Source organism: Xiphophorus hellerii, chromosome 4, assembly GCF_003331165.1.
Source record: "Xiphophorus hellerii strain 12219 chromosome 4, Xiphophorus_hellerii-4.1, whole genome shotgun sequence".
Taxonomy (NCBI): Eukaryota; Metazoa; Chordata; class Actinopteri; order Cyprinodontiformes; family Poeciliidae; genus Xiphophorus; species Xiphophorus hellerii.
The window spans coordinates 21,070,629-21,647,344 of record NC_045675.1 but is presented as its reverse complement, the minus strand read 5'-3'; the positions used below and the strand labels follow the sequence as shown (position 1 = coordinate 21,647,344).

General features: G+C 37.8%; 27 protein-coding genes and 2 long non-coding RNA genes across 47 annotated transcripts; 14 read left to right on the top strand and 15 right to left on the bottom strand.

Moving 5' to 3' along the window:
- Positions 1 to 136,954: 136,954 nt before the first annotated feature.
- On the top strand, positions 136,955 to 157,645 carry nkpd1 (NTPase, KAP family P-loop domain containing 1). 5 transcript variants are annotated; one of them, XM_032560535.1, is made up of 10 exons: positions 136,955 to 137,087; positions 139,477 to 139,543; positions 141,759 to 141,875; positions 142,991 to 143,319; positions 143,790 to 145,238; positions 145,594 to 145,702; positions 150,179 to 150,245; positions 152,588 to 152,704; positions 153,903 to 154,003; positions 154,087 to 154,206. In XM_032560535.1, exons 2-7 carry the CDS (start codon positions 139,525 to 139,527, stop codon positions 150,196 to 150,198), a joined length of 2,043 nt encoding a protein of 680 aa, XP_032416426.1. In that variant the 5' UTR covers positions 136,955 to 137,087; positions 139,477 to 139,524; the 3' UTR covers positions 150,199 to 150,245; positions 152,588 to 152,704; positions 153,903 to 154,003; positions 154,087 to 154,206. The 5 variants fall into 5 exon arrangements, with proteins under 5 accessions (XP_032416426.1, XP_032416425.1, XP_032416423.1 ...); XM_032560534.1 differs by having other exon boundaries at positions 153,903 to 154,206; XM_032560532.1 differs by lacking the exons at positions 145,594 to 145,702; positions 150,179 to 150,245; positions 152,588 to 152,704; positions 153,903 to 154,003; positions 154,087 to 154,206 and adding exons at positions 155,548 to 156,161; positions 156,493 to 157,645 and having other exon boundaries at positions 143,790 to 144,624.
- Positions 146,775 to 148,382, bottom strand: LOC116718523 (uncharacterized). The gene is made up of 3 exons (XR_004338943.1): positions 147,620 to 148,382; positions 147,467 to 147,515; positions 146,775 to 147,312 (listed from the first exon to the last, which is right to left on the bottom strand). It is a non-coding gene; the product is annotated as an uncharacterized LOC116718523 (long non-coding RNA).
- On the bottom strand, positions 157,491 to 164,609 carry LOC116718522 (LIM and senescent cell antigen-like-containing domain protein 1). 2 transcript variants are annotated; one of them, XM_032560538.1, is made up of 10 exons: positions 164,405 to 164,602; positions 162,318 to 162,474; positions 162,125 to 162,191; positions 161,692 to 161,812; positions 161,358 to 161,507; positions 160,884 to 161,034; positions 159,789 to 159,881; positions 159,636 to 159,684; positions 159,412 to 159,487; positions 157,491 to 158,728 (listed from the first exon to the last, which is right to left on the bottom strand). In XM_032560538.1, exons 1-10 carry the CDS (start codon positions 164,431 to 164,433, stop codon positions 158,614 to 158,616), a joined length of 1,008 nt encoding a protein of 335 aa, XP_032416429.1. In that variant the 5' UTR covers positions 164,434 to 164,602; the 3' UTR covers positions 157,491 to 158,613. The 2 variants fall into 2 exon arrangements, with proteins under 2 accessions (XP_032416429.1, XP_032416428.1); XM_032560537.1 differs by lacking the exon at positions 157,491 to 158,728 and adding an exon at positions 158,735 to 159,196 and having other exon boundaries at positions 164,405 to 164,609.
- Positions 164,610 to 166,080: 1,471 nt separating this feature from the next.
- LOC116719178 (F-box/LRR-repeat protein 3-like) lies at positions 166,081 to 173,348 on the bottom strand. The gene is made up of 6 exons (XM_032561611.1): positions 173,043 to 173,348; positions 172,261 to 172,465; positions 171,280 to 171,444; positions 171,064 to 171,186; positions 169,244 to 169,415; positions 166,081 to 168,435 (listed from the first exon to the last, which is right to left on the bottom strand). The coding sequence occupies exons 2-6, from the start codon at positions 172,462 to 172,464 to the stop codon at positions 167,795 to 167,797; spliced, it is 1,305 nt and encodes a 434-aa protein (XP_032417502.1). The 5' UTR covers position 172,465; positions 173,043 to 173,348; the 3' UTR covers positions 166,081 to 167,794.
- Positions 173,349 to 174,601: 1,253 nt separating this feature from the next.
- Positions 174,602 to 188,028, bottom strand: tgfbrap1 (transforming growth factor, beta receptor associated protein 1). Of its 2 annotated transcripts, none has more exons than XM_032561608.1 (13): positions 187,813 to 188,028; positions 185,094 to 185,809; positions 184,566 to 184,760; positions 184,006 to 184,160; positions 182,670 to 182,752; positions 182,049 to 182,229; positions 181,802 to 181,962; positions 180,216 to 180,273; positions 179,977 to 180,120; positions 179,480 to 179,623; positions 179,052 to 179,211; positions 178,491 to 178,945; positions 174,602 to 177,487 (listed from the first exon to the last, which is right to left on the bottom strand). In XM_032561608.1, the coding sequence occupies exons 2-13, from the start codon at positions 185,788 to 185,790 to the stop codon at positions 177,299 to 177,301; spliced, it is 2,622 nt and encodes an 873-aa protein (XP_032417499.1). In that variant the 5' UTR covers positions 185,791 to 185,809; positions 187,813 to 188,028; the 3' UTR covers positions 174,602 to 177,298. The 2 variants fall into 2 exon arrangements, with proteins under 2 accessions (XP_032417499.1, XP_032417500.1); XM_032561609.1 differs by having other exon boundaries at positions 185,094 to 185,804.
- Positions 188,029 to 188,556: 528 nt separating this feature from the next.
- Positions 188,557 to 197,298, top strand: cul4a (cullin 4A). The gene is made up of 20 exons (XM_032561610.1): positions 188,557 to 189,175; positions 190,614 to 190,729; positions 190,921 to 191,024; positions 191,357 to 191,426; positions 191,517 to 191,590; positions 191,663 to 191,825; positions 191,909 to 191,998; positions 192,082 to 192,164; positions 192,903 to 192,970; positions 193,312 to 193,430; positions 193,524 to 193,716; positions 193,840 to 193,944; positions 194,080 to 194,190; positions 195,110 to 195,195; positions 195,278 to 195,385; positions 195,475 to 195,588; positions 195,671 to 195,776; positions 195,866 to 196,038; positions 196,200 to 196,352; positions 196,447 to 197,298. The coding sequence occupies exons 1-20, from the start codon at positions 189,046 to 189,048 to the stop codon at positions 196,540 to 196,542; spliced, it is 2,262 nt and encodes a 753-aa protein (XP_032417501.1). The 5' UTR covers positions 188,557 to 189,045; the 3' UTR covers positions 196,543 to 197,298.
- Positions 197,299 to 198,698: 1,400 nt separating this feature from the next.
- lamp1a (lysosomal associated membrane protein 1a) lies at positions 198,699 to 204,853 on the top strand. 2 transcript variants are annotated; one of them, XM_032560005.1, is made up of 9 exons: positions 198,699 to 199,126; positions 201,816 to 201,922; positions 202,031 to 202,253; positions 202,588 to 202,746; positions 202,837 to 203,033; positions 203,110 to 203,232; positions 203,310 to 203,376; positions 203,456 to 203,623; positions 203,712 to 204,853. In XM_032560005.1, the coding sequence occupies exons 1-9, from the start codon at positions 199,054 to 199,056 to the stop codon at positions 203,849 to 203,851; spliced, it is 1,257 nt and encodes a 418-aa protein (XP_032415896.1). In that variant the 5' UTR covers positions 198,699 to 199,053; the 3' UTR covers positions 203,852 to 204,853. The 2 variants fall into 2 exon arrangements, with proteins under 2 accessions (XP_032415896.1, XP_032415895.1); XM_032560004.1 differs by having other exon boundaries at positions 198,700 to 199,126; positions 202,031 to 202,250; positions 202,585 to 202,746.
- On the bottom strand, positions 204,794 to 213,881 carry grtp1a (growth hormone regulated TBC protein 1a). The gene is made up of 8 exons (XM_032560006.1): positions 213,265 to 213,881; positions 211,218 to 211,369; positions 210,965 to 211,123; positions 210,350 to 210,474; positions 207,336 to 207,432; positions 206,505 to 206,677; positions 205,643 to 205,828; positions 204,794 to 205,494 (listed from the first exon to the last, which is right to left on the bottom strand). The coding sequence occupies exons 1-8, from the start codon at positions 213,297 to 213,299 to the stop codon at positions 205,402 to 205,404; spliced, it is 1,020 nt and encodes a 339-aa protein (XP_032415897.1). The 5' UTR covers positions 213,300 to 213,881; the 3' UTR covers positions 204,794 to 205,401.
- Positions 213,882 to 214,158: 277 nt separating this feature from the next.
- adprhl1 (ADP-ribosylhydrolase like 1) lies at positions 214,159 to 224,692 on the bottom strand. 3 transcript variants are annotated; one of them, XM_032560000.1, is made up of 8 exons: positions 223,474 to 224,692; positions 222,162 to 222,326; positions 221,955 to 222,080; positions 220,520 to 220,660; positions 220,228 to 220,355; positions 220,002 to 220,137; positions 219,649 to 219,814; positions 214,159 to 217,561 (listed from the first exon to the last, which is right to left on the bottom strand). In XM_032560000.1, exons 1-8 carry the CDS (start codon positions 223,685 to 223,687, stop codon positions 215,596 to 215,598), a joined length of 3,042 nt encoding a protein of 1,013 aa, XP_032415891.1. In that variant the 5' UTR covers positions 223,688 to 224,692; the 3' UTR covers positions 214,159 to 215,595. The 3 variants fall into 3 exon arrangements, with proteins under 3 accessions (XP_032415891.1, XP_032415892.1, XP_032415893.1); XM_032560001.1 differs by having other exon boundaries at positions 220,002 to 220,134; positions 223,474 to 224,690; XM_032560002.1 differs by lacking the exon at positions 214,159 to 217,561 and having other exon boundaries at positions 219,394 to 219,814; positions 223,474 to 224,674.
- Positions 224,693 to 225,218: 526 nt separating this feature from the next.
- Positions 225,219 to 231,324, bottom strand: dcun1d2b (DCN1, defective in cullin neddylation 1, domain containing 2b). 2 transcript variants are annotated; one of them, XM_032560009.1, is made up of 7 exons: positions 231,218 to 231,324; positions 229,125 to 229,341; positions 228,863 to 229,031; positions 228,627 to 228,757; positions 228,456 to 228,538; positions 228,067 to 228,163; positions 225,219 to 227,205 (listed from the first exon to the last, which is right to left on the bottom strand). In XM_032560009.1, the coding sequence occupies exons 2-7, from the start codon at positions 229,177 to 229,179 to the stop codon at positions 227,126 to 227,128; spliced, it is 615 nt and encodes a 204-aa protein (XP_032415900.1). In that variant the 5' UTR covers positions 229,180 to 229,341; positions 231,218 to 231,324; the 3' UTR covers positions 225,219 to 227,125. The 2 variants fall into 2 exon arrangements, with proteins under 2 accessions (XP_032415900.1, XP_032415899.1); XM_032560008.1 differs by lacking the exon at positions 231,218 to 231,324 and adding an exon at positions 230,424 to 230,717.
- On the top strand, positions 231,316 to 240,812 carry tmco3 (transmembrane and coiled-coil domains 3). The gene is made up of 16 exons (XM_032560003.1): positions 231,316 to 231,514; positions 232,772 to 232,911; positions 233,024 to 233,062; positions 233,607 to 233,910; positions 234,757 to 234,924; positions 235,582 to 235,761; positions 235,859 to 236,059; positions 236,202 to 236,330; positions 236,419 to 236,511; positions 237,107 to 237,293; positions 237,672 to 237,789; positions 237,884 to 238,079; positions 238,163 to 238,313; positions 238,420 to 238,499; positions 238,580 to 238,729; positions 239,733 to 240,812. Exons 4-16 carry the CDS (start codon positions 233,653 to 233,655, stop codon positions 239,844 to 239,846), a joined length of 2,025 nt encoding a protein of 674 aa, XP_032415894.1. The 5' UTR covers positions 231,316 to 231,514; positions 232,772 to 232,911; positions 233,024 to 233,062; positions 233,607 to 233,652; the 3' UTR covers positions 239,847 to 240,812.
- Positions 240,813 to 242,287: 1,475 nt separating this feature from the next.
- Positions 242,288 to 248,252, top strand: grk1a (G protein-coupled receptor kinase 1 a). The gene is made up of 7 exons (XM_032559973.1): positions 242,288 to 243,253; positions 243,862 to 243,989; positions 244,110 to 244,267; positions 244,978 to 245,061; positions 245,816 to 245,940; positions 246,026 to 246,227; positions 247,090 to 248,252. Exons 1-7 carry the CDS (start codon positions 242,552 to 242,554, stop codon positions 247,380 to 247,382), a joined length of 1,692 nt encoding a protein of 563 aa, XP_032415864.1. The 5' UTR covers positions 242,288 to 242,551; the 3' UTR covers positions 247,383 to 248,252.
- Positions 248,253 to 249,195: 943 nt separating this feature from the next.
- tmem255b (transmembrane protein 255B) lies at positions 249,196 to 267,499 on the top strand. 2 transcript variants are annotated; one of them, XM_032561727.1, is made up of 9 exons: positions 249,196 to 249,447; positions 250,064 to 250,206; positions 250,305 to 250,367; positions 261,038 to 261,127; positions 261,954 to 262,034; positions 262,446 to 262,528; positions 263,377 to 263,536; positions 264,722 to 264,868; positions 265,109 to 267,499. In XM_032561727.1, exons 1-9 carry the CDS (start codon positions 249,384 to 249,386, stop codon positions 265,337 to 265,339), a joined length of 1,062 nt encoding a protein of 353 aa, XP_032417618.1. In that variant the 5' UTR covers positions 249,196 to 249,383; the 3' UTR covers positions 265,340 to 267,499. The 2 variants fall into 2 exon arrangements, with proteins under 2 accessions (XP_032417618.1, XP_032417617.1); XM_032561726.1 differs by having other exon boundaries at positions 262,443 to 262,528.
- Positions 267,345 to 280,218, bottom strand: gas6 (growth arrest-specific 6). The gene is made up of 15 exons (XM_032561725.1): positions 279,740 to 280,218; positions 279,367 to 279,527; positions 277,538 to 277,562; positions 277,377 to 277,439; positions 275,398 to 275,520; positions 274,446 to 274,565; positions 272,918 to 273,040; positions 271,904 to 272,025; positions 271,444 to 271,562; positions 270,799 to 270,988; positions 270,549 to 270,713; positions 270,285 to 270,453; positions 269,843 to 269,982; positions 269,563 to 269,764; positions 267,345 to 269,142 (listed from the first exon to the last, which is right to left on the bottom strand). Exons 1-15 carry the CDS (start codon positions 279,816 to 279,818, stop codon positions 268,991 to 268,993), a joined length of 1,953 nt encoding a protein of 650 aa, XP_032417616.1. The 5' UTR covers positions 279,819 to 280,218; the 3' UTR covers positions 267,345 to 268,990.
- A 1,808-nt stretch (positions 280,219 to 282,026) lies between these two features.
- Positions 282,027 to 290,947, bottom strand: pros1 (protein S). Of its 2 annotated transcripts, XM_032561723.1 has the most exons (14): positions 290,704 to 290,937; positions 290,022 to 290,179; positions 289,059 to 289,083; positions 288,888 to 288,971; positions 288,684 to 288,806; positions 288,413 to 288,538; positions 287,558 to 287,686; positions 287,087 to 287,327; positions 285,952 to 286,138; positions 285,614 to 285,778; positions 285,344 to 285,512; positions 284,619 to 284,755; positions 284,304 to 284,532; positions 282,027 to 282,811 (listed from the first exon to the last, which is right to left on the bottom strand). In XM_032561723.1, the coding sequence occupies exons 1-14, from the start codon at positions 290,780 to 290,782 to the stop codon at positions 282,633 to 282,635; spliced, it is 2,031 nt and encodes a 676-aa protein (XP_032417614.1). In that variant the 5' UTR covers positions 290,783 to 290,937; the 3' UTR covers positions 282,027 to 282,632. The 2 variants fall into 2 exon arrangements, with proteins under 2 accessions (XP_032417614.1, XP_032417615.1); XM_032561724.1 differs by lacking the exons at positions 282,027 to 282,811; positions 284,304 to 284,532 and having other exon boundaries at positions 284,677 to 284,755; positions 285,340 to 285,512; positions 290,704 to 290,947.
- Positions 290,948 to 292,259: 1,312 nt separating this feature from the next.
- On the bottom strand, positions 292,260 to 335,240 carry rasa3 (RAS p21 protein activator 3). The gene is made up of 24 exons (XM_032561722.1): positions 334,955 to 335,240; positions 323,149 to 323,266; positions 318,945 to 319,048; positions 316,666 to 316,760; positions 312,283 to 312,359; positions 307,180 to 307,260; positions 307,017 to 307,089; positions 305,673 to 305,746; positions 305,487 to 305,591; positions 304,336 to 304,492; positions 304,089 to 304,237; positions 303,651 to 303,765; positions 302,627 to 302,701; positions 302,417 to 302,540; positions 301,765 to 301,871; positions 301,480 to 301,557; positions 301,284 to 301,361; positions 300,767 to 300,840; positions 298,464 to 298,570; positions 297,843 to 297,925; positions 297,541 to 297,749; positions 297,345 to 297,448; positions 297,069 to 297,252; positions 292,260 to 295,608 (listed from the first exon to the last, which is right to left on the bottom strand). The coding sequence occupies exons 1-24, from the start codon at positions 335,007 to 335,009 to the stop codon at positions 295,533 to 295,535; spliced, it is 2,502 nt and encodes an 833-aa protein (XP_032417613.1). The 5' UTR covers positions 335,010 to 335,240; the 3' UTR covers positions 292,260 to 295,532.
- Positions 335,241 to 342,682: 7,442 nt separating this feature from the next.
- Positions 342,683 to 359,215, top strand: tpp2 (tripeptidyl peptidase 2). Of its 2 annotated transcripts, XM_032560491.1 has the most exons (29): positions 342,683 to 342,966; positions 344,462 to 344,590; positions 344,742 to 344,837; positions 345,115 to 345,219; positions 345,336 to 345,460; positions 345,563 to 345,726; positions 346,238 to 346,392; positions 346,711 to 346,787; positions 346,879 to 347,006; positions 347,085 to 347,333; positions 347,443 to 347,558; positions 347,651 to 347,822; positions 347,915 to 348,072; positions 348,154 to 348,230; positions 348,317 to 348,423; positions 349,535 to 349,689; positions 349,779 to 349,895; positions 349,984 to 350,084; positions 350,170 to 350,266; positions 350,345 to 350,482; positions 350,594 to 350,838; positions 351,031 to 351,109; positions 354,259 to 354,297; positions 354,652 to 354,803; positions 354,887 to 354,983; positions 355,073 to 355,203; positions 355,296 to 355,551; positions 356,389 to 356,508; positions 356,623 to 359,215. In XM_032560491.1, the coding sequence occupies exons 1-29, from the start codon at positions 342,802 to 342,804 to the stop codon at positions 356,710 to 356,712; spliced, it is 3,840 nt and encodes a 1,279-aa protein (XP_032416382.1). In that variant the 5' UTR covers positions 342,683 to 342,801; the 3' UTR covers positions 356,713 to 359,215. The 2 variants fall into 2 exon arrangements, with proteins under 2 accessions (XP_032416382.1, XP_032416383.1); XM_032560492.1 differs by lacking the exon at positions 354,259 to 354,297.
- On the bottom strand, positions 358,550 to 364,331 carry mettl21ca (methyltransferase 21C, AARS1 lysine a). Of its 2 annotated transcripts, none has more exons than XM_032560493.1 (8): positions 364,201 to 364,331; positions 363,936 to 364,037; positions 363,598 to 363,758; positions 363,006 to 363,123; positions 362,266 to 362,928; positions 361,461 to 361,609; positions 361,248 to 361,365; positions 358,550 to 360,461 (listed from the first exon to the last, which is right to left on the bottom strand). In XM_032560493.1, exons 2-8 carry the CDS (start codon positions 364,027 to 364,029, stop codon positions 360,019 to 360,021), a joined length of 1,746 nt encoding a protein of 581 aa, XP_032416384.1. In that variant the 5' UTR covers positions 364,030 to 364,037; positions 364,201 to 364,331; the 3' UTR covers positions 358,550 to 360,018. The 2 variants fall into 2 exon arrangements, with proteins under 2 accessions (XP_032416384.1, XP_032416386.1); XM_032560495.1 differs by having other exon boundaries at positions 363,936 to 363,998; positions 364,201 to 364,291.
- A 2,882-nt stretch (positions 364,332 to 367,213) lies between these two features.
- On the bottom strand, positions 367,214 to 370,177 carry mettl21e (methyltransferase like 21e). Its single transcript, XM_032559941.1, has 5 exons — positions 369,846 to 370,177; positions 368,877 to 369,046; positions 368,205 to 368,322; positions 368,011 to 368,108; positions 367,214 to 367,766 (listed from the first exon to the last, which is right to left on the bottom strand). Exons 1-5 carry the CDS (start codon positions 369,931 to 369,933, stop codon positions 367,443 to 367,445), a joined length of 798 nt encoding a protein of 265 aa, XP_032415832.1. The 5' UTR covers positions 369,934 to 370,177; the 3' UTR covers positions 367,214 to 367,442.
- A 331-nt stretch (positions 370,178 to 370,508) lies between these two features.
- On the bottom strand, positions 370,509 to 379,443 carry ercc5 (excision repair cross-complementation group 5). The gene is made up of 15 exons (XM_032560274.1): positions 379,232 to 379,443; positions 378,924 to 379,099; positions 378,723 to 378,838; positions 378,495 to 378,596; positions 377,919 to 377,973; positions 377,397 to 377,540; positions 377,108 to 377,318; positions 375,684 to 376,466; positions 375,334 to 375,611; positions 374,586 to 374,705; positions 373,137 to 373,350; positions 372,804 to 372,948; positions 372,509 to 372,709; positions 372,110 to 372,194; positions 370,509 to 371,207 (listed from the first exon to the last, which is right to left on the bottom strand). Exons 1-15 carry the CDS (start codon positions 379,317 to 379,319, stop codon positions 370,713 to 370,715), a joined length of 3,213 nt encoding a protein of 1,070 aa, XP_032416165.1. The 5' UTR covers positions 379,320 to 379,443; the 3' UTR covers positions 370,509 to 370,712.
- A 243-nt stretch (positions 379,444 to 379,686) lies between these two features.
- Positions 379,687 to 383,880, top strand: blzf1 (basic leucine zipper nuclear factor 1). 3 transcript variants are annotated; one of them, XM_032560279.1, is made up of 8 exons: positions 379,707 to 379,804; positions 379,943 to 379,997; positions 380,087 to 380,152; positions 380,782 to 381,236; positions 381,435 to 381,634; positions 381,821 to 381,949; positions 382,748 to 382,976; positions 383,092 to 383,880. In XM_032560279.1, exons 3-8 carry the CDS (start codon positions 380,128 to 380,130, stop codon positions 383,275 to 383,277), a joined length of 1,224 nt encoding a protein of 407 aa, XP_032416170.1. In that variant the 5' UTR covers positions 379,707 to 379,804; positions 379,943 to 379,997; positions 380,087 to 380,127; the 3' UTR covers positions 383,278 to 383,880. The 3 variants fall into 3 exon arrangements, with proteins under 3 accessions (XP_032416168.1, XP_032416170.1, XP_032416169.1); XM_032560278.1 differs by having other exon boundaries at positions 379,882 to 379,997; XM_032560277.1 differs by lacking the exon at positions 379,943 to 379,997 and having other exon boundaries at positions 379,687 to 379,804.
- On the bottom strand, positions 383,846 to 386,007 carry trmt10c (tRNA methyltransferase 10C, mitochondrial RNase P subunit). Its single transcript, XM_032560276.1, has one exon. The coding sequence runs from the start codon at positions 385,764 to 385,766 to the stop codon at positions 384,240 to 384,242; it is 1,527 nt and encodes a 508-aa protein (XP_032416167.1). The 5' UTR covers positions 385,767 to 386,007; the 3' UTR covers positions 383,846 to 384,239.
- Positions 386,008 to 386,219: 212 nt separating this feature from the next.
- On the top strand, positions 386,220 to 388,320 carry txnl4b (thioredoxin-like 4B). The gene is made up of 3 exons (XM_032560281.1): positions 386,220 to 386,415; positions 386,493 to 386,644; positions 387,776 to 388,320. Exons 1-3 carry the CDS (start codon positions 386,284 to 386,286, stop codon positions 387,939 to 387,941), a joined length of 450 nt encoding a protein of 149 aa, XP_032416172.1. The 5' UTR covers positions 386,220 to 386,283; the 3' UTR covers positions 387,942 to 388,320.
- Positions 388,321 to 388,946: 626 nt separating this feature from the next.
- mrpl16 (mitochondrial ribosomal protein L16) lies at positions 388,947 to 392,759 on the top strand. Its single transcript, XM_032560280.1, has 5 exons — positions 388,947 to 389,175; positions 389,462 to 389,533; positions 390,113 to 390,261; positions 390,474 to 390,767; positions 391,971 to 392,759. Exons 1-5 carry the CDS (start codon positions 389,106 to 389,108, stop codon positions 392,160 to 392,162), a joined length of 777 nt encoding a protein of 258 aa, XP_032416171.1. The 5' UTR covers positions 388,947 to 389,105; the 3' UTR covers positions 392,163 to 392,759.
- A 1,045-nt stretch (positions 392,760 to 393,804) lies between these two features.
- cenpq (centromere protein Q) lies at positions 393,805 to 398,124 on the top strand. The gene is made up of 8 exons (XM_032559805.1): positions 393,805 to 394,140; positions 394,229 to 394,289; positions 394,377 to 394,488; positions 395,234 to 395,302; positions 395,709 to 395,838; positions 396,770 to 396,889; positions 397,352 to 397,426; positions 397,664 to 398,124. The coding sequence occupies exons 1-8, from the start codon at positions 394,048 to 394,050 to the stop codon at positions 397,859 to 397,861; spliced, it is 858 nt and encodes a 285-aa protein (XP_032415696.1). The 5' UTR covers positions 393,805 to 394,047; the 3' UTR covers positions 397,862 to 398,124.
- Positions 398,125 to 402,181: 4,057 nt separating this feature from the next.
- On the bottom strand, positions 402,182 to 404,696 carry LOC116719179 (C5a anaphylatoxin chemotactic receptor 1). Of its 3 annotated transcripts, none has more exons than XM_032561614.1 (3): positions 404,578 to 404,696; positions 403,896 to 404,046; positions 402,182 to 403,615 (listed from the first exon to the last, which is right to left on the bottom strand). In XM_032561614.1, the coding sequence occupies exons 2-3, from the start codon at positions 403,998 to 404,000 to the stop codon at positions 402,680 to 402,682; spliced, it is 1,041 nt and encodes a 346-aa protein (XP_032417505.1). In that variant the 5' UTR covers positions 404,001 to 404,046; positions 404,578 to 404,696; the 3' UTR covers positions 402,182 to 402,679. The 3 variants fall into 3 exon arrangements, with proteins under 3 accessions (XP_032417505.1, XP_032417503.1, XP_032417504.1); XM_032561612.1 differs by having other exon boundaries at positions 403,896 to 404,016; positions 404,579 to 404,670; XM_032561613.1 differs by lacking the exon at positions 404,578 to 404,696 and adding an exon at positions 404,142 to 404,547.
- A 16,821-nt stretch (positions 404,697 to 421,517) lies between these two features.
- On the top strand, positions 421,518 to 431,172 carry LOC116718178 (ephrin-B2a-like). Its single transcript, XM_032559881.1, has 5 exons — positions 421,518 to 421,905; positions 422,492 to 422,775; positions 423,781 to 423,873; positions 428,282 to 428,374; positions 429,531 to 431,172. Exons 1-5 carry the CDS (start codon positions 421,799 to 421,801, stop codon positions 429,923 to 429,925), a joined length of 972 nt encoding a protein of 323 aa, XP_032415772.1. The 5' UTR covers positions 421,518 to 421,798; the 3' UTR covers positions 429,926 to 431,172.
- A 5,591-nt stretch (positions 431,173 to 436,763) lies between these two features.
- On the top strand, positions 436,764 to 439,415 carry LOC116718220 (uncharacterized). Its single transcript, XR_004338898.1, has 2 exons — positions 436,764 to 437,092; positions 438,349 to 439,415. It is a non-coding gene; the product is annotated as an uncharacterized LOC116718220 (long non-coding RNA).
- A 459-nt stretch (positions 439,416 to 439,874) lies between these two features.
- On the top strand, positions 439,875 to 565,700 carry gpc5a (glypican 5a). Its single transcript, XM_032561617.1, has 9 exons — positions 439,875 to 440,260; positions 443,814 to 443,975; positions 464,695 to 465,152; positions 465,246 to 465,479; positions 466,278 to 466,411; positions 466,529 to 466,654; positions 499,073 to 499,193; positions 521,455 to 521,608; positions 564,209 to 565,700. Exons 1-9 carry the CDS (start codon positions 440,116 to 440,118, stop codon positions 564,361 to 564,363), a joined length of 1,689 nt encoding a protein of 562 aa, XP_032417508.1. The 5' UTR covers positions 439,875 to 440,115; the 3' UTR covers positions 564,364 to 565,700.
- Positions 565,701 to 576,716: the final 11,016 nt, after the last annotated feature.

The following is a 576,716-nucleotide window of genomic DNA, read 5'->3' as shown; positions in this document are numbered from 1 at the left end:
CATGAGGTCACAAGTGCACAAGCTTCATCTTTATCTTTTAAAAAAATCCTGAATACTTTAGGAAAGCTTTAACAAAAAAATGCCTTTTTATTGAAGGAATTGTCAAAATGTGTTCTGCACGAGAGTAGAGCACTGGAGAAATCAAACACCATGGTTTCATTCTCTCAGTGCTTCCAGGCTTCTCCAGGTGAAAACTGGAAGTGCAGAGTTCATTCATAAGGTCATGCATGCACACGCTTCCTCTTTAATTTCACTCACTAAGATTTCCTGAATACTTTAAAAAAGCTTTAAAAAAGTGTTGTGGATTTGGATGCACATATAAGATAAGAGTTTAATAATATAGAATTAACAAAACAAGTGTATGAGGTTTCCCCTGTGTGTGTGTCTTCACCTAGAACATAGTCATTAAATAATAATCTTGTGTCTGACTTTGTTTAAATCAGATATGGGGAGCTTTTTTGTCCTTAGTGACATTTTGATCTCTGCTTTGTCATTAAGTGAGGGGATGTGATGAAATTTACATAGCCCTAATTCTTCAGCCTGCTGACAACATATTTTTCTTGTGACAGCCATCTTTAATATTTAGATGAGTACTTTCCAATGCCCTTCAACTGTGCCTGCAGTATTAATGTAGACTTAATGGGAGAGGTTCCATAAATGAGCCTCAAATGGAGCTAGACACTTTAATGCTTGCTAGAATGGCTGTTATTTCCACACTCAGCCATAATAGTCTTTATTGCATATTTAATAAAGTGTGGGTTTGTATTAATTGTTTAGCAGCCATGGACTTCATTAAGTGGTTGTGATGTCCTGGATGGGCTTTCCCAGTCCATATTGCCATCTCTTTATCCCTTCTCATTTTTCTCATTTTGCACTGCACTGATTAGCTTAATGCATGTTTATGGCTTCTGTTCATGCAGTCAGTGTGGGTGTATACCTTCGAATGTGAAGAATATTGCTACTCTTACAAGTTAATAACATTTTGCATTATCTAATGAAGTGTGATTATTTCTTTATGGTGTATTTACATTTTTTTTTACCGGCTACGATGCAAAAAGTTTTATGAATGTATTTGGGAGAACAATGATGTGTTTGGCCATTTATGGCTTGATACCTGCATAAAAATTTATCAAAATCTACATTTCCTAGTTTGAAGGTTGACAGAATAATTCTATCACTGGATTTTCAATTCATAGAAAAAAATAACAAAATTACAGTATCAGAGCTAGTGTTTTTTTTTTGTTTCTTTCTTTCTTTTTTAATAGGTAGCATAATTAGACTATGTACATTAAATTATGTCAACATTCATAAACCAGTGAGTCTCACATTCTACCAAAAATCTATTTAAAGGATGAATTATTTTTGATAAAGAAGCAAGGAGACTTCTTCAGAATTTTAGGATTGTGATTTCTTTAAAATAAAATTAATCCAGACTTAAATTAATAACGAACAAGAAAATAGGCATTGTCATTAAGAAGTAAATGTATTATTCATCACATTAAGATGTACAGTATTGATTAAGCCATGGAAACACACAAAAGATCATTTTTAATAATTACATGGAGATCCATCAAGGACTGGTAGGCTTTCATTTTTGGTACAAGGTTTACATTCTGAGGGTTTGTCTACAATGTATTACTTTCAAACCTGTGTTAGACAAAAAGTGTAAAGGACTAAATGAAATGTATATTATCTCAATATCACTCCACACATAAATATCGAGAAAAACTACCTAGATTGTCATAAGTGGACAATAACTTTTTAAATACCCTGTAAGCAGATTTTCCATGACTAATTTGTTTAGTGACACTTGTTTGATGTGCAAGAAAAGATTCATGAAGGAAGCAGGTGGAAAGACAATCAAGTGATTAAGAAACTAGATGTTAACTGCTATATTGACTAAACTGCAAATATTGGTCAGAAGCAACTTTTTCCACAGAATCATATAGTTTTTTTGTTTGTTTTTTAAAGGTTGGAAAGATTCCTCATTATCTGGGGTCTATGTTTTCTATAAACCTAAAACAGCGACATGTTAATACTTTTAATCTATGTGTTTACTTATGACAAATTACACGATTATTGCCACATTTCCCAATATTAATGCATATTGTCTTAATATTTTGCAGCATGCGCACACATCCAAAGTGTAAAAAAACAATTAAATCCTTATAGAAATCTTACACAAAATTTAAGAAAATTAACAACACAAAAACATTTTTCAGTACTGAATACGGCTGGTTAATTTGGTCGAGTTCTCACCTGATCAGGAAAGGCTTTTGGAATGATTATAGGGTATGGAACTCACTTGGTGCCAAACGTTTCAGGGAAGGAGACTTTATGAGGTCCTGATTAATGAGTATCAGAGCACTATGCCATGTTATTCAACCGGTGAACAAAATAAATTTTACAGATTGTAACTAATATATTTGAAGAATAGAGACCAAGAAGAATGCCAAAAATATTTTATTCCAACGTAATCCATAATAAGCGAGGCTGTCTTTACACAAATACGTCTTTGCAACCTTTCAACTGAATAAGACTTCTTCAAGGTTTGACACATTAGTGTGTATATGAATTTATTCCTATTCATAACTTACTTTATCGCTTCCTAAACATGCAAAATAGTGAAATAAGAAATATCACAGGAAGAACTCTGCAGCTCTGCTTTCAACTTTCATATAAGTTGGGGTACAGTAATAACGGTCTTGTACGCTTGCATTTCCAATAACTTAAAAAAGACAGAAAATAATTCAAGTTCCCATCTTCAAAGTTCTTTATGACTTCCTTTTATCTGCAGTTATTTCCAGAGAGACTGTGGAAAGAAAGCATGTGTCAACTCTAGTGATTTACACCAAACAAACATCCATTTTCTTTGTCAGAGATTAAATTGCATTGTTGTCTTTCCCACTTTATCCACTGAAATTGATTGAGGTAAAGATAAGCTGCACCGTCATAATCTAATATGACATAAGCTAAAAGCTGCTTAAGATTTCTGGTATTAGGAACACTAAAAGGGACATTTCATTGCATAGATTTTTTAAAAATATTTTACAATTTTTTAAGGTTTAAATACTTACCCTTATCCAAACATCAGTGAAACACTTTTATTCTGGAAAATCAACACAAAAACTCCTATTGCTTTAAAGTGTGTAAGAATCAGTTGATTACATGATAAGAAGAACTGGTCCTAAATGGTACCATTAGTGGACCTTAAAATGAAAAGACATTTTGCTTCCAGAGGTCATGCTGAAATGAGTGGAGGTGCCATAATTTTAGGACACATTAACAGTTGACTGAAAAGAGTTTTGAATCACAGCCCTTGCCTTTTGAACTCACTTCAAAGACATAAGAGTGCTTAGCACTGTGGTTTGACAGCTTTGCACTCATGAGGACAGCCTGATCTTTGTCCCTTTTCCCCATTTAATTCCCTGAATGGACTCAAGATAATTGGAGAGCATTATCGCGATGGTATGATGTATTAGAGCAATGCTGTTCTTAAGGACCCACCAAGCACAAGAAGAAATGTTGAAAAGATGTTTCAACAGCTGCAGTCATACAATTTAAATATAAATGACACCTCTTTCCATTTGTTATGCATGTTAGCCAATGTAAATTTAAAGCTGTTAATGTTATACATTTAACTGATGAACTTCACACTTGCTTGTACAGTGGAAGAAAGGATGTTGACCGAACTGAGCCCTACCAAATTATATAAAACCTGTGAAAGCAGTCTTTATACTAGAAAGTTGGTTTCACAAATGAACAAAGGGAAACGTTTAACGTTTTCTTCCCGTGGCCAGATTAAATTCTAAGCTGATAAACATTTGAGCTCCCACTCCTGTGATTCAGCACACAGTTCAATGTACTAAGTTTGATAAGTGAAGGACAAAACCTCTCTCATGCATTTTCATCAACAGTCCCTGCACAAGGCCCCATCACATATTTCAATACCTCAGAGAGCCCTTACACAACAGATAGGCAGGCGGTAGCTGTGATGTAGCTCCCACGACAGCCATTATCGGAAAGAGGTTGTGAGGACACTGTATTGAGAAGACAGTTAAAACTGTTTAATGAGAACTTGGATTCTTGTTTAGAAAATTTACGAGAAGGGATAAACTGTTTATCCGTCAATAGAAAAACCTTAGCAAAGACCAAATGGAACACCTAAATTTGGATTAAGGGTCAGATCTACCGCATGCTGTAGGTGTGTGACCGTTGGGTGCATCTATCCTGAGCATGTACAGCACAATGCTTTTGTTGGGGCTAATAGTTGTAAATATCCTCTTTCTCTTGTGTAAGTTCCGTGCAAACTCTCCTTAACACCGTCTATCTCAGAAACCTCCACCTGACACAATAAATAATGTGTCAAGAGCATGGCAGTATAAATCAAATATACAAATATGTCATACAGGCATCAGCAACCTGCCATCCATAAATGAAGTTGAGTGGACATAAGTTTGCATGAAGGTCAATGCAAGAGTTTGATGTCTGAAAATGCATGGTAAACAATTGCTTTCCTGGGTTTTTGTTTGTGCCCTTTTCACATAACAGCTCAATACAACAATAGCCTCTCTCAAAAAGATAAGGGTGTGGGAAAAAAAAACATGCATGACTAACCGCTGAGGAGCCTGCCAGCTGACCAAGTGAGAATGTGATGTGCATGGAGACTGAGACTGCACAGCAAACCCATTAGCAGGTCTTACAGCTTAACTGCAAACTACACTACTTCTTTTCCATTCTTATGGATCATTTACAGCTTCAAGAACATATGCATTGAGTAAGACACCACTATGTCTTTGTCTTTGTGGCAGGTTCACTGCAAAACTTGCATCTCAATGCTGCTGTATATCTGAATTTAATCTCAAAGCAGTAATAAGAGTAGTGGAGTTTATCACCCATCAGCCAGTATAATTTTTGGTTATCAAGGATGTCAAACACAGGCTGTTGAACCGACATTGCTACCTGTGGAGTTGAACAGATTTTTCGGGGGTCAAGTTCCCTTTGCTGCTTGGTTTTCAGCTTGATGTGTCAGGTGCTGCTTGGTCTCTCTCACCTGATGTAAGAAACTACTTTCATTTTTATCCACCAACAGTTTCACAATAAATTACTTGTTACTGTTACTGTTATGAGCTTTCTTTTATTCTGTGAATAAAAAAGATGCAACCGGTGACTGTTTCCAATGGAATCAAAAACAAATCAAGGAAAAGTTAAAAAAAAAAAAACTGTGCCAAAGTTGAATTTATTTCAAATATGAGAGAAAAAAAAACAAGAAAAAAACTCACAAACACATTACAACAGAAGAAGAATCAGTCAGCCTAATTAAAGAGATGAAAATTCATTAATTGTAGGTGTATTTTAACATTGAAGAGATAATAAAGATTGTTAATAAATCATTGTTAACAAACCTTTCACTTGGTAGTAGCAATGATAATTGCTGACTGACATGCAAAACAATTTTTGTAAGCTCAAGCTGAGCTTAAAAAAAAAGTTCAGTTCCTAACCATTTTGTGTTTGTTTGCTTAAGCCATCATTCAACATTCGAGTCCCTAAATTCAAGTGTTTTGTTTACATAGAACAGACAATTTAGCAAAGAATGATTTTTACAGGACATTGGATCTATACAGTCTGTCAGGAAAAAAGTATTATTTGCACTTTGTTGTTATGCGGCATCTCGGAAAATTGACAAACAACAATTGGACACACTTGAAATAGTATTTTTACCAAAGACAGTAAATAATACTGATATTACCAAAGATATATGAACTGAAAACTCAGTACAGTGAACAGACCAATCAGCTGAGGAACAGTGTGCCAGGTCCTCTGCCAGGTGTTTGCTGGGTTTCTTTTCTCCATCACTTAAAATGGTGACCTTCAGACACTGGGTATTTGCTTTATGTGTTTTGTTAAGTCTGACACTAGAAATGACTTTAAACTTTTGCATAGCACTGGGTCTGGGAAAGGTCATACAAGTGAGCATCCAAATTGGCCATTTCGCCCATTTAAATTACAGTTTAAAGCCTGAAAATGTGGTTTCTAGTTATATAGGAATTCTTCATTAGGGAGAAATACAATTGGAGAGCAATACCAGTGACAACTTTGCTGGATCCTCCTATTTGTCATGCAGATCACCCCGTGGGCAGAAGCAAAGTGGAGCTCTACTGTTCCAGTCCCTCATTAAATGGACATGTGAAGGGGATTTTACAGCATCAAATTGTTGACCCAACTGTTTGCATTTGCAAAGCTCATGCATTGATAACAGAGTAAATGATGGCTTTCTGTGCTGTGCAGAGCAACAGCACAGCAATCATACATTTACAAGTTTTGACTCCAGACACCTAAATAATGTTATTATGAAGGTAAAATCAAGTAATAGCAGTGGTAGTCCACATATTTATCACCCAAACCTCATAGTTACATCTAGTTTCAGCAGGCTGTCTGTGGGTGTGAAAGATCTGAAATCAAATTACATGATGAAGCAAGAACCCTTTCTGTGTGCTGGACACACATATTAGCAAAAGCACACAAACAAAAAGCATGTTACACTCTGCAGAGCAACACTGATGGAGAGTCTGCATGCCATCTGTCTTTTGCTTTCAGTCTGCTGAGCTCTGTCTTCTCTGCTGGTAGGATTTCACTTATTCTTAGTTGATTTGTAATTGGGCCTTTTATCTTTTAGATTACCCTGGCACAAAAACAAAAATATGTGTTGATGGAGTGCAAATGTATTCCTGTAATTATTCGACGAGTCCGTATCAAACCCATTTGGAAGCTTTCACCCCAACCATAATCTTCTGAATCATTCAAATCTGATTGCAGCATGACTTTGGTGACATCCATCTCATCGTTAATTTGGTTAAAAAAAAAAAAACTTTAACCAGATGTCAACTGAAATTGCACATACAAGTTTTAAAATCTGAATTTTTCAGTGAGCAAAGAGTTACATCATTAGCGCTGGAAGTTTGGTACTGTGGGGATAACCATACACCCACAGACTCATGATTTGCATTTGCTTTCCTGTGGCCTGCTGAATTTTTTCATGTTATTCCAATGTTTCCCCATTTTGCATGAGCAGCATCTTTGTGTCCTGCTGTGCAGACAACCGCACCTAACCAGTGTGTGGAGGTAAGACGATAAAAATAATTTGAACAGTGTTGACCACTGCTGGTGTGGAGAACAGAGAGACACAATAGACAGAATAGATATATTTACAAAATTTAGTCATTAGCCTGCATGTGTTAAGCAATATATTAATACACTTTTTTTTTTTTTCATTCCAAGACACAACTACTTATAAGAAAGCTTGTTAGCTGCACACAATGTAGAGCACATAAACCAAGCTGAAAACATATTGACAGATTTTCTTTCAATTCCAACTGTGTAAGAGAATAACATTTGAAATTCAAAATGTCAAGCTTTTCCTATTAAAACTCCACTTCTGTTGCATGAAATGATTGGTATTGACCATGACTGATACACATTGTTCAACTCACAAATGTAATTTTCAGTTTTTTCTTTAAAATTTGAACAAGAGATGTGACAACAATATTAATTCCTTTTTTTGTAATATGCTGTGATTATAGATTTACTCAATTTCTGGACTTGTTTGTGTACTTACAATGACCAGACTGTTTCCTTTGCTGAAGCTGGTAACATCTCATTTTACAGGAGGTATTAGGTTAAAGATCTGTCTTGAAGGATGATCAAGTCAGAGAGGTTGGATGTGTGTTAATTGTAGTTGCCACATCTGCGTAGCAGCCCATGAAAAGGTCAGCATGGAGCTAATGTTGTAGAGTGTAGCTAATTTACAGTACAACATTTTGTCTCATCAAGTGCAAATTGAAGACTGAAAGATGAAACATACAGTCTAACATTACTTTGTTACACTATATTATATATATATATATATATATATATATATATATATATATATATATATATATATATATATATATATATATATATGTTATAGCAATTTGCAGAGTAAATCAAATGGTTGTTAGTGAGGGAAATAACACCCAGTGAACATGAAGATGAAAACTGACAATATGTCTAACAGTCTTTAAAAGTGTTCTGTTCTTTATGTGTCCTCATTAAACAAGGCAAAAATGAAGAAAATATTTGACAAACACTGTCAGGTTGACTGAGATCATAAACAGAGACAAGGGAAAGAGTGGCTCAAAATGAACTAGTCTTTATCTCTTCACATTAAATGTAGTTAATGTGCCCTCTTTAGCAGTTGCTTCTACAAATCTTAAAATTAAAACTGCTTAGCGGGGTAAAGACTTTCCAGTTTGTATCAAGTGTACTATCAGTAAATTTTACACCATCACAACCTCTGTAAAAAAAAATAAAAAATTATACCCAGAATAAAAGTTCCGCTTTACATGTTTGTTCTGTCAGACTATATTGAAAAGCAGTCTGATGTTTCCCAGTTCACTCACAAACTTGGTTTAAGTCATAGTAAACTGTATCATCAATATTAATATGACATTCCGCTGGAAATGTTTTGGTTCGAGTGTTAACTTTGGGAAGATTTCAGATCTTCAGGCTTTCATGAGTTTGAAGAGTAAAACTCATTTGCTCCTGCACTGTTCCATTTTTAATGTCCATCTTGAGTATTAACCTACTTATCCATCTACACAAGGATATTTATTTACGGTGGGCTGAAAAGTAACGGCAAAGTTATCTTCAAAGCCGCTGTGCAAAGACGGAGCTCGCAATCAACCAAAAACGAGTAAGAGAAGAGAGTAAAGTTTATTTATAAAATGCTTTTCACAAACATAAAATTATAAAGCGCTGTACAATAAAATCAACCTTAAACTAAAGAGTAAAACGAGCATTAGAAACTCGATAAAACGAAAGCCTGGGAAAACAAGCAATTTCAGCTCCTACATGAAAACCTCCATAAAATCAGAAAAAATGAAGCTGCAGGGGAAAACTGTTCCACAGCTTTGGGGCCTCTGACTGAAAGGCCATGTCTCCTTTAGTTTTCACCCGCGTACATGGAACAACTAAGAGATTGTCGTTTGGGAACGAAGGCCAGGAGCAGCAGAGTATTTAGTTAAAAGCTGACAAAGATAATCAGCTGCCTAGCCATTTAAAGCTCAGTTCATCAGCACAAGAACTTTGAACTGGATCTAAAATCCACTGGGAGTCGGTCTAGTGAATATTGAACCACAGTGACATAACTGAATTTACTGGATTCGGTGAGAAGTCTGGCTGCTGCGTTCTGTATTAATTGTAGATGTGAAATTGAAGATTTGTCCAGGCAAGTAAAAAATGGTATAAACGCATAAATAATTTTCTCTCGGTCAGCTCTGGAGACCATATTTTTTATTTTAGAAATGTTTCTTAAACAAAACAAAATAACAGGAAATAGTGTGACTCAAAGCCTAATGATGAATCCAATGTGACGTTTGGATTTTAAAAGGGGAGTTTCTAGAAAGTATTTTTTTAACCCTCCCACAGTCTTAAGAGATGGGGTCATTTGACCCCAAAAGGTTTTATGAGGTTTTTGTTTGGTATTGTTTGGGGAACTGATGGTCTGAAGGGACAACCCCCCACCTTCCTGCTGTCCGACAGTGACATTTGCCGCACTCCTTCTGAGTGTCACGCTAAGACCACTGGAGGATTAAATCAAATTATGCCAAAAATACCCAAGCACCTCGTAATAACAGAAGAGGTTCTGTGACATTGTCTGTCTTTTTTACTCCAAAAACTTGAACTACTACTATCATTAACATTGAAGATAAAACAGTGTTTGGATTAATATTTAAGCATGAAACACCAGTTGGAGTTAGATATGAGGGCAAATCAAAGTGATTTGAATTTCAAGTTTGCGTTTTACTGTTCGCTGGGGGGAAACTGCAAAGACACAATGTGAGAACTTATGATTCATAATTGAAATGATTTGCTATATTTTCAGTTCCTCAGTGCCCTGTTGTACCTCAGACTTACAGGGAATATCAATTGAACTTAATAACATGCCCATATTTTAGTCGTTATCTATAGTTATTTCATTTCTCTGTGTTTGACAAGGTCCTGGAGATTGAGGTCATGTCAGGCAGCTCCAAGAGGTAACACCTGTCTCTCATCTAAATGTCTTCAGTCTGCCTGTGATACTAAATTCATTGTTCTTTACAGTGAAATAATAAAGGCTCCACAAATCCCCCTGCAGGTCCAGTGGAGACAACAAGAACATTCAATATGATTTAGTCTTTTTGAAGTGCACTCCGGTGTTCAGAACGTCTTTGTAAATGCGTGTGTTTGCGTGTGTGGGGGGGTGTGTGTGTGTGCAAGCGTTCTCGCCTTTGTAAAGAAGCAAAGGGTCAGGGTCACACTCCAAATCACTGAGAGCCCGCGGGGAACAAACCGAGCCTGTTAGAAATAGTGCAGAGACAAGCTTAACCTATTTTTAATAGTCCATTTCTCTCTATCATTCCCTTCCTACACCTGTCCTCTGTGATGAAAGGCTTCTGTTTTGAAGGTTAACATACTATCAATAAACTGACATTGAAAAGTTCACATTGGATTTTTAGACATGAGGCTACTGAAGAATTTAAATGAGGTAACATTTGAGAACAGAAAAATCTGTACTGAATAGATTTCATCAAGTCAAAATAAAATGAGCCTAAACCTAACAGGTGAGGCTGTTAATGTTTTATGGTGGGAAACAGTGGAATACTTTCCATTTACTTGCTCCTAAACAACAGTGCATTTGCAAAATTAACATGCAACAGAACTCACAGCTGCAAATTACGGTTGTTTCTTGATGCTGGAATAATAATTTTACACTACATTACGGCAGGTACTTACAATTCAGAGATGGCGGGTGCACACTTAACAACATCAATTAAGGCAATAGTTGTGGAGATGTCAGATACTCCACTGAAGCAAATCTTCAGCAGGCAGGGATGTGCCATGTGTTGTATTATGACACCAGCTGCAGCAGCACTCCCGATGGGAAATAGTTTTGATGTTTTTCCATAACTGCCACTCTTCCGCTTATCAGTGTTCCTCAAAAAATTATTTGACAGCTTAACATGTGGTGATGCACACCTCAAGTAAGGGACATTTTTTAAAAAGTTTAAGAAAAGCTGCCAAAGAGTTGCATATATATATATATATATATATATATATATATATATATATATATATATATACTTAAACATTTTCCCTTTTTTCCAGAACAATTTTGATGTAACGTATAAAGTGGGGGAAATCAATTGCCAATCACAAAAAGTTAGAGAAAGCCAAGAAAAACATTCATATTTAGAAAACAATCTCTGTGAAAATTTTATCATTTGGTTTATTCCAAGCTAATGGCACAAGAAGCATCTCATGATGGGTAAAAGCAAGGATCTTTTTGAAGAGCCTTTGCAACCTGCAAATTTCCAGATCGCCATTTTCTTCTGTGATCAAGTGGTGTCCTTTTCCGCTTTTAGTTGATTGAAAGCAGTGAAGTGGCTTCAATTTTAGTGTGAATTTTGCAACGTTATAGGAATATGTTTGCTTTGCAAAAATCGTGTGTTAAATACCTATCTTCTCCTTTGTATCCCCAGTATGATCATTAGTGTTTAATGAAGCTGCAAAACACTGACAATCAATATCAGCCAACCACTGTTTTTTAACAAATGCATGCGGTAGCATTCTGATTTGTAAATGGAAAACAATTCTTTTATCTGAAATCTAATTAGAAGTTAAAGACAACAGCATTTCCTAAGGAGGAAAGAATGCCTTTCGAATTTTTTTACATATGAGCGTTACCTGTATAGGACAGAAATTTTTCGTCGACTGTTGACTGTGAGGTCTGTCGTCTGTTTGTGACAGAGGCAGCATGTTAAGGAGGTGATAGAAGAAGGCAGACATGGAACGCGTGGAGTGTTAAGGGGCGTCATAATAAGTGAGAGGTGGAAGCGAGAAAAGTGTCAGAGGGTTGAGAGGACTGTGAATGGAAACACTGGCCCTGCTTGTCCTGTCATTTCAGCAGACTCTCTGAGCGCGGCGTCGCTCCGGAAGCCTCGGCTTCCTCTCGCCGCCTCTACAAGACATCCTCTCTGCGGCCTTCGCTGCTAACAGACGCCATCAGTCACACTGGCTCAAAAATCACTTGCTTCCAATCTCACCACTGCTGTGAAGGCAACTGCTCGAGCTTGTCTCGCAGATCTGCTCCTCCGTGTGCTCAGCAAGCAAAGACATATATTTACACATACACCCCTACACGCACACCCCCGCACGCAAAATTCTTTTTCCATGCTGCCAAAGCCAAAAAAGCACCAGTGAATTTGTCACTGTCCTGCTTTTTATATCCTACTCTCGATGTAGCTGGATGCTGGATGCACAGGGACAGAATCCAGCTCATGTCATTCATGTTTGCTGGGCTTATTGTCTTCATGTGAGCTTTATGGGCTCACCACACATCCTCAGGAAGGGAAACTTGTGTTATTTTTGGGATATATAATAAGAAAAAAATCTTCTTTCCTCACATGCAGAAAAGCAAGCAATGTTGTGTGAGTTTGATGGCAATTTCTGGATTAATGATAGTTGTCAGCTGCTTTTTTGCAGTTTAATTCTGCTAAATTTTCTCATTAATGGTTTTACTTTTGTGGTTACTTTACAGGGTAACTTGTAGGTCTTGACTTAGTAAAATATTTCAGCCACATTCCAATCCTGTAAAACCAAACTGTTGTTCCTGGGGCTTTCTTTAACAACCCCTACTGGCAAATGCTACGCTTTTTGACAGCTCAGTTCTTCAAGGTAAAATTTGCTGTGCCTGCTGGATAATAACTTCCAGGAAATGTTGATGTCAAAGTCTAGACATACTGACAAAGGTCAGTGTCTAAGGGTGTACACCACTCACAGACTGTAGTTTATATCAGTGAGGAAAGGCGGACACTTTTGAAGAAGGTCATAGACATAATACAGTTTAATTCAAGTGAGTTTTGGAAGAGGCAATTTATAACAAAAAGTAATCTACAGGCACGTCTTACAAGCATGAGACAAGAGATTGTGTTCATATAAAATTTATACAAATCATCTGAATCCAAATTTTCGCAAACCAATTATATTCCTAAAAAAATTAATTCAAATAGTCAGATTTAAAACCAGTCACATGTGGTATTTTCCATTTCAAGTCTGAGTGGACACCGGCCTCAAATGGCCCAGCGTGGCGAAAACAGGAATATTGTTCTGCTGTAACGACACAATACCTGTTAAGAGAAAGATAAAACAATTATACATATGTTCATTAATATCAAGAAAAAACAACTAAATTGTGAACAAAAACACTGTGAAAAACTTCAAGTTGTCAAATTTTATGGTGCCTATGAAAACTAATGGATTGTTTATGTCGACAATGTAATATTAAAATCTCACCATAGAGGAAATCACTAATCGGTTTATTTGTGTAGCACATTTCAGCAAGGAAGCAGTTCAAAGTGTTTCACATCATAAACACTTGAGGAGAAGCAACATAGAAAAGCAGGATTCGGCTTCTATGCACCACATTTCACCTGAAAGGTAAACTGCTTTATTAAGCTTCAATATTTAAATACTAACAATAAAAATGTCATGTTTTAGTCTGCTTGATTATTTTATAAATATCTATTCATTCTGGTAAGCACGGTGAGGCTTTTCTCTCTTCCTAAACTCTCTGTGAAACTCAAAGGAAGGGGTGATAAAGTTGAGTGTTTATTGGAAACTAAAGGCGGAAGCAAAAATGAGAAGTCATAAAAACAACATAATCAACAACTGAAAAACATTACATGTTGACAAGTGCCATTATCAAAATCATCAATACACGTCAAATGTACTGATCAATGTTCCGTTAATTATGGTTCAAATACCAACTCTGAGCAGGTGGTTTTTAGCCTTGATTTAAAGGAACTCAGTGTTTCAGCTGTCTTTCTAGAAGTTTGTTCCAGATTTCTGGTGCATAGAAGCTGAATGCTGCTTCTCCTTTAAGAGCTCCTGCACTCGGATAATGAGTTTTTCATGCAATATTTGCAAACCTGCTAATTGAAGAACACAGCATTTTGGTAATGTTAATATATGTGTGACCTTATGATAATAAAATCCTGAAAGGTTCTTCCTTCAAACTTATTTTTTTTAAAGTTTATTGATTTCCCCAGGCAATATCTGGTATGTTTTCTTAAACTGGGGTATATGTGCAGTTTCTTAGCCATAACTTCATTGAATGCACAGAGTGTGTACCTTTCTCATCCCCTCAGTGTAAGAGACAAACCAATAAAACTATAACACAGCTATAACACTCTCCAACTTATGTAAATTCCCTGCAAAGTATGCAGCCAAAAACAAAAATACCTGCAACAAAATCTAAATTGAATTTGCCGATGCTGTCTTTTTGTTTTGTCTCTCTGGAAGCAAGAAAAAAGGAGAGGAGACAGAGCTATGGTCAGGATTGCAATTTAATGTTTATTATTTAAGGAGTGCTATCACCCTGATTTGGACCTAAGATCACTTCAAAGTCAGAGAGGGTCTGCAGCGCTCAGATTTGAATAAATAAAGGCTGTCCTTCCAGAGCACTAAGCACATAGTAGAAAAGCTGCTATTACAAGTTTTTTTTTTGTTTGTTTGTTTCTTACTTGAAGTTGAGAGGGTTTGTGGTTGTTTTATTTGTGGCCATACTAAACCCTGAAATACCACTGTGACTGGATGGGTTATTTCCTCTATCTTTACAAACATTGCAAGTGTAAAATCTGCTACAGTTAAAGTGAATAGTAAATATGAGCTGTAGACAAATTTTAACTAACGAGGTTTTATTATAATGGTAAAAAGAATCAACCAATTTGGCAGAGACTTTCCCCAAAAACCACCATCAAAATGTTCTAGATGGATGGATAAAAGCATGACCTCCTTAACAGTGCCTGTTTCTGTGGTAGATTTGTTCCCTGATAATTTGTTTCTATTCTGGTTAAAGCCTCCTTTTACTATGGCAAGTAAAACTGCAGTGAAAATTATGAGCTGTAATAAATGATGGGAATTAACAGGCCTTTGTTTTCTTACTTTGCACCTATTTTCAAAACAGAAACTTTAAGCTTATAGAATCAAAAGGAATAGAACTTGTTTTAATGAAAGATTTACAAAGTCAATCAACTAGATGTTTAAAATTAGTGCACAAATGCAACATAATGAAGGGTTCTTACTAATTTCCATTTCAAAATTCCAAGTTGTTTTCACATATCGCAATTATCGAGTTTTCCAATAATTTGGGGGCATTTTATGATAATTCTTATTCTTATGTTTTTGCACAGAATTTTAAGTTTGTTACTGTGAAAACCAAATTATTTCATCTGCTTTCCATTGACAGAAATGCCAGCTGTGAAGCTCTGTGATCAAACGTGGCTTTTAGTTCTCACTCAGTTATTCACAAAACATACTGATTGACTAGGTGCAAACCAACAGGCTATGTCAATATTTTATATAAAATTCATCTGAACACCTATTTTCTTTTTTAGTTGTTTAATGTTTGAGCATTCTCAGCTATTTTTTAACAATAGAGAGGAGCATAAAAAGAATTTTTCTTTGTCTATATGTGGTTTTGTTTTTCCCCATACTGCTCCAGACCTGCAAAATGTCAAATGCAGTTCTATAGATTTAAATATTTTAAGACTGTGTAGGAGCCCTGAAATAGACTTAAGAAAACTAAATACATTATTTAAAAGTTTGGAATAAACAATCTCTGTTTGTTATATCTGAAAATAAAAATTGTGCTTAGTAAAGATCAAACTTTAAAGTTTTTTTTTTTTTGGACAGGAAGATGGTTTCAAGGAGAAAGCAAAGCTCAGATGAACAAAAACTTAAACTTTGTCATTGAAGTTGAATATTTTGATTCTCATGTGTATTCTATTCCAAGTGGACAAAAATAATGCAAAATTGTTCTGTGGAAAAAAAATTATGCTACCTTCATGTATGTGTGAGATGATTATATTACATTTTTTACGAGTAAACAGATCTTATCTGGGCCTCAACAAAAGCTAGTGTCTATCTGCTGTCAAAACATGCTGTGTTACCTGAACAGGTGTGCTACTGGACTGTGGGAGAGAAACCAGAGTACCTGGAAAGAGTCCATACATGCACAAGGAAAATGTCCAAGATTTTATCTCAGGATGTTCTTGCTGCAAGGCCACAGAACTAAAAACCAATGTGTTCATGATTCTTATTTTTTATATGCAAGTTTTGTTCCTCCTATACAAAGTGTGAAGAAATTAGATGTGGTGTTAAAGTTTTGCACAGTACTGAATATGTTTCTTTTAAAAGCACCTTCTGTTCACTGTATGTTGCTTAACTCTCCTACAACCCTACATTTACATAAAACTCAATTTAATGATTTTTCATTTTCTCTGCACTGCACCTCCATCCACCTTATTTAACATAAGCACATTTGTCACCTGCACATCTCAACACAGGCATTCTGCTCAAGAGAAGCCTCCTTAATGAACCTAAAAGAATAATTCAACCCTCCCCTCTATTACTAGGTCTGCTAATATTTTTTAAGCAGCTGAGAAGGTGTTGTTAACCTCTGATCTCAGGGCCAGACATGTGCTAGACAATTAGTATAATGAACTATCCAAGCAAGGTTCCACATTAATCAACACAGCATTGGTGTTGATTAAACTGACCTTAATTTGAAATTAAAAAATCGTAATTATTGAAAATGTTTTTGCTCAACAAACAAGTAAAACACTAAAAAGGGACCCGGACCTTCAATCCATGTAGTGACAAGATCAGTCTGTTAAATTGTGTGGAGCAATTTTGGAATAATTTGAAATAAATACAAAGTTTTCTCCTGAGGGATAGTTATAATCCCAAATTTCTCTGAAGCGGTTGGTCTGTTCCAGGATGACACCATCCACAAGGCACATGTGATAACGGCACGGTTTGATGAGCATGAAAATTATGTAAATCATATGATGTCTCTGCAGTCACCAGATCTCAACCCAGCTGGGAGATTTGTGACTGTTGGGTTAGAAAACACTTTTTACCAGAGGGGACTTCGACAATCAATGTTGGGGCACACTCCAACGCCTCTGGAGGCTCACTAAGAAACCGAGTGTTGATTTTGCCCATAATTTGTCACCAGTTTGTACTTAACAGCACATTTTCAATCCCTTAATCTATAGTTATTGTTAATAAATAAAACATGCTGAAGTTTGTATCAATAAAGCAATCCCTAAATGATTGGCTTTGGCTCCTAATGCTGTTTTATACCTTTCATTTTCCACTTGCTACTTCTGGTGTATGGACTGCAAATGATGTTTTTCACACATAATATCAATCTCAGAGCCTGCGGGGTATGAATATGGCTATAGAAGGCTTTATCACAACTTTGCCTGTTGAACTTATCTCTCCCTCTCTCCCTTTCTCCCTCTCAGCTGCTATTATTTATTCAGTTTGTTTGGCGGGACTCAGTAGCCGCTGCAGCCCCGGCCTGGCAGACCTATCGAACTGTGGCATAATAGATGTAATACATCAATGCGTTTGAGCTGAGAGCCTTTAATTAGGCCTTCCTTCTCGTTTCATCAATCCCCCCTTGCCCTCCCGGGATTTAGGGGAGGGGTGGGGGTAATACAGAGAGGCCTCCTGCACTGCATGTGAATCACTGAACCTCCACCTCCCCAGCCCATTCCTCCACCTCCTCAGTGGGCTCTTTGTCCCTGAAAAATTACCGTCCCCCAGCCAGCCGTCCTCCTCCACAGTCTGCCAACTGCCACTCATGTCTACAGGGTCATGCGGCACAAAATGGTAATCTTCACCAGAATGTCAATAATTAAAAACATGTCGCCCTTCAGGATTTAAAAAGAAGTTGCTTTCCTTGAGAAAAGCAGCAGGGATGTCCAATCATGCAATGAGCAGTTCTGAGAGTGAAGCCTAACTTCAGTCAATGCCTGCATACTTGCATGCGAGCGTTTGGGTGTGGGTGCGCAGCCACGACCTCGCTCCCCAGGTGATGTTGAAATGCGTCAAGTTAAATAAATGGCAAGCTGGGCCCAGTGCTGACCAGCGGCACAACTCCAAATGCAGACCAGTCTCCTGCTGATCAAACTTTCTTTGTAACCATTTCAGGCTGTTCACATTTTACAGGAATTGTAGAAAAATATCAAACATACAGCACAAGTTAAAAACCAACCAGAGCAGACGTCCAATCTGTGCAGCACTGGTACTCAGGGTAGTTGCTGATCAGAGTAAGTGTAAAGTGAGGGGGACAGCCATTCAGTTTTCATTGGTGTGTGCTACAGGACTGATTGAACACATTACAGATGATATTGATTGCTTTTGCACAACTAGTAGATTGAACATTTCTATGTGGCACCATATAATAAGAGAGATGGTGCTACAGATAACTTTCATATATTTAGCGTCAGCCTTTAATTTTAATGTCAGTGGAAACCATTATGTTTTACTATTCATTTAATGCTATTGTTTTCACACTTCGATTGCTACATAAGACAGACTGACAGATTTTATGAAAATGTCAAGAAACTCAGCTACATGAGTGTGGAAGTTCTCAGATCCCATGTAAATCTCACTTTACAACAGCTAGAGAATCGGTCTGACTATGACTCAAATAACAATGAGCCGATTTTTGCATTACATGTTAATGTGTGAAAGTTTGCATAATTATATGCCAGATTTTTACCTTCTGTGAAAATTTGAGGCAGTCAGGCAAACTTTTCAGTGGTCGATAAACTACAAAGGATCAAAACTCACCTAAATGCACTAAAATCTGACTCCACTCAGTGTTATTTACCGGTCATGTTAACAATACCATCCAGGATGGCTGGCAATATTATGCTTTGCACTGACCTTGATATCCCAGACGTATGGATAACTTCACAGAGCGATGTTCTTTAAAGTGGCTTTGGGCAAGGAGTTAATTAATTGTTTATTCATTCAAACCCATTCCTGTCTACTAATTTGTGGTGGTAAGAGCTGGTTGCCAGGAACCCTAGAGCGGTTAACACCTGCAATTGGACATGAATGGTGTGGTTCTGGGAGTCTTGGATACTGGACCCAATTCAGCAGACAGATCCAACACCGATCCTCTAGGACAGGGGTGTCAAACTCATTTTCATTTTGGACCATATCGAGATCACACATGTCCTCAAAGGGTTGATTGTGGCAGAATGTATTGATAAAAGTACAAATTAACAAACAGATAAAATATTTTAATATTTTCACACTGATGTAATTTGACAGCATACAGACAAAAATGGCTTTGATAAAAAATAAAATAAAATAAGCATTCAACTTTCATCTTGGAAGTTTTTTGGAGTCTAGAGGGCCTCATGAAAAGCTATGGTGGGACAGATTTGGCCCCCAGACCTTGAGTTTGGCACATGTGCTCTACAGAGTCTAATTTGGCTCCTAAGCCAGTCATCATGGACTAGAAGATCTGAGAACATGTTTCCTTGATTCTCTTCTTTATGTCTTCTAGCAGTGACAATGCATCCAGAGCACTGCATTACACATGAGTGTCATAAAGGTATTTAGACGTTTACAACAATCACTGTGAATTAATCTTTGGTAGAGAGAAATTGAGGAGAGAAAAGTGAAGGCGAGAAAACAGTTAAATATGGTGCAGACTTTGGTTTATCATTGATACTGCATCATGGGTCTTTGTTTATTTGAAAGGTCCCCATGTGTAGTTATGGCTCACCAGTGCAAGAATATATCACACTGGGTTTTTGAATGCTCACGATAAAGTCGATCTATGGTTAAAGTTTGATATGTAATTAAAGGTCTGAGGGCATCATGATGCAGTGTGGTTTCAATTCTCTAAATCACTATCTGTGTCAGTATTTGTCCCTGTCTCCAAAACAAGCGCATACAGCATGCATGCCTTGGAGTTGGCATGAGGGACTGCATATTTTCCCATCAAGTTTGTGTTTTATAGATCACAACCTTTGCACAGAATTAGACATAACCCCCCGCTTTGAGCGTACACAAGCATAATAAATGAGACCCCTGGTCAGGTTTGAAAAATCTGTCGAGGATTTAGCAAGCTGGAGCACTGCATGCATTGGAATTATCAATCACACAATTCTTATAAGGTTTTGCTTCAAAATCAGATTTGTTCTGGAGAGCACACCTCCCCTCTCAATGCCTCTTTGCCTATAGTTTTTCACTCAATGTTATTTTACACACTTGGGCTAAATTTCTGCCTCCAAAAGACTATAGTACGGTGTTCCAGCTAAACAAAGCATACTTATGGAAGTTTACAGTTCTCTTTCTGAATGGCTAATTCATTTTCATTTTCCAACTGTGTCACAGTATTAAGTGCCTCCATTTGACTTGAGTGCTGTAAATAAATTATGTGTTTTAGAATCTTACAAAACTGTGACATCTTCATTTGACCTTTCCCAAATCTTTCTACAATAATCTTGTTGAAAGTAAACTTGGAGAAAGTAATTATAAGAATATCTAAGAAAAAAATTATTCCCTCTGTCATTATTATGACATTTAGAAAATACAAATTAGTTTAATAATACAATTTTAATAGAAGTCTCATAGTAAGGATAAATTGCTATATGTTCCTATTTGTAAACAGTCTGTGTGAATACCTAATTTCAACAGTAAAATTAGAGCTAAAAACTAAATGTAACAGATTTTACTAAGCTATAATAAGATGATTTAGCTTTGTTTCTACTTGAAATCATAAAGTGTGGATAAGGGGTGATTTGCTAAAATGTCAGAATCACTAACTCTCTGTAGAGAAGTGGATGGAAAGTAATTGAACTGAGTTTTGGTACATTTGGTATGTTGGTTTTGGTGTCTTTTTAATTGTTGTTTTACATGTGGGCAGGTGAGTGGGAGGCTTGTGAATGCATGTACACTTGGGTGCACGAGTATTTGTTCGTGAATGCATTATACCTTGATGACATGTTGGTGTGTGGGCACATGTTTATGTGCTTTTCAGTTGTCATTGCAGATTTAGAGAAAGTAGTGATGTGATATGCGAAAGCCCCTTTTTTGTACTCGCACCACAAAATGAAATGTGCTCGGTGTCACACACAGTTTATGTCCCATGCCAAGAAGTGAATGCTCCAGTGACGGAATGAGATGAATACCATTTCACGGGTGACCTTGTAGAGAATTTTCAAAAGACGATAGCTTGGTATGACTTTAAAAGATGGTAAACATCTCTAACAGTATGCACAGTGCTTTACCACCCCGAGTTTTCTCCTATACCTTCAAAACAAGCAAAATTAATTTTAGAAGACTGAGAGCTCAAGTAAGCCTGGGGCAGAATTTGCAATGGGATAGAAAATGTATTACACACAAAACAGACTGGCATACTTATATTTCAAAGCCTTTCTTGGTGGGAAGTTTAATACCTGACACTGACATTCATGAGCCTGACTTGTAAATCAAATCATGTTTTTCAACAGTGTTTACCCTGCTCTGATTTAAATTGGTAACATATTTGTTTTTCAGGTGCTTTAATGTTGTAAATCAATGCCCAAAGATTTGGAAAGTATGTTTCACAAAGCAAGTTTATTTGTGTGAGATAAACATGTTTGGTATATGGTACATTTGAACTACAAAAGGTAGGAGGAAGAACAGAACCATCCATCCATTATCTTACACCCTTAGCTCTAGTGGGGTCACCAGGTGTGCTGGTGCCTATCTTCGGTCATTCGGGCAAGAGGTGGGCTCACCCAGGACAGGTCGTCAGTCCATCACAGGGCAACTCGAAGACAGATAAACAATCTTGCATGCACCTAAGGAGAATTTAGAGAGATCAATCAACCAGTCAGGTTTTAGGACTGTGGGAGGAAGCCGAAGAACCCGAAGAGAACCCACACATGCACAGGGATAACATGCAAACTGGTCTGGGATTCAAACCCAGGACCCTCTTGCTGCAAGGCAACAGTGCTACCAACTGCACCACCCGGATCAGAACCAAAAAGCTGATTTTTTGTCCCCTTGTGCTTAGTGAGGGGAAAAAAAATTAAAAATAAATAAAATTCTTAATGTTTCTGGGGATAAAGACTTTCTTAAGGAAGTATTATTGTTGCTATTTAAAAAAAATAGCATTCATAGAAATAATGAGAAAATCTGAACACAACATTGGTTTCAAGCAGCACTTTTTGTTCTGGAATTAATATAATACACACTCATGGAAGTAGCATTTTTTATCTATCAAATACATGTGAGGGAAGGCTGTGTTTCTAAATCTTCTGTATCCACCTAATTTCTCAGGGGTTGATGTAGGGTTGTTGATGGCAACTGCCTTTAAAACAATAGCAGCTCGTGGCTGGTTTTGTTATTTAATGGTATTTTGGAGATATATTTCTGAAGACACTGATTTTCAGGTTAACTAACTTTTTTGTGTGTGTCTGTTTCCATAGTTACATACCAACAGACAGATCCTAGGAACCTCTGCCATGATCGTGCATAATTTCTTGTACTGTTCACAGTTGCACCTACATATAATCAGATGAAGCCTAATTTGTGGCATCAGTAGTTGAGTCCATCTTAATTGAAATTGAATAATTTTTGTCTTAAGTGGATTGGGGTTGGCAGTGGTTTGGGTGGTTGAACAAATGGCCACGGCCCTGGAGGTTCCTGGTTTGAATCCTGCTCCTTCCTTGGGGAAGAGAATCTGGAGGTTTGCATCAGGAAAGGCATCTGACATAAATCATCTGCCAAGTCCATGTGTATGCAGGTGTGGAGTGGGCAAGCCTACTCTGCTGCGGCAACACTGGGTGTGAAATGCTGAAAGCACAACAGCTTGTGAGAGGATTATTTTATCTTGCTTACCAGCAGTCAAATGTTCAAGATGAATGAAAAAAACACATTTTAGGTGACCCCTGAAAAATCTGAAAATTGTCTGCTTTCATTTTGTCAATAAAAACCTCACAGTGGGAAATTATTACCCCACATTGTGCTGCTACAGTAGTGCACCAGACAAGAAGTGTCAGCTTTGAAAAAGGATCAGCCGTACTGCTGGTATTAAGTCAGATATTGTTTTAGCTTTAACGGGTGTTTTTGAAGTTATCATCAAAGCTTTTCTGCCTACAGCAGAAAATTCCTACTTAAAAAACAGTCAAATACATAACTAACATGTTTTCAGTGATTTAAAGAGATAAAAAATACCAGATCACTTGAGAATACTATTGTATTTTTACCTTCCTATTCTTGTTAACAGCAGAGTTGCAAAATTTCATTCTCTTTTCTAGTTACCTCTCAAAAAATAAAAATGTGTGAAGCAAATTAATAGATTCAGTAAACTTTTGTTTACTCAAGGAAAAAAATCAGTCTCCTGACCGGCCCTGTCTCCAGTCTCTGCTGTGCCCCCCCTACATAAAGTTCTACTAACAGAAACACAAAAATACCAAAACAAAATTCACCAGAAGGCATATTGACAATCTCCAAAACTGAGAAAAAACTAGAGATTTGTTGTCATACTATCTCTTTGATTGCTCAGGGATCTTAAGAAAACAAACCATTTTACCTAGTGTGGAAAATGGAAAGGGCTTAGCTTAATTTTGTAGCAAATCAGTTGGATGCATTGCACAATGTGGAGCACACAATATAGTCCTGGAGCAAAACCTATTGCATAGCTTGGAAAGTGCTGCAAAATATACATCTAAAATCTCTCAACCAAGTATTGTACTATCTATTAGTAACCATGATTTAACAAGATCATAAGGACAGATTTAAAATTTGCATTTGGGAGATGAAACCTTTCAGACTTGAAAGATTTCGTTTTCATGAGCCAGCTTGGATCGTTGGCTCATGAAGAGTTGACAAAACCATAGGCCGGAAATGCAGATTACATTGTGAAGTACAGAAATTGTTTGTTGGCAATGATTGTTCAAAGGATGCTGTCACAAATAACTAAATTAATGGTACCATCTGTTTTGTTCATTCCAAGTTTATCAGTTCAATTTAATAAAATATTGAACCTAATCAATATGCAAAGCAACTCTGAATTTGTTTTACATGTGGAATAAACTATTTAAGATTCAAACAAACTTTGTTTATTCTGTGTGTGTTCTATGAAATGTGTACCAACTAATTTCTCCAAGTATTTATTGAGTCCTGTGTTTTTGTCAAAAACAGATTTGTATTCTGTTCAAAGAGTTTCCCCACCTGTTCCAAAGTTTCAATTCAGAATTAGAGGCATACAGATTGGGTCAACCCAAGCATGCCAAATTATGTCATTGTGATTAAGTTAATTAGCTTTTTTCTTTTTTTTTTCAAAATGTCCACTTTATTGCAAGCATTAAAAAAAAATTAAGCCTGGGCCCAATTGCTTTTCTCTTGCAGAGCATGGCTGACAATCATCTTTTATTATCTTGTAAATAAATACCCCAAAAATGTTAATGAAATTTATATGCCAACAACAATAGCTATTATTGGAGCTATTATTACTAATCCAAAATGGCATTGAAAAATAAACAGTTTGAATTATGTTATCAACATTATATCACAGCTTCTGTAAAAAAAAAAAATCAGAATGGAATCAATCTATTCTGAAAAGCAGAATGGATTGATTGAGTTTCCAATAAACTAAGCAAATTAAAAACAGAATCCAAACAGGCATTACATTTTGTTAGAGCAGATTGTGCTTTTTATTTGCTTTGGGAATCCTGGATTATTGTGTTTATTATTAAATATTAAATAGGCTGAGAGGTCCTTGTTCTTGTCCCAAGTGGTCTGCTCTGCTGCTTTGCTGAAGTGAAAACAGACCATTTTAGATTTATTCATCACTTAAATGTCAATGAGTTCAGTTGTACTTTTTGTTGATGAATTCTGGTAAAGAAAAACAAAACCATGAACAACTAACACTAACTGAGGATGTGTTGCAACATCTGATTGCAAATATAATGCACCTAAAGACATCCTCATGTGTTCAAGAGGCATGCAAGTAATCTATGTCAATCTCATCACTTTCCAAGCTTTTTGACTGGGTTGTTAAGATCTCTTACTTGCTATTTGTTACTTCTTGGAAATTGAAGCTGCTGCATACTAAAGAGCGCTCCTTCATCAAAGTTCAGCAAGCAACATTTATAGAAGAGGAAACACTAACTAAAGAAACCTGGTAAAGAAGTGATAGCTGTAAACTAGATTAGTATATAAATATTATATATTCCACAGTTATTGTCTTTCCCTTGACCAAGGATGCAACATGTTTATTAACATGTCAGTCATCCCTTCTCAATTAATTTGCATAATTAGATTGAATTAAAATAAGGGCATAATGAAAATAACTATAATTTAAAATGCAAAGACCCTTCATCAGAGGCTGGGCAGGGGGCTGTTCCTCTTGGAATGCTGTCAGCAGTCCCTGTGAGCAGCTCTGTAACTTTCAAGAAGTGTTCAAAGGCATGGAACAAAACAATGAGCCTCATGTTAGTGTGACTTAGACACACTAACATGAGGAAATGTCACACAAGTGTGATGAAGAACTTGATTTGTGCCAAGCACACCAAGATAGTAAGATAGTAATTCCATATTGCCACTTTTCTCTAACACCTGAACATAAGTTTTCAGAGATAGGATTATTTGTGTCTGAGTTGCAGGCCATGGAGTGTGTGGCTGTTATCCTAAGTGCACATGGATCTACATATGACTCTAATAAAAGCTTTAGGAATGAATCTAAACTTACCAGACCACCTGATATGCAGCAGCAGACTGAAACAGTGAGTTTCACAGCAAATAATTAAAACCTTTAATGAATAGCTTGGAGCATGCAATCTCTTCCCTTCAGTCATTATTGCAGCATGATAGCAGGTGAGTAGCACCATATGGATAGGTTTGTTCTGATGATGAGCATGGTGCAGCTTGAATCAGACTGTAAGGATTCACTGATCCATCTGTTGGACCCAGAGGTGGGACCAAGTCATTGTTTTGCAAGTCTCCAGCAAGCCTCCAGTAAGTCTCCAGTAAGTCTCAAGTATGTCTTAAGTCCCAATTCAAGTCTCATGTCAAGACAGTTAAGTCAAGTTTGAAACTTGGAATTTCAGGCCCTGTTGAGCAATATTTTTAAACACTGCTGCAATTATATGTTAAATGTAAATAATAGATCATGTGTTTTTTTATTATTATTATTATTTTTTTTTTTTGTTAATCTGCGTATTTGATTGGTTGCGCTGCAGTTCACCCACACATAAGTACAGAGTGTGAAAATCAGTGAGACAGTCTGCATTTGTCATTTAACACTGTTATTTCCATCACTGGTTACTAGCTAAGTTTGTTGATTAAATAATGTCAGTACTCATATTTTATCTCATTACCATGAGATATAGAATATCTCATAGTAATGGTATATACATAGTATATCTCATCAATACGCCATGAGATATACCTATAATTTACAGACAGTTTGTACAATTCTGTGATAGTATATTGGCAATGTACTGTACTCTTGAAAATGTGAATATATTGAATACACAAAGTAATTTGTTTCACCTGGAAAGCGTGTTGTGATTGATCCTTCTGTGTTCTGGTAGCCTGATATGTTTGAGGTACTGTAGTGTGTAGTGAAGCATGTAATGTACAAAGTGGCAAAGAATAATAAAAGACATTAAGTAACTAAAAAGTGTACTTCATTAGCAATTAAAATAAACCAAAAGTTTAACTGGAGTTTAACTGTGATCACACTTCTAATATAGAAAATTTATAACGCTCATATATTTAGAAGGCATTCTAAATATATTTTAAATGTAATTCGATCACAAAAACAGTATACTTAAAATACCAATTAAGCATGTTTATCTTACATTAAAAGCCTTATATTTAAAGTGTACAAAGTGTACCTTTAGATGTTCCAAAAAACATGTGACAGTACACTTGGTACACTTCAACTTGTGCTTTTCTACAATTTAATTGCATTAAAAATACATTAAGCACAAAATTAGTTGTTCCAAAATAATAAACTTCAAGTTAAATAATCCGCCCTGCGACAGACTGGCGACCTGTCCAGGGTGACCCCGCCTCTCGCCTCTCGTTAGCTGGAGATATTCACCAGCACCTCCTGACCCCACTAGGGACAAGGGTATTCGGAAAATGGATGGATGGAAGTTAAATAATCCTCCTGATTATTAGTTTGGCTTCAAGTATTTTCAAGTATGCCAAAATGTTATATATTCAGTATATTTATTTTTCAGAAGGGTGATAATTTCTTGATCACCAAGAAGATGTCCTCATTTAGTAATTTTGATCTAAACTATTGGTTGTTTTAATAATTGCCTTAAGCAATTATTTATTGTTATTCATAGCCCAAATAGTCTCCTATTGTGGCAAAAAAAATATCCTACTGCTAAACCCAAATATCCTTTATGGATCTAGTATTAAGCACATGTCCAAATTTGAACTTAAGTATCTGAAAAGAAAAATATATATTAAATTTTAACTAATGCAACTTTTTTAAAATCCTGATCCTTCATTAGGCAGAATAAGGACTCCGAATGCATTTTAAAATTCACTCATTTAATACTCCTTTGCATTACACAATCAGGCTAAATCTGCAGTCAGTTGAGTTTAAAACATTGGCAGCAGCGATGGGAGCTGACAGCAGTGTAGCTTTTAGGTGAGAGGTGGATGCAGCCACACTGCAAAAGAATAAGCAGAGCAGACCTTAAGTACTGCTGTGATGAATACCTTTATAATTAACTCTGCCTTAATGACAAAGATGTTCTGTGTGTGTATGTGGGTCAAAAACTACATCACAAAATATATATCACAGTAAGTTATACTGATTCAACTAGCACATATACTTGGATGTATTTGTCACTCAGATTTTAGTACAAATGATGGACTTAAAATAATTTAAAATAATAATATATAATAATATAAAACATATAGGTAATGTATATTAATAACTGAGGAATAAAATATATCTTTTTATGTTTTTATCCACATTTGCTTTTAATTATATTGATCTACAACAAGCTTCAGCTACACTTTCTGGGGTAACCTCACAGGCAAAGAACATTTTACTGCATTCCTAGGGCATCTATTTCAGACATTCAGGGACTTCTATTTAAGTCTAAAAGACTTCCCTTCACATTGAAAAATTACACCTGAGGGCCATTTTGTGCATTGGAAAGTTATGCCAAGGACTCATGACCAAGTGTCTTTATGTGACAAGCCGGAAATGAGAATGTGCTGCTGCGCAATAGTGTCTATTGTCTCAGGTATAATTTGGTGTACATAACACCAAAAAACAGAAAAGACCCTCAGCAGGAGTGTCAACAATGTGACAGTTAAAACAGGAGGCAGTAAGCAATGAGAGACTAGAGAGCACAGAGTACAATGAGACCTTAATTTAGCAGAATCTTCCTTTCCTTTAACAGAACAAAGGTTAAATGACTCTTTCAGTGCCAAGAGGTCCATACATAGTCAGCCTGGGAACTGTGACCATATGGCAGTGATAGGTCATGCTAGACATAGGTCTGCACTTGAACAAGCCTGTGATAGCAGGGGAAATTAAAAACACACTGTCAAAATGCAAGAAACATTTGCCTGCTTTAATCCCAAGATGTGCCACCTTGTAGGTGTGCGTGTGCCTCTGTTTTAGTCATTGGCCCTCCTGATCTGGCAGAGTAGCTCAAAGGTAAATTAAGTGAAAAACACAGTCAGGTCTTGTGGGTGACAGATACAGGGCAGGATGGGGGCAATTTACCAGTATCATCCTTGGACATTAAAGGTTAGAGGGCAATAGAGACGGTGTCTGAGTTAAATGAAGCAATCATAAGATAAAACAGCGTGAGGGTGGACGGTTCATTAGAGAGCAGTTTGCAGCTCTTTTGGCTTTCTCTTGTAATAAACTAGCAAATGTTTTCTAAAAAAACATACAGATAGTTCATCATTTTTTATTGTACATATAACAATGTAACAAAAACATTTCCCCAACCAGACTATCATAAAGCATCTGATAGCCATTTAGCAGTAGCTGTCAGCCTTGAAAAAACACTTATATTGTGAGTGTCACTAGAATGGAAGAAACTGTCAAAGCCCCTTGGCAAAACAGTTTTGTGCATCAATTGGGACGAGGCCTTCAACACCCAAACATAAGCTTCACTTAGTTAGGCTAAAAACTTGTTTACACAAATATGACGGAAACATGAGAAGTGTCAACAAATTTTGCAAACTAGCTTCTGAGCCAGCAGGTGCTGTGATGTTTCTTTGTTAACAGTATATGGAAAAGCATTATTTTATCTTCACTTTGGGCCAATATGGCTGCGACGGTTTAAGCAACAGAGGTGGGAATTCTAAATTAAACTTAATTTTGTTTGATGAAGACATAATAATAATAATAATAATAATAATAATAATAATACATTTTTGAGTCACTATTGGCACTTATGTTGTGAAAGCTAGTCAATAGTGAGGTCTAAAATTAAAATTGATTGTATTGACAGCACTATTTTCTTCCTTCATTGTAAAACATGTGTTTTTACACCTTGTTTTTTAATTCAAGCATCAAAAACACAATAGAAATCATTTGATTTTTTTTTTTTTTTTAATCAAGCTTTTCTCATTTGTTCAGGCAAATGTGTTGTTGGTTACAGTTTGCATAATGATCAATTGCTTTCTTTAACCTCTGAGACTCATTCTGACAGCGTGGAAAATTACCTGCCATGTGACAGTAAATGAATATTTTCTGAAAGATAAAACACAAACATACCCTGGCAGGTTTAATCTGGCCGTCTCACTGGACAACCAAGCAGCTGCAGGGTGGTAATATTAGAGTGCGTTCCTTTTCATACAATAGGCCTTAAAGCGTCTGCCTTTTCTTGCTTGTCTAAAAGACAATTTAGAGACCTGACATCGAAACACAATAGATGTTTAATAAGACCGTACTTCCAATACTACATAATTGTGTGGGATGATGACAGCTTCTACAGAAGCAATAATGTTTCAGAGTGCCTTGCTGCCAGTGAAAAGTTAACAGTAACTCTGTATTGCAACTCATTCCTGAGTATAGTAAAACAAAAAAAAAGTTTTTCCAAGTCACAAGATTGCATACCTCAAACTCTGCCCTAATGTCACCTTTTGGGTAACTTTCCATGGAGTAGACCTACACCATAACAAAAGAATAAATCACCTACTATAAGCCTTTGAACAGTCTTGCATTCAGAATCTTGGAGTGATGATGCAGTCAAAACAGAGAAAACCACTACATCAAAAAATGGTGTTCTGGGTACGTCGCACCAAGAGAAGACCCAGATGAAGACACCCTGGAGAAATTATGTTTCGTGGCTGGTCTGGGAACGCCTTGGGATTTCCCAAATGACTGGAAAGAGGGAAGTGTGTTCTTCACTGCTTAGGATGCTGTCCCCTTGACCCGATCCTGAATAAGCGGAAGATAATGGGCGCATAGAATACTAAATTGAATATTTTGACACATTTTGATAAATATTTGAAATTCAAAAAGTTGAATTCATAACCTGCAGCAATTCTGTTACAGGCAGACTAGATCACATGCATTTGATGTGAAAATGTTAGTTTTCACATTAAATGATTTGAATCTGAATGAATGAATGAATGATTTGTTAACATTTCTGGAGAGCTGCACAAAAGCCAGACAAAAATTACAACAAAAAAAAAAAACTTATCCCAGACCAATAAAATCAAGAATTTTCCAATCTTTGTCCTGTTAAAAAAAGCATCTGAAGATTTGGTCCAGTACTGCAGCAGCTGTGAATGTCATTACTTGAATTTACTTTTCAATGCAGTTCTCTGGAGATCAAAAGTTAAGTATCTCATTATCTTAAGACAACATAGTTCATTTTGTTCAGATAAGAGGGTAATTATTTTTGTAATCAAAAGAAAACAAAAGCATTTCCTCTTCTGATTATCTGAGATCACGAGTACAATACATGCGGAGATGGCATCTTGACAATATCAGCAACTGATTAAAGATGAAAATGTCAGATGGCACACAGAGATGGCCTGATATCTTTAGCTGTTACATCTACCATCAGGCTTGATTTAGGTAGATGTGAACTGAAGCACAGAAGAATGAGATTTTTAACCTCACTTGGTGCCTTGACTATGCCTTCAGCTATTGCTCCTCCAGCTACGACAGGAACTGAGTTCTCAATAATTGTCCTGTGTTCTTGAGAAAATGGAAATCATTATTTTTAAGATAATGAGTCAACTATGTGATAAACAAAGTTTAACAAAAAAAAAAAACAAATATGTACCTGTGAGATGCAGACAGACAACTGATGGCCATTAGTCAATGCTCGAAAAAGTGTCCCGACTGCTCTGCCTAACATAAATGTGAATATTTGGAAGGATGGCAGACGTTAAACTCGATATTATACTGGAAGGAATGATGCATGTACATTCCCGTGAATAATTTGTTGAAAGTAGCACAGAGTATACCTAATTCTGAATCACCTCTGATGAGCATTGTAAACAGTGATGTGCTAGACCTCACCTTGTTCTATCAGACCAGACAGTAGTTTGTAAAAATACTTACTTCATACTGAGCTATCCTTACTTCCTGATGTAAGGCAGCAGAAAATATGCGATGGTTCATTACTGGTTCATTTTGAAGGTCAGCTAAATGTGATTGACTATTCACACATGTCTCTTTATTGTATAGGTCATTTATCCTCTTATAGGAGAGTGTGCTTAAATATATCAAAGGTTGATAGGTAATAGCAACGTAATGGGCACCTTGCTAAATTTGCTGACCCTCACTTCCCCCTTTCTTTTGTCCTCAATCTATTTTTTATTTATATGAATTTACAAAAAAACATAAGTGCCAATGTATTCAACATCTACCTGTAAATTTATTTTTATGTTGTTTACTCATTCAGGGTTTTGTCATTTTTTTCCTCTTAAGTGTGCCATAAACAAATGCCTTATGCTGACCTTTTTATCTAGGCCAGCAGTTTGAAAACAACTCCTGAAATTCAAAACACATCAGGGTATTGTCATTTCATAGTATTAAAAATAGCATACAAATAAGTAATAATGCTCAAATGATCTAATGAGGCCTGGATGGTGCACAGACCTTCAAATTTTGACCTTGCCACTTAAACGCTGCTGCTGAAATCAAGTCACCAGAGCAGGTGATATTTTTCCAATCTGTTACTGTCCACTTAGTCGACCTGAGTTATAGACCATTTCCAGTTGTTGGCTATCATGTCTGATATCCATTTAGTCTTTTGCTTCTGTAGCCAATCTACTGTAAGGTTTGTCGTGTTTTGCATTGTGAATATTGTGTTTTTTGGGGGGGGCTTTTTTTGCGTATTCAGCAGATCACCAACTTCCAAAATACTAAGACCAGCTCATCTATCACCAAGAAATATAAAATTTACTTAAATCAAAATTCCATTCCCGATGTTCACTTTGAAAATCAACAGATCTTCTTGAGAATGTCTAAATGCCAAAATGCATTGACCTGCAATGTGCCTGGCTGATTATGCATATTTATAAGCAGCTGAACAGGTTTATGTTATAATAGCTCTGTGTCAGTTTGGTGGTTTTGTTTTCAATGTTGTTCTGTTTGAAATTGCAGCTGCGTATCCTGCTGAGAATGAATGGATTGAACTCACTCTCAGTCATAGATCTGCATTGTACCATCCAAAGCTATGCTTATTTCACTTATTTACTCTAAAAATGCAGTCTTTGCTAGGTTTGATTCATAATCCCACGGTATCAGACATCTGTAGTTTGTGGAACTTAACACTATTCACTATCTCTATTGCAAGGCTACTAATGCTGCTCTCCAACTGTTAGCAACCATTTAAATATGGCTTCTGGTTTAGGATTACCTCCTTGAGATTATCAGTGTCTCCCATGTGGTCATAGTTTTAAAGTACTTCTGGGTGCCTTGGTCAGATGCTGTGCTTTTTGTTACTCTTCATGATCATCCTTAGCTGTTCGTCAGTGATTGTTTTTTAAGGGGGTTTAGTTTTGTTCTTTGACAAACCAAAAATCTGTATGACTGAATATTATTTTCACAGCAGAATAAAGTTGAAGTTACACATAGTAAGAATGCTTTATCTCCAGTGTCAAGAGTCCAACAAGAATTTATCAACAGAATTGCTAAATTATTCAGGTTGGAAAACCCCTGCTATTGTCTGTTTCAAACACTGAATTGTTGATCAATTTGTAGCTTCACATCTAAAGAAACTCATCAGCTTACAAAATATTTGATAAAAACCGAGCTTTTTCTCCACCTTTTGTTACATCTTGGAAAATACTAAAGCATAATTCTTAAGTGGCAGCTTGCAGGCTGTCTTAAAGGGAAAGTGAATAGCTTTTACCACTTTACAAGATGTTTGCATAACTATTACAAAGGCATTCTGCCCAAAACTCCATTAGCAGCATCTTCCCTGTGGAGAATGTCGTCAGCATGAAAAAATGGCTTCTAATTTGAAGATATACTGACATTTTCAAATTGCTGATTGCTGATTGCAGTCACACACAGAGATATTGTTTCATAATAAGACTTTCCTTTTATATGAAAGCTCTTTGGAATCTACATTTAAAAGGGATTTTGAGGGCTTCACAAAAAAAAAAAACCGTCCACACTGTTTTTAACAGGTTCTGTTGTGATTGTTAGATTGAACAGCCACAGTGGATATAAAAAGAATGAATGTGGAATTTATTTTCTTACGACCATATGTTTTACATAATAAAAATGTATTATAAGAGCTCAAAACAAGTTTATATTGTGTCAGATGTGACAAAGTGTTGGTTTTTATTAAACTATACATCCATAACCATCTATGTTAATGGATTGTGGCTCTTATGGGTGTGCAGCCATTAGTCTTTCATTTCAGTTGAGGTAGCATGTTAAAGAAATAACAATCAGTCCCTTAAACATTTTTAGTAAACTTGTAAACAAGGTAAAAATTATGCAAAAAAATTTGAGTCATAATATTACTTTATTTTGTATTGATACAAAAATATCCAGACAGTACTAATTAATAAACCTTTTTAGTGGGAAAAAATATTGTTGGTACTGGTATGTTGAATAGGCCCTATATTAGAAACATTTAAAAGAGATAGACAATTTTATGTTCTCAAAACTGAGATTTTTGTCATTCTTCTTATGTTAATGTTTTCTTGTAAAAGTCTTGACAGATTAGTCATGATCAAGTATAAGCAATTTTTTTTACCATCTGTTTTTAAACAGTCTACACTGCAGAGATACAAATCATACAAAATATTTGGCACTTTTTATGCATCCATCCATCCATTATCCAACATGCTTATCCTTGGTGGAGTCTCAAGCGGTGCTGGTGCTAACTTCCAGCAGTCACCTTGCGAGAGGCAGGGTACACCCTGGAAAAGTCTCCAGTCTATCACAGACACTTCATGCATTAAATTTTTTTTTTCCAAAATGATTTTTTTTTTTAAGTTTGCTCAGATTCAGCTTTTTGTTTTGCATCCACATGTCATTAACATGCAATTTCCTTTGGTGAAAATTAGAGCTCAAACATCTTGCAAATACAGTGTCTGTTTAATTCAGCCTCTCTGGGTGATGGCTTCTCCATCAATCCATTCAAGAAAAAAAAATTCATTTCCCACCTTCTGATGAATTATTGGCTATTAATTTCCATTTGAAAACTGCAGTCTAATTAACATGTTTGAAACTACATCAAAAGCAGTGATAACCACTGTTTTATTAATAGAACACGCTTTTCGCAGAGCCTGCACACAAAGCTGTGGCAAAGACGGATGTCTTGGCTTTAATTAACCAGAATTATTTACCGACTCGGGCTGGCTTATGGAAGCATCACTCATGTAATGGATATATTAGCAAAAGACTGAAGAGATTAGCTACTGTGGATTGTAGACAGTTCATTTTAGCAATGAGCAGGTATGCAGAATTCATATTTGCAAACAACATACAGAGTTGTGTGAGAATGTGTGATAATGAGGCACATGTCCAACTAGTAATTCTTACTAACAGGACATATGACAGAATCAAAATTCTTGTTGCGAGATTATATAACACTTTGCCAAGATAACTACAATTTGATATGCTATCAATGACTTTCTCACAGTATTCATAGAGTAACACTTGAGTACTAAGGGACAGGACTTTAAATTTCTTTACGAATAACCATCAGAATGCACCTCTGAGGTAACAGAGCTGTGAATGTGTTGGCAGGTATATATTAAATTAAACACTGCTCATTTAGACAGAAAAAAGACACGCATACACATATTTCCATTTTACATTCCCACAAATTTGTGAGACTGACAAGATCTAATCTAATGGTTTGCATCTAATACTGAACCCAAGCTAAAGGCCCCACCTTGTGATCACCCAAAAGCTTCTGTCACACTGTTTTCTATCCATAACTGCTGGCAAGTGGTATCATGACATAGAAGCATGTCTTCTGTTTTTGACTCACTCTCGTTCTAATTAATGCATGTATATTAAGATGAATAGTGTGGAATTCAATGTTTTGCTGCATTTGGATAGGCGCCTTGTTTTGCTGTGATGTCACTGTTTTAATGGCATTTTTTTAAGTGAAGCAATTGCGTTTCAAAGCTATTATTGTGCCCTCCAGCGGCCAATTAATTGTCAAACCTCAGTTTTACAGCAAAGCATAGTGTGAAATCAGGCAATGTTATTAATGTCACATTGTGGATGTTTGAGTCACTATTCTGTGATGGTAAATGGTAAATGGTAAATGGACTGAACTTATATAGCGCTTTCACAGTCATTTTGACCACTCAAAGCGCTTCACACTAGAGTCACATTCACCCAGTCGCACTCACAAACACACACACATTTATACACTGATACGCAGATTGGTAGGCAATTTGGGGTTAAGTGCCTTGCCCAGAGGAACATCGACATGTGGCAGGAGGAAGCTGGAATCGGACCTACAACCTTCCGATCGCAAGACGACAACTCTACCAAAGAGCCACAGTCGCCCTGTATGGTATGAGATTCTTTGTGTCAAATTTTGTTTTCATTTAACTTTCTTTACTTTATCTCTATTTATAGAGATGAATCTAATTCAGACATGGGGTCTCATTTTCAAGAGTGAACTGTTTTAAACTATACACAAGTTGACACTATAATTTTTTTGCATCGTGTCTTTTTATGTAAATTAAATTAAATTTGTTCTCTCTTTCAACAGCTTCTTTATGTACAATTGTCTATAACTCTACCTGCTAGAATTGATGGTAAATGTTGTACTAGTACTGATGTTCTAGTCCAGCTCAGTTCATCTTTTGGCATCAGATTGATGCAAGACGTCCAGAGAGTTAATACTGTGTCTCTATCCAGTGGTGAGTTGATCATGTCTAAAATTGCAGGCTATCCAATCCAGAATAACTGTGGTGAAGGCAAATCATATGAGAATGGGTACCAAAAAGACTTTTAGGAAGAAACAAACATTTGAAAATATTATTTGAGTGGGGCTGACTCTGTGGTGTATGAGGATGGTTATGACTACTTTTCTGCCAGTTATTATTAGAAACAGAAAAATCCTGCCTAACACTGTGTTAACAAGGTAAAGATACTGTTAAATAAATAGTTCAGGAAGCCATTTCTTATTAGACACAGCACCATCTGCCATGCTTTTAAAGAATGCTCTAATTTATATTAGCAAGATAATAAGACTGATGTTGGCTTGTACGAACAGTGATGAAAGACTTGGTTTACGGCTATCCAAACATGTAACAGAGTTTCAATAAAGTAGTAATTAGAAGTTAGATTTATTTTCATTCAGCACATTTGTTTTACGTAAAGTAAAAACAAGCAGTTGCACATTCAGAAATAAAACATAATTTTGGCTTCAATTTCTGGAGTGTAGCAAACCGATAAACAATGGCAGTGAGAAATGCATCCCCAACCGAGGAAGACCTGACTCGGTTAAAGTGATTCCACTTCCCCGACTTCGTCACTTGGAGAACGCACCTTTCTTGAAGCACAACGACAAAAATTTGCATGAAATCCAAGTGGGTGCAGGAGAGAATGAGATTTGTGACAGAGAGTGATAGAGTCGCAGAACTGCAGTGAGAAACTGGGAGAGAAGGCTCACTAAACCAATCTCTCGCTGCACCTCAGCAAGTCATTAAATATAAATTCTGGCTGTCATCCACGATGTATTCCCATTCATTGGAATTGTACATTAGTGTCTGATGAAGACGCACTGTTTTCACTGTCGCTACCTCATGAAACCTATCCGCCAATATGTCAGGAGGTAGAAAGAAAAACAAATATAGTGCGTCGTTGATTTGCTTTTATTTTTTGAACATCCTTGTTTCACCCTTTGTACCCTTCCTAGGTTTTTTCTCTGTTGCAAGGTTAACACTCCTGTCAGGTGAGAGGAGAAAGAAATACTGTATGAGCACTGAAGACTGTCAAGGGCACCTTTGGCAATGGATAAACAACCACATATTCAGGAAGATCACCCCTCAGGCTGGAAGTGATTCATAGACTCCACAGAACATGCAGGTCAACTAAAACTGAATTTCCTCTATTCGCTCAAATGGCTTCAGCTGTGGCACCTTGCTGCTTTCCAAGAGGCTGAAACCTTCTAATCCTAAATTAATTTGTGTTTCCAGACACATTTTTCCAAACATATGCCACAACTATATCTCTAAACTTTTTTTGAACACCTTTGCCTACAGACATAGTGCAGTTGTCATTTTCATGTCTGGTCCATCCAATAGGAGTAAAACATTCAGCATATTTTCCACCCTTCAGGTGGTTAAGTTAGATTATAACAAGTGAATGTTGCTATAAAGTACAGGCAGACAACAGACTTCAAAATCAAGTAAATTTTGTAAATATATTTATACACTGAAAATAAATGCATGAACCAAAGTCTGAAGGCTTTTAAATGCATTGATGTCTGACTGGATTGAAAAGCACAACATATTATATTCACACTTTTCAAGTAACAAGAACCAGTGTAAGAACAAGTTCATACAAACAACTTTCTTTTTACATCTTGTGAATAAATTGCATTATCATCTACGTAGCAGCAAATGAGATTTTGCAGACATGGTCACAGAAGTTGACACTTTTGGCAACCCTGGTAAAGATGTGTAGAAGCCTTAGGAAAAAAATAATTGTAAATAATTGTTTTCAACAAATTTATTGATGGCATACTGTGATGGACTTGCGACCTGTCCAGAATGAACCCCGCCTTTCAGCCTTTGACTGCTGGATGTAGGCACCAGCACCCCTTGTGACTCCACCAGGATGACTGTGTTGAATAATGGATATTGATGGCATAATTATTGGTATCACAAACAGTCCAATAAATTAGACCTTCATTTACTTATACTATACTTTTTTAAGTTGATCAAACTCTCTAGGAGCTTTCAATTAGTAATCCATGACTTTGTGCTTCACTTCAGTGTTCATATGATCTGATACATGGTCATATTTCTTTCAGTCACAAACAATTGCTCCTAATGTAGACCAGAAACAAACATCTTGGCTTAACTAAGTCCATAACTACCATTAGCGCCATGAAACATTCATCTGTTCATCTGAGGCCAGATTTTTTTATTTTCTGTCCCACTATCAGTAATGTAAATATGTAATGTTTGCTAAACTCTACTGGGACAGAAACAGGAACTATGTGCTTTGGTCAGATGAGATAGTAAATGGCCTGTTTTAACCACAATCCTTTCACCCTTAAAGCCCATTACACCCATTGTGTTGTTTTTCCGTTCTGGTTATCTTTAGCAGCTACAACAAGTACTGTCTGATTTATGGCAGCTCCTCTCTATAACAGCTTCCTTTTCTCTGTGTGCTTATGTTGCTCATACACTTAATGATCATTCTCAGGGGTCTTTCCTGCCACACAGTGGGGAACTATGAGTGTAGCACCAGAACCAAAGGAACATTGGGTGACTGATTGCTGTTAGTCAAATATATTGTGCTATGTTTAATGACGGGCATAAGATTTGATCCTGACTCCCAAGTAATAAACCTGAACTGGAGTGAACTTATATATGTTAGTTTGACTGGCTCCATTCATTGCTATGACAGGTCCCAATTAGCATTTTCAGGCTCTTACCCTCTGATACCATCTGACACACCTGAGAGTCAATCCTTCAGTAAATCCTTTCAGCCCACATGGAGGGGGTCCCGTTAGTCTTTCAGGTTCGGCCTGGGTGAGTCCTCATACCTAAGACTCAAACACCAGGCACTCGTCTGTGAACTTTCTCTCAGCTGTGGTTTTTCTTACTATGAACCAGTCTATCTAATAAGGGATGGCGTCACCATCTTAGAATCCTAGAATCACTACTATGCTATCAGTGTGAACACTATTCTACTAAAGATTTGCCTTGGAAGACCCAATCACAGACTGAGGCACTTGAAAATATGACACACGGGATAATATGGGTATTCAAAACCCTAGTTCACATTTTGGTTTCATTTCTGCAAACGCCCTAATGGGGAGATCATTGCCCCTGGAAGAAATGCTGAAGACATCCAAATATGCGTCTGTAACTTCCTCATTAATGACTGAGCTATCCCATCGCCATAGTCACCTTTCAGAGGACGCTCACATCAGACGCTATAGTTTTTGAAATTACTGAACTCAGTAGACAGTATTTTTGAGTAGAAGCACTGTCAATATGAATATGTTTGATCATTAAACAAAAATGTATGTAAAGGTTAATCCTGCATCTAAAAGTTAAGGATCTTTCACTAAAATCCTGACCAGAGCACCATTTTTATAAAGTTTGTTTTCACCTCTGTTTTTGTTTGTTTGTGTGAGCTACATTCATTATATTTTAACAAATAGTCAGTTTTCCTGGCTTCAGTAATGTAAGCCAGCAGGTATTTCTAAGTTTTAGAAGGTTGAATTTAACCTGTAGAAGGCCAGACTGAAAATATGTTGCGTCAGCTAACAACTGGGAAAATAACCCTCTGAAACGTTGCTATAAATTGGCTCCCTTTAGTATACCAAACCATGATGCAGTAACTACACTGATTGCCACTGACAAATTCACTTCTGTGTTACTTCTGTGCAACAGTGAACAATTAAGATGCATGTCACAATCCATTTCATTATGTGAATAATGGCTCATAAAAGTATGCAAGAACCACCTCCTCAGAGTCAACAGAGGCTCCTTCATATCTCCGTCTCTGTTCTTCTCACTGTTTCAGTGTCCTACATGAGTGTGACAGAAATGTAACAGAGACCTTGGGAGCAGTTGAATAGGGCTGTGCGAACATGTGTCAGTGGAATCTCTAATGGGAACACCAAGATCCTAATATGCAGTCCATCTGTAGCCTGCACAATGAAAAACAACTGCTCTTTGCGATATTGACTCCTCCCCGCTCCCCATTTTAATGATTATGCCTTTGTCCTTTGTGCTAGAAAGTCCTGTAGGAAGTGTTCCATTACTGTGTTATGGGTGTGGGGGTGGATGTGGGGGGATGGCTTCAGAGCGCAAGGCTAGCTCTGCTGTCACACTGACTCTTTATTATTCATTAGGACCTCTTTCTTCTCTCTGTGTTAAAGGACCTTGATGAGCTATGTTTATTCATACACTAACCTTTTTAAATATTTCTAAGAGCCCTCCAACAAAGACCTACCTGGCATACCTAATACCGAATCTTTGTTTCATTATTCAGTCCTTATGCTCACACCTCTCACTTAAGATGCCATCCATGAAATGTGCCTCCACGCTGCTTCTTTGTCTTTCAATTTTGTTATCTCCCTCTGCCTCTGACGTTCTCCCTTGCTTGCACTATCATTTCATTATTTAGACTTTCATGCCAGTGTTTTTTTAAATACATTGTTTTAGGTTTTTCTTCCTTTCCCCTTCCTGTCAGTCTGCCCTTTGTTTTTGGCTTTCTCTCATTCAGAAGTCCTTGCCCCAGCAGCACAATCCCTGAGGACCTCCCACTGATTAGTGCAGTCACTCCTCCACTTTCTACAGCAGGCTTACCTGCACACAAATGTACTTTTTTCAATTATTCATTACACCCAGATTATTGCCATACTTCTGTAAAAGAACAATGAGAAAGAGGGCATCTTTCTCATTGATACAGAACTTACAGCAGGTCTGCTAAACAGTGATTAATAAATTCAGGCCCGTAAGTGGATCTGTGTTTTATAGTGCAATCTATTATGAGTCAAAAAACTAACTGTAAGTATAACCTTCCTTGGTGTTTAACTAGATTAATTTTTTTTTTTAAAAGTTGGTATGTTTTGTCAAACCCTTCAAGTCTTTGTTGAGCTGAAACCAAAAATGGGTTTTGAAAAACATTCGGTATTTAGTGTCTTAATTAGGGAACCTGAGGAATTTCCAGTAAGGCTGAAAGCCTTTTTGTCAGGTTCTAAATTGTTAACACATAAAATCATGTTCCCGTCCAGCTCCATTTGTCTCCCATAAGGGGCTCAACAAACCGTACTCTGCTTCTCCATTACACCTACACTGCTTGAATAGATACAACAGTTAGCAAAAGCAGACATGTTCTTTTTTTTGGCTGTGCCCACATCTGCCAATACACCCGCTGTCCTTGATACTTGGCAGGACTTCATTTGCTTACAGTAAGAGTTGTAGCAATGCCAGTGGCACTGTTGGCACACAAGTGAGATATGACCTGTCTTTAAGCTCAGGTACTAATTCATGAATAGGAGTTTGTAAAATATTCTGTTCAATCCTCAAATTAAATTTTTTGTAAAAGAATTCAAAGTCTGTTTTTTTTTTTCCTAGTTACAACCATAAATGATAACAGATAGATTTTATGTGACGAACCAATAAAAAATAATTCCACAAGTGTATTGTTTTTCCTTTTAACAGCAAATCTGAAAAGTGTGGCCTGCATTTGTATTTAGTGTAACACTTGCAAATAGGTGCTGGATATGTAACCTAAACTACAAACAACATTCAAACAGATTGTGTATAGAAAAATGAGGAGAAAAGTAGGCAGAAAACATTTAGCTTTTCTAGCTTTGCATACGTTTTGCAGGAATATGCAAAACATATGTTGACAATCAGACAGGGCTAAATACTGAGAGGAGGATATACATAATTAATGACTAGGTAGGTGACTTATCACCCACAATGTGATTTATTAAACCTGAAGATTGCAGGTGCTGTTTTTGCATCTATATTTAGCATGTTTGAAAAGTAGGTGAAAACTGTCAAACAAAAATATCTGAGGTCACTGTAGCAAGCTGGAGATACAGACACAATTAAAGAGGCCACTGCATGTCAAATATTTGGGATATTTATAGAATATAAAATAAAAATAATGAAATATTGATTAAAAATATTGGCAGCAAAGCATCTTTTCTGCTCACACAATTTAGCACTTCTTATCTCTCTTCTTTTCTCTCCATCGCTCCATACGTACACAACTGAATTAACCACACAACCCCTTTCCTTGCCGTACTGCTATGTCTGATGTATATGACAGAAAGAGAAAAGATTGTTCCTACATAAGTTAACAATTATGTAAATGAAATACTCCCCAATATTTGGTATTCTCACAAAACTAATCTCATCTTACATTTTTCTCTTTGTTTAAATAAAATGCCCCTTCAAGCAAAGAAAAAAATCTCATCCTATATTAACTTCTCTGAATAATTACTTCCGCTGCAAAACTTTTTGATGTTACATCTCTATCTGCTTTTGCAAGTCCAGAGATTGAAAATTTTGTCTATTCGTCTTTGCCAATTAGCCACTATTGAATCTTACAACATGAAAATGGGTTGTAAACTGCATTTTTTTTAAGCCTCACCATAGATTTATATTTTTCTTTTTAGGTCTGAGTTTTTACAAGGCCATTCTAAAACATTATTATGCTTTGATCAAAGCCATTTCACTGCAGCTCCTTTTAGAGTTGCTGGCGTGCAAGACGGTGAACATCAACCCCACTCTCAATTCTTTTTCATCCTTAAAGATTTTCTTCCAGCTGTTCCCTGTATTAAGCCTCATCCATCTTCCCATCAACTCTCACCATCTTCCTTATCCCTGTGGGGAAAAAAAGTATGCCCACAGCGTAATGCAGGAACCAACATGTTTCACATTCTTCTTGCTACTTTTTCATAAAGGTCCAGTAAAAACAAATTCTCTCACCCGAGTGTTGGATCTCAGCAGCTCTCCCAGAATTGCCAAGTTTTTATTTACTGCTTCTCTGATTAATGAACTCACTCTGTATTTTTGGGTGGATTACCTTTTATGCTCTCTTTATGTTTCAAATCTTTGGATAATGTACAGCCCAACGAGAAGCTAACGTTAACTAATGGAAATACAACAAGAATGCCTTCTTTGGCAATTTTGGTAGTGTGTCCTGAAGCAAATTGTGCTTTTACGTAGCGTTCCTACACATTTTGCAGAGCAGCATGTGCAATTTGATTGGAAGATATAATCAGCCTACAGCAGATTCTTTGAACATGTAGAAATATTCCACCACATGAATGCTGCAGTCCTCACATGTCATGTAAAACTGGAATACAGAATACATCACAGCTACATCATCTTAAAATTAACATAATCAATCGAAATGTGATTGGAATGTCGCAGAAATTACAGAATAAAAACAGTTCGGATTACACCGTAATATGTATATAACTACTTGCCTTAAGATTTCAATGGTTGAAATTGAAAGTGAAACTTACAACTGATTTATTTAGTTTATTATTTGAAAGCTTGGGAGCGCTCATGGAGCACTGAAATGTAATTCCCATTTGGTCAGCTGATTCTTTACTATTAAAACATTAATGAAATGAAACAGGGACACCACAAATAAATAATCTGACTGTTAATTGCACAACTAACAGTCACTAACACTTTGAATCTCATCGCATTGATCTCAGTATGCATGGAGCTTTCACAACTGGGCACATAAAAAGCATTAGATATACTTTAAAGAGATTACAGGACTTGAACAAAATTTCTGTTTAAACCCAGCATCTGAGGCAAGTTAGGAAATAGTGTCATATGTATACAATTTGTGGCTGTAATGTGACAGAACATGAAAAGGTTCAAGATGAATAGGTTTGCAAAGCAATATATTTCATTTAAACAAATAAAGAATGTTGTACACCAATCTGAAATACAGATAAGTAAAAGGAAATAAAAGCACTTTCTTTTCCACTCTCTAAAATACCTATAGCACTGATTTCTTGAAAACCATCTTTGTCTTTTTTATAAATACCTTTATGTGCCTACTCCACTCTCAACCTATGTTTCATAAAATAAACTGATCAATGATCTCATTCAATGTGTCTGCATGAGAAAGGAAGGACTTCATGACAATAAAACAATGACGCAACATTAATCAGTCCTTATATCCTGTAGGTCATTCATGCTCGTGGCACTGTCAGTCTTTAAACAGATCTTCCTGTTTGTTTTTTTCCTCTCACTTTCATTCTTCCTTCAGATGAACTGTCACATTCCCTCCACTGAACATCAATTCACTTTCTGCAATCTGCCCCAAAGTTAGCGATGCCAAATCCATGACGGCCTCACTCAATCCACATTTTCCACCCAATGGAATTTGAGGACATATAAACCAAACCTTGCTTGGATATGCACATTCCCACTCTGACTCATCAATCAGGCCTCGTGGGAGCTGTCATGCTCCAGATTGGTTTTTAGCTTTCCAGTGAATTGATTGAGAAAAGGAGACTTAAAGTAATGTGTTTGCCAATAAGTTTCCACACCGACTCGATTTGAAATGGAACCAGTCGTCCTGTTTTCCCCTGCCTACCATTACTAAGGTTTTTTGATGCTATTTTGGAGCAATCCAGCCTTCACTTTTGGCCACACCAACTATCAAACTATGTTTAAGTACCTTTGGATATTACCTGCTGCCTGCCATGAAAAATTGGAATTTGTGTGAAGCAGGAGAGCGAGTGAATGTGAGACTAAGAAAGCGCTGCAATGGTGGAGAGAGCGAAAGCTTGGCACTGAGGAGAAGATATCTGAAAGTGAGAGAAGAGGGAGCTGAAATTCAAATGCAGCAATCTGACAGAATAATTTATTGAGTTTCGGCAGCTTGGTAAAGAGTTTCTTATAAATGGAGCAAGTCGCACTGAACTGCTATCAAAAAATGAGAAGAGGGTCATAGCAATTGAAAAGGAATATATGGAAAAAATATGAAATACAGTCTCAGTTTTTATGCATACAGGGTTTTAAATTGTGCCATTTCTTCAGCTTGTGTTTTAAATGAGAACTTTGAACAACAAACTTGTCTCTTAAAGTTTTTAAGTAATTTTGAAGCAGCAGTTTTACGACAATTTGCATATCAAATTTTGATAAAATGCCTCCGTTTACTACATTCATGCTACAGATGTTGGAGGAGTGGTTGAATTTACATATTAATGAGTTCCTCTCCCCCTATCCCTCTGACAGACTGTGTGAGTGTTGCTGTATGTTCATAAAGTGAATATTTAGGTCAATATATTTGGTACAAAACCTAGCCTGAAAAACATTAAGGAGAAAAGGCTCAAAAGACAGACTCAAAACATCTTGTTCTACAGACTGGCTTACTTCAAATGAAACTGTAAAGAAGGGTGTTACTAAAAACAGTCTTTTAGCATAAAGACGTCCAACCTAAATTTTCATCAAGTCTTTTAATCTGGGCCGTCTTTTATTCAGAATAACATATCTTCCTTCCAAATTTGACCTCAGTGTGTGACTGAAATTACAATATCATGTTTTTTTCTTTAAAAATACAAACAAAATATAAAAGCAGTGAAACATTTTTTTTCACATGCTTTTTTATGTTGTGTGTGAGAATTATAGGAACAACACACTGATTTGTTAACCTTGACACACTTCTCTGTAAATTATCCTGATTCCAAACGATTTATAGCAAAAGTAACGATCCCTCTTGGCTTTTAATTTAAACATATAAAGCAGAAATCAATTGGCAGACTCAGTAAGAAGCTGCCTGTGCTTTGTGAGGTTAATATTTAAATAGGCTTTTTCAATGTATTGAACAACATCCGATTTTTCTAAACGTGTTGTTTTGTGTTTTAAAAGTATGCCGGGGTGTGTGTGTGTGTGTTTGTTTTTTCTTTCTATAGTTTTGATCAAAAATAAAGCAAAATTTAAGATCTGATAGAGGTGACTTGCCTTTCGTGGTGCTGACGATGGCCCCTGGCATCATCTCATCTTTTCTCTGAATCAAACACACAGACAGTCGAAAATGCACTTACATAAAAATAAAAATATAACTTCATAAAGCAGTTGTCTACAAAGTTATATTTTGATTTATTGTGTCTTATATTTTGAGCGGTTATGTCTGACTTCTGTTACATGATAATCAATATTTCCATGAGTGATGTATAAATTTATATTAAACAATGTCACAATAAAGTAGCCTGATCTGGGAATGATATTATGTTACCTACCTGACAAAATATGTATCATGATGATTAAGAAAAATGTGCTCTGGCATGACAGGATGCAGCGTCACAGAAAATGATGCAGTAGGTACGCCAGGCCAAACAGCAGCGCTGTAACATTACCGGAGAACAACACAAGAAACACAGAATGACGCCATATTTGCTATTTGTGAGTGAGGCACATACTGGACAGAGATGGGGCTTTGACGTCATGACATACAAACATGGAAATGGATTCTGAAATGTATCCACCCTACAACCAAAAATGATCATTTCTGATCTCCCAAGACTCCGAATGTGTGTGGATACACAGCCTAAATGACAAAAAGCTTTTCAGGATACACTGAAAATTGTCTCCATGTGAATGGGGTCTAAGGTTTTAAGGCCACAAAATCTTTCAGATCTGCCCACATTTTTTTTTTATTTTTTTTTTGGAATGGAAAGAAGGGCTTTTTCATTGCCACTTCAGAACATAGATTTTTTGTTTTATCTTTAAGTCTCTTTGTGACTAAATCGACTGCATGCTATGCGTCATTGTCCTTTATAAAGATGACTAAGGCCATTAAAAAAAAAAAGAATTCTGACATTTTTCTCAGAAATCTAACTTTTAATCTCAGAAGATTAAAGTCAGACCTAAACTACAAAGAACATGATTGTGTCACCAAATGAGTAGAATAGCAAGTACAGCATAGTTTTATTTAATTCAAAAGAAGATACCTTTTGGGAGATGTCTATTATTAAAAGAGATTCCTATTTTCTTCCTTGCAGAGTTTAAGGAAGGAATCATAAATCTTCAACTTTTGAAGTTTCAATCAAAAAAATTAATCAAGCCACTAGATGTCCTGGCTTTTTTTATATTTGCTGTTGGCATTTTGAAGCTCAAAGTAATTGACATGGATCAGTTTTATGCTCTTGAGAAGCAATCTAGAGAAAGGCCTGGAAGAACACTGAATCCTTTTATTATGTCTCTATTGCAGGAACATGACATTTTGAGCCTGGTTTCAGCTCAGACATTCTTTGATTTAGCAATCCATGAATCCTACTCTGCAGCAGCAAGATTAGAGCAGAATGTCATGTGCTGCTCAGTTTTTATGTGAATGCCAAATATTAAAATATCTACAACAGGGTTCATCTTTAAGGGATTGCTTGACTGATCTCTTTTACTTGTTGTCCTCCGAGATTCTGCAGTTGAAATGGGTTCACAAAAAACTGTAGCATTGTTAAGATGCTTTACAAACTTATAAAATCAAAAGACAATTATCAGAAGATCTTAAAGTAATTACTCTAATTAAAAATAGTTTAAAAACAGTTTAGTTTTACACATCATCCAGCTTATGCACGGTGCCAGTATATAAGCAAAATAATCGATACAATGGACCTCCTTCAACCCAATAAAAATGCATAAACTGCTGAAAGGTTAATTAAATGGATTTTACACAAGCAACCTGAAACCTTGATGTGGGTGACGTTAAGGTTATATGAAGGCAAATAAAACAATGATTTGCAAAGTGATTGCTTTCTATGAAAACATGTTTGATGGCCAAAGCATGGAGACAGGCTTCTGATTGTTTATTGATCATGAATTAGTATCCCATGTGGAAAAGATCAGCTCAAGGTTGTAAAGGTCAACCAACCACCCTGAGAAAATCTGCGTTCAATGCCTTACAGTCTGGTTTTGAAGGAGGCAGGCTGTGTTCAAAGTCACTTGCTGTTTAAACTGATGGTTTGAAACTTTTCCACCAAAAGCAACCTAATCCATAAAATAAATAAGACATCTCATTGCATATAAACAGACCTGTGGAAGAACACCGAATATGTCCCTTGTCACTTCATCTCCAGTGCTGTATAGTCCGACGTTATGGGACAGGCATCCCCATAGAGTTGTCATGGACAAATGACACCACCCCCGTATCCAAAAAGGAACATCAGCACTTAAAAAAAACCTATACTCAACTGTCCTTATCACATTTTACATAGATTGTAGAGGCAGTAAAGAAGACATGCCCTGCATCATCTCAGTTTAATATGTTAGCTTAGCTGTCTCTGCCTTAAAGCTCCCTATAGAGATCAGTAAAGAAAGATGAGAGACTTATCAGCACTTCACTCCTGCCTAAAGAGGATCTGTATAAAGAACATTTACCATGGAGACAAAAGTGGATTGAAGGGCTTGTTAGAACTGAAAACTAAAAACCCCTAAAGGAAAAAAAAGTTTCAATGCCTCTTTGGATACAACTCTTCATAAACCCTGAAAACTTTGATCCTTTTCAGATTTATTTTACTCCAGCACATTAAGAGCTTGTATTTTAACAAGTCTTTTTTTTATTTGATGTACTTTCTGTTTGTTTTCTACGACAAGATTAAAATCATAAGTGTGGAAGAAAAGGCAAGTAAACTTTTTAAAATTATTTTTAAATACACTCATTTAATGTGAACCTTCCACGTGTAAAATTCTGTGTCTTGTAAATAACATGTAAATAAGTGAAGATTTTATGCGCTAAAAAGAAATTCATATTACCTGTGAGGTTATTGAAGTAATGACATTTTTTCAAAAGGTACAAAAATTAAGCAAACCTTCAAGAAGAAGAACAAACTGAAGTCTGTAAAAATGTATTTTTAGCAAATCATCACTGTTTATTATGTACTGCACCTTTTGAGTTATTCACAAAAAGTGTCAGTACTTAATTAAGGCTACATGCTGTTTATAATTGCAAATGAGCCTTACAGGCTTGCTTGTGTTAATTTCTTTACCCTTCCATGAAACTCATCCATTCAGTTATGAAACTTTAAATGAGCAAAGAATGTGATCACATTATTGAAACTCGTTCATTTTGTTACATTTTTCTGAACTGAGATGTGCCTCAGTTCACTTATATATATATATATACATCCATTTTTCCAGTATCTTACATATTTATACGTAGTGGGATTGCTAGGGGAACTGGTGCCTATCTCCAGCAATCAACGGGCAACAGCGGGGTACGACCTGGACAGATCGTCAGTCCATCGCAGGGCTATGTAAAACAGGAATTTAAAAAACAAAGGTGTCCAATGAAAATTAAATAAGAAAAGGAAACAAACAGGTGAAAAAAACAGTTTCTGAAACTTAACAGGAGACCCGGATGTTTAAGTAACCTGCCTTTATTACATGGAGCTAAAGGCAGTGCAGGTGATCTAAAGTTTAAATTATTCTTTGTTGAACAGGTAAGAATAGATATTTGGGTTTTATAAAACATGATCATTACATTTTTGTGCAAAATTATTCTTATATAATGATAATTTACTCTGGGTCTCTCCTGTCTATTTTGAGCTCCTTTGTTTTAGGGAGTCTTGTCATATTGAATCCAATGCTTCTGGGTGTTCTCTCAATTCAATGTTTACACTCACACATGAAAATGGCTGCAAACAGAGGCTCAACTATTGCTCTTTGAAAATAAGAAAACGTCCTGCACAACCAACAAGAATGCATACTTTGTTTAAAATCCAGCTATCCACCTGTTATGTTGCTTAATGTTGTTTTTTTTGTTTGTTTTTTCACACTTCTACAAGGATGGAGGTTGCTGTAGTTTATTCCAAAAACTAACTGCATGTAATTATTACCTTTAGCATAAAAAGATACACAATTAATTGATCCTACTGTGAGTCCCACACGAAGAGTTTAGATGTCTGCTATTTTGAAGTTATTATGGGTGTTTGAGTGTTTTTCATCCAGGGAAATACAGTTAAAAAGGACCCAAATCCATCAACACCTCATGCTGGCAAACATGAAAAGTGAAACGAAGCTGAAGGATTAAGAGGTTTGAGAATAATTAGCCACATCAGCATTCTACTTTTGTTTATTTGTATCTCGTGTGCATTACAGCTACATCGCTCAGTTATACGTTACGTTCACACCCCTCTCTTCGATGGCGCCACATGGCCACCAGAGGAGGTGTAAGTTGACAAATGAGGGAGAAAGACACAGCGTGAGGTCATGGTGAGGTAGCGAGCTACCTCTCGCTGGGTAAATAAATAAGCCATGGTGCTGTCAGCAGTGCCGAATATTCATCACAGTAATAGCCACCTTGGGGTTGGTTAAATGTTCCAAGGAAACATCAAGGTCAGTTGGTGTGCCCTAATAACATAATAAACTTCAAAACATGCCTGATTTGTGTCTCTGTGTGCTGAAAACTACTTGAAGAAAAGGATCCTTAGAGAGCAGAAAAGTTGGGGAAAAATTAGATCATTTCAATAATTAATATATTTTTTCTCCACTGCTTATCCTTGAACCTTTGGTAAGACTCTTTAAAAAAAATGCAGCTCCATGGAAAGTTTAAATATAAACACGCAAGCAAGGTTTCACAAAAAACTATTGATCCTGCTATGAGATAGCTTCACAGCTTTCTAACTGAGATGATCACAAAAAGACTCCCTTAGGACAATCTGACAAAATCTGCTGACAAAATGTCATGTACCAGATACTTTTAATGCCTCTATTGCAGCTTTCACTCAAAGCTTTGAAGAATATGTAACATCTCTCCCTTGTGCCATGTTACTTTAAATTAAATGGGTTTTGTTGTTGCTTTTTATTTTATTTTTTACCCTGCCATGCTCATTCAGTTTACACAGGAAAGTTACTCACCCGCAACACTAGCAACATTATGCATACTAACTGTTTATTTTTCTGTGGATATTTGGTGGTTGCCTCTCTCTGCAGTTTATATTAGGATGACATTGAGTGTATTGCTTGATCTGTCTGTAACCCCCGTCATAAATAATTCAACACAAGAAAGAAATGAAGCAATATTTAAATTACACTTTCTGTTTATAAATTCAGTTGGGGATTTGTTTTATTCTCAAAGGGCTCTATATTAAGCTTAGAACATTTCAGCACCATTATCACCTATTTCTAATCACTCATATCATTGTTATGTAAGTTATTGCAAAATCTGTTGATGAACATCCTAAACAGATACAAATTAAGTGGAAGAAAACACAGTTAATCTTTCCGGAAAGTAACATTTTCAGTGTTTGTAGTCTTGCGTTTTTCTAAAGTTTATTTAAACTGAAATCTAGTACCATTCATGAAGTAAGTAACCTGCAGGTATGTAAGAAGATGTCATCAATTTAACCCCCCTCACCTCCCACACACACACACACCCACACACAATTCATCACATTTTTATCTAGTTGAATTTAAGAGGTCCATTGGGAATCAAAGTAATTGGTGTGGATTCCTTTCCCTATGTTGCCACTGTCTTAAAGCTTACAGAAATGGAAATTCCACTGTGACCTTCTAACCTTGTGCATTATGAAGGTGAGAAACATGGCTACGTTTTCTAAAAGTGTAGTCAGGGGGCCAGATTTTTAGCATTTGCTGAAACCTCTTCATGGATCTGGAATTGATTATCTTCCACACACCCTTTTGGCTTCTTAAAAAAATAAAACTCCCTTTAAATTTAATTTTAAAAAGTAAAAGGCATTTATATATTTTTTTTCACACACTATTTAAACCTGAAAAGCTGGAAACACTTGTCTCATGTCTAACTAAAAAAAAACAAAAAACAGAATTATTAAGAATAGCAATTGCGCTAAAGCTATGATCAAATAAATTGTCAGAAAAATATGAATGTACTTTTATATAGAATTGCTCAGTCCAACCATATATATATATATATATATATATATATATATATATATAATTGGAGTATATATATACTCCAATATAGAACATTTGTTTCAGAACAAATGTTCTAAACACAAACATGGAGATACAGGGAAGAAACAGGTTAAAACAGGGAATAAACAGGGTTAATCAGGGGGAACCAGCAAGGAGGAACTGAGAATGAGTTTTATACATACTGGGGAGGTTGATTACTGAACAAGGACCAGATGGCTGATTAGAAACGGGTTGCAGGTGTGAGTGGAGCCAGAAGAAAGCAGATTGAGCAGAAAGAGAGAGAAAGTGGCACAGGTGGCAAGGGAGAGTACACAGGGGACTAGAAAATAAATATAACACTAAATAATAACTAGACCAAAGAGACATATTTAAAGTAGAGTAACAAAGAACAACTAGACATATGACATAAGAAAGAAACATAATAAACAAAAATTACTAAGGAAGGACTGAACTAAACTAAAACAGAAACAAACTTGATCTCATCATAGAAAAGGAACTAAGGAACAGAGAATTTAACAAAACCCCAAACCAACTCAAACAACCAAAAATATTTACAGATATTAATTAAAATGTGAGGTTTTTGTAACAAAAAAATTGGCCATGCTCAATCATTTAATAACTTTTTCTACCTTATTTGTTGCTTATTATAAACAATTCAATTAACAAATAACCAAATCTGCAAGAAGGAAAAATAAAAAAGTAAAAACCTGAAACAACCTTTATGTCCCTGCAGCTCTGTCAATGTTGTTGTCTTGGCAACCTCTTGGACTATGCTCTGCCTTTTGAACAATTATGGAGAAACATCAAGCCAAAGATTACAAATGAGCAAATGTCAACTTTATTTACAGTTAGTCAGATTCACTATAACTGATGATATAGCTGAATGCTATAGCTGAATGGTTGAATTAAATCAAAAGCTGGTTCAGCAAAGTATTGGTTTAAGAATGTTCACACCTCGGCAAACCGGTTGTATCAGTTTTTGATTTATCATTATTAATACTCCCACCAAGAGCATTTTTTCAATAAAATAATTCACAAGAGATGTCACATTAAAGGTGGAGAAAGATCTGAATATTTTCCTCTTTTTATATCACAAAGAGCAGCAATTGTGTGGTTTTTTTAGACATTTATATCCAGTGTAAGCTGAGGATTCACTGCTCTATTAGATGTTTATGAACAAAAACCCTCCTTTTGTACCCAGAATTTAAGTGGTATGTTCTGAAAATTATGGTTTGTCAATGTGTAAAAAAATATTATGTGAGTAAACTGCAGGCATTGATGTAAGCACATTGTACAAAACTACAATTTGGCATTCCAAATAGTTATGATGGACATAACCTATGATGTAAATGCTGCCAATAAAAACAAGTGTTGAACAATTTCATTTTTTCAGAAAGAAAAAATAAACTGTGAAATATGAATTTCTAGGTCAGTGATTACTGAATTTACAAACATACACCATTGTGCAGGACGTTTTAGGAAAATTAGGTGGTATTGCTATTTCAAATCCTACATACCTTTGAGACTGAGAGGATCACATATGATGTGAGATCCATCCATTGTCTTCAGCTTTTCTGAGATCTGGTCACAGAGGCCACCCCACACATCCAGTGTCATCTTCCAGCTCATCTTCTTGGGGGATCCAAAAACATTCCCAAGCCAAATGGGACACATAATCTCTTCAACAAGTTCTGGCTCTTTGCCGGAGTCTCCTCTCAGTTAGATATATTTGGAAAATTTCCAAATGGAGCCACCAAATGGCTCAAACTTGTACAAGCGCTCTGGCTCTTTACCCTCCAGAGAGATGACATTCCATGTCCCTAAAGCCAAATTATGATGCTTGGAAAGGCCTCTTCCTTCACTTTCACCCAACTTGTACAGTACCAGATTCCAACACTGCTTTCTGCAGGTGGTGGGGCCACATCGAGGAGACTTCCTGTAGTGGAAGAAACAAGTAGCAGTGTCTCCATAACAAGGAGACAGGTGGGGAAGACAATACCAGCACACAACAAAGAATAGCATGTAAAGAAAAACAACAAACAAGTTAAGTTCCATTGCTGATTTCTTAATATTGACCAAAAGGCCAAAAAGGACAACATCAAAATAAATACTCAACACAGTCAAATTTACATCTTAACTATGTAAAACAAATTTATTACAATGTCAATTTATACTAATACAGACCATGGGAATAGTGTAAGTGGCTTGCTCTTCAGAAAATAAAGTCATTCTGTGTTGTTCACCAGGCTTGAATAATGCATTTTTGGTTCTTAAGCGTCAGGTCAAGGGGTTGCTAATGAATGCTGTTCTCTGTACTAAGTAGTTTGTTAACATGACCTTTAAATGTTCTCCAGACTTCTCATACTGCCATTTAACTTACTTAAATTTCTCTGTCAAAATGAAATATAAAATAAAACCTAAGCATCTTGGGCTTGGGCACAATATTAAATGCCAATGACAGAAGGCCTCAGCAATTTATGTAGGTGGAACAGAATGATCTGAGCAACCAGGCACACAATATTTCAGTCTAATTTTATAAAGTTATAAGAAAAAAATTTAAAAAGAATAAGTGTGCAGGTAACAATGGTGTGTTGTTCTTATTATTTGAGATACAACACTGTTTTTTGTGGCATATCAAAACAATAATTGAACAAAGGCTACACATCAGGCTTGGAAGCCTATTGTAATGATTTGCAGCCACAGTAAGATGTGATTTTTAGCACAAAAGACGGTTATTCTTGTAATTCATGGCACACGATGTATCTCTGAAAGGGCATAGCTAATTTGTGCAATATACCATTAAAACCCTGCAACTTGTTTGAATTCTGTTTCATTTATTGCATGTTTGTATCTATCTTTGATGTTGCCTTAGTAAGCTGCCGATGGGTCAAATGAATGAATAAAACATCTTACAGCAAGATTACCAATGTGTTTTATGAAGACTTTCTTTCTTTAGTTACCTAAAAGAAGCAGTTTAGGACCAGCCTTATTTATCACCACTCTCATATTTTTGAAGTTTTTGGTACACAAGCCTTGGGAGAAACACAAAGCAATCCAATTTCTCATTCAGACAGTAACTCCATGCCTGCCCTTTGTGAGGGCTTCTATAAAATTCCCTGAGTGCTCAATTTCTTTGAATGTCTTCGTTTACAGGGAACAGACTGACATCCTCAACAAAATAATTGACTTTGATTACAACCGGAAGGCTTGTCTTTTCACTTATTGCTGTCAAACATGAATGCATGTGACATTTGTTAGAGCAAAATCTACCTGCTTGTAAAACAGTGTGGGATCCAGGTTTTTATTATTTTTAGGTGCTACTAATCAGTTTTCTGTACTTTCACATTCATACTCAAAGCTGTTTTGGTTCCACAAACCGAGCGTGAAAATTAGCAGCAGTTCTCAGATGTGGAAAAAAGCTACTTTTTTCACATCACCTGTTTTGTTAAGCAGGCAACAAAGCAGAAAGCAGAGAAAAAATTAGGTTCTCTTGATGCTGGCAGCCCTGTCTTGATGTTTTCCATAGAGTGCAAAAAAAAATAAAATTCACTGTATGGTGCAGATGTTAGCCCCTGAGTGCTGTAGCCCAGGTGTGAATAATGATGCAAAACATATTCATGCTTTGTTCATTAAAGCTACTGAGAGCAGAATAAGTTGGTGCATACCATATCTATTTTAAGAATTACTTGTTTTGCAAATGAAAAGCTTGACCTTGGAAATTAGAATTTTTTTGTACTTTTGGATGTGTTACCGCAAAGTGAATACAACTTAGACAAGTTGTGTAGTTGTGGGTAAATTCATGCTGTCCATCATTATTCAGAGAAAAATGCAGCAACACCTGTTCTGTGTATGCACATATATCGTCCACATGTGTATGTACATGGTCAATAAAATTAAAAGAACTCAAAATACGGTAACAGCATTCCACAAATCTAAAGAGTTAGGCTGTGGGTGGCCACACATGATGAGTGAGAAGATGGTTCCACCTCAGTTGTTTGTGTGCTCCAGGCAGTTATGTGGATTAACTCAGCTGAGTTAGGAGGTCGATATTCTTGAGTTATAGAGATGACAGGAAGTGAAAACTGCTTCTCCTTACCTGTTGAATTCACCCACATGCATAATTATAAAATGGTTTTTTTTTTCACGTGAGCACACAGCTGCACTCTTCAGATTTTAGAGGGAAAACTTAGATTATTACCTTGAAACAAACAAAGCAGACGTTGCTTAGTTATCATCTAATTCACTCAGAGGAAGTGCATTTAACATGGAAGGTTGCATGCAAAGTACACCTGCACGCTCAACCCTGAAATTACATTTCTATACAACTTAATTGTTTTCCCAATCCCATTTAAGGTGCAGCATAATCCCTAGCTGGATGGCATTCCACCTTTTTTCTCTAAATGAATGAAGCTCTATATTTATGATCTGCATCAAAGTTGGCAGGATGTGATTTATGCCAGATGGAAACTGTAAAGTGCTCTCCAGTCTAATTATACTTAGGTTACATTTCGAAACTGCTAAATGTATCTGTGATATTTTATTAGGTAGTAATTTTAATCAGTATGTTTTTTGGGTTTTTTTCTTTTCCGTCTAACATGTTGGATCACCACTTTATGGGCCACTTACTTTTGGTTACTCTAGTGAGTTGACCCTTCTGTCTCAGCCCCTTGCTCTGCTATCTTTCATCAGTTTGAGGGTCTTTTTTCAAGGTTGCTGTGAATGATGTTAAACCATCATATGTCATCTTCTATTAAATTTTACAAGTTTGTAGAATACACTGAGAGGGTTCTCATCTTTAGCAAATTTCTTCATTTGTCATTCTCTAGAATGCCCTTTGTTCTAGACAATTTCTTGCACTCTTTGCTCCATTATTCTCTCTGTACATGATGGCAAAATAAACAGATTCTTTCTTTTATGTTTTATTGGCCTTTAATAAGAGTGATTGGAGAGCAAAATGGGTAATGAGAGGGGGAAGACCAGGATTTGAACTCGTGACAGCTGTGTTGAGGAGGACCAAGGCCTCCATACATAGGCTGTGCTTTACCTCTGCACCACCACAGCACCCAACAGTTTCTATTTCAACCTAGTAGCCATGGACTAAGAGATATGGGCATCTGTACTTTGATATATTTGGATAAACAAAAAGCAATAGATTACTAATTAAGTGTCCACTGTAATCAATCCCATACTCATCTGTCAGAATGCTATGTATTGTTTTTATCCTAGTTCAAACGGCAATGATTAAACCAGGCTGGTGAACAAACCTGCACACATTAAGTCTAGAAAACAGCTTTGTCTCTTGATCACGGCTTTCCTCGCACGCAGAGTATGTCATGCTGGGTAACATCCTCTCATTAAAGCTGCAAGTAAGTAACTTTTATTAAAATGTTAAAACATGTTTTCCACATACTTTGTTTAAACTGTCACCAGCCCTGACAGGATAAAATGAGACAGATAATATGTCAAAAATAATCAAGCTCCTTCGGCTCCTCCCAGTGGTCCTACTGCCATCTGCAGAAATACACCACTGACCAGACAGAAATGACCAATCGGAGGCAGGAGGAATGTCTCAGTAGTGTCAATTATGCTCATGTATGTGCTGAGCACATACATGAGCTCAGCATGTATGGCACTCTCTTTGGTGCTATTGCTCCTCCCTAAGGTGGTGCCTACGATGACAGCTCAAGCCACTAAGCACCGATGGCTACCGATGATGAGAGATTAACAGTTTTCCTGTAATGTTAGGTTGTTTCTCTTCCATTATCACAGGTGCAGTAATCCGGCTATCTTGAGCAGCATATACATCCTATTTGAACCATCAATCCACTTACCCTTGGAGAGTTGCTATTAGTACCACTGGTACCAATCTCCAGTGGTCAAAGGCAGGGTACATCCTGGGCAGGTCACCAGTCGATTACTGGGCAACATAGAGACACACAGGGCAAACAACCATCCATACTCTCACACCTAAGAACTTTCAGAGGCTAATTAACCCAAGAGTCATGTTTTTGGACAGAGGAATACGCTAACATACCCCCAAGAGAATCCACGCATGTAAAAAGAGAGCATCCAAACTCCATACAGAAAGACCCCATGCCAGAAATTAAACCCAGGATGCTGCAATGCAAAAGTACAACCAGCCGCACCATCGTGCAGCCCCTCAATGTAAGCTTAAACTTACTGCAAAATTATCTTAAAGTATACATTTCAAAAATGTTTTTACAAGCGCTTCACTTGTGATTTTGATTAAAAAGCGATGACTTCTTAAGTTTATCCTGCTTTAAAATAAAAAAAGACATGTGTCACACTGCAGCAGGCATTGGACACACACTCACACACACACACACACACCCACAGAGAAACATATGAGAAAATAATTCCATTAAATCTGCGACTGTGAAGAGTAATTACTTGACTTGGAGTGAGATGTTTGAATTTTTCACACATGACCAAACAAAAGAAATACAGAGAAACAATAAACAAACAAATTAATGACCACAGTTGTTATTGACTGTTCAATTGAGCAATAATATTAGCTCAATTTGTATTTTGTTCAAGCAGGTTTCATTAAGCAGCCTCAATCAGCTTGTCATAAACGGTCAGCATGTAAAACGTGGGCTGTGCTGATTTGGATTATTTTCTTTTTTTCTGAGCTAGAAAGCAGTGAAAGTAGTTAAAGCACGAACAATTAAAGGGGTGGCAGAGAGTTGGAGAGAACAAAAGTATCATTCAGCTGTTGCAGGATTCTTATCAAGTTATCCAGATGGCTCTGGCATCTACTACTGCAGATCTCTGAACATTTGTAGGGAAAACCCAAGGTCCAGATCTCAACTGCAAATCAAACAAAAAGCAAAAAGAGTTGTTACATCTCACATTGAACATCATTGACAACTCATAGGTGGCCACAATCACATCTAGCAAGGTAATGCTGTCTCAGCGAGGGAGTTCAGAGACTGCACTCAGCAATCTAAACTCAGTAACACAGACATATGCTCCTGTTTGAGCTCCAACTTTCTTGATACACAAAAGGCAGTATGAGGCAAGACTATTCTCATTTTGTTTTCATGATTGTGCAACAGGATACATTCAAAACAAAATCATTTCTCTGTATAGATGGAGAGGTCTCTTGAAGGGAGATTACCTCCTCTCATGAGTCCTTGAAGTGTGCTCACACACCAAGCTGGAAACTTCAGGAGCATGGATGAACTCATGGGGATATAGTCTGGTGCACATTACTTTTGAGCTCCACGTAAAACCCTTTTACTGGGAAGTTAGTTCTGACAGCAAGAGAGATTACTATGAATAGTTGTTCAGTGTACCAACCGAATGAAAAAAAAAAACATGCCACACACTCTCGTCTCCTCTGTCATCCGTTATGTGGCACGGTTGATGTCAATAAAATATGTATGTGTAAGAGTCTAAATTTGTAAACTTAAATCAATAAATGTGCATAGATTTGTGATTTGTATTAGTTTCTCGTTTTTCCAACTCATACATGCATGTGAAATTAGAGGCCTTATGGGTGAGAATACAAGTTTAGAAGTTACAAATACAAGTCACAAAGTTGTAACTTTGCAACATGCACAAAAGACAATTTTATGAGTACAAATCTTCGAGCTTGAAGCTCAAAAATTACAACCATTATGCATGGATCACTGGGAAGATCCATCAAACGTCACACTGAGCGTTGAAAGACAACAGAGGTGCCCAAATGGGGGTGTGTCCTTCGAAGGGCACGGCCTTCCCAGTCAACGTAGGCTGGGTTATTTATCTATAGCAAAAACCGGAAGTGAGCGGCTGTGAATTTGGATGGTCTCGCATTCTTGTCACCTAGCAACCATGTTTTCTGCTGTAGCTGCTATGTTTTATGTCTCAGGTGCAGAGATAATCATATGTAGGTTAAGATATCATTATTCAATCTGCAAGCTTTCAGAAATTAAATATCATCAATTTGTGGATACTTTCAGACACTGAATGCCTGGTGAGCTACTAGAGTATACCAACCATAGTACATTTTCAAATGTAGAATACAGTGGAACATTTTCCAATATTGATTTGCAAATTATTTTGTGTACTGGCTATAATCACAGCACATATTACTTATGTTTATATATATATTAAACTACCAGTGCATCAGTAAAAACAAAATAATAAAATAAAACATTTTTTTTTATTTTTCATAACGGCATGCAACCTTGTATACAATCTCTAGTTTAGTGATTTTTACATTGTGACCCCCGAGGTTGAGCTTGAAGAAGATGAAGCAGAGGCTGAGGGGAAGGCTGGTTTGGAGATGGGGTACCAACAGATGTGCTCCAATCAGCAAACCCTGTTAATGGACAATGCCGTGTACAGAATGGTAAAGCACTGAAGCATTGCTGCTCAATGTTATGAGGCCCAAATCTTGTTTTGCATTTTATAACTCTCTTTTGATAAAAAATCTCAAGGAAATGTATTCAGTTTTAAGAAAATTTTTCACTTGCTGTGTTTATTATACCTAAAACCTATTTCTCATACAAACAAAATTGTTTTGGGGAAAAGTTGAACCTCAGAGGGTGCTTATTACTCCCACACTGATGTATGACAGCGAGGTTAGAGTTACAAGAACTCTGCTGACAAGGTTTAATCTATACAGCTTATTAATATTCATCAAAAACACTGTTATTTTTTTTTTAGCTCTGAATATTTTTGCTCTTCACTGATGAAAACATTTGAAATACAAACACAAATGTTACAAAACCATTGCACGTAAAATAAATCAAGAACTGACAGCAGGGGTTAAGAACAAGTCAAGCATTATAGCATTTCTATCTTCAGAATTTGCAAAGATTATACCCTAATGTCTCAATAATAACCACCGCAGTTTCAGAATCAATTATCCATACTGATGACAATCGCACCCTTTCCAGTTTCTATCGCATCGCCGAAAAGGATGTGGTGTAAAAAACATTAGGATCTCTGTGTTGTGTGGCACATAGGATGGGAGATGAGGGAGGGGGTTAATTTAGGCAGTTAAGTTGATTCACTTTTGAAAGATGACTCTAGGCCCCTCAAGAGGAAAGCAGCCGGGCTTTATAAGTGATATCTGCTCCATGGTTAATTCAGCGCGATTTTCCAAGCACAAGGTCACTCATTGTCAGTATCAGACAGAGGCCCATTCAGAAGAATGAGATGAGCTCAGAGAGCTTTCTCATTCTGAGGCCGCAGCTCTCGACTCATAATTATCTGGATGGAGCAGGCCGGTGTGACATTGTCAAGGAATACAAAGCTGTAATCTCTGCCTGGTTCTTGTGTAATGAATTAACGCCAGTGGCGGTGAAACACCAATGCATCACAGGGAAAGATAGATTTTATTTTACAGAGTTATCAGCAGTTTTATCATGGGAATGGCTCTGGATACATTGACTATTTAGAGTGGTGTGACCTTTTCACCAGTAAGTTCTATGCATCTGGGGAACCAGTCAACCTTTCTTTCAAACCCAAAGAAGAAACGTCAAACTCTGTCATACATGTTAAAAGAAGAGTGCTATGCAGTCAGAATAATAACCAAGTTGGCAGCAGAGGATACACATTTTATTTATTTCAAGCACTAAGCATTAAAGTAAATCAAAGCATTTTTATTTATTATTTTTATTTAAACATGTACTGGCTATAACGTGTCATTAAGACAAAAATAAGCATGATCAATTCTGGTCTTGTTTCTGAACAAAGAAGGTTTTTAAAGCCAGCAGAGCTCAGTTTTAAACCAACACCCTCCATAAGTGTTAACCTCCCCAGTGGCAATGGCAATCAGTCTTTTGAATAATTTGGTCTGAACTGAGAGGTGTCATCATCAGTTAAATGAATTACCTCTTAAAAAGACATTCTTGTTCCCCAAATGATATCTCAAAATAATTGTAATGATCCCCAGGCTTGTCACTGATCCTGACTTTATGAGATGTACTTTGAAATGTAGGATTTGTGTCATGGAGGTTTCATTGTCATTGAAAGTTGGAATAGAGCTTCTAATAGAGCTGATTACAAAACACAGCTTGTACATTTTTAAATTTTTGTCAAATTGCAAAGATAATGATTGCCCTCCCATTCCTCAGGAAACTAGACTTTTCACTTCTGAAAAATGTATTCCCCTAAAAAAATCAATTTTAATTGCATGGTTGATCTGCACTTCAGTTATGCTCCTTCAGAAAATCCCCTGAACTAAATGAGAAGCTACGTACTCTAACAAAGACCTTGTACACAAAAACACAATTTAAAACTTTCATGATTTGGTTCACAAAGTGCATGACTCAAACTATCTTAAAAACCAAGAGAGCTTTTTGCACAGTGTGCTCTCTTATTAGAGATGAACATTGGTAAGAAATCTGAGCAGGGAACATGTGATCATAAAAGCAACGAGAAAGAGCTTCCTCTTTCTTTAGCAGCTGTGGAGTTTCAGAATGGTCTCCAAAACACTTACCGACTTTTACAGAAACCCCATCGAGAGCATTCTGTCTGGCTGTATCACAGATTGGGAAGGGAGATGTAATGCTCTCGACTACAAAGCTCAGAGAGTGGTCAAGTCAGCTCTGCGCATTATCAGGTCTGAGCTCTCAGCCATCCAGGACCCCCACAGGCAGCACTGTTGGGGGAAGACATAAGGGGATATCCTCTCTGATTTTAGCCATTACAGTCACACTTTTTTTTTTTTTTACCCATCTTGCTATCCTGCAGGCAGTACATCCCCACTTGTAGTTTAAGGTACAATTTTCTATTTTTATTTTCAATGTTCAAGTGAATCTTTCTCTGTGAATTTCAGATTTTTCTTAATCGTGGTTCGTCACACCTATTTTTCTGATCATGAAAATGAACCTTTTGGAAATCAAAGCTTAAGATGAGTTTTTTTTTTCTTGTCTCTCAAGGAAATATCCTGGGTTTAAATCCCAACTAAGAGTTTTTATGCTCTACCTATGTATGCATGGGATCTCTCCAGATCTGGGAATTTTTTCCCTCTGATAAAAAAGACAAAAAAGGAAAATGATTGATTGAACTATTCAACTTAATCATATACAAAGAGAAACTTTTTGTGAATTTTATGCTTGACTTTCGTACCAACATTCTTACATGTAAGCAAATTACCTCTTGCAGAGCAGATATGGATTAAAACATGTGATAATATGAAGATTTATATTGAGATTCGGGTGAGTGAAAGCTGTCCCTTTTATCTTCCACAGATTGGGAAGAGGACCTGAATAAATATACTCTGATTTCCAATAATTTTGCTGCTCTCTCAATTTCATTGCTTTGGACACAGACTGAAATGAAGTTGCTGAAAATTTATTAATTGTGCATTTGACTTTTTAAGTGTCAATTTACTGTTCTTGGATGACAATAGATTCGTGGAAAGTTAAGGATGAATTATGAATGATCATCAAACAATTTTTTTCTCAAAAATAAAATTGCACCTGATGTTTTCCTATTATTGATGTTAATCCTTTTCAAAAGTCAAGGTTCCTTTACTGGTAGCAGCTGAAGCACAATGCCGTGTATAATCATTTTTTTCTCTGTGGGCTTTTCATAAAATGAATAGAACAAAACTGCAAGGTGTTTCTTCCACATTTATCTTGATTCTTCTTTTGTTGGTAGCAAATGAAAAATAATCCACTGTTTGCAGTAAATATCTCTTTTTTCTTTGATTAGGTAAACAATGTGGATTTAATGTAACATTTACTATCTTACCAGAATTTGCAAACACTTCCAGAAATACGGCAGATATTATATTTGTCAAAAGAAAGCAGTTTAATGAAAACTATATGCTCAGACAAATAACATATTCAGATTTTAAATGAAAGGGTTTAATGATTGAAGCACTGCATCCGAGCTATCTTCCCAAAATATCTTACTGTCTTAGAAAGATACATCGAATAAAATTAAATAGATTTAAGACATTTTTGTCATGAAAAGAGTTAGGTTGAATGGTTCAAAATAAAAGGCAGTGATTAGGAGATCCCACAAGACTGATAGACTGTCTCATTTAAAGCTGACATGAGATTTACTGTTCCATCCTCTCTATTTAAGAGTCTCCTATCTGCATGCCGAGATCTAAAGAGCTCTAAATCCTACCCAAAAAACAGTCTTGGAATCTGGAGGGAAATTTCAGTGGATCTCTAAATCATGTGGAACATATAATTCTGCTTTAATCAAAATCATCCTCATGTCACATAATGCAAACATCTGGCCCTTTCTTGCTGGGTTCGACACATGTGGACAGCAGCAGATTGAGCCTAATGTAAAAAGAGGTCTTTGAGAATACCACAGTTTAATTTTAGCTTCTGAGGGCATCTCTCATAGGTGTTTGTTTTACTTTTTTTAAATCAGAATGAATTTTTAATAAATTTAACTTGTTGAGGAAAAGCCTTCGCTCTCAAAAGAAAAAAAAAAACTTGGAGAAAAACAGCTGTTTTCCAATAGGTATGTGGTCACTGTGAGCTGAACAAAACTTTCTATTACTTATAGAGTGTAATACTAATGATGTAATGTCTTTGATTGTTAAAACAGTTCTCGACTTCCAAAGCATTTTAGAAAATTTGTGCTCTGTTACATTTGGCATGAATGTAACAGAGCATTTCAAAAAAGGAAAACCGTACTGAAAGTGTTGGTAATGAGGCTCAACTAACCCCTAAAATTGACTGTATAAATAGATTATTTAGGATGCTATCTAAATAAGGATTTGAACAAAATTTTTGTGTGACATTTTTGTATAAATTTTAGCTCTGCAATATTTTTGCCTAAACTGAATCAGTGCTGGCATGGCAGTACGGTGTCTAAACAGCTGAATACTCCAATAACACAGGAAAAAACTTACTAAATAAAGCAACAAAGTTTATTAGTTAGCAGCAAAAGGGCTTAAGTGCTGCTTACGCCCCCCATGCATCCTCACACTAGGCCTTGCCTCTCAGTGTCTCCCTCACATTAGTTACAATTTAACTGTTTTTTAAGATAATGATCTGTGACTCAATAATTCCTTCCTGAGGGAACAAAAGTCACATCCCAAAAATCTTGTATTTACAATTCTTTTTTTTGCAAATATGTTGCTTTAAAATTATGTTTAGGCAAAACCCAAACACAGTTTTCCTATCAGTGGCCTTACATTTGTTTTGCTGGCTTTGTAACTAAAGTAATCTTCTGAGCAGGCATAACTTTAGTCCCTCCTGCAGCTCTCATCTGAAACCACCTTCCTGATGTATAATTCATATGGGAAGATGTTCAAGGGACACATCCCTGGTAATTAAGTTGTGTAAATGACAAGGTCATTAACAGAATTTATATGGTAATGTCGTGCCCCGAAAGGAGACGGGCAGCGGGACCTGTCGTGTAGTGGATGCTGACCTCAGCAGCCTGCCCAACAGGGGCTGATGAGACTTTCAGTGTTGCATTAGTAAGGAAAATGTTAAACAGCAGTATTTACATAGACACCATCTCCTTTTGAGTTCAGAAAGTGACCCCTCATTTACTTGTTTCAACAATCTTTTTACTAGCTATTTTGCCATGTAGGTTTCAATATGAATTATCTACAAGAAGGTTAATATTTACAGTTTCCCCATTTTCATTTGCTCCATTTTAACTTTAAACACATCTGCTTCTGCTGGACAAATAACTGTGTAAGTTGGAGTCAAGCTACAGGTTTAATGGGTTTTCTTTTTTGATCAGAAAGGGACAAGGGCAACCTAAAATTAACTTTCTAAGAGAAAAAGGCAGCCCATTCGTTGTATAGCACAGGATGAGTCAGTGCTTCTGGATATTGATGATTACACTCTTAATTCACAGGTCTTGTTCCCCCATTCTTTTCTTTCTCCTTGGCACTGATGGCCTTACGTTGACAAATCTAAAGCAACAGTGGGGTGACAGAAGAGCAGATACTGCAGTTAAGTGGATGTAAGTCAAACTGCCAATGAAGGGTGTTCCTTAATTGCGGCTCTTGTGAGACAAATCAACATAAATGGCCTTGGAAATGTGGCCTTGAAAGCCAAAGTGGCATCATTGAATCACACCTCTAAACACACAATTAACAAATGAAGGCTGTGTAAGACCCAACATGAAGCAAAAACAGAGCACAGAGAACTGGATGCTACTCACATTCTGTGCTTTAATTCACCCAGCTAATCCCTTCCCAGTAGGCAGGTTTTTTGTACTGTGTCCTATTTTTGTGTCAGTATGTGTGACGCATAGATTTACAAAAGTAACATAAAATTGTTATTAGTCAAGGCTCTTAAATAAGCTACATAAGGTAACAATAGAAATTAGGCCATTACCAATACTACTAGTTCAACTATTTTTTTAACTTTGAATTGAACCTGGATTACTGTGTGATCGCCTGTGCAGCTTTCTGGCTTCCTGAATATCTGAGGGAACATGAGAAAATGAAATTACAACAGTCTATCTACAATTTATATTTTTTTACCGTTTACTACTTTCATTTTGATTTTACATATTAAAAAGTATGTTTTTATCCATTTGCACCTGATATTTTGGCTATTATTTCAGACTTTTGTCGTATTTGATTTTTTTTTTTTTTCGTTTCCATATTTATTTTATGAGTTAGGTTTGTCAAATTGGATCATTCTTCGTGAATGGATGAAAACATATGATGTCCGCAGCTCTACAGTAAAATACATTTTTAAAAGACAGACTCCACATTTGAAATGGCATGTCTTAATGGAACCAGACACTCTAAAATAAGAAAACTCATATTCCTTTTTCCTTAAAGCTGCTTTATTAAGCTGTATGGCCCATAATAGTACAGAACTATCTTTGAATTCATTCCTTCACGAGAGACTGAAAGGTTTGACTTATGATTCCAGAGATACTGGAAATGGTTCCCCAATCCAACTAAAGAAACTTTAACTTTATTAATAAACTAATTAATATTAAATTATTAATCATAATTATTCCTTATTACATAGGCAAAGCAGTGATGTAAATTCTGATTCCCAACAGATGACTAGTTTCATGTTCATATGCAGACATGCAAGAAAGAAACATCTTCGCTACCTTTTCCCCCAATATCATGGGTTCTGAAGGAGGCCATGCACAGCAGAAATCCAGGACCAGCTACTTATTTTTGGTGACATAAAGCTGCAGTTTGATCTTCCACATGCCACAGAGGTCTTCACTAAACTCTGCTGTTCACCCTTGCCTGATATATCCCTCAACGACGGGGTTGTGGCAGAATTCCTGCACGGGACATACGTTTGAGTTGTTCTACAAGTCAGTGGTGAGGAGGGTGAGAACACAGTTCCTTTTGGCTTCTCTGTGTTGCTGGTCACTGCCGTTGCACTCTTGGGAGATAAAATTCAACACCCTCGCTTTTTGAACAATGCCTTACTGCCACTGCCCAGAGTCTCTGGACCCACTGTTTCTGCCCTGAGGCTACCTGCTTCCTCTCCCCAACCACCTCCTGTCTGTCTTTGTAACACAGAGGCATTTAGAGTAAAAGTCATATCTAATATAAATGATACTACCCTCCCTGACTGTTTTAAAAGTGCCTATTCCAGAGGACCCACATTCCTTAAACTTTTGAAAAGCTTGCTAGGCCACTGCCACTGGTCACAATCATGAATTTATGTATATATTTCCAGTGTCTTTAACTACACAACTGTTTTTCTGTTCTATTTTCTCTGTAATTGCTTGATTTAGGTTTCTCTCTGTTTAATGGTTTTATTTTTATTTATTTGTTTAACCCCAGTGCTAAATGTATTACAGTAGTCTTTATGAAAAGTGAAGAAACTATTGATTGATTGATTGATTGATTGAGTTTAGGAGATTAAGTTACATTATGTAAAAACAAATAAAATCAAACCCTGTAAAAGGAAGCTTTTGTTTTTCTAATCTCATTTATAGCACACATCTTATTTCCAGAAGGAATGCACTGAGATGCAGTTCAGACTTTTCAGAAGATATTAGATTTCACTGACTCTTAAGTACATAAAAAAGACATACGGTTCTGTAGAACGGTATTTGTTCATACCCCTTTAATCATCTTTTTCCAGAAAGATCTAATTACTAGTATTACTGTTGTCAGATCTGACTCTATAAAGCCTCTGTAATCCCACCTTCTGAAAATCTACCACAGAATGTGAGGTGGATAAACAGCAGTAAAAAAAAGCAACTACGTAGGACGAGAAAGGAAAAGAACCTAAGCTGCATTTCCACCATCATTACTAAACGCCTACCCTAAATCCTTTTCACCCATTACCCATTCTCATCTCGTACTCTCCTTTGGAAAGTCTGTAAACAAGCAAACTGTCCAAAAGTTTGCTCTCTACACTCCGAAGCTTAAACTTGCTATCTGAGTGAAAGACATGGAATTATCAAATGCAGTTTTTGATAATTTGATAATACTGCGTATTTGAAATACACACTATTTTTAACACAGCTCAGCCAACTGTGCTATTGCACAGCTGTTGCAGTTCTCATGGGTTATGCGGTGAATCAGAAGAGCCGACTCTCGTCTTTTTCTTTTCGCTGTTCAGTTCTCACTCACTGGCTCCACGCTGCTCACAGCAGAACTTTGTTTTGATTGGCAGCATGGCGGCTTGTCTCTTTCTGAGAGACTGTTCTCAAAAACAGGGCAAATACTAACTAGGAGGTGAGACCGCCTCAGCCCATCAAAGCTGAAGCTTTCGATTGTTTTGAATGCCAACCCACACCGAAGATGCAGTGTGGTTAGTGATTTTGATTCTGTTTCTGTTAAGGTTCTGTTTAGTCAATTTGAACAGGGTGGTTTTTTATTTGTTTTTTTGTTAAAAATATCTTAATATATCTTTGATCAAAAATATTAATCAAAAGAATAAAATTAGTCAAATATAAGGCTTGTCATAAAAAACACTAAATGCTAAAGGATTTATTAACCTATAAAAATAATCATATTTGCCAAGTATGAATGTTACGCTAATTTATGAGTCTAGATAGCTATAATAAACTAAGAGCCTTCGTGCTGAAAAAAGTCAAACTTCCCATCACTGGGTAGTGAAATTAATAACTGAATGACATGAATATTTTTTATTTGAATCAATGTCAGTATGCTTGCTTTTCATTGATAGTGCGGGTATAAGTGTTTCAACAAAGATTACGATTAAAATATTTCTCATTGCTTTCATTGCCAAACTACTAGCTGAAGTGTTTAGCTGTATTTAGGCTCACTTTTTGTCATCTGTTTCAGTCCTAAGTGACTTTAACATTTCCTGTTATTAAACCAAAATGATTCGTCTATGAATACATGTTGTATCTAAAAGTTGCAGTACTATCTAACTATTTGTTGAAACTATCACTATGTTGTTACATTATGGTATGAGGCAGATAATCTGTGAACTAGACACAAGCAATCAGAGCCATGGAAAGGATTGCTTTCCATGGCTCTGATTAATTGACAGCGTGTACACAAGCTGTCAATTAAGCTTGTGTACACGCTGCTCATAGCCTTCTCCTCCTTAGATCCCCTCCTGGTCTCTGCCTACAGCTTCTCCCTGTTAGCAGTCCAGCTAGTTAGCATGATTACCGAAGACGGTGGCCATGCTAACAGTTTTCCTGTAATGGAAAGTTGTTTTTTCCGCCATTAGCACACGTTGATTAAAAACGCTAAGATCTTCCCCCTGGCTCTGATTGGGGCCAGAGGGCCGCAATTTCTGACTGGGAGCTTTGCATTTCTACAAACTGCATTTTCACAATCAAAAGTATCTCAAAAATTCCAGTTACCCTGTAATCAGCACAGGTTCAAAGTGACCTAGTCATTATAAGATGGGCTTTAACTGCACACTAAAACACTGAAGGAATTTTTGCATCAATAAGCCAGAAATCAATACAGTGTTTTCAGCCAGAGCCAGCACGGATGGCTAGCTATTAATTTGTATGAGTAAAAGGCTTTTCAGTGTCACTGCCACATCAATTATGACATGGATATTTCTGACTATTACCAGCCAATAGTTGTGTGTTGCATCAAATTAATGTGTTGAAAGTGCATTTTTATACCGTGACAGTTTTAGACTCGTCCTTGTTGCAAGAAGCAATCATGACTGAACGGATTCAATCCGGTAATTAGACTTTTTCGCATCCAAATTCATTTTGTATTGCATTCAGTCCAAATGTTTTTTCAAAAAGTTTTTTGAATTAAATTTTTTCACTTTCATGTTTCGCATGAATGTCTTCCAAACTATTTGTAGTAGCATGTGTTATTGAAGAGCAAAATATGTAAACAACCTAATTCATCTGACAACAACTTGGTTTTCTCAAATAAACAGATTGATCTGTAATAATTAGGGTTAAACAGGCATTTTTAAGGACTCACTTATGACAAAGAAATGTCTTACTACATAATGACCTCTGAAATGAAAACTTAACCAACACTGAGACCAGATTTCATCTGCAGGGTTGGCACATTTGCATACAGCAAACCATCTCCCAGCTCTGCAACTGAATGGTCAAACCTGTATTAGCCTTCCTGACACACAAATCCTATTTCACAGAAGAAAAGCTGATGAGGGAATTAGCCACAGGTCTGCAGAGCAGGGCTACACAGGGCCCAAACTGCATAACACAGATGATAATTAGAGTATCCTTTCACACTTTTTAATTTGCTCCTTTGTCCTGTGCAAAGTGTTCTGTGATGAGATCTGGGGCTAGTTACGAGGTCATTCTGGTGAATATTTGTACTCACCAAAAGCTGGCAAAAAAAAATCATGGACTGAGACTTGGTGACATCAGAGCCAAAGAGCATGAAAGGATCTTTGAAGACAAATGAGGAAAATTAAATGAGTTACAACAACATTTAGTTTCCCTCAGGGATTATTAAAATATTTCTGATTTGAATTGGATGATCTAAACTTTTTTGAAAAATGTGCACAAAATTCTGGGCTACATATCTCACTTACATATCTGGCAAGTGACTATGGTGTGTAATTGTATTAATAGGGTTTTTCAAACAAATTAAAAAAAACGGAGGTCTATATGTGCCTAAATTATAAGAAATCCAAACATTTTCCAATTGGTAACTGCATTGTTGAAATTGTGGTCACGTCTAAAAAGTTACACCACTGGGCTAGAAACACACTGTCATGCCCCTCCATTTTTATTTCCAAACATCATTATTTACACAGCCATGTAAGGCCTCTGTCAGAAAAATGGAGGCGTATGTCAAGTGAAGTGTTTGAACAAAGAGTCAGCTCTATTGTTTTATTTATGAGGCCAGTTTTGTGTTGCGCATCAGGAAATATAACAGGAACAACACTGTTAAAGCTTCAGCATCTAAAATGATGGGAGTTTTCTGCATCACTGTTGCATCATATTACCCAATATTTGGTTGTTTGTTGCTGCACCTTTAACAATTTACAAGTCATGAAGAACAAAGAGTTTCAACACAAACAAATTGTACATGTACGTGCTAGATGTATTTGTCTGTTTTACTAAATAGGCCAGGAAGATGGAATAATAGCACTGTTTTATTGTCATTGGGATCACATGCAAAATGATTGTAGGAGACAAGCCAAGATATTCTTTTATTGCTAATTTAGGATTTTCTGAAGAGAAGATGCATAGTATGGTAACCTAAAACATGTTTTCTTTATTTTTGTCTTTCAGCAGTCTTTTATTACTTACAGCCATGCCTGCAGGCCCGTAGCCATGGAACTGTCAATTTAAGGGAACAGATAAGATGATTTTCCTGTCACAGTTAATGAAACAAAAATATTTAAACAACATTAGAAATCTAGACAACATCTGATTTTGATTGATTAATCAAACAAAGACAAAACACTTATAAAGAGATCAACAAAGCCTGCTACACTTAAAACTGACAGCACAACTCTGCATGAGACATTCAGTCCCCTAGTGGACATGTGGAGTCACTTTCTCCTCCTTTTTAAGACATGTCAACTTTGGACATGCTCAGCACGGTACAAATGCATAATCTATTACTCCCCAGGCACACTTACATCTCTGTGTTGCCGATCTGGGAAAACTGACATTTCACTTTGCAGTAGAATTTGTCATGTCTTCTGTACTTGATGTGTATTTATGGCAAATTCTGAGCTTCAGATAAATCAGCTGTGAAGAGAGTAAGAGGCTGCGAAGGGCTGACATTGCATGTGATCAGACAAAAGATGCATGGACTTTTGAGTTTCACCTAAATTTCAGCAAAGAGCTGACACTTATGTTCACACCAAACAACAAAGCTTAAAATGTCAAAAATCACTGGAAGCAAAACGTTTTAGTTTTATTTTAGTTTCTGAAGAAGTATGTTTTCAAACATCTGAAAGACTTCTGGTTTTATTTCATGTGAAGAAAGATATTTTCTTCACAACTAATTCATGCTTCAAAAACCAGAACAGAAAACTTGTGGTGAAGATTTTAGCAGCACAGCTGGATAGCTGTTATAAGCTGCATTCCACCAAGGAGACTGTCAGCTCTAATCTAGCCAGCATTCACCAAACAACTTATCAAAGCATCTCGGTTCTTGGCGTGATTTATTTTTTCTGCTATCATTTGCTCATCAAATGTGATTTTGCAGCACTATTTTGCACCTCAAAAATTATTAAATACTGGCGGAAATGTTGGAAACTGCTAATAGATTCATGATTTGTGGAATCATGAATAAAAAGCAGTTAAGAGGAGTATACCATTTCCTCGGTTTTCATGAAAAAATGTTGCTGCAACAATGGTACAACAAGCAATATTCTCCTGCTGTCCCCTTGGCATATGATGACTAACATTTTGAAATATTTCAGCTTTACATATTAGAATAAGAAATATTTTTCCAACATAAATTTCTGATATTTTTAGCTTCACAAACGTAAGCATGCTGTCAAACTTTCCTATTAATGGTCATTTGACATACAAAAGCAGTAGACTTTTTATCACCTTTATTCAAAAGGTCAGGAAATTCACATCTACCCAGAAAGGAGGATAAATCTCAAAAAAGACACAAAACTATTTATTTCAAAGCAAGATTCAAAAAGCTCTTTTTTCTAGGGTTGTAAATATATCATGAATGATCCAGTTGTAGCTCCTAGCTCAAACATCGTCAGTACATCTCAAAATAGCCCTGCATGGAAGATAGACTGAGCATTCTCCGAAGCTGCAAATCTTTCGTAGAAAAATGAGCAAAAATCTTTCAAACAACAGAACGGCTGTATTTGAAACAGCATGTTTATCCACAATGTGATAATTGTCTGAGTGGTGGAACTGAGCACTAACGATGAATAGAAAATGTTCAAATCAATTTGTTGCTTTTCAAAACATTACTTTCGAAAATGAGTCATTCCATATTATTTGCAAAGATTTTGCAAACCCATTTTACTCTGACCACCATCTATAGCCTTGACATAGTGATAATTGTAGCCATTATTTTATTAAACAAAATGTATGAGTATTTTTAAACAAAAAAATAATGTATTAATATTTTTTAATAGACTAGGTTTGAGATGATTTGAATACAGTATGTGTTAGATGAATGTCAAGGTTAATTCAGCGATTAATTCATAGTTTTAAATATGTCAAACAAATAAATAGCTTAAGATAAAATGTGTGATTCAAGCCGACAGAGATGTATTTGATTTGGGAGGGTGACCACCTGGTAGATACATTACAGAGAAATAGAAATGATACCACTGCTCAGTTTGGCTCATTTGGAGCTTGAAACCTAACAAAGTCACAAAAACATGTTTGGAAATTAAAGATAACACAATTCAATTTAATTAATTTCATAGTCATTGATCTGCTACTAAGTTGCTGTGTAGGTTAGCCAACCTGCCCTGTTTGTAATAGTTGGACATATTGGAGATACAGAAAAGTTTACACCAGTAGCTACTTTGTTGTGGCCATTTCCAGACTTATGAAGGTCAGCAAAGTTAAATGTCTTTCTTATAACCTGTTGCTTGCTAAATGTGTCACAACAGATTTATACCCCAAGGAAACATCAGTTCATGTCTAATTATGAGATGGCATTAAGCGTAGGACAATTGAATTGGGAAAAGAAATAATTGTTTTAAATGTGTTTTAATTGAAGGTGGCCTCAAATAAAGTATTAACTACAAAATGTTTGTGTCATTCTTGTTTTGTAGGAAGGGGCATGGGAGTCATAATGACCAACACAAATCCTAATTGTAAAAGGAGGCTATCTATTCTCCTAAAATTATATTTGTAAAATTTCCTTTCTCAGCTAAACGTAAGCTATGAGCCACATTACTTCCACATTTGCCAAACAAACCTTCCAGCTTGTGTACCAAAATGAATTCAGAACAAAGAAAGCTTCCTCAGCTCAGTCTTTTATACACATCATCCTCTTCTCCAGAGTAACACTGTAGGAGGGGAATTGTAATCAGTGGGGTACAAAATTAAAGCAGTGGATTAAAGCCAAATTACTTTCTTAAACAAAATAGGTAACTATATCAGCAGCAGGTGGTCTTCTTCACACACTTTAGACACACAACACATACACAGTGACAAACAATTACATGATAACCTTGCAAGTAATCAAGATTTGAGTCTCCAAAAACAAAGAATACAGATAAACACTGTCCTGTTGTGAATAATTACACAACAATATCGAGTATGCATATTGAATATGATCAGTTATCTGTTTAATAGTCATAAATAATTTATTAAAGGAAATCATAAAAATGCCAGAAACAAACTAATCTCAATCATAAAAGAGCAAAGATGATAAATGCAACTATGAAGTTTAAATATGTAATACTTTCATTATCATCATCAGGCACAGTTTTGATTAAATATTTTATATTCATGCTAGTCATGAGCTTCAATGGACATTATTTTCATGCACAAATAAATCATAACAGATGTGAAGTTTTTTGTTTTCTTGTTGTTTTTTTTTTCCAGTATAGTTTCACTGATGTTGACTGCAGCTAAAAGGAAGTGCTTGCTTCTGCAGCCAACTGTGACCTGATGTGGCCTGGTCGTTGCCTTCTTGTGCAATTCTGCTCAATTAAGCTCTCGCTTTGCAGAGAGTCTGGGCTTTCTCCCATTTACTTGAATTCATCCAGTAGAATATCTACCGAGTCCATCAGCTAACAGAAGGAGAAGTTGTGAACGATGATGTGGATTTTCAGTGCTATTTTAGAGCTGCAGTCTGCTTGTTCTTTTAGACAGTGGAGGAAGTGAACAAAGCCATTCAGTCCATTTTGGTCACGCTTCCAAATATTGAATTAACATTAACACCCATCTAGTTAGACTCTGCACTTCTCTCTTTGCAATGGAGGATGGTTGCTTATAGTGCAGGCAATCTTTAATAGCTTCAGAGTGCCGATCTGATGCAATTACATATACCATGGCCAAAATTTAGTAACTGGCCAAAATTTATATCTCAACACAGTCCATGGCTGCAGGAAGCAATCGCCAAGAGCCAAGACCCTCTGAACAAAAAAAAAGCCTAGAATTGGTGGCTGGGTTTAACCAGACTCAACCTGATGCAGCAACCCTAAATTTCTCTGCTAGCTGTTGCACAAGATGATCAGGCGATTCTGCCACAACTTTTTTCTTTTTAACCCCCTGTCTTGCATCCTGGTTCTCATCCAATCACATCGCTTATTTCTCTTTGTGTGTTCCTGACCCGCCAGTGTAACCTGATCCAAGCAGCCACCACCATCCAATTGACTTATCTAATAAATCTTTTGAAACTTCTTCCTTGTCCTGGCTGAGTGTTGGGTACTGGCTCTTAGGTTTCTCAGAATTACATGTTACATTCCTACAAATAACTAAACCACTTTATCCCCAGATTTTAAAAACATAGCAAAATTTTGGATGGGGGCAAAATGGTTTAAAAATAGAAATAAGCCTGATTTGTTCTTTGGCTTTGGTCAGTCATATGCTGTTATGTGAGATGTTATGAATGCGCTCATTCATCATCTACTTCATCAACAGACAGTGGCTGTCACACGTTCACATTTCAGCAGCTTCATGCAGAACGGCTCCACTTGCACATTTGCTCAGCCAGTCAAAAAAGCCTGATCTTCTCTGGTTTCAAACCAGTGTTCTTTTTGAGGGAAAAGAACATACTGTTGTATTATTTCCTACAAATGACTGTCAGCTTTGGTAAACCTTCTCTCCCATGAGCTGACCTCTGCTCCATGTACCCTCCTTTTGAACATGCCGAGCTCTAGTCGAGCGTGACATCCACAGCCAGACACATTTTGATGCTAAGTTCATCAGGCCTATTCCCAATGCGCAAAAGTTGCATTGCTGCTTGGTGGGGAACAACAGCTCTTTTATTGAAATATTAGGACTATGTTTTTTTTGTTGTTGCTGTTTTTAAATAAAAAAATCCCAGAGCAAATTTGGTTAAGTTCACTCAAATATGCAGCATTTTTTTTATGTTATCAGAACAAAGGAATGTCATTTCACTGACATTATGCTTGGCCATAGTTTTCTTTGAAAAATGGAAATCCCAGTTTTTTGAGACCACAGGCTGAGACCACATTAAATTTTTTCCTGTACCCAGTGCTCCATGGACATGGCTACAAATATTTTCAGCCCATTCGTTGTCAGATCCCATGAGCTGTCACTATGCTGTCAATATACTTCAGCCAAAGTGCGATCCCTGATGGGCTGTAGTGTGCTGTTGTCAAACACGAGACGAGACGAGGGAATCTTTACTGTTGTACTTTGCATGGGCTATTGGGCCTGCATCTTTGGGCAGGACATTTTGACTCTTCCATCTTCCTGAATTTGTGGCTATAATAATAAAAATATCACTGGCTATTTTTAAGACCAACCTGCGGAGTGAACTGTCCTTAGGTAGAGCTCACCAGTACCAGTTATAACAGAACAACTGGATCAGTCTATGATTAATTCCTCTTTTTCCCAGTAAGGCTCTGACTCACTCTGGCAAAGATAAAGTATTTTCATCCACTCAGTGATGGTCATTGTCAAGAACCCAGAAACTTTCTGAGCATCCTGTTAAAAAGCTGAAACTTCTGATAGACTATGACATCTGTCATTATCTATCTCACACTTTAAATGCAGAGTTCTCAATCTTTTCAACTCCGTCATCAGTAATTGTTCAAGTAACTCAATTATCTTGAAAAATATCAGCGTTTATTTGTTGACAATATATGAAAGCTACAGGAGAAAAAGCAATTTTCAATTAAGAGGAAAAGTAAATATAATCTCAGCAAGAGGTTGATAATAAATCAAAATAGAACGGTAAAAGATTCAGTGTGATCAGTAGGACTTCACATAGAAAAAAGTAGATAAGAAGTGATTACAGAGTAGTTGCATCATTTTTCTGAGTTGTGCATTGTGTATGTGCACCCCGAGTGGCAAAACACTCAGCATGGTTCCCACCATTAGTTGATGGAGCCATTGTATAAATAATTCATTATAAATGGATATATGTTGGTCTAGACAGAGATTATTGCAACCAACCAAAGAAAATTTGGGCTTTGAATTTTGAAATCTGGACAGAAACCAGGTTAAAATTAAACTCTGGTGGTAATAAATTTAATCAGTTGCATAAGATTTTCTTTAGAGGTAAAAGAGTTAAGGGGGCTAAATAGAAATGCATGCCACACTTTTCAAATCATCATTGATCAAAATAGCACAAGAATAATTTTTAGATAGGTTAAAGACTGGTTACTTCCTAAAAAAAATCCATTTTATGATGATTTTTCATAGGAAGCATTAAACCTTGAAACACTTCACAGAGTTGTAGTGTAACTTAGTGGATGGTTAGGCGTACAAACACAATAACTATAAATTGGCACGGTTTATCTAACCTACTGTTTTCCAAATCATCACAAAAAAAAGCTCTTTTTACCCCAAAACTGAATAACAAACTACTCACTCAAATTCGCATTTCTGCTCCTGGATTTCAGTTTTCTGTGACAGTGATTTATTTCTTTCCTTTCCTTTCCTTTAGACATGAAGATTTAGTTTGACAAAGTCTCTTTATACATCACTTCATTTATTGCACAGCAATTCCTCCACAACTGAGTTGATCTGTTTTTAAGTTGCTCATGCACTGCATTATTTGTGTCAGGGGTCTTGTTGCCATTCAGTGGGTACTCTGACTGTTAATCTATTGTAAAATGTATGTGATAAAATTTGCATGATTTTAAGATTGTTTTCCAACCTGTTGGTTAAGGCAAAATACTGTATATACTGTATATATGTGGGTTTTTTGTTTGTTTTTTTTTTGTTTGTTTTTTTCAGAGATAACTTTTAAAGGTAAATGCTAAGACTTTTATGACAGGTTTTCTTTTAAAAATCTCTTGAATTTAGCTCCATCAGGTAAATATGCTCATACCACTAAAGTACTAAAGCAGCAGACCTTTTCTGTATTCTGCCCGGACCTTTTTCACCTGGGTAGCTCTCATCAGCCACATTAAAATAAACAAGATTAAATATAAACAGCATCACTTTGTTTTTTTGTTTTATTTTTATCAACATATAATATAGTGTTTATGCATCACCTTACCTGAGTGAGGTAAAGAACATTTGCTAGTTCTCCCTGGGATCTCCTTTTATTTCTCTCTCTGAGAATTTCTTCATGTGGGTATAATGTCACCATGAATGTGTTGGGCTTACATTGTTGAGCATTGTTCACATTGTATCATTCAATGTTCATATAAAATGCTAAATTGCCTGTGAGGCACTTGACGTCTACTGAAAAAATATTGCAGGAAGAGTATTTCGACACAAAAATTGCCTTCATACCCAGAAATCTTGAGAATTGAAATATGTTTATATAAATTAGGAGTGAAAATTACTTGCAGTTAAACAGAAAATTGAAATATGTACGAGAGTAAAATTCAATTAATTTGGCCAATTTAGACTGCTTTCACAATAGAAAAACAACTAAAATGGGCAGATTTCCAATTCTTGGCAATATTTCTAAGACACACTGGCTTCACCACACATCACACAATCTTCCCTCATTTGTGAAGAGATAGAGAGGAATCTGCAGAGATGTGAAAAATAAGCCCAGACTTCCCAATGAGTATTCCACTCACAGCTCCCTGACCTTGAGGTGAGCTTATCCCTGGCCAGTGTGCAGAGCTGAATGAATTATAATATCCACCTATAGGTCCAGCCCCAGCCTTTGCCCTGACCACTCAACACCAGGCCTTGCACAGCTTCTCTCAGACTCTGCCTGAAACTATCAGGAGCTTTTTTTTTTGCCACAGTATCAATGTCCGGTGAGGGATGAAGTCCTGACCAGTCAAGACATTTGGTTACAGAATACAAAACAAGGTCTATGAAGGAACTTTTGGTTGTAATTCTAAGCATTTATTTTGCAGAGATTACTTTTTTAATTCATCATGAAGAGATAAGTGGTTTAGACTTTATTTTAATTACTATGTTGTACAGGACTGCTGTGTTCACAAATTCAAGCCTCTAAGATTCAATTGTAGAGGTGAAATATTACGCAATATGTTAAATACGATTATATCTGCCATTTTCATTACATTAAGATGCATAACAAGGACATTTCATATGCTCATTAACCCTTCAGTGTTACAATAGATTGCTGCAAAGTCTTAATATTTATCTCTCTGCGAAGGAGTCATGCATCTTCAGGAGCTTTGCTTGGGGACATGACAGTTACTATTATCAAAACAGTTGCTATTCTGGGTTATCCAATATTGGCTCATAGTGCGTATGTGTGGCTGTCTAGCATTTTTAGAAAATAACATGAAATTCTATTTGCATATTTTATATTTGTTACACAATCACCTAAAGAATAAGTGTCAAGTTATTCCATACAATCTTATTTAAAGTGTGTAACATTTTATTTTAAACAAAACTGCATCACTCCGATGATGTGCAGAGAATCTGACAAAGGCCTGTTGGTTTTATTTGAAGTGATTGGCTAGATGCAGTAGATAACATCACAGGTGTTAGGGCAATCAAAAGTCACATTTTAAGCTTGATAGGACATCCAGAGATGATAGTAATTAATGAAAGGTTAAAGTTACCAACAGACTGGAACCTGATACAACAATACCTAAAAACATAAAAAATTTTTGCATATTCGTCAGAGACACAGCCTGGGATAAGAAACGGTTTCTGTGGCTGCTCATTTATGCAAATAGCAATATGCCTGTGACTTCTCAGCAGACCTGAAGGAAAAGTCTAAGCAGCTTGTGTCCAGGACATGTTGGGTCTGCAAAGACATTAGTAACTCTTTTCCTGATCCTAGAGTCCTGATCGGAGGCCTTGATGATTGTTCATTACAGATTAGACCTATTCTGCTTTGTGGATGGGTCAAAGTGGTAGACGAAGTTAGGACAGATCTCTGTGAGAGGATCACGCCAGGTCACCAGGAAGAGTCATTCCTAGGAACCAAAAGGAATCATAGTAGGATTTAAGAAATTTCACAGACTGCTTCGCTGAGGTGCAGTCATTTGTGTACAGAGAGAAGAAAAGGAGTGGGGCGCCTGTGCTGATGTTTTTTATGCTGGAGAAAATACTCCCACCCTCCTCACCTGATGACAGTAGTAATTTGTTCTGAGTCAAATGTGACTCTACTCATCACATAATGAATTGACAGCCTAACCAATAAGCTACTTCACTACTTATGTGAGATATTGATACATTTATAATTCTAACTTAATCAAGTAGATTTGTTATGCTTATTTCTGTAAAAAATTAAGTTGAGTCTAAAAAACAATTGCTTACACTTTTTCATCTTCCCATAGTCCCTTTTTATTACCAAATGAAAAGCTAAGATGTCTTTTTGACTATGTGGCAAATACCATTTGCATTTAAACTATGGTTTACAACTTAAAAATGTCAAAACTTCTCCCCCACAAAGAACCAGTTTGGAGGTGACTGGAGTGGCTGACTCTTCCAATGTTTTTGTACAAGCATTCCTTGGCCATGAAATGTTATTTATTGGTACGGAGATTGTGGAATATTCATTGCAGTTCCTCAGTGAGGTCTTTGTGAGAGCTTTAATAACTTTAGTAAGCATTGGCACTGATGTGAATGTAAATATATAGTAACTATGGTATAATGCTCTTGGACCTAACATCCTGGTTAGACTTGCATTGAAACTATCAAGCACTTCCACAATGAACGAAGGACACAGGCATGCTGCCACTATGTTAATAGTGGCAGTCTCATCAAGGTGCAAGCACAAGAGATTTATGCATATGATCTCTCATGCCCGATGATGGAGTGGAGTGTATTCTGGATGCACCACTGATAGTCCCTGTCAAGAACACCTGTGATCTGTTTTGATTTTTAATGTTATGGTGCAATCCTAATGAAAGTGGGAAGAGGGCTTTCTATTGCACACACACAGACAACATTTCTACTCCAAAGTCAGCTTGCTTACACAACTACCCTTACACTGCAACACAAATTTTCACACAGTTTTAGAGACGCATTTTCCCTTTCATGTTCACAAAACAGTCCACAGTTTGCTCCAGCAATAAGCACACTCACTGATAAATTAAAGACCTTTTATCTAAGTGTTCTCCCTCATTTAGCGCAGTGTGGCCTTTTGGTTTTAATAGTTGAAGTTTAAGAAGAATAAAAAAACTTTTTGTCAAGTCTTTTTTCTTTCACTATTTTTAATCTGCATTATGTGGCTGTTCTCGTTAAAGTGTTCGGAAAATAAATGTGTTTCCTGTGAAACAGAGGGAGAAGACAGGGAATGAGTAAAAAGTTTGATTAAAAAAGAGAAAGGGGAAGAGATAAATTGTGATGGGTGCCATGCTTTGAAGTATGCCACAGTGAGCAATCATGGCCATTTTGGTGTTATTATGCAATCTCTCTCTCCTCCTCCTCTTTACCTCCATCTGTCTCTGTCCCCGCTCTCTGTCCATCTGTCTTGCCTGCTCGCCTTCCCGTCTGTTCCCATGTAACCCTCCTTGTACCCCAGCACACACACTTACAGCCCGGCCTTATCTTCATTCCCAGACAAGGCTCCCCGTTTGGGCTGTCATTATAACCACTTTGAATCGCCTTGCTTCATGGTGAACGTAAAGAGACATGCTGTGCCCAATCACACAACTCTTTCTTCCATTCCCATAGATGCATGTCGTATTCCACTCTGAGAAAGGTAATATGTATTGAAGGATTCAACTTTAAAATCCTGGAGTGGCTGAACACAGTTTAAAATGTCTTTCCTTGTGATAAATGCTCCCAGACATGGCTGGCGTTCAACTTATGCAGCCCACAGCAAGAGGCTTTCTTGTCCAAGTTAAAAGGCTTTGCCTGCTAAAATGACAAATCTCTTTTGCACAAATGCATCTGGAACTTTAAGCTTTTTAAGTTAGCATGTAGTCATTAACATTACAAATCATAGCCATGATTAAAATCACGCTGGCACTTTTACAAAAGAGGATGAGAGAAAGAAAGAGAGACAGAAACAGAGAGAGAGAGAGCATTTTGGACATTAGTCATACAATGTGAAATGTGCAAACACTAATCCACTTCACAGTCACAATAAACAGAGTGTTGATTAACCAACATGAATCTCAGAATGAGTACCAGGGGTTTCATTCAGAAAGTTTTAAGATTCCTTTTAGGAAAGCATTTGATTTTAGTTAGAGTCTGAACAAGGGAAACAGTATGAAAGTGATTAAAGACCAACTAAGGGCTTTAACTTTCACAGAGATTTTTTTTCTTTGATAGAATTGTCTACTGTATCATGCTATGGTGAGTGTCTCATTTTACCAATTTTCAAAATGTTATTCCACAACTCTGATTGGATTACACATGATTAGACTAAATAGACTTTCTATATCTGTTTATGAGATGGATCTGTTTGTCTAATAGGACGTCAAAATGTACCACTATCTGAGCTCTCTGACCATGCCAGCAATATCATTCAGGGCATTTTTTTCTTACTGTCATCCTCATTAGGAACACAGTACAAAATCACATCCATCTCAGTTTTATATAGAGTTGTCTGTTGCTCTATCTGGATTACAGGACTTAAGAATCAATTAGGATTCTTATTTTGAAAAAAAATCACACTGAGCATCACAAAGATTTATGTGCTTATTCCAATATATTCTGCTTGTATTTATTTTTGGGATGTTCTAGTTTGCCTTGAACAAGATGTAGAAATAAATTCATTTCAGTCGGGTTACAATAAATTAATTTATGTTCATAGTTGACCTATCCTGTTGCTTACATAATGTGTATTTTCTAATAACTGATTTCCAAAAATGTCTTCTCTTACTCATATTTATTGCTTTTATTGGCAGAAAGTACAATGAGTGAAATTTTGCCTGAAAAAAAAAAAAACGCTCCGTTTTGCCTACATTTGCAATAACAGTCACTTTTAAACTATCAAAATGTTCATTTTTAATAAGATCTTGGCTTTTAAAGGGGAACATTATCTAAAATCAACTTTTTTGAGCTTCATATCATGTCATTCCCTCATTAAAAACATACCTGGAGTGTTGCTTTCATTCTTTCATACATGTTTGGGAAATCCTTGAATCCACCGTAGCAGCCATTTGGGGGTGCCTAAACGCCTACTAATTCAAAGCAGCGCCTTTTTTCATAAAGCTCCTCCTTGGAGCTGCGGTCTCCAGCCGAGTTTCTGCCCCACAGCTGTTTCAGACAAGTTGAAGCAGCAATTAGCAAACACCTGGTGGAGCTGCAAGTCTGCTGAGCTCATCATGGAAACTGCCTCTGAGTCAAACGCTCCTAGGAACGGTTGTAAATGGCATAACGGAGAAGCTTTGTTGTGGTGCCATGCTGAAAGCGGAGTGTCACAAAGAGAGACAGAGGCCGATTTCAAGGCATCAAATTGCAAAGTCAAATTTCTTTTAAGTTATTTTTGGTGTATACAACATTTTTATAACAACTAACGATAATTTAGTTCCTTGTTTGGGCTGTAAAATGGCAATATATGCTGGGAAGATAAATAACACTGCCTCTTTAAGGTATTAACAGTGTTGTTGCATATTATACAATTACCTCCCACCCATTCAAGTTTTCATTCTTAAAAGTGTAAAATTTGAAATATATTCACTTTAAAACTTAAGGTATATGTGAACTATTCAATATTTTTGGCACATAAAAGGGTCAATGATGAATATTATCCTTTTCAATCTTTAGAGGTTTTAAAACTCACATTCTTACATTGTTTGAAATAAATATTTTCTCTTCTTTTCTTTTCTACCTACCTAACCTTTACAAAAGAAACTCTTTGATCAAAGAACTCCTACCTGCTCATAATGCTTTATTCCCTTGGAAACTCTTTCAAGGGTTAACCTGCTTTGTGAATAGCTTTTTATTTTCATTTTCATGGGAAACACCTTCAGTTCATTGATTTTTTTATTATTATTATCACTCTGAGCATCTTTTTGCAAAAAAGATATTTCGTTCAATTCAACACAAGGTCTCTGCTCTGGTGTTCAGCAATGTTTTATGTAAGTTTTAAAGTACTTTTAGGGGCTATGCATTCTTGAAGCAAGTCTGACAAGTTAAATGGCTAAAAGGCAATATTCTTTAAAACAGTATTGTCTGCCAAATATATTTAGAGTCTAGCATTATGATAAATAGCTGGGTTCAGTTTTGAACGAAACAAAATGTCCCGAAGCCTGATCTCAAAGTAGATCGGTTTGAATTCAAAAGGTGTTAACTCTGCCAGCAGCCTCAGTGGCTGACTTTTTATAGAAGCAACACTTTCTAACAGTCAGAAAAAAGGATGCTGTTCGTCACATATTTGCAAATTTATTTCTACTTGGATACATTTGCCTGGGAGTACAAAATAAGTTATATGAACACAGAGTTTTAGATATATTAAAAGCTTCCTGAACCTCAGGTTTTGTTTCAAAATAAAGTTTAGTTTTTGAGCCACCAAGCTGCCTTTTGAGTATCTGCAGGGCATGGACACTGGAGATTAGATGGAGGTGATAGGAATGAGCTTTCAGACTTTGCCTGAGGTCTCACAGAAGCTCTCGACGAGATGAAGCGCTTTGCAGAACTCACAGAAGCAACAAGCAACTTAAAAAAACTCTGCAGAGTCTCAGATGTTTTCACAAAGTGCAGATATGGATTTCTGCATCAGAGACGGAAATTATATTCCAAAGGAGGACGTTACTGAAGTTCAGTGCATACAAAAGCTTTGCATGTTTATGCAAAACTTAATTAAATCTTAAATAATGTAAGGGTTGGGGCTCTAAAGAGATTTTAAAAATGTGTAAGAAATAAATCTGGCCAGCGTAAAACCTCTGTTACTAATGGCCAACTGTTTTCCTTTAGCCGACACCGAATCGGTTAAAGGAAATAGCTATTAATAACTACAGTAAACAGATTTTTCTCTCTTAAAATTTTTTTATAAAGGTTTTCTGTTTATCTCACTACAAATCAAATATGGGAGATAAAATCCTAAAAAGCAAAAAGTTAACTTATACTTACTCAAAGTTATGTTTTCCTTTTTTGTCTCCAACATAATTCATGTCATCAACCCACAGACTTATTCTGAGTGTTAGAAAAATAAAAATGTAGAGAAATTCAAACTAGCTACTCCTCTTTCAAGTGATGAATCGAGAACACCAGTTGATCATTTCTTATCGGTTAGTTAGTTTTGGTTTTGTTGTTTTTGTCAAGAGGTCAACATGTCAAAGTGATTAGTGTGTAAAACCTTCAGAACTCGTGTCAGCTTCCACACTTATAAAGCACCAGACTTGCTCCGTTTCCATTTGATGGTATGATACAATGAACAGAGGCGTGGGTGGCATGTTTTCATTGTAGAAAAAAAGCTGTTTAAAACACATCAACGTATCTCATTAACAATCTATCAGTCCTAAAGGGTTTCAATAAAAAAAACACAAAGTGCTCATTATGACATGTATTGTATTTGTCATTAATTTAAGAAAACATTTTGATCTTGGCAAAAGAAAATAAGTGTGTGCCTGTTTAGTGCAATGCAGAGTCTTCAGGACCCACTGCCCTGCGTGTTTTAGACATTCTGCTCCACAGGATTCAAATGACTGAATGAATTACCACCTCAGCATGTCATCAAGCTCAGCAGAAACTTGTTAATGACCCATTAATTTAAATTAGGTGTGTCGAGGCAAGGAAACATTTAAAACATGCAGGGCAGTGTTCCTGAGGACAAAAATAAAAAATAAAATATTCCACAGCAACCGGATTTGGTGACGCATCATTGACAGTAATGGAAAGACTCCTAAGACCAATTTAATTTGTGGAAAAATTAAATGAATTTATGAAAAAAAAAAAAACTCCTCATGTAGTCTGGGCTAGCAGTTGAAGCTATTAATGGTTCAACAGAATTTTTTGTAGCTGGCTACAGCATTAAACAAACCCAAACTTGCTCCTTAACAGCAATTGATCAATTAATATCAATTGATTTTAAACATTTTTTTTTTTTATATTTCTTCAATTATCCCAGGTTCCTTCAGCCCAATACCTGTTCCCTCTGTAACAGTGTACCAGTTTGTTGTCCAGAGTAAATTGAGACTATCCATGTAGATCCTCATTTTTATTTCCTTTTTTTTGTTATTGTGTAAACATATTTCAGAATTTTCATTATTTATTATTTTGAGTGGTTAGGCTTGCGCATGTCTTTATAAGCTCTTTATCACAATAAACTTAAAGAACTACTGTACATTGTAACTTTAAAAGCAAATTTGTTTAATTTATATATATATACACATTTCTCCAGTGCAATTTATCCTCAAGACACACATATATGACACTTTGTGAGACAGAAGTGTTGTGTGACTGAACCAGGTGGTGAGCAGCACAGGAGCACCTCAGGGAATGGTACTTCCACCATTCATTTTTACTCACTACGCCTCAGTCTTTCAGTCAAAGTCCTGTCATCTGCAGAATTACCCAGTTGACTCCAGTTGTGTGTTTCAGAGATGGACAACAGAGTACAGAGAACCAGTGGTCTGCTTTGTGACATGGTGTGATAACAATCACTTCATCCTAAAAGTGAAAAAAGCAAAGGAGCTGCCTATATATTGCAGGGTAACAGGGATATGTCGTACATTGTTCCCATCAGGGGACTTTGGCGTTCATCCACAACAGAATGGACTGGAGCCGCTACAGTCACGCCAAGAGGGGAATGGGCAGACTGTACTGAAGCTTTGGTCCTTCAGTGTTTGCAGAAAGAAGCGGTATATTTTCTGTAAGTCTGTATCGGAATCTATTCTGCCATCATCTGTTGGTGTAGCAGCATCAGAGCAAGTCATTTAAAAAAGCTGATAAAAAAAGACTGGCTCTGTTCTGAGGACTCCTCTCAAGATTAATGTGCAAACAAAGATGTGCCATAAAATGAAAAACAAAGAACAAAACCAAGCATCCTTTTCATTTATGTGTAATACAACAGCAAAGTTCCTTCAGTGAGAGGCCTTTTCAGATTCACTGTCCTTCAGAATGCTACAGGAGATCTTTCCTGTTCACACCGTCCCCATCTACAAAAATCATCTTACTTAACAAAAATAAAGGCTTGAGACCATCAGTCTGTGTACCCTTACTAAAATAAAAGTACTTTTTTTTAATAATATAAGACATAAGTCTGAAAAACTACTTTAATTTAATTTATTAAAATTGTTATATTAATCCCACAATTTCCTGTGGGATTAATATAACATATCTTTTCAAATAAACTGAAAGCTTTCAGGAACATTTAGGGTTTTTGAAAGGCCATTGCCAATCCAAGTGCCTCTGGATGTCCCTCCTTTAGTGGCAGGTCTCCTAACTTCTCAAGACAAGTATAAAAGTAAAAACTTCGTAAAACTTATACGGCAGCTCAAATGCCTGATGCCCCCATTTTTTCAGAGCGCTATAGGTATTCAAAACTCATGTTAATGTCTGGTTAAAGTAAGATTCCTTGCAATGTCTTTTTCGAGATCAGTTCTCCTTCCTCTCTCTTTCAATTACTTAAGTTATGCTTGGTGTCATTGTGGATTTAGACTTTGGGATGGACAGGAGAGATGCAGACAACAGTTTCAGCAAATACATGAGCCAGGCAGCATTTAGTCACAATTGGCAGCTTTTATTTCATTTCACTTTGTCTGGCTGTTTTTGTTTTCTCTGTATTAAGCAGGTGAACTAAAACAAAGCTGTGAAGACCAACCACATTTTGACTATGAGCCCAGACAAACAGCTAAGCTGCCAATATTTCCAAGTAACATTTTGTTGCAAAAACAAGCCCAAAATGCCTCAGTTCACAATAAGGCAACAAATACAGCAGGTGCTGTTGATACATCAAAAGTGACACCCATCCCAAAAGTTGCTTTTCTGAAATATTCCAGCCAGATCATTATAATTATTAAAATTTCTGATAAAATGTAATCTTCTACATAGGCTGTATGGTAACAGATTGAGTCACTTTGTGTTTAAACCAAAACTATTTGAGCTATTTTTTTTCCACACAGACTTTTTTTAAATAATTGTTCCAAAACAAATAGCATTAAAGCACTGATGCTAAAGCATACCAGCGTATTTACAGTACAACATATTAGGCAGCCTGACTTTCTTTTCTATATTTAAAAATAAAATATACAAACCACTTCAGCTGAAAATGATGAGTGCAACAGTGTCATAAATTTATTCACGTTTTAAAGTGTTTTGTTAACTTTTAATTAATTATGTGGCATATTTGCCAAAATATAAAATGGGATCCAATTAGAGATTATTCACTACAAACATGATTCAGATGGTAATTTTTCCTACTTCATTAATTCTACTAATATCTCAGTGCAAACTAGATACATAAAGTAGCATAAAGTACACAAATATAGCATTTATTCTTTTCCTTATTAATTAACATCATTTTTCCATAAACCTGGCAAGCCTCATTAAGAAAAATCATTTAAGGGACTTTGTTTCCATCTGTTTCAGATCTCCTTTCAAGTGATTTAATTCTGTGATCTACACATTTATTACACCTTGCAATCAACTGAAAGCCTCAGTATGGACTGAGGGGGTTGAAGTTAATCCAGGAATATTATGACCCTGGTTCACCTCAAAAAGCAGTCAAACACGTACCCACTATGAACTACGATGAGGGGTGACACACAACTGCAAAAAGTGCATATTATTACACACACACAGTGTACAACATAAAGTGTACACAGTCCTTCTCTCATTGCATTCAAAGGGCATTTAAAATTACATTTGATCTGACCCAAAAACTTGTAGTTGAACTATAAAGGAAAAAATTGCAAGCACATAATAATATTGAGACCCTGAAGACCAGGATGCGTGTTTTCAGATATTCTTGCTAATTAGACCTATGTGGTTGGCTGACCTACTGCATCCAGCAGAATGTGCAAGGTCACAAAGGCTCATAAGAATAGAAAGTGGTAAGTTATGCAGGGAATGTTTGCTTTTAACAACTACTACAAAGTAATTCCCAAAGGACATGGAAAATAAGGAAAACCAAATAAAAATTAAGTTAAAATTTTAAAAAAAATAGTATTTATGTACTTCATGTACCAATTTGTGCCCACTTTGATTGTGTCACACATGTTTAGTTAGAATCCTATGATGGCAAATCAACACAGCAGGAGACCTTTAGTATCAGATTTCAACTCAGCTGGACACTTTCAAAATGGTTTTTCAGCACCATGATCCAATATGATAGATTAATTCTTTAAATAACATGATTATGGGTTTTCCTACCATGTGTGGGTTGTTTGCGGGTTTTCCAAGAGTCCAAAGACATTTAGGATAAGTGACTCCAACCTGACCATCCATTGATTATCTAAGCAGGGGTCTCAAACTCCAGTCCTCAAGGGCCGCTGTCCTGCAACTTTTAGATGTGCCTCTGCTGCACCACACCTGAATAGAATAATTAGGTCATTAGCAAGGCTCTGGAGGACTGATCTACACAAGGAGGAGGTAATTAAGCCATTTCATTCCAGAGTTTTGTATCTGTGGCACATCTAAAAACTGCAGGACAGCGGCCCTCGAGGACTGGAGTTTGACACCTGTGATCTAGTGAGTGTTTGTGTTGATCCTGCTATGGCCGGTAACCCAATCAGGTATCCTTTGAGGATTGTGAACTGTACGTAATTTCTCCCATTGAAATTTATTCTGTATTGAAAGTCTGGTGGTTGAACAAGTTTATCAATTTCAGATTAAAATGTGTTGTCACAGTTACTGGAACTCCTAGCAATAATGTGCAAAAATAGTTCATGATAAATACTTTTGCAAAAACTTGGTAATACCAAGAGGTCACTGTTTACTTCATTACTTGTGAGATTTTAAGATTTATTTTTATCTTCATGACTGTCCTCATCACTGTGGATGTGTGGGTATTGGTGCAGCATTGTTAGTTACAGTTTCACTTGTTTTAAACTTTTTAATTATTGCTCTTACTGTAGGAGTAGGCAAGTTTAGGCCAGTAGTTATTTTCTTGTATCCATGTCTTTATTTGTGAAGATCATAACACACATCTGCCTTATTTGAATGCTGTGTTTTGTTGTCTTTGCCATATTCAAGAGTAGAAAAAAAGAGTAAAGGAAGAGCTCTAATTGTGGTTTTACCCATCAGTGTAAAGATACGATTTAAGACAATTTTATAGCTGATAAACTCCGAAACTGGCATAAAAATTTCTAATATTCTATAAATCTTCAATAATTGAAGCATGAAAGATGTGTCTCCTGCAGTAGCACACATACTTCAGCCAAACTTAAAATCAGTGAGATCAATAACCCTGGCCACCTGTGGTTGCTTTAATATGTATTTTAGAACTTAAACATTGACAATTTATTCTGATTTATCAGTTAAAACTGCTTGAGAAGGCTTTAAGAGCATTGCTCTCCCTAGAGTACCATTATAAATCAAAGGCGTATGTTTACTCCTCCATGAGTAGGATTCAATTGGCTCCAATTAATCCCTTTACCATTTCATTTAGTAACATTAAAGTTATTCATGTGCATTATTTGAATTTCCTGAAGTGAGGTTCTGTTAATTTATTCATAATTATTCCTGTACCTGACAGAAATAAAGTCCTCACAACCTTGTAGAAAAACAAAGGTTCAGTCAGAATTATGTGAGCTTGTTGATGGATTATGTCAACCAATAAAACATTGCAATCTTGACTTAATAAACTCAATCATTAGTATTTCATCTGAAAGTATACTTTTTGTAGAGAAAAACTTCTCCTTGCAACATTTAGGCAACAAGCTTCTGTGCATGCTATGCTTGGAATACAGAAACATGCGAAAAACAAAAAAGCAATGCAGTCTTGTAGCCTCTGGATATAAATATTCCTGGTGTTATAACTGTCTGCTACATGTGCACTTATCATTGAAGGCAACTTCAGAAAACCTCACTTCAAAAAGCTGGATCCATCTCTTTAAGGCTCTATAATTGCGGGGCAACCTGTCTGTGGTTCACAATGACTTCAACATCTTGACTGTTGAGAAAGGCCTCATCCCTCACACAATCCCTAGGTGAGACAAAGTTAAAGAAATGTATGGAGGGTTTAATTCAGAAGCACTGTGGAGAATGTGATCTATAAAGGTGAAACGTTCTTTACTTTGGCAGCAGTGAGGTGAGTTAATTGCACACAATGTATACATTTGTACCAGATCCTAGAAAGACATGTCGTTAAAAGAGATAAGCGTGGGTGTTTCATGAGTGCACACAGGTCTAAAGCATGTTTTTTCACTGCAGACCGTTTGTCAGGCAAATATGTAATTAATAAAGCTAAAAAACAATGTATCCAATGTTAATGTCTCTTCCGGCAATCTGGTTGTGTGTATGTTTGCTCACTGGTAATGGCCCACTGGGACACACGCATGGAACAGAGTCATTATTAATATCATTAGTGGAGCCTGCGGTTTCCCAGCCACAAGAAATCAAAATGTTTAATGTGAGCAATGTCTGCTGCATCACTCACACTGTTATTATGGAGGCCTGTAATATTCTTTTTATTAAAGTACAATCTATTAAAACTGATCTCTTTATTCAAAGGATTAATTTATTTGGGGGGGGGGAATAATATCACATGCTGTTGAGGGGCTTGTTGTTAGATTCATCCTCTCACAGTCTGATTAGCATTAACAACTAGCACATCATGATGTCTACAAACCAGATTATTAGCTTTACATTTATGCATTATACCATTAGAGTATTCTATTTTTACAACCATACTTCACACTTAAGCTGTGAATGCTCCCATAATTTGTTCTATGTCTACAATAATTCACATTTGAGCAAAAATTATTTATAGCCAAGCAAATTTCCCACGCCAGAAACAACCTTGTGTTCTCAGCTGCCTTATGTCTTTCTTCATTTATTATTCCTGTTTCCTTGTGTCTTTACCTTCAATTTTTCCTCAAATTAACAATTTCTTCCTTCTTTTCTCATGTCCTTATGTCTTGCCCAATAGACTTTCTTTTCATTTGTTTTTTGTATCTTTTAATGCTTCTCTGTGTTTTTTTTCTGTTCTTTATTCCTTCATTGTCCTAGTGTCCTGTATTATTTGCTGTTCCTTTCCTGTCTTCTGCTTCCTTGTTTCTCTCTTTCAAGAATTTGTATTTTCCGGATTTCACATTAAATACCTATCCACTTACAAACTGAATATGTCATGACAGTGAATTTCTGAAAAATGAGTAGGAGCCCCAATAAACTGTTCTCCTTTCTTTGCAGGGTGCAGACATAACCCAGAACAAAACCTTTGTAGTTTGTTACTAACAAGCTACAAATGGCATAATGCATAAATGCAAAGCATATAATCTGATAGGTAAACCATGACAACCAATGCATCCTAAAACTGCATGAGCAATATACAGAATAAGTCAAAATCTATGTTTGCAAGAGACAGATTTTGTTCAAAATGGTGCCATGGTGAAAAATGGTCCATCAACACTTAAAGTGTGTGATCATGTTGCATTAAATTTGGTGCATTAAAGTTAAAATAATCCAAGGCCCTCTAAAAAAAAAAAGAACAATTCTGCATTTCTGATTGCAAAACATCACAATACCACTAGTATAGGACTGCTATAAAGCCTTGAAACTGCAGATCACCCCACAAGTGCTTTCATTTCCAGAGCCTCACAAGAGTAAACATTCATAATCATTGACCTGAAACCACCCTGGAACAACAAAGGCACTTCCTTTGCTTGCTTGTTCAGACTGCTCTATTGATCCCGACAAACAGCCCATCCAGAGTGTGTTGCAGTCATTCAAGACATCTCTCTTCTTATGTTAGTTCCAAGTTACCTCTATCAACAGATCCATGCTTTGCGATGCAGCGTAAACACTCCGCACAGTTCAGTGAGCGAAGCCGTAACAAGTCGCTGTTTGTTCAAGCAGAAGGTGGGGAGAAGTAAAGCGCAGAAGGAGGGAGGCAGGGAAGGAAGGAAGCGAGGGAGGCATTGATGATAAATCACCAGCGAGGACTTTGTGACGCTGACAGTATTACATCCTTGGACTGTTTCTCAGTAGGCAAGGTTAGACTGTCTACTGGTGGGCTGTAGCTCCCTCTGAGCCTGCAGGAAAGGCAAAATTAGGCAATTACAGGCAAATAAATCTTATATCCCTTGACAGGAGCTTTCAGAGTCTGAGTGTAAAATGGTGTTAGGATTCAGATGGAGTGCCTCTGTGCAGCAGGTCTTAGTGGGTAAAGTACATCATGCGCATCTATGAAGAGAGGGTCTCTTTTGCTTCAAAGGCCAGGTGGGACTAATTTTCCATGCTGCAGCCTGATAACATAAGAGTTTGAAAAGATATGAAAACTTATGCAATTCATAGTCATAGACAATGGATTCTGTGGTTTGATTTTATAAATGGACAGATTTGGCTTTTTTGGAGCTACTGGATGTCTCTGATATTAATATATCATCTGTTTACACCAAGTGAACCAGCCTTTATGTATTATAAGTGATGAGCATCTTGACCAGGGGATGAAATGCCAAATTAATATGGAGCTGATTAAACCGGCTAGGAGCAGTGGTAAAGAAGTAACTGGAATGCATTTACAGACTGTATTTCTGGTCTTTATTGAACAAATTAAGCACAAAACACCGAACACCGTATATCAGACAGTATTAGAATATTTCTGGAATATTTCTAATACTGCTAGGTTTAAGCACTTTAAGTGTTAACAGCTTAATAGTTTTTTTTAAGAGGGTTGCAGTCTAGGGCTATTTTTATTGTGGATTAATTACTCCTTACAAGTGCTTCTATAAATGTACTTAGTTACAATCCACCACTAGCTGAGACGGACCTACGAGGCAAGAGTTAAATGAACCGCATTTATAAAATGTCTGGAGGCTTAATGATCACTCCAAAGCCTTCACATGATACATCCTTTTCATAAACAAGTAGCACATTTTTCACACTCACACCAGTGAGCACATCAGTGGGAATGTGGAGTTCGGCAGCCTGGCCGGAAGGACTTCACCATGTGGACTGAAGGAGCAGCAACGCTCTTACTCTCCAGCTGATGGACAGACGCTTTATCTTTTAAGCACCAATTACATCAGTAAGTGTTACATGAGAAACAGAAATTACACAAAGTATTAGTAAGATAGGGTTTACTTTCTACACAAAAGCATAAAACTTTTTCAACTCTGATCGGTGTCAATAGACTCTGAATCAAGCGTTAAATGGTCTTGAGGCACAGAAATTACTGAATATTACTGATAACCTCTTGATTCATTCCTCTTTTGTTTCCACATCAAAGCAATTGTTAATCCCCACTTTTTTTGTTAATTTGCTTCATTAGGGATGTTTTAGTCCATCAAATCAGTATTATTGTTGATAACAGCTACAAGAGCTTCCTTAGTTCCTGCTCCTTATTTTTCAATTCAGGAAAACACCAAAAAGGGCACAGATCTCGTTAAAAATTCTCAACTGTACCAGAGGAAAGAACTTTTTAATGTTTTGCAGGATGTCAGCGCCAATAACCAGACAAAAAGGTGTATGCATCATTTTCAACCCTTTTGGCAAAACCATATACACCAATCAGAGGACATGAATGTTGACCGGCAATGTATGGATGGTTCACAAACCACAAGTGATTTTCAAACTACATTGATCTCCTTGCTGTGTCTCCCATTGCAAATTGGCCTCAAGGCAAGTTTAGACTACTAATACTTGATGTGTTCATTAAACTGCCTGCTTGGTTTCGCCCCTTGGTGAAGTTTGTTTTTCTAAATGTGAACACAACAGTTGCACGAAGGTGCAGACTAAAACAACCAAACCAAAATGTTTCGCTAACTCTTTCACATCAAGACATCATCAAGACGTGATCCGGTTAGTGATTTTGTGCATTCATGTGAGCAAGTTAACTAATAATTATCTACTCTTCTAACTATATTTTCTCTAGTTCTGTAAAAGTAAAGAAGTAAATTGGTGAATTAAACTGCATTGATGTGTACTGTCAATTGAAGTCACATGGTATTATTGTTTGCATCTGAATGTAGTGAGGTGGATTATTCATTTCCTGTTACCACGGTGTTGCCTCCTGTGACTATAAATTGCACCACATTATATCCTGCTGTTATGCATAATGGTGGATTATGTACATATTATTTCACTGTTGGCCATTTGTTGTGAATAATTTCTGATGTATTTGTTACAAGTGTGTGCTGTTGCTTATTTAGCAGTTAAATTTACACAATTTATACTTATTGTCTTTATTTCCCTCTGTTCACAGACCTCACATACAGATTCAAATATGCATTACTTTAAGTATTCATCTGAAATAGATGAACAATAAGTTGCTAAATGAATGGATTTGACAAATATACGTAATTAGAAGAACTTTAGCCTCTCGTTCTTTGACTGAAGTGTTCTGCCTCTATCAGCCACTTCAACCACTGCAAAGTTAATGTATGAGAGAAATTAAAGATGTGTCAAGAAAAGCAAACAGGAGAGAATGCTGCACTCTAAAAATCTTCAATTCCTAAAGATTCAGCATAGAATATATACATAGGCATCAAGCTAATGCCTATAAATATGTAAACATGCTAATATTTGAATCACACAAAATAGTTTTGAATCTAAAGTAAAACACATTAGTAAGCTTATCATTATTCAATAGAGTAAAACCAGTAAACAATTTTTTCAAAATTAATTTAAATAAAAACTGAAATGTTCTTAAAACACACATTGCATTGGTTTTTTTTCCTTATTCAAATTTGTTCATATTTATTCCTTTTGAAATGTCTTGCCAATATTTTATACATCAAACATGAGAGCAAATATTTTCTGCATTGAACAAGAATAGCACCATTCTAAAAACACAACTAAACAAACAGAATTTTTAAAAATGAATAAATAAAACAGATTTCTTCGGGTCCTACATACGGGGTCAGCATGAACTAAACAAGCTGTGTTTATTGAGAGATGACCCTCGTCTTGTAGGTCATAGCAGTCCGTCAGATAACCTTTGCCCAGACACTATGTGAGGCATTTCTTAATACTGTTCCCAATTATTAGAACTTACTTAGACTTGTTTGTCTATTTAAATGTGTGAGTTATGAAGGAGACATGCTTTGATTAAACTAACACACCAGTTTGGATGCTGTACCAGTTGATATTCACCACATGAAATCAGACCTCAATACTCCAGACTTCACAAGAGTACGAGCTGCAGCTGGAAATGGCAAAGATACATTTAATGATAGTGAAACACAGGTATAGTTAGTATTCATGAAGAGACACACCACTCAGTAGCCCATTCTGCCACAGAAGGACATGGCTGGCCAAACACAGCAGCTTGAGGTAAATGCACAGGGGTAGTTTATAATGTTTGGGAGCCATAAACATTCTGCCCTTGGCTCTTCCCAAGCAGACGGACCATGGAGAATTTTACTACTGTCATAAAGCATGTTCATCCTCTGCCTCTCCCTTTGCTTCCCCTCGGTTAGAACACACACAGAAGCATGAACATATCCAAACACGTCCGCACCACCCAATCCTTGTCATATTTCACACACACCTTGTGCATTAAAATGAAGAAGGTAAACATCTAAACAGACGGGCTCACTGCTCCCCTCCACTGTTTTACCCCCCTGTACTCACAACAGCAATGAAGGATGGGTTCTTTTGAACTCTGTATACAAAAGTAAAACTAGAATGGAAGATGGCACTTTAAAACTTCTGGGGAAAAAAGTTAATGCCTCCTTTTGAGAAATGGATGAAGAGCTTTTGCATTTTTTTAAGTTGTAACAAATAATCATAATACAATATCTTGTGACTAAGATATATTCCAATTTAGTTTACAAAAACAAGCAAATCATTTTTGGTAAAAGGGGAAAAGATAAAAACAGTGGGACTGTTACAACTTTAAAACAGAAGCAAAGAAATACAATGAAAAAATAACATCTGAAACTAAATCTTCAGCATGTATAATGTGTCTTCACACATTTGTCTTATTTGTATGCAATCTGGTGTTTCTCCTGTGATACTGTTGCAGGAAGAAAAAAATAGCTTATTCTTCCAGTAGATAATGCTTTGAATGTTGTGGGAGTGTTTTGATTGTTGATTTTTGCAATCTGGCAGCAATTTTGAGAAATAAAATAATTATTTTTGACGGGGTTCAGCGATTTTCAATGTTTGTGTTGCTTTGATGAATGTAAAATGTTCTGCGGCTTCAATACTAGTGAACAGAGCTGGTTCTTGGCCTCAAACACTGTTGTCTAGTTATATTTGTGCCACCGAAGTGAGCTCACAGTGAAGGTGATGTGAGCGAATTATGTGAACAAGCAATAATTTGTGGTGTGTGCTTTTAAATCTCACAGACTCTCACTGAATATGTTACTCAGCTCTGCCAAACTCTTGCTCTATCTGCTCAAGAGATGTTCACTCTCAACTCTGATGCTTGCAGTTTGACAAAGTGAATGTGAATGAACCACACTACCAGCCAATGACAGGCAGGTCTTTTTCTTCCGATCAGAGTATTCATTGAAAAACAAGCAATCACAACCAGCAAATTAAAATACAGAACCCAGTGGTGGGAATTACAAAGCAAAGTGGTAGGATCAATATATATATATACACAAGAGATAATAGCAAAAAAAGCTTGATATTTGTAGGGATATTTAGCTAGGCATGCAAAAATGCTTACTCACATTTGCTTTCCAGGTATTATTTTTGTATTTTTGAGCCAAAATTTGATGCAACAGTAATTGCACTATAGCTTTACAGAGATAAACCCAGTCAAAGTAGTTTATAATCTGTTTGCATGGTGAGCTGGATAAGAAATATTATTTGGTAAATAGAATAAATATGGTTTAATTACTTCTGATAAAAACAAACTTAATGGCATGAAATTCAAGGTCAAGGGAAGTATGAACCAGTTGAAATATGAAATGTGATTGCTTTTATGTAATAGACTTGCTATGTCCAACATAAAAGCCAATTGTGACCAACGACGTTATGCTGTTCTTGTGTTTTCTATATTCTGCAACAGAACTATAAATTGTACCGTTGCCAATAAAGTTGCTAAACTACTTGAATCCCCTTTATTCTACAGACATTATAGAAAGACGTCTTTAAATTGTAGAATGTATTACAATTCAAACTTGAAGAAGAGTGAAAACTTTGCAAATGTGCAACAGGTAAAATCACTGCTGTCTTCTGGGTATGCCTAAAATGAAAATATGTTTTGCGTTTTTACTCATTTTTTTAAATATAAGATTTGTGGATTGTTGCCGGGAATTGAGTTAAGCAGAGTTAACAGGAAAGTGTGTTAAATAGGACACATAGTTAGACCCTCAGTATTTTCCCTTTAAAAATCCTCAGCTCCTCAGTTAGAAAGCTGAAATAAGCAGCCGGCGGGTGCCTGTTGCTAAGCAGCACCTGAAAAATTAAAAGGCAAAAAACAAGGTCCAAATAACAGTGATATCCAGAACAGGTGTACATACAACAAGTGTACTTGGAAATCAGCTGAACTATAAATAATCAGTCCTTTGGGTTTGGCTCTGCTGCCCACCCTCCTAACACATCACATCAAGTTATTCTCAGAAATCCCTCAGTCAGCTGGCTGTCGCCCGAGCAGCTGATCATGCTGCTTTTCATCCATTAAAAGTCTCTCAGATATAATAAAAAAGCTTTCCTAATATTTCTTGAAAACTTTAAAAATATCCACATTACACTCATCGTCACTCTGTATCAGTCAGTACTCTAAAGCTGCTTTGCATATACCCTGAACTGGTACCATGTATCAACGTATCACGTAAGAGCAGCATAAGTACATCAAAAGAAGCCTCAAACTATTAAATAACTTAAAAATATATTTTTTAAGCTATTAAAAAATATATTTTCCATTTTAATATATTAATTTTTTTTAGTCAGCCACACAGCAACATGCTCGTGACTACTAACATAAGGCCACAGTAACCACCTTGTTGCTTCCCAAATATCATGTTTGTTCAAGACGATTTCAGCAGAGTATCAAAAAAATAACTGCAAGAAAAACACTCTTGCTTTTCCAATAAAAGGACACATTCATTCAGATAGAAACCCTTACAATTTTGGTACGAACTAAAATTATTTCCTTTTGCCTTACCAAGTCCTTAGAAAGCAGTTCAAACACAGCATGTGCTGCAGCAAGACCACCTGCTGGGAGCTTTTAAAGCCTGTACTGAGCCTTTAGTACATTTGAATGCAATCAGTCACAGCCATGACAATAATTTGGAAAATGAAAGCAGTTGATGGAAATAACTGTGATGATGGTAATGAATAGGTACGCGCAAGATATAATACAGAGAAAATATATGTACTTAACACACATTTGCTCTCAACACAGCCTTGAAGTGAATTACTGGATGCTCAGCCAGCACTCAGGGCTATAACTGCTTGATTGACATCTCATTCCAAGCCAGAAAAGTTGCTTCGAGGCTTCATTTTCAAGATAAAGTGCAGCCTTGATTCTTCCTTACTACAGATTAGTTTGTTATATTTTTCAACAAGTCCCTGAGAGTTACAGCATATACAGTAATAAAATCCGCTGGCAATTACGTTAAATCACTACTTCTCAGCTGTTTTTCTTTCAACCTTGTTCTCTACAGACGCTATGTAATAATTTTCTCATCTAACTGTTTGGATATAAGTGGTAAAAGACAACACTGTACATGGGCATGAGTCCAACAGCTCTCTTAGCCCTGATTTCTTTAGTTGCATTTTCAGAGAAGATATTAAAGATTTTGTCATTTTTATCATTCTGGGGTGAAATACCTTTTTCTTTTAGAGGTGTTGATAATTCTGTTCTCTATTTAATTCCTTACAAGAGGAACCTTGTATAGGTCAGTTTTTTAAAAAGCCCTGTAGAACTTTTTAATTGGACTGAGATCTGATGACTTTGAACATAAATGAGTAAAATGAAGCAATTGTCACAATTAAAAAGTCTATCTAAAATGCTCTGAACATCATTGTCACGCTAAAAGTAACCATTGGATGGATATTCCATGATCAACAGCGGGATCCACGTAGTCTTCAAGCATAATCAGTAGAGTAAAATATTTAAATCATGATTACTTAGCACCTAGAAGAGCGAGCAGCTGGAAAGGCATAGTTCAAGTTATTTTTATTTGCTAAAGTGAGATTCTGATTAGAGGTCATGACCACCTCCTGCTTAAAGCTGCAGTATATAACTTTTATAAAAAGTGTGTTTTTCACATATTTGTTAAAACTATCACTATATCCTGGTAGTATAATATTAGAAGGATAATATGTTAGAAAATTAAGCTTTTTTTACCTCCTCCCAGTGCTACTTCTGCCATCTGAAGAAATGCAACATTTGTGGTCAGAAACAACCAATCAGAGTCAGGAGGAGGGTTTTTTTGTTTGTTTTTTTTTTAACAAAAGTTACATGCTGCATTTCTAACATAGCAGAGATCGGTTTTCCATCTTGTCAGAGCAGAGCAAAGGAAAAAGGAAGACTTGAATGGTGATAAACCAACTCTAGTTTAAAAATGTATATACTGTATATTCACATGAAATTGTAGCATTTTATGTGAATATTTTTTTACTAACACTTAAAACTACTACCAAGATTTCTTTGGACAATTATTTAAATACAAATGTATCTGCAACAATAAAACATATATCACACAGTCAGTTATTCCTCGTGACAGACAGTGATCTGACGTGGTCTTTGTTGTAATTAACAATTTTGCTACTTAACATCTTAAAAGCTCCCACTTATGATTGTGTCCAGGACTGTCCACACCCTATTAATAGCCCCAACTTTGTGACTTTGCGACCCACGGTGCATCACAAAACTAGAGATGCATGTCAGTAGGATATAAGTACTGAAAAACCAGTATAGCTGTCCCTTTATGATTTGAGAGCTTAGATACTGCCAACTTTTTCTGTGTGAAACAGCCATCACTGCTTCTGTTGTGAGATCATGTCCACCCTGACAGTGCTTTGCAGAATTACAGGTTTAGACCTGTTTTAAAATTTTCCATTATCCAATTGTCTGTGTGCTTGCACACACTGTATCGTCAATTTCTGTTTCTTTAATGACAGCATTGTGGTCTCCAGCTGCCAGGGCTCCCTCTGCCTCATGGTTCTGCAGACCTTGGTCCCGGCAAATTTATTTGATAATTGAGTTAAATGAGATGTTTTGACCAACATGAACCAATCTGAAAAAATGTATTTTCATCTCTGTAATCAGGTAGACACTTTTGGTTGAATAAACGTAGCTTATATATTCATTTCTTATGTTTCCAATATTTGTCAAGATGAAAACCAGAATTTGCTGTTCTTACGTGATCGGGTAACTCTGCCTCTGTGTCAGCGTGAAATTTATTCACCCTCCAGTTGACAAATGCATTTAAAGATGATATTACCTATGTAACCACTACTTAATTTAATTAGCAATAAATTCAGTAGGAAAGTTACTTTTGTTCTAGGGTCACACAGGAGGATGATAAGCATACAAGTTTTAACAACTCAAGTTTATTTTTCTTTCCCCACAAAAAAATAATAATCCAGGTAGCACTAATTACCTTAATAAAATTAATGTATAAAACTTAAATTGTCCACCCTTATATAAAAATATCAAATTAATATATAGAAAATTGAGGGTAGTTTTTTTAACAGTAGCTTTAAAGCTTATTTCAACAAAGAAATTACATATTCCATTTAGTCCTTCAATATAACAGTTCAGTCAGTTCAGTCAATGTGCACATAAGTTGTCAGTTTTGAAAATGTTCATGAACAAATAGTTTCTGGAATTTTAAAAAAATTAAAGGACTGGAGGCCCCCTTTTTGTTCAATAAGCTTATCTGTTGTCCACGCAAAATATCCAGCAGCACCAGTCCCTCCGTCTTTCCAGGCTTCAGTCCGAGTCACAAAGATGGCGGCGGAACCCTCCTGCTTCTGGACCTCCACTGGCTCGTTCAGGTATCGGTCGTCCAAAAAAGAAAAAAAAAAAACAGAGCGACATTTTATACTCCGGTTGGTTTTTTTCCAGTTCGAAAAAACTGAGCAACGTTAGCTCCAGCTAGGTAGCCATTCTGCGTAAGTAAGCAACTGAAAATAAAACAACAGACTGCTAAGGAAAATGATTATTTAATGCTAAAATACACTTAATCTTCCCACATGTGTTAATCACTCGTATTTGAAAAAACAGGCTTTGGGTGACCTTTCGAAAGAGGCCCGAGGAGACAAGCAGACGCCTTCAACTGTTTGTTTAAGAGCATACAAAAGCCATAAAATTAGCATCTCCATGGAAACGGCAGCTGGAATGTGGTAGGAAGAAACTCCAGGAGAGTCGGCGAGATTTATAACAGGACTTCGGTGCGGGGGATATTCGTGCAGGACTGGGGGTTTCCCTCCGATTTGCTTGGACAAAAAACAGAGCACCTTCGAGGCTGAACCAGGTCTCTGATTGGTCAAAACAACAGAACGCCTTTTTTTTGCATATATTAAATAGGGAAACACCCTTTTGGTTTATAGTTTCAGGTCAACACCGGAGAAGGGAGAGTTTTTTCCATCTTTTTACTCCACGTTGGGCGCCTTTGTCTGTCTCTGTGTTCGTTTGTCTTCCCTTGTGTGTTTTTATTTTCATGAGAAAATGCATATCTCTGTATCTCTGCAACTTTGTGATCGATTGCTTTGTATGAGATTAAAACTCCGTGATCTGTGACGTCAACACGTTTTGTTGTTGTTTCGTTTTTAGCAGCACGCGGTTGCAGGACGCTCACGGAGAACCCCGCTCGACCCGGCTAACAGGAGGAAAAGGAGAGCCATGCTTTTCCAAAACTTAAGCTAACATAATAACTTTCCTCCCTTAACAAGACTCACTGGAGAAATCCCAGAACAGAATGTACATTATCCAGTTCAAAATAAACAGATTTCTTTCGTATCCCAGCAGCACTTATGAGTAGTAACTTCTCTATTTCTGCTGAAATGTGCTTAGTCTGCATAGTCTGCCATTTCTTTTTCTTCTCCCCTCTCTTTACTCTTCTTCTCGTACCGACACAGGAGAAATGTGGGTCTAGTGCCCTCTACAGGACATTCTAAGAATTGACAAAACAAACACATTAAACATGCAGACAGATCAGCATAGTTTATGGGGCTTACACCTATATTTTTATATTTTGACATTAAAAATGAACATTCTTGGGTGATTTTTGCCACACCAGAGAACAGAGAGTCAAGTTAATGGGCTAATCGACCATTAAGGGCTTTAGTGAATGGTCACATTTGATATGATATGCACAACTTGAATTCACTCTCTTCACAATGAGCTGCCATCTCAGCACTACAGAAATAATTCAATCTGAATATTCAAATATGCGCATCAAGAAGATAGTTGCAGTACAGAAAACAAATGACTGTAAAGGCAAGATCCTTCAATCCCTTTCTTCCTGCTGTGATTTTCTTCTTTTCAACACGGCTCAGTTTGAAGAAATATTGCTTTTCTGATATTGCACAAAGTGTGACCCTACTCTCAAATGCACACTCTCACCCACGCTGAACAAGAAATGGCACACATACACATCCTCTCTCTCTCACTTTGCCTGGATGATTACAGATGTCTCACTATAATGTCAGTTATATGCAGCTTGTTCTCATTGAGCTTCCCATCTAAATCCAAAATCCATTATTAGAATCATTTTATCATTGGTCATAATAGGAGTACATCAGAGACCGCCACATCACTGGGATTTAATAAATGACTGCAACAATAAATGTTACTTGATGGGGTATGATTGTGGTTGTCATATTCTTGCCCGCCAAAAAGCATTTGCGTGGCGGTGACATGGTTTCTGTCTTTTTACTGAAACTGAAGGAACAAGTCTGAATGAAGACTGATGTTTCTGTGTTTGTGGTGAAAATGTTGCTGAAACCAAAGTTGAGTGCAGCCAGAATGTCCGTAATGACTCCTCACAGCACAGAAAATCACAGACATATTCAGCAAGAGTGGGCCAAAGGTGGTTTTCAGAAAATTTTCTGCAGCTTTGTCACAATTAGCAACCTTTTTACGCACATTCATTGGGTTTTGTTATGAAAATGCACCAGTGCTATACTTAAAGAGGCAGTATTTTACACTTTTCAGGCATATAGTGCCATTTTATAGCACAATCAAGTTACTATGTTAGCTGCAGTGTAATGTAAAAATGCTGCATTAAAAATAACTTAAAAGACACAATTTAATGCCTTGAAACTGGGTCTCTGTCTCTTTAAGATGCTCCTGCTCGTTCCTATACTGCCTTCAACACATAAGAATTAAGCCTCTAAGATCATTTTTACCAGTGTTTCACTGAGAAGTAGTTTGTATGATGAGCTCAGCAGACATGCAGTTCCACCAGGTGTTTGCTAATCCCCTTGCTCTAGCACTTTTGTAGAAGGAGTTGTGCTGTAAAGGCAACACAACAGCTTGGTGGGGGCAAGCATTTAGATACCATGAATGGTTGCCACAGGAGATTCAAGGATTCCTTAAACATGCATGAACATATCAAGGCAACACTCATCAAAAACAATACAAGTATGTTTTTGATGAGGGAATAACATTAAAGCATGACGTGAAGTTATGTCAATTTTATATAATGCTGCCCCTGTAAAGTAATCCTGGGCATCTGTTGACCTACCTTAGAAAAACTGACAGACCCAAAGTCCACATCATAACAAGTACAACTGCTTAAACAAGGTTGCACAGTTATTATGGCTTAGACCATTCCTTGTATTATTCATAACCAGATAAAGTGTGGCACAGCTCTTGTCATATCTCACCTGCGCTGCCTATTTATGCTACAGTGTCAACAAGAAGTAAATTCCCATAAAGCTTATCTTCCTCTACATTATACGTAATGATTAAAAGGGGCTGTGCAGGATGTGCAGCAGACTCTGATAAACATGATCAATTCACTGAAACGACTCAGCTGTTGAGTGCATTTTAAGGCTATCAAGGGTTTATGTTCGGTCCCATTATACGCTGAGTTCGCTGTTAGTGATTTGACCTTCAGTTCCTCTGTCGTGAGCTAGGGATGCAGAGTAAAAGTGACATCTAGCTGGCACCCTGTGACAGCTGATGAGGAGGAGGTTTAGACAAGTGCATGGGAAAGAGAAATTAAACCGGGAGAGCCCAGAATGTGATTGACAGATCCTCAGCTCCCAAGGTTTCCTGTTATTCCTCAACGCTCATCTCCTCCCCTTGTTGTTTTCTGTCGTCTGACAGTTAACTTCACAACAGGAAGCTTTTTACTGAAGAGCCCGATTAGATATCCTATTTTACAGTCCAATGCTCTGTTTATGTGAAACATATAGTATGTTGATAAAAGCAGTCAACCATGGAGAAGACATTTCTTAGTATTCAGACCAAAGATTGCTTTGGGATGGGAGATCAAGTTAAGTTCAATTTTCGGTGTTTTTTTTTTTTTTTTGTCTTGTCCTTGGTTTTACAGAAGATAAAAAGAAACTATTGTGGTGTCATGTTTTGCAGTGCAGAGGGAAAATGACTGTAGTCTTCAGAACAAACAGCGCCTTATTTTGGAAAACTTTGCACACCTAATTGAAATTCAGCAGGCTTCATTGTGATTTATTTAGTAACAGCTGGTCACAGACAGCAATGTAGTGCTGAATTAAATCTCTTAAATCTCTTTCATTTCTTTATAACCCACAAAGTATATTTGTATCTGCCTAATTTACAGCCAAGATTCATCACCACGAAAGCGCCACACACAAAGCAAACCATACCCTGAATCTGCAAAAAGCCAGAAAATCCACCTGAAGATTGTGTCTTTACTTCACCTTTTGTTAAAAGCTTGAGACTTTTTCTGTCATCAAATAGTTGTGTTTCTGTTGCATCATGCATCTCTTCTACATTTCTAATATTATGTGTGAAGCTCTTAAGTACAATAGGCAAGAAATATCAATCTGCATGGTATAATAAGGGATTTGCATGTTATATTATGTCAGAGCAAGTTCATCTTTTTTAATAAATCAATTAGTTGCGGATTACTTCCTGTTACTGCAGAACATGACTTGGCACAGCAAAATCCGCAGAAGCATCAAAGTGGCTTTCTCAAAATTACAGTAATTCAGAAAGACAGTTAGTGAAGTGATTGACTTGTTCACTTTTTAAGAGCACCCGTAGAGTACCTCTAGATGTGCAGTTTGGGCCAAAAAAGTACTTCTTAAAAGCGCAATTGACAGGAAATGGGAACTCAAAGGAGGGTACACAAGCCCCCCAAACTGGACCTTTAACAAATTGAAAGGAAAAAGACAAGTCGAAGTGTGTGTATGGCAAAAAATATTAGTCCAGAGCTGAAGGTCCACTGGGAAATCATATCACTTAGTTATTGGACATTTCTTCATCTACCAAGGACAAAATGTCATCCACTTCAGACAGAGTGAGTATAAAATGCGCTTTCTGTCTCTGGTCAGCAATGGGTTCTCTTGCTGCATCACAAATGGTATCTGCAGTTGTACAGACTTGAGCAGTATCAGCCTGCCGGTCGATATGCAGAAGTCCTGGAAGTAAAACTCCACCGATTTTATTTTAAATGAAACAAACTATGAAAAATATTTTCCACGTAACGAAGCATTGCACTTTTTAGTGTGTTTTCAATCTATAAATTTAATCATTTTCCAATTGACTATATCAACAAGTATTTATTTAAAGTGTTGCAAAGTGAAAGTTCAAAACTTCTTGTGTGAATAACCTTATAGAAAAAGAGATAGAAAAGAATTTAAAAAAAAGAAAGCTAATATATACTGTATATATTATATAATTAGAGCTGACGTTGATTACAGGTTCCTGGGAGTTTGCAAAACCCAAAACCTATTTTTAAAGTCACACTGATTATAACTCATTTAAGAATTTTTTGTAAAACTTGTGCTGATTTAAACTTGTGCTGTTACTCTTAGCATTGTTTAGACTTGGGCACAACAGATCGAATTGAAAAAGAAATTTTTAAAAAGCCTGACTAACATAGTATTTATTTGAATTTCCTATCATTTGTCTTCTTGATGTCCAAAAAAGTACTACTTTTCCCTTGTCTTTCTTTCGATGGCCTTTTGTTTTCAAATTTGCACTAAAGGAAATGGCTGGCTGGCTGGCTGGCTGGCTGGCTGGCAAGCAGGCAAAAAATGTGAAAAAAATTATTTCTGATACAGTTTTCCTTTTCCAGTTTTCCATTTTTGAGTGAGTTATTGAAATAATTCAACTTTTCAATTATATTTCAATTTATCAGTTTACACAAGCTGTAGATGGAGTGTTATGCAGTTCATTTCTGTTCATTCACCTCACTAATATACCTGCACATATGCAACATTAAGAAAGCTGACAAGAAGAGGGACTAGCCTGACATAACAGCTTTGGAGAAAATAGCCTAGGCAGGTAAAAATGTCTCTAAAAAAGAAGTGACAACACTGATTGAATTAAAATACAGCATTAAGAAAGACGTAGAATGCAACTTTAAGAAAGCTGACTAAGAGAGGAACTAACCCTAACATAACAGCCTTGGAGAAAATAGCTTATGCAAGTAAAATACATGTATCTAAAAAAAATTAGGAACAACACTGACTGAAATAAAATGAGATGGATGCAAAATGGCTTCCTGACAGGTATGAAATGGATGAAAGACTGGTCAGAAAGATTAATTGCTTAAATTCAGAAGAGTCCTGATTTGATTTGTTCAATAAAAGTATGGCAAAGATCATCAATCAAAATCTTCAGTTTCTCAGAGACTTTCTGTTTGAATACATTGGTTTTGTGTGGTGTAGAGGTTATTTATTTTTGAAGAGGAAAATATATAAAACCATCTCGAAATTTGATCAACATTAAGAAACAAAAGCTTTGTGCTGCCAAGACACAGTTCAAGTGAGATCTGAAATGAAACAGCTGAATATGTGTATTCATCACGAGCTTATCCCAGCAATTAGAACGGTGGTTGCTATACAATGAGCAAATTGGCACCAACATGAAGATCTTAATTTTTTTTGCTATTAGTACTTTTGTAGTAACATCTTGGATAAATAAAAATCATAGTTTTTTAATTCATCTAAAAGAGAAGGATGATGAAAACCACGACTGAGTTCCGGTGAGAATATTACTTTTTAAAGTCATGTCATTTGGATTGAACAGTACATTTATTTCTTTTCTTTTTTCCTAACCGTACATAGTGCCATCTGATAAGATGAATATTTGCATTACATTTTCAGATATTCCATCCTCTATGAAGACAGGATAGTCTCAGGTAAAGTTTGAAGTCAGTCATTTACCATTTTGAGGTGATGGAAACATTTCTCTATTTATTTTCCCATATCTGAGATTTCAACTGTGTGCGTTGCTGTTTAAGAAATTAAGCGGAATTGAATTTTAGTCTTTTTTTTGGTCAAGGCGGAGAGCAACATAGGGCAACTACAGAGTTGCAGACTTAAAGGTGAGTGAAATGATTTATTGTAATGGCTGAAGGAGAGAAAAAAAACAAAATGTCATGACTATTAAAGTCAGAATTAAAACAGTTCCCACATTGTCCCCAAAAATGCCCTTTAAGTAAAAGTACGAAAACAGTTTTCTTTTTTGTTTTATTTCAGGCAGAAGGATAAAACTCTGCAGTTCACAGAAGTGGACACGGACTACTGCACTATCTGGTGTGAAAGGATGGGAACCAGCTTTGAACTGCCACTTTTCAGCAGGAACATGAAGAGGTGCTGCTCTGGAAATATTGCAAAAGTCAATTCGGAATCAGCATATGACATAACATCCATGTTATTAGACTCTGGGAGGAGTACCAAAAGAATCAGGAGAAAACCTCCAGTGGGAGGGATTAATAGAGGTGGTATGTCACTCTATCCATGGTGGCACCACAAGGTTAAAAAATAATAACTTCTACCTTGAACAAGTTTCCTTTCTTTAAAGTAGAGTTTGTGATCAGGAAAAGCCTTACTCTAGTTCTGAAGACAAACAGGGGGCAAAGGAGGGGCTCGCCCAGGTCATCATTCATGCAAAGGCTGCACAGATAAATCGTGCAAAACTACACACAGAAAACATATGAGGACCTTCTTGCTGTGCTCACCGCTACACTGTGCAGCTCTGTGTGTTATTGCTTATTTCATGTCAAAGTCTTCTAAAAGAGAGCTTGACAGACAGAGCAGTGCAGCAAATAGCTGTGATAAACAATGATTGACTGCTGACAGCTTTACATGTAGTTATTTGTTCAGCACATGATGGATGTTAGATGTCTGCTCAGTTCTTCAAAATAACACGAGTGCTTCAGGAGGTATTTTATATTGTGGTATTACTGTTATTATTAGTGTTACTGAAACCCTTCTAAAACAAGTTGCTGCATATCTTGAAGAATCGCCAGCTTTATCAGAAAAGGACACAATCAGCTCTGGCAGACAAACACGACACAGCCAACCCCAAAGGAGCCCACAGGTCAGGCTCTTTCTGTCTGCTCCAACTTCTCTCCCCTTGTTCATCCTTTTTATTTCCTCTTCAGCACACGTTCGCCGGTCACACTTCTCAGACTTGCTTCTTGTCTTGTCTTTTCATGTTCTAGATGTTTCTCCTCTAAGCTGCAATTATTCATCACATTATTCAGCGTAAAGACATAACCTGGATGAAATCTGATAAAATATGGCAACGCATTCCAATATAAATCAGATGTGCTTTTAACATAAACAAGATTGAAAATGAGGAAGGTATAAACACCATTTATTAATGTGCTTTGGCAGGGGGTTGTGCACAAGAAGGCGAGGAAGCTTTTTCACGACTTTGGAGAAAAACATGTGGTCCCATTGTTTTTCAAATAAGAAAACCAAAGGTGCAGGCAATGGCAGGAAAGCATGAAAGTACACATTAACACCGGCTTAGACAACAACCACATTTCAAGATAAGAGCATATAAATAAAACCAAGCACGGCTATAAGAGCAATCTAAAACGCATCATAAAACTGAGCAATAAAAACAGCAACATCAAAACAAAGATATAAATACAGGTAAACAAATAAAATCAGTATTTTGGCCGAGTGACAGATGCACTTGCAACTAAATCTGCACATTAGTGCATCGGGGTGTGTGTGTGTGGGGGGGGGGGGGGGGGGGGGGCGTGTGTCTATGTGGATGATGACATCACTTCTGTGCAGGTGTGGTGGGTTTTTTATTTTTTTAATTTTTTCTCCCAACATGCATAGTGAGACTCCCTATTTGGCCCGCCACAAAGACCTTCACACTTCAAAGGCGTGGGGTATGGATCAAACGCAGCAGTTGCAGGTAGTACACAGCAGTCTCTGCGTGGCTCTGCTCCCTTCATCTGTGGCCCTTTTCATGTCCGTGCCTCCAGAAGCCACATTTCGCTGCAACACTTGAATCTTAATGTGGATTAATGAGCTCAAATCAAATGAAATTGCAGTTCAAATAAATGAGATGTTGGAACCAGATCCTAAAGCAATACTTGACCACGTGTCTTAAATAAAATAAATCCATTTGATTTCGAGGCTTGAGTTGGATAAAGTGTGTGAAAACTCGGCGGACCTTCAAAGCTGGCAGGCTTTTTAGAACAGTCTCCTGTGCAGCTGCAGCAGTGCCTGTTCACTCCAGCCACCCCAAATCAGTTTGCTTCACATCAGAGGGAAACATTTTTTATCAACGATGATGAGATATTTGCACATCACTTGAAAATGTTGCATGAAAATGTAATTCGAATGACACATTCTATTATCTTAAGACCTCAAATAAACCCCTGCATTCAGGAGGTCTGCTGCATTGATAAAGTCGGTTGTTCTGCTATGAAAGTCACGCAGTCCTTCAACTTTATTCTTCAAGTCGGACTCGTGTCCCCCTGGGACCTGAAGGTCGCAGGCTGCAGGGTGACCGTCCCCTCTGGCTTCTTTTTCTCTTGCTCCTGTCTCATCACTTCACCCGTGGGACTCAGAGAAAGGTGAAGGAGGGTCACTAAACCTTAAACGCATGGTCAACTCTATGCTTGTGCTTTTATATCAAAATCTACATTCTCACTGAGCTTTGGTTTTCAATGCAGATGCAACTCTTGTGCCAAAGTCTTGAGTCATTTGTCATTTCTTTACTTTCTGCAACCAATGAGTGGGAGTTTTTTTTTTATCTTTTAATACAACTCTTCAGGTTTTCTGAAGGTCTTTCAGAGCTTTTGTATGAGCCGTGGAGTCTTTTCACCTATTTCAATGACAGAAGCTTAGAAATCTGTTTTTATGACTTTATCTCGATATTAATGCAGCGGTTCTGGAAAGTGTATACGCTCCTGTTAAACTGGCTTTTGTCATTTTAAAAAAATAAACCATGATAAACAATTTCAAACAATTTGCTATACATAATGTCGCTGTCACTCTGCACAATTTAACAGAAAAGCAAATCATTACAAATAAGGTGTGCACACTCTCATATCAGAATGTTTGTAATATTTGCTGTCTCTACCTCACAAAACTTCTCCAAATCTCTCATATAGAGAGAACATGTTTTGCCCACAGACTATTCAAGTGAGCAACCACAGTTTCTCTGTTAGATTTGGTTCAGGACACTGTTGCAAAACTTTAATAGCTTTCTTAAGGGGGATTGCTATTGATATACTATTTCCTCTCTGTGATGCTGAAAGTTTAAATATGTCTTTATCTTCAACTTTTTAGCAGACGCCTAAAGATTTTGGATCAAACCCGACTGATATTTGGAACTGTTTAGTATTTTCTCCACTTGGTCATAAATCTCAGCTTCATCTAAAATGAACCCTGAGGAAGAAATGCTGCCCCCACCATGTTTCATTGTTAGTTTTGTTGGTGAGAAATAAAAGCTTTCATCACATTATGAGACTTTCTCCATCAGGATTTTTAGAGACTTTATCCAGGCCTGATGGTTTTCTTTGGAAGAAAATTCTTGCAACCCAACACCTTAATCTAAAGCAGGGGTCTCAAACTCCAGTCCTCGAGGGCCGCAGTCCTGCAACTTTTAGATGTGCCTCTGCTGCACCACACCTGAACAGAATAATTAGGTCATTAAGGCTCTGGAAAACTGATCTACACAAGGAGGAGGTCATTAAGTCATTTCATTCCAGTGTTTTGTACCTGTGGCACATCTAAAAACTGCAGGACTGCGGCCCTCGAGGACTGGAGTTTGAGACCCCTGATCTAAAGACTGCTGTCATGCACACACAACAGAATCTGAATAAACTATATGAATGCATGAATATGTAAATGGTGTAAATGTTTAAAAGTAAAGCACGAAATTTATTTCAACTATAATGAAATGGCAGGTGTGAACTCAAGTACACTCTACGATGAAAGTGAATCAGCAGGTGCCTCAATAAAGCATCAGTTTCAGTTTGAGTACATCCATGAAAAAACTTTAAAAGTTTAGAAAGCCTGCAAAGTATATGGAAGTTAGGAACAGTTTAAACACTTATATAGCACAGGAGAAATGGGATGATGGATGAAGCAGCACCATTATTGACTGAAATAAACTCTATAACAACCAAAGTTTTTCAAATTTTCTTCTTGATTTAATAAGTTATTATTTTCTTGAACAGATTCTGCCTTAAATCTGTAAAATGCAATATTGTGTAAAAAATTACATTGATTTTCTAAGTTTAATTTCTTTATCCTATTTTTTCACTGTGCTTACTTTGATTATACAATTGTGTTCTGTAATAAGATGGCTGAATTCATGTATTTATAAACGAGTAACATTAATCATTGTGAACCTGATGATATTCATAAACCTATCCTCCCAACCCAGCAGATTCCTCCAGATGCATCTCCCCCGATTCTGTCTCTGTCTTATTAAAGTTCTAATGGAAAGTGATTGATGACAAAATTTCCTTGTGATTAAAAAGAGCTGTGACAGAAATAGTTATGTTGCAGGAAGAGCGTGCAGAAATGTCACCGTGACGTCGTTAATGGGTTCTTTTCAAATCACCTCAGAGATTTACAGGATTGCAAATAATTTAATATGCCAGGCCAGTAACGTTGTTGTAATAAGCCATCTAAAACAATTTATTGGATGTTCCCTCACAATAAATCATGAGGGTCATGCATGTTTTATGAACAATCAGTCAAGCTCAAGCATCAGCAGGCTGGATAATGATGAACTATTGAGAGCAATGGGCTTATTTAAGTTCAGAGATGGAGTAGGACAAATATCATTCTCAACGGGCGATCCTTAAAAGCTGCTTTTTAGTTTTTATGAAGGCGTCTGTTTCCTGGCTTCTATCCATCTGTCTATGACAGTGCAGAGTGACAGTGCATTTCAATGAGTCTCTCTCTTATAAATATTCACTGCTCTCACTGACATTTTTTTATTTTTCTATTTCACCCCAGACAGTTTTACCTATACAAATGGTGGAGAGGGTATGAGTCCCTTCATGGTCCGTCATGGATTATTAAAAAGTTACAAAGGAAAGTTTTCTAAGCCATGCCTGACTGCACTAAAGCTCCTTTGGGTTAAATGCAACTGTCACAAGCTGTACGACTGATGAAAATATTACAATTCTTACTTGTTGATTTTGACATGTCTTGGGGGCAACAGAACAATCAAACCAAACAATGAGAAGATTATATCACTTTGAGCACTTCTCAACTTATGATAATATCAGTGTATGTTCTCGCATGAATGGTGGCCTGAGTAAGAATCTCCTTCAGCCGTGTCCTACCAATAATATAAAAGGAAATCATCTGAGATTCTGGGTAGGATGAAATTCTGTGTGCATTTCCTCACAAAGCAAGTCAGCTATTCTCCGTATTGTCAGCGGCATGCAGCAGGAGCTCCCAATTAATGGCATAAAAGCAATAAAAATTTTGGTAAGAATGCAACTAACATATAAGTTAATGTTTTGTATCTTTGCTTCCCTTTCAAATCCTGGTTGCTAAGTTGGACAGCTGGGTAGAAGGCGGTAGTCACAGGTAGGTTTAGCACATGTAGTGTTGTTTCTCTGAGGCAAAAACTGGAAAAGAGCCAAAATCTATTTTTGTGGAGATTTCCAGTTATTCTTAACATTTAGAAAGTAATGGAAGGCACTGGTTTAGCATTTTGCCGTGACAGACCTGCACAATCTGCCTTCAGGTTTCTTCAGTAAGTTTTGTCCAAAAGCCCTTAAGTCTGTGTAATTGAAGGATTTGGCAACTTAGCTTGCCTGGATGTCAGCAGACACATGATTTTTAAAATCTTGGTTTTACCAGCACAGATATTTAAAAGTAGGTTCTGTTGATGCTAGAACAACCTGACGGATGGTAAGAGGGTGGCTGGAAGCTCTTGACTTACAGTCTTGTTTTTTTTTGTTTTTTTTAACATAGTTCAAATGTGTGCATGTGTAGCCTACTCGAAATAAGTTCTGAACAGTCAAAGTAATTTACATCTGGATTAATGTTGGATCTGTTTATTTTAAATTTGAAATTGCCCAGCTGGCTCAAACCAACATTTCAACAAAAATGTTTCAGCAAACTTGTCCACAAACGCACATAATGATGACTTGAGTTTATCAAAGGTGCAGCTAGAAAATGAGACATAAATTCTAGAGTAAAAACCAGGTTCTTGATTTTCCCTTTAAATCATAGGATGTTGGTGTGAAATTACATTTGTCTAGACTTGCACTTTGGCAATAAGGGGAAGGCAAAGAACATTTTATTCTCCAATTGCCATGCATGTATACATACTGTAGTTCACATGATCATCTGACATCAGCTGCACAGGATCAGCAGTACCTGGCAAGAACTTTTTCACATTTTGTGACATTACATCTTCAAACTTCAGTGTATTTTGTTGGGATTTTATGTGATGGATCAACACAAAGTAGCGCACATAGAGAGGTGAAAAGAAGATAGCACATTGTTTTAGTAACCCTGTTTTCAGTTTGTGTAAAGTAAAATCTGAAATTTGTGGTGCGCTTTGGTTTTCAGCATCCTCGATTAAATACTTTGTAGGAACAGTTCATACTGCAATTACATCTGTGGTAAGATATACACATTTAGAAACATTTTCCCTGAGATTCCAGTTCTTCAAAATAACTCAAGCTCATAGCACAGATGGAGAACTTTTAAGCCTTGCCACAAATTCCCATTTGGATTTCTGTCTGGACTTTGACCGGGCCACTCAGATGCATGAAACCATTCCATTATAGCGCTGTGTGTTTTGGTGTTGTTTGCTGGAGTGTGAGCCTCCACCTATGTCTCAAATTATGCCATGAGTCACTATGAGGATAGTGTGTTCAGCGTGATATGCAGGATTAGGTGTCATAATAAAGGTTTTGCTATGTTTTTCCCTTTTTTTTTTCTGATCTGACCAGTTAAAATTCAAAAATCATGTGTATACTTAATATATGAAAGCAAACTTCTGTAACTGCTCATGTTAAGGTTCTCTTACAGTGCACTTTGTTGACATTCTTGTTGGTATTCTCCAGTGTTTAACTTAATATGGGACATGAACCACTAATCCTCCCCGAGGGTATCCAGCCAGTGCTCTATTACCTGCCCATTATTTGGCACTCTTCCAAATGTTTGGGACCATGCTGTGGATAGAACTAATCCTGTAATGACACAGATAGTTAATTGATTGCAGGCTGATCTCTGCACAAGGCTCTCTTGCAAGATAGAAATGGTTGTTTGTGAGGAAGAAGTCTACCCTTTCTACAGTGAATTGATTCAAGACAGTGACAGAACAGGGAACCCTGTAAGCCCATTAATTAATGACTTTGTCATCAATTGCTGCACGAGCATCCAAGGTGTGCCAACAACACACTCCTGTCTCAGAACAGCATCGTTTGTTATTTCAGTGTATTGCATGCAATTGATGCCCCATATTGTACCATACATGATGCAAGATGGTGCAAGGCTCTGCTTTAAACTAATAAACACTATTCATTATCCTAAAAACTTGAGTTATGTATTGCTTTAATTTTTAAGACGTTTGGATAAATCAAGACAATTACTTGCAAAACTGGTTAGACTCCGTCTGAAGTGTTGCAGTTTTACAGAGAACATGATCTATCATTGAAAGGCTCAAATTGAAAAAGCACTGTTTGAAACTATGAATATTACAAGTCTGGAAATTTGATGGGAGAAGCAATAAAGATGTCAGAGTAATTTTATAAGCTTATGTTACAAAGGAATCGTAGACTGCTTAAAATCAAATGCATTCAATCAAAAACTGATTTAAGTACAATTGCATGTAATATGTTATACTTTTAGAAACTGGCATTGAAAGTCCCATTAACTTTCAAATTGGTTTTGTCAATGCTTCCACATGGAATCTTGTTTCATTAAAGGTCTGCTATAAATTGACTATCCATACAGATTTTTTTCCCCCAAAACCTTAAACTTTTAATTTCTGTTCTGATTTCTGCGTCTGTCTGCTTCCTTGTCGCTTGTATGTCACTTCACAATAGCTTGTTGGAATGTGGACCCAAGTTTCCTGGGGGTGTCTACTAAATGGAAACTCATGGTGTTATTCTCAGTCGAATGTCCCTGAAGTAAAAAGTTGAGAGAGGATACTAAAACAGCTTCAGATGACGAAAACACACAATGGATTTTCCCACCTCTGCAAACATTGTCAATGCTTTTCAAATTTCCGATGTCAAATAGTTACAGAAATTGTCAAACAGCAACCGGTCCAATCTCCCAGTTGTGAGATGCACCAGCTAGCACCACTTCTGAAGCTTAGAGACACCATTAGATGAAGAACTACATGCTGAACAGGAGGAGTAAGGGAACAAGCTTTTAACGGAAAAACCCTCAATAAGTTTCCTCAAACATACTGGGATTTGGGGTTGAAAATGTTTTCTTTTGTACTCAAATTTTCACTGGCCATCTTCAGTGATAGTAAAAAAAATTTTAAAAAAAACCTCTTTACATTCAAAAGTTCTACATAATATCTTTTAGGATGTACCTAGTTTTATATATCATGTAATATTATTGTATTACATACAATAATATGTATTGTATGTAATACAATACATATTATTGTATTGTATTACAATAATGCTTTAATGCTGTAATTAAAGCATTCCTTTCAGGAATGCTTTAATTGTTTTAGCATAGATTCAAGAGGATGTCGAAAATTTTAGTCCTTGTTGACTTGATGCCATTATGTGACTGCAGCAAATTTGTCAGATGTAAATCCTTGCATACACCAATCTGCCTTTCCACCACATCCCACAGATTGAGACATGCTGACTGTGAAGGCCACTCACATACACTATGTGATGGGATGTGGTCATAAAGTAATAAGCATGGCAAGCAACAATACTCTGGTAGGCTGTGGTATTTAAATAATGTTGACTTAGTTATAAGGGACCCTAAGTGTACCAGCAAAATGTTCCCAACTCCGTTGCTCTTCAACTCAAACCAGAACAAGGCAACATGGACCAATGTTTTCATGTTGTTGACGCCATGTTCTGACCTTACTACCTCAAACCACCTCTATGTGAAAACCCAGACGATCATCAGTTTCTGTAATACTAAGACCAGTTTGTCTATTACCAGCAGCTAGCATTCAAAGTTACCTAATTCATCTTGCTTGGTTTAAAACATCTTCATCACTTCTATGTCTAAATGGCTAAACAAGCAATTAAACAAGTGTGCCTAATAACGTAGAAAGTGACTATAAACAAGCAGGACTTTAAAAAGCAAAGTCCTAATAATTTTGTACAATCAAAATAATCTCCTGGACACCTCAGGTATATGTGACCTTCATTTTTAGGAAAAATATGTTTATCTGAACAGTCTTTAAAATCTGTCCCATTCAAATAAATCTGTGAAAAAGATTTGAGTCATCCATTATGTCTGAAGTTAAATCACACCAAACTTTTTGGTAAGTTAGAAATACTAAATATTTAGTAAATATCTCTATTTACTAAATGTCACGTTAATGAGAGAGAGAGCATGTCAGATATTTGTTTCAACATCAGACGTTTACATACAGAATAATTACTGTGCATGTTTCACACCTTGAACACAATGCTTTCTTGCTTGACATGATGGGAAAGGCAAAAGAAATCAGCCAAGATATCAGGAAGGGATAAGTAGAGCTACACAAGTCTGGTTCATCATTGGGAACAATTTCCAGATGCTTGAAGGTGCCACGTTTGTTTGTTCAAACAATTACAAAAGTGGCTTAAGGACAACAAAATCAATGTTTTTACCTGGTCATTGTAAAGGCCTGATCTCTATCCTTCAGAGAATTTTGGGGCAGATCAGGAAAGGCGTGTGCAACCGAAGAGGCCTTAAAACCAAATCCAGTTCCACCAGCTCTGACCTTACTTAGTTTTGGAGGAATGGACCAAAACTCAAGCGAAGCAAACTGTTGTGAGAAACTTGTGTAAAAATATCAAAATGTTTGACAACATACAATTCAAAGGCATTGCTACTAAATACTGAGGAAATATACTTATTTCATCCATCCTTTTTCATAAAGAAAAGTACAAAGTTGGGACAAAAAAAATAGCAAAAAAGGAATAAAAGTTCAAGGAAGAAGGTTGCAAAAAAAACTTAGATTTTTGGAAGTCAAACATAAAAACATATTTACCATTCTTGAAGACATTTTTGCAATGAGCTGTGCAAGGAAGGTGGGAAAAATGATTAGCAGGCAGAGCAATATGAGGTGTTTGTGTCTTGTTTCTCAAAACCCTTTTTTAGTCACTAGGTCTTACCTGATGTGTTTGTTGCGATTATTAATATCACAGTGAAGGTTCAGCTCAGAAATGACGGGAAAGTGATTTTGGTTTGTTCTTGTTTAAAGTGAGACAGTCTGGTAGATGTTGAACTCAGTGTCCCCATGTTGCTATGCTGCAATGAGCATGATTGACAGATGGATGTGCAGGAGAAAGGTTACAGGGGCTTTGGAGGCAGCTGAGGAACTATAGGATGGGAGGGGCTGATTGGGATGCGCTGAACACAGATCACACTCAAGATCATGTCACACTGCCCATACCAATAGGTTCATGCACAGACATCACCATGCAAATCTCCACTTCAGTCACAAAAATCAACACAGGTAGAATTGCAGGTAAAATTGTGTATTTTTTTGTATTACAGACTCTCTGTTCGGCTAATGACGAATTTGTAAAAATGCACATTTCCAAGTATCCTGAGATAGACATGCACAGGCACACATCCACTAGATCGTAGGTGAGAGGGAGCCTGGTGCCTCCCTACTTATGGAACAGCTCGCCCAGGTCATTATCATCTGTGAACTGCGACTCACGCTGACATCGTCTGGATGGCCAGCGATGATGGAGGGGCATGCTGCGACAGGCTTTAGGTGTCTCAAAAAGAGACTGGCAGGGGATGTCAGTTAGTGAGAACAAAACAAATGGCAAGAAAAACACGGACGTGTACAAAGCACAAACAGGAAGATTTGCAGGGAAATCGGACACAAGAGAGAGGCGGAGGGATAGAAAACATATTCAAGCCATCCAAGAGAAGAAAGGAAAAAGGAAAATGAGGGTTTGATTTTTAGACAAAAAGGTATAAAAAGAGGGGGGAAAAAATAAGCCACAAAAACAGACTAAATAGAAGCCGACAAAAAGGAGAGGAAGCAATTTCTATTTGGATAAAAAGCCCAGCATTGGGACGAGCTCAATAGTGAGCCATGGTCTTGTCATCATGTCCCTTTTTCTTACAAGAACAACCTGTTTGATCTGTGCAGAGTAATATGGTGAACTGCAGGGGGTATCCACAGCATCAAAGGGAATTTAAACCACACACTGGCCCATTACGGCGCGCTCATGTGTGTGCGTGTCCGTCTTTCTAACCGTGACCGACTGCACGCGTGTCAGTGAGCACGCAGCATAGCAACAAAGCATGATTGTATCGGTCTTGCAAAGTTCGCACAATTATCAGTCAGCAGGTGTTCTGGGCACAATGTGTCTTAACTACCAATCAAAACTAGCACCCCTGTCTGCTCTATTATTGAGTGTAACAGGGGAAGTAATGACAATGAATTCTTGATGATCCATGACAGCAACAGCGAGAGTTGTGGGGTGGCAGCGCTTGTTTTCTGTGGAGTCCCTTTGTGGCTTTGTGCATCAGTAAACGCACTCTGCTCTCTGGTGGAGGTAAAAGGTGTTGGGCAACATGAAAAAAAAGAGGACAGAGAAGACAGACATGGCTGTCTGAAGAGTGTTGATCGATGGCCCATTCGGTTTGGCTCAGGGCTCACATGAATAAACATGGAACTGATGTTTGCTGCAGACATTTTGAATGCAAACCTTTGATTCTGTAATGAGATGAGATTAAAAAATGTAACTGGAAAAATCTAATCTGATTATAGTTACTGCTCCGAGGAGATTGAGTCATAGCTCAATATTGATGTTTCAGGATTTACATTTTTGAACCATGGATTTTTCTGTCCCAGGTGAAAACAAATTGAGAAAACCACAAGCGACTACACCTTTCTCCCTTTCTTAGGGCCTTGGAGTTTATTGTCAACCCCCTGGTATCCATACTATACAAAACAGAGGAGTTATGAAATGTATGTAAACACCTAATCAATAGTTTCAATCGACAGCGCTGCAAAGGCTTATCAGGCCTTTCACAGTCTGTGTCTTATAGCTCCGCTCAGTGAATTATGGACATTAATTCTCTCTCGTAATTATGAGAAATTGATTTTCCGGTTGAGCTTCTCCCAAAGGCAAGGCCCACATGAAAACCAAATCATGTCCGTGTGTTGGCCAACGCTTTGGGGCTGTCGTTGTGCTGGCCAGTTTGCAGGGATTAGTGTCTGAATGTGAGACGTTGCTGAAAAAGGAGCACATCAGATGTCACAAGTGATTCTTGCTCCCTTTGTACTCTGTGTACTCTCCTGAAAACATGTTTATTTACTGAATGACAAATGTTCTGTATTTTAATTAGAAACGATAGACTTTATGTGGAAGACAGAGACAGTTACAAATATGGTATGCATGGGTTTAATCGCTTTATATAAAATTGCTTCCAAGGAACCCAACTTTCTTATGCACTTTTAAAAGTGAACGATCAATAGTTCTCCAGGCTTTCTGACACATATTTAATGTTCTTGGATGTTATAAACTTTTTCATCCAGTATTCTGTCCAGTCATTTTCTGACCAGCTTCCAATGCCCAGATGGCCAACTGGTGAGCTGCTGTTGCTCAAATTTCAGAAGAAGTCAATGCTGGTTCTGAGAAAAAAATGTGTGAGAAATAAATGTGCCACAGTTTGTTGTGTAAATTTGCTCTATCGCAGAAGATCAGTCAGAGGGGCCATGCAACCTTTGTCCACCTCACATGGCCATTGCCTGTGAAAGAAATGGGAATAAATGGCACCAAAAAGAGCTTATGAGAAAACAGCTTACTTTGAAAGCAAAAATGGAACAGGAACAATATAGTTTCAGACACAGAATATTGTGTTTTAGCAACAACAAGATAAAGGGGATTATCTGTGAGGGGACACAGCTATTGGAAAAAATTTTAAACAGTTGCTCTCAATTATATTGATTAACTTCATCAAGACACACCTCCAAGGGACTTTTTCAGGTTTTTTTCCAAATTTTAAAACACAATAGAATATCTCAGTATTTATCTTTCATTTCTAGAAAATACATAAACATTTCAAGAGTAAGAAATCAATATTAAATTAATTCCAGGTAATGTATCTATTGCTAACTTTTAATGGTCATGTTGAGTTCTGTAGCATTTTAAGACCTGCCTCTGGGTGGCCAGATCATAGCATGAAGGATCCATCCTCCTCAGATCTCAAGCAGCCAACACACACAGTTTTGAACATCTTATAAATATATTTATCTAAAGGATGAAATATTCACCAAAACTTACCTATTTGAAAGTAAATAAAATGACAAAAATCTACCTCCCTTAATAAGCTAAACATGAGAAAAGAGCAAAAATAAAAGGCAGTTCACTCCAATAAACTGAACTTCTGCAAGGAAGGCTGTTTACCAGAAACAACAAACAGTGTGGCCGCTTGGGAGAGGCAGAGGGTGGATGGCAGAAAGTCTGCGTCAGTGTCTTATATAGCCGTCATCTCTGACAGGCCACCAATCCGCCGTCTGTGGTCTTCAAGAGCCAATCAGTGTTGGTCACACTCAGATTTGCATAATCAACCATATGACGCCAGTCGTAACGAGCGTGAATGGCTGAACAATATTTTTTTCAGCACATTGGCAAATATTAATCTGCATAAAATTTGATCCAGTTAAGAGAAAACCACTGTCTGATTCCATCAGTCTGTAAGATGCCATGATGTGAAGGTGGAGTCTACCCCACCCAGATGCAGTGGTTAGACCAATCAAGACATAATGGGTAGAAAGGAGCAAACAGTAACTTACGTTCATGCTGGGTGGGATAAACATTAACCCATGAACACCAGAGGATGGTAATAACATAACTTTGCCATGGTTAAAACATACAATTAAGTGTTTATCCACCATCTGGGAAGAGTGGAAACATCTAATTAGAACACTGACATCACATTTATCCAAAAACTTCAGTATCCCGCTTAAACAGAAATTAATATGGAGCACATTTTATACTGCAAAGAATATATCACAGATAATTTCCTTGTACCCAGTACCTAATAAATTTTGACTCCTAAATTCCAGCATGACGATTGCATTCAATACACATTTTTGCAAGAGTGTCACTATGATCATTAGATGATGAATGAACCGTAACCATGATTCTTTACCAAAGCCTCACAAAGGCAGTGCTGCTTCCATTTTTCCCTGGCACAGGTGTGTGTGATTTTGGTTCCGCCATTACAAATTATGTTGGCTGGTTAAAGTTATGCGCTGACAGAGAAATATTAGCTAATTAATGCGTGAATTATTATAATTACGACCTCATTAGCACACCTGATTATGCTTAATATATCATGGTGATTACAGCAGGACATGCTTATTAAGAAAGTTAGAAAGCTCAAAGAGAGACAGGCAACAGGGGAGTCAGAGGACATGACACGGTGGGGTTTTCACCACATGCTACAGTTAACATGTGTGGCTTCTAAGCTTGGGCCAAGAAACACTCACTTCTGATTATTTTTTATCATTATAAACCACTTTGGCACTTTCTACCTATATTATAAGAGCTTTTTTTAGCTGCTAATCTGTTTCTGTTTAAATGATCCATTACCAATGGTTTGCTGAAAGAGCTTCCAATTATTTTTGGTCGTATCTCTTATTTCAGGATGCAGCACATTATCATAATGTTCAACTATAAGGATAAGCAAGTATAAGCTACAAATTTATTAAAAGTGTTTATCTGGCTCTTTACTTTGACTAAGAAAACTGAAAGTAATCAAGCAAAAATATTGATTTAAATGAGTCCAATTTGTTTCTGGTGTGTTTCAGTGTATCAGGGGGTTTTCTTGGTCACAGATTTAACTACCTAACGTAACATCAATAATCTTCACAAAGCTAACACCCCCACAGCATAATGCTGCCACCACCATGTTTTATTTGTTTGGTTGTATTCAGTCTCATTTGATCAGATTATCTTTTTTCACATGTATTCATGTGTTCATGTGGTCATCTATAGGACTTCTAATGGACCACTTCTTAACACTGGCTGGATTAGTAGAGGCATGAGGTTATCCTGTCAAAAGATTCTCCAACAACTACTGATCTTTGCAACTCCACACACCTGTTGGTTGATTTTCTGATTGCTTAGATTGTAAGTTTAGGTAGCTGTCCATGTCCTGGTAAGTTTACATTTGTGTCTTATTCTTTCAATTGTCTTAGAGGATGGATTGAGCGTAGATCCATGAAAAGCTCAAAGCTTAACGCATAACCATATAACATATTTTTTTGTTGTTTTGTTGTTTTAAGCTTTTCCACAACTTCCTCTGCAGTGTTCAACAACCATTGAGGCCTTCATTGAACAACTGTAATCCCACAGTAACACACTTTTCTTTCTTACTAGGTATAACTTCTGAAGACAACTGGTGTCGCTGGATGTTATTAGTTGTAAAGGGGTAGAACATAAATAGTTTTCTCACAAGCATACACACTTTTCCGATTTTTCTTTGTAATGTTCTTTCATTTCTCAGTTATACACTCCTTTCTGAGGCTCTACCAAATAAATTCATAATAACAAACATAGAAGTTTGTTGTTGGAATGTAAAAACCTTAAGTAATAAGAAATACTTTTGCAGTTCCACACTGAAAGTCAATCAGATTTCTTAGGTCTAAATAACTCAACACATTTCCATCAGAGTGGAGTCATTGAGGGCACACTGAGGAGTTTGGCCAAGGAGGAGTTTAGAATAGATTCATTGCTCTTCCAAATTATGAGGCAACAGCTGAAAAGGTACATGTGAAGCCAGATGCCTTCCAGAGAACACTTCAGAGGCATCCCACCTGGAAGACACGCCAGAGCAATGATGGATGGGTGGGTGAACATGTTAGTCCTAAACTGGACTTAAATTCAATTCAAATTCATGTATGTACCAGGCTGTCATCTGTTCATGTGTAACACACCAGAATGTCAGGCATTTATTCTTGGCCTTTCATATTGCAGCAGCCGGTGCCCCAACATTCACTTCGCATGTCTTTCTGAGAAGCCAGAGGCTCCTACTGTAAGTGATTATGAAACAACGAGGGTTTGTTCTTGTAAACCAGGCATCTGGTGTGTCAATCCTGTTTCCAGATTTAATATAATTATTGTATTTGTGCAACAGCATAGCTCTTAGTGATGAGAAAAAAAAAGAAAAACTTTTTTAAGCACTATTGTTTCAACATCTTATAGAATACAGCAATTAAATCCAGTTGATTTGGAAGTCCTTGTGATGGACTGGTGACCTGTGCAGAGTGTACCCTGCCTCTCGCCTGTTGACCGCTGGATATAGGTGGTTAACAGGCAATTCAAGCAGAGCTTGACCCCTCAAGACCCCACTAGGGTTAAGCCTGCCAGTTAATGGATGGATGGATGATTTGGAAGTTCTGATTTTTCACCACATGTTCATGTTGAGTTTTCTGAGTTGTATGTGGGTTGTGGAGGCGTGTGTGTGGGCGTGTTTGTCCTACTTTCTCCTTTTGCAGGGTGCGATAAGCAGGATTGGAGTTCATCAGGTGGCAACCAGGAGGAGGAGCAGCTTCAATTAAACAGACACAAGATGATTCCATCACTACAAATAGTAATCAGACCTGTAGATAACACTTGCTGAACTTACCTGACCCAGTATTTACTTTGCACCTCGTTGTCCTTCTTTGCATGTGGTTTCTGTTGAGAATCTGCTCTTGAGTTCCAGGTTCCAGCCCCTCATTACCTCTCGCTGCTTCAACATTCCCTCCGGCTTCCTCCTTGTCCCCCTTCCACTTCGCAGACAACTCCTACGTGAACAGGAGGAGTCTGAGGGTTTTTCAAACTCCTCCTATCTTTGATCCTGTCTTTGACTCTGGAGGAATCTTTGAAACCCCAAAGCTCTGCCTTGGGGGGGATCAAGCTCTGCCTGCCTGTCAAACCTTCCATCACTCTCCATCACCATCTAGCCACGAAATAAACAAAGAGAAACATTCACTAGCTGAATGCTCACCTTGCTCTTGCAGCCTCAGCCTCAGAGCACTCACTTACCTCCTCCACAGACATGTGTCATCTTCATTAACAGTAAGACCCTCTGCTCCTCATCTTCACCTGCAAATCACATCCTATTGTGGACCTGGATTTCCCTACACCCACCTGTGGGAAGCTGGTGGTTCACCTTCCCACAATATTAATTTCTCCAAAATAAAAAGTAGTGTCATTTTATAGTACTGTAGGAACCCAGCCTTTGAGAATTTGAGTTTCAGACATCTGAAATTAGTAAATGGCCTTTAGATATATATATATATATATATATATATATATATATATATATATATATATATATATATATATATATATATATATATATATATATATATATATAGATAGATAGATAGATAGATAGATAGATATATATATGGCACTTTATCAAGTCCAAAGCACTTTACATGACATTCAGTCAATCAAGTAACTATGTTACCTTCAGTTTTAAAAATACTACATATATATATACCGGTAATTGAATTTCCTAATGCAACTCCTCAAAATTGAACCTCTGTTTCTTTAAAAACTCCTGCTCTTTCTGAAATTCCACCTTCAAGAAGTCATCACAACATTGTTCCTCTATGAATCCTTTAACCAGCGTATCACTGAGAAGTAGTGTGCATTATGAGCTCGACAGATGTGCAGTTCCACCGTGTGTTTGCTAACTGCTGCTGGCTAGTCAAAAGTAGCTGAGTGGGGAAGTCGCAGGTTGCTGTGTGAGGTGGAAGGTTGGAAAAAGCTAGGTTCACTCAGGCATTTTGCACAGCTGAGAGATTGCCATGGGAGATTAAAAGATTCTCAAACATGCATAAAAGAATCAAAGCAACACCTCAGGTATGTTTTGGAGGAGAGACTATATAACATGATGTAAAGCTCAAAAAAGTCAATTTTACATAATACTGCCCCTTTAATCTTTGTGTAAATATACTAACAGATTGTATCAGTTAGTATATAACTAATTGATATATACTGTTACTGTAAAATACTGATATTTCTGTAAAATATTAGTATTTTACAGAAAGCTTCTTCATTTAAGTCAATGCACCTCATTAGTCAGCCACTGTATTTATTCATAGCTTCTTACAAATGTCTATGTTTTTACATTTTAGAAATGTATCTAACCCTATTCACTTACTTGTCATTATAGTTACAGTTTACCTGGTTGAAACCCCTGTTGCCTTAAGATCTGTTAATTCTTCTGGGTTAATTATCATGGTAGCTGCTGCTCCAGAGCAGGTTAGGATTCCAGGTAAGAGATCAAGGTGAACAAACTGCTATCTCTCCTGCAATCAATGCCCTGAGAACAAGAAGAAAAATAAAAGGGTGGCGGTGTTCCCCCTCAGCCAGTTGTTTTTAATCTTCACCAATCATGCTGTTAAATCTTAGTTGGTGTGAAAATCTTTGTGATCGATCTGTCAGTAGAAATGATAGATTCGTACCTAAAACAGAGACTAAAGTTTGGAGCAGGAATGGCACCTGCTGTGGCTTTCAGCTGCTATAGTCCATTTGCTTCAAGGTTAAAGGTTTTTCTGCTGATGATGCGAGAAAGTTCCAGTACATCAACAGTTTCTGAAATACTGTAGTTTGATTAACCCAGCTGACACAGCAATTGAACATTCAAAGTCACTTTCCTTTTCTTTCTTATTCTTCAGCCATTCAACTTCACCACTGTAATGATTCACAGGTCTTTGGGTTTTAGGCTCCCACAATTTTTTATTATTTTTTATGGTGTTTTATCGTCTCCAAAGCAGGAATCAGAAACTTCAGTACCCAATGGCCAGTGTCCTGCAACAATTAAATATGTCCCCGGTCTTGCACCTGAATTAATTGATAAATCTCACCTCAGAATACAGTCAAGCTCTACAGAGTTCTGCTAATGGTCAACTAATTTGAGTCAGGTGTGACAAGCATGTAAAACTGTAGGAACTCAACCTTTGACAACTTGGGTTTCTGACATCTGAAATTAGTAAATGGCCTTTATATATTTGTATGGCACTTTATCAAGTCCAGAGGATGCCAACGCTCTTTGCATGGCATTCTGTCATTCATCCATCATTCACACAATGCATCTCACCACTGATGGTGTTGAGATCCATTGTAGCCGCAGCAACAGAAGCAAGGCTGTCATACAATCAGAGCTACTGAACAGGTCGGCCTAATAAACTGGCCAGAGAGCATAGATAAATAAATGGATAGAAAGATGAAATTGCTGTTATAAATCTCAAACAGTGTGTTCTTTAGCCTGTTTTAAACTTTACTTTTATACATAAATCATGTTATGGATGATATGTTTAGGATCTTTTTACTATTATTATTATTATTGTATTGTTCTTTGTCACTTTTGCATTTGCATTCTTCAAAACTAGCTCATTTTGTTCTTCCAAGCAGGACCTGTGAATTTCCATGCTTAGGGGGCTGAATATTATTTGTCCATGCATGCCATCCCGTGTGCTACCTCCATCACCAAGCCAATTCTTACAATAATCACGAGGTTAGGAATAATGAACAGTGATGACCGTGTTTTAAGCAAAATAATGTCCGACCATCTCATGCATGGGAGCTCGACAGCATTCAGAGAAAATGACTCAAAGGCGCACTTGACGTGACTCTTTCTCCTCTGATGAAATTAGTTGAGTGAAAATGGAAGACAACAGTGGATCGAAAAATAGATGAGAGAATATTGCAAAGCAGTTTAAATATATGTGCTGTATAGATTTAGGTCATTTTATTTAGAAATCAAATAACTGAACAGAAACATGATTTTCCAAAACACTTCTTACTTTGAAATGTGAGTTCTCTACATCCCCTCCCAAAGAATAATTTACTTCACCCTCTGTAGGGCTAATACAAGACAGCACAATGTTAACTCTAAAAGGCTCAGCTCCACCCTTAACTACATATTGATCTTATCTGTGCAATTTAAAAACTACCTCTCTTGCCTGCAGCTCTGATCCCGGGAGTGTGAGAGTACAGTCTCATCATACATACTGTGCAGACACATAACACATAAAATGTTACACATTTGTGCACAAACACACACTGAGGGTGTGAACGGGGGTAGACCAGGAGGGAGGAAGGGGGGTTACACTCGAATACATGACTAATAGACTGTCGACACAGATAAATGACTTTTTAAGCAACAGAAAATTGCTCTATGTTCCATTCACTGAACACTAGTTTCCCCTCTTCTCTCGCTCCGTCTTCCCTCTTTCTTTGCCGCGTCTTTTCCCCTCCTATTTTTTCTGCTCGCTGTTCATCATATCTCCATCCTCAAACCCTCTTCATCTCCACACCCGTGCACCACTGAGTCCTTTCTCTTCTGCCAAGCTCTCTTATTCCTGCCTCACTGTACTTCTATTCGCTTTTCCGGGGCCGTGTTGCCAAAGCAACAAGTAGCAGAGGTTTGAGAGTGTTGTCTCTTTTTTTTTTTTTCCCCCCCTTTCTTTGGTTTGGTAAAGAGGGCGATGGAGGAAGATTTGAGATGCAACAATAGTGGAATTATGCAAATTTATCCAACAAGTAACAATGGATTAGAGCGGCCTCTCTCACAGCTGACGGAGCCAGTTGAGAAGAGGCTTCCAAAAAGATTCTTGTCTCAAATCCTTGATTCATTTTCGCAGTGAATAATATAAGCATGTGTCTATGTTTTGCCTTTGTCACAGCTTGGATGTTTGAAAATAATAAGAAAAATACTGAAAAAAAATATTTTTATAGAACAAAAAGAATTTTTAGGAACTTTTTGTAGTTAATGTTACAGGTAATTGCTCTTATTTTGAACTAGACATCCATGACACTGCAACAAATTATGTTTATTGCACCATTTATTTTTAAGTTGAGTTCAAGCATGAGCAAAAGGCATTTCAAATCAGTATCCAATAAAAATGAAAGGTTACACAGGTCTAAAAGAATCTAGATTATTGGATGAGTTCATACAAATTAGGAGTCACAATAAAAGAAAAAAATGACTCCCCGATGAATATGTTTAAGAGTTCTTGAAATAAATGCATTACAGCAGCAGCATATTACCATATAAAAATTGGAATGAAGTTAACTTCTCAATTGAGAATATTTAATTTGAGAACATTTATTCGTGTGTGTGCTTGGGAGTCAAATTAAAAATTACATGTTGAAAGCAAATGCAAACTTATTATCACCTGTAACAAATTGAATGAATCAAATGTAATGAACCGCGTTTTTTTTATATGCACGTTTTTAAGTTTGAGTTTGTGTGAGGTTTTAATTAGCACTCCATGACTTTCTGCTTTCCCAGCGCGACCCAACACAGACACAGTCATATGTTCCAACCCTCATGCGCACGCACTCAGACACGCACCCCCACACACCTTAAGTAAACACACACAAGAATTAATGTTGTACACACACTTACATCTCCTGTATGCACGCTATACTCCCACGTCCAGGTAATGACACCACCAAAGGCAACCATGACCTGAACCCATGAGGTGGTCCCCTCTATTCTGGGGTGCAGCCCAACAGCCCAACCCTAACCACCCTGGCCCACAATGACCCTGTACCTCGACTCCATCCAGAGAGCGTTGATGTTTTTAAATCAAATAAATGTGATAAATTTATCAATGTCAGAGCACATTATTATCTAAAAATGCACTTAAAAAAACCACACATGATTTGTGCTGCACAGGAAATTTGTAGCAGAAACACGTTCATGAAATATTGTTCCATAAGAGCACGCCAAAACATAATGGGAAACATCAATGACTTCAGACCAAAGAAAAGGAAAGCCATCCCACAGCTGAAAAAACAAACAACCCAGAAGCAAAACATAAAAAACAAACAGAAAAATAAAGAAAAGATCATAAGAATTTCCTCAAGTTGCCAATAAAGAGTAATAAATGACTTTTAGCTGTAATTTTTGTGTTTGGATGTTAAACATATCAGAAGTTTGGTTGTGTAAAAAAAACATAATAGTTTAAAATTAATCTTAAAAATAAATGCCATGGAGTGGGCCAGCTCTGCTTTTCTATCCTCATTTACTTTTTCTCCCAATGACTTATGTTAACTGCGCTGTCCAAATTGAAAGTAAGTATGACTTTGGATGGTTGTCTGCCCCATTTGTCTCTGTGTGGCTTTGTGAGGGGTACGGACAAGTGATGGATGGATGGGTGGGTATTTGTCATTGAGCAACATAACAGATATGTAGCGGAACTTTTAATTAGCAAAGCACAACTTGTCTTTTCACTGGGGTATAAAATGATGTGACACAAACATAAAAACGTAAAGCTACATGCCAAAACATTACCATATCTACCAAAACACCAATAAATAAAAAGGTTAAGACCACTGAAACTTGTGGCCAAACAGACACAGACCAATTCCCAGGTCTAAATCTTTTCCTAACTCTGCAAGGTAATCTGAAGGACTTGGAATGGTCAAGAAAGATTTTTGCAAAAAGGAATAGTGAAATATTTTTCTCTCTCTCTCTCTTGCTATCTCCCTTTTTCTCTCCCTTTCTCTCTCTCCTAATCTATCTCTTCCTAAAGATATGCATTAACCTTGTAAAATGTGATAGAAGAAACAAAGTGCTTTTCTACTGGCTATACGATGATGTAGACAGTATTAATAGCAGCGGTACCAAATAAGTGCAGTACTGTGATTGGTATTTATTTATCATTTGAACTTAATGAATATTCTCAAGTTAAAAACTTTTTTTTTTTACATTTTTGGGTTTTGGGTTATGATACTGCAATGAAATTCACCTTAACTATGTGCAGGTTTGTCATTGACCATTCTCTACTATTAATTGCAAGCAGTTGAACAGAACCGGGACCCTATTTAACCTATTTTGGCGAAGCCCATGGTGTGACGGGTTTACTAGCAAACCTATCTTTCATCCCAGACTCCCTTCCTCCTTCTTCTAAGACCATCTTGACACCTTCTATGCAGCAAGCCGATGTACCAGGACAACTCAAGAGCAGCAATCCTTTATCTTACCACATTTGTGGTACAAATAACATAACTTCTTAACATAACTTCATGCTACCCCCCAGTCAGATGCCGTCAAGGACAGTGAGTTATTTTGTTCATGTCAACAACAGACTGTCTTGAGAATACTAAGGCTTTACAACATCACAGTATGACCTCAAGAGTTAAAAGTCAAAAATTAATATTGTAATCTAAGTACTTTGAACAACAATTATTCCTAACAATATAGTAGTCGAAATATAGTTAAATAGTTAGTTTAGAATTGCTAATGTTTACTTTGTCATTTTGATTTGGATACATACACATAAGTAAAAGTATAAGATTAACATGTACAAGTTTTCAACGGCTTATTGTGTAGAATTTTATAGCTTTTGTAGTTCTGATCTTTATAGAGTAATAGTAATAGAGTATTTGCTTAATCAGTCAAGATTTGTGCATGGGTAGAGCCTCCATTCAGCTGCTTAGCAGTATGTTGCTCACAGCTTGACTCTGGGATTTTTGCAAAGATATCCCGAAACAGATGAATTTCTCTTTTTTGTTAGCAAGAGAAAAATGTAGAAACCTCTGTTCTCCATACAGCCTGGTCACTCCATTTCATCAAAAGGACTTTAAACCATTGGAGGGTTAACATGTTTTTTTGTGTGTGGCTTTGAAACCACAACTTTTACAACCTTGGTAATACCTTGAAACTGTTAGCCTGCCTTTCCTACTCACAAGTGTGCAGGGGAGGCTGCAGGCTATGCTGATTGAAAAACTTGAGTATAGGTGTTAAGACTCTCAGGAGAAATGTGTGTGCGCAAGAGAATGAATTGGAGGTGGAGATAAGACGAAGCCATAGGAGGAAAGCAGAGAGTCAACACTTGTATTTTGTAGTGCATCTTGCCTATATCCTCCCTCTTACCTCTGATAGGGGGCAGATTTCATAACAGCCTAATAACACCCTCCAAGAGGTCTCAAGATACAGCCATTCTATCTCTACGAGAGCTGCCATCGTCTTTACCGCCACAATCCAGCCCCTGTCAACAGCCGTCAACCTCTACAGCCCCTGAGCCGACTGATATTGACAATAAAACAGGCGGCGGGATCAGCAGGTTGCCGTGAATGTGTGCACACATGCGTGTAGGTTTTCAGTGCCGCTGAAAAGGTCCAGGAGTGGACATTCACTCCAACACCACCACCCAGCGAAGAGCTCTGTGTGCACCTGGTGGCTGCGCTCTCGCACCAACGGGATGAAAGTGGATTGCAAGGAGACGTGGGGAGGAATACAGAGAGACGAGAGCACAGAAAGAAAAATGTATAATGATCAGCGATGTTACGGCTATGGCTTTTGGACAGTTCTGGTTACTTGCGCTGTGCTGCAGAGGAGATTGAGAATTGCGAGCCTTGTCATGCATCATAAATGCATTACCATATGGGAATGTAGCCTTCACATGCTGCAGAGAATAGAAATTTGGGCTCCACATAAAGAAGAATGTGTTTTATGAGGTTGTGGAGGACATATTGCGTGGCAGGCCTCATAAACATATGCATGTTTCTTTTATGAGCTTTTCTGAGAATTGAAAAAGTCTTACGGAATGATGAAGGAGGCTTAAGAGGCAGATAAGCACAGGCACTATTTACATTGAAATGACTTTGAGGGGAGACAACGAGGTAGAAGAAGTCAAAATGGGAAAATATGAGAACGAAATGATGTGATCCAGGTCCTGAATGTGAATAGAAAAAAGGTTGAAGGTGCAGACAAAAAAATAATGGCGTATAGGATGTTTGTACTGATAGATACAAGATCAGCATGCATCACCATTCCTCTCACCCCTGCTCCACAAGGGCTCTTCAGTGGCAATCTCATTGCCGCCTTTTTTTTTCTTCCTCCTAATATTTGCTGCAGAGGTTTTCGAAGAAAAAAGCGGGTTTTGCAAGTGTTGGTGGGGTTTCATCTCGTTGTCTCTGGTGGGATTGTTAAAGCAGATGCTGTCTATAGATCTGTGGAGGTCACAGCATTCAGAAACCTCCATTTGTTGGCACCATCAGCCCTGTGGTAACAATAAAGGACAATCAGTGAGTCTGAATCAGCTTGTGGCAAGAATGTGGACCCCTGTGCTTCGAGGTGAGGACCTTATCATCTTTGCTCGCCGTGCAGCTCTGCACAGCGAATGACAAGGCTTAAGACATCATGCCCAGATTTTGCAGCGCTTACTTTCACTATATCGGGCCATTTCTCTGTCCTCTGCCTGTGACTTAGCAGCATCTGCACCGAGACTGATCAATAGCTCACACCAACAAGAGGTCCTGAGGCCAATTAGGCCAGGCAAGCAGGCTCAGGGCCAAGCTTGTGTAAGGCTCTGTGTCGATACTCAAGCTTGTCAACTCTTAAGAAGCATGGAAAAAAAGAGTAAAAGTAAAGAAGTGATACTAGGCACTGGCTTTGTTCCCTCTTCTGGACCAAGTTGGAACCCATGTAGGATTTCATTCCTTAAATAATGAGGATGTCTAATTTCTGCTGTCCTTAAAAGTCAAAGGCGTACTGTGGTAAGGTTAAGGCTATAGTCAGAGATGACTGGGTTATGTTTGTGGTTATGGTTAGCCCATCAAAGACAGCTGCACAGGATGGTTAAGTTTCTGTTTATTGAAGGTGGGTGGGTGAGAAGATACACAGACGAATCTTCATTCATTACTGGCTCCTCAATATTTAGAATCAACATATTTGGGGCATTCCAAAGTTATTTTTCACTTTGTACATTATTATTCCATTCTGTTCAGTACCTGACCATTTTTAGAGAGATGTTCTTTTCTTCTCATTGTTGTTGTTGTTTGCTAAGTCACCTAACTGACCTATGAATCATTCAGGCATGAAAAGCTCCTCACTTAGAGTCAACTCAGCAGAAGCATGTATTAAATTTGATATTTAGGCATTTTATTAGCAGCAGTCCATCACAGCAACACAATTTGTTCCAATTTCTTTAACTCGGCAAAAGCAAAACACTGTTTGACAGCCATAATGAAATTTTAGTGCCCATAAGTTCATTCCCAAAGAGCTACTATATTAAAACTCGCCGCATAGTGGATGATTAGCTGAAAGATGATGCATCTTCCTGTCTTCCTTTATAGGATAACGTTAAGATACAAATCATCTGCTCTGGGCAGTTAGACTTTACACTTCATTTATGTACTCCGTTTTTCTATCTCCCTCAAGTTTAAGTACATAACCAAGAAAAAAAAAAGGACAAAGACAAAAGATGAAGCTAACCTTATGCCATTGAGGCTGACTATTTGAAAGATTGCATGAAAATCTGGCTATTGGAAGGGAAAACATAAAGAAGCAAAAGGCGGTTTAAAACTGTCGTGTAAACTGTACAATAAATGACTATCACCACTTTCCTTAAATAAGTCCAGCACATCCTAATTCTTCAGCCGCACCCGATTTTCAAATGCCTCCTTTAGTGTCAGGCCTGCTCCCCCATACTAAACAGAGAAGATACATGAAGGGCTGCTGATCAAATGTCACCATCCTGTTTTCATGTACAATGCTTTAGCACCCTCTGTTGGATTCCAATAGGACTTTAAAAAGCCTCACATCCTCAGACCTGTTTACCCATCAGCTCATGCAAATTGACCAGTGAGCCCCCACCTCTCACAATTACAGCTGCCTGTTCCACGAACCTGACATATGACTACGTTAGTTTAATTTCCCCGTATTTTAGGGAGCAAATCTTCTGAGTTTTCCACAGTGTTGAGCAAGACTTTGTCTCTGTTTGATGCTTATCTTGGATTAGTCATCTAAGAGAATTTATTCACCTTAATCACAAAGTCTATTAGGTGAGAGGGCAAGGTGTGTTGAAGGTGTGCCGACTGGGTGATGATATCCAGTTTATTCTGTATTCATCTGCAAAAGACTTCTGGCCAAGCAATAAGTGAGAACTGTCTGTCAGACACAATCTTACTTTTTTTCTATGACAATCAAGTTAATTAAAGTAGTTGAACAATCAACTTCCTGCAGAAAGTAAAAATAATCAGTCACCCTCAGGCCCAGCGTTTTTAGTACTAATTAAATACATTAATTAAACTTTTGCAAATTGCCTAAAGATTTAGCCTTTTACTCTTTGAGGGCTGGGATTAAAGTTATCAACATAAATGACACCAATCGGTAGGATTACTTTCACGAAAAAAAAGGATCTAGTTATGTCCATCATTTGCTTGTTAAATGTTAAATGTACATAGTGTCAGTTTTGTCTAGTGATTTGAGACTTCACTTTTGCCTTTAGCATTTTTTTGTGAAATGTGCTTTAAACACACTAGACAATGCATGAAATGGCACATACTTTCTGCAAAGATGTGAAAATGTACAGCATAATAATGACTGCCATCTCGTTTATGACCTGCATTTAATGTAGAATGATGCTCTTTTGTAAGTTTGAAGCACCCACTTTGAAATGATTTGCATAATGCGTGAACGAGTTCTGCTGCAGACCATGCTGTGACAACCCAGCAGGGCTAACCTCATGGAAATAAATAAATAAATGCTAAAGAAAATAAAGTAAATATGTCAAGGGAAATTAGGCCTTTGGCTTGTTTTTGAAAGCTTGACTAACCAGTTGTGTCAAAACAAATTCTACTTTAGGCAAAAAAAAAAAAGAAAAAGAAAAGCTTTGGTGCTGCTGTTTTGGCATCTTAACTGTTTCACATGTCAGATTACGCCGAGCAAAACGATCCAGTCAATCTCCACCTGAGGGACTCCCAAAGTAAGAAAATGTGGCTCATGAATCATGCAGACCCAACAACTCCGAAGTTAAAAAAATTTTTAAAAATCACTCATTTGTTCCATTTTTCCACAGACAGAAAATGTTGGACAGTTGTTGCCAGAAGCTGTTTGAAGAATAGGAGATTTTCTACGGTTTGATGGTTTCGGGCACTGCCCAACACCACAGACCCCTATTCTGTGAATGGTGAAATGGTGAAGTAGGCAAAAATACCAGCTGAGAAAAGGACAAAAGATAATGTACAGCTTTAATTGTAAGGCATGGCGTAATTCAATCTTTATCATGACCTCACTTCCTGGAAAGCGTTAAGCCTATACAAAGCCTGTAGTTACCAGACACCTTTTCCTCCCCCCACCCCTTTTCCTTTTCGTGTTATAAAATCCGTCATGATTGCCACACCTTTTACTTCTACCTGCAGCTGGCTTTCTGTGGTTTGTAGTGTTTTAAAAGCATTGATATGAGATGACCTGAAGAAAAGACCAACCCTATCATTCAGGTAAGCCTGTTGGATTGAAATCATGTGTCTATCCTGAAGTCATAGGATTAAGTTATACAGAAGATTTAAAAGTATGGTTTGTCCACTTTGATCAGAGCTCAGACCATGAAATGTAAACAAACTTCAGCAGAACTTTCAAGTCTGCGAGCAAGAGCTATGCGGTCTATTTGAATCTCTCAGGCAAGTTCTGACAAGGTTAGAAAATATGTTGCTAAAGGAAGAAGGTGAAGTGAATAGCAATCATTAACTATTGCTATTAGTTGACATAACAGGGTTGTTCATGTCTTTATATCAGCAAGACATTCCAATAATGATATCACAGAACTGTTTTTTGTAAATGGGCAGATAGTGTTGAATGCCATCAACAATGCAGTGGAAAGAGATATTTCATAGAAATAGTTCCTAGGTGTAACATAAGGGGAAAAAAGACTGGCCCTTGAATGAATCATTGCAGAACTCCCCAAGTAACAAGTGTTGCAGCTGAAGACTATGCATCTACCTGGATTGGGAAGCTTTTTTTCCCCCCATTAAAGACTTAAACCAATGTAGCACAATTTCTTCCAACCCCACGCAATGCTCAAGCCTTGATAAAAGGATGCAATAATCCAATGTCAAACAAGGCTCTTAGACCTCAAAGAGCAGGGATTTTCAAAAACAGTTATAACCAGGTCATTGAAAACTTTAGGATAGCAGGTTTAGTGCTGTGAAACTTTTTAAAGCCAGATTGAAACTTTTCATGATCACGATTCTCTTCTAAGATCACTTCAAACTGGGGGAAAAAAAAAAAAAAAAGAATTTTGTAAAAGAACCTGGGGGGGAAAAAGGCAATTTCTGATTGGACCAGAGAGGTGTCTGCATGTTTAACCCTTTGTTGCAGTTCGTGCGGTCGTCCTCATGAGGGCGCCAGGTAGCAACAGTCTTGACTCGCTGCAGGTGTTTGGTGTTAGAATCCAGTGGGTGAGTCTGCGGCACAGATTGGTGTCGAGGTGCAGAACCGTTTTTTCGGGTGAGTACCAAGATGAAGGCAGCCGAGTGGAGGGGTTGGAGGTCGGACAAGTATCGCAGCAGCAGAGGGACTGGATGGAGCTAGCCGTGGAAGTTTGTCCAGCATCAACGGAGCAGATGAGAAACCAGGAAGTCAAAACGAAACTCGGGAAATTCATATTCATATAGATCAAGGGCGTAGGTTTGGTCTACGTTTTAGGTGGACCTTACAACTTACTCGCCAACTCACCAGCATTTAAAATGAATGCTACCACTGCGTAGTATATTGAAATATTAAACTAATCAATGTAGATTTTCGTTTATTTATTTTGTTTTTGTTAAAAAATACATATGTTCTTTTTTTTTTATTTATATGGCAAAAATTGGTCGGGACTATTTTATATCCCTTGAATATTGGTCGTGACATGTCACGACCGTCCATACCCAAACCTACGCCCATGATATAGATTAGCAAAGGTAACCTGCGTGAGGAGATGACGAGGATGAGAACAAAGAAACCGCAGAACTGGGAACCACACGGACTACCCAAAGCTCTGAACTAAATTAACGGCACAGTTGTTAAAAAGGGAATAACTCACTTTCTGTTTTGGCCGAGTCAGCCCAGTAGGATTCTTTAACAGAATTTGATCAAAGCTGTTCTACCAGGATGAATCCGAAACATAGATGAAGATGAAAGAAATGGTGCAGAAATCTTCAGCATCAAGTTATAACTGCAAATACATAATGATGGTTCTTTTGTGGATTTTTTTTTTTCACACTAAGACTCCAGTGCAAGTAATTGCAGAGTTCAGTAACGTGTTGTCAGCCCTTTACAGAATTAGGAACATAGATGATATTGTAGTAAATGCCAGCTGATTAGTTTATAGGTTTAAAAGGAATATATTAACATTTTATTGGTCCCCGAACATCAGAAAACGAAGCCTATTAAAAGTTTTGGCAATAATGCTTTATGAATGCAAACAATGTCAATTTAAATAGCTGTAAATGTTAATAAATCTTTTGTTCTACAGCCATAAATGTTCAAAAGCTTCGACATAATTGTTGAATGGCTATGTTAGGGTACATTTAAAGCAGGTAAATAAACATAAAGCCCATTTTTCAGAATTAAATACACCGTGACTTGTTTTTAAACATACGAAATATAAGCTACTAGTAAATATTGTATTAACAATATCCTTCATAAATACAGCATTAAACCTTTATGAATGATCAATAAAAAATAAATGCAATGACATGTATTAGTCCCTTAGAGGTTTGAGGAGAGGAAGAGATGTGAGAGGAGGGAAGTGAGGAGAGAGCTGGAGCTAAACAGATTACACATGGCTGCAGAAATGTCTCCAAAGTGTCCCAAGCTGAGAGCCTTGCTGTTTCTTATTTTTCACAGATCAAAGGTGTTTTCTCTGACAGCTGTGTGTCCCATCCTACAGTCATCATGAAGGAGGCAACAACAGGTGAGTTATTCCACAAGAAATGAATGTGCATGTAGAAGAGTACTTCCCTTCTCCCCAGAAGGACTCTATTTTCACTCTGTTGCAGGGTGCAAATGAGTTCTCCCTAACACTTCGCAAACATTATTATGTGAATCAGTGGTGGCTCTGTGTGAGTTCAGCTTCTGATTTCTATCCTGTTTGATGGGAACAGTGCCTGTCTGGACTAAATTAATGAACAGCAGCCATAAGGTGTTTGAAAGTCTGGAGGGGTAAAGGTAGAAGGAGCAAACACAAGGAGTTTGAGAGCATTTTCAGTAGCTGCTATTGCACAAGTCTTGTCTTTCTGAAAATTTCAAGACAACAGAATCACAACTGAGCAAATTAAATGATAGATGGGAGAGGACACAATACCCCCTATCGGTCTCATGATACTTAAGCAGCTCCTGCAATTCCTGACACAATTGGTGTAAAAACATTGCAAGACTGCAGTTGTTTTTACCAAGAAATGTCACACATCCAAACAGCTGATGTGCTTTACCTTGCTGTAGTTACATCTACTAAGTCTCCCTCTGACTGTGCCTGAAAAGTAATTACACATTTAGAGCTTTAATGAAAATGTATATGCCAATGAATATTCATCTGGTCAAGAGGGCACAGAAACGCTTGTATTTCCTGCGGAGGATGAGAAGAGCACACCTGCCCCCGCCCATCCTCAAGACGTTCTACAGAAGCACCATAGAGAGCATTCTGACCAGCTGCCTCTCTGTGTGGTGTGGAGGCTGCAGCGCCTCCGACTGGAAGAACGTGAGGAGAGTGGTGCGGACAGCAGAGAGGATCATCGGGGCCCCCCTTCCCTCCATTCAGGACATTTCATCCCAGAACTGCATGTCCCGAGGCCGAAACATCGTCAGTGACCCCTCACACCCCCACCATGGACTGTTCTCCCTGCTGCCCTCTGGAAAGAGGTTCCGCAGCATCCGGTGCAGGTCCACCAGGTTCCGAAACACAACATTGGAACCTCACAACATTGTCCTGAGCCGTATGCAACGAAATTTCGTTCTGTATACACCCTGTGCATGCAAAATGACAATAAAGTCAGTCTAAGTCTAAGTCTATCTTATTCATCTTAAATAATATATGCTATGTATCTTAACTCAAGATAAATCATTCAAATTTTGGTAAATTTAAGAATATATCCACACTTTTTAATTTTGGAATGTCTGATAAACCCGTGTCCATCTATTATTTAACATGCTGATCTTTGTGGGGTCGCTAAGGGCTTTGGTGGCTATCTCCAGTGGTGACCAGTCACTGGGCAAACAGCCATACACACACATGCGTAAGGAGAATTCAGAGAAACCAATTGACATTACAGTCATGTTTTTGTACTGTGGGAAAAAGCCAGACTACCCTCAGAGAACCCATGCATGCACAGGGAGAACATGCTGGGATTCAGATCCAGGATCTTCTTGCTGCTGCAGTGCTACCAACTGCATCTCTATGCAGCCATAAACCAGCGTCTCTTACAGAATTTAAGTTCAGAAGAAAATGTACTGCAGATATCATGTACATATTAACACTCTTATTAATATAGTGATTGCAGAAATTTTCATTTCTGCACATTACTTTAATAAACATGTTCACAATAGTCAACATGATGGTGACAGCATCATTTTGTGGGGATGACAGTTGGGGTTGATCAGAAAATGAATGGTATTAAGGATGAAACTCTGTTTAAGGCTTCAAAACAACATCCAGTTAGACAATGAAACTCTACAAGATCTCAATGAAGTGGTTTAGATCGAAGCATATTCAGATTAGAATGGTTCTGTCAAAGGCTTGACCTAAATCCAATCATGTGGCTAGAGTAAAATAATGTTTGAGCATAATTAGATAATTTGACTGCATTTGATCTTGTCTGCAAAGTAGAATAGGCAACAACTTCTGTCTCTCAATGTGCAAGGTTTGTAAGAGTAATAAAGTGTAAAACGCTGAAGTATGAAGCGAGTGAATGCAGAGAACAGTGAAACCCAATGAAGGTCCTCTACAAGTTTATGAGACGTTTCTTGGACCAAAGTTTACAATTGTGCCAGGAAATATGTAGATCTGCAGAGCTTACAAATAGAACACCTCCACATCTACAGACTTAAAGAATAATATATCTTTAGTCAATAGCAATATTACCTGCATTATAATGAGTTAGCCACGTTAACTGTTCACATAAATCTGCTTTCAGATAATATCTATGCATACGCTCTGTCCAAGACGCTAACGAAGGTTTCATCACCAGCAACAGTGGGACTCTACTCTTCTTGTCAAGACCGACTGTATGTGATTCTCGATCAAATAGGAGGTAAATGGTGTGAAAAGTACAAGCAGATTGTTTCTAAAACAACCACTTATACCTGTCTGGGTTTACTCTGTGTGACACTGATGACTACTTTCTGCATCAGATGATTTGCATGTTTGCAGTGTTTATGACACCGTCTCCTTATCTGCTGTGTGAGCTGTGAACATGACAGAGACGTGTGAAACTATGATGCGCTGACTGTGCAAACTGCACCTGTCCATGATAATATTATGGTGACAGAATATTACAACATATTATGTCCAAACATATGCAGTGAAACCCAAAGGTCTTAATAACTTCTTAAAAACTGACTGGATGCATTTAAAAAGGGACATTTTTTTGCTTTTTACTGAGTCACCTAAGTCATCCTTATATCTTTTAAAAAAGATGCTTCTTTTAAAAAGCATGGTAAACAAAATTCTGGAGAGTTATAGGAATAAACAAAGTACACAAAAAAGATAAGTCAGGCTGCACATATGAATTCACCTTGTTGATTCAATGTTTGGAAATATATTACAAAGACAACTCATGTCAACAAGTCTGAGTGGTGACAGGCCTCCATGGAAAAGAAAAGTATTGCTGCTGTACCCTGAAGGTCCTGCTGCAACAGGAATTATTATTTTTCTTTTTACTTTGGCAGATTTATTGCACATTTCATATCAAGCTTCAAGTTCAGATAATAAAATTCACAGAATAATGAGGCTCTGAGACAATGATTGTTTTCCTGGAGCAAGTATTGGATTTAGTTCTTTGTTTAAGTGTATTTTACTTGAAGCCATACAGGTAAAGTCTATAAAATGTTAAATATTTACCAGAGAATTATCTCAATACCTTGATTTTAGAGGTTGGATGCATAATATTACATTTTTGATTATAATGCTTTTTACGTTTTTTCCGACTTTGTTTCTGCTTGAGACGAGTTATTAAACAAATCATCCATAGAAAATATATTAAAATATATTTTTTATTCTGCTTTTCCAATACTGGGTCACAGATGCCTTTTTTTATCAGTGCAGAAGATATGATGATGATATTGTTCATCCATATTTTCTAATACGATCATTTGGATCTAAACTACCTACATCCTCAATGTAAATATTGTAATTGTTGTTTTTCAGTGTACACAAATCGGGAGTCTTTGAGGATTGAGGAGAAATCTGAAAAAGGACAAAAACCCCGTGCAGTCAAACATTCTGTCAAAGACTTCTTGGTTCTCATTGTGAGGTTGCTCTTCTACACACCAGTCTGGACTACGGAGAACCAGAATCACCATAACGTCAGGTTCCTTTATGTGAATTTCAGTGCTTGGCATTTTGCTGGCAGTGACATGCTATGGGCTGGGATAGCCATACGATTGTTTAATGCCATGCAGATGAATTTTGGGAAACTGCAACTCGCACTCTATCGTGTTACTCAATATGATAAAAGGGATGAAGTTAAGGCAAAGGTGAGTTTTTTGTTGGCTTTTCTTTACCTTAAGAACATATTTAGAGGTTATGTGTGTTTTTGTAGGTAATACAAGAAATCACTGAGAAATATTCTGCAAGGGACTTCAAATGCCTTGTTGGACAGCCAGTTGGTGTCTTTTTGGTACTTCTCTTGTTTAATGTGTAAGACATTAACCTGCTGTCCACTGGCTTTTTCCAAAAATTAACAATAATTTTACTCAACTGAATCTACTCATTAAATATTGATCTCATGTTGAGATCAAATTCGACATTTGCACTATAGGGATTAAATCTGCAGGAACGATGCATTTATTTTACCAAGCTATCTTCCAGGTACTTAGTGGTTTCCAAACAAAAAGTGGGCAACAAACTGATAGAAAGTCAGCATTTTTTATGTAGACACATGTCCCTAAACCACAGCAGTGGTTGATAACCATTTTTTCTTCTTGGGTTACTTTTTTCACTTCAGGAGGTGAAGGACATCCCCAATAACTGGATATCCAAGAAGGTTTGCTGCTGTCCCCTGTGGTTTTTCCTACTGTTCATCATTGTTGTCCCAGTAGTTCTCGTAGTGGTCTTTTTTGTTTGGGTTTTTCCTAATGGTGAAATAAAACCAGAGGAGCTGGAGACTGAAGCAAACAGTGAGATGAATCTACTGGAGGGCTTTGCTATTGCATCCTTAGGAGTCCCAGCAGTAACATTACTCAGGTTTGCCTTTCAGATGGTCAAGAACCTCATTTTCAGTCAAGAACAGAACATTAAACGAGGAATGGACAGTGAACGGATCAGCAACCAATTGGGATTCATGAATGAAGTCAGGAAAGAAATGTGGTTTCTGACTCAATTCATCAAGTTCATGGAGGTTTTTGAAAGGAGGAGGATTCGTATTGTGTTGAAAATTACTAATCTGGACCGTTGCTCCCCCAAGAAAATTGTTGGAGTCCTGGAGGCCATCAATATTTTACTCTCAGATGAGGAAAGCCCAGTTCTTTCCATCCTGGCTGTAAATCCAAATGTTCTGTTAAAAAAAGTGAAATTTGCAGAAAACTGCTTCTGTAAAGAGGACAGAGCTCACGCACTGCTGAACCGCATAGTCACTCTGGCCTTCACAGTCCCACCAATGTGTGAAAATTCAAAGCGCAGCTTATTTAACAGTCTTAACAACACTCCAGGCATCTCTGAAGATTCCTTTTTAAGATGGAACAGAGACAGGAGAACGACATCTTCAATAGATCTGTCTGTGGTGGCAATTGAGGAATTAAAGGAGTCAAATCCTCTGATCAACACAAATAGAGATACTTTAGGTGTGAAGGAGGATAAATTGGAAACAATGGTTCAGACAATACTTAGCAACGGTGAAAAAAAGCTGAACAAGTACATGTTAGATGATGCCATCTCAATGAAGAGGACGATCAGCTCTGTCTGGGTAACGGTCATAATCATGAAGTTACTGAAGAAAGAGTTTCCTGACCCAGAGCACACTGCAGCATGGGTGGTTCTAGCCAACCAGTGGCCCTGTCGATTCAGCTGGATCCTCCAGTGTGTGGAGGATGAAAAGCAGAGAGCAGCGATTGATCAACAGAACATGAGCTCTGATGATTCAAAGACCCTTTGGGAGGTCTTCAGCGAGTCCAGGGAGGAGCTCTATGTGATGCGGACACACATCGAGGACCTCCTCGAGCAGGATGGAGATCCTGAAGTGTTCGAAGCGTTACTCAAGGATGATGAGTTTGAGTTCACCTTAAAGAACCTGGAGATCTTTCAGGTAGGGATGGTGAATCTGGATCAGTCAGTCAAGAGGGAACTGGCTCTTATCAGAGGGACAAGCAGGCTGGAAAATTCTGGTTGGATGAGAAACATAGCTCCTCTTCCAGTCACAAGTCTTATCAAAATGACCACAGACGACATATGTGAAGAGGTGAGTTCAGACAAAGTTAGTCTGTATGACCTATGCACTTATAGCATATCTTGGATATTAATTCATTTATTTCCATTGGATATTTTTGTTCTAGATTGTTCTTTAAAGATCTGTCTAGATCTTTCTAGTTAATTTTTTAAAAACCTTCAGATTTAAAATTGTTGTGACAGTTTTTCAGAAAGAGATCTTGTTGGACATTTTTCCATCACTTTATGTTTTTGCTGTGACAGTTGTGCACATTTCTTTGTTCATTTTGTGATAAAATATTTTATAACATTTCTCAGCCTTACTCATTGACCTAACATTTCTAACAGGCACACTAACAACACTGTGTTTTATATTGATTTTTTTTCAGATGGAGAGGATGAAATTGGACAGTACGTACAGGGAAACAGTGAAAAAACATAAGCTCAATGGCTCTGCTCTGGTCTTTGGTGACACAGAAGATCTGAAAGTCCTCCTGGGTATGACATTTGGTGAATGGGCAACTTTCAAACAGCACTTCTTGAGTTTCGTCTCACCGGACGAGAACATGCTGCCATTACCTGCCAAAATTCACCTGTCCAAGTTCCTCCAGTGTGTAGTGAAGACATAATTACTCATCTACCCCCAGCCTGTGTTAACAGTTGCCTTTAGTAACATAGTTAAATACTGTATATTGAATGTGCTAAGGTACACTGAATGCTCCAAATCTTTTTTTTATCCCTTTTCCATGTTTGTAATGCTTTGATAAGCAGATGTCTTGATCAAGTGTTGAAATATGTTTTCATTACACCTCAACTGTTGGTTCTGGCTTCCAGGATATGGACTCAAGTCCCAGAGTGCAACATTTTTCACCCACTGTATAAATATATTAATTCACAGCTGAACTACAGCTCAAGCATGTTAGTCAGTGATTTGACTTCTACTTAAAGTGTTTAGCATATGCATGGAGCTTTTAATGTAATTATAATTCATAACCATTTAATTAAAAAAAAAAAACACAAAAAAATTCAATTTTAGTTTGCAACGATGGAAATTGATTATCTACTAAACTTTACCAGATCACTAAAGAGTTTCTAGTGTTTACCACACAGGAGATTTATAGCTCAAAATTTTCAAACATTAATTCATAAGAGTACAGTCATAAGTACAACTGTCACATTATGACCTCTAAGACACTTAACACCACAGAGCACTGAAGTCATGTTGTGGGGAAAAAAGATTGATCATAAGCTCATGATTATTAATTCCTTTAAACTTAAGATGTTGATCTTTAATGAAGCAGCTCAACACTGTCCATAAGATGTAGTAAACTGTATGTTTTCATTCCATCCTAATTAAATGCCCAGTCAAATGAAATGTAAGTAAAGTGTTCCAATAGTAAAATTATCACAGAAACCTTATCTTGTGTGGCTGTCATTTCAAAACACACTCAAGTTTAAAAATAATCAAAGCAACTTGAGGGTTTGTTAGTGACATTTTCATCAAACAAGTTAAAATACTAGCTAAAAAACAGTTCTGTTTGCTTTCCTTTTAGTCGTCCACCTTTGAATGTTATGTTAATTAATACAGAAATATTCAACAATTCTAGGCATTTACAATACATAACCACATTCAGACAGCATACATTATTAGATTTTGAAATATAACACAAAACCCATGAATTTTACACCACTGTTAATTTCACAATTTGATTTGTTATATTCATTAATGATACCAATTTTATGCAATACTTTGAAGACTTGAAGATTTTTCTAAAAATTACAATTAGTCATTTGAATAATACAGAGGCATTAAAGCTCAAAGGATTTGATATTCAGCAGTTAATTACAAACACGGACATTATTCTGAGTGAAGATGCAAGTTGTAATATAGAAGCCATTCCCATTAAAACTGTTCTTGTTTTAAGGCACGTGAAAAATGTTAAAGAAAAGTAAGAGCACAACAAACATGAGGTGGAAGAGTTGCATGTGACTAGATTTTGTGGTTTGCATCAATGAACATATTAAGACTTACTTGAGAGTGAGCTTGGTGTTGCAGGTGGAGCAGGAGAAACAACTGACACACCAGGCTTTGTTGAGAGCAGACACAACTGAGGGGGGGCAGAAAAAATAAATAAAAACAGAAGATTCAGCTGCTGTCACATAAAGCAACACTTTGTTTATTACTGAACCACAGAACTTTTTAAATTACTGAACCATAGAAGATCCTAATTACCGTATGTGTTTTATCACACCGATGCTCACCATCGCCTTCAATCACACGGTTGCAGTGATAACACACGTCCCCAAAGAGCTTAACAGCAGAGAAACAAGGAGAGAAAGCAAACAAATTCCTTCATTGTCTACCTGCAATGTGATGTTAGTCGTGTCATTCAAAGCCAAGTTTTAGCTTCTTACCTGATTGTAATGCGTCTCACAGTAAGCCAAACCTTTTCTCTCGTAATGGCGGTGACCCAGGAAAGGTTTCTCACATTTGGCACAAAGGGCTGTAAAAAAATAGTTGTTACCAAGGGGAAGATTTGCATTTCTACTGAAAGTCAAATACTGAACATACTGAAGAGATGCTGGTTGCAATCTAAACATGTAAACATGGTGTAAATCTGGCTGTTAAATAGTTGGGAAAGTTTACTGGTAAAATGTCTGAAACTTCAAAAAACAGTGCAGTTTGTATTTAGTCTCTTCTTGTTGTGTACCCATGCATCCCGTAATGCATCCCATAATACAAAGTATTCATGGTGTAACTAATAAAAAAATTTTAAAAAGCCTCATGTCTGTTATATACATTTCTGAAGTGGTTCGATGTAAAACTACTTGCTGCCAATTAACATCTTCAGCATTACACCGTCTGCTGAACACTGTTAGTAAAGAGTATTTCATACTTTAAAGAGTATGAAATGCAGCAGCCTTCAGTCAGATGAATCCATCATTTGATCTGCCTTGCTTGACCTCTGGAGAATTTGTCTTGTCCAAACTCTCAGGCCAGTCAGAAACACTCCAACTAGCTTAGAGCGTTTTGGGTCCAAATACCTTTTCCTTCATTTTCAAGTTCATATATCTTGACAACATGCACAATTTATTGAATGTTTTTATATTCTACCCAAGTCTGACTGCCCTACCGAGAGATCTGAATAAGACCAAGGAAGTATTTATGATTTGGACAAAATCAGGTCTATCTATTTTTTTTTTTTTAAAGGAGAAAACAAAAAGATTTTTGTGCCTGACAGTTTTAGGAAGATTATCTGAAGTCAGAATCAAATCAGACAAAAAAAATTATAAGAATTAAATATGAAAAAACAACATTCTTACATCTTCAATTCAATTCACAATACCTATCACTTTCATTCTGGCCAAAATATTTGAACAAGTTCTGTTTTAGACCTACCAACTTTTAAGACTTCCTGTTTATTCATTAGTAAAACAAAATGATTTCTATGAAAATTAATTATATTGTTTGTGTAAAAACAAAAACAACGTAGTTAGCAGCTAAGGACTGAATCGAACATGAACCGGAAGTGTTGTGGCTTGACCGAAGTGGGTTACGTCGATGCAGAAACTGTTGCTATAGAAACATGACAAAACGTCTGTATAACCGCTAAACGGTACGTCCTATCTTTTTAAATTACAATTTGGACATGTAAAGGGGGTAAGAATCGGTTATATATATGGAAATACGTTAGTTGAGCGACCACTGGAGCGAGTCAGTACCGCCATAAGCGACGTTTATATAGAGGTCTGCAAAACCCAGCTTTTATTGTGATATTCCAGTTCCGCTTATCGGTAAGCAAATTTGCATGTTAACTAAATTAGTACGTATCTAAACATTGAGGTCCGAGCTAAATAACGCCCTTCATTTAGTTTATGGGTTTACAACTAAACCAATAACTAAACAGATTTAATCATTTGTTTAGCTCACAGATAACTAAACCTTAATATTTAGTTAGCAATATAATATTAGTATTAATTTTAAAAAAGTTTATAGTTTTTCAATATTTTTCCTGTGTACACTGGTAGCTAAGCAATGACATTTTGTTGCCAAATTCATTATCGTGTCTTTGAGCAATGGCATTAAAATAAGTACAAGTCTAAATGGTTAGGTTGAAAATTAAATGTTTAGTTTGGAACCTAAATGTATAGTTTGAAACTAAATATTTAGTTAGCAAAATTAAAATTTAATTTGGAGCTAAATATTTACTTAGCAAAATAAATATTTAATTTGGATCTACATATTTAGTTTGAAAATGTTTACATATTTAGTTTGGAACTAAAACTTTTAGTTAGTAAATAAATATTTAGTTTAAAGAAACTAAATATCAAGATTCTTAACTAAATAATATTTAATTTAAATATTAGCTTTATTTAGCCTAAATATTTAGTTTGCAAACTATACGAGTAAACAAATCAACATATCAGACCAGATTGTCAGAAGCATGACAAAACACTATATGTTTACTTTACTCAACAATCTGAATGATGTAGGAACAAATGAATTTCAGTTTCAAACTCTGACATTTATAAATATATAGATAACATGATGAAAATGGGACTTTGAAAAATTAACTCCCACTTTTTTTCTCTCTATTATAGGCTAAATAAACCTAAATGTTGCTGATAATTCCGTATTGTTAACATTACAAACGCCTCCCCATACATTTTCTGCTCAGAATTAAAGTTACAATTAGCTGTATATAAGCATGAAACATACAAACCATCAAAAAATGTTGTATTAACAATTAATATCCTTCATAAAATTTATCCAGAAGCCTTTTATATATTACGAGTGATCAATAAAAAATAAATGCAATGACATGTATTAGTCCCTTAGAGGTTTGAGGAGAGGAAGAGATGTGAGAGGAGGGAAGTGAGGAGAGAGCTGGAGCTAAACAGATTACACATGGCTGCAGAAATGTCTCCAAAGTGTCCCAAGCTGAGAGCCTTGCTGTTTCTTATTTTTCACAGATCAAAGGTGTTTTCTCTGACAGCTGTGTGTCCCATCCTACAGTCATCATGAAGGAGGTAACAACAGGTGAGTTATTCCACAAGAAATGAATGTGCATGTAGAAGAGAACTTCCCTTCTCCCCAGAAGGACTCTATTTTCACTCTGTTGCAGGGTGCAAATGAGTTCTCCCTAACACACTTCGCAAACATTATTATGTGAATCAGTGGTGGCTCTGTGTGAGTTCAGCCTCTGATTTCTATCCTGTTTGATGGGAACAGTGCCTGTCTGGGCTAAATTAATGAACAGCAGCCATAAGGTGTTTGAAAGTCTGGAGGGGAAAAAGGTAGCAGGAGCAAACACAAGAAGGAGTTTGAGGGCATTTTCAGTAGCTGCTATTGCACAAGTCTTGTCTTTCTGAAAATTTCAAGACAACAGAATCACAACTGAGCAAATTAAATGATAGATGGGAGAGGACACAATACCCCCTAACTGTCTCATGATACTTAAGCAGCTCCTGCAATTCCTGACACAATTTGTGTAAAAACATTGCAAGACTGCAGTTGTTTTTACCAAGAAATTTCACACATCCAAACAGCTGATGTGCTTTACCTTGCTGTAGTTACATCTACTAAGGCCACCTCTGACTGTGCCTGAAAATAATTGAACATTTAGAGCTTAAATGAAAATATATATGCCAATGAATATTCATCTTAGCAAATAATATATCCTGTGTATCTTAACTCAAGATAAATCATTCAAAATTTGGTAAATTTAAGAATATACCCACACTTTTTAATTTTTGCAATGTCTGATAAACTAGTGAACATATACTGCAGATATCCTGTAAATGGTAACATTGTTACTAGCGTCATGATGGCAAACATTTACATTTTTTAATATTTCTTTTTCTGTAACAATTTAAATGAAAATTGTTGAGAAAAAGTAATAAATATCTCTTGGTCAAACACCAAAGTTAGCCAGAATATTTTTACATGTCTGTATTGTTTTTTGCTATTTGAGATTTTTTTTTTTATCTCAAATTCTCTACTACAAAGGCATGCCTAAATATAAAAAATGGATGCACACTACGACATTTTAAATTGCTTCAGCTAAAAAACAAAGCAGTTTCTAGTTCATTCCAGTTCAAATTTCATGGGATACTTCAGTTGTAATGAGTCTCTGGACCAATGCGCCTGCATTTGAGTAGAAAAAATATATACTATAAAAATGTTTTAACAGATATCAATTCTTAAATTTTTTTATTCAAACCTCAAAAGCTATTTCTGAGTCAGAAATAGCTGTACAGAAAACATTTCACTTGGCAAATATCAACCATACTCTGCTACAAAGGTGAGCTTGAAGGTGATCCTTTCATGTCCCAATAATAACTGTGTGAAGGAAGAAAATGGATTCATAGGTTTTTTTTATCCGCATTGAGCCTTTTTACCTCCTAAATAAAATCCAGTTCAACCAGCTGCTTTTTGAAATCTTCTAATCTGGGTTAAGACATCTCACCAAGCTCTGTTCAACCCATCTAATAATAATTGGAAAATATTGAAAACCAACTTAGTCAGACATAGCCATTCACTTAAGTGATCGGACCGGCAAGGAGAGCATTATTCACATTCAGCTAAGGGGCCCATGGTAACTGAGAGGATGCAGACATCCACAGCTCAGGTGGGAGAATGTGCTTATACATGTCTAAATGTCTACCCTGTATAAAACAGTGGCGGAAAAGGAAATTATTGTTAGGAATTAATCTTGAACCTTCAGGCCAACATAAAAAAAGACATTTGTGGAGAAAAAGCAACACTCCACATCACCTTAATGAACATGTTCACTATAATTCAACATGATGGTGGCAGCATCATTATGTATGGATGACAGTTGAGGTTGATCGGGAAGTGAACAGAGTTAAATACAGGAATAAACTCTGTTTAAGGCTTCAAAACAACATAGAATTAGACAATGAAACTCTACAAGATCTCAATGAAGTGGTTTAGATTGAAGCATATTCAGATTAGAATGGTTCTGACCTAAATCCAATCATGTGGCTAGAGTAAAATAATGTTTGAGCATAATTAGATAATTTGACTGCATTTGATCTTGTCCGCAAAGTAGAATAGGCAACAACTTCTGTCTCTCAATGTGCAAGGTTTGTAAGAGTAATAAAGTGTAAAAGGCTGAAGTGTGAAGCGAGTGTATGCAGAGAACAGTGAAACCCAATGGAGGTCCTCTACAAGTTTATGAGACGTTTCTCAGATCAAAGTTTACAATTTTGCCAGGAAATATGTAGATCTGCAGAGTTTAGAAATAGAACTCCTCCACATCTACAGACTTAAAGAATAATATATCTTTAGTCAATAGCAATATTACCTGCATTATAATGAGTTAGCCACGTTAACTGTTCACATAAATCTGCTTTCAGATAATATCTATGCATACGCTCTGTCCAAGACGCTAACGAAGGTTTCATCACCAGCAACAGTGGGACTCTACTCTTCTTGTCAAGACCGACTGTATGTGATTCTCGATCAAATAGGAGGTAAATGGTGTGAAAAGTACAAGCAGATTGTTTCTAAAACAACCACTTATACCTGTCTAGGTTTACTCTGTGTGACACTGATGACTACTTTCTGCATCAGATGATTTGCATGTTTGCAGTGTTTATGACACCGTCTCCTTATCTGCTGTGTGAGCTGTGAACATGACAGAGACGTGTGAAACTGTGATACGCTGACTGTGCAAACTGCACCTGTCCATGATAATATTATGGTGACAAAATATTACAACATATTATGTCCAAACATATGCAGTGAAACCCAAAGGTCTTAATAACTTCTTAAAAACTGACTGGATGCATTTAAAAAGGGACATTTTTTTGCTTTTTACTGAGTCACCTAAGTCATCCTTATATCTTTTAAAAAAGATGCTTCTTTTAAAAAGCATGGTAAACAAAATTCTGGAGAGTTGTAGGAATAAACAAAGTACACAAAAAAAGCTAAGTCAGGCTGCACATATGAATTCACCTTGTTGATTCAATGTTTGGAAATATATTACAAAGACAACTCATGTCAACAAGTCTGAGTGGTGACAGGCCTCCATGGAAAAGAAAAGTGTTGCTGCTGTACCCTGAAGGTCCTGCTGCAACAGGAATTATTATTTTTCTTTTTACTTTGGCAGATTTATTGCACATTTCAGATCAAGCTTCAAGTTCAGATAATACAATTCACAGAATAATGGGACTCGGAGATGCTGCAAGACAGATGACAAATACAACTACTCCAGAACCCAACATTCATTTTATTTATTTTGCCTTCTCCTGTGGCAAATGGCTGATTGTTTTCCTGGAGCAAGTATTGGATTTAGTTCTTTGCTTAAGTGTATTTTACTTGAAGCCATATAGGTAAAATTTATAAAATTTTAAAGATTTACCAGAGAATTATGTCAATTCCTTGATTTTAGAGGTTGGATGCACAATATTGCAATTTTGATTATAGTGCCTTATATGTTTTTCTTCCAACTTTGTTTCTACTTGAGACGAGTTATTAAACAAATCATCCATAGAAAATATATTAAAATATATCTTTTATTCTGCTTTTCCAATACTGGGTCACAGATGCCTTTTTTTATCAGTTTAGAAGATATGATGATGATATTGTTCATCCATATTTTCTAATACGATCATATGGATCTAAACTACCTACATCCTCAATGTAAATATTGTAATTGTTGTTTTTCAGTGTACACAAATCGGGAGTCTTTGAGGATTGAGGAGAAATCTGAAAAAGGACAAAAACCCCGTGCAGTCAAACATTCTGTCAAAGACTTCTTGGTTCTCATTGTGAGGTTGCTCTTCTACACACCAGTCTGGACTACGGAGAACCAGAATCACCATAACGTCAGGTTCCTTTATGTGAATTTCAGTGCTTGGCATTTTGCTGGCAGTGACATGCTATGGGCTGGGATAGCCATACGACTGTTTAATGCCATGCAGATGAATTTTGGGAAACTGCAACTCGCACTCTATCGTGTTACTCAATATGATGAAGAGGATGAACTAAAGGAAAAGGTGAGTTTTTGTTGGCTTTTCTTTACCTTAAAAACATTTTTAGTGGTTATTCTTTTCACGTTGTGTGTGTTTTTGTGGGTAACAAAAAAGTATTGAAAAATATTCTGAAAAGCACTTTAAATGCCTTGTTAGCCATCCGGCGAGTGTCTTTTCAGTTCTTTACTTATTCAGTGTGCAATACATTAACATACTGTGCTGTTTGTTTGTTTTTTTTGATTTAGTGTTATTTGACTCAACTGAGTCTTCTCATTTAATATCATCAAATCTAACCTGCTGTATTGATGGGACTGGCCACATTGAGAGTCCAAATATGATTCCAACCTCCATGAGGGAAAGCTGAAGATAATTAAGAATCACTTTAAGGGGATGTGATCAAAGTCAACATGAGATCTGCATTATGGGGATTAAATTTACAGAAATAATGCATTTATATTAGTAACATGCACAGTACACAGCAATGATTGGTAACCATTTTTTCTCCTTGGGTTACTTCTTTTCACTTCAGGAGGTGAAGGACAGCATCAATAACTGGGCATACAAGATTATTTTAGGCTACCCCCTGTGGTTTGTCTTTGTGGGCATCATTGTTGTCCCAGTAGTTCTCCTAGTTGTCTTTTTTGTTTTGGGTTTTCCTGAAATACAGTCCCCAGAGGGGCAGGGGACTGAACATACTGAGGTGGAGCTACTTGAGGGCGCCGTCTTTATATGCTTAGGAATCCCAGCAGCGACAGGATTGAGGTTTGTCTTTCAGATGGTCAACAGCCTCGCCTTCAGCCAAGCTCATAACATTAAGAAAGGAATGGACAACGAACGGATCAGCAAACGATTGGGATTCATGAATGAAGTCAGGAAAGAAATGTGGTTTCTGACTCAATTCATCAAGTTCATGGAGGTGTTCGAAAGGAGGAGGATTCGTATTGTGTTGAAAATTACACATCTGGACCGTTGCTCCCCCAAGAAAATTGTTGCAGTCCTAGGGGCCATCAATATTCTACTCTCAGATGAGGAAAGCCCAGTTCTCTCCATCCTGGCTGCAAATCCAAATGTTTTGTTAGAAAAGGTGAAATTTGCAGAAAACTCCATCTGTAAAGAGGACAGAGCTCACGGACTGCTGAACCGCATAGTCACTCTGGCCTTCACAGTCCCAACAATGTCTGAAAATTTAAAGCGCAAGTTGTTTCACAGCCTTAACAACACTCCAGGATTCTCTGAAGATTGCCCCTTGAGGTGGAACAGACACAGGAGAAAGACATCTGTGATAGAGCCGATAGTGGTGGCAATTGGGGAATCAACGGAGTCCTTTTCAGATACTTTAGAAATGAAAGAGGATGAATTGGAAAAAATGGTTCAGACAATACTTAGCAACGGTGAAAGAAAGCTGAACAAGTACATGTTAGATGATGCCATCTCAATGAAGAGGACGATCAGCTCTGTCTGGGTAACGGTCATAATCATGAAGTTACTGAAGAAAGAGTTTCCTGACCCAGAGCACACTGCAGCATGGGTGGTTCTAGCCAACCAGTGGCCCTGTCGATTCAGCTGGATCCTCCAGTGTGTGGAGGATGAAAAGCAGAGAGCAGCGATTGATCAACAGAACATGAGCTCTGATGATTCAAAGACCCTTTGGGAGGTCTTCAGCGAGTCCAGGGAGGAGCTCTATGTGATGCGGACACACATCGAGGACCTCCTCGAGCAGGATGGAGATCCTGAAGTGTTCGAAGCGTTACTCAAGGATGATGAGTTTGAGTTCACCTTAAAGAACCTGGAGATCTTTCAAGTAGGAATGGTGAATCTGGATCAGTCAGTCAGGAGGGAACTGGCTCTTATCAGAGGGACAAGCAGGCTGGAAAATTCTGGTTGGATGAGAAACATAGCTCCTCTTCCAGTCACAAGTCTTATCAAAATGACCACAGACGACATATGTGAAGAGGTGAGTTCAGACAAAGTTAGTCTGTATGACTTATGCACTTACAGCATATCTTGGATATTTTTGTTCTAAAGCTTTCTCGATTTCTTTTTTATTTTTTTTAACTATCAGATTTAAATCTGTAGTGATATTTTGTCAGAAAGAGATCTTGTTGGACATTTTTCCATCATTTTATGATTTTGCAGTGGTAGCAGTTTTGCACATTCCTTTATGCATTTTTGTGTACTTTCAGTGCTGATAAAATATTTTATAACATTTCTCAGCCTTACTCATTGACCTAACATTTCTAACAGGCACACTGACAACACTGTGTTTTATATTGATTTTTTTTCAGATGGAGAGGATGAAATTGGACAGTACGTACAGGGAAACAGTGAAAAAACATAAGCTCAATGGCTCTGCTCTGGTCTTTGGTGACACAGAAGATCTGAAAGCCCTCCTGGGTATGACATTTGGTGAATGGGCAACTTTCAAACAGCACTTCTTGAGTTTCGTCTCACCCATACGGCCACAGGACGAGAACATGCTGCCATTACCTGCCAAAACCCACCTGTCCAAGCTCCTCCGGTGTGTAGTGAAGAAATAATTACTCATCTACCACCAGCCTGTGTTAACAGTTGCCTTTTGTAACATAGTTAAATACATTGAATGTGCTAAGGTACACTGAGTGCTCCAAAATTTTTAAAAATCCTTTTCCATGTTTGTATAGCTTTAATAAGCAGGTGTGTTGTAAGAGTTTTGATATGTTTTCATTACACCTCAACTGTTGGTTCTGGCTTCCAGGATATGGACTCAAGTCCCAGAGTGCAACATTTTTTTTTAAATATATTAATTCACAGCTGAACTACAGCAGCTCAAAGACACTTCCAGTAGAATTCTACTTCCAGTACTGGAAGTGTTTATGTTGCTTTTAATGTAATTACAGTTCATAACCATTTAAGTAAAAACAAAAATCAGTCTTAGTTTGCAAGATTATCTACTAAACTTTACCAAGTCACTAAAGGTGTGTTTCCAGAGTTTACCACGCAAGTCATTTATAGCTGATATTTTTCAAACTTTAATTCAAAGCGGTTTATTCATAAGTGGAACTTAAGGACTCATGAATTTGAATCACATAATGAGATTAAATGAATAAGACTGTGATGAAGCAAAATATGTCAAGGGAGATAAATATTTATATGAGAACAAAGATATTAGACAAACTCTTCTTACAGCTGCGGGTTTAATCTCTGGGAAATTTAACACCATGAAGCATTGAAGTTATGTTGCGGAGGAAATAAATATATAATAAGCTCAGATTTATTAACTCCTGTAAACTCAAGTTCAACAGTATGTGTTCAGAATACTTTATTGATCTTTAATGAAGCATCTCAGCACTGTACATAAGATGCAATAAACTGTAATTTTCAATTCCATCTAATAAAATGCAAGCCCACAACTGAAATGTAAACACAAAGTCTTCCAACAGTAAAATTATCACAAAAAACTTATTTTGTGTGGCTGTCATTTCAAAACGCATTCAAGTTTATAAATAATCAAAGCAATTAGAAGGTTTGTTAGTGATATTTTCACATCAAACAAGTTAAAATACTAACTAAAAACAGTTCTGCTTTCCTATTAGCCGTTCACCTTTGAATGTTTTAAATGTTAATTAATCCAGAGATATCCAACTACTCCAGGCATTTGAAATACATAACCACATTTCAGACAGCATACATAATTAGATTTTGAAATATAAGAACAAGACCCATATTAGGTGCATGAATTTTACACAGTCATTAATTTCACAATTTGATACGGAATATATATTCATTAAGGATATTAATTTTACACAATATTTTGAAAACTTGAAGATTTTTCTAAAAATTAGAAAAATGACATAGGACATAAGGGTCAAAGGATTTCATATTCAACAAATAAGTCTAAGACGAACACAAGGACAGCTATACTGAATGAAGTTGTAATATAGAAGCCATTCCCATTTAAACTGCTCTTGTTTTTAAGGCACATGTGTAATTAAGAGTCAAATTAAACTCTATATTCTGGCAGGCACACTAACACAGCTAACAAACATGGTAATAGTAGAGGGAGAATAGACTTAAACATTGAAACACTCCACGGAAAAAAATAAGAATTTAGGAATGTACAAACAAACAAAATATAAAAACTCAAAAACATTTTTTTAAAAAGATGGGTATGAGGTGAAATAGTTGCATATATTTGTATAAATGCATATTTTTCGATGAATTTCACCTTTTGGGTCAATGTCGATTTGTAAACAGATGGATTCAAGCAAACCTGATAAACCTTCACTTACAACTTTCCTGGTATTGATCTAGAGCTAACTTTTTCCTTTATTCAATTTCTCCAAAATGGCTTCATGTTTTACTATAAAAATCTTCCCTGGATATTTTACCGCAGCAGGAGCCCGTCCAGGTGATTATCAGACAGCAGCTCATTTCCGTCCCAATGACTCCGCCAGCTTCTTGAGCCTTTTCTTGAGCTCAAGCGGAAACTTCTCATAACACTTTTTACAAACAGGCTTCATGTCAAACTCTACAAACTTGTTCCTGCAAAGAGGAAAACAGGAATAAAACCACTGGAGTATTTTGGGTGTTATGTTGTTGACTACATTACAAATCTCTGAATGCAACACGTTGCACCAAGCTTTTTCTGTCTGACCGACTAAAATAATTACCAGGTATCTGAATTTAATCAGCCAATCGAGCTCTGCTTATATTTAACATGCATGTACATGTTTTAGACTCATGCCACCAACACAAACAACCACAAAATAAATTACAAGAAATAATGACATGCGATAGAGCCAAAGAAGAAGGACAACCACAGGAAGAAAGGAAGGCAGCGATAGCACCAATCCATGGATGGAGTGGTGAAGCTACAGGCACACTGCCGGCTTTTTCCTGCGATCTTTAGCGTCACGTTCACGCCGAGCAAGTCTGCGTTTCAGCTCCTCAGGCAAGTGCTCATAGCAATGCTTACACACTGGTTTCAAGTCAATTTCAACAAACTTATCTCTGAGTTGTCATAAACACACCAATTGAGGCATGGAAAAGAAGACACAGGAGGAAAACAGGAAATAAGAAAGAAGCAGTGTTGGAGAATCACGAAAAAACACACCTATTAATAGTGAGAAGTGTTAAAGAAAAGTAAGAGCACAACAAACATGAGGTGGAAGAGTTGCATGTGACTAGATTTTGTGGTTTGCATCAATGAACATATTAAGACTTACTTGAGAGTGAGCTTGGTGTTGCAGGTGGAGCAGGAGAAACAACTGACACACCAGGCTTTGTTGAGAGCAGACACAACTGAGGGGGGGCAGAAAAAATAAAAAAAACAGAAGATTCAGCTGCTGTCACATAAAGCAACACTTTGTTTATTACTGAACCACAGAACTTTTTAAATTACTGAACCATAGAAGATCCTAATTATGTGTTTTATCACACCAATGCTCACCATCGCCTTCAATCACACGGTTGCAGTGATAACACACGTCCCCAAAGAGCTTAACAGCAGAGAAACAAGGAGAGAAAGCAAACAAATTCCTTCATTGTCTACCTGCAATGTGATGTTAGTCGTGTCATTCAAAGCCAAGTTTTAGCTTCTTACCTGATTGTAATGCGTCTCACAGTAAGCCAAACCTTTTCTCTCGTAATGGCGGTGACCGAGGAAAGGTTTCTCACATTTGGCACAAACAAAGTGCTGTAAAAAAATAGTTGTTACCAAGGGGAAGATTTGCATTTCTAATGAAAGTCAAATACTGATCATACTGAAGAGATGCTGGTTGCAATCTAAACATGTAAACATGGTGTAAATCTGGCTGTTAAATAGTTGGGAAAGTTTACTGGTAAAATGTCTGAAACTTCAAAAAACAGTGCAGTTTGTATTTAGTCTCTTCTTGTTGTGTACCCATGCATCCCGTAATGCATCCCATAATACAAAGTATTCATGGTGTAACTAATAAAAAATTTTAAAAAAGCCTCATGTCTGTTATATACATTTCTGAAGTGGTTCGATGTAAAACTACTTGCTGCCAATTAACATCTTCAGCATTACACCGTCTGCTGAACACTGTTAGTAAAGAGTATTTCATACTTTAAAGAGTATGAAATGCAGCAGCCTTCAGGCAGATGAATCCATCATTTGATCTGCCTTGCTTGACCTCTGGAGAATTTGTCTTGTCCAAACTCTCAGGCCAGTCAGAAACACTCCAACTAGCTTAGAGCGTTTTGGGTCCAAATACCTTTTCCTTCATTTTCAAGTTCATATATCTTGACAACATGCATAATTTATTGAATGTTTTTATATTCTACCCAAGTCTGACTGCCCTAAGGAGAGATCTGAATAAGACCATGGAAGTATTTATGATTTGGACAAAATAATATCCATCTGTATAGATAGGGGGAAAGAGGGTTTTGTGCCTGAAAGTTTATGAAGAATATCTGAAGTCAGAATCAAATGAGACACAAAATTATAATAATCAATAATGAGAAAAAAATAATAATTCTTTCATCTTTAATTTGAGTTTCATGATTATATTTATGCTACTTTCATTCTGGCCAAAATATTTTAACATAGTGTGTTTTTTAAATTAGAAAACACATTTTTAGACAAAAAGACAATATGAGCCATTTAACAGGTAATGAATGCATTGAAGTGTTAGAAATATTACCAAGAAAACCCAGGACTGAAGCATTCACAAACCTCCACATGCCACTGCTTGCCCATGGCATTGACCACACGTCCCTCAATGGGCCTCCTGCAGGCGCCACAGATTGGCACACCCATCTTATCATGGCAAGGCAAACAGAAGAGCTCCCCTTTCAGTTCTCTTGCATCAGCAGTCAACTCTTTTCTAGGACAAAAGAAATATCAATAAAATTTAAACAGACTGCTGGCTTGTGACCCTATCCTACCAGTAGAACAGTGGTGCCCAAAGTCGGTCCTCGAGAGCCGGCAACCTACATGTTTTAGTTCTCTCCCTGGTTTAACACACCTGGGTCAAATAATGTCTCATTAGAAGGTCTAAGAAGAACATTGATATGCTGAAAGGGTTGTTACTACCACCAGGGAGAGAACTAAAGCATGCAGGATGCCGGCCCTCGAGGACCAATTTTGGGCACCCCTGCAGTAGAATGTGTGGAAATATGAGAATAAGCTGAAGGTATTGGCACCGACCCGCAGTTGTTACAGTTGAAGTGGTCAGGGTGATATGGATCATTCTTAAAGATCAGCGGCTGCTCTTCAATAATAGCATGGCACTTCTGGCAGATATACTTGCCTAGGCCCCGAGCCTTCTCCCGATTATGGCATGGACGACACAAGTGCCTGAGGGAAACAAAAACCAAAATAAACATTTCTACGGATTTTGTGACACACTCCATCACAGCTGCTTAAAATTCCATTATTTGCTAAAATGCAAAGCGAGTCACAAGCTTGGCAAGTGACGCCACCTGTTCAAAAAGCTGCCACGCTGTTATTTGCTAGACTCTAAAAAGCCGGGATTACTAACCTGCCAGCATTTTTGACAAATCCCACATCTGCAAGTACTGCCTGACAAATATCGCAGCAGAAGCAGTCAGGGTGCCAACTGTTGTTCATGGCCTTAATGACACGTCCAATGATGAACTCCCCTGGAAGACAAAAAAAAAAAAATCATACGACAATCAACTCGACACACATGGCGTAAGACGAAAACGCATAATTAAAATGAGACAAAGAAACACGGCAACAATTAAGCTGTCAGAAGGTATGTTGATGAAAACAAATAGTTTAACTGTATTATCAACTAAATTAGTATTATCACTTATAATTTTGATATGAATAGATTACAAACCTAAAAGAATATTCCAGTTGCCTCTTCCCAGAAAGCTACAAACAATTTAGTTTTCTGAATCCACACAAAACATGGTCAATACTAAAATTTGAGGCCCGTCAACACTCACCACACTGGTGGCAGCAAGGTGCGAAGAGCATCTGGAAGTCATGCTCACAGTATTTCCTGCCTTCAAACTGTAAAAGGGAAACATTTAAAATATTTGCTAAAAGAAAGTCAACGATTTTCTGTGCACTAGTTATGGCTCAGTGTTGTGTTGATTTGTGACATTCAAAAGAGCACCATCATGTGATATGCATTACCTCATAGAAGAGTCCTTCTGGAAACTGCTGGAAACACTGGGCGCAGACAAAGCACTGCTCGTGGTAAAGCTCTCCATTACTGTTGACGATTTTCTCAGTTGGAGCAAAGCCACTTTTACACCGCTCACAGGCTGCGCTGACCAGGGCATTCGCAAAGCTGTTACAGGAGGAGAAAAAAAAAACATACGTGTGCATTTCTCCCCTTGGTGTTCAGGCTGAGACCGGTGTTTATCATTTCTCTCATAGCTCATATCTGAAGCTGGATATATTTGTCATTGAGAGGAACGGGAATAATAAAGTCACCCTTAGTCACTGCAAAGACATCACCTAATTTGGTAAGGTTAGAGAAGCACTGATGGCTGGTTAAGTCAACATACGACTATGTAAAAATAAATAAATCAATCTTTCTCCCCCTTACAGGTTTCTTCTGATTTTGTTCCACATAAATGTATCAAAACAAGGCAATTTGTTAATAGACACAGATAACCTGAGAAAATAAAAATAAGTCTTTCAAACTGTGATTTTATTTAATGAGAGAAGAGCTTTCCAAGCCAAGATGGCTCTGTGTGTAAGCATAACCACTCTTCTTGTAATGTCACAAATGTTAATCGCACTCATCCATTTAATCTCACCAGCCGTATTTTGATTACTGCCTGACCAATAGCATCAATAAATTGCTTGACGGGACCTTTCTGACGACGTCAAGCAGGCAAAAACGATCTCAAAAATCAACACATCCAGTGAATCGCAATCAGAGTCCTTATGTACGAATGAAGGAAACGTGGAGAAGTGCTGAAAGTACTCCTCCATGTTTAGAGGAGTCGGATGACCCTACTGAAATTAGGTGTGGCCATCCTCCTGAATTTACTTCAAGAGTGCTTCCATACCACAAAATAACCTCAAACAACAACAGACACCTCACTTGCTTTATTTAATGTCAGTGTTTATGATCTGTCAAAACAAAAGAGAAAGTCAGACTTGAAGCTGGTATCCTACATGCTTTCGTTATTTCCCTGGTTCAACACACCTAAATCAAATAACGGTTCATTAGCAAGCCTCTGCAGATTTCTGACAGGCTGAGGAGGTAGTTGGACAAAGTGGGTTAGCTGTGTTGGCGACATCAAAAACCAGCAGGACACCAGTCCTTGAGGACAGGAGCTGCCATGCATGCCACTCCCAACTATGAATGGGTTTCAGATAGGCCTAGTTAAAGTCATGATTTAAGCTCAGCTAAGGTACTATGGCATTACCTTAAACAGGATGTTTATTCGCAAAAAAAAAACTTCAGCTGTGCTTAATTAAAACAAAGAATGGGACAAAACTCATTTACTCAATATCACTGCCAGTTATTCCAAAAGCCTGATGACAGTGGGTGGCAAAAAATAGTAATTACATTTAGCTGACAATTACTTATTAGTTATGAGCTTCATGGGGCGATTCTTATAGGGCCATGTTGGTTTGTTTTTCTCTCATAATAATTGGGGAAAAAATGCATTTTGTATTTTCTCAAGTTATGCTTTGTATTTTGTATACTTGTGCAGTTATATAGGCTTAGATCTAAACAAAAAAACTGTACCAACGAACACCACGACAGCTACATTCTCAACTCGTATTAGGAGCATAGAGTTGTACTTGATCTACAAGCCTTTAATTATCAAAAGCTAGAAATGAGTGAAATTTCTAGCTGAGAAAATTGTCGCAATGAAATGAGTAAAACAACACTAATATCACCAAAAGCTGTTACACACAAGTAAAACGTGTAAAAATGCCTCTATTGTAACAATATGTTTATGTCAAACACTAAACCTGGCTAGACCCAAAACAGCCAAGCAACTGCCATGCTAATATTGCAACTTCGCAAAAGCTAGGGATTGGACACATTTTTCACTTGTGAAATCAAATTCTGAAGAAACCGAAATGAAAAAAGAAATAGGTAAACAAATAACTCCAAACTAGTTACTTTGTAGCTGAGCCAGTTTACTAAACTGAGGTTACTTTGTTCTGAGGTTAGTTACGTTGGCAAGCTAACGTGACGTTAGCTTTAGCAACGCTAGCAGAGTTTCCATTGAGGATTTAACTGTCCGTACCTGCCCGTCATCCCAGCTACCCCCAGCATCACCTCCTTAAACACAGTCTGAGGGGGAAACGGCTTACAAAACGCTGTGCTCGGCTTTTTTCAGAATTACAAAGTTTTGCCCACTTGAAAGTCCCCGTCCGACGCAAGGAGACGGGAGTAGGCAGCAGCGGGGAGTGTCCGAGAGTCTGAACCAGAGGGTCGCTTACCCAATGTAGGCCGCGAGCACAAAAAGACGGGTCTGCTTTTTAAAGGTCAAATAACATATATGAAAACAAATATTGTGGATAACTCATAATAAACATGCAGTTTTCGACAGGTGTTAAACAACCACCATAACCTGTTAAAAATGTCTGTTAGTCTCAGAAAGTTGCACGTTTTCTGGCTTCAGAGTAACCAGAATCTTCATGTTTCATGCTGAGTAAGAAATTAAAACAAAGTTTTAATGCGGAAAATGGAAGGCTAATCATTAACCCAGAGGGGGAAAAATTTCAATAGGCCACCCAGTTGAGATAGTGATTGCTATCTGTGTTTCTGGACCTACTACAATTTGTGTGTTTTCATTTTCACTAGAATTACAGCATTAAATCCCTTTAAAGATTCATGAACAAATCAGGTGTTCATTTTTCTTTTCTAAAAATATATATTTATTTGTCATCTAAATGAGTCTAATAGTAGAATTATCCTACTGTTGATTAATGTTAAATATAGTGCAGGAAAATACTCATCTGTTCTTTGGAGACATTAGCATGACTGCCTCCTGAATGGTTAGGAGCCTTTTTTATTGTAGTTTTTATTCTTTTATTGTATTTGTTTTCTTTTTTATGTACTTTGGACGTTGAGTCTGTAATAAATTCTGTCTATCTATCTATCTATCTATCTATCTATCCATCTATCTATCTATCTATCTATCTATCTATCTGTCTGTCTGTCTGTATATGAAAAGTATAATGCAAAATATAACACAGTGTGTAAAAACTAGGTTAATTGATAAATTTTCAGCATATAGTTGCTGATGTCAGGGTTTTCGGAAAGCATTCATATTGACCTTCTTTATTATTGCCAGAGCCAATTTGGAAGTGTGTTTGGGAGTATTAAACACCGAAGTATGTCCACATTTGACCCTTTCTTTATTAATTTAGGGAAAAGTTGAAAATGATGTATTCCTTATTATTCGATTCACCTTGTGTAATGTGTAATGTAATACTACTAGCAGATAACAGAGATGTGTAGCATGTTACTACTCCCTGGTGCAGTGCCCCGATAGTCAGAAAGCATACAGACTAATCAAATAATAGTGAAGACGTATGAATATTATGCATAATGTATATATATGTTAAACCTATACCATGTATTCAATATACTCTTAATAAATATTATTTACATTCACAACTGCTCAATACAAACTAAATTAAGACAGATAGGAGCTGAATCACAATTGTTTCTGTTCAGTTTAATATAAAGATTGTGCCCACTAAATATGAAGTAAACTGTACTTCATATTAATATATGAAGTATAGTTCATACACATTATTAGATTACAATAATGCGTATGTAGGAATATTTATATATAATATATTGTGCATATTGTAAATGCGCGATATAAATATGTAGGGTATTCGGTGTAAATGCAAAGAAATACGAATTCAACAGCCATAGATATATGTAAAACAATTCCAGACACAATGTTTTTTTAAACAAGCGTTTTTAATGACTATAAACTAAAATATTGTATAACTTTGGAAAAAAAATACAAGTTACTTTCAAATAAATCTCAGTATTATACAGCTTTAGTAAGAGAAAATATAACTTAACAGCAGCTGAACTGTTTCAGAAGAAAGATCAGCTCTCCATCCCATGCTTAGATTACAATAATCATCTTCATGCACAGGTGAAAAGAAATGCAGTTAACCACACTAACCAGCAGATGGCGTGTATTTACAAACAGGAAAAACAATGTTTTGAAAGTATTTTCATTTGGTTTTCTAACAAACGGGATGAATCATAAAAGGGAAGAAAACACATAAAGACAGGATGGGTCTATTAACAGAGCAGCAGGCTATCAAATTTGAAGTTTTTACAAATGTAACTACAGTTAACATAATAATAATACACAACCAATGTTAAATGAAAAATGGTTAAACAGTATTCATTCGGATCAGGACGTGACATTTTTCTGTTTCACTATGTGGAACAGCATCATTTTATATCAACGAAAGGGTGATTGTGCAAGTAATAACATGTTTTATTATTATTATTATCATGGGACTGAGAAAAATTAAATTTTAATTTAAAAAATAGAATTTAACAAAAGTCAGTGATCAGTTGGCGAAGCATTCAGCTGGAGCCACACCTACTCATTCTTCTCACTTTGTTTATTGGAGGTAATTAAATGATTGTAACCTTGTAATTCAGTGGTTCAAACCCACAATATTTGCTTTTTTTCCTAATTACAAATTTAAGTGACTGCATCACCAGGATTAATAGTTAAATATGTTTATGTCTGGAATTTAACAACATCCATACATCTTAGTGATTCGTGATACAGTCTCCTTTTTTTATTTCCTATACCAGTATTAAACACATTAGATATTACAACACAGACTACAAAAACTAAATAGAAAATCCTTCTTAGATAGACATTTGTATTATAGTAGCACATTATATGGTAGTGTTGATAGTTTCTCTTGGTAAAGGGATTTTCTCCTCATATAATAAATAATCCGTACTATTCATTAGACTTAGAATGTTAAAAATAAAATAAATCTTTTAAAAAAAAAAAGGAAGCAGAAATTCAAATAATCTACAAAGAGAGTTTGTGACAACAGAAAGAAATTACCTCTGCGGCTGTATGGGTTTACTTTGCCAAGCTTGGGGACCTTCATTAGAGAAAAAGTGCATTAAAGTTATACGTTGCATGTACAAGTATACCGCATATTAATGTCTGTAATTAGGGTTTGTTTCATGTATATGTTTTCAAATATTAACCTTTTTCTTTACAGTTTCAACAGGATAATTTGTGGTACAATACACGAAAGAGGAAAAAACGTGGTGCAACGTTTACAACTCTAGATAAAACATCTGCCTGCATGTCAGCAACACAGATGTGGAGCAACTTCTGTCTTGAGCATAATTCCTCAAATTCCCAACAGATTCCAGATACACCCATCAGTTCACGCTACTAATTGATGTGTAAATAACAACAACAGGTCTGAAGGGCTCAGAGGAAGAAAATGCTAAATGATATGAGTGATTAAATTATATAAATGCATCAGCTACATCAAATTAAAAACAAAATAAGATCAAAAAGATGTAATTTCTTCTTCTGTTGTACCAGTAGAAATAAGAATCTGTACACACAAAAAAAATCCAAACAAAAAACAAATTAGCCCCTCACCAAACTCTACCATGTAGGCATCATGTCAGGGAACCAGACCCGACCCAAATGCTTCGACACCTCCCAGTGAATGTCGTCCAGCTCGTAACGGTGATCCGGAACCAGCACTTCCTCCATGATGGACAGCTGCTTCAGTCTGTCTCCGCACATCTTCACGAACTCCACAAAGGCGCTGCAGGACACTTCGCACTCCCCCAAGCCGATGGCGGACAGCTGCGTGCAGCGCTGGGCGATGCGGATGAGCTCCTCGTCGAGAGGCCGCAGTCCGTTGGCGCACACCACCAGCTCCACCAGACGCGGGCAGGTGAGCCCGACGCGGCCCAGCACGTCTTTGCTGACGGAGCGGCCGAAGTACAGGTGCGTGACGGGGATTTCGTCGCGGAAGAAAGGGTCGAACTCCTCCTCGTAGAGGTAGAAGTACATCACCAGGTTGAATTTGGGGGAGTGGCGCACCATGGCGTCCCAGCTGCTCTTCTTGATGGTGTGGAACTGCTGGCCTGGGTTCTCGCTGACCACGTCGATGCGAAGGTGCTCGAGGTGAACGTGCTTCTCCGAGGAGAGCGCGATGAGGAGTTCGTCGCTCAGCAAGTGGTAGTTCAGAGCCAGCTCTCTCAGGCCGTGGCACTGATCGGCCACGCACATGATGCCTGCAAACAGGAGAGCACAGTGAGTCGGGATCTACGGCGCAAAAAAAACAACAGCCTTATACAACCTGAGGTTTTTCACATTTTATCACAATAAAACTACAACCTCCAATGTACGTTGCTCCGATTTTATGTGCTAGACTCAAGGCAAAGGTCGTATTGATTTATGGAGGATGAATATTAACAAGCACCAGAATTTTCAGAATTTAATTTGTAACAAAATATGAATCAGTTTTATTTCACTTCAGTATTAGAAGATATTTCGTATTCGTCCATCTCATAAAATCCCCACATATTAAGATTTTTGGTCATCACATAAAAAAACGGCACATTATAACTTTTGCAATAAACTTTATACATATATATATATATTTTATATTAAATTACGTTTTTTCTCCACATTACCATATGGAATCATGTTCATAATCAGCAATTTGCTATTTTTGTGAGTCGTCTACATCAGGTACTTTAGGTAATAGAAAGCTTTTTTACCCATTTTCTAGAATAATTTCTCATGGATGTGAAATTAAAATAATAAAGTAACAAACTAAATGAACGAGATGGCAGAAGTTAGTGTTTGTATTTGCAGCCAAACTGTATGAAATTTAATACAATTATATTTATCTGGACTGCATGGATTTCATCTACATGCCATCTGTGTAATATGAAGAACACCCCGAGTCGACTTTTATTGTGAATCGGTGCAGCCTAGATGAACTAAACTGAATTTATCTTTGTGAGAAATGAGCTTCTCAAGAATAATGAGTCGGTTATTAACCGCCGTGATATAAATCATGTGTTGTGTTAGTACCGGCAGGTGAAACATGAGGGCAGCTGCTCATTTTCAGCAGCTTGAGAGTGTCGCTGTTGTTGGCCACCAGGACTTTGAGGGAGGGATCATCCACAGGGGTGTCGTCGATTTTCAGGGAGGACAGAGATTTGGAGTTGACGAAAACAACAGTCAGAGCGGAGATGAAGTGAGACTGTAGAAGGGAAAGAGAAAGAGACACATTTAATGGCACAAAAAGTGATAACTAGGGTGACATAACCCCATTATAACTGTACCAATCTGGTTCCAACGCAATGGTAATGGTGCCGTTTTAGTAGAATTTTCTACACAAAAATACAAATGAAAATCTTCTCAATTTAATGGTTGAAAAAAGATCATTTAAACATAAATGTATGGGGTTTTTTTTTTTTACTCAAATATATTGAGTAATATATTTACTCAATATATACTCAAGTATATTTACTCAACAATATGTCTATTTGTTGAGTAAAGTCTACAGTGTGTACACTATAAACACACTGTAAGAGAGGCATTGTAGATTTTGACTGGAAACAAGGCAGCTGAGTAAATGTCCCAGTAAGAGAGCCGCAACCCCTTCAAGGGAATCGCTCAAAAACAGCTTATTCTTAGAAACAATTACAATAAAAGGAAAACAAAATGTGCTATGTCAGAGCAGAGGTAGTAGTTTTATACCCAACAGAAACTAATTGAATTACAAAAGTATCCACTTTTATGAATCCAAGTACGGATCCTATGTCTTTAGAACGTGGCCTGCCAATGACCAATCGGATCCCATCACAAGGTTCTACACTGATTGTGAGCTAATGTCAAATAACTGGAGCATTATCACAAGTTATTCCCAAAGAAAGGTTAAGGCTCGCGTCATTATTTCAGGTGCTACTTATAACTCACGAGACTTGACTGACAAAAAGTTAATAAAAATTTCAACAATGAATAACAGAAATCTGCCTTTGCTTTTAAAAACAAAATAAACTTTTATATAGTCAATCTTGCTTTTATATGAAGTAAGTTTTATATATATTATTTGTCTTATTTAGTTTATCCACTTATGTTTTATTATTCTATTTTTAGTTTTAGCTAATATTACCCTTAACTGTTAATCTAATGTTACTCTTAAAACTTTGTTTTTCCAAATTTTATTGCATCTTTTTTTTTTATTTCATTTGAACAATTACTGCATTTCTACTTGCCTCCTTTGGTACATGAATGTGGCTCCTTAGTTCATCATTAGAGGCACAGCCCTAAGACTACATGTCCAGAATTGTAATAAATGGTCAAAGTCTACAAGGTTTTTCCACACAAACTTAAATTAGGTTTATAAAACAATAAAAATATCAAAAAATAACTGATGGTTTAAGTGAGGGGCCAATGACAGGAAGTGTGCTGAGAGGGGTGTGGCCAGGAAGGGCTCTTGCTCCACATAGCTTGATTGAGTTATTAATTAATTAATTGACCGAACACTTGCCACAGTCAACCAACAAACCGAATCCATTAGAAACAGAATGTAACATTGTTCGTGAAAATACTCGACCTGCAAAGCTTATCAAAGTTGTTGAACTTTTAAGGTTTCCTTTTAAATCAGGCCAGCATAAAAACTTAGTAAAACCTAAAAAAAAAATCCAAGCTGTGACCTCCTCTCAAAGATCAACTGTTATGGAAAATAAACACAAAAAGTGACATTTTGATCGGTTAACTTGAGAGTTTTCCAGGCCTTAGACCTTCCCGTGGGCACACGGCATCAATCAGGACAGCCTCATCTCATGCATTCATCAAAAATCTGAAGTTTGGGCGGCTGAGTTATCGCTGCCCTTCAGGGTTACCTTGGGCATCTCCATGAAGCTGGGCCTGGCTGTGGATATGAGTCCCAGGGTTTTCAAAGAACAATTCACCAGCTGAGAGAGGATGTTGCACGCCGCCTCTGCAGACTCTCTGCTGCTGTCCACCTGCGAGTCCGACGCAGAAAATTAAACCCTCTTTTTATATGGAAGAGGTGAATCCACTTCAGTTTTTAAACACAAACCGTCCGCCTGTCTCACCTTGAAGCTGACGTACTGGAGGTGGTTGGAGTGCTTTTTGATGATCTGCTTGATGAGCTCCGGGTGCGTGGCCTTCAGGTAGGAGCTGGCCGGCTGGTTCAGCTCAAACTCAAAGCAGCGCCACAGCTCTGGCATGTGGAAGGCCTGATTCCAGCCCCGGCACACCTAGAGAAATTACCCAACAGACTTCATATAAGAAATGGAGTGATTTAAAAATATATATATGTAGTAAAATAACAGAATGAGACTCTGGGGGAGAGAAACATCAACCATTGTGACCTTTACACCACAAGACTGTCAAAAGAAGGATATGTGTGTAGCCAACACCAGCTACAAGAGTGGCTAAATTGAGATTGTGACCTTAAGTCACCTTAAGATAAGGTAATAAAGAATGTTTGCCAAGCCATAAATGATGAAACATGCTTAACCATCAGAACTGGCTCTGCTCTACAGCATAGCCAGTAAATAAAGGTGTGATCACGTCTCCATCTGAAAAACTAATCAAATCCAGATTTACAAGCAAGCTGCTAATGATTAATTAGAGGCAATTAATCTTCTAACTTTCAGAAATCAGCTAGGAGTGGAGGTGGTGTCAGTCTGAAACTGAATGCTGGCTTTAATTCACTGATAAAACTGTCTGTTCTGTTCTGTTTGACTCAGCACCACCCCTTGAATGTAAAGTGCTTTGCAGAAGTATTTATACCCCTCTATGTTTTGCTGTCCAATTCATTTTACTAGAATCTCATGTGAAAGACCAAAGCAAAGTCGTGGATAATTAAGAAGCGAAAGGAAAATAAAGCATGGTTCTCAAGTCTTCTTTCTCTCATGTCCAAATACAACTTGCCAAAACAGGACAAGGTTTAAGGGGGTGAATACTTTTGCAATAATGCCAATAATAATTTAAATGAGAAGCCCTACATTGCCATTTCACACAGTCCCATAAAGAGCATAATTGACATGTAATCAATGCTTTTAGAATACCAGAGAAGCAAAAGCTCTGTCCAGCAGTGGGAGGTACTGGAAAATGTGAAGCAGGATCTCCTGCGGCAAACACTCCCAGCTGACTCCTTGCTCTTCCAGTTCTTTCTCTCCATCCTGCTTAGTTGACCATTTGATACTCTTCTGATACCCCCGACTAGGGCCTCCTCCTTCCTCCTGCTCATTCTCTTGGAGACCTCGTTTCATCCTGGGAAAGGATGAGAAGAGGGAGTTTAATGTACATCCAGAGCTCTGGAAGAACGCAATCATTTTATTAACAATCCAATAATTAACACATCAGTTCATATTCGGTTAGTGGCCTGCAAATGCTTTGGAAAAAATATTGCATTCGGCCGTAAATTAAATCACTCGACACTGAAGGGCTATCTTTAACCTTGATCATCACACCACTCGTGGCGCCGCCAAGTACGCCGGACTGTAAATGGTGCGGACCCAGTCTTTCTTGCTCACAATGAAAACATTTGTACTCATAGGTCACGCCTCCCTCTCTTTCAACAATCAACACAGATGTCAAACTAACATGTTGTAAATTTATTGACATCAAAGTGATGGCTAAAACAGCTTTAAGTTAGCACAAATGTGCATAAATGTCAAAAGACTGACGTTAAAAACGGCACAAAAACACAGATCAATAGTTAGCTTAGCCACATTTAACCACGCTGGGGGTTAAGCTGACAATTATTAGCAAGTTGTAACTAGCGACTAAAACCAGTCGACTTAAACAAATTTAATTTCCAAGTTTTAGCTTCGTCTGTTTATCTCACCTGGCTTTTAGCTCCACCGTCGGTTGCTTATTTACGGAGGATCACTTTCAACGTCAACCTGGACCGACAAAATAAAACTGCGTACGGGCTGGCCGAGCGATCAAACACATTGGACCATACGACAGTGCGGTGTGGCCGGGCGTTGCTGAACACCAACCGAGGAGGCTTCCGACGGGAGATCCCCAAAAGTCTTCGAGTTTTCCAGGCGCCTGACCTAGTTTCGATCCACAACTCTGCTTCAGTACAGCACTTTGTCGGCTAAAGATGGCGTTTGTGTTGGTGTGCGGATCAGAGCGCTGTAGTTACAGTGAACAGTCGAAAGGGGGAGCAGTTTCACCCAAATGCGTGTTCCAAGGCAACAATGGTTCAACTACTGCGGTTTTACTAGGAACTGACGAAAGATAAAGACGAATCTTTATCTTTCGTCAAGATAAAGACGAAAGCATTAATTGTCTAAACAATGAAATTAATTTATAGAGCTTATGAAGTCAAGGTATTTACCATGTTTCTGTTGCTCTACTTTATTCCTAACTTATCACCACCCACTCATGCTTGTTGGTAAAGATCAGTGAAAAAAGTTTTTTTTTTTGTTTTTTTTTTGTAATGATAAAATAGGTGAAGAAGATTAAAATACAACCGCAGCCAATTATTAAGGACGGAAGACCACAACAGAAGGAAAAACTTAAAACATGGCACAGAGTTTGCAAAGAACAACATGGCTTCCCCATAATTTTAACGCACATGAAGCATAAAGCTGCAGATCTGTATCCAGATGGGTGGATGAACCAAAACATGAAAATGAAGTCGAGCAGAAATCCATCCTAGGCAGCTCATCTCGTTGAGGGCATTTAACAATTGCTAAATGTTTTAAATACACAAACATCTGGGTGTTAATGTATGATACTGCTAATTAGGATGACCCAACATAGATCTCTTTTTACTTTGTACATCTTTGTTGCTGGTTTCATCTGTGATGTTTGCTTTGCTTTTTCATTTTCCACATGTACACATGTTCCAGCTATTGGTATTTTAGGTAGATTTCTTTCTTGCCCAGAATACTCTGGTAAAAGACATTTTGTTACCAAAAGTTTACATTTTCTGACAATAATCAATTCAAAAGCTTCAGTTTGAAAAAACAAATTGAGTTTGCAGGGACACTGAATGAAATTAAAGCTGTCGTCTTTGTTTTGGTGATTCAGTTTTCACAACTGAATATTTCTGGTCCTGCAACATTTTTGTTACACACTGATAGTGAAAATCTTTACATGTATGCTGTTTTTAATGTACAAAACCTCTCTTCTCAATTAGTTTAAGACCATGATTTTTAAAGAATGATTCATGAAAGTAGCAACATAGCAGAACTCACTTAAAACATTTGCGAAATATGTTCACTCACATTTTTGTGTCTGTTTTGGTAGAGCTCTTGGATCCTATGTCGCTTTTCAAGAGACTCTTAATCCAACCCTGTGATTTAGTGGTCAGAGTTTAATAAGAGAACTTACCAGAAGAAAGCATAGTCAAGCCCAACTACCAGAAATGAAGACAAGTACAACCAAAAGTTTGAGTCGGAGCTGAAACGTATGTTTATTAAAATGGGACGGATTAGCAGTTTTTTTTTTTACACTCCATCCACAGTGGCATCGATTTAGAAAGCAACAAACACGTACAAATGCAGTATTTACACACCACTATACACATATTTATAAAATACAATTGCAACTATTCATACAACTTTGCAGAATTTTCTTTTTTATATGATTTGAAGTCATGGTGCGGAGGCCTTTCCAACAAGCTACAGTTAAACTCTTTGGACAACAAAGCTTTAGAAATGCAGAACTGGACAGAAGTTTTAATAGCAGCAGCCTTTTGGTGTCATTTTCATTTAATGCACGTTCTGGCAAGGTTTTCTGAGGACAAATATGTTATACAAGTAATATGGCTCTGATGAAGTAAGTCCACACAGTTTGGCTGCATAAATGCATCTTGCCAGACTGAAGAAGTATTATTTATGACGTCCAAGCCACACCTCATTGTTATCCGACAGATACGCAGCATTTAGAAAGAAGGTTGAGACTTTGCTCTGATGACAGAGCAAAGTACCTTGCCTGTAAAGAAATTCACAGAAAACAGCTGACCTCCATTTCTCCGTTTTCCACAGGGGTTACACAGCACAAAGGTTAAAACCATAACTCCAGGCTTCTGAAGCAGGCAGCTTTGAAAGCTAAGATGTATTAAGCCATTCAGGTATGTTCTTGGACCATCAAAGCAGTTCATGATGAAACTTTTTTGTTTTGTTTTTTACCCACAATTTCCAATGAAAGAGAAAAGTTTAGGTGATATATGCACCACTGGCACATTTTCATTAGAAATTCATCCTCTATGAGTGTCAGATGCTGTTAGATAATGTCTGCCGTCAACAATCCGAGTCAAATATAACCATCTGTTACTCTCTGCAGTGCAAAATAATATCTGCGACATGTAATAAATGAAGAGAACATACTTATAGTTATTTAAAATGTATATTCATGTTGTTAGATGTAGCCATTCTGAAGACCTGCACATTGCTTTCGTTTAAAATGTTACCCAATACTGCCATCGTGTGACCAAATTTATTTTTGCAGATTAAACAGTCGCGTTTCTTGCACCAAAACAATTATAGTAATAAAAACTGGAGAAATTGCCTTCATTAATGACTATTCATTAGTCTGAATCAAATTAATTGGGACTTAGGTTTTTAAAAAATTAAACATTTGCCACGTTTCAGCGAGCTTTGCAGCTATGCAAATTATTTAAACGTGCATCATACTTCTAGTGTGAGATTTAAGAGTAAAATTTAATGTTTGCATTACGCAGAGCCTCCAAAATCTAACCTGAAGGTTCAGCCAAGCGGTCCCTTCTTAGGTATGATTTTTATTTGTCCATATTTGCACGAGGTACACCAGCCTGAAGAAATTACATGGAAAATTGTTTGTTGTTCTCCTGTTCTGTACTGCCGTTGGTAACCCTGAAAAAATGTCTTAATTATTCATGTTCCCACTTAAACGTACTTGAAGGTTGTTCAAGATTGCCTTTCGTTTTCCTCTTTCTTTTGTGATGTTTGTTCAGGATTAATGACAGAAAACAATGTGATGCTGAGAGCTATTTTTCCAACACTCAACTGTAATCTTCAGAGGACAGATGATTATTCACCGTCTATGTCGCTTTCTGCCCAATCCATCTCTGCATTTCATTCGACTAACAAATGGCATTAAAGTAAATGAAACCTGTTAATTTTGAATAGCTTTTGCTATTTTTTTTTTTTCATATGACAACATGGTTCTGTGAGGCAGCTGGGCATCTTGAGGCGGGAGAGTCGTGGGTTGGAGATCAAAGACACAGCTGTTGACAACGAGGTGAAATTTGATTTAATTTGAAGTGGAGTGCACTTCATTTGTAAAAGCATCTTCAGTGTAACAGAAGCTGAAAGCGGAATGGAAACCATTTTTTATTAGTCAAAGCCAGACAGTAAGATTTTCCCCCATATTTTCAATGGGGGTATAACATTTAATTCATTGTACATGTTTTAGTTTTCTTTTAATTCCCTTATTTGCATCTGAAGCTGTATTCAAATGTACATTTCTCCACTAATGATCCATAAGACCTCATCATGTCTTTTCCTCATAGACTCCATAGGTCACCAAGTTTTTTACTTGGATAATAACCAAAATGTAGCAATAGGCCGGATCAAAGTCTTGCCATCTCAAACACTGTGATACAGAAACGACTGATGTTGTAGAGGAGGACGGGGAGGCGGCAACAGAGACACCAGCTCTAGTAAAAGACACACACAAAGAAAGTGCCTTGGTAGTATTTCACATTAAAACCTAGCGTGCAGAGCGCACGTCAGGACAGAATAACACAAACTGACTGGACAAGAACCGGAGGAGTCTTGGTATTATTCCATGCTTCAGAAATATTTGAAACAGGACTAAAAATAAGGGAAAAAAAAATAATCTGTTGTTAAATTTGTTTATCTAATTCAGGGTTTCACCTTTTTGAGTGAAGACGGGACAGATGCAGAAAGAAACTGAGCTGGAATTTCTAAATCTGCACCAGTGGAGCACATGAACGAACAGCTGAACACAGTGGCACTGAGCCGGCTTCCTTCGTGGCGTTCACGCCACAGCTGAAACTGGATTCTCGTCTGTGCCTCTTGCTCTCCCAACAAGACTGCAGCCTCCGGTCGCACATCAGACAGCAGTGGGAAATGTTTAGTCTCACGTATGGTTACTGCTATTAGCTAACTGTCTCTTTGAGGGAGAGTCTCTTACTCTCTGTGCGGCGCAGTGGACGTGGACAGGTACTCCTCCGGGCAGACAGACCACGCTGGGCTCACTGAAGGTGTTGTGGCACAGGTGGCACCCTTTCTTCTCCGACACAATAATGGGTTTCCTCCGCTCTTTTAACTGTAGAGGAAGAAAACACGAGTTACAACAAATCAAAGCTGAAACCTTTTTTTTGCAATATTTCGAAATCGAGTGTCAACTATCCATAAGAAGGAGCAAGAATAATGTCTGATCAGACTTTGTGATTATGTGCTTCAGTTTATCTATATTTTTATTATTAATGATAAAAATATAAACAAGTAAAGTAAAGTGAATTTAAAATATAGGTTTGACCTAACCAACTTATGGAAGCATTAAACTGCCAGAGCTTGAAAATAAATTCAGGAGCAGTATTTCATTTTAATGAGAAAACTTTGTTATAACGACATGCAAAACTCGTTAAAAAGAGTTTTCGCCACTTCAAAAAAAACTTGTTAAAAATCAAATTTGTACATCTCATTCAAACCAAAATATATTCTCTTAAATAAGAAAGGTTGTAGCATCTTTTGATGCCACGGTGAGAGGAAGGGAAGTCATGGCGAACCCCTTTACACCTTCGCAATCTGTCAGAGCGTATTTTCACATCTCGTTAAAATGAGCAATGTTCTCGTTATGACGAGACATAAAACTCATCTTGTTAAAACGAGAAAGTTTTTCTTTAAAGCAAGAAAATCTCATAAGATGCAAAACTAGCTGAACTAGAAAGTTTTTTGTTAAAATGAGAAAGTTTCTCATTTCAGCGAGTTTTGCATCTTGTTCAAAATTTTTTTTTGTTGTTGTTTAAATGAGAAACGATTTCGTTTTAAGAAGACACTTAATGCTCCTGAATTAATTCCCAATCTCTGTCCGTTAAACACTTCTGTGGAAACTGGCCTAGCTTTAAAAAAAGGTAAAATATTCAAAAACGCCTACCAACACATAAGAAACAACAAAGTCAAAGCAGAGTTATTAATAATTAAAGCAGTCTGTAAAGCCCACTGGTTTAATTAGCTGTTCCATCAATTAAAGCGTAACCAACATTTGGTCAAAAACAATATATTCATGAACAAATAAGTGGACGGTTTAGGAAAGCAGGTTTGCTCACCCTGTCATGCAGCAGCTGCACGTTCTCAGAGCGGGCGAGGCCCAAAGCGATCTGGGAGGTCCGGCCGGCGTGCATGCTGGCCCTGACGGCTCGGTTCAAGAAAGGCCTCAGCAGCTGCAGCGACCAGCTCTCCGGAAGCATCCGTAGGACGCGGACGGCATCGAACACCTCGCCGTGCCTGTTTAACAGATCCACGGCCGCCATCTCCATCTTGCCGCCAGCTGCTTGGCCTTTGCCAGGAGGAGTGCCGTCGAGATAGACCCCCAGGAGGAGGTGGAACAGCTGCTGTCGATATGCTGGATCTCGATTGGACGAGGCCCAGATGCAGAAGGCCTCGGCGGACGGGAAGTCTCTGAGTTTGTGGACCAGGATGTGCAGCGCTTTGTCGTGTTCCTCTAATTTCCCGTGTAGTGTCGCACGCTCTAGCAGCAGCTTGTCACAGCTCTCCATTTTACCTAACCCGGGTTTAAACAGAATTTTTTAAAAATTAGCTTCAATCTGAAAAATGACCTCAATGACTCTAAAAGAAATATTCCTATTGCACTGGATGGTTTGCGTTACCTAAAACAAACTGCACACGGTATAAGTCGGACTCCCTGAGCATGGCTTGAAGCTTCTCTCTGGCTCTGGTCAGCTGCCCCTCATCAGTCGGCGACTCTGACAGCAACAGCATGACCCTGTCCAGGTACAACACAACGAGGTGTGTGTGGAACTTCTCTTTCTGCACAACAAGAAGGGAAAAACGACCCCAGAAATAGTCAAATCCATCCAAATAACAACATGATGACCTGTGACTGTGGTTGGGTCTGGCTAGGTAGCAATGCAACCACCAATTTTCACAAGCAGTAGGACTTATGCTGCAGGATTTGTGAATTCAGATCGCATTTATTTGATTCAAAGAGCTTACAAGTCCTGGTTGTGGGACTTGTAAGCTCAAGATATTTTCTTGCATTTTTCAACTGCATCCCCAAATAAAGGTTACATCTAACCTGTATTTTTCTCTCCAACACAAGGTGCTCCATGTAGAGAAGCAGAGCCTGGCTGTGTTTCCCCAGGTAGGTGATGACTTCATCTGGGTTCACCTCTGATCGATCTTTGCCGACAGGCCTCTTAGTAAAGATCCGAATACCTGTCTATTAAGAAAAAAAACAAATAAAAAGTCTTTAAAATTATCAAAAACAGCTGTTTGAAGAGAACCGCAAGGTCTGTGTAAGTTCCTAAATACTTTATTTGCAGATTTTACAACCGTATGCAATAGAAAAGTGAACTCATTTTGTTTTTTCTGTTAAAAAAACACCTTCAATTATATGGCAGTTCGCTGAAGAGAATAAGCAGCAAATATTATGAATGAGGAAGAGAATAAATATACTGTAGCCGTGAAAGTGGGAAGTTGGATCTTCCCAGAAACAAATGTTGAAGAAGATAATATTTGGGTCAAAGCTGCACCAAAAATCAGACATCAAAGTTACATTTTTGGGGAACCTACGGTGGGATCCTTCCGCAAAGCCCAGTCTGCATACTTCCACACAATCTCCATACTGGAAGAGCAGCAGAGAAAGTCCACAATGTACTCATACAGATCGGATCTAGTGGAGTCCTGCAGTTCTCCATCTACAACACGAATCCACAACTAAAAAAAAAAAAAAAAAAAACATAGAGAAGAGAGGACGTTAGTGATCTGGTGCAGGTTCTATTTTTTTTTTTTTTAATTTTAGGAATACAAACCTTTAGCGCTGCTGCATCCTGACCATTAAAATGATAGAGAAGCCCGAGTGCAAAATATCTGAGAGAAATAAAAGAGCGGATTGAGTCGAGCTTCAAAAACATAATTACATTTCTGTGCCGAGTAATTAAACCGACTTGGCTGAACTGGACACGGATTTAACAGCTTCATCAGGAAGTTAATTAACAACAAGGGACAATGAGCGGTATTTACCCAACAAAGGCTCGCCTCAGACAATCCTTTAGGAATTGGTCAATTTCATCACTGCAATAATTAATGAAAGTCATACCAATTCCCACAGTAATCCTCTATTCTAACTCTACATGCTAATTTGCTCAGAGTTTAAACAGAATCGCTGAGAACAACAATTGAAAGTTCTCGCTTCTTATAGAGCTGATAAAGAAATCACAGCGTAATATTTGTGTCTTAATCTGCTGTAAAGAAACGGACATTTTAATAAGGAATCTACATTTTTCATTCGCCAGGGTTCCAACACACACTTATGACCAAATCACCATCAGAAATTCTCAGTCCAGTTTTAACCCATTTCTTAAAGCCTCAATACAAAAGACAACAGAGTTTACAGCTTATGTTTATGTTTAATGCACACTTTGGGGAAAAAACGGAGATGGACAGCCAAACAATCAGCAAGGATAGATGAATAGACAAACTGATGGATGATCAAATGGATGGATTGATGGATGAATAGATAGAAAAACAATTATATTGATTGATAGATGGACTACCAGATGATGTATGGACAAATAAACTTGACAAAAGAAAATTCAGGGAGGTAGAGCGAGTAACTAAGGAAAAGTTAGCTGGACGGACAAAGTGACAGACAGTGGGATGGACTGGACGCTGGTCGGATGCAGTACAGCACGGAGAATGCTGCTGTTTTGTTTTTCTGTGCTTCATTTCCTTTTTCCAGTCCGTGTTAAAACTCCCCGACACCATGTCAACCAAATTATATCTTTTAACTCAGGCTGCAACTAATTATTATTTTAGTAATTGATTATTCTATGGATTAATTTGATCTAAAAAATAGGCACATTCTGCAGATATTTCATTTAACCCCTGTGTTTCATTTTGTGCAATATTAGAAATACATTGAAAGATAAAAGTAAACAAATAATTCTGTCCCCTTTTTTAAATAAGAAAGTAGTGCACGTTTCTTTAGTGCACTCCTGATCATCTGCAGCTAAAAAAATACTTCAAACAACATGTGAAAAGCTCAGCCCTTTCTGTTTGACTTAACATCAATACAATGACGGGCTAATCTGATGATTCATGTTTGGATTAACCAGTTAAAGCTAAAACTATGCCACTGTAGTAGTAGTAGTAGTAGAGTAGAACATATTTACAGATTTTTTTATCTTAAATGCAAAATGTATATATTTCTGTACAGTTTTGGCTTAATTTCTGTTCGGACTGTGTTGTTCTTTCAGTCTTTTTTGAGTCTGTACACTCCAGCTATCGACTAATCGATTACTTAATTAGTTGACGATTACTCCAACAATCGACTCATCACGATTAATCGCTTGAGCCCTACTTTAAACCAGATGAATAATCACAGCAGCATACACACTTGTGATACTTCTCCAGCCACGGAACGCTATCTGTGAGCACGCAGGAATTGTCCGAGGCCAGCAGGTCCAGCAGGCTGTCGTGATCCTGCTCGGCGTAGAGCTTCAGCAGAGCCGTGTCCACGTCGTCTCTGCAGCCGTTCACCACGTCTGTGCTGCGAACCTGAACGGAAGGAGGAAAAACGCAAATTAAAGCCACGCAACCAAGCAACACGCTGCTAGATTACGAGGATATTTTAGCCCGGTTACCTCTCCTAAATAGCTGATGAGGAATTTCTTGCATCGCAGCACTTTCTCTTGGTCACCCTGTGCCAGATGGTTGAGATCCGCAAACTCGTGAAGAGGAGGGTGGCAGCGCATGAACGAGGAGGAAGCCGGTAGCAGCAAGGGGTAGAGAGAGATGAGCTCCCGCACATCCAGCTCACCCTTCCTGGAGCAATTCAAGATATTTCTTATGACATATCAAAAGAAAAAAAAAACCCTAATATTTGTCATACAAGACCGGCACATTTATCAAATTACATAAAGTTCCTCTTTGGAGGTGTCAAGAAAATGACAAAGACGTAGAAAAGAATATAAGCAACTTGTTTCCGAAAACATCACAGCTTTTGTCAAATTACTGAAAATGGTAATTATTAAAATCTGTAACAGTTTTTGAAATATGAAAAAAAAAAATAATGTCAGCAATTATAGGAGTGACATGATAGCCTTAATGAGACAAGATGAGCCGGTTATATTACGCAAACCTTTACAGAAATGATTAAATTGAAGCGCACGAGAAGAGAAGAAAAATTCACAAGAATCAGATGGTTCTTGTGAAGGGTTTCGAAAACGGTTGAGACGTCAAGAAAAAGCAACTCCAGCTGTTACCTAAAGTGTTCTTTAGCCTCCAGGAACTGAAGCTGGCCAAACTTTATGAACCCTGCCTGCTGCAGGATTCTTCTGTACAAAACCTGAAGAAAGTGGGAAAAATGGAAAGAAAAATTTAACTACAGAAATTACAAAGTGCGCCAAGTACATGAAATTTTTCAAACCTAACCAAGGTAATTGACCAAATATGTAATTTTATAACAGAGCGATGATTTAAAATATCTAAATTCTTAAGTAAATATTTATCAGTAATTTCCTCTTGCTGTTCAGAGCAACAGAAAAAGTTTCAAAATATCAAAAAATACATGCTGACAGCAAGTAACCTCATACCAAGATTTTAAAACATCTTTCTGTTCTGCGAGATTTAATGATCAAGCAAAGGAAAATAACTTAGTCACCTCGCTGGCATGAACTATTAAGATTAATTGGCATTAATCACCATAAGAGCTTTGACTCATTCTCTATGCAAGTTCAAATGCCATAAAGACATCATGCTGCCTCTGTCCATCATTTTAGTCCAGATGTTACATCCAGAAATATGTTTCTTTTGATTGCCTTTTCATTTGTGAAAGTAAATTAAATTCTACATTTCCACTAACCCCTTTTTCCAAGGGTGTATGGAAACTAAAAAATGTCCTAAACCCCTCAACCACACTTTTAGACCAGCACAGGACTAAAAGTTTAATTTATCCAGAAAAGTCTCACTACTGTACATTAAAATTTCTGAAGACATACATTTTTTTTTTTTTTTTATACCCCTCCAGGGTGTCTTTTGTGGGCTCTAGTGTCCCTTATATGATAGTAGGCTGACAGGAAACGGGGAAGGAGAGGGGGGGAAGACATGCGGCAAATGTCGTCGGGTCCGGGAGTCGAACCCGCGACGGCCGCGTCGAGGACTCAAGGCCTCCAAATACTGGTCGCTCTAACCACTACGCCACCACGGCACGCCCCGACATAACATTTTTGATGTGTAAAACAACAACAACAGAAAAATAAGAGACAAAGAAAGGTCCACATTTTGACTCGAGTTTGACTCTGCTTCAAGTCTCATGACAAGTCCACACCGGTGGTGTATATAGAAACAAACATTTGAGATGCTTGTTTATTTACATTTTGCTTCTTTAAATCCAGACAAACTGAAGGTCGTTTTTACCTTCTGTGCAAACAGGATTTGGTGTGTGTCCTATAATTATAGTACCATAAGTTGATTAAAAGTTTCCGTCTCTCTTTGGGCACATTTGTACCCTAAGACATTCAGATACCACCAGCCTGGCATCAATAGTTCTTTTAGGCCTTGTATTTTGTCTTTCTATTAAAACAACCTGCTGATATTTACCTGGAACTTGTCTTTGGGAATATTTCTCTGAGCTCCCTCGGTTAAGACCAGTGCTTCCTCCACTCTGTGGCTGGCCAGTAAGTCTTGAATCTGTCTCTCCAGTGGCAGAGGAACCAGGACGTAAACAGACTTAGTGGAAGCCAGCATGACTTTACCTAAAACACACACAACCCTCACACACTCAGTCTGTGATAGCGCATGTATTTGTTTTAAGAAAAAAACAGTCGTCTCATCCTCCCTTTAATCCACTGTTATTCAAAGCAACCTTTAAAAAGTGTCCGGCTCTAAAATGAGATCACTTTGTTATTATTTCTAATCAACATTTGGCAAACAAGAAGAATTTATATTAAGATTTTTTATAGAGCCCTGCAAAGGGAATTGCAGCTTTTAGACTTTCTGAAGCTTAATGTGAGCGAAAGACAATGAAACTAACAAACTAAACAGAAACACTATAGCTAAGAAGACAATAATTTGAATGGCTGTAAAAAAATTATCATCTCTGTATTTTAACCACAGAAAATTTTTTGATCACATGTGAAACCCAGAGGATGCGAGCACACCTTCAAAATCTTGCAGAACGCGTCCATCCCTGAATGAAAGAGTCTGTTTCAGTTGTTGGTCCAACATGCTGTGGATGGTGACGAAGTTTTCGTCCAAAGCCACCACATACGGAAAACACACAGCGGCAGCAATCACGCTCTCTGACCAGTTAACGGGAGCCCGCTGAGACGCTCCCTCTGAGTTGGCGAACATCCCTGGAGGCGGGATGAAGAGAGGGAAAAAAAAAAAAAAAACCTTTACTGAGCACAAAAAGGTAGAGTTAAAACCTTTCAAGCTTTAGAAAGAAATACAACTGGGAAAGCTGGACTCATCACTGACTACATAACAAATATTGTAACTTACAGCATTTAATAGTTTTGTTTCTGGAGACAGAAACAAGACTGTCTACGCAAACTAATTCTACAACCTAAAACAAAAGAAAAATTAGCTTCAGTACAAGGTGCAAAGCCGATTCTTGGAGGTGGATATGAGCAGCTTTTGTTCTCGGCAGAACTCCCAACTTTTTGAGCCACCGTCGATAAACTCACCGAGACCGCCAGGAGCGGCGAGGAGGAACTCCTCCCGGCTGATCCTCTTCACAATGGGTCTCCTCTCCTCGCTGTTGTAAGGAAAGAGGTCCTGCGAAGCTCCTGTGTTGTAGTTAAGGATCATGTACTGCGTTGTGAGGGCCAAGCACAGGAAGTACCCATCAATACTGACGGCGCATGGCTGCTCCGGAGTATTCACCTCTTTGACCAACTGCACTCTGTCCTCGTAGACCATGTAAACCTGAACTGTCCGCCTCTTGGACGACAGCACGCCCATCTCCACGCAGAACGGGTCCCCGTTGACGGGGTTCTCGTTGACGCAGAACGCGGTCACGCCTCGGATTTTGACTCCACCGCCAGCTGCCGAGGGAACCGACTCCAGAGTCACCATGTCAACGAGGAACACTATTCCATCGCAAAGCACTATGAGACGCTCCAGAGCGGAAGCGGCACGCAGCTCGGCGACAGGTTTCTTGAGGCCGAGGTATTTGTGAAGCAGCTTCTGGGTCGAGTAGCTCAGCTTGCCTTTGGAGGAAGTGACCTCGTCCAGGAGAAAGTGGTGGATGAAGCAGTCGTTGGTGCCCACGTACAAGTGTTTCCCGCAGCATTCGATGCACTCGATGTTGATGCGAGCCTTGTCGCCCATGAGGAGGTCGCGCTCCACGGCGGGAACAAGCTCAAAAGCCTTCACACTCATCTCGGCCAAGGCATCTAGACTAAACAGCAGAAGACAGGCGTCAGCAAAACTGCACAAAGACGGACGGAGAGAGGTAGTAGTTAATTTAATGAAAATAAATGTTACTGTCAGGCAGACCCTTTAAAAAATTAACCTAGCGGTAAGAAAAGGGTTAGTATTTCACAGTATTATTTCTCCAAGAAATACATTCAATCCTGGAAATGTACAAAAGGTCCGTTTAGACCTTTTATACATTAAAATTAATGTACAAAGCTCCATAAAAAATTAAGTACGCCCTTAACTGTGTACAAGTCCTGGTTAATTTAAACTCTCTACAATTTAATCCACTGTATTAAACACTGCAAGGGATTTACGATATAAATACACACATTCATTTATTAGTATTTACCCTAACGGCAATAAAAAAGACAAACAAATCAGCTCTGAATGGTCATCAGGCAGGTGAAATACTCAAACTAGTTCATTATATACGATTTGCAAAATTTCCCCACTGTCTAAATCAAGAGTGTCCTTTGATGTGCTTTTAGTGTTTAATCAAAATCCAATGAAGGATGGGAACATATGCTTTGAAGTATAAATGGAGACAATCTTACTAATCTTGTTGAGATCGTGTAATATCAATAATTATCCATTACAGATACAAATGGGATTTATAAACTTTTTAAGTCAATATGGAGTTTATCCTAATATCTTGTGGTATTTAGATTGCTGAAGATAAAAAAAAAATGATGATAGGAAGTCATAAAAAGAAACCACGGCAGTCTTTTTTAGCAACAGACTTCATGGCGGGACTGCACCTTCCTGCACCCAAAGCCCACAAACACAAGGACTGCACTTAGGATAAAAAACTATTTATGGACCCATTAGTACATAGGTAATGCAGTTCTATTGCTAAACAGCAAACAACAAGCAAATGTAATCATATTTTTTAAAGATAGTGCTGTTTGTTGCTGCTCGCATTGACCTAAGCTTTGAAATATTTTTTGGAGGGGTTGGGGGGCGAAGAGGAGTTCTGCAAACATCATCAAGTAAAGATGATCACTGTCACAACAACTCAGAAATCCTATGACGATTAGAAGAATTTTACAATAACGACAAAACAACAATTTCCCACCGCTAGTTATAGCCTTCACAGGGGGATATATTTCTGTTTACGTTTTGGCTGTCATTACTTTTAGAATATTTTTTTTTCCAGGAGAACAACGAAATATTCCCTGAGGGTCAAGTTGTGTTTATTGAGATTATCTGATGCAATCTGATCGCAATTAAAATAAAGTCGAGTTAATGTTCTTAATCTTTCCAGAAGTCAATGCTAGTGATCAATACTTCCTGAAACGGTTTTCTCATGGCATCACATGGCGATGACTGCAGATTTCAACACAGCTGTACATGAAGCACGTGACTCTGTACTTCCTGGCCGTTAAATCACTAATATATAGACATTTGCATTATATATATATATAATATAGGCATGTACGGATTCTTAAGCACGTATGCAAGTATTCGAGAAAAGAAAGAGGGAAGGAATTGGAGACTTTCTCTTTCATGCTTCAGGATTGGCTTTAGCTGCCTGTTAGCTTCCCAAACCAAGCGCCCAAAAACGGCAGGAAAAGTTTCCCTCCGAGGTAAAACCAGCTGTCAGAAAACAGAGTATTGTGTTTACATGCTGACACCATTCAATGAAGACTGAAATGGGTCCTCGCTTTCTTAAAAATCCGTGGGAATCTTACTGGTGAAGCTACCATTAGCTTACACCGTTCTAGCCAGGCTAAAGCTAACAGTATTTTTTTTTTATATAGTTCTTGGATTTCCAATTATGTGACTGAAATGGAAGATATTCGGTGTGGGTTCAAAACAGCTAAGCTGGTTTGCTGTTTCATGTGCGTGTCTGCTTAAAAAAAAAAAGATTTTAAAAAAGCCATGAATCCAGTCGATCACTCATCTCTTGGTCTGATGCTCGGCGGACCAACTCCCTGCCGAGTTTGTGGTGGAGTTGTCGGCGTTAGCAGCCACGATACCTACCGCTGCAGACAGGCCGAATCAGCACCAAAAGGCGAGCCCTAATGCTCTGGAGGCAGCCGTCATGGGATGTTTGTAAAAATACACGTCAATCTAGCCATGGTGTCCAAGAAGGCACCGAGCCACACTGAGGAAAATTTCCGTTTTTACTGCTCGGGTCCTTCCTATCCAAAGTAAAACAGCCTCCCATCTGAACCTCCGCTGACTGCAGGTGGAACGCAGGTGCGTTCAAGACCATCGGGGAGGAAATCTGCAAAGACTATTTAAAAAACGAAAGAAAGACAAAACTTGTAGACAATTAACATTTGATCAGACTTGATCAAGTCTAACAAGTTGATTTTGTTAACAACACTTTTTTATATATATAAAGCTCTACTTGCAGTATCAATGAAGCAAGTGGTTCTAAGTACGTCATATTTATACTTCCTTACCACTGTAAATATAAAGCATATAGTTTATGAGTACTTTTAAAGTTATAATAAACACAATTAAAAAAATACATATATCACACAATGTCAGTTGGGTACTGTTTTTTAGTTTCATGTAACAATAATAAGAACTAAAGTGCTTGTTATTTCACTTTAGTTCTTGAGAGACTGAACATGTTGAGTTAATACATGTATGTATAGTAAGTAGAATAAAAAATTTAGAATCTACAAGAGTCTACTGTCAAAGTACAGACAAGCCTTATTAAATATGAATATCCGAGCCATTCTTGAACGCACCTGTCCAAGGGAGCCCGTCTGAGAAAAGCCATTTTGTTATGCTAGCTAGCTAAATGGTAAAGACAGCTACCAACAACATGAGTCGAACATGCCAACGCTAACTAAGTCGCGTTGGAGCTCCTCTTTTCTTTTGCCCAACACATTAACTGAGCTAGTTAAAATCCGTATGTAGTCCGCACTGACATGGAGTAGCCTTGAAAGCTAAAAAGAAAAGTGGCGAATGGGACGAAAAGTGTGCTGCAGTTTTAGATAACACTCCGTTAGCTAGCTATGTGTTTACTTAGCTGTCTCTAGTTTCTTTTTTTTATGCTCACCTAGCGTTGTGTTTTTCAAGTTTTTGCAACATCATGTACTTTAAATAGACTTCCTGTGGTGCCATCCAGAGACAATTTAGTTCAACGAAGGGACTGCATTGCTGAAAGCGGACAAAACAGGCAACAGGACAATCCAGCAGTAACGTAGCAAAAACACTTTGAAGCACACAGCGGTAAGCCAAAGCGCTAATCTGATAATGGCAGAGGACACCCGACAGGACAAGAGGGCCAGTTTTTCGGCTTTGACCGAGCACAGCACCAACGGGATGGCCAGGACTTCAGGAAAAACAGGCGCCTCAAAGAAATTAGTGATCAAAAACTTCAAAGGTACTGTCACTGTAGTGCTTTTTACCCCCACAGCAACAGCAACAGGGGAGGATGGAGGTCTCAAGTCATGCTGCAGAAGATTATGTGTGACAGTGGTTTTCTTTGTTGTTTTATTTAAAAATAACAATAACGCCTGCTACTTTAAAACCAACCAACTTGCTCACACTTTCAGATAATGCAGCAATTTTATGTTGTCTTACGTGCTTCATATTTTCACGCAATTAGTTATTTCCTCCTGAAATTCTCACTTTTCATGCAGAGTTCCCTGTGTCTTAGTAAAGCAGGCTCACTAAAAAGTGTATTTGTCTATCTATGGATCTCAGCTGAGTGAAATCACAACTATACAACTTATGGTGCAATAACTATGTAGGCCACTTCCCTGGGCAAATGTTTACTCCAATAAAGCAATAATGTAATTGTGACTTTTAAACCCTTCACATGGTGTATACTACAATATTAAATTCAAATGGGCCAATTGTCAGTATCAAGGTAACAAGGTTTTAAAACATTTTATATTTTCAGTCCTGTTGTAGCTACGGTTTAAAAATCATTTCATTGAGAAGACGGAGAAAGTGCCAGAGTAATCAGAGATTTTTTCTGGCTGCTGTAGGACTAGAGTAGTCCAGCACTGCCCCTCCCCCACGTGTTCCTGCACACTACCTTTAAGCTAGCTAAAAGAAGGAAAAGCCTTCTCTACAGCTTTGCAGAATTTATTCACAGTCATAATATTATAAAAAGAACAAGTTACACCATAAAAAGTTTTACTCTGGGTTATTGTGAGAATCTCAGACCTGCTCATGTTTTTTTTTTTAATGTTTCAGCAGCAGAATATATCCATGTGTTTAAAGAATTGAATTTCTCGTTAAACTTTAAATCTGTAAATATGTATCTTACAAATGAGAAAAATATGCAGATTTTGCAAAAAGTTGAAAAAAATATAAGAATTGTTAAAATATCAAAAACAAAAAGTTCTCAAATGAAAAAAAACAACAATTTTAACCAAAAACACTTTTTGAAATTTCCGCCATGTTGGTTTTGTTTTTATTACCGGTAAATGTTCTGTGGGTCCAAAGTGTCGGCTGTAGAAAATACTCTACTTGCAGTTTGTCAGCCGTTCAAAAAAAGTCTCAGCTAGTAGGAAAATGTTGTTCTTTTGAAATCAAAAAGCAATAAAAATTGACATGGGTCTTTAATAAATACTTTATAAAGGTTGGAGATTTCTGTGCAAACATTAAAACATAAAAGCTTAATAATATATCAGTGAACTAAAACGTCTAAGTCGATGTTTTTAAAAAGTGCTGTTAAATGTTTGGGGGCATTAAATGAATGAATAGTTGTCACCTCACCTTTGATTGGTAGAAAAAAGTATTTTTTTCCCCTGTTTTTGTTAATCATATCAGCAACTTGTTTGATCCTGTCTATTGTTGTGTTTCAACAGATAGGCCAAAACTAGCAGAGAACTACACAGAAGACACGTGGCTGAAGCTTCGAGATGCGGTGGGTGCCATCCAGAACAGCACCTCCATCAAGTACAACCTGGAAGAGCTCTATCAGGTCGGTGTAGTTAAACATTAAGCTCAAATCTGAAAAGTTTTGTCTCAGGTTCTGTCTCTGGAAATCAGTTTTGCATAAATATTCAAGTTGCTTGAATACGTCTCCTTTGGAGAAGGCTGAAGTCGTGTGTGAAGACTTCACTTTCTCATGTGTTTCTTGTCTTTTTCCTGTTTCGCTGAAACGCCTAAAAGGCCGTGGAGAACCTGTGTTCGTACAAAGTCTCCCCCACGCTGTACAAGCAGCTGCGGCAGGTTTGCGAGGACCATGTGCGGGCACAGATTCATCAGTTCAGAGAATATCCTTTTTATTTGTCCACAACCTCATCAGCCAGACCAGGAGAAACCTTTACGAAGCCCAACAGTGGTGAGACGTCAAGGATTTTTGGTGATTGGATTATCAGTTGCAATATTTGACTGGCCGACTGCGCTGATGAATTTGTAGCTTTTACAGTCAAAACTTTCTCATTTTGCTTTCTCTACAAAATGAGAAAGTTTTGACTGTTTTGTTTTCTAAATAATTTTGGAGTTAAGAGGTGAAAGCTTTATGAGTGACATTTTTCCCAGTGAAATTAGAAGTTGTTGTTGTGATGGTTCTTGTTTGTGGTTTTACCTTTAACCTGGAGCTCACAGAGTCGATGGACAACCTTTCCTTCCTGAAGCGAATGAATCGCTGCTGGCAGGACCACTGCAGGCAAACTGTAAGAGATGAGCTTCAATCCTATAACTTTCAAAAGTGTTCAAGAGTGTTCACTTAATCGGTGACGAGATAATAATTCCCCTCTTTTTAGATAATGATCCGAAGCATTTTTCTCTTCCTGGATCGAACATATGTGCTTCAGAACTCTCTGCTGCCCTCCATCTGGTGAGGTTCCGTCGGCTCAGTTGTGTTTCCAGTGATGCATTCAGGAAGCTGATGCTGGTTTGTACGCCGCAGGGATACTGGGCTGGAGCTGTTCCGCACACACATTGTGAGCGACAGTGCAGTCCAGAAGCGAACGGTGGAAGGCATTTTGGAGCAGATAGAACTGGAGCGAAACGGAGAGACTGTGGATCGCAGTCTGCTGCGGAGCCTGCTGGGCATGCTGTCAGACCTGCAGGTATTCGATAGTAACAGGCAGCAGGCTGCGCGGGTCATCTTTCTACACATAAAGACTGTGTTTTACTTTTCTTTTGTTCAAAGGTTTACAAAGACTCCTTTGAGGAGAGATTTTTGACTGAAACAAATCGTCTCTATGCAGCTGAAGGACAGCGGCTGATGCAGGAGAGAGACGTGAGAGAAACTCCTAATAGATCCTGGGGTTATGAGGTCAAGTTCAACATCGGTGTCTTAGTCTATGCTGTTTTTGTGTTTAGGTGCCTGAATACTTGCACCACGTAGCTCGCCGTTTAGAAGAGGAGAATGATCGAATTGTGAGCTACCTCGACCAGAGCACTCAGTAAGATTCAGAACGTTGTTGTTGAGTCATCTATCTATTACCTCCGTTTGCCTTTAGGAGACACTCAGGCTGAAAACAAACAATAGAATTCCCAAAGTTTGTTTCAGTTTATTTAAGATTTCCTTTCTTAAATAGGCTGAACCCATGCACAAAATGACACAGCCATGTAAACCTGATTAGTGTAGCTGGGAAAACATTTCTTCCATTACAGATAGAGTTGTAGATTGAGTGAGTTCTGGTAGAGCTGCTACCACTCATGTCTCCACATTAGGCTAAGAAATTATCTACTTTCAACTAAGAGGTAAAAAAAAAATGTCTACAAGTTGCCTCGCTTCTGGCTGTTAACAGGTTTAAATTTCAGATGGATTTACTGCTGTGATAAGGTCCAAAAGCCTCAGGTATAAACAGAAGTTCATTTTTGAGTGAAAATATGGGAGGTAAAACATAGCATTATAAAACGAAAGGGAGCAAGAGTTGGTGTTGAATTGGCATAACTTAATTAAAACATATATTAAACCCCTTAAGCTTATTTTATAAAACATTTTGAACTTGTATAAAACTGTATGTGATCTTTAAACTGGGAGATTGCTTTGTAAGAAGAAGATGACATGTAGGTATTGTTCTAAACCAAATAACTAGTGTATTTTAGATGTATATATTGTATTTTTCTTATTCAAATTCTCACTTTTTGTCAAATTTTTTATTTATTCGTATTTTTTGCTTTTCATCTTTTCACAGGAAGCCTCTTATCTGCTGTGTCGAGAAACAACTTTTAGGAGAGCATATGAACGCAGTTCTACAAAAAGGTTTGTCTGTTTAATTTATTTAAATTTCTCATAATAAATATAATCACTTTCTTTCGAGCTGTGGCATAGTTGTGTGGTAAAAATACCAGATTTCTCCTTCTATATGAGACACAGCTGGATGTCCAGAGAAGAAGGATTACATGTCCCATATAATGTTACTGTTTTTTTTCTCCTATTTAGTGAAAAAATAAAGTTTTTCCAAAGCATAATGCTCATGTGAAATATCAACGTAATATGCGTAGCGATTTTTGAGTCTCTGGAAGTGAACAGCTTTTGTTTTAGTAGATGTAATAGTTTAAGCTGTGACTTTAAAGTTACTGTGGATGTTCATTTTATGTTAGGTCTGAGCAATCTCCTAGATGAGAACCGTGTTACTGAGCTGGCCCTCCTCTACCAGCTCTTCAGTAAGGTAAAAGCAGGACTGCCCACGCTGCTGCAGTTTTGGAGGGACTATATCAAGGTAATTATGTTAAACACATATATGACATATTAGAGATGTATGTTTTAGTCCTGTTACATCTCAGAAAAGCCTAAATAAACCTTCTGGTTGCAGTCATTCGGTGGGGAGATTGTTTGCACACCAGAGAAGGACAAGGACATGGTTCAAGATCTTTTGGACTTCAAGGACAAGATGGACAATGTTGTGCAGAGCTGCTTTGCACGCAATGAGGCGTTCATCAACGCCATGAAGGAGGCCTTTGAAACCTTCATCAACAAGAGACCCAACAAGCCTGCTGAACTCATTGGTAGGTCAGGCGAATAACAGTCGTTTACAATCATTTTTAGCCTCATTAACTCCCATTTAGTTTTGATACTTTATTAGTTCCAGCCTATGATTACATGCTTTCTGGTTATTCCTTCTTGTTCAGCTAAATACGTGGACTCCAAGTTAAGAGCTGGAAACAAGGAGGCGACAGAGGAGGAACTGGAGAGAATCCTGGACAAGATCATGATAATCTTCCGCTTCATTCACGGTCTGTTACAGTTATAACACGGTAAAATAACACGGTCTGTTATTTTACACGGATGAGGAATGAACCTTTTCATCATGCTTCGCTGGGATTGTCAGACCTGTTCTAAAGTAACAAAGACTGCTTTCGTCCATGCAGGAAAAGACGTGTTTGAGGCTTTTTATAAGAAAGATTTGGCCAAGCGTCTGCTGGTTGGTAAGAGTGCCTCTGTTGATGCTGAAAAGTCCATGCTGTCCAAACTCAAACATGGTGAGTTTCTTGTTTTCAACTTAGTAAATTATTATTGATTGCTTTTCTGGATATATAGTGCAATATAAAAATATTCGTAACTCCTCAACTTTTCACATTGCAGCCACACAATTCAGCAGATTTTTATTGTAATGCATAGCTGTGAATTGGGGGGGAAAAAAAGAAAAACTAAATCTATTTTTTACAAATAGAAAGTCTGTTGACCTAAACTGACAGGCTGGGCAAGGAGAGCATTAATCACAGAAGCAACCATAAAGTTCCTCAGAGTTACAATGTTGTAGCTTAAATCAAAAACTATTCATGTCTTTCTTTGGACCATCCAGAGTCCAGAATTTGTGGAAGGACTTACAAACCGATGTTCTCTAAATATTCTGATTGAAGTGTTTTTGCAAAGAAGGGTAAGAATATTAATGTCTATATTTGCAAAACCAGTAAAAGCATACCCAAAAACATTTGCTGCTGTTAAGATAATTAAATATACTTCAATCTGCTGGGTTTCCTTAGATGGAAACTTTTTTAACTATTTGAATAATTAACTGAGCTTACTTTCTTTAATAACTTGAATCAACTGATTCAAGTGATCAAACTTGTTGAAATATTTTTTTTGTAAAATAACTCGAGACGACATTTGTGAATTTAATTGAAATACAAATACTCTTCAGTTTGCAAAAAATATAATATTAAAGTCATTCAAGTTGTGAAAAAAAACACACAATTCGTATGAATACTTTTGTAAGGTAGTATGTATAGAATTTAATAGAAAAGGTAGGTTTTAATTGTAAAATAATACATACTGTATCACTGTAACCATCCGTTTTATTAAGCCAAAATTATAAATTGAGTTACTAAATCCCAAAGTAGTCTGTGTGTGTTTGTAGAGCATGGGGACATGTCAACTGTGATATTTGTGCGTTTTCAGAATGTGGCGCAGCCTTCACCAGTAAGCTTGAGGGGATGTTTAAGGACATGGAGCTGTCTAAAGACATCATGATCCAGTTCAAACAGGTACCAGAAATATCCCAGCACATGGACTCAAAAGCACTGCAGTGCTAATGACATATTTACATGTCTAATTTTTGAAATATAGTATATGCAGAACCAGAGTGAGCCAAGCAACATAGAACTCACTGTAAACATCCTCACCATGGGCTACTGGCCTTCATACACACCTATGGAGGTCCACCTTCCATCAGAGGTAAGAATGGCTGTGCTGTAAGAATAACAAGAACACATGGCTTTAACATGGCCAGCCAATCACATGCTGCTGCTGTAACTTCTTGGTAGATGGTGAAACTCCAGGAAGTGTTCAAGCTGTTCTACCTTGGGAAGCACAGTGGAAGGAAGCTGCAGTGGCAGCCCACACTGGGCCATGCTGTACTGAAGGCAGAATTTAAAGAGGTGAGAGTTTGATACATCTCACCAGAGCTCTGAGATGGACAATCACTTGACCTACTTTTACAGAAACCGTTTTGTCCTACAGGGCAAGAAGGAGCTGCAGGTTTCCCTGTTCCAAACTCTGGTGCTGCTCATGTTCAACGAAGGGGAGGAATTCAGCATGGAGGAGACCCGTGCTGCTACCGGAATAGGTTACACATGTCTTAAAATATGCAGCAACCACAGAGATGTAAGAGAGCCGCCTGAGGCTTTAACTGTTGTTGTTTGTTGTGTTGCACAGAGGAGGGAGAGCTCAGGCGAACACTGCAGTCCCTGGCCTGTGGGAAAGCTCGCGTCCTCAACAAGAACCCTCGGGGGAAAGACGTGGAAGATGGAGATCGCTTCAATTTTAACAATGACTTTAAACACAAACTGTTCCGCATCAAGATCAACCAGATTCAAATGAAGGAAACGGTAAATTTCTCTTTTCTGCACTTGTAAATTCAATACTTTCTCTCTTTTTTAATATGCATTTTATTTGCTGTTAACTTACCACAAGCTTTCAACTAACATCCCTTTCTAAACAGAGGAATCTGTTTGTTTGTTTGTTTTTTAACTTGTCATATTTCCTACAGGTCGAGGAGCAGGTAAGCACCACAGAGCGCGTCTTTCAGGACAGGCAGTATCAGATCGATGCAGCTGTTGTGCGCATTATGAAGATGAGGAAAACCCTGAGTCATAACCTGCTGGTATCAGAGCTCTACAACCAGCTCAAGTTTCCTGTCAAGGTGACGCGTTAAATCACTTGTCTTCAGTTTCATTCTTTCCTACATTTACACCCAAATCTCATTGTTTCTTCTTTTTTTGCTGACCTCTGCGCAGCCGGGAGACCTGAAGAAGCGGATCGAGTCACTCATAGACAGAGACTACATGGAGCGTGACAAGGAGATTCCCAACCAGTATCACTATGTCGCCTGAGGGAACGCCGCTGTAGCTGCAGTGCTGTTTCCCCACAGCGAACGCACAGCTGGCCCAACTGCACAGGATTACAGCCCCTCAGCCACCCGACTCTCCTCTGGTGCCCATCTTGTCCTTCACCTTCACAATCCTGGACGCAGTGTTCAGGAGACGCAGAGCTCCAGAGAGACAAGAGACTTGGCTGCGCTGTTCCCCATTCTGCAATATGCTTCATGGGACTCTGAGACTGGGCTGCAGATGTGGACTGGGTTGTTGATGGTTGGTTATGACTAACAAATCTGCTAGTGCGAAATTCAACTCAAAATAACTAGCACTTTCTTTGTTTTTTGTTTTTTTTTGAGAGAGATTGGGTTTTCCTTCTTACATCACATTACAAATCACTCTTTGTATTTTGCAGCTTGTTTGTCACGAGTTTTTGGATTTTTATTTCTTCTTCTTTTCTCGAGGTGTTCTCCCTTTAATTGGTTGTGCTAACTACTGAGTGTCAACCTGACTGGCTTGGTTGCTTGACTGGTTAGAGAAGCAGCTGCCTGTGTGAAACCGAGTCTTGAGCAAAATGTTGGCCGATGTGGTTGGGCTCGTTGTGTTTTACACAAAAGCTAAATGAGATGCAGGCCAGCCATTTGTGTATTTTTCTTTTCAGTTTCTTTTACGTTTGACCAAAATGTCCAATGTCACATGCTGATGTTTTTGTAGATCGGACTGTGAGTGCAAAAAGTGAATTTGAATAAATGATTATTTAATGATTGAGTTAAATAATGTCTCGTATCTGGTGGGAATATTTTCTTATATTAGTCTAACTTGCCTGCGCCACTTTCTTTCACTGTTGACAATGGTTTAAAACTTCCTCTTTGGGTAAAATTTCTTTGGTTAATACAGTCAAGAACTGAAAATCTGCCTGATTCATGAAGTATTGCACATCATAACGGTGATGCAAATTGTCTAGGTTCACTCTCTTTCCCTAACATCTTTAGGTAAGCTTTTATACAGTACAGACCAAAAGTTTGGACACACCTTTTAATTCAATGAGTTTCCTTTATTTTCATGACTATTGACATTGTAGATTCACACTGAAGGCATCAAAACTATGAATAACACATGTGGAAATATGCACTAAACAAAAAAGTGTAAAACAACTGAAAATACCCCTTATATTCTAGTTTCTTCAAAGTAGCAACCTTTTGCTGTGATTACTGCTTTGCACACACTCTGCATTTTCTTGATGAGCTTCAAGAGGTAGTCACCTGAAATGGTTTTCACTTCATAGGTGTGCCCTGTCAGGTTAATAAGTGGGATTTATTGCCTTATAAATAGTCATGAAAATAAAGAAAACCCATTGAATTAGAAGGTGTGTCCAAACTTTTGGTCTGTACTGTACATCTGAGTTTGAGCGACAACTAAATTTTCAAATTCAGAAAAAACATTTATTACCCAAGTTAGTTTTACCAATTGAACTTCTGAATTTCACTTCACAAGTTCACTGAAGTGAAATTGAAAACAAAGTGTTTTTAAATCAGTTTTTATGGTTCCATTGAAGTGATCATGAAAGTCTGTTGCCTAAAATCATAGTGTAATCCAAGGAAGTCTGTGTAAAGTTAAAACAAACTCAACTATGCAGTAAGAATGTACCAGGCAGCTGCTAAGTGGTGGAGAGTAGCATTTAAGCAGCCTCCCTGTTCCCTTTGGGCTTTTGCACAGCCTCGTGAATTGATGAGGGTGTCAGCTGACTGACCACAAGTCATGTACATTGCAGCTTGCAAAGGGCAAACCGTGCAGACCCTCTGCCACTTGCAGCACAAAACTAGGCATTAGACACTTCTATTACCTTTTCATAACGCTCTTCTGATTGTGTTGCAATAATAAACAGGAAAGAAAAAACATAAGGCACGCCGACACCGTCAACCCCGCCTTATTACGCTCAAATTACTAACAAGTATTATTCTTAGTAATTCTATTCATTTTTCTCAATAGGTGTCAGCTATTGTACTATATTCCAAGTCATAGTCAGTCTTTTCTGCTATTTGTGTTTTACTTCTCAACATCAACAGCGCACTTTTTTGTGTTTTTATTTATTTATTTTTTATTAATTTGTTTTTGGAGCCCTGATAAGCTCAGCAGCAGAAGAAGAAGAAGAAGCGGGGGGAGGAGGGACGGGTGGGTGAGCTCACGTGACTGGGTCGCGCTGAACGCTGCCAGTTTTCAGGACAGGCGCAGTTTAATCACACTGCGCGACTAAAATAAGATCGATATCTAGATACGATTTTTGATGCTTTCCCGTCCGCAGGAGCTGATTTACAGCTGCTGAACGTCCCCGCGCTCTCCCATCTTCGGCCAAGCGGATAAACAGCCACCGGAGCAGCAGCATCACCGCTCGCCGTTGCTTCACTTTCAGCTAACGGTCCGCGAAGGCAAGTGCAGGAGCAGCAGCTGCGCCACCTGCGCCTGCAGTGGAGAAACAAACCCTCACTGGGGGCAATTCTCCATCTTTTTGACGAAGGAGGAAGCCTGTGCATGGGCTCGACTTCGAAGATGAAAGTCCTGGAGAGCTTAGCCCCGCTTCTCATCGCCTGTCTGGGGATTTTAGGTGAGTGTTTTGCTGTTAGAAGCTGCGCTAAATGCTACCACCGTTAGCCTGAACGACGTCACAGTTGTGACGCTGTTCTGGAGTTGAGACGCCAGACTCGGAGGAAGCTGGACCCCTCCTTCAGCTACCAGTGAAGGTTGCAAAATGTCCCTGGGGCCTTCCACCAACACGGACCCCACGACCCGAAACCCTTTTAAATAACTTCTGGAATCACGTTTAAAATGTCCGTCACTGAGTGTGGAAAAACTGCTGCATCATGTACATGGCTGGTAATAATCTAAATAAAAATGTTAGTACTTTGAGATTAATAGCACAACATTAAACAACTAATACCACTGCTGATCAAATATAGTTTTTTATCTTAATAAGATGCAAATAAATCTAGCACTTCACGTTGTTTTTATTCTCGTAGTAAATGCACAGAGAAAAATAATTTGACCTATGCACAATTTTTTTATGTTTATTTAGTCGTTCAGTAAATTAAACCTCCAACATATGGAATTTCCGTAAATTACAAGAATTTGCAAATATGTAATTTGAATTGATGGATTTATATGTCCATTGGTAAATTTGTTTTTAAAAGGATATGCTGTCAGTTTAAAGTGTCTCAAGTGATAACCTCGTGTAGAGATGATGCGTTAAATTGACCATTTATTGAATCTCCTAAAAGTTTAGATTTCTTTCCTAATAAATTGATATAACATTGGTGCAGATATGATAGATACTTAAATGAATAAACATTGGTGAAATAAATTAGAAATCTTTATGGTAAATATTAGCTACTAAAGGAAACTTTGCCCTAAAAAGGCATCAATATCTTCGATTTCAGAGCCTTTCAAGGTTTTCCCTGTCTCTGAAAATCCTGACTGTACTGTAGTTTCAGGAAGTCTCCATACTTTGTGTTTTTTGTTTTGCATTTGATGCTGATATAAAGTCCTTGTACTGTGAATGTTGTGGACCAACAGATAAGCCTCATTGTTGTTTCATCTGAGAGCTTCACATGACTGCCGTAATGGCTTTGTGTTGCTCAGAGGTCTGCAGGGGCCCATAGACAGTGTTAGTTTAGAACTGGTGAAGTCCTGCCAAACACACAGGCACATAGTGCTGCTGACGCCAGGGGAAAAAACAGCAGATCATTACTAGCTTGAATGGTGCTGAATATTTTTATTTTTGATGTTCATTATTTAGACATAAACTTAGCAGTTTTTAATCACAGACTGTTTGCAGTTTTTCTTCTGAATCGTTGAATTCCTGCACCAATATTTTCCGGTGTGCTCAAGCTGCAGTCTGGGATAACTTTCTGTCTGACATTAAAACAGCTGCTTTTTACTTTGTACACACTGTAGCTTACCTCATGACAAGGATTGTAGCGTTGTGTAAGCTGTCTGCTGCGTGTTTACACTTTGACCAGAGGTGACCTGAGGGACACTTTTTAAAAAAAGGCAGCGACTGGCAGAGGTAGGGAGACGCCTGAAACTGAGACTGCTCCCAACAATTGGATCATTTCAGCTGACAGAAATCAGGAGAAGCTGACTGTCTGATAAATAAAACTGCATAGCATCATGACTCAGGCAGAATATATATATATATATATATATATAAACAACAAAAAAACAATGCAACGAATTATTGTTAAGTACTTTTATTCTAGTTTCTTAATAATTTTGTTTTTAATTTCTTTTTTTTTTATAGATTCTTGGGGAGGCTGTAATAAAGTCTGTGTTATAAAATACTGGAAGATGTTGTGTAAATATGCAAATCTGCTAACTGGTGGTGATTCAGGTTCAGGATGTTCACTGTTAATGTTTGAAACCAGGACTGCGCACACCCACAGCCAGGGAACAGTAATTTGGCAGGTTTCGCAGAATGAATAACGTATAAACAGCTTTCTGTGCAAGTGTGTAAGTTTCTACATTCTTACTTTGTATAAGTCTGCATAAATAGCTCTGGAAAAAACTTGGAGCAGCAGGAGAATTTCTGTTTCACAATCTTAAACAGAAAATAAGCAAAAAGGCTTGAGATTAAGTTTATTCTTCTTTGTCCCCATGTTTCCCGTTTCTTACGACCTCTAGTGGCAGTCTCTGTGAACTGTCATTCTTCTTTTTATAGATAGATGTCAGCAGTGAGTCGCAGTGGGCCCTGCCAATTTAACTTTTTTTTTCTGTAGTGTAAAAAACTTATAAATAGAACATTATGTTTATATAATGTTCAGAAGTCTTTGCAGCGAAGTGCAAAGACTATGAAGAAACTGCGAAAAATATTGTTATTGAACCAGTAACTAAGAATAAATGATTTGTAACATACTGGGAATATTTGCAATAAACTATTCTGAGCTCCACTAAAAAAGACGCACTTTTGTAAAAAAATAAATAAATAATCTAAATCCCATGAAATATACCATTAAGGTTTATACTGCTGGTGATTGCTTAATAAAAGTTAGTTCTAGTAATTGTTTTTTAAATTTGTGAAAAATGTGAGTGAATTTGTATTTCCTAGCAGTAGTGGTAATTCTTTATATTCTTACTCAGAACTCAGGTTTATGTAAATTAGTAATGTGCTTATATGAAAAACAACAACATAAGTAAACATGTCTGAGTCTTTTAATTGAATTTTATACAATTTATATAAAATATCTCCATGTCACATAGTTGTTTTCGGTTCCTTTTATTTCCCGTGTCCTCATTTGCAGGTTGCACTCAGGCAGTCACTCTTGAGGTGAAGGAAGGGAACTCTACCTGCATCAAAGCCGAGCTGTCTGCATTACTCTTCATCACATACACCACCTTCAACAGCACGGTAAGCGCTCAATATTCTGCTTGCATAGAATCAGAAAAGCGTCTCCTTTTCTTGGCATTACATCCTTTACTGTATCACCTTATGAACTCGCTTGTTTTCTCTCCTCAGAGTAACGTTTCCACCTCGCTGCCTGACTCCACCTCGGTCGACGCAGCAAGTAGCTCGTGTGGAGCAGCAGGCCGCCCGCCGTGGCTGGTGGCGGTGTTTGGATCGGGTCACGCGCTCGGCCTCAGCTTCGCTACCAACGGGAGTTTTTATAGCGTCACTAACCTGACGCTCCAGTACAACCTGAGCGATACTTCGCTGTTCCCTCAGTCTAACGGCTCTGGTGAGAACGTGCATTAAAGTGGTCCCGCCTCAAGTTTACTATCAGTTTTAAAGCTACAGTATTTAACTTTTATAAAAATATATATATTTTTTACATAAGCTGTCATTATGTTGTGACAGTATGGTATGAGACAAACTGAAAAAACTCAGACCTCACTCTAATAAAAACATTCACAAAGGTTCTTAATATAGCAGCAATTACGCAAACATAGGTATCATTAGGATATAATTATAACAGTTTGATGATTACATTTTTTGAGGGGAGGTTCTGAATGAGTTTTTGTTGCATTATATGTTTATAACTAATTCACTGCCTGCATGCTTGTGTCCTATAGGCATAGTGACTGTAGTGAGTTCCTCAGTTGGGATCTGGGCTCCGATCAACACCACCTACCGCTGTGCGAGCCCCACCACCATCAGAGCGGGAGGAGCTGCCGTCACCTTCTCTGCTATGAGGCTGGAGGCGTACATGCCAGGAAATGACCTCAGCCCAGCAGGTCTTCTTACCGGATCACTTTTAAACAATCTTTTTTTAATTTTCATTATTGCATCAAAACTGACCAGGCATCTGTTGTGTCTTGTCACAGAAAGTGTGTGTACGGCAGATCAAACCACCACCACAGCGCCCCCTACTCCAACTACAACAGCGGCTCCAGCTCCAACTCCACCAGGAACGCCAGAGACCGGAGTGTTCTCTGTGACGAACAGCAGCGGTACCGTTTGTCTCCTCGCCAAAATGGGTCTGCAGCTCAACGTCTCCTACGTCTCTCAGTCTCAAAATAAGGTCAGCATGAAGCTCGCGCATTATCATTTAGCATTATAGTACAAGGTATTAAAAACATGGTCTTCTTCATTGCCAGACTGTTCAGGAATTAGTCAACGTGAACCCCAATCTGACGGCAACATCAGGATCATGTGGAGGCACCACTGCCAGCTTAGTTTTAACACAACAAACCACCACTCTTAATTTTACCTTCTCCATGGTAACTTCTGGATTTCCTCTCAATTTCCATTAACGTGCAAATATTACAGGCGGTGAGCATTGTTTTCTTGTTTGCAGAACTCAACAACTAGCAAGTACCATCTGAGTGGAATAAATCTGTTGGCCAACTGGTCCGACATGACTGGTAGGTCGCTGGTTTTGAGTGTCTTTGCTCTGAATGCTAACGTTTGCTTGGACGAATTTCTGGTGCGTTCTCTTCCCAGCTCCTTTCTCAGCCAGTAACACCAGTTTGGACTACCTCCGGAGCACGCTGGGACGCTCCTACATGTGCAACACGGAGCAGACTCTGCTCGTGGTCCCAGCTTTCTCTCTCAACACATTCAGACTTCAGGTGCAGCCGTTTGGAGTCACAGCCAGCCAGTTTGCAGCAGGTATTGTTGGGGTTTAATTTCCATTTTCAGAACTGAAGAAATTGAGATCCAAAGCACTCTATTTATTTTGTAAACCTGCTCTGTGCAGCGGAGGAATGCCAGTTGGACCAGGACCAGATGTTGATCCCCATCATCGTTGGAGCAGCACTGGCTGGTCTGGTGCTGATCATCCTCATCGCTTATCTAATAGGCAGGAAGAGGAGCCATGCTGGGTACCAGACCATTTGAGCGGACGCTCGGTTTAACTTGAACCTTACAGACTGAGAGCTGGAAGAAAGGAGGGAAAAAAGTGTGGGAGTAAGTGAAGTCAAAGTTTGAGTGAGTTGTTCTCTGCATGTCCTCTGGATATTTTTTTTTCTTTGACTTCTTGTGCGGGTGATAAAACGTGAACTACTTGCTGACTTTAGACGATGTTTATCACGTTGAAGCTGGTGAGGAGCAAGTCCGCTCAACTGTTCAGCTCTGAGCTTATGTTGACAGGTGGACACATCGCTTGAATCGCTTTTTTTTTTTTTTTGTAGCTGTGTGATTATCTATGATAGAAAAGAGAATCAACCACTGTAATATCTTATGCCAGAGATTCTGTCGAGGATTTTTTTTTCTCCTTTATGATCCTTGATGAAAAGGGAAATCTCTAATGAAGCACAGCCAAGGGGAGATTCTCAGATTTCTCAGGCTGATGTAATGTTTCCCCTCCTTTCTGGATGTAAATTGCGTATTTATTTAACGATACAGAAATTTGAGAACCTTCTCAAATTTAAAGCAAGAACCAGGGGGTATGAGTTAAAACTGTATTAAACACAGGAAGCAATCCTCTCCATTTTGACATTTAATCTGGTCAAAATGACAGTTTCTACTAAAATAAACTACACTTTTATTTTCCTTCTGGGTTCTTCTCTTTGATAACTTGCCTCCCAAGAACTCAAGAATGGGATTCCAGAAAAATCTAACCTTAATGTCCGTTTGGTGAAATGTTTTGGGTACACAAATGCTTGTTTGGTGGATTGATTTCTTGTTTTTTTATGACTCAGATTTAAATCAGAGTTGTTACAGTAGAATTATACAGCATTCTACTGTAACAACTTATTGATGTAGTACCAAATGAATTGGTTTCCATCTTTTTTTTTTCTGTCTTACAAAAAAATAAGAATGCTTAGATTTTTTTTTTTAAAGGAAAATTCTATTTTCTATTATGCATTTTCCTGTAATGTAATAAAAATATTTAGAGTCTATGTTGGAGTGATTCCTGGTATATAAAACACAGACAGCAGCTGTTTTGGTTGTGCTTGTATTGGATCACCATGGTAACTTGATTTAAATACAGTGTATAAACTAAGCCCACATCTCTGGTAATGGACAGTTTCACTTAAATGACTAGTTTAACATGAACACCACAAAAATATTGAATCAATATATTTCATCATTCAACTCTTCACCTAAAAACAACAATTAGTGTTATTTAAATTTTTGACAAAGATGTGAAATACAGTGGACATTTTATTCCTGGCTGTGCTTTAAGGGAACAACATTGTTTTCATTCAGGTTTTTCTATTTAGCTTTTGCCATCCTGGATTAAGGTGCAAAAATCTGAAACTTCATTTAAGACAAACGTCATGGCATGAAATGGAATCATCGGGTCATAAAGCACAACATGTCAGCTTTGATTGTCTCGGTTTATGCTTTAAGACAAAGTTCAGTGTAAAGTGACTCGGGTGTAAACAAGCTGCTGGGAGCTCGACCCTCTGGAATGCATCGGCGGACGTTCTGGGAAGTCCAGGTCAGAATTCTCCTTCACCAACTCGACCACGACATGCCGCCCGGAGCTTAATCAGGGTTGCCATGGAGAGACTTCCTGGTTCGGTGAAGATTTTCTTGGAAAGGCGAGAAACACCAGGATTATGGGATTACAGAAGCAGAAATAAAACAAACAACTCCTTTATTCTGAGCGAGCTTGTCTCTAGTGAAACTACTTCCTTCAGGAGCAAAGATGGGACGCGCTGCCGCCCACCGTCCTCTTACCTGCATGAAAGGGTGGCAATCTTCAACAAATGGTCCCTGTGTGATCTCTTTGAAGGCCTGGCAGACGTCTGGCAGGGATTTGGCCTGTTCGATCAGAGCCTGGTTGTGATGGATCAGTGTAAGAGCTACACGGAACAGGATTTTTGAACCTTCATAGAAAAGGCAATCCCAAATCCGCAGAACAGTCTGAGGGAAAAACAACCAAAATGTAATGCTTCATGTAAAAAAAAGAAAACAATTAAAAATCTGTAATTTAACTACAAAAACAGAATGCTGTTAGAAATCAAAATTAGTTAAGAAAAAGAATCAGTTTTCTTTATATTAAAAAAAATAGTCACCTTCAAATTAAGTTTTCTACAAATGCTCCCTTGTTCTATATTCTCCTCCCAAAACATCAGTATAAGGGAGGAATATGTGAGAAGTCGCACTACTGTGCAGTGTTTGTGTTCAGATCTACTTCTGAGAAAACGGCGTGAACGTCTCCATGTGTTACTGCCTGGTGAAAGTTCCTCCCATATTTGGAGAACAAACACCGGAGCCAACATCGTTTCAACTCAAAACGGAGGGAGACGGCAACAACTTGTGTAATGTAGGAGAAACTTCACTATCAGAACTGAGGAATAAAACAAAACCGCATTTTCATCTAAAACCAACCGGTAGAATCAACTGTGTGTATGTAAAGTACGAGACTTGAGGGAAAGATTTTGCTGCTTTTACTAAACACCATCAAACCACATGTTTTTCTTTTTTTTTTTTTAAATGTCAGTACATTTCCTGATTCAATTTTTTTCCTCTCTAGTATTTTTTTTTTAATATATTGATTGTTGTAATACAAAGTATTAAAAAATATACACATGCTCACCTCCACAGGCAGAATGTCAATATAGAGACAGATGAACCAGCGAGAGACCACCAGTGTCCACATCACATTGTGTTTCACCATCACCTGCCACACTCGGGGGATTTTGAGTTTCACCAGCTCCCCCAGCACCTCCTGGTCCGTCTTCAGTCCCAGCATAGCAGGACTGTAGTAGTCTATGACCAAACAGTGAGTGTGTTACTCAAAGCATTTTGTTGCGTGGACCAAAAAATAAATAAAAATTGCCAACTCAGAAGCACTTGTGGGATATCAAACTTTTACCTGCTGAACGATAAACTAAGCTGCAATATTTTAGTTACACAAATAAACCAGGAAGATTTATTTATTTATTTATTTTTTGTAGGAACAGGATATGCAAATTATAGCAGAGCCAAAATTTAGAACAGGTTTGTCACATTTGCCTCTTTAAAACGGAGGTATCCAGTTTGCAAATTATTTTTGAGTTAGAAAAAAAAAAAAGTCTATTCTTAGAGATCAGAACAGGATTTAGGTCACTCTCTCTGAAAACATTTGTTGTATTTGGCCAAGAAATAAATACAAACGTGATTTGGGTGCACAAAGGACTGCCTTTGTGTAAAAGTTACAGGGTAAATGCGGTCCTACCTACTATGAAATTAAATACAATACAAAAAATTATAGATATTAAAAGAGGAGTACTGTGTCGTGTACCACACTTTTTTCCACTGTAAAATGATTTTTTTTGTAATTATTTTGCCCCACGTAAGAAAAAGTATCATCAGGATTAGTCGGGTCTGATCACCAGACCAGAGTAGAGAGACGAACGATGACAAGAAAATTGATTCACAAACATACCTGGCAAAATTCTCCCAATCAGTGCATCCATCAGCCAGAAAGACTTTTCTTCATCTTTAGTGATAATCAGTAAATAACCAACAATAAAGTTCATGCCCTGCAGATATAAAAAAATAAAATAAGACTTGAATACAGCGTTCACACATTTCATCATACAGAAGAGCATTCTGACTTGGAGGACTATTTAAAAGTCTATTACAAAAATGAAAATATCTGCTAAAATCTTTTACCATGCTGACAATTTGGCCTTTACTATAAAATATGTAAAAAGTATTTGCATGTCCTGAAAATGATGGCAACCCTCCAGGTGTGACGGGGAGTTTCCAAACTATAGCTACATTATACTGGTTCCTGCTGGTTTAAAATGCACAACGTGACAAAAAGAAAAGAAAAAAAGAGCACTGTGTGTGTACCAGGAACACACACAAACGTCCCAAATGAAACCACACCTGTTTCAGTCGGGATGAATGGAATCTGTTTATACTCTGAAGACTTGTTTGAATTTCAAGCCAGCTGCATTTTGGTAAATGATATTTGCCTTTCAAATTCTAATAAACAAACAAAAAGGCACACTAAGCTGACACAACCGGCCTCTTTCTGAACACTTACATAAAATGCTATAAAAACTACTCCCAAAAAATGTCTTATTTTTATTTGAAATTGTGGTCTATAGTATACAGTGGGGAGAACAAGTATTTGATACACTGTTGATTTTTCAGGTTTTCCCACTTGCAAAGCATGTAGAAGACTGTAATTTTTATCATAGCTACTCTTCAACTGTGAGTGATGGTATCTAAAACAAAAATCCAGAAAAATACAATGTATGATTTTTAAATAATTAATTTCCATTTTATTGTGTGAAATAAGTATTTGATCATCTATCAACCAGTAAGAATGTTGGCTCTCACAGACATGTTAGTTCTTCTTTAAGAAGCCCTCCTGTTCTCCACTCATTACCTGTATTAATTGCACCTGTTTGAACTTGTTACCTGTATAAAAGACACCTGTCCACACACTCAATCAATCAGACTCCAGCATCTCCACAATGCCCAAGACCAGAGAGCTGTGTAAGGACATCAGGGATAAAATTGTAGACCTGCACAAGGCTGGGATGGGCTACAGGACAATAGGCAAGCAGCTTGGTGAGAAGGCAACAACAGTTGGTGCAATTATTAGAAAATGGAAGAAATACAAAATAACGGAAAATCTCCCTCGGTCTGGGGCGCCATGCAAGATCTCACCTCGTGGAGCATCATTGATCTTGAGGAAGGTGAGGAATGAGCCCAGAACTACACGGCAGGACCTGGTCAATGACCTGAATAGAGCTGGGACCACAGTCTCAAAGAAAACAATCAGTAACACTCTACGCCGTCAAGGATTAAAATCCTGCAGTGCACGCAAGGTGCCCTTCCTCAAGCCAACGCATGTCAAAGCCCGTCTGATGTTTGCAAATGACCATCTGAATGATCCAGAGGAGGAATGGGAGAAGGTCATGTGGTCTGATGAGACAAAAATAGAACTTTTTGGTTTAAACTCCACTCGTCATGTTTGGAGGAAGAAGAATGATGAGTACAACCCCAAGAACACCATCCCAACCGTGAAGCATGGCGGTGGAAGCATCATTCTTTGGGGATGCTTTTCTGCAAAGGGGACAGGACGACTGCACCATATTGTGGGAAGGATGGATGGGGCCATGTATCGTGAGATTTTGGCCAACAACCTCCTTCCCTCAGTAAGAGCACTGAAGATGGGTCGTGGCTGGGTCTTCCAGCATGATAACGACCCAAAACACACAGCCAGGGCAACTAAAGAGTGGCTCCGTAGGAAACATCTTAAGGTCCTGGAGTGGCCTAGCCAGTCTCCAGACCTGAATCCAATAGAAAATCTTTGGAGGGAGCTTAAAGTCCGTGTGGCCCAGCGACAGCCCCGAAACCTGAAGGCTCTGGAGGAGATCTGTATGGAGGAGTGGGCCAAAATCCCTGCTGCAGTGTGTGCAAACCTGGTCAAGAACTACAGGAAACGTCTGATCTCTGTAATTGCAAACAAAGGTTTCTGTACCAAATATTAAGTTTCGTTTTTCTGGTGTATCAAATACTTATTTCACACAATAAAATGGAAATTAATTATTTAAAAATCATACATTGTATTTTTCTGGATTTTTGTTTTAGATTCCATCACTCACAGTTGAAGAGTAGCTATGATAAAAATTACAGTCTTCTACATGCTTTGCAAGTGGGAAAACCTGAAAAATCAACAGTGTATCAAATACTTGTTCTCCCCACTGTATAAGCACTCTAGATTGAAATACTAGGCATTCCAACATAGGTTTCTGCTTTTAAATAATTAGAAAAAAACGTATATGTTGTCCAATTTAGTTTTCCTACTTTTTCCCAGTTGTTACAGCATTCATTGGTAATTGTGCATCTTATTTGCTCACCCTGAAGCTGATGAATGGCTGATTATTTCTGGCTCTTCTTCAAGTCGCTGGAATCCTAGTTTTCAGTTTTCACCCAGGACTTTCTGCTTCCCATTTTGAAGCATTTCAGCTCAAATTAGCAAGACAGCCTTTCATTTTCTGCACTTATTTTTGACTTTCTAAACAACCTTTCAATGAAAGTTTTCTTGAGCAACACTTCTGACAGCACACTTCACTTAGATTTTCAGAACTACAACAAGCATATATTTGTGAAACTTCTGGCGTCTTCCTCCAAAAATAAAGACAACCTGTTTTTTCATGAAAAGAACGACTTTGCTGCAATTGTTTTGATCACAACTCTCCTGATTCAGTTTCAACAAATCAACAGAATCCATGTCATGGCTGTCAGGTCTATTGGTTTTCTGTTACTCTGCTACACCTACTTGCAACAGCATAGAAATATATTTTTTTACCAATAGTAGCGACTGATCTACTTAATGATGTTGACGTATTTTTCTGAACTGCAATTATTGCAAATTTAAGTATATATAGATATATATAAATCTGTTTCAGCTTGGATTAGGAAGGTGAGTAGTACCTGGCAGTAGCCCACAGATGGGTTATGGTAACCATAGGCCAGCAGCACATTGAACAGAGATTTTTGCAGACACGGGTCTGAAGACTTGCGGAACATGACGTTGTCTGGAAACGTTCTGTTCAAGTCTGAAAGATACAAACAAGCTGGTGGTAATGGTGCTTTCTACAGGTTTGTGGGTGCATATATGGATAAAAGTGATGTATAATTAAACGCAAGCAGGAAATTGATTACTTTTAAAGCAGAGAATAGCATTTTAAAAACTGTATTTTAATAAAGTTTCTTTCATCCTTACAAAAAAACTTGAGGATGGTGAAGAAAAAAAAAACGTATCTCTGGTCAAACAAACAAAATCAATGCCATTTAAAGAGATCCAAGGAGCACATGCCAGAGAAACCAGGAAAAGCTAGTGCGGTTAAAGCCTTTCCTAAAGTGGAAAAAAAAATGCAGCAACATTATGCTGTGTGTGTCTGTGTGTTTCTCAGCAGCAGGGACTGATCTGAATTAAGGGAAGAGTGAATGCAGCCAAAAGTGTGCTTGGGATGGCAGTTCACCTCTCGGCACAAGCCCTAGAAAGGAAAGGATTTCAGAGTGAAGAGGCAGCCGCTAAAGCCTGACCTGTTCTGATGGTCTCCACCAGTTTGGAGTCATTGTGGGTCACCAGCATGGACTGGTAGTACCCTGGGTTCTTCTCCAGCTGCTCTTGAGCCCCGCTGGCTGTCATCCAGATAAAAGTGCGGTGCTCATTGGGGATCCCCTTGCGTACATAGCGCTTTACTGAACGACAAGGAGAACGTTTACATCTGGCTTGAGTTTTGGTGTAGGCATTCCTTTATTTGTGGACATGGGTGTGTGTTGTTTTCACACTTACATTTTACATTCCTTTGCACCTTGCCGGTATCTTTCAGCAGTCTGGACCACTTGATGGAGCGTCGGGTGCAGATGATGAGATACTCGGACATGAGCTCCTCGTAGGATTCAAAATCAAAGTCCTCCGAGCGCTCGAAGCCATACGGATCAATTCTGAGCCAAAAAGAACAATGTTTCAAACTAATTTTCAAGAGCAAAGTTAGGGATTGTTATCAGAATTACATCAGGCCGTAGTCAAGCTTAACTTGTCTCAGTACAATCAACAGAACTAGTTCCAATGTCGTCCTTTCACTAGTGTCCCAGTATTCTAGTATTGATCTTTGTGATAATTAGACAACCACTGATTACATCGTACTAATTTAGGCCTGGCAGGCATATCTTCCTTTCCTAGAAGACAAAGTGTGGGTGTAGGTAGCTCCAGCTAATGCCTTAGGTAACATGTTAATCTTCCTACTGCTTAACCTTCCCAAAGGGCAAAGTCATTCCTGAGGAACTAATGCATTAACAGACCATCAGTTCAGAAATGTGATGGGTTTGTTTTGAGTCTGTGTAATCACAAACTGAAGTGCAACATAAAATCAAGACATGACCCAAACAATTAATTAAAATGAAGCTATAAATATGTGAAGAATGCGTCTAACATTTATGAGTGGACATTTAACAAAACAAAGCCATAGTTTGAAAAGGACATTTGACTTAATGTTCCTATATAAGGCAGCAAACTAGACACCAGTATCAGCTATTAATGTTTTAAGTGATTGCATTTAAAGTGCATAAATGTTGTAGCCATTTCTGTCATCAGAATAATCTGCATTGTTCCTGCTCAGATGCAAATGAGATACTTTACATAGAGTATTTCCATTAGGGAAACCCTAAAGAAAGTTTAAATTAGTTACGTTCCATATGCTAAAAACGATGCTGAAAAAGATGCTAAAGCTCAATGAGAATGGTAAAAATGTGACAAAAAAAAAAAAAAAAAGATAAAATGTGTGTTTAATGCAAAACATATCTTCACTGCAAGTAATTTTTTTGTGGGGGATCAAACCTTAATAATAAAAGTGTCCTACACCAAATGCATTTTTAGTGTACAGTTAAGCATTAGAGAGCGCAAAAAGAAAAAAAGTCAACCCATTAAAATTTAGACTAACTATTTTTCAATTATTTTTGTGAACTCCAATATAAGGCCCCACCCAAAACCAAATTATAATAATAAACTCTGAACTGAATTATAATACACAGAATATTGATTTTTTAAAATTCAGAATATCTAAATTTGTGTTGCTTTGTGTAAGTGTTGTGGCTTTAGACCTAGTTTTACATTTGCCAATACAGCCATAAAAAAACACTGAAATTGAGAATGTTTTAGTTTTGAGCATTCAGAAATGTGTGAATATTTTTGATTTTTAACTAGTGCAGGTCTAGCAAAACTGAATAATTGTTTATTGGTTTTGTGACGGCTATGTCCTTTTCACATAACCATTCATTTTTTTAATTCATTTTTAATTCTTGATATGGACTACTGTTTGTCTGGAAATGAACAAATAAAGATCAACATACTTTAGATATTTTAAAAAGTAGTGAAATGTCCTTTTAATCTAGTGCTGAATAAAGTTCAAATAAAGTCCTACAACATAACAGGTTAGATGAGGAGGCAGCTTCCCAATGGAGTAAATCTTTAACTTAAAATGATTATAAAACATTTAACAAGAGTTTGAAAGCTATAATACCTCAATGCTAACAGACTACAGTCTAAACATACGCTTTCAGAACAAAACTGATATTAAAAACTATGAAGAAGGAGGGCGCCTCAAAGAAACGACCGTTATTTTACAAACGTATTAATGTAACTAGTGAATGGCTAATTACTAGATTACCTAGATTCATACATTTTCACCAATATGCAGAACGTGAGGACCAGAATAATCTTGCAGCTCTTGTTTTTTTTCTGAAAGGCTTAGTAACTCTTGAAGTGTTTGTCACTGATAAAAAATAACATTTTAACCGTGTTTAACGGTGATGAATCACACCGTTAGGTCCGTCAGCTTTACCTGTCCACTCTGTCTTTAGCCGTACTCTGGTTCATGGTGGATTGTGTGTCTTTGATCGGCGCTTTCGCTCCAGTAAAACGACGAAAACTGAGCTAGGACTCCAGCATTTGCGCGTCGATGCGTTTTCCTCACCAAAACCAAAAGTTAAGTTGAGGCGAGATCTCCTGGAGGCTCACTTTCTCCATGTTGGAGTGCGGAGAATCGGGACGGGACGCCGCTCTCCCTTAAGATTAACTTACTCTAAAATCCCCAAATCCGTAAGGAGTATTCCCGAAGCCCCTTCCAGGTAAATTAGTAGCTCTAAACTAAGTCACCCTTATATTTTTATCAATACAGCCCCAGTCTACCCAGTCAGTCGTGTCGGGAATCTGGAGAGTTTTCCTCTGTTTTTAATCGCCATCCACAAGCACCTGCTCCCGCTTGTCCTCGGTCTCGCTGAGCTAACCTAACTTGTTCTGTAGAGCAAAGAAAATATCCAGAACCAACCCCAAAACGGTCCCACCCACCGTATGTTCCTGGTCGTTTATCCAATTAATCTCCCTCCTGCTGCCCGGGCAGTTGAACCGAGGATTTGTATCAGGGACAAACAAACTAAATCAGATCTAATGCTGCCTTCACGGGACTCACGGCAGCGTCGTAACTATGAGATTCCTGAGTGTTTAAAAGGGACTCAGGATGCATTCACGGGGCTTTGAGGAAAAGTGGAAAGTTTTTGTTGTTGTTACGATTTCTACTTTTAATGTCGTAACAAAGTAGAAATCCTGCTATTTTCTTGCGTTTATATTCGCAAGAAAATACAAACACACGCTTCACCAGGTCTAAAATTGTTAATACTTTTTAGAATAGCTTCCTAAAATAAAATACACGCGTCCTTATTAATTTAGGTTTGTTTTATTGCCTGTGATCTGTTTAACAGACAGGAAAAAATATCTACTAGTTTGAACAATACAAAATGTTATTTAAAAAAAATAATAATAATGCGATCACAATAAGCCACGCTTCTCAACAGACAATCGCATATTACCAAAAGCACTAAAATGCAGCAAAAATAATGAAAAAAGCCAAATTCCACCTTTTTCAGATGAAATTTGGCTTTTTTCTGTCTAGGTGGATGAAATAACTGTTGAACATTCTGTTTTGACCTTAGGCTGAAGGTAAAAATGAATTTATTTATTAGCATCACAGTGAGTATATGCTAACATCAACAGATGAAACCACAAGAAATACAAAATGTTTGGAATGAGACAGAGTCCAGAGTTAAAGGGGACAGAAAATATATGAGGTTACATGAAGAGGCCTGAGGACAACAAATGTTTTTAGTCAGAAAGATTTGGAGAAGGCTGAGTGGGTATACACTGCAGCCAAGGCAGGAAGTGGGATGTAGACGGATTCTTACCAGAGAAAACTGAATGCAAAAATTACGTCAAAAGGTGACTCCGTAAAATATATGTTTGCTATGTAACCAAGGTTTTGAAGCTTTATTACTTTTTATATTTGTCCCATTGTCAAATTTGTTTGTTTTTTCATTTGAGCTATACAATTTAAATGTCACATTAAAGGTGGAGAAAAGTCTCTCAAAATCCTTCCATTTTAACACAGATAAATAGGCATTTTCCCCACAATTTCTTCTTGAATTAAACATCTTTAAGAATTCAAATTTTTATGTCCTCATTTTGTGTTGTTCTCTAGTAAAACTGCAGGAAAAAGTTGATATTCAGATTATCATACGGTGGCATGATCCTGCCTGCAGGTGTTGGGTTTTGTATCACCAGCTTCACTTCCAACTGTGGACATGTTTGGCTCTGTGGTGCAAGCGCTTATCTACTCTGAACAAGTCTCACTTTGTACCAGTGTAGGCTCAGCCGAGAAGTGTCTGGTAGCTGCGATATTGTAACATCACATGGAAAAGAATGAGAGACGTAATAAGACAAGGTCAAAAGAAAACACTGTCTTCTTTGTAAACAGCCTTGTAAAGATACTTGTTACACTGTGTGTTTTAGATACCAACAGGAATTAGCTATTTTATTTTTAAAGCATGAATACTCAAGGCTGGACAATACTGTGTCATGAAGAAGATATGCAGTATTTAAAACAACATACCCGACAGACCGTAAAATTCTACTTGACAACATTAATTTACACAAAATATAACTGCAAAGGTAGAGGTAGTTTTCTGTTATTCAGGCTTCACATACAAATTTATTCACTTTGAATATTTTTTTTCACTTTCACACTTCTTTTAAAACCCAAAGATCTCTATGTAACAACAAGGTAAGCCAAAATTAGCAGTAACTATTTAGTTATAGCAGATTCTGACTTGGGTCACTAAACCTAGAAAGTGAAGGTGTCCATAAATCGTATTATTTTAGGCTTATATGTTTGTTTCACTGAAGAATCTGCGTAATTGATGGTTTTGTACTTTGGCCTCTGTTTTGCGTTATCGCTCTCACTGTCTGCAAATGCCTCCTTGTTAGCAATCTCTTCCAAATGGCTACAATTTCCTGGCTTTCCAATATGATTTTTTTCTGATAGTTTTCCATCTTCATTTCTTTCTTCAATGGCTTCTTTATGTGTTGCTTCAGCTCCACACTTTGATGTTCTGGTTGTTACAGCGGGAAGACAAGTGACATGAGGACATCTGTCCTTGTCTTCAATATCTTCCGTTGAGCGAGACACATCACTTCCTTGATGAATCAAAGATGAATATGACAGCTGATTTTCAGAGAGAGGAGTTATAGTTTCGGGATGTGGGGTTGACTCAATCTGATTATTTTCACCACAGAATCTGTAAATAGATGGAATGACAGACCTGGAAAACGTTTCTTGAATATGCTTTGATCTTTGGAGATTGATCTCTGCATTGGTATATTCCAAAGAATATGGCTTGGTTTTCGAGTCGGCTATGCTGTCTGTTTTTTTGGATTCAACTCCTTCTAAATTCCTGGAAGTACATTCCAGGTTTCCCAACAGATTTCCTAGGGTTTCCTCTGATATCTTGTCCTGTTCCCAGTTTTCATAAACCTCAGATTTAATTTCCCTCGTAGATTGTTCAGGAGAGGAATCTATACATTTGGACCTGGCAAGGGAGCAGATTAAAACTGTGGCTCTTTGCCAGTTTACTGGGATTTCCTCCTGAGGAAGAACTTTGCAGGGCTGTGGAAGTGACCATTCAGTCACAAAAATTAAAGGAAGTACTTCTATCTCTGCAAATTTAACTTTTTGAAAAAGCTCAGCCTCTATGACTGGGATTTGGCTGAATTGTTCTGAACCTTTATCCTCAATATCAACATCATGAACTTCACCTTTCATTTGGTTTAGTGAAAAGCAAATCTCTTGATCCAAGGACTCTGCTGCTCTCAGATGACTCTTATCGTCTGAGTGTGAATTTGCTTTAGTTAAAATGTATGGCTTTTGCTGTTGTTCGCTTATAATTTTATTACTTTTTGATTCTTGCCCAACAGAGTTACACTGCTGGCTCTTCCCTGGGTTCTGCTTGTTGAATGTTTGATCAGTCACCTGGTGTTTCCCTCTTTCAACACCAGCTACTTTTTCTTTTATTTGACATGCAACCCTGTCTCCCCCACAAGCCTGCTTGTGAGATAAAAATAGATCACTTTTCTTAAATGCAATGGCTATGTTTTCAAATCTCATCATTAAGGAATTTAGGAGGATTCCTCTTCCAATGCGTCTATGTTTGATCGGCTCTTCCTTCAAAGTTTTAGATCCCTGTTGTTTTTGCACAGCTAGGGCAAATTTGGCAACAATTTCTTTCACACTACCATGTCTTTTTAGTCTTTTGTTCCTGGTGTCTATGTTGTGATTTCTGCTTTTAATAAGGTTATCTTGACCTTGTACGCCCCTGCTGGTAGACAGAATTCCTACTGCCCTCTGATTGGTGCTAAAAGGTTTGGGCGAAGACCTTAAAAACTTAGATTGGAGAAGCTGGAACGTGGTAAGGCGCCGAGATGGCAATTCTGCTTTTGACTGACTTTGATTGACATTGCACCTTTCAGAAGTGTTGGAACTGCTTTCGGCTATGATGCCTTTCTGAAACTGAGTTTTTTTTGCCTTCTGCAAATCAGATTTGACAGTGTTTCTTGTGTGAATTTGTGATGTGGTGCTAGACTCTGGCGTCTCCATGCTTGTGTTATCGGTCGTCCTCTTGAGCAGATCGTGCATTAGATAATGCAGGAGACTCTCAAAAATCCCTCGGAGCACTGGTCGACATTTGGGGTCTCTAAGCAGCCTCCTCAACGCACCAACATCGGGGCTGATTCCTGGTTTCCAACAATCTGGTCTATGGAGAATAGAGGACATGCAAGACTTTTTGAAACATCCTTAGCAGCAATTTGGGAAGTGACCTTTAGAGCAAAGCAGTTTTAATTTCTCTAAACTCTAAAAGGAACATTTTCTGGCTTCACCTGCTACAATTAACTTTGTTAATCAGTCAGTGAAAATCTCTGCCCTCTTTGAACTGTCAATTTCATTAGTTCTCTTATTACCGCAGCAAAAGCAAGGATTTAGGATTTAGATCACATTTGAAGCTGATCAAATGTTCCAGACTACAGTTCTTTGAACTGTGGTAAGGAGCTGCCAAACAAGACAAAGAACTTTGCTTGAAAATCAAAAAAGCAAGCACAGTCAGTTCAATTTGTTTTAATTAGGCGTGGGCTGGTTACCAGTATCAAAGTATACCAAGGTTTTAAAAAGTTATGCTTTAAAAACCGCGAAGCTCTTCTGTCAATCTGTTCCTGCAGTGTAAGAAATGGAAAGTGTCAAAATGACTGGAGTCTTCTCCGTCTGTATGAAGCATAAAGTAGCTGTTGTTGCACACTGCAGGTCAGCTGACTGACTTTTTTTTTTTGCTGGCTAACTTTTTTAGGATATTTAATTATATATATATATATATATATATATATATATATATATATATATATATATATATATATATATATATATATATATATACAGTACAGACCAAAAGTTTGGACACACCTTTTAATTCAATGAGTTTCCTTTATTTTCATGACTATTGACATTGTAGATTCACACTGAAGGCATCAAAACTATGAATAACACATGTGGAAATATGCACTAAACAAAAAAGTGTAAAACAACTGAAAATACCCCTTATATTCTAGTTTCTTCAAAGTAAAAACCTTTTGCTGTGATTACTGCTTTGCACACACTCTGCATTTTCTTGATGAGCTTCAAGAGGTAGTCACCTGAAATGGTTTTCACTTCATAGGTGTGCCCTGTCAGGTTAATAAGTGGGATTTCTTGCCTTATAAATAGTCATGAAAATAAAGAAAACCCATTTTAATTAGAAGGTGTGTCCAAACTTTTGGTCTGTACTGTACGTATATATATATACTGTATATACAGTATATCCCATCAATTTGCTCAACTCTATTAAGCGCAAAACATCAAAAATAATATTCTAATCGTGTAGGCCAATTACCAAGAGACCACTGAAATTTACACTCCTGTTACACACCGTGTTACACTCTGAGAATCCCATCCTGGCTGATGCATGCATAAAATAAAGTTGTTGTTGTTTACAGATTTTTTACATTTCTGTGGTTTAAAATTGTAATACGAGTATCGTGCAAATACTTTAACACAGTACAGGGATAATTTTAGTACAGGGAAATATAATCACAACTCGACATTCCTAACAGTTTTATTCATTTTAAACCAATCCCAATTGCACCATCAAACTAAGGATAGGTAAAAGGTTAAAAAGTTAAACTTGTATATTTGAATTTTTTTCTGAAAATTTTTGATTCAAAAGGAAATTAGTTATGCAGAAGCAGGTTTTCTCATGCCTTCACCGACAGCACTTGCTCAAACTGTAAGCTGATTAGACTTAATTATTTTCTCTTTGTGCTTCATGTTAATAAAAGTTAGGTTTAGAAAAAATGCATCAGTCAGAGAAAAGAAAGATCTACCTTCCCCCACCTCCAAGTTACTAAAGTTAAAAAAGCAGAAGGTTTTTTCTTTCCCCACAACTCTGTCACCGGCAAATCAAGACAACAGTTCTTTTAAGCAAACAGCATGGTATCTGGATTTATACAAACTGATTACATATGAATCATAAGTAAGATATTCAAAGAAAAAAAGTCCGGCTAATTCCTTTGTTTTAATTTTTCTTAGTTACGCATCTTTAGTGAGATGTAATTAAACCTTTTTATAAAAACCTTTGACAGATGTGTGGATAGTGGACAGAAAAAATCAAAGAGAGCAAGGAATGAGCGGTGAGAAGAGGACAGCATCACTCATAAAACTAGTCAGGGAATAAAGGAGAGTGTTGGGCAAGGTGAGGAGTCGCGCTCAGTTCCTCTGACAGCCAGTAGAGTTCAGCTCAGTGAAGATCAGGATTACTTCTCTGTGCATTTCTCTGCAGAAGCTGCTTTATAGAGTGCTTCTCCCAACTCCTCCAGCCGTTCTCTTTTGTCCAAATCCCGGTGTAGGTTCTGAGGAACCTGGCTCAGGCCGTTCATGAGGCCATAGAGGCAGCCAGCGATGAGGCCCGTGGCTTCACTCTCACCTAAAACAACATGTTTACAGAGTGCCTTAACTCACATTGTTCTTCTGTCTTCACAATACTGTACTGTGTCAATTAAAAACGCAACTAAAGTTATTTAAAGTCAGCTAAAATAAAGAAATTTTAGATTGTTTTGCTTTTTTCTGCACAATTCTGTAAACGTACAGGTCTGTAAGTCAAAGTTTCTCACCTCCATGAAACATGGCTCGTTTACACAGCTCTGCCCAGTTGCTTCCTGAGGCCAGAAGTGCATCGTAGGCGATCATGGGAGCATCATGACCTCTCCGCCCTGCCCGACCCTCTGAACTCCAACGCTTGTACATCTGCTTTGAGGGGAAAAAAAGGGCCTGTGTCTGTAAAGGGTTGTAATCCGTTGATTTGATAGTATGAGAAATAAAGAACCCCAAATGACATACCTTATCAGTCTCCTCTGCATCATAGCCATCAGGAAATGATGGTTTGTTTTTTCCGTCCTTGTCAATCTCTCGCTCTTCGAGGTAAAACTGCCACTTAGCCTCAAAATAAAACCAGTTTTCCTGATATTCTGTGTAAACAAATGTAGAAAATGCACTTCTGGGATCACTTCTTTTTTTTTTTTTTTACATAAATGCACAAGAATTTATAATAACATATATTGATTATCTCTTTTTCATGCAGAAGTTTTAGGTTTTGTTCTTTAAAAAGATCTAGACTGGGCCAGAGTCCAACCTGCCATGTGTCGTATTGTCTTCTTGCAGTACTCCTCTGCTCGGGGGATGACCTCCATGAGCTCACGGCCCCAAGTCACAAGAGGCTTCCCCTGGATTGCAAAGGATGCAAATAATGCTGTTGTCAGGGAGCCGAGGAAGCCTTAAGCCAAGAGAAGAGAGAGACATCAAAAGTGACTTTGGCACTTCAGACTGTAGACAAAAGAATATTACAGCACCTTCACAATTATTAATTTACATAAATCTACCTGATGATTTTTTTATTTTTTACATTTTTACTTTTTTATTTATTTTTTTTATGGTCAGATTCCAAAAACCTTCAATTTGTGGCTTCTTTGTATAAGGTATAAGAATGAAGTTACAAAAAAAGTCTAATTTCTATCAACCACTAATCAAAGTGGGAAAGACAAGTGGGCACTGCTTTTCAAGTAGAGCAGATTTGCAGTCATTGTTATATGTCACGACATGGCAATAAGAAAATGGCTTTGTTGCCTAAACATGTTCATCGTATCAGTCGTAGTTCTAATTTAAAATGTTTTGTACAGCTGGAACTGTGACAAATAAGGTTAGAGTACAATCCAGGTTTGTCTTGATACACAAACAGGAGGATAATACAGTAAGTAGAACTGTATCTAAAGAGAACTGGTTCACCAAGTCACCATAACTAACTAACTAACTAACTAACTAACTAACTAACTAACTAACTAACTAACTAACTAACTAACTAACTAACTAACTAACTAACTAACTAACTAACTAACTAACTAACTAACTAACTACCATCCATCCATACTCTAACACCCTTGTCCCTAGTGGGGTCAGGAGAGGTACTCTCTCCAGCTAACGTTCCTGGTGAGAGGCGGGGTTCACCCTGGACAGGTCGCCAGTCTATTGCAGGTCGCCATAACAATCATTTCCATATGCAAATCGGCTATTTGCAAGGCTTGTTGGAAAAAGCGTTTGCTCTCCTGATACTACAAATATAAAACGGAACCATGTGCTTTGGTCTAGTTCGACTGAGATTAAAAGATTTGTTTTCAAGTGGATATTTGAGTAGATTTTGAAACAGTGTGTAAAAGTAAATCATGCTCATGCTAAGTAGAGAAATTGTGTAGGCCTGTGCGTCTTTAAAAGGGTTATGTTATGCATAGAAAAGAAGCTGGACAAGAAGAGTTCATAAGAGAGGACTCATTGTCTCTGAAGGTCTGTGCAGTGCAGTTTTTAGTTGTGTCCTTGCTCCAACATACCTGCATAAAAGCTAACTTATGTCCTTAACCTGTTCCAAGGAGCAGGATGAACAGCTCATGTGGTAGGTTCAATCAAGATTTTGGGAAACAGAATCAACAAAAGTAGATCTACCGAACAGTCAAACAGCAACACAATATTTGGCCTATCATTGCTGGATCATTGGAAGTTTGAAATTGCCAGCACATCACCTGTTGGGTGGTTATGGGTCATTCTGCCGATCTCAATGCTGACCTCCACCAAGTTATCCAGTCTCTCAGGCTGCCAGTATCTCATACCAACACACATGGCTTTGGCTGCTGCTCCAAATCCAGACCCTGGAGATGGACATACATTTTTTACTGTATTATGTTTAGTTTATATCACACAAAGCTTCCTAAATCTTAATCTTAACCTACCCTTTTCATTGAAAGGTGTATGCCAAGCGAGCAGGACGTTATGAGGTTTAAGGTGAACACAGGGCTCCACGGTGCCTGGATCAGGAGCTCGTCCCTGGAGAGAGACCATGGCTTCCACATAGAGACGCACCACCTCCCTGTACAAGTCCTCCAGACACCAGTAATCTGGACACACACACATACACACAGTGGTTAGGAGTCATTCATGACTGGCATGCAGAGAAAGATAAGTGGGGCTGCAATGAGCTAAGTTTAGCCCCACTCCACCACAACACAGATTAGGACCAGAATGCCTGTGGTCAAAAAACAATGTCACTTCAGCAAACTTTGAATTGTCTTTGAACATTGTATCTGTGATCTTTGCATGGAAGAAATAATCTGCAGACATACTAAGTTGCTGACCCGTTCACATTTGTGATTTGGAAAATAGTCAGTTAATTTCAACATTGAGTTGCATCATCACGTTTAACGGTACAAAAGAACTGCATGAATGATGAGATGATTCATTTGTTCTTTGATCAAGTTAAACTGTTCATCAGCTAGAAATGAGAAAAAAGATTGTATTGTTTCAGCATAAATGACATTTCATAAATCTGAACGTTGGAAGGTATGACTAAAAACAAAAACATGATGCATTACTCTCTATACATTGTTGTCTATCCAGCTGGTGTCTCTACAAGCTGGATGGTTGCTAAATAGGGATTCCTAATCTTGAAATATGTCATCACTATTTTTTCTCAGAACTGTTGTGGCTACCTATTGGCTGCATGTACAGCCAAACATGATACCAGTAAATTACAGAGGCCACTGATCCACCATTGTTCAGAGGATCGACTTTTCCAATGTAGTCTATTTTGGACTTTTTGGATTCTCTGTCCAGTAACATACTACAGGGGAGGTAGCATGTTATCTCCCCAAGTCTGTCATGTTTTTTTGCAAAGACTTTGATGCTCGGTTGCAATGATGAATGATGGCGTCTTACTTAGTTTAGTCTTTCTAGATTGTTCTAACTAACGTAGTTTGACTTTGCTGAATGGAGTGTAATAAAAAATAAGCAAAATTATATACAAGCAAAATAAATTTAAAACAAAACAAAATAAGAACAGTAGTAAAGTATATTTATATGTTCAAAGGAGTGAGTTGAAGTATCCTTAATCCAATCCAATGTGCTTGGATGTTTCTAACAACGTGCAAAGCACTGGTTTCATGCGAAGGGTTAAGTACATTTTTGTACTTAAAGCTGCTACAAGTTTCTCAGTGTTGACACAAACAAAAATACCACCATCCTTGTAGAAATTAATTCTTCACATACCTGTTATGAGGGCTTCAGCTGTGGTCATGTGCATCAGCACTGCATCACTCAGGGGCCAGTTGTCAGGGTCCAGCTTCAGGGACTCCAGTCCCCCCAGAGACGCCAGCTCCTCTTGGATCTTCTTGCCTGACGTGCAGCTTTCCCAGCGACCCTTCCTGTAGCCCAAAGCATCACCAACGGCACCGAGAACCATGGCTGCTTTAAACTTCTCCATGCTGCCGGATTTTTCTCTTAATGGCACACCCAGCTCAAGTTAAGATAATAATACCCCCCTGAATGAATCTCCTTGCAGGTCTTCTTTCCACCTTCTACAGGTGAACGGTAAATGGGACAATGAAGAGAGACCAAAAATCTTTCGAATTTCAAACCCTTCCAGCCATTTTCTCCATATCTGCTGCATCACAGCTCTGCTTGCCTTCCATCTTTGAGGTTCTCCTATCAGTTTACCAAACTAACTTTGAGTAGCAAGGCTGGGCGCACACATACACAAACATGATAGCACTGCTTTATCACCCTCAGCTTCTTTGTCTTGGACAGCTGTGTCCATGCATCTCCTAAAAAGGCAATCCCTGTGGTCCCAAAGCTTAAACGCTGGATGACGGGCTTTGGAGCGGTAATCAGGGGTGGACACAGGGTGGAAGAGATGCTAATGTGCCGCTGGGCCTGAGTGCAAGCATGTCCAGCAGCTGGTGCTAGAGCTTATCGACATCTCACCTATCCCATGAGAGGACAATGCACCCTCACACACAACAGCTCACCCTCAAAAAACTAATTAAATCCAATCAACTGATTTATGTATCAGTGTATTCAACATTATTCTAATTTAATTACTTTTGTGTCTCGCACATACATGTACTATGCCTTTTATGTGCATATCTGTTGGTGTACTTTGTTCTAGGCTTATATTCAGACATAGCTTTAGTAAGAGCTGATGATGACGATATGTAGCAAAAATGCAACTTGATAAGCGACAACTGGTATCAAACAGAGCAGCTCTCTGCTGGCATACCAGAGAGCTGTGATTATGTGGAATACATTTTTTTCCTCCGTCACATTTGCTGCTGTTGTGTAATTTACATCCAACTTTGTTTGACCTGAATAGACACCTGCTGTCGCTTTAGATCTGCAATGTTTGCATACAGCACAAGACAGTCACACAGTTCAGTTTTACATTTTTCCAAACAACGTTGCTCATATACTAAGGATCATGGAAAATAGTTGAGCTGCAAGTTCTCAGTTTTACCGGACAGTTTAGGCTCTCTCTTTTATACACAACATAAATCTAAAAATACACATCCAAAGTGTGCTAGGCCATAGGTTTAGTTCCACAGGAAGGTAAGCTTCATGCTACTGCATATCAAATTATTTCAGACAATGTATTGCTCCCAAATTTGTTGGAAAAGTTTGGGGACATTCCCTCTCTTTCTGAGTATGGTGTGGAAAAACCTGATTGGCCAGCACAGTCCTGCTCTTAACTAAACATGAATGATGAATTCGAGCAGACACTGTAACCTAGGCCTTCTTGTCCAACATCAGCGTCTGACCTCAAAAAAAAGCACGAATGTTCAAAAATTCATATTCACATGATTCTAAGCCATGCGGAAAGCTGCAAAGGGTCAGCCAAAATCTGAAGTCACTTGACTTCATACATGGCATGTGTGAATGCAGATCAGTGAAAACTTTGGGCAAAATAGTGCAAGTGCAGTGACAATGTACATCAATAGCAAAAAGAAAAAAGAAATTCATACTATATTGACATTTTTTTATTAATACCAATGCAACTGAGAAATGCTTTTGATCCATTAAGAGCTGCTTTCTTTCACAGCCAAAATAACACTGTTTAAATGAACATTGTGCATCAGGAACAGTGACACATTTGACAAAGACAACGTACCAATAGACCACCACATGAGCACAATACATGTGTATCATAAAATACATACGTATTGTACTGATTGCGAACAGATGTTTTCGTATCTTCAGTTTCATATTTCTGACTGGTCTAAATAAGTTACATTTGTTTTTTTAAAACAATGTTTCACTGGATCAACTCTTGCTCAGCTGATGTGATGAGAAATATGGCACTTGATTTGGATTTAATGTGGAATAAACTCAATTATTTGGACTAGTATCTATAATTTCACTCAAACTATTTTGAACTTAACCTAAAACGTAACTATTTTACAGTGCATAGCTGCTCTGCTATAAAATAATGCATAATCCTTATTGACAAAGTATGGCAAAGGTTATGTTATGGTGGCAGCAGTAACCTGTAAAACATGGAACTGGGTGAGCTCTGATATAAGAACAGGACGACACACAGTGCTGAGAGAGATAGCTGGTCCCTGAGCTCTGCATCCTGTAACGCTGCATTCAGCATATGCATCAGTAAATATGATAATGCAGTGTTGCGCTAACTGCTATAAACAAAAACAACAACAACAACAACAAAACTAGTCTTATGTAGAATTTGCCTATAGCACAATTAAAAGTGCTACAATCCTCAACCACCACTAGATGGCAGCCCAACAGCCCAATGACCTTTTGATTATGAGGCAGCGCAAACCTCAGTGTAAACGTACATTTAAAACACTCTTGGGTGTGCGAACCACATTTTAAAAAAAGTTGAACTTACTGTAATGTAAACTGAATAGCTCTGTACTTGTAAAAGTGTATATCAGTGCAGTTTGAAGAGGTGACAAGGCTTCACCTGGGTAACTGAAAACAGTCCACATACAGGTTGAAATTCAAGCTCTTAGGCACTGCAACGCCAACAATAAATTATGCAAAGCTTTTTCCATTTTCCAAATGGAAAATGGAAAAAGCTTAGTGTGAACAATTAGATTCTAAATGCCATTACCTGTCTTGTGCAAGCAATGTCAAATATATATTTTTGACCATCTAGATTCTCATTTTGATGAGAGCTGGATTTTAATCATTGTAGCAACCTTTATGCTGGTGCTGAGATCAGAAAACGTGATGCTTCGTCCAGTCATCGGACTGGATGTAAATTGTGTATCTGAACATTTTCACTCTCACTTGGTGAAGGTGAATGTTGACTATATGACATCTCAAACCAAAAAAAACAGCTTTTGTGCAGAAGGCAACATATTTTACCTCCACCCAACGCACTCGTACAACATACAGCGACAAACGCAAACACATATTCTCAAATTTTGATAACCTCGACTACATCAAACAGCTTCATACTAACTGACAGAACAGCCAAACCTTATCGCAATGTTTCATTCACACCCGCAGGAGCATAAAAGTCCATTTTAGTCCGGCTGCCTGCTTTGCTGAGCGTGCTTTTAAATGAGTCCACAGTGGCAGTTCAAACCTACCACCACTGCAAGTTTAAGGGATGAGTATCAGTTTACTCATCAGTTTCATGAAACATTTCCAGCATCTCTCCACGACAGCAGAAAGTAAAAACAAAACACTTCCCTCTTCTTTTGGTGGTGTTTTTTCCCACTGTTTTTCTTTTCCTCTTCAAAGGCCTCTTAGCAGCAGAATAATTATTGAAACTCTGCAGGCCAACCTACTTAGCAGCTGTTTCTTTAGGCTACCTGTATCATAATCTCATTAATAAATAGGAAAAAAATGGAAGAAAGAAAACGGCATCCTCCATTTGGTGAAGCTGTGGCAAATATTACGTCATGTTGCGTTTATTTCCTGCTACAATTGGCCGAGCAAACTCCACAAAGTCATCGATGAGCACAGGCCAGGCACCTGAGCAGAAGACAAAAAGGATAACATTAGTTAACATCTAAAAGTAGCAGTTTGACAAGTGAAATACTATTACTAAAAAATACAGTGTCTTGTAAATACCTCTTGAACTTTCTCACATTTTACAAATATCACAAACTTCAATATATTCACATAGAATGATAAATTATTATTATTTTCTATGAATAATTCTCTTCTTCCCTTGCCTGCCAGTTCAAATATACCACCATTTATTGGTACGTTTGTAGCCGTGCCATTGGTTAGTGCCATAATCTTTCTTTTTCGGTTAAAGGTCCTCATGTGCTCCAACACCCTGAGGACATCTGTGTTTATACTGAGATTGAATAAATAATTTCTCAGTTGCTTTGAATAAAAGCGACTAACAAATGTATAAACATAGACTACACAGAGGAGGACTCTACCAACAAGGCGACTTTTGAAGACAAATAGTTGCACAAGATTAGATTTCGGGATAAACGTGTCCAGGGTTGAATGCGTATGCGCATCACACTTTTCAAATTTTAAAACATTTCTCGTCCAATTACATGTTGACCAACTATAAAAAAAACAACAACAATGAAATATTTTGAAGTTTGTGGTTAGTGAACAAAGTTATCTATATCATCTGAGATGAGCATCTTTTTTAAATCTGAACATTTTCAAGGTGTTATTGCAAATACAAGTATCAGCACTACTTTGCTCTTTCACACGGTGGCTTCAAGTGTATAATGACCCTTTAGTACCAGGGATCCATCCATATGGCTTCAATTACTCCACAGTTTTACAAAAAAGCTTGTATTAGACAGATGAATGATGTCACAGCACCTTCTAAAACAATCTTTCTAGTAGTGATTCGAGACTCACCTTCTTCATCATAGTTAGACATATCATCTGCAATCATGTTGCCAAAGTCCAGGAGGAGGTTCCAAGTGTCTTTAGGAATTGAGCGCTTGTGATGCTCCTGAATAGAGGGCAGGGACAGGACAGGGTAACCCTGTCTTGTTAACATTTCCAAACAAGAAGTATATACTATGCGTGGGGAAATAATCAGTGGATTGCATCAAACACCTACCATTGGATTTTTTTTTTCTTTTTTTAAGTGGAAAACATGTTTTTGAGAAGAAGTGCCATGTAATTATAGCCATGCAGTCAAATTAACTGTTTTGTACTAGTGCACAGCTAAAACACTCCCATAAACTCCAAAACCCTTAATTACTACTGTGGGGGGGGAAAAGCAAATCTTCAAAACTTACTTGCAAGAAGCGGATCCATAGATCTAAGAACTTGAATCGATCTGTGAGAACTAGATTCCAGTAAGCCACAGCCATTTCTAGTTCTGGAAAGAAAAAAAATATTTGCAAGTATTGTAGGTTTTTGACAGAAAATGTGACAGTTTGGGATATTTTCCAACATCATCTGCTTACCTAAACCTTTCTGCCCTGGGTTCTTGGCAAAGCTGAACGTAAACTGGTAGAAATCTTTGAACTTTCCATTGTCTTTCAGATCTTGTTCTAGCCTGGGAAGGATGGCCTTGAGTTTTTCTGGACTGTCACAGCTGAATGGCGCAACAAAGATAAATTACTGTAAATATTAAAGGTGTTCATATAATAAGAACTTCATTCCCAGAGTCAAATATTGAAAATTTTGACGTGGCTTTTACCCGAGCTCCACCATCCCATCGAAGAACTCCTTCCTGCTAAACTCGCACTGCGTGGCTGCTCTGAACTTCCAAGCCACTACAAGTATGCTTATGCTGGCTGGGTCCAGATTTAAGTCATCGCAGAACTGCTGGATCCCATCGATGCCTATCTTGTTCTCATCGTGGGGGTCTGCAAAGAAGACAAAGGGAACTTAGCCAAACAGAGAGAAAAAGTGCAGATTTTTAGGGGACTAAATGGTGTGCGAGTCTGCCTAACACTTGCCTTTGTATCTGTTGTAGAGCTGTTCAAGCTTCTTGCGGTCCACTGAGGTTTTCATGGGTTCTTTATAGTACAAGTCTGGGTTCTGGAAATAGTTGTCAATGGCGACTTCTAGTTTCCAGTCATTCTGAGTCAGGCAGTGCACAGCTGTTCTGTCCTCTGCTTGCGTGACAGAGATAAACTGGCGAACCTTGTCCTTCTGTGATGATTTCAACTTGTGCTGCCAGGCAAGTAAACACACAAGGAAATAAATACTTAGACATATTTACTGTCTGTGCCAGACTTTAGAAAGAGGATGAGATTTTGGTATGGTCCGCATCCGCTTTAAATTTAATCTTCATGCAGAAGGTTTTTTCAGTGACTACGTTACGTTGCCACATATTGATTTGGCATGGTTACTATAAAATTTCACGTAATTTTTGTTTAAAAGAAAACATCCCTAGAAAGTATCTTTATTTTTTTTTTACAAAACTGTTTAAGAAGAGAAAATACACATAGATCAGTAAGTTAAAACTTCATATTCATTGAAAGATCTTTTGTAAATTTGCATGTGTAAAAGGATATTGTATGGGTAGGACACCAAAACTGGTTTTAACTCAGGGACACAGATTCTTCTACATCTGGACCGTTCTATCAGAAGAGCATTAATGAACAACCATATACAAAAAGTAAATGATGATTATAATAAACACCCAGTGTTACTGTGGACATGCATTTGAAGTTCCTGGTGCAGTTGCTTGCAAAGATCTGATTTCTATTCAAATCTAAACATACAGTAAACTATTCAGTCTGAGAATGTTTAAGTGTTGTTAGCAATGCATGCCTAAAACTCAAATCAAGTTAGAGTTGTAAAAAAATTACTTTCAAAAAGCAGCACAGAAATAACCCCATCATGTTTTGTTAATCTCTAACAGATTGCACATCTCGGTGGAACTAACCCACGGGATGATCAAACAGCAGGTTCTCTGTGACCCAGATTTTCCTGGGTAGGGGGCGTCAGATCTCACAGGCTCTCCTGACCTGCAGAAGCAGCAGCAGCAGCAACCCAGCCGGGCCACCAACCAAAAAGGGAAAGGTACGTAGAGCGAGTGCAGGTGTCCGATCTCAAAATACCAGCAACTGACCTTCCATTACTCTCACATCACACTGACTGGCAACGCGACGCTGAGGACAGCCTGATCCCTCACATGGTGCTGCACCGTAAACATTAGTGACAACTACTGTTGGTATGGTGACATGTTGAACGGGGGCTTTACAACTCTCTGTCTCCCACTCGGTTTGTCTTTTTAAAATATTACCTACCATTTTATCACCAGCTGTTTTGGCCAACTTAATATCCACGATCTCATAGTGCGCATGCGCAAGAAGAAATACGAACCAGACCAAAAATACTGGGAAATGTAGTTCCGGAGAAGTCAACAGGCCACTTACTTTAGAAACTTACAAAACATGTTTATGCGATAATAAATAACACTTAGCAACAAAGCACTTTGTTGCTGTCTAGTAAATGCGCCGAACACCCCCGACAACACCTCCTTCTAAAACTCTGCTCTCCAAAGCATATTTGACGCAAAGCTGAGTTGTTTTAGTTCAAATTGTGTTGTTAATTTAAAAAAAAAAAGTCGTGTAAGGATTAGAATGACGTCAGCTGTCACAGTTTGAAAAGGCATGAACGTCACCAGCGAAGTAACTGACACACCTAAAAAAAACTACAACTCCCATACCAGCTCTGATAAAGATGTTTCGGAAGTAATCTGATGGTTGCATCAAACTTACGACGAGAAATTGATGTTAGAAACGTAAAGAAACAACTGCTATTTTGGCTAAGGTTCATTTAAATTGTACTTTACCGAAATAAGTTGTTTCTAATATTGTATGGTTAGTCTGCTATTATTAGCAAAGCAAGTGTTAGCAGCGACAACGTTATGTCACCGTGAGAAAGAAGAGGGTGAACCCAGCTGGTTAGAGCTGGACTGACAGCTCCGACGTTAAATATTTAAAGAACAAATTGTTGGAATTTGACAAACTCCAGGCCAGAAAGCTCAACTTTATCCCAGGGGGTTCGTGAAGTTGTCTCAGAGGCAGGTTAAACTCACCGTCGGTCCCCCCCTGTGTTTCTCCCGGAACACCGTCACGAACGGCAGGGCTGGAGGAGGTCGGAGTAAACATGAAGTAGGAGCAGGGAGCGCCTGTGCCGACGCTGGCTCTAGCTATGTGGCAGGGGAGGGGTGTCTCTGTCGGTGCGGCACAACTACACGATTGTTCTTGTCCACTTCTTCCTCTGCTGAGAGGCAAGAGCGAGGACTCTCTTCCCTAATAGTTACAGCTTTTCTTTAATAATCCGTACACCGCGCCAGCCTGATGGATGTTTTTACCGACTGCTGTGTCTTCTGGTATGTCTAATTTATATCTATGGTGTGTTTGAATGTGTGCGTGTATCTGCTTATTAATATCTTGGCTAACTTTGTCGTTAAAGTTTGATTAATAAACTAAAGACCTCCTGTCCATTGAAATCCATTGATTTCATTGGGGATCTTGGCTCCTTTTCACCAGCTCCAGTTCCAGCAGTATAATATCCATAATTGTCACAATAGGGACGCTGAGTAAGAATTACTTAAAAACGTAGTTAGTGATTTGTGAAACATTTATTTGAAAACAAATATGTGTTCAAATTTTGGATTTCTTATTCTGTGGAAACAGTCCGTTTATTGTCATTTAAATAATCTTAGATGGGACTGACCTCAAGTTTGAAAGGACACTTTGCAAACTCAGGTGTCACCTACTATATCAACATTGGATTTTTGAATACAATTTGAAACACATGAATATTTGTCAAAGATGATGTAAAGCATTTATTGTCATCCCATGATCAAGACATTTATTCAAAGCTTTAAGAAAGTTAGAATAGACACAATCTAAATGTCTGAAAACGCAAAAAAATAGTAGCTATTTTTTGTTCTATTTTTATTAACTGAATAAAAAGATATCTAATTAAATTGAGTTTAATGAATCTGCAATCCAGTCCAGCTGTAGCCAATCTACAATTAACATTTTAAGGCTGGGCTTTATCTAACACAAAAAGACCCTGTTTTGGATTTTTTTTTTAAATCTCAGTGTATCTGAAAAACACTGCGTTTAGTGAAAAATAATGCCATCAACTGTTGTCACTGTTGCTTTGCAGCAAAAAGATCCTGAGTTCAAATCCCAACCTGGGTGCAGTTTGTTCTCCCCATGTGTTTTTTCTGGGTACTCCTGCTTCCTTCCACAGTCGAAAAATATGTCGTTAGAATAATTGGCCCTAGGTAGGAATGCACGTGTGATTTGTCCTGTATGTCTCTGTGTTGCTCTGTGAGTGGCTAACAACCTGTATACTTGACATATTGCCAGGACTGAAGTATATTCACTTGTTTTATTGCAGTAGGTTTTCTGCTATGGTTTCTTGTCACATATTTAGTGAGCCGGAAGCAAGTAAATAAAAGTGAAAAAAAATAAATAAAAAAGCTTTGATAAAGATCAAATCAGATTTTGAGGAGTATTGTTGAAAATGTGTTTTTGCAGCGTATTTTTCTCTTCACACTCATAATATGTTTCATTGCACATGACACTACTAAAGCCTTAAGTGACATGTTTGTGCTCTGATGTTTTTTCAGTCTGCAGTCCAGATCTGAACAACGGTGCTCCTGATGTCTAGCAACTCCAGTAAAGTGGCAGCAGTTCAATTGAAGGAAGGAAGGAGAAGAGGAGGGATTCTGAAAGTTAGAAAATCTCAGCTTGACTCATGCTGTTGAAGGTAAAATCATCTGTGAGTTTAATACATTCAGCTAAATGCTAATAATTGAATTGATAAATATAATCATAAACTGCCTTTGGTGTTTAGTATTCTTCTTGATTTGTCAATTTAGGTATTCTTGGAAAGACAGGTAGCACTGGAATGTAAACAGGTAAGGTGTCCTGTCACATCACTGCTCTGTTTGCTATCATTTCTGTTGTAGCCACACCTTCAAAAAAAGTGTGACTATGGTGTGACAGGAGATACACGTCCACATTCTGTGTTCTTTTGAAAACACCCACTTAAAGAATTGTCAGAAATGCTCAAAAAACTTGTGTTATTTAAAATTTCTCAAACTGTATCTAATTTTACTGTTGCAGTTGATGATGGGAATTGATTTAAAGATACGGAATACTTATACTTTTGTTATTGCCGTATATTTGTAACACCTGCAAATATACAACATATAATATTGCAACTTATATTAAGTACGACAGTCTCTGAATATGATATTTCAGGAACATCATGTGTTTCTACTAAGCAGCCTTTAAAATCTAAATTGAAGTAGGATGAACTGTAAAAAATCTGGGTTGTATTTGAAAACACAATCTGTAGCAGATGCAAACATGAAGCTTCGACTGTCGGTGTGATGAGTGGGATTTTGCTTCTAATTATTTCAGCACTATGCAATCTGTGCCGCTCTGTCCCTCTCCTAGGTCTTGCATTTCTCCTCAAACTCCTCACCGTAGTGAAGCAGTTTGGATGCAGGTTCTGTGCTGGCTGCTGTGCCTCGGCCTGACTGAGGCACTCGCTGTGCTGCCAAAGGAGCAGGTGGCCCGGCATGCCATCAAGCTCTATCGGAGCAAAGCGCCGGCGCAGGGCCACAGCTGGGTGACCAACAACTGCAAGCGGCTGGCAGGTCTGCTGCGGCAGAAGAATGTGGCCATCAACAAGCTGGCAGCTGCTGCGGCGGCTGTTGGGAAAGACCAAAGCCTTACAGAGCCAGAGAAGCACTTCCAGGTATCACTCTATTAACCACCGGATGGTCCATTTTTTTTTTTTTTTTGGTTGAAGTCATAATAATATTGGAATTAAAATGTGTTCAGCTAGTTCTCATAGGTTTTCGACGCTCCTTGGTCTTTGTTTTAGTCAAGGCTGAAGGAGGAAGGATGGCAAAACAAAGCAGACTAAACACACATGTATATAAGCAACCGAAGCAGGAGTTAAGCCTAGATAATAACCTGTTAGACAGTCAATACAAGGGAGGGGCTTGGCACTATGTTGAAACATCACATGCCCAATTATTTCATAGCAGAAGTAAGCATACCTTAAAGTCAGTTAGGTAAAACATGTTAAAAATGGAAACCACAACTTTATTTCTAAGTCAATGGATGAAGCTGCTTTTTCCTTGTAGATGTGTGAAAAATCTCTGCTGTTGTTTTAATGTTTACATTTACTCAGATGACTTAATCAGAGCTCTAGCACTTCCTGTTTATTAAAACTGCGCGTTTATTAGGAAAACTTTTTCTGTAGAATGACTTCACAATTACATGAAATTATCTCTAGCTAACTGATGTTTCAAATGTCCAAGAATCTAAAAAAAAAAAAAGAAAAGAAAATGTATTTCTAGATATAAATATTTTTATTTCTGAAAATTAAATGAAAAATGTTATTAATTGGCTTATTTTATTTGTTTATAACTGGCCAAATAGCCTTTTTGACTTGTATGTTGAATTTATATATATTAAGATTCATATCTGGATATCCTATTCATGAAACGTACCACATTAAGATCATGTAGAATTACATTAGTTAAAGAGTTTCTGATTTTCTTCTTTTTTTTAATCTTTACTCATTTGCATTTAGGTTCACACTCTGGAGGTTTTTCAGAAGGAGCTGAATGAGAGCGAGCACCTGGTGTTCCAGGCGGTGCACGGCCTGCAGAGGGTGCTGCAGGGAGACTACAAGGATGTGGTCAATATGAAGGACAGCAGCAGACAGAGGCTGGAGGCCCTCAGAGAGGCAGCCATAAAGGTAAAGTAAAATCTGCAGAGTTTTATGGATCCTTTACTTGCAAATAAATGCATATTTTTTCTGATTGACTTTCCTAACGGTATGGCAGCCATCTAAGCAGCAGCATAACTAGTCAAATAAAAGGTGAAAACAACATTCCACATTTTCTTTGTAATCAATGCAAAAAATGAGCGAGTTAACCTAATATAAACAACTCCGTCCTCTCAGTAAAAAAACGAGATATGATCATTTTTCTCATTTCAAAATAAGGTAGAACATTACTAGTGTTGGAAGTTGCAATATTAATGAGCGTTTTGCATCAGAAACATGAAAAGATAATTTTGTTTTAGATGTTTTTAATCAGATGAAAGTTGAAATAAAGGTTTATTTTTCTGTATGGTTAGTCCACATGTTTTCCTTTTCGATGTTTCTCAAAAGATGAGCAAAAATGCATCATCAGATTAAAGAGAATGTGTCAGATTTGCCCTCAACAAAAAAGTCTGAGCTCGTTTGAAGTTGACTTTAAATATGTGTTTCTGAAATTGAGTAGAATAATGTGTTGCAATCAAGTGGATTAAGTTTTTTAAGCATCCACTCGCTATATGAAAAGAACTTTGATTCTTCAATCTTTTTGCCAGTAAATTAGAGTGTTTGTTGGGCTGTGTTGTTATATTTCAGGAAGAACAGGAGTACGTGGAGCTGGTGGCTGCAGAGAAGCATCAGCAAGAAGCTCTTAAGAGCGCTTTGGCCCAGAACAAGACTCTGTCCATCTTGGAGGAGATTTTGGAGGACGTCAGAAAGGCAGCTGACCGCCTAGAGGAGGAGATCGAAGAGCATGCCTTTGACAACAACAAACAGGTCTGCTCAGTTTGGCTGCTAAGTTTCAGAGAACGTACACGCAGTTATTGTTATACCCAGAACCAATAGTTGTGCATATACACTCTACTTCGTGTAGATGAAGGGAGTGAATGTCGAAGCAGTGCTAAGAGTGGAAGAGGATGAGGAAAAAGGAGGGAAAACGAAGAACAAATCCAAACAGAAAGAGGTGGAGGATGACTTGGGGCTCAGCATGCTCATCGACTCTCAGAATAACCAGTATGTTCTGACGAAACCACGAGACTCCACGATGCCCAGAGCAGACCATCACTTCATCAAGGTTAGTTGCTGCTTTCTTCTCTAATGATACTGGCTTTATCCAGGCTGTAGATGAAGTAGAAAGACTGCATTAATTAAATGCAGTCTTAAATCAGTCTTTAATAATTTAATAAATTCATTAATTTAAATGAATTTATCAACAGGACCTGGTTTCAGTGGTGATGCTCTCTCTGCCTTGTGGTTGGATTTGCTCTCTGGTGGGTCTTCCGCCTATGTTTGGATATATCATCTGTGGGGTCCTGCTCGGCCCTTCTGGACTCAACAGCATCAAGGTTTGTGTCTGTGCGTCACGACTGCAGTGGCTTAAAGAACAATGACTTTTACTAAACTAAAAATCACAACTGGCTTTTCTTCTTGCAGTCCATAGTTCAGGTGGAGACTCTGGGGGAGTTGGGTGTGTTCTTCACTCTCTTTGTGGTGGGACTGGAGTTTTCACCTGAGCGCCTTCGAAAGGTAAATTAGAAAGAGTTTGGACCAAAAACCGATGGTGATGATTGCTTTCTTTAGTTGTTTTACTTACTGCTGATTATTCTTGTACAATGATAATCAAGATGCTCCATTTGCAGCAATGTTAGTTTTATGTCATAACATTGACATGCAGTCATTGTGTCATCTGGTAATATAAATATATTATAATGAACTTCAGATCAAAAGTCAATATTTTATGCAAGAGTGAAAAATGTAGTTTTATTAATACATTTTGGAGTTGTTTTAATTTGTTTTCTAAATAAAAATTTGAAAAGCTGAAAAATTTTCATTTAGCCATATGAGTCAAAATTTTGTAGCACCACCTTTTAGTGCTATTACAACTCCAAGATCTTTAGAGTACATCTGTACCAGCTTTGTGTATCTAGAGAATGAAATTTTTGCCCATAACATTGGAATATTATAGAAAATAACATACTTCTTATAAACCCAAATACAAGTTCTCATTAAATGAGTAATTGAAATATATTATAAAAAGTTCCTTTAAAGTAGAATAGTACTGTTGGTCCTCAGTTTTGGTGTTTGAAAGAAGATGACTTCTTCTTTTGTTATGTGTGTTTAGGTATGGAAGACCTCAGTTCAGGGGTCATTCTACCTGAGCCTGCTGATGGTGGCGGCCGGGTTGTTGTCGGGTCAGCTTCTCCATATTCGCCCCACCCAGACGGTCTTCATCTCCACCTGTCTGTCCCTGTCCAGCACTCCACTGGTGTCACGATTTCTGGCAGGAGGAAGCAGGGTGGAAAGAGAAGGTATGTAGAAATGTCTTTTTAAAAATTTTCTGCATACTTTTATATGAAATTAGCAACAAAGGGTTGGATGACCTGTTGACCATGAACATAGGATGTATTTAAATCCTTTGAATTTGGGAAATCCTGTTACACAGTTAAGCTTTTATGGTTCTGTTCTCGCAGCTGGTACAATATATGTCACATGGATGATTTTGACTTGGACAGCTAATAAAATTCTCATTATATTCTAGTTTTTTTTCTGATGACTTTAAAATGTAGAGACACAAAGCTGATAGAGAAAGTTTGACATCATCAGTAACTAGAGGAAAGCATCAGAAATGCTTTCCTCTAGTTACTGACTGATTCAATGTTTTAAACACTGGTGTGTGTGTTTGACAGGTGACCTGGACTACAGCAGCGTTCTCCTCGGGATGTTGGTGATGCAGGATGTCCAGCTTGGCCTCTTCATTGCCGTCATGCCCACTCTGATCCAGGCACAGAGCGGGGACTTGGACAGGTAAGCAAGTTGTAATTTATTGTTTCTTCATGATAAATTCCTCCTTCTCAAACTTACAGTCCTGTAAATGTTTTGATTCCTCTGTTCGAACCAGCTTTCTGTTTGGAGGTCTGCGAGTGCTGAAGCTCCTGTCTCAGGTCCTGGTGTCACTGGCTGCTGTTTTTTTGCTTTGTTTGGTGCTCAAATCCTTCCTGATTGGTCCGTATTACAAGAAACTTCACTCTGAGAGCAAAGGCAACAAGGAGATCCTGGTACTGGGGATGACAGCGTTTGTCTTTTTCATGCTGACGGTACGATTAAAAGAAATTTGGTGTGACTTCTTTTGTCCCATCTTCAACTTGAAGTTAAGAGGCTGATTTGTTTGGTATTTTAGCTCACAGAGTTTCTGGATGTTTCCATGGAGTTGGGCTGCTTCTTGGCTGGAGCTTTGCTGTCATCGCAAGGTCACATGGTCACAACCGAGGTCATGGGGTGCATCGAGCCAATCAGAGATTTTCTCGCCATCATCTTCTTTGCCTCTATTGGTTAGGCTGAATATTATGGTCTTTCTGTGATATTTGCTTCACTTTTTTATGATTTTCACATGTAGACTGTGCTGAATCCTCCTCCTTTTTCTGTTTGATGCTGCAGGTCTTCACGTGTTCCCTACATTTGTGTTGTATGAGCTCACCATCTTGCTGGTGCTGACGCTCACACTCGTCATTATGAAGGTTCAGCAATTCCTTGTTTTTATTCTCAGTCTGTCCTGAGGAAGTTTCCTCATCTCCTAACTTCTCTCATTTTGCTCCAGTTTGTCATGGCTGTGCTGGTGCTGTCCACCATCTTGCCTCCGAGTTCCCGACACATCCGGTGGATCGTCTCAGCTGGTCTGGCTCAGGTCAGCGAGTTCTCCTTTGTCTTGGGGAGCCGCGCACGTCGAGCCGGCATCATCTCCAGGGAAGTGAGTGATGAGCTGGATGAAATTTTGGTCTGTTTAGAAGAATTGCATCAGGTTTTTCTCGGCCAGTTCCGATTCATGATTTCTTAGAGGCTTAGGTTGGCAATTTAGGGTTATTTTTAATCCTAAAACTGTAAGTAGTTAAACAGAAAATTGTCAATTCCTGCCAGAGAGTGAGTCTAGAGCTCAGTCTGTACAGGAAACATCCAACAAATCAGCTCAAAGGAAACTTTAAAAAACATTGTGCTTTTTTTGAGTTTTCTGTCTGATAGGTGTAGACAACAAAAACAACTTTAGTGCTTAGAAAATGACCACAATTAGTTTTTTTTTCTTTGCAGACTACATTTCATTTATGATTTTTATGCTTTTCTTAGTTTCTGTCAGCAAAATAATATATTAATGTTGAGGCATAATGTAATCTGCCAGTATTTAACAAGATTTGTCACAAGAATTTTATCTTTTGCATCATTTAAATAATGTCAGCTGATGCATTTTTTAAATTATGTTTTACAGTATGTGCCATTGATGACTCACAAACATGAATTATTTCAGTTTTAATCTGTGTGAGCTGAACTTTTACAACTTGTATTCAAGTGTGAACTTGTACTAATCTGTTAATAACTACAAAGTCAGTAAAATGTGACACCTGAAAGTATATATTAAAAATTTAGAAGATATGTATAGTCCAAGTGATACTTATGTTTTTATGAATTTAATTAGCTTTAAAAGTCTCGCTGGTACTTAAAATGTTAACATATAAACGTCTTGCCATATAATACATGTCTTTACTCAATTAAAGTGACTAAAAGCAGAACTTTGTAAATGTTAGAGGATAAATTTATATCACAGTTAAAGTTAAGGATGGATTTGCTTGTTTTATTTCTTTTCTGTGGTTGATCACTGTATAGATGCACTCTAGATGAAGGAGGTCAGCCTTCGAGCATTTAAAGCGATGTTAACAAGTAAACCGCGAATGTTGAGAGTAAAACTACCTGTCTCTGTTCAGGTGTACCTGCTGGTCCTCAGCGTCACCACCCTCAGCTTGCTGCTGGCTCCGCTGCTGTGGAGAATCACGACACACAAATGGGTTCCTCGCCCCGAACGCAAAACGGTCACGTGACCACACCGACATCAGGGCTGAAAAAAACCATTCCTCTGTGACTTTACTAGAGCTGGTTGCAATATCTCATGAAGTCTTACTTTTTTTTAAAGATGGATTTAATCTGCTTCAAATCCATTTCTCTCTGATCCAACACTACTGCTGATCGTAATAGTAAATACAAAAGAGAAATTCTTACAATATTTCCACTGGAGGATTTTTTTTAATACTTAGACTGTTAATCGTGTCTCTACGGTATGTTCATTATTACATTTTATCATGCTGAGCTCAATATTGTCTCATTTTGCACATTAACTTTGAAAATCAATGGACCAAATCTTAACAGTTCTCCATATAAATGTTTGCCTATTTATAGTTTTTCTTTATAGATGCTATGACATTACTGTTTGGACTTTCTCTGTTGTGATTTGAGGCATCAATGATCACAGACCTTGCCTCAGGCTGAAGTCAAAGATCTCTGCTGATTAACTTTGGTACTTTGGTTTAATCTCATCCTTTTCTTACTGAGAGTTTCAGGAAAACTGACTAAATCTGCCCAGAAATCTTGTTTTTCGGGTACGTTAGACTGCACTAATGACAACAAAGACATTGAAAATGTTTCAGTAGAATTACGTTTGATAATTTATTATTCACTGGTGTTATCTGAAGAAAAAATGCCAGCACTCATCCTCTGAATGTCAAAAATGATGTGCCTGCTTTGCCCTGTTCCACCCGGCACTAAAAGGAAGAGCTTTTACACTGAAATGTAAATTTATCAAAACATGTGCAATGTTAATATGTATCACCATCAGACATTACTGTTTATATTTATTAGTTTCATATATTCCATTTGTTTGAGGGGTTTTTTAATTTAATTTTGTATTTTATTTCTGCTGTCATTTCCATTTTTTATTCAGATCTTCATTTGTGTTGAACTTACTTGGATTTATATATCTTTAGTAAAAATAAAATGAACTATGAACTTCATTTGTTTGTCTGAATAACTAAAATGTTCATCTTTGGGTTCACAATATTAACGACAATCAACATTCCTGATTTCAGGCTCCGAATTTAAGATTTAAATAATTAAAATATTTAGCACTTTTCGTGAGAACTGAACAAAAGAGAACTCAAATGAAGAAAAATGAATTGTAATGAACTTTTTTTTTGTCATGTTTTGCACTTCAGAAGCATGTAATGGAGCAGCTTCACATGCATAAATCCACGTGATGGCCCATTAAACGTCTGGTTCCCAGGAGTTGTGGAAACCCTGTCTAACATCGGTGTGACGCTCAGCTGTGAATGCGACAGCTCCACACGTGTCGTGGTGTGTGTGTGCAAGCATGCGAGCAGACCTGCATAAGCTGATAACCTACAAACTTTGCTGTCAGCACATCTCTGAAAGACTTCATCATCCTATTAGTGGGAGGAGATGGTTAACAGCTCACTGATAGACATTTTCACATGTGTGGCCGTATTTTTATAGGATTTCGTTTGTCTTTTACAAGTATAGTTGCATTGTTCGTTAGGACATTCTACAAAGTAAAGCAGTAAGCTGTAACAGTAATGATGATAAAATATTTTTTTAAGGTGAAACTTTTCTATGTTGCTCCATTCAAATCAGTGTTTATTGGATGTTCAATAAACTTTAAAAAAATACATGTTTAAATTCTATCGGTTGAAATCTGGCCAGAATAAAAGCAGTTCTAAAAATGTTCTTGCATTTAGACAGTTTTGGAGTGACTGAAATTATACATTTATTTTCAGTTAAGTATGCTGAGAGTTTTAGGATTTAATGTCGCAAAGAGATTTATTACAATAGGCTTCATCACATGTAGGTTTTTGAGAAGTTGACCGTGTTTTGTCTTTCTCTGTCAGTGCTTCTGCATCTGACCTTTGTCAGAGGAATATTTGCCATTTAACTTTGATTTTTGTATTACTGAGGCATGGCAAGCCTCCTGAATTTAAAGAATCACCTCGTGTAAACGATCAAATGTAGAATGATCTCACTGTCAGGTCCTTGGTCTGGGATCTCCTCCTCTTCTGTTTTCTTAAGATATGAAATACAGAAACATTTAATATATTCTACAAAGGGTTTTAAACCTATTTTTCTGCTCTCCTCCTGCACACTTTCTTAATTTTTTACACACTTTTAATAGGGTAGGTATACAGAATTGGAGGAAAAAGTACCAAAAGCCAAAGGAAAACCATTAAGACCATTATAAAGCCTGTACAAATACTGACTTAAGTTACATTATGAAACTGCAATAAGCTCTGACCAAATGTATGAGGAAATCATGAAAATGCATATTATTTTGTCTGAAAGGTAATGAACTTTGATGTATTCTTGCTTCTTTTGTTTCCCTTGTCTTTTCGTTGCTTTGTTTTCAACCTCCTTGTCTCTTGCAGTGAGCACATGGGCTAAGCACAGGATGTAGCATTAGAGAGATAACGGAGTGGATAAATCCCTTTGGAGAAAGGTGATGAGTCAGGCAGATCTGCATGTGTCTGCATGTGTGTGAAGGGGCGAGAAGAAGCTGTGAGCTTTGGTGATCCCCTCACTGAGGTCTCTGCAGTGAGCGGATGATAGGTGGCTGATAAACTTTGCCTCTAAAATCCCTAAGGGAAGAATAAATCCCTACTTTCTCCTTCTTGTTTTGGACTTCCTCCTTTATAGACTTTCAGCTAAAACCTCTTTGAGTAGATTTTTTTTTTTCTGTATCACCATGGATATTGGTGGCTTGACCACAGTGGTGGCCAACTCTGCCTACATCTCTGCCCGTGGGAGCTTTGATGGCACTGCCAATCCAGCCATCAACCGAGACAAGAAGTACCGCTCCCGCCTGAAGCTGCCTCACATCACAGTTTGTGAAGGTCTGCGTGAAACCTTGGACCTGGGCTTCAACACTGTCTGCATGGAGCAGCCCATCGGCAAACGGCTTTTCCAGGAGTTCTTGGACTCCAACAACGAGTATAAAGGCCCCTGCCGTCTTTGGAAGGATATCGAGGAATATAACATGGCTGAGGACGAGGACAGAGCCAGTAAAGCTGGCAAGATCCTGTCTCGGTACATGGAGCCCGAAGCCAAGTATTACTGCCCCTTTCTGCCGGAGAATGGCATCACAAAGGTCAAGGAGAAACACCAAGAAGCAGGCGACGATCTTTTCAATGCGACCATGGACAGCGTCACGGACTTCCTCAAAGAAGTGCCCTACACTTTCTTCCTGGAGAGCATGTATCTGAAGAGATTCCTGCAGTGGAAGTGGCTGGAGATGCAGCCGGTGGGAGAGGACTGGTTTTTGGATTTCCGTGTTTTAGGTAAAGGTGGTTTTGGGGAAGTGTCCGCCTGTCAGATGAAAGGCACAGGAAAACTGTATGCCTGCAAAAAGCTCAACAAGAAAAGGTTAAAGAAAAGAAAAGGTTATGAGGTAAGAGATTCTGAATCTATTGTGTATTGTTGATGCGATGCAAGCTGTGTTCAGTATAGATAAAGGTGTAATAAACTTAAAAGAGCTTCAAATTTACTGACATGTAGGATTAGAAAGACATATCAAATGTACCAGTTGCAATCATACAAAGGAAAATGATTTTCTAGCTATGTTAAATGTAGATCGTTTATGTGCTGGAGTCAAATTTCAGGCACACTGTCTCTACAAATTACTCCAAAAATAAATTATAATTTTCAGTGGAAGCTTGATTAAACTGGCTTTACTAATATTTACTGAGTCTATATCGAAATACTCTACATACAACTGCCAGACCCAGTAAGTTAGAGAAATACATTTGTCTTTCACAATTTTACTTTTTAAAAAACTTTTTAATTATAGATGGCGCACAAACTGAGAGCTGAGAAAAACACACTGTGTGATTAAGTCAACTGAACTGGTGGCTTACAGGGAAACTTTGAAATCTTACAACATAGTAGAAGGAACAACTACAACATTTCCTCAAAGCTAGACTGGGGATTAGTAAGAAGCCTGTGAATGAAGATGGCCAGGACGGTTTACTTACGTCTACTACCTTCTTCTGCCTCTAGGGGGCAATAGTGGAGAAAAGGATCCTCGCCCGAGTTCACAGCAGGTTCATTGTCTCCTTGGCTTATGCCTTCCAGACAAAAATCGAGTTATGTCTGGTCATGACCATCATGAATGGAGGAGACCTGAGGTTAGAACTTCTATCAACACTTTTGCACTTTTTTATTATTCTTGTTTCATATCATCTTCCATGAAGTTCAAATTACACAATATCTCCCTCCCTATCTCTGATCGATAACTTTGCTTCCAGGTATCACATCTACAATGTGGATGAGAACAACCCAGGCTTTGATGAGCCACGGGCCTGTTACTATGCGGCGCAGATTATCCAGGGCATGGAGCACCTCCACCAGAAGAGGATCATTTATAGAGACCTGAAGCCAGAGAATGTGCTGCTGGACAATGAGGGTCAGAAACACATGCACTCAACTAAAGGGAGAAACTTTAAATGCAGCTAATTCATCAGCATAAGCTAGTTTTCCCCTTATTTTCCAAAGGTTTAAGCCAATGACTAAAACCCAAGGTTGATTTTGGTTATGTAAAACATTTACTCATAGGAAATGAAGTGCCATTGCTTTGTAAACATGGCAAAAGGGTAGAAAGTGAAATTCTTTCTTGCAAATAAATCTCATAACTCAAATCTGCCCGAGATTGTTAAATATCAATAACCTAACAGAAGTCTTTTTACTTGTAGAGTTATTCTGTCATGTTACTTCAATGGTTTATGTGACAGAGCAAAGCAAAGTTGAGCCGCAGAAGAAAAATGCACATGCTTTAACTTTTGTTTGTTCTATATAATTAAAAATCTGAAACTTGTGACGTACATTTGTGTTTTACCACCTTTCACTACATAAAACTCAATGCAGCAACAAAGTTCAAGGAGTATGAAAACTTTTGCAAGGCACCGCATTTCTGCATACTTACAAGCACATAATGAGAGCTGAACTGGGAAAAGTTAAGCTTTTTCTCTTGGATTTACAAAGATTCAAAAACACACTAAACAGATGGTTTCGTTTTGTCACACTACATTTAGAGTTGATAGTTATTTTTTATAGCAAATAAAGTTTGTTAGAGAGTGAGCTCTTGGCATCTCTGTGCTGTTTTTTTTCTTCTCGCAGGTAACGTACGAATCTCTGATCTGGGTCTCGCCGTGGAGCTGGCAGATGATCAGCTCAAAATCAAGGGCTACGCTGGGACTCCAGGTACAGACAAAACATTTACACAGTGAGCTTAAGAAATTCTTCTTTGAACAAAGGTTTTTGGCTGCAACTGAATGTGTGAGAGCAATACAGTTAATCCTTATCTAATGTCACAGATTATATTTTGAGGATTTGAACTTAACGTTATCAGGTTTTACATTTTTTTAAAATAAAAATTACTCTTGCTCCTATAGAACAATAACATAATAAAGCACATCTTAGTGATAGTTGGCATACATATTGATAAAATGTGTTTTTATGTAGGGTTGGAAATAAGTATTTGAATTAAAACTAAGGAGGAGCAAAGCTAAGATGGTGCTTCAGTTTTTGTGTTTTTAAAAATTTTGTCATAATTTTCAGTGCATGAAACTGAACGTTCATATAAAAACAAACAAACAAAACAGATCCTGTAACGCTCCGGTTATCATGCAGACTTTTCTTTTTATACCTAATGAGACGATTTTGATTTGGTTAAGAACCTCTGTCTGTGTCTGTCATTTTTTCATTTTGACTTAATGACGGCCTTAAAGAGACATGATCTTAAATTAAGAAAACTAAATTACAAGGAAAATGATTAGGTTCAAGATTAAATTGCTTATTTTTTATTAACAGACCTCCTACAGCATTAGCCAACTGAGACACTAAACAAAATATTTCTAACATAAATGTTTGGCGTTTAATATTATTTAATTCATTACAACAAATCTAAATTGATGCTCCAGTTTAAACACTGAGAACTTCTGATTCTCCTGTTCAGGTTTCATGGCTCCTGAGCTTCTTAAAGGCGAAGAGTACGACTACTCTGTGGATTATTTCACTCTGGGAGTCACACTCTATGAGTTCCTGGCTGCTAAGGGACCTTTCAGGAGTCGCGGAGAGAAGGTTGATTGAAAAGAAAGGGTGCGTGAATAAACAAGGGGCTTCTTGATTTTGGAGTTTGAGCAGAGGTTTGATTTTGTCGCATCAGGTGGAGAACAAGGTGGTGAAGAAACGGATTCTGAACGATCCCGTAACCTATCCCGAAAAGTTCAGCGAGAGCGCCCGGTCCATCTGCGAGGGTCTGCTGTGCAAGGAGGTGGACAACAGGTTCGGGTTCAAGGACGGCTCGTGTGACGAGCTGAGGGCTCACCCCTTCTTCCAGGATATTAACTGGAGGAAACTGAACGCAGGTCAGTTTGTGACAGAAACAAATGTCCAGACACAAGCTATTAGTGTCACCAAAATGACGTTTCTGCTCTATATTTAAAAAAAGTTTTTAAACATATCCCCTGCCCACCCTTCAGCGAAGGGAACTCTGAAAACGGCAGGGGGAAAAAAGAATAAAAAGAAACAAGCAAGAGAGGTAAAAGTACACAAAATTATTCCATTATCGACTTGTAGGTGTTTAACCTTTTTCTTGAAAGAGTTTTATATAATTTCATATCTCTAATTGGGGAGACTGAAACATTTTCTCAGCTGGTGCCAAACACAGTTGAGCTAGATGTCATCTAATGGTCTTATGAGTTGAAGTCCATTTTGTAGTTCATTGGATTTCTTTTCCATGTTACACTAATACAGTAAAGTTTTATCTTAAATAAAAGACATGTAGAAACAATTTACCTTCATCATTCTGTTCACTGTGTTTTCCCATATAAACAAATGCAGACAGTTGATCTTCAAACAGTGTGGATACACTTTTGCTGTAGCTACTTAACTGTTATTGTGCCACTTTATTACCAAGTTTTAAAATTCACAAGGTTCTGATCATTTCCCAGTGCTTCCACAGCTTTGACCATCCCTGTTTGGACCGTCAACAAGTCCAAATATGGTTCTAAAAGCCTTGGTGTTATTGAAAAGTAGACTCAACTAAATCAGTTGAAACATTTTAATGTACAAGCTTTACCTTTGTTAGAGTAAAATATTAAGTGGGTTGCTCACTAAAGTAAAACACTAGAACATTAGATATCCTGTTGCTGATGTGCATCTTATAACATCAATGTCTCCAACATCAAACTATCTAAGACAAACTCTTTAACCTTCTGTCCCCTTCAGGAATCCTACCTCCCCCTTTCGTGCCAGACTCTAAGACGGTCTACGCCAAGGACCTGGATAACGTCGGCGCCTTCTCCACGGTGAAAGGCGTGGCTCTGGAAGACGTAGACAAGGAATTTTTCGATGAGTTTGCCACAGGGAACATCCCCATCCCCTGGCAGGAGGAGATGATAGAGACCGGGATCTACGGAGAGCTCAACGTGTGGGGCCCCGGCGGCACCCTGCCCAACGACCTGCGGCGTGAATCCATCCTGGAGCAGCCGCCCAAGTCCTCCACCTGCACGCTGTGCTGAGAGTTCGACATGAAACCTCTCTTCTCTATATGAGTGATTGAACAGGGACTGTCACAAGTACTGAGCACTTTTCAGGCAAGAAGTCAGTGAAGGAAAATTCATGTCATCGATGATTCTTCTTTTTGTTGTTGTATTTCAAGAAATGCATAATGTAAAGATTTATAGGATTATTGTGCTTTTTAATAATTTTACTCCAGGGAAAGAAATTGCTCAACAGTTCGCCAAAGTATTTGATATTTCATCAGGCTTCTTTAAAAACATTTCTCTTTTTTTTGTTTTTTTTTTGCAAAATATACAGATTTATGTAACTGTTCTAGTTAGGAGTTAAAAAAAATGTGAAGTTCTTCAGTCGCTATGAGACTAAATGAAAAGCAAAAGTCAAGCAGCACAGTGTTTATTTTTCATACCAATGCATGGCTTTCAGCTTGCACATATTTCTTCTATTTTTCATCATTCTGCTTCCCCAGTGTACCACATTAGTTTCCAACATGATTTAAAGTTTGTTTTCTTCTACAAAGATGTTAAGCAAACAAATGCACCATTTTGCATTTAATCCAAATGTGGTTTTGATGTTTTTCAATTAATCTGTACCCCTTGCAATTCATACAAGATTCTTCTTTTTGTCGCTGTTAGTTTCATAAATCCTTTATTTTAGTTTAACATTTTTTCATGCTAGTCATGTAGGAGGTTAACGCTTAATATTCTAGTTTATGCATTTACAAAGTACTCATTCATTTTTTAATTCCACCATAATCTTCTCTTTTTGCTGAAACAAAAACGGTAACAATGTGTCAATCATTAGATATGTAAATAATTATTTGAATATGTTAAATATTATTGAAATCCCTCTTAAATATGTGAATAAAAACCTTAAATTGAATGGTTGTTATGAAGGTGTGTTAATCCTATGTATCATTTTACTGTTTCGCACATATTTAAAAGTGTTTCATTATTTCTCTGACCGTAAAGTTTAGGTCAGTAGCTATGTTGTCCTCTCACATTCAATACTTTAAAAGCTCAACACAAATTTACTTCTGTTTAAAGGGATGTTCTCTTCTTTTTCCCATTTTGTTAATTCCCATTAACAGTAATGGGAATTTGTGTCAGATTACTTTTACACCCCAAGGATAATGAATTGTAAAGGATAACAAATTAAAAATTCCCAAACAATCTGATTGCCTGAAAAACTGAGGTAGACATTTTTCAGTTTCGGGTTAGGGTTAGGGTTAATTTCTGGGGGGTGATATTTTCTGGGGGTGATAAGGATGACTGCAGCGATTTTGGAAAAAATAAAACTGGAAACAATGGATGGCTGATGAATTATAATTGAAATTTTCATTGTGAGATGCTGCAAAAAAGAAAAGAAAAGAAAAGAAGGAGGAATTTCTTTTAAAGCGTATTTATTTTTTTATCAGGCCTGTAAATAAGAATGTAGGTTACTTTTATTTCAACTTTTCTTGTTTCAATGTATTTGTTACGGGATGTTTGTCAGTCAATACAGCTTCAGCACTTCACATATATATATTGCTTTCCAGTAGAGGGCGCTGTACTCATTTAAATTATTCTTTCCCATAATCATGAAAACCTCATAAAGCCTAGTTTTATGCATCATTAGACTGAGAACTGTAAATAATTTCCACAGCAATCCATCTGAAGCTGTATAAAACTTATGTAAGACAAATATTTGAATAATTCACCACTGGAGGGACACAGGGAGCTGATTGGCTTCTTCTTCCTCTCTCTGTGTAACTCCCTTCCCCTCAGGCTACAAGTAAAGTTGAACCCTTCGGACCTTTCATAGAGTCAGCTGACTGAAACCTCCTCTGATCATCCTGCAGCTCTGTAGATTGGAAACACAGGAACCGGTCGCGTTACTCCGCGCAGGATGAGGACGCTATTTTGAAGCAAATTAGTGTTAGTTGACTGCACAAGAGGAACCACCTGGACTGTGTTTTTTTTTTAATTATTATTTTAGATTGAATTCATCCTGACTGAAGCAACATGCAGCACCCCGAAACACAACAGAGCAGTCAGCAAACAACCACAGAAACTCTGGATTCTGCAGGTAAACTTAACTTTAAAAACCAGCATCCTTCACACTGTTAAGCATGTTTCTCCATTTTCCCCGTGAAACTGATCATCAGCCTTCTTCTAGTTAATATTGCTGTTGCGTTAACAAATGCACCTTTAGGTTTGGGGAAGACTCAAACTCTAAATTATTGAAGTGTAAAAAGGGAGCAGAATAAACTAAATACTTGGGGAGGCACCTCTTGATTATTTCCTGCTGTAAAGAAGGAGCAATCACTTTTATAAGTTTGTTTAATGAAAGGAAATGCTCAATAATTTCTATAAAGGTGGCAAAAAAAATTAATACAGCAAGTTGTCAGCAAGTAAAGGATTTTAAAAAGTAGCAGGAGTCAAATCTCAATGCTTTTGCACGATGAATCAAATGCAACAGTCAGTGAATCACATGCATAACAGTTTGTACAATTGAAAACTAATGTGTAACAACAACACTAGGTGCTTTAGTTGTATAAAATATAAAATTATGTTTATCAATGGTTAAAATGCATGTCATATATCTATTTTCTGTGATTTGTGCAGAAATATTTTCACTATATTTAGTCACATTTATGTCAAAATCTGGACATCCGTCTTTATCTGTTTTATTCTGCTTTCAGGTCTCTATGTCCGCAGAAGGAAGACGGCTCTGTGTGTGACCGTGTCTCTGCTGGCGTTGGCTTTGGTGGTCCTCACCATCGGTCTCGTCTCGGCCACTCGCACTGACAACGTGTCCGTGTCTGGATATTACCCCGGCATCACTGTGAGTGAAACAATTTTTTTATATATATATAAAAAAGGTTATAAGGTGACCCGGTGGGTTTTAAATTACAAACACAAACATTTCTTTTGTTTCTTCAGCTCAGTTTTGGAGCGTTTCTGGGAATTGTTGGCATCCACCTGGTGGAAAACCGCAGACCCATGGTGAGTTTGTACATCTGAGTGTCATTTTCAATAAATATGAATGTATTTTATCATTCTAAGGCTCAAGTTATTTAGAGCTTCATCTCGTAGAAATTGTATCCCTTACCTTAAAAATGTAAAAAGAAGAAAATCAAGAGATAAACATATAGATACATTTTGTTTTCGTTTTTATGGTCAGGTATGCCTTTGAACTATTGTTCAGTCCCATGTTTCAGAAAGCACAAAAGATCTGTCTTTTTCAGTGCTTCTTTTTAATATTTTGTCTGGTAGAAATAAGGTTTACATACCTTTACACCCCATTTTTGTATTTGTCCCCTGAAACTTGGTAACTGCTTATGCTACTGTCACATGAATAGTTTTCAAGCATTTGAGATAATTGGCAACGAGAGTGGACGATGAATTCTGGCCCACTCTTCTTCACAGAATTAGTCAGATTAGGGGATGACCAGGACGTCTAAGGTAATGGAGCTGCATATTAATTGTATTTAAATCTGAACTCTGACTAGGCCGCTCCAAAATCTTTTCTTTTTTGAGTGTCTCAGAGATGAACATGTGTGTTTTGTCAGGGTATTATGCATTGTTTTTAGAGATGTTCAAGGTAAAGGTAAAGGTAGTTTATTTATCTGGCTTATTTACTTTGGATCAACATTATTAGCTTTTTCTTCTTTTCCTCTTTCCTTTGGTTTGTTATTTTGTGTGTATTTCCTTTTAATTCATGTAAAGCACTTTGTATTGCCTTGTTGCTGAAAATGTGATATATAAATAAAATTACCTTTACCTTTACCATAGAGCCAGGTTGGTTTTGATGAACTTTTTAGCCTCATTATTTGAAAACTGCATTTGGTATTTACTCAGGTTATCTTTGTCTGACATTACAATTAGTTTGATGACTCCAGAGATAATTGAAATAGCCCTGTGATGGACTGGTGACCTGTCCAGAGTATCCCGCCACTGACCCAATGGTCACTGGAAAGAGACGCCAGACTGTCACTGTAGATATTCTTCATCTCAGTCACACATCCGGTGTTTCATGGTCTATTTCAACTCAGATTTAGTTACTCAAGAACCCCATAAAGAGGCTATAATGTGATATATCGCACAATTAAAATAGGAAACAGCAATAATTCATGATTTCAAGTATCAAACAAAATCTTAATTTGTGATACTTAAAACTTTACTTGTACAATGTGATGTTGCACGACACCCCTTTCCTTGATTTGCATCAAGGTGAGTTATGGCTTTCTGTGCTTCACTAGAATTGTCATTTTTAAACGAGGCCGTGTTCCAGGAAAACAAGACATATATAACATAAATTACAAGATTACATTACAGACTGTGCAAATCTGCTAAACTGTTTTGCGGGAAATTGTTGTGTTGTGAGCAAGAGACAAATCAAATTACTCAATGGCAGCGTAATGAGTTCATGTTCCTCATGCTCAGGTCAGAGTACATGGCTGGATTTGTGGTCGGGGAAAATTTGTCTCCAGACTTCAATGACAAGAGGGAGAATTGCATTAGTATCGGCCAGCTGCTAGCAGAGATCCGTTATTTTGGACAGGAACACAGACAACACCAGATTGTCTCCTTGCAAAAAAAAAAAAGAAGAAGGTAATAAAAAAAATTATCCTATCCACGATTCCCAAAAAGCAACATCAGAAAAATGACAGCTAAATCGTCCACATATAAAAGTTTTAGAGTTGGGAAAAAACACGCTGCTAAACTGGGCCAGAATCGTTCTGAAGCCGGTTCAAACCAGTTTGTGATAAAAGTCTAGCAACGGTCAAATACACTGCAGCTACAAAACCAAAAGCACAGAAGGTGTTACGTGACATTTAATTGTCAGTATCGAGTTAACAGCACTTGAAACTCAGCATGATACCCAGCACGTCTGAACGGGACTCCAGTGACTTACAAATCTTTTTACTTGATGTTTAATTTTGTCCTAATTATTCTAATCCACACACTAAATAGAGCTAATCATGCCTAGTTTTCTCCTCTTTGCTTTAATATCTCTATTGTATCTTTGTCGCTCTTCCTATTTTCCCTTTAAGAAAAAGATTCCATTGTCTAATCTGTCTAATCTCTGCAAACAAGAAATAGTGATAATGTATGGAGAGGAGATTTGGTTCTTTGCACAAACGCATATCATAAATCAGCTCCATTACCCCCAAACACATAATAAGTTGTGATGTATTTAAACTGATCAATGAACTCCAAATACCTAACAGCAGTCATAATTATAAACGATAAATACAGTTGTACGTTTTTAAAATCACTTTCCTGATTTATTTCTGCGTTATGAGGTATGACACAAAAATACAAAACAAAAAAAAATCAATCTCATAACTGCATTACTCATTGTAACATCTAACTTCAGAATGAAGGTTATTTTTCCTAAAAATATTCTGGAAATAACAATGTCATTGGTTAATAAGATAATTTAAATCTACACTTTGATGTAAATACTGCAGAAAATCTTTGCTTGAGGTTTGCATTCAGTCAAAGAGGTGAACTACACTGTGTTCCAAATTATTATGCAAATTGGATTTAAGTGTCATAAAGATTACATTTTTTGTTGTTCTATTAAATTTATAGATGGTATTGTGTGTCAGGGCTCTTTGAATCACTATAATTAATTTCTGAGACCTGGGTTGATTAGTTTGTCTGGTGAGCTCAATTAAAGGAAATCTACTTAAGAAGGATGTTCCACATTATTAAGCAGGTCAAAGGTTTCAAGCAATATGGGGAAGAGAAAAAATGTCTCTGCTGACGAAAATCATCAGGTAGTGTCGTGACAAGGTATGAAAACATTAGATATTTAACGAAAACTGAAGCGTTATCGTCGTACTGTGAAGAGATTTGTGGCTGATTCAGTACAAAGATGGGTTTGTACAGATAAAGGCATAATGAGGAAGGTTTCTGTTAGACAAATTCATCGGATTAAGAGAGCAGCTGTTAAAATGCCCTTAAAAAGCAGCAAACAGTTATTTGAAGCTGCTGGTGCCTTTGGAACCTCAAGGTGGAGGAACCAGAGACTTGCGGTGCATGAACCTGCTATTCGGCCCCTAACCAGAGCTCACAAGCAGAAACGGTCGCAGTGGGCCCAGCCGTACATGAAGATTAATTTTCAAACAGACTTGTTCGCTGATGACTGCTGTGCAACCCTGGATGGTCCAGATGGACACAGTAATTGGTGGTGGATGGCCACCACATCCCAACATGACTGTGATGTCAGCAAGGAGGTGGTGGAGTCACTTTTTGGGCCAAAATCATGGAGAGAGAATCATTGGTCGGCACCTTCAGAGTCCATGAAGGTGTGAAAATGACCTCAGCAAAGTATATGGACTTTCTGACTGATCACTTTCTTTCATGGTTCACAAAGAAGAGCCGTACCTTCAGTAGTAAAATCATCTTCATGCATGACAATGAATGCTGCAAGGAATACCACTGTGTCATTGGCTGCTATGGGCATGAAAGGGGAGAAACTCATGGTGTGGTCACCATCCTCCTCTGACCTCAACCCTATTGAGAACCTTTGGAGTTTCCTCAAGCAGAAGATCTGAGGGTGGAATGCAGTTCATATCAAAACAGCAGCTCTGGGAAAATATTCTGACATTCTGCAAAAAAATTCAAGCAGAAACTTTCCACAAACTCACAAGTTCAATAGATGCAAGAATTGTGCAGGTGAAATCAAAGAAGGGCTCGTATGTTAACATGTAACTCAGTCTGTTAAGATGTTTTTGATTGAAATAGCTTTTGATTTTAGTACATGTGACCACTTAATGCTGCACATTCAAAGAATGACCGTTTGCAGTTCTTTATAATCCATAAAATGTCTAGAAAATCTGCTGTGCATAATAATTTGGAACAGTGCATTTTGAGTTTTTTATTTTTGAAAAAAATACGGTTCTCATGGGGAGCTTTGTTCAGTAAAATTTGATTCATACTGTAATAGTTCATGACTTGAAAATTATACTGACCATCATTTGCATTGACCATTTAAGAAAACCTGAGAAAACATCACTTGCATAATAATTTGGAACACGGTGTAAAGCCTTTCATTTTTAATTTTAAAAGCCATCACTCGCGCCATGAGCATTTTACCATAAACAAATAGAAAAATCTGATTCACATTCATGGTCCTAATTCTAATGATTATTGTATTCATGTTTTTAAGTTTTGTGAGAAAAAAACAAACGAATACCAGTTTCTGTCCAAATCCGTACATTACAACGCAGCACAGATCAACAGTTTCATTATGGATTGTCCAGGCATGATGCAGGTATGTCCGCTGTGCCTTTCAACATGACTGAGGCACATGTGAATTTTTCATGGAGTGTCCGGGGTGTTGCGTGCCTGCTCGGATCACGTTGGCTTACTTTGTGAGGCAGTGTACCATGTCTGCATCAGTCTTCATAGATGCTCCTCCTGCGGCGTTCTCACACACGCACACACCCCCCCCCCCCCACACACACACACACACACAGCACACTCTGTGACAAAGCATCTGCATAAAGCGTCACCATCAGAGATAAAGTCAGGTCATATTTTCAGTCAGTTTTCTTGAGTTTTGACTCAGGTTTCCTGTTGTCCGCTTTGTTGTTTAAACGTGTGAACAAAGAAAACAAGCTGCGGCATCTTGGCTGCCTCTGTGGCATCACTCCCCCGCGTCTGTGCTTTTAAACTTTAATGGTGTGATCGCTGCCACGCTAACGCTGGTCTACAGTGTCTCCTCTGAGGCACGATGTTCGCTCCCACACAGGTGTCTAATTCTTCTCTCCTCCATCTGATGCCATCGCAGTAACGCGAGAGCCGGTTGGCACGGCAGAGAAGAACAACTATCCCTAGCACAATGTTTCGGATACCTGAGAGCCCCGAAGGCCTCGTTTCCTGAATGGACCAACCCTTTTGGTACTCTGACCTCATAAAGCAGCAGATGGAGGCGTTGGTATGGTCCGAAATGTAAACAAGGAGAGAAGTGATGAGTTTATCTTCAGTGGCCAAACATGCACTTCCTGCTTCCCTGGAAAAATGAATGAACTCAATAAAACAACCAATCTATTGTAATCATGTTTTTTTTTTATTCATACCAATGATTTACAGGTTATGCTTCAAAAGGTGAAATAACATTTACAAAATATAGAGAAATAAAAAAAGCCATACTACACACAATTAAATCAAAATAGGAAAAAGAAAGTTATGTTCATAAATGCCTAGTAAAATAGTTTGAACGTCTGCACATCCCTGGTGAAATCTCTGGTTTCTCTGATGTATAGAAACAAACAGCTTCAGATATTTTTTTCCAACTTCGTAGTGACATTTGAGCAGTAGTACAACTCATCTCTAAAACAAACTGAAATCTTTTAGGGAGAAAATGAAACACAAAATGTTTGTAGCCCCTAAACTAAGACTTTGTCGATGCCCCTTTTGATTTTAAAGCCTTCGTTCTTTTTAGGTAGGACTCTGTCAGGTCGGCACATTTTGACCGGAAAGTACTGGCCTTTCCTAGGAAACACATGAAATCTATAAGATTTGCTCCACCCACCATGTAGGTCTCATTTTCAGGTGAAAAGAAAACTGTTCCAAAGCATGATTCTGCCAACACCATGCTTCACTGTGGGAACGGTGTGCTTTGGTGACGTGTAGAGTTGTTTTTTTTAACCAACTATTTTTGACCAGGAGATCCATGTGATTATCTGGAAGCTCTCTGCAGATGCATGAGATGCACATGAGAAAATGTCGAGAGGAAACTAACTGAGACATCTGGACTTTACGTGAGCTTATTCAGAGGCAGGCGATGATGACCGATGTATGTTGTCTCTTATTTAACCAGAGTTTAAATTAGTTGGGTTATTTTTGAACACAGCAACATTCCAAGTCTTAAGATGGTGCTTTACTTGTTTTAATGTTTCGCTTTAAAGACGAGAGTTTCTTTGTAATGGAGTTTGCGTTAAAAGTGTCATTATTTACCGAACGGCACTTCATGACAACAGTCATAAACTTTCATAAAGACTCCTTCATCTTCATGACAGGTGTTATGTCACGTTTATGACAGTGTTGTGTCAGTCTTATTCACACCCCGACCAAATAAAGTGTTACCAGAGTTTTATTTATTATACAGCTGAAGATTGAAGGCAGTAAAAAGTTAAATTTTTCCCTTTATTTGATTCTTTCTTTAGCAAGAAAGCGTTGAATTGCAAGATCCACATTTTAGACATTTACATTTTTCATTGACATCAGAGAACATTTAGATTGAGACTCCACAACGCATATAAAAACCTCTTAAAGGTAACCAACTCCCCGTACCTCATCGCTACAGAGACAGATGGGTCTGTTTTTACAGGAACCAGCTCAAACAGCACTCAGTTATATGTGCAAAGCAAAACTTTAATGTCGTAATTTCTTTTACTCTATTTTATGGAAAAAATCTTATAGGAACTTGTCGGAGCGTGCAGCGTTTCCTGTGAAAGGAAGGTGAAAAACTGCTTCTCTGTCTGGTCATCAGAGCCACTCTGATAACAGGCTTCACCGCCCCGATGCTCCGAGAGATTTCTTTATGACTAAACGCTTCATGTAGCTCGTGTTCTCTCCTAAAGCCGCTTCTCCTTTAGTTACCGCCTGTGTCTCCCACACTGCAGTCCGCCTGGTCACCTTGCAGTTCAGAGAGAAGCACCTTTAAACGGGCCATATTTTACCCAACAGGCCACGGCACAATCACTTCTTATTGCCAACGTGGCCAGCTGTGGTCACAATTGGACGATCGCCGACCAATCAGCGGAGGAAGACCTTGCAGCGGTCAGCGATTTTAGTTACATAACCTGATAGTTATCTTTGCAGAGGCCGTAAAATTCCTCTTTGTGTCTTTATCTATTTGTCATTAGTGCTCCACTCTAAAAGTTGTATCAAAATGCTTCTGTGTTTCAAATTTTGCAGAGGTTTCTCACCACAGACCAAAGCACTGATGGTGACTTGTGAGTTTACCTACTCTACAGTCAGTGGGCTTGAGAAGGAAAGAATAAATATCTTTAAAATACAAAAAGTCCAGTTGCATTTTATGCAAATCTACAGTTAGCATGAGCTGGAAAATGTAGGTCCCACAATACTTTCGTAATGGAAAGAGACAAGTGGCAACATGCAGCACGTTTCCCACAAAAAGCTTATTGAAGCGGCTCATAATGGCGTCTCTGTCATTATTATCTATAGACTTATTGTTAATAACAAAGTGACACAAATGTTGTGGAAGTAAAAGGCTTAAAAGGATCTAATTAGATCAACTGATGGGACATTATTAAGATAAAGTAGTCTAACAACCTGTTGGCTGAAAACTGGCCTTTATTTCATCAAAGTGGATAATCTATACATTTCAAAATACTTACAAAATATAAACAACTATGGTGATGGATGGATGTATAAATAAATAAGCTGTCAACAACTTTTAGATGACTGCATAGCGCGTTTGTGCTAAATTGTATTCCCACTCATTGAAAGCCTTGAAGGAAAAGGTCCGACTTTCAGTTTCTTACCCTATCGACTAAAAAACACTTGGCTTGTTTAGCCATTAACAAAAGGACAACAGCAGGTCCTCCCCTGAATGAGGTGGTCTTGTCAAAGTTGAATCTTAAGCCGACTGAGATGCTGTGGCGATGCACGGAGCATGGCTCTTCATTCAACGCCGCCGGATTTAGATTTTTCTGAACAGAAGATTGGGCTGACATTTCTCTTCTACAAAGAAAACGCTGAGCGTTATAGCACCAATTATTATTTTTTTAGGGGACGTTATATTTTTCTTACTTAAGTGATATTTTGAATTATTTGACAACTGATTTACAAAAGGTTGTTTTGGTCAGGTATTAAAATGATAATCTAAGACATTAAAGTGGGACAAAAAGCAAAACCAGAAGAAATCTGTTAGAGAAAAATGTTCACTTCACACATGAAGTTTGCTGAGTTGCTTTAAAGGGAAGTAGAGTGAGATCTCAAGAGCTGATCATCCATCTACACCAGATGTGCGCGTGTCTTTAATCTTATACAGAATATGATTATTCAGTTCAACTGGACCTTTAGGGGGAATAATGTTAGTGAATTAAACAGTGAATATGTTTTATGTGCTGGCAGCTGTTGCCAAGGTAATCTGAAGTAATGCAGTTGTCAGGCTCTATTGTCTCAGCCGCTGGCTTCATCTCCCACTTGCAGCCCATAAAAGTGAAGTCATTTGAACCGCTAATGAAGTGGAGAGTCTGGACCAGTGGCAGATAAAGCCATCCAGAAAGAGCTCATTTCCTCAGCCTGGTTCTTTATTCACGTCGCCGATGAAAATGTATTTCAGAATCGTGTTAGAAGTATCTTCTTCAGATTTCTTGCTCATTTTCAACCAGATCAGTGTGCTTGACGATATTTGCGCCGTTTTAAAAAGCGAGATTGTTCACTTTTGATATACGCTAAAACAAAATAAAAACAACAATCTGAATTTTGTTTGGAGCTTTATAATTAATATGTTTGTTTTTTTTTCTGCAAAGAGGAGGCGTAAGACAGTACCAGTTGCTGGCAATAAAGGTAACACTTTATTTGATGGGTTGTGAATAAGACTGTTATGACACCGTCATAAATATGACATAGCACCTGTCATGAATATGAGTAAGTCTTCATGAATATTTATGACTGTTGTCATAAAGTGTCATTCGGTAAATCATGACACTTTTTAAAATAAAGTTGACATTATTCAAAATTGTCTTCGTTATGACAACTTGACATGAACCAAGAAATCATGATCTGACATAAATTTGTTATAAAAGTGTTACTGATTAAACTTTAAAAATTATGTAGCTTTATGTTATTAATGCTACATAATTGTTGTTGGTGTATTGTTATTCACAACCCGTCAAATAAAGTGTTACCCTTTAAGCAACGTGGATTCTGTGCCTCTCCTGTCTTCCCCGGTTGGGACCTTGATTTCAGAATGAAAAAATTGTACTTTCTTCTGATGACTCTGAGCAAAAGAGCTGTTCTTTTTATTTTTTCCTTGTCCCAGGTAAGAGGGTTCAGATATAGGATTCATCTGTGTGTAGTAGCTCCTCCCTCAGTCCACTCACTGTGAATGGATTTTGCATGACAGTCCAATCAAGGCTGCAGTTATCCCTGTTGCTGGCAAACCCTTTCTTAACAGACTTTTTCCTTCCTGTCAACTTTCTATAAATGGCTTATAAACTTTTTGCAATATTCAAATTTCACTGTCACTGATTTTTGCTTTAGCTTCAAGCTAAAAATATTCCATTAAAATAAAGGCTGGGAAAATGTCACTGAGTGTAGTGAACCCATAAAATAAATCGGTTTCACTTTATGACGTTGGTAATAAAAAGTACTGAACTTTTTCACAATATTTGTCTAGCTGTTTTTATACAATATCTTTGACACCTGGAGGTTTTCGATCATTCCTATTGTAATGCCAAGACTACAGCAAAAATATTCCAGGTGATCTTAAGCAATTTACTAAGTTACAAGGTTATAAGTCAACCTGCTAGTATGTGTAGTTACCTAAAAAAATTAAATTGCATTATTATGTTTTGTTTTAATTTGTTATAATGATGTCTGTTAAATGTTGTCTGCCTCACAATTATTAAAAATAGATGAGTAAACTTCATTAATCTCTAATAAGATTATAAGTAAATAATAAATACAGAGGATGGAGAGGTTTCTGACAGATTTAAAGTCTGACTTGAGTTTTTCACAATCTTTGTGAAAACATTCCAAGAATCTAAATGAAATAGATCTCGATGATCCGAGTTACAAATCAGGAAAATTACAAGTTGAGGCCGACGTTCTGAAGAAGAAAAGTTGTTTCCGTACCGAAGCTGTGGTCCTGTGGGGCGATTTAAACGTCAGTAGCTGATGCTGATTAGTACATTTTATTACCAGACATCTGTGATCTGCCAGCTGTGTCTGCAGGGCCGAGGGTGTGAAATCACAAAATGGCCGTGCCGCTCAGTGTAAAAGACTCGGGCGGATATGTGAGTTAGATCACCTCGTCTTAAAAAAATAAAAACAAAGCTGAAGGTAGAGGTTATTGATCAGTGATCGGGAACAGACAACACCGTGGTTTTGTGTGTGCGTAGCAGATTAGAGGGAATTAGATTGACCTTGTGGTCACCAAAAGGCCGTCCTCCTGCGCCACACGCCGGGGCCGGCTTGTAAATCAGCCACAACGTGTTGGCAGACGAAGGAGCCATACATTTCCTTTATCATCCTGCAGCCCAGACGCTGCGGACAACCAATCAGGATGAATACCACCGGGGATGTGAAGATTACCTGCTTGCGTGGGCGTGTGTGTGCATGTGTGTGATGGTGTTATGGGAAAATGCCATTTGGCTTTAAGCATTGAGCAATCATTGATCTGAAATTAGACGCATAATCAGGTAAATGAAACCTTGATATTGATGATTCAAACACAGCCAGTTTAAGGTTACAGATTACTCTAAAATTATTTTTAAATGAATTAAGATGTACATTTCTGTGAATTTTTGTCAATAAATTTGATTATTAGGTTGCCAAACCATAAGCTCTGGCTGTCAGGGGGAAAAAACCCCAACACAATTAATATTACATGTTTATGGTGTCATATTCTACAAATTTCCATTACTATTTTATTCTTATTTCTGTCTCCATCTCTCCTTAAGCTTGTGGCTGCAATAATCTTCATCAGCATCGGAGTCATTACGTCTTTCTTGTGTGCCATTGTGGATGGGATTATTGCTTCAGAGTTCATTGTAAGTATTGCACAGATTTCTCCTGAAAATACTTAAATTCAAATGAATTTATGTATTTTTTTGTCTGAAAAAGAAATCAGACAAGTGTCAACAAAGCAAATCTCATTCCACATAAACCAGGCAGGGTTTTCTACTGACATCCAGGTCGAGACTCACACAGACGCACTGATCAGGTCGTATCGAATGTCCTGATCTCACTTCGACCTGTAGAGAGGGTTTCTTAAGCTTTTAGCCTGATTAAAATGTCACAAAATAAATAAAATCCCCAAATTACTTCTGTTAACTACAAGGAATCAAGGAGGGAAAATGTGTTAATGCACAAACTAAATGAGCCTATGTACGTTTTACCCCAGAATACCTCTAGACAAGCAAACAAAGGATAAGATCATCACAGCCTCCCTTCTGGGCGACAGAGACTGCTGCTCTTAATGACATCCTGAAAGCTGCACTGAGCTCCTAATATTGATCACCAATATTATCTGGTCTCCACAGATATATGTATTTGGTTCTCATGCAGTAAAAGTCATATCTATTGCGCATTCAGGCCTTGGAAAGTAAAATGACTTTTATTACCTTTGGTGCTGCATAAAGTGCAGTGAAGAATAATGGGCTGGCTTTTGCAGAACCAGTGCAGTGGGCAGAAATGAGCAGATGCATGTTGTAAACCTCTGCAGCCTCAGTGGCACACAGATGCAGAATAGCAACACAAAACACTTTGCTTTTCACATTTAATGTAAACTTACTGTGGGGGGTGGGCGTGGGAGGGGAAATGCTCAGATTTTGCATGATGACACTTTTGATTGTTTAAATCTTTTGTCTGTTTCAGGACATACGGCCTTTGGAGGAGAACATGTGTGATTATTACAGCAGTGGATCAGGTTACGCCTACGATAACTACTTTACTGAGGTTTACTTTCTTAAATTTATCCATGCAATACACACAGACACACACACACCCACACCCCCACACACAGCCCCCCCCCCCCCCACACACACACACGGACTTTTGTTAGAAAACAGTAAAAGCACCAAACCCATTCTGTGCCTCATTGAATATTTTATAAAGTATGCGGTGACATCTAGTGGCATAAACGCGTAACTACATATATGAAATCCAGTTGTTGATCTCGGTTTCAGTGATTCTACTACTCCTAAAAAAATTAATTGGTTCCAGTGTTGCCAGCTCTGTTAACTTTCTAGATTTAACCCTGGTTTTGTAAACGATTCACGCACATTATGTTTACATCTGTTTGCCTAAACAACTTACCTAAATCCGCACAATTTTTTTGCCTGGTGAACTTACTAATTGTCCCAGCAGGTGGCGTGCCGCTCATTCAACAAAGCCTGCTCGCTTAGAGTTAGGAGCAACACCTGCTACTGCTGCTACCTTTACTGCGAGAGGTGAGAGAACCAGACATTAAAACAAGCACTTGACAACTGGGTTTACCTTGTGAAGCTCATATTGCATGTGGGTTTAAATTTGACTTGCAACAGTGACAGCGTAGAGGATGCGGCTCAACCTGGGGAGAGGCATGAGCGCTTTGAGAAAATGAAAGTTATCTTTCTGTTGGCTCGGTTGTGTGCTGCTAATTTGCTTAGTGAATGGGCAGCAGGAGTAAGTGCTTTGGGTTAATACTTAACCCAAAGCACTGAGAAAAAACAAATAGAAATTCTTCTTGAGTGACTACATAAGCAAAATCAAATAAGGCCTAACCTTATTGCTCAATAGTGGTCAGTGATTATAAAATATATTTATATTGTACTTTTTGAAAAACGGGTCACCTTTGACATACACGTCTGTTGTTCAGGTAGAACAGGCCTATTAGTTTAATTAATTTAATTAGTTTAATTATTAATACATTAAACTGATTTCAAGTCTGAGAGTTGTTTTTTAAAATGAGAAACATCATAATAACAACCAAATATTATGAACCACGTTCTCCTGACATATGAACGGAGATTATATTTCAGGCTGATTAAAAAACTAAGAGTTCATGTAATACATGGCTTACAATGTGTTGTATGCTACTTCAGCAGGATTTTTTTTGTTTTGTTTTGTTTTTTTACAATATATTGCAAACTAATTTCAAATCTGACTGGTGAATTCAGATTCTGTAAAAATGACTTGGTAAAAGTGAACCTGTCAGTGTTAATGGTTACAGAAGTGCTAGGTGCTTGCAGCTCATAACAGCAAGATTGAAAACACTAAAAGTCCTTCATGACCCACAGCTGCCCTCTTCCTGTTCCAGCTCAGAGTACCACACCCGTTACTACGAGTTCACGGGGGTCAGCGGCTGCTTCGATGTGATCCACCTGTACCGACTGCTGTGGGCCTCTGTGGTGCTGAACGTGATCGCCTTGTTCCTGGGCATCATCAACGCCGCCATCCTCGGAGCATACAAGGATATGGTGAGCAGCAGGTCCAGAAGAATTACAACAACGAGAAAAATAAAAAAAATGTTATATGAAGGGGGGAAAAAGCCACAGAAATAGTAAAAAGGAAAAAATGTAAAGGTGATTTTATATCAGATTAAACTAAATGTGTGTAATATCCCATGTGGCTGGCACAGATGTTGGAGTTTTATGTTGCACGGCTTTAACAGCCTGCAGGCTTTGAAGAAAACGAACTCCAGACATCTGCTTCACTATGACCATTGCATGGCTAATATACTATTTTAATAAGCTCGACGAGCGTCTCAGAAAACTCAGCTGAGTGAAATAATGCCTAACTTAGAGATGCTCCAAGCTCATTTTCTGTCTAGCTCTTGTTGCTGACACCATACTGTACGTTGTGTTCAAGAAAAATAAATAAGGTGGACAAGTGGAGGACAAAAGTATGAGTGTCAGGCCTAAAACAGAGAAACGGCTAAAGGTCATGTCTTCAACATTAGCCAATGTCCACAGAAAGATTTTAAGGAAGAATAGAAAACTTTGGATTAAAACTACTTTAATAGTTTGCACAAAAATATGGCTCACTGGAAGTAAACATGTAAAAAAAACAAACTCTACTTTAAAAAAAATGGACCTCTTATTGCTTCAGTAGTGACCTTCAGCTCAGATGAGGAGATTCTCATCTGTCAAGACATATCATGGCCGTAGCACTGATTTCATGTTTTAAAACGTTTTCAATTGGTCTTTTGCAATATTGAAATTTTCCAAGAAACTGAATTTGGGATTTTTAGAATCTGAAAGCCGAAATCATCAGAGTTCCAACAGAAATAAATCCTTACATCACTTTGTACGTTAAGTATTATACTAAACAGTTAAGTTTCACTGGTTGAATTGATTTAGTGAAATACATTTTCAGGAAAGTTCCAGCACCTGCAATTATTAAGTAGCAGGTGCTTATACGTTGACACAAAACTGGTTGCCTGAATCTTTAAATTCATTGGTCAAATTTCAGTGGAAAACACACGTCTTTTCCCGTGATATTTATAAAAAAGTTTCCTAAAATGTCTGAAAGGTTGAAGAACTTTAAAATATTAATGATGAAAACATCTGTTTTAATTTTAATTTATGCCTCCAAGTCTTTCTTAATGATATCTCACTTCTTCCTTGATTGAAATTATTATTCTTATTATTTTATTCCTGCAGCAGAAGCCCACTGCTCAGATTGCTCCGAGCCCTGCGCCTCCACCCCATATCCTCTACAACCCGACCCAGCACATGCTCTCCTACTCGGGCTTCTGCCCCTCAGGCCAGGCTCTGCCCTCCTACCCAAACTACCCCATACCCATGCAGGTACCAAAGCGTAGCTATTAATGAGATGTTGTGTGTTGTGCTGGTGTTCCTCTGCCATGTGAAAATCCACATGCATTGCACAAAGTATTGGCTGATGCTTTAAGGTGAAGTTTGTTTTGATGAATCTCGGTTGACGTTTCCTTGGCCACACTACAAAGATCAAAGAAATGAAAAGCACATTTCACCTAAAAATACCAAAGATTACTTTGGAGATTTTACTCCGTTTCTCCTCCCCTTCAGCATACCAGCAGCTTCCAAGCACCTGCCACCCCCCAGATGATCCCTGACGGAGGCTCTGGCGCCAACCCCTCTGATGAGAGCCAGATCCAGCAGCCTGCCCAGATGCCCACACAGCCACCGTCTCAGGGAGCCACCCAGGACCCCGGAGGCTACATGCTGACCCCCAACGCGCCAGTCCTGTACGGATCCACCTACAACCCCTTCGAGAAGCCCCCGCCGTATGCCTGCTGAGCCCCGACACACACACGCACACGAAAGGAGGTGGAGGAGGATGTCCTCACCTAGTTCAGCACAAGACTTTTTGTAGGTTGTCTTTGTAGAGAAAAAAAGTCACTACATTTCAGTTCTGTGTCTTGTGGGTTTTAACTGATCGCAGACACAGACTGATGGATGTATATCTTTATGTTTCCTGTGGTTAACTGAGGAAATCAGCTCAGTTATCTTTTTCAGCATAAGATTATAATTCGTCACTCATAAAGAGTCTAAAACCGATCAAACGTACTATCCCCAAAGAGCAACTTACCACCTCAGTATTTCAAAAACAGAAGAATACACGCTTACTCCTGCAGCTGGTTTAGTAGATCAGACGCAAGCAAGTAAAGGGAGTAAGCAAACTCCTCAGAGGCTCAAGCTGACACTAAAATATGGGGATTTTATTTATGAAGGATCGCTACAATTCACTTCACCACATGTTTAGAGCCCAACATTCCTGCCATGATCTCATCCTCTAACAGTTTAAGGTTAGTCAAGGTATGAGTCTTTAAAAACAAAACAAAAGAGAACAGTAAATGTCTGAAGTACCATTTCTGTTCATCAGGATTTAAGAAAATTAAGCCCTTTTTCTCTCGTTGTTTATTTTAGGTTGAAGACTGTGGGTTTGCAGATCAGATCTGCTAGCCAGCATTTATCAATCTAAAAATATTGCCTGCTTTAACGAAATTTAAAAGTTAGCAAATTTTCAAAGTACTCAGTAATTCACGCCTCAGTTTGTGTCTCAGTTGCTGATGGACGCTATGAATGTACAGTGTGATTTTAGGACAACGGACTGATCTAATGTCTTGTTTAGATAATAGCTGTGTAGATAATCTTTATTTAAATTAAAAAGGGCTTTCTTGAAATGTGAAATGGAGATTAGATGATATTCATGTTGCTCTTATTTAATCTTCGTGTTATTTAATGTGTACTTAAGAGTCAATATACTGTATGCATTATTGATGATGTGTGTAAACTGTTGGGATTCAGTATCTGCTGCTATGAAATTCATACTGTTTTGATCTCTGACCTATATATTTGTGCTGTAAGGGCTTTGAAAGAACATCAAACAATAGATTTTGGAAAATTTGTCCATTTTCTTGAGAGGAATACAGTAATGCAACATTCATGTTTGAGTGGTGCATACAGTGACGACCAAAATATAAGTGGAAAAAAAGAAGCATGTCCCCAAGAGTCTTTGTTGAAAACAAGTGGAAAGGAGATGCTATGACAATCAGAAAATCAACCTTACGTAAACACAAACCCTGGCATTTAATGATCTGCCTTTATGTGAGAAAAATGTGTATTTCCCAGAAATTTCTTTTTTCCTTGGAAAATTCAACTGAACACTCAGACTACTAGTGACTTCACTGTATAACTCCAGTTGCTGTACGTTTAAAAAAAAAAAAAGGAGAATTTAAATATCTTGTTTAAGTAAAAAACAATAAAATGTGGTTCTGCAACTCCCTCTGCCCCAGCTGTTCTGTCAGGCCGGATCAGAAGTTTCAAGCAGCTGATTTCAACATCTTTTCCTATAAACCCGACTGTATAAATGTCCTCTTCTTGTGCTGATGTTGGGGCCTTGGATTTAAAGGGCCATAGCAGTCTGTTACATAAGCACACTTTCAACAAACATGTTTCTCAACTTAATTTAAAATGTGTAGTGTTTACTCTCTAGGGAGAGATGGGAACTTAAGGTCCTAAACTCAAAGTTTACTCAAGATCCACTGGTTTTTATTCTTTTTAATTAACCCTGTCCATTAGACTGCATACCTCCAACTAAATGTTTTAAATTCTCTCATGCTGAAAATGTTACTATAACAACATCAACGTGAACTGAAATCTGATATCTTTAGCGCTTTATCTGTAATAAAAATAACTCAAAGTAAGATGCAGCCCAAATTTAGGACATGACTGTAACAAAGACCACACACACACAAATCTTTTCTTTTTTTTTTTGAAAATACAATTTTACTCTATAATATAATGTTCATACAGCTGATTTTATTTTTAAATAGGTTTAGGGGAAGTTAAAACTCAAAAGGCAGACATCTTGCAGCATTGTACACATACTGGCAGTTTAAAGTGAAAAATAAAAATAAGGGAAAATTCAAGATACAACACATGGTTTAAAAAAAATACAATAGAAGGTCAAACTTGATACGCTTGCATTCATTCATAAGACAACTATAAAATGACAGGGATGTAAAATAACACCGGAGCCCTTTTGGCGTTTCAAGTCAAAATGCTCCTCTGACATTCTCAGCTTTGAAACGTGTTTTGATTTGCTCAGCACCGATAAATTAAAAACGAGCTTCTAAAGACTGATGCTACTTTGATTCCAGGCTATTGTTCTTCTCACCTCTCGGTTTCTGTGTCAAGCAGACAAACTTATTGCCAAAGCTTTCCTCAAACTCAAGCTGAGAGGCGTTTGTGTTGTTTTTTTGTTGTTTTTGAAACGATCCAAAAATATTGCAGCAGAAGGTAGTGTTTGCTTTCTGTCATTTCTAAAGCATTTTACAGTAACATTATTTACACACAGTATAATACAGCGCACTCTTCTTGTTCTCAGTAGCTTGTGTGGTGCGATTGATGCAGTGCCTTGTCCGTTGCTCATGGACAGCGCCCCCTCCCGCCTCCCTGTGCTTCTGTGGCCGTCAGGTTGGTATGTGGCAGGTTTTAACTGTGACTGAGTGACTCTCGGGAAAAGAAGGGGAGACTGTGATGAAGTAAGTGACTAAAGCTCAACAATCAGGTCAGTGCTTCAAAGGATCAGAATCCACCCGGAAAATGCACAGGCTGATAGTTTGAGTTGTGACAGTACTGCACCATTGCAAAAAATGGTTGACCCGATCGGAGGGGAGCTGTTGACAAGTTTGGGTTGTTGTTTTCTAGGCACATGGTTGATTTTTAAGGTTGCAGGCAGACATGAAGTGCTTTTGCAATTGAGAGGAGATCATAAAAATGGCTCCACGTTGCAGTCCATTTCTACCTGTAACGATGTGCAAGGTCATCAACAAAACACAGAGCTGTGTTTTTGATGCTGTGGCTCAAGAGGAGATTCAGCATTTTAAGGGCAAATACGAGTCTCGGTTCACAATCAACACGTTGTTATGCACCAAACACTCAGAGACGTTTAAGCACCAGATGATGACACAGCAGGGTAGTGTAGGGTCCTTGTTCGTTTTTTTTTTACATTTGTTAGCACTCCCTTTAATCAAGTTTTGGAAATACCAGCAAAGACATTAAAATAAATCTGTATTTCAACAAAGGTAGGATGTGTAGAACTCCGACCAGACAGGCTCCAACCATTTAACACTGCTTTGAAAATCATCTGCTGTGTTCTTATGGGCTAATGAGCCTGTAATACGCTGGCAGCTCGCATAAAATACAAAATGTATTGCCATGTATTTGCTGGATTCTATGGATTTTCCTGCTCAGTTCAGTTGCCATCCGACATGCTGGGGTAGAAATCCCCAGCAATTTATGTAGCAGTGTCAATTTAAAAACAAATGTGTGTTTTATTCTTTTTTCCAATCTAAGCTGTCTCCCAATGAGTCAAAGCTTTTGGAATTTTAGTGGACATTTCCCCCCCATCAAGTCAAAGACCTACTTATAGACCGCTTTTTGTCACGGCTGAGAGTTGAGCAGGGGGCAGGAGTGAGAACGGATGTCGTTGTGTTTGTGGATGGCCTTGTCCAAGTCCAGAGACTGTCCGTTCACTGCGACTTCCAAGCAACCGCTGTAGGCCGCCGACACCAGCGTGGACACCAGGGAGACGTCTGAGAGAGGAAATGACAACATGTGAGTCAGCAATACCAAACGTTTTACTCCCGGTGTTGAATCTGCCACTTAGCAAACAAGAACCCAACCCGCTACACAAGTCAGTGTTAATTACTGCTTTGATGTACGATTAGAGGCTCGGAGCTACTCTTATCTTAAAACAGTGCGTTTTATTTACTCTAACAAACGGCTCAGAAATGGAGCAACTATGATTAGAAACAAAATGAAACAATGCACTGCTGGTTTTATTTAGTAAGGTGATGTTTTGGCAGCTGATCAACACTTTGTTGTAGAAAGTACTGGAGACAAGGTTTGATAACACTAAGATTATGCAGAATATTGACTTTATCAACTTTACTAGTGAATGTGGAAAACCAACTTAGGCAAAAAAAAAAAAAAAGAAGAGGGCTAGTCGTTACCTGGGAGACCTCCTATAAAGGTGCTTGAATGTGAGAAGACGTCTGTGGTGTATTCTGATTCTTCGCTTCGTCCAGGCTGACCGTCGACCAGAAGGAGAGTCTGGTTACCTGAGATGGTCACCTGGATGTTGTGGCTCTCGCCGTCGCAGAAGGGTGCAGGAGAGCTGGCGATGACCACGTCGCCCACAGAAACCAGGATGAACTGAAAAACAAACACAAGATCAGTTTTTACAGGGAAAGAAGATGAATGTGTGAGGAAGCTGAGTTATGAATCACTCACATCTCTCCACTCTTCTGTGGTGGGATTGTAGTCAGACAGAGCGATAGAGAGAGGCACTTTGTCCTGGTGAACCAGCGCAAACAGCACTCCGATACCAGAAAGTGGGCGCAGGGTCATCTGGATGCTCAGGTTCTTGGACTCTGGAGAAAAGGAAGGTTGAGAATACACTGAAAGAGTCAATGAAAGTCAACTTACAGTCATCAAAACAAGCTTAATAGTGAACGTGATGAGTCAGGAATGACAAATTACACTTTGTTGTGCAACGTCCAATGCTTCTGCACAATTATAAGCACTTGGGATGGACCTGAATATGTTATTAAAGTCTACCAAAGTTTTAAAAAGGTATAGTTTCAAACTGCTAGATTTTTTTTTGTAATGCTGCTTTGTTTAAAGTCCAATCATTCTGAGTTTTCGCTAACTGTCTGGAGGATAGAGTGATCACCATAGCTGATGTTGAAGAGAGCGAAGCCTGATCCAGGGTAATATGCTCCAGGAACCTCAGAGCTGAAACACTGCATGTTGTCATTGGACCGGATGGTTTCTTGGATTGAGGTGTCTTCACCCGTCAGCCAGCGCCACTCCATCATGCAGCCGTCCAGCCGGGGATTTATCTACGCATCAAAGTCAGGACGGTTGGAAAACATCTGAACAGGATCTAACCTCGGTGGGTGATCAGGAAAGCTAACAAGCACATACAAATAAACACCTGATTGACGAGACCATCCTCCCTGAAAGGAACTCCTCCGACAGTGAGGTTAAGTTCGTGCATGCCTTTCTTCAGCGTGAACAGGTCACCGTTTACAGCGATCTTCATGACAGCCTCCCTGTCGATCTTTATCACTAGACTGCGGCCCTGCTCCTCCACTGAGATCTGTGACAACACATCCAAGATATTTTCAGTAAGTTCAAATTCTTTACGTCACGTGCAGCTGCTTTTCAAGCCTCTAAGCAGAAACCTTTCTCCACTGGCCGTCGTTGACGAGGGGCCCGCTGCTGGTGACTCTGCTGACGGCGCCGTACTTGAGCTGCAGCTCCAGTTTCCCCTGATGCATTGCGAGGACAATCCAGGAGCTGTTGAGGTGGCCTCCTGCGAAGAAGATCACCCCCTCACCATCGAAGGTGCGGAAGTCAAACTCTGCAGAGAAACTGATGAAGGCAGGGGAAAAAAAGAATGGAAAGAAATGAAACATGGTAGAAGCTAAAAAGCAGGAAATAATTAATCCAAAAAAAGGTGGCACTGACAAAATGCAAAAAGTTGAATTTTTTTTATATAGTGCAGAACAATAAAATAATTTAAAAAAATTATAAATTAGTTTAAAAACTGTTCATAATCAAACCCAAATCAGGTGTTTTTGTTCTTTGGCTAACAATTACCCCACAATGCCACACCCTGAAGATATCCTTCATATCTCAAGAGTTCAAACTATAACATTTGAGTTTGTCGATTGAAAATAAATTACTTCCTTGGCTCAAACTAAAGACAGCCAGACACACCAACATTATCTGAACTAGGGCTGGTACAACGACTTCATTAAGCAGGGTATAAATATAGGGACAGTCTCACACACTGCTGGTGATAAGCATGAGGAACATTTTCTTACCCAGTGTGGACTCTGCGGCGGAAACGCAGCCGCACCACGGGCACGGCGCTGAACATGCGACCCAAATAAAGAGAACGAGGATTTCTCTTCAGGGAAGGCGACATACACGGCGTTATGGGCTGGAGAACAAACCAAAACAATGATATTATCAGGCACAATAAGGTAGTTCATGAAATAATAAAAGTACACAAGCATCAAGACTGTCTGAAGGCTTGAGTTACATATTGATGCTTCAATACCTTTTAGAAATGTAAAAGTTCTACCAAAGAAAGCATCAAAGTGCAACTGAAAACCTACAGAGATTATTACAGTTAGTTTGGTTTTTTATTATGAGTAAAAGGCTTTAAATATTTTTATGGGTTCTCAGATGCACCTGTAAACCATTTAACTTAAATGTAATGATAAAGTAAGTAGATTTTAATTCTTGGTTTCCAACAAAAACAGAACCTGATACGACTACCTTACAGCTCCTCAGATCACGACCCAGCTTCCTGCCCTGACGACCGTCACAGAAGCAACGGAAACTCCCGGGAATGTTCAAACACTCCTCCTCGCATACGCCAGACTGGCACTCATCCACATCTGCAAGTGATAACAGAGGTTGCATGGATTAAAGAGAAGAATGCTTGTGGTGCCAAGATTACAGGGAAGCAGAGAGTTCATGGTCTTATCAAAGGAACATCATCATTTTCAGGGAAAACATAACTTCCAAGAACTAAAAACACACACACAAAAAGAAACTCAACAAAACTGAAAGAAAGAGGGTTTCTATCATTTCAACACAGAAGGAATGCACACAACACTTGAGTGAAGTGGTCACTGATGTTGGCCGGGCAGTACTTTGGAGCTTCACGTACAACCTTACATGGCCATGAAAAGATTGGCTTAAATAAACTCCAATCCTCTGAGGAGGGACACCGAGGTTATGAAAAGTCTGGTTCCCACCGAGTCATTGTTGGCTTTCATTCTATATTTCCATCATTTGATTCTGTTGTTGCTTCAACTTATAACAGTCAAGATAAAATGTGTTTTTATAGCATCTTATTGCATATCTTGGAAAACACAGAGCAGATCAAATAAACACATTATACTTTAAAGATACATGTAATCATTAAACATGTAATTAGCTGAATGGCTATCTTTATGTTTTTAAAATTCCTTGATCTATGAATCCATATTTGGAGTTCTTCACAGAACCAAATCAATCTGTGGGTCTTGCAAAAAGAACTTTGGCTAATTTGCATGTGTGCTTCACATTTATTTCGGTAGGTTAACCTAAAATATTAAAAACACTGTTTGGACAAGAGTGAACTGTTACCTAATTGTGCAGCATTTCTTCAAAATATTTTTTGCTTTCTTTTCATGACCTACAGCGGCGCTACATCAGGCGCCTGCTGAGGACAACATTGTTCACGTGCCAGATCAAATAAAACTGCCCCAGTTTCTCTTATTGTGAATGGCTGCACAGACTCACCAACACAGCTTTTGCTTTTGTTGTCGTAGACGTAGCCGTCCTCACACAAGCAATCATAGCTGCCCTTGTTATTCTGACAGAGAGCTGTTCCACACACACTTGCATCCTGACACTCGTCGATATCTGAAAAATCAAACAAAGTGTGTGTGTTCAGCTTGGTGGGGTTCATGTCAAAGTGAGATTTTATCAAATTGTGCATTTAAATCTTTGTAATCAACAGCAAAACAACATGATCAGATGTATCCTCATCCTTAGTTACCTGAAAAACTGACATATATGTTTTATTAAGTTCAGCTATAGTGAATAAATGAATATTTACAACAATCTGATTTATAGATGATATTGTAAATAACGTGATGCAATCCTTGGAGTTTCTTCTATTACCTCCAGAGACTTTGCTCTCTTCCTGATTCATATTGAAAGCAAAATGTGATTTTTTTTTTTAAGTCAAAAATAATGTGTAGGTCAGACAAAATAAAGTTTTTTTCTGAAAAATAATAAGCTTGTTTCTCAAAGTTGTGCGTTTTTAAGACCTCTAAATTGTCTTGTTACCATACTGAGTATGTGAACGCCATTTACAGTGGTATTAGTCTCAAAGAGATTAGTTAAAACAAGAGATTATAAAAGTTACCAATTTCATTACTTTCTAACTAAAACAATACATAAGGTCGAGTACTTAGCAAAATGTCAAAATACTGAATGTAATATGCTTTTATCTTGTTAAATGATACCTTTAACAATGTATATCTGAAATATAGCATAGATATAAAGAGCAACTCTCAGCAGACGTTTTAGCAAAGAAAATCTTTCTCATCGTTTTCACCTGAGAAAGTTTGTGACGAATATGAGATTCTTCCTTAAATTAGAAATAAGACTTAAATCTCAAAATGAATATATTCTATTCTAAATCAAGTGCATAGCTTCAGAAGAATTGTTTGTCTTTTAAAGTAGCAAGAAAACCTTAATTCTGTAAAATTAGACATTATATTTTTCCCAATAATTCTTGGTAAAATCTCAATTTTTTTTGTGTTTGTTCTTCAGACAAATAATAACCATGAAAATAAAATCTCTTCTTCTTTTTTAGTGCAGTTCTTAAAAACTTGATAGAAAGGTGTAGTTCACGCTTCAGATGAAATCCATTTTATTGGTGAGGCGAGATTGATTTGACTTTGGAGAACTGATAAATCTGGTTAATGACATTAAAGTAATTACATCAATCAATCAAAGTAGTTTGTGTTCATCACGATAACTTTAACTAAGCCTTTATAAAGTGAGCTTGTTACACTTCAAGTTTTTATAGACGTTACATAAGTGTTATGGAGGCATACCGTAATTAAATTAAATTAAAATAAAGCAATTTAGTATTGTAACTTAATTACAACCTTTATTGATAAGGTATTTCGATATTCATTAGGTCTAAAGTAGATTCAAAGGAGAAAGGAACCTCAGTAACAAACGGTTATTTGCAGCTGCAGCTGTGATGGGACCCCAGTCGTTAGAATAAATGGTTCAGTGGTTTGTGGCTTACCATTACACATGTGGCGACCCACCAGCATGAAACCATCATGACAGGAGCAGCGGTAACTTCCAATAGTGTTGTTGCACTTATGTTCACAACCTCCATTACTACTGGTGCACTCGTTGACATCTGCAGAAAAACCAAAACTACTGTCAACATAATATGAAAAAACATCCAATCTGTGCAGCAGGAAGTTCACTGGATTTAGAAGTGGTACCTGAATAACATGTTTACCGTAAGAATAATTTGTAAAGTAAATTCTAAGCTTCTGAACAGTGCAGGACTTCTTAATCCTAATGAATTGAATTCTTACTTTATTAAAGTCCTTAAAAATAACTACGGCACTCTGCAACTGTGGCTGAGGATTGCAGCAGAGGTTTAAGGAGCAAACTTGTCATGTTCTGGAAAAGGTTTGGCCCGAGTCAAATTAAATCTGTTACAGTTTTCCTCTCACAGTAAGGTGGCGAGATGAGTCACAGTGGAAATGTTCCTCTCTCTCCCTCCCATTGGATCTGGATTTAACTTAAGTATGTTTTCCAGTTCTTGCCTGTGCAGCAATATTCCTTTAAATGATGCTGATCTCTGTAGAAAAAAACATTCTTGTTTTGAACTCTAGTTCCTGTTAATGCCATTCAAAGGAATCTAACCATCCTCCCCCACATGAATAATAACTGCATCAGCAGTTGGGTAATCATATTTGCGTCATAAACAGCTTAAGTACAAAGACATAAGTGAAATAGAAAGAAACTAATTACTTTCACCTTACTAAGATACATGATTTTAAACTCAAATAAAAAATCTTTTGAGCCAGATCTTTCCATCTGTGGATAGGATAGGCTTTAGCTGTCAGAACCAAGGTCAGAGTGGTGAGATGTCTGCACCGACTCTGGGTGACACTGCACAAATTCAACCTCTGCTGAGATCCAGCTCACAAAGTCGAGTCATGTGATGATGACCATACCTTTCTCACAACTGGCTCCTGTCCAGCCTGTAAAGCAGTGACAGTGGAAATCGCCCTTTTTGTCCTCGCAGCGCACCGTACCTCTGGCATTACAAGGAGAAGGAGAGCACTGGTCTGGAATGTCTTAAGAATTTGAAAAACAGGAGGTAATAGGTGTTATTAAATACTTGTTAAAGGTGATACAGAAGAAAGTGCGTGACATTCACACACTGCATGCAACTGTGAAGCAGAGAACATAGAGGAAGGACAAATCTCATATTCTGCAAATCAGGAATTCAGTATAAATAGCCTAACGCAGGGTAACCTATCCTCCTGGATATGCCCTATTCGGGTTTTCCCACAATACGAGAGCTGTAGCTCTGAATAGAAAAGATCAAACTGATACCAACTGCATTTTAATGTGTTTACTTTTCCAATGAATACTTCTTCCTAAGTCCTCTATGTCGTCTTAGCCTTGCGTAAGAGAGTGCAAATCTTGTTTCTTCTGCTACAGTTATCATAGCAGCGGAGTCTGAATGCTTGACAAGTCTGGGCATGTCAGCTCCAGCTCAGTAAGTGACAGAAAAGGACACAGTCTGAAGACGAAAAACAGAAACAAGTTCATGAAACACAAAGAATCAACTTTATAAGCACGCCTATTTTGCCTATTATAAGAATGTGCCGTGGTTTCCATTTCCCTCAAATTCACATTTAGCATTTTAAAACAACAGCATTCATTACAAGCAATAGATTTGCATGAATACATGTTCTGAATGCTAGGTCGCTAAAAAGTTCACAAATATGATTCAAAAGACAGTCTGATTACATTCCTAAAAGAACTAGAGATGCTTTTCAAATCATTAAAGAGGCAATGACCTTAGGTCAGTTACTCAGAAAAAAACACTGAGTCAGACCATGAAGATTCTTGTCAGCAAATTCTCTAAAGGAATGCTGTGCTATCCCATTCTAGTCAATAAAATGTTTATTTTTCTTGTATTTCTAATGTAAAAAACGGTTTAAGCGCTTAAATGAAAAAACTGCAAAATGTGCTAAGTTTTTCTCCAATTAATTGATTAATCGTCAGAATAAAACGGTAATTAAAATAATCAGTAGTTGCAACCCTACATCTGAAAGAGAACGAAATTAAACCAAAAAGAACGAAACATCTGTGAATGATTTGTTTAAATATAATTAATTATGTCAGTCACCCATTAATTTCACATGGATTAAATGTTGTCATACTTTCTAAAAACAGCCATTATTAGTTTGACGTTTGTGAAAATGTAACTTTAAGTTAATGTGCGGACTGAACTCATCAAAGCACTCCAAAGAGTCACCATTCTGCAGTAGAGGGAGGAGAGACAGGATGAATTGGACACGAAAAAAAAAAAGAGATGCAGGAGACATTGCGTGCAGTCGTTGCTGAAAGCACTAAAGATACGGCATCTTTAAGTGCCTCAGTGATGCAGCTGAATCACGGCACCCACCCGGAGACTCCACAGCCAATAGCGTAAAAGCCGGGTGGGTCCACGTCTCCTCTACACTGATGCAGCAGAAAAATCCTGTCCTCATTTTACGTCAGACATTTTTTTTTTATTCACGTCACTCCTTCACTGGTTCGGCTCACGAAGAAGCAACTGCAGAGAGTGAGTATGTGACGAATGAAGGGGCGTGTCCTCCATCAACCAATGTATGTGCAGCATAACTGTGGCAAAGTGCTGCAACGTTACTCACGAAACACCTAGGCATCATTCCAGAAAAAAACAGACTAGATATGACAAAGAAATCGGGTACAGATAACTTCTATTCCAGCAGGAAAAAGATGCCTCTGAGTGATGCAAAGCAATGTCACTGCAGTGCAGCACAACCGGGCAGCACAATGAGATGCTCTCCTCTGAGTGTAGCATTGCAACCAAGTGAAAATTTAAACAGAAAGAATGTTTGAGGAAACAATAAGGAATGATCAGTTATAAGTAACCACATTTAAAAGCCAAACTTACTATGAACACATGTGATCAGATCCTGCTTTTTCTTTTCAGAATCCCCAAATTTTTCCACACAGGCTGAACAAAGACAAAGAACATACAGCACAATGAAGAAATTGCAAATCAAACCAATGGAGAGAGTGAGGATTTAGTGTCTTAGGCAAAAAAGAACTTACCTATGTACTTGGGATAGAAGTAGTCCTGAATCAGAGAGAAAAGAAAGAAGTTTTACTCAGCTTAATATGCATCAAAACTAAAATTTGAACAACTTCTGAATATAGATTCACAATTAAAAGGTACATCTTTGTAACACATGATAGTTTTTAAGATATGGAGTCACTTCTATACTGCTTCGTTTACCCACACATGTTCTAGCTACACAAAATAGAAAGAACTAATCTACACACTCCTTCCTCAGAGGCTTCCTAAAAAATTTTCTGCATTCCTAATAGCCATAATATTCCTCAAGGCTCCTGGTTGCAGTACTCAGCCACATGTAGGTCACAATCTTCAGAAAACTAGCAAAAGGATAGTCCTCGAGGCACAGAGACTTGCTGCAGAGAGAACCAATGCACCAAATTAAAGGGCCTTTTTTTTTTTAAAGAAACCATCACTTTTGGACAATTACAATAAATAAAAGGCAGATTATTTCATGCAGCAAATGATTTGCCAAATTCTAGGCTGTTTCTAAACTTAATACTAACATTAGTTGCTTGAGTCACCCTCAAGGAACTTGATGTGAGTATGTATAATGCCACAGAAGATGTTGTTTGGTCTCTGCAGAGCTAAAAAGCTGCAGCAGGAAGAAAATGCAGAGTCAGAAATGGGAGCCTTCTGAATGAATAATGTAGCTTTGAACGAGACTGCAGCTTTATATCACCAAATTCTCTTTACCAATTATATTTTATCTGACATTTGCTTTACTTATGAGTTCAATCCTCTTTATTTTGTCCCTCTTTCAATCTTCAAGTTTCTCTGATTTGCTAATCTAATCAATAATCTGTGAGTCATAGATTAACATGTTTAAGCATTCTCAATTCTGTAGGTCAAATTCTCACAAGTGTTAGTTAAAGGGCAAAGGATTACTACCTTAATCCTGCAAAATACCAACCCCTCTCACTGTTTTCAGTCATTATTAATCTGAAAATTAATTCAAAATATCAAGAAAAAAAATTCTCAAAGCATCTCGTATATACTGACACCTGAAACAACCAGTGTTCAGATTTATGTTGTCAAAGTCTAAATACGACTGCATAGATTAAGAAATAAATAAATTACATTTATTTGTCTTCTGTGCTTGTCTACATATTCATCACATGTAGAACATAAGAAGCTTAAGGAACATAATCTCAGCACACACTACGTTTTATTTTGTGGCTAAATGTCAAGAGACAAAAACAAGGCGTGCCTGTAGTTTAGTGATGCAATGTGTGAAAAAAAGTTTCTCACCTCCTGTTTATTTTCTTTATTAGTCACTTTAGTAAGGTTTGTTTGCAACTTTGACTTACATTTGTGAGCCAGTCTGACATACATGGATGCAGAGATTATCCATGCGTTTCTCATATTTGGCAAAAACATAAGCCAAGAAGATGCCAATACCAATCATACAACTAAATGCATGTCTTTCTGTGCACAAAAGTGGTGAGGAGTGAGTTTAAAAATAGAGGCGTTATTGTAAAAACTGGAAATGATAAGCTGAAGCTTCGTTAATAAGATGACTCAAAGTTGATCACAGAGACAATAGGACAGACAACAACATGTCAGGGCACCAGCATAGGAACAGTGGTGACAGCTAGCAGATCACAGAACGCAATAGATCAAAAACACCCAAAGCCCAGACAATGAATCATTAGTCTGGTGTCACTTGCAGTCATCAGTTTGAAGTAAATGTGATCATGATGTAAACAAGGCATCGTGCATATACAGCATGTACACATGTAAACAATGCCACTAATGGAAGTGAAAACAAGCTTGAAAAGTCCAACAAAATTGTTTAGATTCTCACCGTCTCTGGGTCGTTTTCAAAAACCTCTCTAGCCTCCTCCTTGGTGCACCTTTCCTCCACACACTCCCTCTCCAAGTGCCCTTGCTTCGTCTCCTCAAAAACTTGATTTGCTCGCCTGTGTCTTCTCAAAAACTGGTTCGCCTCTTGGGGGGAGATTAAAACTAAAAGGAAAGCAAAATGTGCCCTTTAACGAAGACATGTCTAACCATCTGGGAACGAGAAAAATGTTGCGACATACCCCAGGTTAACCGTCAAAACCATTAATGAGGATTGTGACGCGTATATAAAAAAAAAAAAAAAAAAAGCAATGCTTCACATTAAATTGAAATTAGCGAGCTAGCTAGCCTGCCGTAGCATGTAACTGTTTACTTACCGCTGTGGGACCAGCGGACGACCAGCAGGATTAGCAGGGCAACCGACGACGAGACGGACTTTGTCGGGGTCAGCCACATTGTTTAGCCGCTAAGGTGGCGCTAAGCTTGAGAAACTTTCTCCTGTCCCGTGTGGTGGGCTCCGAGTCCCGTCTCGGTCCGAGCTAACGTCGGTGTGAAACGCTGCAGGTATTCAGGTAAACCTCCACCGCCTCCGTCCGTTAGCAGCTTCCAACGTCTCTGTCGCCTCGAGGGCTAAACGCCGCTCTTCCACACAGCGCGCGCACAGAATAAAAACAGCCGAGCCTGTCTCGTGTCTGCGGTTCAGCTCGTCCCCATTGCGGTTTTGGCTGTACTTTCCTCTCCCTGCTTCGTCCTCTGTGCGCCGGTGTGGGTCTGCAGAGAAAGACTGCACTCCTCAGCCCTTGTTGCAGGTTACGGTGCTGCTTCTGGAGGGGGAGTTGCTCTGAGGAGTTTGTAATGATGCAGTTCTCCACGCAACTCCATCCCTCCTTCTCCTTCTCAGCGAGTGTATACGGCCACCCCATTATACACTGGAAAAAACTGATTTCACCTTACTTCAACTATTGGCTTAGGTGGAATTGCAATGCAGACGAGTAATGCGGTGTTTCTGTTCAAGTTTGAGGAATGTGGCTCTCCATAATGTTAACACTGAATTAGTCATCCTCCTTTAAGATTTGCGTCTGTAAATGTTAGCATGTTACTTCTGACTGAAAATAAGGTTAATGTTTGGAATAAGTAAGACAGAATCCTACCTTCAGTCTGCCAGATAATCTGTGGAGGGAGCCAAAGATTAGGGTAATGGCAAGGAGGCCTACCAACCTCAAAGACTTGGAGACCACACCACAGATAAATTGTCAAAACAAGTTAAAAGCAGATCAGCGGTGGTAAGAAGAGATTGTTTACTGTAATGCCAATACAGATATTAACATTGCTATTAAGAAAATGTGATGAATTGGAAATCTGTCTAAATATGCCCCCTTATATTCAATTACCGCTGGAGATCGCCACCAACAATGCTGCAAGGACAAGTGGGTAAAGGTAATAATTGGACATATGAATAGACTACTGAAAAAGTTTAGAGTTTCAAAATTCATACTCCGTTTACATTTTACTATTGTTTTTTGAGAAATATCAATATAATTTCCTATCAGGGGAAAAACAATATTGGTTGAATGAAAACTAATTTAGTTAATCTGCCAGAGCTTTGAGTCATTTTTGACTGAACTGTTTTGTGAGACATGAATTATTTTTAACGTTAAGCTTGCATATCCATTTACAAGAGTATTTAGAAAAGTCACATTCTCTGAAACTTTTTTTTTTCTTAATGGCAGTTAAAAATTTTATTTTTACTTTCATATAAGTGCTGCCCTTTCTGGTCTAGTGACACAGTGGAAATACTGTTGCGTAACTCAGAAAACTTCCCGCAGTTATTTTTATTCTTGCCAATTTTTTTTCCCCCAAGAAATCATTTTTAGTTTGTTTCATTTACTGTAAATTAGATGCAAAACAGTTTCATTTTCATATTCTAGATACTATACACAATGATCATCCCTTTTTTGAGTTACATTCTTTTAGCTTTCATTTCTGCTCCCGTGATTTCTGTCTTTTTGGTATTGAAACACGGTCAAAGGTTTCAGTACCCATCTACCATGTGAACACCGTTCTAGTGAGGATTAAGAATAAGATTTGTGCTCTTATTTAGCCTGAACCTAACTTTTAAGCTTTAGCTTGAAAAGTTTTCAACATTTTAGCGAAATAGAAATAAAAAGTCCATAAAATAGTTTTTCAACTTAACTTTTTCTTTTCAAATGTGTACAAATGTGCAGAGAATGGATCTATAAAGGGGAATAATTCACTTTGTTTTGAGGTATTTTTTATGTGTCAAATCGATAAACAGAATTTGTGTTATTTTGGCACACAAAGTTGGAAAAAAAACTGCCTTGTCGAATATGGAGCCAGCCCTGAGCAATGCAAACTAATCTGCAACATAGGTACCATAAATCAGCAGAAATTCCTGAGAATCTACAGAATAGATTTCAAAACTTAGGAGAGGTTGTTAAAAAAAGTTCTTACTATTAAGTTAGAAAATTCCTACTGTTTGCATCTGTGCTGCTGTCATATTTCATGCACATGACAGCATCATTTTAATCAGTCAATACCTGACCCTGTTCTGTGTAATTGATCTCTCCTTCCTGAGTCTAATGAGTTTGAATTTAAACTCAGTATTATTTGAGGCAAGAGGACAGAAATTAATAAAATGCAAGAACCATTGCTTTAATTCAGTTTTATTAAAATAAACATCGAAAAGAATACACCAGAAAGAACTACACGGTTTGACTTTTATATACACTGGGAATTGTGCACCCATAATATTATCAACCAAGCTGGACACCAAAGGTTTCGATGTGTGACCCAGATCAGTATTGTAGATTCAAAGACACGTGTGTCAGAGGCCTCCAGGTTCTGCCTCTTTTTCTGAGACAAACACAGACAGGAACATGACTGCAGCAAGGACAGGGTACTATCAGAGCCTGGCCAACAGTGACCATTTGTTTATTTATCTACACAAAGGCAACCGTATGTTACTCAATACAAACTGCTACTGCAGAACGCAACTCTTTCTGTCAAAATATCTTGAAAAATTGTACATTTATTGCAACAAACTACTACAACCATAATGTCCAGCTTTTGCTGAAGCTAAGACCAACCAAAAAACCTGGAATAAGAAGGGTGGATAAAGTTACACAGCATGGATGAAGGACAGCACTTAAAACCCCATTATCTATCGGACATATCCCCAGAGGTGTCCCATGTGGGGTGTTGGCTAATTTGAGGAGTTTTTTTTAATGGTTTGCTAATTAAGGTCACTTCCTATGCAGGGCGATGTACATCAGGGTGTCCTGGGTCACTGACAGGAGGACAGGAATGAGACTTTATGCTGTTGTGTTTACTCAGTGCTTCGTCAAAGTCCAGCTGTCTGCCATTTATGCTGATGTCCATACAGCCGTGGTAAAAGGCTGACACAGGGGTGGCAGGCAAAGGGACGTCAGCTTAAAGAAAGAGAGTTGAAAAAAATTGCTTATAAATGGGCATAAACATCAGTGAAGTTTTTAAAGCTACTGGGCTTTTTTGTAAAATCATTTAAATTGTCTTCATGTACAAAACAAAAAGTCCACAATTGACTTATAACTTTCCCTCCCTGTCCAACGACTAAACATTGGACAGGGAGGGTTTCCTGTTTTAGAATAACCAAAATTGTTTTTGTGTAGCATTTTCAAAATAACAGAAATTTTAGAGAAGTCTTTATCAACAGTTTACTGAAACCTTTCATCTGCATAACTTGGATCAAACAAGCTTTGCTTTTCCTCCACAAGCTTCTCGTCTTGCTTTTTGAGTGATGGCTTCTTCCTCAACGAGTGACCTTTCAGCACATTTCAGTTCCTGACTTGCTTCACTGTGGATAATGGCATTCTCTTACTGGCTTCAGTAACCCTCATGACACCTTTTGGTTTTTTTATGGGACACATTTGCACATTTTGCACCAAAACAAATTCATCCCTGGGACTCAGAACACATCTTCCTCCAGAACAGTGTGAAGGCTAGACATTCTCATTGTGTATGCCTTCGTATGAATATGTCACTTTTAGGTATTTGGAAGTTGTACTCAAGAATTCAAACACATGTTGAGGTCCAGAGTCCTATTCCTGATATCGCTGCTGGTTTATTTTCTTTCCTCTATCTCACCATTCTGGCATTAAGCAGATAGGAATAAGTTTGGTAACTAACCAACCGAAAACGGCAAACATTTGGTTTGAATTAATGTCAGAAAAACAAGTTGCATGCATAAAACATGTCATATTTGTTTTGTTTTTGTTGTTGTAAAATGTTATTTAATCAGGATAAAATCCACACGCCCCAAAACAAGCTTCCCTCTTTATATGTCCCTTTCTGTGACATCACATGAGACAAATGACAACTAATCTTTTCAATACGTCCACTTGAATACATCTTGTTCTTTCTTCTTGTTTTTTTTTAATATATTTTGGTCTTTCTTCTTGTTTTTAATCAAATTCTTATAGTGTGTGTATAGTGTTTACACTAATGTTTGCTAAATAGTTAAATTTCCATGCCTCTTGTGACACAAAAAGCAGAATTGGCAGTGTTTTTTCTTTTTTTTTTTGCTTCAATGCACTTCAGAAAATTGTAGTAGCAAGTAAAATCCTGCAGTGGGAATCCATGTTTCATTACCCAGCTGTGTTTTTACAACCAATGAACATTTGCTAGTGAAAAATGCATCACTTGATAGAAGCTCAAACAACTGATTGTGTTGATTAAAGCAAGAAAATATTGTATACTCTACTAAGTCTTGCCACCCTAAAGTATCTGTTTCCTCCTGGCAGTGCTGTAGCCCCACCCTGTGGCTGAAATGTGTAAGCTTTAACAGATCTACCACATTCCTAACTTACATTTCCTCCTTAAGATTCAGGTCTGGGCTTCTAATAGACTAAAACATGACTTTTTAACCTTTGTTCTTTAACTTACATGGTATCCCGCCAATGTACGTGCTTATAGGGTTCTGCATGGTGGTGTTGAGCTGCTCCAGGGCCTTCTGCAGGGTTTCAGACTTTATGTAGCCAACAGTGGAGGAGTTTGCAGAGATCTGGATTTCTGTCGGAGTCACGTTCAGCTGCACCATCAACCGATCAGGGTAACACAACATAAGCGAGTCCAGCGTGGCCACAGAGACGCCGTCCAGAAACACTTGCAGGTTCTGGAGAGCAAATGCACATAAAGTTACAAAAGTTTGATCTAATGTGAACATGAGCTTATTTTCAATATCGGTATCGATTAACTCACTGCATCTTCTTCCTCCTTTGTTACCACAGCAACCGACAGGGGGACTGTGTTGTTGTAGACAAGAGCAAGGACGACACCTGTGCTCCTTGATGGACGGATGTTCATTGTTATATCCACCTTCCAGCTCCTAGAATCACCTATTTATGTAAAAAATACATAATTTCTGTTCAAATTAAACAGTAAGATTCAGCTACCTTCAAATTTCTACTTAAATTCATAAGCTCCAATTATAATACATCTTCAATTAGTGGTAAAACATCTGAAGTTTGTTAGACATTATATACCATTTGGACCAATTATATCTCACCAATTCAAACTTTTGGCTTGTTTATCCACTCATGGTGTGTCACCAAACCTTGCTCCAAAATGGTCTTTTCAGTGAAATCGGTGGACTTTGTCAACATGAAGCTAATTTTTAGAAGTATGGAACCAAGTACTAAGCCAATTGGAAAGCGCTACTCTGCAGAGTTCAAGTATTAACCTTGACCCGAAGTTCACCTCTGATTTCCAGTCGAGTCTGTGGAAGGTTTACATTGAAGCCCGAGGGTTCAAGCAGGAATTTTTTCAAATATATTTTTGCTTGTTATACTGTTTTATTGCTTTCTTAAAACTAAGAGAGCATATTCAACTCTACCGTCAGTCCTGCTGCAGCGCCCTATGACTATTCAAGCACACACTCAAAGCTTTCCCACAGGGATTAATAAAGCATGACTTAACTTACTCACTGTAGTCTATGTCGAAGAGTGCCAGTCCGGCCCCTGAGAAGAAGGACCCTCTTTCCACGTAGATGAAGCAGTGTTTGCTCTCCTTCTCCTGAATGACCTCTTTGACCCCAGAGGCCCCCTGGTTCATTAGGTTCCAGCCACGGATGCAGCCGTCGAGTCGGGGATTGATCTGATAGAAGAACAGAGAACAGTTTGGATTTTATGTGTCAAACACATCCATTTAGCCCTGTCTGTGCTACTTATTTCTCTGCTGTGACTGGGCCAGCTTACAGGCTTCATGACGTTGTCTGTGCGGTTGGGCAGCCCAGCGATGTAGACTTTGGTCTCCAGTTTGCCGTTGACTGAAGTGAAGAGATTCTCAGGGCTGTTGATGCTCATCACAGCCTCCTTACTGATCTTCACGCTGATGCTGCTTTCCAGCTCGTCCACCGAGATCTGTGTATCACACAGACAATATCACACTGCTGACGCCTTACAGCTTTCAGAGCAGAACCTCTGTAATCAGTTCAGTTTATCAATCAAGACATCAGCAATCTCTCTGTCAGCTAGAAGGAAGGAACCTGCTTTTTCTGTGTGCAGCAATTCACTGATGTGTCGCACTACCTTACCACATGCCACTGTCCGTCATTGATGGCTTTTCCTCCACTTGTAACCTTGTAGGTGTGCTGATTTTTAAACTGGACTTCAATGCGGCCACCCCTTAGTCCCAACATGAACCACGAGTCCGGGGCAGACTCGGCATACAGAACAACTCCCTCTGGGTCAAAGGTTCGGAAGTCAAACTCTGCCGTGAATCTATCGGGACGAAGAAAAAGGAAGATGAAATAACCCTCTGGACAATCATGACTGTCATGGATGTAGTCATGGTAACAGTATCTTCAGCATCTCTTATTATGCTACAAATACTTCAATATAATTCATTTAAAGAAAAAAAAAAGAACCACAATGTTTTTATTCCGGTGTTTGAGATGGATGAAGTATTTGAATAACAGTGGCTATTGCACCACCATTGATTGCTTAGTACATCTCAACCAACAAATCTGGGCCCTGAAAGTAGTTTGCTAAGGCTGGGTGAGTACTCAGGAGTAGCCTAATGTATGAAACCCATTTGAGTTGACAAAATGCGGATCATATTGGGACCAGTGGGACATCCTTTGTAGGTCTTGTGTCTAAAAGGTGTTTATTGTGGTTCTTGTTATAATATAATGTCAACTCGCAAAATGAAGCAAAATATTCTGAAAATCTATTACACCTATAATTCATGTGGACCATCACATCTGGGGTTAAATATTCTGACAATTTTATTTTCATAAAAGTCCAATATGTAAATGATATTGTTGTCCTCCTTGTCAATGTGGTATAAAAATGGTTTTAAGAAAGCTTTAACCAACAAAACCGAAAGTGCTGCTAAATCACAAATTCCACCAACAAGACAATACAAACAAAAAAATAAAGGACTGAATCATCAAGAAACCAAATTTAACCAGTCATGTATTCAAGTCATTAAAGTACTAAGACAGTTGCAATAATAAAATCCAATATTCCCTAAAACAAACCAAGATATACAGATGAAAAAAGGAACAGAAAACAACCTCAAAACCCAAAGGTGACAGGACTTTTTGCTAGGGAGCTAGGGAATTTTGTTTTTGTGTAGAATACATCCGCAGTCTCAAAAATGTTCAGTAATTGAAAAAAGACTGAATCCCAGTTACATTCATCAGCATATGCTTGTTAAACACCTACTTTGTGTTTTCTGGAAGGCGAAAGCGCAGGTAGACGACTGGAAAGCCTGCAAACTGCTCCCCTAGGTAAAGCATCTCAGGGTGTTTAAAGTCCTTCAGGTCCACGCAAACGGGGATTCTCTCGCAGTATTGCTCGTCTGCCGCCAGCTGTAACCCCCGACGGCCGTCACAGTGGCACGAGTAGCTGCCCACCGTGTTTTGACACGTCCCGTCACACGATTGCGTCTCGCACTCATCCACATCTGCAACAATGAGGGGAAAATTTTAAAAGACATTCGGATTGCTTGGTGAAATACACGTGGAGAGAGCCTTCGAGGTAAAATAATAATAGAAAAACAACAACTGGAAAGCAAACCAACTAGCAAAAAGTAAAGAAGGTTTCACATGCTGAGAGTCACTAATGTATTCAAGACCTAAAATGACATTATGTGCATGTCAGGTGAGGCAGAGCCTGGAAGGGTAAAGATCTCACCATCGCATGTCCTGGAAGTGAAGTTGTATTTAAATCCGAGGGGACACTGACACTCATACATGCCTGGTGTGTTGACACATTTAGCTGGTTGTTCACAAATACTGGCGTACAGCAGGCACTCATTGATATCTGGAAAGAAATACAATAACAGTCTTGTTAGACATCAAAATATAAACTGCTTAAGGAATATTTATAAGGTTTACAAGATGAATCAAATGTATACCATCTCTTGTAAAAAAAAAAGAAGTATCTTATTTGGGAATTTATGTGACACCTTAAAATGTCATGAGAATTAGATTAGAATCAGTTCATAGAAGCAGTGGATAACGGCAGAAACTCAACATGACGCTCACATGCACAATATGGAACAGCAGAGCGGCTTACTCACTCCCTGTAACCCATCAAATGAAAACAGAAAGCCAAATCATCAGACCGCCTGAGTTCATGTTTGTGAAGACTTTGTACTGGACAACACTCAAAGATAAACAGTGAGCTACCCACACAGAACAAAACAGGAAATGTCCAGATGATCAAAAATGGGACAGTGGACATCTACAAACCGTATGCTATTTCAAACAGCCTAGAGCTATTGGGCTGTTTTGGTGTTTTCAGCAGATCTGCTGGCCCATCGGGTCAGAAATAATAAATGATGTGCTCCCTGAGGGCAACAGCTGGGGGAGCAGAGTTTGTGATTTAAGGCATGAAGAGTTCAACTATCCACATGAATAAATAGCAAGAAAGGTATCAGAATGAAAAACAAACTGTTGTGTGCTCAGCTGTTGAGTAGAAGGTTTTTTTGACCGTGAAGTTGTAAAAGACCTGCCAGAAATCATTAAAAAAAACAGCAGATCTTACCAACACAGTTGATCTTGTCATTGATGGCGAAGCCTTCCTCACACAAGCAGTGAAAACTACCTGGTATGTTGTGACATTTTTGGTTGCATCCTGCTGGAAACTCAGGATCTGAGCACTCGTCGATATCTGCAGAAACCAACAGCCATGACAAAGCAATGTTCAGTCACTACAGGGCTTAAAATGATTTTCAGTCAAAGTTTAAAAGCACCATTAAAGTAAACACTTGTGCTTAAAAATCCAACAAAAAAAGAGCCAACTAATGATAACTGACCATCCTCGCAGCGCTTCCCCTTCCAGCCAGGCTTGCACACACACGAGAAGGAGGCCTGACCGTCGACGCAGCGCTCTGAGCCCTCCTTGTAGCACGGGTATGGTGTGCACTGGTTACTGAGCTCTGGTTTAGGACACACCGACCCACAGGGCATGACGCTGGCAGCAATTCACAGCAAAAGCAGACTCTGTGTTAAAATCTCACCCATTACGCAGGTTCGAAGGTCAGGCGGGATGTTTGACTGCGAGTTGTGGTTGTTGATGCCGACGCGGTGGGAACCCAAACACACTGCAGAAAAGAAGAAAACGAGTCACGGGTATGAAGGCACGAGATGCTGAAAATAGCAAAAAATAAAAGTGAAAATAGCAAACTCACAGACATATTTGGGGTAGAAGTATTCCTGCAAAAAAGAGTGACAGATTGACAACTGTTAGATGTTTCATACTTCAGGACTTAGAACAAAATACGTCCAAAATCAACCTAGAGCCAGTGTTTTGAAGAATTAATCATTTAAATCACCAGTGCTACAATTATTGGCATCCTTAGCATTTTTCCAAAGTTAAAGTATCTGAACCAGCGTCTTAGTTTTTATTTACATTTCTTTTAGGTTGATCAGACTTTCTATGAACCTTTAATTAACAATCCACTTTTAAATGGCGTTTATCCCTCCAATATGCAACAGGAGCAGGATGGAACAGGAGGTAAAATAAAACTCTTTGTTAAAGAGCTGCAGGTAAAGAGTGACATCTTTACCGTCACCAAGTCTCCATAACAACCTTTAGATGCTATTTACAACAACAAAACCTCCAGGCGGCTCTGAAGACAGAAAAGTATTTATGTTTTATTGCATGGTGGAGGAACTGTGATGCTGTGGGCTGCCTTCTATTCAAAAGGCCCGCGGATCCGTTTTAGTTCACACGGCTTCAAGGATTCTAGGAATTTTTTGTAAATAAATGTGGCACAAGTTAAAGTCTGAACAACCAGGAGTTGACCCACTTTTTATTCATCTGGTATTTGTGTTGCTTTTCTTTCGATGACTTAAACAAATCACCTAAAACACACATTTGAAGATGTGAACTTAAGCTTCTCTCAAAGTTTTCAAAGATTTTCACAAATCTGAAGCATGATATGCAAATTCAACTTCTAGTGAAGCTGGAGGCTTTTTGCTTTACATTTCTTCCAACTTCGCTGCTTGTGTGTTCTTTCTGTGCTCCCATATATTCTGTTTCATTCCCATTCCTGATCCTCCTCTCCTTTATTTTCTGCTGAAGCTGGTTTCAAAATCTGACATGTCCTGCAAATGCAGCAACATCTGATCTAACCCCGGGGGACCCTTACCGTCTCCGGGTAGTTCTCAAAGATCTCCCTTGCCTCCTCCTTGTTGCACACCTCCTCGATGCACTCTCTCTCCAGGTTGCCCTTCTTGCTCTCCTCGAACAAAGAGTTGGCCCTCCGGTGCCTGCTCAGGAACTGGGAAGCTGTATTCTGGTTCAGGACTAACACAGACACCCTGCTTCAGAAACAAGCTCCAAACAGCCACAGCTTCTTTGTGTAAAGACAGAAAGAGATTTGCTGATTTGTAGGTTCCTCTAGTGATTAATGCAATACAGAAACACAACAAAGCCTGACTGATCCTCACAGGAATGCAGCTGAGGAGTCTCTTCCCTCATGACAGCTGGCCCATGTGTTTCTGGACTAACCTAATTGTTTCTCTATGAATTGGCAATAAGAAGAGTTCATTGCGAAACGGTTATTTCCCAGAAATAGCCCCCCTAGTTGCTGTAAGCGGCTCATGTTGTCCAGGCTTTTTGTTTCACGGTGTATGAGAGTCATGACCCCCCCCTCTGATTATCTTTTTTTTTTTTTTTTTTATGTAAAAGTCCTGCAAGTTTCCCAGCTGGTTTCATCCAGACTGGAAGCTCAATTTGGGGCCACGGTTTGAGTTTTAATGCGACCTGACGAGCCTGCCCCGTTAATGTCAGCAAAAAAAACCCCCGCAAAAAGCAGCGATCGTACTTACATCGATAAGCATCGGCGAGCGCCACTAGTAATACTAGACAAGCCAAGGGTTTCCCAAGAGCCCGCTTCTGCCTCCACATAGTCGAGCCGTTCTTCCAGCTACAGGCCACGGTTTGGCTTAGACTGACCGAGAGCAGGTCGGTAAGGAGAAGGGGGAGTCGGGGGCAAACTTTATTTTTCCCGAAAGTGTTTTTGTGAAAAAAAAGAAAAGAAAAGGACAGGGAGGGAGGGAGGGAGGCAGCGAGGGAGCGCTGCTAACACGCTATTGACGCTCTCTGGCTTTTGTTTACTCAACGTGGCTGAACTCAGGCGGAAAATAGCGTTACTAAACACAGTACAGGACAGGGGGCCCACAGGGGGCCCACAGCCCACAGGAGAACTCAACCAATACGCAATATTGCATATTTTAGAGTATTTAAAAAAAAGATTGATGTCCAAGTTAAACAAGGATGAAATGTCCATTGATTTATCTCCTAATTCAATGGGTGTCCAAAGTGCGGCCCGTGGGCCATTTACGGCCATCTAAAGGATTTTGGACGGCCCCCAGAGCTCAGATGTGGAATGGAGAAAATATGGTGGTCGATGGGGGTGGATATTTTTTTCCATCTTTAGGGCACTTTTTTCACAGATAGGTAACATCTTGGAAAACAAAATTGAAGGTGCAAAAAACATATTTGCATTATTAAGAAAGGTTTTGCATTCATCTTAATTTTGGAGCAACGAGAACCACAAACATGGACCTAATTTTTCTCAAAAATAAATCTTAGTTCGCCAATAAGAAAATCTACTGAAAAAAGGCTGAACCTGTGGGTCTCTCTAAAGACCTTTTCATAATTTACAGATCCACTTTTTACAAAAACTCCACCGTTTTGTTGATTGCAGTAAAACTGACATCTTTTTAGTTCTTTATTGACCAGATACAGTAAAAAATTTTAGTAATTTTTTATCCGTTCTAGTGGCTCATATCTGAGAGTGGTCAGACAGGAAAGAGAGTAGTGAGAGAGGGAGAAAACATGCGGCAAAGGTCATCGGGCTGAGACTCAAACCTGTGGGTTGTGTGCTCTACTCCTGCACCACCAAAGTGCCCAAAAAGTTAGTTTTAAAAATGTCGGGCGGTGCGGTGGTGCAGGAATAAAGCGCAACCCAATATTATATTTTTAAGCAGCTGGTTGGATCTCTATAAAAACATACTATGTATAACACTGGATCTCTCTTGGTTGGTGTTTAGTCAGGGGAAGACATTGCAAAGGAAATTGACAAACCTAGCTGTCTTAACAGCAACTGATAAGTTTCTACAATTGGTTTTAAACACGAATACAAGCCAGAAGGCTGTTATATGCATGTTTTTGTGGACCAAAATGAGACCAAAATAAAGCTTTTGGCAACATTTCATCGACTTTATCTAGAAAAAAAGGTGATGGTGGCATAACTGTGAAACATAACTTATCACACCTAACACTTTGCTTGGCTTAGATATCTCTACAACCTTGTTTCCAATAAAAACTAACAAACCACACCTCTTGAGGGACGTTAAGAACAAATGACACATATACCAGATTTACATTAATATTGTATTCATTTAGTTATTCAGGAAAAAAAAAAAACACATCACATTTGCACCATTCATCCAGCTGTTGTATGTACACATTTTAACACACTTATTTTAATACTTTTAAAATATTTGTACAAAATACACTGTTCTCCCTTTATACCACCTCTCTGCTTTTAGAGGCATTTTCTTGCAAAAGGTCAGCAGACGTGAACTGTTGATTTGTGGTATTATTGCATATTGTCTTTATTGCATAATTCAGTCCCCCTTTATTTGGGGGCTTTCGGGATGGAGGAGGTGCTTTTTACCGTAACTGCCATCGCTGCACCACCTCAGCAGACTCTTTACTGGAAAATTATAATAAATATCAGTCTCATACACCTGAGGAAAATTAGCAACTGAAGAGAAGAAAATAACTGTTCAGAAGTCAAAGCAACACTGTTTTCTTAATAATTCACAAATGATCATTTACTAGGAAAGAATTTCTTTCTTTTTCTAGAGGAGAAGAATAAAGGATATTTATAAGGGGAGCACTAAATCAGGCCAAAGTGGGGAAACAGTGTCCTTAGCATGATAGTGGGCAGTGGTTGGTTTTAATAAATGGCATTACAAAAAAAATTACAAAAGGTTTAAATTAATTGTCGATAAAATCCATCATCAAAACACAACAAGAATACACACACACACACACACTTACTCCAGTCATTCCGTTCAAGGTTTGCGTATGACAAGATAGAAAACAAGAAGCTTCCTTAAAATTCACCACAGTCATCAAAGACGAGAAGAATGTTGTTTGAATAAGCGTTCAGCTGCTTTTAAAACAGTTCAGGCTGAGTTAGACAAAAAATACATCTCTAAATAACAGTTTTTTTTGATTGCTTTTTAAAAAGTTGATTTTAGAAAAATCATGACTGGCACTGGTTGGGACCCTGTTTTCACGGGAACACCTGTGAGGCTAAATATACAAGAGCTGAGTTTTAGAAAATACAAAATTTGCTTCTTCTTTTGTTTTCAAGAGTCCATCGGGGCTACAGCTGCACTTCACATGCACTGGTTTGGCAAGAATGAGAGCTTAAGTCAGAGTGGCTGCCTGTGGAAAGAGTGAAGGGACAAAAAGAACCAAGCAAGAACAATAAACCCTGTACCTTCAACAGATTCTGAGCTGGAGTCCGGTAAGATTCACAGCGGACAGCTTCTCAGAGGAATGCATAAAAATAAGATACTTCACAACACAAGGAGGGGAAGAGGAGGCAAGTTCTCCAAGAGAACCCATCGAAAACAAGGACTGCACCTTTATAGCAACACAAGTCAGCTCCACATAAACCATGTCAAAAATACAGCTTGTGTTAGATTAAATGGAATAGTAGGAAGGAAAAGAAATATTTGTAATGGTTTTTTCTAACACTCTGCATGTCAATGAAATAAGTAAAGTGACTTTAGCTACCTACACAGAGTAAAAAAAAGTCCAAGCAGCGTGTGAGATTATAGCTTGAATGGAGAATTTTGTTTCTCAGTTTTGTTAAAATACAACAGCTACATTAGTGTGAAAGCGGCATTTCAATGAAAAAATAAATAAATAAATGTTTATGTGCCTAAAAAATTGGGACTCCAGATCCACAGGTGCTTAAAGGCTTCCAGGGACTGATTTATTTGAATATTCACTGATGTGCCTTCATGTCTTTCACTGTATGTGGCAGCATGTTGAGATAATTTTCTAAATGCCTCTCGTACAGCAGTGTTCGTAGATTAAAAACAACCGCTCTTTTGCCAAATTTGTACCCAGCTTTTACCAATTTTATTTTTTCATTTATTTATAATTGTATTTTTTAAAGAATTTATACGACACTATTTCCAGTATTTCTGTTTCTAATCCCTATTTGGGCTACTTGAAATATGAGCACTAATACTCCCCGCCTGGACCAAAATGACCCAAAGAGTCCTCCGGCTGGTAGATAACCACATTTCCTTACAGTGGATTACACAACAGAAACTGATTTTGTATGAAAGATTTTTAAAGCAGGTACAAAATCATCAAAAGACAGATAGGAAGAGTGGCTCCCATTTTTCTCTGAAACAGAAGGCTACAAAATGACTAAAACTGCAAAAGTACGATGTGGTGAAATAATGACCAGAACCCTACTGATAATGGCTCTAAACTGGCAACAAGTTGCATTATGACATTAGAGCCAAACTCTAAAATAAATTGGTTTATTATCTAACATGTCACTAATTCAACCAACATTACAGGCTCCAGACCAACTTTGTTGGAGTTCAGAGTACCTGGGACTTTGTGCATAGGAACCAAACCTCTGGTTTGGTTTGAACTGATTTTAGTGATGGATGCAGTCAATGTTAGAGCACACAAAGACTCTGTGTAAGCAGCTAATGACACCTGCAATCTTCTCTTCTGTCCTCTATACAGGTCACAAATGAATGTGAGAAACTATACCAGGCTTACAGTGCTGATGATAACGATGAAAAAGAAACATAAAATTGTGCGTGGAGTGAGAATTTACAGCTAACGTTGAGCTACTTTCAGATTTCCTTGGTCCCAGTGATCCCTTCTTTTGTCCCCTTGACACTTGCAACCTTACAAGAGGGGAACTGGGACAAAACAGAACAAAAAAACAACAACACACACAAACACAAGTGCATAGGGACAAAGTCCTTTCTTCCTTCTTAAGTTTGGTCTGTCGGAGGTGAAATGCAGTAAAACATTTCACCAATCATTAAGAAAAAAATACACTTAGACAACAGAAGATGTTCAAAGTGTGCTGTGAGGCTTGTTCATCCAAGGATCTGGAGGCAATTAAAGTGCGTGTTGGTCACCACAAACAGTGTCCAGTGAAAATGCTTAGTTTATTCTCTCGTCGCATCGCAGAAGGGACATCAGGGCTGATGCAAGTGTGGTGTGAATAGCTCAGCTTTTAGATCCCTTCTTTCTTCGCACTGATCTGACGTTTGTTCCTCCAATTTCTGCGGAATACGTTCAGAGACGCTGTTGTGTGGTCCAACCAACACAACACAGCTCTTAAAGTCTGGCATCGGGTTTCCTTAACAGCTGAACAAATCAGTAAATCAGGGGATCCCTGTTGCCAAACCAGCTCATGAGTTACCTCAGAAAATTATTTGGCTTGGACGCTGTTCTTTTTCATCTTATCTAGAAAAAGAAAAAGACAGATTTACGACTCAACAGAACACGCTGGGCTGCTTTAGAGTCGGGTTTTCTTGCAGTAAAGAAAAAACAAATATGCTGGTTCTGGGCATATGCAGGGCTGCTGCTAGATAGAGTAGGTGGTGTTCTCAGACTGCTGACGAATGTAGCACTGAAAGCTCTTGTCTCCGATCGGATGCTCCCTGAGAGGACAAAAAAAAAGGTGTTGTGAGGCTTTAGATGTCAGAGGGCAAAACATGCACAAAAGTCTGACATTAAATAAACAACTGATGTGACTTAATTCTCAGATATGAATGTGAACTTTAAGTTCACCAAAATTTTGTTGATATTTCAGGAAGTTGTGCAATTCTACCACCTGCTGGCTGATAATGGTAGTTACGACAATGACCTGGAGACTCATTTTAATTTTGTGGCACATCAAGATAAAGAATGTCTTCAAAGGGCCGGTTGTGGCAGAAAGCATTGATAAAACTCCCTATTAACAAGCTGTTAAAATATGCATTTGATGAGAACCTCCTGAACTTAGATATTACACATCTTTTTATAGAGATGTAATTTGGCCGTATAAGGATAAAACTACAGTGATGTGATTAATAAAATGATATTCTATTCTGTTCTAAGGTTCTAAGGAACCACATAAAAACTTATGGCTGGCCAGATTTGGCCCATGGGCTGAGAGTTTGAAACATGTGACCTACTAGATAGAAAGCCTCCCAGTGTAAAATAAAAAGCCTTAGAATAAAGAGTTATTTTATCACAGTAGCATAGTCTTACACAAAAAATGAAAAATAAATAGAAAAAAAATCAACCCTGCTGTAAATACATCCCATTTTTTGTTTAAATCTTCCTGCTTTTTCAAAGAATTCATGATGCAATCCACTTTAACAATTTTTTCGGGGGCTTTTAGCAGAGAAACAGTGTCACAGATCCTCCACCATACTTAAAAGTGGCCTTCATGTGCTTTTTCACAAATCCTTACCTTCTTAAAATAATGGCAATTTTGAGCAAGAAGTGACTTGTGCCATTATTTTAGGAAAGTGGCGATATTCCACCTCTGTTTAAAGCCGAAACCATCTTAAAGTGTGTGACCTAAAAGCTCCATCTTAATCTCATCTGCCGACAGAGTTCTAATTAAAGTTCTTGAAGAGTTTAGGAAACTCCGAATGTTTTGTGATATTATTTCAGAAATGACTTTTCACTGCGTGGTCTTTTTTGCCACCCAAAAACAAAAAAATAGAAAAACAGTTGGCACATAAGTTCCATCTAAAATTGTGCTGGAAATTTTGAGAAACCCCAAGACTCCATTATTTGTTACAGTTCTGAAAGAATGAAATCTGGAGATTTTTTTAACCTCCCTTGACATTTCGCTTTTTATGCATCGTGGCAAGATTAACTTGGATCCTCAGACAACAGCTTTAGCTGTTTATAATCGTTGCTCTGATGGCAAATTTAGGTGAGTTGCTACCTTCCTGCAGCCACTTGTGAAGATTTAAAAACATCTACAGTTTTTTTTTTTATTATTATTCTACTAGATGGTTTATTTTAAAGATTTTTACACAGCTTTACCAGAAGGGGTAGTGAATGTGAAGGGCACTTCACATTTGACTTAACATAGTAAATGTATCATATCAGAAGCACATACTGGCTGCCTATCTTTGTCTTCTTGAACTTGTCCCGTTTGTACTTGGTGTGCTGCTGCTCCAACGTCTGCACAGCCGAAATGATCTGCTTCAGGGTTTTGTACGTCTCCTGGGGGTCGTCGATGACAAAGGTAGAATACTCCTCCTGTTCGGGCCCGTCGTACACGGACTTACTTCCACAGGCCTCTGCATGGGGGAGTCACAAAGAAAACAGGAGATGAAGTGAAGATACACACATGTAGAAAACAGTGCGTGAGGCAGAGTCGCTGGTGTCTGACCTTGCATTTTGATCAGTTTGGTCATGTATGTGCCGAAGAGGGAGTAAATCCTCTCAGTCTCTCTGTCGCCGTCTACGTCAAGCTGGATGTTTGCAGGTAAGCCGCTGAAATTAGGTGAACACATGCATACGGTGAGAGGAAGAGATGGAAAATAAGTAGAATCTGACTGGGGGTGTGCTTTGAAGGCTCCGTGTACCCAGTGCAGGGCGTACACCCCGGGGCTGTGTCTGCGGACAGCTTGCAGCAGAGCCAGTGGCCGTTGAGGTAGGCTGAAGGGTGGTAGGTGCTCAGGCGTTTGCGGTTGCACTGGCTGACTTTGGTCAGGATGTCTATCCAGTCTCGGGCCTCCACACAGTTGTTGGCTTGGATGTAAAGCGCTCGCTCCGGCTGAATAACCTGGAACATCTGGAGGAAGGGGCAAAAGCAGCAAGTAAGCAGAAGTTTTAAGCTCTTGCAGAAAATCTTTTGGAGCATTATCTCGGGAGGAGCGGTCCTCACATTTTTCATCTTGAACGACTCCTCTTCTAGCCTCTCCACAGCCAAGATGTTCTCTATAGGAATGCTGCACAGAGCGCCCTCTCCTGGAGCAAACAGGTAGCACAATCAAACAGAAGAAATGCAAACTAATCTAAAAAAAAGAAAAAGTTTTGTAAAGAATGTAAATAATGCTGAGGAGCTAATCAAACAAAGGTATAATGAATCCGTTTCTTATTTCACGTAACAATTATGGGACAAAATTGCAACTATCAGATATTTTATTGTGATCATATTTTGGATCTTGTTTTTGGGATCATAATCCCAAAACACATTATTTTCCAAAACCTCTGCAAGTTGGCTCTTCAGTATCTTTGGTTTGTAGAATATTGTCTGCAATATATCTGCGACATGTGCTAAAAATACAACTCTAAATAAAGAATTTCAGATTAGCTTCAGTCAGTAGTCAGGGTGCACACACTAGCTGCCTGCCGAGTAACTTAAATCTGCACCACGTGTGCTGCGGGATGAGTGTGCACGCTCTGCACATTCCCACCCCCTCTTCTGCAGAGTCACACAGAAACGCCCACCAAGACGTAAACGTAGATCATAGTTTAATCTTTCTGGGGAACTCGCTGAGCCCACCTTTTGTTTTGTGATAGGTGAACTCATGGTTGGTGAGTCGGAACCATCTTTTCTTGAAGTTCTTTATCCCAAACCGGTTTCTGCCCTGAGCTCTCTTTATCATAAATCTGCAGAAAAATGAGAGCGGAGCAAAAACACAAAAATTAAGCTCAAGTGTTAAATTGAACAGTTTCTTAAACAAAATGCACGTAAAGGTTTTGTCTGGAGGGCATTGCTTCATCCATATGTGAAAAAACCTCTAAAGAAGAGATTTGACATAAACCCTTTGGAAGAACGTTTGAACTGATTTGAGAGATTTCCGTATTAAGAGTTTCTCATTCTTTACAAATGTTAAAAAATTCACAGCTGAAGCAGAAGAATACCGTTTTACAAATCAGTCAATAAGTCAGACAAAGCAGACAGGTCAGCTGATCAAAATCTATCAGTGGTTTTCCATATTTTACCCAAATCAATAAAGTTGCATAAATTATACATTTTCCTTATTGGTGTACAAATGACTTCTGTTTCATTTCATTACTACTTAAGTAAAAATTGACTTACAGCAATATTTTTTTTTAGACATGGACAAATCACTCAGCCAGTGGTCAAAACTGGCCGTTTACTCCTTTATTGTCTCTAACTAGGGACAAAAATGTAAAATATATATTGTATTCTTCATAGAACAAAGAAATGTCCTGTTACTTTGGTCTATTAATGCTCAAAAAAACATGTTCTTTAATTTACTTTGCTTAGCATGTAGTAAGAATCAGACATTTAAAAACAGTATAATCTGATGGAAACAATCTTATAATTTATTTTAAACTCCTACCTCATTTAAGGAAACCTGCAACACATTCCTTTCATATTTTCTAACATTTAGTGCTTAAATTCAGCTAAGAGGTAATTCTGCCAAAAAAAAAAAATCAGACTACAGTTACAAATATTGCTTATTTTATTCATTTTGTGACATTTATGAATCATGTTTCACAGTTTGCACCTTTTTTAAATCAATAATTACATGCACACTAGTACATTCATGTTCTTCCAGTTTAAAGAAGGAAACACCTGCATTGGTTTAACCAGTGGTTGAGGGTGCTGGAGGAGCTTTTCATGAATATCCATAAGTGTCTCTAGTTTGACAGTATGCTTGTTGTTGTTAGTAAAACATGTAAAACCACTGGGCAGGACGGCATAAAGGAGAGTAAAGAGCAGGATGACTTTCTACAGGAAAACAAGAAACATAAATCTGCAGGAATCTAAACCCTAAATCTCTCACTATTTCACAGATCCTGGGTCAGATCTACGTAAATCCTCTGTTTTAGGCAGTGACATTGTCACGCTCTGGATGCAGAGGAGTCGGGGATGCGGGCAGATATGAGATAGTGGAAATGTTTGTGAGTTAACAAAGTCTGGCTGTCGTCGTCACACCAAGCGTGTCGGGAGGAATGGGATGAGCCAATCTGCACCATTAACACTGCCAAGGTAAGCGGGTCTAAAGGCTGACGCTTTACGTCACACAAGCACGGTGGAGTTACCGAATCACACTCTCAACCGTCACCGCATCAGGAAATGCAACAACACTTTCAATAGTTTCTTGTCTACAAGGGAATATAAAGTGTCAACAGTTTGCACATAATGATGGTGGGAGACAAATCATTTTGGGGGAAGTCACAGCGCAAACACAAGAGGCGGGGGTGGGGTCACCAAGGCAGAAGATCTTACCTGCCCTTTGGGGCTTTAGGCCCCTTCCCATCAACCCTCTTTATAGTGACTTTTACACTCCTACGGCCGGGAGCAGAAAAACAAGAGGGTGGGGTTGTTGATGAGTCAGGTACTGACCTTGTTAGTGATTACAGATCAACAGCTACTGGGAGTGTTGATGGAAGAGGATCACTGTTTTGCCTCAGAAGGATCTTTATGGTGTAAAATCTACTATGTCAAGGGTCATGTTTCAGAGCTAAACTCTGCTGTGCTCCCTGTTTTTCTCAGATTTTCTCTTTTAAATTTAGACATTAGAAGAAAATGATTGAAAGGCAACAGAATCCATAAATTGAGCATGGGCAGCCATCTTGTCATCTGCTTTCGTTATATTCAGAGAAATACTGAGGTGAACTAAATGTGGTGGCAACTACGGCTTAAGATTTATTTAATAACACTCGTTAGTGCGGTTAGCCTTTAAATTCATCTCCAACTCTGCTTGCTATTGTGTCTAAAGTTAAGAAACAATTTTACAACAGCTTCATGTCTTATATTTACATTTGACATATGTATTTATAATGCTTTTGTAAAGTCACATTAAAAACAACATTAATGCGTCTCCTTACCCCTCCTTGAGCATGATTGGTGTTTCAATGCTTTTCTGATCCCATTTGCCAGAAGTGGAGATCAGGTCCAGAAACTGTGAAGGTAAGTGAAAGATGCATTCGGTCAAAGTCCAGATATTCCCAGCGCTCCTTTCATATATATTTTATGTCAAACTAGCATTATTTCCAAAGTTAAAATCTTCAGTCTTTTTTTAGCCAGTCTTAAAAGAGTAAATAGAAAACCTTACTGCGTAATTAATCGAAGATATAGTTCTATGGATGGATAAAATGTTTGGACAATATGATGAGTAACAAACTCCATAAATAAACTTATTTTCCATGCTCTTTTTTCCTGCTCCACACTTATTCAAACAAATGTATTGCTTTTCCACCAAGCAACCCTGCTACTCCTTCACATCATGTTTTTAAAAATGCAGATCATTTCCCATCTAACTGTTTTTCTTCTAACTCATCCCACATAAAAGCCAGTGTCATTGAACAGTCTGCCAAGTGTCTGTGAGAAGAAGCAGACACTCACATTCTTTACAGCATCTGCATATTTCTGCTCATTGAAGTAGTCGTAAAACGCAGCCATGTAGGACTCTTTGAAATTGGCCTTGAAAAGAAAAAAAAAAAGGATAAAAAGGAGATGGGAAGTAAGACGCTGGTATCTTTGTTTTGAACTGAATAGCTCAGAGTGTTAGACAGAACCAGGTTGATGCAGAGCAACTCACAGATTTAGACTTGGCGAGACTTCCAAGAGTCTGTATTGTCTTGGAGATGAGGGTGAGGGTTCTTGAAGTGGCGGGATCCTACAATCACAAAACACAAATTATTATTTATCCTACCTGACTGTGATTCAAAGCATTTCACTCAAATTCTCTCCTCAACCTGGTTCCACAACATCAAAGAAATAAGTCAAATCTTTTGCCTTTTGGCAAGCACTATCACCAGCGCTCGCTTCAGATGTAGATGCCAGTGTAAACAGAGTTTGTGTTAGCAGTAAATATCCTACTCACGGGGTGATGGGGCCGTAGGTGAAACAAGTTTGGTGAGAGGATGGCTGGCGCAAAGAATCGCAGGAAGATGAAGCTGCTGACGGCTGTGTATCGGACATCTTGGTCAACTGGATAGAAGAGGAAACAACAGCAAGCATGTTTGACACACATTTCAAGGGAAAGAAATGTGTCAAGGGAAAGAACCTGCTGTGAACTGTGTGATACTTTGTTTACTGGAAACAGATCGTGTTTCTGGTGACTATGGAGTGTACTGGCTACACAGAACACATTAAATTTTGCAGGCTTTGTTTATAAAAAGCAAACATAAATTGTATCATGTATCTTTGGGAGCTTTCCTAATTTTATGACTTACTTAAGAAGCACAAATGAACTACAGTTGGAGACAGAAACAACTGTTTCTCCTGTGACTGCAGTGGCTCATGACGGCCAACAGGGGGCACCAGAGTCTAATGAAATGATTCAATAATTTTCCTGAAACACCTCAGTGGTTTTGGGACAGACAGCAAACATAAAAGTACTTCTCGGTACCCACTGCATGTGCACTTAGTGTCCTTGTAAATCTTCCACTTCCTGCTATTTACAACCCTCCACTTCCCGTTGCTTATTCCCAGTTTTCCTGCATCTCTAAGAAGTCGTTATGAAGTGGGTTTACCTTGAAACCTAGTGGCAGCCGACTCCCTCAGGGAGAAGAAGATGTCGCACATGACGGTGGGACAGCGGACGCCGGAGGTGGTGATGACGTTGAAGATACGGTCCACGTACTGGCGAAGGTTTTCCTGAGGAGGAAAAGTTGGGTCAGAGTGGCCGGATAACACAGCGTTGAAGTGCAGACAGACAGACTGCTTCAAACTAGAGTTCCTACTCTGTTTGTCTCCAAGTTCTCCGACTCCTTGAGCTTGACGGGGTCGATTTCACAAGATTTGTGTTCTGTGCAAATCTGTGGGAAAGAGTATTAGTATGGTATTAAGACAGATATTCAGACATGTAAACCTAAAAGAGAAAGATGTATTCATACCTTACACTTCTACCCACTTTTTCACATTACAAACATGGAGGTCAGTGAATTTCTCTGGGGTGTTATACAACAGATCAGCCCTAAAATACTGCATAACTGTGAGAAGATAGAAACCATTCAGCCATTTTTGCCTATTCTTCCTTTTAATATAGTCAACTTGGAGAGAAAGTATCCAAAACAATTTTTAAATCTTATTACAGATCCTGCATTTAGGTCTGGACTTTGACTGGGTCACTGTACCACAGGGATATGCTTTGATCTAAACCAGGAGAGCCACTCCTCAAGGGCAGACATCCTGCATGTTTTAGATGTGTTGCCGCTCCAACACAGCTGATTGAATTGGCTTAATTAGCTTCTCAGGTTCTGTACCAGTGAAACATCTAAAAAAATAAATGCAGTGCAGCAGCCCTTAAGAGTCTAACCTTGGTCACAAATCTGGCTGTAATGTTTAGAGTTGTTGTTCTGTCAACTAATTCTTCAATTTTATAATCTAACTTTATTCCTGATCTGACTGCTGTGCTTCTTGGTCTTCAAGATGCTGTTTGTTCACTACAGTACTCTAACAAACCTCTCAGCCCCTCACAGAACAGCAATTTATACACACGCTCTACTGTAGGCAATGTGCTTCACTGGATTTTATTTAGTGGTATCACGGTAAAGGGGACTGCACACAAAATGCATTCTGAAAACCATGATTTTCTTTCCATTATGCTCTAGTGTTCCACTATTACATGGAATCCAGATTAAAAACATTCACAATTTTGTTCGTAAGGTGAAGAAATGTGAAAAGATTTTCAGTTTAAAATGTCTTTTAAAATACTTTTGAAAGGGTCAGTAAAACCACAAAGAAAGGAGAAAGGCGTTTTAATACCTCGTCTATGATCGGTTTTAGCGTAACTTGCAGATAGTGCATCCCAGCCAGCTTCATGGTCTCATCGATACACTTCGAAGTCAGCGAGTTTCCCCGGAAAATGGTGTTTGGATCCCTATTCGTAAAAGAAAGGGGATAACACTGTGTTTTTTTTTTTTTACAGAGTACAAATCCAAGGAGAAATAAACCATGTAGTAATTTAATATCCAAGGTAAATCTTATTACGGTGGAACTATTTTGGCAGAAAAACATACTTTTCCTACAGCTGGATTTCTACCACCTCTGTAATTAAACTTGTGTTGACATAAAATGAGTTGCAAATCCTCAATATACAACCTTTGGATTCTGAATAGATGCAGCGATATTTTTTGCAAGCAAATCATAAAGCTAGAGGATGAGTGGTATTGAGTTCCTGCTGTCTGTATTGAAATCACTCACTGTGTGCGGTTGATTTCTGCATGAGCAATGGCACTGATGAAAGGCACTATTTTGCCGTAATGAAGAAAGAGACGCACAAGCGGGATGGCAGCTTCCTGCTTCTCTCGACACACTTCCCCCAGAATGTGTGCGGTGGATGCTGACACAGGCTGGACAGAGACACATCGCAGAGGTTCAGAAAACAGGACAGTGGGATTAAAACACAGACGGACAGGGCAGAGTGGGGCGGGCGTCGTCGTTCACGTACCTCCACGTTAGCAGATTGCAGCAGCAGATCTCTGAGGGGAGTGTAGTGTTCGGAGGGGAAGACGTGGTCCTCGGTGTAAACAATGTTTAGACGCAGAGAGCCGAGGTCTTCCACTTTAACGGACTTCCCTCCGTTCTCCCTGGGTAGCAGAAAGTACCTAAAGGGCAGGAATTAAAATAACATCTGAGTCATGACATGAAAACCACACTGATGAGTCAAAATAAAATTGTTTAAAGCACCAGCTTTCTGGAGGCTTTTCCAGTCCATTTACCTGAGGACAGTTTGTACAGCTATTTTCAGGCCACTTACTGTAAATCTGAAGTGTGGATAAAACCCAAGACTCAAACCAGTCTCTGTTTTAATATTTATACACTGGATTTTAGGCTCCATTTTACAAACTGCCTGCCTCAAAAACAGTCGGTTCTCAATTATTTTGTTGAGCCCTATGATTCCTTTAATCATGTTTAATGATGACTGCTGAGCATTTGAACAAAGGTGAAATTCATTAGAAGTGTTGTCTCAGTTTTTCACTTTAAGATTACCACACCAGATTGTTTCCTCAGATATCTGTGGAAAAGGTCATCAACCACAGTTAGTACCAAACTGTGGTACATCCAGAGTTTTAGCAACAAATGCACGTGGTTTAGACCTAAAAATGAGCTAAAATCAAATCCAAATTTCTATCTTCTTTGTTCTGATTTTGAAATTGATCTCAAATTATTAACATTAAAAAAATAAATATTTAACTTAATGATACTAAAAGGGACTCTCCTCCTATTATTAGTGTTGAATATAAAATTTAAGCTCCTGAATGTGTTCTTTGGGACAGAACATCTTTTAAAACAATTGTCAGTCTGGGACAGTTATTGATATCAAGATATATATACAACTAAAAAAAGCTAGGCTGCTAAAATTTTTCATCATACCATTCTTCTAGTTTAAAGTCCTTTCAACAAGATGTCAGATAAAGTGCCAGTCACCAGAGTTTTCTATGGCTGTATAGATAACAGAGAGTAGAAGTAGCTGCTTTTTTATTTGAAATAAAAGCAATTAGACAATGTTATACAATTTTTAATCGAGTCTTAAACACAAAACCTAATCAATAAATTCATTATATGGACTCAAGAGTGATGAATATTTGTCCGTCTCACCAGGCATCATGCACTCCAGCTTGGCCCAAAACCCGCAGAGGGACTCGCACCCCACCCAGGAACTCGTCCCCAAACTTCAGGTTGCTGGCATTCCACAGATCCACCCTGAACACAAGCAATATGTTGTCGCTGGAACTCAAAGTGAAAAGTCTTGTTTTAAGTCCGACAGGACAGCAAAAGGCTCACCTCAGAGCCAGTTTGTCGACGTCCTCCTCTTCAACATCAAACTGTCTCTTCGTGTAGCTCAGTGGTCGCGTAACCTACAAACATGCATCAAATTAAGATTCAAAGTTCAACCACTACATTTAAAAGATTCAGGAAGCCTAAACATGTCAGCTAAGACTTTTGTCATGATCCACGCTGATAAAAAAAAAAAAGCATAGTTAAGGGATACAAAAAATAGAGATGGGCTGCATATCTGCATTGGTGAGACACAGAAGAGAGGATTTGGACAGAAAACACCCCAGAGTATCTGTAGATCTGTTCATGTGGCAATTAGAAAGAAATAAGATGGTCTTGTCAGAAATCAATGGGCCAGATTGTTTGGTTTGTCTGAATCAATCATACTCTTGTCCAACTGGCGCTGCAGCGCGGAGGACAGAGGGCGGAGCAGAAGAAAAATGTCAGTGCAGCGCTGCAGCAAGCGAGGGTCAACAGGGACAGAGTGAAAGTGAATATATTTACTGTATTATGCAGAAACGTAAAAATAAATATAACTTTACTATTTGTAAAACAAATTCTTTTATGCAGATTTTTTTGTGTGACTTTAATTTCAAATCTCATTAACTGAATGTTTTCTACACTAAAGACTTCATCATTTAAAATCTATTTGTATTCTCGTCATAGTTGCTAAAACAGTTGTTAAGACCTACTATTTTTTTCTATGACCACATCAGCAACCCATATTGTGAAGTACTGGAGCACAGTACAAATGTTCAGGTCCAGAGCATGCAGTCAGATGAAGAACACTTTATGTCTATGTGATCACTAATCTCTGTTTTTGTTTTGTGTTATGTTGCAGAAGAGAAAAATTAAAGATACAGCGTGAAGCACTCTACACCAAAGCAATGCATACAATGAACCTAGGATGAGCCAAATATTAATGTGCTGTTCAAGGACAGGGTTACGGTCAATTTAAAACTCTTAAATCTTAGATATTGTTGTAGAGATGCAAAGAAATGTAAGTGATCCGGTTCACAACATTTTAAAGTTACCTAATTTTATTCTAAGGTGTAAAAAAAAAAAACATTGGGCCTACGCCTAATGTGGCATCATACTAATGTGTCCCCCAATCAGTTGACTGGGTTGTGTGACCCAGGAGGGGTGCGGTCAGTTGTCTGGATAGCTTCTACAATGGAAAAGCGACCCATAGACTGGTGCCTACTGGGTCACTGGGCAACATAACAAGTCCAACATTTTTGTTTTGAATTCTTGTGTTTATGCAATGAAGCTGTTTTTTTTACTCAGGATTAATATACTGGCATCCATCGTAAAAGCACACCTGTAAAGAGCAAATTTATCTTAACCTACCTCAAAGTAGAAAGTTTCCTCAAACTGGGGATTGTTGGTTTTCCTCTTAACCTTGGTCTTCTTGGCCTCTGACCTGAGTTACAGAACAAATGCAAAGAAATATATAAAACATAGTTTTCCCAATTCAGACCAATGATAAATATAAAACTACAGCCAGGCTCACCTCGAAGGACCGAGTAAGGATACAGCAGCGTAGGGATCACACTGTCCATTGACTATTGGAAGGCCTTGGCACTCCAACACTCTGTTAAAAATAGATGTTAACGCATCAGCACAATACTGGGCAGGAGTCTCACACTATCTGCATCAGATCTTAGAGGACTAAGTGGTTCAAAATTCCTCCTGAAGACCCTTAAATCAATATTTAATTTCATATTATTACACAGTTAAAAGTGACAGTAATGGGCTATGAAGTTTCCATTGGGAATCAAAGCCGACTCATGGCCTTCTGCAGAGCTTTTTGGTTCCCTGGTTCCCACATATGATCTCTGTACTTCCATCATTCCTCCTGTACAGCAGAAGACAGAATATCGTGCCAGGAAACAAGATGATAACAAAGTCCCTGCTATCTGCGCAGCGAAGAGATAGATTAGAGCTGTGAGCTTCCAATCTTACACTGTCTGCGCTGAAGACTGGTGTATAATCACTTTATTAATAGATAACACTGGAGCTGTGGTGAGTTCATGTGCTAAAAATGGCTTAACTCAGCTTTATTATGTAAAATTATGATAAAATTGAGTCTGAATAAATCCTACAGACACTCACAATGGCAACAAAATTCAAACGTACTTAAAGCGAGACTAGCATCCACCCCCAGTTACAAAAATGGGCCTTATCTAGAACTTTGTGTAGTCCAACCGCTTCAAAGACAATGCTAGACAAGCAAACAGTGACTAACAACGTCACTGTCTGTCTGCTGCAGAGAAGAAAAAACTGCTTCCTTTCTCAATTAATACAACAAAAGAAAAAATCCTGGAGGCTTCAAGAGAATATTATATCCCTACATTCGTCTCACTTCAAGCATGTTACACATCTAGAAAAAAAGCTTTTAGACAGCAGCACTGAAATGTATTTTTTTATTGAATGCTATGCGGCCTTATTTGTTCAAAAGTCATAAAAATATCCATCTTTCACTTCTATGCATGTGTCTTTGAGTGTCTGCCTGTCTGTATAGAGGCTGACCTGTTGCACCATGACATCATGCTGTAAGGGGATTAGCGCCCAAACAGGGCACCCCGGAGGACCAATCACTTCCTGTGTGTCACTGTGATGCACCACGAGTCACACAACATGACGAATTAAACAGCAAATTACAGCGCTTCCCAGAGATGAACTGACACACATGAGCAGCTTGCACAATCCTCCTGGCACACACACACACACCCGGACACGCACACACACGTCTGTAATAAGGAGGAAGGTGTGTGCCTGGTTAAGCTTGGCTAATGCTGGAGCACTTCCTGTCCAGTAAGCTGGTTTATATAACCCGTGCTTGGCCTACAATACATCCAAGCCTCCTCTTTCTGTCATCACGGCTGTGAGCTCTGACAGATCAGACAGCCAAGCAGACTTGTTTGTTATAGTCAACATTACTCATTCTAGGCTAATGTGCTTCTGCGCCCACGGTTCCTGTCAGAGGCAATTACTCAAAGAAAAAAAAGCGAGGTGAAGAATTACTTCACAGCTTCCCCGCTACCTTCAACAAACCTGCAATTATAAAGTACACTTGATTATGGGTCAGTGTCGCCATGTCACATTCATGAGAGCAGAAACCTCCAGCAAGTAGATCTTTCTTGTTTTCATGTACCACTTTTTTTTTTTATTTAGCAACGAAACACAAGAAGTAAATGCTGGAGAAAGTTATTTTTTTTCTGTGGGGGCGAAAGGGCGGAAGGCTGAAACAAAAACCTCAGTAGGAAGGGGAACTTAGTTGAGTCGGTGACATTTGTGGTTGAGAGTTGGAAAACGAAAATGAAATCTAAAGCAATCTACAGTAAATGAAACTCACAGGACACTAAGATCCAAACTATGACGAGGCAACCTGAACAATCAGCATCATACTGTAACTCGTTAAGAAAAGACAAGACATATTGACTAAGAAACATTTTATATACTGGAAAATCAAAATCTTTATCCACCACTTGAAAGTCTAACTTCAAAATGCAAAAAGGAGAAATAGAAGCAAGAGATGTTAAAGCCGAGTTGGCAAATAATTGAAACTGCTTCTAAAGACAAGCAGGATGCTCTTTATCTGATCCAAATGTTAAGGTTATTAGTCTGAAAGAAATCAAAATTTGGCTTTTCAGTCATTTTTTGACAGACACTGATGGTACCGACAAGAGGTCTTCTCTGTGAATGTGGCATGACTGTTGTGCTACCAAATCCAGAGTAGTTTTGTTTTTTGGGGGTTGGGGGGGACTTTTAGCACTGTTTTTAACTTTTTTATGGTCTAAATGTTTGATTTACTGATAAATAGCTTGGCAGAATGAATTGAATTAAAAAATTGGCTTCAGGTTTTCTTTATAAATTTACAACAGCATTGGTTTAAGCAGTGAAGCTATATTAAAAAAGAAAAACAAAAACTGCTTCATTCAAAGGGGACCTCCAGTTTGTGTTGAATGAAATTTCTGAGCCTGAAACATTCAAAGCACAAAGATGAAAATTACACCAGGGGAAAATGTCATTCCTGAAAAAATGTACCCCTATTCAAACTCACTGTTTCATGAGGTATCATTAACAATGACTTTTCAGGTATGTTTCTCTGCTTTTTACTCCCCTGATAAGACGTTTTTGCCAAAGTAAGTTTACATATTGCCTGAAAATCAAATATATAAACATAAAAAGTCAAAAATGTATTCTGAACAACTAGATATGATAATTTTTCATAGGTGGAATTCAGTGTTTGACATAGTAATGGCTAAATGGTACGTTTGATGAAAAACATGCACCTAATATACTACTGTTAAACACTGCAATATATAAACCTAAATTTTCCCCAATTTTTCTCAGCACCTCTTTAGGTTTATAGCCATAAGGCTCCCGTCTCTCTTATTGATCTTACTGAGTAAGTCCGACCAATTGGATGAATATGCAATATGCTAATGTTTCCAAAGCAGTCTGTAGTGATTAGCATATTGTACACTGATTTTGCAATGATTCTTCAACTTCATTTGTTGTACAGCTCTAACACTGTGGTATAACATCAAAGCCTAACACAGAGCTCTTATTTTAAAACGAGAAAAAACCCACTGCTGCTGCTGTGGTTGTGGTTTCTCAAATAGGTTAATGCTTCATTTACGCGTGTTTGTGCTTACAAACACCCCAAACCCAAAGCAATCACTTTTACCTTGTTAAAAAAATGTTAGCATATTTTAAAATTATGAACACATTTTGAAAGGGAATAGTGATATCAATTGAAATATTACTATATTTTGTGTAATGGGTTGAGAAAGGCAGCCATGTTGAGAAAATGTTTCTCTCATTAACGCTGTGTTGGAGGATAGTTGTTTATCCAATTTCCATTTGTAATTGGATAAATGGTCAAAATGTTCAATTTCAAAAGTTCAGACTTCAAAGATTTATTTGCTCATAAAGTTTAAAAACAGGGCATGAATACTTTATAATTATTTTCACTTTGATAGTCTCTGTTTGGCCCTTTCTATTTATTAGGACTATGAAAAGTCCAGTTGTAAAACTTCACAAACATTAATGTTGCTCTTTTTAACCCTCTATCATACAAAGAGTCTTGAATTAAACACTATGGCCAACCATTTCTAAAGCTTTTGGTTCTATGAACAAAGTTTCTTGAAGCACCAAGACAAAATCATAATCACCAGACTCAAAGTTGGCAGACATTAGAGATATTCTAAGCATTGATCATTTGCATATTCCAAAATAATTCCTCGACGTGGCTTCAAAGAGTCAAGGTATTATTTTTATTAAGAGGAAACTAATCTAAATATGCAAATGTGATGATCAAATGTTGAAGACATCACGTCTGTGGCTAATTCAGTTCTGTTTACTCGTCTTCTGAATGAGCCTACATGTGTGAATGATTTCTTTGGTTTGTGGGGCTGAATGCACGCAGCAGCTCTTTCGCCTCGCTCTCACGTGTCTTTCTAGAGAAATCTGACGAGATGACCTGCTGCTCTTCACTCTAAGCTCCTTACCAATATGTGACCTGGGAGCAGAGCCACATTGGCTCATCATCAAACCTCTTTACTGCTTGTTGCAGAAGTACACACTAACACACAATAACCCATCGATGGCTCTATCATTCATCCCATTCATGCCAGTTCCTCTGGAACATGCAGAAAACAATCACACCTTACGCAGACACAGAGCACACTTGTGATTTCTAACCAACACATTTTAAAAATCCTTGCAGTAACACGAGGAGCTGGAAGACCACTCACTGCTCTGCACTCAGCTCTTAGTAACTGACAGAATATTTTATGCTTGTTTTTAAAAGAGACTATTCTTGTTTAGTACACTACACATCCATGTTGCTTACTGATTTCCAGTTTCCTAACATATGCAGAAAAGTTACGGTACTGCAGGTCAGTAACTATGAAATGTGGCAAAAGAAGGAACAACACAGTAAAAAAAGGTTTCTTATATTACTACTTTTGATTTGGAAAATTTTAAGTTAAACATACGTATAACTTTAGAGTTTTATTCCAATCTGCCACCATCATCATCACCATCTTGCTTATTCTGTTTTTTTCTGTTCCATTTTTCACCTTTTTTCCCCCAGTTTTTTAAACTTTAAAAATTGCATTGACTCTACCTTTAGAAAATTTGAGAAATTAAAGTTCTTCTTGTAGCCATGAAGATAAACACTCTTAGTGCTATGTTCTCTTTTCTTTCCTGTTATGGGGAATGGCTAATTGTATCTCACAGTTTTAAATAGGGAAGCAAAAATGTCCTGGATTATATTACCACAAAGTCTGATCACATTAGTGAACTAAAAATGCTCATTTTAGATTTATTTTATAGAACCTGTCAGACATGACAGCAATTGTTTTAATGAACTAGTCAGTGCATTGTTGCCCTCTATTTTCCATTATGAGCAGTAACAGTCCTAAGAAATGGAAAAAACAAAATGTAATGATAAAATGGTTTTGCAATGCAGAGAATTGTAGGTTCAAAAAATTGTGATATATGTTTTATAAAGTAACAAAATTATATTTTAAACGATTGCTAGGCAATAAAACAGAGACAGTGTGGGAAAGAATGAGGATGGTTTCTGTGTGTGTGGACTCACCGTGTGGCCAGTTTATGATTGACCACGCCACTGTCGGTGATGACTTCACTCAGGCGCAGCTCGAGGTGTACTTTTCCCTGTAAGACACACAAACATAATCCAACATCTAATTTATTTTATGTTGTAAGGCATGCGAGACAGAAATAGACTGAATATGCAGATAACATCCTCAACCCCTTTTTGTCTACTGTACTGCTTACCTTTACTTTGTCACCTTTACTATCAGTATTTTAACACAACAATGGACCTGGAAGCAGGAAAGAAAGGCAGTATTGACCTTTCCTCTCTCTCTTGATCATCCTGAGTCCAGGATCCTTGTCTCTTCAGATCACCCTAAAAGGATTTAGTTCTAACAGACGGCCATGTTGGACTGGATCATTACCCTGTTAATGATCCATTTTCTGTTTTTTGTAGAGAAAATAAAACTTTTATATACAATGTCCAGCTGTTTTACAGAGTCCATAATGCCATGCACTATAGCAACACTTTCAGGGCCCTTAGAAAATTAACAGGCCCACAGCATGACAGATCCTCCACCAAAACGAACAGTTTGTATGAACACTTTCATCTTCTGTTTCGCACTAGATCTACCGTTAGCATTTATTATCAAAAAGGTCAAAATTAAGCTCGTTTTACCAAAGCACTTAAGTCATGTTAAAGTTCAAGCAGCATTTACCAAATACCACATGTTTACATTTGTGATGGTATGATAGAAATGGCTTTTTCATAGCATATTTCCCCAAATAACTGGAGCATGTAGCAGATGGGGTATCATGGTTTTTATGCAGAGGTGCCACTCTTTGTTGCTATTCTCCAGCATATTATTTTACTGAATTACAGGATAAATTCACAGTTAACTGAGATGCATATCTAATATTTTCAATCTGAAAATTTCCTGATTTTAATTTATTTTTATTCTTTCTACACACCCCTACAAAGCGTGCCAATAATTGTGGCACAGCATTCATATTTCTTTTTATCAACTCTAATAACGCCATACAGCATTTTCTAATCTACAGACTTGTTTTCATGTTGTGAGACGCTCAATTGAACACAGTTTTAAGCCCGTCATAAAACACAGCGAAGCGCGCCGTCATGCTGATGAAGAAATCATCTAACACGCCGACAGACAATATTTCTTCTTTCAAGATTTGTGTGTTTCTGTTTGGTTCTTTATTAATCAAAGCTACTCAGCTGTAAACAAGCTGTAATCCCGCCCTGACAGTGGAGCAGAATAACTGTGGCTGGTCGTCATGCTGGAGATATTTTCCTTCTGAAGTGATTGGATTAATGACAGTGTAGTGGTGCAGCTGTCTAGAAAAGCTCCATTAATTAACAGCATCAGTATGCAAACTCACAGGCGTTGCTGCTTCTGGGAGATTCAAACGGAGGGAATACACACACACACACACACACGCACGCTCGCACACATGCATGCATGCACAGGCCAAACAATGCGTCCTCTATTGAACAGAGAAGAGAGACACTCTATCTTCCTACTTCATTTGATCCATCTCCTTCGCTTTTCTCTCAGAGCTGTGTGTCTCTCACGCATCCTTCCTCTTCCCCAGCTCCGCGGATGAATGTGTCTCTGTTTCAGATCGCTGCTCCGGGGCTACACACACCCATCTGTCTGCAGATGTTACTGCTCACTGTTCACTCTGTGTGTCTGCGAGTGTGGGTGACTGACAGTGCTGAATAGTGAATGGCAGAAAATGTTGCACATGCAGCAAACAAAGCACGATGAATGAAAGTGGCGAAAAGGCACTCGGCACTTAATAACTGGAAGAGTTTTTTGGAAGCTGCAAGCACATATGTTGTCTTGATTGCTTTTTGTATGTTTAAAACAAATTCCTGGGTTGCTTTTTGGTTTTAAGACCAAGATAGTTTAACCCCAGTCGATTTATCTGCAAATAAAACCTTACTTCTCCAAAAAAAAAAAATAAAAAAAAATAACAATGGCAATTGTTCAAATGTAGTCAGTGTAATGTTTGGAAAAATATTTAAATCAGGAAAAAAATGTCATTTTATTTCTGCTGAAAGTCTTTTGTCTTTTCAATGCTCGGACTTACAACCAGCACAGCTCCCAAAGGACCACAACACAGAGAAAAAGTACAATGTAACCTCCTACTTATGTGCATTACTTGGTTTGTTTGTTTGTACTCGTTTTCCGTACATGTCACACAATATTGTTGAGTTTGAAAATCTTGCCTGTTCTTAAATTACAGGTTTGTACAGTTAACACTTGTTGACATATTTTAATTTGCAATTTTGTATTTATGTTTATTTCAAAGTAGATGCCCTCTGATAGTCAGTTAGTCATTTCTACTGAGTGTTATTACAGCGTGTGTTTGTGTGTGTATGTGGGAGGAAAAGGGAAGATGTGGTGGGTGGGTTGCTTGTTTTTAGACATAAATTTTTTAACAACATTGCACTTTACCAGCTGTGGGACCAAAAAGGAGGGTTATGTTTTCATTCTTACTGCAAACAACTACAATTGGACCAAGTCACATATTTGAATAGTTTTAGTTTTTATTTTGCGAAGGTAGAAAAACAGGATACAGTTGGAGGAAAATGCAAAAATACTGGAATTTCCTCCTACTGATGCTGCCTTACCAACAGCTACTGAGATGTTTGAGGCTTTACGATGTCTTTTTGTTCAACATGACAGCAAAGGCTGCCATTGGATAAATATGCAGTTCAAGACTGGTTTGAATGTTACATTCTAACTAATTCTAATTTGGTTGTAATCAGATCATTCTCAATAGAAAAGGATATAAACTTGGCCTCTTTCAAGATCATCTAGAAGGTTTTGCATATGTTTCCTCTTCTACTCACAAACAGAAAGTGACAAAGGTCAGTGGATGTTTTGTTTTTTTAAAATTATTATTTCCACAGAAAACACAGAGATCCAGGTGACTTTGACCCTGCAGGTTTGAATGTTTCAGGTGCACACAGGCTGTGTTTGTTTGGGTTCTGTCCCGACTCCCAACATTAACACACAGACACAGTATCCAGGGCGAGGCACTGGGTGATTCCTGCTTTGATATGGGAAATTCAGAAGAAATTGTTCGTGTTGTGTGGAATATTTTAGCTTTTTTTTTTTTTTTTTAGCTAGCAAATGACTTTCTGATATCAGTAAAGCAGACTTTAAAATGTCCTGATCCGAGGCGTATTTATAGCTTCATAAATACGCGACAAGCACATGGCCCAGTTAAGATCGTGAGGTAATATTCACGAAGTTTAGTTGAATAAATTGCTCTTCTACAGCTATGTGAAAGAAACCAGAGATTTCTCCAAAGTTAAGGAGTGACAACCCCAGGGGCCTATTATATGGCAGTTTAACAGAGGAACTGGAAGGATAATTAAAAGATCAAAGAAGCAGAAATACAAATCTGTCATGTAAGCAGGCCCAAAGCGTTGTATGATAATAATGCAGTTTAGATCAACTGTGACTTTCACTGGAACCCGGCGACTAGAGATCATGAAACGGGAGGATGTGCCAGTTTAAGTTTTGGTTGGCTGCTGCTGTATCCAGAGATTTATGTCTAATTTTTGTAGCTGACTTTTTTGGGACAAAAGACAATTCTGACCTAAAAACAAAAAAGCAGATGATCAGTTCTTAAACTTATTTACACGTCATTCATTTTTAAGAACTAGGAAATAGCTGAAGAATTGAAACAGAATCTAAGAGAAGCATCATCTTTCTGTTGATCCTCTGCATGAAGTTTTAAGTTTTCCCCTCACTGATGCTAAAATACTTTTCTTTTTGGAATATTTTATTGATTCCATATCGTCAGCCTGTGATTATCACAGGCTGAAGGTAACAAAGCACCTAAAGATCCCACTTAAAATGAGTTTTTTGCCAACATGACTCGACACTGGTTTATTCCTTTCTTCGGATGTGTGTTATTTGTATTTCTTTATGATATATTCCAGTATTCCAATTTATTTGACAGCTGTCTTTGGATGTGTTTTTAAGCCAGAATGACTTTTTTTTGTCATAGTTAATTGGCAAAATGTGATAAAATTGTCAGGTAAAAGACAAAAAAATGAAAGAAAAATCAGCCAAAATACACAAAATTCTTCCATATATTATGATGAACAGCACATAAGTGCAGAAAAGCCCGGGGACTCAGAAGTAAAATAAAAGTAAATGACAGACTCAGAGATTTTACACATGAATATAGAGATCATGCACTTGATGCTCACTGGAAAAAGCTGGTCAAAAAGTTTAGGAGTGAACACATTTTACATATTCATGTCATACTTTTCCACCCGAGTATAAAAACAAACAACCATGGATTCTTTATGATAAAAAAACAAAGAGGAAGAACAGCTTGGTGTTTGGAAAGTTTGATTCTGTTTTCTCTCTGTACTGACCTGTACTTCTGAGTCAGCGCTGACAGGCTGCAGCTGGAACCAGGTGTCTTTCCCATGGTATTTTTGCAGGTCCTCTTTCTTCACAGCAACTTTGCCTACACACACACACACACACACATGCGCACACGTCAGCAAACAAAGACAAATAAGCTCCAAACGCGACTCACTTTATGCTTTCCAAAAAGGCCTACGTGTTCAGATTTAATCTACAGCAAAAGCCCGACAAAGGCCCACGCACAGCGCTCACATGTCTGCTCACGCTCTGTAAATCCTCACACATCCATCCATCCATCCCTGCGTAACCCAAACAGGCACCTGAAGAAGAAATACACACAACATGCACTGTGGTGGCCTGGAGATAACCCCAGGAAGTAAATCGTACCACCTGCAATCATTCACACTCACACACAATCAGGGCGGAGTTGTGAAGATATGTCAGTTTGTGGTAAGTGATCAAACCCACTTAGATTCCTAGAGCCACACCAACACACCCGAAACCACTGAGAAACTTACATTCACCGCAAACACACAGGGATAATTAATATAAGAGCGCAATGAAAGGTCATAGGTCACACAGAAATATCAACTGGTAAATTATTATTCCTCCATTATTGCAGTAGGACAGATAAACACTGAAAATTTAGCTGCAGTTTTTTGTGGAGGTATTATCATTTTGGTCATTCATTAGGCTTTTTGTATTCCAGTTCCAGTTGTATAGCTGAGTACTTACTGGATTTTCTTCTAGCTGTTTTCTAAACTTCAAGACAAATCTGCCTTAATTGATTTGTATATATGTTCTCATGTTTTCCCCATTTTTAAAAGTGACACACCATAATTATACCCAAAGGAAACTACGAGTGACTACCAATGATTTTATAAAGGACATACTTTATCTTTACACCAAACTGTTTACATGTTGAACAAGTGCTCAGATTAAATATAGCATTTTTCCTATTTTTTTAGTATAAAATAATACCTCTTAGATGTATGTTTTACCACAACAAAAACAAAGTAACAGTAAATGTGGGAGATGATGTGGAGCTTGGAAAGTCACAAAACTTTAATAAAACACTTTTAGATTATTTTAAATCACTTTTTGACACTTAAATTTATTTGTTGGCATTTAATTGAGGCCTGATACTGTAATTTTTCAGCTTTCAGCTTTTCAACTTTTTGATTTATTTACGTATTACTACTCTTATTTTTCGTAATATTATTTTTTTTCTCTCTTTCTCTTTTCATCAACTTAATCCATTGTGTTATTATTTTTATGCAACACTTTGGTGCAATTTTAAACCCGTGCTATATCAAGAAAATTGACAATGACATTGAAATTGAAACAAATTTCAATACCTCATCACAGCAGGCCAATCAAGCTAATGCCATCTCCCTGGTTCTGCTTTTTTATGCGTCATAAAACTGAACCAGACAAAAACAAAACAAAACAAAACCATTAACCTGTCTAACAGTTAAATATCATCTTCTTTGAAATCTTGTCATTTTCTTCCTGCTTACTCGAAAGACTTTTGATTTTTATTTTGCGAACTCCACCATGTCATGTCTGCACATGGTTTGCTGGAGAGAAACCAAAGCTCATAACTGTGCTTGCAGCCATCTTGCTGACTCAGGTTTGCTGCATGTTACTGAGAAGTACTGTGAGACTAGAGAATTTAAAGTTTGAGCTTGCTAGCACTGGTACGAGCTGCTGAGGGCGCAATGCCTCTGGTATACTGACATCAGCTGGATCCTGAACAAAGAGAAACGTGAGCGACAGCAGAAACCTCTGAGCGACGAGACTGTAAACCTCCAGACGACTTTTATTTTTAGCCCCATTCCAGCAATGAAACATCTTTGACTCAGCATGCTGCCTTGAGGACAGAGACTGGCGTCCAATTAGATCTTGTCAGGGTGTAAACACCTGTTGGCAGCCAATCAGATCTCAGGAAGAGAAGCCTGGCTCAGTCAGACAGGGTGTAATTATTGGCAGTGATTATTCTCAGCGCTGAGGGATGATCGCATCTGATGAGTGAATAAAACTCATACTATAAAATATTCTAAAATAAAAATTCATTAAATAAGAAGGGGATTACATTGTGTTTAATGAGTTGATTCACTTTTTGTGTCCTGCTAGAAAAACCGGTGTTTTTAAAAGACACCTAAAAAACAGTCATCTACGACTAGAGGGATTTTTCACTCCAAGTCGATTTTCAAGCTAGATATTAGATGATAATGGGGCTGAAAAGGGGAGCATTAAACAGAGAGATGAGCTTGTGACTCACCAATGCTGGAGTCCCTCCTGAATACGTCCCTGTCGAAAATGTAGAAGGAGAGATGTCTGAAGCTGCGTGGGATCTCGCAGTAGAAATCCTCCCCGTAGAAAGGACTGCAGGAAAGAGACAGACTGGGGTCAGAAACTGATACAACGTGTCACTTTATTAAAGAGTAATCAGTGTGTTAACGTTGTTTTTCCTCTTACAATGTTTACTGTGTGACTTCTTGAACGAGAAGCCGCAGTTTCCAGAAAATAGCACAGCACAGCACGGTATATTTAATCTTATCTTTTGGAATTTTTTTAAGATCAAAGTTTAAACAAACGATTGAAAACAAACCAAAATGAAGATAATGGTGTTGATTTGGAACTGCAGTTGTGTGGACGTTTTTCCTGTCAATTGAGCTGGGAGACACGCATGTGAACCACAGACCCAGAGACCGGTTTCTCACTCAGAATAAATTATTCCTTCAGATTTAATTTCAAATTTTGTTTAAGACCCCTTTCTTTAAACTACAGAGAGACCGACACACTGTTGTGTAAAAAAGGGCTTTATTCAGAATATTATGAACACTCAATGCCTCGTAGTTTACTCTAATTATTTTCTGCGTAGTATTTTACGTTTCTATTTATTTGTTTAATTTGGTCAAATTTGGTAATATTATTTTCATTACTGAGGAAATGCTTCCAGTGGCTAGCTCTAATACTAAGTTGTAATATTATTGTTTATTTTTGATAAATATACAAAACCTAATTTGTTCCTTGTTTAAGATATGTTCTAAGATCCCTGAAAGGACATTTATCCTTCAAATCATTTTAACAGGTAATGAAAATCATTAATTTCATTCATGAGTCCAGTAAATACTGGAGCAGCACATTTTACTGAATCACAATCATCGTCTCAGTTTTAATGTGGGCAACCATATAATCCCAAAGAACTGATTGCATGCAATATTTTGAAGGATGTCGTACGTCAGGTGCCGCACTTTCACAATCTACATATCAATGACATATTTGGCCAGTTTAAAAGCCAACATCTGATGCAATGCTTTGTGATGTGGCTTAATAATAATTGCTTTTGTCATTGCAATATTCAGCAACAGTATTGCGATATGTTTTACTTAAATTGTGCACCCGTACTTTATTCATTACAGGCTGTTTCCACTATGAGCACCAGAAGGTTTTTTTTTTTTTTTGCACTTTAACTTCCTGAAACATTTGATCTAACCAGGTGTTTTTCGGCTGCGTTTTCAGAACAGGTCTTTCTCTGGGTGAAGGGCGACACGTATCTCTGTCCACCACAACGGTAACGTCCATGTCGCAACGAAAAACAACGAAATCGGCGTGATGCAGCATTAATCTTAAAATGCTACACAGCGACTGCAGGCGGAAAGCTGGTGTGTGATGAGAAATCCTTGACAGTCAATTGCTCATATAAAACATTCTGTAAAACGATATTTCAGAACACCAATGCTGCAAAATTTTACAATAATAACAGAAGACTTAAATATTTCCACTTAGGTTGACAAATTTGGATAATTTGGTTGAAAAACAGTGATATGTTTTTCAGAAATGGTTTGTAGGATTAAACTACTGTGTTTGCAAATTGTGTAATTTAAAGATAACAGGTTCTATGCTGAGCAGATGAGCACAGAGTTGAGGATAAGATGCTGAGACATGAGAAATGTTTGGGAGGAAGGACCTTTGGAATGAACTAAATGTGCAGTTTGGTAGTGGGAGGGAAACCAAACGGGGATGTTTTTTATGGTAGATTTTTTCCACTTTTATCACATTTGTTGTTGGTTCCTGTTGTGGGATCAGGACCAGGAAATGAAGGAGGGAGAAAAGAAACCCAAGAAAACGATCCGTGTCCCTGAAAAGGTGAAAAACTGTATTTTCTCCATCAAACAGAAGTAACCGAGTCTTGTCAGTTACAGTTCAGTCAAGGATCACCTGGTTAATCTTTAATCAGCTTCTGCGTCTGTAACATTTTCTTCCCATCTTGGTGACTGGGAGTGTCCTCAACTAGCACTCAGGCTGTAGGTGTACTTTCACCTTCGCGTAAACACCCCAAACCACATCCTTGTCAACATTCAGACATGATTGATTCGGTCAATTAGTCACCTCCCACGTGGAAAATAAAGCCTGCAGGTATGTCTTTCCACGAATCAGTAGGAAGAAAAGGGATTTTGCAGCCTGTTTGCCTGCAACAAAAAGGCCTGTTTGTGACCGCTGGCTGGAAGGCTCAGTGGCTCCCACAGTTCGCCTCACCTAAATGACAACCGTAGAAATCACAGCAATCAGGATCTCATGAGCCAAGCCCTCGGGGCTGCTGCTGTTGATAATTATCGATGTCTTCCGCTGCGTGGCGGACGTGAAGACAGACAGAGGAGAAGATGAGTGAATGGGAAGGAGCATGACTACACTTATCAATGATCTAGAAAATAAATGCATTTGAACTCTGTTATTTAGCCATTTTATTTCATTTACTCTAAGAGCTGCCTGAAAGACCTCATGTTCATCATCTGATTTGACAACTGTTTTTTGTTTTTCACTTTACTAAAGACTTGTATATTTTACAATAGAGTCAAATAATAAAAAACATTCAAGAAATATAGTGCAAGCTTTCTGCTACTTTGTCTTTTACTTTTTTCTGTACTGACCACACAAAGCAATGCAAAAGACTGAAAGGGCGATTTTACTATCATTTTGGACTAACACTATTGCTGTTTCCTCATGGTCAATTTAACTCTTAACAGCGGTATTAATAATAACAACATGCTAATGGTAATAATGAAGTTATAACATGTAAGTGTGTATCATTCATTATTAGATCGCTCATGATCCCAGACATTGTGACTCCACAACTGCAGAGTAAGAGACAGTAACAGCGAACTAGCCATACAGTAAAATATATATTTATAGTTTTCTCCTCTTACCACAGCAATCACTTATAAATAATCGCAAAAATAAACATTAAACCTAAAGCCATACTACTACAACAGGCTGAATGTTTTGCTCTTTGTGTGGGAAATATCTGAGTGTTGTTTTTGGTGGCGTTGTTAGTTGCCATGGCAATGAGTCTGCGCGTAGTTGAGCTGATACAGAGAGCAAGAAAGACGTGGTTTTGAGTTTAAGAGTTTCTCCCTTTGCTGTGGAGCACAGCACGAAATTAACAATATCTACATGTCCAAGTTTGATTGAGTTAACGGAATTATTCTACGGCGGCAGCGTGTCTAAGGATCACATGTAGAAGAATAGTCTTTTTGCCTTCCAGAGTTGTCCGGATGCGCGAAATTTCGTTACGTAAACAATAACATGCAGGGGGTCTATATTTGTAAATCTGATTATGATTAAGTCAGTGCCTCACCAGCTATGAACCTCACCGCACGTCACTGCTGAGCAGATAGCCTGACGTATTACACAGCAAATATATCAACTCCCATCATCACAGCATAATGAGCAGAACAGTGAATTTGGTGGGGGGGATTTGCCATCAAACCTTGGCATTGTGGGAATCTCACACTGACCCAACACTAATTAAATCACAACTTTTATAAACACCAAAACCAAACTGCTGCTTTTATTACTCTGAAACATTTCCACAGTATCCTCCATCTAGCTTTAGAGAAGAAGGAAGGATGTACTTCATAGTTTAAAAACGATTACAGTTTCAAACAACAAAAACACGGAGCAGTTGCAGCCCAGCACACAATGGAAGTGTGAGCAGATTCAGAGCTGATTGGATTTAAAGCTTGTGATGCATGAAGATGATGGCAATCTAACATATGATTCAGTTTCTGCCGGCTCTTCTGCTGGAAAGTTGGCTGCCTCTTGCATCTCCTGCTCTGAGTTGATAAGGCCAATATCCTGGAAGGCATATTTCTAAGAAAATAACCTTTAGATGTTACTGTAACAACCCTTTGTTTGAGTTCAAATACTAAGAATTGAAATCCCTTTGTTGCATGATACAAAAACAGAATTGTTTGGTGCATCTTTAATCCAAGAAAATAGGGTTCATGAATATTAGAAAGCCTTAAATTAAATAAAATTAAACAAAGTGATAAAACAACATCCCAATTATTGACGGGGTGGCAATGCCATGCTATTCTATTGTCCTATTTTTTCCTTACACTTATATGAAAAAAATGTCTTTTTCTTAATTATTTTTGCATAAGAAGACGAGACAACGGAAAAAAGCGGTTTAAACGCACCAAAGTGACTTTTCCACAATCTTGGTCCTGAAGACCTCTTCTTGGTCCAGGTTGACGGTGCAGTAGCAGTCCCTCATCCTGTTCGGTCCCGGATATGGAGGAATGTTTTTTGCTTCCCCTGCACAAACAAAAAGAGATTGAGTGAGATTCATTTATGAGCCGCAGAGGCAAAGATAATCTGTTTATTCAGACTTCCAGTGATAACTTATTTTCAGAACACTAAAAGCAAACAAAGCATAAAAACTAAATAGAATTATGCAAGTTCACACCTGTCCAAGCTACAAGAGTGTGTGTGTGTGTGCGGGCGTGCGGGGGGGTGTGTGTGTGTGTGTGTGTGTGTGAAGATCGGATCTTTTTTCTATCCCACCACCAAACCTGGCAGCACGATGAATGAGATTACCTCTGCCAAGGTGGCTACTTTTACATCTCACACACATATCATACCGAGGTCTCCCAGAGACGCAGTGAGCAGAAGGACGTGTGAACAGGCGTGTGTTTCCGCTGTGCTGCTCAGATCTGTGAATGAAGGAATCTGCGTGGGAGATTTCCTGAAATCTTCAGAGTCTCAATCTGCTCGTCAGACATGTGTGACAGACAGCACTCCCTTTCACAAAAATGCTGTCCTGCCACCCACTGAGACAGACATATGCACACACACACACACAACGCAAAGGTGGTGCTGCAGTCCTACAGGACCAATATATTCTGCTTCATGAAGCTGTGGTCCTAGTGCTCTACCCGTTATTGTCTTCCTCTTCGCCCTGGGGACCCACAGGACTCTGCAGTCTTTAGTTACACATGTGTTAACTAACCATGTCAGCGTTTGCTCCAATAACGCGCCATCTGTACAGGAATCTGATGCAGCTTTGTCTCGCCGTATAACTTTTGGCGTTAAAAGACTAGCTTAAGAACAACAGAGACAGAAAGGATCCAAACACTCAGGGATCACAAAAGATTCTAACATTTAGATAATTTCTTTTTCTTTTAATCATACATTCAGCTGACTCAACTACCCAAAAGCTACACAGGCCTAATGTGGAATAGTAAAAAAAGTTAAATAACCTTATCATTTTAATTCAGTTGAATTTGGTTTGAAATCATCATGATCATCGTAAGTTTGAGCAAAGACACCACTGCTTCACCATATTAACACAATGATTTCAAACAATACTGTGCAACATAATCTAATTATTTTTATTGGAAACAATTATTTATACTGCTACAAAGATTAATTACTGTATTTATCATATATTTATCGTTAATTTGATACGCAGACTTGAGCTCAGGTTAGTTTTAGTATTTATTTTCATGTAAATGTTCTTATTGCTCTGTAACAAATTTACTGCAGAGCAACAAAAGAATAAAAGGTATAGCATAAAATTATTCCAAAATAGTTTTTCTTATATGCAGGGGGAAGTTGTGGCACTGTTCTTCCTGCTAGCTGGTCTGCAGTGTGCAGCAAATATGGGGGAAGGGCCATACAAGATAAAACTTCTCTCACTTCAACACGTTCCCTGTTCTCTCATTGAAATGACTTATTTTTGCCTTTTTTTGAACTAATTTTAAAAATGTGGCATGCACTGGCAACAGACGTAAAGTTAGTTGAATCTTATTTTGAAAACAATTGCCACTGATAAAACTATGAGCCCCTATCTTGTGTCCTGTAAGCAAACAAAGCAAGAAAAAAACATTAAACCGGTTTGCTAAGAAAAATATTCGGTTGCTGCAACAGGAAACAGTGTGCATGGACTCAGTTGCAGGCCCCTGCAGCTGAAACCAAAGTGGAAAGGAGGGAAAAGGTTGACATTTGACACTGGACAGCCCGCTGTGAAACAACAAGACAGACAATCTGCTCATGGATTACGGACGTCATTTGTCTTGCACTCTGATTTATCAGACCCATTGGACTTTTCAATCACTCTGCTTTCTAAACTCATAGAGACAAATTAAAGATCTTTTGCCCCTTTTATTAGACATACACCGCAGGTCTTTTAATATGCTATGATATTTTGGTTCAGGACATTCCAGTGTCTTGCATATTATCACAGTACCAGTTGAATCCTTCAGAGAGATGAGGTAAAACACGTCCGAGGACGGAGGTGAGTAGTTGCATTTGTGGAAACGCAACACATCATTTTAAGGATTTGGATAAAACCTGGGGTTTATTTAAATATTAGTTCCAGGCTGACAAAATACCTGCCCGTAACGTCCTATAACAAGATAAAATTTCTATTGTTAGTTTCACATTTGAGAAAATGACAGACCAATCATTTGAAACAATTAATGCAATCAGACCAACAAGACGCATTGATATGGTGTTTACAGAATGCAGCGCAGTAGGCAAACGTAAAACCCCGGTGAGAGAAACGGAGAGGATAAACTGCGTTCTGAGCATTATGATGGCTTCGCTGGAGGCTGATTAAAGCCCTGGGCGAATTATTACACAACAGTTCCTGATGACAACAGTCATTCACAAATGAACCGGACACCTGAGCTGCGCAGCGTGACACACACTTCATTGCTTCAACTTGCAGACTGCAGCTCTTACGTTGGAGATGACGTTACTCTCTCTTATCTCTGCTTCACCTCTTCACTTCCCTGTTATTAGATCCTCGTCATCTCTGCTTTTCTTTCATCCGTTTTCCAATTTTTATTCCATCTCAACAAGTTAATCCCCCTCATTCATTCCATGCTCTCAAATTCCCTTTAATCTGAATTTCCCCCCCCCCCCTTCGACCAAAGCTTATTTATGAACTGTGAGATGCCTTGATTGGATTGCAACCATCCGGGTCATCCCAAATGTCATGGGATTACCACCACTTTCTCAGTTCTGCATACTTTTAATGACTCAGTTTAAGGTGTTATAAAAATAAATAGAAAGGGGGTAGATGGTGGGCTGAGGACGAGTACACAGTGACTAAACATGGACTCAAGCAGCATATATCATTCTAGGTTTTTTAAGATAAGTTGCCTTTCTCAGAAGCAACTTACTATATTTATAATCCATGAATAAAAGGCCAAAAGACAGTGTGAGTCAGAAAAAGCTATGCGACACAGGACAACAGACAATAAATTTGATTTTATCTATCTATTGTCATTGTCTAATTTTGATGGTTACTAAATTGAAAACATATTATATAAATTAGAGTGGTAATTACATATGTTTTAGGTTTTCAACATAATAATAAAAAATAAAAAACTTAGCTGGTTTGCCAGAAATGATTACGTTCTAACACAGTGCAGATATTTAAAAACTATGTCATGTAAATTGAATGCAGTCTTTACCTTTGTACACAGAGACATGTTGCTATGTTGCAGCTTAATGTTGTGGAAAATGTCACCGAATGTTTCTGAATTCAGGAACATTCTGGATGGCTCAAGTTTTAGCTGTGTTTATCTGTGTGTGCTCATGCATGAAGGCACATGAGTTTTGTAAAAAAAAAAAAAAAAAAAATCAATAAATAATAAAAAACATCTTGTAACGTGCAAGAGTTTATCAGCTAGCTATTCTCTAGCATAAAATATGTTCTGTTCCTGCTTTCATTTTCTATTACCAAAAAACCTGATTTCACTTTCCTGTAATTTCTGCAGCTTCCCTTTTTCATCTCTTTCTCCATTATGCAGCTGAACAGACACTCGAACAAGTACAGCAGCGTTGTGTTTTTCATCAACCACCGATGCAGCTGTCCCTGGAGAATATCTTACCACGGTATCTGAACAAAACAGGCCAAGACACATACTTGACACGACTGTGTGCGCGCACACAACAAACATGAGGGCCCAGAGCAGAAATGCAGAAAAGCAACGATGACAGGAGCAGGGACGAATTGACATGCTTGACTCCCTTCGTCAAAGTGGCCGGTGAAAAACCGCCAAGAACAGAAGAAACGAGGAAATGCGAGTGATTGTCTGAACGTAATGGATGTAGTGAATGTGTGGCTTTGTTCCTCTTCTTCCTCTGTTGACCGACTCCAGTCGCTGAGCCCGTGTGTACAGTTACAGGCGTGCTGTTCGACTCGTTACTCTAATCTTGTCTGACATGAACACATTCGAGGATACACAGGCGTGAATGCTTTCAACTCAACTAGCAGGCCTGGGGACCACAGAGTTGAAGAAAGGGAAAGAGGGGGGAAGGCAAGGTTGTCTCACACGCACACGCACACACACCCCTACAAGCGGCGTGCTCAATCGAGTGTAAGAGAAGGGGAAGACTGCAGAAAGAGAGAAAAGTCAGCCAGATAGAAAACTGGAGAGCAGTTCTCTTTGGAGAACGCTACAACAGGAAATGAGATGAGGAGAAAGGAATTTCAACTGGATCCAAGGCGAAGTTTAAAAGCAGGGAGAACAACCCAGTCACCCCTGAGAGTGTGTGAATGCGGGGGGAAACATAGTGTCGGTGAGAGATCACCATGAGCATGGAAACAAGGAGTGAAACTGTCTTATATTCTCCCACTGGTTCTGCTCGTCTCTTTGATGTTCGAAGGTAGAGGCTCATAACAAGAACTGAAACCAAACTGGAAGTCATTACTGTCGTTCTCAATATGACTACACATAAAAACATTCACCGACACACAACACTCAAAGGCTCTCCGTAAGGACATCCACAGCCGGGGCGTTTATCCTGCAGGACTGCTTTCTTCGTCGCTGAATATAAGGCAACAAACAACTTATTCATAAGGTAATGTCATGCTCAAGACTTATGCAAAATATATCATTAAACAAATTTTCTCCTAAAAATTTCAAGACATCACCCACCATTCTGTTTCCAGAGTGTGTTTGGGAGTCCTGACTGAAGAAGATAAGCATGTTTTAAAATGCTACAAGAAATGTATTGTGCTTGAAAGTGCTGCTCTGGATATTTACTTCAATAAACACACTTTATTTGTATTGTAATATTATTATTGGAAGTATTTCAGGCTGTTAACATTACTTCTTTTTTTAGCAGCATTGCTATTCATCCATCCATCCGTCCACTGACCGCTCATCCTTTCAGGGTCAACCATGCACAGTCTCACACCTACGAACAATTTACAGAGACATATTAACCTAACATTCATTTTTTTTGGACTATGGGGGGAAGCTGGAGTACCCAGAGAGAACCCATGCATGCACAGGGAGAACATGCAGACTCTGTGTAGAAAGACTAGGATTCAAATATGAAATCACCATGTGGCTCTATGCATGTTGTTTATTTATCTATTTGTGACACTAACATAATAAATATGAAAAATGACCTTCGTAAATATGGTTAATGTGGTAATTCTGTTCATTCTTTTGTTCTTTTTTTAACTTATGTTAACACTTCTTGTCTCTCCTTTGTCCACAATAAGGAAAACCTTATCAACACCACTATGAGACTCAGTTTGCTCTAAATGTCCAACTGATAAATCAGCATGAGATATTACTGGTTGATCAAGAAAAAAATGAAAATACACCAGATGATTTTCAGCAATACAATACTAATCCTGTTTCTTTGCCACTGTACTGAGCATCTATAAACTATTAGGTAAAGCATTTAAGCCGAAAAAAGCTATATTTTGACAGGAGCATGGATCCATTTAAAAGTTTAGCATATCATGAATCCTTAGGGAGTTTGGGACTGTGAGTAAAATCCACATTTACCCTTCTTTAAGTGAATCAGCTAATTCATTTGTAAAATGAACAGCACATGACAGTAAAAAAGTGTTTAGCACTGTGTGATTCTCCCAGCTGAAACAAAAACGATGAATTTCACTGATCTGAGAGCTGATTTCTGCTCACAGCGGCAGCAACACGAGTTTCTTTTTGCCACAAACTGTCCTTCATGATGAAGAAGAAGCGGCCTAATGAGCAGAGCATTTCACACAAGCCCAGCGGTTGTGAGCGCAGCATGTGGAGAATGAGGGCTGGAACGGAGAGAGGCTCTGGTTAAAGACTGCACACCGCCATCTCTGTGATAAACCAGCATACAGTTACTGATCAAACTCCCTCTTTGTTTCAGAGCCGCCTAGAGCTAATGTTCACACCAGGTCGTTGGTCTCAATGGAAAACTTGAGCGAAACAGAAATAAACAACACACACTTCTATCTTTATGTGCAATATGACCCTGCAGGAGGAGCAGCTTTCCAAAATGTCTAGTTGAGGTTGAAGCCCATGAATGGAGGACGGTGACCTTTCAAGCCAGCATGGTGTTACTGGCGCAGTTAGCAGGAGAGAGGCTGAGCTCCACTTCCTGGTCAGGATGCAGTTTAACCCCCAAACTGCCTCCAGGCTTCATTTACATAATTCTCAGAAGACTTTGTTCTTGTTTTCTGTCTTCTGGAAAAAGAACAATTAAAGACATAACAAGAACAAAAAAAAGGAGAGGTCAACCCTCTCGTTCCACTCTGCTTTGTAACCTCTAATTCAAGCTTAGCAGACACATAGCTGAGATGTTGTGATGTCTTTTGCAAGCACAGGGAACAGCGCGTGTGCTGGGTGCAAATTCTTGCATGTGGTAAGCTGGTATTGCTGGTTTTGCCCGCGTATGGAAACACTATTGCAAAACCTTATTTAACCAGCGTCCACGTGGCCATTTCCTAACCAGTCACTGAAGTCACTTTTTATGAGTGCTTTAAGAGTCTCAAGCTTCTTTCTTTTTCCATTCCACGACATGTTCGATTACGTTCCTTCATGTGTCATTACTAGCAGGTAGAGGTCGTTCCGCAGAGCGTGTGAAGGACATGCGGAAGGAACGGCACCGTGGGCGAGCCCTCCAGCCCTTTATTTACCTCCGCTGACCCTGCATGCTGGGCCTACGGCAATACTTCCCCGTGTTCCTGGTACTGTGCTCTCATCGAGGACGCATTAGTGACACAAGAAGAACAACCCAGATTATTCCACCAGCCTCAAGCTGCGTCTCAACAGTCAACATGCATGTTTATAAGAAACCTCCAGGACAACCTCGCCTTCTAGGACAAAATGGAGAAGTCGGCATGCACTTATTTCTATAAATTGACCTGCGACCCAGAATTTCTCCTCTCAAACAGGGCCACATGGCTCCCGTTTGTTGTCGACGGGAAAAAATGTGGAAATCTCCACTGGCCAGCCGCCAAGTGACGGACGAAGGTCTCAGTCACTGCGACCAAATTTTTCCCTTTCAGCTCCAGTCGCCTGAATTGAGCCACATACACTTATTTCCTGGAGCACAAGCACTTGAGATCCTTTACAAACAATGAGCAATCTAGTATTCCTTCCAGTGTGTATTAGACACTTATTTTCACGTCATCCAAAATTATACTCGTATTGTAACAACACCATTAAACAGTAAAAGCTTTGTGCTGTGCCAACACAGTAGAGCCATAAAAATAATGTCAGGCAGTTAATAAAGAGGATAAACGATTGATCAATGATCAACCTGCCTAGAATCAAACACTGACTCCAGCGTGAAAGTCTAACCTCTCACATTTGAATTAAACAGCAAGTAAATATAAAAGGACACAGCTTCCAGCTGCAAAATGACAATGTTTGCAAATGCATAACTAACGACCAATTTGGTTATGTAATCTTTTTATTCCAACTGATGGTATGCCGTCTACAACATAGAACATGCTTTCTTTGACCACTGAGCCTTAAAATTTCCCTATAGCTGGTCTCTTTAAAGCCTCTGCAATCAATATCTTTATATAAATAATAAAACAAGTCTCCTTAAGGGAATCACTCAAAGCAAATCCACAGGACAGTGACGTTTGGTGCTTTTCTAACTAACGGCCCACATATTTTCTGTTTTGGTTGAGTTTCGGTGCTCTCATCAGGATATTCTGGTTGTTTTTAGTAAAAGAAAGCTACAGTCGAGCCACATATACCTGAAATGAAACACCATATGGGCAAAGAGGTGAACAGCTGGTGAGCAAAAAGGGACAGGTGTGCAGCTTTTCTTATGCGTCTTTGTTCCTATCTGTTTTATATTTGTCCAATTTCGATCACAGCAGCAACAACTGCAAAAAAACATGAAACATTACAGACCATACTAAACAAAAATTTAAATGGCATATGGGGAAATAGATAAATAGTTTAAGTCAAGCAAGTTTTAAAGAAAACCGAAACAGTACAGGACTTCAATGATTTTTGGTTATTCATTCAGTTAGCAGTCAGTAAATGGCTTTCCCCATTCAACATGTACAAATACATCCTGTGGTATATTTCACTTTCTTATCTTAGCTATACATCTCTCTCTTCGTTGCATCTGCTGGTGCATTTTCGGGGAGGGAATGGGTTTAATACGTCTAATGACCACATGTTTGTTGGTGTTTTAGTGGGTCTCTATGCAAGGATACTTTTATTAGTCCACTTTTAAAGCAATGTGCTATTACTGGTCAGGAACTGACCTGTTAGACGCTGAGTTAAAAGATTTTAAACACTTTGCACATCTGTGCAAGAGGATGCTCAGCAATATGCATCATTATGATGTTTCATGTGTGTCACAGTGTTTGTCAAACAATGTTTCTCACTGTGCCAGAGAGGCCAAACGCACATATGTTCCCGTTAATTAGTCCCGACTCCAGCTGTGCCACTGAGAATTCCCATCTCTCCGAGCGCCGAGTCGCTGACAGATGAAGCACAGTCTGCTTCATCTGTGAGACACTACCTCCTTACCCAACTCCCCCACCCGCCCACTCACCACCACCACCCCAATATCCATCTCTCTACATCTGCTTTGTATTAACTCGTTGCCATGCAGGAAAAAACAATCCTTTTGTAGTCTATTCCAGCCAATCAGGAAGCGAATTGGGGGCAGTTTCCTGTTTCCTGTGTTTCCCCCCAGACGGTACAGGCTCGGATCCAGTAGTCCAGTTGGGTTTCCGATAGTCATTTGTTCCTCCAGGACGTCGAGGGGAGTCATCACCTGGCAGGCCGTAATAGTAAGCACTCTTATTATTACGTGAATAATAAGAGTGTGTGGCGGGTTTTCGCCTCTGAGTCATTGGCCAACCGCAGCCTCATGCCAAAGGACAGGCTCTGATGAAAACAATGTGATGCAAGCGGTTCGTAGACGTTACTGGGAGCAGAGCGCTGCAGGGATCAGACTGACAGAAAGTATGTCTGCTGCTTGGTAGCAGCGTAGTGTAAACTCTGCTGTCGTCACTAAATGGCATTATGAAGAACTTCAACCAAGGCCTTCGAAGTGACAACAACATAATTTCTTATTAACGTCAGTAGCTAGTGCAAATTCATAAGGTCCTTTTTTTTCTGGGGAGTGTATTATTTTTATCAATGTAACCGTTTTTACTTGTGGTTCTAATCCTGTGAGAATCCCATACAGGCACAAGCCTGTTTGCAACAAATTAAGACTAAAATGACCAAAAAAAGGCAACACAACTACTATCAATAGTACTTGTACCACAATTTGCATTATTAAAATACATAATTTGAAATGTGCATCATCATTAATTAAAGTGGAGGTGAAAGCAGTACTATTTTTGTGCTACTGTTGACTGAAATTTGTCAACTATTAGCAATACAGGCTTATAATTATATTTCTCAGCAGTTTCAAACTTTCAAATACCGCAACATCTTCAATAAAGGACATAGTGTAACATAGTGCTGCATGTGTTAAAGGCTAAAGGACATATGTGTAAGGCAGCCATACTGGATCATGAGGTTCTGACTTCTACAGGCCATTCTGTAAAATGTTCCTGACACAAATATGGAAATTTACGCTTGGGAGTAAAATTGAAGGCCATAATTAAATAGTTGGGGTTTTTTTAAACAGAGTGAAATTGTCATTATCATGGTACTTGTAATTGATGTTCTCTTAGAGAGAAAAAAAGAGCAAAAACTGAAACCAAGAGGGTGAAAACTTTGGGTTTTCACAATATGTCAGCTACTGTTTAACATATTGTTTTAGGATTAAGCCGATAGGAGTCTTTTCATTTAAAAGGTGCTCTATTTGGTTGCAAAAATAATTGATTTTCCTGCTTGGCTTGAGAGAGTCCTAGCTCTGGAAAAGCGAGAAACCTTTGAGATTTGAAATGGATGAATCTTCCACCCATTACAGAGGCCACAAGGAACATTAAGAAGACAATCAACCGTGCGTGCGCAAACTTTTTCACCTAAAACGATTTTAGAATCGCATGTTAGCCTGACATGCACAATTTTAGACAGTAGAAAACCAGAGTATCTGGAGAAAACCAATGCACCAGTCAGTGCACATGCAAACATGCAAACTCAGCAGAAAAACCCCCCTCCACATCCAAGATCAGAGCAGAGACCATCTTAAAGTGAATATTACTGATCACCAATTCCTACATGCACCCCTTTTTTTGATATTGTTTCTTGGAAAAACTACTTTACACGATGAATGTACGGCATAAAAAAGCTTCGGATTAGTTTACTGTCGATCAAACGATTGTTCCCAGTATACCTGTTACATCATAAAATAATCCAGCACATCAATTCGGTAATTCAGCTACATCACAATTAAACAATGAATCATTTATCTGCACTGGTTTTATGGACATCAATTCCGAGCATTTGTTTTGATCCGAAAACAGATGTGTATCTAAGGCAGCACAAATGTCCTCGGGTTGTTTAGCTTTCATTCACAGGAGCGATGAGTAGCAGCAAATTCACAAGACAATTGTGGTTTCCACGTTACAGCTTTTCCGGATAAACAATCTGCACAGGTAATATCTTTAAAAATATTAGGAAATAAGGGGGTCAAATGTGTTGTTCACTCTCCAAGAGCAGCTGGCAGTGCCATGCAGCCTCACACAGCTTGCAAAGGTGTTTGTTGCTTCTTTTTTTTCTTTTTTTTTTTTAGTTTTAGCCCATCCCCTCTGTCTCATGTTTTGACTCCAAACTGGACAGGATGGACTGGGTGCCAGATATCAGTCTGCCCCATACTGACCTAAGATGACCTTTACAGCAAACACAGGAAATGACTGTCTGCTTCTAATAAAATGACATTAAGAAAAGGAAAAGATACGAAAATGTTATCTGTAATGCTTTTTAGATAAATGTTTGTAACTTTTTATGACTCGGGTTCTGATCATCAAAATATTGTTAATTACTTAATAGCAAGCACAACACATCTCATTTTTAAAAACGGATTATTAGCACGTTATTGGTGCAAGAAATCTATATTGCCGTTTTTCTAAAGAGTAAACGTTACAAACAGCTGAATTTAAAAGCTGTGAGGTACAATACTGTCGTTATATCAACTCTGGTCTCTCATTGCTACAAGTTAAACATGGAATAGGCTATATCCTCAAGGAAGTATAAAGTGAAAAGCTATGTTCAAACATAAAAAGATGGATTAACAATCAGACAGCCATGCATGTTTTTGGATTAAGCTGATTTTTTTCCTTTTTTTCCTTAAAGGGGGCTTGCAATAAAAAAAAGAATGGCTGCTTGTAGTTAAGAGGTAATAACGGTATCTATGGTCCTAAAATGTGCAGAATAGCATCTGGAAACGTGCAGCTGTGGAGCCTTTATGTCTGTTACAATCTGCTCACATCGGTTCAAGTTTAACACACATTATCTGGATCCAAACGCCAGCTGCCAAATTCCCACATTGTCCCACACGCCTTTCAATCCTGCTGCAGTTTCTGTTTACTTTCTCAGTTGTTGTTTTTTTCTAATTATTTGCTGTTCTTATCGTTGCGCAGAGGGGCTCTAGTGTGATCTGAATTACAATAACAAGCAGAAAAACACCGATCTGGACCCGTCCAGTCTCCAGCCCCTCACAGCTTCCCTGCTCTCCCTGAAAATAGGGAGCCATCCATTGAGGCGTTCAGACTGGGGGTAGGGATTTTTTTTTTTTAACCCCCCCCTTTATTCTTCTTACCTATTTTTATTTTTACGCTCTGGAAAACCCGAAGACCTTCTTCTTCTACCGCCATGGCTTCACCGTAGGTCTTTCCCTTTTGAAGCTTAAATGAAGGCTGTCCTCCACGGCTGTTGTTTCTGGCCTCTCCAGCTCTCGGATATTCCAGGGGCTTTGCACATCTATGTTCTGCGGACAGCGACCATTCTCCGGTCCGACCGCTGCTCCTGCTGTTGCTGGAGATCTAGTGAGCGGATTGAGCTCCAGTCCCGCAGCAGCAGCAGCGGTGAAGGAGTGGCCCCACACAACACCGCCCATCGGAGGGTATGGAGGGTAATCCGTGCCCTGCAGGGGCGGTGCAGAGGAAGCGCAGTCCATGCAGCTGATTTCAAGTACTGCTTCCAAGGGAAAGGCAAGGTGTAGGCAAGAAAAAGTCAGGCAGGAGGTGGAGGAGGTCACTCTTTTCACAGGTTATCTGTCTCATAATATACAGTCATGACATGGTGACGGTTTTAGCAAATATGTGAAAAATATTTTTTTATATATAGTACAGACCAAAAGTTTGGACACACTTTCTAGTGTGTCCAAACTTTTGGTCTGTACTGTATATATAAAAGTTACATACTACAGCAATTACAATCCAATTTTGGTGAGCCTATGCAAAAGTTTGAATTATTTTTGGTTCCCAGCTGACAGAGACAGTACCTGGTGTGGCCGTCTGCTGCAATTAGCTCACCTGCATTGAGATTGTATAACTGTGTATAAAGTCAATATAACTTCAATGCAATCAGTGATTATTTAAGTTCACCTTTTTGTCTACTTAAACTTCTGACATCAACAAATCATTTTCTCATGACTCCTTTCCTGTGCTATATGGAACCTTATTACACAAAGTTTATCAAGGACATCTGTCACCAGCTAAATGTGTTTGTTTTTGTTTCAAAGCAAGTTTCAGATCTTTAATAAGTTACTTAGATATATTTTGAGAAGCTGTGTTTAAGAATTACTGTTTAGAGTGAAATGGATGCAAGATGTTTGGCATTACTGCTGCGTTTGATTTGGCTCAGAAATTGAAGTTCGGATCTGGGAATGACATTATACTCGGGTTTAGTGTTGTCTAGCTGAAAATCAAAAGACCAGTGGAATGTGACGGTTCTTCTGTGCTTCTTTTAGCCAATTTACAAGTTCAAAAACTGAAGGAATATGCTCAGAAGTATGTGTACAATACTGGGTGCACCAGTGGTTTAATGAAATCAAAAGTTAGAAGTGCTAATAAATTGCTTCTACCTCAAACTTTCACTATGTTTTAATGAATATGCATGTCAGCCATATTAAATACTTATAGCTGCTTGGCAACCTCTGCCTTTTCCGGGCAGAGGTTGCCTAGACCATGAGTCTAGTTGCAGAGACCATGCAACTAGACTCATGGTCTAGTTGCATTCTCAACTCAGTACAAATAGAAAGCACTGCAGGTTTGGATGCAAACATTTTACCACCTCCAGCTGCATATTTTCAGCCATTAGCTACAACATGTAGCTCATAAAAGCCATGTTTGCAGCTCTTGGTATCCGCTTCTACTTGTTTTGTTTCAAACTCTGTCATAGAAATGTCTACACTGTAAATTCTCAATGGGTCTACCTACAACAGCCTACAATAGTTTCCTCTTCTTCTTTGAAAGCATTACACCCCACATGTAGGACCAGGTGCCTTCCCTTCCAGAACCGCCGACCGTTTCCTTCCTGAAACGGGCTAGATATGCAAAAAACAGAGGGAAAAACAAGTTTAAACAAGGAATTAGGACACAAGGCAACTGTCGCTCAGTGACATTGTGGCTGTTTTCTAAATAAAAGACAGGGATTTCCCCATTCATACCACATGTTTAGGTATCCACTTGGAGTGAAGTCATTGCATGTTTGGACCACTTAAGGATACAAGTCACTCTTTTTATAATGCGTTTTATAACACTTTGTGTGCCTAGAACACAGGACACAGTGTGCAATTTTACAATCCCCTGTGCGTCATGGATTTTACGTTTAGCTTTTTGCAAGTCAAATTGACTGTCATCCTTTTACATTCATAAGCTTGAATTGAATTGATAACAGTTTATGTCTCTGAATGTGAACCTTTACTAAGATTTTTTTGAATGAAAGTGAGCATACCTACCTGCCATTATGTTGGCCTTCAAAAGTGAAAAATTGAAAAAAAAAATTATTTATTGTTGCTTTAATTAGCAGTAATGTAATCAATATACATACATGGAATAAAAAGACACACACAGTTCTTTCTTATTGCCTGAAGTTAAACCTAAAAGGTTTGACCCAAATTGGATAGCTTAAGGTGTGTAAACTTCTGAATTTGAAGAAAGTAAAAAAATATGCGTATGTTGCAAAAGTTTCTGGCATTTAGCAAATAAAAATATTTTTGGTAATTTGTACTGACCTAAAACAAAAGAGGTTTGGTCTGATTTCATTTCAGGCAGTGAGAAACAAATGTGTATGTGTCTTTTTATCAGGTGTACGTAAACTTCTGGTTTCAACTGTGTATCCTGTTTTGTTACCATTGTTTTCTCTAAAATAAATGAACTGTTCAAAAGAATTCTACAGAGGTGTAGATTCGTATAAACGTGAAAGTTAAATCATTAGTTGGAGCATTCACATGTAATCTCATATCTATGAATTTAGAAGAGAGGCAGTAGAAATTCTGGTCTCTATTGCGGAGCTAAGAGTCACAGCAGGACGTGTGGTGTTAAAGGAGAAAGTGGTCATTAAATCCCTTTTAACAGTAAAGCAGAGAGAAGGAAAATATAGATCAACACTGTCCCAAACGGTGAGTAATAGCTGGACAGGCTTTAAGATTCATTCAGGTGAACGTTGCATCATCAGCCCACACTCAAGCCCATTCGACCACACTTCTGAGGTCACTAAGACCACATTACTAAGAATAGCCAGACCCAGGTCTGGAACTCTCCTGTAAACCCTCCAGTCCAACCAATAGAGATGTATGACCAGAGGGAAAACAAAACAAACAGTTGTGACGTCTCTCTACCAGCAACGACGTTTAACTGCGGTAACCCTGCTGCTGGCTGCAATGTGCTGGGATTATCTGGACTCTTTTAGAACAGCTCTAAATCTAATTAGACTATATGTCTCATCATCCCACTCTGTGCCCCAGTCATAAAGAGAAAGCGTACTCCTTCATAAAGAAGCCATTCTGCTACGGACCATTGCACCAATGTGACTCACACAATAATATAATTTCATACTTTTGGTACTGTCAAAACACTTTGTGTAAAAAGCTTAGAAATTCACTCTGTGGTCTCTGCAGATGTCAATCGGTGTTGCTAAAGGCTAACTGAGACTCAAGTAAAACTGTTAGACACTTAAAAGTATCTATACATAGTATAAGCCTATAAGTGTCAAAGTTTCCTCCAGTATACTATAACCAGACTTTATTTGTGCCAGGGTAAGCATTGTTTACTTTATTTATTTTAGTTTGTTTTTTTTAAGACTTGAGAGTTGGTGTTTAGGTGTTGTTAATAATGTCTTCCAATAACACATAATTGCAATTATGTAAACAATTTTTAACCCCAAAACATGGTAGAATCTGCATGACTGCCCTACTCCTGCCACTGCGCTTAGAAAGTTTCCTGTGCGTGATGGTGCAGAGTTTAGAGCGAATACAAACGATATAAATGAAGAAATTGGTGAATAAATGAATGAACAAACTACATGTAATTTGCCAGAGGATAAATATATCAACTTTAATGTGCTATATTGACTGTGCAAAGTTTGGTGCATCTCTTGTCTTAAAGCAACCAAGAATGTAATTTTAAAGTCAAATAAGTCAGCTTTATACTTTTGACAGACAGGTTTAAAAAATATTCATTTCTTTATATTGTGATCTCAGCAGATGCAGGTAGGACATTATCCTACTATAGATTACTATAGCTTAAGAATATAAGCTATAGTAATCAATATGCTATGATAAAACAACCCAATCATGTGTACAGTTGAAATGACTGCCATTTTTGTGAACTTCAGTTTCAAAAATGAGCTTTGAAATAATTTAGAATTTACTTTACAAACAAATTAAAACTAGCTGACTTTTACTAGAAAGCTTAGTGAAAGGATGCTTAGTGGTGGTCTATTTTGCACAAGGAAGTCAGGGGAACTGGGTTTGAGGGCGTTGGCCCGTTTAAAATAACTGTAAACGTACCACCAACCCTCTCCACTGTTGATCATCTTTTTCTCCACCTACTGAAAGTGCAAACGGTGCAAAAAAGCAGTCGCCCCATGGCTTCATATCACTGACATAATTACAATGCCAACAGGGCCTGTGCGTCTTTGGCTATCAGCGCTAAAACCCTGCGACTCTTTTCATACAGTAGATAATAACCATGGTATTACCAACGTTGTGTCAGTAACCACTCAACACATGCAGATATTGAAGAAAGAGTGACATGCTGACATGAGAGGAGAGAAGTAATCAATTACAGTTCCTTTACAGTGGCCACATCCTGCTAGCTGTTTGTTTTTGCAGCTTGCTACAAGAACAAACCTATGATGACCCAATTATAAATGTACATTATATTCAGAAAAACTCTAGCTGACAACTGCCCTCTATAAATGTTCTTGCACACAATGTAACAGCAGTCAAATGACCACATTAGATTACAGTGCAGGAGTCACGAGATACCACTATCATGACACACTAGCCAAAGCAGTAGAGGTGAAGAGGCCAGTTCCTTGAAGCTGCATGCATGGCATCACATAGGAAAATAAAATTTTAAAAGGTGACTGTGACATGCTGTAGCTTCAGTTGTACTCAAGAGACAACGCCCTGTGGTGAACCACAACTGTACCACTCCAACTTCATGCACGTGTTTGTTGAAAGACCCAAATACAGTCAACTCTTATACTGAAACGCTAACAGATCAAACACATTTACACAAAGACCTTTTTGAAGAGACTATGCATAAGTGTGCAGTGAAGCAGTCTTGGTGAAAGAGGGGGCAGAAGCTGATTATGAGCAGATTAGTGAAAGGATGCTTAGTGGTGGTTTATTTTGCACAAGAAAGTCAGGGGAACTGGGTTTGAGGGCGTTGGCCCGTTTAAAATAACTGTAAGTGTACCACCAACCCTCTCCACTGTTGCTTGTGCTTTTTACACTAAACAATCACTTACTGTAAACTATGCTGTATGTAAAATATAATATATGTGTCTGTGTATATGTGTGGAAGGGAGAGAATACTGAGCTGAACAGATGGCGACTGGATGGACAAACATAATCCTGGCATTGCGGAGAAGACAAAAGCTTTATGAATGTATGAATCAAATCATATTGTATGTAATTTGTCTTGTAGAATGAGGCCTGGCAGTATTTTAATCTGTTGCGCTGGTGCAACCCAGCACAAACAAACATGAAGTGTCCATGTTGATCACATTTGATGTCTGCAATAATGTTGTTTCCAACTCTTCCTTTCGAGCATCCTCCCTCCATGGGGTTGCCACAGCAGTATCCCCCACGCCATATCTGCATACACACAGACTTGGAAGGTGTCTTAAACCGGATGGCCTTCCTGACACAAAACCTCCTGATTATCCCGAGAAAGAATGGGAAAACCTAGGACCAGCCCATAATGGATTAGCTGCATCAAGAATAAAAACATTTGACATTTAAATTCCATCACTGACTTTGTTTGCCGTCATCCTTAGTATAAACGGTTTGATAACATAGAAAGCACACAAGCAGCATCATCGTTCAATAGTGTGACAATACAACAGTTTTCATTTGTGACCAGTGAAGGCACCTGCTAAGTGGGAATGTTTCCAAAATTAGCTGGTTAGATTAGCTTTTTGTTAGATAAAATTGTTACTGGTTATGAAATAAACAAACAGATATATATGGACCATCGCAAGAAGATGATTTAATTTGATTTGTGAATGTCTGACCTCAAACTGCAACAACCAAAGTGTTCAGCCACAAAACTTGTATGGCAGAGTTACAGCACCACCTAATGTGCGCTCACTGTAGTAGGGTTAGATATGTCTTGACTGGAAGTTTTTAATGGTAAATACTCATGTCCCACAATTCACTCCTCTTTTTTTAACTCTTTGTTGTGTTATTTTGAATGTTATTAGTGTTTTTTTTAAACTTTTTACTTAGTTTGATCATTTTAATTGTGTCAAGTGGTTTTATCCAAATTAGTTTGTGGAACTGCTAGGTCTATAAAAATGTCTATTAAAAAGTTTGATAAATGTGTGGAATGAAGGCATTTTAATATGAAGAACCTTTTTGGTAGGAACTCTTGCGTTACATGGAAGGTAATCATTAATACTGCTTGACTTTTAAAGAAAAAACAATGATTACACATTATCATTTATCACCAGTTATGTATTGTAGCTGACTTCAGGTCATTTTTATTTTTCATTATGTGGTTTTGGCTTCATCAAGGTCAAGGATTTAAATTTTCAGATATGATTAAGTTTGATATAGCTTGGAAAATATTTCTAAAATGATGTTTTCACTTATTTCATATTGGGAATAACAGTATGCTATATTCAGCTATGCTCAGATTGTGTATCTTTATATAGTTTTGCCATTTAGATAGCACAGACATATGAACAACTGTGTTTTACCACTGAAGTCCATGTCTTACCATGTCTTTTTAAAATTTTGGGTCAAAAATGAACATTTCCTTTCATCACTTATTGTTGGTTCACAACAGCTTACAAAAGCATAGCCCAAACTGAAACATCTAACAAATAAAATGTTGCCAGACATATTTTTTTTTTCATAACAGACAGAATAAACTAAGACTAGGATTCTGAATCTAAAGACAAACAAGGAAAACATCAAAGGAGACAATTTGTAAAAATGTTTTAACTATGTGATCCAGAATGTTGCTTCGCATACATCTTAACGTTAACAGGAAATATGAACTATAGATGAGTTTAAACTAAGCAGTAAAGTACTAGGAATATTTAATCAGTTTAGCAGCCTTTCACCATAAAACTCTTCCTATTGTTATATAAAATCTAATATCTCCCTTCTAAGATATTTTGTGGATCAGATTTCTAGCTTAGTCATATGTTTTGACCGTGGTTCTTGCAAATGAAAAAAGTGAGGAGAGGATGGGGTATTGCAGACTTTCTGCTTATTTACTTTTGAAGCAAATGAGAGAGTGCGCCAGCTGCACTACAACCAGGTATAGAGGCATAATTTGTGGTTATTTAACAGCTTCTACACTGTGAGCAATTTCCACATTAGCCCATATGCAATCTTTTCTAAAATATTAGATGCAGCAGAAACATAGAGTTAAAAAAAAAAACACCCTGAAAAGTCCCTGCAACCAAAAATGTCCACTAAGACTTTAATCCCATCTTTTAGTCAAATCCCCTGTGTGTGCTTCCACATGTAAACGAGAAAGACAGAACGAAAAAAATTATGTTAAGTTTTTGATCCCAACAAATTAGACATTGCTTTGTCTTTTCAGCCTGCTTTGATGTTGAAAGCTAATAATCACTTGCCCTCTTGTGGGAGTTATAATAATGATCTCCTCCCTTTTGATCAAACTAAGTTTGTGTGTTACAAAATATCCACGCATTCAGACTATATGCTATATGTAACAGACCATGTCAGACATATTAAAGAAATATGCTCAAAAATAACACGAGGTTAGTTATGATTGGCTCAAGCATGACATAAAAAACTTTTAAGTTCTGGTGGTGTTCCCCAGCGTGTGCAGAAAACAGCAAGCACTGCGCCTTTAATCAGCTCTCCTCCTCGTCTCACCCGCCGTGTTGCTCTCTTGTCTCTTCCCCATTTCGCTGCTTTGTTTTCATTGTCGCTCCTTTTTTATTTGGATCATGGCTGCTCATTCTACCGACGAACCGTTCCCTTTCCACGGGCTTCTCCCCAAGAAAGAAACCGGCGCTGCCTCTTACCTCACCAGGTTCCCCGACTATGACGGGCGAGGGGTGCTCATCGCTATCCTCGACACCGGCGTGGACCCCGGGGCCCCCGGCATGCAGGTGAATCTGCCCGGCTGCCTCGTGCTAGCGAAGACCGAGATGGTCGAAGCTAGCAATGCTAAAGGCCGGCGTTCCCAAATAGCATTTTTAGAACAATTAGCAAATATATTTTTATGACAGCCAAGTACATTTAAAGTCTGTTATGGCAATTGTTTTCTTGTGCTTATAAATTTTGTTTCAGAGCTACACAAGCGGGCTTTAAACTGTCTTTACATTTATTAATTAAGCATAAATGCTAACCGGGTAGCTAGCAACGTTTGTTCTTACGAAGTTGAAGTTGGTGTCCGAATCGTAGCTTTCAAAACCACTTAGAGCTTTTATTTGTTTTCTGGAGCATCTTAAATCAGCTCTGGCTCAAAGTACAAAGTGCTCGGACTTTTCAAAGCTGACCTGGATTATTGTATGCAAAGGAAGAATAAATGTACAATTTGAGATCTGCCAAACTTAATGTAGTTGTGACAACACTGTACAGGAGGTATTGCTATATACAGTATGTGCTTGCATTAGACGACCTAAAATGGGATCCAAAATTAAAGCTACTAAATACACTTTGAAAAATCGAACCTGTGAACCTGTCTGCACTGGTTACAAGTTCTTTAAAATTGGAAACAAGTAAATTGGCCACTTCGGTACTTTCATTTTAGGATTATGATGTTTTATGTGAAACTAAATGTCCCATTTAAACCACGTTAGATCAGGTACAATCTAATCATTGTAGTCTTGATGTTAGACCTGAAGGTTACTTTGAAGCTAAGGAACTGACCATGAACTGTTTTAAAGAATACAATGACTACAACATTATACAGGTTTGAGTATTGTTTACTAGGTGGATCTGGTCTAATGTGTTCAAGATGCAAAAGCACCATTGTGTATCTCAAATATCACAGCTGTGCCATATTGATGTCTAATTATTTTAAAGTATGATTGGTCAAATACATAGCAGGTTCCTTCAAAAACCCATAAAAATAGTTGTTTTTTTTCTTAAACACAAATGATGTGCTTTCTATATTTGAACAGTAAACTCAACTCAGTTGAGAAGAACTGTGTTTGACACTTCCCCCCCTCAATATTAGAAGAAATAGGAACACATCTTAATGATGTACTCTTTTTTTTCTCATGCAGGTTTTTATTTACAATGAAACCTGCAAATTAAAACACTGAACTAATATTTGGATGGAAGGATGGAAATTGTAGTCATTTAAATATGATCAATCAGCAATAAAACCCAAAATTATAAAAATTATAGCTGGTCTTTGAATGGTTAACTCAGCCAATAAGCAAATAGTTTATTTTAATGCTGTTTTTTGCTTAGATCACATTACTCCTTCTTCTATTATTATATTTAAACAAACTTCTGTAAAACTTTGGAAGCTTCTAAGTTATTCAGAATAGTATGTGAATATCTTAGCGTGTTCTGACTGTGCTAGTTTGTCAATGAACAAGGACTTGTCTAAATTTCTAGATCTATTTACTCTGTTTTGAACTGAATCTTTAGGTCACCACTGAGGGGAAACCAAAGATCGTGGACATCATTGATACAACAGGCAGTGGTGACGTGAACATGACCACAGCAGTGGAGCCTAAAGATGGGACAATCACTGGCCTCTCTGGAAGAACGCTCAAGGTTGGGGAAACACCATTATGATGTCCATATTTTTATTATTTGAATTCATAGCCACTTTCAACTGTGAAATTTTCTGTTTTGCATAGTGTCCTAAATCCAAGTTCACTTTTTGGTGATCTCGTCTCTCGCTGCGTCTTTTTATGTCTCTCAGATCCCTCCCGCCTGGGTCAACCCATCAGGGAAGTTTCGCATCGGAGTTAAAAATGGCTACGAGTTCTTCCCCAAGGCTCTTAAGGAAAGGATACAGGTAGGGAGATGTGACAATGATTGCTGCTCTAATTCTGTCAGAGATTTGATGTTTTATTACTTTTGATGTGCAGAAAGCACAACATCAAACGCGCAGGGAGTCGTGGCACACACACAAACGTTGGTGATATTTTAGCTGGTTAGAAAAGGCTGTGCATGGGGGAAAAAAGTTCTGATTTGAATTTAGATTTCTACATTTTAGTAAATATTACCAGCAGGGATTTGGTTTAGTAAGCTTCTTACTAAATCTGATATTTTTGCACATTTCTCCCTTTTAGAAAGAGCGAAAAGAAAAGATGTGGGACCCAGCACACAGAGCAGCCCTCGCTGAGGTCTGTCGCAAAACAGAGGAGTTTGACCTCGCTCATCCCACGCCTTCTCAGGTCAGATCCACAACACAAACTCTAAACCTAATGGTCCTGCTTGCAGCGACATGCCTCTGCTTGCTGTGATGATTCTCATATCTGGCTCTGACACATCCTTCATCTTCTCTCCTCAGATGGAAAAGCTGCAGAAGGAAGACCTGCAGTGTCAGTCAGAGCTGCTGGGATCTCTAGAGAAGAAGTACAGTGATCCCGGGCCAGTGTATGACTGTGTGCTTTGGCACGATGGCGTCACGTGGAAGTAAGTCGGCTCTTGTTTACATTCCCTCCTCATTATTTACTGGCATGCAGAAATAGCATGTCTATCATTTCCATTGTATAAGACTGTTTTTGTTGTTTTCAGGGCGGTAGTGGACACATCGGAGTGTGGAGAACTGTCCCAGTGCACCGTCCTGGGCTCATACAGAGAGAAACAAGAATATGCCACTTTAGGAAATGCTGAGATGCTTAACTATTCTGTTAACATATATGACGAAGGAAACACACTCTGCATCGTTACCAGTGGAGGTGAGTTACCCTAAAGCAGAATATCAGAGGTCTTTCTACCTTTCAGTCAGTTTAAATGCTTAATAGATTTATCACAGTTATTCCTGGAAATAGTGCAAAATTGTTAAATGAAAGAATTGCCAGCATCTGTTGAAGTCGACCAATATTTCATAACTCTGTGTTATCAGCTGACACACCACAATAAATAACTCAATTTACTTTTTAAAAGCTTCGTCGAGCTTTTGTGATTAGCCTGACATCATTTTTAAGTGACTCACTAATACTTAAAGTAAAAAAAAAAAACTTTTGAGTTTTTGTCCAAATATTAAGGTTGGTGTGACCCTGTAGCAATTTTGTATGGTGCATTTAGTTTTTGAGATGTGATATGAATTTTGAGTTTGTCTGGATAGTCAGGGTGGATGAAGATGAAAATTAGCTAATTTCTCAGTTTAGATCTAGATGTAAGCAGTTCATTGAGCATGATGTTGACTCCAAATTTTCTTCTCCAATCTGACTCTGTGCTCCCTTAAAGGGGCTCATGGGACCCATGTGGCGAGTATTGCGGCAGGTTACTTCCCAGAGGAACCAGAAAGAAACGGCGTGGCTCCTGGTGCCCAAATTCTGGCTCTGAAGATCGGAGACACTCGACTCAGCACCATGGAAACTGGCACCGGACTCATCCGAGCGGTATTCCTTCAAAAAGATACCTCAACATTAAAGCTGCATGATGCATCACAATCGAGACAGAAAATAATTATTACATTTTTTTTTTTAATTCCAGAATTTCATGAATTAACAATATATGTGGTGTGTTTGATGTGCTCTTATTGTTCTTAATGATTTAGCTTTGTAAGGAAAATCTTATTTAATTACAACCATTTTTTTAATAATGACAAAATACTGGTTATATGTTTTCCTAATATTGTGCAGACCTACATAATGTATACATTAAATGATGTTTTTGCACTAGTTTATTTCTGGTCTCTCTCTCTTTGTGTCTGAAAGATGATTGAAGTAATCAACTACAAGTGTGACCTGGTTAACTATAGCTACGGGGAAGCCACCCACTGGCCTAATTCAGGGTAAGAATAGCAGAGAGGGTCTCTAATTTTCCTGCCGTGTGTTTTGTTTTAGCATGCTGTTGCTAAGTGTCGTGGACCACTTGTCTTTCAGGAGGATTTGTGAAGTGATCACAGAGGCTGTGCAGAAGCACAACGTGATTTTTGTGTCAAGTGCAGGAAATAACGGCCCCTGTCTTTCTACGGTCGGCTGCCCAGGAGGAACCACCAGCAGCGTTATCGGTACGTTCTCTGAACGTGCTAAAAGTAGTCTTTGAATTTTCTTGACTTTTGCTCTAATTGCTACCGTCGTCCCTGTAGGAGTTGGCGCGTACGTGACTCCAGACATGATGGTGGCCGAGTACTCCCTGAGAGAGAAGCTGCCCCCCAACCAGTACACATGGTCATCCAGGGGTCCCAGTACCGACGGAGCCCTCGGGGTCAGCATCAGCGCTCCAGGCGGGGCCATCGCATCCGTACCCAACTGGACGCTCCGTGGCACCCAGCTGATGAACGGCACGTCGATGTCCTCGCCAAACGCCTGCGGAGGCATCGCGCTCGTTCTGTCAGGTGTGTTCTGGATTGCAGGGCTTGTAGTTGATTTGTAACATTGTTAGAAGTGAGTGATTTCAGAACTGAAGGTTCTGTGTGATTAACTTTTTTTTTTTAAATGAGAAAGGCCTGAAGCAGAGCGGGATCCCTCCCTCTGTTCCTGCTGTGAGGAGAGCGCTGGAGAACACCGCTCAGAAGGTCGATGACATTGAAGTGTTTGCACAGGGTCATGGAATAATCCAGGTATTTTTTATTTTTTACATCTTTTTTTTTTAAATCTTTCTTTAAACTTATTGTATTCTTTTGTAGTGAAGTAATTGCTTTCTTTCTCTCAGGTGGACAAGGCTTTAGACTACCTCACTCAGCACGCCTCATTACCCACAAGCCGCCTGGGCTTCTCGGTCAGCGTGGGTTCACAGAGAGGCATCTACCTCAGGGAACCAGTCCAAGTTCTCGCACCTTCTGATCACGGGGTTGGAATTGAACCCATCTTCCCAGAGAACACAGGTAGCACAACTGAATGGTTGGACTCAGTTTTACATCCTTTTATCTATAGTTTCTATTTGTTTTAAATATAATCTGTTCTTTTTGTTGAACAGAAAACTCCGAGCGAATTTCCTTGCAGCTACACCTGGCGCTAACATGTGCCGTCCCATGGGTCCAGTGCCCCTCCCATCTGGAGCTGATGAACCAGTGTCGACACATCAACGTCCGGATCGATCCCGTAGGACTGAGAGAGGGAGTCCACTATACCGAGGTGCGTGGATGGCAAAATGGAATGAATACAGCTTAAAAAAACGCTATCTTCTTTTTAAAATTGTTTTTAATTGTTTTTCAGGTTTGTGGTTATGATACAGCAGCCCCCACCTGTGGCCCACTATTCAGAGTTCCTATCACAGTTATCATCCCTGCCAAGTATGTTCTCACAATGTGTGGACTTCATCTTGGTTTTTCTGTTGTGGTTTTGGCTCTTATTCGTTTCTCCCTCTTTGCACCAACAGGGTGACTGATAGTCGTAATCAAGAGGTGCGATTCTCAGACGTCCACTTCAGACCCGGACAGATCAGACGCCACTTCGTCACTGTTCCTCAGGGAGCCTCCTGGGCAGGTCAGTTGCTCCGTGGTGGCAGCTGAGAATGTGTCTAACCAACACAGGCTGCTGGTCACTTTCTCATATTTTCCAAGACATGTTGCTGAAGATAAATAAAATGGTTTGTAGTATAAAACGAAAAAGCTGATTGTGATCCAGGATTTTTCTTCAAAGTTTAAAAAAAAAGTCCAATATTCTAGTCTTGTAGATTATTTGAGGTGGAGTTAATATATGCGGCTGTTCTGGAAGCGTACAAGGTAGACGGACCTTAGCCACAAAATGAAAGTGTTCATGATGGTAGAGTATAACATTGCTAGTAGATATTAACAGTCTACAATTTCACATGAGAGCGGTGTTAAATTTGATCCTGTTTTTTATTCAAGCCATCCAGTTTCTGTTACAATGTGGAGCTGAGTTGTTTTAAGGTTGCCATTTCATTCCAGTCAGTATATCACAAAAAGTTTCCGCGAAGAGTTCCTGAACGTTCTGTGATAGACGCTGCTTTCCGGGATCCATTTTATCTAAGCAGGACACGACTTGTGTCTATTTCCACTGTCGGTTCCACAACCCGCCTGTTGATGTAGATTATGTTGCCTGACACTTGGAGTGACTCCTCCTATAGGAACCAGATCCAGAATGCCAGGAGGTGTCAGACCAATGCTACATTAATCTCAGATTGTTTTACCGTGGTTATGGTTCAAAAGCCATGGATGTATGTTGGCAGAATAGATTTGACAAATTCTGACTGTGGGAGACAAAATCTAAATTAAAGTTTTAACTCGGATGAAGTTTGCGCTAATCTACAGTTGTGGCTCCTATAGTAGATATTCAATGGAGCACGTTATTTGGTACATAAAATAAAAAAAAGATGGCTCTTTACTACAATGTTGAATCAGAAGCTAACTTCAGCATCGTTTCAGGGTTTTTTTGAGTACAGATAATAAAACCCTACTAGATATTTATTTTGCATTTAAGTTTTAAAGATTTTAAAGTCAAACGAGCCCTGGATAAAATGAAAAAAAAAATAGATTTTTACATTCATAATTCCTATTAAAAGCTTGCAGGACAGAAAAACACACTGGGGTTTTTACTGTTTCATGATTTTCTTTTTTCCTGGTTTCCTCTACAGAGATCACTCTAACCTCCCATTCTGGAGACGTGTCCTCGAAGTTCGTTCTTCATGCGGTTCACCTGGTCAAGCAAAAAGCCTACAGAGCCAATGAGTTCTACAAGTTCTCCTCACTGCTAGAAAGAGGTTCTCTAACAGAGGCTTTTGCAGTGCTGGTATGTGGACGTTGCATTCAACTAAAAACACACCAGAATCAGCAGAAAACCTCTGTTTTATTTTCGGTGTGTTCCTGCCTTTTTTGCAGTCAGGTCGGGTTGTGGAGTTTTGTATAGCCCGCTGGTGGGCGAGCCTGGGCGACGTGACGGTGGACTACAGCATCTCCTTCCACGGCCTCAGCACTTCTCCTTCTCCTCTACACATTGTGAGAATAGTTCACACACACACACACCGGTACTATCAGAACAAGTATTGTTCTCTTTTGTTTCTGACTCTGTTTTGTCTCTCTGCAGCACGCCTCAGAGGGAGTGATGAGTTTTGACGTGTCATCACCCATGAGATATGAGGAGGTATCCCCCACTGTCACCCTGAAGTCATGGGTTCAGCCTCTGCGGTGTGTTCACACACGCACACCAACAACTTGTTCATCTATTAAAGTGCTGTTTTTTAATTATTTCTCATGTTGGTGTTTGTTTCAGGCCTCTAAGTTCAAAGATTAAAGCTTTGGGAGTTCGGGACATTCTGCCTAATAACAGGCAGCTCTATGAAATTATCCTCACCTACAACTTTCACCAGGTATCACCCAACTTTCTGCCCATCAGAGCCGATTAATCTGCCGTATGGATGCATAATCGTGCATTGCTCTGTCCTCAGCCTAAGAGTGGAGAGGTTACGCCCAGCTGCCCGACGCTCTGCGAGCTTCTCTACGAGTCTGAGTTTGACAGTCAGCTCTGGATGCTGTTTGACCAGAACAAGAGACTGCTGGGCTCAGGGGACGCCTACCCACACCAGGTTGGACATCTGTAGAAATTGCCCCTGCTATTAAAATAAATAAATAAATAAAAACTATAAATTATCTCTGAGAACTGTTATAGGGATTAATCACATTTATTTTCTCTCCAGTATTCCCTGAAGCTAGAAAAGGGGGATTACACGGTCCGTCTGCAGGTCCGACACGAGCAGTCCAGTGAGCTGGAGCGCCTGAAGGATTTGCCGTTTGTGGTTTCTCATCGTCTTTCCAACACTCTCAGTCTGGATGTGTATGAGTCACACCGCGCCGCCCTCATGGCAAAGAAGAAGGCCAACTCTGTTACTTTGTGTCCAGGGGCTACACAGCCTTTCTATGTCACCACCCTGCCAGACGACAAGTGAGTCACACAGTCGAGTGTTTCCTTTCACATTTCTAACAGAAGGAGATGATCTCTTTACTCGTTGTTGACGAAAGAGTTGTATTTCATCTTCATTTTTAATTAACACAGTATTCCTGTGACGCTTATTTTTTGTTCATCCTAATCCTAATTTCCTAATTTGTTCATCATAATTCATCCTTCATCCTTCAGGATCCCTAAAGGCACGAGTCCAGGATGTTACCTATCAGGCTCCCTCATTGTGCCCAAGAGCGAGTATGGCAAGAAAGCAGTGAGTGGCTCCATTCTTGAATTTTTTTGCTTCAAATGTTCAGTTGTGCTCTTCAGGACCAAAAAGTCATGTTGAGTTTCCATTTCAATTAAATTCAAAAATGGATTCAAAAAGGGAAATTAAATGTTGTTGTAGCTCATATTAAAGATTTTTCAAATGATTATTATATATGGAAATGTGAGACAATGACAGGTGTGTGCAAAACAAACTACTGGATGAAGGTAGTTTGTTTCAGAAGTGTTCAGAATGGACCAGCGTCAGGAAGTGTCCTGTAGAACCAGACTGACCACCACTGTCACCTGTTTTTGTTTCCTTCTCACTTGTGCACTTTGTTCTTTTTTTGTTTTGGTTTCTTTGGGTCTTTTATGGGTCATCAAGTTTCATAATAACCTTGAATAAAAATACCAGGATGTTTTAGCATTGAGGGCTCATTATTCTCACCGCTTCTAAAATAATTTGATTATTGTAGTTATAAGATTTCTTATTTTTATACACAGAAGTCCTTGCTAATTTTTGTCATCTTATTTACCAGTTGTTCATCTCCCAGCTTGATAATAGTTGGTTAATTAGTCAGGTTGTCTTCTTCTGTAGGGTCTGTGCTCATCTGATACTGCTTTTAAAGCAGGCTTGCATTAATAGGAGTGATGAGTGTGCTGTAGTTTCCACACTGTTTCACACAGCTAGATTTGGTTTTTGTAAGCGAGACAAAAGCGTAGCAACGTTCTTTCTGTCAGCTGACCAGCAGTGCACAGCAGCAGGTGAGGACTTGAGACAGTAGAAAAGGTCTGACCTCCAGTTTTAGCTTTTTAAACGCTTGATTTTTTTGTCAGTATACCTCGATAATGGTAATCGCCCATTCCTAGGAATGTATTTGATAAATTTTTTGAGTTTGGGAAGTTGCTCTAGGTGTAAACCCAGCAAATGAGACAAAAAACATGTTTTGACTGAGGGTTCCTGGAAATTTTAGTTTTGTCTCCTGAACTTCCTGTAACTTTTAATTTACCGTGGCTTTTTCTGAGTACATTTCCCAGAAAGCCTGGCGCTTTATGTATCCCCTGACGCTGAGCGGGTCGTGGGTCCAGCCGTTACAACAGCAGAGTTCAGAACGGGATTCTGAAAAATCTGACTATATGAATTAATTTGAAATTGTTTCATAGTGGTCACAGGCTAACACTCTAACCTGTGTGATAAGGAGTGGCTACATTGGATTATAAGCACACTGGACTGAACTTAACGCGGCTCCAGTTGAGATTACAATCGCCTGTCTAAAGTAATCATTTCTAACAATATCAGTGTTTAAGCTCCAAAACTGAATTAAAATCACTTCTGACTCAGAAGTTTGTAGTAATCCATAGCTTTTTAATAATTAAATATTGTTAGATGTGTCTCCTGTTCGTACCCTGCAGCAGCATTGCTCCATTCAAATTTAAGACCTGTGGATGATTAGTAATCCTGGATAGCTGTAGACCAGGTCTACTTTAATGTACGTAATTGAATTCAAATTCCATAAAACATGATAATGTTGATCAAGGGTGGTTAAGTTTAAAGGTTTGTGTTTGCACAAGACAATACTGAACTGCGGTTAACAGAAAATATGAGAAGGAAGTCCAGAGGTTTCCTCCTACTGAGAACCTCTGCCTTCAGTTCAGAGTCGGTCTGAAAACTCCTACCTCCCTACCAGGCCCGTTTTCAGGGTAGACTGCAACTTGTTTTAGTCTGCATTGGTCCTGGGGGAGCTAATCTGCCCCAGAGAATTACCCCTGCAACTGCAGTGGAAACGGACCTTGCCAGAGTTGGCTTATGTTGGATTTAGCTGCATTTTATGTGACGGTGTAAAGATTAATTTGTTCTGGGCCACAACTAATAACTCCAGCTAATCCAATGAGAATTGTTGGTGTCAATACTTGATTTGCAATTACGGCTTAAAAGCGACTGACGTCAAACAGCTGTAAAATGGCTAAATCTGAAGATGGAAATCTTTTTATCATGAAAAAACAAAGAATAGGTGACTAGGCACTATGGAGACTCAGTACCTGTTACCTGGTGAATTTCACAGAGAAAATGTATATTTCTCAGAGATTCAGTTTGAGGTGTTCTAGAATAAAATGTATAAGTTAAAAATTAGTCTGCATTAAAAAAGCAGTGTTTGCATTCCAGGCAGATCTGTATTATGCTGAGTTTTTCTTTCTTTTTTTTCTTTATTCATAATTGGGATCCTTGTTAGCATTTTTTTTTTTTCTTTCCCCAAACTTTGTTGTCCTGCTTGTTTTTCACATCTGGCTGGTTGGTTTAACTCCTGTGGGAACGCAATTTAATACAGACTGTAAGACTTAACTTTTGCTTTGGGTTGGGAATTTTGGGGTTGCACAATATCTGGAAAATGTTCAACTGTGAGATTATTCCTGGACTTGGCGATGGTGATTTTGATTGACCCAAAGTTTCCTCACTTTTACTTTCTTCTTCATCTTCCCAGTTTAAGCAATTCAACCACCTAAAACACACATGTTGCACATCAGGGGCAGGTAGAGAACGCTCAGCTTCCCAAATACATCATTGGCTCACAAAGTGAGAATGTGACACTTAAAATATGACATCCTACTAAATATTGCACCCAGTCTGTCCTCTGATTGTGATAAGGCAATGACTGATTTAATTGATATATTATTCAACTGTGCCGAACACTGTCATGTAAAATTTTTTGCCTTCCTCTGGTTTTTGTGTTTTAATTTTGTTTTATAAACAATCGGGGGATATATATGGGTTGCACTGTGTAGCACCCTTATGGTGTATTGGCTTCTGTTCTCAAAATATTCGATCGGCAACAAAATGAATCTTTCATCCTTTTTCCTACATGTTTAATTTTAAGGAGATGCTATTGCCTTTGGGCTGCCAGCTTTATTTTATTTATTTATTTTTTAAATATTCTGTAACTTTTATTTGTGTCTTAACAAAAGTAAACAGATCTATTAGACAAGGTTAGGAGAAACACCAAAGATCATAGTAAATTGCATTATATTTATACTGTTTGAGTTATATCTTTAGCAATGAGACCCTGAGTCTCTGGCTGAGGATGAAAGACGAATGAAAACATCCTTTTTGGCTGGTGTTTGTGTTATCTGTTCCTTACTGTGTGTTATTTTGACCACCAGGGGCAGGCCTCTGCAAAACGACAAGGAAAATTTAAAAAGGTACTGGACAAGTTAGAACCACAGAGCGCCTGCTGCTCTCCTTACTTTGGGAAATGACTTATTTTCTGTAAAACATCTTCATCTATCATGTCAAAGCATGTTGATGTGTTAGGAAATATACGCAAGTGTTAAAGCTGTTTTTATGAATTAGTTATAAGGTTTTCTGGTGGTCTGTAAAAGTATTGATAGTACTACTTTAAACCTTCACTACTGGATAATTTAAAAGCATTTTCACTTCAGTGATCTATGGAGCAAAGACTATCTGAAGACATGACATTGGTAGGAAGAGAGAGTATTTGAGAAGTTGAAGATATATATTCAATCATACTTTGTTTTACTTGTGTCTTGGTGTAGGACATAGTTCCAGTCATCTACCATCTAATCCCTGCCCCAAACAAATCAAAGAACGGTGGGAAGGAGAAGGACAAGGATGGAGACAAAGAGAAGGATTTGAAGGAAGAGTTTGCAGAAGCTGTGAGGGATCTAAAGATTCAGTGGATGACAAAGTAAGCTATGTTTCTCTCGCTGGTTTCATACCACACAGCCTCTTTATTTCTCTGGAATTTATCTGTCGTTTTTGGCTCTTCAGGTTGGACTCGAGTTCCATCTATGATGAACTGAGGGAAAACTACTTGGATTACCTTCCACTTCATGTGCAAAGACTGCATCAGCTGGACTCAGAGAAGGTAAACAACGACAGGAAACAGGGTTGGTAAATAGTTGCATCAAAGCTGTGCAGAATCCTCGTACGGAATCTCTCCCCGTTTTTGTTAAGGAACGAGTGAAGCGCCTCAGAGAGGTTGTGTCTGCAGCAGAGATCGTCATGTCCCACATCGACCAAACGGCGCTGGCTGTGTATTTCACCATGAAGACAGACCCTCGGCCGGACGCTGCCTCCATCAAAACGTAAGCATCACTTTCACACAGGTTTTTGACAAAGACTGGGTTGATTGAGGCAGTGTGAACCCACCTCCTCTATAAAACATTTTGTTTTTCAGTGACATGGAGAAGCAGAAGTCGTCTCTTCTGGACTCCCTGTGTAGAAAAGGCTGCGCTTTGGCCGACCAGCTCCTGCTGCCGTCCACGCTGCAGAGCGGCGCCGGGGCTGTTGCTACAGAGCAAGCTGCGGCAGGAGAGGAGGAGGTCGGGGAGCAGTTGGCTAGCAGCTCTGACGACCCCCTGGACAACACTTCAAATGCCCTGATGGACACATTCTGGGAGGTGCAGAAGTGGGCGGAGCTAACTGACTCAAAGGTGAGAATTTTAAATAAATCAAACGGGTTGTTTGGGGCAAATTATGCATTTTATTTCTTGACTTTTTTTGTGTGTGTGTGAATTTTGGACAAAAGGACAAAACGGATGCCATGGCAACCAGTTGAAAAGCAATTGTTGTACTACAATGTAATGTAGAGATCAAATAAGGTTACGTAAAACATTGAGAATATTCAGGAAACTAGAAAACATCAAGATGAAAGAAAAATTATTCAGTCCTACTCGGAATCCAGCTGCTTTATGTGCTGTTGTGTTCTGTACCTGGAAAAGGACTGGAAGTCATGGATTCTGTGCCGAAAAGTTATTTTTTAACAATCTGCTGCGCCTTTCAGTAAGACTGAATACATCTTCATTTGATCAATTTGTAAAGATGAACTATTGGATTAATCTTAAAACCAGCATGTTAGGTTGTGCTTCCTAAACACAGCAATCAAGGTGAGAATTTTGTATTTTAGACACATTCAGTGGTGTTATTTGAGGCCACCTTATTGACAGAGTGATGTGTCATTTTAGGAGAGTTTAGCATAGTCACTGATTTGCTAAACTCAAAGCAAATCAGTGCTTTGATAGGTATATCATTTTCTGTTGACATACCTATCAACAGAAAGATATGTAGGTACATTCAAAAATAATTAATGCGTCTCCCTACTAATTTTCTTTCTTGTGATGAACTTGTCACTTGCTCAACAGTGAAAGAAAAGCCACAAATTCTGAAAGTTGATCCAAAATTATTTTGTTGGCTGAATTGAAGCTATAAGCTAGTTCAGAAAACATTTAACCTAACACTCTTTGTTCGTGATTTATTTTTATTTTTTTAAGGTTTTGACATTTTCATACAAACACGCCCTGGCAAACAAGATGTACGGCCGAGCCCTAAAATACGCCTCCAAAATGGTTGAGGAGAAGCCCAGTAAGGAGAACATGAAGAACTGCATCCAGGTATGAGAGTATCAATGATCGATGCTCAGCATGATGATAAAACATGTTTTCTACCAGTTTCTGGTGGTGTAAAAAAAAATTAAATCAAATCATCTCCTGGGTTTTGTTTTGCAGCTCATGCGTCACCTCGGCTGGACGCACTGCACTGCCTTCAGTGAGAACTGGCTCCCCGTCATGTACCCCGCAGATTATTCACCGTTCTAAGCACAAACAGGCACATGCATGGGACGGCATGACCTCCAACAGTCTGTAACAGGACGAATTTGATGACATGTCCCTCAGGGTCATATGGTCTATGCATCTGACCAACCAGCTGCCTCCGGAGACGTTTTCTTTTTAAGACATCAAACTAGGGTCTGACCCAGAGCGTCAATATTTTCATGCATGCCAAATTTTGTGAGGCGATGGGTTGTAAAACCAGTCGAGTCATAAATTTTGAATCCCCACCAACAGAAAAATATGGAGAACTATAATCTGTCCTGTGTTTTGCTTTTTCTTTGTCAACTACAAATTCAGAGGCTTAAATATCCCTTCCTCCCCAGCGTTCCTAACTCATTGCATTAAAAACCTCTCTTCATGTGTAAATACTGTAAAAACTGGCGTTGTGGACTCCAGGGATGCATCGGAAATCAGAGCAGAAAACTGTAAAAATCCGTTAAAATTACTTCAATAAGAGGAGAGACAGACTTGCTGCTGCAGAAACTCTCCTCCTGATGATCCCAAATGAAAAGCAGGGATTGGACTGATCACAAGCCCATTTTTCTTTTTTTTTTTTTTTTTTTTTGAATAGCTCCAGCCATCCTGGGTTGACAAGTCAGTCCTGTCTGTCTTTGAACACAAAAAATGTCGCGGTGCCTTTCAACCTATCTTACCTTTCAAGATGGAGCTAAACTAACGGTGGCAGAGATTTGTGCAGGAAAAGCTGCAGAGATTGTAGCATCCGTCCACCCTCGCAGTCGTTTCACTCATCAGCTTCTTTGAGTCAAGCCGCATGATTCATCCCAGCACCGTGTGCAGGCTTGACTCTTCCTGAGCGCCACATTTAGCCTCCATTTTTACCAGACCTCACTCTCAGAATGATGCAGTTTTTGGGCAGCAGTGGGATGTTCGGAACAGGTTACACAATCAAATTTCCACTCAGTATTGTTCAGCTTTCTCGGCAGCATTCAGAATGCTGCATATGTACACAGTGTCATAAAGTAATGTAAATACACTCGTACCATGAAAATATAAAGATGCAATAGGGATATAACAGAATTTATCTTAATCGATGTATTTTGCATATATGCATGTCTTCTAAGGTGTATGAAAAGTTAGTTTTGATGAGGAATCAGATTTTAGTTTCTTTCAATTTGACACATTTTTTTTTCCCTCTCCCCATGAATTATGCTTTGGAGAAACGTCAATGGTTGATGGGTGGGTGTGTGTATGAATTTATGTTGTCTACAAGAACATTTCTCCCTGCACAAGTGAGACAGCATTCTTCTTAATGGGACCCTAGCTGTTCAAAAGGACCACACCAGTAGTTTCAGCCTATTTTGAATAATTGTTTCACATAATATACTTAACATTAGAAATACTCATTTTTGACAATTGTGACTTGAGAGTTTTGATGCTTTCAATTTCGGATTTGATTCAATTGCCTTCAAAGCTTCAAAATACAGTTGCACTTTCCTTCATACATTGAAAGAGATATTGAAAGCCTAAAATGTATAAAATATTTACTCTTTGACCCTTAATAGTTACAAGAAATTATTTTAAAACCAGATAATCTAAAGATATTTTTGATTTGTCTGAACTTAATACTGGTTTGGTCCTTCTGGAAATGTCTCACCTGAAGTTACAGATGAGGGCTATGTGATTAAATTTAATTTTCATGTTAATGATCCTCTTTGCTTTATAGTCCTAAAAGCAGAAGTGTTATCTTTTGCCCCTTTTCTTTGTGTAACCAAAGAAAACTTTTCTTGTTAAGCTGGATTCAATATCAATATGTTAAAGGAAAGAAACAAATATTTATTAGATGGGGGGGAAATTATTTCACTTTTTTTTTTAAAACTAGTAGTATAAATAAAGGCTTTGGTTTTATCTTTCATTGTTTTTAGCACACTGGCTGGAAAGTTGATGCCTAAGAATGTAAAGTATCTGCTTTTAGGGCCTCTTGTCTTCTGGAGTCTGATGGTGAATCAGTGGCGCGAGATTCTTGCGTTTCTGTTTAGCTTGAAACAGTTTCACTTTCTGCATTATTCGCAGCATAGACCACTTCTAGCTCTTGGAAGGAATCCTTTGCGAGAGTTAGCCTCTTTATTAATATCCCTTTTCATTGAGTTTCCTGTTTGAACATATGCTGTGCACAACAGTATGCGTTGCCAATTACAGTCTCTCCAAAAATGGCCTTAAGTTTTCACCACAAGACTTCACCTTCGACCTCTGACACCAAACATATCTATTGCCGTTGCTCCTCTGGTGTTCATAAGAACTTCACGAATGCTTGCTATGGATGCTGTGGATGTTGTTTATATTTATAGCCATAAAAATCTATCAAATGCTATTTCATCACAGAATGTTATGAGTTAAAGCTGTATTCTCTATATCATTTTATATCCTTTCTGGATCATGTGGGAAAGACCTGAGCCACTGTTAAACTATTTTGTGCTCACAAGAAAAGTCACAAACAAGAAAGTTCACTGAATAAAAATATTTAAAACGGGCTCACATGTCACTTTTCTGTATTACGAGTCTGAAAAATATAAAAGACGAGAAGAATTCACATTGTCCACATAGCTTGAGCCATTAAAAGTAGTTTGTTAAACAAAAAGGCATTGAACCTCCAAATAGACAAGGATTTCTATAATAGGTTTCCCCAGTACAGTGAGCTTCATTATTGCAACTAGACCATTGCATCTTCAATAAGATTTAACCGGAAAAGGGGAAGTATATTCTCCTATTTATCTGATACCCAGCAAGTCTGACCACCTCCTATAAGAGCAGAAGGTCTGGATGTTTGGAGGATACAGATGTGTGTTAACACAACGTGAACATGGAAACTACATTGACTTTAAAGAAGCATCTGTTGATGCTTATCAATCTAGATTTTAAGGCTATTTCCAATCAATTCTGTAATTCACAAGTGGAAATCATTTAAGACATGCCAGCAAATTCACTTCAGGATGAACTCAAATGTTTGTTTCTAGTAAAACAACTTCTGTCGTAAAGAAAATACAACAGGTCATGTTAAGTTTGTAAAGTGGCATCTGGTTGCCAAAGTAAAGCTTGCCAAGACCACTATTCTAAATATTTTGATACTAAGCTGACATTTAAACGTTTCTTCAGGTTACTGAAGCCAACAATCTTTGACCTAAACATGTCTTCCATACTGAGTCTCGAGCAAAACATTTGTAAACTGATCTTCTTGCATGTTTGCCAACCTTTAACAAAGTTAGTGGGTATCTGACGACATTTGAAAAAACTGAATCACAAAGAAAGGTTCAACATTAAGTCCTTTAAACCTCCTTAGGCTTTGAGCCTGCATCCTGTAGGCCTACTCAGTCTGTTCCGGTCACCTTCATCTCCTTCCCTACTCATTGCCATGAAGATCTTCATCTCTCCTTCTTCGACCAGTAGACTTGTGTGGAAGGCTTTCTTAAAGTTCTCCGTGAACACTAGATCGGACTCAAGTCGGACCTTGTTGGCCCAGATCAGTGTTGTTCCTGGTTTGCAGAAATGCTTCATGGTGACCAAGAGCTCATCCAGGAAGTCATGATGGTAAACCACGTCGGCTGCCAGGACGTAGTCATACCTGTAGACAGACGAAGGGTAGGTGCTCTCCAGGTCATAGCCCCAGGACAAAGGTGCCACTTGGGGTGTGTGTCTGCAGAGACCCCTGGTGTTCCTCATTAAGTTGGCTTGAAGGTTCCCTAATATCTCTGGAAGGTCTGTGGCTGTGACTGAAGCTCCTGTTGATACAGAAAGAAAGGAATGTCATTTGTAAAATATTATGATTCTGTTAACAGCAACACAGGTCCTTGTTTAAGGTTGCCCTGTAACACGAAGTTGCTGAAGTGGTCTATGACTGTGTCTCCCAATACTGGGGGATGCTTTTAAAGCTACACAGTCTTTGTACAACCAAAGCAAAAACTGTGTCTGCATTCTCATGCTAGGGTTGGGCTTGTTTCTGGTACAGGAGGTGAAGTCTACCCCTTGTCCCTCATCTGTTTGTGGCGTTTATGGACGCATTTTCAAGGCGTAGTGGTGGAGACTTGAGTGTCTTGTCTTGAATCATGACTAACAGAAAAAAATAATCTATAAACAATCTAAAATGAACTTCCCTCATAAGGTGGCTGAACTCACCCTTAGAAATGGCGAGAAGTTCAAAGTAGAGTGGCTACTCCATCATATCAAAAAGAGTCAGCTGAGGTGGTGTCTGCATATGATCAAGATGCCTCCCCAGTGCCTCACTTAGTTTTGCCCCCTCTTCAATTTGCAGACCCGGAACATGTCAGAGGGAATATACTGTATATCCCTTCTGGCCTTTGGATCCCCAATCTAACACTGGAGAGTTCCACCTTTGTGAGGGATGTCTGTGTGTCCGTTTGGGTCTGCTATCTCACTGCCAAAAATATCTATCTATTCATTCATTCATTGTGAAACAGTATTACAATCAGATCAGAGATTTTTTTTTTGGTCTTGTTCATTGTGTCCTGTTTATGTTTAACACCATAATGAGTCTAGTGGCTGCTCACCCAGTAGACTGGCCACAATAGCTACCAATCCTGTTCCTGATCCCAGTTCCAGCACCCCCTTCCCTCGCAGGTCCACTGTGTCCCTGTTGTTGTCAAGGAAGGAGCACAAAGCCAACGCCTGCAAGTTGAAGAAAACACTGCTGATATGACGTTAAGCTAAAGAAGGTTATATGATTTTTTTTACTGTAGCAAACTGTTATCAGAAACACTCACAGCTGGCCACATCATTGCTCCAAATGAATCTATGGATTCATAAATGACGATGTCCTGCCCTACGTAATGGTAGATGTCTTTGTTAACGCGGAAAATGATGTTTGGAACCCATTTCTGCCTTACAACTGTCTGGTCCGAAGACTCCTGTTCTGAAGAGACCAACAGACACATGGTGTAGCTCAGAAAGCATGAAACAAAACATAAGGCTTAAGTGTAGAGTATAAAAACATTTAAAATATATGCATATATGTAAATGCATATATATTGCATTTACAATATATATGTAAATGCACATTTACATATATATTGTAAATGTGCATTTACAATATATAAATGCACATAATATGATATTGTTTTTGACTAAATAAGCTCAGTGCCATTAAAAAAACAAGTCTCTCTCCCTTCCTTGAGATCTGAGATACTCTACACCAGGGGGCCCAGCAACCCAACCCTCTGTGCTATCTCAGGACAGCTAGTTATACCTTTGGCTTCACTATGTTTTGGCCTTCTCTTGAATCTCAGATTTAGTTTGCAGCACTCCTGACATTCTCATTAAGGCTGTTTGTTTCATTTTATAGACTGCTGGCAAACTAACACACCAGTCTAGAGAAGAACAGCATTTTAAACACAACAAGGACCTAACAACTCAAAATCCAGACCTGTTTTGTATGAAATAAATTATCCCTGTGAATTACTTTCTTTTTTTTTTTCAAACTAAACTTGAGCTTGTTGAACATCTGTAATGTGCAAACAGTGCTGACACATCCGTTGGTACTTAAATTATTTGTGTGCGAAGATAACTCACCAGAAATGTTGTCATTGCTTGCAACAGTCTCATTTTGCTCATCTGTTTCATCATCTTTGGAGGTCACAATTTCCTCTTCCTCCTCATCACTTTCAAACTCTTCGTCTTCTTCCCACTCCTCCTCATTGTAATTGTCCAGTATATCAGCTCTCACCTCTGTACAGGCACAGGAGGGTTTGTCTTCACCCTTGTCTTTGTGGCTTTCTTCCTCCACAGTCTTTCCATCTTCTTCTCCCAACAGATCTTGGATTTCCAGTCCCTGATCTACTTCATCATCTCCTTCCCTACTAGTTGCCATGAAGATCTTCATCTCTCCTTCTTCGACCAGTAGACTTGTGTGGAAGGCTTTCTTAAAGTTCTCCGTGAACACTAGATCGGACTCAAGTCGGACCTTGTTGGCCCAGATCAGTGTTGTTCCAGGTTTGCAGAAATGCTTCATGGTGACCAAGAGCTCATCCATAAAGTCATGATGATAAACCACTTCGGCTGCAAGGATGTAGTCATACCTGTAGACGGACGAAGGGTAGGTGCTCTCCAGATCATAGCCCCAGGACAGAGGTGTCACCTGGGGTGCATGTCGGCAGAGACCCCTGGTGTTCCTGCACAGGTTGGCTCTAGTGTTACTCAAAACCTCTGGAAGGTCTGTCGCTGTGACCCAACCACCTGAAAATACAGACCTCTCAAAGCAATCGCATGCGTTCATTGTCAGTCAATGCAGACAGATTCACATTCACTCATACCGAGAAGTGTCGCTACCACAGACACAAGACCAGTTCCTGCTCCAATCTCCAGGACAGTTTTGTCCACAAGATTCAGCTGGTCACGGTGAGTTTCAAGGTAGTGACAGAGAGCCAAAGCCTGGGAGAAACAACAATATTCCCACTGTCAGTGTGCAAACCCAAAGAATGAATGCAAAGTAAAACATATAATGTGGCAACTACCCAAATGTCCACTATAGCATAAATAACCTCTTTCTGCTAGTATGTTACAGCCAAACATGACATTATAGTCTTCAAACTTAATGTAGAAAAGGAAGTATAAATTGTAGATTTTTCCCTTTCTGTGTTGAAGGGAAAAATCTACACTGGGATGCAAAGAATTGGCAAGGTTCTCTTGGCTTTTTCAATCAAAACATTTATGAACATTTTGCAATGCCACAGTGCAGAGTGGATAACCTTAACTGACTCTACAATGAACATGAAGTGGCAAAATCAAAAATCTGTATCTGTCAGATCTCTTTAAGTCTCAGTGGTGTTTCTAAAGGGAAGCATGGCTGGCCTGTACTTCTCCACATACAAAATAAAACCTCAGAACCAGCACCAGCACACTCACCCCAGGCCATATCATGCCTGCAAATGAGTCAAGACCCTCTTCGATAACAATCTCATGGCCAGCGTAGCTGTACACCTCTTTGCCCATTCTGCTGTAAAAACACGGCAGAAAGGCTGTCGGTCGTTGCTTCCTGTCAGCTGATTCCTCTGTTTGTGCATCATCTGAAAGAAAGAAAGAAAGAAAGAAAGAAAGAAAGAAAGAAAGAAAGAAAGAAAGAAAGAAAGAAAGAAAGAAAGAAAGAAAGAAAGAAAGAAAGAAAGAAAGAAAGAAAGAAAAATGATAGTTTCAGATGTATTGTGGAGTGAGTCAAACACAGAAACCACATTGGTTACAGTTACCTTTATCCTCCTCTTCATTTTCTTCAGCCTCATCTTCATCCTCTGTTCTGGCAAAGCTTGTTTCTTCCACAAATGGTGAACACAAAGTTTCCATATAAAATCCTTTGTGTTGTTAGAAAGAAGGTCGTTTATATTTAATTTGAATTTGTAATTATTATGAGTAAACATAACTATGATTAAAGCAATGTTAAATTGTTAAATGTTAAATTTCTTTTTTCTTCAACTCAGCTGTATTTATATCATTACTCTTTTTCTGGTTTCTTACCTGTTAGTTGTGATCCAATTCTGCTTTAATTCCCACGAAAGAGCACCCCAACTGTGTCTGAATACTATGGACTGCGATGTTATAGAGGCTCAGCATCCAACAGGACACTCCCATCATCATTACAAGGGCAGAAGGGTATTTTTAGAGCTGCGCTCATTAGGAATAAACCTCGTGAGGAGCAGAGAGCCCAAAGTGTCAAATGCACAAACAAAGAGGAGACGGAGGAGGAGCAAACAGGAAGAAGGGCAGGTCAAGTAAGCCGAGTTTTTTGCTTCAGGACGTGTCTGCTGGTGGTCCATCTGCAGAGAGCCAGATAGCGGGGGTCCTTAGCCCTTAAAATAATCTGATATAAAAAGGAGGAATGTTATACCTACAAAAAATGACGTTTGTTAAGGTTCAGAACAGTCCTAATAAATTATGGCCGCGCAACGGTTTTAATCGGTTGACTCTATCTAATAGAAAAAACCTAAACGACATAGCACGGGTTTTCACTGTGCAGAAAACCAACCCAGGATATGATTTATGTTTGACATGATAGCATCTTGGCAGAGAGTGGATGTTGTCACTGACCTGTTGACTCCATTTGACAAACAGAAGCAGAAACGGATATACACCGAATATGTCATGATAGAAGAAGTTACCTGCATTATTGTGCTATGATGACAATCACATGAACTCAACACCTTCAAAGAGTATTTTGAAACTGTTACTTGTGACAGAAAAAGCAATTCATTTTGTAAGTGCGGCAAGCTCTCACTAGTCTAGCCCCTTAAAGCTCTTTCATACGCGACACATTTCTTCTAAAAAAAAAAAAAAAGAGGTCTTGAATCCGACGATCATCTTTAAGTCTTTACTGAACTTAAAAGAAAATAAAAATAACAAACAGATTCAAAACAAATAGAAAGTGACGGTCAAAAGACTGTGTTACTCTCAAGGTGCCAGACTTTTACAAAGAGCAAGTACTTTCGTCTTTCATAAACTAATTAGTCACTAACCAATCAAAAGGCACCATGTCATAAGCTCAAACACAATACAATTACAGACGCTTATCTTTTTCAAATAACAGAGTAAATACTTTAACTCACATAAACACAAAATAACATTTTGTATTAAGCTCCAAAAATGTATATATGGCTCCTACACATTTTAATGTTTTTTTAAAGGGAGAAACATTGCCCATATTGAAAAAAGGTGTAGAGTAACTTTAATCTGTCAGTAAACATTTATTTTTGCAAAGATGCCCTAACACCGGGGTGGGTCAGTGGTTCAAATAGTCTATTTAAAATTAGTCACGTAGTCTGGGATGCCTTCATACCTCTTGCTCGCTTTTCCTGCAATGGCCTCAATTGCTTCAGCAGAGATAGAGGGTAACAGGATCAGGCTGGACTGCATCCTGCACATATCAAGCTCTGGCGAAAATAAGGGAGCTCTAATGTTGACAACATCAGACATACCTCACCACGTCATCTACTAGGATCATGCATTATAATCTAAATCTCATTTTAAATCCTGGATTTTGGTTGTTTTGTTGTTGATGTTGTAAAAGTCAGTGACTGGCTGATTTTATGTAGCAGGCTAAGTTTGATAAAACATTAAAAGTTTTATTTAGCCTGATGACAAGCAGAGTTCCAGCGTTGTGTCTCTGTGAGAGGATTTTTAGTATTAACAGGCTGTGAAAAGAGAGATGAAGTGAGCACTATCAGGCCATGTACAGGCTTCAGCTGTTGGGTATTTATTTGTCTTGACAAAGGCGGAGGTATTTACTGCCCACCTACTTAGATGCCCTTTAATCCAGCTCTTCAACACTCCTGTCGTTTCAGAGACACACATCCACCAGAACCATCAGGAACGGCAGGACAGAAAGCGACCCCAAAAACCTTGGAGGATTTGGAATCATTAACGTATCAGATTTAACCGGTTACATTTATAGAGGCTGACTCAAACTTACTCTTTCCAATATAATAAACTAACTGGTGAGTTTCCAAAATATGGAAGAAATTGGGCAGAGCATTGGTGTTCAAGTTACTGAAGTGGCATACATAGAGCCAGATAAAAGAGTAATATGAGTGTGATATTTAATTTAACCTCTTCAAAGTGTTGAGCTGCTAAACTATGACTTTTAACAGTTTAATTGACTAATAGAAAAACTCAAAAATAACTTCAGGAATAAGACTTGATCTCAAAGTGATTCATATGTTTTTTAAAGTTGTTTCTTAATACGTCATTGTCTATATCTGCTAGTCCTTGAAGGATGTATATCTCTAGTGGTTATGAGGCAAGAGGCTGGGTGCAGTCTGGATATGCCACCAGTCCAACACAGAACCAACAACCATACACACACACACACACCCACCCTCACACACATCTAGGGATAATGAGCCTCAGACACAGCCTAACAGTGATGTTTTTGGACTGTGGGAGGAAACTGGAGAACCAGGGGAGAACCTGTGCATTCTTAGGGAGAACATGCAAACTCCAGGTCGTGTTTCAAACCAGAACCTTCTTGCTGTAATGCAATAGTACTAACTGCGTCACTGTGCAGCTCAAGAAACAGTACTACCAGTTCAATCTTGATAAAATAAAATTTTGTAAAAGTAGATGTTAAACTAAAAAGACAAGAGAAGAACTTTTTTAAAAGTGATCTACTTGTTACAAAACTAATCCTGCATTCCAGAACAAAATAATAGTGTGATGATCTGGGGCTGCTTTGCTGCTTCAGAAACCCAGAAGAGTCACAGAAAATGAATGAATGGAACCATGAATTTTGGTCTTTACCAAGAAATCCTGAAGTAGAATCTCTGTCCATCAGTTTGACTTTAAGCAGCTGGGTATTGCAGCAGCAACCAGCAAGCTCACCTTTGAATATATTAACTAGATTATTGACCAGTCATAGAACAAACCAATTTCTCCATACATTGTCAGTGCGCAGTGAATTTGTAGTGAAACAGGCAACACAGAGACACAAACTTAACCCCACTAGGATGAATCTCTTAACAAATTACACACAACAACATACAAAGTTGCAGAATTTATTTGCGAAAGTAGTTATTTACATATTTATACCCTTTGATTTTCAAATTAAATAAAGTGTGCTGAGAGCATTGTAAACAGTTAATCGCAGATGTCCGTCATTTATTTTGGCAGGCCTGCAAACACACAAACAATTGCTGTTGATGACATTTAATATGATTTTTGAGACCCAGATTCATAGTAAGTATTCAGTGTCCTGTGTGTTCTTATTCTCATACGGCCTCTGTTTGGTCCTTGGCCCTGCTGTCCTTCCTCCAGGCTCGGTACAGTTTTATACTCAGACTGGGCAGGTTATACAGCTCCTCAAGGTGGAAACGCTGCTGAAAGCGGCCCACAAAGCTGTTCTCCGGGTCCAGGCGGAAACGCATGGCCCACAGTATCTGAGTGCCGTCCTGACAGAAGTAGTCGAAGGTCTCCATGAGCTCATTCAGGTAAGGATGCGCATACACCACGTCAGCTGCCAGAATGTAGTCAAAACGATGTGTAGCACGAGGGAAAAGCTCAGCCACGTTCTGACCCCAGATGAGCTCCATGACCTGGAGAGAGTCATTAAACCTATTAAGCAATTGATAGCCAAAAATGCATTTTTTATGATGAGTTTGAAGCTTTATTTTATTTGCACTAAAATATCAGAGTGATTTAATAGATTCCGAAACAGACTTTGAGTTTCATTTTACATTTTACATTTGTTTTTATTTTCTCAAGTTGTAAATTAAACTTGCACTGGGCAATTTAACTGTGTTATAACTGTGTTATAACTGTGTTAAAAATAAAATGTACCAGAGGGATGTATTTGCATCTGCCCTTGGTGTTGCGTGTAACATTGTACTGGAGGTTTCCCAGCACATCTGGCAGGTCTGTGGATGTCACTTTAGCACCTGAGAGACAGTGAAAAGTGTCAGAGAAAAGTAATTACAAGGTAAACTGAAAGCATGATCACATCCATGAAAATCCTCAGATTTTTATTGGAGTACCTAACAGACTGGAAACAATGGTGACAAGCCCAGTTCCGGCTCCCAGCTCAATCACATTCTTATGGGCCAGGTTGTATTTGTCTTGGTTGGTCTCCAGGAAATGGCACAGCACCATGGCCTGGTGGAGGACAATACACTTCTGGTTAATATGAGGGGTCATCAGCAAGAATATGTCTGTGTGTTTAAACCTCAAACATTTAGTTTGGTGACATTCAGTGTGCTCCTGACTACTGAAGTGAGAAAACATGGTAAGATTGAACAGAAAGGCCGCTCTTGTCACTATTTCAGAGACTTCATGACTTTAACTTTTTAACTTCTATGGAAGGTGTGGAAGTACAAAACTTTTGCTCTTTAAGAAAAATATTTAGGCAAGATAACGTTTTACAGATAAAATAAAAATGAAGTCCTGGATTTTTAAATATATATATTTTTGGACACATTAGTCTAAAATGCAGTTATTTGGAGACCAAAACACATTTTCTTCAGAATACACATTTGTGTTGACATCCTTTATTTTACAAAAAAAAGTCTTTTTGGGGAGTGAGTAATAAATTGGTTTCTTTTCCCAGAGATAAATATTACAGATTAATAATATGTGAACCGTACTTTTAGAATAACTAAATATTTAGTTTCTTGTCCTAACAGTTTACTGTACTGAGGATAAGATCTCACTGAGGGCCAGAGTACAGCTCCATAGAGGTCTGTGGATTCTTTGATCCGTATCTCCTGATCAGAGAAGATGTATCCCTCCCATGTCTCAGGACCAATGGCCGACGGGTGGAATTGCCGAGACATGATGGCTTTGGCCAGCTCTGCATCCTCACTGACATCCTCTTTGGCATCTGTAAAGAAAAGTATCTTTGTTAAATTATTATAGTAAAACCACGATGCCATGATGACAAAAATGAACAAGAAAGAGAGGAATAGACATGCTCACAGTCAAATAACACAGGATGAGAAGAGTGCAAGTAATCACATTAGAAGTGACTGAATTTGTTGGTATCAATTTTCATGCATTTTACAAGTAATACAAATTTGCTATGTGATTTGCTGACTCGTAAAACCTTTTTGAGGATAAACTGTGTAACATCCTGTACAAGCTTTTTTGTTTGTTCCTGCAGGTTAAAATCTCCAGCTTAGTGTTATACAGTACCTTCCAAAAGTAAGGTAGATTTCTGTGCATTAGGTAAGTTTGTCTTTCAACATTTCAAGTGATGTATGTCAGATAAAAGATGTGCAAAAGTACCACAAACTTTAATCAGGAAAACCACAGTGATGTGTTTTTTCTTGACTCTTTTCTCTGTGAATCACACAGAGGCTCGTCATCTCCCTCTGAGCTGCGTTGGCTGCATGAGAGCGTTGACATGAGAGCATCCAACCCACAACTTTGCGTTATGCAATGCTGGTTTAGATAAAAGGTCAGGAAAGCCCACTGTGACAATGCCAAGCTTGTGGAGTGCTTACACGGTTTTAAACCCTCTTTCTGTTTTCACTTCACACAGAGATGATTGCAGAAAATTCCAGCTTCAGCACAACTGCCTCTCCAGAAAGAACCACTCGTAGTTCATTTACAGCATATGAAGTGGGACTAGACAGAGAGTAAATAAATAAAGGGTTCTGAACACAAGTCCAAATTCTTACTGCCTTGTTTGGTGCTGGAGTCCTCCATGGCTTTGGGCTGCCGAGCGTCCATGTCTGAAGGAAGAAAAGCACACCCTAAACAGGACATGTTACTGTGCACGAGCCAACCACAGTAAGTGTCTTGTGGTCAAAGGTGAAGCCCTTTCAGATGTGGGTCACTGTGGGTGCTGATCTCGAAGGGGCTGTTATTTCTAACCCTCTGTGGTTTTCGGTTACACACAAAAGCAGTGTTTAAAATGTCCTCGTCCGACAATCCCATGCGGAGCCTCAGATCCTGCCCATATTTCAAGTTCCCTCCGGTCAAGCTTAAAGCTCTGTCTAAAGCAGAAAGCTGACTGACAGCAGCAGCTGCTGCTGCACTATTGTTGGACAGGAAAGATGGGTGGCGGCATGTTTTGATTATAAGGGACTGAATGAAATATTTAAAAAAAAAAAATAATCTCCTTAATTTTTACATCAGGGATGGAGCTTGTGGTTATTTATTCTTTACTTAAAAACCTGTTTCTGTTTATACAAGCATTTTGTTTTACATAAAGAGATGTGTCTGACTGTAAATGTTGTGTTTTAGGTGGATATATAATGAGGTTAGATGAGTATAATACATTAGACTTGAACTTTTGTTAGTGTTGATATAGCAGAAAAAGAAATGACATCTGACACATATTTAGGGAAAAATAATTTTTTTTAATGCAGAGTAACATTTCTCTCATATCTCCAAAGTAGTCAAAATATTCCCACTAGTTTCAGTGTTTATAAAAAAACATAATGCATATTACAGAAAACTCTCAGTTCATTTATTTTCAGAAATTTTCAGTTGGTTTCACATTGAGTATCACATTTAGAACATTTATGTAAAAGTTGAGCATCTTAAAGCTTCTTTCCTCTTCCTCTTGTGCGTTTTCCTCCTCGGCCTCGTCTGTTGGCCTCAAACACAGATCGGGCTGTAACCATCGCAACGGCCCTCCCTTCGTCGCTGTCTTCACTGGAGCTGCTGCTGCTCTTCCTGCTGGCCTTCTGAGGTAGTTTTTTAGTAGACTGGTGAGCAGCTGTTGCTGTGAAGGATTCCTGACCTGGACTACAGAAATCCCTGAGGGATGTAAAAGGAGATTCAGAATTCGACTTTGGAGCTAAGAAACCTCCACCTGCGACAGGAGGCTCCTCCTCTTTCTGTCCTTCTGTGTTTTTTAGATTTCCTTTCCTGGATTTGGATGGGGAAGGCAGTTCTTCTTCGCTACTTTCACCTTCCCCTCCTTCCCTCTCCTTTCTCTTCATGCAGGTGACGGCTCGGCGGAGTCGCTGGCTGCGGATCGCCTGCTTTTCCTGCTGCTCCAAGCGGAAGAATGAGTCTATTCGGAGCTGAGTCTACAGTGAAAAAGAGCAACAGAAAAAGGCAAGAGTTTTTTTTAATACATTCTTTAACTTCATCCCTGACAATATATAAGATATATTTACATATTAAAATGTCAGTTTTATTGATCAAAAGCAAGTCTGTTCATTTTTTTTAGTAAAACACAGGAAATTGATTCTTTTTCTATTTGGGTTCATTGTCAGAGTCCAAGAGAAAAAAAAATAGCATCAATGTTGATTCCTAATTTTTGTGCAAATAGGTTTTTATTCCCATGCCACATATGTACATTTACAGTAAATTTACAATACATGAGAGCATATTGTTACCTAATGGAAAACAATATTTTTATTGATTTTAAAATAGTTGAGATCTGAATGGGAAAGAAAATTCCACAAAATGTTGCAGGAAAATATGCATTATGCAAAATGCATTTCAAAACATGAAGCAAATGGTTAATTTGATGCATTTTGTATAAGCACAGCCAAAGTTATGCACAAATACATTTCAAAAACGAAAGATGTCAAAGTTAAATATTTATTTTACATTATTTATTACTTTTAAAAACGGTTATTTATGACAGTAAATTTGTCATTTTTAGCCCTTTAAGCTTTTGGCCCTTTTTAATTCCCCTCTCACCTTCCAACCTTTGGAATTACCTTTAGCCCTGTCTAGACGGCAAATAGGACAATCTGCTACTTAAGGAGTCGATTCTTAGCTTCTTATTAGCAAAATGCTAGCTACTTTGTTCAAACTTTAAGCACAACTTAATCATTAGTTATTCTTATAGTTTCAGAAAGTAGTAGCACGACTGTTGGTCTCATGTCATATCAGCAGAAACAGCTACAGTACATTACTGATGATAAAGCAATCAAACATGGTGGTAACCTCGTCAAGGTGGGTAAAGTCTCTCAGATACCTGCTGGTTGTTGAGCTGTTTGATCACAGGTTGGAGAGTCTCCTCCGTCTTTCTGCTGCTCCAGCCAAAACGACTGAGACAGAACGTGACGAAGAGGTCAAAGAAATGATCACAAAGAAAACAGAAATACAAGGAGAAGTAGTTGTAATTGAGTTTTAAGGTCATATTAACAGCTATGAATAATAGTATAATAAATAACATTGATTACTAAAAACATTAAATATAAATAAACAAATAAAAATGGAAGTAATTAAATAAGTAATTAAGATCATAAGTAACTTAAATGAGATTCGTTACATAAATTAAAAAAAAAACAAACACACTTTACAAGGTATTATCTTATTAAGAAATGTTCCATTGCAACTTTACTGTAAAACGGCTGCAGAAACAAAAGGATATTCTTTGATCATGTCGAGTTGGGGGCGGCCCCAGCTGAAGGAGGCCTGGGACGGATCAACAGCAGGCTGAAGGTAAGCCTGAGCCACCGCAGGGTTGGGGAAGCCAGGCTGAAGTTTCAGTTCCCTCAGCTTCTTCTTCACCTTCGTATCTCTGGGATTATCGGTCAGACGCTTCTTCTCCTGAGCCTCACACCACCAATTACTACAGGGACAAAAATGGAGAATATAGTTGCTCTTTAATATAAATGTGTTCCTGCACTTTGTTAAAGCTAAAAAATAAAAATAAAAAAACAAACCTAAGCTGTATTAGTGGCTCCAGTCCTGGCCCTGGAAACTCATTCAGTATCTCCATGCCAGTAACATATCCCACTCCTGCAACACCCTCTGTGTAGTCACTTCCAAGCAGATAAGCCAGATTGATCATCTTTGTTCTGTCCAGACCTGGCAAAGACAGGTGCCATCACACTTCATCAGGAGAAGGAACACTGATAGATTATCTATCTTTACCCCAAAAATAGTTACATTCTCCAATGTGTTCATTAGCTCATCAATTTAATCTCTGCTATTCCACTATTCTTTCACTTTAGGCTCTAGCCAAAACACAGCCCAAAATGGCAGCAGCCACTGACCTAACTGGCTCTGCAGATCGCTGTACTGGTAGTGCTCAACATATTTGTTCTGGCTGAAGAAGTTCCTGTAAACGTGTCGTCCTCCAAACAGCCACACGTCAGAGTCGTCTGTGATGGTTCCGTTTGTCTGGTCGGCGCGGTCCAACGCCGCGCACTGAGCCTCGGCCTCCATGGGAGCCACCAAAAACGGCACGCCGAACAACCGCAGCAGCTCCTGCGTTCAAAACGCTCATCAATTTACAAAGCAAAACAAAGAATAAAAAAATAAAACCACACAGACTGGCAAATGCTTCAGGGTTTATAGTTGCTCATCATAGAAACTGGGTAGTACTGAGGGACAAACGTGCCATAATCCAAAATAAATGATTAATTATTTTTTAGATAAAAACTATAATAAATACATGAAACTAATTTATGATGTAGGTATAACCACAATTAAGTCAAATGCAAAGTAATTTAGTCATTGTTTTTTAAAATCGTAGAGTTATTTCAGAATTTACTTATTTTAGATTGTCTGTGCTGCAGTCAATTGTATGGTAATAATAATAAACTGCAACTATGACTCATTAAATGCACCACAGCATCTAATTGATTAACCCCTTAGCCAATTAAACAACCCATAGGTCTCATCAGCACTTTTAGCCCCGCCCTTCTGACTTTGATGGGTGAGGCTGACCAATAAAAAATGAATGAGAAAAATAAATATTTTATGTACGGTACGTTTTCCCAATTACATTTAAACATTAGCTTAAAATGTAAATACAATTTAAATAACTACAGAAACATTTGTTATTTATTCAATGTATGTATTTCCAGTGTTATTTAAATAAATATATACAACAGTTACTGCAGGACTTTATCTACTGTATTGAAACACTTGTGGCTCTTGACAGTACTGCAGGATGACACCATCATTTTAACACATTTAGTTTCTACTTAAATGTTTATCTGATACCTTAATGTCGCTGTTGTTATTTACCATAACTCTCAGAGTGTGTGCTTTTATGATTACAGCAATGCGTTTCTCTAGGGAGCTTTTGTTGTCATGTGAGGAATCCCTTTGCTCTTAGCAGCTCATTATCAAAACAGCTGAAAGGATTAATGAAGACCCTCCACTCTGACAGGTATACACCAGTGCTGATTTTATGATACAGTTAGTACAGGCAAATTCTGATCATAAACACAGATACGAGCATGCTGCTGTGTCAACTGAACATACTGTAAATAAAAATCACAGCAACGAACGCAAGTCGAGCTGTGTGTTTTGGCAAATGCAGCACAGAGAAATGCGCCCTCCCCCTCCCTCGCTGAGCTCCTGCACCTGCTGTGAATGATCAGCTGTCAGGTCACCATCACAGAAAATTAAAATTCATAAGCGTAAGTCAGATTGCTTAAGGAACGTTTGCTCGCCGTTAGACCGGATCTGATTACACAGCTCGTTTCGTTCACCTGGCTCTCCAGGTACATCTGCCCCGTGACTGTGTTCGCCATCCGCTCCTGCTGCTGCTTCTGCTCCCTCAGGTTGCTCTGCTCCAGCTGCAGCGAGCTCTCCAGAGCCTCCAGCTCGTCCTGCAGCACAACAAACAAGTTACTCTACAAGCACGCTGACCTGCTGACCAGGTTCATCTGAAATACAACCAAGTAGTTCAGATACCACCTAAAGATGTTGGCGCTAAAGTTATGACAGCAAGGAAATATTTAGATAGAGCTACTTTGCTGCAGCACACAATCTTAGAGCTCTAAACTCATTTTGAAGAGAGCAAGCTTTTCATCTTTAAGAGATTTCAAATGTCTACCTTGCCACTTGTCAAAAGATAACTTCACTAAAGTAGTAAATATACTCTCAGGGATTTATAATAGGGAGAAACAAATGTTAGGGTGGAGGATTTGTTTTGGAAATTAAACAGCATCGGAAACCGGCTGCATTAGACTAGAAATACTATTTTGGTTGTTGGAAATTTTCCCTATTTAAAATTGAAGGTGTCTAAACAACTTAAAGGTGTTTATGTTAAGCCTTTGTCATAATCATCATTTAACTTGTGAATTACATCAACCAATTGACACTTAAAGTAGCAGGAGGCTAGTTAAAATATAAGCAAAAATATTTTAACTAGCGTAGGTAAAAAAATATAAAAAATTGTTATAGCTTATTACAGCACGAGACGAAAAGCTTCTGGTTTGATGGAGAAATACTGACCATGTCGAGGTGTTCCCACTCGTTGTTTTCTGCTGTTGGTTTGGATTCCATGTCGTCCTTCACCTCTTTTTCCTGAGCTTTCCTCTGCTCTCCCTCCTCCTCATCCTCCTTGTCTGAGCTCAGAGCTGGATGACCAACAACCTGAGTCAAACTTTCCTCAGACTCTTCTTCAGTTTTTGTCTCATCTTCCTGGACCTCTTCTAAAATCCTCTTTTCTCCTGCTGAATCATTTGCATCCTCCTGCTTAAATTCTTCCTCGGACACCTCAATGAAGCTCTCTGTGAAACAAAACCATTTTAAATTCGGATGACAAAACAAACAGTTGAGTCTATAAATTATTGTAACTTTACCTTCTGAGTCGCTTTCCTGCTGGCTGTTCCCTGACTTTACGTCGTCTCTGTCGGCTTTTGCCAGGCCACCGGTGAGTCCATGCTTGCTCTTATCTAGGAGTCTCTGCTCCGTCTCTGCGCTGGCCTGTTTCCCACTTGGAAGCGAAGGAGAGCTGATGGATAACTCCTGATTAGATTGAGAAGCGTGCAGCTTGTGCTCAGGTTCTCTCGGCTCCAGCTCTTTTTGTTTCTCCCCTTCCCTGACGCGCTCCACCTCTGACTCCATCGCTGTTGTGGGATTTTGTCGAAGTGCCGCAGAGCGAAAATCTGTGGCGCTTTGACTGAAGTCCGACTCTTCCTTAAGGGAAGGCTTTGTCTCCTCATTGGAGCTACTGATCACCACTCGCCGCGCGGGACGCTGGGGACTTGTCTGCAGTTTGGACAGTGAGACACTTACTTCATCCTCAGTTAATGCCTGCTGGATTGCGAGGAGTGTCCGTGGAGACACTTTGCCATCCTTGCTATCTGGATTCAGCTTCTCTTCATCTGAGCTGTCACTCATAGCAGCCTGGATTGCCTTGAGTGTCCGAGGCGAAGGCGGAGATGTGTCTGGTTGTGATGGTTTTGACACAGGTGGGTTGACGGCGTCTGAGCAGGTAGGTCGTACATCCTCTTCTTCGTCGCCTTCTTCTTCAGTGATGGGTCGCCAGAGAGGCTCGGGTTTGTCAGCTTTCCTCTTTCTAGAACTTGTCCAGGGTGCAGCTGCAGGTTGGCTCTGTAAGGCTGGTTCGTTTTTTTTGGAGCCTGTAGGTGAAGAAAGTAAAGAGTTGATTTTTACAGAAATTAAGACATTAAAGTAAATAAGCCCTTTTTTGCTTCACTCAACATCAGTACAGTGTAGACAGATCTGTTGATTATTTTTTTCAGTTAACCAATTAATAATTGGACAGCAAAAGGTACCAAATAGGAGAATTTTTACAGAATTTGAACCAGGTGAATCTAAAACTTTAACACTTGAGGAGTTCTGAGTAGAAGATATTTACAGACAAAGAAATGTTTTTATATAAAAGGCAAAATGTACATTTTTTTAACAGTTTTGGCTTAATTACCACTCAGAGAGTGTTGTGTTTTTTCAGCAAATTGAATATTTTATTTAGTATATGACAATTAACAATTGATCAATTACTAAATTCATTGACGATTTTGTCAATAATCGATTCAACACGATTAATTGTTTCAGTTCTATGGGAAAGTACAACAGTTATATCTAACTAAATCTAAAACTGGCCCTGGAGCCAAAGAAATTTACAGATTTAGACCCTGATCCTTAAAAGAAATTTAAATGTGAGCTAGTATAAAAAAATTTAAGATATGCTTCTATCTAGAATCAGATGTTGTGCATATATATACTGTATATTATCAACATAATGCTACATCTGCCTCACCTTTTATAAGTATGTAGTGCGAGTTGTCTTCTGAAACCAGCCGCTTTGACTCCACGCTGCGATTCTGCTGATCCTCATCCTGCTGACCGAGTTGTGGAGCGCTGCCGGCACTGCACTGGCTCATCTCCTTCTCAACTCCCTCCAGACGCTGGTTCAGCCGGTTCCTCTGCAGCAGGCCAGCCAGTTGGTACTGCGAAAAGTCTCCGGAACGCTAGAAGAGAAGAAAACAAAAGGAGTTAGCACTGGAAAGAAGAGAGGAGAGTGGAGTGTGTTTGAGGCTTAAATGTACCTCAGGAGGTTTGTTAAACATGGTCCGACGTCTTTTGCAAAATTCTTTCATCTCTTTGAGTATCTCGTGTTTCATCTCAGGAGGCAGGCTGGTAAAATCCTCTGAGTTTATGTCCACCGAGTTTGGATTCTCATACAGTTCTTCCTGAAACAAAATTAGGAATCTGGCTTTGAAGGCAAGTTGTCAAAGAAAAAAAGTTTTAAATTTATTTGGGAGGTGACATGCAAAACAGAAAGAAAAGGTAGCCAAAGTACATTTTGGAACTACTTCTCACAATAATGTTTAACAGTTAGACGCTCACTTAAAAAGATCCCAAGAAATTAAACTAGAAAACTCTTTATTAAACGTATTGTAACGTAAAAGTATTGTAATTTGGATCAGAATAATCTGTACGTGATGGCCGCTGGATAGATTGAAATAAATTGGATTCATTTGAGGTTAACTGAACTTATTTCTGTAGCAAAGTGCCTTGAGATTTAAATCTCAACATTTTTTATTTTTTATTAATGCCTTTATTTTTACCTGGTATGTTTCAACCATTTCGTCACTGTCTTTCCCCTCCTCATCCTCTTCTGAGCTGCAAAGAGAAAAAAAAAATGTATTCATCTGTCATGACTACATATTACTATCTAAACCAAAGTATACATTTATGACAGTCCTGTTTTTGATCGAAAGCTAATTAGGATATTTTTTTAAATGACACTAATAATTATTTAACCATCTTCAATTAATTTGTCCTTTTGTTTCTAAATCCAACAACACTATTCAGTAGTCAGTTCTTCTAAAGTAATAAGTTGCATGTTATTTACTTTCTCATACACTCAGTGCCTTGGTGTATTTATACTTAGGTTAAATTACATACCAGATGAGAAATGCTAATTAGATGACTACTTAAGCAGCTGGTTCCTCTACATTTTCTTTAAGGGTTTCAGAGTAAAGTGGCTACTCTTTAGATTACTTTTTTCCTAACACTACACAACAATTCACAAAGTGTCCATTGATCACATCAAACCCCAATAGATAACTCATAAAATAAGCAAATGTTCAGGGTGTAATAAATCATTTAACTGGACAGCAAAAACACTTCTTGACTCTGACCTGCTTCTTTCCTTTTCCTCTGTGGGTGGAAGGGCGGGTAGGACATACATGTCGTCCACTTCATTTCTTTTCACACTGGAGAGGCTTGGTAGAGGGTCCTTACTGTGGAATATTTCAGACAAAAACGGTAAGACTACAGTAAAGAACATAGCAGATAGAGTATATACAAAATGAAAAACTGGTGATTTTCATCACCTCCCCACCATTCTGTCTCCTCCTACTGCTCACCTATGATCTCCAAGTGCAGCTTTGATAGCTTGTCTCTTCAGAAAGGTCTTCAGAAGTTTCTCATTGGTCTGTTTGGACTGAGTGGTCAGCTCCTCTTTCCTCTGCCTCCTCAGAGCCTGCAAAAGAAGAGTGTTTGTAAACGGACAGTTCAGTGGCGGTATTTATTACACCCTTTACAGTAATCATCTGAGCTGGTCTCACCAGGGTCTGCTTCTTCAGCATAGGAGCATCTCCATCGAACACAAACACCGGTCTAATGCGAAAAAAGAGCAGCTTACAGATGCGGTTGAACAGAGTGAGGAGGTGGGCGTTCTGGACGCTGTTGCCTTCACGGTCCCTCACCCCCTTCACTGCCTGGTTCAGCCATATACTGATGTCTGAGGAGCGCTGGTTAAGGTTATCTTTATGACGCAACATTAGTCGGAATCAAGTAATGCGTTTCAGAGATTAAGGAAACAACATCTCAAAAACTAGGACGAATAAACAGATCAAATTAAAGGTTAGGATACCAACAGCAAGAATCTTTCCTTCCAGTGTCTCGGGGTTGGTGGGTTTTCCTGTAGTCTCCAGGAGTCTCCAAAGTCCATGCACTCCCATAATAACAACTCAAAGCACACACCCTATAAAAGTAAAGTGCACAATGGTGGACTTACCAAGACTTCAGGCAATTTTAACAGTGGAATAAGGCAAATGGAACCAACATGTTTTTTGCAGCACTTCTTAACTCCGTAATGCAACTCCGACGAGACACGAAGGTTCCGCTATTCAGCAACGCGGAGTATGTCGTCAAGTTATCTGATACTGCGCTGCCTTATTTAGTAAATACAGCAATTTGTGATCGTCGTAAAAAAAAAATACTTTCGTGTTACAATTTTTAGTTTTCTGGTTTGATCGAGAGAAACTTCCGTTAGTCAAGTTTTATTGAGATTAAAATATTGTTTTGACAGGAAGTTTTGCCTGGAAGTCCAAGCTCGGGGAAGAAAACTCTGTGCGCTCACGAAAGGCCAACCGTGTCCGGGTGGCAAAACAAACAGCTGACAAAACTGGAGAACCGAGGAGGGGGTCAAATTCATTTTTACCTGGTATGTTAGTACATAATATTTCCATTTTAAGGCTTCGGATTTAAGTCGCAGTAAATATTTCTGATAAACTCTCTTAGTAAAGAAGAGCTGACTGCTGCAGGTAATGCTGATAAAGTTCTGACTTTTGCTAACACCTAGCTCAACAACTAGCTTCCCTTATCATGTAACCTTATCAGCACTCAGCTGATAAAAGGTGAACTATGAGCAACGTATTTCTAACATAAACAAAAAGTGTTGTAATTGTTGCCAAATAACTGCTATCTCTCCTGTGAATTACAACAGAATCACCGGGTTTAAGCTAAAGTTGCGTCTCCTCCGCCGCCATGGCTGCTGCAGCAGTTGTAAGAGGTACGCAGCATATTCGTTTATCCTTCTTCTTCTTTTTTTTTAAATAAAACGGCATCATCCATACAGTTAATGTCAAGCATCAGCTGTACGGATGTAAAACATCCAGTGTTTTTTAAAGCTAGACTATGAACAGGTTCCTGAAAACTGTGCTTTGGTCCATCAATTAATGTTTATTCAGTGTTTAACAGTGACGAGGACCCTTTGTGTTGTGTTGCCCTGATTGGTATAAAGTCCCACTGTTTTGTCCTGTTACGTGCCTAAGACTGACGTACGTTGCAAATTGGTGCAGTTTAAGTCAATTTAGCTGAATATATCTGCTTCACACAATATTGTTTGGAAATTAAGTTGATGTATAATAATAGGATTGCAACATACATTTTAAAATTGATCGTAAAATGGATTTGTGTCTTGAGAAGAAAACAAGAACATGTAGTAGAAAATAGTAGTAAAATAATAGCAATCAGAATACGTTGTGATGGTTTACAGACCCTATAACCCAGCTCATTCAGAAAAGGCAGTAAGACAGTACATGTTACACACTGCATTGGACACATCAATAAACATAACTGATTTGTAGGCAGAAGTGTTTAAAAATAACTGCTCTCACTTTTTTATTTGTATATTTCTAGGTTCTGCCACTGTGCCTATTCGAGGACCCGGCGATGGCATGGAAACCGAAAAACCACCTGTCACACTGGAGGTCATCACTGACGCCCCGTCACCGTTTTTATCTGACGTTCCTCGCCTTAAAGTGGCAAGCCCAAAGCACAGCCCAAAATCGCCACATGTCACAGCCCCCGCTACCCCACAGCCTCTCGGCGTGCTTCACCTAGGCAAAGTGAATAGAGAGGCGTGTACAGAAGTGGAAGCCGTGAGGATCATTGTGCCCAGAGCTGCTATCACCCGGAGTGGCCGGGCGGGACCCACTGAGGGGAAAGGCGAGGCAGGGCAGCAGGCCGAGGAGCAGGGCTCTCCTCCCCTTGTGGAGGACTGGAGAGGACAGCTAGAGAAGCTGCAGAACTCTGAACGCCGGCTCCTGCAAGACAAAGAGGGCCTTTCGAATCAAATCCGTGTGCAGACAGAGGTAAGGGCTTAGTGAAATGCAAGTCAGACAGATTTCAGTGTAAAAACAATCTTCAGAGAGTAATTATGTTACATTATAGTTATCTGTAATGTTGATTCCTTTTATTTATTGTATCTTAAGTATGTCAGTGTTTATGTATAATTTGAGTATAAAACAACTTTACATTTATTTTAATCTTGTTTCTAAACTGTGTGGCAGGTAAACCGCGAACTGAAAAAGCTGTTGGTAGCCTCGGTAGGTGATGACCTCGAGTACCAGTTTGAGCGTCTTGCGCGAGAGAAAAACCAGCTCATTCTGGAGAACGAGGCTTTAGGCCGAAGCCTTTCACACACCGCGGAGCAGCTGGAACGTATGAGTATCCAGTGTGACGTCTGGAGGAGCAAGTTCCTCGCCAGCAGGTGGGAAATGCTCCACTTAATTTTGACTTCATTTTAAATGGTTGACAAGTTTAAGATTGTCTTTTTAGTTTCGAAGGCAGTGACATTCACAATCAAAAGAAGGACAATTTCAATTAAAAAAACATGCTTCATAAACACTACATAACCATCATATTGATATGTATTAAAATAATGTTGTTACTTTAGAGTCATGGCAGAGGAACTGACAAACGCCAGAGCCGCTCTGCAGAGGCAGATCAGGGAGGCCCAAGGAGCGATTCAGGACCTGCTGTTGGAGCGAGAGGAGTTCTCCAGAGACATGGTGCTCAGTCACAGGTAACACCACACTGATCAGTAATTACTGACTCCTTTCAAATGTCCAAGTTGAGTCTAAGAAGCACTCAGTTTCTGTAAAAGTGGGTCAGTCCTAAATGCTAATTAGTACGTTTAACAAAAGCATCCAACACTCCAAAACCTGCCCTAATTGTGCTAACACTGGTTTCCTCCTATTAGGTTGTCTTGTTATGTAAAAGCTAGTGACTACTTTTCTGTAGAAATTATTTTCTTTACCTGGTGAGGCTCCCCAAGGTTCAATGCCTGTTTTGTAACCCTGTTGTGCTACTGATTGAACTAGACAAACATGTTCATGTGTTTTTAATGTGTTGTTTACTAGACTAGAAAAAGCATCAGAGAAGCTTGTACAAGTGCTTCAGCTTGGATATTAAAGCTTTGGATTGATTTTAAAGTAACACTGGTCACATATAGCACACCAGCAGTGAGCAGTCAGATGCCAGCATATCTAAAACTAGTTTCCCGCTAGCTTCATTCTTGAAATTAAAACTTATTCTTATATTTCTTTTCATATGCATGTTAGTTTCATGTCTTTAATGCTTTTTGTGTTCCTGTAATAATTTGTTCAGCTCTTTGACTACATCTATTACTGCTTTATGAATAACTGATTCATTCAGCCATGTTTCTTGTTATATTGGTGCCTTTTAGAAGTGTTTTACTCAACAAACATACAATTCATGGCCAGTCGGTTAGAAAAAAAGTGATTTAGAGTTATTGTACTAGAGATGTTTGAAATGATTGCGGAGCTATTACGTTGTCTTTGCGTCCTCTTTGCGTTGCCAGGTCCCTGGAGCAGCTCCTGGTGTCTTTGCAGTGGGGCAGGCAGCAGACTTATTATCCCAGTGCTCAGCCTCTCAGCATCGGAGAGCTGGCTGCAGCCAATCACAAGCTAGCAGATGCTATTAACTCTCATCTGTTGGGCAAAAGCAACGCTAACAGCACTGTGTCGAAGGGCAGTAGTGCGCCAGCCGAACATCTCTGCAGCACACCAGCAGAGAAGATGGCTGAGAAGGTATCAAGTTTATGTAAAATGTTACCTCTGTTTTTCTTTGCCTAATGTGTTTTGCTAGTTTTAGAATGTTAACAACTGAACAATGTTTTTACTTTATTCTATTTTCTTGCTCTAGGTGTTGAAGGTTTTGAATCCAATCTCTTGTTCAGAAAACAAGGCAGAACCTGCACTCAGTGACTCCACCTCCCCAAACTTTCTGAGCAGCAAGAAGAGCATCGGCAGGTTTCACCCTTACACCCGCTATGAGAACATAACCTTCAACTGCTGCGAACGCTGCACTGGGGACATCATAGTTCTATAAGTCATCCTCATTTGACACAGGGAGTACTAGTTTTTTTTTATATTTAAGAAAATAAAGATGTCAGACTGGAGCTGTAGCACAAACCATGACTATTTATTTGCTGTCATTTCAGTTTAACGGTTTTAAACTTGTTGCTTAACTTATTAAGCTCTTAGAAAACACCAAATAAGAGGCTGGTCTGGAATTAAGAAAGCATTTCAACTCCATTGTAGACTGATAACTTTATCATGTTTATCGCTGAGATGTGAGGTGAGAGTCAGTCAGTGTTACACTAGATGGGTTTATTAGTTGTAACTGGAATGTAATGCTGATGTGCATAGTGTTTTTATTTAACAAGTTTCTACTTTCATACTGCAGGGAGTAATTAGATGGGAACACAGATGACAGGAAGTCAGACATTAAAGAAGTATAGGTGCCTCTTTTAATTCAGGAGGGTCTTTTTCATTTATGATGGTTCTTTCTTTCAGATGCTGTAAAAGCATTAGTGAAAATTAATTGATGGTACTGTGATCAGTATTGTGCAGTTTTGTTTTATAAAAAAAAAAACCCTGCTTGAATTTTACCGGTGTCAGATTCTATTTTTATCTTTTTATTTTTTGCTTAGAATACACTATGAATTTACTTACATGATGCAGTATTTAAGAACAAAACAGACAGGCGCTATAATATTAAGCTGTATTTCATCTGTATAGAAAACTTTACAGTAATGGGTATAATTTTATTTACTGTAAAACTGTCAAAATATTATTTAAGCATCCTGTTTTCTGTCAGACTAAAATAAAGACCAAAGAAGTTTCTACCTTTTAAAGAAATCATATTCTTGTCATTTGTACAGACAAAAAAACAACTGATCTTTGTTTTCACCCAGTGTGAAAACAAAGTGGATATTTGAACAGTTTCCGCACCACTTCTTACGTTTATACTTTCTAACACATGTCCATGTTAACAGCAGTTATTTCCTGTCACTCGTGCCACCACATCCTGGGCTTGTCTCCCGTTTTTCTTGCTTCCATTTGGCTTTTGAACGATGTACGCACTTTAGTTGCAGCTGGAGAACTTTTTCTGGTGCAGTTTTGTCCAGTCATTCTGTCATGATTGGATTTGTAAACAGTCTGGTTCTTAAATGCTTGCCCAGTGACTTTTGCCTCAGATCTCACAAACACGTCACCACTCTTTCTCAGTGCATGTTTTTTCACATTTCTGGGTCTGTCATTTGAAACCTCTGTTTGTGTCTGCCGTTGATAGAAGCCATCGTGTTTCCGCTTCGGCACAAACTGTAAGGCTTCTTCCCATTTCCCCGAATCTTTGATTGTCAGCATGATGCGAATCATCTGGTCCAGAGTCAAATTTTTGGCTCCCATTTCCCAGTGAAGATACTCATCAAGTGGTAAGCGAGCTGTTGCTAGTTTCAGGCGCTTGGCGTTGGCTAGAGACAGTCCAGACTGGATGGACTTGTCCACCAGGGCTCCGATGATGTAGACCTTGGAGTGATCAAAGCTGCGCAGGACATTGGGGGAGTCTGCAGTGAGGTAAACGAGCTGTTCCCTGGGGAACATATCAATATAATGTTGCTCAGTGCTGGTGATGAGCAGGCGGTCCCAGGTCTCTGCGCCGTATCGCTTCACTAGCTCCTTTTTGTAGAGGCTGTCTGGCTGCAGGTTGCAAAAGTGAAGGTGAAAGGGCTCTGTTGCACGCCGGTTCCACCCTTCCACCTCCATCAGCTGAGACACCGTGTTCTCCATCTCCCGCCTGGACATGTTGGATGCATAGCTCAAGTCAAAAACAATTGGTTGACCAAACCGCATTGCCTGAGCGGTTCTCCAGCCCAACAGTTTGTCCAGGGTGCGGTCCCAGAACTGGAGAAACATTGTGTTTTTCAGTCTGTGTCCATCTTGATCGCCTTCTTCTTCTTCATTGTTTTCCAACTCCTTTCTCTGCTTCATTGAAACCTCTTTGTCAGCCTTTTTCTTCTGCTGCTTCTCCTTGCGGGCCTGTTTGTGACCCTCCTTGACAGCCAGGTACTTCAGGTACTTTTTACGGGAGGACTTGGTGGTGAGGCCTGCCAGCGTCTCTAAGTCCTCCTCGGTCATTTCCTGAGGTACAAATTTCCCAGCTTGACGCCACATGGAAACCAGCTCACGAGTTGCCTCCAATGAGGAGCTGTCCTTCACATCATCACCTGCACTTTCCAGGTCATCATCATCATCATCCTCGGTTGTTTCCACTCCACGAGAAAGTTTTTGCTCCTGGAATGCTGCTTGTGATCTCATTACAGACTTCCATTTGTCAAGATCTAGCGCTTCTTTTTCCTCGGATAGAACTCCTTTAATGTCGAGGCCATCCTTCTTCACAGTGTTACCTGTACAGAAGTGACTTACGAGGATGGGCTCTCTGTAAGGTCTGGTACCAAAGACCGGTTTGTTCGTGGATGTCAAAAATGTCCTTTTCAATAGCAAATTACAGCATCTGGCTGAGAAGTGTCGCAGCATTGTAACAAAAACCGTTCACTCCCTCAGCAGGACCGTCAAAATCAGCTTTCTTTGCACGAGACACCCGAGCCAATAAATATCATTAGCGATATTATTTACCGCTCGTTGTTCATCAAATGATTGATCACAAAAAGCATCTTCATTCTGTTATACCTCATGGAATGTGAAATCCTCGCCCGCACATGCGTTTTCAGACTTCCTACAAGAAAATTTGGTAGAAGGTCACGTTGTTACACGGTGTCACGTCATATTGTGTCGTACTAAAACGTGAGGAACGTTTTCGTTAAAGGAGAGAATAAAATCATATATTTATTAAAGTAAGGTGTTGCCTTATGAAAAGAAACCCAATTTATAACTCTTATTTAAAACTAAAACTCTGTTTAATATAATGCTTACATATATTTTAATTATATTTGCACGTTTCTTGCGGGTAACTTAACCGGGTTTCACAACAACAATGTGACGCAATTTCCTGCTTTTGCCGACAGCAGAGAAGCTAACGTGTTAGCGTCTGAAAATGAGCTTCTTTTTACCTAAATTAACATCCAAAAAAGACATCGATGAAGTTATCAAAGGCGTCGCGGAGAAAGTTTTAGTTCTGAGGTTCGGGAGAGACGATGACTCGGTTTGTCTCCAGCTCGACGAGATAGTAAGTGACTTTAACAACAAACATCTGATCAGAAAATGCTGTTTGTTCATAATTTCTCACCTCTTGTGTTGTTGCAGCTGTCAAAAACCGCACACGATTTGAGTAACATGGCGTCCATCTATATCGTTGATGTAGACAAAGCTCCAATTTACACCAGATACTTTGACATCAGCTATATCCCATCCACTGTCTTCTTTTTTAACGGGCAGCACATGAAAGTCGATTATGGGTAAGTTCATGAAAAATATTTAATCAAAAATGCTTTATACAACGAACATTGGTAACAATTAGATCGGCAATTTAATTAACAACTAAGTTAATTCGACACAGAAGTCGTCATTAAGAAGAATTTAAAATACAGTTTAGGTTATATTAGAAATATGCACAAAAATGAGAAAAGTGGGCTTATTTGTAGGTGTCTTTGTTTATCTGAGCACTTTCCAAACACCAAAAGGACAGTACAAAGTCATTTAAAACAGATAAAACAATGAGGTAAAAAAAAAGACAACAACCTTTTATGAATTATAAGGACAATAGACAGTAGAAACAGTTTTTCAAAGTAGTTGTAAGAGAAATTAAAAAAAATATAACACCAATATTAAAAAAAAGGTAGAATTTTAGTTTGAACAAAAATCTGCATTTAATTTAGAGAATTTATAATAGGGTTATTAAAAACTGCAATAAATCTAAAATTAATAGGGGAAGTAAAATGAAAATTCAAATCAATTTATAGACAGATAGAAAGTACAGTTAACTGCAGGGATAATTAACTTAAAATAAGGGAATGATTTAAGAATCAATCATTTCAACTCCAAAAATGTATCCAAACCAATAATATAATTCAGAATAGCTGAAATCTTTCATTTCTACTCAAACAAGTTAAAACTATGGATATTGGCTTTAAAAAATCCTGTCTAATTTTACATTATTTTCTGGTCATTGCTGTTTTCTTTGAATTGTGAGAATATTTCACAGCAAATACACTCACCAGCAACTTTATCAGGTACACCTGCTCAGTTGAGAATCATCCAATCACATTACAGCAGCGTAATGCATTTAGCCATTTAGATGTGGTACAGACAGTTTGCTGAAGTTCAAACTGATCAATCAAAATTAGTGAGAAAAGGGATACTATATTGTTTTTATAGAACAAAATAAAGGCAGTGCTAAAGTCAGCCAAGTACTAGTGAGGTGTACCTAATAAAGTGACAAGTGAGTATGCTTAGCTTATTTAAATATATATATATATATATATATATATATATATATATATATATATATATATATATATATATATATATATATATATATATTGCTACATCACAGTGGTGTTTATTATGTGTTTTTAATGTTCTTTCAGGTCTCCAGATCACACTAAATTTGTTGGCAGCTTTAAAACCAAGCAGGACTTCATAGACCTAATCGAGGTGATTTACAGAGGAGCCATGAGGGGGAAAATGATAGTCCGGAGTCCAATAGATCCTCAGAATATTCCAAAATATGATCTTCTCTACCATGGGATTTAGCATCTTCATGAGTGTCTCTGTCAAAACAACATCAAAGTGACATGTATTTTTATTGACTGAGAAAATTGCCAAATTCTCCTGGCACCTAGAAGTTGTGTGAAGAAGTTTTTATAAAAGTGTTCTAGATTTGAAACCATATTTTTGAAAAAAAACTACAGTGTGTTCTTTACGCTTATTTTATTTAAGACCTTATCTTTTTTTGCAACTACAATGTAACATGAATTTTGTAGGTAAGAACATAATTTTGTTTGTGGATGACATTAGAGTCAGAAATTATGTTTCCCATGGAAACATAATTTCTCCTGCTGGAGAAACCGATGTCTATGTGAAATGTCAAAACCTTGTTCTGATAATAAAACCTGAAGCACCTCCAAAATCATTTGTCTTCATGCTGATTGTCTTATTGGTTTTACATAAAATTTTGTGCTCAAAGCCAGTTAAAGGTGTGAGGGGTTGATTATCTTTTCTTCTGAATGCATCAAATGTCAGCAGGTTGTGTCCTTTTTATAGACTGTATCTTGGACCCATGCTCAACACCTCATAAAAACAACACAAATTACTAGTTTTATTAAAAAACATGTGCATGATGTTCACTGACGTTTATATGATGTATGGTCATTTTGAATAAATGCATTAAGTTCAATTATTAACTTAGCTAGTTCTAAGTATTAGAGACCTGGAAGACTGAATTGCACCTAACAATTTCTCATTTGAAAAAGTAAAATGTAATTTCACTTCACCTATTTATCAAATAAACACTTTTAAAAGGGAATTTAAATGTCAAATGAGTTCAATATTTTAACAACTTTGACATTTCACAAGTTTCTATTTTCAAGTATGTCGCTTATTTTTTCATTGAGGGTACTAAATGAAATTCTGAATGGAGCAAATAAACTTTACAAATGTGCCAAAGAAACTGATCTATGCAGAAATTATGTTTGAAGAAAAGTGATCGACATTAAAGCACCGCTTATTTTGAAAGTCACTTTCAACAGGAAGTGCCTACCTCATCTTGGCGGAAGTATTTGTTGCACAGAAATGGCAGCGACCTTGCTCAGCGTGTGGCGTTCCTAAAAATACAGTATTTTGCTGGTATTTCTAAAATGCCTATCTATGAATCAAGCGAAATAAAAACTGCGGTTTTTTAGTATCGGTTTGTACAAAATGATCTCCCTCATCAAGGCCGCTGTCGGCGGCTTGACGGTAATCTCCAGAACTCACGGTCTCCAGCAAGGTAACGAGGCTTGTGTTAACAGTGATGCATTTGGACTCTTGGAAATTCTCAATTACCGATTAATAAATGAAAATTAACAGAAATAAATCATATGAAGCACGCATGGCACAGCAATTGAGCTACATATCTCATAAAGCTGGAAACCAAAAATTGATTCAGTGTTATGCTAACTCAAAGTTAAATGCAAATTCAAACCTAAACCTCACCAAGACCTTCTGGGGGGTTTGAGTCGCAGTTAATCACAATCTGTCGTTTTATCAAATTGCACTTTGTATTTACTCCACAGCTCCTCTGCACAGCTATTTGAAAATCTGCGCTGCTGGGCTGAAGACATTTCCAGTCATCCCAGACTACAGCAGTAAGCTTTTATCTACTTCTTATTCATATGAGACTTCTTTTGAGCACACAAGATATTGATAATTATGCACTACCTTCTACAGTTTGGTTGAAAATTATTCAGATGTCTGATTTTTCATGTAAACTTATTGTCATTCAACTAAGAAGTTTGTTACTAATGTGATAGAAGACAGACATCACTCAGTCAAGAGGTCATAAAACAAAATATAAGATGTTATATACATTTATGTCAAAAGATATTTATCGCTTCCTCAGTAATCAATAGAAAAATCCTGGCATTACATGATTTAAGCTTCTTTATTCAAATTTCAAAAGTCTTATAGTTACTGACAAGATTTGTACACATTTTCACTGGTGTTTTTAACATTTTATCTAATTTAAGGCTCCCTCCACAGATTATCTGGTAATCATGTTGGAAAATTTTAAGCTGTCAGGGCGGTAAATAATTTGGAGCTTTGCTGTATGTGGTGCAGTAATTCTTACATGCCTTGTGTTCCACTTCATGGATGCAGGGTTTAGAGTTCCTCAGTTCATTTCTTGTCCCGTATCTTAATATTTTGTCCGTATTCCTCTCTTAAAGATGTTGTGCTGCCAGAGAAACCCAAACTGAAGTTTTTGAACAAGGTGCCCAACCTAAAAAAGGCCAAGAAAGAGAGAAAGAAGCTCCGGGATATCCAAGGACCGGCCAGGGCAGCAAATACCTTCACTTGTGGGCAGTATGCAATCGTTGTGAGTGCACTGATGTCTATTGATGATTTTCTGACAGCTGAAATTGCCTGTTACATATTTCACAGCTGTACCACAGTATGATTTATTTATTTTTGGCATTTTTATGACATTTAATGTCACATTTCTCCACATGTTTTAACTTTATTTTGCACAATTAAATGGCTGAGTTTGAGCGTTAAATATCAAAGTAACGTTCCTGCTTTATATTTCAGGCCATGGGCGGAGGCTACCTGCACTGGGGTCATTTAGAGATGATCCGTCTAACAATTAACCGAAAGATAGATGCCCACACGACATTTGCCCGGTGGCGTATCAATGCCCCGTACAAGCCAATCACGCGTAAAGGCCTTGGCCAACGCATGGGCGGCGGTAAAGGAGCCATCGACCACTACGTGACACCGGTCCGGTATGGACGTTTGATCGTGGAGCTGGGAGGAAAGGTGGAGCTGGGGGAGATTGAGCATGTCTTGACTGAAGTGGCCAAGAAGCTGCCCTTTCCTGCTAAGGTGGGATCTGAGTGTGCTCTGTTCCAGTTGCTGTTTAAATACAAATGCAAAAAGAAACCAAACTGGGGTACATTTACAGCTGTACCCCAGCTGTAAATGTGCATTTCAGGCCCTGCTGAAAATGCCACCAACAGTTTTGTCCTCCGCAGCCTTACCCCGTTTCTCAAGTGTCTGTCTGTGTGTGAAATCAGATGTCTCTCCCTGCCTCCCTCCCTTTCTTTCGCTCTCTCTCTCTCTTTTTTAAAAAAAAAAATGATAAGCTGCCCTAGCAACTTATCACCTGCTAGGGCAGATAATAAGTTCACATGCCCTAGCAGAATTTTCCATTTTTTTCAACATTTTCTGAGTATAAGAATGATGATACAAGAACTATTCTTTTCACATGGTTAGTGGTACATTGAAGTCATATATCATCAAATAATTGTTTGCTCTGTTTTAACTGTAATCACAACAGTAACTGCCTAGATGGCTCAGACCAAAACTTTCTATAACCTGGACATTTTCACCCAGCAAAGGGCTCATTAGTTTCTACATAAGGCTTTAAAAGTAACCATCTCACCGTTTTTCATTCAGTGCTGCACTGATTTTACTGGACTCTGCCTCAATGGAAACTTGACAATTATCAGTGGATCAGTTAAACTGCTTGAATATTATTTAAAATGAAATATGGTATTAAAATTGATTGAACATTGCCAATAAGCAGTGTTTAAGCTCCATTTAAGAAGTGGAAAATGAAAGATTTTGTTAAAAACCAATCTGCAGTCAGGCAGCCCCACATAATTTCAATTGCTGGCCAAACAACTGCTCAGGATACAAAGAAAAACCCTTAAATAATTTCAGCTGATGTACAGGATGCAGCTGCCTTCTTCCTTCCTCTGCAACCTCCATTTTCTGGCTTTTCCTCATTGGCATTGTCTCTAAGTGACACAACTTTGCTGGTCTTGCTATTGTTTTGTACACATTTCTTTTCATCCTTATTTTTATTAGACACATTGAAAACAGAAAATACATCAGAAAAACCCTGAATTCTGAGAACAAATGTATCTATTTGTTTTGTTTGTTTTTAACAAACAGTTCATATTCTCAGTATTGTAAGCCATCTTCTAACGTCACTAAAGTCAAAGTGATTGAAAACAACATTTTTGGTTTATTTTACAATTGGTTTTCACATAATAAAGCAATGCTTTGCCTTTATTATTTCAGGTAATGAGCCGAGAGAGTCTGGAAGAAATGCACAGAAAGCAGAACGAGATGGAGGAGAACAACCAGAATCCCTGGACCTTCAAGCAGATAGCCCAGGGCAACATGATGGGCATCAGGAAGGTGCTTAGTCCATTTGACCTGCGCAACAATGGACGCTTTACAGGCAAATTTCACTTTCCGGGGAGAGTGTGAGGGACCTGGGCAACAGCCGACATCATCCAGACCACATGTCTGAAGACTTGACCTGAATTTTTTTACTCCCTCACTTTCAGAAACGACTTTCTTTTTTCAATGACACATTTTGTTGAGTCTCTTTTTGTTTGTTTTGCTTATGTAAACCAATGACTTGCGTTTATTACTATCGAGCTAATTGATTCTGACTCATAATCAACAAATAAAACATGGGATAAGTGAAAACAAATAACATCTCACTTAATTCATAGAAAAATACAAAGCTAATGAAAATATGAACAGATAGGTTAATTTGACTACTAATATGTCGGTGTGTTTTGTGGTAACTTTCATTCTATATTGCATATAAATAACAAAGTAAATGTTTTATTTTTTTTTTCCAAAAAAATATTTTTGCACAAATAGAGATAGCCTATATGAATGTAAGTAGATGTTTTTGATAGCTTAGCATAAAAATGTTACAAGTTCATAGTGAAGATATAAGCTGTTTTCTTGCATATCTGCAGTGAAATATCTGTTATAGCAAAAAAAGAAAATTAACCTGTATTTATCTACTTTGATTACTCCTTAAATATATTCAAATTATTATTCAATTAATGACGGCAAGTCAGTCGAATCAGGTACTTTTGCCTCGTTTGTTAACCTCACTAATGAGTATTTCTCAGTTATTGGTGCTTCTTAAACATGATTTTAAATTTGTTTTTATCTTATAATGTTATTAGCTATTCAAAAATATACCTGGGTTGTTGCTTTAATTCTTTCATGTGTGGTTCAGGAATCCTTGAGTCGTTCAGGGGTGCCTACATGCTTACTCTCACAATGCACCGCCTACTTTCACAAAGCTCCTTCCTGGAGCTGCAGTCTTCAGCTGAGCAAACACCTTACAGAGCATTCATCCCCCACACTCCTTCAGACTAGCATTAGCACCAATTACACACCTGATGGAATTAATGGCAAAGATTTAATGGTAAATGTAAATAACATTTCTCCAACTGAACCGATCAGAAGTCGGCAAGGCTGCTCGTCGAACCCTGCAGTGCGAAAAGGGCTTATGCAAATTACAACCGTTGTAAATGGCATAATAGAAAGATGAGGTGCTGAAGGTGGAGCGTCAGAAAGAGTAGGAGGTTAAAGAAGCAGGTAAACTTAAGTAGTACTTTTTTTAAATTATGTTTGACATAGGCTACAGCATTTTTATAACAAGTGGAGGTGACATAGTGCCTTGATTGTGTTATAAAACGGCACCGTGGGCCTGGAAAATACATAACACCCCTTTAAAACCATAAATCCAAGAGAAATATGATTTGCCATTTATGGGAGTGACAGAATATGAGGAAACGCTGTATGCAGACGCAGAGAAGCTTTTTATAGTAAAAACGCTTTTAAAGTTATTTGACGGTTTGAAAGGTTTTGTGGTCATAGTATAGTTTCGACCCGTGTTTTGTCTTACAGGCGTCCTGTTGCCACATCTTAGCCTTGCAGGAGTATCATAAATTCGTATAGCGAAACGACTATACTGCTTTTATATCCGTCAAGATCAGTAGATGTATATGAAGTATTTGATCATCTCATGCACGCTACAGTCGCCGTAACGTGCTGCCTGGCAACCATGACTCTGGGTAAGACCACCCACTAATGACGCATGCGCTATGAGTCTAAACGTTCGAAAACATCAGCGCGAAAACACAGGTCGATAGGTGATTATAACATATCGGTACCTTAGTTTTGAGATTTTGTTGCTCTTTTTCTGCTGTGTCGTTTGTGTCTTAAATCATATCTAGTCTAAACATATTGGTCAAAGTAATTTTCGACTTATTAATGCTATCTAAGCTCTAAGGCGTTGGTGGTTAGCTATTTAGCTAGCTGTTTCTGTACGGGTAACACTATGAATCCGTCAAGAGGCTCAAAACGACCTCCAACTAAAGCCCCCAACCCGAAAAAGACAAAAGAAAAGGCGTCGGGATTTCCTGCAAAAGAGGTGAGACATTATAAACACACAACTGTTTTATATACTGATTTGTTTCGCGGGTAAATTTACTACAATCAGCCATTGTCACTTATTTTAGGATCAGGAGCAAGGTGATGATGCGAAGATCCCCCTCACAAACCCACTTAAGAGGAGAAAAGGTAAAATCTGCTTCTTTACTCTACTGCTCAGATACAGGAGACAGATTTGTTGTTAATGTGATATTTCTTTGTTCTTGTTCCTAAAAGCTAAAGGAGATTCACCTTCAGCGTCAAAGAAAATGACCATTCAGGACAGCTGGAGGCCGATGCCCCCGTCCACCATCAATGCTGTGGAGAACATATTGGACTTATCCATACTGTGAGTCTCACACTGGTAATGTTTCACTTTGCAAACTATTAAGCCTTTTATAAATCATCTGATCATGAGGGTGTGTATTAGGACACCAAGATATTAGAAAACCATGCAGCGAAAATATTATTATCAAATACTGTGGTGACCATATCACTTGTAATAAATATACACATTCTGTTGTTATTTTTTTGCTGATTTCTATCTCAAAATAAAAACTAGCTAATTTACTTCTCATTTAAGCTGTCTCTGTTAAAAATTAAACAATGGTCAGTTCTGCATGCATTTTTCATAGCAATGCTGCTATCACAAGTTAAAGGTGTAAACATATTTACACTTATGAGACACTCACTGCAAGTTGGATTAAACTAGGGCTGCATCATATCAAGATACATAATTATCATGCTGTGGCTAAACAATGCAATATCAATTACAAACAACCCATATTTTCCTATCTCTTTTTCTTTGCTTATTCTAATTATAGTATCCTGCTAAGTATCACATATAAGCAGTCAGTTGGAGTACAGTGCACATTGATTGCAATGATGATTGCCATTTGATAGGCTGTGCAGCTCAAGCTTAAATCCATCTTCAGCAACTATTACAAAAACTCATAGTGTAATAGAGCTAAATATAACAAATTAATGTTATCACTGCTTGCAATGACAAAATCACAAAGATCTTCATGGACTGCTTAGCTAAATAATTACTATGCATGAAAAATGAAAATAACCCCTTATCTTTTTGTTGACAGAGCAACACTTGGTTTAAAGCGGGCAGGGAAGAAAGAGAGCCAGGAACATCTAAACATCATCAAAAATAAGTGAGTGTTTAACATTTCAGTCTAAATACATCAAATAAGTCATATGTGAAATGCACACCTTATGAATTTTTCATGTTTAAAGACAAATACAGGATTATTCAATTGCATTCTAATTTATTTCATCAAAGATTTATTTACCTAAACTCTATTAGGGAGTTTCAGGTGGATGTGATATCAAAAGCAACTGAAATAAATAATTTGGTGACATTTGGGTTCCTATGTGGAAGATAAGAAACTTATCAAGCAGGAAGGTGCTGCTCCTGTGAGTTCATATATTGCCTGAGATTCCAGTAAACACTGATAAACATGGATCAAGTTATTTCGCGGTATAGAATCCAGTGTGGTTGTGAGACGTCAGCCACTTCTGATGCAATCTGAATGATATGTTTTCTGCAAATTTTCCCAGGTTGTTAGCTCATTGTGCACAACTTAAGGTTCCAGTGCAGAAACGGGGAGATCTGATTCATTCATCTCAACGCCACCAGGAGGAGACCAAGAAGTCTGAGCTCGGAAAGACGATGCTGAACTCCCTGAAGGTGAGAATCATGTTAACAAAATAAATCTAGACATGTTCAAAGTAAGATTTGTTTGCTTTATCTTCAGTTTCCATGAGTGATTTCAGAGTCATATTTTGGGTGTAGACTGATATGAATAAAAAAATAGTTGCTTAACAAGATTGAAACTAAACATTTTTCCTGCTATCTGTTACCACATTTCACTGCCACAGCCACTGCTGAAGTCAAGAATGAAAAAACAGAAAAAGCAGCTTAAGCAGATGTTTCCTGTAGAGGTTAGAGCATACTTGTGGCAATGCCTCAGCTATTTTTCAACTGTGGTCGCCTTTTCTGTTAGTTCCACAAGAAAGTAATAGCTGCTGATATCTAGGTAATTTAAAGAAACAAAGCATGCTTTAAAGAATCATGAGGTAATAATTGACCCTTTAAATCTCAGTTGAGTCCCTGCTTTTGCTGCAAGAAAAGTTCTGACCAATGAAAAACTGCTTTTTCATTGCACTGTACAGAATCAAGTTGTACAGCTGATTCTGTACAGCTTGATTGTACAGAATCAGCTGTACAATCAAGCTGATTCTGTAGGATTTGAGGTCATAGCTTTGCTACGATTTGAGGCCGTAGCTTTGCTACGACCTCAAATCGGATGTGACCTCGGATGTGCCGAACTGTTTGTGCGGCACAGCCATCACATCCTGAATGTGACTTGGATTTAGAAAAAATTGGAGACCATGGCAACATCTTATTTTGTTTGTGTGTGAGATTTGCTCAAGTCCCCACAGGCTTGTGTGTCAAATGCATGAACTCCAAGGACAGCATGTTCATTTCCTGCCTTGTGTCCTCCCCCTAACAGTCAGATGTCGGCCTTTTAGCAGTCATAATGTTCCTTCTCAGCTACACGTTTTAAAACATAATGTGTTTGTTTCACAGAATATGTATCTGTATTTTGGTTGTTCAGGAAGACTTGAAGGCTGTTGTCAGAGTTCTGGAAAGGACAGAGGAGCAGACGGTGTCTTTACAGCAGACATGCTCAAAGCTGAGAGATGAGTTGGAGGAAGAAGAAAAGAAAGCAAAACAGGTGAAAGCACAAAGAGTCATCATCCATATACACTATTTATTTAGGTTTATGGCAACTTTGAGTATTGCATTCTTTAGTTTTGTTTTGTTTTCACACATTCCAAAGCGTTCACCGTTTCTTTTAATTGAATGTTTGAACATTATGTCTTGTGTTCTAAGAAGTTTTCAGCATATTTTGAAAAAAACATTTCTTGGTTGCACACATTTCGAGCCTTCTACTTGAATGGGACATTTTAAAATCACAGTGATTATGAAAGAGATGAAGTGAATCACTGTTGTCTAAAACTTTAATGTTTCACATGCGGGCATTTAGAGCTTTCACTTCTGTTCAGAAGATCTCTCATGAAAACATGTCTAAAAGGTCTCATGAAAACAGGAAATCAACAAAAGATAGTTGAGATTTTGAGATTTGAGCTTGTGGTAAAAACACTAATGTGAGCAATTATTTTCTGCCTACCTGCAGATTTTAGAAATAAGTGATCAATGCGTTCTCAAGCTTCCGTCTCTTCTGCCACAAACAGAGGAAATCACATTAGAGGTGAGTTTTGAGGCTGTACAAAAAAAACCCTTTACTGTCTGTGTTTCTTTTATCTTGTTACTTCTTTTAATAACGTGAAATCGTCTGCATGTGCAGTTCCTATTGCAACATTCTTTTAAATCTCATTGCACATATTAACTTGTGAGAGTTGCATGCAACCATTTTGTGCAAATGCTATTTTAGCAAAACCCAGTCTTCGAGCACTACAGTGACCTCTGCATATTCTGTCTATTTCAGTCTCGTTTACGGAAAATAATACCAGAGTGTGATTGTGAGACTACAGCACAGAAGTTGGGCATCATTCTGCAGAAACCAGCTACCACCCAGGATGCCCAGGTCCTATTACTGCAGGCACAGAAACATGCTGATCACCTCTTCCCCTCACTGAGCAGTGGTGCAACTTATGAAGATGAAGTAGAAACACATTTTTCGTAAAAGGTTTTTAATGCAGAAAACGTTTTTTCAGGGTTTTTTTATTAGGTTGATTGTTGTGGTTAGATTTATCTTGCAAAAACAGCTGATCTGTTTTTGCTTTCTAACTTGTTTTTGCTTTCTGATCCATTTATTTTAAAATTATAATTGTTAACTTTGAAACATAAGACATATTTGCCTTTTGTCTGTCCAGCCGTGCGCTACATTTATATACGTCACTAAAATACCATATTGTTTTCAAATAAAGTTTCACTCTGCAATAGAAACAGAAGTCAAACGTGTTTCATTAAAAAAATGTGAGGTCTTTTGGTTTTTAAAATGTTTTTTTATAAATGGCTTTTTTTTAAATGGAAGCTTTTATGAGTCTACAGTGACGTAAGGAGATTGTATAACTTAATTTACACCTCTTAAGAAATAACTAATCTACTAGAGAAATGCATCTTTTGCACATCTAACTGTATAGAACCCAATGCAATCCAAATGTAAATAAGTTAAAATTATTCCAGTAAAATTCAGTTATATTGTCCTTTTCCAGATACGCGTATTCATTACCCACCAAAGTAGTCAAATCCAATTGATTATGTAATGACAGCTGATTTACTTTGCAGCAATCCCTCATCCTGAGTGAAGGAAGAGGTTTATTTGAAAGAAGAAAAGCGATGCCATTCTTAACCTGGCTTAATACAACTTGGGAACTTGCTAGTGATTAACTGGAAGTGAAAACAAAACAAATGGGGAAAAAACAAGGAAGCACTAATCCAGGAGTATTTTTTTGTTTAAAAGAAAACTAAGGCAAGCACAAGTAGTTAATGACCGTAATAGCTTTCTAGGTTAAGGCGAGAGACGGGAGAAAACCGGGAGCCGGTAATGGAGTTTGTTCAGAAAACTGACACAGAAGCATTGGGCTGAAAACAAGGAACAGAGAACTAAGAATCAGAGAATGGCAGGAGTAGTTGGAAATATTACAGATCAGAGAGTAGCAGGAGAAAGGAGTTTAAACTAGGATATACCTTGGTCTACAATAACAGTATGATTCTCTAAATTTACACTGATGACCAAATCAATGCCATCTAGAGTGAGTCAGTAGCTGTGTAGTTTTTTTTAAAATTTTTTAATAAATATTTGTTGAAAAAAATAAATTCACATTATCAGCTCCAAGGCAATTAAGGAGTTGCCAGCCTCCTCTGCATTTAACAGGTTAGAAGATGTAACCACTAGTTATGTGAACTGAAACTTTTTTTTTCCAACTGAAAGTGTTAATTCAGCACAATATTATCACTTCTTTAAACATAGTTATTCTATGGTATCATTTCCTTTTAAGCACAACTGCATTCCAGCATAGTGATGTGATGCTGGTTGGAATCCATACAACTGTTTTCCTTGAGGCAGGATATTGACTTTGGTACTTTTGCCTCCATATCTTTTCCAAGTGTCACGAACATGCAGGCAAGATGCATCCTGAATTAATACCTAATCACGCCCCGGCCTCCTGCAAGCCTGAACACAGGCAGGAATGTGTCCTCTGATGAACAGACGCACCCCTAGCAGCTATTCCATAAGTCCTTTTACCTGATAAGTCATCTCCAAAAATAAATCCAACCTGGAGGAAATCTCCAATCACCAAAAGCAAGATTGATAAAAAGATTCATGTGGAAGAGTGACACTTTCTTCTCAACTGAAGAGTGCTCCAATGCCTTGGGGCTGTTGCTGCAAACCCCCCGTTATCCTCACTAACCCAGATCGGATAACAGCCAGTAGGACTTATCCAGAAGATCTTGAAAATCAGGAATTTGAATACAAGCAGAGGAGAACAAGATCCAACACAGAGCATTAAAACATCTACACACTTCTGTCAAAATGCCGGCTGTTTGTGGTGTAATAAAACACAAGAACATGAGGAATAATTAACTTTAATGTGATGTAGATTGTATAAAGTTCAGTTGAAAAACAAGCTGATATGTTTGAGGGGAATGTTTAAAAAAATATTAAAACTACAATAACCTGAATAATTAAATATTTATTGGTCTACCTTATGTATTAATTTTGCATTCTGTCTTTCTGTGAACACATCTGTCATCAGCTATAGAGAATCTGATAAACCATAATTAAAGTCTGTCAGGATTTTTTCACATTTGCTCCATTTCATCCTTTAGTTTACAAAGAGATTACAAATATCCAAAGGGCCTCATGGTACAAAGGTATAAGCCAGGAGAAGGTTACAAAAAATAATCTAGAGAAATATGTATATATTGGGTTATAATTAAGATGGTCATCAATACCTGGAGAAAATGTGGAACAACAAGGACTGTATTAAAACTGGATCTTTCTAAATAACTAATAAAAAGACAATACAGAATCTGGTCAGATGCCTGAAAAGACCTTTACAGTAACACTGAAGGAGTTGCAACAATTTCAAACTTGTGCTGGTCAGATCCACATGTGACAACTCTCTTTTTATCCTCCATATGTCTGAACAGAGGTAAGACAGAAGTCTTTTGTTGAAAAATGTGGCTTGGCCTGAGAAAACTAAATTAAATGTTGTAACTCGTATTAGACAATTTTCTTTAATGACTCAGATGCTGATGACTGTGGGCAGAAAGGATCTATGTATTACAGTGAATCTGAAGAACCCTCAGACTGAAGACACCATTGCTGTATAACAGTTTTATGAAGATAATTTTCAGGGTTTTTACATTTTTATGATTTTGTGAATAATTCCTCTTTGCATCATCAACTCCAGAGGTTCCACAGAAATCCCCAGAATAAAACCAGCCTTCTTTATCAGGTTGCTGTTTTAGTCCCTGGCTCTGATGCTGCTACCCAACAGATGATGGAGAAGAAAGTGCAATCTCTACAACTGAATATATGCAGCATATTGCTGCAAGACTTTAAGGACTTAAACTTGCTCAGTAATGAAAGTTTGCTATGTTCCTTCTTGTAGACGCTTCACTGTTGAATCTCCAGTCCAGTCTGTTGTCCAGATGAACACCGAGGTATTTATATTCCTCAACCACCTCCATTTCTCCTCCCATGATGGAAATAGGGTCTGATCTAACCCTGTTTCTCCTGAAATCAAAACTCATTTCATTTGTTTATTTACATTCAAGAGGAGATCCACCAGATCTCTTTACTCAGCTTCTTGTCCATCTCTGATACAAGATAAGATAAGATAAGATAAGATAAATCTTTATTGTCATTGTCACAAGGACAACGAAATTCAAAGGGTGCCATCAGTCGGTGCACATGCCCAAAAACAAAAAATAACTGTCTCACAATTCACACACAACGCAAGAATCAACAAACAACTGGCAAAAAAGTAAGAATAGCCACATTCTCACATACATCGTCTCTGACACAACCAGAACCTGCAGTTAGAGGTGGCAGCATACCTCAAGACTGAATGCTAAAATAGAACAAAAAGGTGTTTTAAGAAAGTATATAGAGATGTGCACACTTAAATAACCATGCTGCTGCATCTTTTTATCTCTAGTCAGATCGGGCTGCCTAGTTTAGCTGAAATGTATTTGGTATATTTATAAATGATGCTATGCTCTTTGGTAAAATCAGTTTCCAGTCAATCTAAATATATAGAAAGAATAATAAAGAATAATAAGAAGAAATAATAAAGAATTGTATTCAGCAGAAGCAGACAAAAAGAGAAGTTGTCTAGTTTAGGGAAATGATTTGGCAATACTGTTTTGAAATTAATTGCTTAAACTGAACTTGAGAAAGGCGGCTGAATGTAGACTCTGTTTCCTTTTGTTAAAATCTACAAGTTGTTTCTTCTGATGTATCTATACAGACATGGAGGATGGATAAATATATTTTCACTTTTCTGTTAGCGTGAAAAAGACATTAACAACTTTTGACTGATGTAGAATATGATTGTGAGAGGAATTTACCATTAGTTAAAAATATTCTCACTCAAAAAGGAAAAAATCTAATTTGATCCTTAAGGCTAAAGAATATTAAATATATATTATTGTATATTATATAAAGCATATATAATATGGTGGTGCCTTTCCATGAAATGCCTTGCAAATTTAATAAAAGTCTTTACCCCGCCCCCCCTTTTTTTTTGCATATTATCTAAACTGGGCAAGGAGAACTTTAATCAGAGTGTCATACTTATTTGATTTTTATTTGTAAAAACTATTGTAATAAAAACATTTGCACAATTACAAACTACCTTGTTATAATCTGGAACATAAAGGTCCCAATCAAAAGCACTAAGTTTGTAGTTGGAGTATGGAAAAATTCTGGGGGTATTTAAATCTTTTGTAAGGTAATAGATGTACATGTACATTAAATACCAACAAAAAATTTGCACCAAAACAATCTTTATTAATTTCAAAATACATTTTATACATTCCCAAAAACATGTTTCTCTGTCTCATATATACATTGAAAAACATTGACATAAAGTGCTTCACGGTTACATTCCTTAGATTTTATTTACAATGTTCATATTGGGGGAAGCAGGAAAGGTCTAAGCCGGGGAGGACAAGAAATTTTACAAATAAAAACAAAAAATCAACCAAAGCTTCACGGAAAGTCCCGGGCTCAAATGCCCTTTCTTTGTAGACTTCACTCCAGGTTGGCCTCTCTCAGTCCAAAAATAGCGATTAGGTTAATCAACCACTCTAAACTGCTCTTGAGTTTAAGCTGTACATTGTTGTCATGTGTAGTTCTGGAGAACCTGTCCAGGGTGGACCCTTTCTCTTGCCCCTTGGCTACTGGAGCCCCTCCTCGGCGTGAATAGAAAATGGATGAATCAGGTTGTCTATAAGTATTATGTCAAAACAGTTCTAAACATCTGGATCAGATCTGGGAGGTCTTGAGTGACTTCCTTCGTATGGACTCATAGGATTCCTCATTGAAAAGTCTTTCAATTGTTGAGACGAGTGAATTTTTGATGGCACGGCCCAGGCCTCTGGCAGCAAACACGTACAGCACAGGATTAAGAGCACTTTTGATGTACACCAGAAACAGACAGATATATGCGGCCTTCTGTGCTGAGTAGTACAAAACAGACTTATCCTCTGCCAGGGCTTGCACGAAGCGACAGACAAAGTAGGGCACCCAGCAGGTGAGAAAGAGGACCATGGTGGAAAAGAGCACATGGTACATCCTGGTCATCTTACGTGCCATTGATGGTGTTGTGCCACTGGGTGTTGAAGGCATGGCTTTGTTAACGGTGACCAAAACGGCCAAGTTACTTGACACGAATACCATGAGAGGCAATATGAAGCCAGCTATTGTTTCTGTTAGAAACAATCCTAGATTAAAATTTCCGCTCTCCACGCAATGGTATTTGCCGGATACTTTCTTCAATTCAGCAAAGTAGATGTAGGGGACAGAAAAGATGAAGGCCATCAGCCATAGGACTCCACATACCAGAGGAACAGCCCAGGAGGGTCGTTTCAGTCGAGCCCACACAGGCCTGAGGAGACACAAGCAACGTTCCAGAGCCACAGCACAAAGGAGGAAAGCAGAGGCGTACAGCCCAAGACATCGCAGGAACATTATCAGGTGACAGAATTCCTTTCCAAATGGCCAACTGCCCTTGTTAACAATATAGCCAACCATGAGAGGAGTCCGCAGGAGCAAGATAAGGTCAGCCACGGCCAAGTTCAGGACGTAGACTCTGAAACTGCTGGCAGCACGCGTTTCCTCAGTGCTGCCTCTGCGCACCAGGTGACGCCGACCCCGTAGTCCAAGTGCCCAGACCACCAACCCATTCAGAGATACGCCCACCTAAAGGAACCAAACAGAGTAGGAAGAGATTTAGACTTTCCAATTAAACATAACATGTCACTGCCTGATTTCTCTTCGGCTTTTGTCCATCGAACAGTTTTCATCATAAATACAACAGACTCAGTCAGCCAGGGAGCACCAACGAGTACATTTTGCATTCCTGAAACTCAAAGGAAATAAAAGGTCATAGCTGAAGCATTTTTAGTCGTGCAGTTTCTTTTTCAAAACCATCGCTGCATATTATGGTTTTGTAAATAACTTCAGGTGGAACATTTCTTACCAGAAAAATAAGCAGAGTGACTGTAATTTGGACTCCTCTGGAAGCGTCGTCCTGCAATTGGCTGCTGGAGTTAGCGGAGGCCTGTGTTGTGTTTTTGTCAGCCATTGAGGTGATGTGGAGCGTGAAAAGAAAAACACACCTGTCCTTGATTCTGCAAAGTCACAGAAGGAGAATGATTGCACATATGTTGTCTAAAGTGAAGAAAAAGCTGATGTCCTCAACTCAAACCAGACTGAAACCACCTACTTCCTTTCTGTCATCCTCTTCTGTTTTGTACAAGAACAATTATACTAAGGAACCAACTTAAAGGGCTCAAACAGTATGTGACCCAATAATGCTTTTTTTTTCTCCCCACAATGATCTATTATTAATAAACAACTGCACACAGTAGGTGTAGCCACACAAGTGATTAAGGTGAAAGGAATCTATCAGTAGTACATTTAGCAAGCCTGGGGGTTCTGCGCAAACCTGCATTCAGACCTGTTTGTGTAACTGCATGCAATGACTCCCGTGTTAATGAACACTTTATCTTTACCCGCAGCAAAGTTATGATTATAGCTGAGATTACAAGCTCATAACAGGTTTTTTTTCCCTAGAATCCACAGTAACTAAGGTCAATTAAAGACAATTTACAACCTGGGGAATAAAAGCCATCTATTTAATTAAAGAGTCGGTTGCTTACCTTTTCAATGTTCCTCAAGTGTGGAAGAAGCGGAGCAACACCTAGGAGAGGGAGTTCCTGCTTGCTCTTTTGACATCTCTTGCTCACTCTCTCTTTCACTCTCTCTCTTTTGCTCTCTCTTTCCTGTGTGTGATTGCAACATTCATTTCTACTTCCAATCATATCTGCAAAAGAGACAAACAGTTTTAACATTTGGAGCGTAAAAGACATTTGCTCTCAGTTCAAACAATTTTATCAGATGCTTTTGTTGAGCAAACATGCATTTGGGCATAAAATGGCTCAGTGAACAAATGTGTCCATCACAGGGTTATAAAATCTTAAGTGAAAAGCGACAAAGTTTTGCCTTTAGGTTTCTAGGCATATGTTAATCTGTATTTGAAATAAAGTACAACGTTTTTGTTCTCTGATAGCATTATATTTCAGTTTTAAGAAGCCCAAGTGATTGTCTCTTCATGGTTCTGCATAAACCTGATAGTTGAAAGGGATGTATTCAGGGAGGTTTCTATAACCAAATTTATTACATTTTACATGCAAATGTCACTTTGAAGGTCACACATCAGTCAAAATGCACTTTTATGACTCAGTCATGCAGTGACTGTAACTTAGGTTTTCACACAGAATGTTGTGTTATATATTATTATTATTATTATTATTATTATTATTAGAAGTAGTAGTAGTAATAGTAGTAGTGTACTGTAGTAGTTGTTGTTGTAGTTGGATGTAAGGACAGTAATTTGCCTACTCATTCAGAATATCAATTTGTATTTGAGTTTGTGTGTTTAATTCCATTTTCTTTTCTTTGATTTCTTGCTGTCTTTCACAATGCTTTCCGTGTTGGTGTCACAAAACTACTACTGATAACAGATGTTGATAAATGCAGCACAACTTCCTGCTTTCTGAAGAACGTGAGAATACAAGTGTCTGGTCTGACCACCAGCTGACTTCTGCTGAATTTCTACCTGATGCTGATTTCGTTCTCACAGTTTTATTTATTTATTGTGGAGCCTAAGGGGACATGGCTCGTACTCACCAGAGCACAAGAGGATAATGTGAAATAAGACAAGAGATATAATTTACCTTGTTTTTGTATGACTTTATCAGATATATTTTTATGTTTTAACAAAATTAGATATTCTTCTACAACCATTCTCTAGTAGTCTGAGTTTGTGGACGTTTCCTGATTGGCCACTGCTCTGACACCCACGAGAAGCCAACACGATATCCTATTCAAAAGCTAGCACTTCCCTTAACCACTGTTCAAAGTTTCAGCATTGTTTTCATATAACAACAGCATTCAAAATTGTGAATGAGGGGAGATATTTTGATAATTTAAACACTGTAAAATACAGTTCATATGAACATAGCACTGTTCATATGAACTGTTCAGAATAAATGTTAGACAATCGGATGATGCATACGCTTACCTGTGAATGATGTCATGACATATGGGTATATTTTTAAACTTTTTTAGACAAAAGATGAGTGAAACAGACCTAATTCAAGTTGAATTAATTTATATAAACGTGACTGAACTGAATTTAAAACTAATTATTGTTAAGGATGAACTGGTACAACACAGATTAAGCAAATGTATTGGCATATTTTTTGTTTGTTATGCTCAGGGTTTTTTTTTTTTTATCAAACTCATGTTATGTTTGAAAAGGCAGTCATCAATTTACAACATTTTTCAGAGAAAGCAAATACATGCTCAGCTACTGATCCTGAATTATGAATCATTAAAAAAAATAAGGAAAGAGTCATTAACCAGATTATTTTTTTTAAAATGTGAAATTATTATTATTTTTTTATTTCTTGGATGACCAAACCCAAACACTTATCTTCAAATTCATGAGTGCTTCAAAAATAAAGTTTTTTTCTTAGTCAACCATGCAAATAAAAATCAGAGCCAAACTAAAGGAGGAGAATTCAGTCCAAAGTCTGGACCATCAAACTCTCATCCTCTCTCTGTACCTGACATTGTCTCAAATGTCCCAGTTGACATTGATTACAGCTCTGGGCATACAATGATTTAATAAATACAATGTAAGTGAAATAACCTGACTGCTCAGGATTATTGAATATTCTCTTAGCCTTTTCATCAGGTATGTTAATTAGCTAGGTACCTCTGCATAAAACAAACTACTGGCTGCTTTACCTCAAACCTAAAGCGGCAACTAGTGGCCGCTTTAGATCAAAACTCACGTACGAATTATTTTACTGTGCTTCAGAAAGTCCAAACACCTGCGAGCAATACAATATGTGACCTTTTAAAAACTATGGTTTACAAAATTGAACCCTCGAGCCCATTAGCAGCAAAAACCTTTGACAACTTCACTCACTTTTCACTGTGATTACAAAGCAATACCTTCGTGTTTTTACAAGCGGATGCAGTAGTTTGCTCACATCACTAGATGGCGATATTGCTTGTTTAGTAAGCTGAATGGAAATTTAATCAGTACTTTTATAAAGATTTCTTGTTCCAGATCCAGATTAGGAAAGCAAAATAAAGGTTGCAAACAAATATTTTTATTTGTAGACCTTATTCAATTTAATTTCTTATAAGACAAAAAAGGATTGAGAAATCTGCTGATTTTGTTCTAAAAAGAATTAGGCATTAAAAAAAAATCTATGAATTATATTGCAAGGTTTTGAAATTCTTATGTACCTTTTTGAGTCGAAAACAGAAGTATAACTTTAAAGCTGACTCTAAAGAATTGTCAAATACTCTATATTCATCACTGTGTTATGTTTTGTCATCAGGAATGGTATTTATTTGTATGACAATGCTGACAATAAAATAGATTGGATTTCATATAGTTACATTTTTGTTACTTTCAACTGATCAAATTGCATTGCGAGTAAGGATAATTCAATCCTGTGTTTTATTTTTGAAAATGTAAGAATAAACCAAACACAAAAATATCTCTTTAAATATGCAAAATCATTTTTAATTTTTTTTAAAGCTTTTTCAATATCCATCCATCCATCCATCCATCTTCTTCCGCTTATCCGAGGTCGGGTCGCGGGGGTAGCAGCTTCAGAAGGGAGGCCCAGACTTCCCTCTCCCCAGCCACTTCTTCTAGCTCCTCCGGGGGAATCCCGAGGCGTTCCCAGGCCAGCCGAGAGACATAGTCCCTCCAGCGTGTCCTGGGTCTTCCCCGGGGCCTCCTCCCGGTGGGACGTGCCCGGAACACCTCACCAGGGAGGCGTCTAGGAGGCATCCTGACCAGATGCCCGAGCCACCTCAACTGGCTCCTCTCGATGTGAAGGAGCAGCGGCTCTACTCTGAGTCCCTCCCGGATGACTGAGCTTCTCACCCTATCTCTAAGGGAGAGCCCAGCCACCCTACGGAGAAAACCCATTTCGGCCGCTTGTATCCGCGATCTCGTTCTTTCGGTCATGACCCAAAGCCGATTCTGTTCATCACTTTCATGGACAGAATTTCTAGGCGCAGCCAAGGTGTTGAGGGGATCCGATTTGGTGGCCTTAGGATCTCATCTCTGCTTTTTGCAGACGATGTGGTCCTTTTGGCTTCATCAGATCGTGATCTGCAGCTCTCGCTGGAGCGGTTCGCAGCCGAGTGTGACGCGGCCGGGATGAGGATCAGTGCCTCCAAATCCGAGGCCATGGTCTTGAGCCGGAAAAGGGTAGAGTGCCTTCTCCGGGTCAGGGGGGGTGTCCTGCCCCAAGTGGAGGAGTTTAAGTATCTCGGGATCTTGTTCACGAATGAGGGAAGAAGGGAGCGGGAGATCGACAGGCGGATTGGCGCAGCGTCTGCTGTCAAGCGGGCGCTGTACCGGTCCGTCGTGGTGAAGAGAGAGCTGAGCCAAAAAGCGAAGCTCTCGATTTACCGGTCGATCTACGTTCCCACCCTCATCTATGGTCATGAGCTTTTTCAATATTATTTAGAAAATATAAAGTTATTTAGAGACTTTTTCCCTTGTAAAAAAAATAAAGCTAACAAATCTTCTTTTATGAACCAAAAGCTCTAAATATGACACTAATTAATTGATTTGGTTTCTGTGGGATTTAATTAACTTTGTTTTTGTATTTTGAAACATATAAAATCATAGAATTTGTAGCATCTATAAACTAGGCTAAGCTATCATACGGAAGATAGATGAATCATTGTCATGAAATCAAAAATCAGTTGTAAAGGAAAAAGTTTTCATCTTCCCTTTAAACAATTTATATGATGAATATAAGGAAGGATGTACTGTAAATTTCCAAGAGTAAAACTTATTAGACATCACAAAGACCGCACAGATTAGAAAAAAGCATAAGGTAATTTCATTTTATATTTATGTATTAATGATAACCATGAATTTATTTTCTCATTAGTTACACTATTGTGAGCTCTCTATTATCAACTAATTAATATTAAAAATAACAAAATACACAAATAGAAAAAGAAATATAGTCGTAAATCTATTCTGCCACAGGAAACTTTTTTCTGAAAGAAGGTAAAGTAATGTCTAAGCCAATTAAATGATAAATAAAAAAAGGTTTTCATGGCTGAAGAATATGCATTCTCCAGCATGCATTTGAAGGGGAGAGTATGGGACAGATTAAAATTAGGATTCGAAAACCAAAGTTGGAATCACCTTTTATCTATCAGCTTCTCAAACCATTACAGATATTTTGTGGTCCAGACAGAGATGTTTTGCAACTTAGAATTGGTCACTTTGAAAGAAATGTGGTTCTGGTTACTCATTGCGTTTGCGTTTATGGTTTCCTCGAAGTTCCTCACTTTGGACTCAGAATCAGTTTAAGGAAACAAAAAACAATACTTTTGCTGACATTTTACACAACGTTGGGCAAATGTAGCCCAGTGTATGATGTAATTAAAAACATTTAATGCAACACAATGTTGCAAGTCATTCAGACTTCTGATTCTCGGCTTCTGTTTGTATGTTTCTCAAAAAGCAGCGGTCAGGAGGAGAATCGGCAGTTTCTGTAGAAAGAAGTTGCCAACAGAGCCTGACCGACCAATCAGAGGTGGACTTTGGAGAACCGTGATCATCTCCTTGTGGCAGACAGACAGAATTGATTCTGCCATGTACTTTAGACTGAGGGCGAATCTGAGAATGTAGACAAACTATCTTATAAGACCTTCTGATAATAAAGGTGTTCATATGTAATAATATCTTATTAAATGCACATTTGGATTTCAGACTTTAACACAATCTTAATTTAATCACACACATTTATTTGTAACTATATTCGCAGACATCAAAGCAAGACAAATTTCTGAGCATAACAGAAATGCTGAATGTTCATAAAAACATTGATACTTTGAAGATTCCAGGATGGCATCAATTTATGATGAGAAGTTGTGGCTAAACCTATTGGTTGTTCAATGATATTCTGAAGAGACTTGGTGAAAACAATTCTATGTTAGAGATCAGCTCTGTGGGTTTGTGTTTACTACATATTGGTAGCGTTTACTCTTTTGGATTTTGTTTCTTCTTCTTCTTCCTGCTGTTCCCTTTAGGTGTCTCCACACTTGATCATCAGCCTTGTTCATTTAATAAAATTCATTTTAGTTCATTTACATTTCTCCAATTCAGAACAAGTCATCTTTAAGGTCTTAACAAAAAAAGTAACTTCAATCCAATTATACTGATTCTAATTATTTAACAGTGCTGTCAAATTTATTTTATTTTTAAAATTTGTTTGAAAAGTTTTCTGTTTAAGGAGACCCAGCAGTGGTTGAGTTGTGTCGTTGACTCTACAGCAATCCTCCATACAAGGCACACATGTAGTGACAGTGGAGAGGAAAAACTCCCCTTTAACGAGACGAAACCTCCAGCGAACAATCATCTGCCACGACCGACCAGGGGCTTGAAAAGATAGAGCACACACACAAAAAAGAAACAGAAGAACTGAAGTAGGAGTATTTTCCAAATCATAAACCAAAACAAGGGTTAAAGCCAAGATAGTTGGGGGAAATGAGGCAAGTTGTATGTTTAGACACTTCATTTGCTTGTGCTTCTTTAGCCAAATTGTAAAACTTACAAGACTAATAAAGTTTGACCCATAAAAAAATTATTTTCAATTTTTGTTTTGACAAATCATGACATGATTCCTTTAACCCAGGAGAGCTTTTTGTAGTGCTTCATTGGTCACTTGCTGGGTTTTTCCATTTTCTTCTGAAACAAGAGACTTTCAGACAAGTTTTGTGGACTATAGTTTCTTTTAGGCCTGACAGTTCTTGTTTTTTTTCTCCACAAGTTTAGTTTCCGTAAAAATGTAAGATTCTTCAGTGTAATGAGTAATTAGAACTTGATGGAAATCACCTACGTAGCTTGAAAAAACAAATCCTTTCTAATTGTTATTAACCAAAGCCAAGAAATGGGAACAGCTGTTTCCCAATTAAAGAACCTGAAGTTGAAATAAAAACTTCTGTTCATTTTAAGAAAATACAGCTCGAATGAAATAAAAGGCCCCTCAAGACTTTGTTTGTTTATTTGTTGTTTACAGCATCTAGTTGTGCTGCCCTTATACAGTATATAAAGTGCAATAATTTCAGTACATAAAGAGTTAAGAGGTCTGTGTGTGTATTTAAAGTGGTTTGTGGAATTAAATCTTAACCAGCGTTGGTCTTTCCGCTTCTGACGCTGCACCCACGCTTCCTTTAAATCAGCTAATTTTAGACCCAGGACTTTTGATTGGGGGAAACAAATGTCACTGTGTTTCTGTGTAAAGAGCAGGAGTCCATCACATAATGTGAAACAATTGCTGCTTTTAGTCTACGAAAACATAACAAAGCTAATCAAACACGTGTCTTCTGAGTGGTGTAAGACAGTGAGTCTGCTGGGTTTGTGTGAAATTTTCCCAGCGGCACTACACGTTTCATTTTGTAGAGTGAGAGATCAAGGGAGGATGACGCCATCAAGAGCTGGAAATTATATCTGATCATATCAGCTGTATGTCTATCAAGCCTCATGCATATCCCACGTATGACAGGAAAACAGAGTGAAGTCAGGCCCACGTGGAAACGGATCTCTGCAGAGCATGAGACGCACAGAGAGATTTACCTTTTTCTTTTTTTCTTGTGAATAAACAGTCAGAGGGGCTTTCAATTCTGATTTCCTTCGTAGTCGCTCATAAAGGACTGAAAGTATGTGAGGTTATGAAACTCTCTTTAATATCTCATCTTATCTCTTCCATTGAAGAAAATCAGGTGATTAAGACCTGTTTTCTGCGTTAGACCTGAAACATGGAAAACAAACTCTTTGTGCTTTTGAGCTCCAGTCCAACACCACAATCTTAAAGGCTCATAAAAAAGGGGAAAACTTTTAAAAATATCATCCTTCCAAAATTTGTAATCTGAAAGACGAGCCAGTCAGAAAAAAATACAAAAACGTTTGTATTTGAAATGCTGTGAATTTCCAGAACATGAAGAGGGGGGGTCCCCGGCAGCATCTGGGCTTATTCCCCGCCTCGTTGTGTACTTTCAGTGTTTTCCCTTTTCAATTCTATGTCATTGATTCATGCTTCCTCTTTGACACACAAGCAGGAATATAATGTGTACGGCACGACAGAGGTTCACTGGGTCAGGCTGAAAAGAAGAAGAAAAAAAAACGCATTGTATGAAGGTAAAGTGTGCAGCGTGGCATATCTAATGCTGCCGCTGCCGTTGCTCAGGATAAACTGATGAGTACCAGGGTGTCGAAAAAGGAAGGGGAGGCACCTTCCTTCTGAGAAGAGGATCACTATGACTCGGCTACCACAACAAACAGAGCGGGGCAGTTTGATTCAGGACAAATTGACATCTTAGATTTGCTATGAGGATTGCAGAGCATCCTCTAGTCATTTAGTGGAAAAGGGTCTTGTTCAAAATCCCCACAGGTGACACTCCCATAACTGTCAAACAGAAACCCAGTTCTTCTCAGGTCTAAGTCATAATGTTCAATAAATAGGTTGCTTGGTAAGAAATGGGTCCTCTATATACATGTGAGTAAAAATGAAAATGTGAAAGTGAATCGTTTCTAATCAAGGGTAACTAATAAGGTCTGACTACAGACTTAAACGCATGCAGTGTACACGTTCCTATAGCATTTCCAGGAGCTGAGATACACAAGGACTGAGGATAATGTTGAGCTGGAGAACAATTTCTGTGTTGATTTGTTCATTTGTTTTGGATCACTGAGTTCCTTTAATCTAGACTAAAAAGACATCTGTTTAGAGTTGCTTTTGACTGAAAAGAAGAAATTAAACATTAACGTTCTGATGTGTAACGATGGCACTTGACAAAATGTAATGCTTCAATTGTGTGTTCTTTGATTTTGTGTTTATATGATGTAAAGGACCTTGAACGCCCTTGTTGCTGAAATGAGCTATACAAATAAACTGGATTGATTGATTGACCTTATTAAAAACAAAAAAAGGGCCATTTTCAGCTTTCAGGATTTTATATGTGCTATTCTAGCTTTTGAATATCACAAAAGCTAGAACAGCTTTTGTGATATTGCATCATGCAGTCCAACAAGGCTGCCATGGTCTTTAGAATAGAAACTAGCCCACAGCATCATAGATCCTCCACCGGATCTACGGGGGAATGAGCTATGTCTTTTGTCATTTCCTGACCTATAATTGATATCCACTCTTTAGCCAATTTCATCATATCTCCACTCCAATATCTAAGTGCAGCCCAGACTTTAGTGACTAACTGTGCATGCCCACAGAGACGACAACACTCCCAGTGAGAGTGTGGGGCTCTGGCACAGCAAATACGGAAAATGAGGGGACAGAAGTGCTAGAAGAAAAACAACAACAATACACTAAAGAGAGCTCTACTGTTTTATCTGTCAGGGACAGCAAAGATGCAAAAACTGCATTTATGTTTTGCAGGGCAATCCTTGGTGTTTAAACCAGATTATGAAGCTTCCAGATGGCTTGCATTCCTGGATGCAGGAAGGTCTACGCACATCTGCCAAAACTGAATGTATGTTCTTTTGTCTTTCCCATTTTGAACAGTAGCTCTCTATTTCAATCTTATTTATACCCAAAAGAAACTGTATTTTCTCTATTTGTTATTTAGGAATTGCTAGTGGTGCCAATTGATGTTCCACGGGTTGTCTCGTTAAACACAATTATTTTTAACAAGCGATTTTTTCCCCTCATTGAATAATTTTTCTCAAATTAAAGGTTGAATGTCCCTAAATTTTTCAGTTTGCACTTGTGCTGCTGCAATAAAAGATTCATTCATTAGACGTATTTTTGCACATCTTTCCCAGGGGTGCCAGCAATTGAGGAGGGTTCTGGAAAAAAAAAGTCAAAAAGCTGTCTAACTTCTTCTTTGTTAACAATGCCCTGTATTCCTGTTATTTTTCCAATATATTCAGCTTTCACTACAAGGTCTTATTTAGTTGAAGTCATAGAGATGTATGAAAGTGAACCAGAAAAAATAAGTGTCGGATTTTCTGAGAGTTCTTCTAGCCCATTTTAATGCACAAGGAGCTGTTTGCATCTTATGAAAAATAAAATATTTCTGTCTATGTAGTCATGCCAGAAAGAAAATGGAGTACAGAAGCATTAATTATTAGCAGTCCTAAATTGTAACAGTCAAAGTCGTTGTCTGGTGGGGTTAAAGTGGGCCATGTTTAATTTTTGAGAAACATCTTTAAGACAGGAAGATGAATGCAGGGTAACACATAATGAATAGGATTCATTTGACTCATGTTTGAAGGAAAATGAAAATGTCGGCATCAATTAACTGTTGCTCTTTAGCTGTTCTCGTCAAGGAAACACATTTCAGGAGACAAACTTTCAGTTTGAGTTAACACAGCTTGTGATTTCTTGCCCCGTCTCACAACAAAGACATACTCCCCACTTCAGAAACTGAACCTTTAGCTTCACGTCAAGAAGCAAGATTTTCATATCTGTTTTGGGCTTATTAGCATTAAAATAGTGAATTGAGGAGACCAGTGTTGTAACTGAACTGTTGCGTTTCATTTACCAGGTAGGAAAAGCCACATCATGGAATAGAAGAAGTTGGATGGTAGAAACCAAACTCTCTATACTATATACTATATGTTAGTCCAGTCCCAAATATTTCATGTTTTAACTTGCAATACTTAAAAATAAATTATTTGGGGGTTTTCTTCTTACTAATTTCTCTGAATTTCTGAATTTCCCCAGTGAGAGATAATGAAATCTATTCTATTCTATTCTATTCTATTCTATTCTATTCTATTCTATTCTATTCTATTCTATTCTGGCAATAATCACTGATCTCTGCTCCACCTCTTTCAGAGCTCTTTAGTTCTGTATTCATGAGGTCTATGGACCTCATGAGAAATTTCTGTGATCTTTATAAAACCTCCATGATATGCTTTGGTAAAATACAACTCAAAGTACATCAGCTTGAATTCTAATGCTGTTTTCAAAGCTCCATGGAAAAGTGGAAAACTTAATTTCTTCTATTTATCTCTTCCGCTGGTCAAGCAGCCTTCTAATCAATAAAACTAGAAACGTGTTATTACTGTATGAGAGAAACTACGGACAGAGGGTTTACAGAAATATGGATAGAAATATAATTATCTCCTCCTGTTATTCTGAAATGTTTTCCTTTTGGAAATTTGAGGTATGGTAACGATGATTTCTCTATGAGGCTTTTTTCTCAATGGGAATCATTGAGCTGAGTTTTTAACTCATCCAATTTATTCAATTGTACATACAGCATGACTTACTGTGTTTGTAAGTTGCATTATTTAACTTCTGTGTCTCATTTAAATTTAATGCTACATCAAGATCATGATCTTAAATCTGTGAGACTACTGGCAGATTTAGCACAGGACCTTCTCTAAAAGCAACACATCAGTCTGCTGGGAATTTGTTAATAACCACGAGAAGCTAAATGTTTGAGTTCAAAGGGTCTGTACTTGATCGTGAATAAAAAATAATTTAATCAGTTTAATTTGTGCTTTAGTGTATTTTCTCTCTTACACCACCTTTGGTATTGTTTTGATTTTTTTTGTCACATCCAGATCTTACAAATTTAAGAAAGAAATTTTTATATCATAAAGAAATGTAAAAAGTTGCTTTTATATCATGATTTTGTGAATTATGGTGAAAAAGCTAATTCGACCTGACCCTATGTGAATATATAGGATTATTTATTCGCATAGGAAATCATGTGAAATCGTGTATTGATTGTGCTTAGCCACACTCAGGCCAGGTTAATGCCTGGCCTGTTAAATCAATAGATTTGTTAAATAGAACCCGCCTGACAACAGGAAGCAGGCTAAGAAAATCTCAAGAAGAGCCAAATTACACCCAGCTTAAAAAAGAAAGCTATAAAGCAGATCAGAAACAATGTCAATGACATATTAGTCTGGAAAAGGTGGTGAACCTTCGCAGGAATGGCTTTCCCACTAAATTACTCCTACAGCACAGCTACGACTCATCCACAACGTCACAGAAGAACCTAGAGCAACATTTAAAACACTGCAGCTTTCAATTACCTCAGTTAAGGTCAGGCATAATAAATCAATCATGAAAAAGGGACCAGGGAAAAGTACATTTCATGTGAGAGTTCCCTGGTAAAAACAACACAGAACTAAAAAAGCAAAAAACAAACTATTTGCCGAAAACAAAACATAACAAAATATGTTGATGATTCTCAAGACTTTTAGAAAACTGTTCTGTTTCAAGATAAAAGTGGCCATTTTTGGAAGGTGTGGCTTGTGCTACATCTGGCATTAAGCTAACACAGCATTTTAGGTATCCAACATCATAGCGACAGTGAAACATGGTGGCTAATGTGGCAGGATGAACAATTTAGTGAGGCTAAGTGAATCAAATGATATAAAATACATATAAAAAATAGCTTGAGTGTAACTGTTGCTGCCAAGGGTAACAAAATCACAAACAGAAAAATTTCCAGAGCAGTTTTGGTAAGCATTTTTTCTTTCAATGAAATCTTCATTTGAAAACTACTTACTATTACTACGACTTACTCAGGGAATCTTTGTGCTGTATAAAAAATTTGTATGACAGTTTTAAGCATTTAACTGTAATAAAAATAGCAAAAACAAAGGTAAATACTTCTTCACTGGAAAGGAAAGTGTTTATCGCTTGTCATCTAATTATGCATCCATCCATAGTCAGAACTATGTTTAAAATTGTTATTAAAATGGGTTTCTTTGGCATGTCAAACATAAAAGCTGGATTAACTGCATTTACATTTTATTGAGGGTATGAAGGTGACACAGTTTGAATATTCTAACAAAACTCTTAACTAGTCTTGTAATGAGTTTTTTGTTCTGTTTGACATGTGACACTTGTAATAACTTAAAAACTGCTCCAGTCAAACTGCTGTCACGACTGTGAAAGTTTTTTTTTTTATTGCTCTTATTGTAGCATGGATAAGAAGACCTTGTACATTTTTCAGTAGGTTGCATTTACATAGAATGATGTCACATCTGTCTGATTTTATAGAGGAGTTTTTTTTTTTTAAAGCGAAAGAGAAATGGGGATTTCTCCATGAGTCATTCTCATCTATATAAAATGAGACTGCCAATTACAGAAGGTGGAGAATCGACAGAGGAGCGAAAGGCTGAACAATGAGAGGAAGCGGTGGAGATGTAGAGACAGGTCAGTATAACGACACTATTATTGCTAAAAATCTTTGCACACGCAGACTTTCTTCCTGGCAGTAAGTCACCGATTAGTTCCTCATTTATCAGTTAGTCGACATGACAGCATCTGTTACATCCTGTTGCTGCTCAGCATTTGCGAAACTTTACGGCCAGCTCTAGTTGCTCCATTCTAGTTGCTCTTTTAGACTCTGTAATCAAGTCCAGGCAACTGAATTAAGTTGCACTTATGGCCGTTGTCATCTACCATCCAGGTGACAAACAGCTGAAACTTAGAGAGAATAATTTTACTAAACAGAAATACAGTGACTGCTGCTTGAAAAGTTGCCCGTTTGAATCATATTTCAGACCTGATATTTGAAGAGAGACTTTAAACAGTGACAGAAATCACACATTTTCAGATCAGATTTTTTCTTTTAACTTTCAAAACTTTTAATTGTAGACATTTTTAAAATATATTTTTTAAATACTATTCTTTCACCAAATTGAATGGAGAGACTTTTTTGTCTTAGCTGAAACCTAGAAATTCGCGAGTGCTAGTCTATTCTTTTTGAGGTGAATGAATTTCACTTCAAAGCCATGAAATAATTTTGAACTGAACCACTAATGCTTCCTTCTGTCGCCCCCTGCAGGACATATTCAGAACTAACGGTGAAGGAACTGAAACCACCACTGAGGACAGTCCCAGGTTGAGGTTAATGCTAATCGTGATAGGGGTTGTCTATGTCCTGACACCTAACATGGTAGCATTATCTTTACCCTGGGAGATTTCACCGTAAAGTGACTGGAGACCACAGACATGACGCAGAGGAGGAATATAACGTGTGGATGTTTAATAATGATGCTTCAATTCAGCTTGAATGTTAGAAACTTATAACTTAATTTGGGTAATTTCTTTTTTTTTTTCTTCAAAACTTCAAACTATTTTATGCTATTTACAAAATGTCCTCTCTGGACATGAAACTTCTTTTTTTTAAAAAATCTCTGTTATAAAATACCTCACCTAGACCAGGTGCAGGTGTTTCTTATGGGGATGAAAACTTTTTTTCTCACAAGTAATCAACTTCATTGCACTGGACATTTTCTGATCCGGTTTGTAACAGTCTTGGTTCACTGTTTCTCTAAATTGACATCCTAAATGTCAAAGAATGCAAACAGCAAGGCAAAGAAACATTTGCTTTTATTATGTATTTCACTCTTGGCAACAGAGGTGTTTTTATGACCTGACTATCTTTATTTTAAACTTGTCTTCTCATATTCCATTTGAACACATCTATCTTTCCATCAAGATTAGGCTCTTGGCCAACTTTTGTCCAGGATTACCCTGATGCTCTTCTGATTGATAGAGCACGCCTTTGGGACCATTCTGTCTTGTCAGTGAACATTTCAATGTGTTAAAGTATTTCTTCTTGTTTTTTGTTCATTTTCAACATATGGCCTCACCCCTTCCTTCCATTAAGACATGTCCTAACAAAGCATCTAAAGCCCCTGTTATAATTTTACCAGCTCTCAGTGAAGCTCAGATTGCCAGCCACTAGAAAGGTGGATGGCATTGTTTGCAAAGTTAGTTCAGATCTTCCTTGGCACACTGAACTACTTTGTGTCACTTGGCAAGTGGAAGTAGAAGCAAAAGGATCCCATGTGGGGTTCCTCAAGGCTTCATTCTCAGCCCACTTTCATTATACATACAGTATGCTGATGACACTTAAATTTATATTTCTGTGTCAGTGCAAAACCATAATAAGTGTTCTCAAAATTGACCATGAGTGGGCTGCAGCATTATCTGCAGCATTATGTAGAAAAGTCTTTGTTTTTGTTTTTAAAACTACAATTTTAAATCAGCACTCTCAATTAGTCTTAAAACCACAGAACATGTGAAAAATTGAATCATAAGTCTTCTGCAGTCTATTAATCATCTTTGTACCATTTTTGTATGCTTTTCAGTTGACAGGGTATTTTTGGTTTGGATCATATCCCCTCAGCTTTTTGATTTAATGAGCAAATCAATCATCATAAACCACATGAATTAATTGACTCCTGTATAGAAAATATTTGCTGAGTGGACACTACACAGAAAAAAAAGAAAGCAAATCTTTCTCTGCAGCTGTATGAAAGGTACTTTTTAAAAAAATAAAGTATTTGCAAGAATTTGTTTCACATTGTAATTACTGTCTGTATTTTTTAGTTTGCTTTTTCCAAAGTTTTTAGTTGAGAATGTTTTTAGCAAGGGTTTGGACTGGTATTCATCTATGAAACTTATGTTTTGAATATGTCTAGAGCCAAAGTTTACAAAAAAAATAATTAATCTTTCTGGAGTTTGAGTGTCTGAAGTTTTAGTTTTGTGTTTGCATGAGGAAACATTTCTGCATCTTTTGTCCTGTTGAGATTTAACTGGATTATATACAGTATATATGTCAAATGTTTCCAGCACTTAGAGCACATGCAGCTCGGTCCAACCTGACAGAAACTGGAGACATTTCTGTGCTTCTCAGCCGCTGTGTGGGCAGCTTTAGTCTTGTGACAGAAGTCCCTTGTAATCTCTTAAACCACTGTGTCATTAGTCCACCCTCCCTGAAAATGAGAGGATTACCGTCTTGACTGGTAACATGGAGAATAGAGTGGACTTTAAAAAATTCACCCAGTTTCAATCAATCCTTTTAACAAAGACTCTAAATGCATTGATCTTTGAAAAAAAGACGATAAAACTCATAATAAAATTTCAAGCCATGGATTTTTTTCATCTTTTTTAGAGGAAGAGGGTATTATAAGCTAAAAACGTAAAAAGCCTGTTTGTTTTTCACTGTGTATCTTTATTTATAGAGATTGTTGTTTTTTTTTCAAAGTTAGGGTGCATAAACACCACAAACTTTACAAAATTGAACAGGATTCAATTTTACGTATAAACATCTTAGAAGCAATAGCATGCTCTTATATGAACAGATTTTGTTACTGGATTATTGTTGGGATTACAGAGATGTCCAAAGTTTCTTGGCCTTGAAATTGGACCTCAACTGGAATGCAGAATGGTACAATTTGCAAAGACAAGTCCATAAAGTAGATTTTAAATGACAAAAAATAGTTTTGATATAAGGTTTCATAGTAAAGAGTAAATGTCCAATGATGTTAATACAAACCCATCTTTGTTGTCATTTTACAGAAACATCAGCCAAAAGAATCCTGTTCTTAGTGCTGAGAACAGACTATTATCCTCCTCCCCCCCAAAAAATACAAAAAAAAATTCACAAACTCTTTAACTTTTTTAGTTTTGGCTCTTCACTGAAAATCACTACTACTTTATTCATCTAACAATAACATTGCATGTTTAGTTTATTGTTGAGCAGTTATTAAAAAAATAAGCAGAAACTTTTACAAAAAATTTTTTTGTTGAATTTTGACATGGTTTTGAATGGTCTGGTCAAGTTCAGACACAAATCCAACTGGGAATCTGTGATGAAATTTCAATGTTTATTTTTACAAATACTCTCCATCCCATGTGACAGAGTTTGAGTAATTTTGCTAATAGAAAAATCTCAGTCTCTGTATATGAATAAAATGTATAACCCTAGCAGCTTGCAGATGTAATTGGAGCAAACAGTGACTGGTCATATTTTTACATATACATGTATATTTGATAAAGTCCATTTATATCCGGAAATTATTCATTCTCCACATTTTGTGATGTTGCAATATTATTCCAAATTAATCATTTCTCAAAATCTTACACACAAATATCCCATCATGACAATGTGGAATCTTGCAAATGTATTGAAATTAGAAAAACCAAGAAATCACATTTACATAATTATCAGCAATTTCAGCCTCCAGTCTTTTTAATATGCTGCCACAAGCTTAGCTCCCCTGTCTTTATGCTGTTTGTCCTACACAGCTCTTCTGAAGCTGTATCAGGTGTGATGGAAACATCTATGAAGCCATCTCCATCTCTGACTTTATACACATTAGATTTTTTAAAAATCTTGAAAATCTTGTCTTAAAGAAGTAGACAATGGTGGTGATGCATTTATACACCAAAAGGTTTAGGAATCTTAGATTTGATGCATTTAATGAAGACAAAGATAAATTCAGTGTTTCAGTGTCTGCAGGCTGCTGGTCCAATTACCAGAGGGAAGTTAGGAAGATTACCTAAAAGTTTTTTTTTTTTTTTTTAAAAGCTTGATCTTTAATAATAAAGTATAAGGGTTTCAGAGCTTGACGAAACAACCCTGTGTTACTTTTGAAACGCTACTTCATAACCTTCCGCTGACTTTGTGAGTAAATTGACCAATAGCTCAACGCTCCCCCATTACTCTCCCACGCATGAGAGAGAGGCTGCGTGTGTAAGGGCGGCCCGGTCGGTCAGACTACAACACTTCGCACAGTCTCCCGCCTCACTTTACGCACATCTCGTCACATGAATGACTTTGTGGCCAGAGTTACGCGCAATGTTTAGCATCTCGCTCAGCGGTGAGGAGAAGGAGACTCGTAACTCGGCGGGGTTGTCCTCAGGTATGTGTTGTTCCCCGCGCTCACCTGGATCCACGGGAGACATGCAGAGGCGACAGATGCCGGACAGTTTTCGCTGCTTTTTATGATAGTCTGCCCGCGGTGCCTTTCCCGTGATGGGGGGACGCGCACGGAGCTGCGGCGCCGTGATCCTGCTCGCCATCGTTTGCTCCTGCCGGGGCGTCACGCTGGAGTCGATCCACTGGAGCAGCTCCAACTCAAAGTAAGAAGATGAGAAACTCGTGCCTCTCTGTGCAATTATTATTATTACTATCAAGATTTTTTTTTTTTTTTTTTTTGGTATGCACTTCGAGGGGTGAAATTTGGCTGCGGGGTTGCATCTGATAATAAAAACTTTTCTAAAAGATTATTTTTAAAAGTCATTTCTAAGACTTTCTTGGTCAAGCGTGTTAGATTTAGTTCTTTGATTCTGCAGATATACTGTTTACTTCTAAATTTATTCTGTAACTTTTTAGTATAGAAGACCCTCATCAGAGGTTCAGAGAAAACTCTTAGTTTCAAAATGATTTCTTTGAAATAAACTTGCCGCAACTCAATCATGCTTTAAAATCAGAAAAAAAGTAACTTCTGATCTAAATAAATTCAAGAATCTCAGGCTTCTAAGTTATTGGTTCATTTGAGATGTTCAAGAACTTGGGAAAAAAAATGGATCTTCGGCTGTTGATATCCTGCTAAAAGCCCCGCTACTGTATGATTCATTAGTCTGAGCAAAGAATTTTATATCAAAGTCTGCCTTTTTAAAGTTCATTTTGAGTTAATGTAGATCTCTTTGCTTCTTACCTTCCCAGATTCACTCCTGGTCAGGGTTTGGTGCTCTACCCTCAGATAGGGGACAAGATGGACATCGTGTGCCCCCGGGCTGACCCCTCCTCAGGGAGGACAGAGGAGTTCTACAAAGTCTACCTGGTGACCAAAAGTCAGATGGAGAGCTGCGGCGTGGCCAAGACTGACACGCCCTTGCTGAACTGTGACAAGCCTGACCAGGACGTCAAGTTCACGTTCAAGTTTCAGGAGTTCAGCCCAAACCTCTGGGGCCTGGAGTTCCTCAAGGGGAAGGACTATTACATCACCTGTAAGTCAAGGAGATGTGAGGCTCCTACAGGTGGAATGCCACTTCAATCAGTCCGAGAGCATTTCTCTTTTTTTTCTTTTCTTTTTTCTCATTTCCAGGGTGTGATGAGGACATCATACTCATCTCTCCCTCTTAGTTTGTCACTTTGAGTAAGGATCAAAAAAAAAAGAGAAAAGAAAAGAAAAGAAAACCATCGTGGCCTCGTTATTGGACCGCTGTCGGTTAAGGCAGCATCTCAGTGGCAAGTGATGCATGAGATAGAAAGCAAGCCCGACCATGTAGCCTCGCCCACCGCCGCGCCACGCTCCTACGCCAGAATTGGCTTTGGGAGGCCCGTGTGATTCCAGGGGCTTACATGCCCCAAATCACTCAAGGCTTTTACAGCATCAGGCAGATTTGATGGGAGCTTTCACTGCAACGTGGCCTGTAGCCTGTGAAATGTTATCTGACCTAAATGCTCCTAACAAGTGTATGTGTGTGTGAGTGACAGGGGTGAAACAGAGTTCTTGGAGTGTGTGTGGGCGTGTGGGTGTGTGTGGGGGTGTGTGTGTGTGTGTGTGTTAAGAGAGGAGGGGTTTTTTTTCAATGGAAGTTGGGTTTCTGCAATGAGAGTTGCTTCTTAAAAAAGGCTGAATTAATGTTTTATTCATCTCAATTTTTATGCCAAGGCTGCGCATAGAGCAGAAGTCATTGGTTAGTCAGTTTAATGAGAATATTACCCTCAGTTTCCACTTTATTAGCTGCACACAGCTCAAAGTAATGCAGCCTAATCCTGCAGTTCTGCATTAAAATTTCAATTCTAGATACTGTCTTGGAATATCTTGAGACATATTTAATCACTATTGGGGTCAGGGTGTTGCAAAACGCGGCTTTACATGTAACTACCATCTCACTTGTGAGGGAATCATGCAAGACTGCCCTGGAACAATCAATTGCCGTCAAGTCGTGTCTTATGCTTATTCCTTTGAGTTGACTGAACATTTGTCTCTTGGTTTTGCTCTCCAGCCACCTCCACAGGATCTCTGAGAGGGCTGGATAATACCAAAGGAGGGGTGTGCAGGACCAAATCCATGAAACTGGTGCTGAGAGTCAGCCAGAGTAAGCAGCATGCGTTTATTTTAGTGTTCACGAACAAAGATGTGCACACACACATTCACGCACTTGCACAGAGCCGGATTTGTGCAGTCAAACGAATAAATGGCAACAGTTGTTTTGCTCTCAAAGGTTACACTGGTAATGCAATAATATCATCTCTGTTTGATTTCCGATAATCTGATCATGGGGCCATTCTCTCAGAAAGAGATTGTCAGCATGAATTACTGAGTTTTTTAAAAACAATCTCTTGTTTAAACCAGGAGCAGCTTACTGCTATCAGTATTATCCCTCATTTGAAATTGCAGTCAAAGCTCTTTTTCTATTTCTCCTCCTGATATTAATTCCAAAATAGATAACCATTCAGTTGTGTCAATTTATGCTCTTATCACATGCACTGAATACATTGTTTTTAATAAAATAGGCTCACATAATATGTCTCTGCTTACTTTAAATTCACTGTGTCAGGAATTGTTCACAGAAAAGCACCTTGTTTCATATTGTCATACTTTCATCAGATAAGCATATATGTAAAGAAACATTTCAGTATAAATGCTTGTGCTGCATGAAAACCACTTACTTAGATATTAAACAGATGCAAGCTTTCTGTATATTTTTCTGTCCTGTTTTTTTTTTTATTTTTATCCCTGGTATGTGAAGTGTTATTTGTATAAATTATTCATTTAATCCGCATTAGAGATGAAAAATCAGCTTTTCATGTGCTTCTTGTGCTGATGATAACTCAAAAATATTTCATGCTGAGTTTATAAACATTACTTGTGTAAACAAACCTTTTTTATTGCCAAAAAAAAAAAGAAGTTTAACTGTGCGATTTAGTTGAAATCTTGTTTTTAATCTCTAGCCGTGTTGCGAGTCATGTAGAATGGTTTGGACGCCGTCACGGATGTACTGGATTTGCTTGAGCATATGGTGCGTGTAAAACCGAAACTCAGACATGTTCGGGTGGCTACGTCGCAAGTGAACATCAAAATGTGTGCTCGGGAAGTTTAAATAAGAGTCAGTGGTGAATTAATGATTATTCACTGAAGCGAGACATAACAGGGTGCATGGTTATGTTACTGGAACCGAAATGTTAACTCATGGAGGCAGAAATCACAAATCTATAATGGAAATAAATCAGAACATTCTGCTTCAGTTTATTTGCTGTTCATGCAAAGGTCATGATATAGATTTATGTTTAAGGAAATGCTCAGAGCCTCGTGCATTGATTTATATATGGAGGCTTTTGGGCTCTCATTTTTCCTCTTGCTGCAGGTTGAAGCTGCTGCAGGGGTGTAAAAACAAATACCCACCCTTTAGTAAAATTGCATAAACAATACAGTCGTCACATCTCGGAGATACATTATTCTTTCTTTTTAATATTTTCATCAAATTGTAAAAGACAAGATTGTTCGCAATGACTTGATGGGTTTTTTTCCCCTGCTTTTAATTGGTGCTCTTTTGTAAATGTCAGAGCGTTGAGGTCCTAAAGGAGCCCCTTCAAAACACTCCAGTACAGCTTATGCATTTTTTAAATAGACTGAACATTTTACTGACGCTATGTTTTCTGTTTTTGTGCAAATAAGAAATATCAGGAATTATCAGCTCTGTCATTTTGGAGGAAACAGCTACAGGTTCTTTGAGCAACATGTAAATTAGCTTTCAATTTCTCAAAATAGTGAAAACATGCAAATTCTTTTCAATGGCGTTTGTACAAATGTTAAAGAGAAGTCAGTTATTTGTTGCCATGATGACGTGTCACTCAGATACAGGGATTTTCCAGTTTCTCGTCACTACTGCATGCTTAAAATATTAGCAACATAAAGTGGTCATAACCTTTTAGAAGTCTAATATGAACCACATATATTGTATGGATTACACCAACTAACAATCATCCTTCTAACTTACAACTATATACAGGTAGCTTCAGTGGGAGCTGAACTAGTAGTCATAATGTTTTGTTTGTTCTACAAATGACAAAATAACAGCACAACTTATGGATTTTTTTAAAGGTTTTATTGTTTTGAAGTGGTAAATTAAGTTCTCATTAAAAACATTCAACCAACATGTTCTTTACAGTGCTGTAAAAAGTAGTTGCATCTCTTGTTTAATTCTGATGCTATTGTTGTTTTTTTTTGTCAAGCTGGTTCAGTTTCTCCAGCCACACACAAGCTTGGTTAATGTAAAATTAAGAAATAATTCAACAGACTCTGTCAGGCATCACGAAGCAGACAAAAAGATCTCAAAAGCAAAACGTGCGCTGATTTTTTTTAGAAATCTAGAAAGAGGTGAGAATCAATGAATCAGGCTGGGAGGAGTTAAAGCCATTTCTAATGCTGTGGGAGTTCAACAAGCCACAGTGACAGTAAAGACTCGTTGAATGCTGCTGCAAATGCTTGATGGTAGTTGTGGTCAACTATCAAACTATTGACAGTGGCACAACCCCTTATTAGATTTGAGGATGATTATTTTTCACATAGAGCCAGGTTGGTTAAGTTAACTATTTTCCTCAAAGAACGAAATCATTAATACAAAACTACGTTTTGTGTTTGGGTTATCTTCGTGTGATATAATAGTTTGTTTGAAGCTCAAAAACACATAAGAGTAAAAAGAAAGCTGTTAGAAAAATTATCCTCCTGTTCATTTACTTATGAGTTTATTTTACAAGTTATGTTTTCATATTATTCTTTTTATATTATTACTCTCATATTATTATTCTTTTTTATGTTTACTTAACTTCTTTCTTTTGTAGTACTTTATTAATCTTTTGTAGTATATTATTAACTTTGTTTAGGATGTTTGCCTGGAAGCTAAAAACGTTAAAACATTCATGTGTTATTAGTTCCATATGTAATTGATTAGTTGTGGTCAGTCACATGCCCTTGTAAGGGCATGTCCATAGAAGGTTCCAGAATGTAAAGACGGTTGGTCAATTCTCTGTGTGACTGTGTGAAGAGAAGCCCAACCTCCTTTTTCTATACAATAAAGAGAAATGCAAAGAAAGATCTGGCAGAATTGATTCCAGACAGTGTTTGACAGCGATTCGTCGCGTCTGCTTTCAATTCTCCTGTTCTGCAGAAAAGAAAAGAAAACTAATCTCTGTCTCTGGCTGATTCTTTGCAGGTTAGCACAAAAATAAACCTATCAAAAGCAAAATGAGAAGAAATATGAAATGTATTTACAGCGCTGTAAATAAACAATAATAAATAAATAGAAACTCCAGAATTACTGACTGGTTTTCTGTCAGACTTCTTGGTTTTTTTGGATTAAAAATAAACAAAAAAAAACCCCCATGTAATATATGTTTCTGTTTGATTAGTCATACAAAAAAATGATTTGGGTATTGCTGAATATTGACTGATTATTCTCCTCTACTGTCAGAAGCTTCACTGATGGAACAAATTAACCTTTAAATGGTTATTTTGGACTTTAAGATAACACTTCATTTTCTGTATGTTTAGATTATAAGCAATCCAAGGGCAACCTTGTGAAGTTAAAGAAACATGTAACATTTTTAAAGCTTTGAAAGTTTTATGCTTTCTTTTGTAAAAGTGACTTTGTGTTGAATGCTTTATTCCAGGTGTGGTGAGTAAAACCAACCTCAGCAGGAGTCGAAACACAAAAAATATGTCAACAGATAAGTCAACAGAATGCTGAACATATTTTTACAAAATGTTTCTATTTATTTAAAAGGGCCCAGCTTTGCTGTTATAAAATGGTTAAATTATTTTAGGGATTTTTGTTCTTCTGTTAAAAACGTTTCTGTAATTTTGTTAACCTAGATGCACATCAGTGTACACATCCCATTCTGGTCAGTACTTTTCTTCATTTTATGTTTTATTATTTGTGTCCATATTTTTTTCTTTCTTTTTTTCTTGCTTGTTATATAATTAGCTACCTTTGTAATTTTAGCTTTAGAAATCCATTTGGAAAACAAACTGTAAACAAACTGACCTTCGGCTGCAAATGGGCACAATAACATTTATTTTATTTTAGAAACACTTTATTTTATGTTGATTCAATAAAAACATCATAACATTTAAGTCATATCAGAACAGGTTTCATTTCGCCAACTATTCTATCCTTGTGTAGGTGCTTAAAATTATAATTTTTCCAGGCAAGAAAAATTAAAGTCCCAGTCATGACTGAAAGCAGAACTTTGCTGTGGCTTGATTGGGTTAGAAACTCTTTTTTTCCACTTCTATTTGACCCAAGTCTGCATTTACCTCTTTTTGTTTTTTCTTTATACTTACACACTGACGTGAAACAATAATGACTAACCACAGGAACGACATCACTGTGGTTTCAGTGATGTTCACCGACTCGTTACGTGACATAAACCCACCTACACAGTGCATCTGAAGACGTGTGTGCTCTTTCTAATGTGCTCCATGTGATGTGCTTTATATTCCAGACTCCTCTGATTCACTTTTAACGCTTCAGGAGTCACCAACCAGGTTCCCACCTGCACCACCAAAGACCAAGACCAAGGATGTCTTCTCAAAAGGCAAGAATGTAGAAAGTATGATAAATCTGTTTTGCAGCAAAATCTTGGATATTTAAATCAAATCCATTTGAATGTGTGCTTTATTAATTAGAGATGCGAAAAATAGCTTTTTAGTGGCTGATGCCAATTTTAGCTTGTAAGTAAAGATAAGAATTATTTATAATGTACTTTCCACAGATAAAAGCACAGACGTAATTCACACAAAATAAGAGAATAGTATGATTAAAATCAACATACAAATTATTCCAATTGATTTTAAAATTCAGAAACAATGAGGACATAAATCTGAGGGTACAGCAGCTACTTTTTATGAGCTGCCGGTGTCTTTTCATTTAATAGATAGAAGTAGGTGCCACTAATTTGAAGGCTCAAACCCTGCAGGGCAGCCAGTGTGTGAGAAAGAGGAAAGATTCAAGAGTCCAAGAGACTCTCAGACAACTATATATTATGGAGATTATCTATTTAGAACCCTGAAAAGTTGTGCTAACATTTGCAAAAAAGCTAAAACTGGAGTGAAGTGGACTCACTCACTTGTCTGACTCTGAAGTTGAGCTAAAACTGATTTGTGAAAACAGATAAAGAAATAATTACAGTAATCCAGGTAAGCCTAAACAAATTTATAAACAATAATCAATAATCCCCAGTTCAGTTTTTCTTTTAAACCATAAGTCTGAGTTGCTTAAATGATAAGAGCAGTTTAGAATCACTTGTTGCTTATGATGCTCGATTCTAATGGAGCTGTGATAAACCCATACCTAAATTCAACTCTAAGCCCGATTTCTTAGGCTGACGTGTACCAAGGTGGCTAAAATATCCAGTTGTGGCTTCATTACAGTCATCACGTTTTATCAGAGTTCAGCTGTAATAACAGAGACTAATTAGAGGTGGCATTTATGAATCCAACAGAAACTCAGCATGTGTCCCACATTTTATCTGACTTTTACTGAACTCCAGACAGCAAGTTCCATTTTCTGAAAGTTGTCAAAAGCAATTTGCTTTTTGTTTAATTATCAAACAAAAACTACTGAGACCTTTAACCTTTGGTGTCATGTTTATTTTTTGGGGTGAATAAAGTAAAATCCTGAAACTTCTGCTTCATACATGCTCTCCCTCTGATGTACTTGTTTTTTTGTCTCTTCTCCATGTCCCATGGTAGATGTGGGTTCTGAAGCCGGACAGACTGACGCGTCTGGGCCAGGACTCATTGTGTGGGTCATTTCCTGCAGCTTGAGCCTCCTGCTGGTCATTGTAGTTGTTTCAGTGGTGCTGTGGAGGTACTATCAACGTCGCCGTGTTCCTGACCGCCAGCGGCAGCAGCAGCACCAGCCGCCTGCCTCCGTATCCCTCAGCACTTTGGCTGTGCCAAAGCGGGACAGCTTTAGCAGCGACAATGACGGCTCAGACCGCAGCGAGGTTGTCTTCCCTCTGCGGCCTTCCGAAAGTGTGATCTGCCGTCACTACGAGCGTGTGAGTGGCGAATATGGCCCTCCTGTGTATATAGTTCAGGAGATAATGCCTCAGAGCCCCACCAACGTCTACTACAAAGTCTAATAAGCTCCTCTAATGACTTCTTCTGAAATACAACACTACTCCAGCTGTCAAGTTTAAGCTAATGTGAGTCGTGTGTGTTAAAAGCTGGATTGCACTGTTTTTATGGCCTGCAGAGACACCTGTCTTTTTGCTTAGCAACACTGGAACAAATGCACAAAATACTGTGGAAGGATTTGAGACAATCTCTGCGGAAAACAGGCTCTTAGCATGTCATTCAGTAGATGTAGTCCCTTAGATATGGTTAACAGAGTAAACAGCTTTATTTATTATAATATGTTTTTTTTTTCTGTCACCATCTGTGGCAGGTTTAACTGTGTTTTATTTAACTTATTGATACATTTATAACTTATTGACAGAAGAATATTGCACTCAAACATGCTACTTTTATTTTTTTTTTCAAAAAACATTTTGTGTAAACCTGTCTGAAAAGCTGTGAAGTGAACAATAATCTTTAATAAAGTAAATTAGAAATCAGTCTTTAAATTAATAATTAAGTTTGTAAATTTTACAGCTCTGCCTTCTGTCTGTGTAAACACATGATAAAGATAAGATGAAAACATGAATCAGAGCAGAACTTGCAGGACATTCCTTTTCTGGTGCTCACAAAATTAACAAGATGCTTAGATTATGACTGTTATATGCAACAACGTGTTACCCATGACAACAACTCATCCATAGTTTTGGAGGTCAATAATATTTATATTCAGAGTTAAAGTCCCGGCACTGCTTTTAAAAGAACTTTGTGGTTTTTGTTTAAGAAAACGTGTTTTCCTTATAGATTAAACCTAAGAGGCCAGACTTTCTAATAATCTCTCAAAGTGGCCACAAAGTTATTGGCAGTTTTTGGAGGTCTTTTTAACTTCCTTAGGGTACTTGTTTAGTTCAGTTCAGTCCAGATCAAGTCAGTCCTTTTACCATCACAACATGCTATAGAGTGCACAAAAGAAGATACACCAGATGTAAAAAGAAACAAAAGAACAAGAAATCCATAATTCCTCAGTTGGTCTATTTTCAACAGTGCTTCAGGAAATCACGTTGTTGACACTAAAAACTGTTTTTTTTTCAGTCAAATTGTTTTGTCTTTAGCACTTTTCAGTCTATTGGGACAGGAAAAAAATGTTCTTCTGAAAGATTACTGTTTACACAATGTCTAAATGTGTCTAAATGTTGTTGTCAAATTGTATGAGGTTTCAGGAAAGTTAAACTCAGCGCTAAATCCTTTAAATTAAAAGCCTTTTTAAAGTTGATTGATGGCTTCTGATTGATCTTTCTGTTTCTCCTAAATATTTTATATAAATAAACATCAAAATATTCACAAAATACATAGTTTCAGTGAATTTAAGATAAGATTTGTGAAGATTTTATATTGCAGTGCCCTTACTTCCATTCATTGCCTAGGAGGAGGCTTTGGGATTAAACTAAAACAAGGTTAACATTTACTAGAGTCGCATAACTATATTTTCTTGCAACAAAGAGCTACGTAGAAAATACGTAGACAGGTTGTAAGCAGTTATGAAATTATGAATAATAAGAATGAAAAGTTCATTTGTTCAAAAAAACCCAAATCAAATTATTTATCTGAAAGCAGGAAGTGGACACATCAAGAGTGAAACAAAACAAAACTCCAAAGACTCCAAGACTTTCAGGAATCCTGAAGAAAACTTGAACAAGACTGTTTCTAAAATATTACAAAGATGTTTGGCTGCTGAGGAGAGATTAAAAAAAATGATTCAAGACTTTTGTACAGTTGGTTCTGTTATCTCGGTGAATAATTTCTTGGGAAATGTTGATTAAATTAGAAACTGAAAAATGCCTCTTATTCATCAAAAGGTGCTTTACCGTCTTGTAGTCAAAATTATAATTTTGAATAGTTTTCAACAGGTAAAAATGTGAACAAAACTGTAGTTCAATGTAAATTATTCACTGCCTGGAATGCTTTTTCGCCTCCCTCGTTGGTGCAATTTTAAGAAAAAGAAACAAAATTGTGTGATATGAGAGGGAAAGAAAATATTGTCCTGTTCTCACTTAACTTTCTCACTCATGACTGAGTTGAACAATTGAAGTGCTTTCTTGGCAGAGCAGCACATGTGTGTGTTGTGCCTAAAAGCTCTCAAACCACCAGCTCAGGTAAAGAAAACTTATTTATGTAAAAACACTCATTTAACTGTCGCTCTGTCTCCCGTGGCGATGTGCGAGGCGCTCATGAGTGAACATGTTTCATGCTCCTTCAGCCACATCATGGCGCACATTTTCAACCTGTCAGCCTCCATGAGCTTCCCTTCCTCCGGGGACATTGTTGTCTCTGACAGCAAGACGCCAAACAGGAGAGTCTTTGTGCTGAGCTCAGCTGTTTCTGTTCAGAGATAAAGATAAACTCCTTGATTGTATTCAATTTATTTATTGAATTTATTGTGTGGCTGTAAATTTTGAGCACAGACAGGGTTCCTGTGATCATGTAGAAGATCCATGCTTTCATAGATTCAACATCAACAGGTAGGGAGGGAGGGAAGGAGGGAGGGAGGAGAGAAGGAGAACAAACAAACAAAGGAAGGAAGGAGGGAAGAAAGGAATGAAAGAAGGAATTAAAGAAAGAAGGAAAGAAAGTAAAAAGAAAGGAGGTAAGAAACAATCAAACAAATGAAGGAACAAAGGAAGGATGGATGGAAGGAAGAGGGGAAGAAAGAGAAAGGAAGGTAGAAAAAGGTAAGAAACAAAGGCAAAAGAAAGAACGGAAGGCAGGAAGGAAGACAGGAAAGAAAAACAGAAGACAGGAAGGGAGAAAGCAAGAAAGATACCAAAAAGGAAGAAAGTAAAGAAAGAAGAATGAAAGGAAGGAAAGAAAGAGGGAAGGAAGGCAGGAAAGAAGGAAGGAAGGAAGGAAGGAAGGAAGGAAGGAAGGAAGGAAGGAAGGAAGGAAGGAAGGAAGGAAGGAAGGAAGGAAGGAAGGAAGGAAGGAAGGAAGAAAGGAAGGAAGGAAGGAAGGAAGGAAGGAAGGAAGGAAGGAAGGAAGGAAAAATAAAGGTAGGAAAAAGGAAGGAGCAAAGAACAAAGAAGAGAAGAAAAAAGGAAAAAAAACAAGGAAGGAAGGAGAAAAGAAAGAAGGAAGGAAGGACGGACAATGAGAACACAAATAGTTTTAAATTGCTCTTTCCTTTTTTCATAGAAGTCTATATCGAGAAAATACTGAAACACATTTCCAGCCCTTCAGGCTGCGTAGGAACTATGAACAGTAAACTGGAAAGCTGCAGCTGACTGGGATGCATGGCCTCATTCTTGTCCTGCAGCAAAATGTAATTTTCCCCTTTTAAAGGTGATGCATCTGAATGAACAGAAGAAAAAATGTGTCAAAGATGACTTCATTATGACTTTCTGTAACTACCTTCCCTGTTGCAGCCACTTTAAAAGTCTTGCTCTGTTTCCGATTATTTTATCCAGTAATCTGAACAGAAAATTGGTTAAGTGAGTGAGTTGAACATTGCTTTTTTCATACATTAAAGCAGCACATTTGATCCAAGGTGGTGTGTTTGTTTAATGTGAACGCGCGTGTGTGTGTGTGTGTGTAGGTTTGTGTGTGTGCGCGAGCGTCTGACCACCCCCTCGCCTTAAAGGATCCTTTAGAGATGGTTTTATCCCATGTGAAGCTTCACATCTGAATGGGTCGTGGCCGGGCGAGGTGAGTTCAGTTGACCCTGGGGTCGTGCTGAGACAATAGTGGTCAGGCTTCTATAGGAAGAACAAAACAGAGACCCCCGGGCTCACGGCCCCTGATGTGGGAGGGGCTTATGTGGTGGGCCATTTTAGAATGGAGGGGAAGAAGTGCTCAAGCTATCTGAGGGGATGTTTTGGATATCAAGTACATACTTGCATTAAAAACTGTTACCTGTTTTTTGGTTGTCTTTCAAATCTGGAAAAAAACACTCTTTGTTAAGATAAAATACATTTTTAATATGTATTTATATCAATGTCATGTCTTGTCTGAATGTGCTACTTGCATTAAGTACATTTAAACTATCTTGAAAAGTTGCTTTAGGGTTTGCCGATAAATCTTTTACAGCACTTGTGCAGAGCAGCCGGCGCTCAGGGCAGAGGGGGAGGTCTAAAGAAGGAGAGCTGTAAGCTTTTATCTGACCCCATGGGATGATGTGAAGTCTACAACCTCCCCGTGTCCACCCACCCCCCACCTCACTTCCATATGCAGAGGAACTACTGGCTTTGTGTAGGGGGTTGGGGGTCATGACTGAGCGCTCCCACTCCCACAGTGTGGAGTGGAGAAGAGCAGTCGGGGCGAGCTGCTGTCCAGTTCTCTGTCAGTGTCAGGTGACTGGGGATTAGAGTTTAATGCAGACTTCTCGATAAAGTCGACCAAATCTTGTGATCGGTCTTTATCTTACCTAATTGACCACCAGCCTGTGTTGAATGGGGAATATAAAACCCGTGGCACACGGCCTGGCACCTGCTTTTTCATTCCCTTTGCTGACCACTGTGGCAAAACTAACCAATTTGAAACCTCAGTGATAGGGAAGCAAGAATTTCCTCTTACCGTTCACAATAATCGTGTCATTGCAGTACAGTATTTAGTTTGATGGTTCCCTCTGCTGGCCACATTATATACTGTAATATGTTAATTCTTTTTAAAGATTTAATTCATAATTCAACAGGCTTTTCAGTAGCAGAAACCTTGAGCAGCAGGCCTTTTCTTGCAGAATATTTTGTTGTTTGCTTATTTATAAAACATGAAGTCTGAAGTGCTAAACACACAACACATACTCGCAAACACTTCCTGTCCAAGTGAAATCTCTCTAATGCATTTCATCCAACCACTATTATGATAATAATCTCCCTGTGGTTCTGCTTAACGGGGAGATTATGGACGGTATGTGGACGGTAATTTGGTCATCTGTGACTTCTTTGTTATTCAACTCCTGTGAAAACAATTATTTTGGTTATTTATTTGGTTGTTTCCATATTTATGAAAGACATCTTTAGAGACACTACTTTACTGGCACACCAGGGTGTTACCTTTTTGTTGGTGGGAGGACACATCTAAATATTCATATTTACGATTGAAGTAAAAGTTATGGCCAAATGGCCTCTTAAGGCCTAGGAGAGGTCTTCTTCAGTAAAACTGTAGATAATTTATCCAAAATTTAAAAAATAACATAAAATAACCCCCTGATAAATGTATGAACTAAGTCAGTAAAATGTTACCACTTCCATACAGCAGAAGAAGATTGTTGCTAAACTCCTTGAAAGATTGCAATTTACAATCCTTCTTTTGCATTGGTTACTTCAGTCGCTACTGAAGTAACCACAATGAAATGTGGATAAGGTGTGCTTCTTTTGCATTTTTTAAATGTCTAAAACTGTCTTAATGTGGTTGAGCGGATTTTAAAGATGTGATTTGAATCAGGGTCACGTCTATTTTCATTTAGTTTAAGAAAATTTGAATAAAGTTAAAGAGCTCAGAGCTAACATTCCCCACACGTTCAGATAATTAAAACAATTCAAAACTACAAACACTTACTGTAAACAATTATTTTGTTTCTCAAATGCCTCTAATATCGATAAAAATAGTTTGTTGATATAAACACAATTTTTTTTTTTTGAATGTGAAAGCATCAGCATAGGATTTACTGCAGTATTTGCTTCTGATGTGGTTTGACACGTTTGCTTGTGAAACCTCTGAAACATCAAGCTTGTTTATTTTAACTACAGAGAAAAGTTAAAATTCTCTGAATTTCTCTGAGTTCTATCATGTCTTACATTTTGAAAATATCTTTAAAAAAATATTTTGATTATTAATGATACAAACCAATGTGTTGGTAGTTTTAGTGTGTGGAAATTACTTTGAACATTTCTGAAGAAGAAATTAAAAAACCCTCCACAAAAACTAAACTCAACACAGAGAAACATAACTACTGTTAGCTTAAATTAATTGTTTTCAACAAATTCTCCTTTTCAAAGTTAATTTTTTTTTTCTTAGAAATTTTACAGAACAGTTTTGCAGACGTTTTGTTTCGGTGCTTAAACTAAGCAGACTGAGCAAATTGACAGCTTCCTCCTATTTGCATAAATTTGTTATTCTTTTGTAAAAAAAAATATATACTTTTCTTGAAAGTTAGATTAAAAAAAAAATCTAAAATCACTATTATTCTGTTTTATTTTTATTTAAAAAAATATAAAACAACATTACAATTTGTTTCAATGCATAATCTCAGAACCAATACAATTCTAACCAGGGTTAATTCCAGATCAATTGCTCTGATTAATACTTTCTATTTTTGGGTAATGGTGCAGAAAAACTGCAAGTACAGATCTAACTCCCTGTAAAGAACAACAGAAAATATACAGATAATAATGACCAAGCAAACGTTGTAAATCTCAATAAAATAACTTGAAGAAAAAAAAAACAACGAACTTTATAGTAAAATAACCAAATACAGTTTTTGTCTCCGTTTGAGGCTTAAAGTATTTTACTAATTTATGAGCAGCACTGTGTAATGTGCACCAATAAGACAATGTTGGGTAATTATAATTAGTGGCGAAGCAGCAACAGGTTAATTAATTGTTTTGATTTTCCAGCTGCACACACGGCAGCTGAAGAACTAAATAAGCTCTAATTAGGTTCAGCCTTCTGTAATATTTGCTTTACATCAAATTAAATTCTAAGAATAAGATTGTATATGTATTCTTTTTTTTCAGTGGAGTTTAAATACCCGTCGAAACGCGTACTGAGTTTACTTTCTTTTTTATTGTTAATTAAAAGCTTTCCAATAGAGAGGTTTTATTTCTGTCCGTTCCTCTGCCTCCTTCAGAAAAGAGCCTGTTTGGCTGAGACATGTCGGAAGTGCCGTAGTTTATGTATGCTAATAGGGGGAGTTGGGGGTTGTAGCTAGATATTTACGTTCAGTGGGAGCCGCCCTTCATTCACCCACATGGTTACCAACTGGTCGCCTTCGCGCCACTTTCTTAACCCCGCAATCATTTCTAAGAAGCATCTCTGGGCTCCAAATGTGCTCTGTGTCGGTTCCGACTCTACTTTATGCTTCGTTTTTGTCCGCAGTTTGAGAAGTTTTCGGGATAGTAGCGGTTTTATTCGCCTCTTTTGTCGGCGTGAGACCAGCACGGCAGCCCGAGCAAGTGAGCGAAGATGGTGGATTTCGGCTGGTGAGTGGAGCGCATGTTTATCGGTAAGGAAGTCGAGTCTGAGCGCATGTTTTAGTGAAATAAATCCCCAGTGTTGTGCACTGTGGTCCTTTTACTTGCTTTTTCTTGCTTGTGGTGTAGTGTAAGTATAAACACGCAGTCTAAATGGCGTGTTGGCGATGAAAACAGAGTAGCGTGAGGCGCATGGCAGCCCCCTCAGCTCCACCATTGAGGGAATGAGGGAGATTTGAAAAAGCGGCGTGGAGCTTTCTCGGCTGCGAGCGGCGTGGAAAAATACCCGGCCTTTCTATTAGAGCAGAATGCACTCAAAGACACGAGTGCGGCATGTGTAAAGTTAGTTTGTAAAAATGTGCTCAAATTGCGGCTGAGTGTCGAGTGCAGTGGTGTGTGAGTTAAAGTGCCCCCCAGAACAAAGCAGCAGCACATGGGGCAGCTCTAGGCCGCGCGTTTTAGCTTAGCTAGCCTAGCCTGTGCGCATCAGTATACTAGTAAACTACACCGATAATCTAAAACCCTTCACTTAGAAGGTAGAAGTTGATACAAAATGTAGAGTAAGGACGACCAAACAAATGGGAAAAGGGCACACGTGGTTTTTGGTTTATTTTTAAACGTGTTTGCTAGTTCAGTAGCGGCTAATTCGTGTTTAACTAAACGCTGGCTGTCTTAATATTAAGATAACCAGTTTATTTCCTCTAATACCTCACATCACCCCGCACCACTTCCATTTGTAACTGTAATGGATGTTGGAAGTTATTTTTTCTTTTAATCAAGCAAACAGCATTTCGTAGCAGCTAAGCTACCTGCGGGTGCTGCTCCGACACGAACCACAGCCTTGTTTTGTTTATAATTTTTCCTCATGGCGACCGAAAAACCACAACCCACGTTTTGGTCGGTACATAAACGGTACGGAGCCGTGAAGTAATTTTCATACTTTTAACACAAAATGCTGTATTAGCTCGCCTGATTTAAAGTCGTTTGAAGTGCTAACGTTGGCGCACTTCGAGGCGCCATGTTAGAAGATGTGGGGGAGGGGTGAACGGCTTTGGCTCTCCGCGCATGCGCAGCAGCGGCGCTGCTCATTCATGTTTTCAGCGACCTCGTGTTGCTCTTAGTCTACAACAGTCAAAACACCACGGCCTATGATGGCGTTTAGACCTTGTTGTTCCTTTTAGACGTGTCCCCATAGGTTTTCTGTTGCGTCGCCTTGAAATCTGAGTTGTCCTAATTGTGTTCTTTGTTTCACTTTCCCATTTCAGATCCACCACGAGGTGCTGAAGCCCATGCTGTGGACAGTTAGGAGCTTCTCAGTTTTGCTGGGGAGCAGTGATGCCGTCTGTGCATTGTCAAAGTGCTTACAGTGCAGGTAGTAATATGTGATACCTACTGCAGTGGAGGCACTTACAGCAATACACAGACACTTGTTTGTAAATTTTGTTTTGCTACAATGTCACTTGAAGTACTGTCTTTGTGCTAAGGTGCATCTAGTGCAGATAGTGAAATAGACTAGCACCTACTGCCCTAAGTGCTCCTTCTGGCATAAGGGGCTGTAATATGCACCGCCAAGTCAGTACTAATTACTAATTGGGCAAAAATATCTTGCAGTTCACTGCTAGTTTTGCATAGTTGCACTACAAGAATAGATGAGTTGTGCAAATCTATGCAAAACTGATGATGGCCTGCTTGCTCTACACCTGTTTTTAAATCCATGATTTTTGGGGTGTCAACATCAAGAGCATCATTGCACAATACGAAGCAAACAGTTTATAAGAAGCACCAGGCTTGCTTGCTGGTTCTCATCCACTGACCACAGTTTCTGCAGTACTAAAGTGCTTATAGTGCAGGTAGTGTTTGTCCCCATATCTACTGCAATGTAAGCACTTGAAGTATTTCCAACTGTATATTCTCGCAGCCTGGGCTGTGTAGTCGACGTCAAATCTGTTCGTCGCCTGGTCAGTTTTGCTGGTTTGCATTCAGCTTTAACAGATGTGTGCTGTGCAAATCCATGCAAAACTGATTACGCTGACGGGTCACGTTCTTCTGAGGGAAACCGCTTGCTGTCCTGCTTGGGTTTGTTGAGATGTCCTGTCCTATTCAGGTGGGGATCGGTGGCAATGCTGTTGTTCTGTAGGTATTGCACTTGTCCCGGCCTGTAAAGGAACTGGGAGATGAGCTGAGCAGGCCTCGATTTAGCCAAACCGCTGCATAACTATGATGTCCTGTGTATTTCTGTAGTCTGTATGGGCTATATGCACGTTTCCTCTTTGCATTGTTTTTTTTACGTGGATGTTTGTGTGGTTTTAAAAATAAAAAAATTAAAACAAAATTACTGTTCTGATTTCTTCCATGTCCTGTTGATGATTTTAAAGTTGCTTTACTTTCATCTACCTGTACTGTGATAAGTAGCAGTATTTTTTTTTTTTTTTTACATAAAACATAACTTGTGTGTCCAACTTTGCAATCTTTACATTTATGCTTTTTTCTAAATCTTATGTTGAACACTTAACTATTGGTTTGGTTTAAATTGTAACTTTGATTTTGAACAATCACCATTAGCTAAAGTTTATTACTCTTAACATGTGTCAAACATGTTAGAAAATGTGCAAGCTAGGTGTTGGCTTAAATCGAGGCGTTTGTTCTGTGGGTTTTATGGCTTAATCAAAGCCGATCATTTGACGTTTTTCATGAAGTTGGATTTGTGCGATGGGGAAAATGATAAAACCTGGTGTCCACTAGATGGCGCCATTAGACTCAACGACCCGCCACTTCGCAGGTAACCCGGTGGTACCGCCTCTGCTGTCTGTCCAGTCAACTTGGACAGCATGCGATTTCGGAGTCCGCAGAAACTTTGAATCGTTTCTGGATTTAAGTCTGAGTCGCACAGAAACCATCTCTATCGCGGTTTAAGTCCGTTTCTGTAACCTGAAATGTGTACTCTTCCGATACCTGTCTGCATATGTGTGAAGAAGGAACCCTGACTTCCAAGAAGCTCCATGTTCTCTAGATGAATAAGGATATTTTCTAAAATGAGTGTGCTATTAAGGTGCTGCGTTTTTCTATGTTTGTGCGGATCAGGACTCGGAGAGATGGACACATGCAGCGAGGTGCATAAAGTTTTTCAACTCCGGCAAATCGGACCAAATCAGGTTCTACCTTCAAGTCCCAGATCAGGTAAGCGGAGGAGTCCGATATTCACAGAACCCAAATCTGTTTTCTAGTTAATGTGATTTGATACAAAAAAAGGCGGTAGTTAGACCGGTCTGTTTTTTTTTCTCTCTTTCTTTTGGACCTGAAGTTATAGGTGAAGTGGTTTTTCAGGTTCATCATATAGCACAAATGATTGCTAGGACGTGGTTATTCTTTTTTTATTAAATTTTTTTTAGCAAAGTAAACCATCACTGGGGGAGTATTTCCATAGCAAACTTTGAAAAAAAACGCTGTTCATAAATGTTCTAAGGTTCAACCTTATTAAACCAGTGTGATAAGGACCAGTCAGTTGCTGCTGATGATCTGGCATTTATTTAATATCAGCTTTGATCTTTGAATAAGCAGCAATGCAATTAAACAAAAACGTAGTCCATCCTGAGTGGAAATGATTCAAAAATAGTCTTATGATCTCCAAGCTAGAAGATGTACATGCACAGTCCTATTCAACACATTTGAATATTAAGTCATTTCATTTCAGTAAACTACTGAACTGGAACAACAGACAAGATTTCTAAAACCAGTCCCTCTAAACAAATGCTGAAAAAGCTCAGCTTTTTAGTTGAATGTAGTAATTATAGTAATACTACAGTAATGTAAAAGGCATCTTCAATTGTCAAAGAAATGCAGGGTCGGTGGTTTGGGCTGAACAACCTGGATGCTGAACCATTGAGTTAATTACAAACTCTGTTTATATCCTATTGAATGCGAGTGTACATGAACGCATGCAAGAGTTGCACTATTTCACTTTTTTAAACTTAAAATACAGAAGGGCAATAATAGGTTTAAGCAGCATGTGCTGTATTTGTGAGTCTGCTGGTGTAAGTCATGCTGTCTTAACCCTGTGACTCGAGCAACTAAAGCGTCTGAGATTACTTGTTGATTGAAATGTACAGAAACTCCCTCCCCCGTTGGGTGTTTACTACAGATAAGTGGCTTTCAGGGATAAATAGGAATTATTTTGTTTAAAGTTAGGTAAACTTGGCTTTCTCAATGCCACCCATGGTAATTATCTGCAAAATTTGGGAGGAACTGTGGGTGTTCTTAGTGGACTGTCATTGACTGGATGGCTTGTTGCTGGTGCTCCTGCTGAACTCTGTCCTCATTTTCGGAAAAGTAAAGCTAAATGGTGTTGACTGCCATCTTGCCACAAAATGTAGCCTATAAACTCCATGGCTCTTGACAGAATTGACAGAAAATCCTCAACAACCCTTTAACCCCCCCCCCTTATAGTGCCACATATCCTCTCCTTAAATAAGCCTCTGTGGCTGGTCTGTGTCACAGCTGAAACGAAAACTTATTTTTGCTTATATAAATTGTTTGCAGTGCGGTGTTCAGTAGTTTAAGAGACGATAAGATCCTGTAAAAACACTCGTTACTGTTGTGAAATACGTCACAGCTGACCGTTTTCTTATCACCTTGTCACATCTAAATCCATCAAGCCAGCTGAAAGATATAGATCTCTTTCTGGATGGGTTTAGCTTGATGTTCCGAAGTACAACAGATGGTAGATAGTAGCTTTTATTATTGGTGGGCCAGAATGCTCTCAACACTTATCTAAAACAGAGTCTAGGTTTGGGAATAACAGCCTGCAGAAATATCCGCAGACAGAGAAAAATGTATCTATATTTGACAATGAAAACAAATAAACATATTTCAGTCTGGGTCAAAACATAGCAAGTTGAAACTCCTATCTGCAAGAAGGTGGAAATAGACCGCAGCATGCATATAGATGAAAAAAAAAAAGCAAGTCTTTCATGCAGTCTTATCTGGAAGACTTTGAATTCCAGTACGTATGCCATCACTTAGCTCTGCTCACCATCAGACCTCGCAGCGAGTTAATAGCGTCTGACAACAGTCTGCAAACTCTGTCTGGGCTTGTCGTGGAGGCTTTTGCAGCGTTTTGGGTCTCCTTTGGGATGTTTTGGTTGTCCTGTATGTGGTGCATGCTAGCTTGTATCTGTGTCTAAAAGGAAATTCAAGACTTCATCTGTTTCAGTCAGTAACTGTTTTATTCGGAGAGACTCTTGATTTTCGAGACATTTGATTTTCTAAATTAAAGTTTAGTTGTTTGATAAACATCAGTAATGTTTGAGGTTACAGTCCTTTGTGTTTATACCCCTTTAACAAAAATAAGACATTTGACTTCATGCTCCCAGTGTATAGACATTAACTATAAATAGATAAACTTTAAATGAAATACAAGATACATGCAACACCAAACAGTATGCTTATGTATTATTCAATAAATTTGAATATTATAATTTTTTTTCAGTGTAATAAACAAATAAAATATAATAAAATAAGCATATTGCAATACCATGACCTGGCTTGTGCAAATGTGGAAACTTTAGGAGTTTCACAGCTGGCTTTGCTGAAGTGCAGTAATAGATACTTGATTGTGAAAAGGAAGGACATATTCTACATGGTTTGCAATATTGTTTTACAAATACAAATCCTGAAAGTGTGCCATGTATTTGTATTCAATTCCTTTGAGTTAATATTTCATAGAATCATCTTTCATTGCGATTACAGCTATTATTGGCTTTGCTCACTATGTGGAGTTTAGTTGGACCATGTCTAAATAAATTTGCAGTTGTCTATTACTATCTCAATTTTTAGATGGTGCTCTGTGTTCAAATCTATGTCAGCCATGACCTGTCTGGTGTGATCTACAATCTACTTGGTATTTGTTCACTAATTTCTCTAAGAACCTTCAGAAGCCTTCACAGAGTAGCTGTGTGTTTTACTAAGATTCATTAATGCACAGATACACTATGCTTAACAAATGTGTAACTCTTGAAAGCTCCACTGGGTTTTATTAGCTGGATCAGAGTAAAGTGGGTAGAATACATACGCACAGATTTCTCATTTTCCTTCCGTGTCACAATCTTGCTAAAACAGAACTAAGGTTCATGGTCGCAACAACACAAAATGTTTAAGTGATATTTACACATTTCCAAGGCACTGACAAGGATAGCTTCTTTAAGACCAACACTTATACTCCTCAACTTTTATTACAATTTTATGTGTTAATTCTCCTGTTTGTGCAAATATTGCTGTAGTTTTAGTCTGACGAAGGTAAAAGTGTTATTCTTTGTCACAATGCACATTCTTTTCATGAATCTGGTCAGTTTAGGGTGGCAAATCCACCAGATTTGTTTGTCTTAAAGGGGTTTTTTCATGGATTAACTTAAAGGCAACATACTTATCCCCAGTTTATATCTTTCATGTGTTATTCTTGGATTTCTGAAGACAGACAAAGGTGCTTAATAGGAGCTGTATTTGTTCTGAGAGCAGTTTGTAACATTAAATTATTTGTTGTTAAAGGAAAAAGTTTAGTTATATTTATTTTTGTCAATGTCAATAAAACAGCATTTGTTACGTCCTGCTTTGAAATAGTTGAAGGCAGGAACAGAGAACCACTTTTACTTTATTTTACTTTTACTTTTTCATTTATTTTGTTTAAGTACTTGTAAGACATTTTAAGCTCCTCACACTTGATGTCGGCTGTTTTAAGGTGCTGATCTCCAGGTGTGCACGTCCAAAAGCTCGACGTGCTGCACCAAAAAGATGGAGGAGAAGTACCAGGTGGCGGCCCGGCGGGACGTCCAAAACCTCCTGCAGACCTACAGCTCCAGACTCAAGCTGCTCTTGTCGCGCTACGTGGCCGCCTTTCAAGGTAATTGCTTGTGTGTGTTTAGGCGTCACAGCTGTAGCTTCGTGAACACGAGCTGAGTGCAAATGTTTATCCTGTACTGTTTATGTGCAGATGTTTGTGTGGGTGTCGTTAAGGTACAGATGAGTCTTGGTGTGTGTGCGTGTGCATCAGATGAAACAGATATGTCTCACTCAGAGATCTATACCACTTGCAACAGATCTGCAGCTCAGATTTTTTGGTTTTTGCTGCTGAAGGCATGGGCTGTAGGGATAAACAGAGCTCCTTCTACTTACATCCTTTCCTTTGCAAGCTCTGCCCGACACTTTGTATCCTTTTATAGAATAAAACCATAATTTTTTAGAGAACTGGAGGGGGAGCATTCCCATCACACAGGTGGGTGTTTGTGTTGATTCCTCTCCATCATTTCATTCAGGGTTTGACGTGCAAGCACCGACTTGCCTCTTTGTGTGTCTGTTCCTTTTGTCCATCTAGTGTGTCTAGTGTGTTTTTTTTTTCTCACTCCGGCTGATAGCCGTTATATGAGGGCTGAGGCTGGTGGGCAAGAGATCCAAAGTGAATGACTTGAGCACGCAGCCTCAGACATGTCATTAAGGTTGTTCACTTTAATGCTGCCTTTCAGGTTAAAGACAGGCTGTTATCCTCCCCTGAAACGCCAGTGATTTATAGGAAAGCCCCGCATGATTACAGTGTTTTAGCTGAGGTTTGGAGGGGCAATACCCTATTTTTGTTGGTAAATGTGTCAGCTGCTTGTTCAGGCTTTGAACATGAAATGAAATTTTAAAGATGAGGAGGCAAAGCATAACTGATGCTGCATAGCACAAGGCTGCTGTTATTGAACCTTTTCAGCCTGTCATATGTAGTTCATACTTAAGCTAGTTGCTACAGAAAACATTAAATTGTCATTCTCAATATTCCTTTTTTTTTCTAAGTACATGTTGACGCTGATGCTGCCCCTAACTCCTCAGTAGACCCACTTTTATCGAGTTGAATTTGGACTTGTGTGATTTTTTTCTCGTGTGCTCTGGGCCGTTTCGGGAGAAAACACAAGTAATGTTGCAGGAGTGGAGCTCGTAACTGTTTGAAAGTACACGCTAAACTCACATGGTTTCGTCTGCAGAATGGCAGCCAATGTTCGCTCCTGCCAAACCAAACAGCGCTCCCCGTCAACATCAACTCCCATCAGTCAACAAACACTGGCGGCCGTTTCTAACATCCAGCTTGCATAAGACGAGTGGCAACAGACCTTCCGGTTATTTTTCTTTTGTTTGTGAGGATCACTGTTGCAGTCTGTTGGCTCTGGATATACAGAAAATGTGTTTCACACATTAACCATTATTTGGATCATTCATCACTTTGACTATTTTATTTTTCTCTATCAAAACAAGAAGTCAGTGAAGGATGAGAAAACTGTTGATGATTTCTTTTGTTCTTTTTTTGCTAACATCTCTCCATGTTTCTGGTTCAGTCACAGAGCAACAAAATGCTACACAGTTTTCAAAATTATTTAAAAAATAGAAATCTGAAAATTGATTCAGTCCCCTTGACTTCTTTGATACCTGTAATAAAATCCAAGAAACACAGCAGACAGGTCAGGGATAAAATTGTTCAAAAGCGTGCAACAATTCACTGGCCACTTTTGTCAAACGTATGTCAAACCTGCAAATCTTATGACGTGGCAATCCGTCTGAACGTGCATACCTAAGGGTACTTCTGTAGAACCTGCAGATATTTGGTGTTTAAATAGGAGAGTTTGCACTTAACAAATTTGAGTTAAGTGCAAGACCAACTTAAAAAATTCTGTTTATTGGTGATACAGCAAAGATGTAGAGGAAAGGTGCTCTGATGAGATAAGACAAAAATGTAATTGTTTAGGCCTTCATCAAAAATTTAGAGAACTAACAATGTGCATTATCCAGAACAGCATTGCCATCAGGTAATGTGGTAGTGGCAGCATCATGCTTTAAGGATGCTTTTTGTCTTTTGAGAAAAAAAAGCTGTTCAGAGTTGACATAAGATAGATTGAACTACATACTAGGAAGTCCTAGAAGAAAACCTGTTAGAAGCTGCCAAAGAAAGTGGAGGTTCACTTTTTAGCAGGACAGAATTAGAATGGCTCAGTCAAAGACCAGACCTAAACTCCTAATATAATCTGACTGAGCAAACACTATCTTGCAAAAAACATGAAATCTGCAAGCTGTGCAAAGCAGATACAGGCATTTCCCAAATCACTTTAAAATGTTTATGTGACACAATTGTGCTTGCATTTTGGTCTTTCATATTTTAAAAGCTTCCCTTGTTTCTTCTTCTTTTTTAGGAAAGCCACTAAATGTAGAGTTGTGTTTAGTAAAACCTATGACATAAACTTCCTTTCACAAAATTCTTTGCTTATATAAAGCTCACTAAAAGCATTACAACATTACACAGCGAGTGGTTTTTGTATTACTTTAAAACGAGTTGTTCTTTCAGCTCCAAGCCAAATATCTCTTCTCTTCAAACAGACTTGATTATGTAAATAAATAACTTGGTTAACAAAAAGAGTCAGATATAAAAACAGCTGTTTTAACCAATTTACTGAAAGAAGACTGTTTTTTCCATGCTTTCACCACCTACATGGATGAAAGATAATATTCTTATCTTTGTGAGATATTTGGACACCCAAGCTAATTTGTATCGCTATTATTTGCATAAATATGGAATTAGACTTACTGCAAGTCATGTCAGCAACCAAACTCATACATTCAAGGCAATTCACAGTAGATGTTTTAAGCTCTGTTGTCACAGGACCACATTGTTTAACATTATCCTGTCATGTGCAGAGACTCACAAGTCGAGCATTTGATCAGCTGTTCAAATCTATTAAGGAAGTGATGATGAATACTTTTAGTTTTGTGAGATTTCTACAGAAATATTTTTGTCCAAAACTCAATCCCAATTGCATTAACGAGAGTTTTCTGGTGAACAGGAGATTTACAATTTACCAGGAAAGAAAAGCCCCATAGATTCAGTAGTGATTGGCAGTCGGCACTGTAATTTGAGAGACATCAACAAACAAACAGAGTTATAACACCACCGACAGGAAGAAGGATGAGATAAAAGGAGGCCAGCTAATGTGGTCATTTGTCTTCTGCGCAGCCATCAATTATGTCTCTTTATATGATGCAGCGAAGGGGAGGGTATCAGAATGAAGACGTTAGTGGAATGTAGTTGGACAACATAACCTAATATATGTGTTTATTTTATGTGAGACACAAAATAAACACATAAATTGTTAGAAATTCTTTTAAAAAAGTTGTCTTATTCCTCTCATGAGTTAAATATGCACAAATTGAGCTTGATCTTCTGTTTTTCTTTCAATGGTACTGTGCTGAAAGAAAGATAGCCGAGCATCAGGAAAGGGAGGAAAAAGGGAACAAATCTAAAGTTAATTGTATACTTTTAGCAGATATTGCTGCAATCTTCAGCACATTGTGTGTTTTCCCCCTGCTACTCGTCTGTCAGTAAGTCTATCAGGACTGCATGCTTTCTTTCAGCTTTTGTGAGGTTTCTGCACTTTGTCCACACAATGCACAAATATGCAGCCTGTCGAGAAGGCCTTCAGGGAAGATCTTTCCTTCATACCGCACAGGTTTGCCTCACATCCATGGCAACCAACCTAAGTGATCCCGGCTCCCCGTCGGCCAGGAGTCACATAAAAGTCAAACAGAGCACAGTATGAATCAGCTGTTGAGACGCCCGAGAGAACGTCTGAGGATGGCTGCGCAAATTATAGCACAGTGGTCTGAAAAGCACCACATCAAAGCAATATTCTCCTCTGGGAAAATGTTGATTTGTAGAACCATTTCCGAAGCCCTCATTTGTATTGCACTAACTGTGGATGCGTGTTGAGAGGAATAACACAAGAATGCTCAACAACTCCCTGCTGCTACAGTACTTTGTCATAACTCAACCTAGTCTGAGTTCAGTAAAACAAATGTGTAGCCACAAAAAAATCACTTAACAATATCAGTAAAATGATTTATTTTAAGAAATCTGCTTGATGAATAGGCTGAACCTCATAAAGCATGTCAAATAACTCACATAAGTCTTGCATATTAAAGTGTACGAAACTTAAAACCATTGTTATGGTTTGCTCCTTATTTTATTTCATGCCTGAAGGAAATTTGCGGAGTCGTTTTGAGATTCCTGTTCTCACCAGAAAAAATATAAAAATCTGCAGTTGCATTGTTAGGTTTATGTTTGTGGTTTTAGCACTTATAATACAACAGTGTTTTTGTTGTCTTGAAAAGACTGATGGGAACATTACCTAATGATTTATTACTATGAATATACAAACTATAAAGTGCTTTTAAAAATGGTTTTCCTGCACAAAAAAACAGAACATGCAACTCAAAGACCAATTCAGACCAATTAACCCTTAATTCAGCTCGAAGCCTTCATAAGTACAACATGACCACTTGGAGGGCAAGTTGAGACAGGCTGTTTTAAGGTTAATGCTGCTGTTACTTGAATGTCTGCTGCATAAAACTGCTGCGACCATTAAGATTTTGTGGCTTGTGGTCTTTCTTCCAGTCAGTGTGTCATTTTGGTTTTGAGTCTAGAAAGAACAAAAATGAAGTCAGCATGAGACGGGGGAAATTTGTGGACACAAACACAGGCTTTTTTATTTCTTTATTTGCATTGTTTCTAACTGAGACATTCTGCTTAGGAGGTGGATCCAAATGAAAAGTCCTCCTGATGTTGCGGGATTCCTGTTATGTGGTGAAATTCAGTTCAATTCGGTTCAAAATTACTCTAATTAAATGTCGTTGTAACTCATCTTATTCAAAGCAGTTCTCTGTTGTTTTTCTGTTTTGTTTGACTAAAATTAAGGGTTATCAAAGCTAATCATTCAGGGCACATTTGGTCCCATTTTTACCTTTTGGCATTTTATAGTCAACTGGCTTTTATTGTGGTGCGGTACAACTGGGTTGTATGCTTACAGACTGAATTAGGTACTTTGGTACTGTATAAATGAACTGAATTGACTCCAGATTAAGTAGCAAATCTTCCATCAGGGTGTGACTGTTCTCCCAGTTCATCTTTAAAAATTTGGTCTCTAAAAGCCAGCATTCTCACTCGGTGAATGCATCATTTATAGCAGACCTCCTGCTGGTCTTTTATGGCAATATCTGCCCCAACAGTGAACAAAGCAGGTTTTGATGTGGCACCAGAGCTTTGTCTTTTTAATTCCCCTGTTTGTACTCGGTGTAGCTTTTTAATGGATAGTATCACAGCCTTGCTCAGCAATCTGATTCCTCATTGATGCTGAAAGGAGCAGCATTGATCAGCTCATAACGATGTAATGTTGACACTCTTACTGGCAATAATTGCTTTGCTTCGTCTTTCTTCTGAACAGTTTGTCCTACTTTAAAAAAAGATATGTGAAAACATTTGAATGAAAGAGAGGAAGATATTAGCCTGGCCTCTATATTACCCAGAAATTAGGATGCAGAAGTTTTAGGTACCTGTCTGGGTGATTTATGACCACTATGTTTCAAACAGAACAAGAACAGAATGTAGATTTAACAAGTGAAACACATTTTTTGGCTCATTATTCATCATGAAAATGATCTCAAAACCCTTTGCGTCACATGTTTTCCATTGGACCTTGTTGAATAAAGACTTCACAATACTCATTTGAATAATCATTAAGAAAATAATCTAAGCAAGCTTCACATTAATTCATTAATTAACTGTAGTATTGATGATCTTTGATTATTTGATTATTAACTGCTGTGTAAAAGAGAGAGTCTTTCAGACAGACAGTATTCGTTACATCTACTTTTACACTGCTGTGCAAATGTCTTGTGTCCTTTATATATGCAGTATTTGAATTTATGTGGTCCTTAAATGTTTGAGATCATCAGACTGTAATTTCAGACAAAGATCATCTGAGTAAATGCAAAAGGCATATTTCTAATGATTATTTCATTTATTTGGGGACAAAAGCAGCCTAAACTACTTGACATTATGTGAAAATGTTATTGCCTTCGTTGGTAAACCTTAAATTAACTGTGATTAACCATAATGTTTTGAGAGCTGAGTTTAACTTCTCTAGTCACACTCAGGTCTGACTACTGTCAGACCTGTACAACCAAGAGGTCACCAAAACAGAACCGGACTGACAACAGGAAGTAGACTAAATGATCTCAAAAGCAACAGATCAATCTAAATGAAAGAGTCATCTCTAAGGCTTTAGGTCTCCAGTGAACCACAGTAGTAGCCAGTGAGAAAACATGGAATAGTAGCGAAACATCCTGGGAGTGGCCGGCCTTCCAAAATTACTCAAAGAATGCATAAATGACTCATTCAGGAAGTTACAAAAACGAACTAAACCACATCTAAAGCACTGCACGCTTCAATCACTTCAGCTAAGGTCAATGTTCATGACATAGTGAAACACTGCATTCCAGAAAAATAATGTTAAGCTACAATTAAACATGGTGGTGTTAGTGTGATGGTGCAGACTGTTTTACTGCTTCTGGACTTTGACAAATTCTGCTTTCTTGGTGAAGGAGAATGTCCAGTCTTCAGGTCACCTCTAAGGACCTGTGTGTCGCAGAAAGACAGTGATCAAAAGGTTGACACCAGCAAGTCAATTCAATTGAAATGTTGTAGAATGACAACAGCAATCTCTTTCTTAAAGTCAGTATTTATAAACACAGAAAAGGGAAAATGAACCCTGCTGTTATTAAAAGCTCTGACAGATGTCTTTTTTAAAAAATTATAAATAAACGTAATTGTTCTTATTGGTAAAACCACTATAGTTTATTATAGCAATAGTAATTTTATTGCAGTGAGCATGGCAACTACAAAATATAAAATGTGGTATTTTAATTACAATCTTGTTTTGTTTTCTCACTTCTTTTGGACTTTAACATTACAGTATATTGAGATTACAAAGACCTGCTAAGAAATATGCAAAACAACATTCTAAAAGTGGAGTGAAAGCAGCCGATTCATTGGCAATCCGCATTTTCCCGTTTAAAATAGTCATTTCTTAGACAGATATTGTGCTGTGACCAGCCACGGGTGGCTCTGCAACATTGACTTCAGCAATGCGCTCTTTGCTTCCAGTAAAATTTCTATGTTGGTCACAAATTGGCTGCTTGCCTTAGTCGAGGAAAATATGCTGCTTTTTATAGGACTCTGCATCCTTTGTGTTAGACATGGACTTCGTTACTCCAAGGAATCCTGCATGGTATTTCAGGCTTTCGCATATTGAACAATTATTTATTTTATTTACCTGAAAGTATTATATGAAATGACACACAATCCAATTTTAAATATATATATATTTTTTTACAAATAAATGTTTACTTTGTGTTTACTTTCATACACCCAAGTGAAATTTTATGCGACCAGTTGACTTTAGATATAACTTAAATAATAAACCAAGGAACACCTGGCACAGGTAAGGCATGAAGCTGTGGAGAAAGCAGCAACAGGTTTCCATTTAATACTGGAAATAAAAATATTATAGCACAAGTGCAAGCCAACAGCTACAAACAAACATCATGAAATAGAGAATCGCCTGACAGGTCCATGATAACCCTGGAGTGACTTTAGAAATCGACCACACTGGTCACAGATTCTGTTGATTGGACAGCTGTTAGTCGTTCACACCAAGAATCTTTGGGGTTTGTTGTCTCCCAGTTTGCCAAAAGCTCTAGGAGACGAAGCAAAATGTGGAAATCATTACTTGGCTCAAAAGGAACAAAATGCTTAATGCTTTGTTTGACAGCATAATGCTGTGAGGATGTTTTACATATGATTTTAAGATAGAGGGAGCTAAGCACAAGGCAGAATGATGTCCTGATGAAAGGCGCAAAAATTTTGTGCTGCTGTAAAGGTTCAATTTCTGTTCGGATGCATCCTCCTTCTAATTTAACAGAGCTTGAATTATTTTACATAGAAGAATGGGTAAACGTTTTTTGTTTCTCAATGTGCACAGCCAATAGAGACAAAAGCTAAATAGTCTAGCAGCTGTAATTTCAACTCTAGTTGGTTCTAAAAGGTTTGGACACATTTTACAGATGCTTGTTTGTAGAAAATGGTGAAAACCGTGTATCCGCTTTACAATTATACACTACTTTGTTCATGTCTATTACAAAACAATCCTGATAAAATACATACAGGTGCTTTTAACTTGAAACATGCAGAATTTTAAGGGCTGTAAATACTTTTGCAAGATACTCAAAAGTTGTTTCAGTTTTTGCACTCTACCCATCAAATATTTTCCAAGTCAGTCTGTGCTTTTTTGAATGTGATTCTTTCCCTGACCAACAGGTCCACAAACATCTCTTTTTTTCGGTTTAACTATTCACCAGAGGCGCATTAATGTGTGTATTGATGTGGGTGCACAATCATGCTTTGCAGAGGCCTCACTGCACTATTCCCACAGAATTCAGGCTTGGCTTTGTGATTCAAGGCTGGACAGTTGATCCAAGGGAGGGACAGAAAGTGGGAAGGAAAGCACAGAAAAAGAATGAATTACTGAACTGCTGAACGAGAGAAGGCTGGGAGGATGCCAGATTCTGTTAAAGGTCTTTGCGCAGTGTTTGAAGTCAGAGGATAAGGATTTAGAAGGAAGCAGGATTATTCAGAGTCAAAAGCCTTCAGCAGTCCAGACGTGGGACTGCCGCAAAGTCAAAGTGGCTGTTTTCCCCTGTCATTTCTTACATCTTCTGTCTGAAGTACTTAGTGAGGTCTTTTTGTGACTCTTTTATCATCTTCTGTTGTCGGTACTTCTATAAAATGTTGGGAGATTTAAGGGAAGTAATTCTGTATTTTCGAAAAAGGAGCTTTAAAACATTCCACCTAAAATTAAGGCGGGGATGAATGGAAGTGGCCTCTCTTTTATTCAAAGGTAATAGATTGAACTTCAACCTGTTCTCTAACTCTGTAAAGGATAACAGAATTTGTCCACTAGAATCGCAAATGTTCAATAATTAACACTTTCAAGCTTGGTTCAAATATTCAGCTGAAGCATAACAATGGATATGACATACAGGTCCACAAACTGGGTTATTCGAAGCATTTCTTTTACTGGTTGGGTAACTTCTTGGTATTTTAGCTGATATATCTTTAGAGAAAAAAACAACTTTATTTCCCTTTTACCAGGTTTCTACAGGTGTTTTGAAGTTTTAGAGGTTGGAAGGCCTCCATCCCTTCACCTTAATGTTTAGCTCCAGGCCCCTGAAGCTCCAGTTTCAGGGCTCAGGCCGAACCTTGATATTACATTTAGTCAGAAGAAAACTGTTGGCAGAATTGAAACATCCCTAATATTGCCCCTCAGTATGAATAACTTTGGGCTCAACTGCATAATATAGGTTCGTATTTTATTGGGACAATGACCGTTACCGTGTGCAGCAGATTTAAATTATACAGAACTGACAGAAGTACTAAGAAAAGCTCAGAGCTGCGGCCACCACCACTTTTCATGTATGAAGAAGTCTGATCAGATTTTTAGGTCAGGCATGTGATTTCATAAGCATTCAGTTAATAAATCTTCTGGATTTTGTCTTCAACTTTCCACAGGAAACCAGCAGTTGTACGAGGCGCTGAAGATCCTCTAGGTCTTAATAAGTAGAGAACATCAGTGGAATCTGCCCACATGACAAAAACTGACTTTCTTTGTCTTACATTTAGGTCTCTTGCCATTAGAAGTTCACACATTTTCCTCCTACTGCACTGCAGCCACTTGCTGCATAGAGATGAGCCCTAAAAATACACAGACTTGTCAGCACTTTACATTGTCTCTTGTGTGCCTGTTTGAAATGGAGATTTATGGCTACTGCTTGTTGTCCTAAGGCCATTTTTGAGACGATACAGCACACTGCAGCTCAACAGGAAGTCTCCGGGACAAATTTAAACTATGTTTTTCCTGCTTTTTCATAGACCTGCATTATGTTATTTAGATGAAAGCCAAGCCATTGGAGTTAAACATCTCTGGTTTTAAAGACCATGCAAACCAAAGGTAAAGCTGATATTGTTACTTTGATTTAGTTTTATGTTTATTGACTGGACATAATAAAGTTAAACAAGAATCATCTTAAAATAAATACTGATCTCAGAGTATGAATAATTTATTTTCCAAAAGAAAACAGATTTTTATCAACTTCATGTTTTTTTGTGGTTGTTGCTTCTTCTATTTGAAGCTCACTCAATCTTCCCTTTTCAATGTTATATTTCTCTGTTACACTGTAGATGCTTGCAGAGGACAAATCAATTCTGTCAGTCAGATGGCAGGAAGTATTTACTAAGTAAGATCCAGGTCTCCGGGGATTAGGCTCTGCAGTCGACTGGGCGATGAAATCCTAAACACAGAAATACACCAAGCCTTCTGTCTGCTCCGTCTCTCTTCCCTTCCCCTGCCCTTCTCTGCTACGTGGCTTATATAACGGTGTAATTGCTCTCCTTATCATTAATATGCTGGCATGAGTGACAAATGAACATTGTTTTTAGAGCGGGGAGTCCAGTGTCTGATAAGGCTGTGTGATATAAACATTTGAATCCCATTTTAAGTATGGTTACCCCCAAAGAAAGTAGTCTTGTCTTTAGAATAGACCACACACATTAATAATTTGCTTACCATCAGGCGTTAGGGATAGGGTTAAGGTAACCCATAGATAAGCACACTGTGGTGAGTTTATCTATGGGTAGTTTATTGGTTCTTGTCTAGTATTGATGAGTGTTATGTTTTTATCATCTTGTTTTTGTGGTCTAACCTTTTTTATGGCTTTTACGTGTCTAAAAAGTCTGTCGAGCGACAAGTAAATAAGGCTATAAATGCTGTAGTGCAAACTAAACAGAATCACAATAAATAAATCGCTAATTCATGGCAACATTATTTTCAGAGGGTAGCGATATCCATGCAACATTCTAGAGAAATAGATTTGGACATCGTCTATTGTTGTCCTTTTTTTAAGATGCCAGATGTGATAATTTGGCAATGAAATTGGATATAAAAGGTATTTAAATGTGGCTAAATGGATCATCTGTCTGTCAGTGTCAGTGCAGCTCAGGGATGTGGTAGAATAAGGGTGTGAAATGAAAGAAAAAAAGTGAAATTGCTGTCACAAATCTATCATAATGTACCTACATAAAATCATAGCTTTAACAAAACATAGCCCACCATAATTCGGGGCAAAGAGTATTTCTTGTCATATTGTCATGAGTTTTTGATAACATTTGTCAAGCACACCTGAAATTTTAAAATATGTTAAGACATAAAGACACCCACCTCAAGCTGCTTTATCCAACTTAAAAACAACTTCTTTTATGCATTAAAATTGATCACAGTTAACTTTTAAATGTTACCATTATTATTAGCAGTGTTTTTGAAGCACCTCCTCACACGCTCACCAACACACTCAGATAAAAGATGTCTCTACAGGATAAAATACATATTCATGCTATTTGAAGTTCAGAGTGCTTTATGCCAGGATAAGACTTTATTGGTTTGTCATATTGACACAGGAGGGATTTGGCATCTTTTATTTGTTCATGTGAATACTCTGGCTGCAGGGTTTTGGATGAGCTGTAGATCTAATTTGAGAACACCAGGACATCGATATTATATCAAACTGCAATATTCAAGCCTAGAGGTAACAGAGACATGAGCTAGTTTTTCGACTTTTCAGTTTATCTAAATATCTTGGGGATAATGTGAGTGTAGGGACCAGTTCATGTCCGGAACAGCTCAGCATAATGAGGCCCAGCAAAGTTAATTCACTTTGACTTTAAGCATCTACAAAATGTGATTTGGAAGGATCTTTGAATCCTATCAGACATCAGAAGAGCAAAATGCCTTCTGAAAAATAGGGATGTCTGAACCTGTCAGAAAGGTGTGCGAAAAGTTATTTGTGCCGCTTGAACTGTGGATGACTTAATAGAAGTCTTGGATAAAATATCTAACTGCTTGTATGAGAGCAGACTAAGTAGGTCTGAGTAGATTTAAATATACATTAATGTAATTAAAACTTGCTTCTATAAAAAATAGACCCTTTAGAAATGGTCACTCTAACATAGTGGACATACTGTATATCTAGGCTGAAAATTTTGAATCTGACTTTTGAACCTACATGTCATAGAAGTAATGCAATTATCCAGCTCTGCAGAGTAATCACTGGCATGCTGTGTGTTGCAGTTCCTCTGTTCAGGCTCTTGAAAGCTCAGTGTACTCCTTCACTGGCATCCAGCAGTTCACTGAGGTCAGCCACAGGAAACCTTTAACAGCTTCACACAGAGACACCTTTGAAAGCTAATGAAAGCTTTATTATGATATTATTATTTTCACTCGGGGTTTTCAACCATCACAGCTGACACTTTTTTCTCTGTGTGCACAGTGAGAAATTGTCAAGGACTGCTCAACTGACCTGTGGTTTTTCAGCATGTATGAAAAGATCTGTAACCCTGCACAACGGCACACAGTCATGTTTTTATTTCTCAAGAACGTCTTGCATTCATTTGCTCAAGCTATATCTCAAACATAGCTGTAGCCAGGTCATTGCCATTTGACTGTGTAAACAGAATCACAGCCTTGCAGCATTGGGTCGTGAAAATCCACATACACAAAAGTACAGCTTCCTGCGCGATCATTTTGTCTGCTTATTGACTCTTTATGCTTCTTTTCCTGAACAGCATATTAAAGGCTGTGTTCACAGCGAGCTCCATGCTCTTTGAAGTGCTCAAGAGCTGCAACAGATCCTCAAATATTGACTTTTAAGCCTTCTGGGGAAAAGAGAGAGCAGAGATGGATGGAGAGAAACATGACTCACACAGAAAAATAACAGACAGAAAGACAGGAAGAAACGTCTGTTTATTATAGCTAAGGTAGGCAGATTTATTACACGAGGGCCGAGTTTGCTTTGGCTAAATCTTTGTTTGGTAAATGCTAATGTACGATATGAGGAGTATGTGTATTGATGTGGAAGAGGAAGTGGAAAGAGATAAGAGATTTGACATTAGCTGAAAAAAGTCCATACATATGAACTCCTTTCCTTTCCTTTCCTTTCCTTTCCTTTCCTTTCCTTTCCTTTCCTTTCCTTTCCTTTCCTTTCCTTTCCTTTCCTTTCCTTTCCTTTCCTTTCCTTTCCTTTTATCAAAATAGACTTCTGAAGCCCCTCTGAACAGGCCACCACAGTTCTACACAATACTTCCTTTATTTAAACCAAATACAGACGGCTGAAAAGAAAACATGTCAGAGCTTATTTATACCGATTTTCAAACTCTTTTCCATCCCTGACACCTGCAGGTCACAGCATTCAGTCTGTTGCTGTTTGCAGGAGTTCTGTTGTTTTGTTGGAAAAAAGAAATGTGCAGAGAAACATTTTTTCAGACAGAAATCAGATTGTGGACCCCCCTACTCCTGCGTGCCTCTGCACGCCCCGACCCACGCAGAAGATGAAAGACTGATTTTAAGTCGGTGGTTTGTTTTTTAAGTCAGAGCAACAGGTATGCTGAACTCACTCATGTTTTCTAGAAAACCCATTCTGGCTCACGTCAGTCTCCACTTGGCAGGCTTTCATATGGCGCACGTGTTTGCATGTCTTGATGCCTGTTTTGATTATGCTGCTTTATCTTTTTTCAGTGTTATATTTTTCTTATCCTAAACTTATCTAAAATATGTACGCTTGTGTGAAATTGAGTCTTGCCCATGGCAGAAGAAACATATAAAAATCTTATCTGTCCTCTGACGGTCCTTGAGGGTGTAGATTTTTTCTAGAAATGTGATTGGCGCTCTAAAAATGAAATGCTTCTTACAGGGACTTCAGGTAGAAAAAGAAAACAATTACATCTGGTAAAATTGTTTAAAATCGAAGTCCTTTTTTCTCTTTAGCTTGGAAACATTCTTATTTATCACTCTTGTCCTTAAAGTAGGTGTTTTTAGTGTGCTGTTGGTGTAAAGCCTTATATAACCTAAAGTTTAAAAATTCATTTACTGAGAAGCATTTTGCTTCTTCAGCCCCACCTTCAGAAACTGTTCTGACGTGTCAGGCAGTGGAGTCCAGAGATAAAATATGCTCAGTCAGACAGTCTGGATATCAGCTGTTCTCCTTTTAGAACTCTGGACTTTAAATTCATAATTGACAGACATCATGTTTATTTTGTTTTGTTGTTTGTGACACTTACTGTAGCTTCATATCCAACATCTCCATTGGTGATGCAACAAAATTGGCTTCTGTTAAACTTCATCTTTAACAGAAGCCAATTTTTCTATGTCCTCTTCTTTGTTTGGCTGCTCTTTAGAATTGCTTTTGTATTTTAAAGGATTCAGAAGAGGGGCTGAAACAGTCCGTCGAGATGCTGTTGGTTTCTCAGTGTAGTTTATCTGAAGTTTCCTATGTCTGATTCAGAGACAGGAAACATATTAATACCTTATATATCCCTAAAGTGTTTACTTAATCTTTTACATTAAAATTGGGTTGATAGGAAATGATCTCCGCCTCACTTCAGTGATTATACTCAAACAGGGGGTTTAAGTCTACCAACAGCTCTCCTCTCAGGTGAAGTGAATGAATGATTTCTGCTGTATTCACCTCAATAGACCAAAGAGCTGCTGGTAGCTCCCAGTCTTTCTCTTTGTGGCCTTGTAAATGAACAGTCCAGATGCTCATGATACAGGATTGGCATATTTTTGCATTGGCTGAAGAACAAGATGTGATATTTTCACAGTGCTTAAGTATCTTGACTGTCAATGTGTCGCCATTTTTTTTCTCAGGTACCCAAAAATGCTGCCACGCAAACAATTCAAAAATGATGGATGCTTCTTCATCTTACATAACCAAATATCTTTGCGAGTAAAAAAAAAAAAAATCAAAAAATCCGTGTTTTTAATTCTTAAAACAAATTTTAAAATGTCAATATTTTTTTTGTTACCCTTCATTTATTAACATGAAAATAATGATTTATCAACAGCATATATTAAACCTAACTGAGCAATCAATTATCAGTCTATGTTACTCTGTCACAGTGATTATTTAATCTGTCTGCAACACTTGAGGGAAAATGAGAGTAGGACAATGAGGCCGTAGTTTTATTTTTTGCTGCCGCCTACAAGGAAGAAATAAATACTAGCCAGCTTCTTTAAAAGTAATTTTCATAGTTGCTTGATATACTGTACTTTAGCTACAATTATATCTACTGAAACACCAGACCTTGTCATAAAACAACAACTTAACGGAGCCCCTTATTTTCATCTTTTAACACGTCACAAAGAGCTCATGGTTTCCTGTTTCCTGTACTAACCATGCGGCCCTGGAAGTCATAGACTTCCATTGTGAGCGTGTTTTCTTTTTTTTCTTCGGGATGAGCTGAACCCATAGCGCCACTGACTCATCCTCTCTAGATGGAGAATGGCCTTTTCTGCAGCCTATCAGATGTCACCGGGCTCCTCTGTTGTGGTCACAGCCATTCACCAGAGGATGAATCACATTAATAAAAGCCATCTTTGCGTTGCTCGGCAGCTCGGCTGAGGTCAGCTGGTGGCATTTGAGAGCTGGAAACCTGAAAGCAAGGCAAGTTTCAAACAAAACCGGCTCACGTTGATGTGCTCTGCTCACGCCTTACAGTCCACTTTTAGGGATGCATCTCAGTTCAGAGCACTCACTGTGTCAGCCGTCCCTGTGCTTATTCAGATTGAGTGTGAGAGAGCAAGAGAGGTTTTTTTGTCTATGTCGAAAGGGTCTTGTACTACAAAGGCTTGTAGTATTTATCTTCCTGCTGACTGATCCCCTACCTCGGTGACAGATTTATGAATACAAATATATACATGAGCAGTGCCAGCATAAATGCCTGTTAAGCCAGTTTAAGCACCAGTTTTAAGGATTTGGAGCTACAGTAAATCCAATGGGATTTGAAAAGAACAAGTCACATGTAAATGATTCTCACTGCCAACATAGAAAGGTGTGCCTATCCTGATCCTACTATAAACATACTAGTCTGAATGGGCTGTGGTCAGGTTTTGGTCTTTTGAAAGAAACATCCAGAGCAGATCAATACAGAAAGAGTAAGAGGAAAATCTTTATTTAAACAGTACAACCTTCCTCAGGACTGAAAACTATACCATGTCACCTTCCTCCTCGCATTCAATCTGTGTAGAAAAAAAAGTGAAATAGATCGCCCTCTTGTGGCAGAAGCAACGTTGAACACTTAATGATTTCTACTGTACTTTCTCATGCAAGAAAACATGATACTACAATTGCATGGTATGTCTCTATTCTATGCCAGTGTCACTCCCCAACCTTTCATGATTGCTAAAAATCTTAATTTATAAAAATGCAGTATCTGCTTTTGTTAGAATTTCTTAAAGTTATTTAATAATTAAAATGTTCAAACCTTTAGTTGGCTGTAAAATGCTCTGGGCATGAAACAGGCTGCTAAATGAAGAAATGAACAGCCAGTTTAGTAAAAGTTTAACAAACCTTGGTAAAGTTTCAGCCTCCTCACTGTTCTTCCACATACCAGAAGCACAAGCATTTCCCTTTATATCAATCTGATCTCTGACACTAAACAAATCCACAAGCGAAGGAGTGAGTTTGGCTTTCTAATGACTCTCCTTCTAATCAACAAAGAATGTAATACTTTTGTTCTTGAAAGAAAAATTGCTTTAAAAAAAGTCCCTTTCTATATTTCATTGCGGTTTTTGCCTGTCTACCACAGAATATCATGGTTTTCTGGTATGATTAACATTATCCAGCCAGACGCTGTTAGGGCAGCACAGGTCAAAACTGAAGCACAGAGGAATTGTCAGCCTTTAGAGTCTGGAATAACCTGCCTCTCAATATTCATACTGCTGAGTCCAAACAGTCTGCTTGTCACTTTTTGGCTTGTAATTTGAGTCTCCTTGTGGAGTTGTTCTTAGGCTAATATTGTTGTATTGTTTTGTAGTTTGATTTATGGTTTTAATCTGGTTATTTGTACTTATTTAATTGATTTGTGCTCTCTCTGCCTTATTTTTAATAACTCAGAAAAAGTACTTTATGTTTTTAAACATGTTAAAGAAATAAAATTGACATTGATTTAAGCTGATGTACTGTTTTCTTGGCTGCCAGGTTATTAAGAGTGATAGTTGGTCTCAATATGCAAACTTTGTTATACTTTGAGCTTAAAGTATAGTAATTTCTTGTATTTTCAAGCCTGTTGCTTGCAGAACATAAAAAGATCTTTTAGACAGGCTTGATTATTTCAGCTGAAAAAAAAATCTACCTAATATTCTTGTATTTTTTAGGCTTTCTCCTCATAACATTTATGTCCTCAGGCAGACTTTGTTTCTCACTGTCTTCTTTGCTGTGAAATTAGAATATTGTGAAAAAGTGAAATTTGTTGTATGGATAATGGCTGACACCTTTATGGAGAAGCTGATCTCTTTATCAATCAAGACTTTACATCTGTCCAAACTGCTAAAGTTAGAAAAAGGCTGGCTCAGTCCATGGTACTTGATTGACCATAGGTGAAGATGAGAGAAACCAGACCTGCTATCTAAGCAACCTGGACGTCCATCACCTCTGCTGTGCCAAAGACTGATCATCTCCATGCCGCGCTGCTTCGACGCAGTAATTAATGCAAAAGGAGCTATTACTGCATAGAAATGAACAAGGTTTCAGAAACCTAGCATTTCTGATTCAAATGTAATTTTTGTAAAAAATCTAAATTTACGAGACACTGAATTTCATTATCTGTCAGCCATAATCATTAAAATGACAAGGAATAAGGGCTTCAAATATTTCACTCTATGTGTAATAAAGCTATATCATATATGAGATTCTCTTTCTGAAGTGAGTGACAAAAAATATTTAACTTTTTCCACAATATATAAATTTTTTAGATGTACTTATACAAGGACTCAGAGTGATTCTTAAATCATTAGACGACACATAATTTAATTGATCAAGTTTTTATAATTTGACCACTATAAAAATCAAAATAAAATAAAAACTACATGAAAAGAAATCCATATTTTATATAAAAATAGCACTTGTTAAAATCCTTTTCCATCCCTTTATTCAGATTAATTTTTTTGCTTTGATTTACATGGATTGATGATTTAGTTACTGTATTCATTGCTTTTTTGTTACGTTTTTACTGAACCCTTTAAAGAAGGTTTTACAAGATCCATTATTGTTATTAAAATGCAACATTTCTGTTCTCAAAGAGAGAACATATAACAATCTTTTCTTAAAAATGCTCTATTTTGGACAGATGGGATCCACAACATTTATAATATACATGTGATGTTCAGAATCCTGCTCCTAAGGTCCATAATAATCTCGGCGTCTCTGTGGTCTCATATTGTGTCTCTGTCTCATGAGTGAGGCGACGTTCTGTTTCATCAACTCACACATGAACAGATTTTCTTGCTTTTCTCTCTGCTTTTGCAGATTCCCTGTCTGATATTTGCTTTGCTCTCTGACCACAATGCTTGTTGTGTAGGAGGTGCTGATTTCTTTTTGTGTTTTCACACAAAAACACTTCTTTCAGTCTCTGATCTTGTTAGACATAACACATTGAGGCAAGATCACAGAGGGGCTGTGATAAGACTCGGTTCCTGGTACCTCCAAGTTTAATGTTCCCGCCTGAGATGTTGCCTGCAGGCATGACAGACCCCCTCTCTGTTTCCCCTTGCGGTGACCCTCACAAGAGGGTCTTTTTGGTCAGACTTTCCACACGAGTGCATATTACTCTGCGTTTTTGGCTGTGTAAGAGCTCATCACATTAGCTGCCCCCTCTTTCTCAGACTCAGCCCCTGGCCAGCTCCGGGTGCTCGCCCCCATCTATTCCCTCACAGCTCATGACAAGCACATGATCCGAAAAACAGCCGTGGCTCAGGTATTAGTTGAGATAAAAACGAGCAAAGAGTGACAGAAGGATAAAAGCGAGCTTGTTGTTGCAGTGAAATTTTTCTTTGTGCTTAGATTACACTTTACTGTGTGAAAAAAGGTCTTGGAGAGCCATTAAAACCTAGTCTCTCGGGTGTTGCTGATAAAAGTGGTGCACAAATGTGTTATTTGTACCAGAATTGCTGTCTTTGCAAAAATGCAGAACTTTGGACAATTACTGTTTATTTTATCTACAAAGTTGTAAAATAAAGAGTAATGGCCTTTATTCACAGAAAAAGAGGCAGAGACAAGGGGGAGAAGTGTCCTGAAGCGGCTGCCAAATTACATAGATTTATTGGTTCTGTTAGATAAGGTGTGCTCTGCATCCATACAACATGCACCCCTAAATGTTTAAGGCAAGCCATAAACTTACTGGACCCTACAAAGATTTCTCAAATCAGAAATTATGATTCTTCTACAAGGATTTGGTGAGACCTTTAAATTTTCTTTTTAAATCGCACATTTAAAAGTCGTCTGTTGTGTGGAAAATACACAGGCTGCCAAACCAGATGGTGAGGTGCTTACTCTCCCGGATCTTACACTTTCCTCCATCTTTGACCTAAAATAAACCAATTAACTCCTTGTTAATGACTACAGCTTATTTCAGTGTAGAATAATTGCCATGCCAAATGTTGTGCAAACTTAGGCAAGAGTGTAACATTTTTTGTAATATATGATTTCTCTTGCTTTGCCTGTCATTAGGAATGGGCCCTTTTGAGGTTTTCAAGGTGTAGCTTTGAGTAGAAATGCCGTAGTTCCACAGTATAGAAATATTTGACATTGAATCTAAAACAAACTTTTGTTACAAAAGCTAATTTACTTTAGATACATACCTCAAGCAGAGTTAAAAAATAAACACATGGTAAATTCAATCCCTTTTTGACATTCCCCTCTTCCAGTGATACTGGGAATATGACTAGCTAATATTTGTTAATAAATTATTGGGCTATCTGTATGGGTGGAGCCTCAGACAGCTGCTTGATAACTATATAGTTTAAAAACAGCTTCACTTTAGTAAGAGTAATGCTTTATTTTCCTAACTCTGACTATTCATGTATTATCATCAGAACCAGAAATAGTCCCACACATGTGCATATTCCCATATGTGCAGTGAAGGAAAAGTGCAGCAGCCTTCTTTTAAACAGTTGGTTGGTAGTGCAGTGCAAAGCAACAGGTGGGGAAGGGGCAGTGCTGTGTTACTCTATACTCCATACAGCTGGAAAAAAACTCTGGTTACTCCAGATTATTTTATGGTTTCTCATCTGAATGACTTTTAACCGGCAGAAGACATTTTAACCGTAGCTTTTTAGCACCATGTCACACTTTGTTATTGGTGGCCAGCCCAGCCTTACCCTTCAACTTCTTGCTGTTTTCAGCGGTTTTACACATGTCTCACTGGAGTGCTGCTATAAAGATGGCACATTTACATTGTTCTGAAACATATATTTTATCACCACTGTTTCTACTCTGACTTTTTGTACCCTCCTATTTCCGTTTTTGTCAGCAAAATCTTAGGTTAGAAAAGAAATTGCTTCACTACATGTTTGCTCCTTGCTTTCCAGAAGAAGAAACCTTAGGGAGCTGCAGCCCCTGCTGGGAATAACATTGTTCTGCACATTTCTCTTTTCTTTTGAACTTTTGTACTTCTCTCTCTCTCTCTTTTTTTTTCTTTTCTAAAACTCTCAACAAGCAGCAAAGCTGGCCCGATGCTGAAGATGATATGTTAAAATTAGCTGCGGCATCTCCTCGTTCTTTTATCTCTCCGTCTTGATTTGTCTCTGCTGTTTTGTATTCCACAGAGACCTTCGAGGTTCTGATGAGGCAGGCGGAGAATCACACCAACGTCGTCCTCCAGGTGTCTTATCAGAAAATAGCTGATCCTGCTGCTGGCTCAGTGAGGGAACTCTTTACCGACGTCGGCCTCTTCCTGCTGGGTTCTGAGCTCAACGTTGATGAGTTTGTGCAGCGCTTTTTCGACGCTCTCCTCCCGCTGGTCTACAACCACTACATAAGCCCAGGTGTCGGTGACACGTCACCAGGCTATGCTGAGTGTGTGAGGTCACTCAACCGCGTTATCAAACCATTTGGTACAGTGCCGGACCTCTTCGCCGATCAGATTGCTACCTCTGGGGTCTCTGGGAAGCTGCTGCAGGCTCTGCACCTTGGCATCGAGGTCATTAACACCACGGATCATTTACAGCTGAGCCGTGAATGCAGGCGGGCCCTTCTCAAGATGCAGTACTGTCCTCATTGTCAGGTGTGGTTGCATTTCTGTGATGTAAGTCTATTGATCTGAGTTAATGAAGCGTGTTTACTGGCAGCGCTAATCTCTGAGCACTTCCCTCCACAGGGCATTACCCATTCCAAGCCCTGCATGGGCTACTGCCTCAACGTAATGCGGGGGTGTCTGGCGAGCATGGCAGAGATCGACGCCCACTGGAGGGAGTTTGTTCGCTCGCTGGAGGGCCTGTCAGCAAGGATGCATGGAGCTCAGGATTTGGAGCAAGTGCTTCTGGGAGCTCACACGATGCTTCATGATGCTATCGGGCACGCTGAGAAAAATGGACCTCGCCTCTCGGCACAGGTTTAGATCATGAGCAGAGATGTAAAATTGCTTTTGATGGTAGATTTTAATGTATTTTGGGGCTCTTTATAGAAGGTGAACCCACTGTCAACCGCAGGTGTGATTGGATAAACAAAAAATAAAGTGCTTCACACTGGCCTGGAGCAATTTTATTATGGAGCTGCTTGCTCTGTGTTAGAGAGGTATGCAGTCTTTAGGCCAAAGATAAATTCCTTATGTATGTACAAAACAGATAGTTTGAAGAAGGAAAGGGTAAATTGCCTTAAAAATATCTTTCTGGATTGCTGCAAGGAGCTAAAAGTATATAAACCTACAGATACAGGAGGACTTAGTCTATGTAGGGAGAAAACCACCAGTAAACCTTGAGCTGCCACCCATTTATCATCTTTTTTAGGTGGTCTTTTTCCTTCACCTTCCAGAAAAGGTGGACAATAAAGGCCCCTTTTCAAATGTTTTTTCCCCAAGCTCTATATCTTTTTGGTTGTAAAGTGAATTCCACAGATGTTTGTTCCTGAGCTACACAGAGTTGCAGTGCACTAATTAAGACGCCACATCTCCATCTAGTGGACGATATGAGTAACTGCTGTTTGGCAGACAGACATAAATTGAGAGAAATTGGAGTTGAAAGCCTTAGCTTGCACTAATGGCCATAATACAAATAGTTATCACTCAGCCATCTAAAACAAATCTCATAGTTGAGGCCTCAGTAATGCTTAACAAGGTTATCCAGTTCTTAAAATACACATTCTTCCCTCAGTGTTTCGAAATTAAATTTGTGGCTGTTTTACTGTGCATTAGGTTCAGAAACTGTGCAGCACATCAATCAGGAAGCCAGCTCAGTCGGTCAGCATCCAGGACGCGAACAGCAGAGTCTCCATCCCGCTCAAAGCTCTGAACAGGCGGTCGGACGATTCACTTTCTGTCATGAGAAAGTAGGTGGAAGTCAAAGGCATATACACACAGCATAGTCAGCAGTTATTTTTAGTTTTACCTAGATTTTAAGAAGTAAACACTATGCACTCTTACATGTGGCTACCACTTTTTTTTAGGGACTTTCTGAAGACTCTGCGTACCTTCAGCACATTCTACGGTGGCCTGGCAGATCAGATGTGTTTGCAGGGACTTTCTTCTGGTGACGGGGTGCCATGCTGGAATGGAACATACATTGTGAAAAGGTTTGTTTCAAAAAATGTTCATGAAAAACACATATGCTTAATATAAGAGCAAATGAGGCAAACAGCATCAGAAGATGCTTTCATTGCTGAGACTCAAATTTGTTTAGTTTTTCAGGTGTTCCCTTTATGTCTTTGTTTGGACAGATGTAAACATGCATGATTTCTTCATTGATAAACCATAGAGGTAGTGTTATATAGAGTCACAGCCTTATGTCTTAATCCAAACACATGAGCAACTATCTGGAAATAGTTAAAAACTAATCCTAAAATGAAGAGTAGTCAGAAACTTGGTTTTAAAGTTCACTGCATAAGTGACTTGTAAATAATGTTGCTAACTTTTTTTCCATTCAGTTAATTGATTCATGTTGTTTTTCTTCTTTGACTTTGGTTTTTAGTTTTGTTTACTTGATCTAAACCGCCTTTCAGAAGGAAGAAGGGGAAAGTGGGAACACATGCTCAGCACAGTTTCTTGAGCTAATTATAGTTTAAGTTCCATGTTAAAGTTTGAATCTTTCACACTTTTTGGCTGTCCTAGTAAAGATGTCTTTCCTCAAAGTTTATTTTGGCATCCATGACTTCCTGTTTCTCAGGAGGTCAGTAGAAATATGACATGACATAGCAGCCCATTTCTCTTAGCCACTCTATTAAATGGGGGAAAACAAGGGAATGAACGTCAGTAATTGACTACAATGTGACAACTACTAAACTTCCTCACATTTACAGTGGATAAAAAACTATCTACATGGAGGCAGGCCCGTATTTTTTTCTTCCACTTTATGAACTCAAACTTAATAGTCTGGGTTTTCTAAGTGCTGCAATCCATGGGAAACTTATTAGAGTTGTTAGAGTGCATAGCATCATGAGGGTGCAGTATATTTATTTTTGAACTAATCCCATCGAATTTCTCACTTTTTTATTTTACATGGGTTGGAGACATGAATGGTCCAAACATCAAAGGACACAGCTAGACTCAATGTAGATATCAAATGTCAGAAATGTCATCATTATGGTCAGAAAATGAATTCTTATATATATTATTAGATGCTCACTCATGATATAGATGATCCTCTGAAACACAGAAAACAGATTTTCTGTGAGCTGGAACAGGCAGACTCGGGCCTCTCTCATAGTATCAGTCAGTGGTCTTGTCTTCATTACATCACAGCTCTCAATCTTTCTCATCCTGTCATCACTCAAGGACCCCTACACATATCCCTGGTCGGGGGTTGTTCTTTTTAACTGTCAGCTGCTCTTAAAAGAACAGGGATAGCAGGTGGACTGGTTAGTTTTTGTCAGCTTGGACTTCAACATATTTTTTTGTAGAAGATAACAATTACATGGACTGCAGGGAAAAGCTGGAAAAATATATTTTACAGCATTCTTAGCTGGACTTCTTAGTATTAGGATGGTGCAGCTAATTAAAAATTAAGATAGATGGTCAAAATTCAGTTTCACTGCACCTCTGATAATTTAAATTTTCCATGTTTACTGTCTCCCACCATAGGGCCAAGACTTTTTGTAGGAAAGGAGTGAACTTCTCAGATAATAGCATTGTTTATTATGTGCTGGAAGAAGAAGCAGGCCAGTAGGCTGTAGGCTCTTGCAGCAGCCTCTGGGAAATATTTATGGTCCTGGGAATCTTTTAGCTGCTTAAGCTTCCTTTCTTTATTTCCCATTAACGGTTATATTTATTGATAGGGATTCTTCCACCTCAGGTCCACTTGGCTTCAATTCGGTTCAGCCATTACTGAAAAAGTAGAAATTAAGAGACATTAAGAAACGGGCCTCTGAGGGGAGTATCGAGCCGAGAATCTCGGCAGCTTCTGGAGATCTGCAATCCTTTGCTGCTTTCTGCTACCCCAGAACCATAGATGAGTGGCCGGGAGTCAACACTGGCTGAGACAAAAGCAATAAATAACCTCCTACCTACAGGTCGTAACCCAACACCCACCGAGAGAGGGGGGATAAAATTCGCTGTTGGATGGTGTCTGATTTACAGAAGCTTATCGAGGCCTCAGAGTCCCTAAGCGATTGCTTCTGTGGGTGTATGCGTGTGTATGTGTGTGCGAGTGAGAAACGGTGTATATGCCCCTTGCAACATATTTTTGTATGTGCTGGCACAAATTGTTTGATGGCCTAAAAGAAGCATAAAGTTGAACCAGAGCTTTGCCTTTTTTTAATAAAAAGAGTGAGCACAAAAAGCTCTCAAGAGACTCAGATTTAGGGAAGATTTAATGCATGTTCTCTTTTGAGTCTTTTGGCAAATAAAGTAAATATATAAAGAATGATCAGATAAGATCACAAAGGAAGAATACGAGCAGCTTTTATCCCACTGTCTCTGAGAATGTGGATGGCTGGATTTTATTTCAGTATGAGAGAAAAAAACTCATTCTGTTCTTCTGCTGCTGCTTGGCTCGTTTCATTTACTCACTCATATTAGCAGAAAAACAGATTAGACAAGCAATCTTGTAATTAGTGTCTTAGATTAGGACACAATTTGATCTGAAGAAATTCCACACAGATTTGGCATGCTATACTGAAAAACAAAATGTATATATTACTTTTGCAAATATGAAAATGAATAGTCTCAGCTATTTTATGTTCTTTGTTCTTGAATACTAATAGGTGTTTTTATATAATCACTGTTTACAAAATGTTCTTAGGACTGACTTGGTGAGATTTACTGTGTGTAGCTATTCTATGGTCACTAATAATAATTGCTTTTTGATGTAAGCTAAAATATGACCCAACATCTTTAGCTGGTTCTTATTTTGAGACGTTCTTGCTGCTTCTTTATTGAACTGTGATAATAACACTAAAGTTAAGAAATATTGACAGAATTATTTCTACATTGTGGTCACTAGGGGGCACCGCTAGCAATTTACAAACAACATTTCATGTTGCATTCTGCATGTACTCGTGTCGTATTTTCAAGTTGGAAATACAGTCCATCATTTTTTTTTTCTAAATGAGAAGATTGTGCTAATTGTATACCTGCAGTTCAGTTCCAATATGACTGTGGATCATGTAACATGTTATGACAGTTGTTAACAAACCATATTTTGGACTTCTGAGGGTTTTTAGCTCATGAAACCTGAAGAAACCCACATACAACCTCTATTTATTAGCTTTAATTTAGTGTTTAAATGCACATAATTTAATCCACCCCTCCATCAGCTTGTTCTGCTACTTGTTTTCCCAACTAGAATATACTCAACTCAGGTGTGACGTCATTTCTTTCTTTGAGACAAATCAAACGCACTAAAACTAGAACCATTTAAAAACAGTGCACTAGATTTAGAGGTATCTTGTGGTAAAAGTGAAGACAGCAACAAACTAAATATGACCAACATATTTCTACAATTCATCAGACCTGTTCTAGAACAAGCCCGTAGTTTAATTTCAATTGACAGGAGAAAAACACATAAACATGTTTGTGATTTTACACATAATAGCTCTAACTAAAACTTAGTTAAACATATTATCATTATCTGCAGAAAAACAAACAGCTATCATTAGGGTTACTGTCATTATCTAGAGTCTTTTCTGTTCAAAACAGTTGTGGGTCATGCAGCCAATTAGCAGAGATATAAAAACACTGTAAATCAGAAATGCTGTGAAAATTATATTTCTGCAGGTAATTTCTATGTGACAGCAGATAAGGAAGTAATTTCCTAATTTTATTCTTCTCAGGTTTTATTTGTAAACTGGTATGAATAAAGAATTTAAAGGTCTCAGGATTTATGTCATTGGACAGCTTGTCATGAAATCAATAAACACGTTGAAAAAAACTCCAGCTCCCTTTAAATAGCCGAAGTTGGAGACACTGTCCTTGTCTGGGTGGAAAGGTTAATACATTCCCACATACTTCCCCCATCTGTCACACAGCACAAATGGCAGGTTGCCATGAGCTACCTGCTCTTAAAAAGTACCCAAACCACAGCAGATGTTGGTGGGTAAAACTTGGGTAAAGAATCAAATTAATCTGATTTTATTTGATAACCAGCCCAAACCACAGCAGATGTTGGTGGGTAAAACTTGGGTAAAGAATCAAATAAATCTGATTTTATTTGATAACCAGCTGAGAAACAACAGATTTGATTTTTTTAAGTAAAACTCAAGAAGGAAAACCTATTTTTTTTTCACCTATTTATTAACAGCTTTATTCTGTAGAAGCAATGCTAAAAAGCCTTAGCCACGCACAAGAACCAGAGTGTGATGGTTTATTCATGATTACCTCCTCTGGCGTAGGCTCGCTTTAAGTCCTCCCCACCTGCGGTTTGTCTCACGGCTTCAAGCACTCACCATGTGTTTGGGAGTGTGTTTGTACTTTCAACGTGCCTTTTTTAATTGAATACAATATTTTTATCATTATCACAATAGAAAGTCAGGAGACCTTGCACACTGTTTGAGTTTAACATGTAGTGATGAGTCCAGTGAGGTGAATGCCAACAGCATGCTTCGAAAAGATGCCAGAGGACAGGGAGGCAGATTTGAGCATGGCCTTTTGTTTAATAGGCCACCCTTTATGCTGTTGGAGCTGTCTGAGCGCTGACCTTTGACCTTTCCCTTGTCTTCGCTGCCCTGGCTAATCCTGTGGAGGTTAATCACATGGTAATGGGAGCCCGGGAGTTGAGGAGCAGGCCGCCTCTCAGTGTGCGGTCAGTTAGCCGAAGGAATGAATTGATGCTATGGATGAATGTCTGTGCTGCTGTTTTCATTTGTATTATTCATTTTATTCAGTTCTGCCCTTTTTTCTTAAACATTTCAATAGTTGCATCACTTTTCTATAGTTCTTCATGTGTATCATTTTCACACACATCTTGCTTAATTTGTAGCTCAAGTGATTAGCCAACTGAGGTAAAAAAAAAAAAAAACATTTAATGGTTTGTTAGTAGAAATCCACAGAAGAAGCATCAGTGGTTTAGGTTTTTCTAACTACATCGACATGTGGCATGCCACATGTCGATATATATATATATATATATATATATATATATATATATATATATATATATTTCTCAAAAATCAAGATGATGACATCAAATACCTTATTTTTCATGACTCCAGAGTGGTGGCTGATCATTTGTGCATAAGAAGTCTTTCTGTGTCAACTTCTTAGTGATCTGTATAAAAACAATATAAACAATTATGTAGTTGAAGTTTTTTATATTAAATGAGATACGGCTACAAAAAAAGTCCTACATTTGGAGTTTTATGAAGTTACGAACAGAAAGAAAAAAATATGTTGGAGTAATAAAGTTGCTATTTATTTTAATGTACTTTTAACAGCAGAAGCTGTGTGAATTCTTTCAGCCACACACTGCAGGTAGAAATAATTGCCTTATGTTAAACCCAAAGTACGTGTCCATGCAGAGAGCCCTCCAGATGCAAAGCCTCAAATAAACATGATCACAGCTGCTTGTGTTTGTTGAGCATGAGCGTGATGCCGACTCTTCATCTATTAATAAACCTGCTGGGGAAGCTGTGGTGCCACATTCAGCGAATTGACTGTGGTCATTACAGTCATAAATCCGCACACTTGGTCTACTGGGCTGCACAGGACCTGTTGCAACCCTCTTGCACCAGTAGGTGGAGCTCTGCACTTTGGGTTACGCTCAAACTCACGGGGCACAGGCACATGGCAGATTGCTATCGCTCTGCTGCTGCTCTGCATCTGTTTTGGTGATGTATGCCGTCCGGCGGTCGTTCTTATCCATGTTCTTCCTGACAGTGACTGACAGAAAACAAAATTTAAGTGATAAACAGATACACAGAACATCATGTCTCCTCCACCTCCTTCCTTTGCGGTGATGAACTGACCTAATTTTAAACAGAGGTAATAACCTTTTAAACATTCACTGTCAGATATATTATGCACAGCCATCCTCTTAGTCACGCTCTTGCAAGAATATAAGAGAGTTGTTATTTTCCTCCAACAAATGATAAAGAGATAAAACATTTCATAAACTAAACTCTCCCCCTCACTTTAAAGCTTATCAACACATAGTTTAGCTTTTTTTTAATAAGTAGTAAAATATAAAATTCAAAACATTACTGTACAAAGTCAAGACATTCTAAACGGGACCAAAGTGGGTGGGCTAATTGAACAGTTGTGATTGAGAGAAAGGAGGGAAAGATGAGAAGCAGAGGAAGAGCAGAGCGGACGGACGTTCTTGAAAAGCTTTGTATTGCGACAGCTGGCTGCTGCAGATAACCGCAAAACCACTGGAGCACTTGAGGTCCGGGTGCTGCATGGCTAGAGTTCCACTCCAACATGACCTTATATCCTGCCTGGGTTTTAGATGCAGGGGTTTGGTCAGAGTGCCACATCCTGACGATTATCCCAAGTGACAGAATCAAGAACTCTGTCTGGCTGACTAAATTGAGTTCATAAGTCCCTCTTGTACCGGTGTGTGGATGTGTGAGCCCGTGCACGCACGAGTCCGCCAGCTTGCTTTAGCCCCACGTTCTTGTATAATGCATGATTGCTCTGAACAGATAAATTTTCAATCTCACCCGCCGCAAAAGGGAGATTTCATTTATTTGTGCTCAGATATTATCCCTGATGTTGCTACAGTGACTGCCAGTGAGAGCACTGTGCAGGGGGGAGGCAGTGAATTCAGAGCTGGCTGGTGGCAGGTGGTGCATGTATATGCGTGCGTCTGTCTGGTCCCATTCATTTTTCAGTGACTCCACTCCCTTTTTGCTTTTCGAGCACCAAATCCCACACACACCACGCTTCTGCCACCTCGAGTTGGACGTCTGCCTCCAGCATCTGGAGCAGATTGTGGCCCTGCAGCTTGCCAGGTAGCAGGACATTAACATCCAAGGCCTTATTGTCCACCGCTGAGCTGTCAGAGAGCACACCTTCTGTAACGACACCAGGCTGCCTCCGTCCAGCGATGAGCACGCGCTGGTGGCCCCCCTTGGAGCAGTCTTCCTCTGTAGCTTGGACATAAATCAGAACCCGCTGAAACTCGGGAAAACAAAGAGTTGGGAAAACTGTGAAGTTAATGCTCCTAAAGGGAGAGGATGTATTCTGTGATGGGAAACTCAGAGGGAGCCAACCCTATTTGTTTTGACAGAAATTACACTTACAAAAAGGACCAGAGTTGTGATTAGATTGCAAGGACACAGCAATATTGGTTTTATTGCACAATTTTACCAGGAATAATTTCAACTGTGCGGTGCTACAAACCAGTAAACAACAGACAAATAGAACAATTTTAGTAATGGACCTCTACAATAAAGCTTGTGAATTTATTTTCTTGTTTTGTTTGGTGAATAGAGATTTGCCTTAGTGTATATTTTTCTCTGCTACACTGAGGCAGTCAAAACGTTGAGATGAATACAGAATAAAAGCTGAAAGCCTGACAATGAAGTCAGCACTTACCCAGAGTAACTATTTGCCTGTCTGCACATGAATTAGACTGATGGGGTGTCTCATCAAGGCCGCCTTCCTGCCGACGTTATGGCTGCACGCCGTCCACGTCTGTGTTGGGTTCTGCTCCAGAACAGACTTAATTTCTCTCCGTGGCCGAAAACAATGGCTGCCGTATCTTGGTATCATTGTCTTAGTTTATCTGCTGGCTGCAGGCTTTTGACAGAGCATGCTGTACCTTCTCCCGGTTTAATTTTCCCTTTCATTTGGTAACTGCACATGCTTCCCATTTACTGCCACAAAGTGAAAAATGTAGTAGTCATTAAGTTTTCATTACCAGTGTCATTTGTTTCTTCTTTATGTAGTTTTGGCCTGGAGAAAGTTCTGCTCATGGAGGTAATTCTCATTTTAAATAGTGGCAGCTTTAGGTGGTAGCTTTACTCCTCTTTAATGTTTTAGTATTTTTTTTATCTCACAAAAAAGTAGCAGTTTGCTAAATCTAAGCCTTATCATTCATTCTTTCTTCAAACAGTGCATTCAGGAAGTATCATTTCCTTATCAGGGAAAAAAGCCTGGCAGTCACTGGAGGTCTTTTCTGCCTTTATCAGGGATTTGTACCCACAGAAGAGTCAGCACCTCTTTATAAGTGAAACCTTCCCTTTTAGCTCCTGACCTAAGCTGAAAGCTGGGTGTGAATATGTTCTCATTAATCTCACCTCCCACAGTAAAAGGTCTGAGCCTGGTGGGTCCCTGAAAATGAATCTAAATGGCTTCGTGATTTCTGGGATGTAAACACAAATGTCTTGGGCAGCAAGGTGGCACGTCGCGGGATGCCCCGAGATCAGACTCTGCTCTCCTATCAATGTCCCCGTAAGGTTGTGTTGCAGTTTCTATAGAAACCAAGCAGGCCTTATTAAAAAAAAAAAAAAAGTTTCACCTTCTCTGAGTCTGCCCTTTACCTGACAGCCAAGATAAACGAGCCGGGTCCTAGGAGGAAGGCAACACAAACATGCATCTCTGCTCAGTGGCCCGTGCTCATTGGCTCTCTGCTGGAAGCCCTTATTTACCTTAATGTTGGGAGGAGGTGAGAATGAGGGAGGCTTGAGGTAGCCGGTGGAAGGCGGGTGTGTAGGAGTAGAAACTTACTGTGATTACTCACAATGCCTCCCGTAAACAACCTTGAACCATGCCGCAATAAAAAAAAAAGAAGAAAAAAAAAAAGAGCAAACTACTCTTACTGCTCGCCCCCGACTGCACACCCAGGCCAGATGATGTCATATGTCACCTTCAGCTAATGAAGGTGATGATGACATGCACGAGTGCCGCATACGTTCACCATCTGCTCAGTTCCACCACGGTGGAGCTGCTCACAGTCCTCACAATGCAGCAGAGAGGAGTCGAGGCACGTCGGCGGCGCGGTGTGAGCTTCCTGCGGCACGTGTGAAAGGCTCCGCTGCCTGCATCCAGATGACATGCTGCGAGTTTAATCATACCTTCGCACCCTAAAGCTATTAAAGTGACAAGTCTCTGAGGTCACTTCTCTTAGATCCCCTGAACAGGTTGGGTGAGTCAGTGGAATGATAAGATGGTGGTCACCAGTGACAAAAAAAAAATTACAAACTTTTGAGTAACAGCTGTTTCTCATGTCAGTGTTGATTAAATAAGCCATGCATTAATTTTCCCATCTGTGCATTGTATTTTTCTGTTATTTTTCTTTATTATTATTATTTTTTATTATTACTTTTCACTCTTCAGGTTACAGACTTGAAATTGTTTGAAAATAAAACAACAACAAAACAAAAACACAACAGAAGTTTTTTTTTTCTGAAATTACTTTCAGAAACTTAACTTAATTGCACAAGGGAGTAGATTGCTGTCCTAACAGCAATCCTAACATTTCTATAATTTATGATGCAAAGTGTTTAGAGAAATATGAGCCTGTTTGTTCTTTCAAATTGTCTTCTTGAAAGCTTAATCTGTTACAGCGATACACACATTCTTCAAAAATACTTTTAAGAAAATCTGTTTTTACAGAATGGCAAACATAAATATAAATATATAAATATAATATAATTTTATATTTAGTGTTAAATTAACATATTTATGAAATCTTTATTGGCTGTTTACTACCTTGTGTGTTATTTTGTGAATTTAGTTTTTAAATAAGAAATGCCTATAAGAAAATTGTGTTATATCCAAACCTACCTGTATCTATAGATACACCGTTAGGCGTATATCTGGCCACCATACAGAGTTTGCAGGATGGTAAATTAATATCTAAAGCTCACCGTTACAGATGAGGCCTTTTTTTTTTTTGTAAAATTTTGCTGCAAGGTTGAAAGATGTATTTCTTTTAAGGATTTTTACTCGTCTGTATCGGTGGTGCCTATAAATGTTGAAGAAGCTGTAAAATCTTGTTCTCACAATACATTTGGCCAAAAATAAGAGTAAAGGGTTTTCTGGGGAAAAAAAAATAATCACAAAACTTATATTTTACCTAAATTAAGTTTGGAGTTTGCACCAGTCAATTGCCAGAAACTGAAACCAATTCACAGGTAAATCAGACTTATTTATTGCCTTTTTGGTTTATAAAGACATTGAGCAACAAGATGTTCTTTCTGTTTATTAAATGTTTGGTAAATGTTAAAGAAATGGGCTTTGATACATAAATGTAAATAAATCCTAAGTTTTCTGTTGGAATAACTTGTACCATTGTATTAGTCAAACAGAAACGCAGACCTCAAATTAAACAGGAAGTTGGTAATGGTCAGGAAAAAGCCTGATTTGTGCATCTCCAGTGATAAATATTTTATTGTTTTGATTTTCAGATCTTTCCTCTGTTTGTACTATGTTTTCATCACCAATGTTTTATTTAGTTAATCAATTTTATATTATTTGCAGACTTAAAAAAAATCAAAAAAACGAACAAAACATTTATTTACTTTATGCTTATCAGAAGTGATGATTAATTACATTTTAGCTTCATAGAAATTATTGTGTTGTTGGACACATAGCATCCATTATTCCTGTGTTGTTTAAAGTAAAAGGCTCTTTATTTGCTGCCCGGCTTTACTTTGTTGGGAATTGTCTTTCAGATTGATTACATCTGGAAGAGAAAGCCTTTTTGTGGTGCCTGCAGGTTATTAAAGTTTTGACTGACAGGTGCTTGACTCCAGCTGCTGAGCGGAGTGTAAAAAGGCGAAAGTTGGTGACTGTAGATGATCTTGAGATAACATCAGATGGCCTTTGAGAGCGTCTGAAATCCGTCTCTATGGGGCCACTCTTCTGCTCTTGTCATGTCTTGACACTTTTCTTTTCTTTCTCTCTCTCTCTTTTTCTTTTTTACCCCATTCTTTTTTCTTATTCTTCATGTCTGCCGAGTCGAGTTTCGGCGAGTTGGCAGCCTGTATCTGATCCTGAGGTAATTTACTGGCAGCGATAAGGAAGTGGTGTGCAAAGTCTTGCGATATAGTTCTTTCTGACAAGGCAATCTGAAGCCCACAGAGAGCAAATTGGAAGAAAGTCTTTGTTGCAGATGGGAAAGGAAACCCATGAGGTTGTTATTGTTGCACAAATGTAACTAACTGTGAGTGAGTAAACAATTACATCTAATTTTTCTCATTTGTGTGTTCAGTTGGCTTCAGGTGGGGAAATAACAATAGGGCAATGACTGCAGCAGAAATAAAAGAGAAGAGTGGGCCAGCTTTGCTTTGTTGAGCTTGATTGTTGCATCAACTGAAACTGTAAGTTGTTGACTTAATCCTGACTCATAATTTGGTTGTTGACTTTAAACCACATTTTTCTTTTGAGAAAAACAAACAGATTTTGCCTTGTTTGACTTTGTGTGAGCAGTTTTGCTCCAGAGGAAATTTCATTTACAAATGTGCGTGTGTGTGTGTGTGTCATCATGCATGTGCAAGACTCTTGTATTGAGCCCAGTTTTGCTCAGGTGAACTCTCTTTATATTTCTCTCAGGCAGACAGGCCGAGCAGACCAGGGTCATTGCCTCAGGGGTGTCTTAGAGAAATTCTCCTCTGCCGTGGGCGTGTAGAAATATGAAAGAGACCCTAAATCAAGACACAGAGCCCCATGAATCATGTCAGCCACAGAGCTGAAGAAGAGAGATGGGACCATCTGTAGCAGCATATGAATGGCTAACTCACTTGCAGTGCTGTTGACACAAGCTGAAGAAGTGTGAAGAGGTTGTGCAGATTAGCGCCGGTTCTTGCCGCATAGCCTGGAAACCTGTTTCAGTCAAAAAACGAGGAAGCCCAAATACACAGTGTGCACCATTTGTCAATCTGACGTTTTTACAGGATTGCATGGGGAACGTTTTTATGTGTGTTATAAAATAAGACGAATTCTCATTACAACACATTCATAACACCTGAAGTAGAGCTGTGTGAATTGTTCTCTGGCTTCCTCGACTGGGTTTGTTTTTTGTCTTTCTGCTGAAGTCTGTTTTAGTGTTTTGAGTGAGGTGCACAAGATGCTCAGCTGAAAAATGTAGAGAGCCCCGTGAAACCACAGCTGTTAAACGTCTTATTGCATGTTTTATGAGCTAAAAACCTTATTTATGGTCCTGTTTGGAGCTGAAATGATGTGTTATTTCAGGTGATCACTTGTCCACAGCAGGCTAGTTTCAATCCCTCACATGTGCAAAGTTGCTGCTTCAGTTTCTAGTAAACAGAATTTGTTATCTTAAATTATATAGTCAGAAAACCATAAAAAGCATAATTAGGTAGATTCCAGAGAAGGTAAATTTAATATTTTGGGAAAAGCAGATGAAGGAGAAGGAATAATTATTTCTAGTTAAGGCCTAGTAACAAGATAATATTTTTAGAATGGATCGTTCACTGACTCAATGGATGCAGCACTTCTTGTGCTTAATTTATCTTAAAACAAAAGTAATATAACATCATTTTAATAAACACAGGAATCACAGACCCATTGTTCTTAAGCCGTTCTGCTACTGTGTTGTAAAAAAGTATTTGCCCCCTTACATATTTCTCCTGTTCTTGCCTTTTTTGTCACACCCATATGTTATCAAATCGTCAACCAAGTGTTAATATCAGACGAACATAAGAAGAGATAATATTAGAAACAGATGATTTGAAAAAAATGTGAAGAAATAACCCTGATTCTTATGAAATCATGAATTAACTGTGTTTTGAACAAAGGAGATTTATTTGCTGTTTTACCAAATTGCTCCAAGTGTGCATCAATGGACACGTTCACAAAATATTATTGTCATAAACCTGAGAAGATGAGCCACCTTTAAGTTGCCTCTGGCCATTTACAAATCTAAAGGGGAGAAAGTGTTACTCCAGACTGCTGAAAGTTCACACAATATTTAGAAAATGTATGGGACAACACGAGGTGTTGTGTAGCATCAACAAAAGCATTATGCAAGCTACAAAGTCGGCTTGCCCCTGTACAAATCAGCTGATGGGCGCCGTGACTATGGGCTGATTCAGGGGTGTAACAGTGGCACCTTCGCCAGATTGCTTCTTTCACAAAGCAGATAGAGAAGACAAAAATGTACCTTATTCTCACCTCAATTTGTTTTGTGAAGGTGCCTTTAGACTCGTGTAGCAGATCACAAATGAACGCCAAGCATAATGTGAGCCATTTTAGAAATGGGGCCCCCAATGCCTTAAGTCAACCACGGTGTCATTATTGAAGTAAGTACACACTATCAAGTACAGCTTTGAATGGCTAAAATAATGATTGAAAAGGGTCTTTGAGTGGCCTAGTAATAGTTAAATTCAAGGTGCGACATTTAATAAGATGTTCCAGTTTCCAAATCCTCCAAACAGAAAAGGTGCAAATACTTTATTTACCTTTCAGTAGTTCCAAGCCATTAACCACAAAGTAAGACTGGACAAGATCTAACATTCATCATTGTATATCTTTCCTCCACCTTCATAATTCTTGTTATTTAAATTTCTGAAGAGGACTTTAAAATCCCACCCTTGTTGATTTTGGACTCAAACTTTTCAACCCGTCACATTGCTTCTGAAATCAGCAACTTGAGTTTCCAGGTTTTAAGTCTGCAAAATATACTGCAAACGGCCCTGAAGTTTCAATTTGGACTTTTTAAATATAATAAAAGTTCCAGATATAAACAGCTTATGTTATTCTGACTGCTAAATACATATTTAAATCATCTCTTCATGAGCAGATTCTTTTGGTGTTTGTCCAAAACACAAAGAAATATTAATAGTAGTTATTTTTTCTTTTTTTTTTTTTTTTTACAACAATCAGTAATTATCAATAACTTTCTGACTTGTAAGTAGAGTCAAATCCATGTTCCGTCCTCTGCAATTAATATAGTGTAATGCTTTTTTTCTCATTGGAGAGAAATGTACGTAACAATAACTAAGAGGGATACATCAAATTATATTTTTCTCCTAAAAAAATGTCTTGAAAGGTCTGTAATGGACAAACCCTTTATGTAAAGAATTAGGAAATCTATTTTCATGAACACATTCATGGGTTGGACTAAAGGATAGGGGAAAAGAGCAAATTGAGATATGACCGTATTTTATTTCAACATCTCCTATTAACTCCTATAAAAAAAAACCTTTTGACCTCCCTAATTGGTGTCTCCTTTGTTATTTATCATTGAGCATGGTCTGCCAAACTGGTTTCCTCTCTGGGTTTTATTAAGGTTATAAAATCAGATGGGTAGCCTTGTCCTTCTGACTTAAAGTAATTACTTAATCTAAAGATAAACATAGTACTGAAATTAAATTCATGCTTTGGGACTGCCTTGTAAATGGAGAAATAATTATATTTCCATGACAAATTGCTTTGTCCTTCAATATGAAAGAAAACTGAAAACATTTTCTTTTTTTTTTGTATTTAAAGTGAACTTAGTATTTCAAAGAGTCTCATGGCACGTCTTAATAAATTACTGTCTGGCAAAAGTCTGGGGCATTACTGTTATATAAGAAACACAATTTAATACATAAATAGAGAACTTATGCCTTTAAAGCAAAATAGAAAAGATGCAATGACTCAGAAGTAGAGAAGAATCCACTTTGAGGACATGATGAGTGTGTTTCTGAATGTGTTTGTCTCAAGCACGATTTAGGTGTGTCTTGTGATTTAGTTAAAAAGCCGTGGCAGAGAATAAATTAGTGTGATCTTCAGACTGTGCACAGTTGTCTGTTTATTCAAAGCAGCATATCACAGTCAACAAGGAAACATAGCAGCTTGTGCTAACAAGGATAAGACCAATTTGTGTTATCCAACTGAATAAACATCAAACTTCAGTCTCACTAAATGACTAAAACTATGGGGGCACATCTTCCAAAATCACTCGAGCTTTTTGTTGAATGTTTTGTGTGTGAAATATGTTAATTCTGGGGAAACTGAAAATGTACAAACTTTCTTTTTGCACCACCACTTGTTTTTTGAGCCTTTGAGTTTATCATTCATGCATCTTGAAATAAAAACAAATGTGTTTATGCTGTTTTTCCAAACACTGAAAGCACTGCAGCTGTGAGATTCACGTGCAAAGCAGACTTTTGTGAAGATGTCCTTAATTAAAGGAAAGTTAAACTGTGACACCCACCTGAGATGAAACGTATTGACTGACTTTGCATCAAATCGAGACTGAGATGAGTCTAATTACGATGGACCTTTGGGCAGTGCAGTCGTTGTTTAAAGAGTGAGATGAGGGGTAAAAGGTGGTGTTAGGAGTAGTATTCTCCTGTGATTGGCCGTACTGTGTGTGTCAGTAAGTACTGTGCAGAATAAACAGATAAGCCAATTAGAGGATAAAGAGAGGGACTTAAGGTGTTCACTCAGCCATCTATAAAATTGACTCTTAATGTCGTTTGAGAAAGACTGGCATGTGACAGATAAAGTAAATGTAAAAAAGACTATATAATCTTACCAGCCACTCTCTTAGGTACTTTAGTTAATACCTGGTTGTTCGCCCTTTTTACCTTCAGCAGTAATTTAAAAAAGATTATGCAGTTTCTGCAAATTTGTGATCTGTACATCCACGACTCTCCCGTTCATCCATCTACCAAATTGCTCTATTGAATTGTGATCTACGGTGAACTCTTAATGTTTAAAATGACTTAAGTTTTGTGAGTTAGTGCAGAAAGTAGGCATCTGAAGATGGATATGTTGTTATCATAAAGGGATGGACATGGTGACATTACTTAGCCAGGCTGGGATTTAGTTGAAGCTCAGTTGTCAGTAATTGTTCTGGTTGATAAAAGGCAGGATGGGTCCATGACTTCATGCTGTCTCTGCTAAATTCTGACCCTAACGTCTAAGTGTTCCAGCTGAAATCTAAACTTATTGAACCAGGCAGCATTTTTCAAACTGGTTGCTATTCAGTTTTTATGATCCAGTGCAACTTATCGCTTTAGTTTCCTGATTTTAACTGGTAGAAGTGGCACCCTTGTTTACTTGACAGTTCTACTACTCGTTCTGACCTCTGATATCATCAAGGCATTTTTATCCGGACAACCTCCTATAACTGCATGTTTTCTTTTTTTTTTTGACAATCCCCTGTAAACCTTTGAGATTGTTACAAGAGAAAATCTCAGCAGCAGATCAACAGTTTCCGAAAAGACTCAAACCAGCCTGTCTGGCGCCAACATGCCACATTCAAAGTAATTTAAAGCCAATTTCTTCCACATCCCGGTGGTTGGTTTAAACTTTAGCAAAACATGCTTACCATTTATTGAAGCCTAATGTATTGTCTCACTGCCTGATTAACTATTTATGCTTCAAGCTGTTGAACATATGTACTTAATAAAGTAGCCAGAGAATGTACTGTATAGTGTTTTTGTTTAAAACATCCAGAAATTTCCAGTCAGCTACTTACCTACATTGATCTAGAGAAAATTAGTCATATTTGATCCATGTTAACACAGCAGGTCTTGATGCTCAGTTCTCATTTTTTTAAAACAACTTTACTATTTAACTTTGATCGTAATGAAACTTTTGTATGAAAAGTTTACAAACTTTTCACACGAAAGTTGCCTTTTGTGATCTGTATAGGACTAACACTCCACTCTGTGAGGCATGATTTAATTTTTTTTGTCAAGAGAATGAGAAGTTTAAATAACTTCTTTCATTCATAAATGATGTATTTGTACCATGTTCATCATGATTCGTAAAGATTTCATGAAGTTATCTATTGAATTTAACTGCAGATTGACTTTCAACTCGGCAATTTTCCTACAAAATAAACCACAGAGTGACTCAAAAAAATCTGGAATTATTGTATAAACTTTTTTAAGGAAAGGCATGGCATATTAGATTTTTTCATAAAATAAATGCAGATTGGTGGAGAGTACAAACAATCATTAGGATACACAGATGCTGTTTTAATGGGAAGAAATAACAATATAAATCAAAATTAGAAGTTTCCTTTAGCAGCAAGTACTAATTTCTTACATTCTGTCCTGATAAATTATAATACTTCATGTAGCATTACTTAGACTGTAAATTGTTCTTTAATATTTAAAGCATCTGAACACAGCCACTTTTTGGATTATTATCTTATTTGTCTTTTAAAGAAACTTGAATGACTAAAAATGAGTGATCTTTGTTTAAAATTTATTTTATGTCCATTGTTACTGTGTGTCAACATGTAAAACTACAGGTATATTCATCTTTTGGGTCCTATAGGAGAATAAAGCAGGTTCACTAACATTGTAATAGGGAGAAAAGCCTTGGAAAAATTGAAGATATACATCACAGCATGTGTTTATACGCTCACTGAGGGGTGCAAAATTACAATGTTGGAACGCGAGAGATGTTTTAACGGCTATTTCAAGTATTTATCTGAGAAACTGTTAATGCAATGCTTTTCCCTTTCCGTCCCGTCTGCTGCCGCAGCACTTCTTTGCCTTTCAAGGATGACTGTCATTCTTTTGAATTTGTCGACATACAGGCTTCTTAATCTGAAGAAGTCCTGAACACCGCTCAAATCATTCTGGCTAGTGTTTTGCAGCCTTCATTCTGCTTGGAGCTTTTTGAGAGCTGGGGGAGGTTTAAGAGATGCTTTGCCATCGGCAGCACTTTTTCCCCCCCTTTTCTTCCCTTTTTGGCCTAATGCAACACTGAGCTGAGAGAAGAATGAGTCTGAGAGCAAATATCCACAAACAGCTTCACCAGGGCAATTAGATTGTTGGTATTTCGGTCCCTTTTGCCAGAGTTGTGTTTACTGGCTCTTTCCCTCAGAGGTGAAGTGACACTGTTGTGAATCTCACTATCCATAGCCAGAGAGACAGCAGATGTGGCTACTTGTTCCTCCATCCCATTGTAAAACAATGAGATTTGATGACAAAAGCCTGGAAGAGGCTTAGAGGTTGGAGATTAAAAACTGGAACTCTGTAAAACTTTGTACTGGGTATCATGAGCATGGTGATAAACAAGCTGAAACATTTGGTTTCAAATGCTCAACCAACAGCATCTGACAAATCTCTGAAAAATTACCATGTTTTCCAGACTATAAGTCACACTTTTTTCAAAGTTTGTCTGGTGTTGCTTTTAAATGTAGGTGCAATGAATGTATGTTTTTAGTCCTCTTCATGACTCACTTTTTGACTGATGACTGATGTTTTGACTGATCTGACAAAATTAAAGTAGGATTAAGCATCACCATCTGCCGCTGCGAAGAAAGCTAATCACAGGCTGAAAGCAAGATGGCCAGACCTGGAGGAAAGAGCCCACAGTTGGGCCCTTAAGGGAAGTCCTATTGGGAAAGACTTGTGGATGGTGCAGTTACGTTTCTAGGCCATAGTTGCCAAGGAGATGAATAGAAATGACATTTCTGGCAGGCTTTCTTGATGTTACTGCTTCATTTAATGCGAACACTTCTTTGTCACCCTAGATTTACTGTATGCATCTTTGCTTCATCGGTGGAGCGGAGCCTTTCATGACCACCATGATTTTAGAGCATAGACATTGGCATGTCAGAGACTGCTAGCAGATTCCCTAAGCCTATGTTGACAGTTTGTTGAAAATCAACTGAATCATATCTTTAACATAGAGGTCACGTTTGACAGTTTCTAAATAAATGCAACTTATACTGTAGTGATACTTGTATGTAAACTGATGTGACTTGCACTCTGAAAACCATGGTAGAGATTTTTATGAGTTTAAGAAGAATTCAAATGCCCTCCATTCCCCCTAAAGCATGGATGTAATGAGAATGTAGGTTACAGAGAAAAAACTCTTTTTTTATTAGCCAGCACACGATTGAATGCACAAAAACAACAATGTCTATTTCTTGTTATGTATTTGTTCTTTTGATATGAGGTTCTGGACTTTATGCTCTTGCAGAATTGTTGACTGGTACCCTACAAAGTTTGAAGGGTGTTATGGAACAGTGGCTTGACAAAAGAGATTATATTCACCTACAGCAAAGAATATGATTTATAGAGGGGCCTCAAACAAATATCACAATAACAACATCAGACGGACGGGTCGAACATGATAATTCCTATGTGTTTACTCATTTTCTCACACTTTGTGAAATAGAGAAACGTGAAGTTTTGCCTTTTCTAATACTGTCCAGCTCTGGGGATGCTAATCGCTGTGAGCAGAGGCTTTGCAAATCTGATACCTTTGATTGGTTTGTTAATGTTCGTTTTTCTAGTATGTTACTGAAACAACATGGTGGAGGTTCTCTGCCTCTGTGTGGTGGAAAGTTAATCATTCACTACTCACAATAACCACAATGAAACAGGGGAGTGGCAGCATCACGCTATGGGAGTCATTATGGTTAGCACAGGCATAGAAGCTGGTCAAAATTGATGTAAAGATGGGTGGAGCTAATTTTAGGACAATATTGAAAGAAAATATTAAGCTATGGTTCCCAGGGGTTCTCATGAAAATGTATATTTAATAATTGACTATTTTCAGGAATAAAACAGAACACAAATTAAGTATTATCTAAAGAGTATAGGCTGTGCAGTTTCACAACATGCTTGTATATGTTGCAAAGAATGGCAAAGCATTTATCTGTCCCTGTTAGTCTTTGGATCTGTCACAAAACGCAATGAAACAAAACAAAACAAAACAAAATGAAACAAAATCCTTAAGCCTGGAAACTAGTGTTACTTAAAATCAGGACAGATTAGTAATTTATAAAACAACAACATCTCAAATGAATATTTTTCTGTGAACATCTTGTGCATGTATACAATTATTTCTTATAGTCCACAATACAGCTTCTGATAGTCTCTGCCAATACAGTTAAATAAAACAATTTTAGAGCAGAGTTAAATGGAAGCAGTTCTTATATAGATTTATTACTAATGTCAGTGGCAATGTCTCTAACCCTTAAGTCACATTACTTATTGTGCAGGTTCCCAAAACAGAGCAGACATGATGGATTGCAGTAGGGAGACAATTGGTTTGTTTTTTTATTTATTTAATTATTTTTTCAAAATATTCATACTTTGATATATTTAAGTTCTACCTTGGCTTTATTTTCATGGAGCCAAATCACTTAAAAATGTGAAATGAGTATTTCTGTGTAGTTTGACAGCAACTTGAGCTATATATTGGTACATTAATATTGACATCTTAATTTAGGTATATTTTATATCTAAGGCCTATGTGCTGACACTTGAGCTTTGTATTTATATTTAGTCAAACTTTTAATTTTATCTCATTAAATTTTTTTTTAATTCAACCTCTTAAACGGTTCTGTTAAAAACATTTAATGCTGCTGGAAAAATAAAGATCCCTCTGAGCTCATAATGCTGTATTATAAATTGCTGCTGAGCATGTGCTTCCTGCTTCTCCATAGTAAATTACTGATCATTTATCAACAGTGAACATTGGAGCAGGGATGCATTAGACAGAAACACTTTATGTTAATATCCTTCTTGAATATCTCAGCACAAGAGTGCTGCAGTGAGATACTTCAAGCCGTATTCCGGTTTTTGTGCTCCTTCGGCTTCAACTCTCAGCTGGATTATGAAACAGTGGCTCTGTGAGAGCAACTCCAATCACTGCTCGAGTGTTTACTTTAAACCTGACAATCTCGCTGGCTCGACTGCTCGAGGGGAATAAGGGTGTTTCTTCAGGCTTGTTGGTTTGTTTTTGCATGTTGACAGACCTCTTCATAAATTCACAATCACGCTTTCATTGTGTTCCTTTGCATCTCCACGTAGCAGGTGTTAAAATCTGAAGCAAGCGAGGTCAGGTTATGAAGATGGCAAAGATTTCATAAGCCTCTTAAAATTTGTGCCAAAGAGGGAGGGAAATCTTTTCATCAGATTGATGATTTTGATAATCTGCACTGGACTGAGACCAAGAAATCAGTCTGTTAAAAAGTGCAGATCATTTGTTGGCATTCTGCACTGAAATAAAACTCTCACAGAACTGATTCAGTATTCTGTGTTGAGCGGAAAATCCTTGTGGATGTGAGTATGTTGATCAATGACATCATAAAAGCTCTGATGAGTCTTTTATTGTCCGCCCTGCTCCTTCGACATCTGTTAAATCCTGAGCATTAATGCCCTTATGTGGCATTAACAACCCTAAAATTTCACTCTTTTGGTGACCATCTGCTTTTATGAGGCCATTGTGCCTCCCAGATAGCCAAGTTTTCCATTTGTCCTTATTATCTACCATAAAAATCAAATATTTAGGAGGTATTAGAGAGGGAACATTGCTGTTTGAGGACTTTTGTTATCTATTCGACATTAACTGTGTGCATGATGCAGTTGCTCATGCACTTTTAGAGCCACTTAGCTTTGCAGGGATATCATTGGTGCAATATAACTCATCATTTACAGCTGCAATAAGGGATTTTCTTGATTGTAAGGGTTGATCTCATTTTGCCACATCACATGTTGGCACTTATTTCCAAAAATACACTTAATCCTTCAGAAGTAGTTAACACAGATTTTGCTCTAGAGTGCCTACAGCGTTCTGCATGTTTTATATATGGTTATTTCACCCATTGACATTAATATCAATAAAATATCTGTAAAATATCTGTAAACAATATCTGTCTACAGATATTGGAGAATATTCATTCATTGGAGAATCATTGATGCTGATAAGGAATTTGGTGAATAAATAAATTCATTCATTGACTTGACACCTGCAGTGGTTTTCTCTTGGGCAGGGACTTTGGGACTCTCTGCCATTTGAAGAGCTTGTTTCATAGTTTCCCCAAGCAATGTGTGCTGTAAAATGATCAATGAATAAATATAAGGACATTTCCTAAGCTGTCCTAAGAGACCAAGGGGGCACAAGAACCTGTAGGCAAATGTATTAGAAGTGTAATCAAAGAAGTTTATTACCTAATAAGTCTTATGTTGATACATGAGCCAACAAGGATTGTCTAAATCAAGTCAATCATATTATACCCTACCACAGTTTTGAAGCATCTCTCAGTTATGTATTGTTTGCATTGAATGATTCAGACTTTTCTGAAATCTTTCACAGTGGTTTTTGATAACAGCTCTTCAGACTCTCTGTGTTTTCAAAACTTTTATGTTCTGGTTTTACACCTTTCGGAGTAAAAAAAGAATAAAAATCAGTCACACTGTGTCTGTATAATTTCCTGCTGGGTGCACTAACATTCTGACATTTCTATTAACATTTCTATTAACACTAACATTTCTATTTCAAATGCAACTCCCAACAAGAAATGTTGTACATATGATAAACCCACCAATAATTCAGTGTGACATTGGGCATGCAATGTGTTTTCTTTAACACAAGAAAGTTGTTTGCAGCATTGAGTTTTAATGTAAGTTTGGACTGTAGGACAAAAGGAATCACTTGGTTAATTTTTAATACCGGGTTCATTCTAACGTAGAAATGTTTTTATAAGTTTTAAAGTAACTCACCAGCTAATGGGTGCCTTCAAGATATTATTAAATGTTTGATTTAATTTCTTCTGCAATGTCATTTACTGTACCAAAATCGCTGCTTTAGTTCATTTACATCAATGATAGTATCATTTTGTTTATAGGACTGTTAGCGTATTGTCATTTATAACACCAGATTTGATACAGTAATTAGTTTAAAGCACTTTCAATATTATTTTACTTATTTTATGACATCATTTTTCTATGTGGCTTTAAAACCACTTCTTTAATTCATCTACAATAAAATTATTCTATTTGTCATTTACAATACTACTTAGTGCATTTACTCTTATTTTGCATTTTCTCCTATGTGTGACCAAAAAGCTGTCTGAAATTATCTTATTTCAAGCAACCATTGTGTTCTTCTGGCAAATAAAATTTAGAAACAGAAAATGTCAGTGGTTTTCACTTTTTTCCCCCTTTTTTGAATATTTTAATAGAATTTTAAAACAACTTTCTTTTAAGAAAAAATAATTAATCAGAAAACAATATCATCTTATTACCGTAAATACACATTTTTTTTTACTGTATTTTAATCAACTATTGTATTACACTGAGAAAATGTACTTGCCCCACTGTTATGTTTTTCTTCATGTTTTTGGTCACACTTAAATAATTCAGATCATTAAATAAATTTTAATATCAGACAAATATATCCTGAGTAAATACCAAATGTAGTTTTTAAATGATAATTATATTAATTTAGAGAATAAAATGCTACTCAAACAAAGGGCGTCTATTAAAGAGGTAATAATCTGTCACAAAATGTGGCCCAGAGCCAATATTGGTTTTATCATAATATACAATAAATTGAGTTATGTGTAAGATTAGATCTTTTCTGCAACAATCAAACATATCTAACTACTGCGAGAGTTATTAACGAACAGAGACAAAAAAATTCAACACAAGAAATTAATTATTATTATTATTGTTTTTACATTTTTATTATCTAATCTGGTGTATTATCTGCTGCTTCATCTCTAACAGAGCCTGACTAGCGTTCTTCTTTTCTAAGTAGCTCTTTGCATCCTCATTTGTAAGTTGCTTTGGATCAAAGCGACTGCCAAATAAACACAAACATGTATTAAACTATACAGACTAAACAGCTTCTCTACCCCAAACATCTGTAGCAGAGCGTTCACCACATGCGAAGCCAAACCGAATGTTTATTCTCTGATGAAGAAACAAAACAAACAGAAAATAATACATCAGATTTAACATATAAAATTTTTGAAAAAAAAGAAAAACTGATCTATCATACATGTGCTATACCGCTTTTGTTTAAAATTTTCCATTTTTCTCCAATTTTCTTTTGTGTTGCTGCTCTTCGACAACACCGAGTTAAACTGTGACTCTCTGGTAGTTTATTTATTTTTAGATCTTCCTGTACTTAATGTTTCTTTGTGCAAGCCACCCTCAAAATCTCAGTAAAAGTGTAAATACCAATTCCCAGTGACCACCAACCCAATGACAGACCACATTAATTACAGCTGCCACACTGCTCCAGCAGCGCTGTCTGATGAATTTCATGTTTCTCGCTGGCACAAGTCAATACAACTTTAAGGCTCAGGGCTTCTTAGTAATTGGAACAAACACGGCAGTAGCGATGTTTAGAGCTAAATCTTTGCCAGAGGCACAGTTCACTGCTGTCATATTATCCTCTTTGTCACACCTCTAAGTAAAGGAGCACAGCTTGAGATGCTCCGGCAAACCTTGTAAGCCTAATCATAATAATCCTTTATGAATATTCCTCATTACAGTCTGTCTGTGGAAGTTTTGTCAATTAATTCATCTGTCAGTTATAAATAAATCATTTCTATAAAATCTCATTGACTTCCTGTCCAAACATATAGACTCTGAACCCGATTTTCACTCACTGTTTACAGGAAACATTTATGCAGTTTTAAATAAGCTTTTTGTTTATGCACTTTGCTTTCTTATCACCATAATATTTCTTGTTTGTTGTACCACACAGATGTTTCTCTGAAGTGTGGTCCTTCTATTGATTTTGAGCATTAAAATGCATGTGTTCAATTGTCTTGCCTCCGGTATTTTCTGTCCTTTCAAGCTTAATTGAACAGACTCCATATCGGTGGTCTGCTCTGCTATTTTCCTATTTTTTCTGCCGATTGCAGTGAGCCAGAAGGACTTTTGTTTCCTCAGTGACAACTCAAAGGCAGGTATTTCCATCTTGCCTACTAACTGCAGGCTGGCTTTGTTTCTCACTCAGCCAACCATGAACAGTGTGCGTCGTCTACCTTCTTCATCTCCCAAGCTGTTAAACTCCTCTCTCTAAAGCTGTTTGATAAAATTGCACTCAGAAGAAATACATTTCCGTATTTAGGCTGCCAGCTTCCGTTATGTCTTTCCATTCTTGAAATTGTGTTGGAAAAACGTGAAATGTTTAGATTAGCTCAGCCGTTGCAAATTAGAAATTGAATGACTATAGGTTGACACCAGTATACTTCAATAGTTTATGGCAATCCATATGCATATAAATGCCAACAAAAACCTCAGTTTAGTCTCTGTACCTTCACTGTAAAGCTTTACCATATGTTCGTCTCTTGCCTTTTTTGTTTTTCTCAAGTACAGCTTTGTTTTTTTCTGCTTCAATAATTCTATGCTGCCATAAATTCAACAGAAAATAATAAGAAAAACAGAATTATTATAGTTATTTTTTTCCATCTTATTCTGTTCTGTTTCTGAGAAATAAACTAATTTAATAAGGTAAATAAAAATGTCTGATAAAACACACAAACAAAACAATGAGACGGTGCGTGTTGTAGAGATGGAGTGGCAGTTGTTAGTCCTCGACGCCGCCATCCTGTGTTAGATTTATGAATCTGAGAGCTGTGCTGCATGTCTCCCTTCTTCTCGCTCTACCTATTTCCTGCCTGATTTTCTGCAAATGAAGTGCCAGAAAAACCTTTAAAAAAAACTTAAGCAGATGTCTCACATTTGCCAAAAAACTTCTTGATAGTCCTCAGCGACTTTGTGAAAATGCTCTGTGTACTGGAGACAATAGTTAATCTTTCAGAAGGTGAAGCTAATGTGGCATTTAACAAAAAGAACATCCTGCCGACACTAAAACTTGGTGTGAATGTCTGGGGCTGCTTTGCTGCTCCAGAATCTGAGTAACTTGAGGTAATTGATGGAACCATGAAATACTCCATTAATAGTTTGATCACTGGGGCTCTGGGTGGCTCAGTTGGTAGAGCCTGTGCACATTGTGCAGATGATATAGTCCTGGATGTGGTCGCCCTGGGTTCGATTACCAGTCTCGGGCCATTTGCTGCATGTCTTCCCCCTCTCTCTCCACCATATTTCCTGTCAATTTGCTTTTCAGTGGAGCCCACTAGTGCCAAAAAGATCTTACATTGTTTTTTTTTTAATTTTTTATTAATAAAGGCACCAGAAAATTCATACCTGTAATAGCTCTGTGTAGCAAGCCATTTGTGCACTGTTATTTGACAATTTATAAATACAGGAACCTTTTCTATATTTCTTTGCAATCTAAGATGTTTTACGCACCTTTAGACTGAATGATGTTGATACACAACATGTAGTACACAAGCAAATATCCAAATGTACAAACAGTTGTAGATCTTGGTGACTTAGTGTGAATTCTTCCCCAGTATTAATAAAAAAAAAAATAAAATAAAAAAACTTGAGAAAAGAAACAAAAAAAAGCAATTTGGGAGTTTTAGAAATTATGCAGTGTACTTCTTAAGGACCAGTTGGATGCTCTGTTCATAAATAGTAAAATCCAACAAATTCTTCAATTAAAACTTACTGTTTAACAAATAAATAGGAAGTTGTTGAAAGCATACAGATAACATAATTTATCAAATAGCATACTAGCTGTTTCATTGTAAAGAATTTGCTCTCTGGTTTAAACCAAATAATTAACTTTTTTTTGCCTCTTTCTTCTTCCTTGTATTAATACACCATGTGATTTATTATGCACCAGGTAAATAGGGGCCAGACGTCCTACTTTATATTAAAAGAGTTTAATATATATATATAGCTATAAGAGATTATAATTTGTGTATATACAGTGTCCTTCCCATGTATTAGAACACCAGAATAAGAAGTGGAAACACCTTTCAAAAAATCCATCTTTCGTTTGAGTTGCATAATCTCGAATGCAAAAGATAACAATAAAATAAATGTGAATTAATATTTGAAAAGGAAATTAATACTGGAGAATCTGAAATTATGTATGATGAACTATTTGTTCATCTACTGGTCCCTACTCTAAAAACTGAAGATGGGTGGTCGTTGTGTCCTACAGCTGAATGATGCTGAATATATGATCAAATTAACACAAAATGGTTCACTATACTCAAAATAAACTTTCTTTCAGTCCCTAAATCTAAATCCTATAGAAAATCTTAGAAAGTAAAGGAGAGGATCTAGAACTAGGGAGATTATACCAAGAGGATTTATCAAAGGGCTCTCTGTCTGTCTGCTCCAACCTTGTGAAATGTTATAAGAGACGATGAAGTACTACCTCTATGTCAAAAGGGAATTGCACAAAGTATTGATATTAGGTGTGACCAAGTCAGTGAATTTGTGAGAAAAAAGAGTTCAAGAGTTTAATAGTATTTTTTTTCCCACTGAATAACATATTTAAATTGAAAGTTGTTCATTTCTACATTCATTCTTAGATTTTTTAACTGCAATAAAAAGGGAATGTATTCTTTAGATTTTGCACATCTTTGCCAGGGGGCTCTAATAAAAATGGAAGCTGTTGAATTTTAAAGATGCTAAAAGCAATCAGAGCTTCTAAATTCATAATTAAACATAGTTTTTGAAAATATTAGACAATAAAAGTGGCAAAGTCCATAGTTTAAACTTTAGCCCTCATCTTTAGATCTATATGTGATCAGAAACCAACAATGCACATCTTTATCTTAAATGTAATGTTTATTGGGCAAAGATCAGTCTGTTTTTAGAGTTCAAGAATGGGTGTACATGTTTGAATGTACAACAAAAAGACAGATGCAGAAACTCTCATTGCTATTCAGGCTTGGAAAGCAGGAGCAGAACACTTGAGCTAACACAGAATGAATATTCTTCCGCCATATTCATCCTGCTGCTTGAATTACCTTGTAAGTGTTCAGCAGCTATTACTAAACTCCGTCTAGAAATCACAACAAGCAGACTGAGCAGACTGTTATAATATGCAGTCATTTGCTTGAGATTAAGCAAAGCTGGAAACAAAAGAATACATCATGCAAACAACATGAACCACAGAATCGTAGCACGCAACAGGCATCATTTGGCTTTGTTTTCCATTACAGAGCTGGTTTTTTTATGCTGACGACTTTTTCAAGTTGAAGGAGTGTTTCTCTCCAGCATTTAGACTATTTACTTTTTTATACTTTTTCTGTACTCAGAGCAATTTAAAAAATATATTTTTATACATTTTGTCTTGTCTTGCTGTATCTCACATCAAAGAGAGGCTGTGGAGCCCAAAATAACACAACGAGCAAACCAAGGAAATAATTTTCAGAAGATCGTGCCTGAGTTTAGGTGTCAGTGTGGTATTGCGGCTCACTTTATTCATAATGTGTTGGAGAGGATTCGGGCCCCGTATGCACCGCAATTAGAGCAAATTACTTTGACGTACTCATCTGTCTGTATACTGACGTCAAAGAAGAAGGTATTGAGGGCTTCAGATTTCTTTTGTTCCAGACTTTAATATTTTGCACTTACAGTACACTGTGGTGGAGTAAGAATGGGATAAGACCCAAGGATAAAATGATTGAAATTTTCAATCTGGGCCTGAACAGTAGGAATGAGCTGCAAACCAAGCATCCCTTTGGGGAGAATTGTATGGATTATATTATCCTGTTGCTGGTCCACAGAGACCCTGGGCAATCACTCAGCTGCTTTATATCCTCTCGGAGGTGCTGCTCGATGCCGCTGTGTTCCTTTCCTCACCTTGAAGAATGTATGATGACTGTGATCAGGCGTTTTCATCTCTAACACCTTTTAAGTTGCAGATTCTTATTCTCAGGTGCTATAGGCCACCGAGATGCTTTGTGTTGCATTGCCATCCCAGCAGCACATTACAATAGATTGTATGTTTTTCAAAATATAGATCCAGACGCCGCTCCAGAATACATAATGAGTTGCTTTTGTCTATTTCTGTGTGTATGCACAGATCATTTAATCTACATTTAACTTTCATCTTAATTATAGCAAGTTTTTTTTTTCTTTTTTGTATAAATGCGCACAGACATCTCAATGAATAACTTTGAGGAATTTGGATTTGATTTGTTTTATTTATTTATGTGGAATTTTGTGCAGTGCCAGGCGTGGCGATGACTGTGTTGATTCGGGCTCTTACAAAGACCTATCTCGATCTCCGTGGTTGTGTCCGGGGATTAAGCAAAGCTGAAGGCAGGTGCATCATACGTGGCTCCTCCGGCATACACGGTTCAGATGCAGCTTAGTCCTCCCGACGCATCGACCTCTAGCCGCAGGCACCTGCTGCATCTTGCCAAACAAGACCTTGACTTTCACACCTGTGTTTCGGGCAATCAGTAGGTTTGGATGCACACCTGAAGCCAGGTTATTCAAAATAAATAAAAAATACAAACTCCAATGCTGTCTTGACTTGCACTTAAAAAAACCCAACATGAAACACAAAAATATGCAGCTGATGAAGCCACAAGATGTTTAATTTAAAATAGTTTAATTAAAAAGCACGTTTTTCTTTGTTTCATGAGAAATGTTGTAAGTACATTCATCAGGACATGTCAACCACCACAAAGTTGATGATTGGAAATTTGAACTATCCAGCATATGCACATAGTTCGAAGGCTTCAACCACCCCCTCATAAATTCAAGGAGTATTCATGCATTTCTACAGAAATTATGTTTAAAGTACTAAATGAAAGCTGAAAAAAATCCCAAATTGCTTGATTACGTAAGATGCAATTTAATGACTCAACTCTGCTAAGTATCAAACATAAAACTGCACTTCTTGTAAAAAAAAAGATTCATATTCCACCAATCTGTGAGGAGAAGGCTTTGAGCTGTACAATGAGGCTTTGTAAATCCATGCTTTTGTTTGAAAAATCAACACTGGTTTCATGGGGGCGGGGGGACAAATTGCTTTGATACTGACAAACACTAGAGGAGCATCTTGATAGCAGCAGGTGATTGTTGTTCAGGCCACATAAAACACCTTTAACCTCTTCGTTAGACATAAATGTTTGCCTCATAGCTTATTTATGCATCTGTAGTTACATAGGGTATATTTGAAACCATCAATTATATATAACACACACAGGCAGGCTGCAGTATTTTCTACATTCACCTATGTGCCATTTACTGTGTATAGTTATGCATTGTATCTTTTGCATTAGTTTAGTCAGTGCATAAACTATTTGCAATATGCAATAGTTTCTTGTCTTAAACAAAGAACACATAAAGACCCTCAAAGCATTTTTTTTCATTGTTTTCATTGTTTGTTGTTTTAAAATTTAAAACACAGCAGATTACATTGAATCATGAAATCTTCAAAAGGTCAGTAATGACCATAATGCAAATCTTACATAGAAATCCATCCATCCATTTTCTTACACACTTGTCCCTAGTGGGGTCGGGAGGTGCTGGTGTCTATCTCCAGCTAACGTTCCGGGCGAGAGGCTGGGTCACCCTGGACAGGTCGCCAGTCTGTCGCAGGGCAACACAGAGACAGAGACACACTCACACCTAGGAAGAATTTAGAGAGACCAATTAACAGTCAAGTTTTTGACTGTGGGAGGAAGCCGGAGTACCCGGAGAGAACCCACGCATGCACAGGGAGAACATGCAAACTCCGTGCAGAAAGACCCTGGGCCGGGAATTGAACCCAGGATCTTCTTGCTGCAAGGCAACAGCTCTACACACTGCGCCACTGTGCAGCCCCACTTACATAGAAATGTATTCTTTAAATACATTGGCCTTTATATGTAAATTACCAAAGTATGGGAACCTAAAAGTCACTTTAAACCTTGAGTTCAATTTTTATTTTCCACAACGGAGCTGCAGAGGCGAAGACAATAAAGGCTGCAAAACAAGAAAAAGAGCTGGTAATAAAAAAGCGGCAGCGATAACAGACTCTTCTTTTTATAAAAGGTGGAGCATGTTTTTCTAAAACTAATCACATTTGTGGAGTCTGATTTGTAGGAAATTAACTTCAAAATTACATCTCAAAGATCCAGACAACCTATGTTTGAATTCTGCCACCCACCTCGTGTTTTGAATAAATTAAGCTTCCACACTTGCAACATTTTATTTATTCATAATTTTTCCTTTTCTCTCTGACTTTGTAGTTTTTTGATAGTCAGAACTAATTTGTACTTTGTACAAACCATCTTGACTTTTGTTGCAAATGCTGTCGACAATCTCATTCAGATAATCAGGTTGAAAGGCCAACATCTTCTTTATCAGAACCTCCACAAACACATGTGCCTCAGCACAAACACATGTGCCTCAGCACATGTGTTTGTGCCTCAGCACAAACACATGTTTTGCTGATATTTCTTCAGCAAAACAGAAGAAATATCTCAGCAACAAGTGACTTTACCTTGATCCTCTTGTATGATTTAAATGATACGGCAGAGATTGAGATGTGAGTGAAATGTGTTCAGTCATCTGCTGCCATGGTCACAGTCTGTACGCCTGACAAACGAAACGAAAGCTAAAGACTGGGGCGTCCTTGAGCTAAACTGAGGTCCATTACCAGCCTATAACAACAGTTCACCCCAAAGTGGACACAATGTCTGTGTGTTGTTGCACACACACACACACACACACACAGTCATTTAGTAGTTTTCCTTCCTCGAAGAATCACCGTCTTGCTGGATGCATAGTTTTATTTTTAAACCTCACACTGAATGCTAACGTTTAGCGCTGCCAACCAAGCGAGTTGCATTTTTTGCATATCATTCATCTAGCTTTGTGAAACCAAAATACAGCTCATTTTCTTTAAATCACCACTGTTTCCACTTCCAACAAAATTTTTCTAACAATATGAAGTCTTGAGCACAACAAAGCCAATTTCCAATTTCCAGAGCTGGTGGCAATTAGAGACCCATGTGTAATACCAAACACAAGCTTTATTCGAAAATGGAATCATTTTCCTGCTATGTTTCAATTTCTATGGTTAAATATTTAAACAAGGTTTTCTTAGTCCAGTGTTACACTCCTATACTGTATCTGTTTATTAAACAACCCACTGAGTAACGCCTGAGCATGATGCTGCCTCCCCGATGACTTACAGTAGATGTTCTTGTTTGATTTGTAGGCAAGCAGGAATTATAGCCCAAATGTTGATGCCTGGTTTCATCAGACTATAAAATATTCTCCCCCATGGTTTTGTGAGATTTCAGCCAGGCAAGAATGTTTTCTTTGGAACAAAATGTTTCTATCTTCCAACCCATGTGGAAAATATGGGGAGTTGTTGATGCATGTACAAAAAAAAAAAAAAAAGAAAAAAAAAAAACACCAACCAGAAATTTGTGCAGCTCCTTCAGAGTTGCTGAACACATTTCATGTCAGCTGTACATATATTGATGCTCTGCCATTTCAAAATAAGACAAAAGCTATAATTTAGATATTTCTCCTTTTTCTTTGTCAATTCTCAAACCTGGTAAGTTTCACTTGGCAAAATTTTGATTTAGGAAGAAAAACCCTCACTCTGTTTTACGCTTCTCTGTAATCAGACTTCCCTTTTAACTCATTTAGACTAAGAGTTTTATTTCAGTCATTCATGAGCTTTGGATCAGTTACCAGATCCTGCAAGCAAATAACTCCCTTTGATGTTATTTTAATCTTATGAAAAGCACTAGAAAGAAAGAAATCTTTTTAAAAAGATACCTTTCATTCCAGTTTAGAAAAATGTTTCAAAAATGTATTTTCATGAAAACACATTTGAAGTTATGCACAGTTTCTAAATCAGAAACTTGCAAATATAAGTTGTTGTTTTTTTTTTATTACAAATGCTTGTTAGAGTAAAACCACTTAGAGTCAAATGGTAGGGTCCAATTTCTTTTTGTATCAGAAATCAGTGTGAATCATTTAGATAGATTTTTTTTAAATATCAGGTGTTTACATGAAAAAATTATTTATGTGTTCACCTGTTTGTGCTCTTCACAGCTACACACGACGTGTTGTTGGGAATGGAGTCAGAGCTCAGAGTACCAACCCTGAAGTCAAAGTAAAAGGAGAAGACCCTGTAATAAACCAGATCATCGACAAATTAAAACACATCAACCAGGTGAGATTCTTTCATCCTTTGTGGATTTTATAGAGAACTACATGATTTTACTCTCATTTTCTTCAAATCTATATTTACACGGTTCATTTTGTCAAACATATGGTAACTATGCCCATAGGAAATCTGTTAATTCCCTTTGCTTCTTTGTTAGTTTTTCATAAATTGACATCCCCCTTGTTTATAAGACTTAAATCTTTCACTTTTTACCTTTAATTCTCATCAAATGTTTTTTTTTACCCTCTCGTATATTCCCGGTAAATACCAGCACAGAGAAAAATAGTCTCAAATGCAGAATCATTTCTAAGGCAATGAATGAAACAAATCAATCATTACACATTTAGAAAGCCATTTGGTCTGCTTTGTGTGCCTTCATATTTACAAATTTTTTTTTTTTTTGCTCTTTTCAAAATCAATGTGGCTTTTTCTACCTGCCAGTCTGCCTTTATGCGCGTGTGTGCTGCCATGGCACCTCTCAGTGCTGTTTATCTCTCCGCATGATGAGATTAGAGCAGTTTACGGGAGCACTTTTCTTTCCTCTCGCCTCAATAACAGCTGCTCTGGCTGCATTTAGGCTGTCGAGCTGCAGCGGCGGCTTCAGATGTCTATTGCTTCGGGTTCCCAAGTGGCGGGCTGAAGGCCAGGTCATCTCTCTTGACCTCATACTGGCACCCCCTCCTTCACTAATTCTCACCATCTGTGGGGTGTCAGAACACATAAATCTATATCATAACCATCAGAGAGCCTCTGTTCTGCCTGGTTGACATTCACTGTGTGTGCAGTGTCTTTTGCCTTTTTTGCTGTTTGCATCCTAAATGTGTTTCCTCGTGTGTCTTTTGGTTCTGCAAATTTTTAGTTTCAGCAGGAAAGATTGTTTTGTAATCTTGAATACTCAGGGATGGCTTATCTGATTTGGAAATGGTTTATGTGATTTACTTTAAATACTATGGAACAGATTATGATTATGAGCTCTACCCAGATTGTATAATCACTTACAATCTGCTGAGACCAAGTATTTCAGCCAGTGTCATTTTAAATCCCATGTTGTTCTTTCCGTTCCAAGTTGTTGGTTTGACATGTTTTATTATATTCGATGCTATTTTACATTTTCATAACATTTTAAATATGCCTCTCATTATATTTTCAGTTCTTCCGTTGCTCTCTCTTATATTGTAACAAAAATAATTTGAAGACGAATCCCTGATGGAGTTCTTTTAAAATCTACATGCCAGCAGCTTGACATGTAGATGAAAAGCTAACTACAGCTCTCTCCACTTATTGGTTGTCTTGATGAAGATGAATAATAGATTCAAAAGCAATCAATGTTTCAGTGCAGAAGCCAACTTTCACTTCAGAAAATGTAGAAATGTTCAACCTCTATTTTGAGTATATTTATTTATTGAGTTGGGAAATATTTCTATGAAACAGATGTAATGTAATTCTTTATTTTTGTAATAACTGATAGCTTTTATGTTGACGAGAGACTTTCGAACTTTATTAAGTAGCATTTGGCTTCTTGTTTCGCTGACCCATAGATATGATGTGGCACAGAAACTTCTTTCTTTTAGTTACTCTGCAATGCAGACAAGACAAGAGAACATGAAACTTAAAAAAGGCAGATGTTTGTTGCTTTTCAAGTCTCGGAATGACTACAATAAAATAACTACCATACTGTATCTATTTACCAACCAACAATAAAAAGACATTTTAAAAAACTGAAACTGTGACAACTAGAGATAGAAGCTCCAAAAGTGCTTTCCAATTTGGTACGTAGACATCTTTAGCAAAACTATGGAGTGGTCTTTCTGAAAGAATTTGAGAAGATTATGTACAATATTTTTAATTGGTAATTTTCTTGCCTTTTGACAATAAAGGTAACTAAACATACCTTGGCTTGGAATAAGTATTTTTTCATCAACTAAATAAATTAGGTAAGTGAAAAAATTTGGGACTAATTAAGCTTTCTCCCTCAAAATATCAATAAAATAAAATATTGTTGCCACTCAGTAAGTCCACAAACAACAAGCATTTGTTTCAAGGAATATACTTGTTGTATAGTTCTGTTTATTTATTATTATTATTTTTTACAATGGTTATGTTCCTAACAAGTTTTACGTAAACACCAAAGCAGACTGACAGTACCGTTACTTCTAACTGAATAATTTTATTTTCTGTTATTCTGTAATACTTTGACCCAATTCATTTTAAGATAAATTAGGACTTAAACCTGAGACTGATGTGAGTTGCCGTTTTTAGGCATCGTTAAACCAGTAATGACTAAAAATAACAGAAAGGCACACCAGTGATGAAGCACTGCAATTTGACAGACTTAATGTCAGTTACCTTTTTTGATGAATACACTTGGATGCACTCGGTTGAGCTATAATTGGGAATCAGTGAGCCAAATCCAGAGACACACAGCCAGTTGACCAGTCATAAAAACGGATTTGATGCGCCTAATTTAACTTTGTGTTTTGGCCAAAGAGGCTGCACAGGTCAGACTTTCTGGGCTTCACGCAGCAACACGGGTGAGTAATTTCCTCCAAAAGGCACGCAGTGTTTGAAATCATAAAGTTGTTTTGGGGGATGTTGTTGCATATTAATGTGGTTTTTATGATACTCTATTCACACAAACGGGGATTCGTGAGTGAAATATGTAGGGGAGGTGCTGGCAAAAACCACTGGACCAGTATGCTTAACATGATGGTCAGAATGGGTAATGGAAGCCATGTTTTATAATGTGACTAAAACTTATTGAACTTTTGATAACTTAGTGTAATCTGTTCCTCTAACATTTAGAGCATGAGTAAAATACATCCTTACTGTAGTGCATTGTATTGGAGATGCATATTCATGTCAGAAAGGTGTCACATGAGGGAGATGAGGATCAAATTATATGTGCATACAGATGTGAAAAAAGTTACGATAAGCCTTCAAACATTGAGCACTTTATTCAGGAATATTCACATGCTCATGTCTGATCTAATGTTTTAATCACTGGAAAAGACCACAAAAATAAACCCTGTTTTGCAAAATGAATACAAAATGTCTTTTTATTCACACTAAAAGTTATGACCTACTAGCCAGCCTCAGCCCTCTTTGGTGGAAGAAGCCTCAGTGAGATGTTTCTTGTTGCTACCTAACAATCCCTGAATTCTGCCTGAGGAACATTTGTCCCACTTTTCATTTTCAGCAGAGAGATGATGAGGGGTTTCTTGCACATACAGCAAGTCACCTCACGCTATCTTAATGAGATCAAGATCTAGGCTTTGACTTTTTCCAGTGCCTTCTATTTTTTCATTTTTAGCTAGTCCTGGTGGATTTGCTTGATTTTTTGGTTTTGTTTTTACAAATGGTCTCAAATTTTCCAAAGTAGCAGGATTTGTGGTGGATTCTGTGATGGTGAGCTGGCTAGCTTTTTGCTTCACATTTTATTTGAGGTTCTTTGGATCTTCCCAAACATGTCCTCTACTCTGGTGTCCAAATGAGAAATTTGGACATCAGATAATATATAGTTACACATGCATGTTCACCCAAACACTTGCATATCAATAGTAGCAAGTCCTGCATGATATTTTAAACCCTGGTGAGAGTCATAAGCTGCTGCATCCTCAGAAAGTTCTTTTGATCTTGCTGTGGTGTTCACTTTCTCTTCAACAGTCAGAAGGACACCAAACTAAATGTCTGAGGTTTAAACAGGGCAAACCTCCTTCAAAATCCAGGGTAGTGATACGCCGTTGTGGGATGTGGGGCATTTGAGTGGGGAATTGCATTGTATGATGTCTTTTGTTTGTCTTTTTTATGTAAATTACATAAAACTTAGTTTTGTTAACATAAATATTAAATATTCATATGTCCTAATATGCTAGAAAAACATAGAGGCTGTGATAGGATTTGCTCACACTTTCACATGACTGTTTGTCTGGACTTTAATGAGGCTAATGTTTACATTTACAAAGTTTAAAAAGAACTTTCAAGTTTCATCGACAGGAGTAAATTTCAAACCAGGCCTTTTCAGCTTCCCAAGCTGCGTTTTCTTTTGAACATTTTAAATATGGTTTATTTACAAAAAATCAGCAAGTAGGCAGATTTTCCACAGACACGTTTACAATTACGATCTACAGAGAAAGGTTTATTCTGTACACTGTATTTGCCCAGGTGTATAGACGATTACGATATCATACTATAATCTTTAGTAAGTAGAGCTCTTAAGTTGAAGCAGATAACATTTTACTATTTGAGCTTCTAAATTGTATTAAATGGGCTCATCATCAGTTGTTTAGTTTTACTTCTCAGATTTTGAAGTTAAATTTACTGAACAGTTATAAGGGAATTTGGGCTATCTAGTTGCTGAATGGTTGATTATTAGTTTTTAATAAGCTCAGCTGGCTGAGCGGTTTTCTTATCTGTCATAAATTACTCTGCCTCCTACTTAAACAATGACCTTTCTGTAATTATAACACAGCATTTGATTCATGCATAATTGTTTTAAAAAACCTTTAAAAAAATTTGACAGCTCAAAATAGGCACAAATAAAACCATTGTGTTTGTTTTTTGGCAGATCACTAAGGTTAATTATAATACATATTTGTTCTTTCAGACATATCTTACTTTAACTAAAAATGTCTCTGAGAGGGTTTTTGCTTACTCCCATTGTTGTTGTTCTTTTCCATCTCAGGGAAAAAAACAACAACCTGACGTGCCTTGCAGTCTTAATGCCACAAATTAAGGTTCCTTTTTCTATGTGGACAACCTTAACAAAGGTGTTGCAAGTCTATCAACCGCAGTTAAAAATACAAATATCCCCCTGGCATAACAATACAGAGTCCTCATTAGTCCCTGGAAATACAAATAGCACAAATGTAAAATGTCAGAGAGTGAGAGTGTTTCTGTTAATTAAAAGAAGCTGTGTTATGTGATTGCTGTAATTTTTTAGCCCTTACATGTGTGGTGTATGAAGTAATTAAGATTCTACAAGAGATTTCCAAACATCACATTGCTGCTTTCATCGGGTTGTAAATGTGACTGGCCACGGCTAAACTAGGAACAAGTATCTACCCCTGGGGGTTTTTGAGTTGTTTGCAGATTCTGAAAGTGCAGATTCTACGCTTTATAATGATGTCAAACAAATAGAAATAAGAAAATGAAGAAGCATTGGGACACTAAACAAGATCAGGGAGAAAAAAGCCCTCAATTTTTAAGAGTTATTCCTAAATCTGATCAATTACATGGGCTTATTAACAATTAAGCAAGATAATAGCAGAAGATAATAGACACGACATGTTACACACAAAAAATATATTTTTAGCCCAAAGAAAACATGATGTAAATAATTATTTAATTTTATTTTTATCAGCCACAAGATGTAGTTCATCAGCATGGTGCACACCACTGCTCATTCACCTGGCCACAACTTTTAACATCCTAAAAAGAATAAAAGTTCTGAGGCTCACTCCATGAGAATGAGAAAAGTAATCCTGCAGACATGAATATGTCCAATCATACAAGCAGTCTTAGCATTGTTTTTTTTCACCCATATTTCTCTGCTGAATGTCGTCATCTCCGAAGGATCATATTTCTAACAGCACATTACTGGCCTGGGTTCAGGGTGCTATGATGACAGTATTAATTAGCCATGTATTTTCTTCAAACTTGCATCTTATTGGCTGGATTTATTCTGTATGCAAGCCAAATTCAAACACAAAGTTTACTATTTTAAAACCTCTGAGGCTTCTATGTAGTTGTTTTTTCATGACCTGGACTAATATATCAGTATTTTCTGAGTTAGTGGTGGTTTTTTTATCTATTTCTTTAATTTCTGTGCTAGTGACTTGCTCCTGGTTTTCTCCTGGTATGTCACAAGTGTATTTTCATTTAATGCACAAAAGTGTTTTTATACTCATAGCTGAATCGTTTACTGTGAATTTCTTAAAAAATATATGTATCTTTTGAGAAAATTGCGTATCTATGAGCCACTAAACCACAATTGAAAACATTCGTAATTCTTCTAGTTTCAACATTTTGCTGCGTTTTTTGTTCATTTTCTTTGCATGGGGTAAAAGTAGAACTATCCAATTTACAGTCCCTATCTTGAATGTAATCATACAACAGAGGGTTCTCAGTTGTGTGATTTTGTAGTTAAAGCCAACTCGTGTTGAAACAACATTTGCTCTCCTGCACAAGTGCTTTTTGCCAGGACTTCATTGCATGTGCCAGGAGTGCCTTCAGCACAAGCAGACAAAGAAGACAAAAAAACGACTGCAGGGAAAACAGTGACCCTTGCCTTCTCTTGTATGTAGTCACGACGCAAACCTCACAGATCAACGTTCCACAAGCCTTTCTTTGCCAAAGGGAATTTCAAGATTATGTTTGGATTTCATTTCAACAAATTCAAGTTGCAAGCAAAATAAACAATTGCAGAGACTACTTACTGAAGACTAATTGATCTCTACTGCTGGGTCAAATTGACTCTCAAAGGGGAGAGTTGTTGCCATGCTATAGGTGTAAGCCTCATATTGATTAATAATGTACCGACTTGCAGAATAATTCATCACTGGGCATGTTTTCTTCATGTTGCTGATGCAAATAGGAAACATACAGTATAAACAAGCAGAAAAGGATGTTCTCTGATAGGTTTTGACTATATACAAAAAATTTTTGAAATGAGAAAAGCAGAAGAATTTTCAGTGAGGTCAAACTAAAACTGAATACCCTTTTTTTTAAAAGTGTGGATGCAGCTTTTCTCAGAACCAATTTGTCTACACAGCTTCTGAATACCTACTTTTTCTTAGGGGAAATACAGAACTACAGTGACTTGCAAATTCACTCATAACCCTCTCCATATTTTGAAATATTTCAACGATAAACTTTAATGTATTTCAAAAATGGAAGGAGAATGAGCCATGGTTTTCAAAATCTTTTACAAACATAAATCTGAAAAGTGTGGTAGGGAGGACGTCCCTGTGTACCTAAACGGACATGCCTATTGTTTTGGAGAAGCTGTAGAGATACACAGCTTTATCGAGAGAATCTGAATCTATCGGGAGTCCTGAAAGAAAACCGGCCACAGACCACAAAAGACCAGAGGCTGTGGAACTGGTTCATCTTACAGTGAGACAACAACTTGAAATATACAATCAAAACTACAATGGATTTGTTTGGACCAAAGCAGATGCATATTTTTGATTGAATAGCTAAGATGTTTTCCAAAGAATGCTTAGTTATTTCCATCTACTGATATGCACGGCTGGTAAAGACTTGCTTGCAAAGTCTTGACTCAAGAGAGTAAAACACCAAACATGCCAATGTTTTCACATTTCTGGGGAGACATTTTGAAAATGGCTTCATGAAAAAATACATCAAAGTTTGTGGTTTTAGCATAACAAAATGAAACAAGTGTCATCATTCAAGAGGTATTAATAATTTTCCATGTCATATAAATGTCACATTGATTGGTCATTAAAGATACATTAATAAGTAAAAAGATCATTTATAACAGCCACTAATAGAAATGTGAATAATTTCTGTTTCCTTTAATTAAAAGTAGAGGCTGTGGGCTGCTAGCAGATAGTAGAGTGAGGCCTCTAATCTCTTGGTTTTTTATAAACCTTTTATGAACTTGCTGTAAAGTAAGCACTGTCTTCAGCTACTGTAGAAACAGCTTTCAATAGAAAATGTGTAAACACTCATGTACATTTACCAGTGCTACGTGGCCTCACCTACATAAACTAAAATTATTTATGACACCATACCAAATCATTCAGTGGCAATATCATATTCAATTCAGCACTGTTGAATCTATTTAAAATGTTCAATTTACCAGAGACACAAAACATTTTTGGCAAAACAGCAAATCCATGACCTTAGAATAATGATGCTTTCATCTGATTAAACTAATAGCATTTTAGAGGACACATTTGAACTAATCAAAATCATCTCTAGTCTCACAAACGTGAGTTTAGCTGATCTGTCATCCTACATTTATTTTTTGAATGGCTTACAGTTCTAAGTGACAAAGATAATTATGTCTTTTTAACATCGTATTTAAATTAAAATTTTTTCATAGATAATCAACTAATTCTAACACTTGTTAATAAACAGGTTTATTTGAACATTTAATAAACTGGTGTCACACCCCTTGTGGTACTATTGGGCTCTGTGAATGGGTTCATTCCTTATTTATTAGAGAGCAATACTGGCCATAAATAACAAATTAATCTAAGAATGAACTTTTTAGATTACATCAGCTTTCTTTTGTTTGATTTTCCATATTAGATCAATATAATTATTTTTTAATTTGTTGTGAGAACTTACTGAGTGGCAGTGCCATTTATTATTCCGTTTTAATAATAGCAGATCATTAGAGGCTCTTGGAAGAAGCCCTGCCATTTATTGCAGTATGACAATGAAACTGGAGAACAAAGTGTGAGTAATTACTTAAAAGGGCTTATCAAATATCTTTGGTTTCACCTGTAAGTTCGCAAAAAGGTTGGAAATTGCTTGTGTTTTAATACTGATGGAGGAGGATAAAACAGTGCAAATAATGTCATGCTTATGAGTTGCAACCCTTTTGTATACACATCAGTCAAGTCAAGAGGCAGCTTGTGTTCACAGTGCTTGAGTCTAGTTTGCATGATCATCTTGCTGGGATTTAATTTGCAAATAGCTCTGACTGGCATCTCTCTAACCGCTGAAGTGCAGAACAAGTGTGAGCCTGCATGTCTGACCTGGATTGTTTTTCAGTTTCTTCCCCAAGCTTTTCTTCCTCTTTTATAGGAGGTATTGCTATATTGTAATACACAACATAGTGCCTTCTGAACTTGTGATCATCTAATTCTCAAGTAATTTGAACATTGAAGATATATAGTGACACTTGAGAAATGCACAGCTTGTTTTTATGTGCGTTTTGAAGTCAGCGCAAAGTCTTTGTGAAGATAGAAATACATACTGTATGTGTGAGTTGGTGTGTGTGGGCGTGTGTGTGCGTACTTAGTGGGGGTTTATGACCTGCAAAAACATCAATTACATATACCAGTGCGCACACTGATTCCATTGTACACATGAGCGACTACATGCACATCTTGCACATTACACTGTGTCAAGTTTCTATAATGTTGGTGCAACTTATTAATATCAAGAAAAATGCCTGAAATTACTTGTTCAATTCTGGTTGAATGGCTTAAAAGAAACTGGAGAAAATACAGAGAAATACAGGTGAAGGCACAAGGTGATGTTGTTTTGCTCATGATGAAACTGTTTTGCCATTATTTATGAGGATAAGAATGATGCTTCTATGCAAATGTTGATGTTTAAGGATTCGTTTCTGCCTATCAGTAATGCTCTTTATGATTTCTATTTATTCGCCCCTGACCTTGACGAGGTGCAGAACCTGCTCCCACCTAGTTTCGCCTGGACCAAATGGAAATGCATCATTACTATTCCTCAGCCGAGGCTGCAGGAGAAACACAAAACAGCAATGCGGCTATTGACAAATCAATCATGCAATCCGAGTGAACAAACTGTGGATTTCATCATCTTCCTGATCAGCAGCTCTTTCATATGAATTATTTGTTGGCTCCTCTCCTTTTTGCCTGTCCTCTCCTCTTGATGTGGTAAAACCCATCAAGAATCTATAAGCAGGCCCGGTCCCTGTGTCTCTCAATCAAAATCAGGGGCAAGCAGCTCCTCACCCAGTCTACAGGCTGAATTATTTACCACTCATTGATGTGGTGGTTGACCAGCAGTTTTGCTTGTGAATTATTCATATCCCCTCTCCTCTTAGTCCAAAGGATTAACACTCAAAATGTATTCACAGTTTATGTGTTTTGCCTCTAAATTTGCATACTACAATGCAGCATTTGAATGCTATAAAAACCCAGTCAGAGAGCAAAGACAATCCTATTAATAAGCATGATCCAGGCCTCACGATGTATGGGGTTATAAGCAGCTGAATGTGACGCCCAAATACAGTTTGTTTGGTTAATTCCCGTAGAGCAGAATGTCAGGACTCTGAGAGGCAGTCTTACGGGAAACAAATCCCTAAACATGTGGCACCAAGACGGCATTAAAGTCCCATGGGACACTGCATCGAAAACAGCAGTGTGCTGCATAATGATTGGTTTGTTTGTCTAACCCATGCTCATTGTGACAGCCATTACACCATGAGATAAGGACAGTGAATAAAAACATTCGGGGACAAATCCAGCTAAGCTGCACATCTGTAGATAACTTTATCTGAAGTGCTTGCATGTGCTTACAGTCTGGGCTGCTGCAGCAGCAACAGCATAATCCTCTGTGTTTAATTGGCTAAAATTTGAGGCATTTCAACTCTGTCCTTTCAGCAAAAATGGAGATATTGTCATTCTGCCTGTCTGTGGAAATGCAATGCAAATAGAAATAATGAGGAAAAACAAAATCTCTTTGTCAACAGGTTGTACTGATATGTCTGGTTAATAATTGAGTTAATGGATATTTGTTAAAATAGATATTTGAATAAGTTAAATGTAGAATATTTCTGTGTACTGGTACTATATCGCAAAATGTTGTTCAAACGAAGTCATACTATTTTCTTATGTTTGTTTTACTCTTTAGAGTTTGATCAAGTCTTAAATATCTGATTTTCCTGGTTTGAAATGTCTTTTCTTACCATTCATTATCTCAAAACTTGTTAACTAAACACTGATGCAGAAACAAAAGTGGTTCAACAAAAGAACATCATTATCCTCAGAAGTACACAGTCTTCCTTTCTCGACTTAGGAGCTAATGCAGCTGTCTGTCAGTCCGCTTGGTCTTTAAGATTCAGCACAATGGTCCAAACTTGTGGTTCTCCAAACTCAAACGTGACTCAAGTGAAAGAACCTTCTGACTGCCTTCTTTCTTAACCGATTATGTTACCACTCTGGGAATGCCCTCATCTCTCTTCTGCACCTGCAGTGCCTCGGCTCAGAGAAGTTTGGCTTCAGGCGTTACTGTGGCAGAATTCAGTCACTGGAATTGATCCAACTCAGAACCACCATGACCCTCTGACATATGGTTTGCTTCAGGGGATTCTGGAAGGAGCAGACCTCCATTCTTAAAAATAAGAACTCTTTGTAGCCTTGTTCCCTTTTCTTACCCTTTTGCCACAAGACTGAGCAACATTAGCCTTAATTACCCCTCTGCTAACTTATTTGTCTTTTCTAACTGTAAAAGGGTTGTAATTTTATTTTTACATCTTGACCTCAGCACACCTCATGTAAATAATACATGATGTGATTTGCTACTTGCTACATGAAGCTAGATTAAATCATTTTTGGATAACTGACGGATTAGGAAATGGAAGAGAATTTAAAAAAAAGGTGCACTGTATTTATTTAGAAGCAATTTAGTGATATACGGTGTGACCCATGTTTTTCTCAGTAAATATATATTTTATTAGGGCTTAATAATGTGAAATTTACACCAGATGTTAGTAACAGCCAAAGTACAAGTTGTACTTACAAAACTACACACAAATAAATCAATGCAAATAAGTGCGTCACATAAATTATATGTAATTATACAAGAAATGAGTATTGGATTTATTGAAATATCCCTGAAGAAATCTTGGAATTTGTAGAAAAATCTATTTAGTTTCCAATTCAGTTTATTTACAAAAGATAATGTTTCCACACACATTACAAAAACCATTTATGCAAGCCTACTAAGAGGTTAGTTTAATAACTTGACAGGGTGTCTGCCTCACAGACTAAAACTGGGAGCTGGTTCCACAAAAAAGTAACCTGATAAATAAAAGATTTACCACCAATTTTACTTTTCAAACCTCTAGGAACACAAATACACCTACAGCCTGGGAACAAAGTGCCAATAACATATGGGACAATCAGATGTCTGATTGAGCTTGATTTCTAAGGGCTTTATATGTTGGAAGGATAATTTTAAATTCTCTTCTGAATTTATCTAGAGAAGGTAAATTTAGGGAACTATGATCTCTCTTTAAATTTTCATCAGAATTCTTGTTACAGTGTTTTGGATGAGCTGAAATCTTTTTAACTATGATTGTGGAATGATGGTAAGAATTTGCAATAATCTCGCCTTGAATTAAAAAAAGGGGTTCATATGACAGTGGCATTGCACACTTGTTGTCTCTAATTTGTAAAAGATGGAAATACAGGTGCTACATTCTCATCCCGTTCTAATTTGTGTTCTCACAGAACTCCTGCTTTCTTCCGGTTGATACACTTGGTGTGGATAAACATACTGTCAATGCATGTTCTATGGAGAGGAAAATGGAAAATGACAGTCAGTATCTTGGGAGCCAACACATATCTTGACACTTTTTTTTTGCTCTGACTGGCAAATATGATTATTGTAAGAGCTCTCCTCCTCCCTCAAGTCTAAGGACACTAGATCAGGTTCAAAGAGAATACTAAAGGACATAAAATGCTGTCAAAAGTTCTATCCAACCTCCTCCTAGATCTCTAAGAGCCAGTCGTTTTGGCAGATGAATCTGTTCCCTTCTATAAAAGATAGAAGACAGATATGTGCTTTCAGTTGTCACTGATCATCTGAAACCTTTTCTTATTTTCTGTGTTTGTGGAACCAGATGTGATAGATGTCAATGGAACAACTTGCATCTCCAGAATGAGTGGTGATGATCCCCTTGCATTTATAGAGGCGCAGTCACATTGTTACATTTCTGTAAATGCACTATAGAGTGTGATGTTGCAAATTGGAGCTGACAGCTGAGTGAAAATGTAAAGCATTAGACGGCAGCATGATCACGTTCTCTGTTTTTTGCCACTATGAATTCAAAAGCAGGATTTTTATTTATTTTTTTTAATGACTGAAGCAATTAAGCCAAGCATATTTATCCAGAAACAAATGAGCAAGTTTGACGTAGTCCCGTTGTTATATTTCTCCTTTTTCCCGTCGGCTAGCCCCGGTGATGGATGCCAATGTTTATGCCAATAAAACTGTTAAACTGTGGTGCTCTCAACTGTATCATTAAATGATACTTCAAAAATAACACAACAAACCAAATGTTTACTTTTAGGCACAGATTTAATGTTTTCATTTGTGTATGTGTGCATATGTTTCTGTATTTGTAGGTAATATTCATTATTTTAGCTACCTGTGGGGGGAAGCTGCCTCTGACTTGGGTGTTGCATGATTTTATGCTCCAGTAGCATTTTCCAGATGGCAGAAGGGAGAAGAAAAAGTGTGTGTGTGTATGTGTGGGCTGGATGACTGGTGTCCTTGATTATGCTCTGGGATTTCCCTTTGCAGCCGGTAATGAAGATATCACACAGCCACAGTAGGTCGGTGCCAGTAAATTTTTGACAGGGACAGTTTCCAGGTCCAGTCCTGTACAGTACAGTGAAAAGTACTAATTCATTTACAGTGATGCAGACTATGAGCATCCACATTTTATGGTGCGGAGATGATATTTGAGCCAAGCCTCAGTTCTCATACCATAGCTTATGAGACACTCCACAAACTGCAGTCCTTTCTGCAGTTGATTTTCAGAGCTGGTGGTGGAAGTAGCTGGTATTATTATAAAGTATGTGATGTGAATAGAAAACAATTCCGATATATTCTGGCCAGGGTAAGTTGTTAAATGAATTTTAACTTCAGATTGGTTCAGTTAACCGATCAGTATTTATAAATCTTTAATAAGACTTTTCCCCTCCTGAGTATGTAAAGTTAATGGCTTCATAAGTCCGTTAAAGCAAGGTCAATTAGGTATTTGCCACTTTACCTTATTATTTCACATGCTTCAGCTAGATGACTCTGTGTAGAAATCTTAAAACGAACCAGCGAATATGAGCATTTACTGTTCTGTCAGTAACATTCAGCATATCAGATGTTGCCTAATACTACATTTTGTTTTACAGGACGTGCCATAAAGTTGTAAGAATTGATCTAAGTGAGCCACAGATTGTGTGGTTATGATAAAACACTTTTATTTCATGCTCCATGAACATTCAAGGTTGTATTCCTCAGGGTTTAGTAGCGAAACTGGGACAGTTTATTTGTAATTAACCACAGGGAAATAAAAATATATATATATATTTTGAAGCCTCAGAAACGATCACTTCCTTGTGAAATCAGAAGCTCATTATATTAAGCAGTGAGCTTCTGATTATTTTACAGAAATAATTAGAAGCTCATGTTTTATAACATTAAAATATTTTATAAGATTTTAATGCAACCCTTTTTTGCATATTTTATAACATTAAAACAACAAATGCTAGGTGATAGACTAATGCATGGCAAAGTGGAAGAAATGTGGTAGATACTTTTAAAAATAATTTTCAAATAAAACTCTGAGAAGCTTTTACATTTATCCCACTGAAAAGCTTTTTCAGCAGAGTAAAAAGCTTTTTTCAAACCTAAATGCAGGTTTATTTTAAAGCCTGGTCGATTATTAGATATAATAATCTGTCATTTCTGTTTTCACAACAGTATCCTCTTCCCAGGATAACTGCTTGAAAAACTTATTTTTTGAGCAGATCATCATAAAATATATAGAAGAACAACATAGTAAAGATTCCTGTGTTTGTATTGCCTAGATAAATAGTCCACTCCCTCAGCTTGGAATAATTTTCAACAAGAGTCTAAATTGGCAGAGCATTGTGCACTTGTTGAACTAAAAGCATTGCTGAAAGGCAGCAAAGAAGACTTTTGTCTTCTTTGCAATTAATTGCAATTGCTTTTGATTGTCAATCATGGTTTTTATTGGTTGATTTTATTATTTTATGATTTGATGAGGAGAAAATAAATCAATGTCTAAAAAAGTGACAGCAAATAAAAATAAATGCAGTTGAAAATGATAAATAAATATTGATAATGATAAGTAAATATTAATTAATGTTACGCTGTATAATCAAATAAGTTAGAGAAATTCTTATTTTTTAGTATTTGGATGTAATATTTGGTACATCAGGCCATTTATTTATTTCTGTCAATGAGTTTTTTATCTAGTAAAATAAAAATTATTATTCTTAAAGTGCAGACTTAAATCCGACTCAGAATATTCATAAAGACTTTAAAATTGCTGATCACAGAAGTTCTGACTTCGCTTGCGCTATGTTGCAAAGGAGAATGGTCAAAATTTATGGATACACATGTCTGGTGGTGGAGACCCACCTTAAACGGTTTGCAGGAATAGTTGCAGCAAAATGTGTTTCCTTTGCATATAGACTCAAGGCAGCTGCAAACAAATACACACCAAATTTTTTAGAGTTTTATTTGTAACTAGTTTAACCTAGTATATATCTTTTTTGTTCCAGTTCATAATTATGTGCTACTTTGTGTTGGTCTGTCACATAAAATCCCAATTAAAGTTGATTGCAATGTGACAAAATGTGAAAAGGTTATGTAGAAATGAAAACTTCTGTAAGGTGATGTTTAACCGAAGAGCTAAGGCTTTGGCTGAATGTTGAATTCTGCATTGTACTTCCTGTTTCCCTGTTTATTTTTCAAGGTCTTTATGTTTGATAATCTTGTGGAATACAATAAGTCCTTAAGCTTATTGCAACAGCTAAAAACATAAGAAGAAGCAACACATAAGAAAGTAAATTAATATGTAAGTACTGCACATATCTGGTTGATCGTAATGAAAGTGGGATCCAATGGAAAAGCACCAGATGTATGGTAAGATGTATGTCCTTGAGGGGAAGAAGATAAAAAACATTTTCAACCCCCTACTTGAGCAAAGTGTGAATAGTGCACACTGTAGCCTGGAAAAATAGAACGCTTTATTTTAGTTATTGGTTGGCGATAATTGTAGTCAGTAAATGTTTTACTGTAATTCTTGCTAGATCTAACAGCAATAATTTAAATACTGATGTGTCCTTGATTTGCAAATTATAAAAAATAACATAACTTCAAATTGCATTGTTGTATTGTGGGATTCTCCATGGAGTAAGACAGTAGTAATCTGTTTTTGACAAATATACTGTCCATGACAGGTGTTCAGGTAAAGCATCCTGATTAAATAATTTAGCTAGCTTGTATAGCATCATAGATGTAGGTTGAGTTTGGTGGAGTGGTTGACTCTTAGAATGAACCTTTATCTTAGACATTATTATTTTGTATTCCCAAATTCTAAACTACAGAAATCCACAACTGGCATAGTGAAATAAGATTTAAGATACAATTACTGAAGAAAACTAATATATATTTTGTGTTTGTGCAAACTACTTGCCATTGACTTGAACATGTAAAGTAGTAAGATCTTACTGACAACCTAAAAGTCTGAAGCATTTAGTAATTGCAGTATTTTTCCACATTTTCAATCTACCTCCTTTGAATTGTTTTGCTGTGTGAGACTGTTTTTTTCTGGAGTCTATAGTTTACAGAGAGGAGTTTCTTTACTTGTGCGTGCAGTCATTGAGCCTTTTCTTAGCATTATGCTTGACAGGTAAATTGTTGCCACTGCAACTTTCCCTCTCGTCAAAGTCAGAATCACACTAAAAGCAATAAGTCTGGCTTCAAACCTCACCAGTGGAAGTAATGCTATTTTTCTGGTTGATATTGAATATGTGGTTATCATGTGAAAATCCTAACATTTAGTTTTGAATGATGTTTAAAAGTTTAAGAGCTGTTCATCTAATTTCTAATTTAATTAGCTTTATTGAAATAAATGGACAAAAGCATGAAGCTTTTCTTTAACAGTTAAAAGCAGACATAGCAAATTACATAATAAAATTCACAAAGCATGTTCTGTCAGTCGTTTTCTTTCCACAATTTCTGTGTGTCTTCAGAATATCTCAGAACATGAGGTGATGTGAGGGCAGGGGGGATGAAAAATTCTTCATTAATTAAAGAAATCCATGCTTTTTTTTGTTTTTTTACTTTTAGTACCATTACTGTCAGCTGCTCAGGGCAGTTCATAACTGAACATGTTACCATCTGTTGCACATCCTCTAATGTTGTACTGTCCAAGTGTACCACTAAAAATGTTGTACAGAAAAAGTCTTCATTATTATGTCTAGTCATGTTAGCTCTATGTTAAGGCCTTAATTTAAAAAGAAACAGAAAATTCCCAATTGGCAGAGGATCATACAGAATGTGAAGTATAGTGCAAATTTACCTGCACATATGTGGTTTTGTGAACAGAGTTATAGGTTTATTTGGGCATCATCTAGTCCCTACACACTGCAGTAAGAGCCAGAGGCTAGCTCAGGGGCTGGGGGCTGTCTGGAGTCAGAACAAATCAAAGCACCTGTCTCATAGCCAGGGTTACACATAAACCCTGTGTCATTCAAAGCGATGAGGCTAATAACACAGTCAGGCAACACAGGCTCACTTCATTGTGTGTCAGTGTGAACAGTGTGGCTGCTCGACCCAAACACTAAAGAGGTACTTCCCCTGCCAAGGAGGAAAAGAACCTTGACTGACAGGGTTAATCATAAGTTACAAATGTTTCAGCAGCTTTGGGACAAAAACTTGGCTGGAAAATATTATTGCATTTTCCAAGCCTTGTTTAATTATTCATTGCTCTTTGGCACAAAGAAAGTAATCAGCTAATGAGCAAAAAAAGAAAAACACACCCACAGTGTCAAACTTTCCTCATAACACACACCTGTACTTCAGGATTTACTGAAGTACAGATTAGGTCTTATCATATATTGTAACTGTATGATTAGATCACCGCAGTCTGTGACAATGAAATGAAGAGTTAAACTTAATTTACTGTTTTTTCCTGTTGTTTTAGTCTTTGCACAATGATGAAACTAAACAACTTTAGTTGTGTTAACTTAGAACCTCAGTACAAAATTGTATATATATATATATATATATATATATATATATATATATATAGGTATACCACAAGCAAATGGCAACCTCGATGAGGTCACAAGGAAAGGAGCCACAGCTAAATACCTCCAACGAATAAGGCAAGTCCTGAGAAGCCAGCTCAATGGCAAGAACAAAATCCGCGCAATAAACAGCTATGCCCTGCCAGTAATCAGATACCCTGCTGGAATAATTAGCTGGCCAAAGGAGGAGATAAAAGCCACTGATATTAAGACTAGAAAACTACTAACAATGCATGGAGGATTCCATCCCAAATCCAGCACCCTGAGACTGTACACGAGCCGCAAGGAAGGAGGCAGAGGACTAGTGAGTGTGAGAACCACAGTCCAGGACGAAACAACTAAGATCCATAAATACATCAGGGACAAAGCCCCAACAGACAATGTGCTCAGTGAATATCTCAGACAACAGGGAACGGAGGTTGAGGTGCCAGAGATACCATCATGGCAGGACAAGCCCCTACATGGGATGTACCACCAGCAAATAACCCAAGTGGCTGATATCAGTAAATCCTACCAATGGCTGGAAAAAGCTGGACTCAAGGACAGCACAGAGGCCCTCATCCTGGCCGCCCAGGAACAGGCCCTAAACACCAGAGCAATAGAGGCCCAGATATACCACACCAGACAAGACCCAAGGTGTAGGTTGTGCAAGGAGGCCCCTGAGACAGTCCAGCACATAACAGCAGGGTGCAAGATACTGGCAGGGAAAGCGTACATGGAACGACATAACCAAGTTACAGGCATAGTGTACAGAAACATCTGTGCAGAATATGGACTGGAAACCCCGAGATCAAAGTGGGAAACACCCCCAAAGGTGGCGGAGAACGCCAGAGCTAAGATCCTGTGGGACTTCCAGATCCAGACAGACAAAATGGTAATGGCGAACCAACCAGACATTGTCGTAGTGGATAAACAACAGAGGAAAGCCGTTGTGATAGATGTAGCAATACCAAGCGACTACAACATCAGGAAAAAGGAGCACGAAAAACTAGAGAAATACCAGGGCCTCAGGGAGGAACTGGAGAGGGCCTGGAAGGTGAAGACCACAGTGGTGCCTGTGGTCATCGGGGCCCTCGGGGCAGTCACCCCCAAACTGGACCAATGGCTACAACAGATCCCAGGAACAACATCAGACATCTCAGTCCAGAAATGTGCAATCCTTGGCACAGCCAAGATACTGCGCAGAACCCTCAAGCTCCCAGGCCTCTGGTAGAGGACCCGAGCTCAGAGGATAAGAACCACCCGCGGTGGGTGAGAAGGGAATTTATTTTTATTTTTTTATATATTTAATAAACAGTACAGACCAAATGTTTGGACACACTTTCTCATTGAATTCAATGAGAAAGTGTGTCCAAACATTTGGTCTGTATTGAGTACAGACCAAAAGTTTGGACACACAGGTGTGTCCAATCTTTTGGTCTGTACTGTATATATATATATATACAGTATATATATATATATATATATATATATATATATATATTATTTTTTTTTATCTCGGACATCTCTTAGGTAAGTGCAGCTGGACATCTGAAGAATTTTAAGTTAAAATGACATGGTTGTGCTAAAAGAAAAATCCTCTCAAAGCATATTATCTGGACAGATAAAAATGAAAGTGATTCCACATATAGCAGCTGGCTGGACGTGTGCTTATTCACTAATGGACACAGAGCACCACTTAGAGCACGGCCCTCTGTCAGTGTGGATGAGCAAGCTGGACCTTTGTAAAGTTGAAAATTGACTGAACAGCTTCCAAACTTGGTGCCACTGTCTGTCAAATACTTCTATACAAGTGCTGATTCAGAAACAGGTTTGCTGTCCACTGGGTCACAGCTTTCTTTCCCTGATTTAAATAAATGATTTACTGTATGTGAAGACCAAGTCTTTGAGCTGGGTTTAAAAACTGCTAAGACTCAAGTATTTATGTCACTACCTCGGTTTACAGAGAAGTTTAATTTGACAAATAAAGTTACGTGACTTCATGAGAACTAATCAGAAAGGAAGTTGGAAGTAATCGTCCACGTCTCCCGTTGAGGATATGTGTCTTGCCAGCCAGCCATTATGTAAAATCATCTCAGGGGTGTATACAGCACTCATGTCCACTATAACTATAACTGGTATAGTTAAAGTTCCAGAATCAAATGTGAAAAGGATTTGGGAATATCTATTGAGAGGCAGTTATGGAATAATTTGTGCAGAGAAGGTGTCACCTCTACTCTAAATGCTCGACTAGTACAATAAAATTTTTACGTCAGCTGTATGTTACCCCACAAAAATTACATACATATAACTCCAAGATTTCCCCTTTCTGTCTTAGATGTGGCATGGAGGAAGGAACATTCCTCCATGATGCATGAAGGAATCATGGAGTCTTCATGTCATCATGTCATCATGTCATGTCATCCTCCATGATTGCCATGGAGGATGACATTCCTGGCATCATGATTCCAATAGACCCAGAGATTTGTTTATTGGCGAACTTTACGAACTCCAATCTAAAGACAAATTATGTTAAGAAACTTACAGAAGTCCTTTAGGCAATTGCTAAGAAATGTGTTGCAACAAAATGGAAATCAGATGCCCCCTTCCAATTAAAATGTGACTTTGTGAGATCAATAGTTGTGTGATCCTAGAAAAAATAACCTATTGGATTCAAACTAGAATTAAGACTTTTATAAAATTTGGTAAACATTTTTAAGGTATACACAAAACCTACCTGCACATTGGATTGACAGATCTTCTGTAATTGAGCTGGACTCAACAAAATCTATGAGAGATACTGATGCCATCTGCCTCCCACCCTATCTCTGCTTCATATACATTTTTATTTAATCCTTATTGATTACCCTCCTCCCCACTTTACCCTCCCCCATCCAGTCCTTGCTGTGTTATAATATTGTAAATGTATTTTACTTTAGGTATGTCTCATTGTTTCATTTTTGCTTGATACTGAACCAATTTTATCCTGTCAGTTAATAATTGTGATGTTGTTACTAAAAAATCCAAAATAAATTATTCTAAAAACAAAAATACCTGCTAACATAGAAGGTTTTCTGTGCAAAGATGCCTAAGGTTGTGTTGAATCCGTTTTTGGCACTGTTAGCAACACAATATTGACTCCCACATATTTTTTGAAAAGTTAAAGTTGTTCTGTTTCAGTTACTTTCACTATAAAGAATGAAGAATAATATGAAGAACTCACTTTTTTTGCATGTCATCTTTAGCAAAAAAGATGTTATGAATTATGAATTAATTAGAAAAAAGGACGTCAAAATATAAACTGAGAACAGAAAACCTCCTTTTGGTCAAGTGGACATAATAAAATTGTTTCAGACTATCAGTGTTTCACAGGAGACATATCTGACGTCAAGGCAACCTTCCTGTGAGTCTCCTCCTATTTTTTTTTCCTTTAAGAGGACGATGATACTTCAGAGTCGACTTTCACACATGCATCTGTGAATGTGTGAAATAACACAGCTCCTTCTTTCACTTTTTTATGCACATATCCTGCACAGTTGCAAGTCTGCCTTTTGACCTCAGGGAAAAAATAAATTGATTACCTTAAAACTCAGGCTGCTTATTACTTCAAAACAAAAAAAAGCAAATGCAAAACCTGGGAACTGCAGACAGCCAATATTCTCCATTGAACATTTTGATTTGTTTTTATCATAAGTGGAAATGAAGCTATACAGAAGCAGACAGCTTGAGACATCCTGAGAGTTCAGTCCTGTCCATCATCTAACAAGTCACCATTTAGCTGCAGCAACAAAGCCTCTGTCCCTCCTCTGCCAACTCTGAGCCACAATAGTAACTAATTGCTACCTTTCTGATCAACACAAGGCATTCTCTCTTGTTTCCAAAGATACAACAAGAATTTAAATGAGCCAATTAGTGTGTGTATTTCCCCATGTGTGTCAAGTTCACCAAGTGTTTGATTGAGATTCTGCAGTGCAGCAGTACAGCAAAAAAAAGTTGAGCTGCCCTGTGGGCACCTGGGACCAATAACGATGTGCATCACGCTGTGGATTCATTTATAGTTGTGTTGTTCAGAGTATTTATTGTAACACATTGTTGGTTCTTCACAAATGTATTGCTTTTGTAGTTTTATGTTTTGTTTGTTACAAATAAAAAGCATTTATTCTGTTGTATACCAAAAATCAGCCAGTTGCTTAGAAGCCAAAACACTTTGAGGTAAATTAATTAATTACTTTTCTATCTTCTGAGAAAGAGTGAGTATCTGTCTTGGGTTTTTCTTGTCTTTTTGTTCTTTTACAAATAAATAATTGAGTATTTTATTTTGTCATTACCATTAAAAAGTGTTTTGATCTGAATTTGAATGCAAATTCCCCTGCCTGCAATGTGAGCTCATAAATACAGAGTGAAAATTGTTCACTTCATCTTAATAGTTGTTTATTTTTAACCATTTCTCTTATGCTGTCTTTCTTTTTCACTGTCAGTTGTTGCAAGGAAAGACCATCCCTAAACTGGGATCACTGGACCAGATTGAAACAGGAAGTGGAGATTCAGAAGGACATTACAGTGGTGACTGTGATGATGAGGATGGATGTGCAGGGTCAGGCGGCAGCGAGATTAACAGAAAAGTCTCCAAAAGTAAGTAACTATTGTGTGTTATTGGTAATAAATCTCTAGTTGATGTGTTTGTCTCAAGGCAACTAGATGTAGTCTGAACAAATTAGCAGACACATCTCAAACTTATATTAGTAATATCAACGAGCTTACAAAGCACAATGTATCAAAAATAATCGTATCATATATATCTATTATTGCTGCGTATTAAATGTTACCTTCATTTAAATTGGCAAGATTTTACAAAGTTTTTTTCTTTATCAGTGAAGAAAGTTAAAGATGCAGTTACATATTCTTTTAAATAAGACTGGCTCCAGCCTCGTTTTATGACAGCCGTAATAATAGCCATTAAAGATAATAGTTGCTATGGGGACATTATTGCAATCAAGGCCTGTAACTCAAAAAATTATTGCTCCTCAGCGGTTCAGCAACCTTCAGTGAATCACAGTGGCAGAGCTCTCCTCTCCATTTTGTTACCTTTTGTACTTTTCTTTTAGCACTTATAGATTTTCCCTCTTCTTGCTCCTCTGCTCTCCATCAGACATGCTAACAACCTGATTAATTACCTCTCTCACTTTGCCTATGGCGACTCAAAGGAAGCTGGGGTCATCCAAACTCACCATTCTACCCATGAAAATGTTTCCTCTGCTGCTTGTCAGCCTCTCTCTAGGCTTCAGCTGCTTAGGTTCAGGAAAGCTGCTTAACGATCACTCATCTGAAGCTGTCGGGAGGCTCTGACATTTATCACCCATTACAGCTGAGCCGCCCTTTCCTTGTCATAGGCCAGATCAGGCTGCCTCCTATATTTATAACCCGCTGTCTGCTGTGACCTCTGTTGAACATCGGTCCCCTGGTGCCTGACCCTCAAAACAACAGGGAGGGACTTCTTCTCAGTCCCAGCAGGATTTAGTGGCAACTACTGTACCGAAACATTTATTTATTTATTTATTTATTTATTTATTTATTTATTTATTTATTATCAGTGTTTTGTCACTGTTGTGTGGGGAAAAAAATCAGCAATTCGAGACATTACATTTTCTCTGTTTAAAGTCTAATACTAAAACTATTAAAATAAAATTATTCTCAAGAAAATCAACAACTGCATTTTTAAAGCCATGTTTCCATCAATGTTCTTTATGCTCGTTTCGAAGTGTCACATTAGAAATGGCTGATGGAAACGGCAAAATACAAAATAACTTTCTCAAGTCTGCAGAAGCGCTTTCCAAGAAAGTGTCAATGTGCAAAAAGGGACATGGACACACATTTGCCAAATGAGTTCTGACGTAGCTTTTCCATCCATCGGTGGGTCTGTACATTAGTAGAGGCACAAATTTCCAAGTCCAAAATTTCAGAATGGAGGGGAGGACTCTCTCCATATTTCTGAGATGCATGATGCTCTGCTTCTTGCTTATTGCAGCCATGCATAGCTAAAAAATTATGCTGGTTGATCTGATCAATGTTTAATACAGCCTAAAATGTTGTGATATTCAAAATGTACTTTTATTCTTATAAATCAGCCTAATTTGCAAAATATGACTCTATATGAAATATGAATCAGCAAAACTTAATTAAGCTTCAAACTCTTGCAGTCAACTGTATTGCCTGTTTTTGCACGTTATTTCATACATTGAAATATCTAATTCTGCTTGCTGTCAGTGACACGACTTTGGATTTTTATGAAGTTACCAAAGCTTCCTTTGGAAACAGAGTTGGTTAATTGGCTACCTTGAGGTTAAAACACTGCGGTGAAGATACAGCTTTAATGACCGCTGTTAGTTTTTTTCAGTAAACGTGCAGTAACTTCAAAACAGAACGCCTCAGAGACAAAAACACAGAATCCAGAATAAGAGGCAGACACAAGAAAAACTATGCATTTTGCATCAAAGCCACTGTATTAATAGCATTTTAGGCAACAAAAAGAACTGGACTGAAAATAGTTCTGTGAAAATATCTGATCACACAATTAACTATGACTAATTAAATAACAAGGGCAGTCTGAGAGATGAGGTGTGTAAAAGAAATATTCTGTGGTGGTTTCCAAAAAGGTCTAAACATTTACAGAGTGAAGTGTTTTAACGCATAAAACGCATCACAAGCTTACAAGTCAGTCAAAGCAGATTACCTACAGTGATAGTGCTGATTTATGATCAGATTCAAAGCCTAAAGACCATGTATAATTTAATTGGATTTCTTTGTCTGCTATAATTCATAATCTCTCTCTCATTTGTGTCTTGTGATATTTATCTGCAGAACATGCAGATGATAGATCAGTGTGATAAAGAATTTAAATGAGATGAGCTCAATACTGACAATACAAGCTTGATTTAAAGGATTATCCTTATTAAGCAGAATTATTGTTACACAGAATCGTTACATATGCATGTGATCGATGCAACAAAATGAGCTGTGTGCACTTCTGAGATTTTCCTTGGATATTAAATATTTATTTATTGAAGCAAAGCAGCTTCTATAGTATTGTTTCTCATTCTCTGCATTTCAGTCCAAATTGTGTTTTTTTTTTCTTCCTCAGTGAATGGTAACTGAAACAATTAAATATTTTTCGAGAAATTCAGAGAAACACTTGAAAGCACAGAGAGAGACCAGAAGATTGATTCACATCATCAGGCTCATTACGGTGGTGCACAAACTCCTCACAGCTCAGTGGGTGACATTGACTCGGAAAACACAAATCCAAAGGGAAAATCAATTCAGCATGAATCCAGGTTCACCGCATAAGAAGGCTTGTTCTTATGCATCAGTGAACTCTGGAAAAAGGGTTCTAAGTAGAAATGATAAGACAATTAATAGCTATTTTACATTATATTTAATGCTTATTAAATAGTTAACTTGGTAAATTAGTAAAACAAAATACCACAATCATATGTTAATATATAGATGTTCAGTTTTAGTTCTTAATTGCTACATAAGAACACAGTGTCACTTATGGCTCAAAGTAGCTGTACCTTTATTAATGCTGAATGACATTTTGGTGGGTTGAGGCAAATTTATATTTTCACTCTAAATTTTGAAGTCTCATTTATGGCAATTTCATTAAAAGCTTTTGAGACAATTAAGCCAAAAGTGCAAATGTAAAACTAATGAATGTAATTAAAAGAGCTGGGACATCCAAACTGACTTTCCTCTGAAATGCAAATAAATGGTTGGCCACACATGCTTTATGACTCTAATTGCATTTTGCCCCAAATTCAATCTAGCTTGAAAATAAAGCCGTCCAGTTAAGTTGCTGCTTTGTGTAAATACTGTTAGCTATTATTATCTCTTCTCAACAAAAATACTGTCAGCTTTCAGTCCCCATTTGACTTTAATTTGTAAATGATACATGTGTTCATTTTTTAAAATGTTTAATGACTTAAAGATATCTGAGCCTTACAACAAAATTAAATTATTCGTACAGGAATTGAAAAGTAAAACCATTAAAATCAAACTGTTAGTAATTGCTAATGTGTTGTTTTTCTGTACCCCTTGATGTGGTAAATACAAACAAAGCCTTTTGTAAATTTAGATAATCAAGAATGCTCAGAATCATGTTTTTTTCTGAATTGATGATATCTGTCTGTGACATTTACCCCTTGCCACAAAATTTCTGGTCTGCGGTAATGATCTGTGAATAATGTTTCACCCATTGTCTGCTGTTCGATAACTACAGGAAGGGTTTGTTGTTGTGCGTAATGAGGTTGAGTGGCACCGTAAACCCTGCTGCTAAAGCTGCTGCTTTTGGTCTTATTTGCGTTTCTCTCTCACATCATCCTACCCTGAGGGAAAACTTATGCAATGCTATTGAGGAGTTGAAAAAGTGGCCTTACAAAATGGGTCAAAACAAAAGTGTAAAACTGTTATATCACTTAATGAATCAAATTGTTTAATTTCTTTCCAAAACCATTTGTGCTAATGAATAAATGGATGAGTTGGCTTGTTGCCAGTGCACATTTTAAAAGCCAGGACTTTTAATGACGTTATGTGGATAAGTATAAATGGCACATCTGTCCATAACATGTGCACTTTCAGTGCTAAACTGAAGGTTCACCATTACTCCAAAAATTCTCTACATAATTTTGGAGTAAGAGAAATGCTAATAGGGTTGAGGTACGGGCATACCAAAGTTTAATATTAGCTTGGGTCAAACCACTTCCAGCTGGAAGTAGAGGAATTATTAATTACTTCTTTGTCAATATTTGTCTGACTTTTTGCAACATAACAGTACTGCAGGCAATGAAACATGTACCAAGCATTATTCTTACACCCCTCTGCCTCGCAGCTGCGATAGTTTTCTGGATTAAAACGCTTTACTTGACTCCTCTAAATATACCCAATGCTCCTTGTTAAGACTACTGGTTAGCTTAGGCTTTGTCTTGTTTGATTACAAACCTTTCCAGAAAGGTTTTTTGTTGTTTGTGGTTAAGTACAAATTGTTATTGATCTTCAAAGTGCAAATTTTGCAGTATGCTCCTCTTTCTCAGTCCATGTTGAATCTAAGCTCACTTCACTGTGTTGTTCTTGAACATCCTCATACATTTTCATTCAGATGTTTGAAAGATAGACACAATTGGGTGTTGAAAATATAAAAAATATGATCTCAGCAAATAGGGAACATTGAGCTTTAGGAATAATCTTCCCAAAGTCCTAACTACAATACTGTAAAAAGAAGTCAAGAATATGCTTAAGCGTTTCTTGCCTTTGAAAACCTGTTTGAAATAAATGAAAAAATCAAATCAAATCAAGTGCCAGTCCATGCCAAAAAAAACACATTTAAAGTTCTGCCTAAAAGTGCACAGAAGCCTTTTCTTGGAACAGTACATTTGAAGAACTTTCCTTAAATCAAGTTAATATAATTTGCAAACCTGTTTTAAAACTTTAATCTAATCCTTTTTAAACAAAAGGTTGTTGATGAAAAGTGTATGGTGAAGCAAGCACTCACTCTCCCATTCTTTTTAGCCACTTTGCAGAAAAAAGGGGATAACAAAAGGTCTTTGCCACACAGTTTCCAATTACTTGTTGATTCAACATGTTCTAGAAAACACACAAAATCAAGATCTTTCTCAATTTCCTCTTATCCAAGTGGATTCTTGGATTTCTTTTACTTGTCAGCAGTGCCCATAGTGGTAAACATCTAAGAGGTTTTTCATGCTCCAACCCTGCCTGGCCAGCAGCCTGATGACTTTTATCAGGCCTGGCATCATTTAGCTGCAGACACTGTGACTACTCGCACCATGAGTACTGCATGGCCAAAAGACGTCTGTCAGACATAGTGGCAGCAGGAGAGACAGAAATCGATTTCTTGCAGGTGAGCACAATGAGAGCGAGGGGATAGACTCCTTTATCACAACTCTTATTAACAAAAGCTATTTTTTTCAAATGCTCTCTAATCTATTATAGAAAATTAGAGATGAATGTAGTTATTCCTTATGAGACTCTGGCTCTAATTTTAAATTAGAATTGCCATAGCCATACTAAATAACCAAATCCAGTTTTTTTAATTATAATTTTATGCTGTGTTTGATCCACCTCTAAATAAGAGATCTAACACATGGACGTCATGGCCGCTTTGTTGGGAATATACAGTAATAGGGCTATCATTGAAAGCTGTTAAGAGTTTTCCTACCAGGCCCTACAGCACTCTGCAGTGACCATTAGACAGATCTTTATCTTCATTACTGTGTGAGATCAAATTAGCTTACCTGCTGTGACTCTTGCCCTCCTCTGCACCAGAAATAATAGGATCAAAGTCATTTACTGTACTGCAGTGTCTCGTAAGCTTTTGGTCAATGAGTTTTACTGTGTGAAGTCCTCAGTGATGTTATTACTAGATACGTTAACCTACTGGACCATTTAATATCGGAGGATATCATGTCATATAGACTGTAGTGAATATTCTGTTTAGTGTTTACAATTGAAGTTCACGCAATATAATTTTCACACAGATTTTGTTCTATGCTTAGAGATAATTGAAGCATACTCTGAAATGTCTGTGTCATAAATGGGTAACTTAGTTTATTGAGTGGCTATGCCATCTGAGATTCAGACCTGCATTAATAAACTCTGACAAAAGAATAAACAAGCTGCAAAGGGGGGAAAGTGACCATCTGGATGTTCATTGTCAGACAATCATGGTCAGGAACAGTGGGAACCAGTCTCCATTATAACAGCAAATGGAGTTTGAAATCGTCCACACTTGCTGGTTGAGGAATCTAAGTGATGCTGCTTTAAATCTGAACAGCACAAATTAACTGAGTAACGGCAGACTCCAAGACTGTCAAACACAAGGGACGCCACAAGTGATCATGAATGATCTTGACAAGGGAACAGCTCCATCCTACTACTGCGCAACACAGAAATTCCTGTCAGACATCACAGTCTTGAAGCTGAAGAGACATGTGTGTCAATACACGAGTAAAATGTAGCAGGGGATTGAAAACAACACCAGAGGCCCAAAGCACCAGCTGCTGAAGACAGAGCTGTCATTGGAACAGATGAACCTGAACACCAGCTGGATTAGATCGACTTGGAAGAAGCAATCAAATAATACAGAACTGCAGAGTGGAAATACTTAATAACAAGCAAAAACTCTCCAGCAAAGTTGTAATTTACATGCAAGTAAATAAATAGTAATAGTTACTACAGATAAAAACAATAAAAAAAAAACCTTCATAAAAGAGTCTTATTCCAAATGCTTTACTGACCAATATAACATTTATATGCACGCCACACCACAATTGTTCAGTAATACCATGGTTACACACTTTTTAGTAACCAATATTACACACTTCCTGCAAGATAAATCATGTTATCACAATGTCATTTAGCCATGGTACTCAGCTGCACCGTAAAACTTATGACAGTGACACACTATTGTTTCAACAAAACAAATTGTTTCTCTATGCCAAAAACAAATGTTCTTTTTCATTTTACCATTTGACCATTTCAGTCAAATTTGAATATTTTATATCCATTTTAGAGATAAGATTACCAGCAACCATACCCTCTATATGGACATGATTGACCTGGTTGACTGGAGAACTGAAATGCCAGTGCGGAACAACTCATAGTTGGAATGTGGTGGACACCTGACTGGAAGAGGAAATTGCTGTAGAAACCATAAAGTTCCAAACAAGAAAATAAATGAAACATTGTGCACTATACCTATGCTATTGGCTTAAGTCTGAGTATTTTCAGACACTATAGTATGAGCATTTTATAAGTGTTTAAGATAAATATGATCATTTTAAAGACAGATCTTTGCATTTTATTGACAGTTCTATGTTCATGTTCATCACACTTCTGACGACAATTAAGGTGAACGTCAAGGACACTGTATGACACAATGCATTCATGAGTGCATTAGTGAAATGGCTCCTGTCATCGTCTGACAGATGAGGTGGCTGCCGGAGATCACTAGAGAAAGACACCATCTGCCATTAGGGAGGCTTACTCAGCAAATGATGTGATCAGAGGTGTATATTCTTAATTCAGCACTTTTGAAGAGTCGGTATCACTCATGCACTGTATTTTAATTTGCAAGTATAGGTAAAAGGGTGAATGACATTTTTCCATTTAGAGACCGTGCCACCACTTTGGAGAATAAATCTAGATGTGAATATTATTGTGAGCTAGGACCAGCTCTGAGTTGCATGTTCTTGTATAACTTGGCAGGTTTCAAAGACATGTAGGTCATCTACGCCCCCCCCCCCCCCCCATATATATGTATGTATCAGTGACGTGCGGTGAGGTTCATAGCTGGTGAGGCACTGACGTCATCAGAATCAGATTTGCAAATAGATGCATAGATTGACAGCAGTTTACAGGTTATGTTTCACTTCTGCATCCTTACACATACAAACCTTTCAGCTCCGGCGTTGGTCTTCCTTTGGTTATTATCTCCTGCTTCGATTGAAAGTCCACTTGAGAAAACTTTTTTAGTGTTGTAATGTAGTCATCCATGTCGAAAGTCGGGATAAGCGAGAGGAAAAAAATCACTATCTCTATTATAATCTATCGCTGCACTTGACTTGCTTCCCGAATCGTTTAGCCTAGCTCGCTGTCACTTACTCGGCAGTTGAGGAGTGAACAAGACGAACGTCTGGGATCTTGAGCGCCCCCTGCCATGAGGCAAGAGAACTGCCTGCCTCACCTCGAACCTGTTCTCTGCCGTTTATAATCGCTCATTACACGAAACACGTTACACAAACACAGTTGGTGACAAAAAGCACTGTACATTATATACATAAGCTAAATTATTGGAAATAAGTTCACATATTAAATTTGTTTAAACCATTTTATTGACGCCGTACAGCAACATGCTCTCTCCGCTTAGCAGCCAGCGCAGAGCCAGGGGTTGCGCAATCCAAGGTGAGGCAGAGCTCGCTGCTGCCTCACCGGCATCGCTTCCAAGCATTTGAATGGGAAAATAAGAAAATTCAACGATTTTGAACAAATAAAAATCGAAATTGGTGAAGCTACATGAAAAATAAATATTTTTGAGTACAAACCACCGGATGAATATAACAATTTAAATTACTTTATGATTATATATTTTCTTTCTTTCCATGATGGCTGGTGAGGCACTGCCTCACCTGCCTCCCCTGACCGCACGTCACTGGTATGTATATATATACAGTATATATACTGTATATACAGTACAGACCAAAAGTTTGGACACACCTTCTAATTCAATGGGTTTTCTTTATTTTCATGACTATTTATAAGGCAATAAATCCCACTTATTTACCTGACAGGGCACACCTATGAAGTGAAAACCATTTCAGGTGACTACCTCTTGAAGCTCATCAAGAAAATGCAGAGTATGAGCAAAGCAGTAATCACAGCAAAAGGTTGCTACTTTGAAGAAACTAGAATATAAGGGGTATTTTCAGTTGTTTTACACTTTTTTGTTTAGTGCATATTTCCACATGTGTTATTCATAGTTTTGATGCCTTCAGTGTGAATCTACAATGTAAATAGTCATGAAAATAAAGGAAACTCATTGAATTAAAAGGTGTGTCCAAACTTTTGGTCTGTACTGTATATATATGTAGACTATAGTATTGTCCGTCGGTAGAAATATACTAAAATATATAATGCTGATTCATTATAGATATTGCAACCCCTTCATTCTTCACAAAGTCTCTACAGTGATTATGCTGGATTCTGCAGGCTGTTTGTCTCTGGACACAGAGAGAAGTGGGCGGAGGGTTAGAAACTACTGTACTGTAAGCCTGAGAAAGCAATATCATTAGGGACTGAAGGAAATTGCACTGCCTGTTAAAAGGGAACGAAAGAATTTTTTATCCAGAATGGAAGGATACCAAGACAAGTTCATCGTTCCTACGGGAAGAATGAAAGTATCCACTGCTGTCTCATAAGTCAACAAACAGCAGCAGTTAATAAATGTTATATATACTATAAATGGCAACTGCAAAATTAAGCACATATCTTAAACAATCGCACACACACCACAGTCTACTGTAATCTAAGAACTCAAAAAATAAATGTGTGTATATAAATGATCTAAGATCCAAGTTTGACAGATCCTCCAGGTTTCTGTTGAACTGTCCAAAACATACATGGTCTGTCAAAGCAGGATTTCCTACAAACATAAAAATTTTACCAAAAGAGTACATGTCTGTAGTAGCTTTGTACTCATTCATATTGCATACTAGTACATAGGAAATAGGAGAGAAGTAAAGGAAACATGGCTGAAGGGACTATTATTATTGTGGAAGGTTTATGCATTCCTTCGTATTACTGTCAAGTACTAAACCTTTCATTTATAAAGTTGAAAATGGTTTAGAGGTGTCTTTAGATTATTTGGAATTTAAGTGTAATTTTAAGAATAATATATTTGAGCTCATTACAAGATAAATGATTAGTTATTGATAATTGAATTCATCATTCTCTACCTTGGTAAGGGAAACATTTTTGTTTCTTTTTCATTGTGAATGACTAAAAGATTTTTTCTGAAAAGACTACTTCCTAGAATTTAGATAGTTGGAAACAGGCAGAAAGGAAGATATATACTGTTTTTGTAAAAAAAAAAATCTAAAAATAAATAATGAAAATTTGAGCACCTGATCTTGTTAGCCTCCAGACTTGTTGCACAATAAAGGAAATTGCTTTCTTATGAAATATTCTTTTATGTCCCAGTTGTTGGCTGACATACTACTGGCTGATCTGAGGCACTACTGGCAATTATGTGTAGCTTTGCTTCTTAAGTTGACAAAGTCTCAAACTCTTTCATTGCTCTTTCTGCTGCTAGGTCAAATATCTCTGCACACTCAAACCTCAATGCTAATAGCAAATAAATAACAGTGAAAAACAAAACAATAAAATGTCAGCTAATACATATATACAGTATATACGTACAGTGTGTATGTATATATATATATATATATATATATATATATATATATATATATATATATATATATATATATATATATATATATATATATGCTATCAAAACTTATGAAGTCATGTTCCATTCACATCAGGTTTGAGTTGCTCCCTAAACATAAACCTATGACTTAGTTTTTGTTGGGGTTTTTCCTTCACAAATGTTAAGTCTAGTTTTGTGTTCACATGTTTAATGTTGATGTTGCTTCATCAGTAAATGTAGACTTCAAATGTCCTTGAGCGCTCGCTTATCTCTAACAACATATTAACCCCATTTCCATCTCTTCATACACAGACTGTTCTGTGTTTTAGATAAAATCTGTTTATATAATAAGTCTCATGTGACTCATGATGAATGCTTCCTCCATTCTATGCTGGCTGATCTAACTCAATTAGATAATTGTGTAGTTTTGTATTTCTCAGTCTGGTTCCGGCTGCCTAAAACGATTCAATGTACAAATCAAAGAAGTCGTGTTAAACAAGAAAAAGTAAAAGAAAGGATGTGATCAGCAAGTTAATATGTAGGATTTAAAATTAAATGTAACTTTTACACATTTTATTTTTATATGTGCCTTGTACTGCTTATCTTTCACTAGTAAAGATATATAAGCCAACTTCACACTGTAGATCACACTTAAGCTGTGAGACCAGACAACCCTCAACCTTCAAATTATTCAGGAACATTTTCTTCTTTGTGTTCACTTTGAAGTAAACAGGGAAAAGATTGCTTTTAGCAAAAAATAGAAATACGAGTGGGCTACAAACCAGGCAGATAAAAAGCATTCAGGTTAATAACAGATTCTGTTATTAACATATGCTCACAGCTCAGATTGAATTTTTTTCTGATGAAATACATACCTTGCATGTGGTCTTTCAGCGTCTTTGCCTGCTGTAACTCAAACATGGCTGGATGAAAATGAAATGCAATTGCTTTTTGATTTGCCACGGTAAACATGATGGCAATTTTATTATAAGATAATAAAAACCTTGCATTTTCCTTATCATTTCCCTTCCAGGTGTTTGTGGGTTTTGAAGCATAGCGTTTTAACCACAGTAAGATGTCATTATCTACAATGGCACATTCCCGTATTTCAAACATTTTCTCAGACTTTGCATGAGTTAATGGCTGGCTTAATGAGCTGCGGCTTGAATGTGGAAGGACATCTCATTGTGTTAATGAACCATGAAAAGGGCAAGCGCACATTATTGTGTGAATTGTTTTAATAATCAGCTCGCTGTCAGACGCACAACCCATCTTCCAAAAGCCTGCTTCATCTATGAGCAAAGATGCTGAATGTTTCATTTAAACAACTTACTGTGCAATAGCTCAGCAATCTGCTCCAGCGTTGCTGTTGTTTCTCTCGACACCCCTCACCACTCCTCCCAGCCCTTTTCATTGAAGGGTGGATCTCAGCTTGGTTTTGTGAATCCAGTGGACAGTCTTGTCTAAGACTTACTCAGTTGGAAGAGGAGCTGAGCTGAGGTGGCAATGTGGTTAGCTTCTGTTGTAGATCTGTTTTCTTTATGCTGCCTCAGAACTTGTAATTAGTAAACAAAAGTTAAATAAATAATTAGAACTGCACACTATATCAGATAACATTTGCCATCTTAACGTCAACATGTGTAATATCGCAATTGCAAAGGACTGCGTGAAGACATTATTCTGTAGGATATTTCAATTACCATGTTTGCAAATTCAGAATGACATAATTTCTGTTGGATAGACCTTCACTGCCATGGATGCCTATACTTTTAATAATGTCAGTGATTGAGATGCTAAAGCTTACAGAGTTAGTGATGAAGGAAAAGAAAGATGTCAGGAAAATATGGGTTGATTGTAATTGACTTTGTCATTGCAATATTCAGGTACTGTATCCCAATAGATTGTTTACCTGTTTCTGTTATCGACTCTATAAATTATTTAATGCATTACTTCTGATGCTGCAGAAACTAATACCAATGATTGTAGCCTGGCTATTTTCTGAACGGTTTACTGATGGAGCCAGAATAATCCTTTAATGTCAGAAAATGTTGTTGAGCTCAGCCACCAGGCAAACTACTTTCTGCCAATCTGATTGTTTTGTCTGTCTTTTGTGCATGGAAAACAGTAAATGAACACAACTGCATGTGGCACAGTAGTGAGAATATAAAATGAAATATAAGACATCAGAAGTGCATATTAAATATTTAATCCTGCTGCTAACTCCGTATTTTATAAGTGGAGCTGTCATATTAGATTTTTAGTACAAAACTTTTAACCTTGCAAGTTGAAATTCCAGTCTCAAGGGACTTCCAATTAATTCTTCCAAGTGAAAAGTTTGTTAAAATTTCCATAATAAGCCTAAAAACAATTTGTTTATGACTTTGTTTTGCTTTTTGCACATTTAAAATTTATGGCATAGGAAAGTCGAGTTTATTTGTACTGCTCATTACGGCATAAAAGACAATTCAAAGTGTTTTACAAGATGAAAAAACTGACAAAAAATTACATTACATAATAAATGATTGAAAAGTTAGAATACAGGCTAAAATTAATGATGTTCCAGTTATTATTAATTGAAGGCAGCTCTAAACAAATGTTTTGCCTTAAATCAGTGTTTCAGCCTTTGTTGTGTCATTCAGTTTTGTTATTCTAAGTCCCATTTTGTGAAATCTGGCCCTCTTTAGAAATAACTTGATCATAAATTGGTTTTACATCATAGCACAACTCCTTTGCGATTGACAATCCACTACACAATCAAAGCACATGATTTTTGTTATTACAAAGTCTGGAGTCAGCTTTATTCGGTCTACTGTGTGACTATTGCTCTGATGGTAACAAAAATTCAGATCTGCAGCACCGGTTTATGCTTTTAAGTGGTTACCAAGTGGTCTTACCTCTTTTCTCCTCTAGTTCAGTTATGATAATATGAATAATTCCTGTTATAACAAATCCTTATATGTAATATGTTATTCAGGTTCCATTTGAAAAAACAATGTAATGTTTTCAATTCCACACAGAATTGTGTATTGCATCTTATGCTAACATCAAAGTAGGCTTGCATGACTCACACCACTTGTCAGCATAGCGACATGATAGAAAGGTTTTGTTTCCTTCCTTTTCATGTCCTCTTAAAATTTCACTCAGCCTTCATCTCTGGACCTCCAAGGTCATCCTCAGATGTGCATCAGCGGCCCTGGCAGACCCACGCACTACTCTCCCATCATCCTCCCTCTCCGTTTGACTGCCCTGCCAGGCAGAACAAAAAACAACTCTGTCTGCAGCAAAAGCCCTCAGCTCACCCTCGCTTTCAATAGTGTGCACACCCACAACCACATCCCACACCCACACACACGCGCACGGCCACACACGGTGCACAGAAACATGTCAGGTGAACTAGTGAAAATCTTAGTTGTCCAAGATGAACAAAGTGTTTGAATCTTCTCATGCTGATGTTCTTTGTTGACCTTTAGTGATGATGGATGAGGAATGATGAAGAAAAGGCTGATGTCAAGATAAGAAGGCCTGCTGAAAGGTTCATGTTAGAACCAGTAGCAAATAAAAAGAATAGGCATGAGATTACATTAGACTTTTATTGTCATTATCATTTATTGTTTTGCATGTTTTACTTCCTCAAAAACGTTGACACTTCATGACTTACTGTATTTTCTTGCTTCACATAGATTTAAACATTGAAAGATTTCTTTTTGGTTGCTTTGTTGTTGGTGTCCAGTAGTTCACTGGAAAACAGAATAATGTCCAAATCAAGTTTAGACTGCCTTGTCTGCACACATTTTCCGTTGACTTTTCCGGCTAATGTTTTGAGATTTTACTTCAATATTTCCACATAACATTCTTTCTTCAAGGTTTTCTATTCTGTGAAGTGCACCAGTTCCTCTTCAGCAAATAACCTAGACAACATGATGTAACCAGTCTGGTACTTCACAGTTAGCAAGGTGGTTTTGGGGATTAACCTTTCCCACTTTTTCCTTCAAGATGGTTATTATGGCCAAACATTGCAAATTAATTTCCATCAGACCAGAAACTATATCTCCAAAAATGTAGATTCTTGTCCCTGAGTACTATAGCAAACTATAATCTGGCTTCTTATGATGTCTTATAATAATGTTTTTTTTTTCTTTCTGAGTGGCCTTTCAACCCATCTTGGTACAGGACTAGTTTTACTGTGGATGAGTGCCACAAGAAAACAAATTCACACGGTCTGTTGATTTTGTTCTGGGGTGGATACCCACATTTCAAACACACAAAAAATGTAATCTCTTGCTCACAGAATCTCTCTCCTTCTTGAATAGTATGAGGACTGAAAATTCCAGCACTGCTAATAGTTCTATATCATTTTTGAGCAAATGATTTTGGCACCGTCAGGCATTTGGCAATTGTACCCAGGGATGACCTTGACTTACGGATGTCCATTTTGGGTGATTGCTTTTGATTTTATAATGACAAGAGAGCAGCGTGTTTGAGTTTCTGCCTTAAGATACATTTACTGTTGTGATTTCACTTACCTTTAATGTTACGAATCAGTTTATCAGAAGATCATCATCTGCAGGTTCCCAAATTGTTTTGAGTTTGAAGAAATTAATAAAAATATCTATTTCCCTCTTATTTTTTGGAGATTAGCAAATAGATATATATTTAGCAAATAGATAATTTTTTGTAATCCTAACTGACCTAAACCTTGAAAGGTTTAGTTTGATTTAATCTTCGACACTAAGATTTTTTTTATACCTTTTGAAATGCAAGTAAATATCAGTTTTCAAATTTATATTTTTAGAAACATTTAATATAAAATGGCATGTGATTTTACTGTGTGATGTTTGTATACACTTAAAATCATGGTAACGTTAAAATGTTGCTTTTATCTTTAATCTGAAGAGCATGTACATTATTATTGATATACAGTGTAGATGGTAAACTATAGAATGAACTACTATTTGGGTGCTTTTCAAACAAAAGTAAACACATTTTGTGGTTCTTTTGTGTGATTTTCTAATGTCCTTAGCTTTGATGTTTCATCTTAATATCAGGTCCATTAAATACATTCAGGTGAAAGCAGAAAAAAAATAGCATTTCATTGTAAATGATGAATAATTTGACTCAGACACTGCGTAGGGAACACATCCAATTTTCTTCAAGATCAGCTATTGATGTATTAATGGTAAAACATTAAAGAAGCTTCTTTTCGACACGCTTTATTCTGTTTTTTATTTTTTCCCGTGAATAAACCATCACTGCAATATACTAAATAGTAATATATCATACAACAAATATTAAATTGAAAATACATTTAATTACATTTTTGCAGATATTTTTCCTGCTTTAAGTTAAACATTTAGAAGTCGCTTTGCGCTCAATGTGACTCATCATTTATTCTTCAAACATCGCAGACCCGTATATTAAATTAAGACAGTCTGAAATGTTTTTTGCTCAAGTATTTAGGGCTGCTGTTGGGGCTGCCTTGTTTATTTTGCAGCTGGACGTTCCTTTCAGAGATTGTTGACTGGAGTAATGAAGGGATGCTGCTAGTGATCTGGAGAGAACGGTGCAGCATTTTAATGATGCTCTGTTGGCATTAAGTGCCCTTATGTGTGCCAGAAACACCACTAACAGAATGAGATCACCCTCTCTCATTCCTTTGATACAAGCTAAATAGATGCTATTGACAACTAATTATTGCCACACATTGACATAATGCAACACACATCAAACACTTTCCTCTAGTCTATCATCTGAACATTTTCTGTTCATGGCCTTATTTCTCTCGTGATGCCAGACAGTAAAGAAAGCTTGCAGGCTCTTTGGTGCTGCGACCCAGACGTTTCAAGGTTCAATAAAATTCGTCACTGAACGCTCCCTGCAGGATACCTTGCTGTTGTACAGCACTTTTATTCATTAACTTCCAACATTCCTGCTACTTCGAACCGGTCTCACCAATTTCCTTTGACCTCGCTTTCTGCCGAGATGTTTTCAGCCGGCAGATTGCCACTGATGTCATACTGCTTTTCACCATGTTAGCTTCCTTTAATGGTTGAATTTAACAAAATGTTAAGCATACCTGAACTCTGTATCATTCTTGAGATAATTTACTCCAATGTTTGTGCCAAAATAATTCTAACTTTTAAATTAAATACTATTTATTGCATTAACCAAAAAATAATAAAAGACTAGATGACTACAGTCAGGCCTGAACATTTGACTGGAAAAACCGTCTGGGGAAAGTGTAACAGTGTCAACAGAATTGCAGCTTATCAGTCAGATATCAGAGAGCGGATATGTGTCAGTGATCTGTGATCCCCCTCTGGGAGTCACGTTTTTTTCCCCAGTTTTGCCCACTCAAAACCCGCAAATACTCATTTTCCACGTCCGAATGATTGAATGTCACAACACTGCGTGTGGCGCACGGAGTCTCAACAGTCTCACTTCTTTCTAACCACAGTCACTTAACCGATGACATGTACAGAAGAAGTCCTGCACATAGACACAAGAGGGCAAATTTCTATACTTTTCAACTTAGATGTATTCATGTTTGTGCGCATGAACTTAGGATAATGGCCATTAACTTCACAACCACTTTTAATTTACTCTTCAGATTTCACTGACTAAATAATAGAAACATTCATTGGTGCATTTGTCACCTGGTGGTCTAATTTGTTTGTATTTTAGTAGAAAAGAGCCCTGAATTTTTTTCCTAGAAAATGTAACCTTCGCGCAAAATAAATAAATAGAGATGATTAGCTCAGATTTAGGACTCTGCTTTCTGTATGAACAACATACCTGACATATTGTCCTTATTAATTCTGAATATTTAAAGTGTATTTTTTTTTCTTTCTCTGTAATTGCCATGTTGTCTGCCCAGCTGCAGTCAGGGCACATGGATGGATAGGTACCTATTTGAGACATGATGACTGGATAGTCATCATGCCATTAAGCAAATATGTCGTTATACCTGTATTTGAAAAAATACATTCTTGTTTAAAAATAATTTATAGCCAATAAATTATTATTCATCATTTGTAACATGCTGATATTTCACTTTTTATACACTCATGTTGGGACATAAAAAAGTATTTTAGATATTAAGTTTTAAGTTAATTGACTTTCATGACCTCTCAGCTTTTGCAATGGATATATTTCTGAATTAAGTTAAATGCCCCCCAAAAATAACTTTTGGGGCTAGAGTTTTTATGTATGTTTGAATGTGAATTAATTTTGAATACTGCAGAAACAGAAAGAACATTTACGAAACACAGATCTACAGTCTTTTATTCTTACATAAAACATAGTTTCATTGATCTGTCCCTGAACCTCCAGTGCATTCTGCTTAGGTTTACTATAGGCAGTGGAAACATGAGTAAATGTGCACGTACCCAGAAAAATAGACATGTTTTGTCAGCCATACAGCTAACTCTATAAAAATACAATATGTAGAAATGTTTTGTCTCTTTCTAAAATTCCTTTAAATTCTATTACATGTATCCATAACATATCTGCTTCCAAATAACTGCAAAGAATATACAGTACATTGCTTTCTTACTGTTTTACACATTTTAGTCTTAAAACTACATAAGCCTGAAATATTCCTGTTATAAATGTTAATTATATTTTCCATAAAATACATGACACACACACCATTATTCAACATACATAATAAGGACTTAACATTTAAGTAGAAATACTTTGCAGATGTAAGGAATACAAACTGAAATCTAAAGAGTAATGTTTTAATTCATGCAAATTTATAGAAGGTGTAATTACAATTGCATTGTAATTACACCTTCTATAAAAATGAAAATGAAATAAAGTGAAATAAACTAACTCCCTTATTAGGATATTTCTAACATTAATCTGTGGTCTATTTTAAAAATAAACGTTTCTTATTTTTTATTTGCATATTGGCGCTTCCATTTGACTGTCACTTTACTGCTGACATGCCTGCAATGTCCCACTGTGGGACAGTAATGGTACTTTTAGGGCCTAATCCAATTTAGAATTGAATATACCTAGTTGGTGATTTATGCGTAAACCTTTAAAGCCAGATAAGGAAAAAAGGACATTAATTAAACCAGTAGTTGGATATTAAGGCAAACCTGATAATGTCCTCAGTTTTTAGTAATTCTAGCATATATTCACTATTTGCTGAGAAGTAGACATGAATACAAAAAAAGTTGGTTTATAAAAGCATGTACTTTTTACTGTCAGTGAAGTGTATTTATTGTCATAATATGCACAGTAAAGATATATGTGTTTTCTTCATATATCGCATATATATATAAAGTTCAAATTGTTTACAGGGAAATCTAAGCAATGCTACAGGGGCATTAAAACTTTATAAAGGAATGAGGCAATGCTGATAAATCAAAACACTTTCTCTCTCACAGTCTCAGTAATAGTCATCTCCTGTATCTAAGCCAATTATAACATTTGTGAAGAGTAAACAGTGGGGAGTAAAGTTACTGAAAGGCAGGAAAACCCCAGACATTCTTATCACAATTGTTTGAGATGCGTCTTGTGGACAGTTGTCCTTATTTTATGTTTTTTGTACAGGGAGTTTGGTCTTTAATGCACGATTCAAATGATGTAAATTAAAAATCAAGATGAATTGGTGAAATAAAAGATGGAGATCCTTTGATAAATGTGGGGCTACATCAAAAGTAAATTATGCTTTTAAAAACAATTTTAACACCACATGAATGTGGCTACACTGATCTGCTGATCAAGATAGTTTTTTTCGGATTTCAAAAGAAGCTTTGAAGATAACATAAAGTAATGAGTTTTTCCAAGTATAACCCTACTTTTAATGAGGATTATTGGCAAAACATGACGTGCATGGGCTTTACTACTTGCTGTGAATACTCTTCTTCATGGCTTGAGTGTTCCTGCAGGATTGCCACGTTGGCATGCAGCATTTCTGTGGACTTTTGAATATGTTTTCAGGATTCATGTGGTTTGGAATGAGGGAGATACAGATGTCAGTCTGTCCCTGAACAAGATAATCTTTATTGCAGCTGAGTAAAACATGTTTTACTCAGCTGCATAGGCTGTTAGAAAAAAAGGCAACCAGGGATCTGTCTCTGTAAGTATATACCAGCTATTTACAAGACATCCTTTGTAATTAATGATTTTTATTTATCTTCAAAAAATAAAAAAAAAGAAGAAGGAAACTCGAGTTGTGAAGAAAATGGGGAAATCCATTTAAGATGTTTTGCAACAATGTTTGTAGCCCGTTCCCCTCTGGAGCAACTTATTCCGTTTGAAGCCGAATCTGAGAGTAGACATCTATTATCCCGGATGCCGTGGAGGTAGAGAGAGGATTATCTGACTCCTGCCGGGTTTAGCTGGCGTCCCACAGTTTGCAGACATCAAGATCCATCTCCCAAGTGTCGATCAGTCTGGGTGCATCTCCATTAGCACCTTTTGGCAGTTGTCTTCCATCAACCATTTATTGCTTAGTGTCGCACACCCTTAATTGGGCGTGGTAATTATCCAATCGCACAATATTAAGTGTCCTATTTGTGGAAATGTGGTTGCTGAAAATGAATAGTTATTGATCAGCAACACTGACATTCAACATACCCCTTTTCACATATTAGCCTGGCATTGATTGCTGGCAGCACTTCTTGTGTGCATTACTAAGAATCGACCTGATTCCTAATGTGCGGTCCAAGCTTGACCATTAGAATCATCCATTATCACGCCCAACATCCAGTGGCCTGTCACTTACGGCTGGTGGGGAAATTGGCAAGCAGACATGATTGTGACTACGAGGTAGAAGCAGAATTAGGCTCTCTAGTTTCTGTCAGCAAGCTACTGCATAATTAATTGGCTGCAGCCTCGACTGTATACAATCGTTGCCACTGAGCATATCTGTGCTTCATGGGTGTGAATTCGCCTGGCATCAGCCGCACAATGTCCAGCTTAAATTATGGATTTTAGCCTTAGTTGTGTGTTCTTCCCAATTTTTGCTTTTACTTTTAAATTAGGACATTTTTAAATAACCTTAGAAAAGGATCTCTCCTCAAACTGAATGCTTTCTTTTTTTTGTTCTTTTCCCCCCCATCATGTCGGTAGTCCTTTTTATTGGCTTAAATTTAAGATTCTATTTTTACTTCTGTGCAAACTTAAGAACACAGGCATCACATACTGAATCTTATATTAATATTAAACTGTACTCTGCTGGGTTATGTTAACCTGTATACATCTGCTAGCGTGTCCTTGAACTACTGTCTGCTTACTGTTCGGTCGGCTCTAGCTGTCCTCTTTCAGAATTCAAAATCCAGTCAGCTGTGTGCTGCCTTATTTCATTGCTTTTACTGGTTGTCACAAACAGCAATCTTTTTATGTTCTGCATTTATGGGTAACCAGGGCTTGTTTGGGCCCAAACTTTCGGAGAGATCTATCATTGTAACACAGGTAGGCAGTTTAATAACGCTGCTCTGGACCCCAGAGAGAAGCCAGGCATTTATTTAATGTAACGTGGGCAAAGGTAGGGGCCTGACAGATGGCCCAGGGTGGAAAAATGATAATTCATTGGACAGCAGCCTGGGAAGGTGTTTACTGCCTTTAACTTACAGTTGGGATTAAAATGTAATTGTAAATGAAGGCTTTTTTTTCTGTGTTTGAATTTTTAGGGACACGAAAGAAGCTACAGATTAAAACGGTTACAATCAAACTGCCTGCAGCACCTTTAGAATAATGATGCTTAAATTTATAGTTTCATTATATCGACTGTGTGCCTTTTACTGGAACCTTCGTTGATCTTTTATATTTTGTCTCCTCCTGAATTTGCTCATAACCCCTCATTGGCAAGTTTTTTCAAGAAGATCCAAAATGAGCAAGATTAGATTTATACAAACCATTTCAGTCAGTTTCATAATTGGAGAGATGTTGCATTCCTAACAAAGCCTCTGATGAAATGAGATTCACCTGTTTAAATAAAGATAACAGAAAAGCAAAGATGTTCTCAGGAAAAGACAACTCTTTTGGTTAAAGGGGAAAAAAACTTTACTTTTTTCTTTTCATGTTTTTATTCCTCTACTTTTACATGCAGTTTTCTTTTTAAAAAAAAAAAATCAGCTCATTATTCTAATAGTTGTTTCATTTGAACCTTAATATAAAGATAACTAAAATTTAATTTTAGGAACAAGAATATAAGCAATTTAAACTGTGTTTGTCGGAGTCTAATGCACATTGATCTGTAAAGATTTGTTAGTGCCACTACTTCTACACATTTTACTCAAGTATAAGTAAAAATATGTATCAAAAAAATTACTCAAACAAGAGTTAGAAAATGTATTTAGTAAAAATGCTACTCAAATACTGAGTAACTGTTTTCTTACATCTCATTTTATTTTTAAAAATATATGTAATAAGACAGAGAAATAAAGTTGTGTGTCTCACTTTATCCTGAGCTGTAGGTTTGTGTCGATGTCTGGTGCATTTTTGGTTAAATATCCTTTTCTTCATTCTGTAAAGAAACTAAAGATGGTAGCCAGAAATTGTCTTGAAGTAACAACACCATTTCTCCAGGATGATATGATTCAACTTAAAGTAAAAAGTAGGTTGCAGTGAATCTCTTAGAAGTATTTTTTCTCAAAAAGTGACTCATGTAACTGAGTAAATGTAACTAGTTACTGTCCACCATATCTAATTTATCAAACCTAAGACTTTTGACGAATGGTACGTCTATACCAGTTGATGTTTTATATTTTCATACAATACTTGTGTTCAAATAATATTTTGAAAATACACTTTGTTTTTTTTAATGCCTTGTTTTCAGTATAGCAAAAAGGGTTAACATGAATCCTATGCTCTTATGTCAGTCCTCCAAACATGTATCTTCTCATTTAGTTCACACAGTAACAGATTCATCTCTGTACTGTATGTTCATTAATAAAACATAAGGTTAATAAAAGAGAAAAGGTATAATCAGAAATGTTTTGCTTTCAAAACAACAAAGGTGTGCATGCTGTGCTTTACTTAAAAATATTTAAAATTAAATTGCAAAGGCTTTTTTTATGGAAATCTCTATCCCGGCATTATTTTATTTTGTCAATATTTCATTTCTTCGTTGCTTTGACTTAAAAGTTTATACTTCTGAACCCCAAGCATGTGTCTCGTACAGATGTCTTTTACTGTAGGAGAAGTTTGCTATGGTCAGGAGCCTGTTTGTCAATGATGAATATTGGATAAGACATGCAGCAGATGAGCCCAGTCCTTCCAGTCAGGCCTAACATTAATTAAATATCAATTGGCCCTGCTTCTGTACCTCATTTCATGCCACATTCACACCTTGTCTGTGCTTGCTGAGGGAGTGTTGAAATGAAACTTGTGGTCTCGCAGGTTCACACATTTTTTTTCTTGATTCAAACTACGTGGCTCCACAAACTTTAACTTTTAAGGAAAAAAAAAAGTATTGTTGTGTTTTGAGCAAAGAAAGACAAAGATTAATTACTGGAATTAGATTTATTTGTAACTTTATTAGTTATAGAGTAACCAAACAAAAGTACAAAATTAAATACTTTTTTGATTTTGCATTTAGAAACGCTCCTTTTTTGAAGAATCCGTACTTTGATAAAGATATACATCACAAAGCAAATCCAATTATGTACATCATTTACATACTTACTACTACTTGAAGTATTCCTAAAAACAAATATCAGATTAATATATATATATATAATGATATTTATGTGAAGAAGCTGTTGGTCCCCAAGCAGCTTTTTATACTGTGTTCAAATTTGTTATATTTTCAGCACAACTGAAAGTTTTCCAAGGAACTTTACTTATAGACAGGAATGATGAGTATTGTATTGCTTATCATGTAAACATGGATGCCTTTATTCAACCAAAAGAGTAAAATGTTACATTTAGTTTATCATATTTAACCAAGAATATATTTTCCAGACTACACTTTTTTTATCATAGTTTGGTTGGTCCTGCGACTTATAGTCAGGTGCAACTTTTGTTTTTTTTTTCTTTTCATGACATATTTTTTGACAGATGTTTAAATGTTAATTCATACTGATGGACATGAGCCAAAGATTAAACATTACCATCTGCAGCAGCATCTCAGGTCATACTGGACAAGATCCCTCTCACATTTGACAATTTCTAAATGAATGCAACTCCAGTGTGTATTAAATATATTTTCCCCTTATTGACTACAAGTCAATTCTCCAGATGGACTTATAGTCTGGAAAATACAAGACTATAAGTCTTATACTTTTAAAATTTTCAGATTGAACAAAACAATAAAGCAACCATATAAAATAAGTGATTTATTTTTCTCTGCACATATTGTGAATGGATATAATATCAGAGTGGTATATTGTTGCAGACCTGATATTGTTTCTGCTTTTGAAATCAGAGGTTCAGCAGAAGTGCTGCACTCTTTGCTGACATTTCATAAAAAGCTGTCTGCACTTTTAACCTTGGAGCTCCTTTGATGATGTCTCAGGGATTCCCCTAATCCTCTGAGGGTAGAGTGGAGGGCACGTACTCCCTGCTGAGGGGACGAAGCCACTTAATGGATCACAAAGCTAATCAACCAAAGGAAGAGCTGTGCTGAACATGAAACATTTGAGTGGCCTCCTCTGGGACATAGTCAAATGTAAACACACACATCATGCATGCTTTTTAGATCAGGGATACAGAAACATACTTATTTATCTTATAGAACTTTTGTTTTATTTTTACAATTAGAGATTGTGTTTATCTTTGCATACCTTCATTAACAGTCTGACTACATAAGCATTCCTCATTTTCACAGTCTATACCGGACAGCTGAAGTTCAAATTTCTTAATTCACAACTCTCATAACTAAAAGCAAAATTCATTTCATAATTTCATTTTGTAATATATCCAGTCTAATTTGGACTTGTCATGCACTACAAGCAGTCACACATTAGATAATGCTTATTCTTACATACCCACATTAATACTGTGGGTAAATGGATTCCACAGTATTATTTCCTTACAGTGGAGAATCACAGCAGATGGTGAACTGTTGAGGTTTTGTAGGACTTTTTCTGCTGTTCTTACAAAAATGTTCATGTTTACATCAAATATCTTTCTACTTGCTACCTCTTCAATGTCATTGCGTCTTAAAAAAATGAATAAAAGAATAAGAAAACTCCTGCAAATTTAAAATTTTTTATTTTAACTTGATGATATGCTTCAAAAAGTTCTCATTACAGCAGCTCCATGTCTACACTGCTATAATTTTTCGGTTTGGCGTTATCTGTCACATTTCTCTTAAAAAAATCGTATTATACGTAAAATTCATGTGTGTATTGTTTGGTTAATGTGACTTTAACTAGCTCCGACTCGAGCAGTGGGAAAGGTGATAACTAGATGCCACTAGGTCTGACCCAGTAAAAATGCTGGTGCGGCTTCTATTAAAAAGTAATGAGAATGTTCATTCAGACATGAAGCCATCATGTTTAGTTTCCATCAGTTTAATTGAAAGAAGTGCATGTGGTTGGTGGTGGATTAAATCAGGCTGTGGAGACCTTATTCAGCTACAATTGGTTGCTTCAAGAAAGAACAAATCCAAAATCCAATGAGCAATTAAATAAGCTAACTTGCTCGTTTGATTTGTTGTTGCAATTTAAGATAAAGGATAGTTCTCTATGCATTCAAAATGTCACAAATGTATGACTTGGACATGGCAAATGTTTTGTTATTCAGATACATTGCTGCTCTCAGGTATATGAAAGAAACCACCAAGTTTGTGCAAGAAGCCTCTGTCAGGACAATCACATAAAACTGCTATAAAAGGTGCTGATACTTGTTGTAAAAAGTTGCACCGTAAAGAACTACGGTCTTTTACGGTGCAAAAGAACCGTAAACGTTTGAAGACAATTTTATAATTTAACCACTCTATTTTGGGTTTTTGGCACCAGTGTTAACTCTTCATTGATGTGAAATTCCCAGATGATGGCATCTCATTACTTTTTGTTCAGAAAGAAAGTAAACCCTGAGCTCCAGATGTTCTTTGCTCTAGAGCGGTTTGGAAGTGATCTTTATCTTCAGTGAGCGTAGCATCTATCAGTGTCCTAATCACCCTGAAGCGATTCTACAGCTGGTCTGATGAATTTCAGCCAAGGCATTTGGTGTTTGATCCTTGCGACTAATGCTCAGAGCTGTCTATGTTTATCTTGAGGTTAATGGAAGGTTAATAAGACAGGGAGCAGTGAAAATTCAAAACCTTATTATGCAAATGATGTTTTCTAAAAAGAGTAATATGGGTTTGTGATTTGGCTGTGCTAATTAGCAGATTGTCTCCACGTTGGTTTAAACAGAACCACCTCTGAGGTATAATTTGTAAGGAAATAATAATATTATTTTGACGCTTACATTAGCTGATCACTGACAGTAAAATAGGGCTTGATTAAGGTGTCTCATTAATACTTGTTGAACTGACAGTGAGATGCCTGGCTTCGCAACATCTTCCCTTTTTAATCTCCTCTTTCTGTCTGTGCAGATCTTATTATGTAGACGATCTAAACTGAGGGCAATGTGTTCCAATTGGCTGGTGATGCGTTTAACTCCATGCTGAGCTCAGCATCTAGCCTGAATATAATGCTGCCGTGAACAGGCTGCAGTCACTGTGATTTTCAAATGGATCAGCAATCCCTTGAAATTGTGATACATATGAAAATAGAAAATAAAATGTACATAGTGCTATTGTGAAATATAGTTTTAGTTCGTATTAAATGGTTGTTAATGTTCAAAATACTTGAAAGTTGAAAATATATCTTTCTTATTTTTTGTGTTCTTTTACCCAGCTACCCAACATTCAAACCATTTTATAAATTTCAATGCTTACATATATAATCACATGCATGACCAGATAATTCTTAGATCAGAAATAGAATCATGCACCATTTAGGAGAAATAGCATAGTAGGAGAAACAGTTTTATGTGTTTGTGAAAATGCCTATCATGGTGCCCACAAAAGCATAACAAATGTGTCCAGTTTTAAAGTTTTCATGCTGTTCTGGGCTGATTTGGTCTCAGAACAAGAAAACTGCAAAAACACTTGCAGTTTTCTTCAGATTTCTGCATTTTGATACTGCATATTAGTTTTAGTCAATCAAGAAATGTGAATGATACATCCTACACTGTATATTGATACAGTTTATACTTTTACAATCAAACTTCACTGCAGTCTTGTTCAACAACCTAGACATTTTATAATAATCAGATAATAATCAGTTGGGGAGAAATCCATGTGTTTGTTTTTTTGATTAATCAAAAGGTAAATCAACTTCATCAGAGATCATTAAAAATATAAAGTATGAGTGACAGGAGCAGCGAGAAACATTAAGTTATGAACTGAGTTATAATGACTCAACATGAAAGGATTGTATCAATAGGAAAATCAGAGCTGTAAATCACATTGGCCATATTTAGTAGAAAACTAAAGTTAGAATTTCAACAAAATTAATTCAACGCTAGATGAAGGAGATGTTATACATGAGTAGTTTTCTAGTAGACTGCAAACTTGACCTTTAGGTGTTCAGCCACTCATTTTGACTTAGAAGTGGAATGCTGAAATGCTGCAGCTGTTAAAAAGACAACAAAAATAAGGGAAAACAATAGTTTTACACTGCATTTAGGTGTGAGCTACTGGATGTCACGATCAGCTAACAGGGGAATATTGTGATCAATTTTGAGCAGAGTGGAAAACATTGTTTTTGCAATGTTTCTGGATAAATCCACCCTAGAAAGTGACTCTAAATCAATGTGGATCTTGCAATAGCTTACATACAAATAAAGTAACCAGATATACGATCAAACGTGTGCAGACAAACACTACAAAATTGAACCTATTTTTACCTCCATCTCGGCTGTTATGACTGATATTTTTGGCACAGCTGCTGCCTTAAATTCCCAAGAAATTGTAAGAACTGACTGAAAAAAATAGTCAATTACACAGTTTCCACAACTAAGTCGTTTTCCAAAGTTGTTGTGAAGTAAGATTTTCTTTGTACTCTCACAGAACTGTCTTGTTGTGAGGAGGGTGACTGAGGAAAAAGTTTGTGAAGCCTTTAATGCCCTCATTTATAGTTGGAGTTCTTTGTGAAGCAAGAGATGAAACAGCTGGATGACCCTGTGCTGTTTAAAAGCAGCCGAGGTTAGTTTGTTGTTGCAGGAGGCTGACTTCCATGAGGATTAATTCTGAGGATGTGAGCTGATGTTTGCTACAAAAAGAAGGGTAAGACCAAGAGGAGGAAGTTTGCAGGGACCTTTACCAGCATGTCAGTTTGATCAGCTCCGTTCAATTTATTTTCCTTTGTGGAAAAACGGAACTGTGTATGAAAAATTTAATACATCCCCACTTTTTGTTAACACTGTCTGACTCTATCTGATACAATATTAAGTGGGTTGAGTATTGCTTATTATTCTCGAAGGATGTTGTTTGTTTTTTGCTTTTTGGAGGTTTGGCTTTTCTCCGTGGACTTGGATAATGATAAAACATTATGTTGGCCAGCAATATTATTTTTTATTTGTGTTTTGTTTAGTGTATAAAAGTTGAGTAATAAAAACAAAACTAGTACATTTGTTTATAATTTCCCAGAGGCACAGACCAATGCAGCAACTTGCTTCTGCCCTTTGCAATTAAGCTTTTGTCCAAATGGTTTTTCTTTTTGTAGCTAACAACTGACTGACAACATAAGAAACTGCTGCACAAATTTATTTTCACCATTGATTCTATGTGATGTAGCTTTGAGTTTAGTAGCAGTTTTAAAAAGTTTCCTTTATTTTCATTTTTCATATGAAATAATTTGTTTAACCTAAAATTCTTTTTGCACTTGTATTGTGATTGTAAGTCTCATGCCTCTTGTTTGCACAAACCTTTGCTTTGTGAAACACAAGATGTGAAGTAAAGGTGTGGACTCAGAGAGGATGCTGAGCTTTGGCTTTTCCAAGCTGATTTGTATTCTGCCTGTGTGTGCAACATGAGAGTGAGTGACTGGTGGTCAGAGCCCCTGTATTGACTGCTCTGAGGATGTAATAGAGGCTGGGGGTGATGGGATCCTGGACATGCACACCCTCTTCTGTGGCGGGTGGATCAGAGCCATATGGGATAAAACCAGGGCACTTAATCATTTCTCTGGCTCCATGCAGAGAGGCACTAGGCCTTCTTTTTCAGAATAATGCTCCTGCCTTAAATTAGATCTCATTGATCCTGCTTTTCTCTATACGAGCACAAGCAGGATGGATGTCGGTTTTAATGGAGGTCAAAATAGAGATTTAGAAATACTTTAGCTTTAAGTATAAGAGGTAGAGGAAATAAGGTGAAACAGAGATAGAGCCGCTTTAAGGTGATTTGGCTTTTAAGAGTTTATAGACAGTCTCTCTTCAGAGAGAACAAATGTGTCTTTATTGAACTTAATGCCAATGCAAGGATGCAGACACACTTACTTGTTTTACTTTGCCCATCTGGTAAAATAACTGCCACAAAAAACTCTCCTACTACAATATCTAATAGCATCCACACACATGTAGCTTGCAATGTCTGGTTTGTAAAGACATACTGTATGTGTCTGCTGAAAAATCTGCTCAATTTCTTACCATTTTTCTATAAGTTTAAAAAATGCATTTCATCTAAAAAAATGCATGCATTTTCATCTAGACATTGGGTCTAGAAGAAATTACATTTAGTCTAAGACTGGTGTTGCTTCATAGGTCATCTTACCTTATCTTCCTACTCATTTTCAAACAGAAAAGTAGTGGTAAACAAATTATTTTGTTCTTGATTATGTATGCTCATGTTTTCTCTGTCCTGCTGACTGGTTTTTGAAATACCTGTTTGAAATAAATAAATCAAACCAAGACAAGACAAAAGCATCAGCTTCAATAAATAGGTCTCTAAATATGCTTTAATCTTAAAAGTATAACTTAGAATTAATTCATTCGATTCAATTGAGGAATCTATTGAATGTATCGAATTAACCTGAAATGACTTCAGTTTGACAGACAGGCTGTCAAACTCATGTTCATTTTGGACACAGCAACATCATAAATGTCCTCAAAGGGACGTTTGTGACAGAATGTAGTAATAAAGCTATCTATTAAACAATTATATAGCTTTCTATGTATTCAAATGCGTTGAGATTTTAAATTCTTTTACAAGAGCAAACTTGTATACCATTAGACTTCTTAGACATTTTGATTCAGAAAACATTTTTATGCTTTGTACAAGTTCCTCCAACAATCAAGCCACTGAAGATGATATCAAAACATCAATAAAAAGGCTTTTAAACCACATCACTGTCATGTTCTTAGAAATGTAATATGATCACCTTTGACAATTCTAATAATTTTTGAAACCTCAAATTGATTTTTAATTTCTTATATGGTAAAGTTCCTCAGGCTCCAACCTGCAGAATATTTTTTTTATTGCTTTTCATTGTGTTATCCTAATTAGTGGTATTACTATATTCTTTTTTGCATTTATATTTTAAGTTCTGTAATACATTGATTGTTTTTATGTACACTCAACAAGGAATAACATCTCAAATCACTTTAAACTAGAAATGTTGTAGTGTTTGGCATCTGTTGTTACTAAATTAAGACCTATTTAATTTTTGGATTCATCCTATAATGATTTATAATGGAGCAAGTATATGATGCCTTATGACTGAATTAGTGAACGTTTGAAAATATTTCACGGGAAATCTTGCAGGATAATTTCTGAACAATAAGAAATATATTAATCTTCAGCTTGGTGAGAATAACAAGGTTTACAGTCTCATTGTAAAAACAATTATGATAAAGAAATATCTCAGTAATGAGAAAAAAGCTGATTATGATAACAAATAAATATTAAACTAAAAATTGCATTCACATTATTCATTTTGGTCACAACATAACACTCAAAGCAGATTGGACATTAAGTGAAAGCAGTTTTAATTAATTACACAAATTTATGTTGATTGAAGAGAAAAAATGTAAAATCTGCTCTCCTTTTATAAGCTGTCATAAACATAATGACTGTTAAACCCAGTATAGAGAATTATTGACAAATTACACCTTTGTAACACAAACAATGATCCAATCAGATAAGAAGCCTTGTGAGATGGTAAATTATCAATCACTGAACAAACAAATAAACAATCAAGTTATAGATAACTGAATAATTTATCAAAAAGACCGTTTTATAAGTTATTTGTCTTTTATTTGTTATCGTATTAGCTGTTTGTTCTTGCTTCAAAAGGATTTTGTTGTTGTTGTAGGAGACTGACCCTTTCACCATTGGACAATTCACATGATAACGCAAAAAAGATCTAATAAATCCCAATATTGTTTAAATAATTTAAAGAAATTTGCTATCTTCTAAAGTGTGTGTTTTTGTGTGCTTGCAGTACATAGATTTTAAAGCTTTACCGTGTGCGTGTGTCTGTTATCCTGTTTTGATTTAATTCAGCTTAGACTCCTTTGGCTCTGATTGAGGTGGCAGAAATGCAAAAGTGACACAGCCTGATTGTGTCATCATTCAGAAAAAGAATGAGGAAGGGAATCGAGAAAAATAGCGACTACAGTGGATCAATCATTAGGAACTGGTAATTTATTAAACACTGAAATTGTACAGACAATGTAGATGAATGAATTCACAATGAGTTACAAAATGATGCAGTTTTTGCTGATAAAGATTTAATTTATTCTGTTGTCTGTGGGTGTCTGAGTATAATTGAGAGGGCACCCGGCTCAGAGCTGAATAGAATTAATGTGTGAGAATGGGACCACTGAGCTTTTTCTTCAAAAGGTCTCAGGTGGTTCCTCTTTGCCTTGCTTTTCTCCTCAGCTCATTTTTTTTTTCTTTTGTAAACAAAACCACTGAAGCAGAAACAACTGGGAAATATTCATGTCTGTATGGATGTATCCTGGCTGTCATGCTCTATATGGCTCTATAGATTCACCTTTTCCCTGATCCCTGAAGTAGCTTAACACCACACATTAAAAGCCCATCGGCGTGTGTGTTTGTGTGTGTGGAGTATGAGGAGGGGGGTCTTTATTATGTATGTAGGAACATGTCTGCCTGTCTGGTGACATTGTGGCAACCCTACAATACATAGTGTTTGTTGTTGGAAAAAAAAATCGACACCATCTAGTAGTGAAGCAAGATGTGAATATCTTTTTTGGAGATGTGATGTTGACATATATTCATATAAGCCTGTTGAATATGATATACATGATATACAAGTAACAGAGGCATTGTTTTGTGTATTTATTTCCCTCAAACTTATTTCTGAAATGTATCCCTTGACTTTAGCAGCTTTCACTGACAAGCTAATGGAAATATATGATCACAGAGGGTAAAAAAAAAGTAAGATAATGCGATAAATAAATAATAAAAAAAAAAAACTATGCAAAATGAAATTTATAAATTCAGGTATAAGACTGACAACAAGACAGAAATAAACAGAATTGTACAAAAATATAATGAATAGAAACATTTTACTATTTAATGGATAAATCACAAGAAATGGTATTGAATTAAATTTGATACCAAGAAAGACACACAATACTGTCTGTGCCACTTTCAGAGCTTTAAAAGGCATCTGCTCATTTTCTGACTACTTAGGATAATAGTCAGTTCTTAAGTAAAAAAATAATTGTTTCTTTATACTAAAAAGTGCTTTTAGAAGACAATTCACTCAATTTTTATATAAAGAAGTGAAAAAAGAGGCAATCTCAATAGGACATTTCACAGAAATCTGCATCTTATAAACTTAGAGCAACTACATGATACATGTCAAACATGAGAGTTTTTAACATGAGCAGATGCCAGAGAAAAAATACTTTGAACTAGGAGAAATGTGGCTCCTTCTGATCAGACACTCTGCACTCCAGACATGTCCAGTAGGCACCCGGTGCACATCACCCTTTGAACATGTCCGAAATTAAAGACCATTATAAAAACACACACAAAAAAGATTTACCTAACTGGTGTTTCAAACAGGAGATCAATCTGTATCAATGACCTGGATGTAGCGTTTTATTTGCATCTTTGGTATTTATAGTTGTGGTACTGTGATGACAGTTTTGAAAGCCTTATAATTTTTTCTAGTTAGAAACACTTTGTTCCAGAGCATACAGAACAACTCAAATTGCATGTTTATATACTAAGCAGAGGTGGGACCAAATCACTGTTTTGCAATTTTCAAGTAAGTCTCAAGTCTTTGTCCTCAAGTCCGAGTCAAGTCTCTAGTAAAGACAGGCAAACGTCGAGTCAAGTCTCAAGTCAGGAGCTTGGAATTTCAAGTCCTTTCGAGTCGTGTTTTTTTTTTTTTTTTAATCAATGTTCCAATTATGCTAAATGTAAATAATAGACCATGTGTTCTTTTTAAAATCAAACACACAATGCACTCAATTATACCACTTGGAGATGGTATTTCAACGACCATCACGCCGCCATTTGAAGAGTTATAACTGAAAAAACAGTAGACTTAATGCACTAACTCAGTAAACAATCTATTATCAATATAATTTCCCAAACATAGATGTCTGCAAATACACCCACACCTGTCAAATTTTGGATTTGAGAATATGGAAAATGTCTCTGTCTGGTGCTACTGTCAGAGGAGGGGGAGTAAAACTAAAGTAAGAACAGTAGGGGGGAGGAGGATATTTATGGGAAAATACTAATATGGGAGCAGGGTGGGAAAGGGGTGTAAGAAACCGTAGTTGTCCTTATGAATACACCATCCATCCTGTGATGGAACTGGACCCAGTTCATCATTATGATGGGACAGAGACAAACTCTCTTCCCTGAGTTCAGGTCCAGAACCTGCTTTCTGATCCGGAGCCCGCTCACTATCCACCGACTTCCTGAGCTAACACGGTGCACATTAATGTGGATACGTTTGAATCACCGGATTTATACAGCATAACTAAACATAGCAGACAAGTTAAAGATAAGTGGTATCACCAACGTAACCCAGAGTTGCTAACACGACGTTAGCTAGTCAGTTGTCTCATAGTAAAAGAAAAGAACCTCTCACCGTTCTTTGTGCCACTTCAAATGTCAAACAGTTGGAAGTTGTTGTATCTCCATCTGAGATCCGGTTCTTGCAGGTTTTGCATGTTTCACTCCGTTTTTAGTTGGATATTTCATGATTGATGTACACAAAAGAAATTACTCACAGGAGCATATCTGCTTTGAGCGTTTTTTCGTCTCTCGTTTCTTTCCCCCCGTTGTTATTTTTAAATCCTGTTAATTTGATTGGTTGTGCTGCAGCTTACGCACTATACATATGGAGTGTGGAAAACCAGAGGGATGGTCTGCGCCTGTTAATACGGAATGAGTGAAATGAATTAATGGGGCCACTTTATAAAGATAAGATAAGATAAATCTTTATTGTCATTGTCACAAGAACAACGAAATTTAAAAAGTGCCATCAGTCAGTGCATATGCTTAAAAACAAAAAATAACTGTCTCACAATTCACACACAATGTAAGAAATAACAAATAACTGGTAAAAAAACAAACCAAAAAAAACTAATAAATAAGAATAGCCACATTCTCACATACATCATTCATGATGATTAATGGTTGTTTTGGATTGCATTTAGTATAATGTGCATAATGTGTTTTAAATTTTAAGACTTTGAGTAAAATATCAAGTCTTTTCAAGTAAACAGCTTCAAGTCAAGTCAAGTCCCAAGTCAATGGTGTGAAAGTCAAAGTCAAGTCCGAGTCTTTGAGCATTTTTCCAAGTTGAGTCTCAAGCCTTGATTTTAATGACTCAAGTCCAAGTCATGTGACTCGAGTCCCCACCTCTGATACTAAGGATATAAATATGATATTTTCATTTTATTTATCACATGAATATACAGTACAGACCAAAAGTTTGGACACAACGGTGTGTCCAAACTTTTGGTCTGTACTGTATGCATATATATATATACAGTATATATACAGTATATATATACAGTATATATCTTTAGATGAAGGTATTGCGTACCTATGGAAACATGTTTAGGTTTGACAAGCACTAATGTAACTTTGCCACATGCAAATTTTCACACTCTGAAGTCACAGAATGAAATATCTTCTTTCAAGATTTTGCTAACAAACCTTTTATTCAAAACAAAAGTTGTCATCTGTTAGAATTTATTTTGGATTCATTTTCTGGATTAATATTTACTCAGAAATCGCCTTTGAGCCAGTGGTTTGAGCCATTGTTTACTCATCCGCTTAGCATCAAAGTACATGGTAACATTTTGGGAGAAAAGGATTAGAAAATTGAATCACTGCTCTTTGATTGCGCTTTTCTGTAATACTGTGGCCTAATCCTTTCAACTTTACTTGTTCACATCATATTAAAAGGATTCAGTTGTCTGGTTTATTTATTAGGGAAAACATTAGATCATATATAAATGCTCATTTTCTCCAAAACCTCTCTCCAAGTTATAATTGAAATCATTTAAATGAAGGTGATTTTCTCATCCGAGAACAAGCAGAAACCCCAGTGATATTGTGCACACTCAAACTGCACATAGTTTCTCATGGATAACATTTTTGAAAGGCCTTTTAGAGTCAAAGAAAACATGTACACACCAGAGGGCACCTTTCAATATTAGCGGGCCAAGCTTTATGCTGATGAGTAATATTGTAGATATTAATAACACTTTTTATATTTTGTCACATAATCACCACAAGCTTTAAAGTATTTCAGTGGGATTTTATGTTCTAAATAAAAAAAAAGCAATGCATAGCTGTGAAGAAGAAGGAAAAGCTTAAGTGGTTTACAAGATTATTACAAAACAAACGCATTTGCTTGCAGCCCCCCTTTACTCTGATAACTCCAAATAAATAAATCCCAGTGTTACCAATTGCTTTCAGAAGTGACCTAAAAATAAGGTTCATTAGTGTGTGATTTAATCCCAGTGATTTAATCCCAGTATAAATGCATCCCTGCTTCACAAAGCAGCTGAGGTTTGTTGAAGAACATTAGACAACGGCATCAAAAAGACTAGGGACCTGACAGACATGTGAGGCTTTGAGCAACTCAAATATCACTTATCAGTCCATCATCAGAATATTACAACTACAAACCTACCAAGTTAACTTCCACCTAAGCTGACAGGTGGAGCAAAAAGAAAAATGACCAAAGTCCCTCTAGTAAATCTGGAGAAGTTGCAGATGTCCAAACATCAGGTGAGAGAATCTCCTGACCAGACAACCATTAGCACTACACTGCACAATTCTGGCCAATATGGAAAAAACCCGTGTACACAGCAACATGTCAAAAAATGTCAAATGAGACAAAATGTAACTTTTTGTTTCACATGTACAACTCTAAAGCTAACACTATACTTCCGTCTAAGCACACACCACCTCTGGAGTAAAACATACTGATGGCGGCATCATGGTTTGAGGGTTTCTTTATACATCAAAAACAGCAGAAATCATATCAAAGTTTATTTGAAAGCTCAATACATGACAATCCTGCAAGAAAACCTCTTGAAGGCTTTAAGAGAGTTGACTCTAGAGAGTAGATCTTCACTGTCCTGAAGAACAATGTTCAGCCATTGATACAATGTGAAGCTTTAGATCGAAGCCTTGTTTGATCTGAATACAAGCATTCAGCACACATTTCATATCTTTATTTGTAAAAATGCTGAAAACTATGTATATGAATTTTGTGATTTATATTGGTCTATTCCTTAATTAACTAAAATGTATTATTTTGCTGAATTAATAATATCAAAAAAAGGTCAAGGATGGGAATGCACTTGAAAAGTCACAAAAACAAAGACTTGATTTTGGTTTTGTTGGGAAAAGATTGTTAGTCTTGTGCTCAGTAAACATAACTATTGAGGATATTGTACTTGTGATGAAAGTCTTTTTTTTTATTACCCTTACAATTTAAAGATTTTACTGTTCAGACTTGCAAGTAAGCAAATGTGTCGTCTTGAGAAAGTTCTGCAGTCATCCCTTTTCAGTAATGACCAAAGGTGTTTACAAAGAGTACAGTTAACATAGGGGGAGAAAACTTGCAAAGGTTAGAGTTGCAACAAGACCTGTCAATTACATTTGTTGTCCAAAAGTAGCTGTTTTTTTTTTACTAAGACTAAAACTGGGACTCATATCAAAAATAATAGTTTATTAGGTTTACTTTTATGATTGATTTGTATGATTTTTACAGCCATTCTACAAGAACTGGCTTTTCAAAGTCACTGCATTTTCATTTGTTTGTAATGTTTTAAAATTAATATTTGAACTGTGGAAGAGCTATGTATGTATAATACATAGGATTAGCAGGATAAGTCTACCTACTGTTTTCCAATAGACAGGTAGACTGTCTACTTTCTTAAACACAGTGCAAAGACACCTGTATTTCAGAAAATCTAAGCTTTTTATGGACCTACCAGTGTGTCAGCCTTACAGTTATTTGGCTGTGTTTTTGCCTTGCATTTCTAAAGAATAAGGGTGAAAATGTTAATAATTATTTCCCAAGCCATGGTAAGTTAGAAAAAAAATCTACAAAATAAGAATTGTGTAGTTTTGGTCAAGTAATCTTTCCATTTGTCTCTGGGTTTTTCTTCACTATATGGAGGTGGTAATTGGAATGCTGTAATAATGAATCCCAAAAAAATCCCCGTTGTAAAGTGTCTGCTGCTTGTAGCTGCTGTCACAGCCACATAAATCACTACCCATAAAACATCTGCATCTGCAGTAAAGTCAACATTGCAAAGCTTCTGTAATTATATTCAGAGAGGGAATTCAGACTGGGGTTGTGGTAATATTACACTCTTAAATGCCATTAGATAAGATATTTTATGTTGAATTTACAACAGAAAACTATGGCTTGTAATGCTTCAAATGTGAGACTTGCTTTATCATGTCATTTATTACGCAGCCTGATTAGTCTACCATTTAATTTATTCAACTGGATCAACAACAAGCTGCAGCTTTTGAAAGAGAAGGGTAATGAGCTGACTGTTTCCATGTTGGATAACCCTTCTCAATAATAAAACTCAATAGTGTATTGGAAGGGAGGGTGTGTTTGGCAAGCAATTTCTAAAACTCATACAGAAACACTAAAAATATGATAAAAATCTGCAATAACATTTTCTGCCACTGCAGTTGTTAGATATTTTTCACGAAGCAGTTAGCGCGCTATTGATCATTGTTTGTCCAAGCCATCAGGATCCAGCTTGTATTGATTTTTCTTCCGTTGTAGGGATTCACTTCCTGACACATGTCTCTCCTCAGCCTGAGGACCTTTTCAAACAGCCTAACCTCTCTGGAGCCAATTTACCAAAACATATAATTACAGACCAATTTCTCAAATCTTTCATTCTTGAATCCCAAAAAAGGCAAGGTCATTTTAGCTGTTTTCAGCTTTTAGTGATTGGAGACCAAATTCACCATTTAATGAGTCATAGCAAGAAATGTGCTACCTCTGCTGGGTTATTATATTGAGGATGTAGTTGTTCTTTTAGAGAGGTAATATATTCCTTCGTCTGCACCTTCATTATGATCTATAAAGTCAACCCACTTAGAGCCAGAACAGTCTGCATTGATGGCTGTGTATAATAATAGCTGCAGTGCAAAGTCAATACAGTGTGTGTGTGTGTTTGTGTTTGTGTGTCTGAGAGCTATTAAGTAACATGTATTTGTTTGTAATCAAGTATGTGCCTGCCAAATGAGAATGGCTGCATTTGTTACATGTTATTTTGAGAAATTATTTCATGAGTTTAAAGATTATTTTTCACACATAACTGGGTGTTACATTGCAGAAATATTATTTTTGAAACATCTTCAGTTTATATTTCTAACAACTTTACCTTTGTAGGTTGTACCCTTTGTCATTATAGCTATATAATCTTATGTAATTTAAAATTGCCTTCTTTTTGTTTACCCTATATTACCTAATTCCTACTGTGGTGGTTGCATTGTTTCACAATGGATTATTTCATAGCAATTTCTATGAACATACATAGAGACATTCAAATAAAACCATTTCAGTTCAGATATGGTTTTCAAACACGTAAGTATAAGGGTTTTGGTGTCATCACGGTTGCAACTATTTGAATGTGGTCACAATAAGACAGATTCAAAGAGAAACCACAAATGCTAGACATGGACTGTTGAATTAGGTAGTTTCTATTGATAAATAAGCGTAAGCAGTAATTAATTATGAGATCTGTATCTGCCTTTGCTTTCAACACAGCACTTTCTAATCTAAAATGAATGATTCTAATACCTCATACCTGTCATACTGTTTGGCATCTACCTTGGGTTACAGTGATGAGGGAAGATATGCAGGTAGCTTTAGCATCATCTTCCTATGTCTGCAGCGCAGCATGCATGGTTTCATCTCCCACTGAACCAGCCTGTCACACATTATTTTGGATGTGTTGCATGAGCCTTTCTATTCTGAGAGGCCACATATGTGCAACTGGTGCAAGTGGAAATGTCTGACTAAGAATTAATGACCTACACATAAGATCATTAAGGTCTGACTAGCAGAAGAGTGACCTGACCCCAGCTAATAACTGGGGGCAAAATATGCAGGCTATACTGTTTTTAAAACTCCCACCATACAAGGAAAAAATGTTTCAGGAGCTTAACGTTGATGTTCTTCAGAAATGATCTCCATTGTGCAGCTGACTTCTTATGTGTCTCAGTCAGGTAGTGAAAGTAAATTAGAGTGGTTATATATCTAAGGCATTTTATAATTGATTTATTGTTAATGACAATTTGTAGTTCATGTTTCTGTGTTTGCTTTTTTTTACTCCCTGGTATTTTATTTAACCATCAAATGCGCTGTTGTTTATTTGCTTTTTTATTGGCTATCTGAGTATTCAATTTGCAATAAGAGTATAGTATTTTTTCTTATGTTCTAAGTCTACTTTTACCATACAGTCTTGTTTTTGTTGTTATAATTAACCTTGTGTGGATTTGCATGTTTCCATTTGACTGTCACTTTGCTGCTGTTACACCTAATATTTCCTGACTGAGAAACAATAAAGGACATTTCTATTCTATTCTACTCTAAATTAAGAGTTTATGCTTAATTTAGAGTTGACTGGGTTTGGTTCAGTCAAGCAGTTAAAATAAGAGTATTCTCTGTGAATTGTCTTTTAGTTTATTCATCATAACAGATACTCAGCCATTCTGTCTAGAGCTTGTTCCTGCATTATAAACATTGTATCTTCAGTAAGAGGAGCCTAGTGAAGGCTACAGTTCAGTGCTTTTGGGTAAAACCTGTCAGTGAGCTGAATGCTATCCTTGAAGCTCTGTGGTATGCAATCAATAGGCAGTTGACTGGACATGATCATCTGCTTTCACAACAGGTACAGATCTTTCTAAATAAATAATACATGCAGAAATGACACATTAAATCTGGTGAAAAAGGTGTGTGTGTGGGGGTGGGTGTGTGTGTGTGTGTGTTTGCTTTACTCGGCACTTTATAAATATTTGTTTGACATCATCTAAATTACATAATCACTGAATTTGATTACAGCATATATTTAGGATTGTTGTTTGTCTTTTCAAAATCATGTAACTGCTTTGGATCCTGCTCTGGGTAAAAGAATTACACTCCATTTGTGCCACACCATAAAAAGTGGAATTGAATCCATATAGTACAAATGGCATCTACAGCTGGTTTTATTTTTCTGCCACTGAGATAAACTTTGATAGGAGAGCTGGAAGGGTGTAGGTGAGACTAATTCAGCCCATGACAGACTTATGACCCTTGGGCCTAAGCGAGAAACTCCAGAATCCTTGAGCAGCTGGTCATCTATTTGGGTTCAACCTCACTCCTTCCCTGAGGGGAAGAAATTCACAATGAAGACTGAGGCTTCATCAGCAGGGTTAAAGAGGATGCTCTATTTCACACAGCAGGGTACACAGAATTTCTCCCCTCCAGCCCTAAAGGCCTCCAACGACATGTAAACAACAAGATGGATGTTGACTGCTGGTGTGGTGCAGCTGTCTGACTTGATATCTGCTTAGGTTTAATTTTAAAGACATAAAGACGTGGAGGTGTTTGAGTTCATGGCCAGGCAATCCGGGGAATAAGTTTCAAAAGTAAAAAAAATAAAAAAGAGTAGTAAATTGGTTACTGTTTATGTTTAAGGCTTCCTGATCCATTCTCCCATGTCACACTAAATCTGTGCATTGAATTGTTTTATTGATTGTAGTTCTCTACTGTTAGAACTGGCTGCAATATTGATTCATTGTTTTTAAATGTTTATATGGAAACCAGTCATGATGGCTTGACACTGACTTTTACTTCGTTAGTTTAAGAAAAGAACAAACAGGTGGATTCTACACACAAAAAAAAAGACAAGTCCTCCATCTCATGAACTACTTTCACAACTCTAGTTTGTGGGGCTATTGAATGGGCTTTAACACTTTTAACACCTTGCCATAAACACTCTGTGTCTGTTGACACAAAGATGCACCCAGGATGCTCTCTGCTGCATCTCCAGGGAATCAGATGGAGGATGAAGGTGCCCTGTGGTTGCATCAGCTCGCTATTTATAGGGTAGTGGAAAATTAACACACTCCCCTAATGGTTTAACAGGGGCACTAATGTATTGCAGCTGCAAAAGATGTATGAGGCATTATTGCTGCAGTTGTAATTAAGAGGGAAATGAAATACATAACATATCCAGCTTAAGTTGCTCCATCAAATGCCACATAAATTCCTTGTGTGGGATTTGATAGAATATATAATGCTGTTTTCACTCAAATTTTAACCCTGACCTTGAATGATTTTACAAGTGACTTAGGGTTGTCTCAATTTTCTGACTATTTTGTTTGGTCTGAAGTAAAGTTGCAAGGGTGAAACATCTATTTTGCCAGGAAGTTAATTAAATTTTGTTTTAAAAAGAAGAGATGGTCTTGGTCTGCAGTACATTGCAACATGGTTAGGTAAATTTTTGTTTTTTTAGATCACTTATTTTTAGGAAATTGGACTGGAGACAGAAAATCAAAAGAAGGAAAAAGAAAATAGCGTGACAGTACATCACAAGGAAACACAGAGACACACAGGACAAACACGCCTGCCTGCACACGCACACACTCACACTCCTGAGGGAAATGCAGAGTAGCCTTTTAACCTAATATTTGCATTTGTGGACAGTTTGAGAAAGCCACATAGGCATGGGGAGAACATATAAAGAAAAACTTAGGTCAAAGTTCAAACTGAGGAGTTTCTTGCTGCAAGACATGCCAACAACTATGCCACTATCCAGCCTAAATTGAAACAAATGGATGTAGTTAAGTAGCAAAATCATTTTTTTACCTAGTCAATCATTTTAGGATGCCTGACTATGTCTACTCCTCTTCTCCGAGGTTCATTACAAACTGCACAATATCAACAAACCGTTGCTATTATGTTCCTGGGTGGAGCGGCGTGGTCTGGCTGCCCGACAGAATTCCCATTGGTTAACTTTTATTTACAAAGCATTACTCAGACTTCTGCTGGCCTTTGTCTGTACTGGAATTGCACTGAGAAATATTGACTCCTATATTTTTGCTCACAAAACTTGCTGCTGCTTTCTGTCCCATTTGCTCTGAATTGGGTAACAAGGCTTTTGTTCACGCTGCTTCCTTATCCTGAAACTTACTACAGAAAATGTTGAAATTAACTGAATAAATCTCACTGACTTCTTCTTACCTCCAAATTAAAAGTTCTCCAGCCTGATTTAATAACATGCACCTATTTATTATAACTTGTCATTTTCTTTCAATGCATTTTTTTTCCTGTTTACAAAAAGGTTAATTGAAAAAACAAACAGTGTTTTACATGGCTTCATTAAAATTTGCGTCTAGGGCATGAAAATAGCAGTAGTTAGCAATAGTTTTAAAAAGGAGCTACTTCTGCAGCTGTGATATAAAGTACCTTGGAAAATAATATCAAATAATCCAGCTGGTGTGGAGTGATAACCATACAAAGTTCTTATGTTATTTTTTCTTGATTTTTTTTGTATTTTCATGTTTTAGGAGGAAACCCAATTTTCATATATCTGAACAAAATCTCACAGAGAAGAAAAGAAAGACTTTCAAAGATGAATTCAAAGATAGACTCTGTTTCTTTATTATGTTTATTGGCATGTAAAAAATGTAAAGTAAACCATCCTTGTCCTTCTAACATGTAAAATTGCAGTGCATCCTAATGTCATGCTGTTAATGAGCATCCTTCAAACTGTAATTTTCATCTCTTCTCTCTCTGCAGTGAGTCCAGATGTGACCAGTGATTACAAACATCATCATTATCATCATCCACCTGCCAAGGACTCAGAAATAGATGGCAAATCTCACAGCCTCAGACTGACTGGAGCCATCTGGGTCCTAGTATTGCTTTGCTTTCATATGATCTTGGACTTGTAACAGCTGCGTTTTTGCTCTATTAAACATTAAATTTAGATGTTAAGCTTATTTGCCCCAAGATGAGGAAGCCAGTGGACGTCATTATTACAATATAATAATGACTTGGACAGAACTTCTCCTGGGCTAAGTGTGAAACTGCATATTGTGGCTTGAAAATACCAGTTATTTTTGATAAGGCAATAGGCAAATGATGATTTATTTATAATAAGAAAGATAAGACAATAACAATGCTGTAAATGTTTGGTCTGAAATGAACTGTATTACTGTACATTTAGTAAATACTCTGTAAATATTTATGCATCACTGTACTTCTGCAAGTACAGAAGTACACTGTACTGTACACTGTACAGTACAGAAGTACTGTATTGTACATCTCAATGCAGTACAGATTGTTGTTTTTTTTAAAAATCTGTTTCTCCTGCAGTTGCAATATTTGTATATGGTGAAATTGAGTTTTTATAAAAGACTATTATAACAATTACTCTGTATTAAAACTGGCACTTACTTTTTTATGCAAGTGGATAAAAACACACTAAACTATGAGGTATGTATGAAATACCCTTTTTTCCCGTTTTATACTGTTGAAAATCAAAATTACATCATGCTTTATGGCTTAATCAAGCAACTGTGCAGTAATACAACTGCAAGGGTGAAAACTGCTGAAGAGTGGACAGGTGGAGATGGGGTGCATGTGAGAATTCATACCCTTTTCTTCTTTAGAAATAAATTAGTTTCCGCAGGATTCTATTATCATCTTTCAAACTCAATCCAACGATGTCTTCATGGGCCTGGACGGGGGCTGATAGCTCCAGGAGCCAGGAGTGAAAAAAGATTTGATTGCTTCAGCTTGCTTCCTGACTGCATAATACTGGTGTGTTGCTAACAGATTTCTGTGCCGATAAATGTAAAAGAGACATGTTTTATGTTTTCCATGCATGTCTGGACAATGACTGGGAGAGAAAAGCACTTGATGGTAGTAAAAGAAGTATATTTTTATTGGTTCAGAAGTGAGCACTTTCCAAACAAAATTAGATACTTTATTTTTACTGTATACAAAAATAAATTTGAAAAAGCATATCACAGATTTAAGGCCCTTTAGTTCTTGAAATTGTGTTTATAAATCTTTTGTTTTTTTCATGACATTTTAAGATAATGTATGTCCTGTCCAAAATACAGATGACATGTTAATTATCCTCTCTCCATTGTTTCTCTTTCGGTTGGATTCAGATGTGGCATCAGTCCAATGTTTCTTTCTGTGTATTTTCCATTGAACACTGTCTGAGTCTGTTGTCAGAATTTGCTTTGCTGTTGAACTGTTAAAGATATTTCAGCTATAATCCGAGTCTCATCATTCCAACGGGACAGGAACATGTGATGGATATTTTAAGAACCCAAAGAAGACAAATATTCCAGATGAGTTAAAGATGAGAAGTCTGCCATGTAGAACAGGACCAAAGAGCAACAAGTCTTAGTGAAATGATGTTTGTCTCAACAGGACATGAGTTAAGGATTGCACTTCCGTCTCCAGCATCTTTCTTTTTGGCCTTCAGGATAACAACAAATGGATTTAAGAAGAACAATTTTTAACTGCACTCAAGTCAAAGCTGCTTCATAGTGACAAACAAATGGCTACTAACACACAATTCAAGTTGATCTCTGAAGATTTCCATCAAATTTCTCTCTGAAACCTTCAACTTTTCTCACATTTGTATGTACGTACATGCCCATTCTCCTAAGCCTAGTTTTGTCCTTATAGTTTCAATTAAAAAATTTAAAGTCTTATTTTTGAAAAATAAGAGCTGAGCTTATGGCACTTTAGGTCTAAGGCCTGACTTCTCAAATTTAGGTTTGTGTTTCCTGGTGATCCCTAAAATCCTGACACAGTCAAGGAAAATCATCATATAAATCCCACAATGACATTCCAGGTGTTTAACGGTTGTTGTTTCAGCCCTTGGAGACCAATTTTGACATTACTGGTTTCATCTTTCAATTGCATTTGTTAAGGTATTTTTATAAACTTCAGCAATACAGTAATGGTACAGAAAAAGAAAAAGAAACTTAAAAATCTAGTTATTTTGTATATAACTAAGGGTTCTGGGCCTGGCGTCTTCCACCTGAATCAGAAAAAAAGCTTGATATACCAAACCTCTGCTAAAATTGACAAAAGCTGAAGAGGTGATTCATCCTTTTAATGGAGTTGAAACATTAAACCATTAATCTTGGATTTTGGGGAGCCGCTTAATGAGTTTCAATTTTGACTTCATCTTTGTTCAGTAAATGTTGACAGGGAAACATCTGTCATGGTGTTTTTATTAAACACAGGTTAAATATTTAACAGGATTTAAATATTTTAAAACAATCTGAACATAATTTACACATGAAAACTGATGATGTGCTTTTCTCCTGCTACAACTGTATTTGACATTAAGAAAATAATTGAGAAAGTATTTTAATTATGAGTCATACATGTGCCAAGAACCAATAAAACTGCTTTTGAAGCAAAATTATTTCCTGACAGTCATGTACTAATAAAAGTAAATTGTAGATAAATAACAGCAAATAAACAAATCTGAAAGATAAAGTGAAGCTGCAGTATGTTACCACGATAGAAAAAAAATGTTTTTAGATATTTGTTTAAACTGTCACTATGCCGTTAAAGTACATAATGTGATAGAAAATCTGTGAAGAGATCAAGTTTCTCCTGCCATCTGCAGAAATCCAATGCTCGTCATCAGAAACAACCAATCAGTGTGGAGGACAGTATTAGTGCTGTCAATCAACTTCATGTACATGCTGCTCAATGAGCTGATAGCAGAGAAACAACTTAACTTCACAGGACAACTGTTTATTCGCTGTCATCAGTGGCCATGCTAACTAGTCTAAGAATTCAAAGCAGGTTGTGCTATTGGGAAGAAGCTGTAGCATAGCATAGAGCAAAGGGGAGAGCATGAGCAGCTTAAACACAAGCATGACTGACAGCTCTAAGACCGTCCTCCTGGCTCTGATTGGTTATTTCTGACAAGTGGTGTGTTTCTGTGTTTAGCACTGGGAGAAGGCAGAGGAGCTAATCTTTTCACAGATTGTCCGTCTCATAATTTATTGTCAGTTTAAAAAAATATATATAATAAAAAAACGTTTTTTATAGAAGTTACATTCTGCAGCTGATCCACTGATTTATGAATGATTGTCACTTTAACATTAGTCTTTTTTTCAACTTCATGTTTTAGCTGCTTTGCTTGATTGCATTTTAAAGCAAAAACTTCTTCTGCTCATCTGTACGTAAAGCTTATTGTGCTACCTGTTGTGCCAATTGCCATCTCCGTGCTCATTCATATGACTTGCTTTGCTTTTTCTCTTTTTATCTGCTTCTTTTCTCATCAAATGAAATCCCCAAATGGTGATATTCACCTGTTAAGAATCTTAAATTAAGAGTGTTACTTCTGGAAAAGTCACAGCTTCTCCCCAAAACCAATTATATCAGAAGTTGCCACCCTCGCAGTCAGCAGTATTATACTTTGAACAGCCAAGGTAATGACACCTCTAAAGAACGGTGTCAAGTCTCCGCTGACACCCAGTAGTCTCTGAAACAAAGGTTTTCAGAGGCTAAATATAGATCTGAGGCTATACTGTTTCTTTTGTACATAAAGTAAAGAAGATTATTACAGTTTGATTTATTTTTTGATTTTTATCACTGTATCGCAGAGGAGATAAGAAAGAGGAAAGATCCTGGAGATTTTTGTCACATTAATGATACTGCACCCAGAAAGCGAGACCCTCCACCCAAACATGTCAAATTATCAATGAGCAAATATTTACTTTGTCAAGAAAATACTATAATGAAATAGTGATACATTCCCTTCTGTTTGCACACTTTTTTTTTTTTTTTTTTACAAGGATATTGTGCATAAAATGGATTTTGTCACAACTTAAGCTGCACTTGTAGAACTCAATCTAGCATGTTTTAAATCAAGAATTTTCTTCAGCTGCATTAGTTAGAACCATTGAGTGCTATTAATGTTGCAAAAAAAAGCAGGCAGATAAAATCTTGGTCTGAGTGTTACAAACTTTAAAGGAACAATACTTGCTCTGTTTTGAGTTAGATATGCATTGACTTCTAGTTTTAGTTATTTAGCCAGAAAGTAGTAAACTCTGAAATTTGTCACTTGACCTATAAGTCCAATATGATGTAATCCAGCAAAATTGCAGACTATTCACTATCACTAGCAAAGATCTCTAAATATTTATCAAAATCCTGCTAGTTCCTATATTTATTTGGAACAAATAAATAATTTCATATACTTAGAATAATGTGCAAGGTAGCTTGAGGTATCCTTTATTCAAATCTACTACAATGAACAAATGTGACTGAGATTGTTTTTGTTAGTGAATGTTTTTTTTTTTCTTCATAGACAGGTTCAATAGATTTAATAACACATTTTATTATTTATGTAGATATGACTTCAAAAGCAAAGATTTCTGAACAAGTTCTACTCATGAGCTATGGTGATGTAAAAAAATCCATTTTTATTCTCTTTGTAAAGATAGCTGTCTATTGTTTGAGTGATTTGAGCCATACTGTGCCCTCATGCCGACACTCAAATCTGTGATCACACGCTTTAGTGAGCAGTCATGACCAGAGGGAAGAGCTGAATGAAAGACAGGGTGAAAAAAAAGAGATCTGTGATTAAACAGCTAAGCTGACTGCGCAGTCCACTCATAGTCAATGTCTACATCTTGAATTTGACCATCTTTTGTGCAGACTTACAAATAAAACATTTGATAGAATCCACTTGGTAAAAAGCAAAGACGTAAAATCATGTTTTGGGTTATTTACCATGATTGATGAGGTGTGTGCTTTTACATTCTACATCATTTAACATGGGACCCATCTCACAATAGGAGGCAATGCCACTATTTCTTGAGTTGTTCAGGTAGTCAGGGTAGGAATATTTTCACAGATGGATTGAGAAGCCTATGGGCCTAAATCTTATCTCAGTTGTGTCAATGTGGCAGGAGGGTCAATAGCAGTCCCATCAGCAGTACAAGGTATTTGATACAAATAATTGATTTGTGTGACTTAAGCATTTTAATACCTTAAAGTGAACATTGGCACATTTTTATTTCTCTTCATATAAGTAAAATCACAGTTAAGTATTGGTTGTTTGACAAGCAACAGATTTGTTTTTTTCTTTGGAAAATGTCTGTTTTTGGGGTAATGTAGTCAAGAACGTGAAAACCAGTTAAGCAGTGACATTAATTAAAATGTTTAGGGAGTAATTTTTTTAACAACTTTGAATGTTATTACATTAAATATTATATTTTTTGTCCACAGAAAGCTACAAGATTTAGTCTTTTATCTCTGTATGCTGATAAAATACTCTTGAGACCTTCAAAGAAGAATTGCGCTGAGCAATGCTTAAATGTATACAAAGATTCATTTTATTTTCCCATTAAGGTTTCTGTTTCACTAAAGACGATTAATGTGACCTTGACAATACCTAACGTTTAGCCTCAATTCATATAGGACCTTTAATCGTCACAGTGCAGGCACAGACAACACACAGTTTTATTTTTAATTTTGTTTCTGGCAAAGACCTTATTTTAATTTTAAAAAATTCTGAACATAGTGTGTCAAAGAAATTTGTTGCACAAAACAAAACCCCCAAAATCCCACTTGCATCAGAGCAATCAATGTTGCACAATACATTTTAAATAAGCCTTCCTGAATGCCTTTTTGAATTATTCAAGTGCTAAGTTTAAAATAAAACATCAATAATCATTTATTTCTCCACTTTTGTTCAAGTTGTTAACTCTGGGTCTTTGTAATATAAACCCCTAGAACAGTATCCACATGGATTTTTAATTTGAAGCCAACAGGAGGTTCACATTTTCACCCAGTGATCACTTTAGTCTTTAAACATTACACCATTTGGGGTGAGTCCATTTTCCAACCTCAAATGCTTAATTATAGCACATTTTCAGAAGGGATCAGGAATCATTCCCCAGATGTGTTATGCTATATTTACATGATTGCAGCACAAACTTGTGGCAGAATATGGACAGCATCTTCTTGATGTACTTTACCACTCAATACCATTTTAATACCCACTGAAGATTTTATCACTTTGTCATGTTCTAACCATAAATGTCTCAGTAATCTTAAGAATTTGATGTTATATCACCATAAAGCAGCACAGACATGCAAATCTGAAAGAAAAAACAATATTTTTTAAATAATTATTTCAAATATAAATACAATCCGGTGCAGTCATGGAACTTCAAAATTAATCTGTGATCATTGGAGGACTGGTAGAAATGTTATTAAACAGCGTCAGGGAGACTAAGGAACCCACCAGATAGACAGGGTTGGTTACAAAACAAAATCCCATGCTTTAAACATTTCACAGCACATTGTTCATCCCATCACCTGGAAGGAAAGAGTATACTGCCTACCAACAAATGACTTTTCATCTCTAAGCTGTCAAACTGTCAATAAGCCAAAAGATCCTACGTAACTCTAGAAGAGCTGTAAAGAGGCACAGCTGAGGTGGGAAAATGTATTGACATGGCAGCTGTTGGTTGAGTAATCTGCACACTTTGGTTTGATGGAAGTTTGAAAAACACAGGAAGTACCATTTGCAGGCTGCCACAAGCCATGAAGAAAAAAAAAAGGATAAAAGGTGCCCTGGTCAGATGAGACCACAATTAAACGTGCAAAACGCTTTGTGTGGGAGATGATTGCTGAGCAAAGCATCACCACAGAGACCTACTGCGGTGGCAGCATCACAGCACTGACTGTCTCCTGTAGAAGTAGGAAAGATGGTCAGAGTTGATGAGAAGATGTATGGAACAAAAAAAACCCACTGAGACTGGGGTCTGACAGTACTCAAAATGCCAAAGCAACATTAAAATAGAAAATATTGGAAATATTGCTCTAACATTATACCACAATAGGTATTTAAGTTATCTGTATGAAATCACACTGTGAAAACACAAAGAGAGACATAATATGTATGTAAAAATATAACTACATTCATCAGATATTTATTTAAAACAAAGGCTTTCAGATTAGGTGTTAGGCTTTTCTCAGGGACTGTGCTCACTTTTCACACTATTCTGCTGGTGCTAAGCAACTTGTCTGCATTAATTAAGGAATTATGCTAATATGTGGGAGATTATCATCATGTAAAGCTGCTATAAGGTGAAATTGAAATCGGACTAAATCCTAACTGCACTTATTTGAACTGTAATGACAATTTTCTTTATTTCCACATCCCAGTCATTTTAGCGTGGATAAATACTGGTACCAGTTCTAGACATTGTGTTTTTATGCTTGCATGAGGAAGCATAAAAACACAGCTCATAAAATTACAGGCTTTAGTTCGAAGCTTTGATCTGTTTCATCACTTTCAGTGTTTGTCGATGTGCAGTTTGCAGTGCTCTGTGAACTCTAACGTAAATCCCTCCCACACTCATCCACCTACCAGCGACAAATGAGAACATAAAAATTCTTACTCTTACAAAGCAAAGCATGTTCCTGTAGATCCAGTACAAACAAGTGGATTTCATGTCAAGTGCTGCTGTCGACCTGCGAAGGTTAGAAAAATTCCAACACATTTTTTCTGACCAGAGTTTCATGTTACTGAACACTGCAGCTCAAATTCAATACCAAGGTTAAAGCCTTGCATTTATTTAGGTATGTATGTGCTTCATTTTATTCATAATTGATTTTAACTCACAGACATAAAGAGGGCAGATGACATCGTTCAGCATGAAACTGATCCACCCTGCTGCTCTGTTTCTGTGATTCTTTATACTTTTTTACAGATAATTATAGTAAATGAAAACTTAACGCAACTCATTACCCACAATCCTCCCTTCATGGAGAAAGAATCCCAGTCTTACCCAAGCTCTATTTTGCTGGAATCATGTTATTTTTCTCTCTGGCCAGGGAGTAAACAGTCTCATCAATATAGTGTTTTCTGCTGTCTTGCCACCTACTGCTTCCAGATTATCAGACAGGACTAGAGCACAGGTTTTACAATAAATCACCTCATCCCCTGCATCCCTCCTTTACTCTTCATTGTTCCTATGTTCTTAGATTTACTGTTTAAAATCCTATTCTCCTAGCAAAGGATGTTAAAATGAGTTCTTCTGTATTTTGCTATTTTAGTCATTTCGGGGAATGTTGAAAATATAGATGCTTTAATATGCAAATAACGAGATAAAAAGTCATAATCTAAATTATGTAGCAGTGAAATCTACCTCACCTGTCACATTACCAGCCATACTGTTTGTGTCTACCACATTGACCTGAAACCATAATTAATTTTTCAGCTGCATGGTGGATTTTCTCTCCAAAAGCTAAAGATCTAGTTTCAGGTGTGAGAACAAGTGACAACAAATAGGACTGAAATATGCATGTGCATATTTGCAGATGATATTTAATGTACTGCTGAGGTGTCAAGTGATCCTGCTGTTTGATGAGAAAAAAAAAGAGAGACGTTAAAGGCTTGCTTAGCAACAGATTTTTAATAGTGACCAGATTGAAAATTCTTCAGAGTAGCTGCACATAGTAGGTTAGAGGTGAGTTTAGAAAGTGAATGATTTTGTGTTGCTGGGTGGCTCAGTTGGTATAACAGGTGTTACCTTGTGTGTCGTCTGGAAGGGTTCACTACTAAACATTAAAGCATTGCTGTGGGTGAAGCACACAACAGACTGATAATTTGGCATGAATTTGATTCAATAGTTTGCTATTACTTTTTCAGGAGAAGATTTCCTTTGTATATTTTGACCTATATATTTAAAACTGCTCCCTAAAAACATGACTTCGACTACAAAGAACCTCCCCAGCTCTCCACTTGTGCAGTGACCCATTTGCTAAGGATGTCAACCTTCAAAATTTCACATTTTCAGATCACATAAGTCATGGTTATATCTTCTCACCCATATTCCACCACCTATGGTTCTGTCTTTCTGATCCAAGCTTTTTTTTCATCATAGTTCTCCTGTGCATGGTGGGAGTCCTGCTCAAATGAGCCTGACACATCATCTGTTTGTACCCGGGGCAGCTGTACTGCCAGCTCAATTTCTGACACAAGTCAATCTTTAATTTATGCCCTTTCATTAGACAGCAAAAGAGCATTTTACCCAAATAAGATGACATCTTGCACATCAAAGTTTTGGCTTGTACTTTTATCTCAACCTAGCAGCTGCACACTGAATTTCTTAGTTTTTAATTTTTATTGTAGTTTAGTTCTGTACTCAAGTATTTTTATATGTTTTTTAATATGCTACAACTTGTAATCAATAGTTACATTTAATAGCTAAGTGTTTCTTACTCCTTGATTGTTTCTTGGTTATAAGAATTTCTAACTTAACCAATATGCTTGGACTAGTCCTACAATATGTTGGATCCTTCATAGGAATACATATAAAATGGATTTCAACAGGTTCTGGTGTCCTTAAGTCTTTAAAGGGATCATAGCATTTTAATACTTATCAAAGGGAGATTACTGTGAAATTATTAGTTTAATTTGTGACCACGTAGTGATTTCAGGTAACAATATATTTCTCAGTGACCAGGACATTGTTTAGTGTTTAATGGATGACTTGAATGCTGATACATATTAAATACCAGTTGCTGATCAGTTGCCCCACTGAGCCTTGAGGCAGAATTTCATGCAATGCGTGATATTTTGAGGGCGCCTGAGGCCTTGAATTAAATATTTCTTCTAAAACTTTTAAGCTTCAGAAAAATTGCAGATGGTAAGATATAGCTACGAAGCAGAATGTACATTTTGTAAACACTCATTCGCTGTATCGTGTCTGTTATCATGTTAACCTGTTGGTTCTACTGTGTTTTTGTGTATAAATACCAAACATTTAAGGTGCAGATACACTGGCCCCTTAACCCTTTCATGCATAGTGGTCACTACAGTGGACAGCTATCTAAAAGCCATTTTCTTCTGCTTCCTGTGGATTTTTATGTTATAAATGCACACAGACCACTGAAGTGGACACTAATGCATCATAAAATATACCATCAACTACTGGCCATCAGCTGCAAATGCAAGAAATTATTTTTGTTAAATACAATATGGCCGACAGACAAAAAAGCATGAGAACCGACCCGGTCCCTCCTTCTACTGTAGACGACTCTTGCAAGTAAAAAAAATATTATGACATCAGATAACCCCTAAGGAACAATACTACTGATGTATTTTTCAAATAACAACTTTGTATTTGGACAAAATTACAATTGATCACATAAAAAAAAAAATTAAAAAAAAATTATTTTTACAAAAAAATGTTCCTACCTTTTTTATGCCTTAAGAAAAGAATTTTAAAAAATGGAAAAAAAATTCTGACACAAAGGATCATAATTCATGCATCAGAGGGTTAAATATATTTTAAGGATGACAAATCGTCGGTGGTTTCAGAGTTAAGCTGCGGTTTCTATTGTCATTTGAAGAAAGAGACAAAGCTTTTGGCTTTGCATCAGTGTGGCTCTGACCTGGCAGTGTGTTTACAGATTATCCACCATAGTGACAAGCATATCATCCAGTACTTTGGCTTTCTTCATTCCTCTCTTTTTTGAGTAAGCAATAGGTCGAAGAGGATAAAACCGTTTTCTTCCTCTTCTCTGATGGATGCTAATGCACAGACTGTCAGTACAGAGGTGGCAAAGCCCTAAGGGAGGGTTTGCACTGAACTATTTCTTGTCTGTGAAAAGATCAGGGAAGGTAATCTCTGTCTCTGCTATCCAGGACTGCTCTGCTGTATAAATTCACTCTTTATCCTAAATCCAAAGAGAGCAAGAGAGACAGAAAACGATGTCTAATGTGTGAAGGTGGAAAAAAGAAACAGAAGTGTGTTTGTACATGGTTGGAAAATAGCAAGGCTTTTGACATGAACTAGAATGTTTTTCAGGTGAATATATACAGACTGACAGAAAAATATTTCAGAGAATTATCCTATATATTATTTTTATATCTTACTGAAGATTAAGTTCAGACTCCCCAGCTATTCATGTCACTCTAGATTAGTATATCTTTATTAGATCTGCAATGAATGAAAGTTATAGACACACACACACACGCACGCACACCCCCACACACACATATAGCAACATACACACTTTATTTATGTCTTATTATACAGCACTGGGTTAAACCCCTTTAATTGCTCAAGCCTTGTGGGAGAGAAAATTGAAATCCAAGGTTTAATTTCATAGGTCTCTATTTTCAAGGGATTTTGTTTCACCGTCTCTAAAGCCCTTGCACTATTACTTGTCATGTAAAAAGCAATTACAATCCTTGCCAAGATGAAATGTGTCATCAGAGAATCCATTAACAATGTCCTCAGACCTCAATATTTACAGGCACCACCCTACTTTCTGTGGTATCAGTGAGTTTTGCAAGTTACGAAGGACAATTAGAAGACATTGTCATTTCTGTTTATAGTACCGTTCAGTTAAGTTATTTTATAAAGCACTAATTGAAATTAAATTAAACCTGGAAACAGTTTGCAAAACAGACAAATTTAATTTACAACTATGAAAACTCTAATTAGATCTAAAGTCCATTCATATCAATTTGTTTGTTCTAGAGCATTCTTATTATGTAGTTGAATTCAGATCCAGTTACATAGAATCTGAATCACTTCTAATCACAACGTAATACAATAATTTAATGTCAATCAAAAGAGTAACATTGTCAGTAGTAAGTAATTCTTATACTTCATATTGACTTACTAGGAACTGGAGTTCAGAACTGAATTGTGAGCAACTCAAAGAACTACCTTGTTGAATGTTATGTCAAGAACTGATCTACAGAGTTTCAGATGAAATCAGAGCTGCAAGAGAAGGCCTTCCTTCTCTTTCTACAAGAGACACTACATCATTGTCGCTTTACTAAAGGAAAAAAGGAAGACGTGAGCTGTTTGGTAAATCTGAAACACTTGTGGTAAAAAAAAAAAGCAAACAAACATCTGAAGAACAAAGGACTCTTTTCAACTCAAGGATACCACTGGTAGAATGAAAAGCCTCTTGACTTTTGAATGGGAAAAACAATGTTTTAAAACACCTCATTTATGGCATGATGGTTAAGTTAGAAGATAAACACTGTACTGTTTTGGGTATTAACAGAAGTAATTTTATTTGTTTAAAGCCAAACAAAAAGAAAATTGTGATCAACTGGTGGTAGATTTAGTATCTGAAAATACTGAGCATTTTTGACTTTGACTTCTAAGTGACCTTGCTGGGGCGACTTTATAGGGAAGAATCAGTAGCTGGAGAAATGATATAGAATGTCCTCTATTTACTGCTTATAGAAAGTTATTGATGTAATGTA

What these genes read in the sequence shown, in the direction of transcription:
- nkpd1 (XM_032560532.1), top strand. An exon ending in GGGATGAAGTTAAGGCAAAG is followed by an intron (nt 143,320 to 143,789) that starts GTGAGTTTTTTG and finishes TTTTCACTTCAG; the next exon opens with GAGGTGAAGGACATCCCCAA. An exon ending in CAGACGACATATGTGAAGAG is followed by an intron (nt 156,162 to 156,492) that starts GTGAGTTCAGAC and finishes ATTTTTTTTCAG; the next exon opens with ATGGAGAGGATGAAATTGGA.
- LOC116718522 (XM_032560537.1), bottom strand. Translation starts at nt 164,433, where the DNA reads ATGCTGGGGGTAGCTGGGATGACGGGCAG. An exon ending in TTTGTCAAAAATGCTGGCAG is followed by an intron (nt 161,508 to 161,691) that starts GTTAGTAATCCC and finishes TGTTTCCCTCAG; the next exon opens with GCACTTGTGTCGTCCATGCC. An exon ending in GTGAGACGCATTACAATCAG is followed by an intron (nt 159,685 to 159,788) that starts GTAAGAAGCTAA and finishes TCTGCTGTTAAG; the next exon opens with CTCTTTGGGGACGTGTGTTA.
- LOC116719178 (XM_032561611.1), bottom strand. Translation starts at nt 172,464, where the DNA reads ATGAAACGAGGTCTCCAAGAGAATGAGCAGGAGGAAGGAGGAGGCCCT. An exon ending in ACAGAGCTTTTGCTTCTCTG is followed by an intron (nt 171,445 to 172,260) that starts GTATTCTAAAAG and finishes TAATTTCTCTAG; the next exon opens with GTGTGCCGGGGCTGGAATCA. An exon ending in CCCTCATGTTTCACCTGCCG is followed by an intron (nt 168,436 to 169,243) that starts GTACTAACACAA and finishes TCCTGTTTGCAG; the next exon opens with GCATCATGTGCGTGGCCGAT.
- tgfbrap1 (XM_032561608.1), bottom strand. Translation starts at nt 185,790, where the DNA reads ATGAGTGTGAAGGCTTTTGAGCTTGTTCCCGCCGTGGAGCGCGACCTC. An exon ending in CGTTCTGCAAGATTTTGAAG is followed by an intron (nt 184,161 to 184,565) that starts GTGTGCTCGCAT and finishes TGTGTGTTTTAG; the next exon opens with GTAAAGTCATGCTGGCTTCC. An exon ending in TCATCAGCTATTTAGGAGAG is followed by an intron (nt 181,963 to 182,048) that starts GTAACCGGGCTA and finishes CCTTCCGTTCAG; the next exon opens with GTTCGCAGCACAGACGTGGT.
- cul4a (XM_032561610.1), top strand. Translation starts at nt 189,046, where the DNA reads ATGGCAGAGGACACCCGACAGGACAAGAGGGCCAGTTTTTCGGCTTTG. An exon ending in TACCTCGACCAGAGCACTCA is followed by an intron (nt 192,165 to 192,902) that starts GTAAGATTCAGA and finishes ATCTTTTCACAG; the next exon opens with GAAGCCTCTTATCTGCTGTG. An exon ending in AGCTCAAGTTTCCTGTCAAG is followed by an intron (nt 196,353 to 196,446) that starts GTGACGCGTTAA and finishes ACCTCTGCGCAG; the next exon opens with CCGGGAGACCTGAAGAAGCG.
- lamp1a (XM_032560005.1), top strand. Translation starts at nt 199,054, where the DNA reads ATGGGCTCGACTTCGAAGATGAAAGTCCTGGAGAGCTTAGCCCCGCTT. An exon ending in TCTCTCAGTCTCAAAATAAG is followed by an intron (nt 203,034 to 203,109) that starts GTCAGCATGAAG and finishes CTTCATTGCCAG; the next exon opens with ACTGTTCAGGAATTAGTCAA. An exon ending in TTAATTTTACCTTCTCCATG is followed by an intron (nt 203,233 to 203,309) that starts GTAACTTCTGGA and finishes TCTTGTTTGCAG; the next exon opens with AACTCAACAACTAGCAAGTA.
- grtp1a (XM_032560006.1), bottom strand. Translation starts at nt 213,299, where the DNA reads ATGAACCAGAGTACGGCTAAAGACAGAGTGGACAG. An exon ending in GATTGGGAGAATTTTGCCAG is followed by an intron (nt 206,678 to 207,335) that starts GTATGTTTGTGA and finishes GTTTGGTCATAG; the next exon opens with ACTACTACAGTCCTGCTATG. An exon ending in ATTGCCACCCTTTCATGCAG is followed by an intron (nt 205,495 to 205,642) that starts GTAAGAGGACGG and finishes CGCCTTTCCAAG; the next exon opens with AAAATCTTCACCGAACCAGG.
- adprhl1 (XM_032560000.1), bottom strand. Translation starts at nt 223,687, where the DNA reads ATGGAGAAGTTTAAAGCAGCCATGGTTCTCGGTGCCGTTGGTGATGCT. An exon ending in GACCCATAACCACCCAACAG is followed by an intron (nt 220,661 to 221,954) that starts GTGATGTGCTGG and finishes TCTTGGCTTAAG; the next exon opens with GCTTCCTCGGCTCCCTGACA. An exon ending in GACAATACGACACATGGCAG is followed by an intron (nt 220,356 to 220,519) that starts GTTGGACTCTGG and finishes TTGTTTACACAG; the next exon opens with AATATCAGGAAAACTGGTTT.
- dcun1d2b (XM_032560008.1), bottom strand. An exon ending in GATGGGATGGTGGAGCTCGG is followed by an intron (nt 228,758 to 228,862) that starts GTAAAAGCCACG and finishes TGCGCCATTCAG; the next exon opens with CTGTGACAGTCCAGAAAAAC. An exon ending in GTCTAACTATGATGAAGAAG is followed by an intron (nt 227,206 to 228,066) that starts GTGAGTCTCGAA and finishes TCTTCTGCTCAG; the next exon opens with GTGCCTGGCCTGTGCTCATC.
- tmco3 (XM_032560003.1), top strand. Translation starts at nt 233,653, where the DNA reads ATGCAGGTTCTGTGCTGGCTGCTGTGCCTCGGCCTGACTGAGGCACTC. An exon ending in CCTTTGACAACAACAAACAG is followed by an intron (nt 235,762 to 235,858) that starts GTCTGCTCAGTT and finishes TACTTCGTGTAG; the next exon opens with ATGAAGGGAGTGAATGTCGA. An exon ending in CACCTGAGCGCCTTCGAAAG is followed by an intron (nt 236,512 to 237,106) that starts GTAAATTAGAAA and finishes ATGTGTGTTTAG; the next exon opens with GTATGGAAGACCTCAGTTCA.
- grk1a (XM_032559973.1), top strand. Translation starts at nt 242,552, where the DNA reads ATGGATATTGGTGGCTTGACCACAGTGGTGGCCAACTCTGCCTACATC. An exon ending in TGTGCTGCTGGACAATGAGG is followed by an intron (nt 244,268 to 244,977) that starts GTCAGAAACACA and finishes TTCTTCTCGCAG; the next exon opens with GTAACGTACGAATCTCTGAT. An exon ending in GGGCTACGCTGGGACTCCAG is followed by an intron (nt 245,062 to 245,815) that starts GTACAGACAAAA and finishes TCTCCTGTTCAG; the next exon opens with GTTTCATGGCTCCTGAGCTT.
- tmem255b (XM_032561726.1), top strand. Translation starts at nt 249,384, where the DNA reads ATGCAGCACCCCGAAACACAACAGAGCAGTCAGCAAACAACCACAGAA. An exon ending in TGGAAAACCGCAGACCCATG is followed by an intron (nt 250,368 to 261,037) that starts GTGAGTTTGTAC and finishes TCTCTCCTTAAG; the next exon opens with CTTGTGGCTGCAATAATCTT. An exon ending in TGCTACCTTTACTGCGAGAG is followed by an intron (nt 262,529 to 263,376) that starts GTGAGAGAACCA and finishes TTCCTGTTCCAG; the next exon opens with CTCAGAGTACCACACCCGTT.
- gas6 (XM_032561725.1), bottom strand. Translation starts at nt 279,818, where the DNA reads ATGTGGCTGACCCCGACAAAGTCCGTCTCGTCGTCGGTTGCCCTGCTA. An exon ending in TCTGATCACATGTGTTCATA is followed by an intron (nt 275,521 to 277,376) that starts GTAAGTTTGGCT and finishes CAAATTCTTAAG; the next exon opens with ACATTCCAGACCAGTGCTCT. An exon ending in AGGATGGTCTCGTCAATCAG is followed by an intron (nt 270,454 to 270,548) that starts GTGTTTATTTGT and finishes TTTGATGCGTAG; the next exon opens with ATAAATCCCCGGCTGGACGG.
- pros1 (XM_032561723.1), bottom strand. Translation starts at nt 290,782, where the DNA reads ATGTGGAGGCAGAAGCGGGCTCTTGGGAAACCCTTGGCTTGTCTAGTA. An exon ending in ATGACGGACAGTGGCATGTG is followed by an intron (nt 285,779 to 285,951) that starts GTAAGGTAGTGC and finishes TGTGATACACAG; the next exon opens with ATCTCGGTGGACGAGCTGGA. An exon ending in GTACATTGGCGGGATACCAT is followed by an intron (nt 282,812 to 284,303) that starts GTAAGTTAAAGA and finishes TCTTTCTTTAAG; the next exon opens with CTGACGTCCCTTTGCCTGCC.
- rasa3 (XM_032561722.1), bottom strand. Translation starts at nt 335,009, where the DNA reads ATGGCGGTAGAAGAAGAAGGTCTTCGGGTTTTCCAGAGCGTAAAAATA. An exon ending in TCCTTACTCGGTCCTTCGAG is followed by an intron (nt 307,090 to 307,179) that starts GTGAGCCTGGCT and finishes TCTGTAACTCAG; the next exon opens with GTCAGAGGCCAAGAAGACCA. An exon ending in AGGAAACTTTCTACTTTGAG is followed by an intron (nt 305,747 to 307,016) that starts GTAGGTTAAGAT and finishes GCATGTTTGTAG; the next exon opens with GTTACGCGACCACTGAGCTA.
- tpp2 (XM_032560491.1), top strand. Translation starts at nt 342,802, where the DNA reads ATGGCTGCTCATTCTACCGACGAACCGTTCCCTTTCCACGGGCTTCTC. An exon ending in TCTCTGGAAGAACGCTCAAG is followed by an intron (nt 344,591 to 344,741) that starts GTTGGGGAAACA and finishes TATGTCTCTCAG; the next exon opens with ATCCCTCCCGCCTGGGTCAA. An exon ending in ACATGAAGAACTGCATCCAG is followed by an intron (nt 356,509 to 356,622) that starts GTATGAGAGTAT and finishes TTTGTTTTGCAG; the next exon opens with CTCATGCGTCACCTCGGCTG.
- mettl21ca (XM_032560493.1), bottom strand. Translation starts at nt 364,029, where the DNA reads ATGGAAACTTTGTGTTCACCATTTGTGGAAGAAACAAGCTTTGCCAGA. An exon ending in CAGGCATGATATGGCCTGGG is followed by an intron (nt 363,124 to 363,597) that starts GTGAGTGTGCTG and finishes TGTTTCTCCCAG; the next exon opens with GCTTTGGCTCTCTGTCACTA. An exon ending in TATTGTGGCCAGTCTACTGG is followed by an intron (nt 360,462 to 361,247) that starts GTGAGCAGCCAC and finishes CTGTATCAACAG; the next exon opens with GAGCTTCAGTCACAGCCACA.
- mettl21e (XM_032559941.1), bottom strand. Translation starts at nt 369,933, where the DNA reads ATGTCCTGTTTAGGGTGTGCTTTTCTTCCTTCAGACATGGACGCTCGG. An exon ending in CTCCAGCACCAAACAAGGCA is followed by an intron (nt 369,047 to 369,845) that starts GTAAGAATTTGG and finishes TTTTCTTTACAG; the next exon opens with ATGCCAAAGAGGATGTCAGT. An exon ending in GAGCTGTACTCTGGCCCTCA is followed by an intron (nt 368,323 to 368,876) that starts GTGAGATCTTAT and finishes GTCCTCCACCAG; the next exon opens with GCCATGGTGCTGTGCCATTT.
- ercc5 (XM_032560274.1), bottom strand. Translation starts at nt 379,319, where the DNA reads ATGGGAGTGCATGGACTTTGGAGACTCCTGGAGACTACAGGAAAACCC. An exon ending in GAGGAAAAGGAAAGAAGCAG is followed by an intron (nt 377,974 to 378,494) that starts GTCAGAGTCAAG and finishes TTCTCTTTGCAG; the next exon opens with CTCAGAAGAGGATGAGGAGG. An exon ending in GCAGGAAAGCGACTCAGAAG is followed by an intron (nt 375,612 to 375,683) that starts GTAAAGTTACAA and finishes TTTGTTTCACAG; the next exon opens with AGAGCTTCATTGAGGTGTCC.
- blzf1 (XM_032560277.1), top strand. Translation starts at nt 380,128, where the DNA reads ATGGCTGCTGCAGCAGTTGTAAGAG. An exon ending in AAATCCGTGTGCAGACAGAG is followed by an intron (nt 381,237 to 381,434) that starts GTAAGGGCTTAG and finishes ACTGTGTGGCAG; the next exon opens with GTAAACCGCGAACTGAAAAA. An exon ending in CAGAGAAGATGGCTGAGAAG is followed by an intron (nt 382,977 to 383,091) that starts GTATCAAGTTTA and finishes TTCTTGCTCTAG; the next exon opens with GTGTTGAAGGTTTTGAATCC.
- trmt10c (XM_032560276.1), bottom strand. Translation starts at nt 385,766, where the DNA reads ATGCTGCGACACTTCTCAGCCAGATGCTGTAATTTGCTATTGAAAAGG.
- txnl4b (XM_032560281.1), top strand. Translation starts at nt 386,284, where the DNA reads ATGAGCTTCTTTTTACCTAAATTAACATCCAAAAAAGACATCGATGAA. An exon ending in GTCTCCAGCTCGACGAGATA is followed by an intron (nt 386,416 to 386,492) that starts GTAAGTGACTTT and finishes GTGTTGTTGCAG; the next exon opens with CTGTCAAAAACCGCACACGA. An exon ending in CACATGAAAGTCGATTATGG is followed by an intron (nt 386,645 to 387,775) that starts GTAAGTTCATGA and finishes ATGTTCTTTCAG; the next exon opens with GTCTCCAGATCACACTAAAT.
- mrpl16 (XM_032560280.1), top strand. Translation starts at nt 389,106, where the DNA reads ATGATCTCCCTCATCAAGGCCGCTGTCGGCGGCTTGACGGTAATCTCC. An exon ending in AACTCACGGTCTCCAGCAAG is followed by an intron (nt 389,176 to 389,461) that starts GTAACGAGGCTT and finishes TTTACTCCACAG; the next exon opens with CTCCTCTGCACAGCTATTTG. An exon ending in AGTCATCCCAGACTACAGCA is followed by an intron (nt 389,534 to 390,112) that starts GTAAGCTTTTAT and finishes CCTCTCTTAAAG; the next exon opens with ATGTTGTGCTGCCAGAGAAA.
- cenpq (XM_032559805.1), top strand. Translation starts at nt 394,048, where the DNA reads ATGAATCCGTCAAGAGGCTCAAAACGACCTCCAACTAAAGCCCCCAAC. An exon ending in AAGAAAAGAAAGCAAAACAG is followed by an intron (nt 396,890 to 397,351) that starts GTGAAAGCACAA and finishes GCCTACCTGCAG; the next exon opens with ATTTTAGAAATAAGTGATCA. An exon ending in CAGAGGAAATCACATTAGAG is followed by an intron (nt 397,427 to 397,663) that starts GTGAGTTTTGAG and finishes TGTCTATTTCAG; the next exon opens with TCTCGTTTACGGAAAATAAT.
- LOC116719179 (XM_032561613.1), bottom strand. An exon ending in TCACTCTGCTTATTTTTCTG is followed by an intron (nt 403,616 to 403,895) that starts GTAAGAAATGTT and finishes TGGTTCCTTTAG; the next exon opens with GTGGGCGTATCTCTGAATGG.
- LOC116718178 (XM_032559881.1), top strand. Translation starts at nt 421,799, where the DNA reads ATGGGGGGACGCGCACGGAGCTGCGGCGCCGTGATCCTGCTCGCCATC. An exon ending in TGGAGCAGCTCCAACTCAAA is followed by an intron (nt 421,906 to 422,491) that starts GTAAGAAGATGA and finishes TTACCTTCCCAG; the next exon opens with ATTCACTCCTGGTCAGGGTT. An exon ending in CAAGGATGTCTTCTCAAAAG is followed by an intron (nt 428,375 to 429,530) that starts GCAAGAATGTAG and finishes GTCCCATGGTAG; the next exon opens with ATGTGGGTTCTGAAGCCGGA.
- gpc5a (XM_032561617.1), top strand. Translation starts at nt 440,116, where the DNA reads ATGAGTGTGCTATTAAGGTGCTGCGTTTTTCTATGTTTGTGCGGATCA. An exon ending in ACCTTCAAGTCCCAGATCAG is followed by an intron (nt 440,261 to 443,813) that starts GTAAGCGGAGGA and finishes GGCTGTTTTAAG; the next exon opens with GTGCTGATCTCCAGGTGTGC. An exon ending in GGAACATACATTGTGAAAAG is followed by an intron (nt 466,655 to 499,072) that starts GTTTGTTTCAAA and finishes TGCTCTTCACAG; the next exon opens with CTACACACGACGTGTTGTTG.